Source organism: Melanerpes formicivorus, unplaced genomic scaffold, assembly GCF_026170545.1.
Source record: "Melanerpes formicivorus ecotype bairdi unplaced genomic scaffold, bMelFor1.0.p_v2 SCAF_4, whole genome shotgun sequence".
Taxonomy (NCBI): domain Eukaryota; kingdom Metazoa; phylum Chordata; class Aves; order Piciformes; family Picidae; genus Melanerpes; species Melanerpes formicivorus.
Genome location: NW_027142356.1, coordinates 6325230 through 6733518, shown reverse-complemented (window position 1 = coordinate 6733518; position 408289 = coordinate 6325230). Strand labels below are relative to the sequence as shown.

Sequence of the window (408289 nt, the reverse complement as noted above, 5' to 3'; positions counted from 1 at the left end):
CCTTCACAGTTTTCCATCAGCCACAAACCACAGATCTGCAGGAAGCTGGACTTCAGTCAAAGAATTGCTGTAAAGCGCTTGCACAAAACAGGCTGTGTCCAACTGTCCTCTGTGAAAAGCTGAACCACCGTGTGCTGTTCCTGTGGCTGTCATCACACAGGTAGATGCTTGGGGTTTATTTGGTATGGTTTTTGACAAGTCTTCTCAATATGCTTTTGCTAGTGATTGGGTGGTTTTGGTGAATTTCTGTCTTGGCATAGCCTACCACACAGAGAAAATTTCTAGGTATGTATACACAGGAAAAATCCAGACTAGATCCAACCATGTCAGTCTACATGTACATTTGGAAGAGCCTGGAATACCTTCCACTGTTCCTCATTTTTCCCTTCAGGTTTCACTCCCTGAAGTAACATATCAAGGCAATACCAGAACTGTATTTTTGGACATAAGGGACGCAGCACTGGGATGTTAGTAGTCATTAGTCATGAGCAGGATGGACAGTAAGGAGATAGCTTATAATGGAGAAAGCAATATGTCAAAGATAAAGTGTTTGGAAACATTGTATCTGACTATTTTGCCAAGGCAATAATGATTGCTGCTGCTTAAAAGATGGGTAAGATAATGTGGTTGGATGTGGTTGGGATGATTTAGCAGTCTGAACTGTGCCAGTCCTCACTGTAGAAATAAGAATTCATTTTAAACAAAGGCAACAAAAAAGTATAAGTGTCTTTAAATATGAAAATAACTAAAATGGAGCTCAGAACTCTCTCATTCCAGTAAAAAACACAAGAAAATTAGGAGTTATTTTCTGGGTGCTAGGATGAGGGATGAAATGGAATTGTAATAGGCCAGTTACTTAAATTTTGAGAGGAAAGAAAAGTAAGCCAGAATTGCAGAAATGAGTCCTAAAAGGAAGAATAAAATTTGCTCAGATTTTAAACTTAATAACAAGTAGGCTTCTACTGGTCATAAGATAAGCTTTCAACAGCATTCAAAAGCAAGTTTTGCCCCTCGTGGAAGGCTTGCTGGAGTGTTGGTCAGTGCTCATAGCATGCACAAAGGCTTTCAGTGGTATGGGCAAAATGTGAGTTCTCATGCAGGGAGAAAAAAGGAATTATGGTGCTAGGTGTGGTGTGATCTGGTTCAGGCTGGAAGGAGACCATCTAGCACATGTTGAGAAGATGAAACGTAATGCGGATCACAGTTCAAGGGAGGATAAAGCTTAGTGAGGGTTGGCATAACACTCATTGTTTGTCATAGTATATATACATTAACTCCTGCCTGATGATGGTTAAGCTGAATGTGTTAGGTCTGTGCTTTTAGTTGAATGACTGAACCTGTCCTACTGAGCTGAACTACTACTTATTTGAACATTGAGCTTTCCAGAGCTATGGTGTTGCCCTCAGAGCTTTTGAGTCAGTGATACTGGCCTGCCCAGGACAAAATGAGAACTTCAGGGGTAACTGAGCGTAATGTTAGCCTCTGACCATTTGCAACTCAAGACAGTATTATGTATAGGGAGGGCTACAGACCTGTTTCTAAGAATAAAGCAGTTGGATTTTCTAACTGCAGGGTTATTGTAATTAGTTTTTACTTACTGTACTGGCCTGGTCATGAAGGTTTTGTCTGGTGAGGTGTGATCTCTGCATGGGACTAGGAATTACTGCCCTTCCATTTCCAGCAAAGAGTCTTGCTGACAAATTGTTTGCTGTGAAGTCTCTCACACTGAGGTCTTCTCTACAAGCCCAGAAGAATTTGGTTTCCTTCATTCTTCAACATCCTAATAACTGCACTTTGTATATATCACGAAATCAAGGAGTTTATAATTCATGCTGGAGGTGTAGGAACACTCAGTGTTTCTAGGCAAGGAAAAACTAGTTAAATTATTAAGCAAGCTCAGATCTTGTTGTGAAGCGATGCTGTATCAGAGTGAAAACAAAGAAAAAGTCTGTGTTAAAACATGAAAAGTGTCTTGGGAGTGACGTCAGTGTTGTGTTCAAGTCATCTGGATGTCCTCAATATGAATTTCAAGCTTTAATTGTAATAAACTTACCTCAAGTATAAACTTGTCTCTGAACATTCTGGATTCATAATACTAATTTGGGGATAGATACATACTTCTGTAACGCTTTTTAACTTTAGTTTCTCATGGATCTTCTCAAAACTAATTTCTTGTTAATGCTTTTTTGTTGTTCATTTGTTTGGTTTTTGTTTCTTTGTTTTGTTTTCCGTTCCATGAATATACTGCTGTGCTTGAACAGTGCCTTCTCATTTGGATATAATTAATATTCAATATATTGCCATTAAAATGTTCACCATATATTACATGTTTGTCTCCTACAAGGCTGCCAGAGCTCAAACAACTTTTTGTCTGTTTTAAGAGCTTGAAGTGGTCTGGAGAAGTTGATTGACAATTCATTAATAACTCTTCATTTTACTTGCAGCTTTCTTTGTAAATTCCACTGATAATATTGCTAGGGTTTACTACAGTAGAGATAATATTGCAGTAATCTCTAATATAAGCAGCTGGGAATATTGTATTCCAGATGATACTGCTTGGCTTTGTATTTTAGCAAGGGTTTGCCTCTATGTGGGTGTTTTAGATTCATGCTGTAGTCTTGTTACTTATCTGCCCATGCACACAGGTACTTCATTTCAGTATCAGATGTTACTATAAGAATTACCTTGGATTAAGCTGAGTGCCAGTCTTCTTGTGTCCTGGGGAAAAGAATAAAAAGGAGAATCTAAGTACATGATACATTTCTAAATATTGGATGAGCCTTACAAAGAGATATCAAAGAATTAATACCGACTTTTAATATGATAGCTTTCAAAAAAAGCAAGAAAATGGGGCTGGAGATCTTCTTTTTGTTACTTAAGTATCTAGAAGGGAACATGAGTCCAAAAGAGATTGTTACTGTACACACTAATGCTGCCAGTTAAGAAAACAGAGGGGCAAATGAGATAAATCTGTCTTTAGTGCCATTCTGATTGAATTGGTTCATGACAGAGATTAAATATAAGAGAATATAAAATGGGTAGCTTGGAACCACTACTGGAAATCTTGGGTCCAAACTCTTGAAGACCAGCTTGAATGTTTTAGGGAGTAAAAAGTCGTTTATTTACAGCCAGATGCATGAGCAAATCATTCTGCAAAGTCCATGCATACCAAATGGGGGTTGGATTTGGCCTTATAAAATAAACATCAACGCACAGTCATTGCTTCTCTGAAACATCATTAACGTCAACCTGCATTAACCTTTCAGAGCTCATGCTAATGTATGCAAATGTCTCTTCCACATGTGCACTCCCAGCCTCTGGTGAATTCTGGGGAGGGGTCTTCATGAAGAATTCCCCTGACTTCCCCCCCCCGAAGTTCCAATGTTCATCAGTCTGTTCACTAGCTGACCCCAAGGCTCACACATGGTCAGAGGGGTGTGGACTCATTAGTGAAAGTCTTAATTGCCTAGAAGAGTCTCTGTGCTTTCATATCTTCAAGAAAACTGCTTACTCCACAATTTATTACTTTTCCTTCCAGCATTTGTCATCTTCTTATCTGAGGCCTCCAAAGATGGTCTCTCTTTCCAGATGTATTCTGTGTTATCTTAAAGAAACAAGTTAACAGTGATGGTTTCATTGCTGTGCTACAGTTATTTCATTGTCCTGTCCCATTTTGTATTGATTTATTCACCTATTTTATTTCATTTGCTACTTACAGAACACAAAAGCACTGCCAGTATGTAATGAAAATTGTTTGTGTCATTCTGTAACTTAAATCTATTTGGAAAAAAAAAAAGAAAGATTTTCTCCCATAGTATCCTTGGTGGTCACAACAGAGTTTCATATAGTTTGGATAAAAACTTCAGATACATTATCATAGAATCATAGAATTGTCAGGGCTGGAAGGGACCTCAAAGATCATCTAGTTCCAACCCCTCTGTTATGAGTAGGGAGACTGCACACTAGATCAGGTTGCTCAGAGCCACATCCAACCAGGCCTTAAATTATACATGTGTGGATTTAAAAAAACATCTTTTCACAGGGTTAGCAGTGAGCAGAAATTAATTTCCCTCCATCTCTCTGTTTGTGGAATAGAGTTTCATGTAGAATTACCTGTGACCGTGGTTTCAGTTTGATTGTGCAAGTACAGGCCACATTAATCCTGAAGATTTAGTTTCACAAGGATCTGTGAATTTGGTACAGTGAAAACAAACATCCCTCCCAGCCTGGACCATTCTATGATTCTTTACATAAGGAATTCCATTTCAGATATGAAGAAACCAACAACATGTCTATTAAGGAATATTTTCAAATAAGTGCTTTGAGGTAGTTTTCAAAGACACCTTGTCAGTGGCAGATTCATTAAAAAGAACTTTTGGCTGGAATAGACTTACTCACTTTTTAATTGAAGTTACTCAAAGCTAAGTTGTACAGAATGCTTCAAAATGGGCAGCTCTGTCCTGTCAGAACAGAAGAAATGGACATTATGACCTGAGTAGTTTTTTTTCTGAAATTATAGTGTAATTTGCCCATAGTTCACTTTTCAGCTAATGGGGAAATCTTAACAGCTCCTGTTGCAATTTCAGCATGCATTACATTGCCATTTACCTGCAGTTAACTACTTGCAAAGGTACATTTTTTTAATACTATTAGCATCAGCTTGAGCTTTTGCAGGGTTGTTTTAAATATCTTTTTTTTTAGAATGGCTGATAAATGTAATAAATTTTTTTTTCAGCATTTTTTTTCCTTTTGCTGATTTCATAACAGAGGAATGCAATTCTGTAGCACAGACCATCACACAAAACCTGTCTTTAGAGTCCTGTGAGGTAAAACATATGAGATTATTTTAAATACCTGGTGCTGCAAATAGAATCATAGAATAGTTAGGGCTAGAAGGGACCTCAACGATCATCCAGTTCCAACTCCCCTGCCATGGGCAGGGACACCTCACATTGCAGCAGGTTTCTCACAGCCACATCCAGCCTGGCCTTAAAAACCTCCAAGGATGAGGCTTCTACCACCTCCCTGGGCAACCTGTTCCAGTGTCTCACCACCCTCATGGCGAAGAACTTCTTCCTAACATCCAATCTGAATCTACCCATTTCTAGGTTTTTTTTTTCCATTCTCCTTAGTCCTAAAATGTACAGAACAGAAACAAAATACTAACAGCAGGGACTGAAAAAGTAGAAACAGTTCACCGCCAGAGTGGACAGTTGGTACAGTTTGAAGGGGGAACTAGTCCCTGACTGCAAGGACTGAAAGTAAAATAAATTACTATTGGAAGTAAAAGAAAAATAATGATAAGGTCTATATAATTAATTGGCTTGCTAATGGGATATAAGTAGAGGCATAAACAGTTCTTTCTCTCTTTTTCTTCTTCTGTTGTTTCTGCTTGCAGCTTTTCACTCTCCCATAGTCTTTCCAGGGGATCTCTGTTTTGACTACTGCGTGAAGTTGCAGGAAGGAGGGAGGAAGTGGGGGAGGAGGTGAATGGGTCCTCCGGATTCATCCAGGGTGGTCTGAGGAGTTTCTGTGTTGTTTATAAAGTGTATATATATATTGTACATATGTTGTATATTTTGTACATATTCACTGAATTTCTAGATTTTAGTTTGCTTGTAAATAGAGCTTTGTTTGCTTCCAAAACCTTCTGAGCTAGTCTGATAATTTTATTTGGGGGGGGGATAATCCTCTCAAATTAGTTGGGGAGTAATTTCAACCCACCACAACAGTTTATAAGATTAAGGAACAGTTTTTCAACGCTCATGTTGGGGTGGATTTGAACTGCTGTGTTTTAGAGTTCTGTGGTATCTACCTGCTAATTCATACACTGTAATACTTTAATATTTTATTATATTAAGAAGCAGATGATTATGAAGAAATTCGTTGAAGTGCAATTACTGTAATGTTCAAAGTTGCTGCCAAGAGGCAGTTGGTAATCCTAGTTATCGAGCTACAAATTGCTGGGGAAAAATATGCTGTGATTTTAGACTATGCAAGTTAAATGTTCTGTTTGATAACACCTCAATCTTCTAATAATAATGTCTCTCAAAAGCCCTTCCATCCCTAAATTTAATTTCTGAGAGTTGATAATTTGTGTGGTGCTAGATAGAGAGGGAGAGGTAGGCTTAGCCTCAAGATACTTATGACCAGTCTTCTTCCCCACGGCCTACCTGCAGGAACAGTTTCATGCTCAATTCTGCTTGTAGAGTAAAATAAAGTGTATGAATCTCAAGAAATTATGTTTCTCTTTTAGGTTGTTTGCTTGAACTGTTTCGGTTGTGTTGAACTGTTTGGTTTTATTTGTCTGAAGAAGAAGAGGCTGAGGGGAATCCTCAGCGCTCTCTACGACTACCTGAAGGGAGGTTGGAGCAAGGAGGGGGCAGTGACAGGACAGAAATGGTTTCAAGCTGTACCAGAGGATGTTCAGGTTGAATGATAGGAAATATTTCTTCACAGAGTGGGTTCTCAAACACTGGAATGGTCTGCCCAGGGCAGCGGTAGAGTCACCATCCCTGGAGATGTTTAAGCAGTGTGTGGACCTGGCACATGATTTAGTGTTGATGCTGCAGTGCTGGGTCAAAGCTTGGTCTGGGTGATCTTTGAAGTCTCTTCCAACCAGGTGTTCTCTGTGTGTTATTTTCTCCAAAATACTATGGTAATGGAGAAATAAAATTTAGATGACAACTTTAGATTAAAAAGATGATGATGTTTATACTTGCTGTCTGTGTGTAGTGATACTCCTCTCACAGGATCACAGGATGTAAGGGGTTGGAAGGGACCTCTGGAGATCTTTGAGTCCAACCACCCTGCCAGAGCAGGACCATAGAATCTAGTGCAGGTCACCCAGGAGCGCATCCAGACAGGTCTTGAAAGTCTCCAGAGAAGCAGACTCCACAACCTCCCTGGGGACCCTGTTTCAGTGCTCTGTAACCCTTACAGAAAAGTTGTTTTTCTTCATTTTGAGATGGATCTTCCTGTGCTGTAGTTTACACCCATTGCCCCATGTCCTATCACAGGGCACAAGTGAGCAGAGACTGTCCCTTCCTTCTTGACACCCAGATACTGATAGGCATTTATTAGATCCCCTCTCAGTCTTCTCCTTTCCAGACTAACCAGCCCCAGGTTTCTCAGCCTCTCCTTGTAAGGCAGTGCTCCTGTCCCTTAATCATCCTTGTAGCTTGCCGCCATGAGAGCTCAAGTCCACAAGGACACCCAGGTCCTTCTCCATAGCCCTGGTCTCTAGCAGATCACCTCCTAACCTGTACTGGGCAGTTTATTATTCCTTCACCTCTCACTTTGCTTTTGTCTTTTGAATTCTCATCTTCACTATCTCACTACATACAAATCATCATACATACAGATGCATCACAAATTGTTTATCATCTCTTTGCCCTTATGAGATTGGAAAATAGTTTGTATCTTGGATGCACCAAATCTGTGTTGAGTCTGGATTATTTCAGTACATTGGGGGGGGCGGGGGGGGGGGGGAAGGAAAGCCAAACAGTTTTTAGGAGTGTAGAACATGGAAGAGGGGCAAGTCTGAAAAAAACACAGCTCATGCTTCAGTTGGTCCCACATCCACTCTGGTGGGGCTGCAGCAAAACAAGTGTGGATGTGACTCATTTCTCTCTACCTTGGAGTGAACAAGTTCAGTCTGTCAGGTAGCTGGGACTCCCAGCCATCCCGAAATGGCCTCCCCACCACCTGAGGTGGGAGGGAGGGCTTGTTTGATCCTCCTGGCATCTTGTCTGCATTTTTTTATCGTAAGTGTGGTGTAACAGGGGTTGACTTTCTTTGCGCCCTGTACCCTAGTATCATTATTTTGGGGGTTTGCAGCTTGTTAGAGAGAGGGAGAAAATACAGCATTAAAAGCAGCTTTTAGGAGTTGCATGTTTGGCATCCACAGTATGCCTTTTTCTTTTTTTTTTTTTTTTACATTTTAAAGTACCCATAAGTGGGTGGGTGCTTGGAAAATAGGGCAGCATGCTGAGAATAACTGTTAATATTAAACACGCTCTATATGCAATGGGGTTTTTTTTCCCCCCTTCCTCTCTTTTACAGGAATCCTGTGGTATATTTACCATAATCAGTTTTAAGTGCAGTATGAAAACTTCACGTTGTTAAATTATTTCCTTCTTATAAACTTCATTTTCTGACCTTATCTGTCCCTCTATGGGTGAATTAGCATGTATCCAAGAAGTGGCCTGCACATTTTTAAAAGCCCATCAGGAGAGGGAGGGATGCTCAGTAAGTGATGTCTGTGCACATTCAGCCTCTTGCAGCAAACAGAACCTGGTGGAACCTGGCGTTTTTGAGAGCTGTGAAGCTCTGGGTAGCACTGATCCATTTTGGAGGTTACATAGTAACATCATAATATAATTTTGATTGGAAAATAAAAGCAAGTAATTTTCTGTCTGAATATATAATGTATGAATGACTGCTTTTGAGACACTGATACATAAATTATAGATAGCCTTTCAGATTCTGCACTATGTATTATTAATTAAAAACTAAAGATCTTCATCTACATCCAAGTTACACTCTGATATCTAGGCCACCGGAGAACATATGATAGTGGTAGGCACCATATAATGCTGCCTTTTTGTTGTTTATGGATAGAATTTCAGCACATGAAGTGCCCAGTGCCTTCTCCTGTTACAGTGGACAGCAAATTGTTTGCCTTCTGAAGAGGAAGTGTGAACAAGAATGAAGAATACAAATGGTGCTGTGTTTTCCTTCATACACACACAAAAGAAGAAATGAGTATATCGTGCTTTGCCTAGATGATAGTTTTCCACATGGCACGGTGTGTTCTAGGAGAGCTGTCTTTCTGTCCCTCACTCACCCTTCCCATCCCTTTTCTTTCTAAGGGATTTTAATGTTTTTTGATGGGTTTTGTTGCTGCCTGTTAGATTCTTTCTCAGGTATAGGTATAGGTATAGGTATAGGTATAGGTATAGGTATAGGTATAGGTATAGGTATAGAGGGTGTTGTAGGTTAAGGGAAATCAAGAGTTAATTGGTATAACCACAAAGAAAAGTCCTCCAGGGGCTAGAGAGTCCCAGGGGAACGGGCAGTTCATCCCAGGATATTGTAATCTGTGACTCCTTTTGCCCTGGGCAGCTCGTGGCTCAAAACTAGGACAGAGGGGAAATTTTGAAGGCAAGCAAAATTGCCTGATCTTAAGAGCTGAGTTTCTAATGTAAAATCAAAGAGATACATAACTAAACACCTAATCCCAGCAAGCCACAGTCAGCAGCAATGCCTTTTATGTTGAAATGAAGACAGCCTATCATAGATTGCTGAGATGCTGGTTAGTGATTGTAGATTCATACTGAAGAATGTATTTGGGGAGTGTCCACTGCTTGCTCTCTGTAATCTGAGGAGGGTCTGCTATCATTGATTAAATAGCCTTGAATTTGTGGTGCAAGGCAAAATTAAACAAGAGCTAATATCTGGCATGTGTCTACAGTCACAAGTTGAACAGCAATCAGAATATTTCTACCCAATTCTGCCTTTAGATATTTTTTGTATTATTAGTTTTACATGGAGACCTACAGATGGTTGCCTGTTTGCTTACATTCCATGAATCAGTTGTAACTTCTACAGCAATACATGTTTTCATAGTTTTTCAGTTTTGCTGGCAGAATTATTCATGCTGGGACTGTTCTACAGGAGAGCTATGAATCTCATGCAGACATTACAAATGAAGATAAATGCAAACTACAAAAAACCAGACTAGAATGAGAGCTTCGTACATCCCGTAGCTCCTGCACTGGAAACAGAGAAACTGTCCTTTGAGGAATGGAGCTCCTTCAAAACATGTACAGATCTGAGATTTTTATTGTCTCTCAAATCAGGTCTTGTCACAGCTTCCTTAAGCAAAGTTTCCAAAGACTCCAGGGGAATCATCACAGCAACACTCAACTCTCCGAAGCACATGCATGATACATTGAAATAAAAATGGATGTCTTCAAGAATTTCACCCAGAGAAACTCATCTCCAGCAGTGACAATAACAACCATTTATTTTCTTTCAGTGGTGAAAAGGTAAAATAGGTGCCACCTGAAGATGATCAAGCAGATCATTTCCCCCCTCCCCGTCATCTAACATTCTTGTGCGTGGAATTAGCTGCCTTACTGAGCTCTTCGTTATATGTAGTCATCTTGTGCATGAATAGGAGTCCAGCTACCAAAGAGCCTTTGTAAATATTTGGATGAGTTGTTTTCCAGTGAATAATCTCTGCATTTCATTTCTCACTAAACAAAAATGGAAGCAGGTTTTTGGCAGGGGCAGGGTTGTTCTGTTGGACTGTAATGGGGTAGCTGCTGGGATTTATAGGTTGCCTAGCTTCATTTTCTTTACAGAAGGAGCTGATGCAGCAGTTCCTGTGCTGGTTTATGCTAATGGTGGTCTGCCCATGCAATCAGCACAGTCAGAGCAATGTAATCACCCAGTAATGCTCCTTCAATTAACTCTTAACTCTGACCTGCAAAGTACCCATATGTTTGGCTGCTTTGCAGTGGTTGACAGTGGCAGAACCCCAGGATTTTCAAAGCCTCCACAGATCAAGCACAATAGTTGCCTCTGTTCCTCATGAATCACCTCCCCTCTGCATGACTTTTTTTACTGCTGCCTCCTTCCCATGCCTTTTACAGGAACTGATAGGTCATGGCCTACCAGTGTTGACATGCCTTGACTGTTGCGGTGCATTGCAGAATGTAGAATCAGAGCAAGCTTCGATGGACCAGGACATGTGCGTATGAATGGCTCAGGGAAGAGGGCATGATACAGGCTACACCATAGTGAAAAAGGATGTGGCATTGTAGGGGAAAGGAAAACACTGATCTTTTTCTATTTCCAGGCTCTGGAAAGCCCACCTTGCCAGAAAATGTTCTCATCATACCTTGTCAGTAGCCCTCAGAGGCACAGTGATTCAGAGCTACACCACTGAGTCATAGTTCATCAGAAGTGACATTCATTAAATACTTCTCATGCAGCTTCTAGCTAAACACAGTGTCATCAAGGTTAAAAATTATGTAGATCTGAAGACTGATGGAAACACATCCAAAGTTACAGTGCTTAGAAATGAAACTTTGGAAGTGAGAGTGAATCTGAGATATAGAGGCTAGGACAAGACCTTAAATATTGTTGATGGAACTTATCTGTCACCTTTATTTCAAGGGAGAACGTTCTAGGTGGATGTACAAAAAGTCAAACACAGAATGACAAAACTTTTCTTTCCTGCTTCTTTGTGCTCTGGGAAGTTAGCTTTTCTCCATTATCTGTAATGCATCACCTTCTTAAATCAGTTTATGTATCCAGGAATACATACACATATTCTTGCAAGTAAGAGTCTTGTAATGGAGCCATATTTCTCACCCACTTACTTCAGTACCCTGTAAGCAAACAGTATGCAGTTTTCAGTCTCATATGCAGAGTTTTATGGTGCATGGTGCCATAGAAAATCAAAAGATTCAGGCAGTGCTGACTTCCCTGTCATCCCGTGCTTCAGAATAAATTGTGCTGTGCTTTCTGTGAGTACTGTGCATTTCTAGGGGGGTTGCCTTTTAAATATACTGTTTCAAAACAGGTTTTTGGAAATAAATGTTGTAGCAGCAGGAATCCAAGTGGTGTGTGGGCTGTGTGAAAGTGATGTGAAACTCCAGCATTGTGGCTCATAGGGATTATTGGGCACCAAGCAAATAATGCAATAAAAGCTACAAAGTGAAGGCAGTCAGTTGCTGACTTTTATGGTGTTGAAAGCAAACACTGTGCCTTGAAGCCCTTTCACCCATTATGTTTGTGCAGATCAGAAAGGATGAGACATGATGTACAGCAACTGCATCCAATGTTGTGTATGTGAAATGATCAAAGCTAGAGCCAGGTTTTTATTACCAAAAAAATTATGGTGCACACTGAGAAGCCATTTAGTTAAGTGCATTTTGTCTCTGGTTGTGGCTAGTGCTGCTTTAAGAGAGAGAATAATACAGCCTAGGTGGAGGCTGTGGTTCAATGTTTGCTTCATTGGCTTTGACTAAAGCAACCAATAATTAAAGATTTAGCTTTAAAATCCAGGCAACAGCAAACCTAAAACTTGTACTTGTGTACTTGTGTTCCAGACAACTGTTCTTTCTAGAATTTTGGTGTGCTTTGTTGGTTATTTGTTTTCTCTCCTTTTGAAAACACTGTAGTTAACCAAGTCCACCGAAAACAGGGGAAAGATTCTGGTCGGTGTTAGTGGGTATTGGTCAGCCCTTTAGCTTTAGATTCAAAGTTAAATGTAGAAATCAGTGCTGGGCCCCGTCCTCTTTAACATCTTCATTGATGATCTGGATGAGGGGGTCGACTCAGTCATCAACAAGTTTGCAGATGACACCAAGTTAGGAGCAGATGTTAGTCAGTTAGAGGGTAGAAAGGCTCTGCAGAGAGACCTTGACAGACTGAACAGATGGGCAGAGTCCAGTGGGATGGCATTCAACAAGTCCGAGTGCTGAGTGCTGCACTTTGGCTACGGCAATCCCATGCAGAGCTACAGGCTGGGGTCGGAGTGGCTGGAGAGATGCCAAACAGGGAGGGACCTGGGTGTGCTGATCGACAGCCGCCTGAATATGAGCCAGCAGTGTGCCCAGGTGTCCAAGAGGTCTAATGGCATCCTGGCCTGCATTAGGAATAGTGTGGCCAGCAGGAGCAGGGAGGTCATTGTGCCCCTGTACTCTGCTTTGGTTAGGCCACACCTTGAGTACTGTGTCCGGTTCTGGGCCCCTCACTTTAAGAAGGACATTGAGACACTTGAACATGTCCAGAGAAGGGCAACAAGACTGGTGAGAGGCCTGAAGCACAAGCCCTATGAGGAGAGGCTGAGGGAGCTGGGATTGTTTAGCCTGGAGAAGAGAAGGCTCAGGGGAGACCTCATTGCCCTCTACAACTACCTGAAAGGTGGTTGTAGCCAGGAAGGGGTTGGTCCCTTCTCCCAGGCAACCAGCACCAGAACAAGGGGACACAGGCTCAAGCTGCGCCAGGGGAGGTTTAGACTCGAGGTGAGGAGGAAGTTCTTCACCGAGCGAGTCATTCGTCATTGGAATGTGCTGCCCAGGGTGGTGGTGGAGTCACCATCCCTGGAGGCGTTCAAGGGGAGATTGGCCGTGGCACTTGGTGCCATGGTCTAGTCATGGGGTCTGTGTTGATAGGTTGGACTCGATGATCCTTAGTTATACTGTGATACTGTGAAATATAAAAAATACCTGTATTTGCATGTTTTAAAAGTGATTGTACATCTGTATATACCTATTGCCTTGCTTTTGGCTGAGATAGAGTTGCTGTTCTTCCTAGTACCTGGTATAGTGCTGTGGTTTGGATTTAGTATGGGAATCATGCTGATTGCACACTAGTATTTTAGTTGTTGCCATGTAGTGCTCGTTCTAAGTCAAGGACATCTCAGTTTTCCATGCTCTGCCAGTGAATAGGTGCACAAGAGGCTGGGGGGAGCATGGCCAGGAGAGCTGACCCAAACTAGCCAAAGTTTGGACTAGTTTGGACTACTGGGGAGTGTCATGCCCACTTGTATAAACTGAGGGCAGCTGGCTGGGAGGGGTGGATTGCTGCTGAGGGACCAACTGGGCATTGGTCAGTGGTGGGAGAGCATCTGCATTGTGCCTCACTTGGCCTTTTCTTGGGGTTGATTTCTCTCTCCTTTTTGTCATTTCATTACTACTACTACTACTACTTTTACTATTGTTGTTGTTGTTACTATCATTATCATTTAACTATTCCTAGCCCATGAGTTTTTCTTTTTTAATCCTCCTCTCCATCCCATCTAGGGAGTGGAGTGAGCAAATGGCTTAGTTGCCAGCTGGGGTTAAGCCACACATATCCACACACTTGCATATATATAACAAATTTCTGGAGCAATGGTGTTTGCAGAGTGATGGTGTTAGTGGCAGCCATTTGCTATGCTTTAATTGCAATGCTGTTCATGAATAATTTGGTGCATTTCTTGCCAGCTAAACTGATGCCACAACACACATCCTACTTTTCTATTAATCTGTGATTCTATTTCATATCTGGGCCATACATGTTCAGGTCATATCTTGAAATTATTGTAGAGCCCTGTAATGGATTGTTTTCCTTCTATATCCTTGATTAAACACTATCAGGGCTGTTACTAATTGAAATAAGTAGAAGTATGGTTTGTTAGTTTTGTGTTGTTTTTGGTTTTTTTACTTGACACCTTCTAAGTAATTTTACATATTTATTTTATTCATAATATCATAGTATCAGTCAGGGTTGGAAGGGACCACAAGGATCATCTAGTTCCAACCCCCCTGCCATGGGCAGGGACACCCCACACTAGATCTGGCTGGCCACAGCCTCATCCAGCCTGCTCTTAAACACCTCCAGGGACAGGACCTCAAGCACCCCCCTGGACAACCCATTCCAGGTGAAGAACCTCCTCCTCACATCCAGCCTGAATGTCCCCACCTCCAGCTTCATTCCATTCCCCCTAGTCCTATCACTACCTGAGATCCTGAGAAGTCCCTCCCCAGCCTTCTTGTAGGCCCCCTTCAGATACTGGAAGGCCACAATTAGGTCACCTCGGATCCTTCTCTTCTCCAGACTGAACAGCCCCAACTTGTATTCCTTGTTAAATGCTGATGCCATGTACATGGAGTTATGTGTATCTGTTCATACCACATTGCTGTGGTGCAGGCACACAGGATTTTCAGTTGCACATACTGATTTTTATGTGATTTCTGTTTATTCACTCAAAATTGAAGAGAGAAATAATTTTGGGTTAAGCAGTTAGAATTATGTATATGGTAGACTATTTTGTTTGAGTAGAGATCTAAAAATGAGAATACAGGAATGCTATAAATACTGGCCATATTTTTAAATGAATAGACATAGCACTCCTTCCCACACCCAAAGCTGCCACATTATATTTGGAAAGAAAAGTGATACCTTCATGAGACACACACATGCATCATCTTTGCTGAGTTACCTCCTTCTTCAGAGAAGACCACATTCTCTCCTCTCTCCATTGCAAAGAAACTGTAGGGAAAAAGCCCTCTCTTTTTTTCCCTTTTTTTTTGTAAAGTAGAGCAGGCATGTTCCCATTATTAGTCTGCTGTAATGGAACCCAGCAGGTGTTCTTATCAACAGAACACTGCATGTCAGTTTGAGATTTTTTGGTATTAATATTATAAATACATGCAAATACATATCAGCACATTGAAACACATAGGTTACAAGTGGTGTGAAGGATTTAAACCTGAAGAGTTTGTCCACCCCAGCAGGCTGTCAGGTTGCAGGAGTGGTTCAGGGAAGGTTGTTGGGGCTCTCTTCTGGATTTCTGGGCTCTATTTTCCCTCTGAATAAAGATGATGAGGCTCAAATGCATGAGTGATGTCAATGGATTGGGGCTTTACAAGGTCTATAAATATCTGAAGGGCAGGTATCAAGAAGGGGCCAGGCTTTTTTCAGTGATGTCCTGTGACAGGATGAGGGGCAATGGGCACAAAGTGGAACCAAGGAAGTTTCATCTCAACTTGAGGAGAAACTTCTTTGTTGTGAGGGTTCTGGAGCCCTGGAACAGGCTGCCTAGAGAGGCTCTGGAGTCTCCTGCTCGGGAGACTTTCCAGGCCTGCCTATATGCGTTACTGTGTGGGCTGCCCTGGGTGATTCTGCTTTGGCAGGGGGGTCGGACTCAATGATCTCTGGAGGTCCCTTCCAACCTCTACTATTTTGTGATTCTCTGATTCTCTGATTCTGTGATTCTAACTTGGAGTTAGAAACTCCAACCTGAGTCCTGAGCCACCAGTACCTTTGTAATGCAAAACTATCATAGTATCATAGTATCAGTCAGGGTTGGAAGGGACCACAAGGATCATCTAGTTCCACCCCCCTGCCACGGGCAGGGACACCCCACACTAGATCAGGCTGGCCAGAGCCTCATCCAGCCTGGTGTTAAACACCTCCAGGGACAGGGCCTCAACCACCTCCCTGGATGACCCATTCCAGGGCTTCACCACTCCCACGGTGAAGAACTTCCTCCAGGCCTCAGGAGATAACCTGGTTATGCAAACATTGCAGGTAACAAAAAATACTAAGTTGAAACTCCAAGTTAATAACTTTTCAAATTAACTTTTTGCTGGTTTTTTTTTCCTATTAGAAAAATGTTGCTTTTTATTTGAGTGGGTTGCGTGCTGTAGCAAGGCAGATGGGCACAGAACATCATTTGTATTTTGTGCTGTGTGGGACACTGTATTACATTTCAGTGTCTTAGTACAAGAGAGAGAACAAAAGGACCCTGGAACATACAATGGAAAGAAGCACCTGGGTGAAGAGAAGTGAATGCCTCACCACAAAGGGCCGTGTTGTCAGATTCCAAATGCACAGGGTTGTGTTCAGGTGATTTGGGGCCCTTAAAATACCTCTCCCACTGCCTTCTGAGTTCTTTTATTACTTGGATTAGGAAAGTAGGAGCTGAAGATTTCACTGATTTCTCAGAGTCAGATATGTTGTTTGATCTGAACAGTATGAAGTCTTCCAACAATGAAAATTGAAAATCATCAGGAAATTAGGCAGGCAGAGAGGAAACCCACAGCATGTGTCTGACCCCAAACGATCGCAAGCTACAGCTATGTGATTCTTTCTAATTACTTTCTAATCCTGGATGTTCTTAGAGGCAAGTCAGAGCTGAACTGTGCAGCAGCTTCAATCTCCTTAGAAGTGAAAACAGATTCTCATGGACTCTGCTGACTGCAGGACTTGACCTGTAAGGAAAACGTATCGAATACTATGAGATTTTCCAGTAACACAGCAGATTGGCAAAGTTGCAGAAGCAATTAAACCAAGGCTGTTCTAGTCACTGCACGAGGGATGTCCTGTAGTTAGGATGAGGTAATATCATTATTTTTTTTAATAGAAGCATCTTGGCTCCTTTTGCCAATCTGTGCTGTTGTAGGTGGTGAGAAATGGAAGAAATATGCTTGAAATTGTAATTTCCCAACAGATTCAAAAATAAAACTGGCCCAAGAAAAAGTGCAGAGATGAGAGAACAAACCTTTCTTTTTTTTATGACCTATGGCGATTTTTCGATTACCCGAGACGTTTCCAGTTTGGGTTGAGATTGGGAAGAATATATAAAGGACCTGAAGACTTCAGAAAACAGTGTGAGCAAGCCCAATGTCATGGTAGTCTAACAGTAGCTGGAGCCAAAGTTATGGTTGAAGACCCTTGACGGTAGGATGCCCCACTACTTCCATTCCCACTGGTTGTCAGGCTGAAGACATACATCTTTTGCCTTGTATTGACTAGATTGGGCAGAAATCATAGGCTGGATGTAGGTCTCTAAAGGGTTTCACTGCCCTCTCTGACAAGCAGCAAGGGAGTGTGTAGCCATTCATTTATACTGCATCTGTTGCACTCAGCGAGAACAGCATATTGGCATTGAAGATGTAATTCAGGAAACCAGCAGGCCTCTCTGGTGAGGTGTCAGAAACTACTAATAGTTTCACTGGTGGGTGTAGTGTAATAGGTCAGATTCAAGATGCAGTCATCTCACATACACATTATAATTTTTGTTTCCTCTTTTACCAGTGCACATAGTTTGTGGTCAGTTTAGTTACCTAGAGTGGCGTGGTATCCCCTTCCCTTCCCTTCCCTTCCCTTCCCTTCCCTTCCCTTCCCTTCCCTTCCCTTCCCTTCCCTTCCCTTCCCTTCCCTTCCCTTCCCTTCCCTTCCCTTCCCTTCCCTTCCCTTCCCTTCCCTTCCCTTCCCTTCCCTTCCCTTCCCTTCCCTTCCCTTCCCTTCCCTTCCCTTCCCTTCCCTTCCCTTCCCTTCCCTTCCCTTCCCTTCCCTTCCCTTCCCTTCCCTTCCCTCCCCTCCCCTCCCCTCCCCTCCCCTCCCCTTCCTTCATCTCTCATCCTTCACCTCTCACCTTCTTTCCTCACTTCCTTTCTGATGTTTCTTCATTCCCATGTTCTGCAGGAAAACAGTTACCATCATAACAACATCAATATTATTAGATGTTTCTTTGATCTTTTTCCAATAAAGTCATCAGAGGAAATTTCTAATTTGTTCTGAAAGAGCTTTCCATAAATCTTACTGCTTTCATAACTGTCAGCTTCCTCAGGGTTACTTGAGAAGAAATCACTGAATGCATTTAGAATGCTATGACTATAAATACAGGGTGGCCAAAAGGACAGTGGTCTTCTTCAGAGAAGCAAATCTGACCAGTGAGCTGTGAAAGCTGCACATTTATTCTCACAGCATGTTCAGTTGTCTTGCTTCAGAAATTGTCAGAAGTCTTTTTTTTTCCTCATTCATACACATTAGTTGAAGAAATACCAATTTGGAGAAGTACCAGTGCAGACCGTCTGTTGCTTGCTTCCTCATTCATTATATCCACAGTATCCATGGTCATGCCTATACAAAATGAGAGAATTTCTTTTCCAATATTATTTCCACTATAGGCATATTAGGGCCTTACACAGGCAGAACAGAAAAAGGAATGTGATAGAATTACAGAATCACAGAAACATTCAGGTTGGAAGAGACCCTCAGGATCACCAAGGCCAACCCAGAACCCTACTGTACAAGATTCACCCCTAAACTGTATCCCCAAGCACCACATCCAAACCACCTTTAAGCACATCCCGGGTTGGTGACTCCACCACCTCCCTGGGCAGCACATTCCAATGCCTGACCATTCTTTCCTTGAAATTTTTCTCCTAATGTCCAGCCTAAACCTACCCAGTCACAGCTTGAGGCCATTCCCTCTTGTTCTAACACTGATTACCTGTGAGAAGAGAACAGCACCAGCCTCTCCACAACGTCCCTTCAGGTATTTGTGGAGAGAGATGCCATAAATTACTCTTTTCCTATTTTAGTCATTGGATATGAAGCTGAACCAGGTAGCGTTCTGTCCTTCTAGTAAAAATTGAGGCAAAGAAGGTGTTAAGTATCTCTGCCTTTTCCTCATCCTTTGATACAACATTTCCCTCCATGTCAACCAAGGAGTGGAGGTTGTCCTTGCCCTGCCTCTTGCTATTAATATATTTATAGAAGGACCTTTTGTTGTCCTTCACAGTAGAGGCCAGTTTAAGCTCCAAATGTGCTTTTGCCTCCCTAATTTTCTTCCTACATGATTTGGCAACATCCTTAAACATTCCATGGGTTGCCTCCCCTCAGTTTAGGAGGGAGGTTGACTTGCTGGAACGAGTCCAGAGAAGGGCAACGAAGTTGGTGAGGAGTTTGGAACACAAGCTCTATGAGGAGAGGCTGAGGGAGCTGGGGTTGCTTAGCCTGGAGAAGAGGAGGCTCAGGGGAGACCTTCTTGCTCTCTACAACTACCTGAAGGGAGGTTGTAGACAGGCGGATGGTGGTCTCTTCTCCCAGGCAGGCAGCACCAGAACAAGAGGACACAGTCTCAGGCTGCACCAGGGGAGGTTCAGGCTGGAGGTCAGGAGGAAGTTTTACACAGAGGGAGTGATTGCCCATTGGAATGGACTGCCTGGGGAGGTGGTGGAGTCGCTGTCATTGGAAGTGTTCAGGAGGAGACTTGACAGGGTGCTTGGTGCCATGGGTTAGTTGTTTAGGTGGGTTGGATTGGTTGATGGGTTGGACACGATGATCTTGAAGGTCTCTTCCAACCTGGTTTGGTTTATTCTAAATAATAAAGGTTTATTCTAATAAAGCTGGTCCACTTTCTCAGGTGATTACTGCAACTTTTTTCAATGTCTTCATTCACTTTGAATGAATAAAATAAAGCCACATGAAGTCCAGGTTCTGTATGACACATTCCTGTGGAATCAAAAACCCACTTGACTTGCCCTCTTCATTCCAAATACCAACTGATTTACATAAGTGCTAACCAGGGTCGGTCAATCTTCTTCCTTTCTGCAGGGGTTGAATCTTTGCAGGCTCCCTCTGGTGGCCTTGTCATTTTGGCAGTCTTCTCATGAGGCACTGGTCTTCGGGGAGGAAACAACAATCTTGCCACTCTTTCACTTCTCTGTCTTTCCAGATGCTGTTCTCACTTCTTTTACACTTGTTAATTATGCCTTGTAAAGTTGGAAAGTTTAGTGAGTGATTTAGACTTCATATCAGCAGATTTGAGCTTTTGTCTTTGCCTCTGCACAGCAGCTGTGCGGATTATATGCAGCCCTTTTTCTTCATTCCTACTTGGGGTAGGCTTTGAGTGGGAATCCTCACTTGTTCACAATCTGCAGTACAGATAAGACTGTAAAGCAGAGCATGGTGGTGTATGCCATTTGCCAGGATAAAGATATCAGAGCACCTTGAACAGCTTCATTTCTCCAAGGTGTTTTCCAGTATTTTGTGATTTGTATCCTGTGTTGTGTAAGTTTAACAGCAGAGCTCAAAGACTGGATGTTAACTATGAACCACTTCTCTTTTTAGGCTGATTCAAGGTCTGCTTACGTCAGTGGTAACCATGGTCTTCATCAGACGAAATCAATTGTGCTCTTACTTAATTTATATTCAGAACAGAAAAAATAAAAGATCACCTGGGGCTTTTTAGTCTGGAGAAGAGAAGACTGAGAGGGGGTTTAATAAATATTTGTAAGTACCAGGGCTGGGTGTCAGGAAGGAAGGGACAGCCTCTGCTCACTTGTGCCGTATGACAGGAGAAGGGGCAATGGGTGTAAACTACAGCACAGGAAGTTCCACCTCAACATGACAAAGAACTTTATTACTGAAAAGGTCATGGAGCACTAGACCAGGCTGCCCAAAGAGATTGTGGAGTCTCCTCCTCTGGAGACTTTCAAGACCTGCCTGGATGCATTCTTGTGTAACCGGCACTAGATTCTATAGTCTTGCTCTGTCAGAGGGGGTTGCACTCGATGATCTCCAGAGGTACCTTCCCACCCCTAACATCCTGTGGTCCTGTGACCTGCCTTCCTGGTTTTAGATTGTTATTTTATTCTTACCATAATTTACTTTCACTCTTTCTATGTAGTAGGATAAAAGTCAACAATGTTTCAGACCCTTTGCCACATTAGATTGCATCAATGGATGCTTCCTTTGTAATGTTCTGTTGGGAATTGTAAAGGAAAAGAAATTTAGTCTTAAGGGCAAGAAACACAGATTCCTAAAAAAAAACTAAAAAGAAAGAAAAATTAGGATTAACAAATGGCAGCAGTCTAAGATGCCAGAAAAGCAGTTTAACCAGTTAAGCTATGCAGTTTGTACTTGCATTGGGAAAAAAAGCTAAATTATAAAACTGATTAAGTTACTCCAGTATCCTATTAAGCACATCCTTCTGTTGCCTTTACTATAACCAGCACAGCCAGTGGAAGGAGGGCTATAGTAGTGCTCAGCCTGCCATGGGAAGGGAGATAAGAGGAACAAACTCAAGGGCATGACAGAAGGGCAGTGAACAGCTTCATTGTGGCACTGCACTGGCTTCAGCTCTGAAAGAGCAGCACAGCATTTACAACTTTTGCCCATATTTAGTGGGATTCTTCACAGTGGTTACCTGCCACCCAGCAGCCCTGAGCCTACAAGTTGGCACCATACTGCACAGTGCATGCCCACACTTTTGTGAGTCTGAGGACAATTCTGCCACTTTCTGCTCTGGTAGGACCTCACCTGGAGTACGGCATCCAGCTCTGGAGCCCTCAGTACAGGAAGGACATAGACCTGATGGAGTGGGTCTGGAGGAGGGCCATGAAAATGATCAAGGGGTTGGAGCACCTCTGCTAGGAGACATGCTGAGGTTGTTCAGCCTGGAAAAGATAAGGCTCTGGGGAGACCTAATAGCAGCCTTCCAGTACCTGAAGGCGGCCTACGAGAAGGATGGAGAGAGGCCGTTTACAAAGGCTTGCAGTGATAGGACAAGGAGCAGTGGCTTCAAACTAGAGAAGAGCAGATTGAGATTGGATGTTAAGAATAATTTCTTTACCATGAGGGTAGTGGAGCACTGGGACAGGTTGCCCAGGGAGGTGGGCGCCCAGGGCCCCATCCCTAGAGATATTCATGGTGAGACTCCTCAGGCAGCCTGATCTAGTTGAGGATGCCCCTTCATACTGCAGAGGGGGTTAGACTAGATGACTTTTGGAGGTCCCTTCCAAATCAGACCATTCTGTGATTCTAGGATTCTATGAATTCAGCTACCTTTACCATGATAGCTATCTTTCCCTCTTCTCTCTGCCATCTAGAAGAGTAAAAGAAAAACAAACCCCCAAAACAACTGATGTGCCATTTGCCTCTTCTCATAATGATCTAGTACAGGGCACACAACTCTCAGTTTGTATCACATGAGTGATCTGAAAGCAGGTTTTGCTTTGGTATACACTGACACAACCTCGGTGAGTTCATTGATGAAATCCTGCCCCATTTTGATTGTAGTTAATCAGACTAATGTAAGAACTGACCATGAACCAGACTGAGCAATCTTGAGGTTCTGAGAAACCTTTAACAGAAATGTTAGGCAAAAAAAAACCACGTTTCCAGAGCATGCAGGACATTTTCTTGGAGTCTGTAAACGCTGTAGTGTTTCTGTAATGTCTCTAGGTTTGTTTGAGGAGAATTCTGCTTGGCTCTTAAAATCTACTTTGAGTTAACCAGAGAGAATTACCAAGACTGTACTGTTTTTAAAACTCTTGATTCATATTTAAGCATGGGAAATAACTCTTTGTTGTACAACGATGAGATAGGAACATTGCCAAAGATGTAGAATATGTTGGCTGAGTGTTTGGTTTTTTTTTTGGTTCCAAGCATATTAAAAGTTCTCTGGATGGTTCCCTGACTATTTTGAATAAGATGACTCTATGAAGCCAGTATAGTTCCCATGTGTCTAGCTGTGTCAAAAATAAAAGTAAAACTTCTGATCCTTTCTTTGTCTTAAAATTAAAGGAGGTGACAACTGTGTGGCAAGGATCACCTTCTGTGACATTCACCAACGTGTTCCCATACCCGCATGAGGCCTGATCTGTATGTCAGAATAATTTGGGTGACTTCATGAACAGTGTGGCCAGCAGGAGCAGGGAAGTCATTCTGCCCCTGTACACTGCACTGGTTAGGCCACACCTTGAGTCCTGTGTCCAGTTCTGGGCCCCTCAGTTTAGGAAGGAGGTTGACTTGCTGGAACAAGTCCAGAGAAGGGCAACAAAGCTGGTGAGGGGCTTGGAACACAAGCCCTATGAGGAGAGGCTGAGGGAGCTGGGGCTGCTTAGCCTGGAGAAGAGGAGACTCAGGGGTGACCTTATTGCTGTCTACAACTACCTGAAGGGGGGTTGTAGACAGGCAGAGGTTGGTCTCTTCTCCCAGGCAACCAGCACCAGAACAAGAGGACACAGTCTCAGGCTGTGCCAGGGGAGGTTCAGGCTGGAGGTCAGGAGGAAGTTTTACACAGAGAGAGTGATTGCCCATTGGAATGGGCTGCCTGGGGAGGTGGTGGCGTCACCATCATTGGAGGTGTTCAGGAGGAGACTTGACAGGGTGCTTGGTTGCATGGGTTAGTTGGTTGGGTGGTGTTGGATGATAGGTTGGACGCAATGATCTTGAAGGTCTCTTCCAACCTGGTCTGGTCTATTCTATTCTATTCTATTCTATTCTATTCTATTCTATTCTATTCTATTCTATTCTATTCTATTCTATTCTATTCTATTCTATTCTACCAGTATCAAACAGTTTCTGGCTAGTTCCCAGACTTTCTCAGTGAGATAAACATTTTCACAATAACAGATCTCCTGGCATTTAAAAGTCTGTTGTGAAAAGCAAAATCTAATATTTTTAGCTCACTAATCAAAAGGTTTAAAAAACCTTGCTGTGAACTCCAGAAAACAATTCAGCCAGCGACCACCTGTAGTTCTGCTTTTAGCTTCCAGGTCCACAAAATCTCATCTCATAGAAAAATGAACTGGTTTTCCGCAGCCAAACAACAGGACTCTGAATGTGAGCTGCAGATCTTAATCAATTCAAAAGTGAACATTTCCAGTAATCTTTAAAGTCTCCTCTGCATGCTGGCAGAAAGAAGGGATCTCTGCAGAGGATTGTGTCTAATTCATACTGTTTATGAGAACAAATGCTATCAGCTTCAGCTCAGCTAGTTGCTGTAACTTACTTTACTGCTCTTGCAACACAAATCAAATCCAAATCAGGGTCTAGATAGAGCAGCCATGTCTTCTTTGATAGTGTAATATGAAAGTAATTCTCAGTGGAGATTAAAAAAACCTGTATACAATTTACACAGAAGGAAAACTCTTCCCCTTATCTTACTGTGTAGAAACCTTTCTTAAGGAAACCCTGTGTGGCCATAGCTCTGCACTCTGTGAACAGAGAGGCAGAAAGAAGAAAGCAGGGGAAGTCACTTCAAAACCGTCGAGAACAGCAGGAGAACTGAGACAGTTTTGAAGCTAGTTACATACATTCATTTCCTTTCTAATTGCTCTGATCTTTTGAAAAGTCCATGTAATGCACTGGAAAGCTGGAAGACAGAGCACTCGCTTTACTGCCTGAATTTAGCAGCTGTCCTGGAGCTGAAATAAAGACATGGTTTTTGGTAGACTTTATTAACAGAAAAAGAAGAAGTTAATGTATTTTTATTAGAACAGTAGATTTTGTAGCTTTTGTGAAAGGTATTTTTCTTGACTCTAGCTTTCTGATTAGGTTAGGAATGTGGACTGTCTGGGGATGTTAAGGGATATAAATGCTGTGCTCTGCTACTCCAACAGTATTTTCCCAGTGAGGTAACAGCATCAGTTGGTCACGGGGAGAAGCACTGTGATTGCTGCACAGCCTTTGGAGTGGTATGGCAGAATATTTGCTTAAGCAGCCTGGTTGGGAGTATTTCTGAGGAGGGACTGAGCTGCTGTGTGGCAGCTCTAGACTTAACATGATTTACCAAAAATAATTGCTGTCAGAATGGTTTACTACTTGTTTGCTCTGCCCTCTGCTATATCCAGGACTTTATCCTTCCCTGAGTTCACACTGTATGACAGGGAGGAAAAGGTGCCTCCTAGTAGGCTGAGCACTGTTTATTATAGGGAAAGGAGAGGCACACCTGGGCCCTAGTGCTTTTACACAAAATTCTGTACTGTTTAATGAATGTTTAATAGAAAACTACAGGGTTGGTCCTTTCAGCAGGGCCCGTGCCTGTAGGTGCTGCAGAATTGTATTTCATCTGTATTCTCTTGCTCTCTGTATTTTGAAGATGTGGTGCCATGCAGAAAGCAGTCAGCTGCACAAGTGCCAGGACCTGACAACAGTATAGTGCTCAGGGCACTCTTAAGCAAGGGGGGGCATCTGACAAGTTGATCAGGCATGTTCAAGAATGTAGGAGACAACCATCAAATCTCCAGTACCCTATGAGACAGTCACAGTCACAGGTGAGAGAGAAGATTCCGTACATATCATACAGTGACTATGGGATAAGGCATGTTCATAGACCAGAGGTACTGGCACTGAGAGCACTGAAAGGTCAAAAGCTCTGGTTTCAGGACTGGTTTTGGCCACATCCTCCTACATTCTGCTTATGGACCTCAGACACTGTATATCTTTCATTTGGTAGATTACTCCTTTTCTCCTTCATCTCTCTCTGTTGTCTGCCCTCTCTTTCCATCCTGAAAGAGATGTTGCAAACTGCCTGGGAGGCAGTTGGACATGGCAGCAAGGTCAGCAAGTATCCTGGTAGTTGTACAGGAGTGTAACATAAAAGCCCTTTAATTATGACAGCTGTATGCTCCCAGTAGGCAGCTTAATTTTTTGAGTGATGTGCCTTAAGAGTGTATTATTTTAAGCAATGGACTGGCAGTAATGTCAATAGAAGCCTAAAATTTGAGCAGAAGAACCAGGCAGACACTACTTTGTCAGGACTCACCATGACAGCTTTATGGTGCATGTCTTATAGAAATTAATAGTCATTATTGAAAATCTTTTCCCCCACTGCACTGATGTGAAGACATTCTGGTATCACCTGAAAAAGGCTTGTTTGCAAATGCTGAGCACTGACTGAAAGAATATAACCATTCAACCTGTTTTAGGTCATTTTAGGGACCAATAAATCACAGCTCATGAGCTATGTGGATTTCTTACTGGAATCACAACCTTTTCACTTTATATAAATCCTCTAACCACATGGTTCCCAGCCAAAGCCACAGAAAGCATGAGCCAGCCCTAACAAGCAAAAGTTATGAAAGAGCCTATTTCTTTCCTTAGAAAATAAATGAATAAGCCAAGAAAACAAGTCAGCAGGTCACAGGAGAGCAGATCCTGGAGGAGTTACCACCTGTCAGCAGATGTCTGGCACCCAATTAGAAGTTGTACTGTGTGTGCAAGGTCAGCATTTGGTAAGCTAGCCTGGAGACCAACTCATTCTCTGTCAGCAATTAGATCACTTGATTAGCAGAAATAATTTAGCATGAGGACTTAAAAGGCTTGAGAAAACACTTAGAGGAGCCTTAGATCAGAAGAGAAAAACCAAAGCAAGGTAAAATGGGGGTGTTATGTGGCTTTTAGACAAAATACTAAAGGTGTGCTAGTCTGTAAGGGGTAGTCTGCAGAATACACTCACTTTGTAGGTCAAAGACATTGCATAAAGAGTATAAATCCCCCAGGGAGCAGATACACAAGGTCATGGAGAGGTCCTGCTGGAAGAACTCCCCTTGCCTCAGGAAGATGTAGACTGGGAATCTGCACTCCTCATGGCTGGCATGAAGGTGTCCTACCATTTCCCAAGCACTTACACAAAGAACAACCTCTGAGATGGGCAGAAACATTACGATGGGTCCAGATTGCAAGGGAATAATCATGTTCATTGCAGTGATAATTCTTCAGTCATAATGAGTGGTTATAATTCTAGGTTTGTGAAAGTAATGAAAACTGCAACCTAGCTAGGCCTTCATTCCCTTGTTTTCTTGTTCTGTTAGGCAAAATAAGATTTGCAATATTAACTAGCTCTAAACATGCTAAATATACTTTTTTTTTTTTTGCAGGACATAAGGAGGTGGATAGCTGATGGTAGAGCAGTGGATGTGGTTTATCATGATTTCAGTAGAGCATTTGACACTGTCTGCCACATCATCCTTGCAGCTAAACTGAGGCAGTGTGGTCTCAATGATCAGGTAGTGAGATGGATGTGAAGTGGCTGAAGGGAAGAAATCAGAGAGTTGTGGTCAATGGGACAGAGTCTAATTGGAGGCCTGGATCTAATGGAGTCCCTCAGGGGTCAGTACTGGGACCAGTGCTGTTCAATATATTCATCAACCACATCACAGAGAGCACTGTCAGCAAGTTTGCTGATGACGCAAAACTGGAAGGAGTGGCTGACATACCAGAGGGCTGTGCTGCTGTTCAGTGAGACTCAGGCAGGCTGGAGAGTTGGGCAGGGAGAAATTTAATGAAGTTCAGCAAGGGTAAGTGTAGAGTCTTGCACCTGGGAAAGAACAACCCCATGGAGCATTATAGGTTGGGGACTGACCTTTTGGAGAGCAGTGAAGGGGAAAAGGACCTGGGGTCACAGTGGATGGAAGGTTGACCAAGAGCCAGCATGTGCTCTTGTGGCCAAGAAGGCCAGTGGTATCCTGAGGTGTATTAGAAGGGGAGTTGTTAGTAGATTGAGAGAGGTTCCCCTCATTCTGCCCTGGTGAGGCCACACCTGGAATATTGTGTCCAGTTCTAGGCCCCTCAGTTGAAGAAGAACCTCAGGGAACTGCTTGAAAGAGTCCAATGCAGAGCCACAAAAATGATGAAGGGAGTGGAACATCTTCCTTACAAGGAGAGACAGAGAGCTGGAGCTTGGAGAGGAGGAGACTGAGAGGTGACCTCAGTCATGTTTATAAAAATGGAAAGGGTGAGTGCTTTGTGATGCCCAATGACAGGACAAGGGGCAATGGGTGGAAGTTCCATGTAAATATGAGGAAAGTATTTTCCCTGTGAGGGTGACAGAACATTGGAACAGGCTGCTCAAGGGGGTTGTGAAGTCTTCCTCTCTGGAGATATTCAAGACCTGCCTGGATGTGTTCCTGTGTGACCTGGTCTAGGTGATTCTGCCCTGGCAGGGGGGTTGGACTGGATGATCTTTTGAGGTCTCTTCCAGCCCCTGACTTTCTGTGATTATGTGATGTTGTTTTTGCACAGCTGGGCAATTCCTGAAAGGCCAAAGCCCTCACCGCAGTACATGCAGAATATAAAGAGACAGCTGGGTAACAGGCAGCCCATTAAGGCTCATTGCTGTGTTCTTCCCATGCACTGCAGTAATCCTACAGACTTGTACAGCCTTAGTGAGACTAGCAGGCAAGGCAGAATTTCATCCTGGAAGGAACAGAAAAGAATAGTCCCAGTATATAACTTAAAATGCTTTGGTGAATGTTTCATAAAATATAGAGGGAAGAAATGGAGTAAATAAGACTAAATTGCACTAAGAAGAACTTTTTCATATCCTGTTATTAAAAGGGGAGAAATTACAAAGTGCCCTTTCTGCAGACTGGTAATGCTAGGTGGTAATTCACTGCTAGGTTCAAACCAACTTGTATCATAGTAAACTTCATAAAGTAGTCCTACTGGAATTCTGCCACTGTTTTAATTAACAAACTCATCATACATTTTGGTCATTTATGTCTGTTTTATGAATCAGGAGAAATGGGCTTCATTTCAGGCTGTGTAACTGATGGTTGTTCTGTATAATGATTTGTAGTTAAAACAAATAGCAGGTAGCTCCAGTCTCTTATTACTGTAAATCAAATTATTTCTGCTTGCACTCCACTTACTCTTGATATCTGTGTTTGAGATGAGGTCTTGGTGTGCTTTTTTTGTTTTGTTTTCAAAATAATGTTTAGCCTGGAAAAGAGGAAGCTCAGGGGAGACCTCATTGCTGTCTACAACTCCCTGAAGGGAGGTTGTAGCCAGGAGGGGGTTGGTCTCTTCTCCCAGGCAACCAGCACCAGAACAAGAGGACACAGTCTCAAGCTGCACCAGGGGAGGTTCAAGCTGGATGTTAGGAAGAAATTCTTCACAGAAAGAGAGATTGGCCGTTGGAATGTGCTGCCCAGGGAGGTGGAAGAGTCACCATCACTGGAGGTGTTTAAAAACAGACTGGATGAGGCACTCAGGGCCATGGTTTAGTTGATTAGATGGTGTTGGGTGATAGGTTGGACTTGATGATCTCGAAGGTCTTTTCCAACCTGGTTAATTCTGTGAGAGTCTCCAAAAGGCAGGTGGGGGTGGGAGGGTGTGAAATGATAAGCCAATTGTTTGCAATTGCAAAGAACTTTCAGTGTTAAACCTACAGAAAAATGTACATGCATTTAAGCTGAGCAATGGCTGCAGTGTGCAAAATCAGGACAAGAACTTGCAAGCATGTATGTAAGTCTCTATTCACTACTCTGAGGTTGTGATGTTGTCTGGCAGATGTTACTCAAAATCTGCAGTATTAGGAAGACTCTTTTTATGTTCTGTGGCTTTCAAGAACCTACTATCCAGTAGCCATTGTAAATAAACACAGTAGTGCTTATGCAGCATGAAAGAGTAAGAGATGTTTTCAAATACCCTCATTCTGTTACAATACAAAGTTTAGATTCATATGAAGATGCAGCTAAGCTCATAAAATAAGGAGATGCAATGCAGAGCCATGGTCACAGAATCACAGAAGGTTAGGGATTCAAAGGGATATCTGAGAATCACCTAGAGCAGGTTGCACAGGAATGTGTCCAGGTGGGAAGTCTCCAGAGAAGGAGAGTCCACAACATCCCTGGACAGTCTGTTCCAGTGCTCTGTCACCCTCAAAGTAGAGAATTTTTCCTCATGTTTTAGGTAGAACTTCACATTTTCTAGTTTGTATCCATTACTCATTCTTCTGTCACTGGGCACCACTGAAAAAAAGTCTGGCCACATTCTCTCGACATCTGCCCTTTAGATAGTGATAAACATTGATAAGATCCTCTCTCAATCTTCTCTTCTCCAGGCTAAAGAGCCATAGGTCTCAGCCTCTCCTTGTAAGAGAGATGCTTCAGTTCCCAAATCATCTTTGTAGCCCTCCACTGGGCTGTCTCCCATAGTTAACTGTCGCTCTTGAACTGCAGAGCCCAGAACTAGGCACAGTTCTAGATCACACTAAAGATGTGATCTTATAAGGGCAGAGTAGAGCAGGAGGAGAACCTGCTGGCCACACTCTACTTAAGCATCCCCAGAGATCATTTGCCTTGTTGACCGCAAGAGCACCCTGCTGGCTCATTGTTAACTTGTACTCCACCAGGATTCCCAGGTTCTTCTCCACGCAGTTGCTTTCAAGGAGGTCAACCCCTAACCTGTGTTGGTCCATGAAGTTATTCCTCCCGAGGTACACAACTCTACAGTTGCCCTTGTTGAACTTTGTTAGGTTCTCCTACACCAAACTCTCCATCCTGTCCAGGTCTCACTGGATGGCAGCACAGCCTGATGGTGTGCCAGCCACTCCTCCCAGTTTGTACCATCAGCAAACTTGCTGAGGGTATACTGTGCCCTTTCTTCCACATCACTGAGGAAGATGCTGAGCAAGAAACCAGTACTGACTGGGTTCCCTAGGGAACAACTCTAGCTAAAGGCCTCCAACTAGACTCTATCCCATGGATCACAACCCTCTGAGCTTTGTCCTTCATCCAGTTCTCCATCCACCTCATTGTCCACTCACCTAACCCACACTTCCTAAGCTTACCTATGAGGATGTTATGGGAGACAGTGTCAAAAGCCTTGCTGAAGTTGAGGTAGAAAACACCAACTGCTCTCCCCTAATCTACCCAGCCAGTCATCCCACCTTGAAAGCAGTTAAGGAACGTTTGTCACTGTTCTAGTTGGCCTAGCTTGTTCCCCAGTTGCATGGGGTGGCATGAACATTGCCATCTTGGACCCTACTTCCCAAGTCTTTCACTTTAAAGCCTGCCTCATCAAGTTGGCCAGCATGGTTCCAAGGGTTCCCTTGCCTCTTTGAGACAGATGTATTCCATCCGTCCCTAACAGGTTGTAGTCATCAAAGAATGTCTCATTGTCATCAACCCCAAAACTCTTGCAACAGCACCAGCCACACAGCCAGGAGTTGATAATCATTATTTGTCTCTTTCTGGCTGCCTCCTTTCCTCTAACTGGTAAATGGAGGAAAAGATAACTTGGGCATTAGTATTTTTTGCTTGCACCCCTGGGGCTTTACAGTCTTCCTTGATTCTGCCCAGGTCTGGCTCCTAGGGTCATTCTTGCCCACACGGATTACTAGCAGTGGAGAGAAGTTGGTGCTCTTGACAAGTTGTGGCATGGTCATGACAATGTCTTGGATCTTGCAGAGGATTCAGTCAGGCCAAACAGCCTTACACACATAAGCACATAGACCTCTAAAAAACTTCCCAAGGTGTGACAGTTTCTTGCAGGCTTGAACCTCACCTGTTTTGTTCTCTGATTCAGAATCATAGAATCAATAAGGTTGGAAAAGACCTCAAAGATCATCAAGTCCAACCTGTCACCCAAGACCTCGTGACTACTAAACCATGGCTCCATGCAGTTGAGACTGGCTTGAGGCTAAAGGAAAGATTGGTGTTTCTTAAAAGATGGTATCTCCAGAAATGCTGAGACCAACAGTGAAAACCAGGCCCCTAAGACAGGGATGATCAGGCTGCCAGAGGGTTCTTAAGGAAGCTATTTCCATTTTTATCTGTCAAATTCCTTATGTTGCCTTTACCTTCTCACTCACTTCAGCAGCTCTTACAAGGTAGATAGATTTTTTCGTTGTAATGGCTGAAACAAGCCCCACAGCTTAGCCTTTCAGAAGCAAACCACTGGATGGTGTATATTTATTTTGGATGGTATATATATATATGCTATATATTGGCATTAGATGGTATGTATTTGTTTTATGTCTGTGTTCAAAAGGAAGTATGGGGATGTAGTGACAGACAGAAAATAGGCACATCAGCCAGTACAACTGATGAAGGAAAGGCAGTTTCCTTGGAGGTGCAAGACAGAAAAAGAGCACTAATGCTATGCATGCTCCTAGGCAAATTGACCATGGTTTATTTGTTTGATTGGAGCTAAAGGGTTATTGAAGCGCTGAATACAGAGAGAAGATGGTTTCCCCAGCAACTGTGCCTCCAGGAAAAGGTTCTGGCTTGTTCTCTTGCTTATGTGTTTTACTGCATGCAAGCAATCCTGTCACTGGTGGGAAACAGATACCTAGCCTAGTGACCTCTGGTGTGTGCTAACTCCCACAGTGGCAGCTGTGGGAATTCAGAAGTCAAAATCAAAAGTCCTGCTGGAAGCAGTGATTCCAGCCAGCTCAGGTTAGTGCAAGCTGATTGCCTGAACCCAAGGCTGTGATCCAGGAGGACTGATACTCCACTTCCTTTAAATGTTAGAAGAGCACAGCCCTTGGTGGGTTGTGGGGTCCTGGTGCTGCCTACCAAAAGCCATGGTCAGAGTTTGATGGGAAGAAAATGCAAGCCCTAATGCACTGTTTTGTTTTATTTCTGCAGCAGTGTACATCACTCTTAGTAGTCTGCTGTAGTTAATGTGCCTTACAGTAGCAGAGTGATAAAATCTAAGAGATAGAAGTCCTAAAGCATTGCCATTTTGAGTTAAGTATTTGGGGCACACATGATTGTACATTGAAATATTGAGCCAAAGAAAGAGACTTCAGGATTGTTTAAATAAGAGATGTATTACCCACACTTAGTTCACAAACAGATTGCAGGTCTGTTGTGCTGCTTGACTTGTCAGGTGGGGGGCTGTGTTTCCAAATATTGTGACTTTAGATGCACAGAGCTGGTAGGGACCTATTAGTAGCAGCAAATAAAATGATCTTCAATCTGTTAAGCTAGCTTTTTTCAGACACAGTTCTGATCAATAGACTTCTAATTCCTAGACTGGGGCATCGATTCCTGGTTATATGATTAAACTACCATAGCAATTAAACTATAAAATCTCAGTAAGTCATGCTGCATTCAGAATATATCTTGCCTATCATCAAACATGTTGCTTTGGGATTCTGGTTTCCCGTGTGCCTCAAGACAATGAAATTGAAGAATTGTACTGTTGATCTTGTAAAAATCAAATTAACAAACCAAAACAAAACCTGACTCTGTGTCCAGGGTGTCTCTGACTCTGTGTCCTGACTCTAGCCATGACATGAAGGACAAAACTCACTGATGGAATGGAGCAGAAGTGTGTCTGTGTATCAAGGTGTTTTCTGCAGAAGATATGACAGCCATCTTGTAAAGTCTTCAGCAACTGTCTTGTAATCATGGCATGTGAGAGGAAAAAGAATAGTTACTTGGAAAAATGTTCTAGTTCATCTGCCTATTCATCACTGAGAACCAGAAGAGCCTGATGATCAGAGGGCTTGAGCACCTCCCCTAGGGGACAAACTGCAAGAGCTGGGGATGTTCAGCCTGGAGAAAGAAGGACATGGGGAGAGGGGCTACAAGGAAGCTGGGAAGGGACTTTTTACAAGGGCTTGTAATGATAGGACAAGAAGGAATGGATTGAAGCTTAAGGAGGGTAGATTTAGACTGGATATTAGAAAGAAATTCTCTACAGTGAGGATGGTGAGACACTGGAACAGGTTTCCCAGGGAGGTTGTGGATGCCTCCTCCTTGGAGGTGTTCAAGGCCAGGGTGGATGAGGCCTTGAGCAACCTGGTCTGGCAGAAGGTGTCCCTGCTCATGGCAGGATAGTTGGAACTAGATGATCTTTAAGGTCTTCCCACTCAAACCTTTCTATGAATCTATGAAATTCAGTTTTCCACACAGAAAACCACTTCAAATTCCTCAGAGTTCAGATACTTCATCTGTGTGGAGGTACTTACACCAAGGCATCTGAGTGCCATTTAATACACTTGGATGGATGGCTCCTGTCACAAGCGCTTCCAAAACTCTAGACTGTTCTGAAATGTTAGCCAGAGGCTAGAGGGGCAAGCATCTAGCATGGAAAAAGATATCTTTATAATAGATCCTCAGGCCTCAGTCCTAGAGGTTGGGAGATTACTAAATTAACCAAATAGATGAACACAGAACTGTTTGTCAGCAGAGAAATGCACTCTGCTCGGCCTCCTTTGAAAAATATTTTCTGCCTTGCATAATCAAGAAGACAGCAGGGTGGAAAGAAGTGGTGGGGTTCAGTTCACTAGTCCTCAGTAGTATCACAGTATCACCAAGCTTGGAAGAGACCTCAAAGATTATCAAGTCCAACCTGTCACCACAGACCTCATGACTAGACCATGGCACCAAGTGCCACGTCCAATCCCCTCTTGAACACCTCCAGCGATGGTGACTCCATCACCTCCCTGGGCAGCCCATTCCAATGGCTAACAACTCTCTCGGTGAAGAACAACAGTAACAGAACAACAGTATCAACAGTATTCCATCAGTCAGTGAAGTCAGAGTTGTCCTCTGAATTTTTAACACCTCAGTTAGCCACATCTCATAGTTTCCTTTGTGTCCAAGCAAGTCAGTCTGTACCAAGGAGTAAAATCCCTGGTAAAATTAACATCTGTTAATTTCTAGAATGTTCAGGGCTCTGATTACCTAAAATTCAAGTTGCTCATATGCTGCTTGATTTGGAGTAGACAGTTGTGTCTGAAAGCCTTTCCAGTCTAGGCTAGGGTATTGTGTACATTCTTTTTTCTTTCCACTTTCACTTATGTACACATTAAGAATCTCGCCCTTTGTGCTTACTGTTTGATGTTAGCCACAAACTGAATACGATCACTGACATTTTAGGGCTCTCAATCTCAAAGCATGACCTTTGTTAGTTGTGTAGTCCAGTTAAATTATGGATAGTAGATTTTCTGTTCTATTGATAATTCAACAGAGTTAGTCATTTGTGCATGACTGAATCCATCTCCTTCCAGGCTAGATTCAACTAATATCACATCAAGGAACAGATTAACATCTCTAGTAGGGAGAAAAATAAGGAATTCAGCTCTTTGGTAGTCTGTGTTATACTGAAATTCAAGATAATCCCTTTCAGCCAAGTTACCTTTGAACAACTGTTTTTCTCCAAATCAGTAGGTGAGTTCTGTGTAAGAAATGCATCTTCATTTATCCCATTTAAAAGAAACTAATTTTAACAATGCCTGCATTTATGCTTTGCTGGCCTGCTAAGCATGATCCTCTTGCAGTTCAGTGACTTTCAGAGGTGGCACTTAATGGGAGAGTTTTGTTCAGTGAACTCCAGCACAGTCCTTTATAAAACTTGCATCCATGTGCTAATAATTGCCTTATACCACACAGATCAGGGGAAGGTGGAACACCACTGCCTGGAGCCGATACTCTGTGTGCCCGTGGTGTACTGCAAGAACGGCCAAGAGAAATCAACATGTCCATGATCAATACTCAGTTGTCTGTGGTCCGATATATGATGGGATGGCCATTGCATGTTTGTGTTCTGTATTGTGCTTGCATGCAATCTCAGGAGAGCTGCGCGGTGCACAGTGTTGTGCGTGCCCTGGATAGGCCATATGTTTATGTGGTATTCTGTCTAAATTAGGAAGTGGCTTTGAGGCTGTGTTAACACCTCAAACATCCCTGGAAATGCTTAGAAGAGCCCAGGTTTATAAAGGACAAATCACAGAAGGATAGGGCTTGGACAGGACCTCTGGAGATCAGGTAGTCCAACCCCCCTGCCAGAGTATATTTACCTAGAACAGGTTGCACAGGATAACATCAATGCCAGGGATGTTTAGTAATCAGTTGTAGAGATGAGAGAGTGCCAAGCTTAAATTAAGCAGTGCCAGAATGTTTTCATTAGTATAGATTTAATTATGTAACTTTCTTATTGGCCTGAGAGGAAGATTATGGAGTTGTTCTACCCCAGCAGAAATCCTGGCTTCTCCACCAGCATACGAATGGACTTAAAGAGTAGGGGGAAGGCAGTCCCCCTATTTTTCTCAAGCTTTTTCACCTTCTCTTGATTACCTTATTTGATTGACTTATTAAATGAACTGCATTTAAGATATGCAGTGTCATGGCAATAGTTAGCAATATCTTTTGGTATTCAAGACAAATTAGGTCTTACATTTGGTGGCAAGCTGAAACCATGCTGATGATAGAGCTTAGTGTATTTATGATTAAGCAGATCATGGAAAAAAGCAGAATACTAAATACTTGAGGGTTTGAGTAGTGTCTAGGAATTTCAGAAAAGAGGGGAAGACTCCCACCATGTTGAGTATTACTGTCTGTGCATAAGCTGTTCTTCCTCTTACATTTTCCACTAGTATTGTGCAGAGCTGACATATCAAGCCCATAGAGTTCAGCCAAAATAAAGAAAACAGAATGAACCAAATTGGAAAAGACCTTTGAGATCAAGTCCAAACTATCACCCAACACCATCTAATCAACTAAACCACAGCACTAAGTGCCTCATCCAGTCTCTTTCTAAACACTTCCAGTGATAGTGACTCCACCACCTCCCTGGGCAGTCCGTTCCAATGGCCAATCGCTCTTTCTGTGAAGAACTTCTTCCCAACATCCAGCCTAAACCTCACCTGGCACAGCTTGAGACTGTGTCCTCTTATTCTGTCACAGGTTGCCTGGGAGAAGAGACCAACCCCCACCTGGCTACAACCTCCCTTCAGGTAGTTGTAGACAGCGATGAGGTCTCCCCTGAGCCTCCTCTTCTCCAGGGTAAACCCTTTTCACAAGAGTATGGGAATCCATACCAAAATCTTCTGGATGGCAGGCAGCTTTTATCCAGATAAGGTAACTTGTGTAAAACTCTCTATTTTCTTCACCATTTTTCCATGACTCAGAAGAAGAAGGTGTTGTAGTGGGTTTCTTCCTTTGAATGCTGAATTGATGTTAGTAATCATCTTCTAGGATAAACAGTCTAACAGGGAAACAAACAAAAGGCAGGCAAAGCTTCTTTGAGCTATATATAAACATCATTACTCCACATCTCTAACAAAGTAAAACAGGTGTTTAAATTTAGGTGAAACTTTCTAAGCAGGTTCATAACATTATGAAGTAGCTGTTTCTTCACTGTGAGGGTGACAGAGCACTGGAACAGGATGCCCAGGGTGGGTTGTGGAGTCTCCATCTCTGGAGATATTCAAGACCTGCCTGGATGTGTTTCTGTGTGATCTGGTGTAGGTAATCCTGCTCTGGCAGGGGGGCTGGACTGAATGATCTTTCAAGGTCCCTGATTCTGTAATATATTAAAGCATCAAAACCCTAAGCAACAGGTACATGCTCTTCTATTTACTTGCCAAGTGCATACCAAACAACTTCCCCTACAGTTTTAGAGGAAAGAAAAAAAAGAAAAAGAGAGAGTCTTGTTATCCTCTTTCAGTAAATTTACAACTGGAGAAAGAGTTCAGTAATAATAATTTAACTGTTTCCCTACTGTGAAACTACTAACAAATTCTGTTCAGTTTGTCCCCCAAAGGTAATATTAACACAGTTTTATCCATTTATTGCTGCTCCTTATCAGTTTCTTCCATTCTCTAAACCATACTTTTGTTTATTATTATTCATAACAAGAACTATAATGTTAGGGGTGTACTGACAAACCCAAAACTTGCCCTGAGTGACATTTTTCATTGTTGGTTGGCTTTATTGTGTCTTTAATTGAGTACAATATCATCCATGCTTTTCTCTATATCAGGATGCTTGACTTATCGTAGTATCAGTCAGGGTTGGAAGGGACCACAAGGATCATCTAGTTCCGACCCCCCTGCCATGGGCAAGGACATCCCACGCTAGATCAGGCTGGCCAGAGCCTCATCCAGCCTGGCCTTAAACACCTCCAGGGACGGAGCCTCAACCCCCTCCCTGGACAACCCATTCCAGGGTTTCACCACTCTCATGGTGAAGAACCTCCTCCTCACATCCAGCCTGAATCTCCCCACCTCCAGCTTCATTCCATTCCCCCTAGTCCTATCACTACCTGATATCCTGAGAAGTCCCTCCCCAGACTTCTTGTAGGCCTCACTTGATCAGCAGGTGCCTGGGAGTTCTTTCCCTTCTCTTTTTCCCCCCGAGTTAGAGGAAAGAGTAATGAAGCAAATCTAGAGCTTACAGCTCACATGGAAAGCTAGACAATAACAAACTTGTTCCCTTGTAACACCTAGCAGGTCTGAAGGACTGTGGAGCATTCATCATGTACAGAGAGAGGTACAGAGCTCTGCAGAGCAGCAAATGAAGTGCCTATCTCACTCCTGTCCCTTCTAGGGCAGTTATTTGCCCATTGCTCATAGATCTGGCACTGAAAGTTGAAGTATTACAGCACCACTTGTGTTTGGTTTTCACAAGGGTATGGGAGTCTGTACCAAGCCTGTTTCTGGGTGCTTGGGTTTTGTTGTGTTTTTTGGGGGAGACTATTTCATTTGTTGTTTGGTTGGTTTCTGGTGGTTTTGTTGTTGTGGGTTGGGTTTTTTGGGTGGTTTTTGTTTGTTTGGGGTTTAGTTTACTTGGTTTGGGTTTGTTTGTTTTGTTTTTTAAAATCAGTAGAGGTCTGGAGGACCTTTTGCTTCCTGAAGGGCCTGTATTTTGCTTCCTGATGTGCATGACTCCTGCACATCAGGAAGCAAAATACAATTGGAGGCCTGTGGCTGTGCTGCACAAAGCATTTAAGTGACGCCCTGCAGGTTCTGTAAGGAAAATACAAGCTGTGCTCTGCACATACACCTCATCCATCACATGGTATTTAAACAGTAACTAAGGAGAAGTTCGTGAACAAATCCAGTCTCCTGGTTCTGCCAGTTCTGTTTTATAGTCTGTCAGATAAGGTTAGGATAAGCATTCACACAGTGGGCTTCTGTGACAGCGGGAAAAAACCAAAACATTTTGCAATGCCTAACCTCAAAAAAACCCAAACAATTATTTAAGTCATACTTCCCCACTCCCCCTTTTTTTTAATCTTTAAATGCAGGAATCTGAGAATCTCAGAAATGTCAGGCCCCTAAGGGATGCCACCGTATCCTTTTAAAGAAGGGTTCCAAACATGATTTAAAATGGGCTCCTAAAGCAAAGGTTGAAATGCTGTCACCTTTACCTGCATGGTTTCAACCTAGTTAGGCATTTAATGTGAGAGTTGAGGAAGGCTGACAAAAGCTGACAAAATCTGTCCTGTTATGGTCATGATTGATCATTCCAACCAGCTTATCCAGGACAGGTTGCATACCAATCCCAGTGATTCTCAAGAATGTGTTCAGCTTGCAGAACTGCATTCAGACCTTGAAACCGGGCCCAAAGGAATCCTCATATCATGTGAATCAAGAAGGAAAGAAACCCCACAAGCCACAAAACCCAACCAAAACACAAATAACTAAAACATATTGGGGAAGAAAAAAAAAAAAAAAAAGTAGGTTTTAACCAGAGCAATATTCTTAAACTTTTACTTTTGTCACTTAGACTTCTGGTTTTAAGCACAAAAATATTCTTAAACTTTTTTTGTCACTTCAACTTTCTGCTTTGAACCAGGAATATATTCTTAAACTTTCACATTTGTCACTTAGACTTCAACTGGAATTCAGCACCCTTAGCCAAATGGTATTTTTTTAATGAGCTTTAGGTTTTCTTATCCACAAATCGAGTGAGAAAAAACACCTCCTTTTCAGAGAGCAGCCCCTACAAACTGATCTGGTCAAATCAAGTCATCATTTCTTGGGCATTTAAAGTAAGCCATTCTCTCTGCTCAGATTATTTGGCAACACTTGAACATACTCAAAAAACAATTTTTAAATAGTCAAGAGTTATTGGAACAAATAGTTCTTCACAGCTGAGGTAACTTAGGACCTCAAGATGGAAAATGAAAGCTTAAATTAGTCATATTGCCAGTAAAGTTATTCCCTGTCACAGCCTTTCCGTTTGTCTTCTCCTCTAAACCACTAATGAACGCTCTAGCTGTAGAAGAAGCACAAACATTGTGCTCCCTGGTTTGTGCTTTTGGCAGTTCATAATACATCAGTGTCTGCTCTGTCAAATTCTGCTTCAGATCAGGTGGCCAGAGATCTGGCACAAAGACAGGTATGTTTAAGTCTCACACAGTCAAAAAAAGTAGGGAAGTCTCTGCAGGTTTCAGTATGAATGCAGCCCATTCTTCAGCCAGGTGTTTTGGAATTAGAAGTTTTCACTAAATTTGGCATAATTCCTGAAGCAAATAGTCGGTTTCCTCTCTGTGCTGGTAAGGTACTACTCCCAGTGTATAAACAAATGGTGATTCATTAGCACAATGACATCGAACAACAGATGACCTTGCATATGAAAGGGTTATTCTTCTACTTCAGTTATGGTAATGAATCATTTCCCTCTTGCACTGCTTCCTTCTCTCCTGCTTGAACACAGGGCTTACCATTCAGAATTCTCTTCTCTGAAGGAGAGTCGCCCACGGAGGTCAGAGGGAAGGATCCTGACTGGTACAAAGCACAAAAGAGCACAACTCCTCTGAGTTATCAGGCAGCCTCTTGGTTATCAGTGCCTCTATTTACTGTTTTACATTGGACCTTACTTTCTTCTAAACAGTTTGTGCCCTCCTGACACGAAGTATATCGCATGTGTGCAAGTGTTAATTGCACATGAAAATGTCTTATTCCTTATGTAGAGATCTCACTGAAATGTGGGTAAGATTAATTGGAAAAAGCTGTTAGAATAAATAGCTTTTGTCAGCATTTAGAAAGCAGTTAGTGTGTTTCACTTGTCTTGTTCTGCAGCCCACCTGAATACAGGGAGGCCTGGTTCTGAACTTGCTAACCCCACAAGCTTTTTGTGTTTCTTAAAATACTTCAGCATCTATGTTTCCTAAAGGGTTACCATAAACTGGCACTTAGGTGTCTCTGGATGGTTTTTTTTTTTCCTGCAATTCTGTTGCCTAGGTAAACCTTATAACTATAATTTCACATTTAAATAGTCCTTTGGCACCTGGCCATTTGTGCCTGTTGCATATCAGTGGTAAACAGCTGAGTTGGCTGACCTTTGAGTACAAAACCCTTGTGTTCTAGCTGAAGCTGCTAATGAAAAGACTACTGAAAAAAAACACAAACCTGTTGGAGGAAGTTGGCAGTTACAACAGTCCTGTTCCTAGAAGTACAATGTTTCATATTAATAATAGCTTTGTAGGCCTGAACACTCCCTTTGGCAAAAGGATATATGCAATATTCCACCCGATGAAGTAATTTCTGTAGCATGAGTTTACACATCTAAATGGTTTACATGCTGCTCAGACTTGAAGGGAGAGGAGTGGAAACTCACTGATCTTCTTCAAGTGCTTAATAACTTCCTGTACAAGAAAGAAAATATTTCTGAGTCCATGGTGAATAAAACAAAAGGCTTCAGTTGTACTTAAGGAGATTTAAGCTATACATCAGGACAAAACCCCCAAACAAAACAGTAAATAAACTCCTGAAGATAAGGATGCATTAATCACAGACATAGCCCAAATCACTGAGTGTTTAAGAACAGTTAGACAAACCTTGGCAGAGATGCAGCTGATGCTGCCTCAAGGCAGATAGACTGACTTAACCTCATGAGCTCTTTTCTAGCCTAAGCTCTGTAATTCTATCACTGCTCAAAGTCAGATCAGAACTGTGTGGAAAAACAGGGAGCCACAACTTCTGCACGAACTACTGCTACCATTACAGCTAAATCATTCCTTGCTTTAAGAACAGCTTGAAAAGTCCAAATGTGCTTGCTTACTTTGATCAAGATACTGTGCTACTGCTTACTTTCTCAGTGCTTGCATTTCCCCTGGGCAGAAAGTGATTTAGTCAAAGGCCAGCGTAATGAGTGGCTTATATCCTGCCTAGGGCCTGTGCAGCTGGAGTTGGGAATAGTACATCTGCACAGGCAAAGACAGACAAAGATCTCTCATTACTGGTGCACCAGAATATACTAGTTACCTGCTGCAATAGCAGTAGGCAGAGAAAGTGGTCATCTCTGCTCCTGTGTATACAGTAGCACCAATATTTCATGAAAATATGGATCACAGTCAGATGTCCATACCAGAAACGAAGTAATGGCCAAGAACCCATGTAGATCAGCACCATAATTCATGCTGGCAGTATGGATTTGGTCACTGTGTCTATACAGGGATGAGATGTCATCAGGCCAACTTTAAGTCTTTAGATAGTAAGGAAAATGGTTTTCCTGACTTCCTTTTGCTAGCTGGCTCCTCTCTATACTCTCTCAAGTAATTAAAAAACCCCCCACAACTTAACAAAAAAAAAAATGGAGCACCTAATTACATGGCTATACCAAATGCAGTCTATAAGATTTGACAACACTGCAGTCACACTCAAAATTTCCCAAGACAGGATCCAGCTAAGGGGTTTCTCTGAGTTCTTCACTGATCCTCATTCATATCTTTGCATTTCTGTTGACTTCATGTTGATTTTTATGATACTGTAACTACAAGCTTGTAGACCTTGAGAAGAAATTAAATAGACTGCTGCTATATTTTAACTGCTGATGATAAAAACATGCAATGATCTGTTGTAACTGTGGGTGCGTGCCTATAAGAGATCATAATTACCAAATGTAATGCAAAAGTTAAAAGAAAAAAATTTGCATCTCATAAATCTGAGGTAAAGATTATGGATTTATGTTGTCCATGTTGAAAACCTTTGTTCCACTCTACCAGGATATCATTCTAAGGTACATAAGTTCATGCATTTCTTCCACGAGCAGATTAGATGTAACAGCTTTTTTAACTTTTTGAATCTCATGTGCAGCCTTTCCAAGCAGTAGAGTCTAAATACATCAATAGGATTTCTGCTGTTTCAGAATTGCTCTGGAGAGAAGTATGTGAAGAACCTGAAGAGACTAAGCCAATACTACTATGATAATTTGCACTAGGTCCACATTCACAAAACAAAACTGCAATGTTTTTGTTATCCACTAAAGGTTTCTGTAACCATAATCACAGTATCACCAAGGTTGGAAGAGACCTCAAAGATCATCAAGTACAACCTGTCACCACAGACCTCATGACTAGACTATGGCACAAAGTGTCACAGTATCTCAGTATCAGTATCACAGTATCACTAAGGTTGCAAGAGACCTCGAGGATCATCAAGTCCAACCTGTCACCACAGACCTCATGAATAGACCATGGCACCAAGTGCCACAGCCAATCCCCTCTTGAACACCTCTAGGGATGGTGATTCCACCACCTCCCTGGGCAGCCCATTCCAATGATGAATGACTCTCTCAGTGAAAAACTTTCTCCTCACCTGGAGCCTAAACTTCCCCTGGCGTAGCTTGAGACTGTGTCCCCTTGTTCTGGTGCTGGTTGCTAGAGAGAAGAGACCAACCCCCACCTGGCTACAACCTCCCTTCAGGTAGTTGTAGAGGACAATGAGGTCTCCCCTGAGCCTCCTCTTCTCCAGGCTAAACAATCCCAGCTCCCTCAGCCTCTCCTCACAGGGCTGTGCTCAAGGCTTCTCCCCAGCCTTGTTGCCCTTCTCTGGACACATTCAAGTGTTTCGATGTCCTTCTTAAACTGAGGGGCCCAGAACTGGACACAGGACTCAAGGTGTGGCCTAACCAATGCAGAGTACAGGGGCACAATGACTTCCCTGCTCCTGCTGGCCACACTATTCCTAATGCAGGCCAGGATGCCATTGGCCCTCTTGGCCACCTGGGCACACTCCTGGCTCATGTTTAGGCAGCTGTAAATCAGCACCCCCAGGTCCCTCTCTGTTTGGCAGCTCTCCAGCCACTCCGACCCCAGCCTGTAGCTCTGCATGGGCTTGCCGTGGCCAAATTGCAGCACCCGGCACTTGGACTTGTTAAATGCCATCCCATCTAGCTGGTTGCTAGAGAGAAGAGACCAACCCCTTCCTGGCTACAACCACCCTTCAAGTAGTTGTAGACAGCAATGAGGTCTCCCCTGAGCCTCCTCCTCTCCAGGCTAAACAATCCCAGCTCCCTCAGCCTCTCCTCATAGGGCTTGTGCTCAAGGCCTCTCAAGGAGGCCTCAGAGCATCTGCTAAACCTGAGGCATGTGATGGTTAGACCTGTGGGTGGATTCAGTCAGAAGAATCTTTTTCTGGTGATACATATAGATATTCCTAAAATATCTATATCACATAATATCACAACTTAGTCAAGAAATCCTTAATAGAAAAATCCTAATGTGTTCAAGTAAACAGAAAAAAAAAGAGCAGACAATCATCCTAATGATAGCTCACAACAATCAATAAAAAGGCAGCCTTTCCCACTTTATACTGAGTATGATGTTTACTGTATGAGATACACCTCTGAGCCAGCTCAGGTCTGTTGCCTGGATGACTCAGAAATCCAATGACCTGCAGTCTAGGCCTGCTGGCCTAGGATTCTGTGACAGCAAAATCAGGACAAGGAAGAAACATTTTCTTTAAAAAGTGATTATGAAAGAAGTCCTGAAAATAAGGTTGTACATAATGCAAAATTATGAAGACAACACAAAAATATCCCAAATTCTGCTTTGACTTGCACTCCAGAAAAGCAAAATGATTAGTGGAACTGCAGTGGCAGGTTTGTCACTAGAAGTGAAATATATTTCAGCTCTGAAAAACATATTGAAAATATTATGTAAGTGTTCAAGAAAGAATAGGAAGTTGTTCTGTTTTGTTCCTTTCTCCTTAAGCTGCCTTTTTGTGCTCTGCAGCAAAGGAGTACCTTCAATAAATAAATGCGCTCTAACAAGCACGAACTTAAGGCATACCAACAGTTTTATAGGCTCCTGATTTAAAGTAATTTGATATTTGTTGTGTTTCCAGATCAAATATTGATATAAAATGTTATGAGATGCAAAAGAAGATTAACTATAGATGTGTCACACCGATCTGCTCCATATTTGAGGTTTGACAATGCTCACCCAGCTCCCACTTACAGCTAAGCAACACTTAACACATGCATTTCTTCAAGTAACTTGTTCAATATTCAAACTCTGCCTTTGGCTTCCAAATGCTCTGTACCTCCTCCAACTTCTATGACCCACTCCATCCGTTACTAAACCCATTTTTCTGTCTCTTTTGTTCTTCCACCTTCATCACTTGTTTTTGTGGATCAAATATTCACCAAGTCACCCAGGGGAGGTTCAGGTTGGATGTTAGGAAGAAGTTCTATACAGAAAGAGTGATTGCCCATTGGAATGGGCTGCCTGGGGAGGTGGTGGAGTTGCCGTCATTGGAGGTGTTCAGGAGGAGACTTGATGGGGTGCTTGGTGCCATGGGTTAGCTGTTTAGGTGAGCTGGATTGGTTGATGGGTTGGACACGATGATCTTGAAGGTCTCTTCCAACCTGGTTTTGTTTGTTCTAAATAAAGGTTTATTCTAACTCTTGTTAGATAAAGAGTTAATTACTTGTAAGACCATGAGAGTATGCAAACTCTAAATAAATAGCACAGGCAGATGGAGAAACCACAGAATCACAGAATCATTCAGGTTGGAAAAGACCCCTTGGATCATCAAGTCCAACCATTGACCCTGCTCTACAAAGTTCATCCCTAAACCATATCCCCAAGCACCACACCTAAATGAACTATAAAGACATGCAGGGTTTGGTGACTTAATGTCCTCCCTGTGCAGCCTGTTCCAATGTCTGACCACTATTTCTGTGATTTCCCCCCCAACCCCAATGTCCAGTCTAAACCTACCTTGTTCCAGTTTGAGGCCATTCCCTCTTGTTCTATCACTAATCACCCATGAGAAGAGACAAAGACCACCACCTTAGCATCCTTCCTTTCAAACCAAACAGCCCTAGCTCCTTCAGTTGCTCTTCATAATATTAAACTTAAGGAGATGTGTGTGACTGAAGAGATGACAGCTGGTGACAGTGCTGGGTTAGTAATGGCCAGCAGATCAATCCCCTTATCTTTCTCCCGTGATGGACTGCAAGATGCTACAGCCTGGAAGAGGTTTATATAAAAGGTGCTTAGTCACATGGAGTCATTGGCTGTACAGAGAATTTGTGGCTCTACAGACCTCTAGGAAGATAATTCCTGGTGGTTATACCACAAATCTTCTGCAGATCAAGTGTTAATGCAAGAACATGAAATGCGTGGGAGGAAAATGTGCATTATTGTGACAAAAGAACTGGAAAAATCTGAAGTAGATAAATATAGAGTCAGCACTGCAGTGGAATAATAGATGTCATTCTAGGATGATGAACAGCTACTTGGGGTGCTGCTTAAGCTCAGAAAAATTAGAAGAAACTTGCACTGTGTTTGTCATATCCAAGAGGAGATCAAAGTATATACTTGGATGTAGTCCAATCAGCAGTAAAATCATTACAGCTCTTTTTCTAGCAAATCCAGTCAATATGTCCATCATCCAGATTAACACTCCTACGACAGCAGATGACAAAGATGCAGTTGATGAATTCTATCAACAGCTTGAAGAGACATTCATTAAACATAAAGCAAAGCTATCACCGTTGTAACTGGGGACCTAACTGTGAAAGTTTGCCTGTTGGATGTACAAACTCTCCAAAAGAAGAAATGGGAAACGACTGCTTCTCTTGGTTTACTGAATGAAAAAGGTATCTGGTTGAACTTTATTGCTTTCATGTTCATTCATTCCTCATTTAACACCTAAATTGAATGTTAAAGATATGGGAGTATCATCCTGACTAACAGCCAAGTGATGCTGAAAGATAAACAGGTAGCAAGCAAAGAACACCCTGAATCCGAAGATCAATTGATGGCTTTTAGAATGTCAAAAGATGGATATTCAGCCACTAATTTCTTCTTGTCTAGAATCTATGTGATGTCTGCTCAGAAGAGGTTGATATTACTGCATGGAGCAGTACTCAGTTAGCCCAAATGGGCTATGTAATAAAGCTGCCAAGTGCAAGCTACCAATAAACACGTTGTGATAAGTCTGTACTGGGCTCTGAACATCTGTGAACAGCAGCAAGCAACCATTTCATTAGACAGCATGTGAAACAGTAACATATGCTGCCTGGAATTTTTCAACTTGTATAGAGAATTTGCTTTGAGAGAAGCTCTGAAAGGATCTACAAACTAAACCAGAATGGCATGTCCCACCCTTGACTCCCTGGAGAGTAAGTCAGATGTGTCAAAGAGATAAGAAGGCAAGCTACATTCTAGATAATAGGCAGCAAATGCTGGAGTTAGTGAAAACCAGGAGTGAAAAACCACATTAAGGGCCTTAATATGGGACTGAATAAAATGCCTGTGTGCTGCCTCAATTACTACAGAGAGGATGCAAGCAAATGTTACCTAGTGGTCAACTGCAGAAGCAATAGGTAAGATTTGCTCTCTGGAAACTTTTCTATCCAGCCACAAAGATCTTCAAAAGGAAATGGAGGCAGATTTCCAATGCAGCTGTATCTTTTCACAGAGAAAAGCATGAGAAACCCTGGAAACATTTAGAAAAGTGCAAGAGTTCACCAGGTGAAAAGCTTCATTTTTCTCAGCACTGGCTTGGAGAAACAAACTGTAGGGAACTAAGCCTAATCACAGAGAGCTGAAATGTGTAGGCTTTATGCAAACTGTAGGTAGAAAAGAATAAAAATACTTGTTAGAAATATTGAAAGCTGGAAGTGGTCTCCTGCAAGAAATCAGCAGGAGCAACTTTTATATCTCGATGCTTAAGACGTAAAGAAAAGAGAATGAGGGATTTACAAGGGAGGGAATGACTGTGCTTTGTACCAGATGGGAATAACTAGAATGAGATGGAGAGGTGGAGTGTACTGTACTGTGCTCTGCATTTCAACAATGCATTCTGGTTTCTGACAGAAGGTTTCTAAAACTTCTGTCAGAAATGTTCCCAGCCAAATCCATTCTTTTTTTTTTCCCTTCTACTGTTCAGTCAGTTGACCAGTCCTGAATTCCCCTACATGTCTTGTGAGCCTGTCAGTGACTTGCTTTAAATGCCACCTTAAAAATAGCTGCTTAGAGATGCTGCTCTTCTTTGAGCCAGACACATTGTGAAAGAGAACATATAGTGGTCTGTTGGGAATTTAGTGTAAGGCAGGCTACTTTATTGCAGCTTTGGCCACTTGAAACAATGAGAGATTAGTGACTGTTCTATTTACGACTTTTTTTCAACCCATTCTAAGTCCAAGGTGATGAAGAAAAGCAGATTAAAGATTATTCTTCACCAAATTTTCTTCCCATATTACATGGATCAATACTTTGTTAGCTTAGCCTGTGTTCCAGACATAGTATCATAGTATCATAGTATCAGTCAGGGTTGGAAGGGACCACAAGGATCATCTAGTTCCAACCCCGCTGCCATGGGCAGGGACACCCCACACTAGTTCAGGCTGGCCAGAGCCTCATCCAGCCTGGTCTACCTTCTAAAACATCAGCAAAAGCGGTGCCACCAGCAGTGTCTGAACATAATTTATGTAGATCTCATTCCAATTTACTTAGGCAGGTAGTGGAAGGAAGCATTAATCTCATCAGTGTGCAGTATCCCCCTTTTGGCAACTGTCCTCCCTAAGAAGATCAGGTTCTTTATATGCTGCATGGCTCTAATGAAGTAGTACTGAAAGACAAACAGTAGTTAGCTATAATATGGATAAATATTTGGTAACTTTAGATCTTTGAAATCCAGTTGTCCTGTGCTTTTTACCTTTTTACATTACTGCTTCCACAGCCTTTCTATATTGCCCACTTGTGTTTTTCTGAGTCATGCCTACAGTAATTGAAAACGGCTTTTGCTTATTTGATGAAAAATCTAGACAGATTGAAATACAGCACATTCTGTCTTTCCTCTCTGCTGCTCTTCTGTGCAGACTGAACAAGAGCCACACAGTTTATCATGCTCAATGTATTTTACTGCATCTACTGCCATGCAGTTCATTTCTTCAAGACTTATTACTTGAGAAGACAATGTAGGTTATCTAACAGCTTCCTGCACCATTTGCAAATACTAGGTTGCAAAACACAATACATAAGTGCAAGGAACCACAAAGATACCTGAGCAACAGATTCATTAGGATAACTGGGCCTTTTAGTGCTCTTTTACCCTTTATTTCTCTCAAAAATAAAACCTCCTGCAGTATCTCCATCCCCCATCTCTAACTTCAGTGTATTTAACTGTACTGTTTCCCTCCTTTTGATGCCCCGAGCCATCTAATTGAATTGATCAGTATGTAATCAAGGTAATGTTGGACTTTGTTCTATATGTTCCAGTTAATGCTGACCCCATATCCATCACTTACGGTCTGATTCAGATAATTACTTTTATTTCTTTAAAATCAAACTGTTTTCATGCTGTGAGAAATAAATGTGGCGCTTGGCATTCTCCCTTCCAGTCCTTGTTTTGTGCTGATATTACAGAAATATCAGGGGAAGGTTTCATGGTTTCCAGAGCTTAATGCAGGAGATTAATTTTCTGGCTCTTCCTCTCCTATTTATAATATTTGCAGGCTGTGAAATGCAGCTTTGCAGTCCTGTTGATGCTGTTCAGCCTCCCCTCTTGTGTCCCTGGGGGTGTTTAAGACCAGGCTGGACATGGCTCTGGCCAGCCTGATCTAGTGTGGGGTGTCCCTGCCCATGGCAGGGGGGTTGGAACTAGATGATCCTTGTGGTCCCTTCCAACCCTCACTGATACTATGATGATACTATGATGATATTTTATAGGGGAAAAAAACCCACAGCTGCTTTTTCTGGATTTATTCTTAAACAAATAAGAACAGCATAAGACCAGAAAAGGGGAGGGGGGAAGGGTGATGTTGAATGGGCAGATCAAATGCACAAAATGATAACCTGAGATTTATCCAAAGGACCTTTTCCTTTACCCAGCTATGCTTTTTCTCCTTGTTGCTGTCATGATTGATTAGTGAAGCACTAAGCAATCCATGTAATTATTCACCAACTGCAGACCATCTGGAGTTAAGACTTTGCAGTTTCTTTCTAGAAATGTATCTGCACTGGGTTTGCTGTGCGCTTTGGAGCCTAGTACTTAATCACCACATGTGGGAGGTGTTAACTAGGGAATTGCCTTTCCAGTCTAACTACATTATCATTTATATTGTACTGTAAATGTCTTTAACATTTAAGATGCTTTACAAAGGGTTGGAAGTGCAGCACAGGTAACAGCTTGTACCCCAAAGAGCACAGAGCTGAAGTGCACAAGTGGGTACCATAAAATAAAAGGCAAATGATGAGGGGAGAGTGGCTGTTAGAGAGGTAAAGGAACAGATGTCAGGAATTTTTTGGAGGAGGAGGTGAGTGAGGAGGAGGGAAGCTGTTCCCTTGTGAGAGATGATCTAAAATGGGGAGTGGGCGAAGGAAACAATGTGGAGTTTCTTACAAGTGTGTCTGCTGTCCTATCAAGAGGTGTTTGCGCTTTTGAAAGTGCGGCTAAATTTGACAGGAAAAACGATCCTTTCAAACATGCTAGCGTAGAAAGAAATGCAAAACCCCTGCCCATTGCAAGTTCTAGACATATCATGAATTACAAAAGTGATTCTTTCATCCAAATAGTGCATGTCTTACGGCAAGATTCTCTCAAAAAACTCATAAACTCATCATAAACTGCATCTCTCCTTCTGCAGAGACCAGGCAAACCAGTCCAGACTGAAGGAAGAACTGAAGGCCAAGAACCTGGACAGGAAGGTCAAGAATATGGATTTGTGGGCATGAGGCAGTAAGGCAGGAGGCTTGTTCCTTAACTTGGGATAACACAAGGTATGTCAGAGTGTAGCACTCTTACAGTTAAAGCAGGGTGCTCCACACATGCCCTGGAAATGGCAAACCTTACTGTGGACCACACAACTCACCGTCCTTTTGGTTCAAACTCGTGAAGTGTATTGTTTCAGGAGAAAGCAAAATCAGCTCAATCATTATTGTGGGAGCTACAAATATGTGTTCATAAGGAATCATTAAATAGGAAGACATCTATGTCAGAGACAATGTCTCCTGGTTGGGGGAATAGCCATACTCATTTCTGCAGAGCTTGTTTCTACAGCTTTTACAACACAGGCAATAAAGCCATTGTCTGTGTAGTCTGAAGTGACAAAAGCCATCTTGTTATCAGTATTTCTGAGCAGTATCTGGTCCTCCTTTCAAGACACAAAAACTTTATTTTAAAAAGAGGGGAAAAAGAGAGATTTGTTGCAGATCAAGTTTTCCTCCAAAGGCCTGCCAGAATGCCAGCATATGGCCTGCATCTCTTTATGCTAATAGACATTGTAATGCCATGGCCTGTTCTCTGGCAGAGGCATATCAGAGCTTATAACTATATGACTAAGGTCTTCCCCTGCTACTTAGAGAAAATCACTCTTGTCATGCAGCTGAGCTGTGCTGTGGCGTTGTCTGTGGGAGCACTAATTGGTTTGGACCAAATTCATGCCAGGCAGCATGCTAACAATTCAACAGTATAAATAGTCATGGTCTGGTGCTGAAAATCATGCCCCATTGAGACATGCAGTACATTTGTACAGACATAACAGCAGCATCTACCTAATGCAGAACCATTTTTAGACAGCAGTTAATGACCAGGAAGTCTGCATAACACACCTAACTTTCTCTGACTTCTCACAAATGGTACCTGAGGAATAGGAGCCACCAAGTAGGCTGGAATACTCCCATTTCCTTTTGGGATGTGAGCTACTACCTATTTTGCCCCACTGATTGTGTCTGTTTCTCTCATTCATTCACTGTGATGTGCCTTAATCTTGTCCTTAAATAATTTCTTATCCCCTCAAGCTTATAGCTTCTTGATGTTTTTCTCAGCCATCTCCATACTGTACCAAATTAATTAAAAATAGTTATTAATCTCAGATCCCTGTGGAATTACTCTTGATGCTAGGCCACAGAGAGTTACTCAGTGAACTGATTTTTGTAACCAGTTGCACAAGGCAAATGGAGAAGGCAGGAAAATTAGGTGAGGAACGATTCTCTCAACTAATCTTGTAATTAAGAGAAGGTGAGAAGCAGTAAATATCACCAAAGTTGTCATATAGACTTAGCAATGTTTTACATTCTATCACACTTATTCCCATTCTGTCTGTCTGAGCAGGCAGCTGCTAGACTTAACTACAGTAAGATCATGTCAAAAAACAGAAGCAAAATATTTTGATCTGAGGACTGCAGAGCTGTGGGTGGTGTAAACTGTGGCCTCCTTGTAAATCAGAGACTAACCAGGAAGAACTTTTTAGAAGAGTGAGAAGCTAAACTATACTGTTTCCAAATTAATGTGTTCTCCTTCCTTAAGTCAAAGGGAGGCTCATTCTGGTCTCCATTAAAATCAGCATTTCCTTCTCAGTACTTAAATTCTACTAGGTAAGCAGAAGAGACTTAAAAAAATCACTTGCTGTACATCTTTGGAGACTAAGTATATATAGTTAGTGTATCCCACTTAGTGACAACCTAGCTGCATATTGGTATGACTCAAGAATTCATTAGGTTCTCCATTCCTTGGTGCCTTGATTTCTATGAAGCGGTAATCTTGGCATATGGAATGGGCAGAAATCCTAATCTGCTCTGAGTTTGGCGCTAGATGGGACACCTGAGAACATCATATTGCAAATACGCATACCACTTTAGATGCAGCCTAAGAAAATCTCTGTCTTCAGAATAAAAGAGATAGGTGCCATTATGTGGAGAAGCCCAAGTACTTCCAGCAATAATTCCATCTTTTCATCTGACTGTACTGCTGTTTCATAAATGGTCTATTAATACTCACTGTCCTACATGTTGCAGAGAAGTGCTTTAACCATTAGGGAAGTGCTTTAACCCAGCTGAAGAGCTAATAGAATGATGTGCAGTAGAAAGATAGTGAAACCCATTTAGTAATGCCGTGTGTGATTCAGACCGTCCTTCCTTTGTAATTCATACTACTTTTTTGATAGATTAACACAGATCCACCTGGTGAATCAGGCCACACATATCTGATGCATGAAGCTTGTATGTCTTTCAAAAGGGATGATCAAACTTAGAGTAGAATAGAATAGAATAAACCAGGTTGGAAGAGACCTTCAAGATCATCGTGTCCAACCTGTCAACCAGTCCAACCTGTCAACCAGTCCAACCCACCTAAACAACTAACCCATGGCACCAAGCACCCCATCAAGTCTCCTCCTGAACACCTCCAATGATGGTGACTCCACCATCCATTCACATAATCCATAACAATTCCAAACAGCAGAAGGTAGCATTAAGTGATGTATTGAATGTTTATAGTATATACAGATGTTAATAACACCTGGAATTATGTACTCTGAATTGTGAGCAAAAAGAGAAGAGAAGGTGAAACAGAAAGTGGTCTGTCAGATAAGTCTCACTTCTGTTACTTACCCTTCCAGGGTGTCTCTTCTCTAATGCATGTCAAAGTCCCGGGGAAACAGACCACTGCTGGGGCCATACCTGGGCTGTGTATCTGCCAAGTTGAAAGAAATAGGATTTTATAGCTATTTCTACCAAAATCTCGCTTTAGACAAAATCTTCATTTCAAGCAAATGAAAGGGAAATGTCCTCCCTCATGTTTTCCAGAAGCACCACAGTCCTTGAAGCAAGTCCCCTAATGTGGTCTTACTCATTTATGAAGGAGAATTTTTCTTTCTAGCACACAGGAGTTTCCTTGGGAAGAAAGAAGAGATTGTAATCTAACCTGGAGTCTCTGCTGCACCTTTTGTGAGCCCATTGAGTCACCCTGGCAACCTGCGATAAAGCTGTGTGACCACTGACATTTCATCTGTACAGTCTCCTGTAGGAGTCTGTAGTTTTCTGTGCTATGTTGACACAGACACACCAGAGAAGATTTCTTGAATAAGGAGGGAAGGAAGGTAAGGAAATGTTTTTTAACTGGGATATTTTCCTGTGACAGTCTAGACCAAGAGTACTTATCAAATCAATTCATAAATGCCCCCTGCCACTGGCAGTTCTTTGCTGCTTCCACATTAAACAAAATTCAGACCAGTGATCAAGAGGCAAAGGGTCTCTCACTCATTAACAACCCCATGACTTACCAGTTTCCCAGGAACATTAGGTTTTTGGGAATGTCAGGGAATATGCAGCAGTCATGGTGTACTGGATGCTTAAAATGTTAATGACCTTTCTAGCTTAAGCATCCTTGAGTTACTGTAATTAGACAGCAGAAGACTGGAGCATGTTAAGTACTGTTTCTGTTACATGTCATTCTTCAAAGACAGCATCTGAAATACCTATCTGAAGTATAGCACCAGAACATTGTGCAGTTTACCTCAGACTTCACTGTAGCAGCCTTCCCTGAATTTAATAAGGCTGCATTAAAATAAGCAGTGCCCAGGGTAACCTGAGTCAATGAAAAGCAATTTAATTTAGTTCATGGAAGAGGCACATTCTGTCTCTCTTCCCTCCTCTTCACCATTCACCTCCCCCCCCAAACTACCTGAAATGAAAATCGTTCTTACATATTGGATGAAGGATTTCAGAATTGTGTATCATCCTCTGGTATGTACAAAATCTTCTATAGGTTTGTATATTTGGGTCACTGTGTATTTGGTCTAAGAGGCAAAGATGAGCTGAGCATAAATATACACAAAAACATACATAAAGGCATCTATATGAAGGTGGTGAGACACTGGAACAGGTTGCCCAGGGAGGTGGTGGCAGCCTCATCCCTGGAGGTTTTTAAGGCCAGGTTGGATGTGGCTCTGAACAACCTGATCTAGTGTGAGGTGTTCCTGCCCATGGCAGGGGGCTTGGAACTAGATGATCCTTGAGGTCCCTTCCAACCCTGACAGTTCTGTGATTCTATTTAATTCACTGAAATAAAAAAAAAATAGCTGAAAATAGCTGAAGCACAACTGTGTAAACAGGATGGCTGTGACAGGCTATGTGTATATGCTTCTGTTCTTTGCAGTTCAGTGTTAGGAATTCCTGTCACTGCTGCACAGAGTTTGGCTCTTTGGTGACATGAAACTGAAATCATCAGGGTACTAGTGTCCAAAAGTACAGAATCACAGGTGCCAGATTGGTAGGGACCCCAAGGATCATCTGATCCAACCTTTCTAGGTGATAGTGTAGTTTAAATGAGATGGCCCAGCACCCTGTCAAGCTGAGTCCTAACTGTTATGTGCTGTGCCATGTGCTGATCTGAATTTTACACCACTGCCAAGGGCCAGGGTGTGTGATACATTATACGGTGGTAATGTGGAAAGTGACGACAGCCCAGAGACACTCTAACCCCCCAATTCAGGGTGACCTCAGTAAGCCACATAGGGGAACTTTGAAAAGATGCCTTCTGCATCCATGACCAGAGTTGAGATAGATACATGAGACTTGTTACTTAGCATATCAGTAATTTGAATACTGCACATTAATCAAGACAACCAAGTGTTGGGACTGTATATCATCATACAGGCACATGGCACAGCACAAATTAGTGCTCACAGCAGAGGCCACTAACAGAAACTCTCCTTTGCCATAGGTAAAGAATCTTGTGCATTTTAGTCCACTTTGAACTGTACGTAGTCAGAAACTGCACCAGGAAGTACATTGCACTTCCATTTCATGTTTGCATTTGATCTCCTCTTTCATGTCTATTTCATATATTCTGTAGTTTATGTTGGGGTTTCTGCTAGCAGTTTGGCTCTTCTTGAGGTGTAGATGTTAAAATCAAATACCTGAGTGTGGAGGCCAGCATTTGTTATTCTCTGCTTGGGACTGTATGTGTTGATATTGAGAGTGTGATTGCCCATTGGAATGGGCTGCCCAGGGAGGTGGTGGAGTCACCATCATTGGAGGTGTTCAGGAGGAGACTTGATAGGGTGCTTGGTGCCATGGGTTAGTTGATTAGGTGGTGTTGGATAATAGCTTGGACACGATGATCCTGAAGGTCTCTTCCAACCTGGTCTATTCTATTCTATTCTATTCTATTCTATTCTATTCTATTCTATTCTATTCTATTCTAACATACATGTACAGGGTGCAGCACTGTTAAGAATTTTAGTTCTTCTGGCCTATAGAGCATCTGTATTTCTTTTCTTTGCTACCAAGGCAACAGTTTACCTTCAGGCAACAACTCATAAAATAACTGTATATGTTAATAAGAGATCAAGCTTCTTCAGAAACTAAAACTATGTCACCCTGTGATTAGTTGTAAGAATGACTTAATACCAGAATTGCAAAGCTAAACATAATCTCTGTAACATCTAATTTACTTCTGTCTAAAAGAACTGACTTTGTGTTTGAGAGAGAAATTAAAGCCCAACACTCGTAACTGCTCTAGCAGCAGGAGCAAAGGCCAGAAGGAAAGTGAGATTTATTCACACAGATGGACATACTTAAAAGTAGACTTAGAGGGACAATATATCAGGACTGTATTAGATGAAATTAGCTCACAATTCAGAGTACATAATTCCAGGTGTTATTAACATCTGTACATACTATAAACATCCAATACATTGCTTAATGCTACCTTCTGCTGTTTGGAATTGTTATGGATTGAGTTTGATCATCCCTTTTGGAAGACGTACAAGCTTCATGCATCAGGTATGTGTGGCCTGATTCACCATTCTGCTGTGAAAATGGCAAAAAACTGTGCAATGTGCCAGGAAGAGGTAAATGAGTTAAGTAAGAAATAATGGGCTAGAATACTGCACTGTGTATGTGCATGAAAAAGATAGTAGTACTTATCTGGGGAAACAAATCCCAGCAGGTATTTACTGATGAAATTGGTTTATGAGTCAGGCAGAGCTTTTATTGCTAGCATGCTGTACAACCACACTGCTTGTGAGTCTCTATTTATTTACTTTTTCATTTTATTTGTGAAGATGACCTTCCAAATCAGTCCTGTGTATCCTTTGGAGGACTTGAACAATGCTGTGGGCCGCCCTTAGGGAAGCCTGAGTAATGGGCTCTGAATTCAGGAGAGACAGAGATCTGCTAGAGAGAGTCCAACGGAGAGACACAAGGATGATTAGGGAACTTGAGCATCTCCCCTATGAAGAGAGACTGAGAGACCTGGGGCTGTTTAGTCTTGAGAAGAGAAGACTGAGAGGGGATCTGATCAATGTCTATCAATATCTGAGTGGTGGGTGTCAAGTGGAGGGGGGCAAGCTCTTTCTGATGGTGTGTGATAATAAGACAAGGTACAATGGAGACAAACTTGAACACAGAAGGTTTCATCTCAACATGAGGAGAAACTTCTTTACACTGAGGGTGAGGGAGCCCTGGAGCAGGCTGCCCACAGAGGTTGTGGAGTCTCCTTCTCTGGACACTTTCAAAACTCACCTGGATGCATTCCTGTGCAGACTACCCTAGGTGATGCTGCTTTGGCAGTGGGGTTGGACTCAGTGATCTCTGGAGGTCTCTTCCAACCTATAGCATCCTGTGATTCTGTGACTGTGGGGAGCACAGTGTTTGTGTGTTCAGTAGTGGTGGTATGGAGCTGCTTACTGTGGCATGTGAAAGGATCCTGGTGCAATGGCAAATCCTCTGGCAGTGTGTTGGTGGGGACACTGATGTAAGGCATTGTGCACTTGCTGGATTCTGGAGACAGGAAACTGTAAAGCCGGGGCCCAGCATAGCTGTGGGCTCTGTGAGATCATAGTCTAACAGCACACTAGGGGACAGGGAAATATGACTGAGATGTAGCAGTATGGTTGGTCTGCATGAAGGTACTTGAAATTCCTGTTTGTTTTCCATTAAGGAAAATATTTCCCACCCTTGCTTTAAAGAGGGTATTTCCATGGCTAGACAGAAGCATTAATGAAGATCTCTCAAATGTCTGAAGCCTAGTTCTAGCTCTCTAATAGCCATCATGGGTTATATTAACAGCTATTCTGTGTGGAGAAGCGACACCCTATAAAAGAAAACCATAGTACAAACAAGCTGGCATCCACCCCAAATTACACAGAAGCAGGGTAGTAACATTATCTAAGCATTAGCAAGTACCTTGAAGTTGGAGGGCTTCTTGTGAGTGCAGATTTAGTAGAGCTTCCCATGAAAAAGCTCTTTAAACCATTGTAACAAGTTTGCTGTTTCACTCATTTCCTAAGTCAATAATTCCCTAGCTTCTTACACAATGATTGCAGTGCCACTGCCTTCTCTTACTCCGGCTGCCAATTCCTTTTGCATACTTCTGCCTACATATTCCAGGGAGGAAGGTCTTTGTGACTTCTATTTTTCATATGTACTTTCAGGTAGAACTAAGACAAAAGTAGCAGACATAAAATGAAAGAATGTTGCTGTACATATAAATGTAAATATATATATACACACACATATGTATACATGCAAATATAATGGTTTTGGTTTAGCTATTCTGTACCAATCACAGAATCACCAAGGTTGGAAGACACCTCAAAGATCAATCAAGCTACTGTTAATATTCAGCTTAATAGCTCCCATCCTCTCTTACTTTGTCCCATGAAAGAGAATATTATTCAAAGACAAGCAGTATTCCCATCAATAAAACAAGTGGGATAACTCTCCAGTGTGTCCATTTCTTACCTTGGTTTACTGTACACTTGAAGGCAACTCTAGGCCATCCCCTTTGGAGCTCTTTTCCCATCCTATTTTATCTCAGAAACCTGAGCAGAACTTTGTAGGAGTAGGTAGAGAAATATAATCAAACTTAATAGCACAGATACAACAGGGAGTGATGATGCAGAATGCAGGCTGACTGTTCATGCACCATTTCGTCTTTGTAGGAAAATATTTAATAGTCACCAACTAGCAGAAAAGTACTAAGAAAGTTCAAAGCAAAAGAGAAGCAGCCAACTTCTGAAAATTTATTTGAAACTTATAATTATGTTCATCCAGGTGCTCAGGATACATACCCATCCTGAGAGCCCTACCAGATTACTTCCTGAGTAATTATCCATCTCAGCTTGGCCTCTACAGAAGGATCCAAACCATGAATAATTCACCTTTCCTCCACATTAGAGTCTGTGCTAGAGTTTTCATCATGGTGTTTACATGAGAACATCTCTACTGAAGATCCACTGCTCTCCTCACCTGGGATTTCCCATGCAGAACATTCTGTAGTCATTTCGGCTTATAAACATAATAACTTCCTTCTCAGTATCACAATCTTATCCTAATTCAATTTCTGTTTTCTTCTGGCCAGAGAAAGTTCTAGGAGAGAACTTCATTAAAGCACAAAATACTGTCTTTATTCCATCACAGAATCACAGAATCACCGAGGTTGGAAGACACAGCTCTGTGTTGTACAACATATTTTTTGAGACTGCTTCCAATGTTTCCTTCTTTTTTGAGTGGGGTTTAAGCACCACCTTCCATAAGTACTCCACCAAGTCCCAGGCGCTGTCATTGTACTGTGGTGAACACCGTTGCAGTTTGAGCCGGGTGCCCCCCTGCAATGTTTACTTCCTGTGTCCAGAAGTCCAGCCCAGAGGGGTGGACACAGGAAATTACGTAGTATTTCATGCCACAATCCTTTGCACCACTATAAGATGCAGTGCGGAGTCTAGCACTGTCTCTTTTCTTCCTCCTCCATCAGCTGGTCACTGGGGGAGATGTCTCCTGGCTTTGGGCCTGGCTAGGCTCACGGGGAGATGGGCAGTCTCAGATCTGGCCAGCTGAGACTAGCCTAGCAGTGGGAGGGGGAAGAAGGAGCCCTGGGCGTCTTGGGTGTACCCTCAGGTGGGGATGGGATCTCTCTGGGTCTGTTTTGGGATCTTTCTTTGTCACTGTGCTTTTGGTTTTCTGTAAAAGTTCACTGCTTTCTACTTAAACTTTCCATCACTTTTGCAATCCGTTTGTCTGAGTGTTTATTGTTGCCAGGGGTGGGGAATGGGGCTGCCTCAACCCAGCACATTCTTGGTAGCAGAGGATGGTTACGATCCATCGACCCGCTTTCTCTGTAATGAATTCAAGATTCTTAGGTTTGTTTCTTCTAATAAGTCGCTGAGTCCTACAAAAAATATGACAGGAAACATGTGACTGGTCTAATTTTCAGTGCCCTTTGGTTCTTGACAAAATGTGACTACAGTAGGGAGATCATCAAAACAATTGCCTGTTTCTTCTTCTGCCTTACCCCACAGTAACTAGATTACAGGAAATTGTCTTTCATGTACCATCCATCTCTGTAGCCAAATCAGTTGTTCCAGATACCACTGCTCTGAGGATCATAAGCAATGATTCAATTAACCTCCCTTTGAAAAGTTTTAGGTAATGTTTGAAATGAACCAATAACAGTAAATAAGTCTTCCTCTTCATCCTATCCTATTTTTGAATTCTAATGAGTCCGAAGTAGCTCTCCTAAAAGAAATCTGTGGATTCTGGATGAAGAAAATACTCAAGTATTTGTTTTTCTTCTTTGGGGGAACCACATATTTCACCTACCCCTTGTCAGAAATCCTTTGCCTAACAAAAGTCATAGAGTCATAGGATGCTTTGGGTTGGAAGGGACCCCCAAAGGTCATCCAGTCCACCCCCCTGCAGTGAGCAGGTCAGAAAACAAAGGAAGAGCAGGACATGTGTTCAAAGCTCGAGATGATTTAGGATTGTGCATGGGTTTTGGAAGGAGGCTTCTCAGAATGCACTGATACATGAAGGTATGCAAGGAACCGGCAAATGATGCTTTGCAACTTGTGTTTAAATAAAGGGAAATGGATCCCAGGTGGGCTGTGTGGTAAGAAAAGTTTGATTGGGGGCTCACAAGACTGAATGTGTCATCATTTTCCTTTGGTTTTGTTGTCAGATGAGTGTAAGTGTGAGGACACATGGTCTGGATGCATCATGGGAGACACTGGGTGAGGCATGTGACTGAAGGACACTGTCTGCATAGAGTCACTGAATGGTGGGGGTTGGAAGGGACCTCTGGACATCATCTAGTCCAGCCCCTCTGCAAAGCAGGGTCATGCAGGGCAGGTCACACTGAAACACATCCAGATGGGTCTTGAAAAGAAAACCTTCAGTAGGAAAAGAGAGAGAGCATGAAGTTGAATACTAGGAGAAACCTAATAAATGGAATAAGGTCTCTGTTCAGAAGCCATTGTGGTTTATTAGGTTTTAATTGGCTTTCACAGAATCACAGAATCAATAAGGTTGGAAAAGAACTCAGAGGTCATCAAGTCCAACCTCACCCAACACCTCATGACTAACTAAACCAAGTGCCATGTCCAGCCGTTTTTTGAACACCTCTAGAGACGGTGACTCCACCACCTCCCTGGGCAGCACATTCCAATGGCCAATTCCTCTTTCTGGGAAGAACTTTTTCCTCACCTCCAGCCTAAACTTTCCCTGGCACAGCTTGAGACTGTGTCCTCTTGTTCTGGTGCTGGTTGCCTGGGAGAAGACACCAACCCCCTCCTGGCTATGACCTCCTTTCAGGTAGTTGTAGAAGGCAATGAGGTCTCCCCAGAGCCTCCTCTTCTCCAGGCTAAACAATCCCAGCTCCCTCAGCCTCTCCTCATAGGGCTTGTGCTCAAGGCCTCTCCCCAGCCTCGTTTCCCATCTCCGGGCACGTTCAAGAGTCTCAATATCCTTCTTATATTGAGGGGCCCAGAACTGGACACAGGACTCAAGCTGTGGCCTAACCAGTGCTGAATACAGGGACACAATGATTTCCCTGCTCCTGCTGGCCACACTATTTCTGATACAGGCCAGGATGCCATTGGCCTTCTTGGCCAGCTGGACACACTGCTGGCTCCTGTTCAGCTGGCTGTCAATCAGTACCCCTAGGTCCCTTTCTTCCTGGCTGCTCTCCAGCCACTCTGACCCCAGCCTGTAGCTCTGTATGGGGTTGTGACCAAAGTGCAGCACCCAGCACTTGGACTTTTTAAATGCCATCCTGTTGGACTCTGCCCATCTGTCCAGCCTGTCAAGGTCCCTCTGCAGAGCCCTTCTACCCTCTAACAGATCAACACCTGCTCCCAACTTAGTGTCATCTGCAAACTTATTAAGAGTGGACTCAATCCCCTCATCTAGATCATCAATGAAGATACTGAATAGCAGGGGGCCCAGCACTGATCCTTGGGGCACACCACTGGTGACTGTCCACCAGCTGGATGTGGCACCATTCACCACCACTCTCTGGGCTCGGCCCTCCAGCCAGTTCCTAACTCAGCACAGAGTGCTGCTGTCCAAGCCATGGGCTGACAGCTTGGCCAGGAGTTTGCTGTGGGGGACGGTATCAAAGACCTTGCTGAAGTCCAGGTAGACTACGTCCACAGCCTGCCCCACATCCACCAGATGGGTCACCTGGTTGTTTACTCTCTCTTGATTCCATGACTTTGGGCAGTATGTGTATGTCATACACATTGTGTATTCCATGTTTTTAACTCAAAGGGAATTACCTTCCTTACTTAATTCCTTGTGGCTATATTTCTTTTAATACATGGTAACTTACAAGTTGATTTGTTGAGGTTTTTTGTTTATTTGTGTGTTTTTTTCCCAAGAAAAAAAATTTCCCAAGCAAACATCTTGTTGGTTTTAACATCATTTGGTGGTTCAGAATCAGACTGGTTTTTACTGAGATGTCCTGTTTAGGGATGAGGAGAGTGTTTAATTTTGGACATGAAGGTTTTAGTAATTTCAATTGCTGCTGATTTGCATGCAGGGACAAGATCACTAGAGAAATGAAAATGTGACATTCATCTCCTCATGTAAACAGAGCAAGTTATTCTTTAAATCAAAGTAACCTACTTTGGTTACTTTTAAAGCCTTTTTGTTTTGTCTTTTTCTGTTTTTTCTTTTTCAGCATCAGCTCGAGGTATTTTTTCTTTAGCAAAGCGATTTTACATTGGGGGAGTTCATATTTACTCAGTCCTGACCTTAGAAACTGCAATTTCTGCCTAGAAAGTTATATTTCTGAAAATACAGGTTGACTGCCAGTAGAACCCATGCGTAACAGATGGCAGTACATGCTGCAGTTTTATGAAATTCCTTCCTGTGGCTGTATATACAACTTACTCTATAGAGCTCTCTGCCATTTAGTATGAATATGTATTGTGTGGAATTAGTTCTGCCTAAAAAAGAAGGGCTTGTGTGGACTGACATGGTGACACAAATGCACGTTTTCTTACTTGTGCCTGAAGTTTGGACAACATTCCATGAAGGCTGACATTCAATACAAGCAGTGGAAGTGTACAGTACTTCCTGGCGTGGCCCTACTGATAGGTGCTGACATATCTGAGATGATTCATGGCTACATGTGCATGAACTGAGCCAATTGCAAAGGCCATTTATACTGAGATAAATATACAGATGGACAGAAGCATCTGTGGGAAATGTGGTCAACAGGAGAGCAAGTAAAGACCAAGGGACAATTTGGCACTGAGTTATTTGCCTTTTTTAAGGAATGTGACTTGTTCTGTGCCACTTGGATTCTGTTAGGTCTGTGTCCCCAGCACAATGCTGGTGTAGTGTAAAACAACCTTATGTGGCCTCTCCATAGATTCTTCTGCAACAACTCTGCTGCATGATTCATTGGCAAGATACTACTCTACCAGATAATTTGGCAGCTGGAGCATGTTTCACTCTTTTTCACAGATTGCATTGAGTTGGAAGGGACCCATTAAGGTCATCTTGTCCAACTCCCCCTGAAGTGAGCAGGGACATCTCCAGCTAGATCAGGCTGCCCAAGGCCACATCGAGTCAGATCTTGAATGTCACCAGGGACAGGGCCTCAATCACATCCCTGGGCAACCTGTTCCAGTATTTTACAACTCTCACTGCAAAGAACTTCCTCCTTATGCCCAAGCTAAATCTACCCTGCTCCAGTTTCAAACCATTGCCCCTCATCCTGTTGCTGCAAACTCTTCTAAACAGTCTTCCCAGCCTTCCTGTAGGTCCCCTTCAGATACTGAAATGTAGCTACAAAGTCTCCCCAGAACCTTTCATTCTTTGGGAATGATTTCTCTCTGACCATGAGAAAAGTTGAACCTGTCTTGCTAAGCTAAAATATAATCAATCTTAAACTCCAGAGGAAGTTTGTGTGGATTTTTCCAAATATTTTCAATTTAGCAGAGCCAAGTGTGTCAAACTTTTCTTGTGTGAAATGAGGGAATAATGAATACAGGAAAACAGGTGTTAGTTGAAAATAAAATGAAAATTCTAGTCTGTACAGGGGAGGAAAGGTTTAAAGTGTTTAAGTAGCCCCTCTGCAAACTAAATTGTTACTGACTAGCATGAGTTAACTACAGCGTGCTCTCTAGTAAGGCAGGCCTTTGTACTTCCTGCAAGTGTCCAGTAGATTCTTTTTTTTATCAGGTAGCCATAAGGTGTCCTCTACCATTTCCATTTGAGTGGAAGTAGACACAGTTTGTGTGGTAACAGAGAAGATTAATATCTAGGTCTATACTGACAAGAAAATGAACACCACACTGAAGTGCCTTTCAGCTTTTTAGACGTTCAAACTGGGCTCCAGCAGGGCTCTAATCTGCCTTTTAACTTAAACTGAAACAGTCAAATCTGAGCTGCTTTGTATATTTGGATCATTGCTTTGCAGCAGAGTGTCAGCCTCATCCTGCTGGAAATCCCCATGCCCCGTTGCTTTCTGCCTGGGGGGGTCGGGCATGGGATCCTCACTGCCAGATACAGTAATCAACCTTTTCTTGGCAGCTCTCAGTGAAAACTAGCTACCAGCTGTTTCCTGTGACTGAGTGGAGCTATTGCTTGCTGCTGCTGCTTTCTTTTGGGCTTTAATACCTTTTATTAAGAGTTATCTTTTTATTACAAGGACTGCTATAGCAGTGTATGTAGAAATTGCAAAAAGCTTTACATAAGGAAAAATACTTCAAATATTTGGTGTCTTAGTGTCATAATGAGGACAATGGCCAGTGCATTCAGAGGCTACCCTGAGATAATGCATTTGCTGTTCTACTTGTGGCTTAATTAAATCATTTTAAGGGAACTGCATTCCCCTGTATCCTGCATTCTGCAATATCCTCACTTACACTTTTGGAGGAAAAAGGGTTTGGGTGAAGGAGGCTCTCCCTCCTCTCTCTCAGTTACTCTTCTTACGCTGTGATATCTCTGAATGACCTCTCCCTTGGAGACATTTCTGACCACAAAAATATCTTCTTGAATCTCCAGATGTCCAGTGTTCCTAGAAAATGGGTTAATAGCACTAAAATGCTGCCAGTACACTTGGAGTCATATATATATTCAGATACAATATTGCTAAATTGGACTATGAGCCTCAGTTTGAGAGCATTCTGTCAGCAAATGGCTTGATGTAGAAATTATAGAGCTAAAAGCTACACAAAGTGACTTTATCAGTGATTAAGCCCTTTTAGGAAGTGACCACATAATCAAAAACACTTAGGAATGCTAGGAGAGCCACCCTACATATTAGTGCAGAAATTACTAATTTCTTCCATGTGAAAAGTGAAAAATGAAAACCAAACCTGGAAGTGCTCTTTTGCTTTGGGGGCTGCTGTCTTTCTGCATTGATTTTTTGGCCTTTGTCCAGACATGGTACTGTTAATTGTCTTATCAGTAAAGCACACACTGGAATAGAGATGCTTGCAGAAGCACTTCTTAAAACACAACATTTTATTTAATGAATAAGCTAGAGTTACACAGGCTAATGCTGTGAGTGGATGTATATCTAAGGGGTGGGTGTCAAGTGGAGAGGGACAAGCTCTTTTCATTGGTGCACGATAATAAGACAAAGAACAATGAGTAACAACTTGAACAGAAAAGATTTCATCTCAACATGAGGAGAAACTTCTTTACAGTGAGGGTGAGGGAGCACTGGAACAGGCTGCCCAGAGAGGCTGTGGAGTCTCCTTCTTTGGAGACCTGCAAAACCTTCCTGGATGCCTTCCTGTATGGACTACCCTAGGTGATCCTGCTTTTGGCAGGGGGGTTGGACCTGGTGATTTCTTGAGGTCCCTTCCAACCTCTAATGTACTGTGATACTGTGTTATAGCTATTGTGAAATGCTCCAATAAAAAAGGAGATCTACAATCAATACCCCAGAAATAGTCTCTATATTGACCTAAATAGCTGCCATGAAAAAGCTCCAGACAAATCTACAGCAGTCCACCTCTTTTTGAGTGTTGTGGTAGCTACCACCTAAAGATAGGAAACCTATGAGTAACCAGAACTCTGACTTCTGACCCACAGAAGGCATCTAGCAAAGAGCCATAGAAAGATCTAGTTGATTCTCTTGATATGTTTAAAATAAATAAGAAGTGGTCACTGAGACTCCAGCATCTCCTCCTTCTGTAACAAAAGTCACAGTTTCTCCAAAATGATTGCTGTTAGAACCAAAGCATCATGTTTTATAGAAACCTCAGCTCCTTTCCCAAAAACTAATGGCCATGGAGAATTCACCATAGCCCTTGGCAAGTTGTTCTAGTGCTAACCTATCATCACTTACAGAAGCAGCATTTCATTCCCCATCTAGACCACTCCACATTTTAGCCAGTTACACTCGTATCTGGGATTAAATTGCTTCTTAACCTTTTCCATTGTAACCAAATAGAGTAAGCTTTTAATTTTTCACTGATGCAGTGAACTGGGGTTTTTTTTTGCGTCATTTTCATTATCCTCCTTGAATTGTCAATACCAGGATTGGAGGTAATCAGCCCTTAACTGCAGCAGGAATGCTAAATGAAGGGGTTATGCAAGCTTTCTGCTCCTGCTAGATTCTCCTTGTTATGTATTCATTGTTTTGCACCTGCTTATGCTTTTTGACAAAGGGGAGTTAGAAATAGGGAGTTTTGTGTTTCTATCTGGAAGATTTCCCTCTTCCATCTATACTGAAAGCTCTCAATGGGCCTCAACTGCTACTTTACTTACTGCTTTGCCTGTAAAATGAGAGAGTCCCAGGCTTTTGCAAATGGAAGCCAGCAGCACCAGAAGAGCTCGGTTCTGGCATGTTTTAGAGAACTGACAATTCATCTGTTTGCTTTTCCCATTAAAACGTCTGATGACAAATAGGTATTAGGCGCCCAGGGATCTGCTGGAGCTTTGATACAGTCTCACACCAAGCAGTGAATTGCAATAATGTGAAAGGTCAATCTTGAAAGCAGAGAGTGAAGAACAAACGCTGGAGCTGGCCTTAGTTCACCCCACTGTGCAGGAGGCAGCTGGCCAAGCGTGCCAGAGATGAACTTCCAGCATGCTGCCCCACCAGGGATCTTGGTGCTGTATGCACTGTGGGCTTGGCTGAAGGTTGCTTTTCAGCACCAACTGGGCCTAAGCCTCTCAAGTTTGAAGTCAAACATGGATTCCTAAACACTCATCTGATAAGCACAAGCTTGGAGGCCACTAATGCTAATGAAAAGTCAAGAGCTGCTAACAGATAAATCTCAGATGTTTAGAAACTAGGGTAACAAACCCGTCCTGTACACCACTGTGTGCTGGTAATCATCCTGGGACACGAGCTGCACTGGTCTTCTGGAGCAGTCCAGATACCAGCTCGTTACCAGTTGCACTGACGCTTTCTTTACTAACTCAGAGGTTTTGGAAACATTCTTGAAGCTGGAGCAGAGCCCATGGTTTGGAAGGAGGCAGTAGGATACCAAGCAAAAGATGCAATAAGGTAGATTTTTGGTTCAGTTGTCTGGTTTATTTTTGTTTGTGGCTTGATGCACTTTTTTTTATCCTTTTTTTTTTCTTCTTTTTTTTTTCTTTCCTCTGAGTCCTTTTGCTTTAGTTACTTTTTTTTACCTCCTACAAGGTGCAGTGTGGCATCTTCACAAACGTGGAAGGATCTGTTCAGGATAACACAGCAAAATTCTCTGGCAGTTTAGACATCAGGCGAGGCATAGAAATTAAAAGCACTGAAATTACTCATTTTGTAGCACAGATACACTTATGTCAACAAAGAATATAAGTAAGTGTGTGGGTACTTTTGTACAAGTTCCAGAGTCTTAACTTTCCTTCCCCATTGTTTCCTGTAGAAGCATGATTATTTTAGCAATACTGGGGAAATGTTAGCTTGTGTTGTTTGGAAAGGAGCCATGAAAATCACCTGATGCATCTAGAGCACAAATAGGAAGTCCAGTAATCCTCTGCAGTTAAACTGGGCTGAGGTGATAGTCTAAGAAAAAGAGTTTTAAAACTATCTAATCCCTGCAGTAAAAGTGACAAACACTAAGTCTGAGGAATGAGGCTGAAATGAGTCATAGAATCAAGAATTGTTAGGGATGGAAGGGACCTCAAGGACCATCCAGTTACAACCCCACTGCTGTGGGCAGGGACACCTCACACTGCATCAGGTTGTTCAGAGCCACATGCAGCCTGGTCTTAAAAACCTCCAGGGATGAAGCTTCTACCACCTGCCTGGGCAACCTGTTCCAGTGTCTCACCACCCTCACGGGGAAGAATTTCTTTGTAACATCCAATCTGAGTCTACCCGTTTCTAGTTTTGCTCCATTTCCCCCAGTCCTCTCACTACCTGACACCCTAAAAAGTTCCTCCGCAGCTTTCTTGTAGGCCCCTTCAGATACTGGAAAGTCACAATAAGGTCTCCTCAGAACCTTCTCTTCTCCACACTGAGCAGCCCCAGCTCTCTCAGTCTGTTTCCATAGGAAAGGAGCTCCAGCCCTCTGATCATCCTTGTGGCCCTTCTCTGCACACATTTCAGCATATCCAGACCTTTCTTGTACTAGGGGCTCCAGAGCTGGACGCAGTACTCCAAGTGGGGTCTCACCAGAGCGGAGCAGAGGGGGAAAATCACCTCCCTTGACCAGCTGACTATGCTTCTCTTAATGCAGCCCAGGATATGATTTGCTTTCTGGGCTGCAAGTTCACACTGATGGCTCCTGTTGAGCTTTGGATTCAGTCTCCTTAGAGGAGAGTACTTGGGAGTTGAAATTAATTCAGATACACCAATCAGGTAGGAATTAAGAAGAAAGAGACATAGATCATACTTACGAAGGGTTATGGGTGTCTAAGCAATTCAGAAGTTTCTACATCTCTTTTTAATTGGGACAGAATGGATGAAACTGCCAACAATGAAGCTGTTTGGAAAGGGAGAAAGATACAAAAATCATTCTTTAACCTTTATCTCAGAAATTGCCAAAACATCTGAGAAAGTCTTATTGTAAAAAACCTGAAAGCTCCTGAGCCGATTTTTTGTCTCACAGACTTGCAGATTTTAGATTTTCCTTTATCTTTTCAGTTCTTGATGATCCCATAAGCATTTTGGTTTCTGGTTTCCATATGATGACATTCTCACCCTCCTCAAGAAGGAGATTTTAATCATGAGTTTTCTCCCTGAATTTTGCAAAGGTGGTTTTTGAAGAAGCATTAAAAAGAAAGTCAGTGGAGGTGTTCGTAGTGAATCGAAGAAATTGGGGTATGACAGAGGCACATGCAGACAGAGGAAGCATGTGAAGCAACCACCTGCCTGCATGTCCAATTTGTTATTCTGATGCTAGATGTCTTTTAAGGAAGTTATCAATTAAGCAGAAATCTCATTCTCCCTTTCCACATCAACAGCAAATCAATGTGTTTACATTCTTTTGCTTGCATATGTGTGCTGAACGAGCATTACTGAATTAGTGCATAAACTTTGAGAGCTCTTGCTGTAAAAGAAAGACAGGTGTTTAACTTTTACATTGTAAAACAGTCTGAGTGTCATTTCAGGAGGAGTTTTAGAATAAACTTTAGAATAAACCAAACCAGGTTGGAAGAGACCTTCAAGACCATCGTGTCCAACCCATCAACCAATCCAACCCACCTAAACAACTAACCCATGGCACCAAGCACCCTACCAAGTCTCCTCCTGAACACCTCCAATGACAGCGACTCCACCACCTCCTTGGGCAGCCCATTCCAGTGGGCAATCACTCTTTCTGTATAGAACTTCTTCCTAACATCCAACCTGAACCTCCCCTGGTGCAGCATGAGACTGTGTCCTCTTGTTCTGGTACTGGCTGCCTGGGAGAAGAGACCAACACCCGCCTGTCTACAACCTCCCTTCAGGTAGTTGTAGAGAGTGATAAGGTCACCCCTGAGTCTCCTCTTCTGCAGGCTAAGCAATCCCAGCTCCCTCAGTCTTTCCTCATAGGGCTTGTGTTCCAAACCCCTTACCGACTTCGTTGCCCTTCTGTGGACTCGTTCCAGCAAGTCAACCTCCTTCCTAAACTGAGAGGCCCAGAACTGGACACAGTACTCGAGGTGTGGCCTGACAGAGCAGAAGCAGAAGCAGAAGCAGAAGCAGGAGTTGGGGCTGTTCAGTCTGCAGAAGAGAAGGCTCCGAGGTGACCTAATTGTGGCCTTCCAGTATCTGAAGGGGGCCTACAGGAAGGCTGGGGAAGGACTTCTCAGGATGTCAGGTAGTGATAGGACTAGGGGGAATGGAATGAAGCTGGAGGTGGGGAGATTCAGGCTGGATGTGAGGAGGAGGTTCTTCACCCTGAGAGTGGTGAAACCCCGGAATGTGTTGTCCAGGGAGGTGGTCGAGGCCCCGTCCCTGGGGGTGTTTAAGACCAGGCTGGATGAGGCTCTGTCCAGCCTGATCTAGTGTGGGGTGTCCCTGCCCATGGCAGGGGGGTTGGAACTAGATGGTCCCTTCCAACCCTGAATGAAACTATGAAACTATGAAAGGTCAACATAGGGAAAAGCCAAAGCAGCTACTGCTGCTGTGATGTGGAGATCTTGGGGTGCATTGGTTTAAGTCCATCATGAAAAGGCCCTTCAGTTCTCCCTGTTCTGTGGAGGAGGGCTCCTTCGACTCTCTTGCCATGTAGAAATCTTGCTGGACTTACCATTGAGGACTCTGCACTCCATGTTTTTTAGAAGTTCATATTAAACAAAAATGCAAGCAGTGGGAGTAAGGATGAGGAGACTGGAAAGAGAAGTCCTGAAATGCCTTCAATATGTTAATTTCTATCTGTTCAAACCACAGAGAAACACCCCACCCCCCCCTTTTTTTTTTTTCCTTCAAGAATTGTTTTTTGCCTTCTGAAGAAATGAATGAGCTTCCACAGAAAACTACCTTCATGCATGAAACCTAGGAGCACTGGTACTGTAGGTGCCTTATGGGCAGACTCAGTGGGAAGGTCTAACAGCAAAGCTGAAGTCTCATGCTGACCATGGCTCTTCTGCAGATGTTGTCTGTGTGGTTTGTGATGCACCCACCTGATGAACAGCATTCTCCAATGCTTCCAAACCAGCCTCTGCAAAAAAGACTATGTTTAGGTCTAACAATTGCATGAAATGGAATACAAGCAAATTCCAGACCTATGCAAAATGTAAGTTCTCACAATTATAAGCCAAACTATCCCAGATGTATATAAGGTTTGATTTCAATTTGCTTTAACTTCAAGAAAGCTGATATGGTTTCGTTTGTTATGCTATCTAAGAAAAGAAATGCAAGATGTTTATTTAACTGTAAGCAGTTCTGAAACTTGCCTACTGTAACCTATAATCCTGGGATATTTTTAAAGAGATGCTTTTAGACCAGGCACCATGAATGCAACAGATTCTACGTAGCCTTCTGTGGTTTCTTAGCATAAAAATAATCTAGGGCTAAACAAACAATAAGGGGGGAAAAAGCCCCAAACAACAAAACCACAGAACTATTTCTACCACTTCAAGAATTGTGTCATGTCATTTAAAAGAAAAAGAAAAAAAGGCAAGCATGGACTTTTAAAAGTATTTTTGTCATATGGAACTTTTCTTAGCAAGGATCATCTAACGCTACTAGACCTAATGTGCTGCCGTGCCTGTATAGCACTAAAATGTTCCCAAGTATCTAAGTACAGCTGCTCCTCACAGAGCTTCATTAAAAAAAACCCCAATTGGATCCTTTATCCAGCATACATTTTAAAAAGGCTGGACTTGCTGCTTTGAATAACAAGGAGAATATCTAGCAAATTAGGCTAAAACTTTATGAAAGGACTCTCTTTGTCTGTAATGCCAAAAATCTGGAGACGCCATCAATAACTCTGTCATCGCTGACACAACTCAACAATTCAGAATATTAAAAGATTAATCTTATGCATTTATGATCATCAGTCTTCTATGTCTTATTGTGGATTTTTCCTTTCCTGGTTTTTTTCTTGTTCTTTCCCCCACCCTGCTTCACAAGTGTTATAAATGATCTAGTCATCATAATATGCACTTTTTTCTTCTTTTCCCAAATCCTGCATTTCTACTACAAGTCTTCTCAATCCATAGAATGTCTGCATAATATAATATACATTTTAGCCATACAAATCCAAATGTATTATTCATAGGATCCATGTATCCATAGAATCATTGAATGGTCTGGGTTGGAAGGGACCTCCAAGGGTCATCCAGTCCAACCCCCTCTGCAGTCAGCAGGGGCATCCTCAACTAGATCAGGTTGCCCAGAGCCCTGTTGAGCCTCACCTTGAATATCTCCAGGGATGGGGCCTCAACCACCTCCCTGGGCAACCTGTTCCAGTGTTCCACCACCCTCATGGTAAAGAACCTGTTCCTAACATCCAACTTAAATCTGCCCTTCTCTAGTCTGAAGCCATTGCCTCTCATCCTATTACTGCAGGCCTTTGTAAACACTCTCCATCTTTCCTGTAGGCCCCCTTCAGGTATTGGAAGGCTGGTCTTAGGTCTCCCCAGAGCCTTCTCTTTTCCAGGCTGAACACCCCCAGCTCTCTCAGCCTGTCTTTGTAGCAGAGATGCTCCAACCCCCTGATCATTTTTGTGCCTGTATATAATGTCTATAGAATATAATATACATTTTATCCATATGATCCATGTTTCCATAATTAGCTGGAAACAGAATTAGCATGAAAACAAAATGGTTTTGCTCATTATGACTGTCAAAGAGATCTTAAGAATATAAAACTCAAAGGCTTTGGGTAAAAGGAGAGTACTAAAAAGAATTCAAAAGTTCAAGAATTACCATGTTTGTAAGGCAACCTTTGTGTGTTGGACACTCAAGTTTTGAATGTTCATATTTAGTGGTTCTACACTCAGAAAAACAGATTCCGATGATAAAAAAACAGATTGCAGGGAAGTATCAACCCTGGGGCCTGGAAAGGGGTTTCTTTCCCCCACTGCTGCAGATTTCTGTTTGGAAGTCTCCATCCTCCAGAAAAAACAAAGTGTAGCAACAAAAGGCACTCTCCAGAGAAAAAAGGGCTTTCTGATCCAACACAACTATGTGTCTTTGATGACTTTAAAAGCTAACAAAAATAGAATAGAATAGAATAGAATAAACCAGGTTGGAAGAGACCTTCAAGATCATCGCGTCCAACCTATCATCCAGCACCACCTAATCAACTAACCCCTGCAACCAAGCACCCTGTCAAGTCTCCTCCTGAACACCTCCAGTGACGGCAACTCCACCACCTCCCCGGGCAGTCCATTCCAATGGGCAATCACTCTCTCTGTATAAAACTTCCTCCTGACCTCCAGCCTGAACTTCCCCTGGCACAGCCTGAGACTGTGTCCTCTTGTTCTGGTCCTGGCTGCCTGGGAGAAGAGACCAACCTCTGCCTGTTTACAACCCCCCTTCAGGTAGTTGTAGAGAGCAATAAGGTCACCCCTGAGTCTCCTCCTCTCCAGGCTAAGCAGCCCCAGCTCCCTCAGCCTCTCCTCACAGGGCTTGTGTTCCAAGCCCCTCACTAACTTCGTTGCCCTTCTCTGGACTCGTTCCAGCAAGTCAACCTCCTTCCTAAACTGAGGTGCCCAGAACTGGACACAGGACTCGAGGTGTGGCCTAACTAGTGCAGTGTACAGGGGCAGAATGACCTCCCTGCTCCTGCTGGCCACACTGTTCCTGATGCAGGCCAGGATGCCATTGGCCCTTCTGGCCGCCTGGGCACACTGCAGGCTCATGTTCATCCTACCATCAACCAGCACCCCCAGGTCCCTCTCTGCCTGGCTGCTCTCCAGCCACTCTGACCCCAGCCTGTAGCACTGCATGGGGTTGTTGTGGCCAGTATGCAGAACCCGGCACTTGGATGTGTTAAATCTCATGCCCTTGGACTCTGCCCATCTGTCCAGCCTTGTCGAGGTCTCTCTGCAAAGCCTCTCTACCCTCTAGCAGATCAACTCCTGTCCCCAGCTTGGTGTCATCAGCAAATTTACTGATGACGGACTCAATGCCCTCATCCAGATCATCAATAAAGATGTTAAAGAGGATGGGGCCCAGCACTGATCCCTGGGGGACTCCACTACTGACTGGCCCCCAGCTGGATGTGACACCATTCACCACCACTCTCTGGGTTCGGCCATCCAGCCAGTTCCTAACCCGTCTCAGAGTGCTGCTGTCCAAGCCATGGGCTGACAGCTTGGCCAGGAGTTTGCTATGGGGGACAAGACCAGACCAGACCAGACCAGGTTGGAAGAGACCTTCAAGATCATCACATCCAACCTATCATCCAGCACCACCTAATTAACTAAAACCATGCAACCAAGCACCCTATCAAGTCTCCCCCTAAACATCTCCAGTGATGTATGAGTGTGTATCAGTACATACTAATACAAAATAAAATCCAGTAAATATGTGCTCCAGAGAGGATGGAAAAAGTTTTTCTTGAAAACAGGAAGTATGAACAACTCTATCGAATATGTGGAACTGAGAAATTGTTTTAGTGCTGTGTCATTAAGGTCTGTCTGCATGGGATAATGACAGTATCACAGTATAACTAAGGTTGGAAGGGACCTCGAGGATCATTGAGTCCAATCTGTCACCACAGACCTCATGACTAGACCATGGCACCAAGTGCCATGTCCAATCTCCTCTTGAACACCTCCAGGGACGGTGACTCCACCACCTCCCTGGGCAGCACATTCCAATGACAAATGACTCGCTTGGTGAAGAACTTTCTCCTCACCTCGAGTCTAAGCCTCCCCTGGCGCAGCTTGAGACTGTGTCCCCTTGTTCTGGTGCTGGTTGCCTGGGAGAAGAGACCAACCCCTTCCTAGCTACAACCACCTTTCAGGTAGTTGTAGAGGGCAATGAGGTCACCCCTGAGCCTCCTCTCCTCCAGGCTAAACAATCCCAGCTCCCTCAGCCTCTCCTCACAGGGCTGTGTTCAAGGCCTCTCCCCAGCCTTGTTGCCCTTCTCTGGACACGTTCAAGTGTCTCAATGTCCTTCTAAAACTGAGGGGCCCAGAACTGGACACAGTACTCAAGGTGTGGCCTAACCAATGCAGAGTACAGGGGCACAATGACTTCCCTGCTCCTGCTGGCCACACTATTCCTAATGCAGGCTAGAATATTGTGCACCTCTGAATAACTTCATTTATATTGCCAATGTATATTGCCTGTGTATGTTGAAATCTCCCTAGAATAGCCACACAGTTTTTCTGCATCACTCTCCAAATCATGCATTCAGTAACATTCACAGGAAACATTTTCAGGATGAAATGGGCCTAATGTACCTCTTCCATGCGTGGAAGAAAGATCTAATAACAGACTTCAGGGCCATCATGAAATACCGTGAAATATTTTCATTTCAATTAAAATATGTGAGAATGTAATTGTAAACGAGGTCTAAATATAAATTAAAGGTATGTAAGAAGACTTAGTTAGGATGGTCAAATTTTTATAAGGGCACAACACATTCATGGCATCGTTAGGAGAAGCCTGTAACGTGGCAGCTGATTAAGCTGTCAGTACTTCAGGACAGTTGTCACACACCCCAGAGAACTGTAAGGTACTTCACAGGCTACTAAGATTCAAAAACCTGAAGAAATATATTTGCCCCTGGCAAAACAGAAGGCCATGCAGCACAGACACACCACTTCGTATTCCAGTACTTAGATGTTCTTCACCGTGTCAAAAGGCTTTCATTTTCATTTCTCTTTTGCAATTATTTTTCCTCATCATTAACTCCACTGACCATTTAAAAGTTTTGCTTGATTTACTCTGGCACAGAACCAGATTCAGCGCAGACTTCACTGAACTCCCTTAGTTGCACATCTGGGTTACAGCAGTGTAGAACATGGGCAGAATATGTATCAATACTCTGTTCAAGTATAGTCTGATGCCCAAGCTGGACAACACAACATATTGCTGGAGCAGAAACCATTGACAAAATAAAGCAATCCATTGGTTTAAATCTCAAAATAGAATTTCCCATGTCTTTCCTCTCATCAGTCTCAAACAACCCATTTGTGCATCTTTTTCTCTGGAATGAACTGTGATTCTCCAAGGTATTTAGGTGCTAAAGTCTTTGTTAAAAAGTCCAGTGGAGCTCTAGCCCTTGCAGCTATTTCCTGATCTCTTCTCCATAACCAAACATCTACACATAAAATACTAGAAACCAAAGTAAAATGCCTCAGTAGACATATTTTGTTTATGCCTAACTTCAAATGTGCCTCTATACATGTGATCCACCGAGCCAAAGTTCAGCTTTTGTCAGGTCAACATTTGGTTTAATTGTCAAGAAAATGCTCACACCATAACCTTTGAATGATTTTAGCAGGTAGAACAGGAATTACAGAATTATGGAATTCACTGGGTTGGAAAAGACCTCAGAGATCATAAAGTCCAACCTATCACCCAGCACCATCTAATCAACTAAACCATGGCACCAAGCACCCCATCCAGTTTCTTCCTAAACACCTCCAGTGATGGTGACTCCACCACCTCCTTGGGCAGTCCATTCCAATGGGCAATCACTCTTTCTGGGAAGAATTTCTTCCTAACATCCAGCCTAAACCTCCCCTGATGCAACATGAGACTGTGTCCTCTTGTGCTGGTTGCCTGGGAGAAGAGACCAACCCCCACCTGGCTACAACCTCCCTTCAGGTAGTTGTAGACAGCAATAAGGTCTTCCCCTGAGCCTCCTCTTCTCCAGGCTAAACAACCCCACCTCCCTCAGCCTCTCCTCACAGGACTTGTGCTCCAAACCCCTCCTCAGCCTCATTGCCCTTCTCTGGACACGTTCCAGCAAGTCAACATCTTTCCTAAACTGAGGGGCCCAGAACCAGACACAGTACTTAAGGTGTGGCCTAACTAGTACTGAGTACAGGGCAGAATGACCTCCCTGCTCCTGCTGGCCACACTATTCCTGATGCAGGCCAGGCTGCCATTGGCCTTCTTGGCCACCTGGGCACACTGCAGGCTCATGTTCAGCCAGCTGTCAACCACTACCCCTAGGTCCCTTTCTGCCTGGAATTGCAGTGTACTCCGGAATACTGGTGAGACATGCAAATACCATTGGCATTGCTCTTACACTTATGCAATGTATTAAATTTAAAAGCATATACAAACAAATCATAAGTTTGTTTCTGAAATGACTTGTTGACAAAGCATAGTCAGCCCATTTTTTGCCCTATTTTTTTTTCCCTCAGCTTATCTTGGAATTCATATCCTTTGATTTTGAAGTGGCACACAAAGTTGTCCCACAGAATTCAACACTGTTTATAAGACAAGGGGAAAAAAAAGCCAAACAATGAGATAGTTGATATGACACTGTTATTCAGTGCTTGGTTTTAATACCAGGGCATCTTCCAAGGAACAAGAAAAACAATTGTTCGCCATTTGGACATAGTGATGGCAAAATTCACCCTCAGTATCTCTTAAGAGTTGACCACACATTTTCAGTTCTGCTGGTGTTACCTGTCTTTGGCTGTGTTGGGACAGGCTGGCTCCATGTCATACTGTGTAGTCCTGCTTGTTACCAGGCTCTTTTTGGTTACTGCTGGCACCTGGATTTTCTCTGCAAGTAGTCAGAGTGCAAAGTTCCAGGAGAAGGGTGTGAGTCTTAATGTCTTACTGAGTCAGCACACTGATTGCCCTTGCAGACCTGTGGATGGGTACATTAAGAGAAGTGTGTAAAGCAGATCCAGGGAGGTTCTCCTCCCCCTCTACTCTGCACTGGTGAGACCTCACCTGGAATATTGCTTCCAGATTTGGGATCTCCAGTTCAGGAAGGACAGGGATCTACTTGAGAGAGTCCAATGGAGGGCTGCTAGGCTGATTAAGAGACTAGAACACTGTCTGATGAGTAGAGGCTGAGAGACCTGGGGCTGTTCAGTCTGGAGAAGAGAAGAGTGAGAGGGGATCTAATAAATGTTTATAAACATCTGAGGGCGGGGTGTCAGGAGGGAGGGGACAGGCTCTGCTCAGTTGCACCCTGTGATAGGACAAGGGGCAATGGATGTAAAATATGGCACAGGAGGTTGCACCTCAACATGAGGAGGAACTTTTTCCACTGTGAGGGTCACAGAGCACTGAAACAAGCTCCTCAGAGAGGTTGTGGAGTCTCCTTCTCTGGAGACTTTCCAGACCCATCTGGATGTGTTCCTGTGTGACCTGTGCTAGATTCTCTGGTCCTGCTCTGGCAGGGGGTTTGGACTCAATGATCTCCTGAGGTTCCCTTCCAGTCCCTAACATCCTGTGATCCTGGGACCCTGCTTGCAATAGGAGAGAGGGAGATTTTAGTCCATTTATTCAAAGGCTGATGTTTTTAGAATAAAGCAGCATAAAATTAGGAAGAAGGATCCAGAGATACTAAGAGTCAAGGACTGAATGAATTACCCAAAAGCAATTAAGAAAGGATGACAATTATTAGCTTCACTATTACTGAGAGATTATAATGGCCTAAAGACAAAGATTCTAAAAAAATGTTCATGGACGTCCTTTCTTGGTGTGATGGTGATTTTACTGCTTAGATCTTACTGACCCTAATAGGAGTTCAGCAGCTCAGGCTGCATGGAGCTCTCTGAGGAAGTGTTTCAGAGTCTTTCTAGAAATATGCGTAGAAAAATCGACTGCAGAAATCTTGCTCTTGTTACATAATTATGGTGTCAAAATTTAGCAGTCACCCTTCCAAATGCAATGTGACTGACCACATACATACCTACATACCATCAGACAGAACAAGGCACTTAGATACTTTGCATGAAAAATTCCTTGGTCATAAGTATGTCTGATCAAGCAGAGGGTGTCCTTGCCCATGGCAAGGGGGTTGGAACTAGATGTTCCTTGGAGGCCCTTCCAACCCTGTGTATAATTACTGCCCTGATGTGACATGAGGTTGTGCACAGCTGCCTGAAACGTGAACCACACTCTATCTTCTTTGACTGTTCTAGGCCCTTCTGAAAAGAAAGACACATACTTCCACAGCTCCCATACCTAAAGGATTGATGAGGATTAGCAAGTGTTACACAAGTTATGATTGATCTGGAAAAGCAGCATAGAAATATCCCCTTGTTTTGGAAGGAATAGGGTAGGGCAGCAACTTGCCTTGGATTTACAAATACTCTGTTTGCTCTGTTGGAGATTTTCTTTCCATTGGAAATAAATTGATGTGATAAGGAAAAAGGGAAAACTCTGACCTCATTAATAGCTGTAGCATGGTTGTCTTCAATATGAAAAGGAGGTGACTAAGGGAGGTATGACCCAGGTCTCAAAAGAGAGATGGTTCAGAGAAAGCAGGTAGACAGTTAGTACTATTTGTTAAAGAGCAAGGCTGCTTCTACACTCACACTACCAAGTGACTTCAAAACAATTAGAAGAAGGTAGATCTGCAGGCAATGTAGAGTGAGTTGGTGCAGCTTTTTAACTCAAAGACAAAGAAGCAAAACACAAAGAAAGGACTAGATGTTCCTATGGAAGACAGGTCAGTCAATGGCTATGAAAAGGTTTTTTTTCATGTGCAGTTTTCAGCTTTTGAAGTTCTTAAATTACTGATTAGGAATGTGGTTGGGTATTTAAAAGAAGGGATCATTTTGTACCTGTTCTTCTTGCACTTCTTCCCTAGAAAAGTGCTAATGGCCACTAGCAAAGAGTGGATAGTGGAGCTAGAACAATTTGCAACCAAATATAGCTGCCTTTATGTCCCTTTTCCCTGAACTTTGTGGTTTTCAATAACATAAGCTGAGAAATTTTTCATAACACTGAAAACCTATGAACTTTCATGGCATTTTCTTAACTCTTCCATCTGATAGGTTTCTCATTCAGACCAGCACATGGGTTCTCATTTTGCCTATTGTGGTGGTTTGAGCCTTAACTGGGATTTAAGAGCTCAGATAGGGGACAAGACTGAGAATCCCTCCCCCACTCCCTCTTCCTGATCAAAAGAAAAAGGAAGGGGAGAGAATAGGGAGAGACAAGGGAAGAAAAAAAAGGAAAGAAAGGGGGTAAGGAAAAAGGGGAAGAGGTAAATCTACCGAGAAATAATTTGAAGTCTGTTAGGAAGTAGAGAGATAACGTTTTCTTTAAACAATATGTGTGTGTGTATATGTGTGTGTATATATATATATATATATAAAAAATACAATAACAGGAGGGGTTCACAAGGGTAAGGAACAAGGATGGGTAGGGAGATATACAAAACCAACAGTCCTTTGGAGAAGCGTGGATGCAGCAGGGAGAAAAGACCAGGCCTGACCACATGGCAGAGAAGCAGGAAGCCAGCAGTGACTCAGTCCTCTCATCCAGGCGAGGCAGAAGCAAAAAAGAGAGCAAATGGCTGCAGTGTCTTCCTTTTTATAGGCTTGCTGGACAGGGAGAGGGAGTGGAACAGACTACTCAGTTTCCCAGGGGGAAAACCCCCTCCAGGGAGGGCAAGACTCTCACAAGCCCTTCTCCCCCCTGCTTTCAGGATGGGTGTAACCCATCACACCTATGCACTGGGCATTTGTTACTCCTGTCAAACTCATTCTTACCTTTAGCAGCCATTAGATATTTACAGTTCTACAGTAAGTCTTCTCATTGAGAGCTATGTTTAGTAGCAGGAAACACTGCTTTAGATTAGGTAAACTCACCTGAAATAGAGCTTCAATAGCAAACTTTCTGCAGACACCATGATTTTCACCTTTGTGTTATAAACTGGAGTAATTTTACCATCACTTCTAATTCATAAAGGACTTCAGAATTCCTTCCTGTGATGGTGAACTGCTAGTGATGGATACACTTTCTAGTGCTATAATTACCTTGCTAGAGTGGATGGGATATTTTTCTTCACTTCTAAGGACAGCTCCATTTGCAGCTTAAAGAACTCTTTCAAAATGAACTGAATCATTAGGTAGTTAATAATAGCTTGGCAGTAGGCAGTAGTAGGTAGTAGTTTTTAGAATAAGCAATGGGAGACAAACATTAGGGAAACTTGTTTTCACCTAAAGGGCTTCTGCTCCTGCTCCTTAATTTAGGTAAGGAAAATTAAATGTTGGCTGACTGAAAGTACGTGGTAAAAGCTAAGCATCAAGTGCAGGCTGGACAGAAGATACGTTAAGTACTTACTTCCTGGAAGATCAATTTTTAGTAAGTATACACGCTGAAATATGAAAGATAGCTCCTCAGCATCACTCACTTTAATGTGTGGCTGGCCTTCCTCAACACTCCAAAAGCAGCTCTGGGTAGCTTTGTTAGCTGCACCTTTCTGCAGCTTCAAGGTTTACTGTCAACCCAGCAAATTATAAATCTCTGCAGTTGCATCAGTTTTGCATGGCCATTAGGCACTACATGGATACAAGGGACTATAACTCATTTGCCACCCAATTTATACACCCTGTGTACAAAATCTTTTACTGCCTTTCTGTCACCAATATATTTCTTCAAGCTTATGCTTATACTTCACTGATTTCAACAACATGCCAATAGAACAGAGCAGAGTGTAATTCTATTTGGTATTACTTTGGAGAGTCTGAAGACACATTGTATTAGAAAGCCATAGGAGAGAATCGATGCTGTGATTGGTAACTATGCACTATAGATTAATTAAGCCTAGAGGCAAGGAATTAAGCCCAGCACAATCCTTTATGCAGTTTGATTGCAGGCAGAGTTGTAAGCAAACTTCTCTAAGAGTGCTCAAAGTCAAAGGTCATGTTGTATGGCATTAACAAAGCTTTTTTTTCTCCCCTCAGATTTTCAAAGAGGACTCAGATTTGTCTCCATCTCTATCTGTAACAAGGTATTGATGACTCTGTGGCCACACTAATGAAACCTCCAATGTTTCTTGTGATGCCATGATGTGAAGTAGCATGATAGTTATTTGGTCATTTTCTCCAGACGGGCAGTTACATTTTGGATTTTACTCCCCTCAGATTTCTGTCATGATAAATCATTGTTATCAGTACGTAGATTTCTTATGAAGGAACCTTTGCCTGCTGGAGTGAGTTTTCCATTGTTGTTTGTCTTTATGACTTTTGGTGATAATTAGAATATTGCCAGTATTGGTAAGCCACTCTCCATCATCTCTGAAAAGCTATGGAGAGCAGGAGAGGTGCCTGAGGACTGGAGGAAAGACAATATCACTCCAGACTTCAGAAGGTGCAAGAAGGAGGACCAAAGAGACAAAAGACCAGCCATCCAGTAGAAAGGTGATGGAAATCATCTGTAAGCATGTGGAGGAAAAGGTTATCAGGAATGGCCAACATGAATTCACCAAGTGGAAATCATGTTTGACCAATCTGAAAACCTTTGATGGTGGAATGACTAACTGGGTAGATGAGGGGAAAGCAGTGGATGTTGTCTACCTCAGCTTCAGCAAGGATTTTGACAGTGTCTCCCATAACATCCTCACAGGCAAGGTTAGGCAGTGTGGGTTAGGAGAGCGGACAATGAGGTGGATTGAGAACTGGCTGAAGGGCAGAACTCAGAGGGTTATGATCGGGGTGCAGAGTCTAGTTGGATGCTTGTAGCTAGAGGTGGTCCCCAGGGTTCAGTACTGGTACAGTCTTGTTCAACATCCTTATCTGTGACCTGGAAGAAACTTTCAGCAAGTTTGCTGATGATATGAAACAGAGGCATGGCTGACACGGCAGAAGGCTGTGCTGCCATCCAGCAAGACCCAAACAGACTGGAGATCTGGGGGAAGGGGAATCTCATGAAGTTCTGATAAAGCAGGTAAAGACTCACCTGCAAACACATGGTGAGCACTTCATTAATCACCCAACAACCTTCATTTAATGGAATACACTGACTGCTACAAATCAAGTTAATGATTGTTATAGCTAATTAAAGTGCAAAAGTCATCTATTGTTATAATCCAAACAGATTTAGGAGTAACTCCTCTTCGGTGCTCTGTATATGTAACGTATTCAATGTCTCACTGAGAATGAGGCATCTCAAAGCAAGTGCAGTTCTTTAATGCTAGAATTGCAGCTTTCCAGAACTGGGTTCTCTGCTGGAGGTTTTCCATAATCATGGAACCAAGATAACTGATTGGAAGGACTTTATCAGCACATTCCTGTGCAACTTCAGTGTACTGTTCATTGTCCTGGTTTTGCTGGGACAGAATCACAGGCCAGCCATGGGCTGCAAACCATTAGCAGTTCTGAGTCAGGCAGGACAGCTGACTTTATGTGTCTTGGTTTGATATTTATATTAACTTCATTAAGTGTTTTCATTTCAATCTACAGGCTTTCTCTCCTTTTCCTGATCCCCCTTTTCTGCTGGGAAGGAGTCATCAGGTGGTATAGAGCAACTGCTATAGTTTAGCCCCAGATACAGGCTAAATGTAGACACTCATCCTACTTATAAAGTAAAAGCACATCTATCTTTACACAACCCACATCTACTGTAGCACCAAAATATCTCCCAATTTACAGAGCTTCTGTAGTGATTGCTCTTTATACAGTGTTTTCCAGGTCAAACACTTCTTCTAAGTAATTAGTAAGCTTTGTTTTGGTTAAATGATTATTCAGTGATTATACTGATCAGTTTCTTCTGATTTAGGTTTTTTGGTTGTTTTTATCTTCTCTCCCCCCCAATTATTTGTTACACTTACCCAGATAGTCCCACTAAAAAGTATGTCTGGGAATCACTCATGTTTGCTGTGGGGCATTTTTATTGTTATCATTATTTGTTATCACAGCTAGTCACCCAAATCTCCTGAGATTATTTTTATTGTCTGACACTTTTTACACAGGGGCTTCACAAACGAGCTCTGCTGTGAAAGGTGGGGATGTAATTATGCTGCTTGAACTACTGGGAGACCAAGAGTCACAAGCATTTAATTAGCATCCTGAAGTAGCTTAAATGCTTCAGAATAAGTCATTATCGCATGCCTTGCTCAAAACAAAACACATTCTTTTGCTAAAAGTTCATTAGTAAATTGAGGATTGTGGTCATTAGGGAGGTTAGGGTTATCAGTCATACCTGTGACAAACGCTGGTGTCGCAACATTACTGTGTTGCCCAGTGATGCCTGGGGACAATTCAGAGTACTGAACAAATGGTACATGCAGCATTGAGGGAGTCAGAAACCACTCTCAGTGTAACCAAGTGCATAAAACTAGACATTCTTGAATATATAGGAAAGGAGCAGCATAAATAAAATGTTACTTCCTAAGAGAGAAAGTGGAATACATCAAGCAAACTCTGAGTGAGAAAGAAACATTCATACTGTGGAATCTCTCAGGGGCAGAAAGGGAATTTAGCTTCCCCAGATTGTTCCAGTATGTGGTGTTAAACTTTTATTATGGTGTATTGTTTTACCCATCTCTCTTCACAAGTGAAGCAGCTCTCTAGCTTCTTAGGATCTAGTCTGACTGATCTAGAACTACCGGTCTTGCACTCTGTCTTTTTTAATTGCATGACGTGTCTGGCAGTAGTCATCTTCATTTACAATAGCTCACTGGAGAGCAAGCACCATTAACATCCTTCCATAGTTTGATTCCTAGAGCTTGTGTCTGTCAGTTTGGTTATAAAGACTTTGCTGTCACTTTTGCTGTTTTGTCAGGCTGTGGTTGTGGGAGCCTCTCTACCTCGTGCCTTTCCAGTCTCCAGCCACTAAGGAGCTCCTGGACTTAGAATTTACTTTGCTGTGCCCCATTAAGCACAGTTATTTTATTAATCAGTCTTGTATATGGTTTTACTGAGTCTGCTTGCAGTTGATGTAGAAGGTTCTCTTCAGATACTTTCTGATTATGTCCTGATAGCTTTCACAGAATGTCAGGGTCTGGGAGGGACCTCAAAAGATCATCCAGTGCAAGCCCCCTGCCAGAGCAGGATCACCTACACCAGCTCACACAGGAACACATCCAGGAAGGTTTTAAATATCTCCAAAGAGGGAGACTCTACAACCACCCTGGGCAGCCTGTTCCAGTGTTCTGTCACTCTCCAGGGCAAGTATTTTCTTCATATTTACATGGAACTTCCTGTGCCTCAGCTTCCACCCATTGCCCCTTGTCCTGTCATTAGGCATCACCAACTGACTCCATCCTCTTGGCACTCACCCTTTACATCTTTATCAGCATTAATAAGGTCAGCTTTTGTTTGTTTGTTTAAGTCTTAACTGTGAAGTTCTAACATTGGGCCGTCAGATGGTGCAGGGCAGCTCAAGACTGCATCAGGATAGCAGGCTGCAGAGCTTGTGCCCAGCTGGGGTGGTGTGGCCTTTCTGGCCAGGGAGCGCAGCTTTCTCCTGGGTCTGTCCCCAGCCACAGTAACCAGTGCATGTGTGCACCTGGGTATCTCTGTATAAGGCTTACAGAGCTTGTGTTGCTCCTAATAGGGTGAAAGGTCCTTTTTATGCTATGGAGAGCAGGTCTTGCAACTTTAAAGAATTGTCAGAAGTATGAGGGTGAAACACAATTTGCATGTTCATCCACATAAATGTGCATGCATTTTCTGCTTGCATTTACATTGATGGATACAGTAGAATTAAAGCTATTTAGTGGCCTCCTTTGGAAGGTGCCATCTGCTTCAATGCAATATTTAACATTTAGGACAGTTTATAAGCAGGAGGAGGTGTAGACTTCGAAGGTGGATTTGCTCATGCAGGCACTATGGCCACCTCACGAGCTATATATATATATACACACATATATATCAAACACGATATGGAGCTACAGACCAAGCCCTGTATGTTTAAGTGAAGGAACGGAAGTGTAAAAATGAAGGCTTATACACTCTCCTCCTCAAGCTTACACTAGAAGCAATCAGCAGGCAATGACCTGGAGTACTGCATCCAGTTCTGGAGCCCCTATTACAGGAAGAATCTGGACATGCTGGTCCAGGGAGGGGTGGACAGGTTGCCCAGGGAGGCGGCAGAAGCCTCATCCCTGGAAGTTTTGAAGGCCAGGCTGGATGAGGCTCTGGCCAGCCTGATCTAGTGTGAGGTTTCCCTGCCCATGGCAGGGGGGGGAAAGTAGATGATCCTTGAGGTCCCTTCCAACCCTAACAATTCTGTGATTCTATATTCTTCTACTTGCATTATTAATCATGAGCATGTGAAAGCACATTAGAGAAATAGAAACTGCATGACTGCTTTGCTATCCTGTGGATGTATTTATAAATAGATACTGCAGAAAAATATCTGTGTTATTGATCTAACAGTTTGGGTTTGCTCCTGCCACTAAAAATCATTCTTTACTGGTCAGAAGGGAAAATTGATTGTCTATGACATGGCTGCACATAGAGTGTTTGGATGGCATCCAGTTTCTGCCAGAACCAAGCAGGCAAACCCAGGCATATGAAAGAGTGAAGGAAGGTTTGTGAGTATCTAACCTAGCCTATGAAGCAAAGCAAGCTGGGGTTTGTCTGTTTTCTACATGAAGGCAAGAGAGGAAATCACTTAAAGCCAGTACTTATCAGTGGAGTAGTTTGAGGTTTGTATTATGTGTTTGTCTTCAAATGATAAATTGTTCTGTGAAGCAAAGGCCTTTAAAGGACACAGTCATGGTGTTTGGAGAAACAGCCTGCCAGGTTACCATGTATGTTATAGTCAAAAGCAGATTAACATACCAGGGAAATAGCAAATGCTTTTATTTTTGTAGTAGTAATGATGATTTCTCAGAACCAAGGTGGTGGGTCTTTTTGGTTGGTTGGGGTTTTTTTGGGGGGTGGGGGCAGAGTTTGTTTGGTTTTGTTGTTTGGTTGGGTTTTTTCCCTACACTAGCTTTGAACTGGGAAACATAGCTATGAATTTGTGTCTCAAATATGGTCCAGAGAAAAATGAGTTTACAAATAACAAGTTGAATCTTTCATAACCATGCTCTCATGGTTGCCAGGAGTGTCATCTGCCAGCAGTATTGCATTCAGTTGTCTTTAGTCAGACAGAACTCCTGGATGTATTTGAAGAGTTTAAGCTGTCTTTACAATAAGTTCAAATGGTTTGCAGATGTGAAAACCCCACCTTTTTGTAACACCTGCAAATAAACTTGAGATGAAATCTAAGCACAAAGAAATGCAGTACCTTTTGTGATAGAGAATACGAAAGCATAACTACCCAAAGTTGTGACCATTTGAGGCTGTGCCTTTAAGAAAAAGACAGTACTGGGGCACTATGGCAGAAGCAAAAGGGGAGAGAAGGGGGGTACGGGGGGGGGGGGAACCCTCCTCAGCAGAGGAGGGAATTTTGTTCCTGTATCATTTTTTATTTTACTTTGCTGTATATTTCTGTGTATATATTGTAAATACTGTAAATTGTGTATATATCCTGCATTCCCTAAAACATTGCTTGTAAATATAGCATTTCCCTTTTGCTTCTCCGGCTGGCTAGCTGTACTTATTTTTTCCCCCTTTGTGGGGGGAGAAGGCTGGGCCTTTCAAACCCACGACAAAAGTGTAAATGGATTTATTTTCAGAACTTGTGTTTGACATTCTGGGCTGACAATGAGAGGTTCTTTTGACACTTCACATTGAAAAGCTACCTTTGCTTCCTGGCTTGGTTGGCTTGCACTGCTGTAAGCATTCTGTGCACTGCCTTTTCCCTCAGGAGGTAAGGTGTAGTGCAGACCTTCTGCTTCAAACCTCCATTTCATTAGACCCATGAATTTGGACTTTTATATGCATTTGGAATAGGAAATCACATAGAACTTCTTTGTTCCAATATTATATTTTGATGGGTGTTTCATCCAAAACATGATATGGACTTTTAATCAAAAGTTTATGGGAGGAAGAAGGAGAAGGCTATAAACTTAATCACATGTTTGCTTGTTCTGAATGTCACTGGGCTGCAAACCAGAGAAGAACAGGTCTGTGTTTGTAGGATTTCAATTAAGACAAGGAAACCTCTCCACACTGCACACACCATGTCCTGACTGAACTAGAATATTGGACCAGGAGCACATACAACTGTAAAAATTATTTTCTTCAGCCTGTAAATAAGATGTGTATCTTAAAGAATTGTGACATGGTTAAAGAGCGTAAAATCATTGCCAAATGCAAAGAAAAATGCCACCAAGCTAAGAAGACAAATACCCACAGCCTGAAAAACTTCAGACTTGCTTGCCATACATTTGACAGCACAGGTTATTTATCTCATATTTTATATGCCAGGGCCATGCATGATTCTATGTGCATATGTTTATAGGTACCTACTTAGCTGTTTATGAAGAACAAAAGTTATTTGTTGCCATTAAGAGGTACATAAATAAAGATGAGATCCCTGTTCAGTGATTCATAGGTTTTATTCTGCAAGATTTTGAATGCACAGAAAAGATGAGGAGTATCATGGTACCATAGTATCAGTCAGGGTTGGAAGGGACCACAAGGATCATCTAGTTCCAACCCCCCTGCCATGGGCAGGGACACCCCACACTAGATCAGGCTGGACAGAGCCTCATCCAGCCTGCTCTTAAACACCTCCAGGGATGGCGCCCGAACCACCTTCCTGGACAACCTATTCCAGGGCTTCACCACTCTCATGGTGAAGAACTTCCTCCTCACATCCAGCCTGAATCTCCCCACCTCCAGCTTCATTCCATTCCCCCTAGTCCTATCACTACCTGATATCCTGAGAAATCCCTCCCCAGCCTTCCTGTAGGCCCCCTTCAGATACTGGAAGGCCACAATTTGGTCACCTGAGATCCTTCTCTTCTCCAGACTGAACAGCCCCAACTCCTTCAGTCTGTCCTCACAGGAGAGGTGCTCCAGCCCTCTGATCATCCTTGTGGCCCTCTTGAAGTCCCTCCCACTGAAACTGTGGGAAGGGTTTTTTTTCCCTTTCCTGGAACTTGCTCAGGATGCTGCAGATCCTAATAGGAAAGACATTAAGATCTATTGAGTTCTACAGGTGTATTAAATCTGTAGACACACTGACTGAGAAATAAATCCTTGCATGGTTTGTTGTTTATTTGTCTGGTGATAGACGTTAGTGAGATGAGGTAGGTGGTTGACTGGTTTATTAAAAATCATTTCTGAAGGAGACTTGAGTCTGCTGAGTGAGAACTGGGTACAGAAATTTGTTGGAGGAACACTCTGGATGCAATACAAAATTTTGGGGGAGGGGCAGAAATACTGTGTTTAAAAAAAAAAGAGTAACCAAGAAAATGTTGATTGCATTTGGACAAACTATTTGTGCTGCCTTTGCCTTGTAGTTGCTAGAACCAGTGGAGAGACAGAATGCTTATACAGGAGGGAATGCAAGTGCATGGAAGTATAGCTAAAAGTCTACAGAAGGCAGATAAGAAAACCTCAGTTTGCCTGGCCAAGGGAAGAGGAGGGTGCATTGTACCTGAACAACTGTAAATGCAGAATTGATGGAAATGCTTTTTCCTCTGTAAATATTTAGACTATTGGATTCAGTACTGGAACTACATTTGAGGTCAGCCTCTCTGCCTGGGTGCAGAAGAGACTATTTTGAAATGCCTAAGAAACAACTCTGCAGAGTTATAATATTAAATGCACAGAATCAAGTCTCAAGTTTCAGAGAATCAATGAATTTCAAATAATTCAATATTTTTTGGGGAGGGAGGGGAATTTTTCTGAAGATTGGTCTCAGAAGTTGCCCACTGCATGCTTATGCCTGGATTAATATCAAAATCCTAGACTAGATGGACAACAGTATTTCTGCCTTTCTGAAACTCAAGGAAAACCTCTGACACCAAGAGATAATGACACTTAGTTCATCAGTGCAGGATTGCTACTTTACCTGCAAACTTAAACCAGGGACTGTCAACTCAGCTCCATGGGCAGAAACCTGAGGTTCCTGAGGGCAGAGGGAAGAAACTGATACCCAGATAAAATTCTGGCTTTAAGTAACTGTATTGGTGCTCTGGTCTTCTGAGGCTGGGGTTCTTTAGCCTGGAGAAGAGGAGGATCAGGGGAGACCTCTACAACTACCTGAAAGAAGGTTGTAGCCAAGTGCGGGTTAGTCTCTTCTCCCAGGCAATCAGTGACAGAACAAGAGGACTCAGTCTCAAGCTGTGCCAGGGGAGGTTTAGACTGGATGTTAGGAAGAAATTCTTCCCAGAGAGAGTGATTTGCCATTGGAATGGGCTGCCCAGGAAAGTGGTGGAGTCACCATCACTGGAAGTGTTTAAAAAACTGACTGGATGAGGCACTCAGTGCCATGGTTTAGTTGATTAGATGGTGCTGGGTGATAGGTTGGGCTTGATCTCAAAGGTCTTTTCCTCCTGGTTAATTCTCTGATTCTGTCTTATCCAGTGCTACTGCCAGAGTGATGCCCTGCTTCCTTCCAGTGTTAGACATATACAGGTGTGCATGCACACGTGCAAAAGATGTTGTCTAATCACTGATACATGATCATGAGGCAGAGACTACAAAAGTTGCGTGGTTGTAGATAACAACTTGGTTCCACAGTTACCCTTCTGGAGTCTACGTACAGAGAACATGTATAATTTGTCTCCATAATCACTTCTCCTTGTATCCATAGCTCTCCTTTTTTCAAGTTTTGGCAGCTGGGTAGCTGGTAGTAATTTAAAATGAGGACCAAGATGGAATCTTGTGTACAAAGAGAGCTTGAATAGAGATTTACATCTGAAACACGAGCAGAACAGTGGCTAATTCTAGCCCTCTATGATTTCTTATTTTAAAATGAAATAACTTGCTAATTCAGTTTGGCACGAGAGGCCCAATCTTATCTTCCTTATTTATCCCATAGCTGTGAAATGTGAAATATGAATTGCACTTAATGGAGACAGGATAAGTTCTAGGTGAGATACTGTGCAGTGTTTCAGTCCATTGTTAGCTGAAAGAGATGGTTATGGGCTTTCTATGGAATAACAGAATCACAGAGTTGTTAGGGTTGGAAGGGACCTCAAGGATCAGCCAGATCCAACGCCCTGCCATGGGCAGGAACACCTCGCATTGCAGCAGGTTGCTCACAGCCACATCCAGCCTGGCTGCAAAAACCTCCAGGGATGAGGCTTCCACCATCTCCCTGGGCAACCTGTTCCAGTGTCTCACCACCCTCATGGGGAAGAGCTTCTTCCTAACATCCAATCTGAATCTACCCACTTCCAGTTTTTCTCCATTTCCCCTAGTCCTATCATTTGCTGACACCCTAAAAAGTCCTTCAGCACCTTTCTTGTAGGCCCCCTTCAGATACTGGAAGGCCACAATAAGGTCTCCTTGGAGACATTATAACATGGATGTATGAACAGTTTGTACTTAAATGTATTAACTTACTCATATGCATATGAGCCATATTAGTCAGAGCATATTTATCAACCATATTCATAAACATATTTCCATGGAGCAATATTTACTCCTTCATGTTCAGATCTTGCTCATGATTTGTTTGATGAATCGGCAGTCCTAGGCTGAGAGTGTACTGTGGCAGATCCACATTTAGAAGGTTTTGTACCTGCACACTCCTTCATGTACAATTGATGAGTCTCCATTAGTCACTTCTGATTGCTGAAGTGATAGCACCATCTGATCCTGATGATTATTTTTGCATGCACTAGCCCTTGAAGCCAGTCAGGCTCCTCTGTCCAATGCTTTCTAGCTGCCAACTCCCTTCTTCACAAAATATTGACAAAACACTGGTGCTACTGTCTATTTAATTTTTGACTGATTTTCCTGCTGCATGAGATAGATCACTGGCAACTGCTAGAGCACACTCTTGCTTTCCCAAACTTTGTGTTTATTTCCCTGAAGATCTTGCCATCTGCTGTGCTCAGCTGCCCAAATAAGTAAAATTTTCCATGTCTATTTTATGATTTTTTTTTTCTTTCCTTGGAAATATTATCTGTTCCTCCAAGCTTTCTAGTTTTCATCGGGTTCTTTGTGATCAGTTCATCCTTATACAGCATGTATCATAACAGGCTATGTTACCACAAACAAGACTACTGATTCTGGCAGTAGGACAGAGTTTACTGAAGCAACATTCTGTAAGTAGCATTCCAGATACTATCCAGAGGTCAGCCAACAGAACTGTGGACAGCAGATTCATATATGATGCTCTTCATGCATCATATATCTATATATATATCTATATATATACATCTATATATATATAATGTAAATTTTTTTTAGCCTTACTTAGCATTTGCACCTCATTTGTCCCAGCTTGCTTACTGTTGCCAATCCCACGTGTTCAAAATCCTGAAATTGGCATGAGGGCAATAATGCTTCAGGCAATAATGTATTTAGAAGTTCTTAGCCCAGAGAGTTTCCACTTTCAAGCATCTTCCTGTAGCTAGCAGGAAATGTGCTTGCTTGCAGGGAGAGCAGAAGTGACAGCAGATATTCACACAAAATATTGTGACCCCCTCTGAGCTGAGAAAACATCATATATCTCACTTTGGAGGACTCCTGCTGGCTGAGTGGCTGAGTTACTCTTGATTTATACTAGCATGAGGAAATGAGCAGGCTGCATAAAGAGCCTGTAAAATGACTGTGTGCCACAAAAATAATTGGAATTTTTTTACCTGTTAGAACTTCTATGATCACTGCCCCTCCCTGCCAGCTCCATATTATTTCTCTTTAAGAATCAAGTAAACAAAAGCTCTTGGAGATGGAAGCACATCATGCTGTGCAATTAAATAGAGCTGAAGCAGTGAAGATACCCATGCTACCAGACTGATTAGTTCTCATGTTAATCTCTTTATGCCTGCCATCTCTACTGCTCTATGATAGCACAAGATCAGTTTGAGTACACCTTGGCTCAGCCTGAGCCTCACTAGTAGGCATCGCCTTATCAAATGGGAATTGGGCTTGGTTGCATGAAGGAACTCTCTTCCTTTGCCTTGAAATATATTCAGAAATTGAAATGTGGCAAGGCAAAAAAACCCCAAAAGACCCTGAAAGCTTGAATAGCTCACAGTGATCTGTTTGAAAACTAGAACTGGGACACCAAGCAGAGATTCTTGTGAATTTTAACTCCAAATGTCTTTTGTCCCTAGCTCCACTAAACATTCTTATACTCACATTCCACACTCTTTTCTCTCTTAGGTGATTTCTAGTGGGATGGAAGTGGGAGGCTGAGGGAAAGGGCAGAATAAAGATGAATGAGTGTTGCTTGCATGTGGATCCTGAGGACTCCCATTAAACCTAAAAAGAAGCAGTGGAGGAGGTTGTGGCTGGCTGCTAAAGTGCTCTGTGGGCTACATCCTGCCTGTGGCTAGGCCAGAACTTGCACACTTTGTTCTTGTTTTAGGTTTGGGGTTTGGGTTTTTTTTTTCATGTGAGCACTAGGTCCTCAGACAGTGCTCGCCACAGCAGCCTTTGTGTCTGATATAAAAAGAGATTGTGCCTTGGCACCACATCCTTACTGTTGGTAGGCACACACGCTCTGTGTGTTTGGTTTGTTTATCTGCTTTATACAGATAGGAAGCTCATGATGTGAGATGCTGTAAGGATTAACCTGCACTGTGGGAACCACATTGGGGTTTTTTCTCCAACACTATCTGAATTTTTGTCCTACAGTGCAGCATTTCCCCCCACTTCTGTAAAACTTCCCTGAAATGTCTTTATATCACTTCATGTAGTTCAGCAGAGTGTAAAATAACCTCTTGGTGTTTGCTTTAGTTCTGTCATATTATGTTTACAAATTCAAAAGGACCTAACATAAATAGCTGTCAACACTTACATATTACTGTGATTCACTGGCTTCACCACAAGAGTTTTGGTACAGCGGTAGAAAGAGCATCAGTACAAAAATCTTATCTCGACAGCCCCTGCAGTTGTTCATCTCTCTTTCAGTGAGTGTGTGCGGTGAATCTTATTGTGCTACTTGAGGTAGAAGTACACAGTTGCCAGAGCAGGACATCAAAATGGTACCTCAGCATTAGTCTGTGGGCTTGAGCCACCTAGAGCAAAGTGCTTGCTTACTTTTTTGCTGTGCTGGCACAATAAGTACTGCTTTGATCATCTACATTTAAAACCTCATGTGAACAGGGGGAAAAGAAATCAGTGAAACCACAGCAGGTATCTCTCTCTCTCTCTCTTTTATTTTTTTAACTTTTGTTTATTCATAGGTCACTTCCTAAAATTCCGTTGGATTTTTATTTTGGGAGGGGGAAGATGAATTCTGACAGAATCCTCCTATGCAGTTTCCAGGCCTGAGAAGTTCCTCTTTTAGAAGAGACCACATGAGGTCTTTTGTTTATCTATTTAATATTTAGCCAGAGTGTAGCAATATTTTTCACTGGGAGGGTGACAGAACACTGGAACAGGCTGCCTGGGAGGGTTGTGGAGTCTTCCTCTCTGGAGGTGTTCAAAACCTGCCTGGATGTGTTCCTGTGTGATCTGGTATAGGTGATTCTGCTCTGGCAGGGCGGTCGGACTGAATGATCTTTTGAGGTCCCTTCTGGCCCTTCACATTCTGTGATTCTGTGAAAGTCTTGCAGCACTGCCTACCTGTGGCTCTGTGGCCTATGCCATCTCAAACCTTTCACTTGAAAAGCCTTCAGCACGCAGCAAACATTGCAGACTGGGATCTGAATCATGTCTGCTGTGCCATGGGAAAGGAGAAGCAGAGAGACTTGTTGATCCACTCTTACATAACCATGTGGTGGACAAATACATGTCTGGCATGTGTTACATTTTGAAAAAGCATCAAGCTCCAAGTTTTCCTTCTCAAATCTTGAAACAAACAGTGCAGACACACTGGAAGAGAGTTGGGTTTTTTTTAAAAAAATAAAACAAAACAGGTTGGAAGAGACCTTCAAGATCATTGTGTCCAACCTATCATCCAACACCACCTAATCAACTAAACCATGTAACCAAGCACCCTGTCAAGTCTCCTCCTGAACACCTCCAGTGATGGCGACTCCACCACCTCCCCGAGCAGCCCATTCCAATGGGCAATCACTCTCTCTATGTAGAATTTCTTCCTAACCTCCAGCCTAAACCTCCCCTGGTGCAGCTTGAGTCTGGTGCTGGCTGCCTGGGACAAGAGAGCAACCTCTGCCTGTCCACAACCTCCCCTCAGGTAGTTGTAGAGAGCAATAAGGTCTCCCCTGAGCCTCCTCTTCTCCAGGCTAAGCAACCCCAGCTCCCTCAGCCTCTCCTCACAGGGCTTGTGTTCCAAACCCCTCCCCAGCTTTGTTGCCCTTCTCTGGACTTGTTCCAGCAAGTCAATATCCTTCCTAAACTGAGGGGCCCAGAACTGGACACAGTACTCAAGGTGCAGCCTAACCAGTGCAGTGTACAGGGGCAGAATGACCTCCCTGCTCCTGCTGGCCACACTGTTCCTGATGCAGGCCAGGATGCCATTGGCCCTCTTGGCTGCCTGGGCACACTGCAGGCTCATGTTCAGCCTACCATTGACCAGTACCCCCAGGTCCCTCTCTGCCTGGCCGCTCTCCAGCCACTCTGACCCCAGCCTGTAGCACTGCATGGGGTTGTTGTGGCCAATGTGCAGAACCCAGCACTTGGATGCGTTAAATCTCATGCCGTTGGACTGTGCCCATCTGTCCAGCCTGTCGAGGTCTCTCTGCAGAGCCTCTCTACCCTCCAGCAGATCAACTCCTGCCCCCAGCTTGGTGTCATCTGCAAATTTGCTGATGATGGACTCAGTGCCCTCATCCAGATCATCAATAGTGAAGTTAAAGAGCATGGGGCCCAGCACTGATCCTTGGGGCACACCACTAGTGACTGGCTGCCAGCTGGCTGTGGCACCATTCACCACCACTCTCTGGGCTCGGCCATCCAGCCAGTTCCTAACCCATCGCAGTGTGCTCCCGTCCAAGCCATGGGCGAAGGAGATTCCACAATGTCTCTGGGGAGCCTGTTCCAGTGCTCTGTGACCCTTACAGTAAAGAAGCTCTTCCCCATGTTGAAGTGGAACTTGTTGCTCTCTTTCTTCTCCCTAGGAAAGGCACAGCATTTCCTTGGTGTAACTTTCTGTGCTATCATTTTGTAAAGTTCCTTACCACTGACCTCTCTTCTCTGTGTTTCACAGGTGCCCACACACCGGGGCAAAGGAGCCATTGCAAAATGGCAAACAACTAGCTCATGTGTGGCTTACAGGAGGTCTCTGCAGGCTGCTCATTCAGTTTAATTTTACTGCCTGGAAATGCAGTTCCATTGACCTCAGTTTGACATCTTACCTAAGAGGCCTGGTTTCTCTGAGACCACCATGCTGCCTCACTTCAGTGCTGGCTCAAGGGGCTCTGAAGTGCACAAGGACTATTCTGGACAGTTAAAATATCTTAGAAGATGTATTTAGCTCTTGTGGAAGCATGTGGAACCTCACTGAAATAAATGGACTAATTGAGGAGTAAGGTAATACCACTGGGTTTAGTGGTTTTCATACACAGGCTGAATGGACTGAGTGTTCTCCTTGTCTTTTTTTCTTTTCTTTCTGTCTTTTATCTTTTTTTTTTCCTTGATAAAATCATAAACAAAATGCATTTTAGGGTACAGTTGACTAAAGTGTTCCATCTAGCCAGTCCAATTGGTGAAATTAATATGGCAATCAGATAGATAACTGGATAAAGTTGAGCAAAGTAAGCATGGAATCACAGAATTACTGAGGCTTGAATAGACCTCTGAGATCATCAAGTCCAACCTGTGACCTAACACTACCACATCAACTGGACCATGCCACTAAGTGCCACATCCAATCTTTCCTTAAACTTCTCCAAGAATGACAACCCACCACCTCCCTGGGCAGTCCATTCCAGTGTCTAATTACCCTTTCCCTGGTGAAGTGCTTCCTAACATCCAACCTAAACCTCCCCTGGCACAGCTTCATGCCATGCCATCTTGTCTTGTCACAAGTTGCCTGGGAGAAGAAGCCAACCCCCACCTGACTACAACTTCCCTTCAGGGTATAGGGTGTGGTAAGGTCCCCCATGAGTCTCCTCCAGGCTAAAAACCCCCAGCTCCCTCAGCCTCTCCTCATAAGACTTTCCCTCCAGTCCCTTCACCAGTCTTGTCACAATGGACTCTGAGCAATAATTTGTACTAGCAGTACTAGTATCACTAGAAACACGTCCCACTGGCAGTGCCATGAAGCAGTCAGGTAAAAGGCTTTGTCACTGAGCTTCTAAGAAAAACAGTTCTGTGGTTTTGTGCCTGACAAACTTGACTTGCCAAACAGGTACTCAGTGTAAAGTACCTAAGAAGAAGACAACTTGCATAGTCAGCAGGCTGGTTTGATGAATTTGCTGGCATAAAATGCTGTAAAGAACTTTCTGAATTAATTGGAGGTGGCAGGATGACACAGGGCATCCAGTATTCAAATACACGGTTCACAGGAATGAGAAGCTACCATGGATTCTAGCCCTTTGGAGAGAGGCCAAATTTGTATGCAAACCAAGAAGGCATGAGCTATGGAAACTGCTTCACTGCTTTCTTGCTGCCTAGTCTGGGTGCCCAGTGCTCCAAGGAAAAGCTCCATCAGGGGGGCCTGAAATTTCTGTCTGGAAATTGCTGGTGAGAGGAGAGTGGAATTTTTCTTTTTGCTCCCTCTGACAAGGATTTTGCTTTGCAGGGGACTAAAACTGTCTGACAGAACTGTAATTATATTCAGGTTTACTGTGGCTTATACAAATTAAATGATGAAGACATAGGTGTATCACAAGAAATCCAGACTACAGTGCCTTGGGTGTCTAAGCAGCTTGGTCTTGGTCAATGCAACGTTATGTGGTGTGTTGTTTGGGAGGTGCTTCCCATTTCTTCACTAGCTGTAGCTGGTCACTGTCTTATTTTTACTGGAATACAGTTCTTAATTTTCAAGCTATGAAGAAGAAAGAACCAACTAAAAAAAAAAAATAAATCCAGGAACAAAAAATGTGCAAACACAGGGTTCACATTTTCTGGGAATGTTGGTTTGGTTGCACTTACAGCCACACCCTCCTTCCACTCGTACACTTTGTGTGTTGCATGACTAGTGCACCCACAGAAAGCTGATTTCGAGTTCAAGGGCTTGATATTCTCAGCAAAAGTGAATTGATAAACAGTGTACATTGGGAGTATTTGTGCAAGCTGTCCTTTACACTTGACTGTGTGTCTATTTCCTAACCACTAAAGCCCTTAGGACTGTCTAGTCTTAACTTTCTGCATAATGAGGCCAATAGTTTGTACACCAAGTTCAGTTCTTGCAACTGAAGCAGACAGCATCTTTTTTGTAGGCATCCAGGCTTGATTTAAAAGCTCCAAGTGTCACAGCATATTCCAGGGTAAGCAATTCCAATGGTTAATTACCCTCACTGTTAAAAATGTGTGTCTTGTCTCCAGTTTGAATTTTGCTGAGTTCAGCTTGTGGGCTCTGCATCTTTGAATGTGAAATGTGAAACTCTCTTGTTGTTGATTACTGATAGAGCTTATCTATACAAGGGAAGGAAATGCTTCTCTGTGGATGGTGGTCAGGGTGGACAGAAGGGTGTTAGGAAATGGTTCTCTGTGGTTGGTGGGCAGGGTGGACAGAAGGGTGTTAGGAAGTGCTTCTCTGTGGTTGGTGGGCAGGGTGGACAGAAGGGTGTTAGGAAATGGTTCTCTGTGGTTGGTGGGCAGGGTGGACAGAAGGGTGTTAGGAAGTGGTTCTCGGTGGTTGGTGGGCAGGGTGGACAGAAGGGTGTTCTGCAATAGGGAAGGGCTGGTGGGAGATGTGATCGTGGGAGGCTGCCTAGGGTGCAGTGACCACGAGATAGTGAAGTTTTCAATATGCAGGGAGATTGGGAGGAGCACCAACAGAACCTCCACCTTGGACTTCCGAAGGGCGAACTTCAGCCTATTTAAAAAACTTGTCTGCAAAGTCCCCTGGGTACCAGCCCTCATGAACCGAGGGGTTCAGGAGGGTTGGACCTACTTCAAACAGGAGCTCTTGAAGGCACAGGAATTGGCGGTTCCCACGTGCCGGAAGGCAAGCCGGCGGGGAAGGCGACCAGCCTGGATGAGCAAGCAGCTCCTGGAGGATTTAAGGGGGAAGAGGAGGCTGTATCACCTTTGGAAGGAGGGGAAGGCTTCTCGAGGTATGTTCAAGGAAGCTGTTAGATTATGTAGGAATAAAATTAGGGAGGCTAAGGCCCAGCTGGAACTGAAGCTGGCCACCTCAGTCAAAGATAATAAAAAGCATTTTTATAAATATATTAACAATAAGAAGAAGGGCAGGAAGAACCTGAACTCCCTAGTGGACCTGGAGGGGAACACAGTTACTGAGGACGAGGATAAAGCTGAGGTCCTGAACACCTTCTTTGCCTCAGTGTTTAACAGCAAGGCAGGAGTTCAGGACGAGTGGTCTCCGGAGCTGGGCATTGGGGTCGGGGAGCAGAGTAATACCCTGGAAATCCATGAGGAGTTAGTTCGGGACCTGCTGAGCCACTTGGATATCCACAAGTCCATGGGACCAGATGGGATCCATCCTAGGGTGCTGAGAGAGCTGGCGGATGTGCTGGCTAGGCCACTCTCCATCATTTTCCTCCAGTTCTGGCTCACTGGTGAGGTCCCAGGTGACTGGAAACTGGCCAACGTGGTCCCCATCCATAAGAAGGGTCGGATGGAGGAACCTGGAAACTCCAGGCCGGTCAGCCTGACCTCAGTGCCAGGGAAAGTGATGGAGCAGATTATCCTGGCAGCAATAACTGCGCACCTGAAGGATGGCCAAGGGCTCAGGTCCAGCCAACATGGATTCAGGAAGGGCAGATCCTGCCTCTCCAACCTGATCTCTTTCTATGATCAGGTGACCCGCCTGGTGGATGTGGGGAGGCCTGTGGATGTGGTCTACCTAGACTTCAGCAAGGCCTTTGACACCGTCCCCCACAGCAAACTGCTGACTAAGCTGTCAGCCTGTGGATTGGACCACTACACTCTGTGCTGGGTTAGGAACTGGCTGGAGGGCCGGGCCCAGAGAGTGGTCGTGAACGGTGCCGCATCCAGCTGGAGGCCAGTCACCAGTGGTGTCCCCCAGGGATTAGTGCTGGGCCCTGTCCTCTTCAACATATTCGTTGATGATCTGGATGAAGGGGTAGAGTCAGTCATCAGCAAGTTTGCAGATGACACAAAGTTAGGGGCAGATGTTAGTCAATTAGAGGGTAGAAAGGCTCTGCAGAGGGACCTCGACCGACTGGAAAGATGGGCAGAGTCCAATGGGAAGGCTTTCAATAAGTCCAAGTGCCGAGTGCTGCACTTTGGCTATGGCAATCCCATGCAGAGCTATAGGCTGGGGTCGGAGTGGCTGGAGAGCTCCCAGACAGAGAGGGACCTGGGTGTGCTGATCGACAGCCACCTGAATATGAGCCAGCAGTGTGCTCAGGTGGCCAGGAGGGCCAATGGCATCCTGGCCTGCATTAGGAATAGTGTGGCCAGCAGGAGCAGGGAGGTCATTGTGCCCCTGTACTCTGCTCTGGTTAGGCCGCACCTTGAGTACTGTGTCCAGTTCTGGGCTCCTCAGTTTAAGAAGGACATTGAGACACTTGAGCGTGTCCAGAGAAGGGCAACAAGGCTGGTGAGAGGCCTTGAACACAAGCCCTATGAGGAGAGGCTGAGGGAGCTGGGATTGTTTAGCCTGGAGAAGAGGAGGCTCAGGGGTGACCTTATTGCCCTCTACAACTACCTGAAGGGTGGTTGTAGCCAGGAGGGAGTTGGCCTCTTCTCCCAGGCAACCAGCACCAGAACAAGGGGACACAGTCTCAAGCTGCGCCAGGGGAGGTTCAGACTCGAGGTGAGGAGGAAGTTCTTCACCGAGCGAGTCATTCGGCATTGGAACGGGTTGCCCAGGGAGGTGGTTGAGTCATCGACCCTGGAGGCGTTCAAGGGGAGATTGGACATGGCACTTGGTGCCATGGTCTAGTCATGGGGTCTGCGGTATCAGGTTGGACTCGATGATCCTCGAGGTCCTTTCCAACCTAAGTGATACTGTGATACTGTGATACTGTGTGATACTGTGTTAGGAAGTGCTTCTCTGTGGTTGGTGGGCAGGGTGGACAGAAGGGTGTTAGGAAATGGTTCTCAGTGGTTGGTAGGCAGAGTGGACAGAGGAGTGTTAGCATTCCTGCCCTTCTGCACAAGCAATTATGAAAGATGCCAAGTGGTGGCTTTAAAAGCCCTAAAAGGAAAAAAACACTATCAGGAAGTGGCAAGAGCAATAGGAGAGGCCTTAAATTAAATAAATATATACTTTAACATCAAGTAAGTGAAAAGCTGGAAAGCATCTGTTGACTTCCAAATAGTAAGAGATAAACCTTCTCTCTTCATCCTCCCTCATTTGGGAATTCAGCATACTCTTGGGATAAAGTTGGTGCGATTTTTAAATCATTAATTCATAGTTTTCCTCTATGATCTTCATATAATGTGAACATTACGTATGAATGATATGCAAAATATGCAGCGCTGCAGACTAAAAGGCTGGTGTCTGTCCCTAGTGGGTCAGCAGCTTCTTATTCCTCAATTTTGTGCTAATATTTATTTCATTGGCCTGCCTGGTTAACTTTATCCAACATTTCTGCAGTGTCTCCACACCAGTCTTTTGATTATTGCTAAGGCTTACCTGTTTCTGGGGTGATGCTGTAAAACTTGTCTGGGAAATCTCAAAGCAGGTGGAGGCTGGCTGCTATGTGTGTTACTGCTGGCAGTGACAATAGATCTAGAACAGTATCAGCAATTTCTTTTAATGGTAAAACCATATATTTACTAAAGCTCATTCCTGTTTGTGAGTGATGTGGTCAGATTTTAGCCTAACATATTTACACAGATACTTCAAAGATAGTGGCCAAAGAAAGCTCAAAGTCATTCAAAGTGCATGCTATGATGGAGGGAAATTTGAGACCGCTTGCAATAATGGAGTTTAAGATTAAAAATCTCCAGGATGCTTTGGAAAGTCTTTCTAGACTCTTATGAGAGTATATGCTGGAAACAATGTGAAATAACTCCTTCCTGGGCAAGAAGCATTGGAAAATATCACACCAGTGACCTATCCATCCCTCTCTATCACTGCCCTCCATGAGCTACAATAGCTAAAAAGTCAAGGGGAAAGAAAGAGAGGGAGGGAGGGAAGAGCCAGTAGCTCTAACTTGGTATTACAAAGGCACTTCCAGAAGAAAGGCAATGTGTATGGTACTGGAAGGTGCAATCTACACCAGGATGAGGAAATGTGCTGTTGTAATGTGTTTCTGAAATAGTGTTCCAGGTACTTCTGAAATGAGAGGGGAGGAGGAAAAAGATCAAAGAAGAAAGGAAAATGCAGGAGGAAAATTTTGAGTTCACAAAAAATGGAAGGAGGTTATCCAATCATTCCCCACTACATATTCTCCATCTGAGCCCATGAATATGCAAGTGAATATCTGAGCAAGCGTTACCACTGACACAGATTCCCTTCCGCAGCATATTTGTGCTGCCATGCGTATGAAAAATTGCATTAGTAAGGCTGAAGCTCTGGTTCCCACATTTTACATGCATCTAGATTTTATCTGTGGCCATGCATCACACCCTCATTGTATGGTGCTGGAAACATCCATTTGTCTTGCTTCTTTCCAGTGTGAACATGACCTTTGCTCCAGCTGAGCCAACATCTAAAAGAAATTGGAGCAAGAATAAAAGCTCAAGCTAAGTCTGAGCAGGAGAGAGGCAAAAGGAAAGCATTTTAGTGAAGTGATGGAGGCCAGGTCAGAGTCCACCTTGAATTGTGTATTTGCATAGCAGCAATCACTTCTGCCATATCTTCTGCCCCTTTGATGTGAGCTTCACTACTAAAATAGATGGATACACTGATGAGATGACTACATCTCCTAATACCCTATTTCCCAGCTGCAGGGAACATGACGCAAGCACACGGTGCTAGCACTCGCTGTGTCTTGTGTTTGGCACAGTCACAGTGTCAGGGCTGCTCCTGGCCTTCAAGTCTCCAGGGACCAATGGAGTGCAACGGTATCCAGATTCTCCACTGCTATAGTTGTGATCAGCCCTCTGCCAGATGATGTATTTAGATGGAAAACTCCTAAGAATCTGGCAGAGCACACTTCTGCTGGGCTACTCAGTTTTGGAAGTCCCACCAGTCCCACTCTGAGGTCAGGAAAAGCCCTTTGTAATTTTGAACAGAGAGCAAAGCCATCTTAGCAGACATGAGATGAATTCACTATTGAGCAGAAGGCCAGCACTGTAGTGCTTAAATATCACTTAAGCCTTATCTGTAGATTTTAACTTGACTTGTTTAGTATATAATCTTGGCCTGGCCTCAGCACAAGGGCTGTTTTCACCCGAAATGAACTGCTGAGGGGCTGACAACATCCTTTGGAAGACAACCAGCAAGAAGTCATTACTCTTGGGATAGCTGTGGACTCCAGGAGAGTTAGAGAAATATTTCCTTCTTAGGCAGAAAGCAGTGTCATATAAAGCAACTAACACAAGTGCTGGGCTTATTGGCAGTGCTCAGCTAGCAAGAGCAACTGAAAAATACTTACTTATACTCACTAAACAACATCTTTGTAGGTTTGAATAATGTTAACATCTGCTCCTTGCTTATGATTTCAATTATTTTCACAAACCATTAAAGTCAAGATGATGAAATTGTCCTATCTTGTAGAGCACATCCATTTATAGAATGGATGTGCCCTGTACCAATAAAGATCTTTTAAAAAGAAAATACATCATCTGAGTGCTTTTCAACTGCATTCTCCAGTCCTGGGCACTTGATTGGCATCCTCTACAGCCATACCAGACTCTGGGTAGCACTTTTGTAGGCATTCAGAAGATTAATGTGTCTGTTGCAGTGCTGAATGCCGTTCTTTGAGTAAGCACAGAGCACTGAAACTTTCTTTTGAGGGTTGAAGAAGGAGGAGGAAAGATTAAAGCAGCTCCTGTGCTTCTTACATAAAACTTGAGAAGCTGAAAAGCAATTTGATTAAAGCAAGATTGAAAGGATGTTCTGTGGCATGCTTGAGGCTAATGTTTTTAAATGACATAGGTGCATGTAGGCTAAGAGAAGAGTTTGGCTGTTGATATTTCTGTTGTCTTTTTAAGAGTATTAACAAATAATCTTTCAAGCTGCCCTGCAGGGAAGCCTTGTGGGAGTAGCAGGGTACTGCTATAGTTAAGGAGCCCCTTTGCAGCATTTGGTTAAGATGGCACCCCTGAATTTGCTTCCTTGGTTGGGGACGTTATATGTCAATTAGAAACTGGGTTCTGTCTCATATTAGGGCTGCTCTTCATCACCCTGAGAATATAAAATGGTTTTTAAGTGAGTGTAACTGTAACTTATAACTATGTAACTTATAACTATTATGAAACATCTTTGCATCTTGCAGCAGTTTAAAGCCTTGGGGTAAGTGAAAATCTGGATTCCAAATGTATAAATTATAACCAGCTTGACTGAAAATTAATTGAAGATTTTTGTATTTTGTAGTGCTACCACTGAGCTGACTTGAGTAAGTTAGTTACATTTAATTCAATACAGCCACTGTGTTATTCATTAGAGCTCCTTAAACTATATGGTAAGCTCCAGGTTTCACTGTTTTGCTTTGTAAATATTTGGGGGATTTCACAGACATGCATTCAGAGATCAGGTTGTTCTGTCCTCTGTTTCCATCCCATGTTCCTAGGAAAAGACATAGTATCACAGTATCAGTCAGGGTTGGAAGGGACCACAAGGATCATCTAGTTCCAACCCCCCTGCCATGGGCAGGGACATCCCATGCTAGATCAGGCTGGCCACAGCCTCATCCAGCCTGGGCTTAAACACTTCCAGGGATGGGGCCTCAACCACCTCCCTGGACAACTCATTCCAGGGCTTCACCACTCTCATGGTGAAGAACTTCCTCCTCACATCCAGCCTGAATCTCCCCACCTCCAGCTTCATTCCATTCCCCCTAGTCCTATCACTACCTGAGATCCTGAGAAGTCTCTCCCCAGCTTTCTTGTAGGCCCCCTTCAGATACTGGAAGGCATAGCACAGGAGGTCAGCATGGAAAACACGTTCTAGTTCCTTTTCATATTCTGTATGTTTCTTTAAATGGTACATCACAAAACACTTTATATTTTGAGAGTTTTTAGCAATTACAGGTTTCTGTGTTTGTTCCTTGGACATTAACTTACTATGATTAATTATCTCACCTCTAACACCAGTTATGATCTGTTTGTTACCACTGAGCCCTCAACAGGCACTGCTGGCACTCAAATAAATCATTTTACTCCAGGATATGCTTCATGCATGTTACCTTTACAGTAGCAGGGATTTAATCCATAATGTTTTCTGGCCACAAAAGCAGCACAAATAAATAACACATTGTGGCATCTTATTATGAAAACAAATAAGGTTTTGCCCTTGCAAAAACAATTACACACATTCCTCTTTGTTCTGACAATGGCATTGCTCCTGAGAAAGGAGGCAGAAAAGCATCCTGGGTATTAAAGATACTGAATATTACATCTTACTTCAGGACCTCTGCAACTGATTCTGCCACTAGTAGCTTTTAATACCACACCAGAGATAGATTAGCTGTATATTAGGTACTGAAAACACAAAATGAATATGTATGTTGTCGCTTTGCTCTTCCCATTTCCTTCCTTCAAATATTGTTCCTTTCTCTTTAAGCAGGCATCAGTCTGCCGTGATGTTTGCTACTGCAAGACCATCTTACACACAGCGAGCTTTCCTTCCCTTCCTTTCATTCCTTTCCTAATGTATATTTTCTGGAAGATTTTAATATTCTCTGGGATAACATCTTAAGGCCTAACACAAAAATCTGTCTTCTGTGGTCTCCCATTAAAAGCAATGTCTAATTAAGAAGCAAAGCCTGCAGGATGAACTCTCTGGGAGCAAATTACTAATTCTTGATAGCAGGACTGTGGTTTAAAGCTGTTGCCAGCATCTTGAGAACAGTTCGATGCTGGAAGCTGCTCCCAAGGGTCCTTTCGTGCAGTTTCACAAAGCACTGGCACAGGCAAAGCAGTGCGGTGGCTGCTCCTCAGCGCTCTGCAGAGGCTTGGGGATGCGCACACCAGCAGGGGGAGATGAGGGGATGTCTTTCCACTTCTGGAAACCTTGGCACTGTTCCCTGCCTTCAAATACATCTATTTCTTCTACACTAAGGCATTTCCACTGCTCAAGCTTGCAGTGCTTAATTAAAGCTGTAATTCTAAACACACTTAGGCAAATCAGTGCAGTGCTCTACTGGATACAGAAGTTGAGTGAAATCAGCTGCTTGCACCAGTAAATCTGTAGGGACAAGATACTCCTGCAGGTCGAGTTTTAAACCAATGCACATTTATCCACACTGTTGGGCTCTGCCTGGGCTACTGGCCCTGTAGCTGGATGCAACAGGGCAACTGGAGCTGTGGCCCAGCTGTGCAGAATCTAGCACTTGGATAATTTCCCTTAATAGCAGATGTGTCAGGCAACTCTACCAGTTGGCAGTCTTGGCAGTCTGCAGTGCCATTTGGCTGTGGTTTTGCTTCTGACGCTCTTGCTTTTCATTCTTCTTTGCTTAGTCTTGCTCTCTGGTTCCTCTCTCTTTTGTGTTACGCCCCTATACCTCACCTTGTTCCAGGTCTTTGGTTTTTAAATCTCTGCCTTTATGACTTTCTGACTCTTCAGTTTTGTATGAGTTTTTGCATCTCTGGTATCTTGATTTATTCTTGTGTCACCTTCAATACTTGTCTCCAAACTTAATTCTAATGCGGTCTTCACTTCTGTGCTTACTGGAGTAACCTGATAAAAGTACCTGCTGCTTAAGCAATCTGAAACTGTGGTGAAGGAAACTTGCATTGGCTCACTTCTCAGCGATATTGGAAAGGGGACAGATGTGGAAGACCCTTGCATGGTTTTTCGTGATTCTGCATGGTGCTAGGGATTACAGGCATGAGTTGTAGATCAGTTTTGCACCAGATGCTGAATCCAAATGCAAATATTCATTCACAGCCTTACATGACTACTGCCATGATTCTTTTGTATTGAAACCTGCTGTAAGCAGGCCACTTCTGGTGGGGGGCAGTAAGTATTTCCAGAGTTCAAGGTGATTTTCTTTCATTTGTATTCTTTTTGCTGTCTGTTGACTTTTCAACTCTCAGTCAAGCTCTGTATAATTGCTCATGGCACCATTTGTTACTGTTTTCCATGTTGATTCAGCATCTTGGAATTTGGAGCTAACCTGCTTTCCCTCTCCAGGATTCTGACTGCCATTTCTTGCAATTCATTCCAGCACAATTAATTTTGGTATCATCTGTACCATGACTCTCTGTAGAACTACCTGCTTTGCTTTGCTTTCTAAACCAGGCAGAGTATCATTAACAATGTGTATAAATTCTGCTAAAAGCTTCAGGGCCAAATTCAGAACCTGTATAAAGAGCTGAGCTACAAGCTTAATAGATGTATACAAGGGAAAAAAGTGTGCAAAGCTCCAGAGAGGCTAAGGATGCAACAGGTTAAGTGCTCACGGTGGGCATATGAAGATCACACATGGGGACAAGAGATGCTGGTTTGTTTCACCATCTGAACTCTCCAACCCTTTGAAAACCTAGCCAGAAAGTGTTTGGATAATATAAAATAATTGTTACCTGCCACAGGCCCTTCATCTAACTCCCTCTTGTGTACTGAGAAAAAAGAAGTGTATAAACATAGAAAGGTCTGGGTTGGAAGAGACCTCCAAAGGCCATCAAGTCCAGCCCCCTGCAGTGAGCAGGGACATCCTGTGCTAGACCAGGTTGCTCAGAGCCTTATCAAGCCTGACCTTGAATATCTCCAGGGATGGGGCCTTAACTACCTCCCTCCACAACCTGTTCCAGTGTTCTACCACTGTCACGGTAAAGAACCTCTTCCTAACATCCAACCTAAATCTACTCTTCTCTAATTTAAAACCATTTGTCAAGAAGATCCTGACAATGCCCCCTGATGTTGATCTAAATTGGCATATGGTCCTTTGTATAGGTGCTCTACACTGGAGTGAATCTTCTTTCTTGGGTATGATGGAGCCAAATGGCATGTGGAGTACTGGTAAATTACATATAGGCTTTCCAGGGCCTATACAGCACTTGCTATCAAATTTATTTTGATCACATCTTGACAAGTGTAGTTCTTTTGGAAGTTTTAGGTGCTTAGAGTACTGTGAACATGGGTTGCAACAGAACATTGATGCTCACAATATAAGCATCCCATTGAGCTCCACCACAGAACATCTCCTGAAGATGCACTGTCAACATGGACTAGTATGTAGTGGCCAAGACCTAGAAAGTAGATTTAGATACACAGGTGTTTGTATTGAAGGGAAGTACACTTTTTGTTCTTGAAACAAAAATCCAGATGAACGTTGTTGCACGTATTTTCCGTGCAGCCATCGTAATAGTGAAGATCATTTTCTAACTCCCCTGTATTTCCAAGATGGTGTCAAACTTACATGTAATAAACGTGAAGCCAGACTTTCAGGAGGCTAAATTTAATGTGTGAAAGACAGAGTCCCTGTAGTTAGAACAGTTTTTTCTCTAATAACAATGATTAACATTTTAAAGACTATCTGTTACAATAAGTACTTTAAACCAGTATCTTATTGGTTGAGTCAGTGTGCAAGTACATGGTTACATTTCTAGAAGACAATCTTCATCTTGCTGCTGAAATAAAGTCCAGGCAACTCAACTGCTAATCTTTCATGGGGCCTATGACAAAGTTTGGAATCCCTTACTCTGTACATCTTTATGAAACTCTGGCTTAAAATGACTGCCTTCTTTATTGTATGGGCATTTATTCCTCCTTCCACTTCAGCTGGGTGCCACCACTTTCTGGAGCTGCTGTGTGTTTAAAAGAATCATCATGTCTCACCTAAAGTGGAAAAGAATCACTCATCTGAGGCAAAGAAGGGGGGGACTGACTTATTTTGGACTTGAAAAAACTTCTCTCTTTCCCAGCTCTCACAGAACTTGTCTCCAAAATCTGTGATCAGAAGTGACTGCTCTTCAGAAGATCAGAACTTCCCATGTATCATGCTGGGCTTCTGTTCTACTAGGAGATTAAATGAGTAACGATGCTACTGGGGACTGGTGATGCAAGAGGTCAAGCGTGTTCAGATTTTGCCAGAATCCATGGACTGTGTTCTTTCCTTTCAAAGATGTGATCTCCATGTTCTCCTTCTACTGTTAAATGAGAAAAAGCAATCTAACAGGATTTAGATCCCATGAAAAAGAAACCTTTGTGTGGAAAAGGTGAAGGACCACCTGTGAGATGGGGGGAAAGGACAGGTTTAAGTAATAAGGAGTAGTTATGCAACCTTTGCTACTAACATAGACCTGAAATACAGAATGTTTCTAGTCTGTTGCCATTACGAGAGAATAAATACAGTGTTTGGTGATTTCTCTTTTATTTTCCCTCCCTTCCAGCAAGTATAAGGATTTTAAGAATGATAATGAAAAAAAACCATCATGGGGTTAAGACTGCACCATACCATCTGTGATCTGAATCCTGGCCACATCATACCTTGCAGAAATGGCATGATAGATGGTATTTGGCAGTGGCACTCACCGTTGTCTTATGAAAGCTTATCTGAAAACTCACTGGAAAGGAAAACTAAATGCATTCAACAGATGCATAATTAAGAATCACAGAATCACAAAATCACAGAATGTCAGGGGTTGGAAGGGACCTCAAGAGATCATCTAGTCCAACCCCCCTGCCAAAGCAGGATCACCTATACCAGGTCACACACGAACTCATCCCTAGGGAAAGAACTTTCCCTAGCCTGGCTTGCGTATTATAAATGACAACTTAGAAGTAGAGGAAAACTGTTAAAAAAATAAAGTCCTAAATAGCTTTCAGAACATGCTGGAGTTATGACAATGAATGTCCTTATATAGCAGCAACAGTAATAGTATTTTCTTGTTAAAAAAATCAGAGCTGAAGTCTTCTTGTCTTGTGACTAATGCACGAGCAATCAAAGGCTGGACAGACCCAGAGCCTCTGTTGCTGCAGCCTATCAAAAAGAATCCACATGACTCATGCAAACAGCCTGCAGTCACAGAAGGACAAATCCAAACTGGTCCTCCGTGTCTTGTGAAGTTGTGGCCCACAAGGTGTAGGCAATACCTGCGTCTCTTGGCTGTACTACATTCTTAACACGCAGCGTCTCCTTCTGTGTCCAAGCACTGAGTGCCACTAAGCACTGCTTCCTGGCAGCAGGGGTGAATATATAGGCTGCTTTCTGACCAAATTTTTCTGCACCCTTGGCACTCTGTGAAATACACCTAGCATATGGGGAGGCTTCTGCGTATTTGTCATGGGCTTCAGGATTTGTCTGGGCATATATAGAATGCCCTTGCTTAAGCATGAGCTGTCTCTTGCATTATCATTGTGATAGGAGTTTCACACGGGAACTTTGCTGTCCAGCTAGTTTGGGTGTGGGTCGTGGGACAAAAGAGTGGTCACACCACATGGAGCTCATCACAGTTGTCAGAACAAGCTAAGAACTCATGCTGCTGTACTGAATGTCAGTTGCATGCAATGTCTTCCCATGTTCAGTAAAAATACCACTAGGCCAGCCAACAAAATGTCCCCTAAAAATGCCAGGCAACTCAAAGCAGAGAATATGTGTCATAACTGCCATCTTACTTTCCTTGTGGCTTTCTAAAGCCGTAGTATCTACTAAGCAAGCAACGTGTACATCACCCTGGAGGGAAATGGGAAGCCAGGTTAGGTGTCTGTTGATTTTTGGCTCATCTACACAAGTTATTCAACAACAACTCTGTAAACATCCCTCTTCCAGAATAGGTGTGCCCTATTTTCCTCTTTAATTAAATCTCACCGTGTTAAACTAAACCAGAACAGCTCAGCTTTATTCTGGAAATTAGTCATGAAATTAGTCAGGAATAGCCCCTCCTGAACAGCTGTGTGTACAGACAAGCCCCAAACAGTATGCACGTTGTCTGGAACGGTGGGGAACATGGTCACAGATGTAAATTAATTTCTAATTGCCAAAGAAACACGGAGTTGTTATCTTTCAACCGAGGACAACGAACCCTTCACATCCCACATTTGACCACTGCGTTGGTCATTGCTGCACAGTTCGAGGACACAGTGGGGCTGGATGGGACTCAAGGCCGAGTGCTGCGACCCACGCCAGTCCTCTTGGCAAACTGACCTGCGCCAGGTGTGCCGGGCAAGACACTCCGTTAGGGGCGGCGAGTCTATTGCCAGGGATGTATCGGCAAGTCCCCTGAGAGAAGGCTGTTACTTAAGCAGCTCCCCTTCCGTGCAGGTCGGCTCCGCCTGTGCCCGCGGCGTAAACACCCCACTTCAGGACTGACACCCCTCGGGGCAGGTGGCTGGAGCTGTCGAGGCCCGGTGGCTGCCCGCGCCCCCCGTACCACGGGCAGGGCGGCCCGGCACGCAGGCGTGGCCACGGGAGCAGCTCCCCGACGGGCAGCCGCCGTAGGTACAAGGAGCGCTAAGTGGCGGCTACAGACGGGCTGCCTAGCCCTGCCTGCGGCCTCACAGTACCTGCGCGCCTGCCGAGCCATGGCCCCGCGGCGGAGCGCCGCTCGTCCCTGCGGTGCGGGTGGGCACACCTGGGCGGCGCGGCGGCGCGGGCGAGGAGGGGCTACCTGACAGTGATTGGCAGATCAGCGGCAGCCAATGGCTGCGCAGGGGAGCGGGGAGCCGGGAGGGCGGGGCCGGGCGGCGCGGCGGGGGGGCTGCGCCGCGGAGCGTGTGCAGCGGCGGGGCCGCGGCCGGTGTCGGTGTGAGTGAGGGGAGAGAGCCCGCAGGGGCGGGGGGCAAGGCACGGGCTCGGGTCCCGTTACAGGGCGGCGGCGGCGGACACGGCCGGTGGCGGCGGGAGGAGCTGGAGCAGCCGGCGGCGCGGCGCGGAGGAAGGAAGCTCAGGGCTGGCCGCTGCGTGTGCAACCTGGCTGTTCCTGCTGCCCGCGTCCACTCGCGGCTTTTCCTGCCGGCGCTGCCTGACAGCCGCCTGCCGCGGGTGTTGTCACCGGGGTCTTTAGCGGGAGGCAGGAAGAGCGAGCCGTCCTAAGCAGCCCGGAGGCGTGATTGAAAGAGAGCAATAATTAACTGAAGGAGGAAGAGGAGGAAGACGGGGGTGGAGGAAGACGAAGGAAGAAGGCACCGCGCGGCAGAGCCCAGCCGAGCCAGCGATCGGCGGCGGGACGCGGCAACTTCGGCCGCAGCGGAGGAGCCGGAGCCCGAGCCCTGACCGCAGCGGCGGCCGCCGCCTCAGTCCGCGCCTGCCCTGCCCGAGGGGAGAGAACCCCGTCGCCTCCCCGGCCGCCGGACATGTCGGAGCATAAGGCCGTTGATCCTAAGTTATCGACGACGGACAGGGTGGTGAAAGGTAGGTGCTGCGCCCCTGCCACCTTTTCGACCGGGTCGTCCCGCCATGCCCCCGGTTGGGGTCGCGTCCGTCCTCCCCTTCCCTGCCCCAGGCAGGTACCGCGGGGTTGCCGGCGGCGCGGCCGCTGTAAGCTGTGGGCTGGGCCCGGGGGCTTGCGCCGGGCCCCGGTGGAGGGTTTGCGGCTTCCCTCGCCTGCTCGCCTGGCGCTACATTGCAGCAATCCCCCTCCTCCCCCGCGCCGCCTCCCCCTCTCTGCCTTGAAGGAGCTGCACAGGGCTGGCGTGAGAGAGAGGGGGAGCCCCAGCTTCCTCACCCGCCCCGGTGCCTGGGGGAGAGAGGGGCAGGGCTCGGCCCCCTCCCCCAGCCCGCCTGCTCCTCCGGGCATCCCTTCTTCTTCCTTCTCCTCTTCCTCCTCCTCGTTTGGACTGCGCTCCCTGCAGCCCCCTCCCGCAGGCTGCGCCGCCGCTTGTCACTGCCGTTCGGCTCCCTGCATGCAGCAGGGTGCCTGGAAACCTCCCCGCGCCCACAGCCGGAGCTCCGCGCCCCCCAAATCCAAACCCTTCTGCGAGGGAAGAGGCTGTACTGCTCGGCTTCCCCTTCCCGCTGCTCTCTGCAGGGCCACCCCCGCGGAGGGGATGCCGAGTCGGAGGGGGGCGGCCGTGGCCGTGGGCGCAGGGGGGTGGCGGGGCGCGGGCACTGTGGGAGGCGGTGAAGGCTGCTCCTTTCTCCTCCTCCTCTTTCTCCTCCTCCTCCATCGCCGTCTCTTGCTGACGGCCCGGCCTGCGTGGATGTGAAGCTATCCAGCGGTCGTACTGTGGCCGTGCACCCGCGTGTGCGTGCAGATGTGCGTGGGGGTGGCTCGGCTCCATGATTTTTGCTGGGTCTCGGAGGTACGCGTGTGCTGCGAACCTCAGCCGTGTAAACAAATTAGAGTTGGGATTAACAGCGCGTCGTGCCCTGCAGTACAGACCAAGGGCTCCTTTACTGGGCAGTGCCTGCTTTGCACTGCACAGGGGCATTTCTTGCGGCGTCTGTGTTCAGTGGTCTGGGCTTTTGGTTCGGTTAGGCACTTATTTATTTATTCATTTAAATTTTATTTGTATGTGTGTGTGTGTTTATTTCCCCTTCTCTATCGGCCGTAGATAGTGTATAAGGTTAGGCTATCAGCCCGTACCAGTGTAGTGTTATGGTGGAAAGCACGAATCCTGGCTGCAGTATGCATCCTTCCCCAGCTGGCTGGAAATTGAAGTGGCCTTGGAATATGTATATTTTTTTTTTTTTTTTGTATTTACATGAAGGTACACCAAAACTAAGCGCTCAATGTAAATGTTGTTCCAAAAGGTGTATTGTCACTGTGTTTGTATTTATCTGTACAGTTCCTATGACTTTCCTCCTCTTACTTAATTTTTTTCTTCCCCTCCAAATGAATTTTTAGTCCTTAAGATGTTGTCAGAAATGTGATTACAAGCACAATGAGAATTTTAAAAGAATGACCTGGGAGTTCGCCTTTTCCTCCTCATACCTGGGGTATTCATTGCTTGTTGAAGTAGTCACTCTGTTACATCACACGAAGACTAGGCTTTTGAAGCCTGGAACAGCTCCCGTTAACTGAAGCTTATCTTCTGTGGAAACAAGGAATGACCATCCCTTTGATCCCATTGGGAACACTTCATTGTGATTATGGGATGCCTTTGTTTACAAAAAATTTGTCTTTGTCCTAACACATGACCAAACATTATGATCATTGCTGTGGCAGAACTTCCTTTGGCTTAAATGGGTGGTCATCATGAACAGGAATGATGTCTGTTTACAAAGCCCTCAGTGGTTTCAGTGCATCTGAGTGTGTCTTGTCAGTATTCCGTGTTTTTCTTTTTTTATCTTTGCGTGTTTTGCACACGGGATGCCTCAGACACCTGAAAGCACCATTTCCAAGGCAGCTTAGCAGCGTGTGTAGCTAGGTAGTTTTGTAAAGCAACTCAGTAAGAAATCGACTTGGTCAAACTAGGCTTTGAACAAAAAGAGCAGAACATGCTTGCTCCCTGGCCATCCGTTGCACCTGGTAACCATTACCTCATACTGTCAGTGTTTCACTGGAGATAGGAAGATCTGTTTAACTAGTTCTATCCTTTATTAAATGCCAAAATCCTTCTAAGTTCTTAAAATAGCAGCCGAAGAGAGTAGTACACAATAAACTGACCCTTAATAGGGTTATTCTTTGCTTTATGGGTAGGCGGTTGTGTAAGAAACTTGAGTAGTGTAAGCAAAAAAAAATTGGCCCTAATAAAAATAGAGATGGGTAAAGATCACTTTGTTTCTTTCATGTATACATGGTTTGGACCTTCTTGAGGTGAGTAACTGAAATAGGCTTTCAATGTTAAATGAAGAAGGAAAAAATAATAACAAGTAAATAATGGCCCCTTGTAAGCACCTATGCAAGCAGCTGGAGAGCCTCGCTGTCGTAGAGGAGAAAAACAGATATTCTGATCTTGCTGAGATACAACCTGGGAAAACAACTTTGTATTTTTTAAAGTGAGAATAGCATATAAAACCTTACTTGGAAAGGAAATGGTTTTAGCATATGGACACAGGCTTTGGATGAAACTCTTCTGTTTGCCTTTGTGTTTGGTGGGGTTTTTTATGTAGTTATTTTTTAATTGTCCTTGGTTAGCATAGGATTTTAAAACCTTTTTGTTTTACTGGTGCACAACAGGAGATGTCCCCTGACAGCAGTTCTGGGCTGACTGGTGTATTTCCTGGCTCGGCACAGTTACATAACAGCAGGGTGGGTTTGGGGAGGTTATGGCTCCAGCAGCTTCATGCAGGTTGCCAGTGGTTGAGAGCTGCCTCTTTTGAGGGGTTGCTGTAGGCTTCCCTCCTCCTCACTCCTCTGTCTACTCATACTTCAACTCAAACGTACCGAGATGTGGAGTATTTCCGCAGATGAGAGCTTCAGTCAGTTATGCCTTGCTCATTGTCTGAACTGTGTTCAAACTGATAAGAACAAAAAATAAAATCTTCCTCTTCTCCTAGAACTATAAGGCTTAGGAGCCCCTAAAGTTTATAAGGCCCTGGTCTTCTCTCACCCGGTGAGAGTTTTGTGGCTTGTACACAATTCCATTTGAGAGCTGGAATGAAATGCTTGAATGTGACACTGCCTTGCAGTGAGCATTGGGAAGAGGAGATTCGAGTCTGTGTGTAATGTTTTCAAAAGCAAATTAACTCTACTTAAAGTTGACAAAACTGCCTTCTGCTGAGTTAAAGGAAAGGTGTATGAATCCAGAGGATGCAGTTCCAGTTGCAGAAGTATTTTTTGTTGTTGTTTAATCTCCTTAAGGTGTGTGTTATGATTTAAATTGGAAAATTGCCTTTACTCCCTATATTTTATGGTCCTCTTTGTTGACTGCAGATGTGATGATCTGTACACACTGGTATCCTCAGAAGTTTGCAGGATCAAGGCTTGGGACAACATACTGTTGCAGCAAATGCTAACTTGATGCACTTTGAATTCGACATTCTTAGCTTTTGGGTGTTTTTATTGGAGGCATGACACAGCCTTCATCTGGACAGAACTGTCTTTTAAGCTCTTGTCCTTCTTCAGGGCAATCCTTTCTAACTCCTGACTTGCCAGCCAGTTTGGTTGTTCTTGTGAAGGTAGGGATACCTGTCCAGGAAAAACTGGACTGGGGATATTAGCTCATTCCTCATGGGTCACTTAACAGCTGCCTGATGTCAACAGCTCTTGGTCACTACTGACATAGCAAGATTTGAACCCCATTGACCTGGAGGGAGAAGCTGTATATCGTGTTACTTGACCTCCTCAAAATATTCAGTGTTACATTACTGTCTTCTAGAAATACTGCTTCAAAGCAGACTATTAGTAAACAAAAACTTCAGAAGTGGCCTTGAGAAGTCATACAGAGAAGGCAAGTCAGTATTTCTTGGAGATCTTGCTATTAGCTAGAGACAGTCATTGTTTTGGTTCATCTGAGCAGGTCAGATGGTTATGTGCTTCTGAGTGATTTGGGTGTTTTGATTTATTTTAAGGAAAGTGGCTTATGACCCTTGATGTTGGCAGTCTCCTTTCCTGTTATGAGTGGAGGTATACACAGTTATATCAACAATTGACACCACCTTAAAAAACCCAGACACTGCTCTCTGCTGTCTCTGAGTTGCAAACCGTGTCATTGTTAATGGTCTGCTAATGCTTAGGCTCGTTGTTGTTTGCAGTGTAATCTGAATGCCGGTTTATGATCAATAAGTTATCCATCAGTGTTAATTTCAGATTCATGAAAAGCAAAATTGCTGTCAATAATGTGAGTTAGTAGTGAAGCCTAGAGTTTCCATTTGCCAAAGGCTTGTGCTTCAGTCTGGAATCCTGCACTGGTGTACTGCAGGTGTCTCTCTGAGTCTAGTGCAATTTTTCCAGCATAGATGTATTGTCTCATGCTGGGTTGCTCTGCAGAGCTTTTTGAGTGGTGGTGGTGTGATCTGAATGTCAGCAGTATAGGTGAATTTGGTGTATATGTATTTTAGTGTAAATTTGAGTATTGGGAAGTATGACAAGGACCAGTGTTACTTGGATAGTTATAGCTGTGTACTGACAGTAGAGTAAATGGCTTTGTGCTCTTCTGAGGGTTCAGTATCTGTCTGGTCTTCATGAGGGAACTGAAGGAGTTGCTTTGTAGCTGTTGCAACTAGCATAGGAAAGCTGACTCCATTGTTCTTTTAATTTATCCTTGTAGCACCTAATTAGGAATGTGCTCCCTCACTCAGAGGAAGCCTCCATCTGGGCTTAAGGACTGTTCCCGAGTAGACCATCCACCTTCAGCTATGTGAGAAAGGTGGCACTTGTACAGCTGGGGATTATCTGCTCTCCTTCATCACCTTCATGTTCCTCCACCTCAGCTTTGGTAACTAATTGCAGATCCCCTTGGTAGCTTCGTGAAGCAAACCTTGTGAGATGCAGCTGAGAGCAGAAAACAGCTGCATGTTATTGCACAGGCTTTATGGTTACCTGGGAAAGAAAATGAGGCTGGCTTGGTTTTTTTTTTCCCTTACACGTAAATGCTTTGTTCTTATTTTGTGGTCAAAACTAAGTTAATACTTTAAAGACCAGTGGATTCTGCCAGCTGGATGCTGCTTGGGTAATTGCAGTCTGTGTATGTTTTACACTGGGTAAGGCTGTACGTGTATGTGATGGGCATATAAAACTCAGACAGGGTTGTCAGTGTAGTGATGGGAAACTGAAATAAAACCAAAGTACAGTGCTTGACAGTTAAGCTTGTGTAATAAAGCTGGTGATTTATTTTGATTTCTGAACTTGCTGAACCTCTTAGTCATTAAGATCATTTTGTAAATAAGATCTTTAGCAAAACAAGTCCTTTGCTGTATAGGCACATAGGAGGAAAATTGTGTTTGTGCTGAAGGGTGACTTTCTTCTTTAGCTAATGCTGCCCTGCATAGATGGGAGGCTTTTCTTGTCTTCTGTATTCTGAGAGTGGCTTGCTGAGTGTGCTTGGTCTTGGGACTTTTATGAGGCGAGGGGTGAAATTGCTTTGTTTGTGTTAAAACCCTTTTGTATAGTTCTCAGTTCCACGCTGGCTAAAGCTGTCTTCAGTTACCTGCTCTCTTTGGCTGAACCTAGCAAGAGAGCTGGTGCTTTTCGTACCACTGGTGGTGGTGGTGAGAAACTTGAAAGATTAGTTCATGGTGGATGTTATCAACATCTAACTTAATTGGAAAATATGAGGCAGTTGAGGTCATTTTCCATAGGGGGATGTTGTAAGGAACAGTTGCTTCCTCTCAATTCCCGAATTGAATGGTATCTAATTCCATCGCATGTATCCCCCTTATAAATGATGTTGCATGGCTGTGCTTGCTTTTCTGTGCAGGTTATGGTAGGAAAATTAAATACAAAATGTGTTTACCTTTGTTTGCATTACTTGATATTTCAAATTATTATTTTATTGCCCTGTGACTTGCAGGACCTGTCGCATTCCTTCCCGTCTGGTATTTCCAAAGGGATTTCCTGTCAAAAGTAGTTCTGAATAATGTCAGTAAATTAGTACCTGTAGCTTGGATACTCCAAAGTAATTATCTGTTTTTTTTCTAATGTCTTCTATTTTGCTGAGTGGCTTCTACTTGAAATACAAAAGCAAGACCATAATTTAAATGCTCCATTTAAATATGAATATTAATTTGTCGAAGGCTTCCTAGTGATGTTGAAGCAGCACATAGTGGGAAATAGTTCCACCTTCAGAACTTTTAAGAATGTGGAGGCAAGTTATTTCCTTAAGAGCATTTTAAGATGCAGAGATACTGCTTAACACTTTTATCAAGCATGCCATAAAAGAAGCCACAAGTTTCTGAAGTGAAAGCCACTTCAAATCCTCTTCATGAACAGGTGCCTTCTGACAGTGTTTTCTATGTGGTTTCAGCCGTCAAATGCGAGTTACAATTGCATAATGGTTCTTCAGCTGAGAACTTAAGTCATTTCCTGTTCTGATAATCAGTCATTTATGTTGACTTCCCCCATAAAAGGTCATTTTATGGCTACTCAATCAATAATGGTGGAAACTATCATCCTGGTTCTGAAAATTATCACAGCGGATGTGCAGCCCAGTTCCTGGTGAAGCGCTGAGCTCATGGAGCGATCTGCCCCTCTGGTTGTGGATTCAGATTGCTGGAGGTTGTACCCCATGTACATTCTTGCTGTTTTTCTTTAATTATTGAAGGAAGGAAGGAAGAGATAGAAGATATGTGGAGCAATAGGGAGACAACAACTGTTATGGTGGTAAATTTTTCATCTAAAGATAAAAATCCGGACGACTTATTCCTACCCTACTTACTCCCCCACCAGAAAGCCGCTACTGTTGAAATAACACCTCCAGAGTAGTACCTCCTTGGCAGTCATATATGTCCTTTTTAAACCAACTATGATATCTATATTTGTAAGCAAGGTTAGGCATGTTAGTGTTGATATGGCAACACTGCTGTATGAGGAGAACATGGCTGCTTATTTAACTTGGAATCACGATGCCAACACAATCTTCATCTAATTTGCAATTAGTACCGTGTCTGTTCGGGGCTGGAGAGGGGAAGAAGCAGAGCTGAAAGGCACAGAAAGTCAAAAATGGTGTTTTATTTGGAACTTGATTCCTGGGTGCCTGGGAATCAGAATTTCAGGGGCTGGAAGGGACCTCGAAAGATCATCTAGTCCAGCACCATTGTACATGCTTATGGGGTAGGTGACATTCTTTTGTTTTAGAGTGTATTTCATTAAGTTTTTGAAAACATTCAGTTTGAGGATTGTTGCTACTCAAAATCCTTTCTAGTTAGAAATAAAATTGTGCTGTGCTGTACTGAACTTATTTGCAGGTTCTATTTGGTTTTGGTGAGTTATGGCTGGTTGGTGTTTTATTTTTAATACTTTCTTCCTCTTGTGTTTCACTATGTGCTTTCTTTTCCTGTCTATTCCTTTCATACACTTCTGCAAATTTTTCTCTTTATTGCTCTCATACTTACTGCTAAGTACGTTGAGCAACCCAGTAGCTGTGATTTGGTTGTGTGAACCTAATGCAGGAGGCTCGCTGAATGTGGTACATCTATAGACTGTTTAGAAGGACTTGCAGAAATAGGACAAGGGGCAATGGTTTTAAAATGGAGTAGGGTAGGTTTAGGTTGGACACAAGGAGGAAGTTCTTCACGATGAGACTGGTAAAATTCTAGAACAGGTTGCCCAGGAATGTGGTTGAGGCCCTGTCCCTGGAGACATTCAAGATCAGACTTGCTCTGGCCTTAGGCAGCCTGATCTAGTTGAAAGTGTCCCTGCTCACTAGAGGGGGGTTGGACAAGATGACCTTTGAGGATCTCTTTCAACTCAGTGCAGTCTGTGAATTTAGAGGCATCTGTAAGTGCCTGGGGAAGCACATGAGAATAGGGGAAGTATATTCTGCTGCTTCTCAGAGCGATGTTGTAATGCTGCAGCCAGCTGCTGACTGTGGCTTTCTTTTCAGTGAATAGCTCTACTATCAGTGTGCTGTTCCAGCTCTATCCAGCTTGTCACAGAAGGATGTCTCTATTTTGCAATTCAGCTGCTGCTTGCAGGTTGCTTAGCATTAATGGTGAGCATTCACGGTGCAACTGTTGGTTCTAACTTGTGCAGTTTGCTCCAAGCTCTGAGGGCTAGCATAGATGGTGTGTTTTGGTTAATTTGAGAAGCAGTAAGCACTCGTGCTATGATGTCTTTTCAGCCAGACACAGAAGTTGGTTGGCAGTGGAAGATAAGATTTGGTGAGGTTGGAAAAACTTAAACAAACTGAAGTTCACATATGAATAAACTTTAAAACTCTCATCTTAAACTCTAAGCCTAAAAGGTGCAGAACCTAGTCTGCAGTGAGATTGTACAGCATCTTTGTGGTAAAGAAAGGAAATCTGTGCTAAAATATGGTTGCATTAACTCCTCCAATAATAATAGTTACTTTTCCACCTTTCAGGTGAGGATATATGGCTTAAAATAATTAGAGTCTGATGTGTTACAGGGTGTTTAAAATTGAGAAGTGCTGTAATGGGTTTAAACATGGGCTGATGGAGAGAGGTATGGGTATGACAATGCCAGTATTCTACACCATATTCTTTTTCTCCATCCCATCTTCTAGAGGCATGCAGCTTAGACATCCTATTGCATCAGATTCACATGGGTCAAAACGCTTACCCTTGAGTCATCCTGGCTGTTGCACAGTGTAGAATTGGAGTGGGGCAAAAAAAGTAAATCTGACCTGCTGTGGAGCAAATTCTGCCATGATATTTGCTCTGATACTTGCTAGTTATACAAAAAAATATCAAGCCTGCACAGTGTTGCCACAGAAAAGGAAGTGCACTTTGAACTTCTGATTGGAATAGTGAAAATAACATGTGTTGGGAATGGTTTATGCAGATGTGACAACTGCAGGTAGTCTTTAGCGCTCACCCTGGGCATTGTTCAATAGACTTAATTAATAGAATGCAAACTACAGGTTTTTGGCCTACTTTAGTGTGTGATTAGATGTTAATTTTTAATTCAGCTTTTCTGTAAGTGTCTTTGAATGTAGGACTTCTTTTTTTTCTAAAGAAAAACCAACTTGCTCATAGTGATATCTTAGGAATTGTGTGGCCACATAAACCATGAACAACTCGGGAACTTTGCTTTGAGGTAACCATCATTTGAAAATAAATGCAGTCTCAGTTGATGGCTCAAAGTGAGAAAAAGAGTCTTCCACTGATGTGTTTGCTTATTAATACAAGTTCAACAATTCTTTCTCTTTCTTTGGATTGGGATGTTTTGTTGTGTGTGTGGTTTGTTTTGGTTCCTCCCCCCACCGTGGTTGTTTCTGTTGATATCAGGTCGTAGATTGGCTGCTGTGAAAACGGGTATATGCTGTGTATGATTAGGTGGTAATCTACCTGGAGTGTTTAGAATTATTCTGGAAGGGTGGGGGGTTTTGTTTGTTTGTGCTTGGTTTTTTGTTTGTTTTTCTGTCCTCAAAAGCAGAGAAAGTGGCACAATTATATATTATTGATTTGATTTTCTTGCTAACTTGAGGAAAAAGGAAAGGTGATGCAGGAGCTTGTGACTTATTTCTGGTCTATAGTTCTATATGGGTGGTTTTTCATGGGAAGGCGCAGGGTAGGAGAGGGAATGATACTCAATGTGTGATATTAAATAGCATATTCTAGGTTCTGTGGAGATTTTATCTGAGAATGCATCTGTCAAGGAGTAATGCTCTAGTAGAAAGAGTTTTATCTGAAAATTCTTTCTGCCTGTATATGTTTTCCTCCACCTCCCCCCCCCCCATTTAAACCTTTTCTTTGCATTTACTTTGAAACTTTATGAAAAAATCTGATTTGGTTCATGCATAGTCCATGCAGAATCCAACAACATGAGATTTAACACATCCAAGTGCCGGGTACTGCACATCGGCCACAACCCCATGCAGTGCTACAGGCTGGGGTCAGAGTGGCTGGAGAGCAGCCAGGCAGAGAGGGACCTGGGGGTACTGGTTGATGGCAAGCTGAACATGAGCCTGCAGTGTGCCCAGGCAGCCAAGAGGGCCAATGGCATCCTGGCCTGCATCAGGAAGAGTGTGGCCAGCAGGAGCAGGGAGGTCATTCTGCCCCTGTACACTGCACTGGTTAGGCCACACCTCGAGTACTGTGTCCAGTTCTGGGCCCCTCAGTTTAGGAAGGAGGTTGCTCTTCTCTGGACACAATCCAGCAAGTCAACAAAGTTGGTGAGGGGTTTGGAACACAAGCCCTGTGAGGAAAGACTGAGGGAGCTGGGGTTGCTTAGCCTGGAGAAGAGGAGACTCAGGGGTGACCTTATCACTCTCTACAACTACCTGAAGGGAGGTTGTAGACAGGTGGATGTTGGTCTCTTCTCCCAGGCAGCCAGTACCAGAACAAGAGGACACAGTCTCAGGCTGTGCCAGGGGAGGTTCAGGTTGGATATTAGGAAGAAATTCTATACAGAGAGAGTGATTGCCCATTGGAATGGGCTGCCTGGGGAGGTGGTGGAGTCGCCATCGCTGGAGGTGTTCATGAGGAGACTTGATGGGGTGCTTGGTGCCATGGGTTAGTTGTTTAGGTGGGTTGGATTGGTTGATGGGTTGGACGCGATGATCTTGAAGGTCTCTTCCAACCTGGTTTGGTTTACTCTAAATAAAATGCTTGGTTTATTCTAAATAGTGCTGTTAACAAAACAATTAAAAGCTTTTAGATCAGGCCCTGTTGTTGACTCCAGAGAAAAGATGTTTCATCATCCACTTCAGACTTGAGAAAGCATTTGCTCAGCACACTTCTTTTCAACAACAAATTTGGGCTTTCTTGGCTGAATTGTGGTTTTGTTACTGGAGAGGACAATTTTGGTAATTGAGTACCTTTTTTTTTATTGACAATCACTTTTTGAGCAGTGTACACAGGATTGACAATTTGAATGCAGAGCCATTCATACAGAATCCCTTCCCATCCCACCAAACTCCAAAAACAATTAATGAAGAGAAATTTAAACAATAAAAATAAGCATTTGAGCAATTTTAAAGTCTTTCTTTTTTTCCATGATGTTTGCCAGGTTTCAGTTTGATGTAGATTACAATGGTCATACTGTGTTACAGTCTTTGGAAAAGTGCAACTGGTTATTAGCTGCAGTGACACGAACAGCTGTAGTATTTTATGATAACAGCTGGGAACAATCTAGTTCTCTTCAATAACTTTCTATTATTGCTTCTTTCATGCCGTTTTTCAAATGAGAAAGTGAGATTATTGTGTTTGCTCTCTATTTTGCACCAGGGATTTCTTCGTAGGCAGTGGTGGCAATTAGGTACCAAAATACGACGTTGCTGTTTGTGACTTGGAACATTCTCCTCTGCAGGACCTGTTTCATAACCTGCTGAAATATGTGGGAGTTGGAGTCTTTTCATTAACTTGAGTAAGCTGTGAATCAAGTCATCATTCTAGGACTTAAAATGTTGGCTGTCCTTTCAGTGCATGGTTTCTCCTTGGATTAAACTACTTTGTTATATCTGATCTTAGGCAGTTTAGGACAAGACATCATAAGCTCATATTTTAACAGTGGGCAAAGTGCATTTCTACTTCTCAGTGCTCTCATTAACAAGTGAAAAGAGACTTGTTTGGAGGTGGTTGATTTCTCAAGAAAGAGTTTGCTGACTCTTCAGAAACATAGTTTAAAATATTTTCCATGTATGGTTGTTTATCTACTATTGGAAAACAAAGTGGAGCCTTTGTCATGTATGTTTTGGTGTGGGTTTTCCCCCCCTCTGTCCCCTCACAAATGAGTTTTCTTCAGTAAGGAACACATCTGGATTGCTTTGAATAAAATGTATTTAACTTCTGGTTTAATAAAGTAAGCCTTAACATTAAAATCACATTGATAGTACTAAAGCTGTACATACGAGGTCTGGGTAGGAGCATTATTTTCTTCCCTGGGAGACCTGCTGTTCTGTGTTACAAGTGGTGGATTACTAGAGGGGAGCCTAATGGCATAACAAGGTATATTGAGCATACAGCTGGGGACTTTGGGAAGAAGAACTGAAGAGCACAGTGGGCAAGAGTGTGTGTGTGCAGTGAAGTGTTACTTAGTGAATCCTACCTAGTTTAGGAATGAAAAGCAGAGAGCTGTTTCAGGAGTGCTTTGGCTAATAAATTGCATTGGCTCAGGTGAGTATCTTAGAGGAGTCTGTACAGAGGGCAGGGAACTCTGTGGTAGCTACAAGGGAGCTTGGCTCCTATCAACAAGCAGAGAACTGGCAAAGGCAGTTGGTGAAATTTTTAGTTATGCATATGCTCTGGATGTATAACCTTGAGTTTGGTTGAGGTTATCAGTGAGTGATCTTGTTTTAAGAGAAAAGTTTCCTGAGGTAACGTGCTTATAGTTTCTGGTAACTGGAACAACTTCTAAGCTGCTTTTCCTTATGTTGTCAGTAATAAGGAGATGCTATCTTTTTAGCATACTGAAGTGAGTTATGCTAAAATCTTCTGGTAGAAGGAGGAAAAGAGTGAGCCTCAGAAAGCCGTATTTGTACTACAAAAAGGGATGAACCTACATTCATTTCAGTTGAGAGATTAGTTTCAGTTTCTGGGCTGTTGAGTACCTTAGCAGGTATGGGGTGTTATTTTTCTTTGCCACTTCACCTTCTGCTTGCCACTCTGCTGGAGAAATAGTGTAGCCTTAATTTTTATGAATGATGTGTCAAAGGCCCTTCCTCAATCACTCAAAACTAAAAAGTGTAATTTCTGACAGCTTCACAGAAGCACAGAATGGTTGAATCTGGAAGGGACTTCTAGAGGCCATTTGGTCCAGCCCCAGGTTTCTCAGCTATTCATCACAGGAGAAATAACTTAGTCCCTTACATCATCTTAGTGGCCCTTTACTGGACTCTGCAGTTGCTCTGTGTCTCACAGTTTGTGTGAAATCTGAATGTAAGAAGTTTATCTGTACCGTGGCACACTCTTACCTTCTTTAACAAGGTACTGCTACATTCCTGGAGCTCTTAATCTCAGGTGACACCTACCTCACATGTAAATACTGTCTGTTTACCACTCAGAAGATGAGGAATATCAGTCTCATCATCAAAAGTCTGAAATATCTGTGGATTTATTAGCCTCACATCGTGTCACAGACAATCCTTCACTGTAGGATATTGTTTGTTTAAGCTAGGCTAGTTTTAGATATTTTGTCAATCAGAAAGTTACCCTACAGGTAACTTTTTGGTTATAATGCTGTTGCTACAGCTTGTAAGTGTTCATTAGACTGGGGTATCTTGGGGTTGGTTTTTTTGTCATTCTCCCCCAGATTCATGGGAGTTGGAGGCTAGGGTTTTTTACTTGCTATCTTGGAGAATTTGGCAACAGCTTCCTGGGCTGCATTCAAAGGAGTGTTGCCATTAGGTTGAGGGAGGTGATCCTTTCTCTCTCCTCAGCACTGAAGCACTGGGTCTAGTTCTGGGCTCCTCACTGCAAGAGGGTTGTGAGCATATGGGAATGAGTCCTGTGCAGGGTCATGCAGATGTGGGTGGAATTGGATCATCTTTCATATGAGAAGAGGCTGAGAGAGCTGGGGCTCTGTATCCAGGAAGAGGTAAGGCTCTGGGGAAACTCATATGTGTGTATGGATCTGCTGGGAGGAAATGAAGGAGCCAGGCCCTTCTCAGTAGCACCCAGTGACAGGGTGAGAGATCATGAGCACAAATTGACAGCTCTCACAGTAAGTGAATTTTCTGGTTTTCAAATATTGGCATAGGATGCCCAGGGAAGTTGTGGAGTCTCCATCCTTGCAATACATTCAGAATCACAGAATCACTAAGGTTGGAAGAGACCTCAAAGGTCATCAAGTCCAACCTGTCACCACAGACCTCATGACTAAACCATGGCACCAACTGCCACGTCCACTCCCCTCTGGAACACCTCCAGGGACAGTGACTCCACCACCTCCCTGGGCAGCACATTCCAATGGCTAACAACTCTCTTTGTGAAGAACTTTCTCTTCACCTTGAGCCTAAACTTCCCCGGCACAGCTTGAGACTGTGTCCTCTTGTTCTGGTGCTTTGTTGCCTGGGAGGAGAGGCCAACCCCTTCCTGGCTACAACCACCCTTCAGGTAGTTCTAGACAGCAACTGAGCCTCCTCTTCTCCAGGCTAAACAATCCCAGCTCCTTCAGCCTCTCCTCATAGGGCTTGTGCTCAAGGCCTCTCCCCAGCCTCGTTGCCCTTCTCCGGACATGTTCAAGAGTCTTAATGTCCTTCTTAAACTGAGTGTCCAAGAACTGGACACAGTACTCAAGGTGTGGCCTAACCAGTGCTGAGTACAGGAGCACAATGACTTCCCTGCTCCTGCTGGCCACACTGTTCCTGGTGCGTGCCAGGATGTGGCATTGGTTGGCTGTGCTTGAGCAGAGGTGTTGGACCAGATGACCTCCAGAGGTCCTCTTCCAACCTCAAGCATTCTGTGATCATCTTCTACTGAACTCTTTTAAATTTGTAATAAAGATGATGCTTATCAATTCACACAGTTTTTGACCAAACAACAAATACAGAAATCTCCCTTTAAAACTGTATGGTTATGTCTACTAATGAGGTGTTCTCCAGGATGAATGTTTTGTGTGATTATAAAGATGCACCATACAAAGACTTATTTTGAAATAGCTGGAAGATACATTAGGAAATTAACTTTTTGCTTTTCATTGGTACTTCCTTTTGTAGCTGGTAGTGTTGTATCATAGTATCAGTCAGGGTTGGAAGGGACCATAAGAATCATCTAGTTCCAACCCCCCTGCCATGGGCAGGGACACCCCACACTAGATCAGGCTGGCCACAGCCTCATTCAGCCTGGCCTTAAACACCCCCAGGGATGGGGCCCCAACCACCTCCCTGGACAACCCATTCCAGGGCTTCACCACTCTCCTGGTGAAGAACTTCCTCCTCACATCCAGCCTGAATCTCCCCACCTCCAGCTTCATTCCCTTCCCCCTAGTCCTATCACTACCTGAGAGCCTGAGAAGTCCCTCCCCAGCCTTCCTGTAGGCCCCCTTCAGATACTGGAAGGCCACAATTAGGTCACCTGGGAGCCTTCTCTTCTGCAGACTGAACAGCCCCAACTCCTTCAGTCTGTCCTCATAGGAGAGGTGCTCCAGCCCTCTGCTCATCCTCGTGGCCCTTCTCTGTTGCTTGGAAAACATTTGCACAGATTATTAGTGAAAAGTTTCAGAATAACCTGAGCTGTATATCTCCAGAATTTGGACAGACAGTATGCCTCCCCTGTGCTTTGCTTTTGGCATCTGTAAGAGGAATGGGGAAAAAAGCTTTTATATAAGTCTCTCATAGTCATCACCAGTGCTTCTGCCATGGCCATGAGGAAGGTCCATTTTCCAGTTACTGGAAGGAAATGGTTATTTTTTTAATTATTTTTTTTTAACTAGTCCTTGGTTCATCTGATTTTATTTATTTATTTCCTGTAGCGACATGCTGATTAAATCCATGGGTGATGGCATTTGTCTTTCAACTCTAATACCGTGGCACGTGTTGTCTTGGCTTCTTTGTCATGCTTTTTTATTTCCCTGTGAGGATGCACACTGACCTGTCAAGTAAGTAGGAAATTCCTGAATAGTGCACATAGGAAAGAAAAATAAAACCTGTGATAAGGGGAATCTCTTGCTGTGGGTGACAGGGGATGAAACAAAGTGTTTGGAAGAGTTTAAGTGTGAAGAAAAAAAGTATGCTTCAGAAAAGTCAGAACTACCGCACAAGAAGTTTTGAGCAAGTTCTCTAGGTGAGATCACCTTGATTAATAGCCTGGAGAAGAGGAGGCTCAGGGGAGACCTTATTGCTCTCTACAACTACCTGAAGGGAGGTGGTAGCCAGGTGGGGGCTGGTCTCATCTCCCAGGCAACCATCACCAGAACAAGAGGACAGAGTCTCAAGCTGCAACAGGGGAGGTTTAGGCTGGATGTTAGGAAGAAATTATTCACAGAGAGAATGATTGCCCATTGGAATGGGCTGCCTGGGGAGGTGGTGGAGTCACCATCACTGGAGGTGTTCAGGAGGAGACTTGATGGGGTGCTTGGTGCCATGGTTTAGTTGATTAGATGGTGTTGGATGATAAGTTGGACGCAATGATCTTGAAGATCTCTTCCAACTTGGTTTATTCTATTCTAATAATTAATTTGGATAATGAAGATAATTGTGTGGTGTTTTTATTTTTAAACTACACCTTCCAAAGTTACTGAGTTGATTACCTATATTTGAGGAAAATGATAGACAGGTACTGTAATTTAAAGTGTGAATTGCCTTGGTGCTCATGTAGATTATACTGTCCAATAAAAGCCTTAGGCAATATACATCCCTATGAAAGAAGTGTAAATGCATTTCCTGTCCTTGCAAAATACTGAATAACAGCTGGGAAGGTGACTTGGTAGTGCAGGTAATAAGTCTTTGGCCTAATTACTTGTGATTCAAAAAGTGCATATCAAAATATCCCTTGTGCTGGAGAGCTCTTGTTGAAGAGTTGCCTTAATGATACTTAAAGCAAAGAAAAAGACAGGTTGAACATAGATCTCATGTCCTGGGAGGATGTGCCTGGCAACTAAAGCCACCAAAGGAGCTGAGGAGTTGCTTTGACTCAATGGAAATGAAAAGAAAACGAGAAAACCCAGCAACCTGCAGGTGCTATTAATAGCACACATTCCCCTACCTGAGGCATGGGAATGACTTGCCCAGGAATCTCTTCAAGGCATGTCTTTTGAATCTTCTTTCTGACAATTAGGCCATCATCTCTTTCTATGGCCTGTACCTGTACTATTCACTTGTGGAGTGAAATTACCCCCCAAAATCCCGGACCAGCTCAGATGGAAGCAAATGAAGCTATATTTACAAGTACACTACAGTCTAGAAATATGAAATGCAATGAGTATGTACAAAATATACAATATTTATATACATTTACAATTTATAAACAACACAGGAACACCCCTGGACAAAACCAGGGGCTACCAACAGCTTTCCCTTCTCTGCTCCCTTCCCCCACCTTATACAAGGTAAAAGGGAGGGAGAGCAGAGCAGAAAGTAGCTTGTGAATACTTAGCCACAAGAAGAACTCAGCCAAGGTCAGCACCAGCCAAGCAAAAGCTACCAGCTAGTATCTGCTAAGAGCAAGGAAGCCAAAAAGAGTTAGATCATACCGCTATCTTGATGTTAGATATCAGACCAATAGGATTATTTGGACCCTATCATTATTTTCCCTTTATCCAATGGTAATTTATTTACATTCTACTTTCTACTCAATCTGTGGAAAAATTTCCTAGGCATAAGGCTAAAACTGCCACAGCTTGTTAGCATACTGGGCACCTGCCATAGTCACAACTGAGTCACTAAGGGAAATCGTTTCTATGGATCCTATCAGTGCAAAACTTTTCAAGAGTGACTGTGAGTTATTGTGTAGCTATTAAAATGTGCCTTTATTTCTGAGGGAAGGTGTATGATGCTGGGATTTCTTGTTGAGAATCTGCTGTATCCTGATGCTTTGGGCGAGATTAAAAGCTGCCTGGAGTTTGTGCTGTGTTTTATCTGAACTGGTGACGCAAGCTGCTATTAATAATTTTATCAGCAAATGCTAGCAAATTGCCATGGTTTTGTAAGGCTTCTCTTTTATTTTTTATTTTTGCCTGCAGTCTTAATATAACAAAACTGGAAAAAACTAAATCCTGGTTCTATCATCATTCCCAGAAAATAAAAGGACAGTGGATTTTCGGCGTGTCTTGCTGCAGGGCCAGAATTCTGACTGACTCCCTAAAGGTTTAGCAGAAGGTTTTTTTTTTTTTCCTTCCCTTCCCTTCAGAAATTCAGATTTTATCTTTGTTCTAGTATTGGTGGCAGTAATAATACATTTTTTTAATGTGCAGAGCAGCAGAGTGAATGTGAAGAGTTGGTGAGATGCAATGACCGGTCTAGCCAGAGTGTGCTACAAAATCCTTTCAGAAGCATTTTAACTGCAGAGTGAGTTACCTTTGCCTGAGTTTCTGTTCATCCAGTGCCATAGATATTTTTGGTGAAAACCATTCCTTTCCAAGTATTCTTCTTGCTTATCAAGCTTCTAGAATAGCTGTGTGTCTACAAGAGCATTTACCAACAGCAGTCTATAAACATGGGAGTAGTACATGGCAGCCACTTCATTGCTCAAGTCCTCATTGAAAGTGATATTTATTTTACTTTCACCTTTGGGACATGCAAAAGTCATATTTTTGGATTAGTATCTGCCAAGCTTTGTGAGATTCTTTCTAAGTACAATGAGGCTTCTGAAAGCTTCAGCTTGGTAGGGACCTAGAGAGGAGCAGGCTGAGTTAATTCTGAAACTTGCCGTGCTGCTGGAGAGCGAGAGCGTAACAGGCTGAATTTACTACTGGTGCAGTACACAGCAGCAGTCAGAAAGGATGCTGCTTAGAGCTAGGGGAAAAACACAGTTGGAGTCTGAATTACCCTTTTCTGCATGAGAAGCTTATCTTTATGCCTTCTGTCTGCTTTACTGCCGTTCTACTAACAATGTAAATATTTTCTACAAACTTCTGAGGCCCTCATTTTGTGTTTTTGAATCAAAGGAGGAAGTGACTTGTGTAGTAGCTTGCCCTACTTAGGAGTTGTGCTCTGTGGTGTAAACTTTAAAGTAATTCAAAGGAGAAATGTTCTCATTTGTTATTAACCTTCACTAGTGAGGAGTGCTGAATATGATAAATGGACCAAAGATGATAATTAGTTATTCATGATTGTGTACTGCTGCACTGTGTAAGTCTCCATTGAGGAGCTGGTTTCTCTTGAAATTAAGAAACACATCCACATGGCAGAACTGTAATATCCTACAAGCCTTCTGTTGAGATTAACAAGTGTTTAGAACATTTACTTCAGAACTATAAACCAAAGAGGCTTGTGTGTGTTTGAGCAGTAAATACCAGGAGTGCTACTGCTTGGTTTCTGATAGAAAAGGTTCCCCAGTCCATGTATGTGTACCTGTTTCTGGTTCTCTGGTGTTGCTGCAGCAGAGTCAGCAGTCTAACCAGAACCAGTCTATAAGAGAAAGTGAGTGTTAAAAGGCTTCTTCTTGAAATTCCATCAAATCCCTTTTCACCTTTTAACTGCCCATTTAGAAGGGGAAATGGTTGTGGGTAGCTGTGTGGTCAGGTATGCCTAGCAGAGGCAGTAGCATTAATATTTTGTGCTATGTGCTGTTTAGATTGTGTTGCTTTAGAAAACTTTGTCTTAGGTCACAGATTTCCTAAATGCTGCTGAAAGTGAATGAATTTGTTCCTGAGTTAGCCCAGATGGATGCCTTTTCATTCTTAAAGAAACAGAAAATCATAGTATCATAGTATCAGTCAGGGTTGGAAGGGACCACAAGGATCATCTAGTTCCAACCCTCCTGCCATGGGCAGGGACACCCCACACTAGATCAGGCTGGACAGAGCCTCATCCAGCCTGGTCTTAAACACCTTCAGGGACGGGGCCTCAACCACCTCCCTGGACAACCCATTCCAGGGTTTCACCATTCTCATGGTGAAGAACTTCCTCCTCACATCTAGCCTGAATCTCCCCACCTCCAGCTTCATTCCCTTCCCCCAGGTCCTATCACTACCTGAGATCCTGAGAAGTGCTTCCCCAGCCTTCCTGTAGGCCCCCTTCAGATACTGGAAGGCCGCAATTAGGTCACCTGGGAGCCTTCTCTTCTGCAGACTGAACAGCCCCAAATCCTTCAGTCTGTCCTCATAGGAGAGGTGCTCCAGCCCTCTGATCATCCTTGTGGCCCTTCTCTGGACACGTTCCAGCACCTCCACATCCCAAGACCTTAGGAAAATGTATTCATCTGCACACAGTTTTTTCATTTTTTACAATTTCTTAAGTCTTTTGCATGTAGACTTCATGAAAAAGATGTGTGCTTGCTGTGGTGACCCAGCAAGACCCTGCTTGGGAACCTGTTTTAATATGGCCTGCCTAATATCATGCTCTCCTATACCAAGAAAGTTGTGATGACTGGAATGCGTGTCCTCAACTTCTGTAATCAGGGTACTTGAAATATTTACAACACTGTGATAACTGTAAAACCTCTTACACACACACACACACATGCATTTAAACTGCCTTATGTATTGTCTTTCAAGTTCATGTCCTGGTTTCTCTCCTCTTTTATTTTTTTTGGTTTTTTTTCCAAGTTCAGGTGTTTGGCAAAAACGAATAAAATAGAATCTTCTTTATCTGCTGTCTGATTGTTTGCTGTGTGGACACTTACACAGTATCCCAGTGAACAGGCAGGAGGAAGGATTTGAAGCTTTTTACAAGACAAACTCTCAAGTGTCTCCTGAAGTTGCCAAATTCTGTACCAAGGATTTGTCTGTCAAGAGGCTGAAACCATTTCATGGATCCAGCAAATGGAATCAAGCAGCAGGGAAATAAATGCTGGAAAGGATTTGCTGGAAAGCCCTCTGTGTTTGGAAGACCATCTCAAATGCCTAGGAGCAACCTGTGTTGCTTTCAATAGGTATGAGTTGTGGAGGAGTTTCAAGGCAAGACTCAGCAGTCTGATAAGTTTCTCTGCTATTGTGTGCCGGAACTGTGGCATCCTTGGTTGAAAAACCCAGTGCTTTGTAGAAGCAACTTCTGCTTCTTGTTTCAGACCTCTGTAGTTGGCCCAGTGGGAAATAATAGGGTAACCCAAAACTATTACAGCCATAATGCTTCCTGTTTGCTAGCCATAGTTGACAGAAAACCTTTTAAACTCTGACTGCAGACTCATTTAGAATAATATAATGTGCAGGTTTGGGAGGGTCCTCTTGAGGTCATCTAGTCTAACTACCCTGCTGTCAGCAGGGACATCCCCAAGTAGATCAGATTGCTCAGAGCCCCGTCAAGCCTGAGCTTGAATGTCTCCAGGGATGGAGCCTCCACAGGCAACCTGTACCAGTGTTCACCACCCTCATGGTAAAGAGCTTCTTCATAATGTGCAATTAAATCTGTCCTTCCCCAGTTTAAAACCATTGCCCCTTGTCCTAGTGCTACAGGCCTTTGTAAAATGTCCCTACCCAGTTTTCTTATAGGCCCTCTTCAGATGCTGGAAAACCACTATAAAGTCTTCCTGGAGCCTTCTTTTTTCCAGGCTGAACAACCCCAATTGTCTTTGAAGGAGAGGTGCTCCAATTAATTGATCATCTTTGTGGCCCTCCTCTGGGCTTCTTCCATCAGGTTCATGTCCTCCTTCTGTTGAGGGCCCCAGAGCTGGACGCTACTCGAGGTGAGGTCTCACCGGAGCGGAGCAGAGGGACTGAATGGCCTCTCTTGACCTGCTGGCCACACTTCTTCTAATGCAGCCCAGGATGTGATTTGCCTTCTGGGCTGTAAGTGCACATTGTTGGCTCATGTGCAGCTGGTTCTTTTTTGTTTTTATGAGATTTTTAATTGAGTATCATGTTTCAAAGCTGGCATATTTTGGATTGAGTCCAGCTAATGAAACTGGAGAGGAAGTGGTGGCACTAATAGACAGTGCTCTGTAACTGGATTGCCAGGCATCTGTGCCTGCCCAAGAGGAGGCTGTGTGAAAGAATGTGCCCACCCAGTGATATGCAAAGAAACTTCCCTTTTGGGATTCTCTTAGAATCTTCTGTGCTGGAGCCTAGAGCTCCAAAATGAGGCTTCTGTAAGTGGTTTTGCTGCTCTGGCACAATGGGAGTGCCTACAGCAAAAGGACACAGGTTTTGCTTTATTGCTAGGCTGAAACTGGAACAAAATTGAAGGATTTTGTTCCACTGGGATGAAAGGTGGTCCTACATCATAGAATCATAGAATTGTTAGGGTTGGAAGGGACCTCAAAGATCATCCAGTTCCAACTCCCCTTCGATGGGCGGGGGCACCTCACACTACATCAGGCTGCTCAGACACACATCCAGCCTGGCCTTAAAAACCTCCAGAAATGAGGTTTCTACCACCTCCCTGGGCAACCTGTTCTGGTGTCTCACCATCCCTATGGGGGAGAACTTCCTGATATCCAATCTGAATCTACCCATTTCTATTTTTGTTCCATTGCCCCTAGTCCTATCGCTACCTGACACTGTAAAAAGTCCCTCACCAGCTTTCTTGTAGGCCCCTTTAAGGGAAGTGGAAGGCCACAATAAGGTCTCCTCAGAGCTTTCTCTTTTCCACACTGAACAGTCCCAACTCTCTGTCCTCATAGGAAAGGAGCTCCAGCCCTCTAATCATCCTCATGGCTCTTTTCTGGACATGCTCCAGCATGTCCTGATCCTTCCTGTAATATGGGCTCCAGAACTGGATGAAGTAGTTCGGGTGAGGTCTCACCAGAGAGGAGTAGAGGGGGAGAATCACCTCCCTTGACCTTCTGGATATGCTTCTCTTCATGCAGCTCAGGATGTGATTGGCTTTCTGGGCTGCAGGTGCACACTAGTGTCTCATATTGAGCTTCTCATCCACCAGTACCCACAACCATGTAAGACCTGTTTGTCACTGACCTGTTCTTATGCAGTCAGATTCAATGGTTTGATGTAACTCTACCCAAATGAAGTTCTGGGTTTTGTTTTCCCTTGCACCTCTCTCTATGAAAAGGCAAGGAGTTAATAGCTCACATTGCAGATGCTGACTGTGGTTAAATTCAGTTCAGGTTCTCCATCAAGAAGGACAGTGTAAGAACAAGAAGTGACGGGAAATCAAATATTGATAGTAACAAATCATGCCTGCATGTGTGGCCAGGCAGTTTTTGTCTTCTTTCATAGAATCAACCAGGTTGGAAAAGACCTCAGAGATCATCAAGTCCAACCTATTACCCAACACCTAAACCATGGCTCCAAGTGCTACATCCAATCCTTTTTTGAACACCTTCAGGGACAGGGACTCCACCACCTCTTTCAGGGGTGAAGGCTTCTCTGTACCCGGCTGGACTTACCTGCCCTGCGCTGTTGAGCTGTGCAGTCTGTCTTCCCTAAAAGATTTTAATAGGTTGTCTTTTTTTAGTGTGTGTTTGTTTTGGTTTTGTTTTTCTTTTTTCTTTCCTTTTTTGTGTGTGTGTCTTGGTTGTTTGGTTTTGTTTTGGTTGTTTTTTTTTTTTTTTTTTGTTTAGGAGTCCAGTCCACTCCCTCAAAGGTCATCTCTTATAGCTTGAGGTATGTAAACTACCTCAAGGTTTTCTTAAAGAATAGTGGAAGCAAGCCCACTAGTCCTCCCAGGAGGAAAGTGCACTGAGATCTGTGGTATTCCTTTTGCTGCTTCCCTTTTCGTTTTGTTAACACATCCAAATGCCGGGTTCTGCACATTGGCCACAACAACCCCATGCAGTGCTACAGGCTGGGGTCAGAGTGGCTGGAGAGCAGCCAGGCAGAGAGGGACCTGGGGGTGCTGGTTGGTGGTAGGATGAACATGAGCCTGCAGTGTGCCCAGGCGGCCAGGAGGGCCAATGGCATCCTGGCCTGCATTAAGAACTGTGGCCAGCAGGAACAGGGAGGTCATTCTGCCCCTGTACACTGCACTGGTTAGGCCACACCTCGAGTACTGTGTCCAGTTCTGGGCCCCTCAGTTTAGGAAGGAGGTTGACTTGCTGGAACAAGTCCAGAGAAGGGCAACAAAGTTGGTGAGGGGCTTGGAACACAAGCCCTATGAGGAGAGGCTGAGGGAGCTGGGGTTGCTTAGCCTGGAGAAGAGGAGACTCAGGGGAGACCTTATTGCTGTCTACAACTACCTGAAGGGGGGTTGTAAACAGGCAGAGGTTGGTCTCTTCTCCCAGGCAGCCAGCACCAGAACAAGAGGACACAGTCTCAGGCTGCGCCAGGGGAGGTTCAGGCTGGAGGTCAGGAGGAAGTTTTACCCAGAGAGAGTGATTGCCCATTGGAATGGGCTGCCCGGGGAGGTGGTGGAGTCACCATCACTGGAGGTGTTCAGGAGGAGACTTGACAGGGTGCTTGGTTTCGTGGGTTAGTTGATTAGGTGGTGTTGGATGATAGGTTGGACGCGATGATCTTGAAGGTCTCTTCCAACCTATTCTATTCTATTCTATTCTATTCCCTTGTAAAACAGCCAGCAAAAAAATTGTCATGAATCACTTCTAATTTCCTTTTGTCAGAGTATAATCCAATATGGACCTGACTTATTTTTTTTTTCTTGCCCCCCCAAATAGGTCTCCCAGAAATGGTTTGGTTTTTGAAGAACCTTAAAACACAAACCTCAGAACCACACCCAGTGTTCCAAACATCTTGGGCATAACTTTACTCAGTGCTGTGTATTGGTCTGTCATTTGTTTGATCCCTATGTAGTTAGTGAGCATTGACTCATGGGATGCATAAATAAGGTTCTCCTTGCCTGTATAGCTTTTGATTATTTTGACATGTCTCTTATAATTGAGTTGTGTGTTTTTTCCCCCTTCAGTTTAAATGATTGTTGTAAATATTTTTCTTATCTGCCTGTGGATTGCTATTCAGATTTTCAGAGGGTTTTGCTAGAGAGGGTGTTGTGACTCTATAGAAAAGGTGCTGTGGGGAGGGATAATCTGCTGAAAGATGGAAGAGTGGAAAGCACAGGCAATATGATACTCTGTTTTCTGCCAAGTTATTTTCTTTCCTGATGGTTTTCGCTTGAGCTCAGGCCAAAAAGCTTTTATTTATTTCTTTTCTGGTTACCGTTGTGAGCTAGCATCCTCCTCCTGTTCTCAATGTGAATTACAGAGAAGAGAAATGCATCAGGTGGCCCTGGTGGGAGTTAACACATGTGCTGAGGTCCACAGCAAATTCTGTCTCTGAAAACATGCTGTGAGTAGCTGAGGTTTATTGCATGGCATCGTGCAGCAAAGTAAATCACACCAAAAAGGGTGTTTTGAAGTGCAGGCAGTGGGGGCTCTTCCAGTTTTAGAGAGGCAGTGGGGAGCTTACCTTGCCACCAAGATCACAGCTGCTCAGTGGCTTTCCCATAGTATTGCAGGAAGCTAGGAGTAGAGTCAGGAATGGCATTTTAGTCTCCTGATTTGTAATCTGGTGTCCTAATCTATTATATCAATATTGCTCTGAAAATAGTGCCACACACTGCTACGTTGTATGATCCAAGTGTTGGGTCTGGCATCAACAGCTGTGTTCTCCTTGTACTGCTTTTTCTTTCTCTTAAGTTGGAGCATGTATATTGCCCCCTGCCCTCCTCTGGGGTATCTTTCTCCCTACAACAGGGATTCCAGAATAAAATCAAGGGCTAATCTTTAAATGTGGATATGAATCATTGCTGTGAAGCCTGGACTTTAAATACAGCCAGTTGTCTCTGTGTTTTCAGTAGGAAGTCTGTCTGCTGCAGAGCAGCACAGCTTCTCCTTTCTGTCTTACTTTTTAACTGTAATGTTTGCTACCTTTTAATAAACTTACTCTAAATGGTTATGGTGGAAAGTAGTCGAGCTGCTTGCAACATTATTTAGAGGTTTCCAGGTTGTGTGTAGATTCTGCTGCTTTTATAGCACCTTTTGATTCCTCTCCTGGTCCAACTTCATCAACGTGCTCTTTCTCTCCTGGTTTAACTCTAGCAATGTGCTGTTGTGGCCATGAAGGCCAGTGGGGTGTATTAGAAGGGGTGTGGTTAGTAGGTTGAGAGAAGTTCCCCTTGCGCTCTACTCTGCCCTGGTGAGGCCACATCTGGAATATTATGTCCAGTTCTGGGCCCCTCAGTTCAAGAAGGACCTCAGGGAACTGCTTGAAAAGTCCAGCACAGAATCACAAAAATTGCTAGGGGAATGGAACATCTTCCATACAAGGAGGGACTGAGGGAGCTGGGGCTCTTTAGCTTGGAGAAAAGGAAACTGAGAGGTGATCTCATAGAGCTGACCTCATTCATATTTGCAACAATGTAAAGGGTGAGTACCAAGAGGATGGAGTCAGGCTCTGCTCAGTGATGCCCAATGACAGGACAAGGGGCAATGAGTGGAAGTTGTGGCATAAGAAGTTCCATGGAAACATGAGGAATTTTTTTTTCCCTGTGAGCGTGACAGAAGACTGGAGCAGGCTGCCCGGGGGGGTTGTGGAGCCTCTCTCCCTGGAGGTACTCTAAACCTGCCTGGATGTCTTGTCGTGTGATCTGGTATAGGTGATACTGCTTTGGCAGGAGGTTGGACTGGATGATCTCTAGAGGTCCCTTCCAGCCTCTAACATTCTGTGATTCTGTGAAAATCTAGAGTCTTTGCTGGTACTGGGAAGTAAATGGGAAAGGCCATAATACCTCATTTGCACAATGACTCCGGAGTGCAGTCACTTCACTTTCCAAAGGCTTTGCTGTATCCTCAGACCTTGAGGATGTTCTTGGGCATTCAGCCAAGTACAGATTTTTCACAATCCTTGAACAGTGGTTGGATCCCTGTATAGTTTATGGTAGTTTGTTATATGGCAATGACTAATTAAGAAAAATAGCCTCTGAAAAGCTTCTTAAAATCTTGGAAAGGAAAGGGTCTTACTTTCTCTCATGCATTCTTTCCTAACACAGAGTGGCTATTCTATAAAATACAAACCTCCTGTGGTGATTTTTCTCCCCCAAGAAAATCTATGTGAGATTGGTAGAAGAGCTGTATATAGAGAATACATTGCTCTCAGCTTCATAGATGAGGAAAGAGTCGTTGCAGACTGAGAGCATCACACATTTACGGCATTAGGGAAGGCAACTACAAAATACTTGTTCATGTTTTTACCTTAAGCAAGTGGCAACAATTAAAGTGGTTTATGCAATTCAAGCAAAAAATTGTTATTTCTCTTTGCAATGGTTTGTGCCTTCTGCATTTAATGAAAAGGAGGACCATGGAGCTTGATCCTGCCTGTTTGCAGTGCAGCTCATCCTGTGCAGTAAATATGCTGGCTTTCATGTGGGGCTGGTGTTGTCTAAGGAAGAAACTCCATCCCATATTATCTTTCCTTCCACTTATTGTCCCTTGTCTCTCTCTTCCTTAACTGCACTGTGTGTATTTGTGGCGTGATCTGAAAGTCAAGGAAAACAGAGCGTGTTGACAGATTGGCATGCTTTGAGATCTGGTGCCAAAAGGCCTCTGGAAGAATACCTTGTTGTGGCATGTACAGCAAGTCACATCAAACATTACATGGGAGAGGCTGCTTTCATTTTCACTGAATCACAGAAACATTCAGGTTGGAGAAGACCCCCCTGCATCACCAAGTCCAACCCAGAAACCTAGTCTACAAGGGTCAGTCATAAACCATATCCCCAAGCACCACATCCAGGGTTGGTGACTCAATCACCTCCCTGGGTAGCACATTCCAGTGCCTGACCACTCTTCCTGTGAAAAAATGTTTCCTAATGTCCAGTCTAAACCTACCCAGTTGCAGCTTGGGGCCATTCCCTCTGTTCTATCACTAATTACCTGTGAGAAGGCACAGGTAATTTTTGTCACTATAAAAGTTGAAGACATTATACTCTAGCAGCTTAGGTGGACTGTCAGGTGTATGTTCCTTCTGGGGATAATTGTACACAAAAGTGAAAATATGTCTTGTGTAGTTTCATGTTCTTTCTATATACATTGCTTGTAAATTATGGCTGCTTCTATACAAAACCTGACTTGCTGTCTAAACTCTCACAATTAGCTGGAAGTAAGCTGAGGGGGATATATTTAGGTATTTTTGCCAAATCATGGACTGTGAGAGCTCAGCTGTTAGCTGAGTTTAAACCAGGACAGTAATATAGATGATTTTCAGAATTTCATAGTGGAGCTGTATTCCTAAACCTCCACATAGTAGTGGATTGGCTGTGGGTGGAATTGGACAATTCCTTCAGTATTGTCTGTTAACACTGAAGTATTTGCTTTAGCTGTGTGGAGACTATCTTGCCTTGGATTCAACTGATGTAATAGCCAGGACAAGGGGTAATGGATATAAACTGCAACACAGGAGGTTCCACCTCAACATGAGGAGGAACTTTTTCCACTGTGAGGGTCACAGAGCACTGAAACAGGCTCCTCAGAGAGGTTGTGGAGTCTCCTTCTCTGGAGACTTTCCAGACCCATCTGGATGTGTTCCTGTGTGACCTGTGCTAGATTCTCTGGTCCTGCTCTGGCAGGGGGTTTGGACTCAATGATCTCCTGAGGTCCCCTTCCAGTCCCTAACATCCTGTGATCCTGGGACCCTGCTTGCAATAGGAGAGAGGGAGATTTTAGTCCATTTATTCAAAGGCTGATGTTTTTAGAATAAAGCAGCATAAAATTAGGAAGAAGGATCCAGAGATATTAAGAGTCAAGGACTAAGACTAAGTCCTCTTCAAGGACTTGACTAAGAGTCAAGTCTCTGGAGGCTTTCCAAGCCTACCTGGATGCATTCCTTTGCGACCTGTTCTAGGTTCTGTGGTCCTGCTCTGGCAGGGGGGTTGCACTTCATGATCTCCAGAGGTCCCTTCCTACCCCTAATAACCTGTGATTCAGTGAAACTATTTGGTGCATGGATATCTGTGCAAGAAGCAGTGGTCTGGCTGCTGAGCCTGCAGAGCAGTTGCTAGGTAGGATGCCCCCAGCAGCTCACTTGTTCCTTCTTGCAAGCAAGCCTCTTCAGGGAAGGGTTACAAGCTTCTGCGTGGCTGAAGAGCCCAGTTCCTTATAATGCATAGCATGCAAGTTGGCTTTGGTGCTCCCTGTGTTGGCAGACAGACCTGTCTTACTGTAGCAGATAAGCATAACAGTTTATAGAGGGTTGAGGAAATTCACTTAAGGACTGGTAAATACTGCTTGCCTTATCACTGTTAACCTAAACAGTTCCTCTAAATGTCTGGTGGTAAATGATCCTGACTAAGTCTCATGAAGATGTAGTATTTCATTTTAAATTGGTGTTCAAGAGGCCAGCCAGAGTTTACTTCTCTGTGATGGTTCAGTTCTCAATCTTAAACTACAATTGAAATGCTAAGATTTTATCTTAATTAACTTTTTGTTCCTAAAAGGTGAGTTGGTTTGGTTTTGTTGCAGTTTTTTGGTGGTGGGGTTTTTTTTGATGATTTTCTCCACTCCCCCCAAATTACATAATTCAGCATTTTATGGAAGCTGCAACCAAAAACTGGAAAAGTTTTCAGCAGCCCCTCAGAGTGAGTAGAAGGGCTCCAGTTCTGGGCCCCTCAGTTTAAGAAGGACATTGAGACACTTGAACGTGTCCAGAGAAGGGCAACAAGGCTGGGGAGAGGCCTTGAGCACAGCCCTGTGAGGAGAGGCTGAAGGAGCTGGGATTGTTTAGCCTGGAGAAGAGGAGGCTCAGGAGAGACCTTATTGCTCTCTACCACTACCTGAAGGGTGGTTGTAGCCAGAAGGGAGTTGGTCTCTTCTCTCAGGCAATCAGCACCAGAACAAGAGGACAGAGTCTCAAGCTGCACCAGGGGAAGTTTAGGCTCGAGGTGAGGAGAAAGTTCTTCACTGAAAGAGTCGTTCGCCATGGGAATGTGCTGCCCAGGGAGGTGGTGGAATCACCATCCCTGGAGGTGTTCAAGAGGGGATTGGATGTGGCACTTGGAGCCATGGTCTAGTCCTGAGGTCTGTGGTGACAGGTTGGACTTGCTGATCTTTGAGGTCTCTTCCAGCCTTGGTGATACTGTGAAGACTAATATGGGCGTAGTGTTCCAGCAAACATCTGCAAGAAGCTAGAGCTTTCTGCTTTGTCACTTTGTAGAAGCAAGTATGAATCAAAAGGCTTTTTCCTGTTGACATCTCATTTGCTGCTTCATGGCCAGCTGAAAGGATAATGAAGAGGCATTGTGTCTTGGCTGTGAGGGGCATACAATGTTGGTGTTTTCTTGAAAAGCCTAGAAGACAACCTGTTTGTCCTGGGTCTTGACTACAGCCAAGTGCAGAACCTTGTTCAGTAATTTAATGATGTATTTTTGATAGTGTACCCAGGTCTTGTTTGGCTCATGGTGTGTTGCTGATGAATATGAACTTTGCCATCCTCTTGCTTTTCCTTTCTGGTATAAACCAGTAGGAACATCTGTGTGGTGTATGTTCTCTTGTTTTTCTTGACCTGTGAAATCCTTTGATTTTTATAATTTGTAAAAACAAATTCCACTGCCACCTGTTCTTCTGGAGAGGATGGAGGGTGGCTGCCTAGGGTTTCTGAATGAGTGGGTGCTGAGGATGTCTTGGTTGCTGTTGACCTCCATGTGAGAGGAGATGCTGCCTGCTTCCTTTTGTAGTCACCAACAATCAGGCAGAGGAGCTTCAGCATTTCAGGTACTGTTGCCACTATCTTCATAACAATGCAGGTCAGGAGGGCAATGCCTATCATCCTCTTTATGGTGTAGGATTCTTCAAAGTCTCTATGGCAGTTTAAAATGTTTTTCTTTCTGTAGGAGGAGGAAAGAAAAATGATGCTTATAGAGTCTTCTGATCATCTTTTTTTCCTGTCTAACATGTGAAAGCTCATTAGCTGATTGGTTAATTCTATTCTGTTAAGGTTTAGTGGGCTGGAAAAGACCTTTGAGATAATTGAGTGCAACCTATCTAACACCATCTAATAAACTAAACCATGGCACCAAGTGCCCCATCCAGTCTCTTCCTAAACACCTCCGGGGATGGTGACTCCACCACCTCCCTGGGCAGCACATTCCAATGGCAAATCACTCTATCAGGAACTTCTTCCTAACATCCAGCCTAAACCTGCCCTGGTGCAGCTTGAGACTGTGTCCTCTTGTTCTGGTGCTGGTTACCTGGGAGAAGAGACCAAACCCCACCTGGCTACAACCTCCTTTCAGGTAGCTGTAGACAGCAAGAAGGCCTCCTCTGAGCCTCCTCCAGGCTAAGCAACCCCAGCTCCCTCAGCCTCTCCTCATAGGGCTTGTGCTCCAAACCCCTCACCAGCTGTGTTGCCCTTCTCTGGACACGTTCCAGCAGGTCAACATCTTTCCTAAACTGAGGCGCCCAGAACTGGACACAGCAGTTTTATATGTCATGTAAAACAAAAGTCATAGTAACTAATTAACTAAAATCACTGTTAATAGCTATTTTAAAGTGAAGAATCATAAGACCCATTTTGTAAAGCACCTGAGATCACATCTGGAGATGTACTTGCACCTTAACTTGCACCTTAACTTGCACCTTAACTTGCACCTTAACTTGCACCTTAACTTGCACCTTAACTTGCACCTTAACTTGCACCTTAACTTGCACCTTAACTTGCACCTTAACTTGCACCTTAACTTGCACCTTAACTTGCACCTTAACTTGCACCTTAACTTGCACCTTAACTTGCACCTTAACTTGCACCTTAACTTGCACCTTAACTTGCACCTTAACTTGCACCTTAACTTGCACCTTAACTTGCACCTTAACTTGCACCTTAACTTGCACCTTAACTTGCACCTTAACTTGCACCTTAACTTGCACCTTAACTTGCACCTTAACTTGCACCTTAACTTGCACCTTAACTTGCACCTTAACTTGCACCTTAACTTGCACCTTAACTTTAAAAGGTTTCTTTGAGGTGAACATTGCAGGTTTTTAAAGGACCAAAGACATTGTATAAACTGTGGTATTCTGTAAAGATAAGGAAGACTCGTAAGCATTTCTAAAATCACTGAAAGAGGAAGTAAGTAGACTTGCTGTACTCTGGATTTGCCTTTCAAATGCAGCATTCTGTACTCTTCACTTTCATACAAAAATCTCTCCCCTGTTCTGGAAAGTTTCATTGCAGATGTTCCCTGCTGGTCATTTTAGCACAACTTTCCTCTGGCCATAGGCTCCTTGCTTTTAAACCCAATCCTTACTGTTCATGACTGCAGCAGTGAGAGTGAGGCCTCTGGAAATAGATCCAAATTGGTATTTGTGGACTGGGAGCATGTGAGGCTTCATGGTGGATTTTTTTTTTTTTCCTGTGTGATGTCTTGAGGAAAGCAGCTGTGGTACCTCTAGCAGTGCTCAAGGGGATTCAAAACTGTGTTAACCAGACACGCTTCTTTTAGTCATACTTAGGTGGGTGGCAACCCTGCCACTGTTAACGGTCAGCTGAATTTCACCCAGCTAGAAATCCCAGTGCTGTTCTCTGCTGTATCAGAGAAAGCTGAGCCACTGGGCAGGCTGTTGCCCATTGACTTTCCATGGTGATTTCCATCTTTCTTGGGGAAGGCTTTGGAGCTCATTCAGAGCTTCAGAATTTGGTCCCTTTGTTCAAAGGAAACTTCTGAAATCCTGGATATCCTGTCTTAGAAATTAAAAAGTGGAAGAATATAGACCTGGACTTCCAGGTTGAACTTTTTTTTTTCACTTGTCGTTCTTCTTTGGAACCCAAACAGTGTCAGCTGAATAGAAGTTATGTTGGGCTTGTTAGAATTGCCTTTTTTTAGATGCAGAGTCCGTATGTCATTTGTGTGTTGGAAATCCAGCAAGGGAAACTATAAAGCTCTTAAGTGGCAGAATAACAACTGAAAATATTTAGCTATTCACAGAAGAACTGGCTAGCACTGTTTTCTACTGGAATTACAATGCTAGGAAAACATCTCATAGTTTCAGTTTTTAGCCACTGACTCTTTCCTTTGAAGGCCAGAAAAAATAATGACAAGAGTTGAATAAATGCAGGTGTGGTATGAATACATGCCATGCCATATTGTAAAGTCTGTTAGGTTTCCTGTGGTAATGGATTAGGTGGGCTTTTTTGACACTGTGTAGAAATACAGTTAGAGAGTGGATTGCTCAAGCTCAGAAGATATCAGTCTGATGGATTCTGATCCTACCCTTTTACTTACTTATCAATTTGTTTAAAGATCCATTGGGGTGTGCCAACACAAAACAGCTGTGTTGATCCCTAGCTAATGTAGCATCAGCTGAATGTACAGTATGTTGTAAGCTTCCATACCAACACAAAAAGTACAAAACTCCTGAAAGCCTGGAAGGGTGCACAGCAGCTGTGGGATAGTGGCCACCCTCCTCTGTGTCCCTGTACTCCCTGCCAATCCTGCAGTAGGGCAGGAACCTCCTTTGGGGACAGCATATTGTCTGCTGAGTACTGCTGAATGGCTCCCAGGTATCTCTCACTCTTCTCTGGAGACCAGGGTATAGAATCACAGAATGGTCCAGGCCAGAAGGGACCTCCAAAGCTCATCCAGTCTGACCTCCCCACAGTCAGCAGGGCCACCCACAACTAGGTCAGGTTGCCCAGGGCCTCATCGAGCCTCACCTTGAATATCTCCAGGGAAGGGGCCTCAACCACCTCCCTGGGCAACCTGTTCCAGTGTTCCACCACCCTCATAGTGAAGAGCTTCTTTCTGATACCCAAACTAAATCTGCTCTTCTTTAGTTTGAAGCCATTGCCCCTTGTCCTCTCACCACAGTCCTTTGCAAACAGTCTCTTTCCATCCTTCCTGTACGTCCCCTTCAGATACTGGAAGGCTGCTATTAGGTCTCCCCAGAGTCTCCCTCTTCTCTAGGCTGAACACCCCCAGCTCCCTCAGCCTCATATGCTCTGGTGCCTGCTAGATACTCAGTTTATGCTCATAAGGTCAGAGGCTTTTCTCACACCTGAGTGTGGATGGTGTCTTCAGTAGATTCCCTCACCCGTGTTTTGTTTGCATGTGGAGATATTTGCCCAGGTCACAGAGCTGAAACTAGACCATGGTGCTCTTGGTACTCAGCTCCATGTTTGTGTTGCCCCCAAAAGCTGTGGCTGTGAGGCTTTAATTGTGATATGGAAGAAAAGGTGAAGGAGAGGGAGCTGCTGCTCGCATGCAGTGTAGCATGGCATACAGTGGTGCCAGTAAGGTAGGTGTGTTCTGCCTTCAGTATTTATGCCAGGAGGCATCAAGTGGAAGTATGTACCCTCCAGGCTGGGAAGCAGGATGGTGACAGTTGCTTATGACCTTGCTGGCAGGGGAACAGAAGACTTACTGCACTGAAGATAGTTACCTGATCTGCCGAACGCCTTGGCGTTTGGCCTCGCAGATGAGCACAGCTACTAACCTGCTCTTGGAGCTCTGCCAGGTATTGTGATTTTCAGATTTGTGAAACTCCTTAGCTTGATAAATCTTTGCTATGTCCATTCCACAGGGTGTAAAGATCAGGCTCTGACACTGATGGCCTAAGGGAGCCTTGTCATGAAGCGTGTAAAGAAGGAGAAGCTTTGCTTGATCTGAAAGGTGGGGTTTGCATTTCTTTCAGGATGGCTCTTTTGTTGTTCAGTCTGCATAAATATATAATCTCACCTTTACTGTGCTCAATAAAACCCGAGTAAATCATGAAACTCCCAACTAGTGGTTGACAAGAAGCAACAGCAGTGCTCTTGCAATTTTTCTGCTTACTGAAGTAGCTACTGGTTAAGAATGAAAATTAAGTTCCTAACAGTGAGAGCAGAAAAATTATTTCAACTGGAAATAAGCTGTTGTTAGTTATTACTGCCTTTTTGTAAGTGGACTTGCAAATCTTGCTAAACAGAAACATAGTGATAAGGAGTAGAAACCATTGAAAAGGAAAACAGTATTCATGGGTTTCCTGTTTTATCATTAATTTGTGTTTAACTTGGTGGCAAGATTGACGTGACCTGAGACATCCTTTTGAAGCAAATTTGCCAGCCAAACAGAAAGGGACCTGGGGGTGCTGATTGACAGCTGCCTAAACATGACCCAGCAGTGTGCCCAGGTGGCCAAGAAGGCCAATGGCATCCTGGCTTGCATCAAGAATAGTGTGGCCAGCAGGAGCAGGGAAGTTATTGTGCCCCTGTACTCTGCACTGGTTAGGCCACACCTTGAGTCCTGTGTCCAATTCTGGGCCCCTCAGTTTAAGGAGGACATCGAAATACTTGAACATGTCCAGAAAAGGGCAACGAGGCTGGGGAGAGGCCTTGAGCACAAAAGGCTGAGGGAGCTGGGATTGTTTAGCCTGGAGAAGAGGAGGCTCAGGGGAGACCTCATTGCCCTCCACAACTACCTGAAGGGTGGTTGTAGCCAGGAAGGAGTTGGTCTCTTCTCTCAAGCAACCAGTCCCAGAATAAGAGGACACAGTCTCAAGCTGCACCAGGGGAAGTTCTTCACTGAGAGCGTCATTAGCCATTGGAATGTGCTGCCCAGGGAGGTGGTGGAGTCACCATCCCTCGAGGTGTTCAAGAGGGGATTGGATGTGGCACTTGGTGCCATGGTTTAGTCCTAAGGTCTGTGGTGACAGGTTGGACTCGATGATCCTCGAGGTCTCTTCCAACCTTGGTGATTCTGTGACTGTGCTTGTTAGTTCTGCGTTTTGGCGAGACGGAGTGCTCTCCTGAAGAGGCTTGGTTTCCTTGCGATTGGGAGTTAGCAAACACTGCTTTGTTTTAATTCACTTACAGGAAATGAAGCATGAATGACCTTAAGTTAGCAATAGGTGGTCCTTGTGTTTTTTTGTATTTAATTGATAGAAAGAAAAAGCATCTATGAGCTGAGTATGGAAAATGTACATTTCTCTGTGCAAACAAAAAAGATTTAAATTGCAGCTTTACGGAGTAGAATTTAATTTATGAATGTATCCCTCCTTTTACAATTGAACAGATACATTGCTGCTTTTCTCCCTTGGTCACTCTTGCATGAAAGGCAAAAAGGATTCAAAGCTTTCCTTCGAACTCCAAAATAGCTGCATTGTCTAAAAGCTGTCCACAGTGCTGATGTGCTTTGAAGTTGATGTTATCTGGGAAGAATGTTTTCATTAAGCAGTCTCCAAAACTATGGAGAAGGTCTAGTGGTGAGGCAGAAGAAGGAGAAAATGAATTGTGCTATTTCTGAGAAGGGAATATTAAGACAGCTTCTCTGGGTTGTGTGTGTTCCAGTTTCGCCTCAACATGAGGAAATCTTCTTTACAGCGAGGGTGATGGAGCTCTGGAAGAGGCTGCCCAGATGTGTTGTGGAGTCCCCTTCTCTGCAGACTTTCCAAACCCACCCAGATGCATGCCTGTCTGGACTACTACTGGGTGATGCTGCTTTGGCAGGGAGGTTTGACTTGATCACTGGCGGTCCCTTCCAACATCTAATGTTCTATGGTCTGGTGATAGACCATGACTTCATTCCAGGATAAGAGATGATGTCTATCACCTTTTCCCCTTTCCCAGGCTCTCTTCTGTTGTATTTTCCAACACAAGGAAGCTTGTGGATGGCATTTTGTCAGGTGTGTGACCTTGCCCTGGCTGAGGGTCCTGGACCCCACATGCACTTCAGAAAGCACCTGCAGCCAGGCTTGCTCAGGAGCTCTCCTCACTGAAGGAAAGGCATCCCAAGTGTGTCCTGTGACTAAATGGTGTGAAGGAGTTGCCAGGTAATGTGTTGAGCTAAGGAAAAGGATTTTGTTTTAAACCCAGAAGCACGTCTAGGGAGTCACAGAGTTGAAACCCAGTGCCAGTAATGGGTTGGAAGGAGAGCTGAGCATTCATGTGCAGAACAGTGCAAAGGGGAAGATGCACAGCTCCTGAAGAGGCTGACACTTGTCCTGCTGGAGTGATCCGTGTAATGGTGCAGGAGACTGCTGATGCTATAGAATTTTGGTGAATTAAGCTGCAGTTTGTTTATATAGCTTTTTCTCTAAGGTTCAGTAATTCCAAATGAAAGTCTTTAATTAAATAAAGTTATTTTAATCTCTGTTTACAAAGCTTGTGTGGTGTTTAGGCTGGAGAGTAGCTGCTGTTTGGGGACTTCAACAAGATGGGTTTGTCTGGTGTCTTTTTGAATAACTTTACGAGCATGAAATAGCTCCATGGGCAAGTGGGTAGTGTTCTAATCTACATAGATGTGTTCCTGCTTTGTTTGGAGTACATGGACTATTCTGCATTGTTTTGTTGCCTGTGTCTTTTATGTGCTTAGGAAGAGTGGGTGATTTTTTTGTTGTTGGGTTTTGGTGCTTTTGTGGTTTTTTGTTTTGTGAGGGTTTTTTTTTGTGGGGGGGGGGGGAGGGTGTGGCTTTTTTTTTGGTCTGGTTTGGGCTTCTTTTTTCCCATTTAGGGGAGCAGATGGTTTTAGGAGACTTGTCTTATGTCAGAGAACTTGGAAAGGAGTCTGCAGCTCATATAGTTAGCTTCATTCCGGAATAGTTGCTTCTTTCCCAGCTATCTTTTTGGTTCCTGTTTAATACCATGCTTCTGGCAACGTGAGTGTTTTTCAGGACAGTAAATAGATATATGCATATAAAAATAGTCCCCATTCAAACTCTGCTAGCATTGAGTTTGGTGACCACTTAAGTCTGTCAACAAACTTCATGAAATAAGCTTTCAGAGTGATGAGATTAGCTTGGTTAAAGCAGATGCTGAAGAAACCATTTCTTTCCATTGCTTGGATAATGACAGGCAGCGCTGCAGTCCACTGAGAAATTAGGCTGCAATGTTGAGCTAGGCTGGGTTGTTTGCTGTTGGATTATTAAGTTAAATCCTGGAGGAGGCTGCCTGAAGTTGTTTACTAGTCAATATTCTCAGTGTTCATCATCCATTTGTTACTGTTGAAGAGGATAATTTGAGCGGTTTTGGAAGGCAGAGCGGAAAGGTATTAGAGTTTGGAGGACACATTTAGAGTTTCAGATGATGAATTGGAAAAGTGGTCTGAAATTGATGGGTGAAATGTAATAAACAGAACCATAAAGTGTTACACTTAAGAGAAATCAAAGGCACAAATATAAAGGGGCCAGGCGGCCTGCTGGTCAGGAAGGACCCAGGGATCGCAGTGGATTGCAAACTGCATTTGTCAGGGGTGGTTTGTGTAACGCTGAGATTTCATTAGGGCTGTGTAGGTGAAGAAGTGTCAGATAAATAGCAGAGGAGGGAAATAGTCTTCTGTGCTTAGCACTATGCTTTTAGCCTCTTTTTAGACTTCTTATTAAAGAAGCATGTGGTAGATGAAAGGGGGCAGAGTCTCAGTGGCACCAACAAGGCTTGAAAAACTCAGCCTTTAGGAAAAAAATCTGAAGGCTTTTAGTTTCTTTAGCCTAGAAAAGAAAGCTTGAACAGTGCCTAAATCTACAATGGTAGGAAAAGATGGTATAAGGAAGGTAAAAATCGACCATCATCTCTACTGAGGCCATGCTGAATTTTAATTATCAATGGTGGAACTTTTAGGTTATTCGGGATGGAAATTTTCCAGTACTGAATAAATTTAAAGAGCTGAAAGAAATTCTCCACAGATGTACAGGAGACAGATGAAATGCTGATACTGTTGCAAAGATGCTCAAATGAAAGCTGGCTCAGGTAGGTAACCCCTTCCCTTCAGTCCCCTATCCATAGTGTACAGTCTAGGAAAGGAGATGGTAGCTGGCCTCTGAGAGCAGCAGAGCAGCAAATTAACCCCATTGAGAGCCTGTCAGCTCAGCCTTAGGGCTGCACTGACGTAGCCAGGGATATCTGGTTCTGCTCATGTAGCTGCCTGGGATGCTTCTGAAGAGAAATTATGCTGTGCATGGTAGAGAGGGCCTGAAGATGCCAGCCTGTCTTGGGGGCAGGGACTGGTGTTACTCAGGGCTTCTCAGCTTTTCTGGTCCATAGCCAATTTTTGTGTGTTAAAAATGCTTGCATCATCATAATCTGTGTGTCTTGGACTGGGGAAAGGTCTTTATGCCTCACCTGTTTGCTGTGGTGTTCTAGCAGTGTCTTACACCTCGCAAATTGGGAAGAGCAGCCTTGCATTGCTGGGGGCTGATTTGTGAGTTCTGGCTTTCTGTCATTCACTGTTAAAATTATTTGGCTCTTTGTGTAATTCAAGGCTGTTTGCAATTGATTGAGCCTGAAGCCTTGTATCTAGCTGATTTCAGTTTCTTTTCTCTGTACATTATCTTCTTTCAGGAAAGCATATTTCATCTACCATTACCAGTAGTAATACTGCTTTTAAGATGTTGTTAACGTTTATACAAAGATTGTATACAAAAGGTATGTTCACTTTTCTCTCCAGTACCCTCTGAACAGTGTTTAAGCTACTGCAATGCACTCACTGTCGTCAATCTTGTGTGGATATTACTCAGAAGAAAATATGCTTCTTGTATTTTCTAATTCTCCAGACCTTGGGATTTCAGGTTGTTGGGATTTGGGTTGCCTCTTCAGCGTTGTTACAGCTTCACGCAGCTGTGCAGTGGATTGACGTTCTGTAGCTAGTTGTACTTTTATTGTTTCCCTCTTTATTTCTGAGAAGTACAGCATGTACTCCTGGATTCCCTCTGTGCATGTGTGAATACTTTAATTGGATAGTTTGCACGGTCTCTAAATAGTACCAAGTGATCATTTCTTGGATGTTTTTCAGTTTTATCTAAAGGTGTATTTCAAAGTGAGGAAAATGAATATATGAGGATTAGCCTGTGACTTTAAAACAAGTTTTGGTTTCATAAGCAGCCTTTAACAAGCTCAGAAGCAGGTAAAGTAGCAAAGTGGGCTGTAGTGTACACAACTGAGACAGTGAAGGATTAGCTTCTCAACTGGGTGAGTCTGCCTACAAGAGAGTCTTGCTACAGGGGCTGAATTGGTTCTTGTACTTGAGCTAAAATGTTAGAGAAGTGGCTTGGGAGTCTTCAGCACTGCCCTACCTGAGTCTGGGGCATGTTCCTGAGCCCTGTAGCTGTAGTACAGGGAAAAGCAGTTGCTCCTTTGCTTTCTGTTTGGCAGGATTTTGAGCCAGCCTGACTATGTTAACTGCTGTGTTTGGAGAATTATTAGGTGGTAGCTACAGTCAAAACGTTTTTCTTTTCCTGTCTGGATCTATCCAGCTGCACAGACTGCTGGGCTCATAAATTGTTTACTTGCCTTTTGCTGTGACTTGTAGGAGCTGCTTGCACTGGTGAGTAAGATCATGAGGTGGTTGATTTTGGTTTATTTTTTCTCCTTCTTTCCTTTTTTTTTTCCTCCTTCCTTTTTTTCCCCTTTTGTTCCCCCCTTTTTTTTTTCTCCCTATTTTTTCCCCTTTCTTTTTTTTTTTCCTCCTTTTTTTCCCCTTCCTTCTTTCCACCCTTCACTGCCCTTAAACAACAGAGCAGTAGATTAAAGAATTAGTTCTGCTGAAACACCATGGGCAGGAACAAAAAAAATTTCCTGCTTACAGATCCTGATGACTTGTTTGCTTTTAAAATATGCTTTCTGTTTCTGAAATCCATGTCCAAACTCTTCCACACACAAGTGGGGGATGAGACAATTTCAGGGAAAAGGAAATTAACATTTTTTTGCACAAGCTGTGCCGCTCCAATTTGGGGCTTTGCTAGAAATTGCCTTTTGAGCTCAGCAAAGTCACTTTCAACTTAGATGCTATTGCAAACAAGAAGAATGGTTATTTTGATATTTAAGGGGGGAAAATTGATCTCACCTCTCTGAAATTATTCTTGAGGGTGGAAGAAGGTGCATAAAAGTGAAGTAGTGATAAAGTAAAAAGTGATATTTATACTCGGTCAGACAACACATTGATTTGTAAGCTGATGTAATTGGCACAGCCTAAAACTTCAAACTCCCCTATGCATAGAGTTTATCCCTTTAAGGGCCTGATTTTCAGTGTGCTACAAATGAAAATCATGCCCTTCTATGTTATTTTGGTCCAGTGAATGTGGCTTTCAGCATTGAGGCCATGGACCATTGTAGCAGTCTCAGGGAAGCCCAGGTAAAATGCCAGGAATGGAAGGGACACATGCTCCAGTGTTTTATAGGATGTGACTATTACAACTTTGGAGAGTGTAATTTCCAGGCTGCTGCTGTCAATTCCTCCTCCTGGTACTTCTTGAAGAGAAAGGAGCACTTCATTCAGAAGAACGTGGAGTTTTTTGGGCAGCTGCACCTGGTGGTGTATAGACTTTGTGACTTCTGGCATGAAATAGTCTTAATTCCTACATTTTCTCCTTATTGGAGTCTGTATCTCAGCTGTGGAGCTGATACAACACTTGTTGCTGTTGCCTCATCACCTGGTTCAAGTATTATGTTGGAAGTCTCCCTTATTGCTTGGAGTATAGTTAATAGTGTAAAGATTTTTTCCAGGTAGTCCCTGGATCTATTTTGTGGCAGTCGTTGAGAGGCAGATTAGATGATAAAGTGGAAGACAACTTCTAATGAGCCCTTTCAGTGCACTTTATCAGCAGAGGCTAGCTTCCCTTCAGCTGACTCCCTCTTTTAGCAGCTTGCATTAGCCTAATCTGTTTTAATTTCATTTCCTTCCTTGACAGCATACCTACAGAAGTTTCTCCTGCAGTTTTGTTTCAAGTGAAAGTAGCTTTGTTAATTGGCTAACATGAGTGTTGGGGTCCCTGTTGCTTCTGGTCAATTCTGTCCTTTCCAGCATGTGAAAGTACTAACTTCACTGTTTGCCGTAGTATAGCAATGGCTTTTTTCAGAAAAACTCAAATATTTAGACAGCTGTTTCCTTTATTCAGTGCAGCCCTGAAGAGGATATTTTTGCTACCCTGACACTGTGCTCTTAAACTAACTCATTAATTCATTTGGCTTGTTGTTTTTGCCTTCTCTGAGCTCAGACAATTGGTTTATAATAGTCTGTTCTCTGCGGCACTTTCTGCTCTCGCCGTTCAAGAGGCAGCAGGTATTTTATCAAGGGATTTGGCACGTGTCATAGCAAATGGTGTTGGAGATGGGACTCCACTCCCCTCAAAACCTGAAGTAATAATTTTCAGAGTGGTAAATTCAGGCTTTGTAAATATTTTGTCTCTGATAGAGGCTTGTTGTGCTAGAATGAGACCAGTGTTCTCTTACTGGCCCAGGCAGCGCACCAGCACTTCAGAAATTCCCCCTCACTTCCAGACACCCTGGATGCTTTCCACCGTGGTTGAAAAGCATTTGTTATTTATCATCCAGTAGGACATTTTGTAGCAGCAGTACCTGCTGCTTTTGCAGGAGGTAAATGTGCTACTGAAATGTGCCACCTGCTTTAGTACACTGATTTCAGCTTAATACTTAAGACACACTTTGGGTTTTCAGTTGGCACATCTGGAGTCAAACAAACCTGAGGCACCTTCTGATAGAACTTTTTTGTTAGTGGCTTTTACTGTCAGTCCTGCTTTGAACACCATGTACTGAGTGACAATTTGTAGTCACCAAAGCAGTGGCCCAGGAGGGAGGAGGGTTTTTAAACCTGTAGCTCTCTGCAGGCTAATTACTCTGCAGCAGGTATTCTGGGCTTTCTGAACTGCCTAAACTTTCATGGTTTTGAGAGAAATTTCCCCTTGTTTACAGCTCTGTATATTTTTCAAAACAGTCTTCAGACACCCAGAGGTGTACATTTGGGATGTATGCAGTGCTGCCCAAACCCAGGCTTTCACAGTCTGCAGCTTCTGTGTTGCGAGATGGGGAAGCACAGAGTGATGTTACACGGTGTGCAGTGTCTGTGTTTGCCAGGGAACATTCTGAGTAGCAGATTCATGTGACAGAGGCACAATTCTATGAGCAGGACCTTGTTTATGTGCATGTTCTCTTCCGCTTCTTGGCTAATTTTAGCAACAGTGGCAAATTTGAATAATGGGTTTTGTAGAGTTACCGTGTGACAAAAGTGTTCTCCCAGTTGTTCTCTTCTTTGCCTTTTTGGTAAGGATCTTACCTATTGATGTCTCAGGATGAAGAAACTATCTTCTGAAATATTTATTTCTTCCCTCCCCCCCCCCCCAAGTCTTACTCATTTCTTGTTTTCCTCAGAATTCCTTAACCATCCTTGTTTCCCCAGATAACTATTTATAGCCAGTATCTCTGTTACTGGGAGGACTCAGCTGGCAGGGCTTGGTGGGGGGGATTCCTGGAGGTGACATCATCTAGTCTGCACAGCAGTCTCCTGCTGGCATGGCAAGGAGGGAAAAACCCTTTACAACAGATGAGATAAGAGAGCTTGCAAAATGCCTTTTATAGTGAGTATGTGCAAGGATGCAGTATCCTACTCTTGTTGCAGGCTTGGTCTTGAATTTTTATTCTGTCCACCCACTCTTTTTTTTTTTTCCCCCTGTCCTGAAGATTTGTTTGTATTTCTCCAAGTGGAAATTAAAAGCTTTTTGAAGCAAACAGAGGAGAGAAGAGGTTTTAATTTCCTTGTCTTACAAGTGATGGAATATGAATTGAAGGGAACTTGAAAAGCTTCCTGATAAGGAATGTGCCGTCAGCGGCAGGTAGGGTTAAGGGAGATGTGTGTTTTATTGTCTCTGCCCCCTTGCATACCTGGCATCTCCCCTTTTATGTCTCCAGTGATTAGATGGTATCACCAGGAGAAGTGAATGTACATAAGGCACATATGTAGTTTATTTACCTCAGGTTTGTTTGTGTTTTTTTATGTGAGGAAGAAAGGGCTTTCTATGGGGGGAAAAATAAAATCAATATTTCATCTTATTCTTTGACAAGAGCTACACATGGGAGTGACTCAATACCTGAGGAGGGAGGGTAAACATTCTTGTCCCATCTTGCAGATAAGGATTTGGAATAGACCTGGGCCCATTTTTTTGTTGTTGTTGTTATTAAAGAATATTTCCCAGAATGACTTTTGATTTGCAGCATGGCAGGGCTGGGGCAGCAGCTGATGAGTTGCTGAAACTTGAACTATATCCTGACTTCATTTGCCTGAGTGCCAGAACATTTGAACTCCAGCCCACCTTCCCAGAGCTGTCCCTCAGTGGTCCAGCAAACTCAAGTTTAAAGTAGTGCTTGCTCTAGAGATTTTAGCCGCAGTGAATCGGGTTAGGGATAAAGCTGTAGCCAAAATGCAGAGCAAACAACTCCTTTTAAAAATAATAATAAGCCTACAGTGACCTGTGGATTTGTGTGCACAGAAAGCCTTTTGGGAGAGGTGCCTTTTAAAAACAAGCTGTTCATTTGATATGATCGATGTGATGACATTTATTGTTGCTGGCAGGAGCAGAAGAGTATAGAAGTGTATCCGTGGATTTATTTAGGAAGTTTCTTAAAAGGCAAGCATGACTCTCTGCTTCCCTCCCCAGCTCAGTTTTGAGGCACAAAGTGATATCCCTGGCTGGGAAAACAATACCAAACAGACAAACAAACACACAAATTGGTTTTGGGATGTGTTTTGCCAAGTAAAAAATACTTGGTGTGTTAGGTTTTGTTTGCTTTAAATTGACGGGTTCTTGCATCTGGATTCTTGTGCAGGTCTCCAAAGCAGGCGGCAAAAGGTGTGTATGGGAGAGGTGTTCAGTGCAGGAGGACTCCTCCTCCTCTTCTCTTGGCATTGGCAAACCAAGGAGGAAAGAGATGCAGTTTCTCGGCCAAAAACTATACTGGAGTTCTCTAGAGGCAAAACGATTTCAGTCTCAGCTGTCGAAAACTGATCCTGAGATACTGCTGATAATGTGCTCCTCTGTGAGAAGCTTGAATGCTGTTGCAGGTGACAGCTGACCTACTTGCTCAAGCCTGGTTGAAAAGCAGTGGCCAGTCCCTGTGAGGGTTAGGGACATGCGGCTGCTGCCCCGTGGGGACCCTGCCCTGGTCATCTGCTCTACAAGCAATCTTCTGTCTCCTCTGTGTAATTACTAGTGGTGTTTAAACCAGCATACTGGCAACCATTTTGTGCTTTTAATAAAAGCCTGTACCCAGGGGAGGGAGATAAGTGGCATGGTTTGCAAAATGCCTGCGTGGCTTAGGCTAGTGTAAAAGGAAGGTGTCTGGTGGCTGAGAGGTTGTAGAACACAGGGAAGCTTACTGTGTAGCTTATACCACTTAACACAGTGACTTGCATATCCTTTAAAATACCTATTTTTTTGTTGAATTTTTTTTTTTTTAAGTATCAGAACAACAACAGAAAAATCACTTTGCCTCATCCCTTCTTAAACCTTTCACCTTAAGCAACTACATCTTATTTTGAAGTGTGTGTGTGTGTGTTCAAGCATCTTGTGCTACCAGCCAGGACTGACGGTCCTCTCTTACCTTGCCAATCGCTTCAAAGAATGTATTAATTGTCATCAAACATCAGCTGAGACCTGTCACCCTGGGATCCTAATTTAGTTCGTTTTGGAACTGCAGTGGGAGGGAGGGGGCCCAAGTAAGCATATTGGTAGGAGTCAGCTATTGCTACTTGTGGGCTTGGTGTTGCAGTCGGATGACACTGGCAGTGTAGTGGTGGTGCCTTGCACTCTCGGGCTGACATCCTGAGGAAGGAAAACAATTAGTTCCTCTTCATATCGCTGGGCTGTGAGTGTGTGCTGGGGGCAGAGAGCACACTGGAGTGCCTTTCTTCATCCAGGGCCATTAGTCACACCGTGCAGCCCAGTCATTTTCTCTGGAGAAGTCATGTTTTTGTGAACCTTCAAATGAAGGGAATGATGGCCGTGTACAGTGCGGCTTCTTAGGAATTTCCAGTTAGGCTTTTATCCTATTTCTGTGAGAAAAGGTAGAGGCCAGGACAGAAGAGACAGATGCAACTGCCCAAAGCACAGCTTTTACCAGAGCTGGAGCTTGTGGCTGTGTGGGGAGCAGATAATACTGCTTTCTAGTACAACAAAGATCACTCCCTGTGAGTCTATTTATTTTTAAAACAGTCCCCAGCGTGTCTATGCTAATAGAGCTGAGGTCTTTCCCTTTAAAAAAAAGTTCTGCTAGGGGCCCTTTTAGCTTTGATAGCCATTTTGTGGAATCAGATCTGTTTGACTAACTTGAAAATGTTTAGCCCTCTTTCTTTTCTTATTGGCAAGTAAGTTTCTCTTCTGCCTTAAGTTAATATTGTTTTCAACCCCCACCAAAGGCAACTCTTCACTGTAGGTGCTTGAGTTAATGAAGACAGTGCCATGTAAAGCAGCTGATGTTGGTGTCTGGGTGCAAGCTGCTGGTCTGATATTAATTTCTGACTGTTTGAAGGGTAGGTCTTGAGTTGGAAAATAGTACATAGGAAGTTTTAAATTTACTAGTTCGAAGAACAGAGTAAAACTAACAGTAATGGTCACCTTACCTGAGAACTAATGCTGCTTTTTCATTGCTGGGTTGGTTTTGGTGTGGAAGTTTGTTTTGCTTTAATTTTAAAATAGACATCAGTGTGTTATCTCAGGACTTTGTGGGGCCTGAGAAACACATGGTGAGAAATACATGATGGACAGTAGCTCAGATGTGATGCTTGTGTCGTAGTGCTGCTTCCTTTGTGCTGGTTGACTTTCCTGTTTAGCTGCCAGGCCCTGATAACATGGAAGAGAACTGAGAAATGTTCATGCAGTGACTACTTAATGCTGGCAGCACTCTGCTTCCCCAGGTTACCATGACTCCAGTAAGTGCACTTGGTCTCCTGAATGCAGGTGCTCGGATGTCCAACTGGGAGTACACAGAGCTGCAGCAGAATGTACTCTTAATCATCAGAAAGTGGCCAGCTCCAGAATAATTCTTGAGGATTAATTTGTTTGCAGTGGGTTCCTGGTGGGTCTGCACCTCTTGGTACCAGGAGCTAGTGCCATTGTGGTAGGTGTGTGAGGCTGTATGCTCTTGGTTTAATAGCAATTGAAGATCTCTGCTGTCCCTCTTCACAGTGGCCATTGGAATGGGCTGCCCAGGGAGGTGGTGGAGTCACCATCACTAGAGGTGTTTAGGAAGAGACTTGATGGGGTGCTTGGTGCCATGGTTTAGTTGATTAGATGGTGTTGGATGATAGGTTGGACTCAATGATCTCAAAGGTCTCTTCCAAACTGGTTAATTCTATTCTATTGTGTCACAAGGTGTACGTGGATCTGCCTTCAGCGATTGCTCCAAATTCCTTGTGCACATTGCAGCACTGGAAACTCATAAGCTGTAAAAGTGTTGTAGCTTAACAACATTTTCAGCCTCCTTCTTTCCATCATTTTTCTGACAAGTGATTTATTTTCTTGTCTGCACAGCTGCTGATTATGGTCACAAAATTATATAATGTGGATGCAAATATGGATAACATTTAAAAGCTTACTGTTACCTAAGTGTTGCTGTATCATCTATGACACTGAAATGCAGTAGCTAACTTCTGACCAACAGACATTTGTAGAGTTGGATTTTTTTTTAGTATTAAGGTTTTTGGTATGTGTGAGTCAAGCCTGCTTTTGTTACACATGCTATTTGAAGTCCTGTAGTCATTGTCAAGGCACAGGCTTTCAATTACCACATCATGTAGTATCAGATTAACCTTGCAATTTGGGTTGGAAGGTGAAGAACCTATGTGAAGTTCCTTCTAATTATTAGCTCAAACAGCTAGGGCCCGCAGGTGTAGCCTTACTACCTTTATGTAAGCACCTCACTGCAGTTTTGAGCATATTGCTGAGCATATACTAATCTGTCAAGAGTGTTGTGCTGATAAAGAATAAAAAAAAGGAATAAAGAATAATATTCTAATTGCAGCTAAGCTATTTCTTATGAAGTTAATTATTATTGTATAGTGAGTTTTTGTTTGGTTTGAGTGTCTTGTCAAATTCAATGACTAGCAGTTGACAGCATTTTGAAGAGCAGAGCAGTACACAGTAAGTATTTTCCCTCCAGTTGGGCAAAATTGGACTTTTGGATGTAGACAGGGCAGGGCTGGGAGCACCTCTTTAGCAGTACTGGTGCATGTGGCCCCTCTGAGACCATATTTTTCCTGGACAGTGGCTTTACTGACAGTAAAAGCAACTGTAGGGAACAATGTTGGAGTTTCAGTGCAACTATTTTATATTTGATGATTTGCAAATAAGAGTGTACATAGTATTAGAGACACCCCCCCCCCCCCCCCAACCAGAAACAAACAAACAAAAGCCCCAACCCCCAAACCATTTCCTGGAATTTTTGCAAAGCACCAGGTGTCATTTCCCCCAGGAGCCAGTGCTGCTTCAGGGTGCGATGCAGTGGGAGAGGGGGTGGCAGAAAGAAACGCTGCTGCTCCTTGCTGCAGCATCCTTGACAAACCTGCACAGCTGAGCTGCCAGCCGTTAGAAATTGGCAGAGGTGGGGGGGAGAGGATCTTGCTTACCTTGACAAGGACATGAACGTTGTCTTACAGTGCCACCCAGTGATGTCTGCCATAACAGCATGGGAGAGCAAGGCGCTCCATGTGCCTGTGGGAAGGGGGACGGCCTGAGGGGGTCCAAACCCCGTGCACACAAAGCACTAAGCCATAGCCACTATCAGTGTTGCTTGTGCTTAAGCTGTCTTCTCTAAGTGGCATTTTTGAAGTGAGGGAAACACAGCTACCTGTTGTCTACTCCCAGCTTGAGAGGGTGTCTTGTTGAAGCACAGACATAGGGGATTAAGCTTTCTAGCTAGGCCTCAGGAGAGATGGGTTTTGGAGTGTACAAAATGCCTTGAATTTAGGATTCCTCACTCATATGTTAGCATTAAGGTGACAATGCAGTCCTTTAGCTGTCAGTGTATCTTTGACCTGTTTCTAGTGTGTATGTAGTAAAAACACAGCAACTTGAAAACTGACTGCAGTGGCCAGATACAGGAGTAGCTGAGCATAACTGGGCTGTTGAATCAAGTCACTGGGGAGTATTTCTTACTGATCTAAACTAGGAATCGGTCTTTTGCCAAGCACACTTCTTTCACGTTTTTAAGCGGTATGAGAAGGAGAGTCTATATAACTTAATCTTTCTTTGGCATCAGTCCTTCTCTGTCTTTTGCCTTCAGATACAATGTTGGTGAACAGCGAAATCTGGAAACTTGGAGTTCAACTTCTAAGTGCTGAATCCAGGGGTGGAACTAGCAGAACTGTAATGTTTGAGTTCTGAGAGGTAGAAAGGTGATAGGACTTTGCACAGGCAGGCTTGGAATATTAAGACTGTAGTAGCAGCTGTCATATTTTTAGGAAGGCAATACAGACCAGACCATTTTCACAAGCCATTTGTGTTCTAAACTCTAAGTGGATATTACATGAAATAGGGTTAGTGTGCATATACTAGAAGGAGACATTCACCAGTGTGGTTGTGGTCTGAAAGTAAAACGGATGTGCTTTCTTCTTCTTTAATTTCAAGCCAGATATAGTCAATAAGTCACTGCAGGACTACAGAAGATGAGATGCCTTTTTGGTTTTTTTTGTGGTTTACACTTTCAAACAATATCTGGCTCAAAAACATGTTAAAAAAAATAATGGAAGAAAGTATTCTGAGTACTGATGGTACCACTGGTTAAGTTCTGTTGTTTTGCATACTTTAAAGTGGGTAATTAATGCTTTATCACTTAAACTCTAAAAGGCAAAAATGCTTTTTAATATCACAAGTAGGTGTTCAATGTTCATGCATCATACTGTCAGAAACACTTGAGGAAAAGGAGGATAAAGTAGCTAATAATGTTTCTGCTGGGGTCAGGGGTAAAGTTGCCAGTAAGAATGTAAACTGTTAGTGGTGTTTGAGAATGTGAAAGGAATGTTGCTTTATGTATTTATTTTTTTCACTTGATATATTTAAGTTCATAGAGTTTGGCAAGTGAAGTCTGAGGGCCCATGCCTTTATGTAGATCAGGCTTTTCTGCATCCCATAAAAATGTTGGCACTGACACTTGGTCTGCAAAACCTGCCTCTTTATGAAACAGGATGAAACCCTTGGTTTTATTTTGTAAGCTGTGCAGAGTGGAAGCTAAAACTGGCTTGTAGACCTTTCTAAACTCTTCCACCTTCTGAATTTCTGGATGGTGGGAAGAGCCAAAGGGCTCACTTTCCTACCTGTCTGAAAAAATCTGCAGTTGTAAGCTCAGTTTGGCTTTTTTGCTTTCTACTTGGAATTAGCAGAGTCCACTGGTAAGCGAGGTGTTCCTTGACAGTTATTCTACTTTGGGACTCATAAGGTTGGGGTGGGCATGGCCATGAACTCCTCCTGTGTTCATAGGGACAAGTGGTACCAGAGAGAGCTCCAAGGCTGAACAGTTTGAAGCACTATCTGAAGGTGAGGGCTGCTGCACATGTGACAGGAGACTGGCAATGTTTGACTTTGCAGAGAGCTGCTGTGAACTTCCCTGTACTCCAGTAAGCAGAACTTGGCAGTTTTCATTTCATGCTCTTCTCTTGCCTGCAATTTTGTTACGGTAGAAGAGAAAGGAGAACATTAAAGCTCTGCTCTACTTGGAAATCCAAATGGTTAACTTCCAAAAGCAGCACTGCATTTTTGGGATGGTAGGGTCTTCTCTGTACCACATCTGTTTCTTCTTGATGCAAAGAGTGGTTTCTAATGATAGTCTGTGTTGAATGTTTGGTATATGGATGTTCTGTGGCGTTCTGCATCAGTGAAGTCAGAAGAACGTCATACAGAACAAACTGACAGTCTTCTCTTCCACGTCAAAAACATGGACCTGTTGCTGGGTGTCTTTAAGAGCAGACAGATGCTCCTTAACCCCTCTCAAAAGAGGGTTAAAGAAAAATGCTCCACACTGGCTAGGAAAGAATTAGAAATGTAAATGGAAGTACTATTCATAACTACATATAACAGTACAAAAGCATATAAAATACACCAACAATTCCTTTTCAGCCCAGCTCTCCAGTCTGGCCTTCTCAAAAAATCTCACAAGATCATCACCTTCCCCCAACCAGACCTCATATCCGAGGCCTCCAATGCACACCCCCGCCCCCATACCTCCCTACCCACACCCAAATGACATGGTAAAAATTAGCTCAATTAGCTCAGCCAAGGCTGGAGCCAAGTTGCAAACCTCCTCTGCACAACCAGAGATAAGGCCCTGTGCATACAGGAGAGCAGAGAGGGAGGAAAAAGGGCAGAACAGATGATTATAAAGCAGAGAGGGTATAAAAAGGGCAGAACAGAACCTGATTATAAAGGGTTGTAGGGCTTATGGGAACGAAATAACATAGATTACACTTTCTGGTCCATTTCTGGTCCTCCTGGAGGTCCTCAATTCTGTGGTTTGTAAAGGCATCCAGCCTTAAATCCGCAGTACTTGGAAAGGGAGATGTACTGAGCCATCTGCATTCAGGGCTGCATTGTAACTGCTGCTCCTGTGTGACAGTCAAGATCTGGTGCTGCTATCTCCATAGCAGGACCAATTACTCTGTGCTTTCTGGAGTCCAGTGTTCATGTCTGTACATGTGCCATCAACAAACGCTTTTCTGCAGTACAGGCAGACCTTCTACTTCATTTTTCCCTTTTGTTTTCTGTTTTATTTATTTATTTAAATTTTATTTTTTAATGTATCACATAGATGATAGAAGAAAGATGATCAAAGCAGTCTCTTGATAATGTATTTTTTTGGGGTAGCTTTCTACAGGATGAAATATTTAGGCTTTCCTTGGCCTCACTGTCTGAGTTTGGTGCTTAGCTCTTTTTTTTGTACATTTGTTCTAATATGTTCTGTAATTAAATTTAACAATCCCCTCCCCCCCCCCCCCCCCCCCTTGGTTTCTTAATGTCAGATTTGCAGTCACATGCTGTGCATGTACCAGGACATGAGTACGTGTAGGTGTTTTGCTCTGTGTTAGTTCTTTACTCCAATAATTGTTAGCACTATTTAAGTATTTGCTTTCCTAGCTTAGATTTGCGTGTTCCTGTTGGGTTTGAAAAAATGAGTCTGGTGCCATCTGTTATTTTCAGGCTGCTGTATGACTTGACCTTTGTAATCCTTGTCAGATATAGCTCAGTGCTGCTTCTGCTGGAAGCTATTATCACAAAGGAGGCTTCTGCTTCTCCCTACCTGTTTTAAAATGAACCTGGACAATTTTGCTGTTTCATAGAGATTAATTATTCTTGTAGGCTTTGCCACAGAAGAGGCTTGATCAGTGTATAATCTCCAAAACTACATCTGCTTACTGTTTGCTGCTGCATGCAGGCCCTCATTTTGGTCTCTCAGTTCTTTCAATTCCTATGACTGTTTTAAATACAAGAATATATAGGAAACCTGTGCAGTTTGTTCTGCAGAAATAAAGTCTGCTTTCCTTTTAAGTTGGTAAACCACTAACCTTTCAATCTTCAACCCAAAACATGGAGAATCTTTTATGAAAGGCCTCTTTGCAGCCTTCCTACGGCCAAGGGAAGGGAATAGTGGCACTGACAGAGTTGTTAGCTATTGGAATGTGCTGCCCAGGGAGGTGGTGGAGTCACTGTCCCTGGAGGTGTTCAAGAGGGGCTTGGATGTGGCACTTAGTGCCATGGTCTAGTAGTCATGACATCTTGGGTGACAGGCTGGGCTTGATGATCTTTGAGGTCTTTTCCAACCTTGTTGATTCTATGAAGGAATATATGAAAGATAAATGCCAGGATTCTCAGTGTTGAATAACTGCTACTTTCTAGTCTTGGCACCCTAAGATAACAGAAGTTTGATCTTATTGAAAGGTCCATCAAAATTTCAGTTCAGAAAGTGAACTCTCAGATCAGGAGTCTGTGAGGCAAAGTCAGGTGCATGCCTCCATCTAAAACTGAATTACACTTAGAATAAATTGTGATGTTTCTGATGATACTGCTGTAGCTAAAGAAAAAAAAAGAATAGTAGTGAAGTCAAGGAAAAAAATTCTTAATATGCCTGAATTTTCAAGTGGGATGTGTTTGGGAGCTGTTTGGGAGTGCACTTTGGCACTCAGAGTCTTCAAATGCTTGTTACTGCTGTTTCCGAGACCAAAGTGTTCAGCATGCTTCAAACTTATTTAATGCATCTTAGTGATCTAAAAGGAAGATTGCAACAAATCAAAGCAAAACTTATCAATCCACCAACCCTAAGCCAACTGCTCTCTCAGAAACATGGCTGTGTGTTTTTGCTGTACAACTCAAAGCTTTTTATCCTTTCCAGCCAAATAGTAGAACCTTAAACTTGGTTTTTGTTTGCCAAGACTTTTAAGCTCACATCTGTTAACATCATTGTTGTTTTCATAGTGAAGTTGTTGGCTTTTTTTCGGTATGTTTTAAATTGCCCTATTTCTCTCAGTAATTGAGCTGAGAATTAGTAAGACTCAGTTAACTGTGCAGTTTTAAGCAAATATGTGAGCCTCTAACTAGTATTTAGTTCCTTTACCATTAGTTGATGTTGGGGAAATTGACTAAAATGTTCTGGCATTTTTTTTCCTTGCTGAACTGCTTTTCTGGAATGTGTTTACTTGTGCAGTGCCTAATCAAATTGTTGGGCAAATTAATTACTAGTTAACTTCAATAAGGATAACTTAGGAAGTCTTCTGCATCCTGACATTTGAGATGCCTCTCTATGCATCGTTTCATATGTAGGCCTGAAGAATATCCCACATATGGGGGTCAGCCAAGGTGCTGTGTAAATGTGACAAATATGTGTATCAGTGGATGAAGAGAGGAGTTCTGAAAGGTAGACTTAAATACAAGTTGGAGGGCAACAAGGTTGGTGAGGGGCTTGGAACACCAGCCCTGTGAGGAGAGGCTGAGGGAGCTGGGGCTGCTTAGCCTGGAGAGGAGGAGGCTCGGGGTGACCATATTGCTCTCTACAACTACCTGAAGGGAGGTTGTGCACAGGTGGAGGTTGGTCTCTTCTCCCAGGCAACCAGCACCAGAACAAGAGGACACAGACTCAAGCTGTGTCAGGGGAGGTTTCGGCTGGATGTTGGGAAGAAATTCTGCACAGAGAGAGTGATTGCTCATTGGAATGGGCTGCCCAGGGAGGTGGTGGAGTTGCCCTCACTGGAGGTGTATAGGAGGAGACTTGGTAGGGTGCTTGGTTGCATGGTTTAGTTGATTAGGTGGTGTTGGATAATAGGTTAGAGGTGATGATCTTGAAGGTCTCTTCCAACCTGGTTTATTCTATTCCAAGTAATGTAGTTTTATAGATAAATATCTGTTTAAAAGGTGTTTGGCCTTAAGATCACTGACCCTCCCTGCATCAGCATAACAAATTACAGGTAGCAATAATTGTCTTCCTCTTAAGCCAGGTGAGCTTTGTGAGGTAAAAGTGCCTGATACATAGCAGGGTTTTGTAATGGAAATGGTTTCAAGAGTATCTTGAAAGAGTAATATATTGTCAGTAGAAAAAATAAAATAAAAAGACAGTGAATAGGAAAACTCCTCTGGCTTTCTGAGCCAGGAGAGAGCTGGTGAATCAAAAAGCAGGAGCCTCACTCAGCCAAATGGATTTCCTTACAGGAAGCACTATAAGGTAGGCGATGCGGAAAGGTATGCAGGGTGTAATACTACTTAAACTGCATTGTAAATGTATCCATGCTTTATATTAATACTTTTACACCTAATATTACAAAATTAGTATGTTTCATTCAGTGCAACAGGCCAGGAGCATTCTTCAGCCTCGTATTTACTAGAGAGGTTACAGAATCACACAATGTTAGAGGTTGGAAGGGACCTCCAGAGATGAAGTCCAAGCCCCCTGCCAAAATCAGGATCATTTAGGGTAGTCTGTGCAGGAATGTATTCAGGTGGAGTTTGAAAGTCTCCACAGAAGGAAACTTCATAACCACCCTGGGCAGCATGCTCCAGTGCTCTGTCACCCTCACTGTAAAGAAGTTTCTCCTCATGTTGAGGTGAAACCTTCTACATTCAAGTTTCTATCCACTGTTCCTTGGCTTACTACTGTGCACCACCAAAAAGAGCTTGGCCTCCTCCACTTGACACCCACCCCTCAGATATTTATAGACATTGCTCAGATCCCCTTTCAGTCTTCTCAAGACTAAACAGCCCCAGGTCTCTCAGTTTTTCTTCATAGGGGAGATGCTCAAGTCCCCTAATCATCCTTGTGGCTCTCCATTGGACTCTCTCCAGCAGATCCCTGTCTCTCTTGACCTGGGGATCCCAAAACTGGACAAAAGTATTGCAGGTGTGGTCTCTGCAGGGCAAAGTAGAGGGGGAGCAGAGCCTCCCTTGGTCTGCTGGATGCAGTCCTCTTAATGCCCCCCAGGATCCCATTGGCTCTCTCAGCCACAAGGGCACATTGCTGTCCCATGCAGAACTCCAAGGTCTTTCTCTGTGGAGCTGCTTTCCAGCAGGCCATCCTCTAACCTGTACTGTTGCTTGCTTTTGTTCCTCCCCAGGTGCAGGACCCTGCATTTGTCCTTCTAGAACTTCATAAGGTTTGCCTTCACCCAGCTCTCCAGCCTGTCCAGATCTCATTTGGTGGCTGCACAGCCTGTTACTGTGCAGTAATAGCTTCCTAAATATTTAGCTGAAGTAACATTTGGATAGGAATGCTATCTGTATATATAAAATATATAAAAAAAAATCTGTGTGTATGCCCACTGTAGGATTATTAATGTATATGGAATATAGATACCAAGATACCTTTTACATAATAGCCACTGGGCAGCATTGCTGAAAGCCAAACCAAATGTTGATCTCCAAAGGAATTCTTTCTTCCAAGTCAGAAGCTGATGTCCCCTCTCTGTTGTTGCAGACCTGTGTTATCACTGTTAGGGCTCTTCCATGTGTTTCTGCATATGCAAATACTTAATTGATAATAAACCAGAGTTCCTAGTCCTCTGGCAAGCTGCTTACATGAAGTCTATGTCTTTATTGCAAAAGCAGAGCATCATATGCATGGCACCACTGACAAAATTAGTAGAGCAGTAATAGCAACTGGTGGGGAAACTGGGGAGGGATTATTTTAAAATCAGTGGAGGAGGAATTGCAGGACTAGGAAGGACTGAATCCACTTATCTGTCACCTCCAGGCCTCTTGCAGATGTCTGCTGAAATGGTTCAAACTAATGCTGTAGAGATTTGTTTCTCTATTTGTATTTGAAGACTCTGAGACCTTTTCAACACTCATGTCTGACATGCTTCTTGTTTATGATCTAATTTATACCTACTTGTTCTCTGGTCAGTACTGTCCACCAGTTTCTCTCCAGCCCATCTTTCATTCCCTTTCACTGCTCTGATGTCCCTGTAGCCAGCAAACATCTCCTTCCCTTCTGCTTTCATTTTGCTTAGCAGAGGAGGCAAGCTCTGATGACTTCTAATAAAACAGACCCAGGTTTGCTGTGATATCTTCTTAGCCCTGCTCTGCACCTGCTGGGGCATGAATTTACTCCTTGATTGCAGGTGGCCAGAGTTGTATATGGTGTTCCTGGCAAGTGCTCACTACAGGCTTCCCAATGATTGTCTCGAACTTGCCTCATGTTCCTTGGTTGTACGTGTTACATAATTTCTGCTGTTGCTGCCATTCTTTCCTCTTTCTTTAAATGTACTTAGACAACTGAATGTTTGTAGCTAATTTAAGCAAGGAGTAACCTGATGGTGAGGGTCTTGAACCAGAGCTTGTTTGGAAATCACAAAATTTAAGAAGAAAAAAATAAGTAGAGCTTGGACTAATGAAATGAAAAATTTTCAAGGAGTCTTTCACTGAGAGGACCCTCAGAGCTCGGCTGCTAAATAGATATCAGTGACAAGAGTATTTTAAAAAGTTACTTTTTGGTTCATTTCAAGTTGTATTTGCTAACAGAAACAAACCCCTGCCTTGCTAGGAGAATACTCTGGGTGATGCAATCAGTATTTACCATTCTAAACTCAGTATCTGTACCACTGATACTCACTTTCGGTAACCATGTACAGAGACTACTTGAAATAAACAGACTACAGCGGGAACACAGCCTAAAATGTCCTAGATGTGGTACACCAAGTTTCTAAGTGTAGTTTCCAGCTTGAGGGGAATCATCAGCTGGTTGTTGGTGCATCAAAGCCAGCTGTGTTGAATGCGTCACTGTTCGGGATACAGTGCTGGAGACCCCGAGTACTTGCCTTTGGTACTGTGGGATGCACCTCAATTTACATATCTGGAAAACAGATGATACTATGCAACTGGGGGAAAAAAAAATGCCTTAACACTTGCTGTTGTCATGAGAGAACAAAAAGATAATGACAGTCAAAGCAATTCTTACCTGCTTGAATGCCTTGCTGGCAAAGACTGCAGAGATGTTCCCCCTAGGCTGTAATTGCTGTCACTGTGGATGTGACTTACTTTTCCATCAAGCAAGATTTTTACATTGTTCCTCATTTATCTCCAAATCTTCATGCAGTCTCTGCAGTAATAAGATTCTGTGATAAGTGTTGCTCTGTCTAAAACAAATTTTGTAAGCATGGACTTTTAGAGGTGAGGGCAAGAAATTTAACAGCAAAGCGTCTGCAAAATGAACACCCAGAGCTAGACAGGTAGGAATTTGATTGGGATTTCTAGCATAGCAATGTACTGAACCCCTAATCCTAAGGTAGGGGCACTGGATTGCTCATGGATTGTTGTGGGTGCCTGCATAGAGATGGGACTATAAAGATTTGCTTCAAACTACTTAATTCAACAAGACCAAGTGCAAGGTCCTGCATCTGGGCTGGGGCAATCCCAGGCACCGATATAGGCTGGGCAGTGACTGGCTTGAGAGCAGCCCTGAAAAAAAGGACTTGAGAGTGCTGGTGGATGAGAAGCTCAACATGAGCCACCAGTGTGCACTTGCAGCCCAGAAAGCCTACCGTATCCTGGGCTGCATCAAGAGATGAGTGGCTAGCAGGTGAGGGATGTGATTATCCCCCTCTACTCCACTCTGGTGAGACCCCCACCTGGAGTACTGCATCCAGTTCTGGAGCCCCTATTACAAGAAGGATCTGTACATGCTGGAATGTGTCCAGAGAAGGGCCACGAGGATGAGCAGAAGTCTGGAGCACTTCTCCTATGTGGACAGACTGAGAGAGTTGGGGCTGTTCAGTCTGGAGAAGGCTCTGAAGGGACCTTACCGTGGCCTTCCAGTATCTGAAGGGGGTTTACAAGAAAGCTGGTGAGGGAGTTTTTAAGATGTTGTGTAGTGATAGAACTAGGGGAAATGGAGTGAAACCAGAAGTGAGTAGATTCAGATGGGATGTTAGGAAGAAGTTCTTCACCACGAGGGTGAAGGTTGTCCAGGGAGGTGGTGGAAGCCCCATCCCTGGAAGTTTTTGAGGCCAGGCTAGATGTGGTCTGAGCAGCCTGATGTTAGTGTGAGGTGTCCCTACCTATGGCAAGGGGCTGGAACTAGAAGATCTTTGAGGTCTCTTCCACCGTGACAATTCTGATGCTGTAATTGGAAAACGGCAATCTCCGCTCTGGTTGTGTGGAGTGTGTGAGTAGGCAGCTGCGGCTCAAAGGGCTCCATAATCCTCTGCAGTGAAAAGGTAAAATGCAATGGTATCCTTCTAGTCCATTTCTGAAGAAGCTATGTGAACAAACCAGAAAATGACCAAGTGTTTTTGTTCATGTAAGTTATCACATGTGGACCTTGAGATTTCAACAGGGAGTTTACTGTGGCAGGAGTTGTACTTCGTACACGACGACAAATCTCCTTTTGATTAATCCAGGTATTTTTCTCTGATGGTTAATAAGTAATTTCTAGTTAGTCTAGTAGATGGTTTGTTTGACAGTTCTACCCTTATGTGGGCATGATATTCTGCATAAAACAACCCTGAATAATGCATTCAAATGTCTCTGGTGTGGCAGCCAAATACAATCTACAGGATTGAGGATTACATTGCATGTGTGAATTCAGTTCAGTTCTGCAGCTGGGAGCTGCAAGTTCACAATTTGCTCATGTCATTGTACGCTTCTAGTAAGTCACCTAGGGAGTAAATTTTAAACCTACGAGATTCTTGCAGCTTCTTGCAGGTTTTCATCATGTGCAAGCCATTCTGGTGCTGAGGTTTCTCCTCACCACAGGACCAGAGAAAATCTTGGGTTTGGTCTAAACCTGCAGTGAGCTGTTTCAAGACAACTTCCTTCCTTTTCCTTCTTGCCCGACAAACTCTCAGCTCAACACTTAATATGAACTGGGCAGATTTTGTAGTTGGTGCTTGTGGCAGAAAGTGCAGTTTTAGCAACAGCAAAGTATGTCTGGATTCATTAAGATTTTATGCAGTGGTTTATCCCTTGTGGAGAAATGATATTTCAAGAGATGAAGAGAAATTAATATTGGCTTTTTAAAAGAATTTGAATCAATGGACATTTTATGTCAAAATGCAAGTTTTCTTTCTGTAAACCAATGATGATGTAACTTAAATCAAGCTACATAAGTACTGTGTGTCCTGTTTCCGATGTGACATCCTCATAGGAGTAAGCTTCAATGAAGTGAAGCAGAGCTTGTTTGCTGCCATGATACTTGCACAGCCAGTTTTGATAATTTCTACTGCTGGGAAAATGAGCAGGAGAAAGCAAGAGGACTGGTGTTTGATGGCATTTAATTAAAAAACCCCAAAACAACAAAGAAACAAAAGCTAAAACTTCTCTTCATTAGTTCTGTCTCAACCCATCACCATCTTCTGTGTGATGGGAGGACAGAGTTTGAGACTTTGTTAGCTCACAGCTCTCTCGGGTTCTGTCCCACGTATTGTCCAAGCTGGCTCCCCGTCCTTGAATAAATTCCATACCCGTGTATTCCACAGGCTTACAGTCATGATATTTTAATTGATTGCTCTCTGGCTGGCATAGAAGCCCTGAGCAGCAGACAGGGGCATCTGGCAAACAGCATCTGGGGAAACTCGGCTGCACCGGTGTTGCTCTAATTGGCAACCAACCACAGTCAGCTGCTGTGCAGCAGCCTGGTGCAGCTTTTGGGCTTGTCACAGCTGCAGTCTCAGGTAACAAAGAGAACACAGTGATGCTTTTTGACCTGTTGGGAAAGAGCAAATGTGTGTTACTGCTTCTCAGAGTTCAGCAGAAAACTTTGCTTCATACACCTGAATCAGCACCTTGAAAGTTGCACTTGGTCCAGCTTTCCATCTTTTTGTTACTCCTTCCCAGCCCTGACAGGATAGGCACAGTAAATTGGGGGGAGGAGAGACAACTTAAGTAGGGTGACAGAGGATACAGTCTGGGCATCCAGAGGAGGGGTGATGGTATTCTAGCATGGGTTGATTCTTGCAGAAGTGGTGTAGGAGATGTAGGCTGGGCAGCAGGGCAGTAGCCTGCTTTTAAGGTAGTAACGAAAGGGAACTGTCAGGATCTTGTTTTTCATTGACTGTTAATTAAATATTACTTGCTTGACTGTGTATGTAATAGAAGGTGAAAGTTGTTGCAAGCTGACTAGAGATGTGTTTTTCTCTAGCTAGGATTTTCTAGATCCCCTTCTGCAAGGTGCTTTCAGCTCTAATTTCTGGTTTTTACAGTGGAAGATACGACACGCTTTCTTCCCTCGATAGGCCTTTGGGTAGCCTGTTGTGGTAGTGGCATTCTAATAAAGCTGATTGCATTTCAGTATCTCTTTGTCAATTAAAACAGATGTACAGGTACATTATGAATCCCAATTGTGAGCCCTTAGGATGCTGCAGATATATGATTGTATTAGAATGAGTGGAACCAAGCTACCAAAGTTATTTATTTATGATCATGACAGGAAAGAAGATGGCTCTTTGCTTCAACAGTACCAGTCCCTGTCTTTAATCTTTAATTAACTCTCTGAATTTGACTATATCTGCAAATAGCAGATGGTGAAGTGTTGCCAAATTGCTGCTCATCATCTGCTTTCTCACATACAGAATTTGTAAGAATAGAAGTATAACGAAAATGTATCAAAAGTCCTTGGTACATACGGTGAGTCCTGAGAGCAAGGAGTTGTGTTCCTTTTCCTTTTGGCAAGGAAGTTTAACAGTGAGCAAGAGATCAGAGAATCAGTGAGGTTGGAAAAGACCTCAGAGATCATCAAGTCCAACCTATTATCTAATACCTAACACCTCATGACAACTAAACCATGGCTCCAAGTGCCACAGCCAATCCTTTTTTAAACACCTCCAGGGACAGTGACTCCACCACCTCCCTGGGCAGCACATTCCAATGGCCAATTACTCTTTTGGTGAAGAGCTTTCTCCTCATCCTGAGCCGAAACTTTCCCTGGTGCAGATTGAGACTGTCCTCTTTTTCTGGTGCTGGTTGCCTGGGAGAAGAGACCAATCCCCACCTGGCTAAAACCTCCTTTCAGGTAGTTGTAGAGATCAATAAAGTCTCCTTTTCTCCAGGCTAAACAACCCCAGCTCCCTCAGCCTCTCCTCATAGGGCTTGTGCTTGAGACCTGAGATTAAAGCATTTGCACAAAATAACCCTTTCAGGATCAGGGTGCTTTTTATAAAACTCAAATGTGCAGCTACTCCAGAATTTTGCATTGTATGAAACCAAATGAATAATTGGTCTTTAACTGTGTGATATTCCCATGATGTGGATATTGACCCACAGATTAAGTGTGGTGCTTTTTTCAGGTGCTAATAAATGACACCATTGCTTTGATTTTATAACTGGGTCAGGCAGGGCTAGAGGAGTTTTGGGGTTTGGTTTTATTTTGTTTTGTTTTTTTTCAACTTGGTGTTAGTATACTGAATGTGAAGAGGTCTTGCAGTAGTGTTTCTGAGCTCCAAGCTGGTTGTAGTAGGGAAGCACAGAAAGGGGAAGAAGAATTAAGTTCAACAGTCCCTTTTTTGGGTTCTGGAGGGAGCATGGTGACTATAATATTACCCTACAGAAATACACAGAACTTCTGCTGTTGGCGCTGAGGAAGACTGGAATTGTAGACTGCTGTCTTAATAGCATCTATCAAAGCTCTCCTTTGTTACTATCTGTTAAAAGCTTTAAAAAAAAATATACATAAAGACATATTTAGAAGTAAAATTGAAATATCGAAGAACTTGCTGCTTGGCTAGTCCCCCATCTTCTGATTAGAAGTATTTTATATGCAAGGCCAGCTTTGTTTTCAAGGCATTAGTGTAATCCTCAATTTCAGTATTACACTTGCTGCAATTCAAATGTAGGATTACACTAGCAGGCTGCACTTTTTTAAGGCAGTGGTTTGAAGCTCAACAGCGTGGGCTTGACCCTCTTGCTTCTAAAGGTGGCCTCACCATCTTCTTACTTAGGGGTCCTGCACTTGGGAGGGGTGTGTGTGTGAAAACCTGCAGTCTTGGGGAGGAAATTGCTTCTGTCCTTTAAGAATTTATTTGGTTCTAGTAGCTTTTTATACTAGAAGAAGAGATTAGCCCAGATTTTTATTGTGGGAGCAGAGCCTTACAGCACTCAGTTTAACAAATGGACATCTGAGCAAAATGCACAAAAGCAACAGACTTCAGGGGAAGACTTGGGGGGAGGAGGAGGCAGAAAAGGGGCAGCGTTTTTACTCATTATCTGTACTCTTTGGTGATATTTTATTAATGCTTTTTTATGCCTTCTTAACTTTGCAATTCCATTCTAATTAAGTTTGCATTTAGAGCGTACCCATTACCTCTAACTGGTATTTGTCATGCTGTCAGGGGTTTATGCTTAGTTTTGCTGTCTAGTAATAGATGTGTGGAAGGATACATCTGGAGTGTATGTGTTGAAAGTGAAGGCATTCATTGTGCCTTCCTCACAGATCAGTCTGTCTTAAAAAATAAAATCTGTTTCCAAGAGAGTTAGTTACTCTGAGCAGTGTTCTGACATGCTTGTAGTTGGGGGAAACAGGCATTCCTGAAAGGAAAAAAGTAAAATAGCTTTTGCTGAGTGTGGTTCTGGAGGTTGGTTGCCTTAAATCAGATTAAACCTCAGAGCTCAGATGGTGTCAGTTGTGCTGGTGGGAGGCTGGTGGAAGTTGACAGTTTCTCCTGCTGTAGGTATTATGCATGTGGGTAGTGTGGTTGCCATCTTCTTTAGAAGAAATTCTCAGAAAGCTGTAGAGAAGAGAAAATTCTTCTTGTTTGTGATTACTGTCATGTAAGCATTCAAACTGAATAGGTGGCTGGCCCAGCTTTTAGGCTTGGAGATCTACTCCTGTCGTGTTGTACACAACCAGAGGATGAACCCGAACTGGTGGGATTTTGGTTTGGTTTTGTTCTTTGTTCTGCTCACTCAAGTCTTTTAACTGTCTGCACTGTTGAAATTGTGTGGTGATAGCAGCTGAAGGTCTTGGCTAACAAGGAGAGGCCATTTTATGAGATGTGTAACCAGCCCCAGACATGGGGGCTGAATTAATCTCGTGCTGTGTCTCTATCTCAAGTAATTGCTTTCATCATCTTGTTTTCTAAGCAGTGAAGAGCAGCACGCTTGTAGGGTGCAAATCCGACCTATTTAAGATTCACACCATAGTATGAGATCTGTCATGCTGTCAAAGCGGTGGTAAAGGGAGTTAAAGGTACTAGCTTAGCTGTGCACATCCATGGGGAATCTTATGTTAGGGGTGAGCTTTGCCTGGAGGGTCTTGTAGATAAAGACTGCTCAAGGAGCATGCTCCACTATAGAATAGAATTAACCAGGTTGGAAGAGACCTTTGAGATCATCGAGCCCAACCTATCACCCCACTCCATCTAATCAACTAAACCATGGCACCAAGCACCCCATCCAGTCTCTTCCTAAACATCTCCAGTGATGGTGACTCCACCGCCTCACAGTGTCTCAGCGTTCATGGCAATATAAAATTCAAGGGGACTTGAAAAAGTGCTTGATGTGGCTCTGTCTGCAATGGTCACTGAGGTGGTTTAATGATCTAGGTTCTGGTTTGCCTGAAAAAATGCAGAGCAGGCAAACAAAGAGTATGGGGAAAGTGGTGAAATTTACTTGCAGTTGTGGATCAGCTCTAAATGTTTCGAGCCTATGAGAAGCAGTCCTCTGGACTGAAGTAAATTCTAGGTTCATTTAACAAAGCATGAAGAAATAGGTTGGTCTAGCTTTAATGTTCAGTATATTGGATCTCTGGAAGTCTAAATGTGACCTGACTTTGATTTTTATAACTGGGTCAGGCAGAGCTAGAAGAGGTTTGCTTTTGGGTTTGTTTTTTCATCTTGGTTTTGGTATACTGAATATGAAGAGGTCTTCAGTAAAATAAAGGAGGCCTAACATTTTGAGAAGAACCCTGACTGCATACTCTTAGTCCTTTTTCTTATGTAAAAGAACTTGGACCAAAACATGACTTGCTCAGTTTTGTGTTTTGCTTGGAAATGAACATGTCACATACATTCATCTGCATTTCAGCTGCTTTCTTTGGAGCACTGTGCAAAGATGGTTGTGCTGCTTATGCTAATCTAGAGATTAGATGCATAATGTCCTATATTTTGTCTCCCAACAGAAAACTCTTGCAACTGTTAGACATAATCCAAACCTGGAAACCTGCTTTTGCAAGGAAATCATGGGGAAGGCAGCAAGCTAAATGGCTTTGCAGTGACAAAACCAATGTGCGACTGCAATTTTTAAACCTGACACTTACTGTCTGCTTTGTAAATCCCTGTCTTTTTGGGGGGATAGCAAGAGATTTAAGAGTTGGGAAGACTTCTTGGGTGCAGACACAGGTGTAGTTGGGGCTTGGTCTAAAAATCTCATTTTCTCTTAGCCTGCTTTTCATCCCAGTCCCCAAAAAATCTGTTAAAAAAAGAGGAAAAGCAACAAAAGTCTGGAATTAACACTAGATTATGATGGAATTAACACTCTAGGTGAATCTTTTTGATTTTGTGATTTGCTACATGATCTAAAGCTCATCTGGAATGATGTTTAGCAAGAGCTGCTTATAGAAGTGGGTTGTCGTAATCTTTTGTATGTGGGAGCATTACAGAAGTACACAGGAGAGGAAGAGAGCCCCTGGCAAACTCCAGCTCTGCTGCAGGAGGCAGCAGATAGGTCTAAGTAGCAAAATCATGTGAAGAACTGGAGATTACTTGCTTTTTTCCCCCTTTCTACTTCATTTTCAGAGTGGTATGAGTGTCTGTACTCCAGTGTATTCTTACAGTGGTAGAAGAAAGGTAGGTAGTAGCTTATTGCTATTTCTGTACCTTTCAAGTTTGACATTGTGCATTTGTAACCCTGCTGGGTTGTGCACAGTGGCTTTATCTTGGCAACTGCTTTGTTTGCTGTAAAGCAGATTAAAAAAGCTGTATAATCCTTGTGGCTGGCATTTGCAGGAGATTTTATAAGTAGATGTCAAGTTACTGCCCAAGTGAGCACTGCTGAAGGAGGAGACTCCACAACCTCCCTGGGCCAGCCTGTTACAGTGCTCTGTTGCCCTCATGTTGAGGTGAAATCCATTGTTCTTTGTCTTATTACTGAGCACCACTGAAAAGAGATTGTCCCCCTCTACTTGACACCCACCCCTCAGATATTTATAGACATTGATCAGATCCCCTCTCAGTTCTTCTCAAGACTAAACAGCCCTAAATGACAGGCATGTGCAGGATTTCATTTTATTGCTTGTGAATGAGCTGTGTACTTGGAGCTTGTTCTTCCTTTGTGTTTCTCTTTTCAGTGACAGTAATGTCAGTGCTTGAAGGAATGAAGTTTCTTATGACTTCTCACAGCTGTTTATTCTGTTTAAAGAGATGTTCATGACATGTGGATAGGAATATTAAATATGAATAGGAAGGCCAGTGATGTCAGCCATTGAAGATAAGGATATTGGAGGGATCAAGTAGGTAAAGGTTAAGTATTCAGGTGGTAAAAGCCCTTCTGTCGTGTCTGTGTGCCTCCCTGCCTTCCAGTTTTGTGAATGTGCTGAAGAGGGAGGTTTTGGCTGTTCTTTTTAACTCCTTGAATCAGAATGTTAGGAAATGAGGGCAGTAGGGAATACAGCTCAGTGAAATGATTTCGCACATCTCTTTATTCTTGCTGTAACTGATTGCATAAATATGTTAAAAGCGAGTTAGGAAGGCTGACTGGCCGCCTTGTTCTGGAGGTAGCAACACGACACGTGAAACCTGTCATTAGCCAACTTTGGTTTCCAAGAGCATGCTTTGGGCTTCTTATTTTAGCAGTATAGATGTTTCAAGAATGATACTGCCCTCACTCCATTCTTCTGTAGTCATATTTAAGACAGAACCGGTTTCTTTCCACAGGAGTAAAGGCAGTTTATCATGTTTCTAGGGAAACCTGCAAATTGATTTCTCCCTCTGGTCATATGTTAAAGAAAAAAGATACTGTTGGTATTGATAACCAGCTGATCAATGTGCTGAGTGTGCCCTGTCTTGTTTGCTGTTGATACTGATCTAGGGATTTTGGTGCCTTTGGAATAAGAGCATTGCAAGCTTTAATCAGAAGTTGCTGATGTTTCCTATTTGTTGAGAGGAGTTGGCAGAACAATGGCACAGCCACAACTTGAGAGTTGCATAAACCAAGCCCTGCTTTTTGGTAAGGTTTATGTAGGCGGTAGGCAGCCTTGGATTGGTTAAATCCCAGTCAAACGTAGCTTTTTCTCCAGTTGTTCCACAAAAGGACTTCCTGGTTAGAATTACATATTACATAGAATTACATAGAATAAACCAGGTTGGAAGAGACCTTCAAGATCATCGTGTCCAACCCATGAACCAATCCAACCAACCTAAGCAACTAACCCATGGTACCAAGCACCCCATCAAGTCTCCTCCTGAAAACCTCCAATGACGGCGACTCCACCACCTCCCCAGGCAGCCCATTCCAATGGGCAATCACTCTCTCTGTATAGAACTTCTTCCTAACATCCAACCTAAACCTCCCCTGGCACAGCCTGAGGCTGCGTCCTCTTGTTCTGGTGCTGCTTGCCTGGGAGAAGAGACCAACCTCCACCTGGCTACAACCTCCCTTCAGGTAGTTGTAAAGAGCAATAAGGTCTCCCCGACCCTCCTCCAGGCTAAGCAACCCCAGCTCCCTCACTCTCTCCTCATAGATTCTGTTAGGATCAGACCTTTGCTGTAGGTTTTGTGTAGTTACACTATATGCTAGGGGTAGATGGTCTCTTTTCACTATCCTTTTGTTCCAGGCAGTATGACAGTATGTTTGGTGTTGGGAGAGACCTCCAGAGATCATCCAGTCCAACCCCCCTGCTGAAGCAGGATCGCCTAGGGTAGTCCACACAGCCATGCAGCCAGATGGGTTTTGAATGTGTCCAGAGAAGGAGACTCCACAATCTCTCTCACATTAGTACTTTTTCTTTTAGATGTTGGTATTCCCTTTCCTGCTTCTTATAAGCTTGTTTTCTGTAGTCTAATATACTGTGAGTTCAAAGGCGTTCTGTGTTTATTATTAAGTTTGGGGTTGGTTTGGGTTGTTTCTTTTTTTCCCCTGTTGTTATTTACTTACTTGAGCATCTCCCCTAAGAAGAAAAACTGAGAGCCCTGGGGCTGTTTAGTCTTGAGAAGAAAAGACTGAGAGGGAATCTGATCAATGTCTATCAATACCTGAGGGGTGGGTGTCAAGTGGAGGGGGCCATTCTCTTTTTGGTAGTGCACAATAATAAGACAAGGAACAATGGATACAAACTTGAACATAGAAGGTTTCACCTCAATATGAGGAAAAACTTCTTTACAGTGAGGGTGACAGAGCACTGGAACAGGCTGCCCAGAGAGGTGGTGGAGTCTCCTCTGCAGACTTTCAAAACCCACCCGGATGCATTCCTGTGCAGATTACCCTAGCTGATCCTGCTTTTGGCAGGGGTGTGGACTCAGTGATCTCTGGAGGTCACTTCCAACCTCTAATGTACTGTGATACTGTGATTAGTGTTTAAAGTATGTGGTGAGTGAAAATGTCACCTGTGAGACTGATTACATATCTTTTGTCTAATCCTTAGTAATGTTAAGCAGCTGCACCAGAAGGCAATTTTTGGTGCATGGAGGTGAGTTAATTTCCCCCCCTTTCCCCTTAACTATTATCAGAGAACTTCATTTGCAAAAATGAATCCACAGATGCTTTTTAAAGCTGTTATTCTTGAGCTATGCATTCTTTTAGAGACTCTCCAGAACAAACTTGCTCAGCAGGCAGGTAAAAATAAGGTTATTTAATTTTTGTTTGTTTTTAATCTTGTAATTATGAACTTTTCAGTCCTAGTCTAGAGCATGAAAATAATAGTAATAAAGAAATATATAGTGTGTATTTTTGGCCACATCCATTATTTCTGTTATGTAGAGGTTCTGCAATTAAATTTAAAGAGTTCTTTAAGTGATGAGCAAGCCTGAAGAGAATCCATCGCCTCCTGCTTTGGGTTTCAGCTGCTGGTTCTGCATTGTTCCTAAGGGCCATGGGACACAGGCTCATCACAAAGCAGGTGATATGAAGCCAGTACAATCCAGTAGAGCTTACAGACCAAGCATTCCCTAAGTGTGGATACCTGTTCAGCTGCTGTTTACATATGCACCATGGTGTCACTGTCAGTCATGTTCACAGCTGACCTCTCCCTCGAGCTGCTTTTTAATCTGCCCTGGCCTCCTCTTTTCTCCTGCCCTTTGTGTTACGCTTTTCCTTTGCCTCTGAAATTTAGCTTCTTTTTCTCTGCTGTTGAGTGTCATGTACTGAGTAAGCAAGTAACTGCTTTGCAGGGCTGAATTTATTCCTGTGGCTGCTCTTCTTTTTATTAAGAAAATATTGTTCCTCATTCCCTGATTTCCTTTGGTGAGCATTTCTCAGTGTCAGAATACAAGTAAGTTTTTCTGTGTGCCAAAGTAGAGGTAGCCAGTGGAATCTAAGTGCAAATGGATGCTCTGGTTAGTCAGAGTATAGCTAACTCAAATTTTTAAGTCCAGGTTTGTAACTCAGTTTTGTCATGGGTTTTGTTGCTTTTTGATTACTTCTACCAACTTCCAAGTTCAAAGCTTAGTTCATTTGTCATCTACATTTGTGATGGTATTCCAAATGCAGTGACAGTAAATCACTGCAGCATAGTGGTGCATCAGATCACTCTTCTGCTGTAGGGCAATCTGTAGGAATCTGTAACTGTGCTCATTATTGGATATCAATGGATGGTTTTTATATGGGGTATGAAACATTGATGATTCTCCACCAGTACCTCAGCACATCTTGGGATAACTTAGCACAAGCAGGAACTAAAAATCATTTAAAGAATCAGGCCACACCTGGAGTGCTGTGTCTAGTTCTGGGCTCCCCAGTAAAAGAGAGGCATATTGGAGTTAATCCAGCAAAGGACCATGAAAGTGACTAAGAGACTAAGGGCATCTCTCACATGAGGAAAAGCTAAAAGAGCTGTGGCTGTTTAGCCATAGAAGAGAAGGCTCAGGGGGGATTTTGCCAGTCTGTGTAAATGTCTCATAGGAGAGAATAAAGACAACAGAGTCAAGCTTTTCTCAGTGGTGCCCACTGACAGGACAAGAGGTGCAGTGAGCACAAACTGAAACCCATAAGACTGTGTTTAAACATGAGAATGAATGATTTTGCTGTGAGGGTTGCCCATACAAAGTTTATGGAGTTTTCATCCTTGGAAATATTCAAAACCTAACTGGACACAGTCCTCAGCTTCAGCATTTTTGTCGTTCTATGAGAATCTAATGATAGAAATGTGGAAATAATGCAGGCTTCATGGAAATGGTATAGAGACTAAGGTTAACAATTAATGTAGTGCAGGTTTTTGCTTTGAATGAAGTTGTTCGGTCACATCAGTTCATGTTGTGCTGGCTTTTCTAGAGCTGCTTAATTTGGAGTGACAGAAGACTTTGGGGCACAGGCTACTGCCTCTTCTGGTTTTGTCTTTTATCCTCTTTGACCTCCTTGCGTCCTCCACTGCAGCCTCCCTAAGCTTGTCTTCTCCTCACTGTCAGGCTGAAGTGACAGGTTTGTGTTGTTGGGGCTGTCACAGTCATTGTGCAAGCAAACTGGCATCACTGGGCAACTGTCAGAAGCTGTGTACTTCCAGAGCAGAGAGAGACCTCTGCAGGCACAGCACCTCTAACGAGCTAGGCCTGGATACCTGCTGCTGCTTGTGACTGTGAGCAAGCAATGTGCCCTCATGGCCAAGAAGGCCAAGGGCACCATAGGGTGTATTAGAAGGGGAGCAGTTAGTAGGTAGAGAGGTTGTCCTCCCCCTCTACTCTACCCTGGTGAGGCCACATCTGGAATATTGGGTCCAGTTCTGGGCCCCTCAGGTCAAGAAGGACCTCAGGGAATAGCTTGGGAGAGTCTGGTGCAGAGCCACAAAGATGATTAAGGGAGTGGAACATTTTCCATATGAGGCAAGGCTGAGGGAGCTGAGGCTCTTCAGCTTGGAGGAGACAGAGGTGACCTCATTAATGCTGATAAAGATGTAAAGGGCAAGTGTGGGGAAAATGGAGCCTGGTTCTGCTCTGTGATGTCCAATGATAGCACTAAGAGCAGTGGGTGCAAGCTGAAGTGTAGGTGGTTCCACATGAACATAAGGGAGAACTTTTTCATTCTGAGGGTGACAGAATACTGGAACAGGCTGCCCACAGAGGTTGGACATTCAAAACCTGCCTGGATGCCTTCCTGTGTGACCTTTTTGAGGTGATCCTGCTCTGCTGGGGGAGTTGGACTGGAGCTCCCTTCCAAGCCTGAACATTCTGTGATTATCTTGCAGTTCTCAGTTAATTTCTTCTCATTTCCTTCCAGTACTCCAGTGCTGAAAATGTGCTAGCTAGGAGGGTGTGCTACCAGTGAAAGACTGCAAAAGTGTGATGTGTGTAGAGATCATTAATGATACCACGATGAACATGTTTTAATAGGTTGAAAAGTCATTAAAAATAAACATTTTGGCAGCCAAATGTTTTATGCAGGCCTCTGGAATGCTCATGAGTAGGAGTCTGAACAGAAGGAGCGATTAGGCAAATGAAAAAGGGCACACAGAGGTATGGCACCACTCCTCTATTTTTGTAATTAGGGGAAGAACAAAAAGAAAAATAGTTACCTGGCTGAAGACAGACCAAAACCAACGTACAATTCACAATTTGGATTTAGAAGAGGAGAAAAAAGTCTTCATCAAATCCAGTATTTGAATTTCTTATTAAAATCTGTCACGGTCTCTTGCATTCTGCTACAAGCAATGATTTCTGTTACTACCAGAAAAGACAGATGAAGCTCAAAACCCACTAAGAAAATTCCAGAAAGGAGATGTTTGGGTTTTAAAAGGAAATATTAAATATATTAGTTAACTTGTAACTTACACTGCTTGCCTCTACTTTTTATCCTGCATTATTATCTTCCCATTAAAGTATTTCAGGAAATCTGTGCTGATGAGTGATGCTACATGACTGCAATACAGAGATGCCATTATGAGCAGAAATTTGTTTCTCTTCAAGCCAGGCTGTAGTTACTAGATGGGATTAGGTAGAAATTCTACTCAGAGAGAGTGATTGCCCATTGGAATGGACTGCCCGGGGAGGTGGTGGAGTCGCCATCACTGGAGGTGTTCGGGAGGATAGGGTGCTTGGTGCCATGGGTTAGTTGATTAGGTGGTGTTGGATGATAGGTTGGACGTGATGATCTTGGAGGTCTCTTCCAACCTGGTTTATTCTGTTCTATTCTATAAGGAACCATGAGGTGGACCTCATCCCTTCAGTGTTGGCTTCCTTCATTTTGTTCTGAAATGTCTGATGAAGTGTACTGATGAAGATTCTTCAGTACAGGGGAATAATCACTCCCTTGGTTTTTATGTATATTTTATTTCTTTCTAAAAGCTTTATAGTCCTAGCATCCAGACTTGCATGCAGGCAGTTAGCAAGGTATTCACTTATGTGCCCCAGAGTTGCCTTGCTCAGTTTGTCTGATACTGCCTTTTTTTCTGACTTGGTTGTTACAGTATGTAATGTGCATCATTTGTGCTTCAGAAAGGCATCTTGATGTAATTTGACAGAATATTTTGATGATTAGACTCAGTTTTTTTGGTTGGACCTGTTCTGCTGAAACTGGTGGGCACACAGATAAATCTGTTTTTACCTTTTGCTGTACCTGTGTATTACACAAATCCAAAATAGGCTGACTGGGTGCTTTATTTTTGACTTCCATGGCTGTTGCTGCCATCTTCCACCTCTTAGGTCTTTGACATGAAGTTTCAGCCATGTACTTCAAGTTCATGAGAAATTCTTCCTTTATTATTTTTCAGTAACTTAATTGCATTCCCTGCCCTGTCTCTTTGTTAGGCATAGGCTGCTAAGTTAGATTTCAGGTATAAGCACCTAGAACCATAGAATCATTTAGGTTGGAAAAGTCCTTGAAGATCATCAGGTCCAACCATTAATGCTGCTTTGTCCACTGCTAAACCATGTCCCTCAGCACCACATCTACCTCTTTTAAACACCTCCAGGGACTCTACCACTTCCCTGGGATGCTTGTTCCAGGGCTTGATGACCCTTTCAGAGTAGAATTTTTTTTTCTTCATGTCCAATCTAAACCTCCCTTGGGGCAACTTGGGGCTGTTTCCTCTCACTCTGTCACCTCACTGCAACCTCCTTTCAAGCAGTTGTAGAGAGCAAGAATGCTTCCCCTTTTGCCCCATTTGACACATGCAATTTTCCTAAAACCTGCTCTCCCAGTACACCTTTGACTTTCATGTTTCTGAGGCAGCATTTTCATCACTAGATAGTCATGTCATAGAATAGTAGAATGGTCTGGGCTGGAAGGGCCCTCCAAAGCTGGTTTAGTACAACCCCTCACCTATCCATTTCAGTCCTTTTTCTCTCTCCTCTCGCCTACAACCTTGCTCAAACACGTGAAGTCTTACCAGGTCTGCCTGTTTCAGAATAATTCTGCATGCTCTGGAGTTCGTCAGGGCAGAAGGCCCAATGGAATATTGGCTCATCTGGCAGTGAGACTGCAGTAGCTGGGAGACTTGACATTTCATGAAATGGGATGGAAGATCTTCTGGCAAAAGCATTTTGTAAGCATGGAAAAAGCTTTTTCTGTGTTGAAATGACATTGGAATAGTCTTACTCTTGTTTTTCAAGAGTACTGCAGCTCAGTACTTATCCTAAAGTTGGAGTTCCTAATTTTGCATTCCCTTTGAGCCAAGTCCCTGACAGTAGATCAAACTGTCATCCTTAATGGAGTCAAGAGCAATAAAGTAAGGACAAAGTGTGTTGCAACAGTGAGAAACTGGGATCAGGTCTGTTACTGTGAGAGACATAATGGCACATAGCTCATTCCTGCACGCAGGCTGCATCATCTCAGGATAATGATCTCTGTGATGAGACAAAGTGTTTCTGAGAGAGACTGCCAAAACTGAAGAGGATGAGTAAGACAGTGGTGGTTGGGTGGTGTGGGGTGGTTTTTTTATGGGTGGTGGGGGGTCTTTTCCCCCCCTGTAGAAAAGCACTCTGTTCTGTAGCCCTAAGTGTCAAGTTTAAATGGTAGCTTCCAAGTATAAGTACATTTTTGAGTAGGCAATATCAGCTGTGGAAAGCTGGAAACCTTGTAATACATATTGGAAAAATGAGATTTCTGCTCCCTGTTGTGTTGGCTGTGTAAATGATCTGGAAGAGATGATGAACATGAGGTAACGGAGTACTGATTTATTCAGGGTATTGAGGGTCAGCTCTAAAGAACTGTGCAGCTACCTTACAATGCTGCTGAACTAAGGCACAAAATTGTAAATGAAGTTTGAAGTAGAGAAATGTGAGTGTGCACATGGGAATGGGAAACATGAGAAAATTACAGTTCTATCATGCCAGGTTCTGACCTGGCTCTTGTCACTTATTTGTTGCTGCAGGATTTTCTTCCTGTGGGTAACTCTGGGAGGGCAGGAGCTTGATGCTAAGTAGGGCACAGCAAATTGAATGGCAGTCAGCACTAGGAGAAAGATGAAGAGCAAGCTACAAGACATCATTGTACAGTGGTGTTCTTACATCTTAAATGTTCAGAGCAGTTCTGGACTGTCATGCAGCACAGTTGAGCTGTAGGACTGTCTAACGTCAGCTGTTCTGAAAGCTGTGCTAAGCTATGGTGAAAGTTCACAAGAATTCCTAAAGTGAATTAAAAGTTTGAGAAGAAGAAATCCATGGAGAGCAAATACAAAAACCATATCTGGCTCAGAAAGTTCCCCAACTTTCCATTCCTCTGTTTTCCAAAGCAGGAGTTAATCTAACAAAAAGATGGTTTGTGTTAACGCTGCTGCTGTTTGTTTACATGAACCCAGTGTGGTGTTAGATACCTGTTTTGATATGTTAGCACAATAAACCCTCCCCCGATCTGAAACAAACAAAACCAGCTGTGAAGCCCTGCAGACTGGCGTATAATGTTAGAAATACCTGTTCCTAAGAGGATGAGAAGTACTCTAATTAGATATATTTAAACTGGGAGGGGAGATGGGGTGGGGAATTGTTGGGAATTTTCGTGGCAGAGTCTGAGTGTTGCCTGACTTCTGTGGCAGACCTTGGAGAGGTAAGGTGATGTAAGCTAACAGATGTTCATGGGTTATTTTCAATCTGGAAAAGACTAAGCCTTTCCTTGGACCAAAGGCTTCCTGAGAAGGAAACACAGTAAGGAATACCCATCAGTGGTGTAGAGGCAAAGGCAGGCAGGCAGTCCAGCCTTCTGTTCGAAAGAAAGGCTTGTCTGTGCAGTATGTATAAACCTATCTTGGAAGAGCTGCTCAGTGTTTAAACCAAAACAGCTGACTGGAAATAGTGTGTTGCCTGTTCATGCTGCAGGAGAGGTTATTTGTTGCTTTTGGATGTTGTTTCATTTTGGTGGGTGTTTTTTGTCTTTTGAATTAACTCTCCCAGCCCATTATTCAGAGAAACATGCCTGCCCCTTTCCTGTCCTCGCCTCATTGATGCATTTGTGCTGTGCAGTGGTTTGCCATTAGAATTTTTGATAAGTGCTTCTGAACACTGGAAGATGAGAGAGAGAATGTATTTCAAGTATTGTCTTTGAAATGCCATTTTTCAAGTAACCACTCAGAGGTGAAGGATGTGCATGGCAGACTTCATTCCCTAGTGCTGGAAAGAGAAAATAAGATGCAGTGTGATAGCATGGCCTGGTTTTGGATTCCAGAGGAGAAGATTTTAAGCTCTTTCCATTAACATATCACACAACCACAGAAGGATAGGGCTTGAAAGAGACCTCTGAGGATCATTTAATCCAACCTCTCTAGAGCAGGATCACCTAGAGGAAATCTAATAGGAACATGTCCAGGCAGGTTTTGAATGTATCTACAGGTGGAGGCTCCACAACCTCACTGGGCAGAGCCTGCTCCAGCGCTCTGCCACCTCAAAGCAAAGAAGTTTTTTTTTCCTTATGTTTCTGTGGAACCTCCTGTGTTCTAATTTATGTCCATTGTAAGTATATGTATTGCTTTTTGATAATTTGTTTTGTTTTGTTTGGTGGTGGTGTGTTTTGTTGTGGGTTTTTTGTTTGATTGGGTGTTTTTTTTCCCCCCTCTGTGGCAAGATTTTTGCTATGAACACATCCTGAGCATGCTTCTGGATTGTGTCTTGCTAGGAAACACATGAAGTTTTCTTGGGTATATTGTTGGTGTTTCACATGATGAAGCTTTCTCCTGTGAGAAGGATCATAGGATGTTAGGGGTTGGAAAGGACCTCCAGAGATCATCAAATCCAACCTCCCTGCCAGAGCAGGACCATAGAATCTAGAGCAGGTCACACAGGAATGCATCCAGGTGGGTCTGGAAAGTCTCCAGAGAAGGAGACTCCACAACCTCTCTGGGGAGCTTGTTCCAGTACTCTGTGACCCTCACAGTGAAGAACCAACTCCTCATGTTGACGTGGAACTTTCTGTCATGTAGTTTCCATCCATTGCCTCTTTTCCTATCACAGGGTGCAACTGAGCAGAGCCTGTCCCCTCCCTCTTGAAACCCAGCCCTCAGATATTTATAAACATTTATTAAATCTCCTCTCAATCTTCTCCAGACTGAGCAGCCCCAGGGTTCTCAGCCTTTCCTCATGGGGCAGTGCTCCAGTCCATCATCCTTGTAGCCCTCTGTTGAACTCTCTCAAGTAGATCCCTGTCCCTCTTGAACTGGGAGCCCAAAACTGGATGCAGTATTCCGGGTGAGGTCTCACTAGGGCAGAGTAGAGGAGGAGGACAAACTCCCTTGACCTGCTGGACTCATTCCTAATGCATCCCAGGATATCACTGGCCTTCTTGGCCTCATGGGCACATTACTGTGCCATGGATGACTTTTCCACCAGGACTCGGAGGTCCAATGAAGTAATGCCAGGTCCAAAGAAGTGGTGCCTTAGAACCAGTTTCTAGCCTTGGTGTAGTAGGAAGCAGATGTTTTGTGCTGAAATATGTGTAACACAAAGCAAATAAGGTCTTAACTCTTGGATTTGCTGTGTGTGGATGTTGGAGTAGTGTATTTCAGTTATGTTCACCTTGCTACTGAGGAATCCCACAGAGAAGAGTGAGTGTGGATGCAATCCACAGTGCATACCCAAAATTTCAGGGTGAAGTTTAGGGAAAGAAGGACTGTTCTGGAGGCTAGATCAGTTCTGTTCTGCAAGATCTCTGCCACAGCCCCTCATTTGTAGAGGAAGGTATAATATCTTTCATCGACATCGTGGCGTTATAAAGTAAAGCACAGTCAGTCATTTGGACAAGATGGATATGCAGTGGGGTTTTTTTTTCTGTTCTTTGGGACTCTGTGACCCTCAGAAAACCTATTCATCATCCCTTGCCTTGTATTTGCTGTGAGGAACAACATTTTGTTCTTGCCTGCTGGATTAGCTCAAAAAATTATTTTCTTTTCCTCCTTGAAAATACAGCTTCATGTGTGTTTTCTAGCCGGGATTGCAGTTGGAAGCATTTAAGCCCAAGGGGGGTGAAAAATAGACAAACAACTTAACTTGCTTGACATCTGCTGCTAAAGTTGATGTGCATAAATGTGTCAGATCATTTTGGCTGTCTGCATAAGAGGGAAATACCAAATCTATAAATTCAGTACTGTTCTTGTTTGTCCTGTCAGCTGAGGTTGCTGATTCTAAGTGCTGATTACTGTCTGTGTTTGTGATTTGATTCAGCAGATCTCTCTGCATATCTGTTCCTGGCTTATAGGTAGGGCAATGACTCTGGCCAATGGCACCACCACCAAGTGAAGTGTAAAGGCTGGAATTTGGCAATATAGAAAGGGCCTTTTTTTGTAAGACTAAGAATTCAGTTGTTAGGGTGTGTGGTTTGGTGTTGTGTTGTTTTGTTTGTTTTCTCAAAGGACTTAAATCAGAAGCTGTTGAGTTCAACTATAAAGCTTTAAATGTAGAATTTATCTTTTTGAATTTGCCACTGAGTAGTCAATTTAAGTATCTTTAAATGATTAGGGCAGATAATGGGGTGGCAGGGGGAAGATATCCATGTACTGTGATTATTTAATGCATCCCACAGGGTGCAACCCTGAAACGCTTTAGAGTTTGAACTCAAAGGCCTGAAGTGTGTGGTAGCTCCCTTCATGCAGCTGAGTCTCTCAGTTTTCAAGTTGATAAACTTGCTATAAGGTTAAATCTGTAAAAGGTAACCTCAAAGCAAGTGGCTCGAGGTGGGGAGAAAGTTCTTCACAGAGAGAGTTGTTAGCCATTGGAATGTGCTGCCCAGGGAGGTGGAGGAGTTACTGTCCCTGGAGGTATTCAAGAGGGGATTGGACGTGGCACTTGGTGCCATAGTTTAGTAGTCATGTGGTCTTGGGTGACAGATTGGACTTGATGATCTTTAAGGTCTTCTCCAACCTTATTGATTCTATGATTCTAAATCTTTGAGACCCACGGTCCTGCTTGTTGGATGATGGTGCAATTAGTCCAGCAGTCCTCGAGGTTATTGTTAGTCTAACAGTTAAGCAAAGAAAAATGTGTAAGTTATTGTGTGACAGGAATGTGATTAATGGTGATAAAACTTGAGCAATTGGAGTTTGAGCTTGCCGACTTGCCTGCATCTGGATAAGGGATGGATTCTTTGCTGCTTTGGGAAATTCCCAGAGGCGGTCTTGGACTTTGTTAATACACGTTCAACAAATTAAACAGAGAGGATTTTATTTCTTGTGTGCTAAATCCTACTTAGTAAACATTAGTATCTTTATGTTCTTAATGCTAAGATAATATTAATCTTATAAAAGCCTTTGTGTCATACAAATGTAATATATAGTACATTTGTGCTTGCCTTTCACTTCTTTGACAGAAGGGCAAGATTTTTCTGCTCTTTAGCAAGTTGCTGAGCAATTTGAGACTGCTTGATTCTGCAGAAAATGAGTCAGTTGAAGTGCACTTAATTTAATCTCCTCTGTTTCACTGAGTATTTGATAAAAGATAATTGAAAATGCCTCAACTTGTGCTTCAGAAAGTTGTACTTGTAGTTAAACCAGGCTTTGGTTTGCTCTTTTTCCCCCCCTGCTCCCTCTTACAGGTTAATGGGTCTTATTTATAATGTTGTGCTGGAAGGTAAGCCATTTATGGAGCCAGTCCAGAGCTGAAGCAGCAGCCAGTTATGTCTAAACTGTAGTTGTTGCATTATTCTGTCACACAGAATGCGGAATTGGTAATCCAAGGATGTTACTGTTGCCTCAAAGTGGCCAATAGTTGATTCAATATCCAATGAGAGAGGTCTTGCTAACAACTCTCTCTTTTCATTTGTGAAAATAACTCAGGGAGAGGGGAACATAGGAAAGGTTGGAGTTAGTTTGCTGCTTATTTCAGGCATAATAGTTTGCTGCAATGCTGATCAAGGTGAATTCTTTACCAAGTGTTGCCTCAGTTACAATTGCCTTGATAGTGACAAGAATTTTAAAAGGCAACTCTGTCTCACTTGCATGTCCTCATTTTTTATTTTTAAATAAAGGGGAAACAATGTTACTTTTATTAATTTTATTTTTTGTTGGTTCTCTCAGTGCTCTTTTTGCTAGCACTAATTCGGCACGTGGTGTTCTGCTTTTATCCCCGGAAGGCCACCCTATCTTCACCAGAGCAAATTTCCTCCCTGTCTTTTACCATCCTTTTTGTTAGGAAATAAAGTGATCTCCTTGTTGTCTAATGAAAATGGTGACAGTTTTCTTTAAAGAATGTTCTTTACAGCTATTCAGGAAAGCAAAATGTCTCTTGAGAAAGATCAGATACGGTTTATGAGCAGCGTGGTCAAAGTGCTTAGCGAAGTTGAAGGAGGATAGGGGAAGGAAAAAAAACTTTCAAGCAAATCATGACTTCTAATTTATAGTTGTGGGTTTAAGACTGGATGTCTTAAACAGAGAGAAGTCTTCCAGGAGTACCAGAGAAGTACAAGGAGGTGGACACAGGAAAAGTGTAATATTTGTTACTTCATCCCATCGTTCTGGCATCTCCCCTATACAAACAGACATTACTGTCTGTTCTGCCCTTTTCTCCCACTCTCTGTTCCCGGCTCATCGAGACATTATCTCTTGTTTGGTATTTCAGGGGAGGTTTGCAGCCTTCTGTGGCCTTGGCAAAGCTAATTTTTAGCTACGCAATTCAGGACTGGGTTGCGAGGGGAAGCAGGAAGGCATGGGGGGAGTGCATTGAGGCCTGGTGGTTTTCCTGGCTGAGGGGAAAGTTTTGGAAGGTGTTGGCCAAGTGAGGTTTTGGTAAGGCCAGGTTGGAGAACTGGGCTGAGGCTGAATATAAATTTGTGTATTTTGTATTTCTGTATATATTTGTGAGTAGTATTTCCATTTATATGTCCCAGTTCTGTGGAGTGTTCTCATTTTACTTCTTTGAAGGGGTAAAATAGCTTTCTGTCCACTCAAACCAAGCCAACAGTTGAAATGAAATCTAAAATAACTTAGCAGTTGTGAGGTGGAAGGTATTTTTTCCACCATCTGTGTGATAATTGATGCTGCTTTGAGTTACTTCTTGGGTGCATTAACAAGCGTCTAGTATATAACTGTGGGGCTTCAATTCATACCTTAAAAAGAAGCAGTCATGTCTGTGGCTGCATGGCATAAACTCTTGTTGCTTTAAGCCTTCAATGAAATTATTTGGAAAATTATTAGAGGAGCTGAGGCCAACCTATTCTGGTCAGGAACTTGAGATGGAGCATAGTGGTGAGCTGCTGTGCTCACCAGCACTTGGCAGGTCTCTGGCAAAGCCAAGGATTGTGTGGCTCAGGTAGGGCTGAAGTTACTAACAACAGCTTCTCTTCTGATGTGACCAGGTCAGGAGATGACCTGACATAATCACTGTCATGAGAGTAGCAGGGCAAGCACAGTGGAAAATGAACCTATTTAGTTTTCATAGTTTCATAGTTTCATTCAGGGTTGGAAGGGACCACAAGGATCATCTAGTTCCAACCCCCCTGCCATGGGCAGGGACACCCCACACTAGATCAGGCTGGACAGAGCCTCATCCAGCCTGCTCTTAAACACCCCCAGGGACAGGGCCTCAACCATCTCCCTGGACAACCCATTCCAGGGTCTCACCACTCTCATGGTGAAGAACTTCCTCCTCACATCCAGCCTGAATCTCCCCACCTCCAGCTTCATTCCATTCCCCCTAGTCCTATCACTACCTGAGATCCTGAGAAGTCCTTCCCCAGCCTTCCTGTAGGCCCCCTTCAGATACTGGAAGGCCACAATTAGGTCACCTCAGAGCCTTCTCTTCTGCAGACTGAACAGCCCCAACTCCTTCAGTCTGTCCTCAAAGGAGAGGTGCTCCAGCCCTCTGATCATCCTTGTGGCCCTTCTCTGGACACGCTCCAGCACCTCCACCTCCCTCTTGTAATAGGGGCTCCAGAACTGGACACAGTACTCCAGGTGGAGTCTCATCAGGGCTGAGTAGAGGGGGAGGATCACCTCCCTCGACCTGCTGGCCACACTTCTCCTGATGCAGCCCAGGATCTGATTGGCTTTGCGGGCTGCAAGTGCACACTGAGAGCTCATGTTGAGCTTTTTGTCCACCAGCACCCCCAAGTCTCTCTCCTCAGGGCTACTTTCCAGCCAGTCACTGCCCAGCCTGGATTTGTGCCTGGGATTGCCTCGACCCAGATGCAGGACCCTGCGCTTGCTCTTACTGAACTTCATGAGGTTGGCTGGAGGTTCACGAGGTTTTGCTGGAGGAAGACTGTTGGGCAAGCTTTTGCCATGGTTTGTAGTACCAAAGTACCTTCTTTGCAGTGTAGTAGCCTTTCCTAGCAGGGGCGTGATACTGTGCATGTGATGAGAGGCATGCGCTGTTAAATGAGCTGCTCTGAGCTGAGGTACACTGTGCTGTGCCTTGTTTGCTTTGATGGAAACCTCCATTCTGGTTCTGCAGCAAGCAGTGAAACAAGGAGATCAGCCATGCTGAAATGAAGAGCAGAACCCCCAAACTCTCTGGAGCTTAAATATACATTGCTATGGGACGGAGAGTGGAGTCAATACAGCTGACCAATATGATCGAGTATTGTTCCTTTATTGTTCCAGTATTGCAGGCCTATGGTGTGAGTATAGCACAGTAAAGTAAAACATAGAAGAAGGAGGGAAAGGAAAGGCAGAAGTGCGTAGCAAGGGAACTCCTACAACTTATATAAACTCAAGAGTGCCTTGTTGGCATGGCTTCATTGGTTCCCTAGGAGTGACCACACATTGCACTATTATAGATTATTGGTCCAACTACTGATGACATGCGAGGTTTGTTGGTGCAGGTGCATGTCCTGTTGTCCCAAGATAACTTTCCATGTTTATAGCTATCAGTGTCCTGCTTTAGTTACATGCTGGAGGCACAGCACTGTTTTTCTACACTGCTGGCTGGCTCTGCACTGATGCTGAACATGGCCTACCACCATGTCAGGCTCTGGGCCTGCACTGCCAGATTGCTCACACTGCTCGTCGCTGGCATTGCCACACATTGCACTGAATTATAATAATTATGTATTAAAAAATGAATTAATTATTGGATATGCTTCTCCAAATAGGGGAAAAAAAGCAAGCAACCAACCCACCAATTTCATTCTATAGATTCCAGCAGATGAAGTGGCCATCAATGCAAAATGCACAGATCTAGTTACACTTGGACCACTAGCTAGGTTTTGGACTCTGTCCCCCTTCAAGCAACAGTAGCTCATCCCACTGCAATAAAAAGACATAAACTTGACTTTAGTATTCAGAAGACACACAGTGACACATTTTCAAAACCAAATTAAATGCAAATCACTAAGGCTGTTGCAGCTCTGCTTGAGGTTCTGCACATGTTGAATGCCAGGAATTAATTTCTGTTAAGTCTCATGCAATACAGTGTAAGCATCATGAAAAGTGAAGCCTTCCTTTATGGTGGTTAATTGTATTTTTTTGGTATGTTTTAGTGTATGGGAGAGAGGAGGAAAGAGTAGAATGAGAGGCAGGTTTTGCAGGCTTTTTAGACACACTCATCTGTGAAAGCATGACGTGAGTGGTGAATAATGGTCAGAACTAGAACCAGACTAATGGACTGGGAGCATCCTGGTCTGAAATAAAGCTGCTTTCTCCCCACCACCACCTTTTTCCCTCTGCCTTCTTTCCCCTTAATATTATGATTTAGTGTTTTTTGGGGTGTTTGTTTTGGTGTTTTTTCCTGATATCTACAAGGAATTGGTTTTAACAAGTATAATCCCCCCATATTTTTTGTTTCCAGTCATAGCATGCTCTAGAGGAAAAAACCCCAGAGTTATTCCTAATGAAAAGGTGCATATTGATCTCTATTGACTCTCTAAATTTATTTATTTGTAAGCTACTTTCTTTTTTTACTGGAATGTTTTCCCTTTGTAACGGTGGGCATACAGTGTATCAACAATGCAACCCTCAGCTGCATATGCAAGGAGATACTGTAGGACGTTCTGGAAAGCCCTGGTTAGGTCAGGAAAAGCAGCCATTCCACTCTGCTTGCTCTCTGTTGCATTACAACTATGAAAAGCCTATAAAAAAAAGTGTGGAAGCAAGTTTAATTATTGTTTCAGCTCTCTGATTGTATTCCAGAGGAGCAGCAGAATGGGAGGGCTGGGAACTGGTCTCATCTTTCTAATTTGTTCTGTGCTGGAAAACATATTAAAAAAATAATAGATTATTTAATTGGAAACAAAGATGTTCTGTCCCTTTCTGATGGTGTTTTGGAGACCTTCATAACAGGGTAAGCATTTTGTACCTAATCAAGTATTACTCCTTTGGGTAAGGAGAAGGCAAGCATCTGTCCCTCAGTTGATCACTTACCTGCAGTGTCTGGCTGGGTTTAATGTGTTTGTACAGACACTTTCTGTGAAAGAGGGAAGGATTTTGAAAGTCTCATCTTCTCCCTCTGGTTTTGTGGTGATAAAAGAGGGTACTGCAGTGCTCAAACCATAGCACACAGGAGATTCTTTTGTTTTCTCCTCTCAGAGCAATATTGCTTCTGGAGAGAATGGCTTTGCTGAAGATACACTTTGAACAGGGGCAAGGTTGCTGTAAGTGATTTGGGTCACAATAAGTGTAGCTTGTACTGAGTTTTTTTTCAGTATTCTCTTTGGCTATAATGCAGATTATTTTAGAAGGACCTGAAGGATCCACATTGCCTGGGCTACTCACAGTCATTTCTTTTTACCTGTTCACTCAAACTTCAAATGGAGTAGGTATTTCTGGTGGCAGTGTGCTTTTGGAGGGGTTAGTGTTTGAGTTTTTACTGATGGAGAGTTAGTGTAGTTTAGAAGCCTTGCAGCTATTGGATATGTTTGCTAGATGCAATCCTTGAGGCTTTTGGGAGCAATGTGAATTAACATTGATTGCCCTTTAAATTCAGCTGGAATATCTCATTTGTGGTGGTGAGACTCTGACATCTATTTCCTGAGTTTGCTGATGACACCAAGCTGTGTGGTGCAGTTGATATGCTGTGGGGAAGGGATGCCAGCCAGTGGGGCCTTAGCAGGCTTGAGTGGTAGGCCCATGCCAACATCATGAAATTCAACATGGAAAAGTGCCAGGTCCTGCACCTGGGTGGAGGCAATCCTAAGCACAGAGACTGGGTGACAAATGGATTGAGAGCAGCCATGCAGAGAAGGACTTGGAGGTGCGGGTTGATGAGGCACTTGATGTGAGCCAGCAATGTGTGCTGGCAGCCCAAAAAGCCAACTGCATGTTGGGCTGCATCAAAAGATTCCTGACTAGCAGGTCAAGGGGAGGTGATTCTGCCCTTCTTTTCTGCTCTTGTGAGACCCCATCTGGAGTAGTGAGACCAACTCTGGAGCCCCCAAAGCAGGAAGGACATAGATCTATTGGAGAGGGTCTGGAGGAGGGCCATGAAGATGATCAGAGAGCTGGAACACCTCTTCTGTGAGGACAGGCTAAGGGACTTGGGTCTGTTCAGCCCAGAGGAGGCTCCTGTGTGATCTGTACAGCAGCCTGGAACGGGGCCTACAAGAAAGCTGAGGAGATACTATTTGTAAAACTTGTAGTGATAGGACAAGAGGAAATGGCTTTAAACTAGAGCAGAGTAAATACAGATTGGTTGTTAGGAGGAAGCTCTTTACTGTGAGGATGGTGAGATACTGCAACGGGTTGCTCAGAGATGGTGGAGGCCCTGTCCCTGGAGACCCTGTCCCTGGAGAGACTCAAGGTCAAACTTGATGGGGACAGCGATCAGAGATAATAACAATGGTTGATATAATAATCATTGTAATTTTTGTTATTATTTTTAATTGCACAAAGCTGGAGCATTACAAAGGGGGGAAAAAAACCACACACACAAAACCCAAAACCACCAAAAACCAACCCAAAACAAAACCCAACCAACCAAAAAACCCAAACCCACAAAATCTCTTGATTTTGAAAATGTGTAGGGCAAATTGCTTGGTTTGGGGTAGCTCTGGACATTTTAAAGGTGCTTTCTTTTGTTAACACCGTTCTCTGGAGTAACTGTTGCCTTGGTCACAGCAGATGCAGAGAAGTGGTAGTGAGGTTTTGGCTGTGTAAATTCTCACGTACTTTCAGGCCAGTTAAGTTGTATATTTTATCTCCATCGTGAAGGTAATGATTTTATGCATCTGTTTTTGAAGTTTTTCTTGCATGTGGTCAACACTAGGCAAGCTTTGCCCTTTCTCTGAACAACTAACCACTCTGCAAACAAATTAATCCTCTTACCAAGGAGGGAACCCTAGCAAGCCTCGACAGAGACAGTTTGAAGTGCTCATCTTGTGAGTAAACACCAAGCATCTGCAGGATCTTCATTAGAGGCTCAGTTGAGAGATACATCAAATATTTTGCTCCTTTTGTGATGTTTTCACCCAGCCTATTTGAGGTTGCCTCACGGTGTTTACATGCAGCATCACCTTTTGCCGCACATGTATTACTGAATCACAGGTCCAGCTTACAAAACAGTGAGGCTGTGCTAGGGGTTTTGGATATGTGCTGCATCACAAGTTTGCTTTTTCAAACCGAGGAAGGGAAGGGACAATTCAAAAATCTAAAGATGTTTAAGTTTTGCATGCCTTGGGAACTACCAGGTTTTGTGTTGGTGGTTTTACTCTGGTTTTAGAGGCCAGCGGTACACCAGAGGTCTCAGATTTTGTGTAGAAGACAAAAAGTGTATGAGGGATAATTTTACTGGTTATTGTTTACTAAGGCTTTATTAAAACTGTATGGGTACCTACAAAGGCCAAAGAGTGGAGGCAAACAGTGCATTGTTACAGATCTCTTTCAGGAGGTATTGATCACCCAGACTTTTTCTTACTTTTTGGCTGCTTTTCCCAATTGTATCTTGGTGGTAGTTTTGGGGGTTTTGGTGGTGTGGGTTCTTTTTTTCCCCTCTTTTTTGGTGTTTTTGGTTTTGTTTTCACTTTATGTTCAGGCTGTGAAGTTTTCTCTTTGACCTTCCCGCTGCCTCTCTTGCACTGATGGAAAGATCTTCATGAAGCAAGAATCGGTGAGCTCTATGGCCTCATGCTGCCTTGTGCCCCCTCATTTGAGTTATGAATTGTGCCTTTTGTCTGCAGGCCTTAGTTATCCACTTGATGCAGACTCATTGTTCATTGTGAGAAGTAACTGCACTCTAGGAATGATGGTTCTTTCACTTGCAAGTAGCAGGATCTAGCCCCTTGATACTGAGTAGAAGAACTAACAACCACTTAAGGTATTGTGGTGGTCCCCCCAACCGTATCCCCCTCTCCCCCTACCACCCTTTTTCCCCAAAAAGGGCTTTTAGAGAGAAAAGGTAATTATTAAGGAGGAAATTCTGTTAGCTCAAAGTGTATGCAAGAATTAGTTTCTTATCTGGTTAATTGAAAGTCAGCACCCGACAGACAGAACACAGCTGTTGCTCGAGAGACTGAAACAGACAGACTGAACTGAGTGACATTCAAACTGAACTAAAGCTAAAAATTTAAAGTTGCATTCATCCAATCTACCAATAAAATTAATTTAGAATATCTTTGTTTTCATTTTACCCCAAAACATTCAGCCAGAGTGTTCCAGTAACTGTCCCTTTCTTAAAGGCACAGCCTAAAACGGTCACAGGTATTTTCCTAGTCAAGATGCAGAAATTAACTGATGCATCTGACAAAACACAGCAGGCTGGTAGGTTGAGGGAGACTCTCCTGCCGCTCTAATCTGCCCTGATGAAACCACCTCTGCAGTACTGTGTCCAGTTCAGGTCTCTACAGAGAGCCACCATGCCCAACACAAGCTGGTGGGTGGTATCACAGTGCTGAAGTCTCTCTCAATGTAGTCTTTGGCAAGTGATTACACACTAAATTGCTTACACACAAGAGACCTGGGAATAAAGCGCAGGACTCTGATGCTCTCATAGCCTCGTAAAGCGGCTTTTTAAAACTCCAGTGCCCTGCTTAAGAACAGGATGTTTTAGAGGGTATCTGCAAAATCATAAATTTAGACAGATTTGTTTTTACCCAGCACATTTATTACACAGCAATTGAGATTTGAGGGAAGATATGGCTCACAAAAAAATAGAAAAGCATCTCTAATAAATGAAAGTAGGATTTGGATTAAATTTCCTTTTACATACAGGAATAGAGGCTTACACTGAGGGCTTTGAAACTCTTATTGCTGCCACAGAAACACAGAACAACAGTTAATAAACCAACCAAACAACAAAGCCAGCCTATTAAAGAACACAATAGTCCAATCAACAAAAAGTTACCTTGCACTTTTTTTGGTGTGTTTTTAGTCTTCAATCTGTCCAATGTGTTATTTTTAAAATCAAAAATAGCATTCTGCAGCTGTCCAGTTAGTTAGGTGGAAATAAATAGGCTTTGGAGATGAGAGCAAGGCAGAGTTTCCATGCAGGAGCTGTGTGGTGTAAATGCCGGTAGAGAGGGGCCGTGAAAACCAAACAAAAATACCAGGGCTGATTCACAGCCACGCTGCTTTAGATTAATGCCAGTGTCACTGGGTTTGACTTAAGTTTTATTTAGACATCAAGAGCAGGCTGAACCCCATTTCAAAGCTCAGTGTGATCCGCTAATGCTGGATTAGAAAGGGCATTTGTTTAATGGCATTACAGTAGCGCAACGTGGTGATGGCTGTGGTCATAATCGTTAGTATTGATCCATGTGAACTGTAGTAACATCACAAGAAAATTAGTTCTTTAAGCATGTTGGAAGAAGAACAAGCTATTATTGGGAATCAGCTCATGCAATATACTGGAGGAGTTTCAATTCTTTTTGTTGGGAGCAAAAGGCACCATCACTTACAGGGCCCATGGAGGGCTTCCATACCCTTTGCCTTTCTGAAAATGAAGGGCTGAAATTCTCTCTTTGAATGCGTTAGTTTGAACTGGGGTGTTTGTTTGAACTGGCAAGCCATATCTCCAGTGTCAGGCAACATACAAAACAAATGGTGCTGAGCTTGATTAAAGTTCAGATCTGGCAGAAGACAGTCATTTAAGCTCTCTTTGGGTAGTTAGTAAAGAACGTGGAGGTTTGGGGCTGTATGTGTGTTTTTTGTGTGGTGGTGGTTTGCTGTTGAGGCTGTGTTGTGTAGTTTTGTTGGCTTAGGTGTTTTACTTGTTAATATGACTTCCTGTAGCATGATGTATGGATCCCTAAATCCTCATCTATACAAAGCCAAATCAAACTCTGCAGATTGTTGCTCTCCAGCTGTTAAGCTGCAGAAGAATACAAAATGGTGTAGTTGATTGGATGGTGTTGGGTGATAGGTTGGACCCGATCTCAAAGGTCTGCTCTGTTCTGCTCGACCAAATCAAACCTTTCCATGGTCCTGTTTTTCCAGGTATATGGCCTGATCCCTAAACAAGAAAGGGCTGTTACTGGATCAGTCATAGGTATAACTTGCCACAAATTAATTTTTTGTATATAATCAGTTACTTTTTTGTTTCAAGCTTTTTCCTGTATTTCCAGTGTATCAATTACAGCTGAACAAGCAGAATTCAGTTTTAGTGTAATTCAGACATGTTTTGTACACTCATGTGTGGAGCTTGGTCAGTTCCTCATACAGCATCAACCAAATACGAGTCAGTGTAGATTCGCTTGTGCAGAGGTATGTTGATTGAAAACTTCTATCAAAGGCAAAAATGGTACTAAAAGAAGCAAGGCTGTTCAGGAGCAAAATGAAAATAAGAAAAAACCCACCTTCAACTGCTGGTTCCAACTACTTTTTAAGGTTAATTTGGCTCCTGCTGCACTTAGTTCATACATGTATTTATAGTTGTAAGGCTTTGGTCTTTAATTTATACAGCTGTGGCCTTTTCTGACTGATTTATGAAGTGCTGGTATGGATCTACTACCCACTTCATGTCTCATGAGCAGGAAAATAATAAACCAGATTAACATTGACAGATCAGCATGATTTTTTTATTTAGTTCACATGGAATAGTTCAGACATTAATGCTTGAAGTGTTCTTCACATCCTGATATTTATTGGCTTAGGTAAGGTGTTTGGGTTTTTTGTTTGTTCATTTCCCCCAAGGTTTGGTTTAAAAAGAGAAGTAGAAATTAATTGGAAAACTTGCAAGCAGCATCTTTGAATCATGTAAGTCCTTTGCTCAGCACGAGTAGCTTAGAGCCAGGAAGAGACAGGAGGTTAAGTACTGGGCTCTGTCAGTGTCCCTGTCCCTTTGTCTTTACCCTGTGGGCTCTTTGGGCAGCCATACAGATTGCTGGATGCCAAAAGGTCCTAAATGTAAAATGTAAGACTTTTTTTGTTGAAGGATTACTTTGTGACAGTACCCAGAATTTTGATTTCCTCTGCCTAGTGAATACCTTCTTGACTCTTGTAACACCAAGAGGTGAGCTGATGTTTCTTGTTCCAGGAAGCAACTGCCATTTAAGCAGAGCACCCTCTGTAATGTAATCTATAGGCAGTGTTAGAGCATCTGCAAGCACGATACTTTACCTGCACTTCCTCAGCTTTTCATTCTAGAGCTGATTTTAACTAATTGGTGTGGCTAATGCCAGACTGTGCACAGTGGTCAATTTTTGGAAGCTAAATCTTTGTTGTGTTTAAACCTTGTCCTGGTGGAGCAGCTTTGAAAGGATGTTTGCAGATTCTTGCATGTCACTAGAGAGTTTGGAATAGCTTATTTCTGACCAGACTTGGTAACGCTGCTCTGTTGTGCCCAAAAGGTGTGACAGGGTGTTAACTGACTTCAATTTCTAGGTGAGGAATTGTCTGCAGTGCACCTTTTAGCTGGGCTGCCAGGTAAGAAACTGAAATTTCATAGTGTCAACAGACTGAACTAGGTGGAGCCAGAAAGTCAGAAGAAAACAGTGCTATAAATCTGGATTGACACCTGGAGGACACTCAGGATTATTTTTTTATTATTTTTTTTTTTTCCAACAGCTGAAATAGTTTCACAGAATCCCAGAAATAATCAGGTTGGAAAAGACACTTGGGATCACCAAGTCCAACCCAGAATCCTACTCTACAAGGTTCACCCCTAAACCATATCCCCAAGCAGCACATCCAAACAACCTTTAAACACATCGAGGGTTAGTGACTCAACCACCTCCCTGGGCAGCACATTCCAGTGCCTGACCTCTCTTTCATTTGAGAAGTTTTTCCTAATGTCCAGCCTAAACCTACCCAGTCACACCTTGAGGCCATTCCCTCTTGTTCTATCACTAATCACCTGTGAGAAGAGACCCGCACCAGCCTCTCTACAACATCCTTTCAGGTAGTTGTGGAGAGCAATGTGATCTCCCCTCAGCCTCCTCTTCTTCAAACTAAAGAGCCCCAGCTCCTTCAGTCACTCTTCATCAGATCTATTCTCTTCTGTTTTCACAGTGATCACTTCCTACTTACTTCCAATTAGGAACAAAAGTGAAGTCCTACTGGAGACAAGAAACTGTCCATCACTCCAGTATTTTGGGGGATGATGATTCCTTATCTAAGTCTGGGAAGACCTTTGGTATTTTCCATTGTTCCCTCCCGACTTTGTTTTCTCCAAATGAATTGCTCCTATAAAGGAATTTAAACTCTGCATAATTATTGTTCTCTGTTCCAAAAGCTAATAAAAACAAAGCTCAACACTATGCAGTTGGAGGCCTATGGAAAAACCTGGGTGTAACACACCAAGTAGAAAAACAAACTTTGCTGACGAGGCCAGGAAGCTATGATCACATTTTCCAGTTTTAACTGTATGTGTTGGTCTTAACTGGGAATGTTTCCTGTTAAATAGAGAGGAAAAATTCAGTTTTACTTCACAGTTGGTTTTTTCATACGTAGGCTGTGGACAGGAGTGGATAACAAATGTCAAAGATTCGTACTTATGAGCTCAAACACAGGGAAGGGATATTTTTGTAGTGTTTAATAGGGCTGTGTGTTGCTTTGTGCTCTACAAGACTGATCAAATTTGTTTATTCCAGTAGTTAGCCAAAGGATGCTCTGGGAAAGTTTGTTAGTAAATAGCCACATACCCTACAATTTAATGTTTCAAACAGACCCATTACTTTGAATGAGGAGGCTCTTCTTTCATCTAAGTCTTTTAAAGTAGATTGGATGTTAGGAAGAAACTCTTCACTGTGAGGGTGGTGAGGCACTGGAACAAGTTGCCCAGGGAGGTGGTGGAATCCCCATCCCTGAAAGTTTTGAAGGCCAGGCTGGATGTGGCTCTGAGCAACCTGCTGTAGTGTGAGGTGTCCCTGCCCATGGCAGAGGGGTTGGAACCAGATGATCCTTGAGGTCCCTTCCAACCAGATGATCCTTGAGGGTCCCTTCCAACCCTGATGAGTCTATGATTCTGTAAGTGCACCTGTCCTCTTCCACTTTCCAAACTGTATCTCTTCCTAGGTCCTCTTACATGTCTGTTGCTTGTAAATTTGTTTTGGAAAAGTTTTAACATTGTTGTTGCTGATTGATAATGGTTGAAGATTAGAGTTAGATTTAGCTGGTTACAGTGATCCAGTGTTTTGTGTGTTGTTTGAATTTCTTATAGAAGTGTTCAGAGTGGTTGAGATAAGGTACAGGACAGTCAGTTCACCAGAGGAAAGCATCAAACTGGCAAGGGAAACTTGTGTCTGTATCTAGGCTTTTGTGTGGTTTATTACTCTTACTACTCTTTGCAGGGGCTTGTAGTGATAGGATGAGGGCAATGGCATTAAACTGGAAGAGGGGAGGTTTAGACTGGATATTAGGAAGAAATTCTTTACAGTGAAGATGGTGAGACACTGGAGTGGGTTGCCCAGGGAGTTTGTGGATGCTCCCTCCCTTGAAGTGTTCAAGGCCAGTTTGCATGAGGCAACCTAATCTAGTGGGAGGTGTCCCTGCCCATGGCAGAGGGGTTGGAACTAAATTACTTTTAAGCTCCCTTCCACCCCAAACCATTCTGTGATTCATTTGAACCCAGAGGAAGAATACTCCCCTATAGAAATTCATGCATATTCTTTTATGTAAATTCTTCTTCAGGGTTCTTAAGGTTTCCTGTGGCAAATATAGAGAACATCAAATCCTACATTGATGATGTTTGGGTTTTGGTTTGTTTTGTGTTGCTGTGAGGTTTTTTTTTCTTTTTATTTCCTTTCTTGGTGTGTATTTGTGTTTGGTTGCTTGGTTTGCTTGGGATTTGTTTTGTTTATGGGTTTTGTGTATGTGTGGTGTCACTGAAAGTGGCCATAGATGCTTATGGTTGTTCTTGCCAAGTGTAAATTGACCTAAGTTTATAAGGAGATCATCTATGCTTTTTTGAGGAGTTGAAGCAAAGTGTTGCAACAAATACATACTTTTCCTACTGTTAGGCACTGTGTGTTAAAATACCATAGCAATTCCTGATGTGTTACAAGGTCTGTGGTGACAGGTTGGACTTGATGATCTTTGAGGTCTCTTCCAACCTTGGTGATTCTGTGTTGTGAATGGGTAATTCTGTGACCTTTAATCCTCTGAGAACAAATAACTTTGTTGGAAAGACACTGTTAGCAATTAAGATTTGAGGACACTGAAATAGGATTATCTCATGTATTTGGTTTGTGGTTGCATCAGAGCAGAGCCTGTGGTGGAGACTGTAGTGAGGCAGGCTGTGCCTCTGCAGCCATGGAGTTAATTGAACTGATTTCCCCAAGTTGAGTCTGTCTTACCTGTGGCAGGAATAGGTGGGTGATCCCTCCCTGCCCTGATCTTAACCCATGAGCCTTTGTTATTTTTGGTACCCTGTCAAGTTGAGGAGAGGGGGTGATAGGGCAGCTTGGTGGGCACATGGCATCCAACCAGGGTCAGTCCACCCTACAGCAACTGGGTAACATGACAAAAATGACAACATTTCAGCTCCAGTTCTGTGGCTCCAAGTTAATGATGGCTTTCAGTGCCCTTCCTCTTTGCTGCGCCACTCATCAGTTTGCAAAAAGATCTCTGTATGCTTGCTGAAGTGGAGGTAGCTGGGACAAGATTATCCTGTCAAAAATGTATCTGCATCATTGAGAGGTAAGGAAATAGCTCCTGGCACAATGTGCAGTCCTGGCTTTGCAGCTGCTCAGCTGCCACCTTCTCTGCTGAAGTAACAAGGTGCTACAGAGGGAGACTTCCTCTTTCCTTTGCAAGCTTGAGCTCAAATCCTGCAAAAGTGCTTTCTGTAAAGAGTTTGCTTCCCTTAGGTATTGCAGAGCTATGCTACATAGGGATTATTTGCAGTGTGCTGGAGTAGGTTGCCTTACAAGTGAAGGGTTGGAACATGCTGATTCCAAGGCCATCTCAAGTATCTTATCAAGAAACAACTTGCATCAAGAGAAGCATAGCCAGCAGTTTGAGGGAGGTGATTTCCCCCCCTCTACTCTTTGGTGGGATCCCACCTGGAGTACTGTGTCCATTTCTGGAGCCTCTAGTACAAGAAGGATCTGGAGGTGCTGGAATGTGTCCAGAGAAGGGCCACGAGGATGATTGGAGTGCTGGAGCTCCAATGCTATGGAGACAGACTCGAGAGTTGGGGCTGTTCAGTCTGGAGTAGAGAAAGCTCTGAGGAGACCTTATTGTGGCCTTCCAGTATATGAAGGGGGCTACAAGAAAGCTGGGGAGGGACTCTTCAGGGTGTCAGGTAGTGATAGGACTAGGGGGAATGGAGCAAAACTAGAATTGGGTAGATTCAGATTGGATGTTAGGAAGAAGCTCTTCCCCATGAGGGTGGTGAGACACTGGAACAGGTTGCCCAGGGAAGTGGTAGAAGCCTCATCCCTGGAGGTTTTAAAGGCCAGGCTGGATGTGGCTCTGCCCATGGCATGGGGGTGGAACTAGATGGTTCTTGAGGTCACTTCCATCCCTGCCAATTCTGTGATTCTATATTTTGGGGGCACTGTGTGATCGACACAGCCCTTCCTTCTGCAAACCCCTTTCTAGTGTAACTTCTGTCTATACTTGGGTGAGCTTCTCTGGGACAATTCCATCTTTGTTGTTGTGTTTTCCACTTAGGATTGAAATGTCAGAAGGCACTAAAAGGAGTCATGAGAGCTGTGATATTTGATGAAGTGTCTTTGGTTATTCTCTTTTCATTTAATTTTATTTCAGGCCTTCACATTTCAAAGCATTGCACTAGCAAGGCTTCTCTCAGTCTTTTGTGAATCTCAGTCCTTTGTGAAGCAGTTTCCTTGCCAACCTGTAGCTCCGTCTGGTGATGACACCAGGGACTAGAATCGGTTAGTGCCTTCAAGAGCAGTTAAGCAGCTCTGGTGTGGTGGGATTTACTTCCCCTAGCTCTTTGAGAAAGATGTTCACCCATCTTATGTGAAAAAAAATCAGTGATCTTGGGTAAATACTGACTGGTTTTATCACAGCTGAATGCCAAATCTATGGATAATGTGGTGGGTTGTTTTTTTCTGGATTGTAGGTGTTACTGCCTGCTCATGAGTAGCATTTTCTCTGCTGTCCAAGGAATTAATTTTGCTTTTCTCTCTAAATTTGATATGTTTAGGCTTTGTTGAGGAAGGACCCTCTTGTCTGCTCCTGATTTGGTTTACAGGTGCTGTTGCTCTAAGGTAGCCTATTGCTGTCTACAACTACCTGAAGGGAGGTTGTAGCCAAGTGGGAGTTGGTCTCTTGTCCCAGGCAACCAGCACCAGAACAAGAGGACACAGTCTCAAGCTGCACCAGGGGAGGTTTAGGCTGGATGTCAGGAAGAAGCTCTTCATAGAAGAGTGATTGCCCATTGGAATGGGCTGCCCAGGGAGGTGGTAGAGTCACCATCACTGGAGATGTTTAGGAAGAGACTGGATGGGGTGCTTGGTGCCATGGTTTGGTTGATTAGATAGTGTTGGATGATAGGTTGGACTCGATTTCAAAGGTCTCTTCCAACCTGGTTAATTCTAACCCATCTCCTCTCTGATGGATGTTTCATGCAGTATTGACCAGCAGTGGAACCCTCAGCTCTCTGTGATGCAACATACCTTGTTTTTGAGTGACACTGATTTAATTATGCCTTTAAGCAAACGCAGCTATGAGCACTTCTGATTACACTGCAAGAACTTCTTGGCCATGGGGAAAAAAGTAATGCTAAATTCCTGTAGGAGTCTTCATCGTTTCTTAGTGGTTTAGGTTTATTTTCCAAATTTTAATGTCCAACACTTTCAACATCCAATGAGCAGATCTAGTTTAAAAAAGAATAAAACCAAAAAAATCCTCAAATACACCATGTTTTAAAATGGCAGGTGGGATCTTGATCTTTTCAAAAGGACTTGATGATCTTTGAGGTCTCTTCCAACCTTGGTGATACTGTGAAAGTGGTTGCTAATTCCAGTGATGCTTCAGAGTCAGGAGTAGCTTCCAGGCAGGCTTTACATCATGTACACCTACCCTAAAGACAGTAGCTGATGTAGAATGAAACCTGATAGCTTTTCTTAGAAACCATCAGAACACAAATTCCACTTTCAGTTTCACTGAGGAAATTTTGGGTTGAGTCTTATGCTGTTACATAGCAGGGTGTGTATATATATGTGTGTGTGTGTATATATTTATAAACCAGGTAGAAGTATACTAACCAGGTAGAGATATACTAAAATTCAACTGGACAAAGAACTGGTAAGAACTTGCACCTGTTAGGAATGCTATAGTACAGATTTTTTTATATGGAAAGGTGATTTTGTTTTCTAAGTAACTCTTTCTTCTGTATACTATTAAAAAACAGCAAACAGCAAAACCAAACAGACAAAACCTGCTAAGACAAAAAAAAAGTCGCTAGGTTAAAAAAGCTCCAGTGTGTTCAACTGGTGAATAACTTCTGCATGGAGGTGAAGGCATTGTCCTTGTGCCACCTGAGGAAATCTGTGGAGGGGGATGTGAGAACTTCATGTCTTGCATGGCTGAGAATTTTTGGCAGCACCCTTTGCCGTTCCTGCCATTCTGGTGAGCCCTGTGCTGCCTGGGAGGTTTTGCTCTGTTCCCTTTAGCTGCTGTGCATGTCAGCAATTCAGCTTCTTGTTCGTGTGTGTCATCTGAATTGGGTAGTGTTCTTAAAGAATATATCTATGTTGTGATGAACAAAGAAAGGCCAAGCAATACTCCTTCAGCTAATTAAGGGTATAGTAGACAGTGTTCTGGAGATATGTATATCTATCTCCATTATTCTTTCCCTTTTGGTTCATGGTAACCCTGTATGCCAGAAATTTGTCCACAGCTGTACAGGAACATGCTCACAATTACCTTGTGTTAAACTATTGCCATTAGGTCAAAAAGTTCACCTTCAGTTGCTTATACTGAACCGTAGCTGTGGTCATACACATCATGATGCAGGAATGCAGAGCTCTCAATGAAATAGTAGCTTAATCCAGTCTGGATGATGTTATTGTTCAGCAGGAGTGCCCAAGAATATGCTGTGTCTTGAACCACATTGTAAAATGAGGGTCTGACCTTCAAGTCTGAATGTTGTAATTAAGTGGATGTAAGAAAGTAAAGCTGCAGTGACCTGGCTCCTGTTTGCACATGTGGAGTGTCAGCCTGTTTAATAAGCTATGCTGTAGCCACTGCTGTAGTGCAGATGTTGCTTAACATAGAGAATAGCAAATTGCCCTCAGACAAATGCAGTGCATTGGGTTGTTGAGATACTGACAGTGTTGCCGGTGTGTTCAGTCTTGAGAAGACTGAGAGGGAATCTCATCCATGTCTCCAAATATCTGAAGGGTGGGTGTCAAGCGGCGGGGCCCTAGATCTTTTTGGTGGTGCACATTAATAAGACAAGGGACAGTGGATACAAACTTGAACACAGAAGGTTTCACCCCAACATGATGAGAAACTTCTTTACAGTGAGGGTGAGAGCCCTGGAACAGGCTGCCCAGAGAGGTTGTGGAGTCTCCCTCTCTGGAGATTTCAAAACCCATCTGGATGCCTTCCTGTGTGGACTACCTTAGGTGATCCTGCTTTTGGTGAGGGGGGTTGGACTCAATGATCTCTGGAGTTCCCTTCCAACCTCTAATGTTCTGTGATTCTGTTTTTCCCTACAAAAGAGTAAAGCCTTTCATTTTCTGTAACAGTATGGGGTGCTATAGATATAGAATTTAGAATAATTTAGAATAAACCAAACCAGGTTGGAAGAGACCTTCAAGATCATCGTGTCCAACCCATCAACCAATCCAACCCAACCAAACAGCTAACCCATGGCACCAGGCACCCCATCAAGTCTCCTCCTGAACACCTCCAATGACGGCGACTCCACCACCTCCCTGGGCAGCCCATTCCAATGGGCAATCACTCTCTCTGTAAAACTTCCTCCTGACCTCCAGCCTGAACCTCCCCTGGCGCAGCCTGAGACTGTGTCCTCTTGTTCTGGTGCTGGTTGCATGGGAGAAGAGACCAACATCCACCTGTCTACAACCTCCCTTCAGGTAGTTGTAGAGAGTGATAAGGTCACCCCTGAGTCTCCTCTTCTCCAGGCTGAGCAACCCCAGCTCCCTCAGTCTTTCCTCATAGGGCTTGTGTTCCAAACCCCTCACCAACTTTGTTGCCCTTCTCTGGACTCGTTCCAGCAAGTCAACCTCCTTCCTAAACTGAGGGGCCCAGAGCTGGACACAGTACTCGAGGTGTGGCCTAACCAGTGCAGTGTACAGGGGCAGAATGACCTCCCTGCTCCTGCTGGCCACACTGTTCCTGATGCAGGCCAGGATGCCATTGGCCCTCTTGGCTGCCTGGGCACACTGCAGGCTCATGTTCAGCCTACCATCAACCAGTACCCCCAGGTCCCTCTCTGCCTGGCTGCTCTCCAGCCACTCTGACCCCAGCCTGTAGCTCTGCATGGGGTTGTTGTGGCCAATGTGCAGAACCCGGCACTTGGATGTGTTCAATCTCCTGCCCTTGGCCTCTGTCCAGCCTGTCAAGGTCCCTCTGCAGAGCCTCTCTACCCTCCAGCAGATCAACTCCTGCCCCCAGCTTGGTGTCATCAGCAAATTTACTGCTGATGGACTCAATGCCCTCATCCAGATCATCAATAAAGATGTTAAAGAGCACAGGGCCCAGCACTGATCCTTGGGGCACACCACTTTTATATATCTATATCTATATCTATATCTATCTATCTATCTATCTATCTATCTATCTATCTATATATATATATATATGACGTCATCATAGAATCAGCAAGGTTGGAAGAGACCTCAAAGATCATCCAGTCCAACCTGTCACCTAAGACCTCATCACTACTAAACCATGGCACCAAGTGCCACGTCCGGTCCCCTCTTGAGCACCTCCAGGGAAGACGACTTCACCACCTCCCTGGGCAGCACATTCCAATGACCAATGACTCTCTCCATGAAGAACTTTCTCCTCACCTCGAGCCTAAACTTCCCCTGGTGCAGCTTGAGACTGTGTCCTCTTGTTCTGGTGCTGGTTGCCTGAGAGAAGAGACCAGCCCCCCACCTGGCTACAACCTCCCGTCAGGTAGTTGTAGACAGCAATGAGGTCTCCCCTGAGCCTCCTCTTCTGCAGGCTAAACTGGCAAGCATTACAGCAGGAGATAATTTGCAAGGAAAATGAATACTGGTGAAAGAGGTTTGTTGGTTGTTTTTTTTTTCTTGTGGGCAGCCTCCTCTGCGAGTATTCATTTAGTGCACAGCATCACTTAGAAATAAATAATTTGTAAACAAAATAATTCTTGCTTTGCCACATGCTTGTGTTTTATTTATGTGTGCACACATGGTCCACTCTAATCAAGCAGAGCCCTTTATGGCTTATTTATTTGCTCTAGAGAGGCTGCTTAATATTTGAAAGAAGCAGGAATGATGTCTCTGACCTTTGCAGAGGCTGTGTTAACAGTAAGATGGGGTTTGCAGAAGCCTGCAAGAGCAGTAGAATAGCAGGTTGATCTTTTTCTCCATTTGCTGGAACATGCTCAAGAGACCTGAAAGCATAACAAAAAGAAAAGAAGGAAAAACCCAAACAGCCAGACGCACAGAATCACCAAGGTTGGAAGAGACCTCAAAGGTCATCAAGTCCAACCTGCCACCCAGTACCTCATGACTAAACCACGGCACCAAGTGCCACGTCCAATCCCCTCTTGAACACCTCCAGGGACGGTGACTCCACCACCTCCCACAAACCCCAGCAGTAAGTGGTTAAAGAGTATTTTCTTGTGTTTTCAGACCTCAAGAGGGTGCTGCTGACAGGGTGAGGGAAAGGGTTAAAAACTTTTTCTTTGCTATTTTGTTGTGGTCCCTGTTTTACTACCAAACCAGCAGGGTAGCATTTCAAGTAGTGAATACTCTGTTTGTTGTTAGGGTGGGTTTTTGTTGCTTGGGTTGTTGGGGGTTTTAATTTTGTTCTTGTTTGGAGTATTTTTTTGGTTGGGTGGTGGTTGTTGTTTGGTTTGGTTGCTTTGGAGGTTTTTTTCCCTTTCACTTTTTTGTTTCATCTTTTATTTTTTTCTGGTTGGTTGGGTTTTGTGTTGGTTTTGATTTTTTTTTCTTTTAAATGCCACTAAAAGGAATTAAGTGTCAAGGGTGGTGGAGTCCTGTCCAGATGTGAAGCTTGACAGAGCATGGGTAAACATGCATGACTTCTTTGTGTGGTTATATTGTAGGGAAAATTAAACTTTCTAAAAATATGTATAGTATGCACAGGCAAATTTTATTGGCTCTCTCTCTTTTAAAGCCTTTGCTTAATATAGATTCCCATCTCTTCATACATCTCCTCAGCCTGTGCTGTGGTGAGGAGCTCAGTGCTTGCAGTCAGCTCACCACTCTTTCCTCCTGTGCCTCTCCCTGATGGGTTCTCATGGCTCCGTGCTCTTTGCAGGTTTGCATGTTTTATGCACAGCTCCTGTCTGGTGAGGACCTTGATTTTGTTTCTGATAAGCACAAAATCCATGGGAGAGAAAAAGCTGTTTGTTGCAAGTGTTAATGGCATAGGTTTAGAAAAAACAGAGAATCAAAAAACAAGTATGAAGAAGCTGATAGATACCTGTGCATTTGGATGGTACCACTGCTATGTATGAAGCTATGGAAATTAAGTGTGTGTTGTATTTAGAAAAGCTTTTTGGTTGAGATAGGCATTTGTGAGTGATACCAGTGATTTTTAGCTGACTTCCACATGAACACAATCACTTCTTACATTGTTCTGCTGGGGAACCTTTGCATATGTGTACATACAAAATGGGGCTTCAGTGTATTGCCAAAACTCGCATCCATTAGCTCTCTTGAGACTGTTTCAGTAAATGGAACTGCTGGAGCTGGGGCAGCAGAAATGGGAAGAAAAAGAAAGCATTTTCTGAAGTTGTTTGTGCTTAAAATATTGGTGGAAAACAAGTGCCCAAAGTGAAATTGTTCATTATGTTTGCTGTTACTTCTGGTAGTGTGTGTGAAGAGTTCTCATCCTGGACTTCAGATGTATGTGGTTTGTGGGCTGTTTTTGATGTACACTGATTGTGAAGTGAGAAGAAAATTGAAGCTAGCAGTGATAGGGGATAACAGGATAGAGAGCCACTGTTAGGATTTCCTGTCTCATGAGGTGGCAGAGGTGCTGGTAAGACACTCTGCAGGAGACAAGGCCCTTTGGCAGCGACAGGATGCACTTCAAATATGGCCACCTGAGGCCAGCCCTGCAGCCACCTCCCCTCTCTGCTCAGAGCTCCCAGATAACCTGACCCTCCCACAGCTGTGGCAGGGATCATTGGTACAATTGCCCTGTGGCTGGCATTGGCAGGCCTAATGCCACAACTGAACTGTGAGGCAAAGGGGGTTAAGCTGGGATAATGCTCCAGCCTCATCCTGTCAGCTGATGACATCATCTCCAAGCCTTCTCACTCCAGCTGGCTGCAGGGGAATGAGAGCAGGAGCATGTGAAATTTGCAGCGCTCCTCAGACCTTAGGTGATGGCAGCACAGAGCTCAGGACTCGATGCCCTGTTACTAGGGCAACCTGCCTGTTTGTTAATCTGTTTCCAACTTCACTTTGATACCTCCTCTGCCATGCCTTGGCTGGAGTGGTCTGTTTGGCACTTGGGCATGCTTTGATGGGTTTCAAATGTATCTTGTGTAGCTACCTATTACTTAAACAAGGAAGACATCTTCCATCACCCTACTCCAAGCTGTTAGAGAGGGGCCTGTCTTGGATTTTAGCATTTTAATTGGCATGCATCTATGCATGTCCATGCATGTAAATTGAATATTGATCTTGTCTGTGCACTTTGTGTGCTTACTGGAAGGGAGCATTACATCATCCCTGGAAATGTGTAAGACCAGGCTGCATGAGGCTTTGAGCCAACCTGGTCTAGTGGAGGGTATCCCTGTCCATGGCAGGGCTGTTGGAAATAGATGTTCTTCCAGGTCCCTTCCAACTCAAGCCATTCTATTACTCTGTGATTGATGGAGCATCTCTGCTACAAGGACAGGCTGAGGGAGCTGGGGGTGTTCAGCCTGGAGAAGAGGAGGCTCCAGGGAGACCTAATAGCAGCCTGCCAGTACCTGAAGGGGACGTACAGGAAGGATGGAGAGAGACTGTTTACAAAGGCCTGCAGTGACAGGACGAGGGACAATGGCTTTGATCTGGAGAAGAGTAGATTTAGATTGGATGTTAGGAACAAGTTCTTCACTGTGATGGTGATGGAACACTGGAGCAGGTTGCCCAGGGGGGTGGTTGGGGCCCCATCCCTGGAGATATTCAAAGTGAGGCTCAACAAGACCCTGGGCACCCTGATCTAGTTGAAGGTGTCCCTGCTGACTGTGGGGAGGTTGGACTAGATGACCTTTGGGAGATCCCTTCTGGCCTGGACCATTCTGTGATTCTCTAGTGCTACTAGAGCAGTTTAAACTCTATACCCTCCTTTCCCTGATACTCCTGTGCATTCTGGGGGGCTTGTTTGTAAATGTGGCCTACTTTTTCCTCTCCACTTCTCATAAGTGTGAAGCGGTTGTTCTTGTATGTGTGAATAAAGTAGCCTAAGGAATCCATGGGCTTTAATGGTGTCTTTGATGAGCTATGTACAATTTAAACCCCAAATTAGGAAAGGCAGTAGAAAATCCATCTTGATGCTGTTTTGCAGCAGAGATGTCTCTTAAAACGTGTCATTATCAGTAATAGAGGCTTTGCTGTGAAAAAAGGTGGTGAGCAGATATTTATGTTGTGTTTTGGTTTTGTGTTTTTTCCCTGCTCAGCTGTCCCATTTCCTCCAAGTCACCGGCTCACAGCTAAGGAAGTGTTCGATAACGATGGAAAACCTCGTGTGGATATCCTAAAGGCACACCTTATGAAGGAAGGGAGGCTGGAAGAGAGCGTTGCTTTGAGAATAATAACAGAGGGGGCTTCAATTCTCCGCCAGGAAAAGAATTTGCTGGACATAGATGCACCAGTCACAGGTGAGTGTGGAGTTGTGGTGCTGGAGGGGGTACTTACTGGGTTGGGCTGCGTTAAGGAATGCATTGGCGTCTGCAGCTTCCGAAGGAGCTGAAAGGCAACTTGTGAATCATTCCTTCTCTCCAGTACCCAGTTCTCTCTTTGTCTGCTGCCACCAGGGTAATGGAGGCCATCAAGCAGCTGGTAAATTAGTGGAAAGGAGCACATTTGCTGAGCCCCTTTCTATTTCTGAGGCAGGGAACATTGTAAGTCCTTAGGGGAATAACTTTCCTAAACTTCAAAAGTTATCTGGCCTGTTGTACCAGGTATAAATTCCATAATTAAAGTGGAATCAAATTTATCATAGATCTATTTTATCATAGTAGCACTAATCAGACAGCATTGGGCTCTGAAAGAGTAGTGTCAGAGTAGAGGGAAATGCTAGTTAAAGAAGGAAAATAATGAGTGCAGGGGAAAAAAAAAATAAATCAGCAGAATCCCAGTTTGTGTTGCCCAGGGGATTAATGAATTGTGCTGGTTGCAGAACCCATCCTGCCCTTGACTATCAAATGCTACTACCCACTCATTAATCCTCAGGAAATGCTTTTTACGTAGAATTTCCTTCTCTAATTGTCTCCTGCCTCTGACTGCATTCTGAGTATACAAATGCATTTGCTTGCTTTAATGTGCCTGCTCCCTTGTTCTGTTGTCGTTACTGGATATGAAACCATTTTTGACAAGAAATCAATCTCTGACATAGAAAATCAGCTGTTGGGCAAAAGAGAATTCTAACTAGCTTAAACTATCTATGAACCCAAACACTAAAACTTGGTTTAAGAAATTGGGTCCTTTATATTCACATATGTTTCTGGAGAGCCCTGACAAAGGTAAGGTAAATACATTCATCTGCTGCAGAAGGCTTTACCAGTCCTTATTATTAATACCGGCTGCATTCACAGAACCTACATAAAAGTAGCAAAAACTTCATTTTCAGGAAATCTTCTGTGAAACTGAAGAGTACAATGCCTGGACTGTGATGCACAAATAATTGAAGCTTGTCATTGTAAAAATGACATCCAAATGGGGACCGTAGCTTGCCCTGTATCACCTTTTGTGTAATGATGAGCTTGTCGTGCTGACAGACAATTCTGACAGAAGAGATGTCAATCGTGTTGCAGCTCCTGAGTGAGAAATGGAAATGGGATGAATAAAAAGATCCCCGAAGTAGACTGGCAATAAAGTTCTACAGACCAAATCTTTGACACTTCAGGATAAATGGAAGAAGTCATAAAGGTGCAATACTGTTGTCCATAAATGAGTAGCAGACATGCTGAAGTTCTACTGTTCTGTGGGTTTTTGTCTTTCTCTTTTTTTCCTTTGTGTTGTGTTTTTAAACTCATTGAGAGATATAGACTGTAGGAGGAAGAGAGTGGTGTGTTGTGTACCAATTGATTTTCTTAAGTCCATGTTTAATGTTGACTCTCTTTTTAATTTCTCTCTTCAATATTTCTCTTGTTCTTCAATGGTTTTGAAGGTATGAGAATTCTTCTGAATTATGTTTTGGAAATGAATCTCCTGAAGGTTACCCCATTGTATAAGGCCGGTATAATTGAAGTCTTTGATTCCTTTTTTGTCACTTGAGCTTACATCTTGCTTTGTTCCTGCTTTTGAAATCCTTCTCCTGTAGTGATTGTGATACTGCAACATTCTTCAGGGCAGCTGGTAGCTAGCATAGGAAAGTTGGGATCCTCATGCTTGTTAGCGAGGTAGCTGAGAAGTGCTAATGTTCTGTATGAACAAACATGAAAGCTGGAGCTGTGACAGTGGTTATCAAAAGAAAAGAGATAAATAAGTTGTGAGGGGGAGGTTGGGAGAGCTTGTGAGGCATGTTTTTTGTGGGCCCTGACAATTTTCTTTTGTATGAGTAGTATGACAGCAGGTGACTGGATAAAGAGAATATCTATTGACCGATGATCTGGTGGAAGTGCAAGGTACACAGGCAAGCAGGAAATACTTATGGAGTAGAGGAAGGCTTTTTTTTCTTTTTTCAAATGCATGGAAGAACAAACAGTGGAGGAAAAAACACCCTAAGTTTTAGATTTTTGGGGTGTTTTTACATGGTGAGCAGTCTCGTTGAAGAGTGACAGTCATTAATCATTAATACGAGGTCCTTTGTGGGAGATGCATTCATCTTTTAGAAACATATTCCTGTAGCTGCTTAATGAGATGGTGATGATAAAAAAGGAGAGAGATAGAAGAGCATGACTGCTGAAGGAAGCACTATAGTAATAACACTATTAGTTATTACACTTGAAAAATGTTAGAGAACATGAACAGCTTTTTCTTACAGCCTTGTGCAGTCATCCCGCACTTTGAAATGTCCTTTTTAAGGGGTGATGTAATTGTCCACCGAAAAAATACTCAGTGTTGTGTTTATAAGCTCAGTCAAACTAAATTTGGTACACAGAAGACCTTAACTTGAGGGGGAGAAGATAATTTGTATAATGGGGGGAAGGAATGCAAAGAGCCTTACTGTAGAATGAGCAATCCCATTATTTTGCCTTTACAACTTCCTCTGTGGTTAGCTGGAAGCAGCAGCAATGTGGTTGTCTTTTGGAGCTAATAGGTTTCATTTTCAAGTTTGGCAAGTTTATATGCCTTCTGAAATATGAATGAGGAATTCATTTGCGACCTTAGCTCAGATCCTTTCCTTTTGCTACACACAGAATGTACATGCGTGTAGAGTCGGCTACAGTTCTGGCTTCCGACCAAGGTGAATTGTCCTGCAGTAGTTACACAGGGCTGCTTTTCACTGAATATGAATCTGAACAAAGCCTGAACTAAGAGGAAACTCCCAAGTCCTCTGCTGTCAGGAGTCTTCTTTCATCCGGCACATGTTGAGGCAACTTTGTCTTGACTTGTGAAAGTGAGTTGGGAAAAATGGAAATAACCAAGCCAAAAAAACAAGTGAGTGTGTTGAGGGGAAGGCTGAAAGTGGGGATGAAAAGGGGTGACAGGGGCTGCTTAGCAGAGACTGGCCACTTGAGTTGAAGACAAGAATATGTAATAAAGGTGGGGAGAACAGGAAATGGCCACGAAGTTGAGTCACAGGCTGACAGAGGATGGCTGAACAGGCACAGTAGGAAGATGAGCAAGAAGCTGACAGAGTATTGGGACTAGCTGGGCAAGGCATGTGGTCTGGGAGGTTAAAGGATGCATGGTGGAGTGGGCTTGACTGCAGGGTGCAGAAGCAGTTACCAGCACAGGCCTGTTTCATGACTCTCTGCGGTGTGAGGCTGGCACAAGGTTTTTTTGATTCATCTGGGTTTCCAGTGTGGGAAAGAAACAAGCCAGGCACCCTGGGCAACCAGGATGCTTTCTGGTTGCCTGCAGCACCATGGGGAACGTCTATGTTAAGATTCACCCACCAGCCAATGGACAGACAGCAAGGGGAATGGGAACCACTTTCCAGAGAGAGATTGTTCCTGACTTCATCTAGATGCTCCTTTCATGGAGGCGTGTGGTCTTCAGGGTCAGAGTGGCTGGAGAGCAGCCAGTCAACAAAGGACCTGGAGGTACTGGTTGACAGTAGGATGAACATGATCCAGCAGTGTGCCCAGGTGTCCAAGAAGGCAAATGGCATCCTGGCCTGCATCAGGAATAATGTGGCCAGCAGGAGCAGGGAAGTCATTGTGCCCCTGTACTCAGCACTGGTTAGGCCACACCTTGAGTCCTGTGTCCAGTTCTGGGCCCCTCAGTTTAGGAAAGATGTTGGGTTGCTGGAATGTGTCCTGAGAAGGGCAACAAAGCTGGGGAGGGGTTTGGAACACAAGCCCTATGAGGAGAGGCTGAGGGAGCTGGAGTTGCTTAGCCTGAAGAAGAGGAGGCTCAGGGGAGACCTTGCTCTCTCCAGCTCCCTGAATGGAGGTTGTAGCCAGGAGGGAGTTGGTCTCTTCTCCCAGGCAACCAGCAACAGAACAAGAGGACACAGTCTCAAGCTGCACCAGGGGTGGTTTAGGTTGGATGTTAGGAAGATAGATTGCCCATTGGAATGTGCTGCCCAAGGAGGTGGTGGATTCACCATCCTTGGGAGTGTTGAAAAAGAGACTGGGTGAGGCACCTGGTGCCGTGGTTTAGTTGATTAGATGGTGTTGGGTGATAGGTTGGACTTGATGATCTCAAAGACCTTTTCCAATCTGGTTAATTCTGTATTCTGTTTAATGAGGTTGATCTGGGAGCTGTTCAGAAGGAAGATGTCTCTATGACAGGCTTAGAATTTCCAGTCTGGTTTTATATTCGTAACAGTACAATGGCACATTGAGAAATTGGCTCTTTTTTGTCTTGTGTTTGTGTGAAGTTTGGTGTTTGTTTAGGTTTTTTGTATATTTGGGTTGGTTGTTGTTTGGTTTTGGTTTGATTTTTTTTTTCCCCTGATGGCTAAAGAGGTGTGTCTGTGAGCCTCCCTGTTGGCAATATGTGCACTCCAAAGAACAGTTGGGGAATGCCAGATTTCAAATTGCCTGGGTAGCTTTATGGGACCTTATTGTATAGGTTCGTTCTGGGCAAGTGACGTACCCTTTGCATGATGACAGGTTAATTACCTGCTTGTTTTTATGGGCTCTCATCTCCAGACTAAAATCTGCTGTTCCTAAGTACTGAACACTCTTAACTGCATGCCAAGCATGTGTCCCTTGGACTTAGAATCATAGAATCAGTCAGGGTTGGAAGGGACCACAAGGATCACCTAGTTCCAACCCCCCTGCTATGGGCAGGGACACCTCACACTAGATCAGGCTGGCCAGACTTTTGTGCTTCTGCCCAGTCTGTAAAATGCCATTTGAAGTGATGAGATACTGCTATACTAAGTGGTGTTGAAAGTCTGTGAGCAAGCTGATTGTGCTGTCTTCAGAGTAAGGTCTGTGGAAGTTTTGTAACTAAAGCATATTTCACACATGTGAAGAGAATGCGGTGTAAGGGTTGATGGGTATGGCTCATTCTGTCATTTGCATGGAAAAGAGCAGAAAGTGACTAAATAATTGAGGACTTCCTCTCTTGCATACACATTTTCTGTTGTACTGGAAACCTTAGTTCTGTCACTTTCTAAATATGGGGCTCTTGGTTTTGCCAACATTTGTGATGTTAGCTTTAATTACTAGGTGTATGATTTATTGACATTAATGGGCCTCAGTTCACTGGTCCTCTTCAAAGCAACCAAACCTGCTCTTTTGGAATGTGGTAATCTGATGATGATCTTACAGGTTTTTTCAACCAAAACAAGTCCAGTATTCTATATACCTTAAATACCTGAATTGTTGGTAATGGTTGTGTTGTAGTGAGCATGCTGAGAGTTTTTGCAGCTTGAACTCTAAACTGATGGAAAGGGAGAGGTTGTAGACATCCAGAGTCAGCCTGCATGGGAACAACTGCAGCAATTCTGGTGACCTTTGGAAACCTTTTGGTGCATTCTATGTTCATAAAAGCTATAGATGGAAAGTCCTTTCCTGCCATCATGATCTTTGAGGCTTCCAGATATTCCCTGGATATATTATTCCATAGAATGGTAGGACTTCCTGGGTCTGATCATTTCCTCATGTTCTGAATCCATTTTTCTTTTGTCCAGTTTCTGTCATTTGATAGCATAAAGTAATGCTAGTAAGTTGCTAGTGCTGTGCAAGTCTAAACTTTGAAAAAACCCTGAGTCTGTAGCTGATCTGATCGATGCTGAGGCAAGCTAATAAAAGTGTTTATGCCCATGCTAGAGTAAAAAAGGCAATAATGTTTGAAATAGCATTGTCCTGTAGCACACATGTAAATGATCTGATACAGCCTGTGCCAGTATCTCACCACACTCATAGTAAAGACCTCCTTCCTAATGTCCAATCTAAATTTGCTCTTCTCTAGTACAAAATCACTGACTCTTCTCCTGTTGCTACATGCCCTGGTAAACAGCTTTCTTGTATGCCCCTTTCAAGTACTGAAAGTCCACTATAAGTTCTCACCAGAGCTTTCTCTAGGCTGTACAGCCCTAACTCTTGAGCCTGTCCTCATAGGAAAGGTGCTCTAGCCTCCTGATCATTTCCTTGGCCCTCCTCTGGACCTGCTCTATCAGGTACGTGTCCTTCTTGTGCCCCACTGTACTGTACAGTGCACAGTACTGTAAGATCTGTCAGTGCTAACATAACATCAAAGTTTGTCTGAAACTAACATTGTAGTACAAGCAATTTTAGTTAACGTTTCTCTTATTTCCCACTTAAGTAATTGAGTTTATCTCTCAACCTAATGTACTGTGATGACTGTGGAGGAAATTACTGAATTTCCAAGACACTGGCATAACTAAAATGTTCACTTGTGTTTTGAAAAAAGCATTTGCATGATCAAATGGATCACCCTGAGTGGTTGGTGTCCTCAGAGTCCCAAGATTAAAAGCTTTAATGCTGGTTTGAAGTTTGGATGCCTGCAACTTCATAGGGTTAAATGTTAAATAGAATTATTCCTTTCCCTTCATTGCAATAATTAAATCCTTAAAGTTACCTTTAAAAAAGCTTTTATGACATTGTGATGCTAAGGGTGAGTGAGTGCTGCTTGTCTTCCCTCCCAACAGTGCACTGCTTACACTTTGTATCTCAGTGAAGTAGTGATATCTGTCAGTTGTGAATAACTTCTTTAATCATTGTGAAAGCATGCTGGTATTTATGTTTTTTTTCATTTTACCTTGAAAATGCCTGAGGCATCCAAATACCAGCAAGGTTCTGTGTTACACTGGTATGTGTTTCCTGTGTGAACCAGTACCCCTTCAGAAGAGGACACCTTTCAGCCAGTTATTCTCATTCTCAGAAGAAATTGCCTGCAGTTCATTCTCCTTCATCAGAGAAAAATAAACTTTGTTAGTTAGCGTTGGTTTGACATAAACTTTGACTTGTTTCTTTCTTAGCAGCAATTCACAATCCCCTTTGCACAAATAATGTAACCTTTCAACAGAACAGCTTAAAATGATGGAAAAGCAGGAAAGGGAAAGTACCATTGACTCTTGCCTACAATCATAGAACAGCCAGGATTGGAAGGGACCTCAAGGATCATCCACTTCCAACCCCCATGCCATGGGCACATTCTGTGAGGCTGCTCAGAGCCACATCCAGCCTGGCCTTAAAAACCTCCAGGGATGAGGCTTCCACCACCTCCCTGGGCAGCCTGTTCCAGTGTCTCACCACCCTCATGGTGAAGAATTTCTTCCTAACATCCATTCTGAATCTACTCATTTCTAGTTTTGTTACATTCCCTGTAGTCTTATCACTACATGACACCCTAAAAAGTCCCTCCCCAGCTTTCTTGTAGGCCTCCTTAAGGTACTGGCAGGCCACAATAAGGTCTCCTCAGAGCCTTCTCTTCTCCAGACTGAATAGCCCCAACTCTCTGTCTGTCTCCATAGGCTCCAGCCCTCTGATCATCCTCATGGTACTCCAGGGTTTTTTTTGCCTGATTGTGTCAGGCAGATGTATTCTCTGCCTTAACTGATTAATTTTTATGGATAAATATTTGCCATAGGTTTTTTTTACCATGACAGTCTTTTCTCTATGCATGCATGAGCACAGCTTGCTGTTGCAACAGTTATTTCTCTTTACATGTCCCAGCTGAATGTTATTAAAACAGAGAACCTGCATGTTAAACACCTGTTAAAAATAATTTATGATGTAAGCATCCTGTTGAACAACTTAAAGTGTTCTTGATTGGATCCTTTAATTGGATTGCTGATTAAAACTGACACTGCTCCAGCACTTTTGCATGCTTTATTGAGAATTCATAATACATTAAATCACTTGTGGCTTAAAAACTGAGACTTCCAAAAGAAGATGAAGATGTAAGGCTGTGTGTATTCAAATTTTTTTTGATCTGTTCCTTCCCTAAATGCATCTGGTGGTTTCAGATATAGATTGAAAAATGCCTGCCTGCATCCCTGGTAGAACAAAGTGATTACGTCTTGCAGCTTAATTGAGCTGCGTCAGACATTAGCATCTGACATCTTGGCAGAGCTGATGTTTTCTAGTAGCAGCTGCTTAAATCTATCATTATTGCCAAGGCAATGGCTACTACAGACTGTATTCTTTACAACTGTCTCACTTGTTCTTGTAAATAATCCATGTAGGGTGTATTTTTGGAGCAAAAAAAAATCATAGTCAAACAAGGCAGAGTGAAATCGTGGAATCTGAGATACTCTTCACATATGCAGCCTAATTCCATGCTGGGAAATGAAGGATCACACAATCACAGAACATTAGGGGCTAAAAGGGACCTCAAAGGATCATCAAGTCCAACCCCCCTGCCTGAGCAGGATCACCTGTATCAGATCACACAGGAACATATCCAGACAGGTTTTGAATACCTCCAGAGAGAGAAACTCCACAACTCCCCTGGACAGCCTGTTCCAGTGTTTTGTCACCTTCATAGTGAAAAAAATTCTTCCTCATGTTTCATGTTTCCATGGAATTTCCTATACCTCAACTTCCACCCATTGTCCCTTGTCCTGTCATTGGGCATCACTGAGCAGAGCCTGAATCCAGCCTCTTGGCACTCACCCTTTATGAATGAGGTAATCTCTCAGTCTTGTCCTCTCAAAGCTAAAGAACCCCATCTCCCTCTGTCTCTTCTTGTATGGAAGACATTCCATTCCCTTAATCACTTTTGTGGGTCTGTGATGGACTCTTTCAAGCAGTTCCCTGAGGTCCTTTTTGAACTGAGGATCCCGGAACTCAGTGTTCCAGATGTGCCCTCACCAGGGCAGAGGAGAGGGGGAGGAGAACCTCCCTTGACCTACTAACCACTGCCCTTCTAATCCACCGCAGAATAATGTTGGCCTTTTTGGCCGTAAGAGCGCATTGCTGGATCGAATACGTGTTGAGCTTCAAGTCAGCACCTAAGTTGTATTGATTAAAAAACAACCAGGAGCAAAAACACAAAATCAGTTGCTTACAAATACCTAAGTCTTTAGGACTTTGCACTTAACCATTTTTTATTTAGCACGTGACTGGTGCTTCACCATGTAGATACTGACAGTACAGTGTGGAATGTTAGGATTTCTTCGAGGGCTATCCCAAGAAGAGGTAGTACATCACAGCAGTGGTGTTTATTGAAGCTTCTCAAAGATTCTTCTGAAACTTGTAAATCAAGGGTGGTTTATTTTTCTCTGCAATTGTGTGGTCAGTGGCAAACTTGAGTTAGAACTGGATAGTTCTGAGTCTTTGACACTTGGCTTCTCTTTTGAAAGTAACCATGATGTTTGCATTTTGTAATCCTCATTTGAAGTAGATCCTTTGTTCTTGCCTTTTATGTTCTTTTAGCTTTGCCTAGTTATTCCTCCTTTTGATTCTGGCCTCAGGTTAATTTAACACAATTTTAGGTCGTAGTTTATATTGGCAAGGGGTGTGGGAATGCAGTTGGATCACTGCTGAAATGGCAGCCTCCCACATTCCTTCCTCCCCCATTTTGGGTGGAGAAGCTACTGAAATAAGTAAGAGTCAGAAGGGGGAAGAGGGAAATTCCAGCACTTGTTTGCCTTCTCCCCCAGCCAAACAAAAATCTACCAGTCACGCACCATACAGTGTTCCCCACTTTATGGGTATGTGTGAAATAATAGAGTCATGATTTAGAAGTGTGAGAGGCTGGAAGAGGGATTAATTCTGTTTTAATCACACTGTACCTGCCACATAGTGTAGGAATCAAGCTATGAGAGGAAAGAATAAGAAATGTAGGAGTGTGAGGGGGCAGAATAGCAGCAGGACAGAGATAAATGGTGTTTTGTGTCATCTAATCAGTGCCACTCGGAGGTACCACTGCGTTCATCTGATTTGGGAATCAGTGTACAGAAGTAAGCCTCTGTTGTTTAGAATCAGAATCACAGAATGGTCCAAAGGTCATCTAGTCCAACATCCCCTGCAGTCATCAGGGGCACCCTCAACTAGATCAGTCTGTGCAAAGTCCTGTCAAGCCTCACTTTGTCTCCAGAGAAGGGGCCCCAACCACCTCTCTGGGCAACCTGTTCCAGTGTTCTGCCACCCTAATAGTAAAGAACCTGTTCCTAACATCCAATCTAAATCTTCTCTAGTTTGAATCCATTGCCCCTCATCCTGTCACTGTAGGCCTTTGTAAACAGTCTCTCTCCAACCTTCTTGTAGGCCCCTTTCAGATACTGAAGGTCTGCTGTGATGTCTCCCCAGAGCCTTCTCTTCTCTAGGCTGAACGACCCCAGCTCCAGCTGTGCTTCTGGGGCAAACACAGCCATCTTTGGCTGCCTTCTTGCTTTATGCTGTTGTATCTAACGTTTCACCAAACCTGTCTATGAAGCACTGGCAAGTGCAAAGGAGATTACAGTTGAGTTTGCTATGAAGAGACGTTGGAAACATTACCTGCCATCGCTTAGTAAGAGTATAACTGAGCATTAGAAGTTGGAAATGATGCTTATAGAAGGATGTTGTTCATGGATGAGTGACTCTTCTACTTCTTCCTGCCTTTAGATGCTTTTTTAATTAGCATTTTAATTATTCTCAAAAATACTGCTGTGGCTGAGAGAGCTGCTTTCTCTATTTGGTTTTCTGTGGTTTACCTAGAGAAAACATTTATGGAATCATTTCCAAGCATATATAATATCCTCTGCGAAGATACTGCCTTATGAAATGGGGGGGGGAAAAATCTGCTATAGCTCAAAACATTTTGGTACACTTAAAAAAACCTTGCCTTTTAAAATTATCTTTAAACTCAGTAAAATCCATGCTCTCTAAATACACCAGTTGCAAAGATTAATTGTGCTGAAGAAGAGCATGTTTTCAGTCAGCAAGTGATTTGGGGAAGTCTTGGGAAGTGTCACAGGGGGTTGTGGCAACAATGTATTTGATTTATACAGTAATTTGTCAAGCCATAACATTTTCTTCTGACCCAGGGGTCACTGTGCCCCCTCCCCGCTTTTTTTTAAGGACATCAAATGATTAAATGGTGAGTTTCAAATTGTTCCTTGGTGCTGTCTCCAGAATGACTGCTTCTCTGTATTCTTAGTTTTGAGCATCTAAATCTAGATGAAATTCATGGGGTGCTAATTGCTTCCTGAGAAAATATTTGTTTTCATTTTAAGGAGCAAGACAGCTGCTCTTCACCCCTTCCCAAAGGGGTGAAGAAAATGCTCCACACTGGATTGGAAAGAATTACAAGTTTAAATGGAAGTATTATTTGTAACTACATATAACAGTACAAAAGCATATAAAATACACAAAATCTGTAGTAACTGCTACATACCAAGAAAAACCTTCCCTCCCCACCCCCTTGCCATACCTTAATACTCAGGCTTCAGTGCTTTTTTTCTCCCCTCCCATCCCTAACCAGCAGCAGACTAATTCGTCTGATTTGGGAATTGCTGTACAGATGTGTGCCTCTGTTGTTTAGAGTCTAGAATCATAGAACAGTCTGAGTTAGGCTAAGGAATTAGGCATTAGGCCTAACCAGCTCAGAATTTCATAGGAGTGATGAGCCAGGCCACCCAAAGCTGCAGATAGGCCCAAAATCCTCCCCCATACAGAGCTTGTGCATTCCCAGGAGGAGAGAGAGAAGGGAGGAAAGAAGCAGAAGAGATAGCAATACCTGTTTATAAAGGGTTACAGGGCTTATGGGAGTGAAATAGCATAGATTATACTTTCTGGTCCATCCCTGGACTTTTCTGGTCATCCTGGAGGTCCTCAACTCTGTGGTTCTTACAGGCATCTAGCCTTAAACCCACACCAATATTATTGATAAATATGGAGAATCTTGCCCACATCCTTGAACAAAGTTTCAGCAAGAATTAACTTTTGAAGAGGAATCTTAAGTCCTGTGCTGTTCTGTCATTCCCTTTGGTGAAATAACCACCTGAGCTCAATAGTTGTGTTGAACCTTGTGGATCACTTGGTTAAAGTCAGTGTTGTTGCTTCTTGTCAGTCTTTGGAGGTCTAGCTACACTGTTGTCTTTAAAGCAGGCAACTCGGGGACATAATGGGAATGGATTAAGCTCCAATTAACAAGCTGAAGACTAAGAATCAAAATCAGCTTTTTGGAGCTCAGCACAAGAGAAGGTGCTGTGGAAAATCCTTTCAGCTCATCAGGTATGCCAGCATCATTGCTTTCAGACATTACTTCTGAAAGTTGCCATGTTGTCTCTTTGACACATCACTCTTACCTCTCCCTTTTTGCCCCAAACATGCCACTGCATGAAATTCTACCTTTGCAAGTGGAAAACCCCACAAAATTATTGCTTTGATTAAGATAGGTTGAATTCAGAAATCAAAATGAACTGCTTGTGAGAGTTCACTGCAGAAGTTTATCCAGCCAGGCTAAATAAATGTATTTTGTGTGTGAATTGTCAAGGAGATAAAATTGAGTGGACCATGTCAGATTTATTCTCTGTTGACCTTTATTAATAAAGGACAGTCTGTAATTTCTAATCTATAACAAGGAAAAAACAATCAGCAAACCAACCAACCCCAAAGCACAAATCAACAACCCAACCCCAAACAATCACATTTCAGCTCATCTTTCATTCAAGTTCTCTTCTCTGTTTGGTGCCCTCTGTACATGCAGCCTGAGAGCTGCAGGGTGGTAGCATGGGCTGGGGATATTGCTGATGGCTGTAGAAATCAGTCTTGTGACTTCAACCTTTCATGAAGTGGCAGTGCAAGAACACATCTGTTTTCCTTCTGCTTGGCTTGCTTTCTGTCATGGGCAACAGGCAGAGTTGTCTGGAACAATAAATTAGAAAAAGCTAATGTCTCTGTTACACCTCATTTTAGAATCATAGAATTGTGAAGGGTTGGAAGGGACTTGAGGATCATCTAGTTGCAACACCACCCCCCTCCCACACCCACACCCCCCCCCCCCCCAAACAGGGAGGGACACCTCACTCTAGATCAGGTTGCTCAGCGCCACATCCAGCCTAGCCTTAAAAACCTTCAGGGATGAGGCTTCCGTAGGTCTTATCAGACTTTGAGGGGGAGAAAAAGCTACCCTCAGTGCAGATACACAATTGAAAGTGAAGGAGCTGTTTGTGAGATCAGTTTATGTACTTAAAGATAGATTATATTTTCCCCCAAACAATCTTAAGTGCCAGTTGAAGGGGTACACCTCTTTTGGGGAGAAAATAATCTCTAGGTTGTAAACAAATAAGAAAATACATGTCTGTAAACTGCAGTTAATTATCATAGCTTATGACAGCTGATAGCTGTTTCACCCAAGTTTTACTTGAAATGAGCTTTAGCCCATTAAGCCAGTGCTGAAGTCAGACTAGGTTGCTCTCAAAGTACAATGAAGGAATCATTGTTAAGGATTGAAGGGTAGCTTATAAACTACTCTTGTTATTCTAATGACTACAGCACATTAGAAATAGATTTGTAGTCTGCTGATTCTCTGGGAATTGTTTGTAGTTTGGGGTTGTTTGTTTGTTGTAGGGGGGTTGTGGTTTGGTGTTTGGTTTGGGTATTTTGTGGTTTTTTGGCTGCTGTTTGCTGGTAGTTTCTTGTTTCTGTGGTTTGAGTTGTTTGTATTAAGTACCTAGTACTGGAAATAGGCATGCTCATTATAGTGGAAAAACTTAATTTCTAGAAACACACAGAGGTTACCTATGGCCAAAACCACCTCTTAATATGGAGGGCCAGCATCAAGTGTAATTAAGTCCTGTGTACCTTGGTAGTCCCTTTGTGGAAATCCAGTGGCATTGCACCTAGATTTTATTGTCGCATTAGAGAAGCAGCGTTAAGGAGATGTGTGGGGAGAGGACACAAGGCATGATGCAGAATACTTTTGTGGCTCCCTGAATTGCTGTTGAGGGATCAAAACTGTCTTTAATCAACTGATGATTTTAGCAATGCAAAGTGACTCTCAGGTCATTGGTTCCAGTGTATGCTTCTGACTTTTGTAGTGAAGAGGCTTGAGAATACAAAGACTGTACCAAATGCAAGTTTCTCCCTCTGAAGGCATGAGCTGGTTAAAATGAAACTGGTTGAAGATGCCATCTGGTGGCATGTGTTTGGTATGTCTGGCTACTTCTGTGTATCTGACATCAAAGCCATACATTCTTAATGTGCAAGAGAGAGAGAAAAACCACAACCGCTATGGGAAGGCCAGCACACAAAAGTCACTAGCTGTTGCTATAGACACAGGCTGGAAAACTATCACAAGTGTGAGAGAGAAGAGAAGCATAAGCAGTTAATGCAAGTCAGCCTTTTATTTTGAAGTCTTAATTTTCTTTTTTTTTTTTTTCTAAATAAGCCTTTGGGGAAAATTTCAGGTCTCTTACTTGGGGAGGCAGTGAAAAAATATGGAAAACTGAATTTGTGTTGGATTGGTTTGGCAATGAAACGATGATCTGCCACCTTTGCTTTGTGCAGATTTTTATGGCAGAAAGAAATGTGTTTCAATTGCATAAGAAAAAATTCTAAGGTGGGTTTTGTTTTCTGGGGGTTTTACATTTCTAAAACCTCAGGGGCTGTATTTCCCCCCCCCCCCCCCCCAAATCTCTGAAAATACCAGGAACGTGAATACCATCTTTTTCTAGGTTTTCTGCAAAGCTTTTTTTATTTTGAGAAGAGCTTTTAAGGTCTAACATTAATTGAATGGGTAAAGGTTAAAACTTTGGAGCAATAGCAGTTGTTCACTGTGCTATTGAAGCTAAATTACTCACTTTAGCTAGTTTAAACAAAAGCAAAGCATTAGGCTGCCAAAAGCCATCTATCTTCTCTTTCGCAGGTTCTTTTGCTCTTATTTCATCACATGCTTTCTCTAGGCACCAGGGACTTATTCTCTGAGCTGAAGCTGCCCTTTTTTTTTCCCCCCAGCATAAGATTCCCTTCAGTAATGAAGATAATGGCCGTTTTATAATGTTCTTCCTACATTTAAGACCTTTCCTTAAAACCACAGAATAATTTAGGTTGGAAGTCTGTGATGGTTTAAGCCTTAACTGGGAGTTAAGAGCTCAGATGGGGACAAGGCTGAGAATCTCTTCCCCCATTCCTCCCTCCTCCCTCCCAACAGAGAGGGTAAAAACAGGAAGGAGCAAATCCACCAAACAATAATTTGGAGTCAGCTTTGAAGTAGAGAGGTAAAGAGTTTTCTTTAAACAATATATATGTAACAATAACAGGTAAGGTTCACAAGGGCAAGGAACAAGGATGGATGGGAGGGGGACAAAAAAAGAATAATACAAAACCAATGTCTCTCTGAAGAGGTGTGGAGGGAGGAGGATCAGGCCTGACCATGTGGCAGAGGAGCAGGAGGGCAGCCACAGTAGCTTTCATCCAGGAGAGGCAGGAGCCAAAAGGAGAGCTAATGGCTGCAATGCCCTGCCTTTTATACCCTAGCTGGGCAGAGAGGGGTGAGTAGAACAGACTCAGTTTCCCAGGGGAAAAATGCCCTGCAGGGAGGGCAAAGCACTGGCAAGCCCTCCACCCTGTTTTCCAGAATGGGCGTTAACCCACCACCAAGTCGCATGGTCCTGCCACGTGTTCAAAGCAGGGCCAGTTTCAAAGATAGATCAGGGCTAAATTCTGCTGTTTCTTTTCTCAACTAATCCATCTTCTTCCTTCCAACTCGCACACGTTCCTCCTTCCCTCTTGAAGCTGTGGTTTCTAAGCAGACCTCCTACCATTGCAACTGTGTAGGGAGGGAGGGAAGTTAACTCTTTACAAAAGCCATCATATTCATCAAGCATCAAGACTGTCCCTCTTAATGTCTGCCCTGCTTTTATAAATTATCCACAATGTCTAACTGCAGTGACTCATCTGAGCTCGGATCATTTCGTGCTAAACCTCTGAAACGTTTCTTTGCCTCTTCACAGAGGGAGGAACATGTGCAGCTTCATTTACTATTGATTTTTTAATTAGTATTTTTTCTCCCCCTTTGTGATTTTTATTCTTGAAAAATCTGGTCTAGGAGAAGCTATTCTCTGAGCACCAAGTTGTCTGTCTTTTCTCAAGACAGGCAACTCCTTTCACATGTGCTTCTTGGGACAGGCACTATTAACATTTAAGATGTCATAGCACCTCTTCTATGAGGGCAGACTGAGACAGTTAGGGCTATTCAGTATGGAGAAAAGAAGGCTCTGAGGGCACCTTATTGTGGCCTTCCAATATCAGAAGGGGGCCTACAAGAAAGCTGGGGAGGGACTTTTTAGGGTGTTAGGTAAGGATAGGACTAGGAGGAACGGAACAAAACTAGAAATTATTCAGAATGAATGTTAGGAAGAAATTCTTCACCATGAGGATGGTGAGACACTGGAACAGGTTGCCCAGGGAGGTGGTAGAAGCCTCACCCCTGGAGGTTTTTAAGGCCAGGCTGGATGTGGCTGTGAGAAACCTGATGTACTGTGAGGTGTCCCTACCCATGGCAGGGGGGTTTGGAACTGGATGATCCTTGAGGTCCTTTCCAACTCTAACAATTCTATTATTATATGATTAAGAGCTGTTACTCTGCAGTGCCCAATTGATGATTGTTTCCCATTAAACTTGACAAAGTCTGTGGTAGAGAGCATGATATTCAGAGGCTGCTTTGGATGCCTACCTTTGCCTCGCCTGTATCCTTCTTGACCACCTATCTCCTCTCTACAGCTGTATAAGACACATACTTAGAATATGGGTTTTGTGTCCTCAGGAGTAGCCAGGCAAGGAATCTGTCTTGCAAAAACCTGATGCTGGGCAATGTAATTCAGTATTCAGTATTCCTAAGGTTGGAAGGGACCTCAAAGATCATCAAGTCCAACCTGTCACCACAAACCTCATGACCTCCTCAGGGACTACTGCCCACTGCAGGCTTGAACTCACAACCTTCCAATTGAATGAATGTGACTTGCAAAAAATGGGACTGATGCCTTTTATTCCATTCTCATGTGGCTCAAATCTCTTCAAACTTCTGGAAGTGTAGTGTTTGGTTCAACTCCTGTTGGTGTTTTGGGGTATAAAAGAAGGATCTCTCCAAAGTAGTTGTCTACATTGAAAGCATGAGGAAAGGTATTTCAGTAAGAACTTGTTTCAAGTGAGAAATCAATTCATATTGACAGGAATTTTGTGGGAAATCCAGATACTGCTAATGTTTAGTATGGTTTCAGTTGTGCTGCATTTCCCACTTTTTTTCCTTGTGAACTAGAAACCTTTTGCAGTAAGTATTTCTGTTAGAGGGTACCATATGTGATCTCGGAACATGATTGTTAGAGCTGATAAACGTGCTGTGTGGGTGCTGTATCAGTTGTGAGGTTCTGATGTATTTGCATTCATACAGGGAATTGTGCAATTAACCACATTAAACTGAGTAACACACAGCCTCCCTATTGTTTCTCTTTATGGGTGTAATTAGATGTTGAGAGAACTATAACAGGAAATAGGAACAGTTTCCTCCTGCCACCCCTCAAACAAGTTTTCAGCTCCAATTAAAATAAATTACATTTTCAACCAGAAGAGATTACTCACATGATATCTATGTCATTTAGAAACAGGCACAGAAAGCTTGATGTAAAGGTAAATATTAGACAAGAGAAAGCAGAGGAGAATGCAGAAATCCTAACCAATATGAATTCAAAGCTGATTCTTTGAACTGCTCAGTTATGCTCCAATGAGAACTTCTCCTAGAGGCTGAGTAGTGGAGAGGGAAGCTACCTCACAAGATTTTGGGTACTGAAGATTTCTTGTAGGTAAACAATATGGTGAGCTTTGGCACTTTGAAGTGTAAAGTTTTATAGCTCTTGTTGTTGGTTGGGGTTTGTTTTTGCTAAAAACTTCCCCTTTATCTCACAAGGCTACTTAAAGAACGTGCAGCGCTTTCTGCCCAACGCCTTCCTGTTTTTCTCCATCACGTGTTCCATGACTGAATCCTTTTCTACACTGCTGTTGCAGTAGAACTTGTGAAGCAAACAAAAGAAAACCCTTCATGAAGATGCAGTTAGATGGGACCATAGGTTTTTCAAATGATTGGTATTTTTGTGCTGCCACGCTGTGTTTGGTGCCACCAAACAGTTTGGTTTTGAAAGTGTCAATAAGAAATGAGAAGTAAAAGCACGCAGCAAAAAAAGTCTTTGGGCACATGAAGGAGTTGAAAATTTAAGTTTGTATTTGCATTTTCAATTAATAAACTTCTTCCCCCTTTACTCTGCCCTGTTGAGACCACACCTAGAATACTGTGTCCAGTTTACTGCCCAGTTCAAGAGGGACAAGGATCTGCTGGAAAGAGTCCAACAGAGAGCCAAAAGGGTGATCTGGGGACTCGAGCATCTCCCCTAGGAAGAGGGATTTAGTGACCTGGGGCTGTTTAGTCTTGAGAAGACTGAGAGGGGATCTGATCAATGTCTATCAATATCTGAGGGGTGGGTGTCAGGTGGAGGAGGCCAAGCTCTTTTTGGTGGTGCACAGTAATAAGCCAGGGAACAGTGGGTAGAAACTTGAATGTAGAAGGTTTTATCTCAACATGAGGAGAAACCTCTTTACAGTAAGGATGACAGAGCACTGGAACAGGCTGCCCAGGGAGATTGTGAAGTCTCCTTCTCTGGAGACTTTCAAACCCCACCTGAATGCATTCCTGCCCTAGGTGATCCTGATTTTGGCAGGGGGCTTGGACTTCATCTCTGGAGGTCTCTCCCAACCTCTAACATTCTGTGGTTCTGTAAGAGAAACGAATAATTAGTAAATGTTGCCCAAGATAGGAGCTTTTTAACCTCTTCCTGAGGATAAAACAATGGGTAAAATGGTGTGAGAAAGGTTGTTGGAGTGATTCCTAATTCTCTATTGTCATCATACCCTTCCTATGACTTTAAAATATTTGGCTAGACATTATGACAAATGATGGCTCTCATTTTAGGTTAATCATGCAGAAAAATGTATGCTACCTTGCAGGGAAACTTGCTGTGTCTTGTCCTTTCCTTAAGTATTGTGGGTGTTTAAATTTGTTTAAACATAACTATGAAGAAACATATAATTAGTATATTAATATTGCTGCTTTTCATCTGTGGAAAGTCTTTAATTTCAGTGGTTCCTTAATCTGGGTCTCCTTGGTGCTTGCTGTGTAGATTACTTCAATATGCTAATGAGACCATGAAGGGGGATGCGGTCTGGGGAAGATTCTGCACAGAAGAGTGCAGGCTTGATTTTAAAATACTGTGTATTCTTCAGTAGTTTCCTAGTCTTCAGATGCAGTCAAGCTTGTGTGCATGTGTCTGGTGGAGGAAGCTTTTAACAATTTGAATGTCTGGTGGTCTTTCATGGTATCCTTCTTCTTTGCCTTCTTCTGCATCACATAAATAGGCTTTTGAAGTGATCTGTGCAATGCATCTTTGAGTCCAAATTCAGTAGTTTCATACTGCAGAGGAAACTCCCTCCTCTAAAAGTTGGCAAGTACACTATTTCAAAAGTTAAGGCTGATTAACTGATGGCCTTAGTTGCAGACACAGAAAAGCACAAAAGTTTGATGGAACTCACGTTTTTTGATAGAAAAAGTAGAGAAATGCTCAAGCTAATGGATCGATCCATGCTTGTTACATTGGGGTTTGGAGCAACTTCACCTTTCTGAGTTTTCAGAATGTCTTATTTTGTGCAAGTTCAGTGTAAAGATAATGATAATGTAGCTCAGGGTTGAAAATCTGAGCTGCTTTTGGAAGGTTTGATAGCAGTTCATGTCTCTGCAATTGTGTGGTAAACTTTGAAGCAGAAAGCATTGCGATGACAATTCAATTGGAGAATTATCTACACAATATGGAAGATAGCTCATTCTCCTCCCACTTCTTCCCCATCCTTTCATCTACAGAAAGAGTGTAATGCCTGGCAATCTTCTTATTTTCTCTGCAATTTTCCAGTGTCCTTGATGATACTGGAAAAAGTACAAGTCTTAATTGCTTCCCCTTTTTTTTTGTTGAGATCTATGGAGAGATTGCTTTTCATATGATGTGGTAGTTTCTTTTTTAATATATGCTGTTACTTTTTTGGGTCTAAAGTTAAAAGTGCTGAGACAGTTTTGTAAAACTGACTGTAATAGTAAATTCAGCTCATTACATAAAGCATTTAGAGCATGTTCTTATACTGGCACTGCTCTTAGTTCACCAGCCACGTAACTGCAGATATCCTTCCTGGCCTGATGCAATCACTGAGTGATTATAATAATACCATTATACATCTTGTCAGTTTAAGAGAGCAAAACAGGTCCTGCATCCATTGTGCTCCATTTTCCTTTCACCTGCTGAAATGCTGAGTCAGTGAGAGTGACCCTTTCCTCCAGAATGCTTGTTGTTCTCTCAAGCTCATTTGGGCTGTTCTGTGGCAGCAGCCTGACCTGCTCACTGGTTGTCTTGTCCTCCCAGGATCAGCATTCAGATATGCCAGGACGTGAAGGCCACAGAAATCTACCCTGGCATAATTTACATAATTAAATACAGTGCTTGGTATTTTGCTGGTTTAGTGTGCTGAAGCAGTGAATTTTGCTCAAGGAGGTCTGGGACCAGGATCCAGAACGAGGGAGTGAGAACTGCAATGGCCAGGAACATGGTTAGCTGAGACTGCCATGGACCCTCAGGCTGAAATTGATTTGCATATTAAGAGAGCTGAAAGCACTCCAGTATTTCTGTGAAATAGAGCATTTCCTGAAGGCTCAGGAAAGAACAAATTTGGCCCCAACACCCTCCATGCAGTGCTACAGGCTGGGGTTGGAGTGGCTGCAGAGCAGCCAAACAGAAAGGGACCTTCGGATGGTGATTGACAGCTGGCTGAACATGAGCCAGCAGTGTGCCCAGGTGGCCAAGAAGACAAATGGCATCCTGGCCTGCATCAGGAACAGTGTGGCCAGCAGGAGGAGGGAAGTCATTGTGCCCCTGTACTCAGCACTGGTTAGGCCACACCTTGAGTCCTGTGTCTAGTTCTGGGCCCCTCAATTTAAGGACATCGAGACTCTTGAACATGTCCAGAGAAGGGCAACAAGGCTGGGGAGAGGCCTTGAGCACAAGCCCTATGAGGAGAAGCTGAGGGAGCTGGGATTGTTTAGCCTGGAGAAGAGGAGGCTCAGGGGAGACCTTCTTGCTGTCTACAACTACCTGAAGGGAGGTTGTAGCCAGGAGGGAGTTGGTCTCTTCTCCCAGGCAACCAGCCCCAGAACAAGAGGACACAGTCTCAAGCTGCACCAGGGGAGGTTTAGGCTGGAGGTGAGGAGAAAGTTCTTCACAGAGAGAGTTGCTAGCCGTTGGAATGTGCTGCCCAGGAAAGTGGTGGAGTCACCATCCCTGGAGGTGTTCAAGAGGGGATTGGTCGTGGCACTTGGTGCCATGGTTTAGTAGTCATGAGGTGTTGGGTGACAGGTTGGACTTGATCTTTGAGGTCTTTTTCCAACCTTATTGATTCTACAATTCTATAAGTATCAGTACCTGGTAAATTTAAGTCCAGTGGATAGTCTGGGCATGTTTAATATGTATAGCCAAAGCACAGAATCACAGAATTGTCAGGGTTGGAAGGGACCTCAAGGATCATCTAGTTTCATCCCCCCTGCTATGGGCAGGGACACCTCACACTACATCAGGTTGCTCGGAGTTCCTTCCAGCCTGGCCTTAAAAACCTCCAGGGATGAGGCTTTTACCACTTCCCTGGGCAACTTGGACAAGATCTTTAAGATCAAGTCCATCCATCAACCCAACACCATCATGCACATTAAATCATGTCCCAAAGCACCATTTCTGCAAGGTTTTTTAACATCTCCAGGGATGGTGACTCCACCACCTCTGTGCAATACCTTACCCACCCCCACCCCCCCTTGTCTTATGGTATGATCTTTAAATTGCAGGAGAGGGACAATTTGCTCAAGTCCTTCTGTTGCTATGATGTGGAAATTCTGCTGGCATTTTTCTGAGTAAGAATAGTCCCAGATTCAGTAGTTGAGTCATTCTGTGTCAAATGAGCTGTGATGCTTTTGTCAAGAAATTCAGTACAGCACAACCCTTCTTTGCTGTGATTTCTTGTCTGGTAAATATGGCTAAATTGTACTTGGGAAATTTGCTGAAAAGACAAAAAGGTTGTATGTATTTTCATTGAACTAATTCTCTGTTGACCCAGAGTAAGGGAGGTCAACCCTTTGCTTCTAGGCTTAGGGAAAATCTGAATTCAGGATGTGTGTGTGAACACAGAAGGGACAAAGCTTATGCTTGCTTTGAGGGCCACAAAAATGATCAGGGAGTTGGAGTACCTTTGCTACAAAGATAGGCTGAGGAAGCTGGGGGTGTTCAGCCAGGAGAAGAGAAGGCTCTGGGGAGACCTAATAGCAGCCCTCTGGTAGCTGAAGGGGGCCTACAAGAAGGGTGAAGAGAGACTGTTTACAAAGTGACATGATGAGAGGCAGTGACTTAAAACTAGAGAAGAGTAGATTTAGATTGGATGTTAGGAGCAGGTTCTTCACTATGGAGGGTAGTGGAACACTGGAACAGGTTGCCCAGGGAGGTGGTTCAGGCCTCATCCCTTAAGACATTTAGCGTGAGGCTCTGCTTACTGTAGACAGGGTTGGACTAGATGACCTTTGGAGGTCCCTTCCAACCCAGACCATTCTGTGATTTTGTGAACAGGGTTTCAGTCTTGGTTGTACATGTGTGCACCTAGTGCACTCTATCCTGGTGAAGCATCAGACAGTTTGACACGGCTTTTAAAGGTATTTGAGGAGTTTACAGTAAGTAAAGATTCGTCTTCAAGAACAGCAACATTTCTTGTGCTGATGCTCAGAATCAGGGCTTGGTTTGTGATTGTGTTTGTTACTTATATGCTAAATGCTAGCTGCTTATATACTTGATGTATCTCTTGATGGGGGATGCCTATACTCTGTTTTGCCCCAGTCTTCCCAGGAGTTTTACTACTTCCTCATTTTGTTGTAATCCAAGGAACACCACTTAGAAAGTGATTTGTGACGCCTTTAGCATCCATTTGCTATATTTGGTCATTTTCAACCATGAAGCTTTTACAAAGGTGGGTTTTTTTGTCTCTGCTGATAAATGATCTCCTGCTTGCTCTTGGTTGTATCCTCTTCATGCTATCCTCAAAGAAGCCAACGAACCCCGTATAAGAAGTGCCGGTGTGTGTTTAACTCTGTATTTAGTTGTGGTAGGAAGGGTCCTCATCTAGGCCTCTGTATTCCTCATGTAGACTGTGGAGACATGAAGTGGAGATTTTTTAATGTAATCTCTTCCTCCACCTTTCCAGATTCTGAAGTGGTTAATGTGGTGATCTCAGCCTTCCTGGGACAGGAGCCCAACATTATGTCTGTGTTTCTTTCTTCTTTGGGTGAAGGCTCCTTGAATATTATTAGGGCCTTCTGCCTCCCCCCCCCCCCCCCCCCCAATCCCATTTTGTTTCACCAGAACCTCTTGTTGAAAGGATGGTGCAGGGAGGAAAGTTCATCTTCTCATTCTGGGAGGAATTTGCCCCTTTCTCTGAGGTGTTTTCTCCTTAGATTAGAAACCAGTCACTCCCAAACAAAAAAAAAATCTAAATCACTCAGAAATTTCTACTTCTTAGTAATGCAGTATGTTTTTAGCATCATTTGTGTTGTCCTAAGTCATCTTGTACTGAAAGGCCAGCAGCACCTTTCTGTGTAAGTTCTCAGCTGGTCATCTTTCTTTACATCTTTCTCCGGGATCAGCTTTCAAAGCTAACCTTCTGTTCACTCCTCTCTGCTTTCTCAACACATCTGGCCTTGGCTTTTCTCATTTTTTCTGTTTGCCCTATCTAGAGCTTCCTCCCTCTTTCACTCACTTCCTTTCCTCAGAAACAAATGAAATCAGTGTGAGGTTTTGCTTTATCTTGGCTGTCCTTTGCATGCCGTGTCTAAGGGCTGATAGATGGAAAATGCAGAACTTCCTCTCAAGGTTTTTTTTTTTAACTGGTGAAACTGAGCTGCAGATTTTTGATAGCATTGTGCTAGTTCTTTCTTGGCTATTGTGATTCACCAGGATTCACATGTAGTTTATCTGTTTAAATTCCATAGCTACACAACTCATAGGAAGAGTGACCTTTTATTTGCATATCAAAGGGCCTTCTTTTGCTCTGGAACCAGGCATGTGTGTTCTCTGCTTCCAGCTTCAGAAGAATCACCTTCTAGCTCATTTTGTGGGGATGGCTTTTGGAATAAGCATGGCAGAGAGTGTCATTTGCAGTGCTTCTCCAAGGAAACATTAAACCTGGTCCTCTGCTGTTAATGCTGAGTGATGATGCATCCTGTATATATCCTGTTTCATAGCTAGGCAGAGTGTAGGCTGAGGGGAGTTTTAATATAGTAGGCTCTGGTCTCGGGAACAGCCTAAGGGCTCTGTACCCATGTGCATTCTGAGAGAGTGGAGCACAAATCTTCTCTGTGTTACTGCTAAAGTTTGCAAAGCTTTCAGCTGTGCTTTTATGTGCTTGTTAACATTTTGCTTCAGATATTTTCTCTGACAAGCACCTTATAGGTGTCTCCTAGTTTTCTGCTAGCAAATGTCCAAGTAAGGTTGAAGTAGGTTATTCTTTAGATCACTTGTCCCAAGGTGCTATACAGCCTTCCTGCTTTGGTGTTTCTAATAGTCAAGAGAAAGTTGTATGGAGTTCTGTTGCATCTTTTATTCCATGAGGTAGCTCCAGTATGTAGCAATAAATATCCCAGAGAACTAGATGTTAACAGCTGTGTTGGTTCCTACATTAGAAGCAACTTTTCCTGGAATCTAATGTGCCTTTTCCATTCTGATTTTATTTGTTAGTCTGTCCAAACAGTATATAATAAGCTTGCTGCCTATGGCAGCTGTTTGCAGTTCTTTGCATAAGTCTTTTGTTTTTTGGCTTTGCAACAATATTGACTATGGAAGTGGCCACTTACACAGGTCCTTAACACGATTTAGAGAGGCTGTAGTTCTGTAGTACTGAACATCTTGCTTGTAGTGATGATTTTGTCACTGGATTGTCTGCAGAGAGAGAAGAAACTACTTTTTTTTCTGTAGGGCAGAGTTAGGGTAGCTGCATTGAGCTGTAAGCCCACAAGCTCCAGAGATTATGGGGGTTCTGTTGGCTGATCACCGTTCTGCTTGTGCCAGTGACACTGCATCTGCACACGACAGTTTCTAGGGAAGGGTGAAAGGGTGGGTGTGTGGTAATCACTGGGAACCATAATTTACTAGTTAATAAACTAATTGGAAGTTCTTTAAGGAAAGCTACTTCTAAAAAGCAAAATATTACTTTCTTTGTGTAGCAGACCTAGGTCAGTGTGTTTGTTCCGTAGGCTGAACATACTGGGTACTATTGCTCCTTGACATGTTGCTATTACCCTTTCTGAACATTTGGGTCAAGCACAGTTAGAGACTGCCAATGCTGCTTCACCATGTTCAGAGCAGTTGCTTGCAGAAGAGACGATCCCTGTGTGGTATTTTACCACTGTGTTAGATGGTGCTTGTACGTAAGCATCACCCTTGCTTGCTCTGTGTGGTATTAGTTCTGTTCATTGGGGCTGCTGATTCTTGCCAGCAGAGATGAGGGAGAGCTAAAGAATGACCTTGTTCAGATGCTGCTGTGGAAATTAATTTGAAAGCAGCACATACTTCTGGGAACAGCAGGACGTGTTTGCTCTATAGAGTGGCTAGGTAAGTTGTTACAATCTTTGTGTTGAAGACTTAAAAAAGATTAAAATGATTTAAAAAAAAATAAGAATTTTATTTAACCCCTTGAAAATTGTGTGGTATGGCCCTTGGTGTTCTCCTGCAGCATGTGGAGGTTTGATGCTTTATTCTTTGGCAAGGCAAATCAATTCAATATTTGTCAGATTTTGTCAGTAGCTGGTTCATGTGGAGTACTCTGTAGAGACATAGTTGGAGCAGGACATGGATGAAACACATTGAGACTCTTGAACGTGTCCAGAGAAGGGCAATGAGGCTGGGGAGAGGTCTCGAGCACAAGCCCTACGAAGAGAGGCTGAGGGAGCTGGGATTGTTTAGCCTGGAGAAGAGGAGGCTCAGGGGAGATCATATTGCTGTCTACAACTACCTGAAGGGTGGTTGTAGCCAGGAAGGGGTTGGTCTCTTCTCTAAGGCAACCAGCACCAGAACAAGAGGACACAGTCTCAGGCTGTGCTGGGGAAGTTTAGGCTTGAGATGAGTTCTTCGCTGAGTTGTTAGCCATTGGAATGTGCTGCCCAGGGAGGTGGTGGAGTCACCATCCCTGGAGGTGTTCAGAAGGGGATTGGACGTGGCACTTGGTGCCATGGTCTAGTCATGAGGTCTGTGGTGACAGGTTGGGCTTACTCATCTTTGAGGTCTCTTCCAACCTTGATGATTCTGTGTGATTCTGTGATTGACTTACTTGCTATTCAGAGGAGCACGGTGTCAAACGAGATGCAAATACACATTCCAGGAAACAGAAGATGTCAAGAGTTAAAAAAAGTGAATTAGAGTGGATTGTGAACTCCCAGGAAACAACACCCAAAGAAATGGTAGGATTTGAAGACTGGGTTAGTCTTCTGTATACTCTTTTTCCATTGCCCCACCCTGAGGACTTGTGTACGATATAAGCAGTGGGCTGTCTGTAGGCAAAGGCTTTTAGACAATACGCTGTCAAGGTCTTTGTTTCATGTAACTGAAATGGAAAAGGACCTCCAAGGGACAGTATCAGGCAGATGTTAAAAGGTTTTGAAAAGCTCCCCATTCATACATGCTGACTGTATTAACAAAACATTTCCCAGCTCAGTGTGTGGTTCTTACATGCTGTTTATGGTTTTCACCTGGGGGGGGGAAGTTAGGTCCTTTTCTAATCTCTCCTCTTTGATATAACTGTTCTGTTTACCTGTTCAAACTTTGCTATTGACTATCCTTCGTTAATTTTAAATTAATTTAGGGCCTCTGTACATGATAGCAGTGTGCATAGGTGGCCAAGAAGGCCAAGGGCATCCTGGCCTGTATCAGGAATAGTGTGGCCGACAGGAGCAGGGAAGTCATTGTGCCCCTGTACTCAGCACTGGTTAGGCCACACTTTGAGCCCTGTGTCCAGTTCTGGGCCTCTCAGTTTAGGAAAGATGTTGAGTTGCTGGAACGTGTCCCAAGAAGGGCAACAAAGCTGGGGAGGGGTTTGGAGCACAAGCCCTGTGAGGAGAGGCTGAGGGAGCTGGGGTTGCTTAGCCTGGAGAAGAGGAGGCTCAGGGGAGACCTTATTGCTGTCTACAACTACCTGAAGAGTGGTTGTAGCCAGGAGGGGGTTGGCCTCTTCTCCCAGGCAACCAGCACCAGAACAAGAGGACACAGTCTCAAGCTGCACCAGGGGAGGTTTAAGCTGGATGTTAGGAAGAAGTTCTTCACAGAGAGAGTGACTGACCACTGGAATGGGCTGCCCAGGGAAGTGGTGGAGTCAGCATCACTGGAAGTGTTTAGGAAGAGACTGGCTGGGGTGCTTGTTGCCATAGTTTAGTTGAGTAGATGGTGTTGGATGATAGGTTGGACTTGATGGTCTCAAGGTCTTTTCCAACCTGGTTTATTCTTATTCTGTACTTATTTTATTCTTATTCTATGTGCTCAACAGAGTTGCCAATGTGAAAAGGTCCATCGAATTTCTGCAGAAGCTTAAGGCACTGTGTGAAAAAGACACTGAATTGAAACAAAATATCAAACCCCAGACCACTGTGATTATTAGATACTGCATTAAATGGAGACTTTATAGACATAGTATTTTTAAAAGCACATAGAATATTGTTGCTATGTGTGTACATTGTAAGTAAGTAGAAGTACTGTGCAAAAGTGTCCTTTTAGTTATTTATTTATTTATTGAATTTTACATTTTAATGAAGTTGCTTCCACCCAGGTGGTCAGCATCTAAAACCTGTAGAACAGATGGTTCACTCCAGGAGAGTGAAATGCAGTATTGCACAGTGCAATCTAATGGTGCCAGGCCATGCAGGACAATCTGCTGCCTGAGCTTGCCTTAAAAGCAGAACAGGAACAACCCAGAATTCACAAATGAAAAACAGTCACAGGTCAAAGTGGGGCAGAACATAATTTGCTAGATGATTTCTTGAAGAACACAAAACCACTTGAATAGCAGCAGGCAAGAGTGGATTTTTAATATATAATGGTACTTAAGGTTAATTCCCTGCTTTTACTACTGAGTTGCTAAACAGGACACTGAGGAAGAACGGCCGCTTGTAAAAGCCATGGCCCCTTTTCTGTGAAAAACCCATAAATAGATGGTTTGCTGAGCATCTGGCATGCTAATAGATGCAGAAGGAGTACCTCTGTTCTTGGCCTTACAGCAAGCCCTGTTTTCCCCTTTCTCTCTTCCTCTGAAGGCAGCATCCAGTGGATTTTGCAGTCACACCTTTGAGAGATTTCTTTCCTTTCTTTTGTGCTCTTTACGCTGCAGAATTTCCTGCAGGTTATGTTACCTGTAGCTTCTGTCAAAATGGTGGTGGTTCCTTTCCCAACATGGAAGCATCTTTTTCTTTGGCCTGTGAGGAAATTTCCTGTCTCTTTAACAGGCATACAAAGACAACTTGAAAGGCCTCTGCATAAGAAATGTGGGCTTGCTGGCGTGAGCTGCTTCTTTCATCTCCTTCAGTGCATCTGCATCTTACTTGGTCTTGGGAGGTTTACAGTGTCCTGTCTGAGAGGAGGGGAGAGTTTGCATCTCACAGAATAGGTTGCAAAGCAGCTCAACTATTGATTTAGTAGCTCTGTAGCAAGTAGCTGGATTTAACGGAAGTGTGGCAGCAGGTGGAAACTTAACTAGGACTGAAAATAAGAAGGAATGTGTCTCCCAGCATCCCTGGCTGGAGAGGATTCTTGAAGGGGTGCATTATATCAGTTCATTACATGATTAATGGCTGTTGTTCCATCCTAAAATTTAAGCTGAGTGAGCTGATTTTCCTTTTCAATTAATTTCTGCAAACAGAATTAACCTTCTAGTGTGCAACAGATCTACGCTTGGATCTGTGCAGTTCTTTTCAGGCAGCTGATGGTTGAAAGAACATAATGAATTTATAAGCACATGTTGCCTTCCACTTGAAGCATTTTTTCATATTTTGCTTTTATGCTTCCTTCTGCTCATGTACATGTCAGTAAAAAAAAGAAATCCATGTTTTTGTCTTGTTTAGAGTAAGCCTTATCCCTTGCTCTTTTGCTAAAACATCCAAGAGCTAGTCAGTTACCAATAAATTTTCTTTCAGGTAGCCAAGAAGGCCAATGGCATCCTGGCCTGCTTCAGAAATAGTGTGGCCAGCAAGAGGAGGGAGGTCATTGTGCCCCTGTGCTCAGCACTGGTTATGCCACACCTTGAATACTGTGTCCAGTTATGGGCTCCTCAATTTAAGAAGGACATTGCAATACTTGAGTGTGTCCAGGGAAGGGCAGTGAGACTGGTGAGAGGTTGAGCACAGCCCTGTGAGGAGAGGCTGAGGGAGCTGGGCTTGTTTAGCCTGGAGAAGAGGAGGCTCAGGGGAGACCTTCTTGCTGTCTACAACTACCTGAAGGGAGGTTGTAGCCAGGTGGGCGTTGGTCTCTTCTCCCAGGCAACCTGTGACAGAACAAGAGGGCAAGAGGCTCGAGGGGAGGACAAAGTTATTCATAGAAAGGGTGATTGGCATTGGAATGTGCTACTCAGGGAGGTGGTGGAGTCCCTGTCCCTGGAGGTGTTCAAAAAAGACTTGGATGTGGCACTTGGAGCGATGGTTTAGCTGTCATGAGATGTTAGGTATTAGGTAATAGGTTGGACTTGATGCTCTCTGAGGCTTTTTCACCCTGGTTGATTCTATGAATTTGGGCCCCCCTCCACTGTCCATGAGGACTCTCCTCCACATTAACTGTCAGCTGTTTGCACACTTCCCGTCAGAGACACTAACCCATCTGCCTGATCAGGTTACCATCAGGTAACACACATGCTAGAATCTCTTCTAAGAATCCCATTTGGTTATGTATTTAGTACCACTTGAATTTACTGTGGTACTGAACTTTTGAGCATTGTCATCAGAGGGTTTGTTATGGTGAATTATTATTTAATAGAAGAAGTAGTGAGTCATGCTAATTAGCTTGCAGTACTGTGATGCCAGCCCCTCTGTAGTTGTCTGGTAACACAAAGTTTCTGCTTCAAAACTCAGACAGTCCTACTAGTTGTTTTCCTCTCTGTAGGTTTTTGGTGGTGGAGTTTTTCTTACATGTAATAACTGATGCTAAGTCATTGACAGCAGAATTTGATCTCCCAGCATTTGGGGCATTATCCATCAAATGTGGGTGTGGGTGCATTGGGTAATAGGAAATGGCAGTGTTTATATACTGCAGTTTTATAAAGTCGTCTTTACTTTGTGTTACTCCTAGATCTTGAAGTGACTTTGGCCTTTGATTTGAACTTATGATTGTGGGGCCATTGGGGAAGTGGTGTTGTATGGTTTGGAAGGAGATTAAGAGTGTTTGTCATTTCATATGACTTGACATCTTTCCTTGGGGTATAAAGAGAGGTAGAGAGGAAAATGGAAGATAGAAAGAGTTAGCACATGTACCTAATATATGGTCTGTCAAGATTTCTTGAGAGGCAATAGAAATTGTGGTTTGAAAGTCACAGAGGACAAGAAGAAGGAGTTCAAGTGTTCATGTATTCTGTCTATTTGTTTTAAATGGCAGTTGTTGGTGATGTTGGAATTGCATAATGAAATAAAGTACATCAAGTGACAGACCCAGCTCACCCTGAAAAGACCCTGTCTCCCACCCCACTGAATGAGTGGCCCTTGTGTTTATCAGATGAGTCCTGTGAACTTTGGAGTTTCTACCTGAGTCGGGATGTTGATTCCTAGATGTTCAGATAGAACAGTGAGAGTCTGTTTGGTTCAGCAGGGTGTGTTGGGTTTGTGTCACACTAAATACATTTCTAAAGCAGCTACAAACATTTCTAAAGCAGCAATAGTTAAGCAATCTTTTTCAGATTCTGCTGTGAGACTGCAGTAATGTGTAGTGCTGACCGATCACGTCACGGGAGAGGAATCTCTGCTTTTGGATCCTTACATGAAAGAGGAGGATAAACACGCAATGGCATGGAGCCAGCAGAAAGACAAATATTTAGTGTGTCTGTCACAAACAGTTTAATTTCATGTGGTCTGTAAAATCTTTAAGTGCTTTTGTCATGTTTTTTGCAGCTTTCCTGATTTACAGCTGTGTCCACAGTCACAACCAGATTTTAGATCTAGCGATGTAATATGGGCAGTGTCTTGAAGAGGGTATGCTGACTATAGTATGGACCTTGTGACCATCTTGGTTCTAAGGATATGTGAGGCAACTTTTGCAAGGTAGGTTGGTACAGCCAAGGAAGTGAAAGAGAAACGTGAAGGGAGACCAAGTCAAAGAACGTCTTCTAAGAGCATGTAGTGATAGAACATGGAGTGCAGTGGCTTTAAATGGGAAGAGGGTAGATTTAGATTAGATACATGGGAAAAAATCTTTACTCTGAGGTTGGTGAGGCACTGGAATATGTTAGCCAAAAGTTGTGAATGCCTCCATCCCTGAACTGTTGAAGGCCAGGTTGGATGGGCTTTTGAGACATCTGATCTTAGTGGAATGTGTCCTTACCCATAGCAGGGAGGTTGGAACTAGATGGTCTTTAACCTAAACCATTCTATGATTCAGTGATAGGGAGATTATTATAGCCTTAGAAATGAAACTAGAGGAGAAACTACTTTCAGCTCTTTGTCCCCAGACAGATAGTGTAGTAGGAAGCTACTGGAATGGCTTGCAGTGCATAGTCAAGCATCCCAGTTTTTATGTACATCTTCACACAAACATTTTTATAAACTTAAACCTAAGAGGCCATTACTGAGGATGATGACTGTCACTTGCAGCCAAATAGTTTAGATTTCTGTAGGGAAACTGAGCATCTATGAAACAGTTTGAGAGAGAGAAAGAAAAGAATATTGCAAATTTAGTTTTATTTCTCTCTAAAATGTAATATAAAATGAAGCATATATGGAAAAAAAAAAGGGGATGAGGATTATGTTGGGGTTTTTTCAGTTCATGTTTTCATTATCTAAAATGAGATTCTTGATATAGACTAAGTGGTCTTTTATTTTATTTTAGAGAAGGGGGGTAGTGGGTAAGCCTGATAATGACCACTCAACAAAAACCATGTATCTAAAATTGACTTTTGGAGTTTCTGAATATGGTGGGAAAACAGGCTTGCTCTTCTTAGAGTACTGGCTGTCATTGTTCTCTCCTCCTAATCACAGAATGTTAAGGGCTGGAAGGGACCTCGAGAGATCATCCATTCCAACCCCCTCTGCCAGAGCAGGATCACCTAGACCAGATCACACAGGAACACATCCAGGCGGGTTTTGAATATCTCTGGAGAGGGAGACTCCACAACCCCCCTGGGCAGCCTGTTCCAGTGTTCTGTCACCCTCACAGGGTAAAAATGTTTTCCTCCTGTTCCCATGGAACTTCCTATGCCTCAGCTTCCAACCATTGCCCCTTGTCCTGTCACTGAGCATCACTGAACAGAGCCTGACTCCAACCTCTTGGCACTCACCCTTTATATCTTTATAAACATGAAGGAGGTCACCTCTCAGGCGTCCCCTCTCCAAGCTACAGAGCCCCAGCTCCCTCTGTTTCCTCATAACGAGATGTAATTGTTAGTGCACACTCTGTTAGTGACTTAGAATATGTGCACCGGGTATTTATGACTAGCCTCTTGAAACTGAAGCAATAAAACATGCTGTTCTTGGAAAACTGTCCGAGGGGCATAGAAATGGTTGATTGGTCAGTGCTGACACATGCTTTGCAATCAGACTCGTGCCCCTGAGCAAGGTCCTGGATGTCTAGTTGAGATTGCAGGGATGCCTCAGAAAATCAGTAGCTTTCTTGCTGAGTGTTGCGGTTTTAGAGGGCAGACAGAAGTTCTTTACCCCTCCCCAAAGGAGTAAAAGAAAATGTTCCACACAGGATTGGAAAGACTTGGAAGTTTAAATTTAAATTGGAAGTTTAAATTGAAAACTATATACAACAGTACAAAACCATACAAAAATACCCAACAATTCATATCCAGCTCTCCAGCCTAGGTTTCTCCAAAACCTCACTAGGCCATCACCTTCCAAAACCTCCCCTCCAACCAGGCCTCAATACCCCAGGCCTCAAAGTCCCCCCCATACCTCCCTTCCCAGGCCCAGATGATGCAGTAAAAAATTAGCCAAGGCTGCTCAAGGCCAAAAGCCTCAACTGCCCTTTAAACACCAAGGAGATACCCTCTTGGTGTGCTGGGAGAAGAAAAAAAGGCAAAATGGCCTATGCTGTTCCTGTATAAAGGAGAGATGGAGGCACGATGGGAATGAAATAACCAAAGATAACATTTCCAGTGTCCGCTTCCTGGGCAATCTAGTCCCTTCTGGGGGCCTTTAAGGAGCTCTGTGGTTATTAAAGCATCTAGTCTTAAACACACAGCACTATGGCAGGATGTTCCTTTACCTGGAGCAGCTGTAGGTGGGGGTCTTTTCAGGCAGGCATGGTGTTTACTGAAAACAGCAACTGGAATGCCAGCAGAAGAATCCTTTGTCTGTGGCTTGCCTGTGGTCGAGGGTCAGTATGCCTAATTGTGTGTTCCACAACAAATCTAACCAAGTAATTAATGCAGCCTTGTATTAGCCTTGGAAAGTGTTCAGATTTTTTGAGGAGAGTGTTGTGGCTTTGTACTAAATGGTATGGGGCAGGTGCCTCTTGTAAATTCTGTGTTTGTGTGACGTGGTTTCTAGAAGGGTTAGGCTTCCCTTCAGGTGTCAGCTCAGCCATGCAGGTGGATAGCTTGTAGTACATCCTGCTGGTGAGAGACTTACTGTGCTGTGGGGTGGACTGTTGCTGCAGTGTGGAGGTGAAGAGAGAGTCTCTGCAGTTCCTTGCCTGGGTGTTGATGTCAAGAAAAACAAACCAACCTGTAATTCCTCTCTTCAGTTGCCTACGGTGGTATCTGACTCATGTGTGGCTGGTGCTTTTGTCAAATGGGTAACAGATCATTGCTGGCAAATGGTGCTCTCCCTTGCCAGGCTCACCATGAGCAGTACTTGGCTGCTGTGCTGCAGATGTTTGCCCTGTGTCTGTGTGGTGGCCATGTCATGCCAGACAGCTGACGTGCTGCTAGGGAACTTGACCCGAAGCTTTGGCAGTAATGTCTGCAGCAGTGTCTCGTCTCTGAAGTTACACAAGAAAGTAAGGTTAAAAGGGACAACCAACTGTTAAGTTATAGCAATCAACATAGGCAAAGCCTTTCTCCTGTGAGAAGTGCTAATTGGCAGGATCTGAGTATACATCAAACCTGGGATCGCAGAGTCACAGAATGTTAGGGATTGGAAGTGACCTCGAAAGATCATCCAGTCCAACCCACCTGCCACCAGATCACACAGGACACAACCAGGTGGGCTTTGAATATCTCCAGGAGTGTCAGGAGCACATGCAGCACAAACATTTGGAGAGACCAAGGACTTTTCTCTGCAAATATTAAAAGCAGCTGCCTCAAGACAATGTACCAGTAAGCAAACACAGGAGCAACTTGAAGGGTGTTTGGAAGAATTTATATGGCTTTTGCTGTCCATCTGAATTTTTCACAGCTGAACTTTGGCCATCAGAGAATACAATGTTGTGTTAGTAGTCAACAGCATATTGAGTCTTTGAGTAGCAGCTTTGCCCTGCTACTAAGAGGGTGCTGTTAGTGTACCTTTGAGGCCTGGTCAGTCTCCAAGGTACAATCAATGATTTTGTGTGTGGTTTCTATCTGTAAAACAGGAAGAGAAAGCTGTTAGTATTTTCTGGGAACATGGAAGGCACAGAAGAAAAGAGAATAACTTCTTTATTGTGCCTCAGTGGAGCTGCTGTGGTTCCCCAGACTTAATACTTGCTCCTAAAGTGTTCCTGAGGCTCACTTTGGGTTTTATTTTTCTTTTTTCCTGAATGTGTTGTACTTAGTCTTTAGCACCATAGCTAGTAAAGCTTTTTATTGATCCGCAGCTATGACGACAGTAGCGTGCTGTTCTTGGAGACAAAAGGAACTGATGGTCAGTATTTAGAAGGCTTGTGGCTGCCAGTTGTTTTGCACCTGAGATACTATAGCTGTACAGTATTTCTAGAGAAACTATGAGGAGAGCTTTTATGTGGACTTGAGAAGCAAACTTCTAGGGATTTCTGAGATGTTTAGAGCATCCTGTGAAAAATGCCTTCTCTTAAATGACACTGACCAAGGATTGTTTTCAGAGGATGGTTGAGATTGGGAGGGACCTCAGAGGTTAGCTGTCCAATGCCCCTGCTCAGCCAAGTCCACCTAGAGCTGGTTGCCCAGGAACATGTCCAGACTGCTTTTGAGTATTGCTGAGGTTGGAGACTCCACAATCTCCTTAGGTAACCTGTGCCAATGCTCAGTCAGCCTTGCAGGGCAAATGTTTTCTCTGATGTTCAGATACATCAGCTTGTGTGTCTGTCCATTGCCTCTTGTTCTGTCACTGGGAAACCACTGGAAAGAGTCTCCTCTTCTCCAGGCTGAAGTGTTCCAGGTCTCTAAGCCCTTTCTTGTAGGGTCTCAGCCTCTGAATGACCTTTGGTGCCCATTGTTGGGCTGCCTCTAGTATGTCCACACCTCTCTTGAACTGGGGAGCCCAAAATGGACACTAAGCATTGTTCTCACCAGTGCGAAGTAGAGAGGAAGAATCACCTCCCTCAGCCTTTGAAGAAAGGGCACATTGCTGGCTTAGAACAGCCTCTGTGAGGGTGGCTGAATCCTCTACTGTTTTAGAAGTTGTTTATTTGTAGCTTTAACTTGTGGCATGACCTGTAGTTGTTCTTTCTAGTTCTATTTACATTTGTGGATCTAAAGCTGTAACTTAGGGCAAGGTGTTTGATTAGTAAATGTATCTGCAGTTCTGCAGGCAGAGCAATATTGACTCCTGCAGTCCTGACCTGCAGAACCAAACTGTGTATGGAAGAAAGCTAAACAGAGCTGTTAGGAACAGCCACATGAGTTCATTTGGCTATGTTGTGCCATGTTGTGTGACTGGGACAACCTTGACAGCTAAAAGGAGTGAGAGAGAAGGGAAACTTGTCTTGTAATGCCCTATAAAAGCAATTTATGCATCTGCAATTCCATCTTCTGTTCCCTGTGTTAGTATTAAAGCTTGCTGTGCATAGATGTTTTGTCATGGTGACATTAGCTACCCAGAGTGTACCACCTTTGTGGCTTGTAAATAGTGTGAATTACAGGCTTCTTACCTGGAGTTTCAGAACTGCTGCAATGCCACCTCTTTCAGGCTTTACCCTGATCAGTATGTACTAAGGCATGTATTGATGGAAGGATAGCCCACCAATTTTGCACCAACCACTTGAGTGTTTTGTCTGCTTTCAATGAAAAGCAATCCGGTGATCCAATTATTACTCTGTTGTTTGGGCACAGTGGGTATAAGAACTGAGGACAGGATGCTGAGGACAATGTTGGTCACAGATTGCAGTTAGGGAGGAAAAGTGTGCAAGTAGGAATTTGGCTGTCAAATTAGTCCATGATAAAGCTGGTTACATGTGGTGGGTTTGTGCCTGGGAGGTTTGGGTACTGGGGAAGGGGACTAGTGGTGTGGCTTCTGTAAGCTTTTAGAATATCCCACAGCTCCCAAGTCAGACCCACCTCTGGGCAAGACCAGGACAATCAGTGCCCCTGCAATAATATATTTAAGAAGGGAAAAACTGTTGGGGAAGTTATTCTAGTGGGGGAACTCTTTTGTTTTGGAGAGGAGTGGGACCAGAGAGATACAACCATGTGGACACTCATGTCAGTGAGGAAGGAGTGGAGGAAGCATCCAGGGTAGCCGTTCCCCTTCTGCCCATGATGAGATGTCAGGCTGAGCCCATGCATGCCTTGGAGATCAACAGTGGAGAATAATCCCATCTGCAGCCTATGCAACAGCTGTAGGAAAGTCTGCTAGGTCACATCCTTCCAGGTTGTGATTTAACACTAGGCATAGCAATGCCAGGAGAATATCACAGGATACCATAATTTAGAGTCAGGATATTCCTTTGTAGTATTGCAGTCAGTTTGGTCTAGGATTGACAGACTTCATGAGGGCTTGGGTATAGGCTGGGTATCTGGTCATCACTAAGGCTGCCTAGGCTGGGCATCTGGTAATCTGGTCGTCACTAAAGTCACCAGTCTTACAATTCTCACCAAAAATGCTAAGATGAGGTGGTCTGAGCTCTGCTGGAATAAGTGCCTCTTTCCAGAAGGCTTGGAGGTTGATCAGGAGACAAATTGTATATAATATTTTCATTAATTATCTTGCCATATGAGAGTGGGCAATGTGCTAATAAATTTTGCTGAGGACACTCTGTGGGAGGCACTGTCAAATAGAGACAGACTGGAAACGAGGGAAGAACTGTATTAAAGGTCACACCAGTAGAAATGGCATTAAATCCTTTGTTTTACCATGTGAAGCTGAGGGTTTCTGTTGTGAGCATGTTGCTCACCAGGTTGTCTGTGGAAGAAAAAGTCCTGGCTTTGATAGTTGATTGCATAATGGCTGTAAGTGTGAAAAAGGCAATTTTTGTCCCATCCAAAAAAAGGCATTTCTAATGAACACAGAAAAGAGTTGAGCTGATCTTCCATCAGTCCGTCATGCAAAACCTGGGTGAAACTTCTCTGGAATACTGCATGCATTGTATTTGTGTTCAAGATGAAATTAAGCAAGTATAGAGAAAATGCTCCGAAGATGAAGGGTGCAGAAGTGGTGGAGTGAGGCAGACTGAAAACAAAAGGTTGAGAGGAAAAAGCTGGAGGGAAAATGATGTCTTTTCTCTAAAAATCAGCATTGGTACAAGAATGGATGGATGGCCACCTATTAATAAATAAGATAGGAAGTCAGCTGGGGGTTAGAAGAAAACTCCCTCATATTCAGAACAAAAATGTTGTGGAAAGATTCCCTTAGAATTAGTAAGGACAGGGAATGAATTTGCTCAAAACAGAAATGTTTTGGGATTTTTAAGGACCGATGAGCAGATTTATCACAATGTGAGGACTGTGGGCTTTGATTCCCATTGGTCCATGGTCATGGATATCATGCAGTGCCTCTGAAAACTGTAACTGAGTGTTTATGTGTGTGCTTGATGTCTTGACTGACTAAAGATGGGGGGGGGTATTTCTTTTTGTTTTAAAATACTCAATCTGTATGCCTTCTGTATCAAATCAGTGCTGCTCTAAGGAAAAGCATTTGAATTTTAGGTCATCAGTTGAACTCTTGGTAGTGCACAATTGAATTCTTCCCATAGTATATTATCACTGCAAGCTATTTAGATTTGTTTGGGTTTGTTGTTTTTTGTAGTATCATAGTATCAGTGAGGGTTGGAAGAGACCACAAGGATCATCTTGCCTTGGAGGTCACTGGAGGTGTTTAAGACCAGGCTGGATGAGGCTCTGGCCAGCCTGATCTAGTGTGGGGTGTCCCTGCCCATGGCAGAGGGGTTGGAACTAGATGATCCTTGTGGTCCCTTACAACCCTGACTGATACTATGATACTATCTAGTTCCAACCCCCCCTGCCATGGGCAGGGACACCCCACACTAGATCAGGCTGGACAGAGCCTCATCCAGCCTGCTCTTAAACACCTCCAGGGACAGGGCCCCAACCACCTCCCTGGACAACCCATTCCAGGGCTTCACCACTCTCATGGTGAAGAACTTCCTCCTCACATCCAGCCTGAATCTCCCCACCTCCAGCTTCATTCCATTTGCCCCTAGTCCTATCACTACCTGATACCCTGATGCCCCTCTGAAGCCTTCAGAAAGCAGTTTTAGGGCAGAAGTAGCCACGTGGAGGTTTTTTATTAACACATGAGCCATCATTTTTGTTGTTTGCTTCTTCTAAGATTTCCTATTGCACTATAAAAACGGGAGTTTATGCAGATCATGGAAAATCAATTTAAAGGTCCATCTTTAAAGCTATTTTAGAGCTGCTTTAGAGTAGGATAAGGAAAGGCCCTATTGAAGAATAACAGAAAATCTTGAAAACAAAGTGAATTTGCTTCACTATTTTGAAAATTTAGAAGCTCAAGGCTGTTCTTGTAAATCCTTCCAGTTCTAGGTGCTGGTGGAAGTTTGCATCTCTGCCCAGCTTAAAGGGGTTCACTGGACTGGAATTAAGAAGAAAAATAGAGTCAAAGAACAGTTTGTTTCATTAAACAATATTTCATTTTCAAAAGAGACCTGGCATACTCAGAGGTTTGAAATTCTGTTGTGTTGTAAATTGTTGGTTTAAGCCATTGGAGTATTATGGCAGAAATCCAAAGGGAATTTTGTCAGATTTTGCAGTGTGGAGGCTGTACAGATCAGAACAGACATCTCTCACTACGCTTAATCTCTGCAGTACAGCATTGCTACAAGTGACAGGGACATTAACTTAGGGCATCTGGGATAACTTTAGCTGTGAAGTCATCTTTGTGCTTCATTATCTCATTCCAGTTTCACCTGTGTGGAATGAACTAGGGAGCCCCCACTAGTGCTGTTACAGTGTGTAGAATATGTACCCAGCTGTGCCGAGGCTTGTTAAGAGCAGTGATTTACAATCAGACCCAAAAAGGGAGACTCAGGGACAAACTAGGTATGAATTTATAGCTCCTCTGCTATTCCTGAAATCCTGCTGCCTGGCCAGGCTGCTCCCCTTGGCAGAGCAGTGTAGGCTGCTTGTCACCACAACCCAGACATTGTACAGCTGGATCTTCTTTGGGTTTGTCTCAGGATAGGAGCTCCTGAGTTGAAATCCTGGCTTGTGATTTTGCTGAACCGCTCATCATGCAGTTCAGCATGTGCAGTTGCTGGGGACTCTGCTTCAATTCATCATGTGCTGAGGTTTTTCTTAGTGGTGTGTTGTGGTGGTTTTTTTTTTCCCTTTGAGAGCTTGTGCTAGCCTCGAGTATCTCAAATTGCTAAGAGACTTGGTAGGTATTCAACAGGAGTCCAGCTCCTGTGAAAAGGTTGTTATCATAGAATCATAGAATCAGTAAGGTTGGAAAAGACCTCAAAGATCATCACGTCCCACTTGAAGGCCTCCTGTTCCTGGTGCTGCATGCCTTGGGAGAAACCCTGGGAAGAATAAGCAGCTCAGTGTTTGAATCCTGGTGTGAGAGGAAGTGCAAGGCTTCAGCACAGAGCCATGTGTTGGAGCAGGAGAAAACCAGAACGCTGCTCTTCGAAAAATCTCTGCAGTCCAGCCTTTGCACTGCCTGTGGCAAAATTCCTGAGGAAAAAGGAGGTGATACTGTAGTCTCTGAAGATATGGAAAGAAAGCTGAAATCTGGTTCTGGCAACCTTAGTGTTCTTTTAGCTCTTTTACTGCACCTACAATTTAGTAGTTGTAATTAAACAAGCATAGAAGGTTGGTTGGTTGGTTGTTCTTATTGAGATAAAAAAAACCCCCATGAAGTTCCATGCTTCCACTTCAAACAGAAGGGGGAAAGCTAATGGTAGTCCCTGGAGGTGTTCCAAAAAGGATTGGACGTGGCACTTGGAGCCATGGTTTAGTTGTCATGAGGTGTTAGGTAATAGGTTGGACTTGATGATCTCTGAAATCTTTTCCAACCTGGTTGATTCTGTGATTAAAAGACAGGTCAGTTGCATTATTTTTATTTACTCTTGTGTATCTTTTGGCAATACATAGTCAGTGAGGAAATAGTAATGCATTGTCAGCAGAAAAGGAGAGCAACCTGAACATCTCAAGTCACCAGTGTTTGGCACCTGTGACACGTGTGAGTGGGCCAGATAACTGGAGCGGACGCTTTGCAAATTGAGCATGTGGGTAGAAGTGCTGGCAGCCAAACCTCTATCCCATCACTTAAGAATATCAAGTATGGTGGGAAGAGGAGGCCGGACTAGGGGCACAGGAGACTATTGGGAATGTCCATCTGTTGTCCCTGCTGATGAGGTTACATGCCTGTGATTTCTTGGCTTGGGGAGACTTGAGTAAATAATGAAAAGCTTCTGTGACTAATAACAACAGCTTGTGCCAGAAGAGGATGGAGGAAAAAAAAACAAGAAAAGGGGAAAAAAAAGTGTCTTTCTTGTGGATCATTCCACAGCCATGCAAAATGAGTTTTGCTTTCTAACATTAAGACCTCTTACCACTTGGGTGTCTTATTCAAACCAATAATTTCATGGGTTTGGATCTGCTTATGCACTTGCTCTTACAGCTACTCTTCCCATGTGGGAAATGCAGTGCAATCAACACAACCCCATGCTAAGGATATAAACATTGCTGTTACGTGTTGGAAGACTGAATTGCAGGGAGCTGGTTTGAAGGAGATACAGATTCATTTCTGCAAGGGTGCTGTGCGCTTTTATTTCAGCCCCATGTGTCTGCCGTTAGCCAGAATGATGCAGGGGTGTAATAGCTGGAGAGGGAGTCAGCATTCTGCAGCCCACAAAGTAGTATCCATGGAGAAAATGACAGTTCTGGTAGCTGATTTAGTGAGTTAGGTAAGATTGACAATAGAGGACAAATTCCACTATAAGATTGCTTACTTTTAATTAATAGTAATTACATTTAATGAAGTGTAGCGAGAAGATGGACTCTGAAGCATTTTCATTAGTTCTGAAAGGTTTCTGGAGTCACTGCTTGATTCTGAAAGTTAATGAAAACAAATTTATTTTCACCTCTTATGACTCTCAGCATGGTAAGGTCACAGACCTTTTTTTTTACACTTATTAGGTACTTTAATTTCCCTGTCACTTCTCTGGTGGCCTGCCTAGTCATCTGTTCAGAGTCATGAGGCAACATGCTGTCTTTTGTGACCAACTTGTAGTTGAATCTCGTAGCCTGTTTTGGAAAGCCAGCGCAGCCTATGGAGCCCTCTTTACAAGCCCATCCCCAAGTGTCTTGCATGAAGACATGGGTTAAGCCTTAGAAGTGAACAAGGAATTGCTGAAATTTCTTTATGCTTCTGGGGATTTATAGTCCTTATTTACAGCCTTTTTTTCTTTAGTGTGGGAGAGTCTAGTGTATAACAACTTGTGTTGTGTGAAAGTCTTTATGTTTTGGCATGATGCTGATTATGAGGAAATTACAGAATCACAGCATGGTCTGGGTTGGAAAGGACCTCTGAAGGTCATCCAGTCCAACTCCCTCTGCAGTGAGCAGTGGCATCCTCAACTAGATCAGGCTGCCCAGGGCCCTGTTGAGCCCTACTTTGAATATCTCCAGGGATGGGGCCCCAACCACCTCCCTGGGCAACCTGTTCCAGTGTTCCACCACCCTCATGGTAAAGAACGTGTTCCTAACATTCAACCTAAATCTGTTCTTTTCTACTTTGGAGCCATTGCCTCTAAATGTCTATCTCTTGCATCTGGGGACTTTTTTTTCTTTTCTCCTGAACAAGTACATAAGGAATACTCTTGAAGAACAAACTCTGCTGCAGCATACCATGTAGTTATATTACTTGTATGTGAGTGCAAAGGAATGAATGCCTGCAGAACCATGTGGAGGCATTTAATTATCAGAACCATTTAGTCTTATTATTTTTCATTTGATGTTAAAGAAAATAGCAAGGGGGTGAAAAAAAAAAGGTAACAAAACAAATCCCAAACCCTCCTGGGAAACCAAACACTTTTCAGATGTGTTTGGTGGTTGATGTTTCAGGCTTGTTAACTCCAGGACTTGGTTGCAGAACCCTTTTAATGGAGATGCTAATGGTATTCTTCTCCATCTTACAGAATTTGCTGTAAGAGGTTTTTGTGTGAGAGCAATGTGAGCTGCAAGGGGCAACGTACTGTTCAGTGACACTGTCCAGGTTTCCATGAAGCTGGTGTTACTGGGATACTATTTCATAAAGTAGGGTGGGGAACAATTCTTCTCTGGGCATTGCTTGTATGGTGCTTGTCAGTTTGCTGGCAGTCTGCTCTGGACCATGTGCTTAAACTTAAGTTTGTTCTCTAAGAGCCAAAGTATGGGTAGGAATGAAACTGAAACATCCTTCCCTCACCAAACACTCCAGGTAGATGCCTCCCTCAGCATGGTCCTCCTTGCCAGCTGAGTGAAAGCTTGCACTTGGAAACCACCTTCTTCTTACCTGCAGTTGTAGTGGTCATGGATATCATGCAGGTTATCATGGACACCTGCATTAGCTTGATTGCAGAGCCTGGAGCTCCAGGTGGACTAATGGGTTTTCAAGGAGTTTCACTGTCCTGCAGATCATCTGCTGTTAATCTCTAATACATTTTGGATGTCTTTCCATGGGCTAGAGCATCTGAGGCACAATGGTCAGACAAAGGAGGTGTGAGGAGTAGGTTATTTCGTATAAACTCTCAGTTCAGTTGTGCATTCTCCAAGTCCATCTTTGGTTTGTAACAACTTAATCCATGTACTTAATCCTATAGGGTTTATGCCACTGATAATGTTAAGGCTTTACTTTATGAAAATGAATCCTTATCTAAAAGGTCTTTCATTTCCTTTATTTCAGATCTGTAGATACTGTTTCTCACAACATCTCAGGTCATTCTGGGGGAGTCATCCCCAGTGTAAAGTTTACAACTCCCAACTAAAATAATATTGCTGTTCTAAAGTCAGTTTATGAAGCCATGCAGCAGATCTTGTTCTGACCTATGAACCTGTGCTCAAAAGTTGACTTAAGTGGCTTGGAAATTGGTGGGTTTGTTTTTTTTCCTCTTCATATCATCTTTTGCTGCCAAAGGTGAGCCCTTAAGATGAGCAGGGGAGGTGAAGGATAAAGATCTAATGATACTTTTTGGCAATAATTTATGCAAAATAAGCTGTACTGTGGCTTGTTGTTCTAAACCCAGGTTGTTCATGCCCAGGCTACTTGAAAACAGGCTTTGTTTAGGTTTTGTGATTTCTGGTTTACATTGTTTCATTTCAGCTGGGAATACTAGAAATCCTTTTCAAATAATGTGTCTATCAGATGTGTTCCTATGGCCCCAGCATTACCATCAGGTGTGCCCTCTCAACACCTAATACAGCAGGAACTGTTGCCCCTGAAGGTGCAGAGAAAGAGAATTCAGTTTGAATGGAAAAATCAAATATAGCTGAATTGAGGAGAGAGAAAGAGCTGGAATGAGTTTCGGAGGTGAAGGTTGAGTGTATTGTATTGTAGGTTGTAGAACTGCCTAATTTAGTGACTAATGTAGCTGTGGCTATTCAGCATAGCATGGTGCCTACCCCTGAACTCTGTTGACAATGTCCTTTATAGTCCTTAAAAATGAATTTGAGGTGCTGCCAGGGGATGTTACCTTTATTGTAGAATATCCACCTAACATTGGACAGCTGTTCTGCGTTGTGCATACTCTGCATTGACAAACCAACAGTGCAAGATCTTTCTAAGGACCTCATGGGGCTGCTTTTTTAAGCAAGGATTTTTTTTATTATTTTTTTTAAGCAAGGAGTTGCAGATAGCTCTAGGGCAGGATTACTATCTACTGTAAGCTGTCAGCCATTCTTCAGCAGGACCTGAACCTGCTGGCCATCCCTTCTGGTCCGTGCTTAGCCCAGCAGCATGAGGCGGGATGGCCTGTCTCCAGAGCAGTCGGTGCTGCATTGCCATAGCTAATGTATCACCTCTGGTGCAAACTTTGCAGAAGAGCTTGTAGTGTAAATGCAGTGAAAGTGGGGATGATGCCTTCATGATGATGATGAGGCCTTCATCCTAACCCTTACCCAGGGTGCGGGATTTGTACCAAATCAGAGTTCATGCTAATGCTGCTGCTCTTGAAAGGTAAAGTATGAAAACTGGAGGACCCAAGCAGAGTTCAAAGGACTGGAGAGGCGGTTGAACTTTAATGATGTTTTGCAGCCTCTCATACATTTTTTGTTGTTTTTTTTCCCCTCTCTGTTGTGAAGCTTTTCAACTTTGTTTTCTGGATGGTTTTCAGTGGAAACAATGATGTGCTTCTCTTGTTTTGTTGTCAACTGAAATAAATTCTCTCTATTAATACAAAGAAAGGATGAGGTAGAACTTTATTTTTTTAATCTGGCATGAAAAAAAAGAAATCTCTATTTGGCTCATTCTTACAGGTAGCATTAGGCTGATGATTATAGAGGACATGTTTTCTGAAATAAAAAGAAAAAGCAAAAGAAGGAAATATTGAACTAAGCATGAAACTCGATTGCAACTTTGAATAGCCTCTGGGTTTGTTTACTCATTCTTTTCAGAATGGCAGATTTTCTTCTGACTTTCATCATTTAGAAAATAAAGCAAGGTAGTGGATTACTAGGTAAAGCCTCTTGTCTCAGACTTCTCCTCAAGAATTAATCTCCTTCACATCTGCACTTCATTTATTCCTGGCCTGTCACTTCAGTAAAGACCTGTTCCTGCCTTGAGACTGAGAATCGTTTCTGGGTATCCCATGGTTTGATGCAGTATGAAATAGCTTTCTGGTTTTTACCAGTGCTAACAAAGTGACTTCACACTGGTTAGCAACTAATAAAAACCTGTCAGCCAATAAGGATTATTAGAATACTGTACATAAGAATGATGAAGAACCTAAGTGAGGCTACAGGGAGTAGAAATAGCCAATTAAGTTGCCCAATAAACTTTCACTGTTGCAATTGACAATGGAAGAATATTTCCTATTTTCCCAGAAAACTGAAGTAGCAAAAGAGGCTGGTGCTGATTCTTTTACTAAGTTTTTGATTCAACAGAAAAGCCAAGTTTTGCATCCTGCCACTTGCTTGCATTGTCAGTAATTGAGTTTTGAATGTTGCAGACTGTTTCCTGCTGTAATAATGATTTATATCTTTCTAGTTAATGAGCCTAGATCATTAGAGTGTCCAAATTAAAGGGCTGCCTTGAAAAGCACAGCAGTCCTGCAGGTCCACTGAGAAGTTACCTTAAATGATGATTCATTACCCTTTTACTTGAAAAAGGAGCTTCCCAGAAACTCTGTACTTAGACGTGGCAAATAAAAACCTGGTGGAGAAGGAACCTCTGTCTGGAAAAGTATTTTGGTTATGAAGTAATCCCAAAAATCATTTGTATGAATGATTCACACATAGAAGGCAGAGTTGGCCCAATTTTTAATGACCGTATCTTGTAATGCCTCTTCAGGCATGTGAGACTCCCTTGATGTTGCACATCATCTTCTATGCCTGAAAGGACACCATTAATTCAGAGAAAGGCAAGGAGGATAGCATTAAGTAAAACCGAGCAGCAGACCCACCCAGCAAACGAGCAGTAAGTGTTTATTAGGGTATTATTTCTCTTTTGCCAATATTTCTGCAGGTGTTTTGGTTGGGACTTACTATTATTTTGTTTGTGGGTTTTTGGGTTGGTTGGTTTTGTTATGTTTTTTTAAGAGAAACAGTTGTCTGTAAATGAGATCTGTGAGAGTCACTTCATAAGTGGATAAAGATTTTATTGTCAGGGGACTGATGAATGCTGGTAAGTTTCTTAAGTATAAACTGCCCACTAATTTCATTAAATGGGAGGAGAAAAATATTCTTTGGTTGAGTTATTTTTCTGTAAGATAGCAATTTGTATTCAGTCAAGGGACAGTGTTGAGAGAAAGAGTATGGTGAATATTAAGAACCATTGATCCAGTACAAATCACACTCAATCCTTATTTTCCTGTGCTACGAATGCCTTACTAAGAATGTGCAGTTTAAGCAGCTTGGCTATGGCAGTAGTACAAATACCTGTCGTAGAACTTCATTGTAACAATATTTTCAAGAAGAAAAAGTGGAGAAACTGCTTTCTTGACTTTTGCAAGACTTAGAATAGAATAAACCAGGTTGGAGGAGACCTTCAAGACCATTGCATCCAACCCATCATCCAACACCACCTAGTCAACTAAATCATGCAACCGAGCACCCTATCAAGTCTCCTCCTAAACACCTCCAATGATGGTGACTCCACTGTCTCCCTGGGCAGCCCATTCCAATGGGCAATCACTCTCTCTGTGTAGAATTTCTTCCCAACATCCAGTCTGAACCTCCCCTGGTGCAGCTTGAGACTGTGTCCTCTTGTTCTAGTGCTGGTTGCCTGGGAGAAGAGACCAGCCCAATCTATCTACAACCTCCCTTCAGGTAGTTGTAGACAGCAATAAGGTCTCCCCTGAGCCTCCTCTTCTCCAGGCTAAGCAACTCCAGCTCCCTCAGTCTCTCCTCATAGGGCTTGTGCTCCAAACCCCTCCTTCCTCAACTTTGTTGCCCTTCTCTGGACTTGTTCCAGCAAGTCAACATCCTTCCTAAACTGAGGGGCCCAGAACTGGACACAGTACTCAAGATGTGGTCTAACCAGTGCAGTTTACAGGGGCAGAATGACCTCCCTGCTCCTGCTGGCCACACTATTCCTGACGCAGGCCAGGATGCCATTGGCCCTCTTGGCTGCCTGGGCACACTGCAGGCTCATGTTCAGCCTGCCATCAACCAGCACCCCCAGATCCCTCTGCCTGGCTGCTCTCCAGCCACTCTGACCCCAGCCTGTAGCACTTGTGCCTGGTGCAGGTGCCTTGCTAGACACCTGCCTGTTTTGGGTTGTTGATGCTGTTTGTTTGAGAGGGGCTCAAAGAAAGTCCTGAGTTTTGTTACTGAAGGACTCAGGACTGGAAGAAGTTTCTTGCTTGGAAGTGATAGCTCAGAATCTCCCTGCGTTGGAGGTTGATCATGTAGACCCTAGCCAGATCTTCAGATTCCCTGTAGCTGTGTACTTGATTTGTCAGTCCTTGATGGAACAGGTGGCGGTAGTGCTGTCCATGGCAAGTTTCTAATCCTTGCTCCTCTAAGAGAAATTGTCAGAATGGCTCCAGCATTTATTTATTTCTTTATTGATTTATTTTAGTGTGGCTGAGTTTCTGTGAGTCTATTAAATGAGACAGATGAAGAAGTGTTTGAAATGAACCAAAATGACTTTTTATTTTCCACGTATTTAGTTCTTCAAACAGGCTTTCAGACTTTAATAATTCTTAAACAAAGTACTTCATGTTTATGAAGGGTGACACTGTCTGTTCTTCTTAGCCATAGTTGTAGAGGCTACTTTAATCTTTTGTAGTCTTGATAAGATGCTCTTCCAGAGACTTGATACCTACTCTTCATGTCAGTATTTTCACACCTAACTGGCTTTTTGTTATATATAGCTTTGTATTTTCTTTGGTGGAGAAACTCAAGTATTTCCTACCTCTGGAAAGTGAATTAGTATTTTTTGGATTCTATTTTAGAATTGTTTGTTAGCTGTGACTGCATGAAGAAGGGGAAAAAATGGGTTGAAAACTCATTCTTTTTCATTTGTGGGGTTTTGGTTGTGCCTTTTTTTTTTCCATATCAGATTGATCAGCTCTGTCTCCTGTGATGCACAGGTACCCCTGCTTCTCTTGGACACCAGAAACGCAGACACTCAATTATTTTTTTGGTGGGTGATGATCTTCTGAAACCTGATTACCTTACTCATATGTTTTCTGAAGATAAGATGCTATCTGCACTGACTCATAGCCTTGGTCATGATGTAGCTTCAGTTTTTATAAGAAGCTTGTGTTGGTTCATGTGTTGTGTTTTGGGGGTTGGGTTTTTTCCCCTCTTTTTGTCACATGCTTTTGAGCAAGCTATTTGCAGTAGGTAGGACATTTTCAGTTGAAAGTCTTCTGTGAATTTTCTCGATGGAGTTCAATAAAATGAATCTTTCCATTTGAATACATAGATGCAAAAGAAAAGAATGTGACATTTTCAGTGAGAGTACATGAAAACTTTGGGGTGTAATAAATCTGTGTTTATGATCCGAGAGGATTTCTTTTCATTACTTGGCCAGCTACAAAGAAGGTAAAAAAAAAGAGACTTGCCAAGCACTTTTTACAGTTTCATTTAAGCCCAGGCAATCTTTAACAAACATATGAATACATTAGAATTTTTTTGAGGTTTTTTTGGTGCCTGAAAGGTTTCTGCCTTGCATTTGCTTCAAATAGCCATGCTATTGCAATCCAGAGGGAGTAGCAAGCAGCCTGAAAAGTCACTGAAGTGCAAATAGTGCATTTTTTTTCTTAGCACACATTTTTCACTCAGCAGTAATAAATCCATGAGAGAGCTCTTTCCTGTGAATTGACGCACTGCTGAGAGCCAAATTTGACCAATTTGACCAATACAAGACTGAAGCAGCAGCAGCAGCAACCTCTGCTTCATAAAGGAATTTATAAGGAGGGAAAAAGATTTTGTTTCAGCATGGTCTTGGGAACAGGAACTCTTGCTCGCAAGCAAGCAAGGAAAAGACTTAACTAGAAATATGCATAAAAGAAATTGTATAAATTCCATCATTAAAAAGTGTCTTCAGTGCAGAGAGAGCAGGTCAGCTATTCTCCTCCGAAGGAGCCACTTAGTTAAGCTACTTAGACATTATAGAAAATCAAGGGGATTTGACCTTAATGAAAGGTGAATGAAATAAGAAATAACAAAAAGGCTTGTGTAGTAAAAGTCTGTTGAACTCAAGTTGAAGTTATGATTTCTTGCTAGGTTCTAGAGTCCAAACTTTCTGACTGACACCTTGTGAATGGTGGTAGTATCAGCTCTCTCAGATTTTAGCTTCTAGTTTTGACTCTCTTGAAAACAGAATCACAGAATCACAAAGGTTGGAAGAGACCTCAAAGATCATCAAGTCCAACCTGTCACCACAGACCTCATGACTAAACCATGACAGAATCACTGAGGTTGGAAGAGACCTCAAAGAACTCCTAATATTTGCTTTTATTAGTAAGAATGTCAAATTTTAAGCATCTGGAAACATCAACTGACCTTTAAAGGCTTATAAAACCCAGATAGATGCTTACAAAAACATAGTTGCTCACAAAAGACAATGGAGTCTGCTGTGTGTTGGCTGTTTTGTTAACCAACAACAGCAATTTTATTGCAAGAAAACTTGTGAAACTGTGGGGATTAGTGCATTTGCCCTGGATGTGTGAGAAACTTTCACCACAGACTGCACAGCTTGGGCAGGAGCATGTGCTGTGGAGGTCAGCTTGTCAGCCTGCACGGGGTGGAACTTTCCAACCTATAAGAGGTGGTAAAAGTGGCCTTTCTTTTTAAAATTCAGTGTTAACAAGGAGTCACAAACACCCCACAGACTGATAACACTCTGGGTGAAGAGCTACAAGACATAATCTGTAGCTCAGAGCATTTCTAAGTATCTTCTTTTGCCAAATGGTTTTTCAAGGTAAACATTTTCATGGTCCTTGTTTTCTACAGCTGTGAGCTGAATTCAAAGCTGTAGGAATGGAGAGGTGAGAAAAAGAAATGCAATTGTTTTAAAAGAATCTGCCTTTTTTTTCTGTCTTTTATTCCTCTTCTGTGCAGGACAAAAGTAAAGTAAACTATGACTGGCTTTGAGGTTAGTATTGTGGTAGTTGTGGTTGGAAAGAACATTTTCTGGAATGAATTTAACTGATAATGTATTTGATCTTAGCCAAAAGTAGACAATGTTCTCTTTGAAAAAATGAGTCATTCTGGAGAGCAAGAGCGTGAAAGAAGAAGGGCTTAACTTCTTCAGTCACTGCATGAACATAGTGCTGTGGGAAAAAATCACCACTACCCAGCTTGCATGGAAAAGAAAGAGAAAAGCAGGCATCTTTTAGTGCCCCATTAAAGCAGTATTTTGCTGTATGCTCTGACAAGAGCAAGGTCTCTGAGGCAAGACCTTGTTGCTCCCTATGACTACCTGAAGGGAGGTTGGAGTGAGGAGGGGGCCAGCCTCTTCTTGATGACAAGTGACAGGACTAGAGGAAATGGTTTCAAGCTGTGCCAGGTGAGGTTGAGGCTGGATGTTAGGAAATATGTCTTCACAGAGAGGGTTTTCAAACGTTGGAATGGTCTGCCCAGGGCAGTGGTGAAGTCACTCTTCCTGGAGGTGTTCAAGCAGTGTGTGGATCTGGCACCGAGGGACATGGTTTAGTGCTGACCCTGGGTTGAGGGTTGGACTGGATTATCTTTGAGGTCACTTCCAACCAGATGTATTCTGTGAATCAGTGATTCTGTGACAGGATAGTGTTCCATAAAATAGTCAAAGGAGGGTGTGCATTATGGTCTAGAATAAGTGTTTCCTGCCAACATACAAAAGAGTTTTGCCTTTTTGCACTGGAAGTAATAGTCATTTAGCAGTACTCTGCTCCTTAAATGCATTGTGGCTTGCAGAAGAGGTCTAAGCTTGTATCTAGTAGTAGGTCAACCTCCCAGGAAGAGCAAGCACAAGGGACATTGTTTCAGAAGTGACTTCAGTTATTAAAAAAGAGATCTATTTTTTTTTCTTGTCCATCATGTTTTTTACTTTCCTGTCACCTCATTATTATAACTAACAAATGTAAAATACTGGACTTTCTCCCAGAACTAGGAGGACTTAAAGTGTTTATATTGTCCCAGTGCTGGGAGTATGAGCTGTAGTGTTCACACAGACAGGAAAATCTGGAGAAAGAGTTGAAAATGCATATCCCAGTCCTTTGAGAACAGCCAGAAAGTTTTACTTGTCAGCCAGATGGAATAATAGTTTACTTAGCTTTTTCTTGGTCAAAATGACTTCACAGAATGCAAATTTAAGAAGTACCTTATCTACTTCAGGGCTATTTGGAAATCTCTGTAACAGGAGATCTGTAACAATAGAAGACGAGGTTGTGTTAACTGTGTGGAGCAGAGGCAAACTTGGCCTGAGCAAGTGATTGGAGTCAATGGTAACAGTAACCTGGTGAAGCTGTCTATCTTCAGAGCTTGGAAGTCAAGGACTAAGTCAGCAGGAAGAAAATGGATGTTGTGTGGCAGTCTTGGTACAGCTCTACAGGTTTAGCTGCTCCACTGACAGTAATGCACATCTACAGCTGCAGTATTGTGTTTTGGAAAATCCTGTATTTAAGGGGGCTTGTGCAACTTTGAGGTTGTGGAGTCTCTTCTTATGGAGACATTCAAAATCCACCTGCATGTGTTCCTGTGTGAGCCACTCAAGATGATCCTGCTCTGGCAGGGGGGTTGGACTCGATCTTTGAGGTCCCTTCCAGCCCCTAACATTCTGTGATTCTGTGAATTGTCCCTTCTGGTGCGTGGCACTGCTACGTCCTGCTGATGGGATTTGCTGCTTTTGTGTTTAGTGTTGGAACTGCTCAGAAGTCTGGTGTTTGAAGGAATGACTTGACAAGAAAGCTGGTGAGGGACTTTTTGGGGTGTCAGGTAGTGGTAGAACTAGGGGGAATGGATCCAAACTGGAGGAAGGGACATGTAGAATAGGTATTAGGAAGAAGTTCTTCACCACAAGAGTGGTGAAGAGGTGGTGGAAACCCCATCCATGGAGGTTTTAAGGCCAGGCTGGATGTGGCTCTGGGCAACCTGATCTAGTGGAAGTTGTCCCTGCCCGTGGCGGGGGGATTGTAACGAGATGATCCTCGAGGTCCCTTAAAACCCTGACAATTCTGTGACTTCCTTATTAGTGTTACTGCTCTAAGAGGAAATGCACTGTATGTTCAGCTACTTCCTTTGTTACACACATTCCATTTGTATGGATCTAGGTTGGAATTTAAAACAGAGTTTCATAAGGTCATACTAAACTATGTTTCATATTTAGATTGTGGGTATGTTCAAGGTTATGTTCCGTTTTCTTTGAAACCAGGTAATCTGAGAAGTGCTGTGGAAGAAGTGATTGCATAGCTCCCACCAGAAATAATGAACTCTGTAACTAGATATTCTGAACTTCCTGAAAATCTTGTCCTTGCAATATAAAAACCTGGCTCAGGAGTTTATTTTCTAGCTGTACCAATAACTTGTCAATAAAACCCCCAATCTATGTGATAATTATTCTCATCTGGAACTGCAGCTGGGGTGGGGGCAGTCCAGGCTGTATATACTCTGATTCCATGATTTGATTTCCATTTGTATGATCTGGTTGGCTGAGGCTGATTGAAGCCTTTATGCTGCAAGTGCAAAAAGTAAGGTGGTGGAAATCCTTGCACGGAGATGATGTGTTCAGATACACTTAATTCACATATCAAAATTAACTGCATCCAGTGCCAATGAAATCCTGTTTGGCTGATTGCTAGGATAGTAAACATTTATTTATATCCTCTTGCATTGTTTGGTCTGTAATTATTACAAATCTGTTAGCTCTATGCTAGAAACATTGAAGGTTTAATATTGGAGGTTACTGATAGGCTTCACAGCAGAAGGGTTCCATAAATGCCAATTCTGTATAATAAACCTCATTTTGTTTCCCCATTTATTGTTTCAACTAACTGCTGTTCTCCTTGATGTTTTCTTCTTACCTCTGTTACGTCCCAGAACAACTTACTGTATCACAGTATCACTTAGGTTGGAAAGGACCTCCAGGATCATCGAGTCCAACCTATCAACACAGACCCCATGACTAGACCATGGCACCAAGTGCCACGTCCAGTTCCCTCTTGAACGCCTCCAGGGTCGATGACTCAACCACCTCCCTGGGCAACCCGTTCCAATGACGAATGACTCGCTCGGTGAAGAATTTCCTCCTCACCTCGAGTCTAAACCTCCCCTGCTGCAGCTTGAGACTGTGTCCCCTTGTTCTGGTGCTGGTTGCCTGGGAGAAGAGGCCAACCCCTTCCTGGCTACAACCACCTTTCAGGTAGTTGTAGAGGGCAATGAGGTCACCCCTGAGCCTCCTCTTCTCCAGGCTTCTGATGTAGTTTGTGACTGTTCCAAAAGAGTATTTTTTCCTTCCCTCTGATTTTGGTTTGGTTGTTTGGGTTTTTTTTTAATTTCTATCTGCAGTCAGCCATTGGGAAAACAATTCTCAGTATAGTGGGAGAGACTTGCTTGGGGGGCATGGTGCAGGAGGAAGCTCAGATCTCTTTGGGTGCCACCCCTAATAGAATCATAGAATCAATAAGGTTGGAAAAGACCTCAGAGATCATCAAGTCCAACCTGTCACCCAACACCTCATGACTACTAAACCATGGCACCAAGTGCCATGTCCAGTACCTTCTTGAACAACCTCTGGGGATGGTGACTCCATCACCTCCCTGGGCAGCACACTCCAATGGCCAGCAACTCGCTCTGTGAAGAACTTTCTCCTCACCTCCAGCCTAAACTTCCCCTGGCACAGCTTGAGACTGTGTCCTCTTGTTCTGGTGCTGGTTGCCTGGGAGAAGAGACCAACCCTCTGCTGGCTACACCCTCCCTTCAGGTAGTTGTAGACAGCAAGAAGGTCTCCCCTGAGCCTCCTCTTCTCCAGGCTAAACAATCCCAACTGTCTCAGCCTCTCCTCGTAGGGCTTGTGCTTGGGGCCTCTCCCCAGCCTCTTTGGCCTTCTCTGGACACATTCAAGAGTCTCAATGTCCTTCTTAAATTGAGTTACCCAAAATACTGTCCAAATTGTGTGAATGTCCTCCTTATAGCACAGCTGTACAAAGAAACAGAACTGAGGCTGTTCTGTTCAACAGTATAATTTCTTTGTGTTCATTTTCATAACTGTCATTAAAGGATAGCACTTCTTCTGTAACTAGATGATCTCTAGGGTCTCTTCCAACCCCAGTCATTGTTCTATGATTCATTTTGTTTTAAGATCAGCAAGTGAATTTAGCCACCTACTCAAGATCACATTTAGGTTTGTTTTCAGCAAGAGGAAATTTATGTGGTGGCATGGATCAGGGTAGGGCTGGCCACTAAACAAGTGACAGATGCCATATATTAACTCCTCTCCTTTCCCAAAGGGAAGAGAAAGGGAATGAGGGAGAGAGACTTATGGATTGGGAATGAAAACCAGACCAGCTTTAATGAAAATAATAACAACAAAATGAAATCTATACAAATATGTAAAAAAATAATATCAAAGCATATCCCCCTGATGAGAATTACTTCACCATCACCACTGATGCTGTGGGCAGATACTGTGAAAGTCCCAAGCTGGACTTGGTGGACAGGAACCACATTTGGGAGCTGGATTCTGAAACTGGATCCAGGAACACAAGGTCTGGGAATCAAGGCAGAATGGACAGAGTCCTCCACAGAGACCAGGCATCATGGAATCATAGAATTGTTAGGGTTGGAAGGGACCTCAAGGATCATCTAGTTCCAACCCTCCTGCCATGGGCAGGGACATCTCACACTAGATCAGGTTGCTCAGAGCCACATGCAGCCTGGCCTTAGAAGCCTCCAGGGATGGAGCTTCTACCACCTCCCTGAAGGTGAAGAAGAAGAGAAAAAGCTTGACCCTTGTGATCCTCAGTTTTACACTGAATGTGGTATATATGAAATGGAATACCTTGTTGGTCAGATCAGGCTCACCTGTCCTGTCTGCTCTTCCCTACATGTGTGACCTTTTACTTCTTGCACTCCCAACACAGTACACTATGACCTTGACCTGCATACCAGCCCTTGGTACTAACTATAAGCATTGAGTGTTATCATCTCTAGAAGCAAACTCTGTGAGGACATGACTATAATTTCAGTAAAGTGCAGTTAGTCAGAAGAGACTGAGCTGAAAAATAAAATCCCTGAACAGGACTGGTTCTGTTCTGTCTCATACCAGGACATAGAATCAGTCAGGGTTGGAAGGGACCACAAGGATCATCTAGTTCCAACCCCCTTGCCATGGGCAGGGACACCCCACACTAGATCAGGCTGGCCAGAGCCTCATCCAGCCTGGGCTTAAACACCTCCAGGGATGGGGCCTCAACCATCTCCCTGGACAACCCATTCCAGGGTTTCACCACTCTCGTGGGGAAGAACTTCCTCCTCACCTCCAGCCTGAATCTCCCCACCTCCAACTTCATTCCATTCCCCCTAGTCCTATCACTACCTGAGATCCTGAGAAGTCCCTCCCCAGCCTTCTTGTAGGCCCCCTTCAGATACTGGAAGGCCACAATGAGGTCACCTGGGAGCCTTCTCTTCTGCAGACTGAACAGCCCCAACTCCTTCAGTCTGTCCTCATAGGAGAGGTGCTCCAGCCCTCTGATCATCCTTGTGGCCCTTCTCTGGACACCTTCCAGCACGTCCATATCCCTCTTGTAATAGGGGCTCCAGAACTGGACACAGTACTCCAGGTGGGGTCTCACCAGGGCTGAGTAGAGGGGGAGGATCACCTCCCTGGACCTGCTGGCCACACTTCTCCTGATGCAGCCCAGGATCTGATTGGCTTTCTGGGCTGCAAGTGCACATTGAGAGCTCATGTTGAGCTTCTCCTCCACCAGCACCCCCACTGGCTCCACTGTTACAGGAGCTTTTACCAGGACACAAATCACTACAGAGAGCTTACTTCTCTCAAAAGTTAGTAATTTTTTTCACTGAGAATTAGGTTTGTCTAAGACTTTGGTTATGTAATTTAAATTCTGTAATTTTTAAAGGTAATTCCATGTGGCTTGGGTGGGACTGGGAGCCCTGCAGCCAGATGCTAGCATAGCTGTAGTACATAAAAGTTACATTAAAAACTCGAGCTGAAAAAGTGCAAAAGCGGAGGTTAAAGCTCAGCAGGTCTTCACTGCCAGTTCTTTTTGCTGATGGTTCTGAGTATAGACCATTAGGGCCAAATGCCGAACTTCACTATATATTTTTGAAGCTAATTGTGCTGTCTCCTTCCACTCAGGGTGCGTGCAAGCATCTGTGCTGGTGCTGCTGGTAGCTTATTAAGAGCCCAGGAATTTGAGTATTTTTATTTTCCCCTGACATCTGTTTCTGGGAAATACGGCAGAGTGCTATAGATCCAGAGGTAATGAATACATGCAGTTGTTTGTGTCAAGCAAGGGCTTGTTTTCCACTAAGGCAAATTGTTGTGCTGAAGGAAGGAGGATGCTTTTTTGTCATAGATTAATGCTTTTGAGTCTTAGTAAAATACTGAGTGGTGGGGGGATGGAGCATAAAACAGGTCTCTGATGGCACAGAATGAGGCAACTGTGACAACAAATGTTATCCTCAGGTGAAAATGGGGGAGGGGAATAATATACGTGTGTACATATATGTATACACGTATATATAGAGAAATAGATATAAACCAAGCCAGTGAAAACATCCAGGTTTTGCAGTTAGGTTTTTAGATGTATTCATATACTGAAGCTTGACATGAATCATAGAATAGTCTGGGCTGGAAGGGACCTCCAAAGGTCATGTAGTCCCTCTGCAGTCAGCTGGGGCATCCTCAACTAGATCGGGTAGCCCAGAGCCCTGTTCAGCCTTACCTTGACTATCTTCAGGGATTGGGCTCCAACCACCTCCCCAGGCAACCTGCTCCAGTGTTCCACTACTCTCACGGTAAAGAACTTGTTCCTAACATCCCATGTAAATCTGCTGCTATTTAGTTTGAAGCCATTGCCTCTCATCCTGTCACTGCTGGCCTTTGTAAATGATCTCTCTTCATCCTTCTTGTAGGCCCCCTTTAGGTACTGGAAAGCTGCTATTAGGTTTCCCCAGAGCCTTCTTTTCTCCAGCCCCAGCTTCCTCAGCCTGTCTTTGAAGCAGAGGTGCTCCAACCCCTTGATCATTTTCATGGCTCTTCTCTGGACCCTCTCCATCAGGTCCATTGCCTCTCATCCTATCACTGAAAAGAGACTGGCTTCATCCTCCTGACAGCCATCCTTCAGATGTTTGTAGACATTGATAAGTTGCCCTTTCTCAGGCTTCTCTTCTCCAGAATATACAGTCCCAGGTCTGTCAGTCTTTCAATAAAAGCTGTTCACAGAGTAAAACAGCACTCCCTTTGAAGCTGGTTTTTTTTCTGTGGAGCTGAGCATGTTTGAGCTTCTCATCTTCAAAAGCCTCTTTCCTACTTAGCTTTGTTCCACCTTCCTAAATTTCATTTGGAGCATCGTGTGCAAAGCCAGGCTGTGCCTTCTTGTGCAGGACCTTTCTTCACTGAAAGGGCTCTCTCCTTCTGGTGCATGGAATTGGATGGAGAATATGGACATACACTAATGAATGGATTTATATACAAGTATTCCCTCTGATGAAGTTGTGGAAAAAGCATTGCTCCCTGGTACTGAGGGTGTACTGAAGGAGACAGGGACAACATGTTTGCTTTTCTGTTTGCTGGACGATGCTCGGGGACAGTGCTGACCTTAAAGGTTGGCAGAGGAAGAGCTGTTTGGTTTGTGGTGTGTTGTTTGGTTTTGTGTATGGGAGTGAAAACTGTTTTTCTCCCATTCCATTTTGATTTTCTCCCCATGACCTGATCCAGCATCTTCAGGAATATGTGGTAAGAGTAGCTTTCCCTATTGATCTTGGAAAATTTCTGCGACATCTTCACTGCATCCCCATCCCCTTTCTACTAGAACTCTGCTGTGTTGCTTTAACCTGGAATGGAAAGTTTTCATTTGACACCTCACTGCTGTGATGCCCACTTGCTCTCCTGAAAAATTCAGCTAGGGTAGGAGCCTGGAGGGAAGGGATTTTCTCTGCCAGTGTAGATTTTTTACAGTACCTGGTAGAGGCTGTTTCCTGGGACTCATTTCTTCCAGTATCTTCTTAATATAAGGGGCTGCTCTGCTAGCCAGGCTTATGTACATGGTTTGTTTTATTTTGTTTTGAGACACTGCAAACAATTTTGTGATGCAAAAAGTAATTTTGTGGAGCTAATTTTGAAAACGTTGTGCTGAAGATATTTTGGTAGCCTTAACTTCTTGAAGAACTTCCTGCCACATTGTTTAGGTGGACTTTTTTTGCTCCCTCCTTCACCAGAGAATATTACTGTCTGTTGTCCTGAAGGTCTTTTCTGATGTGATGTTTTCCTTTCCCTGGTGTTTTTCGCTCTACCTCTTCAAATCAAGAGTCATTATTTGTTCTAGCCTTCAGGGGATGGTGGGAGAAAACCAGCCCCTATTACAAGGAGTGAGCGTGGGTTGAGCTTTACAGACACTAGCATTTCAAGTGTTGGCAGAGCAGAACACAGGATAGTGTCCTCGTGTGTTGCACTGAAAATAGCTTTTCTCAAGATACTACTTTCTCCCCCCACCTCCTTTTCCTCAGTACAAAGAAGGAAAGTCATCGACCAAGCAGCGTTGCCAAATGTGGTATTGGTGGTCCATTTGCTGTTTCCTTTGCTGTACCTGCATGGCTGATGGTTTCTGGCTTTATCCTTGGTTGAAACGCTCTATGAAAATACCTAATTGCAGGTGTAGGGTTTTTTGTTAATGCCAGTTCACTCTGGGAGTATCAACTCATCAATTTGCATGCAGTGATTTGAAAGGAAAAGATAGATGAAAGCCTATTATGATGTTGTTAGATAACCAGATATGAATATGAATGAGATCATGCTTCTCTTGGAAATACAGAGCTGTGTTGTTCAATACACTTACTATAACAAATATTCATTTGAAAGCCCATTGAGTCTGGTGGATGTTTTCTTAGGATAACTTACCTAGTGAGCTCTCTAAATGGTTCTGCTTTTTACCTGAGTAAGTAATGAAGTCTGCAAGCTCTTTAAACATCTCACATAGAACTGCAGGACTCTAAAAACAATCTGTGTAACTTAACCACTGAGTTTGTATCTTGAGTAGTGCTTCAGTGAGCAGCTACAGATAAAACCTTTTGGAGTTTCTTCTTTTATTTTGTACTTCTCCTTGCAGCTTGTTCTCAAAAAGAAGAAGAAAATGGCTCAGTCTTTAGTGATTAAGTTTTATTTTTTAAAGTATGGAGCAAAACTGTTGTGTGTTAAACATTTCATACTGCTGTGGCAGTATATAATGTTCCTCATAAACACATGCATTTGGAAACAAAGCTCATTCAAGGCCAAAGATTGTGTGATCTAAAGACAGGTGAGTGTATTGTGTGACTTTGTTCTTAAATCCTGGAGAAAACAAGAGCCTTCTGGTTAATAGTTCAGCCCCTCAGGAGCAATGCAGTAGTATTTGTTGAAGCACCTGAGAATTTCATGCATTTAGCTCTTGCAGGTGTTTTCCCTCTTACTTATCAGTTGGCTAAGGAAGCCCAGAGTTTAGCTACAGAGGTTCATCTAGTTGTTTTTTGCTTTGTCTTTTTGTGTTCAGCGTTACGTGTAAGTACTCTTTCCTCATTTGGCTTTTGGTAACTTTTCATTCCTCCACACTACTTCCCTAGAGAAATATCTGGGACATACACCTCGTTGGGGCATGCAACCTCTTTACCATCTTGTCCTGTAGACTTGAACAAATGAGTCAGCTCAGGCAAGTACTGCTTTACATGTCCCTTTGTCAGCAGGGCTTTGTTAGTACTCTAGTTCCTCTGAAAATTGTAAGGTCTTGGTAGCATGTGCTGACTAGTAGAATGGTAAGCAGCTAAGCACTTCCTAAGTGTTGTACTAAGCCAAGCCCTTTGGGATTTGTAGTCTGCATTCTGTAGTGTAGCCCAATAGGATGTTTTTCTCCCTTAGGTTTTGCTCTGCTGAAGCACAGGCTCCTGGAGTGCAGTACAAAAACATCCCTACCTCAGTGAACGTAAAGCTCAAGTTGTCAAGCAATGGATAATATTCCTTACAAAGTGTTAGTTTCTTCTTTAAAAGGTGTCTTTGCTTCATTACTGTTAATTATCATGCATCTGTGAGTTTACAGAGGTTGCTTCTGAGGCTGATGATGCAGTATTGCACATCTGCTCCTAATCTCTAATGGCATTTGAAAATAGGAATATAATCTTGTGATGTGGAATGTAAATTGACTTGAAACATTAATGGTGTTTTGCTGTCAGACTATAATGTTACCTCCATTAAGTCTCTACATGGTAAATGAGAAAGTATGTGCAGCATATCCAAAGTGTTGCAGATAGATGTTTTTTGAATTGGCAATGTTCAATGTACTCTGAATATAAATTTTCACTCCTAATACCCATCTGGAGTGGGGGACAACACAAAACAATCTCTGAACTGAGTTTGTGAGTAGTGAAAAGTGTTTAGTTACATGGTGTAAACTATCTGAAGAGCCTCTTCAGACTTTCTTGTGTGCGCCACACAAAATTTCTGGGTGAAATTAAAAGGAACAACAGATCAAATGGTAGTGCTTGTACAAGGGTAAACATGAATACATAATAGTTAGTGTGCTTTCAACACTTTAGGGTTTTTTTTCTGTAACATTAAAGGAGAAGGGGTGGGTTGTGGTAGCTTTAGGCTATGCCTTTAAAACTTTTCACATATCTTGAGCAGAAAAGTAGTAAAATGTAACTAAATCACCGTTGGGTGTAAAAAGGAAAATAAAGATAATTCTAAATCCCATTGGAAGAGATAAGGGACTAAAACTAGTTGTACCAAAACAATTTCTCTTCTCACTTCTTCGCTCTGGGAGAGATACTAAACTCACTTCCGCTTGACCTTGGCTGTGTTGTTTTGGTTTATTCTAGCATTTTTCTGCTCCTTTTTCTTCTCCCTTTTCTACAGGGGGGTCAGGGGGAGGCAAGGAGGGAGAAGCTAGTAGCTTCCCCTGGTCTTTGACTAGGGCAGTTCTTGTGCTGTTTATTTATTGTAAATACTGCCTATTTTGTACATATTCATTGCATTCCACTGTACATTGTAGTTTTGCTTGTAACTACAGCTCTTATTTGCTTCCACTGAGCTGGTCTGGCAAACTTAATGTTGGGGGGCTAATTTCAACCCACCACAGAAGTGAACACAAAAATCCCACTTTGCAGAGGCGGGATGGAATGGGTGTGGAACCTCTCCTGTGGGTGCCTGATGGGACAGTGTTGTTAGGCTCTTTGTTAGTGATGGGAAGCTGCCAGACAAGATGCAACAGGCACAGACTCGAACATAATGAATTCCTTCTAAATGTGAGGAGGAACTTCTTTATTTTGAGGGTGGTGGAGCACTGGAATAGGCTGCACAGAGAGGTGGAGTCTCTGTCTCTGGAGTCATTCAAAACTCACCTGGACACTGTCCTGTGCAACTTGCTCCGGTAGTGGAGGTGGACTTCGATGCTCTATGGAGGTCCCTTCCAACCCCTGTCATTGTGTGATTCTGTCAAGGGTGTGTCAGAATTATTGGGTGATCAATGTTTCTGCCTTTATTAAAGGAAATAGGATGCTGGATCGCTTCTCCCAACACCTAATAAGTTAAAGCACCGATCTGACTGCCTGGGAAATCTTCCAGTTTGGAGGTTCAGAAAAGGTGGCAGAACTATAGCTTTAGAGGCAGTTGGGTTCAAACTACAGATGGACTAGAGCACTGCATACATAGAAGATTGTACTTAATTTGTTTGGAAACAAGGGCCATCCATCAGTGTGAATACACAGGCTTTATACTGTAAGGTTATTTCAGGTCTATACAAGCAAACCTGGGAAGTGTAAGATCCTTAAGGTATCCTGGCAGGCAAAATACTAATTGGATTAACCATCAGTACCATTGTGTTCATTCAGCAGCAGTTCTGGGATCTGACCATCTCTTTGTTAACTCTTAATTTTGAGTGTTTTCATCCTACACTTCTACCTGCTGATTTTAAGCTTCTCTTTTGGAACTACTTTTAATTGCTTGGCAAGATTGTATCATAGTATCATTCAGGGTTGGAAGGGACCACAAGGATCATCTAGTTCCAACCCCCCTGCCATGGGCAGGGACACCCCACACTAGATCAGGCTGGACAGAGCCTCATCCAGCCTGGGCTCAAACATCTCCAGGGACGGGGCCTCGACCACCTCCCTGGACAACCCATTCCAGGGCTTCACCACTCTCATGGTGAAGAACCTCCTCCTCACATCCAGCCTGAATCTCCCCACCTCCAGCTTCATTCCATTCCCCCTAGTCCTATCACTACCTGAGATCCTGAGAAGTCCTTCCCCAGCCTTCCTGTAGGCCCCCTTCAGATACTGGAAGGCCACAATGAGGTCACCTGGGAGCCTTCTCTTCTCCAGCCTGAACAGCCCCAACTCCTTCAGTCTGTCCTCACAGGAGAGGTGCTCCAGCCCTCTGATCATCCTTGTGGCCCTTCTCTGGACACGTTCCAGCACCTCCACATCCCTCTTGTAATAGGGGCTCCAGAACTGGAGGCAGTACTCCAGATGGGGTCTCCCCAGAGCTGAGTAGAGGGGGAGGATCACCTCCCTCGACCTGCTGGCCACACTTCTCTTGATGCAGCCCAGGATCTGATTGGCTTTGCGGGCTGCAAGTGCACACTGAGAACTCATGTTGAGCTTCTTGTCCACCAGCACCCCCAAGTCTCTCTCCTCAGGTGTCTGAGGGCTTAAAAAGCTAAAAGAGCTAAAAGCTTTCCATCTTTTTTTTTTTTTTTAATAAAAAAAAATAAAAATTATTCCTGGATACGTTTCTGCATTTGTTGTCAAGCATAAAAAGGGCAGACTGCAGTGTGCCTGGAATACCCATCAAGTATCCATTCTCAAGTCCAGTTTTGCAAGTCATGGGATTCCAGAGCTCTGCACTTGTTATTTTCATCTTCTTCACTGCTTTGCTCTCTGCATTTTTTGAGTTGTGATAAATTCCTGGGCGCAGAGAAATTAGGTGAAAGCTCCCTAACCTCCTTGGCTTCTCTGTAATGGCCTTAATATATTTACTTGTTCATGCACGTCTGCATAGCAAAAACCAAACAAAAATCCTGTTCCTCTTTGCACTACTGAAAGTGCAAAAGTTAAATCCAGTTTGAAAAACCTTTCAGTCTTGTTCAACTTCAGGTTTTTGCAGTTGGAGCAAATGGGGGCGGGCGATAATTGGTAGAGCTGTACAGTTACATAACTAAGAGCTTTCCTGCTAGGAGTTAGGAGAGCAGATTGCTTGGCCATCTACATGTGACACGTGTTCTTAATCTTCCCACAGTGTCCATGCAGAGGAGTGCAGTCAAGCAGTGTGCACTGGTTTGGTACATTAACACCCTCAAATGAAAGTGCTACCCAAAACTTTACTTTGGGGTGGTACCTTTATTTATTCTTCTTTTTTTTTTTTAATATATATATATAAAAGAAAGGAGAGTGATGTTATGCCCAATGACAGGACAAGGGGCAATGAGTGGAAGCTGAGGTACAGGAAGTTCCATGGAAACAGAGGGAAGAATTATTTCCCTGTGAGGGTGACAGAACCCTGGAACAGGCTGCCCAGGGGGGTTGTGGAGTCTTCCTCTCTGGAGATATTCAAGACCCACCTGGATGTGTTCCTGTGTGATCTGGTCTAGGTGATTCTGCTCTGGCAGGGGGGTTGGACTGGATGATCTTTCAAGGTCCCTTCTGGCGTGTTTCACCATTTGAGGATTTAAATGGTGCTTTGTCTAACTAATAGCAGATATTATTCTCAGATAGAAATTATAACTGTTGACGGCTTTCAGTGTGGAGGTTGTCATCTGAAACTCTTCTGGGCAGGGGGGAGTCAGCTAGGAAAAAGAGGTTATATAGTGTAGCATAGTGGTGATAACAGTACTGTATGCTGATCTATGTGGAAAATAGCCTGTTACTATCACAGGAGAATATTTGGCCAGCCAGCACCTTAAGAGTTACTATGTCACTAATTTGACTTAAATATTCATGAGGACAGTGTTTGGGACATCAGTGGGTTTTTTTTCCTGTACCCAAAGGGGAGTTGTTTGGTTTGAGAGGCTGTGTGTGTTTGGTTTTAGTTTTTGGATGGAATGGCAGTGTTAATATTGATCCTCTTGTTAGTGTATACATTCAGAGAAAATTGATGCAAGTGAAAAATACCATGTGGCACTGGCCTGAGATGAAAGCCAGTACCGTATGAATACTGTTTGCACTGTGAATGTGATGGATTTGGTGTTACATCTGTACTATACAGTCCTTTTGTATCTATGTGGAGACATGACTTCAGCTTCTCTGTGGCATGTGAAGTTTGTTTATTTGTGATAGAACAAGACCTCTGTATCAACTTCCAGATAAAAGCTCCAATGAGAATGCTGTTGAATACAAAAGCTTGAACCATCACATCAGAGACAGCATCTGAATTCTTCTGAGTTTGTTAGCAGTAGGAAGCTGGACTGCTGTTGCAAGATAAGGTCTATCTTGAGCCCTCAGTTTATTCAGTTTCTTCATAATCACTCTCCCAGTTTGCAAATCAGATTATTTTTTTTTCTCAGTCATTGAAGGGAGAAGCAGTCTAAACTGACCTCAGTAACAGTCCATGCCATTAACATTTTCTTTGTCAAAGATGATTACCAGAAAAAATCTGAACTTGGCCCTAAACTGGCGGGGTCCTCCCCCTCCTGAAGGTAGAGGAAACAAAGCAAGGCAAAAGGCAGCAGGCTTTAGCACAACACTGTTAAAGCTTCTGCAGGGGCCTCCAAAAGCATTGCCTGCCTCCCTGCAGATGCTTAAAATGAGCCACCGTGGAGTTTGCAGTTTCTCAAGATAGCTGATCCGGTCTCTTAAGAACAAGGCACAAAAAGAGGTGTCCCTGCTTAGCCTCAGCTGCACATCACTTGTGCTCTGTCATGTTTGTTGGGAGCTGCTTTTTCTAGAGAAGCTGCTGGTTTGGTTGACTTCATCGCAGGGAGGTGAAACAAATCATAATTATGTGAGGTTAAATAAAGTGGAAGAGGTTGAAGCATGAAAAATCAGTGTCCTTTCATGGGAGATATGCTTTGGGCAAGCAAGCAGGCCATTTTTCTATATAGAACCCAGAACTGCTGTTTACAACTACCTGAAGGGTGCTTGTAGCCAGGTGGGGGTCAGTCTCTTCTCACAGGCAACCTGTGACAGAACAAGAGGGCACAGTCTCAAGCTGGGCCAGGGGAGGTTTGGGCTGGATGTTAGGAAGACATTCTTCACAGAAAGAGTGATTGGCCATTGGAATGTGCTGCCCAGGGAGGTGGTGGAGTCATCATCACTGGAGGTGTTTCAAAACTGGATGAGGCACTTAGTGCCACGGATCAGTAGATTAGATGGTGTTGGGTGATAGGTTGGACTTGATGAGCTCAAAGCTGTTTTCCAACCTGGTTAATTCTGTAAATTTGTCAGTTTAACCTGTGGCATACACAGGACCAGGCATGCTTTGCATTTGATGGAAAGCCTGTTGGTGTTCGTCTGAATTTATGACTAGGAAAAGAAGAGGAGTGATGGCAAAAGAAAGAGTAACATTGCTTGAGCGTGTTCTGGTTTTCAGGGTGGCTTTGGTATGTCTTACTACCATTACTAGCATTGTGCCCTCCGCTGGGCAGGAGGAGGAATGGGCAGATACCTATGAGCCCAGTGATAGGTCAGATTTTGCCTGATGGCTCTCCTGTAACTAGATGATGCACAAAATTGTCATAACGCTTTCTTACAAGACTGACTTCAGAATGCATGTGCCTGAGATGAATCTGAACGTTGCTCTTTTTCTCTTCTAGTTTGTGGAGACATCCATGGTCAGTTCTTTGACTTGATGAAACTGTTTGAAGTGGGAGGTTCTCCTGCTAACACACGGTATCTCTTCCTGGGGGACTACGTGGACAGAGGGTACTTCAGCATTGAAGTAAGTTTCTTATTTCTGGTTTTGCAAGTCATTTTGCAGCCTATTCTGTGTATTTACCATTGTAATTTCACCAGTTCAGGAATATTGAAGCTCTTCACAAGTACCACTTGTGAGCAGAAGTAGTCCATGTTGATGTTGCTGTTGGTGTTTTCACACAGGTTGCTTGACAACCAGCAGAATCCCACTATATCTGTTCTGGAAAGCTGATGGAAGATGGGCCTTGGTGCTATAACTGGTGGCCATCCAAATACAGAACAGAAGGCAGTCAGCTCTGCAGCTTGTGCAAGCTAAATAGCATGAATAGACATGAGCTGTTAGAAAAGACATAGCAGAAAAACTGAATGAACAACTCAGTTTAGCTTGACTGAAGTTTATTTGATCTGAGTCTTCTGCATGCAGAATGTTAGGAAAATTGAAGAGCTGGATAAGGGCATACATGGGACAAAAAGCCAGAAGGCAGTGTGCTGTGCTGGCAAGAATGAATGAGTCCTGTTTACATATGGCTTGCAGGAGTGTGTGAGATCTGCCTTGATGCAGCACTTGAATCCAGAGGGAAGTGATGCACATGTACCCTGTTGAAAATGGCAAGGCTTAGTTCAGACTCCACTATCAGGCTGCAGAGTGTGAAGGTCAAGTAACCACCTGTTTAGCTGGCTTGTAGGGAAACATTGTTCTGTCCAACTTGCCCACTTAAATACCTAGCACAAATCCTTTGTTACAGTGCTCCTAAAACATACTGGATTTTTTTTCTCCTATTCTGTGTTACTGCTGGGTTAGGCAAATTGGCAGATGAGGTGCACAATTATAAAGTAAAACATAATCTGAATAGAATAAACCAGGTTGGAAGAGACCTTTGAGATCATTGTGTCCAACCTATCATCCAACACCACCTAATCAACTAAACCATGCAACCAAGCGCCCTGTCAAGTCTCCTCCTGAACACCTCCAGTGATGGTGACTCCAGCACCTCCCCAGGCAACCTATTCCAATGGGCAATCACTCTTTCTATGTAGAACTTCTTCCTAATCTCCAGCCTAAACCTCCCCTGGAGCAGCTTGAGACTGTGTCCTCTTGTTCTGGTGCTGGCTGCCTGGGAGAAGAGACCAACCTCCGCCTGTCCACAACCTCCCTTTTAGGTAGTTGTAGAGAGCACTAAGGTCTCCCCTGAGCCTCCTCTTCTCCAGGCTAAGCAACCCCAGCTCCCTCAGCCTCTCCTCATAGGGCTTGTGTTCCAAACCCCTCCCCAGCTTTGTTGCCCTTCTCTGGACTTGTTCCAGCAAGTCAACCTCCTTCCTAAACTGAGGGGCCCAGTACTGGACACAGTACACAAGGTGTGGCCTAACCAGTGCAGTGTACAGGGGCAGAATGACCTCCCTGCTCCTGCTGGCCACACTGTTCCTGATGCAGGCCAGGATGCCATTGGCCCTCTTGGCTGCCTGGGCACACTGCAGGCTCATGTTCAGCCTGCCATCAACCAGTACCCCCAGGTCCCTCTCTGCCTGGCTGCTCTCCAGCCACTCTGCAGGTGGTAGCTGATCGGTCAGTCAGAAACCCTTGTAGTAGCTTTTGTGCTCCAGCTTGACTCATGTTTGTGCAAAGTCCAGGCTTTAACCCCCTAGTGACAAGTTTGCGACTAGACAAGATGGCAGAACACACATACTGCTGTTTCATTCCGCGTTCCACATCGTGGTGCGCTGTTGCCATATTGATGTGAAAAACACATAATCCCAAACAGCTGAGTTATTTATAAGGTGTTTGTAAGATAGATCATCTTGCCAGGTTGGTATTTATAGCGTGAAGGAAAGTTTCTTCAAAATATATTGGTGGAAAACTACTTTTGCTTAATTATTTCACTTTTAAACTTAATTTAAAATGTGAACAAAAAAAAAACTTCTTTGGGAGGCGGCGCAGCTTACAAATAGAAATATGCTGTTCCAAGTGCAAATGTTCTGAAAACTTCAGAATTACAAGGTTCTGTCGCCCACCTGCCAAAAATCAATACACAGTTAGCATTTAGTCTCATACTGAAGTCAGCATTTTGATCATGATTTTTTTGAGTCGAGTGTATCTGCTTCCTCCTTTCTCTGTGAGCTGATTCTTCACCTCATGGATACCATGCTGGATCATTTGGGAAACATTGGGAGTGTTAGAATCATAGAATTGTCAGGGTTGAAAGGGACCTCAAGGATCATTGAGTTCCATCCCCCCTCCCATTGGCAGGGGCGCTTCACACTAGATCAGGTTGCTTGGAGTCCCATCCAGCCTGGCCTTAAATACTTCCAGGGATGAGGCTTCCACCACCTGCTTGGGCAACCCAATCCAGTGTCTCACCACCCACATGGTAAAGAACTTCTTCCTGACATCCAATCTGAATCTACACTCTTAGTATCATAGTACCATAGTATCATTCAGGGTTGGAAGGGACCACAAGGATCATCTAGTTCCAATCCCCCTGCCATGGGCAGGGACACCCCACACTAGATCAGGCTGGCCAGAGCCTCTTCCAGCCTGGGCTTAAACATCCCTAGGGACAGGGCCTCGACCACCTCCCTGGACAACCCATTCCGGGGCTTCACCACTCTCATGGTGAAGAACTTCCTCCTCACATCCAGCCTGAATCTCCCCACCTCCAGCTTCATTCCATTCCCCCTAGTCCTATCACTACCTGAGATCCTGAGAAGTCCCTCCCCAGCCTTCCTGTAGGCCCCCTTCAGATACTGGAAGGCCACAATGAGGTCACCTTGGAGCCTTCTCTTCTCCAGCCTGAACAGCCCCAACTCCTTCAGTCTGTCCTCATAGGAGAGGTGCTCCAGCCCTCTGATCATCCTCATGGCCCTTCTCTGGACACCTTCCAGCATCTCCATATCCCTCTTGTAATATGGGCTCCAGATCTGGACACAGTACTTCAAGTGGGGTCTCACCGGAGTGGAGTAGAGGGAGAGAATCATCTCCCTCACCTGCTGGCTATGCTTCTCTTGATGCAGCCAGGATCTGGTTGGCTTTCTGGGCTGCAAGTGCATGCTGGTGGCTCCTGTTGAGCTTCTCATCCTCCAGTACCCCCAAGTCCTTTTCTTCAGGACTGCTCTCAAGCCAGTCACTGTCTAGCCTGTATCAGTGCTTGGCATTATCCTGACCCAAATGCAGGACCTTGTTGTACCCTCTCATTGAAAGAGAGGGCTTTACAGGGTTAAGCTCCTGTGCAGCTCAGTCTTGAACTACCATTGTTCAGTTGCTATAACCTAGTTCATATCTCCTGTAGGCTTTAACTGAGCCAAGCTGTGTCTGTAAGAAGAGAGTTTTGTCTTCATTTCTAGATATGGTTTTAATGTAATAAATAGTACAGGTGGATGGGCTTCAGCTTCCAAGTGTTCACCTGACTATTCTCTCAGGATTGCTTCAGGGCTGTTACCAATTACAATACCAAGCCATATAACAGAAAGCAAAATAACTTATGGGTGGTGATGAAATCTCTTAAAATTACTCACAGAGGTATTTAATGAATTTTCTTCTGAATTTAGTCTTTCTATTCTAGAACTCTACTTTGTCACTGGAGGCAGTAATGGCTTCTGCCAGTGCTAAGGAACTATCTGAGCTGTTGCTTATATTATTTCTTTTTGTATGGAAGGTTGTCAAATTGCTGCTTTTTTTGGTCACATAACTGATTCTCCCCACCTGTCACCTTGATTAAAGAGGTCTTTGAAAGGAAAGGCAGGTTTCTGTTTCATAAGTGTATTTGGATGTAGAGCTGTGCATTCAGGCATGAACTCAGCACAATGAGTAGTGACAAGGGAAGGAAAATAGTGAAGAATGCAACTTGGCATGTTGGGGGGGGTGTGGGTGGGTGTGCTTCTGGTGGAAAAGGGATGCTGAGCACATCTAGCAGGTGCCAGCTCTTGCCAGTACTTTGCTGACAAGTTGTGGTGAACAGTTCTCCCCTGATCTCAGTGCATATTTCTGCTTACACCATGACTGATGTATATTCCACTGATCTATTGGCTCCCCTTTCTCCTATGAGGCTATTGCAGTTCTGGTCTTTCCAGAAAAAAAACTAGTGTCTGGTCCAAGATGGTAATCACAGGTAATATAAGCTTTAGAAGAAATCCCTTTGATTGCTTTGTGAGATCTAGCGTAAAAGTGACACCATTGAGCCTAGACCTAGCTGAGCTCTGGTAGTGGGCGAGATAATCCTTGTCTGTGGGCTGCAAAGCATTTGGGATTCTTCTGGATGAAAGGTACTATATAATGTTAGCTATTATCATTAAGAACAGAGGAAAAAATTGCACAAGGTAGGTGGAAAGCGTTTGATAATGCCGAGGGGGAAAAGAGAGAAGTATTTGTGCAAGGCACAAAGCAGAAAAGGCAGTCCTTGCCCCACAGAACTTTTGATCTAGGGGCTCAATCCTTCACCTGTCTGTTCTGTTTTTACCAGTCTTTACTGTTTGAAGGCAGAGTGGTTTGTGTCTTTAAAATTATTTCTAAGCAAGGTATTGCAGGATGAGAGTCTGATGGTGGAGTTACAATAGGTAAAATAAAAGATGTCAAAATTGTAGATGGACTAAGACTTCTTGGCACAGACCAAATCTTCATCCCATTGCTGTATTCTTGGTTTTCTCTTTGTGTTTTGGGGGGCTTGGGTTGAAGTTTTTTTTTGGTGGTGGTGGTTGTTGGGTTTTGTTGTCTTGTTTTGCCAGAGCATTTCTTCAGTTGGAATAATCAATTTCTGTATTAGAAATAGTGTGGCAAGCAGGAGCAGGGAAGTCATTGTGCCCCTGTACTCTGCATTGGTTAGGCCACACCTGGAGTACTGTGTCCAATTCTAGGCCCTCAGTTTAGGAAGGACATTGAGACACTTGAACGTATCCAGAGAAGGGCAACAAGGCTGGGGAGAGGCCTTGAACACAAGCCCTATGAGGAGAGGCTGAGGGCGCTGGGATTGTTTAGCCTGGAAAAGTGGAGGCTCAGGGGTGACCTCATTGCTCTCTACATCTACCTGAATGGTGGTTGTAGCCAGGAAGGGGTTGGTCTTTTCTCTCTAGCAACCAGCACCAGAACAAGAGGACACAGTCTCAAGCCGTGCCAGGGGAAGTTTAGGCTCAAGGTGAGGCGAAAGTTCTTCACAGAGAGAGTCATTGGTCATTGGAATGTGCTGCCCAGGGAGGTGGTGGAGTCACCATCTCTAGAGGTGTTCAAGAGGGGATTGGACATGGCACTTGGTGCCATGGTCTAGTCATGAGGTCTGTGGTGACAGGTTGGACTCTATGATCTTTGAGGTCTTTTCCAACCTTGGTGATATTGTGATGCTGTGATACTGTGATGTGGTGCACTTGTATCAGCTCCATAACTGATACAATTTCTCTGTTGTGCTTGTGCACCAGGGGTTTGATTCTGGAGTAGAAACCCGTCAGTTCTCACTTTCAAAGAAGTTTTATGGCCCTGCAGCAAAGAAACCCCAATGATCAAAACAGAAGGTTATGTTTAAATCCAGAGAATCGTTAGAGCATAAGTGGTTCTGCAGGAATGGGCTGCAAGGAGGAATGACTAATCTCTACCTCAGCCTGAAACCTCTCTTTTGAAAGGCAGACATGCATGCCATGCAGTGTAGGAAGCGGTGTACATGTAGAGTATACATGTAGCCTGCTTTTCATCACAGGCCTGGAAAAATTACAATCAAAGTGAATGCCAACTCTAATGAATTAATAATATTATGTAAATGAACTGTTGGAATTACTTCCTTGCTCAGTCCCCAGGAAAACATACAAGCTTAAATGTCAGTTAAATATCGTAAGGTCATTTTGGACAGAGCTGATAATTAAGATAGGAAGAATGAAACCAACATTCAAAACAAACAAAAGCAGAGCTGCGTTTTAAGGCCTAGCACCTTCGTACATCTTAATTTCCTGAATGCAAAGACAGAGATTCCAGAAGAAGAAACTCTTTTTGTGATATTTTTAGCAGGAACAAAGTGAGGTGTTTGGAGCAAGTCTGGAATTTGACCACTGAACACTGCGTCAATTAAAAAAGCATCTGGCACTCGAGATGCTTCTGAACTCAGTGAACTGTTAGAAAATATTAACTGTGTCTCCCAAGAAAAGAATGAAATACAAATGAATGTGTGTTAGTAAGCTGTGGGTGAAGTTAATGGTAGTGAAGCTGTGTTTGTCATCTTTCAATTCTCCATCAGCTTATTAGGACTTCACTGGAAGAATGAACACCTCTTGGTTTCCTCTGATGCTCTAATATGTTAATGTTTCCCAATAAACAGCTTGATGTAAAACGGTTTGGGCTGGACAGGAACAGTTTACCAATTGTTTTTCTTACTTCTGAGTGCAAAGAAAATCTCAATACCTTAATTATCCTAAATTTCCCTGGCCTTTTCTTCTCTGAAACGTTGGCAAATGTATTTCTCTGTAGCAAGAATCTGCATCTTGCAAGGTCGTCTTTTTGCTGGGCAGTGTTCCTCCCAGCTATGAGTATTCAAGAATTCCATAAATTTGGGGGGTTTGATATATATTAGATTCCCAGACTGGAACATCTGTTTGTGTCAGGGTCATCTTTGCAGCTTGCCTGGTCCTGTGCCAGTTCTTCCTAGAGTGAGTCCTCAACACATCAAGAATCCCTTTTGGCTGCAGGGAGAAAATGTGGGATCACAGAATATGAGGGGCTGGAAGGGGAACCCCCCTGCCAGAGCAGGATCGCCTAGAGAAAATCACACAGGAACACATCCAGGCAGGTCTTGAGTATTTCCAGGGAGGGAGACTCCACAGCCCCCCATGGCAGCCTGTTCCAGTGTTCTGTCACTCTCACAGAGAAAAAAATTTTCCTCTGGTTTCCATGGAACTTCCTATGTTTCAGCTTCCACCCAGTGCCTCTTGTCCTGTCATGGAATCATAGAATCAATGAGGTTGGAAAAGACCTCCCATGTCCAACCTACATCTAGTCCTACCTAACATCTCATGACAGCTAAACTATGGCTTCAGGTGTCACATCCAATCGTTTTTTGAACACCTCCAGGGATGGTGACTCCACCACCCCCTTGGGCAGCACATTCCAATGGCCAATTACTCTTTCTGTGAAGAACTCTCCTCACGTCGCGCCTAAGCTTCCCCTGGTGCAGCTTGAGACTGTGTCCTCTTGTTCTGGTGCTGGTTGCCTGGGAGAAGAGACCAGCCCCCACCTGTCTACAGCTTCCTTTCAGGTATTTGTAGAGAGCAATAAGGTCTCCCCTGAGCCTCCTCTTCTCCAGGCTAAACATCCCCAGCTCCCTCAGCCTCTCCTCATAGGGCTCGTGCTAGAGACCTCTCCCCAGCCTTGTTGCCCTTCTCTGGACACATTCAAGTGTCTTGATGTCCCTCTTAAATTGAGGAGCCCAAGCAGAGCCTGGCTCCATCCTCTTGGCACTCACTCTTTACATCTTTATAAACATGAATGAGGTCACTTATCAGTCTCCTCTTCAAACTATATATCCCCAGTTCCCTCAGTCACTCCTTGTAAGGAAGATGTTCCACTCCCCTAATTATCGTTGCGGCTGTGCACTAGACTCTGAGGCAGTTCCCTGAGGCCCTTCTTGAGCTGAGGGGCCCAGAACTGGACACAGTACTCCAGATGTGGCCTCACCAGGGCAGAGCAGAAGGGAAGAACCTCTCTCGACCTATTAACCACGGCCCTTCTAATACAGCCCAGAATGGCATTGGCCGCCTTGGCCACAAGAGCACATTGCTGGCTCATGGTCAACCTTCCATCCAGGGGGACTCCCAGGTTCTTTTTCCCATCAGTGCTCTCCAACAGGTCAGTCCTCAACCTATACTGATACATGGGGATGATGCCCTGCAGTTTCCTTCATGCTGCTTACATCTTTCTGTGGATCTCATTTCCACAGCATGTGGCTGAGGCCAAGACGTAATGTCTAACAAGGAGAGCTAGGATCCAGCACTTCGATACCTGCTTAGAAAATACTGGCTATGAGAATTAGAGGAACATGAAAGAAATTTAAAAATAATCCTTTTTTTGGTTGGAAGAAAAAAAAGTCTTCCTTTTTGGGCACTTTGAGGTCTTTCCAAGGGCTCAAATGGAAGTATTGTGGTCTAAACACTAGAAAAAAGTGTAAGGCTGGTAGCAATGTTTTGCAGGTGGTCATGTGTAATTAATCTAGCTAGGAGAGAGTCTTGCAATAATTGTAGTCTAGAGGTGCTGAAGTACCATGCAGGTGTCAAAACAACATCCCAAAGAAGCTTGGTAATATTCAAGAGATGTTGTTTGGGCTTTTTTAGAAGAATAAACAGAAGTTGAATGATCAGAATGAGATTCTTGAACAACATTTTAGAAATAAACGCGGCCCTGGCCCATGAGGAATGGATTCACTGCTACTCTACAAAATGCCTTATTTCCACAGCAGCAGCCTTTTTGATTTTTTTAGGTATGCCACCTTGTATTTACATGAGTACTGTTTTAGAAGCACAGAAATAAGTAAAATCAGAGCATGTTGGCAAAAAAAAAAATCTGTGGCAAAGACTGTTAAGTTGTCACTGAAGAGCTGATTGATGCAATTAGCACTAGCTTGTTGTCCCTGTTCTGCAGCAGAGCCTTAAGAGAAGCTCTGTTATGCTCTGAAAGTTGGGAAAATAAAGAAATCCTGGTTGGAGTGAAGAAAATACATACCTCTTTTTTTCTTTATTTTTAGTAGTGTTCAGAGTTTTCATTCCCTATGCTCATGGGATGGTAGTTCAGAAATGGCAACAACTTGCATCTCTTGTGGGTGTTTGGGTTACAGATGCAATTTGTCTTTACTTGTCTATGAAATGAAGCCCTAATGAATAGTTCCACCAGTAGTGTGGATGCAGTTATGTGTAGAATAGATTATGCTACCTGGCAGCGGTGCCTGCTTCCCACTCTACTAAGAGGTCATGAAATATAAAGCAGTCAGCTGAATGATTGCTTGGTTTCAAGGGTAGGAATAGATAAAGCAAAACAAATTGCATAGGATTAGCCCAAAGAGGGGCATAAGGGAAGAGCTCCAGATGTCATCTGAGTAGAATAGAATAGAATTAACCAGGTTGGAAGAGACCTTTGAGGTCATCGAGTCCAACCTATCATCCAACACCATCTAATCAACTAAACCATGGCACCAAGCACCTCAGCCAGTCTCTTCCTAAACACCTCTGGTGATGATGACTCCACCACCTCCCTGGGCAGCCCATTCCAATGGCCAATAACTCCTTCTGTGAAGAATTTCTACCTAACATCCACCCTAAACCTTCCCTGGTACAGCTTGAGTCTGCATCCTCTTGTTCTGGTGCTGTATGAGAAGGTACATGGTTTCCATTGGGATAGTTACTCTGTATTAGCAAGCTGTGCTTATACTCAGTGCTGTGATGATGTATTTATTTCAATGCAGTTAAAATAGGGCAATTTTTATATTAAGGTGAGACATGTATTAGTTCCAGAGTTGAAGAAGCTGTGCCAAGATACTGTTCTGCAGTTCTCAATGCATCAGTTGAGACCTTAGCAAAAAGTGGCTCGAATTACCCTTTTAAGTGTGAGCTACTTTGCATTTATCCACACTTAATTTCTTCTGCTGGATGAGTACCCAGTGCCATCAGTCATTTGGAGGGAGAGTTCATCCTTTATTACCCATACAAACCCACAAAGCTAACAGAGCAAGCTGCTGTGAGGACAGAGTGAGTGAGTTGGGGCTATTCAGTCTGGAGAAGAGAAGGCTCCGAGGAGACCTTATTGTGGCCTTCCAGTATCTGAAGGGGGCCTACAGGAAGGCTGGGGAGGGACCTTTTAGGGTGTCAGGTAGTGATAGGACTAGGGAGAATGCAAAAGAACTAGAAATGGGTAGATTCAGGCTAGATGTTAAGAAGTTCTTTACCACAAGGGTGGTGAGACACTGGACCAGGTTGCCCAGGGAGGTGATAGAAGCCTCATCCCTGGAGGTTTCTAAGGCTGGGCTGGATGTGGCTCCAAGCAACCTGCTGTAGTGTGAGGTGTCCCTGGCCGTGGCAGGGGGTTTGAAACTAGATGATCCTTGAGGTGCCTTCCAACACTAACAGTTCCATGATTCTATTCCCTCTTCTGGCATGGTCAGTGCAGGAGCACCCAGAGGAGTGTGCTGTATGACAGGTGTTGCTGTGGTTGCAATCTAGTGGCCATGGTAATGATTTTTCAAGGTTCCTTGCTGTGAGCACAGAAGTTGAAGTGTGTGCAAGATGTCTGGGGCTTTTGGTTTTCCTTTTCAGGAGGTGCTGAGATGTCAAATTGTGCAAAGGCACAAATTCAGCATGCAACAGTAGAGTTTAATCCCAGATCTGTTTTGAAAATACATGGCTTTGGCTTACACTCTGCTTAACAGCACAGACCTTTTTTCACTTCCCTGATGCTCCGGCTGCCAGAGCCTCAGCAGGAAAACAGCTTGACTCTAGGAGCTGAGCAGTTATAAACTTGGCATACCTGCTATTTCAACAGCTGAAAGACACAAAGCAAGTAAGCAAGGGTGCGGTTTGATGGCTGGCATTTGAAAGATTGTCAAGATTTAGGGCTGGGCTGGCCACTAAACAAGTGACAGATGCTCTCTGTTAACGATTCTCCCTTCCCAAAGGGAATAAGAGAGAGGCTTATGGATTGGGAAAGAAAACTAAAACAGCTTTAACAAAAATTATAATGAAATCTATACAAATATGTACAAAACCAGTGTCAAACCAAATCCCCCTGAGGACAGTCACTTCACCTCCAGCACTGATGCTGTTGGCCAGTACTAGAGAAGTCCTGGGACTGGACTCAGTGGTAGACAGGAACCACATTTGGGAGCTGGATTCCAGAATTGGATTGAGGTCTGGGATTGAAAGCAGAATGGGCTCCTTGGACACCAGCCACTGAAGAAGAGAAAGAGCGTGACCCTTGTGATCCCTCAGTTTGACACTTACTATGGTATATATGGAATAAAATTCCTTGTTGGTCAGTTTAGAGTCACCTCTCCTGTCTGCTCCTCCCTGCACATGTGGCCTTTTACTTTCTGCACCCCCAACACAGAACACATGATTTTGCAGTGGCCCAGTGCTTGGTACTAGCTCTAAACATTGAGCATTGTCACTGCTAGAAGCAGACACTGTCTGGACAAATGTGGCATTAACTTTGGAAAGTGCAGTTACTGAGAAGTAAAATCACTGAACAGAATTAGTTCTGTTCTGACTCAAACCAGAACAGAGATGTGACATTTGGGGGGTGTGGGGGGTGGTGGTGATAGTATGAAATGAGACAGGCCAAAAATACCTTAGAAATGTTGAGATTACAAGGTTACTGCTATACATTCTTGATGAATAGAATAGAATTAACCAGGTTGGAAAAGACCTTTGAGATCAAGTCCAATCTATCATCCAACACCATCTACTCAACTAAACCGTGGCACCAAGCACCCCATCCAGTCTCTTCCTAAACACCTCCAGTGATGGTGACTCCATCACCTCCTTGGGCAGCACATTCCAATGGCTAATCTCTCTTTCTATGAAGAACAACTTCCTGACATCCAGCCTAAACCTCCCCTGGCACAGATTGAGACTGTGTCCTCTTGTTCTGGTGCTGTTTGCCTGGGAGAAGAGACCAACCCCCACCTGGCTACAACCTCCCTTCAGGTAGCTGTAGACAGCAAGAAGGTCTCCTCTGAGCCTCCTCCTCTCCAGGCTAAGCAACCCCAGCTCCCTCAGCCTCTCCTCACAGGGCTGTGCTCCAAACCCCTCCCCAGCTTTGTTGCCCTTCTCTGGACAGGTTCCAGCAAGTCAACATCTTTCCTAAATTGAGGGGCCCAGAACTGGTCACAGGACTCAAGGTGTGGCCTAATCACTGCTGAATACAGGGGCAGAATGACCTCCCTGCTCCTGCTGGCCACACTGTTCCTGATACAGGCTGGGATGGGGAAAAAAAGATATTTTAGCATTTTGCTATTAGGAAACAGTGTTACCAAATAATTGAAGATTGAAAACTCAGGTTTTCAACAGGTTAAGTTATAAAAAATTTGAGTTCAGTAAGAATCATTGTATGCAAACAACAAACAAACCAATAACAAAAAACCCCAACACAACAGTGTTTGCTCATGATATGTTGTTTGGACACGAATTTTTGTGGATGTAAATAGCTGTGGGAGTTGAAAAGCCCTGAAAAATTTCTACCCTCCTATTTGCTGTTCAGTTTGCATGGGGGGGGGGGGGGAGAAGGAAGAAAAAACCAAAACCCTAAACCCAACACAATAATTAGTTCTTGTTAATTGTTAGTTAGTCAGTTAGAGGGTAGAAAGGCTCTGCAGAGGGTCCTCGACTGACTGGACAGATGGGCAGAGTCCAATGGGATGGCATTCAACAAGTCCAAGTGCCGAGTGCTGCACTTTGGCTACGGCAATCCCATGCAGAGCTACAGGCTGAGGTTGGAGTGGCTGGAGAGCTCCCAAACAGAGAGGGACCTGGGGGTGCTGATCGACAGCCACCTGAATATGAGCCAGCAGTGTGCCCAGGTGGCCAAGAAGGCCAATGGCATCCTGGCCTGCATTAGGAATAGTGTGGCCAGCAGGAGCAGGGAAGTCATTGTGCCCCTGTACTCTGCATTGGTTAGGCCGCACCTTGAGTACTGTGTCCAGTTCTGGGCCCCTCAATTTAGGAAGAACATCGAAACACTTGAACATGTCCAGAGAAGGGCAACAAGGCTGGTGAGAGGCCTTGAGCACAAGCCCTATGAGGAGAGGCTGAGGGAGCTGGGATTGTTTAGCCTGGAGAAGAGGAGGCTCAGGGGTGACCTCATTGCCCTCTACAACTACCTGAATGGTGGTTGTGGCTGGGAAGGGGTTGGTCTCTTCTTCCAGGCAACCAGCACCAGAACAAGGGGACACAGTCTCAAGCTGTGCCAGGGGAAGTTTAGATTTGAGGTGAGGAGGAAGTTCTTCACAGAGAGAGTTGTTAGCCATTGGAATGTGCTGCCCAGGGAGGTGGTGGAGTCACCGTCCCTGGAGGTGTTCAAGAGGAGATTGGACGTGGCACTTGGTGCCATGGTCTAGTCATGAGGTCTGTGTTGATAGGTTGGACTCGATGATCCTCGAGGTCCTTTCCAACCTAAGTTATACTGTGATACTGCTATGATATTGCAGCACTGGACTACTGAACAGACAAGGGCAGAAAAATTAAAGCAATTATCTAACTGAAAGAAGCCTTCCAAATGGTACCACCGAAAACAGCCCAGAATCTGTGCAGAATTTGTGGCAGGAGAACACAGAACTCCATGGCCTTCTTTGATTCTGTGTTACCTTCTCAATCTGGTTCTCATGAGTGCTTCAAAGGAAGAAAAGGAAAAAAGAAACCAATGATAAGCAAATGTGAAGAGACCTACCCATAAGCAAGTACCAAATGCCCAGGAGAGAAAACTTTCAGCTTCTCTTATTTTCCCTGCTCCCCACATCCGGATGGTATTTTAAATACCTAGTTGTAATTTCAAATTGCCAAGGGCTATATGAAAAGGAAAATTCAGTTATAAAGGAAGTGTAAGCCACTTCCTTTTATGAAGCATTTCATCTAAGCACTAATCATTATGCTTTCTAAATTATAAGGTGCTTTGGCAGAATTAGCAGCTCAAAGGTAAATTAGATACAACTTTAAAAGCTGGAACTTTCCTTGCATGGATGGACCTGTCACTTTAAACTTCTTACCTTAGAGCATTTGCATCAAATTTCTGCATCAGCCAATAAGTTCAAAGAGGTGGAAAGTTCTGGGAATTCTTGCATTAGTGAAGAAGACATCATCAAAGAGACAGAGAATTGCATTGATGATGTGGGGAAGTGCAGGCTTCCTTCCCCATTGAAATGAAATCTTCAAACCCAAGTCTTCATTCTCTGTGCATACTGCAGAAAACTTTCCTCAGGCACATCCTTCCTGGTTGTTTTGGGCCCCAGCAGATAATTCCTGTGACCCAACACCATAATTTCATGCTGAAGTATGTCAGTGTTGTGCTCTCTCTTCTCATTTCCTGCAGTGCCAATAGTGCCTGGGAGGCAGAAGCGTTGGTGTGAGCTGGGAGAGTTGTGCCTTTCCAAGGGGGAGAATTAATGTTGCAAGTCCTAGAGAGCATTGCTCATACTTTGTGCTCTCTTTACTCTAGATCCTCTGAGAAGAACAGGAATTACAGAGTGCAGGCAGAGCATCCAGATGTTTACTTGAAAAATAAATTTACATTTAATAAATTTATTACCAACAGTAGCAGTGTAATCCTGCTGCTGCTATGTAATTATCTATGGATAGTGTGAGGGTTAGCACAAACAAAGCCAGTGCATTCACTAGAAGAAAGGGGAGCTCTAGGAGGTACTGCACTGGTTAGGCCGCACCTTGAGTACCGTGTCCAGTTCTGGGTCCCTCAGTTTAGGAAGAATGTTGACTTGCTGGAACATGTCCAGAGAAGGGCAACGAAGTTGGTGAGGGGTTAGGAACACAGCCCTGTGAGGAGAGGCTGAGGGAGCTGGGATTGTTTAGCTGGGAGAAGAGGAGGCTCAGAGGTGACCTCATTGCCCTCTACAACTACCTGAGGGGTGGTTGTGGCCGGGAAGGGGTTGGTCTCTTCTCCCAGGCAGCCAGCACCAGAACAAGAGGACACAGTCTCAGGCTGCGCCAGAGGAGGTTTAGGCTGGAGGTTAGGAAGAAGTTCTATACAGAGAGAGTGATTGCCCATTGGAATGGGCTGCCTGGGAAGGTGGTGGAGTCACCATCATTGGAGGTGTTCAGGAGGAGACTTGACAGGGTGCTTGGTTGCATGGTTTAGTTGTTTAGGTGGGTTGGATTGGTTGATGGGTTGGACACGATGATCTTGAAGGTCTCTTCCAACCTGGTTTATTATTATTATTATTAATGAAAGCTGAGGTGGGGAACAAGGTTGGAACCTTTTATTTCTATTGCAGTAGTTCTGCAGTTCATGGATGTGGTGGGTTGAAATTACCCACCCACCCCCCCCCAACTAATTTGGAGAAACTACCCCCAAAATAAATCACTCGGAGCAGCTCAGTTTGGGATGGAAGCAAATGAAGCTCTATTTACAAGCAAACTAAAATCTGGATTTATGAAATGCAATGAATAGGTACAAAATATGCAATAGATGTACTCTATTTATATATTTACAATTTATAAACAACACAGAAACTCCTCAGACTCCCCTGCATGGATCCAAGGGGCACTGTTCACCTCCTCCCTGACTCACTCACTCATTTCTATTACCTCACACAGTAGTCAAACCAGAGATCCCTTAGCAAGGCCACAGGAGAGAGAGAGGAAAGTTGCAAGCAGAAGTGATAGGAGAAGAAAAGAGAAAGAACTGTTTATCCCTCTTGTCTATATTCCCATTAGCAAGCCAATGAATTATATAGATCTTATTATTCTTCTTTTGCATCCAATGGTCATTTATTTTACTTTCTGTCTTTGCAGTCAGGATCTAGGCTAAAGTTCCCCCTTCAAACTGTAACAGTGGATACTTACAAAAGGAAGATTTGGAGGCGAAGTTGTTCAGATAGGGGTTTTTTTTGTTTGGTAGGTTGGTTGGGGGTTTTTTGGCTCAAGTCTTTTTTTGAAAGGCTATTGTGGTGTATACAGCATTCTCACAGATGATGGGCTCATCTCATTGCTTAAATGAGCCTTAGTTCCATCAACTTCCTTGGAGCTGTGAGTTTTGTCATGCAGGTACCTAAGAAGGGTTCCCCTGCACGAAGGATAGATATTCCATGCAGTTTGCAGGTTTACTCATTTGCCAAGAGTCTTCTAATGCTTTGGCATCATCACTATGTTAGTTTTGGTTGCAAAATGACAATTTTCATGGAATGGTTTTGGGAGGTTTGAGCAGAAATGAACCTTTCCAAGTCTTGTCTTTTTTTTTTAAACCTTTAAAAACGTGTCTAGAAGAAATGTCTTCTTGAATAAAAGTCTTCTGGAAAGTTAAAAGGCTTAATAAGGCTTTGTAGTAACTTAATTTAAAGCCAGAGCTTTGTGTATTTTTCTTGTTGTTGGTTGGTTGTACAGAAAAATAGGAAGTGAAAAATAAGTGTTCATGTGAAAACTTTAATACTGGAAGCTGAGGTATTTCCTGAAGTGTAGGTTAAATTGTTCTAGGGCAGCTTTTCCTAAAGGCAGGAAATGCAGATCTTCCAAGCACATTGTTTCCATGGCAGGTTTCTGCCTAACCTTTGAGCACAGGCTGAGGGAACTGGGGTTGTTCAGCCTGGAGAAGAGGCAGCTCTGGAGAGACCTAATAGGAGCCTTCCAGTACCTGAAGGGGACCTACTGGAAGGATGAAAAGAGACTGTTTACAAAGGCCTGTAGTGACAGAAATGCAATGGCTTCAAACTAGAGAAGAGCAGATTTAGATTGAATATCTGGAAGAAACCCTTTGCTATGAGGGTAGTGGAACCCTGGAACAGGTTGCCCAGGGAGGTGGTTGAGGCCTCATCCCTGGACATATTCAAGGTGAGGCTGTACAGGGCAAATGAATCTAGTTGAGGATGTCCCTGCTGACTGCAGGGAGGTCAGACTGGATGACCTTTGGAGGTCTTTTCCAGCCTGGACCATTCTGTGATTGTTTCAGGCAGAGAGTACACCTTTTCTTTAGAGATGCAGAGCAATTACTTCTTAATGGCTGGAGTCACTGAAGACAGTGCAGGGCAATACCACTTAGCCCAAGTGTGAAACTTGATCAGGATAGACTGATACTGTTTTCAGGCCAATCCAGATTGAAGTGTGGAGAAATGTTTGCATGTAATCTATGAGAGTGATGTTAACACATAGAAAATAAACGTGTTCCACAGAATGCTTTTCCTTGTTCTGTTTGCCTTTTTTTTGGTTTTGATTTTGATGAAAGAAAAACAGAAGTGGTTGAATTCCGTCATTAATTATGAATTACATTGTTCTTTCTTGTTTTCTCATTTGCAGTGTGTGCTGTACTTGTGGGCCTTGAAAATCCTTTACCCCAAAACACTGTTTTTACTTCGTGGGAATCATGAATGTAGACATTTAACAGAGTATTTCACATTTAAGCAAGAATGTAAGTCTGCTGCACTAACCTTTTTCCTCTTAACTCCCCTTTCAACAAGTTGATTTGTTATTTTCTGTTAGATAGTGGCTTGCCATCAGTGATTTTAAATGTACTTTTCATGCTGTCCATCAGTAATTTGAAATGGCAGTCAGTGATCCCTGAGAGGGCACTCATCTTGCAGGGCTGCAGGGGGTGTCTCAGTGGTGGAGAAAGGAAGGGGTTAGACCCTCGCAGCAAGCAGTAACCAACCACTGTACAAATCCAGGAGTGTTGCCCCTTGATGCTGCAGGTACCAAGACACTTGAGCTTGCCATCCTGGCCTGTGTCTGTGCAGTGTGGGGTCATCCGAGCCTGGATGCTCTTATAAACCTCTGCTGCTGGTTTTGCAGCTCCTCACAGCAGCCTGGCAGTCAAAACCTGCCAGGTATGGCACCTCTACATTGGGTCCCTGATCCCTGGTGGAGGAGGTGACATCTCACCAGGTCTCATCTGCAGCAGGAGAAAAATACAAGGAATTTTTATGTTTGGTGTGGGCTTTTTCCTTTATGTATAGTATTTTCACACTTGCCTTGTAAGTAGATTGAAAGTTGGGGTTCTTTTTAGTGTGCTTTTTAATAGGATCTCCTTTTTGTGCTGCAAGAAAGGATACAGTGACATATAAAGGCTCATTAGATGGAGACCTTCACCTGCACAAAGAGGCTTTTTTTCCACCCCCCACCTTGTAACACTGTAAACTGAAGCTATTGCCATAAGTCTTACTCTTTTTTAGCATCAGGGACAAAGGAAATGTTAACTGGCTGAAAGGCTTCATGCTTTACTGACTTTAATATGCCTATTGGTAAATTAACATTTCAGCTTCATCATAACACCTTGCTCATTTCATAATGGCATTTCTCTAGATAATTAATTATAGGGGACTGGACTGAAGTTATGATTACTTCAGAGGGAGCATAATGAGTGATAATGTAGTAGGTGATAACCATTCAGCAGACTTCTTAAGGCTTGCTGTATAGATTACCTGGTGGGCTGTAATGATGTATTAAATTGCTTATTTACAGCTTTTTAGAAAGATATCATGCATTTGTGGCCTGGTTTGAGCCTTTGCAGCTCAGGACAGAATGTATTTCACCCCTTTTATTCATCACCCAATCTAAGAGTTCTTCCGGTGGTGAATAACAATAATCCTAAAGATTCTTCTTGTATGAGACAAGCTTTGGTACAGTGCAAGTGAAAGCAAGACTGAGTTATTAAGCAGCATCCTAACTTATTTTTCTTCCTATTAAGTATTGGTGGCACTTTCTGATACCCTCTTAATCTTTAAAAGGTAAAATCAAATACTCAGAACGTGTATATGATGCCTGCATGGATGCCTTCGACTGCCTTCCCTTGGCTGCTCTGATGAACCAACAATTCCTGTGTGTACATGGTGGCTTGTCTCCAGAGATCAACACCTTAGATGACATCAGAAAAGTAAGTCTAAATAGTACTTAGGTCTAATATGTGAATGGTTAACTGCTAGCAACTAGAACTTGAATCCTTTCTCAACTTGGTTCGTTTGTGTAAGATGCTTCAATGTAATTCTGACATTAATGTTGACATTATCACCTTTCAAAGGTCTCTCTCAATGAAACACTAAAGGAATTACTGCAATTAGTTGCATTTTATTGAGGGGAGGAAGTCACCAGCATCCAATAAAAGAGAACTTACCATCTTGCTCTATAGATGTCACGGTGGGCTGTAATCATGTGTTAAATTGCTTCTTTACAGCTTTTTTAGAAAAATATCGTGCATTTGTGTCTTGGTTTGAGCACAGGACAGAATGTATCATGTTCTAACAAGAAAAGGGGGGAAAAAATGTGTTGGGTATGGAAGTATTTGGGAGCAAGTGAATACGAAGCACTGATGTCTTTCCAGTATTATCACTAGCACAATGTAAGCATCGCAGCTGATGATTCCTTGCATCTTGTTAGGCATTCTGTGCTTTATGTAGAAGTTACAAAAATAGCTTTGAAAAAATACCTCACAATACTTAAGATATAAAATAAAAAATTATGGTATGCCTGCAATGGAGCTTCATTCTCAGGAGATCTTGCCACACTTTCAATTGCGCTGCACTTGAGTGCCTAGCAGAGTGCCTGAGTGAGGCTTACTAAGCTGATGCTTGCTGTGTCATACTCATGTTCTGAGAAGTTTCTTATAAATCTGATGAAGGCTCAAAGAACAACGTTGAACAGTTTCTTCGTGTGTTGTGGGTTGGATTTGCACCCCCACAAACTGGAAATTTAACCCCAGGATAAAATTACCACACTAACTCAGAAGTTTGGAAGCAAAAGTGGACTAAACATGAAATTATAAAAGGTAGCAAAGATATGCAGGGTATATTTACATAGACTTACAGTTCAACAACATCAGAAATATCCCCTTGTACAGACTCACACCCTGCTGGGCAGCCCAGAGGGCTGCTGTTCCAGCTAACAAGTTATCTCCTTCCTGTCTTAGTTCTTACCAAGCCTAAGCAAGGAACAATCAGGCCAACCAACCAAGGTCAGAGAACAGGGGCAGAGGGAAACAATCAAGTGAGCAGCAAAACAAGATAAAGACATTCTGTGTGTTTCTAAACTGTATAGAAATTTCCAGAGCCAATGAAATGAAATAAACTTATTCCTGGCCTGCATCAGGAACAGTATGGCCAGCAGGAACAGGGAGGTCATTCTGCCCCTGTACACTGCACTGGTTAGGCTGCACCTCGAGTACTGTGTCCAGTTCTGGGCCCCTCAGTTTAGGAAGGATGTTGACTTGCTGGAGCGTGTCCAGAGAAGGGCAACAAAGTTGGTGAGGGGTTTGGAACACAAGCCCTATGAGGAGAGGCTGAGGGAGCTGGGGCTCCATAGCCTGGAGAAGAGGAGACTCAGGGGTGACCTTCTTGCTGTCTACAACTACCTGAAGGGAGGTTGTAGACAGGCAGAGGTTGGTCTCTCCTCCCAGGCAACCAGTACCAGAACAAGAGGACACAGTCTCAGGCTGCACCAGGGGAGGTTCAGGCTGGAGGTCAGGAGGAAGTTTTACACAGAGAGAGTGATTGCCCATTGGAATGGGCTGCCCGGGGAGGTGGTGGAGTCACCATTGCTGGAGGTGTTCAGGAGGAGACTTGACAGGGTGCTTGGTTGCATGGGTTAGTTGGTTGGGTGGTGTTGGATGATAGGTTGGACACGATGATCTTGAAGGTCTCTTCCAACCTGGTCTGGTCTATTCTATTCTATTCTATTCTATTCTATTCTATTCTATTCTATTCTATTCTATTCTATTCTATTCTATTCTATTCTATTCTATTCTATTCTATTCTCTCAGCCTCTTAGGAAAAAAAATTGAAATCATCTAGCCCCTTGACTGAGTTCTCTGGAAGAATCTAATTATTTACAGTTAAGCATAGCCTTCTTAAACTGTAACATCATGTAGAATAGAATAGCTGAATGATTGCTTGGTTTCAAGGGTTAAAAAATAGATAAGGGAAATCAAATTGCATAGGATTGGCCCAAAAAGGGATATAAGGGGAAGAGCTCTAGATGTCATCTGAATAGAATAGAATTAACCAGGTTGGAAGAGACCTTTAAGGTCATCCTGTCCAACCTATCATCCAACACTATCTAATCAACTAAACCATGGCACCAAGTGCCCCATCCAGTCTCTTCCTAAACACTTCCAGTGATGGTGACTCCACCACCCCCTTGGGCAGCCCATTCCAATGGCACATCACTCTCTCTATGAAGATCTTCTCCTAACATCTTGCCTAAACCTTCCCTGGTGCGGCTTGAGACTGTCCCCCCTTGTTCTGGTGCTGGTTGCCTGGGAGAAGAGGCCAACCCCCTCCTGGCTACAACCACCTTTCAGGTAGCTGTAGAGAGCAATAAGGTCTCCCCTGAGCCTCCTCCTCTCCAGGCTAAGCAACCCCAGCTCCCTCAGCCTCTCCTCATAGGGCTTGTGCAGGGCAGGTGTTTTGTATAAAAGGTCTCAATTGGTATTTCTAGAAGGAGATATTTAAACTGTTCATTCATAGTGTTTCCAGCAGAAAAGACTTATTTCTTCCTTGCAGTTTGAGACTTGAAAGCATGGGAGTATACTTCTGAGCCTTAAAATTGCTAAAAGAGTTATATTATTCTAAGGTGAATTTGTAGTCTGCTGAGAAATTAATATGGTTTAAAAAACCAAATAATTATGAGCCAGTCATTACATGTTTTGGTTGAAAAGCAATTAGGTTAAGATATTGACTGCAGTTTTAAAACTTACCGAATGTGAAGTTTTCTTTCTGAGGTGAATGTTCACTCTCTCGTTAAGCAAAAGTATTCTCTGCCTAACAATTAGTTGTTTTTTCAACAGTGTTATGGCAGAGTGAGCTGTTCAGCACTCAAATTCTAGATTAGGGTCATTGACATCTTCAATTTCTTCTTTTTTTTTTTCCTTTTTGGCTCTGCTACAGGTAAGTTTATTCATCTGTAGCAATTAATGGAAACTGGTTTGGCATATTTATGGATTATTTCATTTAAATGAGTTATAGTTACGAAAGGTAATGGGTAGAGCAGTAAGTTAGTGGTGTGAGTATGCTCTGAGTACTTCGTGACATGAAAGCAAGGGTGAAGCTGTAGAGGTCTCATTGCAACTTTTTAACTGAATGTTGACAACAAACCCAATTGTTTGTGGTTTGTTCTCTTTTGTTGTTTGTTGGGGAGGGGTTGTTTGTTTTGTTGCCTTTTAAAAAAGCTACATTAGGTATGCTACTAAATCATTAATCTTTCTGGTCAGAGTAGGTAATATTTTAGCCTGTGTGCCCATTTCCTACACACACCTTAACAAGGGGGTGGGGTGGGGTGGGGGGTTGTTAGATGCAGTAGTTCTTGCAAAGAAATACTGAATTTTAATATTTACCTATCTTGTTATCCTTTGTTTTATTTGCAGTATTTGAATTTTTTTAATACCAGAAGGTCAGGCAGAGAAAAGTGGTTTTCCCTGCTGTGGTGGTGAGAGAAGTTCAGTTCTCCCACACACACACAAACCATGGCTAACTCAGAGAAGCAAAATGGAAAAGAGCTGTATTTTACAAGCAGGATGAAATGCAATGAATATATACCCAATATACAGTATTTACAGTATATACAAAAATATACAGCAAAGAATGTAACACCTGCCCCTCCCCTCAATAGAGGAGGGTCTCCCCCCAAAGTCCCCTTTTCCCCCTTCCTCCCTTTTTTCCCAAAAAGGGTTAGAGAGAGAAAAGTAATTACTAAGGGGGAAATTCTGTTAGTTCAAAGCATATGCTAAGGGAAGAAAAAGAATTCATTTCTTATCTCACAGTATCACTAAGGTTGGAAGAGACCTCGAGGATCATTGAGTCCAACCTGTCACCACAGACCTCATGACTAGACCATGGCACCAAGTGCCACGTCCAATCCCCTCTTGAACACCTCCAGGGATGGTGACTCCACCACCTCCCTGGGCAGCCCATTCCAATGGCCAATTACTCTTTCTGTGAAGAACTTTCTCCTCACCTCGAGCCTAAACTTCCCCTGGCACAGCTTGAGACTGTGTCCTCTCGTTCTGGTGCTGGTTAGTTGAAGGTCAGCGCCAAGCACAGAAAGACAGCAGCTGCCCAGGCAGACTGAAACAGACAGACTGAGACACAAAACTAAAACTCAAAGTTACATTCCCATTGATCTACCAGTGAAATTTGTTTAGAACTATGTTTTGTTTTCCTTTTACACCAAAACATTCAGCCAGAGTGTTTCAGTAGCTGTCCTTCTCACAGGCATAGCCTAAAACTGTCGCAACTGCTTAGTTAGAGTTAAGGTTATGAGAGCCACAAGAACACCATGGCAAGCTTCTGTAATGCAGGGAATGTTATCTTGGTACCTGAATAATTTTAATTTTTTAAACTATTTTTTCTTTCCTTTGGTGAAAAATGTGTTTAAAGCAAAATGGGAACTCAGTTGGAAATGTTGGTTAGTTATTTAATTGGCTTTTTATGTATTCTTTTCTTGAGGTACCTCCCCAATCAGGTGCCACAATGCTTGCAAAAAATCAGGAAACAGAGAAATAATGTCTTCTCTATGGTCTACTGCAATGCTTGCAAAAAGCAGTAGAAGAAAGAGACTGCACACAAAAATGCATGTAGGATGGGAACCCCCTGTATCTCTTAATTTTCAGGTACAGCTGTTCCCTTTCCACTTGTGTCACTGTTAGGAAGGAGAGATTAATTGTTATTAAAAACCCGCTGCTTTAAAGCCGAGAGCAACCCAAAGCCAAAAAATAGATTGCTTTGGGTCTTTTGTTTGCCAACCCATGGGCTGGAAAAGCACAGCTTTGCTTCAGTGTTTCTGTGATACATAGTTGAAAGAAGTTAGTATTTCTCTGTCTCCTATTTCTCTTAGTTAGATCGATTCAAGGAACCTCCTGCATACGGACCTATGTGTGACATCCTGTGGTCAGACCCGTTGGAGGACTTTGGAAATGAGAAGACTCAGGAACACTTTACTCACAACACAGTCAGGGGGTGCTCGTACTTCTACAGGTGAATTTTACTATGTTGAATGGGTTTCTGCATGTCAGCTTGTTCTGGTTTTGCAGTATGAATGTTTGCTTGAAGCTTGTGGCGCTGCTTAGATAATTGTGCCCTTTTTTCTGCAGGCTTGCTTTGTTTTATGGTAAGTCCATGTTGCTTGGTTTATTGCTTGCTTTCAGCCACAACTGGGAAATCCTGAAATAACTAGTTTGAAAATCAGAACTTAATTGTGAGTGAAAGATACCAGCATAGGAAAACTCATAACCTATTGCTCTGCAGAGTAAGTGAAAGATGTCATTTCCCACACACAGGTACTCTTTTGTTCCCTTGCTCTCCTCCTTGCTCTCCTCCTTGCTCTCCTCCTTGCTCTCCTCCTTGCTCTCCTCCTTGCTCTCCTCCTTGCTCTCCTCCTTGCTCTCCTCCTTGCTCTCCTCCTTGCTCTCCTCCTTGCTCTCCTCCTTGCTCTCCTCCTTGCTCTCCTCCTTGCTCTCCTCCTTGCTCTCCTCCTTGCTCTCCTCCTTGCTCTCCTCCTTGCTCTCCTCCTTGCTCTCCTCCTTGCTCTCCTCCTTGCTCTCCTCCTTGCTCTCCTCCTTGCTCTCCTCCTTGCTCTCCTCCTTGCTCTCCTCCTTGCTCTCCTCCTTGCTCTCCTCCTTGCTCTCCTCCTTGCTCTCCTCCTTGCTCTCCTCCTTGCTCTCCTCCTTGCTCTCCTCCTTGCTCTCCTCCTTGCTCTCCTCCTTGCTCTCCTCCTTGCTCTCCTCCTTGCTCTCCTCCTTGCTCTCCTCCTTGCTCTCCTCCTTGCTCTCCTCCTTGCTCTCCTCCTTGCTCTCCTCCTTGCTCTCCTCCTTGCTCTCCTCCTTGCTCTCCTCCTTGCTCTCCTCCTTGCTCTCCTCCTTGCTCTCCAGTTTTGTCAATCTTGTTAATGTTGTTTTATCCAGAAATTCAGAACTGGTTAAATGTGAGTTACTAAGAAGTGGGAATGCAGGCAAGTGCCTGTAATGTTTTTGCAGAAACCTGTGGACTTACATGCTAAGACATCAAGTTGTGATTTATCTTTGACATTTTTTTTTTCTTCTTTCTATTGATGTTGGTTAATAAATTGTAACTCTGAGAATATTCCTGGGGGGGGAAAAATGTAGTAGTAGTGGGGACAGAAGGACACCTAAGGCAAATCTGTGGGTTAGCTTGTGATGATTGAAAGGAAGCTTTCTTCTCTGTTTTTCTGTTTAGTGGTAATTGTTCTGTAAGCACAGGCAAGTTTCATGTCTCTATGTGATCTTGCACATTCAAGGAGTGGATTTCCTTGGGTGCTGGGGAATGTCCATCTCTCCCTTCTTTGGCAGTGCACAGGGAAACCAAAGCAAGCAATGAATAGTTCCCTTTCCTCAGCTCTGCGTGGGTGCTGCCTGCTGCCTTTCTCCATTTCTAGCTGTGCACAACTTGCTTTGTAGTTCTGTGGACACCAGGCAGAAGGCAACCTGTTAGGTATGCTTGAGCTGGTAGTAAAGAAGCTCAGGCACTATTTCCATTCTGCCTTCATCATAGGAAGGGCCTGTGTTACTTCATGAATAGCAGTGGTGATTGCATTTTACCCTTCTCTCACAGTGGAGGGATTTTGAAGGATTTAGGGTTCATTGGGGGTTTTTAGTTGCTGTTACTTACAAGGACATCAGTGTAACAAAAGTGGCAGGAGAAAAGGTTAGATGGCAAAATGAACAAGATATGTGGTGAAACTTAAAGAATTTTTGTTCAGGATAAATGTGAAGATAATGGTAAGAGCTTGTTGAAACTTTTGAAGGAGTAATTCTGCTTCAGCCTGTGCTAGTGACGCACAAGTTGAAGTTTTCCCAACAAGCTCAGCAGAGCCAAGTCTTTCAGTTATTTTAGAAAATCTCACCTTGAATGTACTGTACTGCATGAACTGGTTAGTAACGTGTGGAAAATGAATCAGTGGCTTCTGCCAGTAACCAGGAAATGGAGCTGCTAGAATCAACCTTCTTGTTGGTAACTTTTGCAGGAAGGTAGCAGATGGTTTGACGTGGAGAAATTAGTTTTCCTAGTCCTTTCTTTGAGCTGTAATTGCTACAGCATTGGGGATAGGCTGAGGCAGAGTGGTTTGCACTGCAGCCTGGGCTGCTGGCACGCACCTTTCATGGTCAAGTTGTACTGTGCCTTCAGATCGTTAGCATCTGGAAGGTGCTCGATAAGTGTATTTGCTCTCATTATGAAAGGAGGTGTTAGGCTGTTGCAAACTATTGATCTGTGCAGGAATGGGCTCATGACTCTGGAGGCTAAAACAATTCCTCTTCATCTCAACAGCACCAAATCCTGGGACTCCCAGGCAGTACAAGCAGTCAGTAATAGCTGTTTTCCCTCGTAAGCCAAGTGAAAAGCTTTGCAAATATGCCTTGTGCCTAGGTAGGGAGATTCTTATGTACTGGAACAGCTTTTAGAATTTTAGGGTGGGTTTGGGTTTTTTCCCAGAGTTCTGGTTCGTACAATTGCCGTAAAATTTATCTAAAATATATATCAGTTTTCTTCTGAAAATATATCAGATCTAGTCTATGTCCTGATTCATGTTCAGAAAAGAACATATTTCAAGAAAAGAGGAGATACTTGAAAGATACATAATTATCAGGTCATGTATAAGGGACTGCTTAATGGCATGAACAGAATAGTATCACACAGTATCACAGTATCACCAAGGCTGGAAGAGACCTCAAAGATATTAACCAGGTTGGAAGAGACTTTTAAGGTCATCGAGTCCAACCTATCATCCAACACTATCTAATCAACTAAACCATGGCACAAAGCACCCCATCCAGTCTCTTCATAAACACCTCCAGTGATGGTGACTCCACCACCTCCCTGGGCAGCCCATTCCAATGGCAAATCACTCTTTCTGTGAAGAATTTCTTCCTAATGTCAAGCCTAAACCTCCCTGGGCACAGCTTGAGAGTGTGTTCTCTTGTTCTGGTGCTGGTTGCCTGGGCAGAGGGCTAAGCCTGGAGTCTCATAATCTAGGGTAATATGAAGACAAGTGTTACTCTTGAAAGACATGCCTAGTTGCTCTCAAGGTCCCCAGCTTGCTTACCTAATGATAATCCCTGGGGGTGGAAAAATAAACCAAAATCCAACAAAGGTATCAATTGGTGTAGGACATCTGTTTGCCTTTTCTAGTTACTTTGTGAGAAAAGGAGTAAATTTCCCTAACAGCCAGCTCAGCTCAGCTTGTAAAGGAAGGACTGAGTTACACAACCCTCCTTGAAGAATGTCTGTTGATAGGATGGACTTTGTTTATTCTTCAGTGAATAAAACATCTTAGTTTCCTCAGTCATTTCCAGAAAGGAAAGTTAGAAGATAGCAGAGAGCATTTTAAAGGAAGGTCAGAAAGATTTCAGGCATGACACGTGAGCCAGGGAAATGATTTCTCGTTGATTAAAATCTCTTCATTAATGTCAGGAAATAACTGTAATAAATAACTTCCATTTTATCAGGCATTCTCACTGTTGTGGGAAGTTGCAAGCAACTTTTCTCCAATTTAAAGTTACTTCCTGTAACAAAATGCTATGAGGAAAATAACAGTAATGTGGCTTTGTGACTCTGTACACACAACACGGTAACAGCACTTTCCAGCTCAGTAGTCCATGGAATCTTTTCCATTCAGACAAAACTCATTTGTGAAATCTTCAGCCTTTTGTGTGAGGTAAATACACATGAGAAAGTACAAAGCCTGTAGCTTGATAGTTTTGTCTGATAAGCGGCTCCTGGCAGCTTCTTAGGTGGATGCTCACATATAGCCTATTGAATTTCACACCAAGTTTTCATTCAGGAAATTTCCTTCCATTGTAAAAGCTCTTGAAATTGTTATGGCTGGCACTGTAATATGTCAGATCTTGAAACTACAGGCCTGACCTGTCATTTAGAGATGTAAAGTACAGTCAGCTTAATTTTTAAGGATGCCAAGAGTCAGCACTTAATGCATGCCTTTTGCATCCAGCAGCATGTTGCAGTGTGAATTGTCAAAATGCACGAGTCCTTGGAACCAGCAATAGCAGAGTGCCACAGCGAAAAAAGTAGCTGTGAAATTCAAGTAGCTGTTGGAAATTTATTCAAGTTCTCTGTACCTTAAAGTGAACTAAAAGCAACAGTGCTGAGATTTCATTTCCTCTTTCTGAAATGCGAGGTTGTATGTCCTTTGCAGTCGTGGTCATGTTTGATGCAATGTTATGAGAAAACAGAAATATTTAATGGAGTGTTAGTTCTGTTAATGCTTTTCAATGATTAACCAAAGCTTCTATGTTGTTGTTTTTTTGGTGGTGTTCTTTTCTCCTCCCACCCACCCCCAATCTTACCCCAAATAATGTCATATTCAGGGAGTGTTGTGAACAAGAGGGAATGAATTTGTCCCTGTGTGATATTCACCGCTCCTTCCCCCACCACCTTCAACTGATTCAGATGGTAAAAAGGTTTTCCTCCTTGTTTATCAGGTTATCTGGGTTTACCTTGAGTTTATTTAGTGAATATTTATTTGCACTTAGCTGGTTGTATTGACCTTGCCAATGACCCATTGCACTTTTGCCATGGGCTAATGGTAAAGTACCTCTCAGGCATGTCTGTAAGGCATGTGTCTAACCTGTAACCATGCTGCTACTTAGTGTCTTGAAAATGGCTTCTTTCAGTGATCAGACAGCTTGAAGGAGTCAACTCAACAATTTCTTTTTCCTTTTTGAATATGGAACTAACTTATGGAGACTGCCAGTATGGGGAAACTCTCTCCTTCCTGAGCCACACTAGGATGGAGAATGTCATCATTCCCATAAGATTTTCTGGATAGATGAAGAATTAAAATGTTCTTTCATGGCATCCAGTTACATCATGGTCCTAACCATGAAAAGCTGAGACTGGATCCACACCAAGGTTTTTTCATAGAATCATAAAATCAATAACCAGGTTGGAAGAGACCTGAAAGATCATCAAGTCCAAGACTTGTCACCCAAGACCTCATGACCAAATGCCACGTCCAATCTCCTCTTGAGCATCTCCAGGGAAGGTGGCTCCACCACCTCCCTGGGCAGTACATTCCAGTGGCTAACAACTCTCTCTGGGAAGAACTTTCTCCTCACCTCCAGCCTAAACCTCCCCTGGTGCAGCTTGAGACTGTGTCCTCTTGTTCTGGTGTTGGTTGCTTGGGAGAAGAGACCAACCCCTTCCTGGCTACAACCTCCCTTCAGGTAGTTCTAGGCTGCAATAAGGTCTCCCCTGAGCCTCCTCTTCTCCAGGTTAAACAATCCCAGCTCCCTCAGCCTCTCCTCATAGGGCTTGTGCTCGAGGCCTCTCCCCAGCCTCATTACCCTTCTCTGGACACATTCAAGAGTCTCAATGTCCTTCTTAAACTGAGGGGCCCAGAACTGGACACAGTACTCAAGGTGTGTCCTAACCAGTACTGCGTACAGGGGGCACAATGACTTCCCTGCTCCTGCTGGCCACACTATTCTTGATGCAGGCCAAGATGCCATTGGCCTCCTTGGCCACCTGGGCACACTGCTGGCTCATTTTCACCCAGCTGTCAACCAGTACCCCCAGGTCCCTTTCTGTTTGGCAGCTCTCCATCCACTCCAACCCCAGCCTGTAGCGCTGCATGGGGTCGTTTTGGCCACAGCCCAGCACCCGGCACTTGGACTTGTTAAATGCCATCATGATGGACTCTGCCCGTCACTTTCTTTGTGTCAAAGCTCTGGTAAAGAACACCAGGAGTTTTGTTGCACCATTGAGTTTTAATTAGCAGTGTCTTATCCTATGCAAAGTACATCAAGGGCTTCCGACTGCGGGGCAGGCAAATGTGCAAGCTTAACACTCACTTTCTGGCATCTTTTATGTGTATAAGTCTAGATTAATTGCTGACTGTTAGCGAGAGTGTGTGTGTGTGATGAGCCTCATCAAAGACTATAGATGGCCTCAGAAGCATCACAATACATTAGAGGTTGGAAGGGACCTCCAGAGAACATTGAGTCCAACCCCCCTGTCAAAAGCAGGATCACTTAATGTAGTCTGCACAGGAATGCATCCAGGTGGGTTTTGAATGTGTTCAGAGAAGGAGACTCCACAACCAAGAGCCTGTTCCAGGGCTCTGTCACTCTTACCTCCTCATGTTGAGGTGAAATCTTCTATGTTCAAGCTTGTACTTGTTGTTCCCTGTCTTATTATTGTGTACCACTGAAAAGAGCTTGCCACCCTCCACTTGACACCCACCCCTCAGATATTGATAGACATTGATTAGATCCCCTCTCAGTCTTCTCAAGACTAAACAGCCCCAGGGCTCTCAGTCTCTCTTCATAGGGGAGATGCTCAAGTCCCCTAATCATTGTCCTGGCTCTCTGTTGGATTCTCTCCAGCAGGTCTCTGTCTCTCTTGAACTGGGGAGCCCAAAATTGGACTCAGTATTGCAGGTGTGGCCTCAGTAAGGCAAAGTAGAGGGGGAGAAGAACCTCCCAAGACCTGCTGGGCGCACTTTTCATGATGCATCCCAAGCTAGCATTGGCTCTCTTGGCCACAGGGGCACATTGCTGTCCCATGCAGAACTTGCTGTCCACCAACACTCCAAGGTCTTTCTCTCTGGAGCTGCTTTCCAGCTGGGCAGCCCCTAACCTGTTCTGGTGCCTCAGAAATTTTCTCAGGTGTGGTGCTCCAGCATCTTGGGTTATCTTCGTGAGATAAATATGGGTTCTTAAGGAGCGTTGAGCTTTACCAAGCAGTTTGGCTGTTGACTACCTTGTTACATTCTTTTCATAAGCAACAGACAAAAACCCACCAAAATCAAAGGCAGAAATGGTTACCAGCATCAAGAGTGCATTGCAGCCTTCTCAGAGAACTTAATTTGCCAGCCTAAGGTAGCAGTGAAATGGGTTCAGCTTTAGGATTGCTCTGGAGCAGGATAATAGTTTTGGCTTTACCAGCACATCATTTCAGTGGCTTATTTTACCTGCATGCTAAGTTTGTAAACACCTAAGGACTAGAGAAATGTCTGCTGAAAGCTTTTGAGGACTGTAGCACATTGCACCGCAGGGTGTGAGACACATTTGTATGAATGGCTGGGTTTGGTTGGCCGTTGTTTGGTTGGTTTTTTTTCAGTGGCAGCATTTTAAACAGATTCTTTTGCCTACTTTTCGGTCTCCCAGCCCAGAAGCTTTTTGCTGCCCTCATTATTATCTGCCCAGCTGTCCTGGTAGAATTGCTCGTGAGCTCCATCAGACCTGGGAGCATATCCAATTTTATAAGAATGACTCTGCAAAAAAAAGGTTTAACAAGATCTGTGCTTATTTGTTCTAATCCCATGCAATTCCCTGCTCTGCTTCTCAGTGCAGCTCTGCAGGCAGCACAGCTAAGGGCAAGAAAATTCAGGTGGAAAGAGAGGTGCTGGGAGCTGCGTAGGACAGCACTGCAGCAAAAATGGTTTTGCCTTTGGAGGCAAGTGGGGAAAAAAAACTCCCAAGCAGTGGGCTTTGCTGAAAACCTGGGTTTATGTGTGCTGTAGTCTTACACAAGTTGTTTGGCTTACACTTGAATGTCCTCTTTCAACAGAAATGTTTCCACCTCTGCTTTAATGGTGTATGAAATAAAAGTAGTAAAAGTCCATCCTGTTTTTCCAGTTGTTGATGGAAGAGCACTTGGACACCATCTGCCATTTTGGTTCATGTTAGCAAAGTGCTGCCTCTCTTCCAAAACTGCGTGGATGGAATCAGTGATCATGCGAAAAAAAAGACCTCAGAAGTAGCAAGCCATGCATGAGGCATTGTAATGACAAAAGGATCCCGAAGCAGGGAATATCAGAGTCACATGCTCCATGGGGAATAACATCTCTTCTAGTTTAGCAGTGGGGTATTTTGTTTTCTCCATGAGTCACTGCTCCTCTGTGATTCAGCATGACACACGAAGGCGCAGGCAGAAGGCTGGGTGGTTCTGGAAAAGCCTGTTGCATGTGTGTGTGTGGGGGGGTTCTGTTTGTTTGTTTTCCCTCTTGGCCAACTGCTTTATACCTAGCTCATCTGAATCACAGTCTGGGCTCTGCATAGCAGGGCAAGGAGGAGAGGGTTTCTGAAATGGCAGTGAACAGAAAGACTTTGATTGCAAGATAATAATTTTCATTAGAAAGATGAGTGGAAAAAAATTATTTCAAAGTAGAACTCTTTTTGGTAAAAGCTTATTTCTGATAACTTTTGCCATTAGGGTTTCACTGACATCTTGCAGGACTTCCTACTGCTTACCTGGAGGGCATGGCTTTTTGTGTTGAGGAATACTGTGTAATATGAAACTGCATTTGGAGAGGAGCAAAGTGATGTTAGGAAAGTGCTGGAAATTAAAGCCCTACATTTACTGTTGCAGCTGGTTTAGTGCGTGGAATAGCTGCATATGATAAAGAACTTTGCTTCTTCGCAGCCCCAGCTTCAGCAAGTAGCTGAAGAAAAATGGCTGAGAGTTGATTTGGCTTTTGCAGAATAAAATATGCAGATAAATTGCTCAGGGGTTGTAGTGGTCTGGGTGATACCATCATTGTTGTCATCACAGAATGGCTTGAGTTGGAAGGGACCTTTAAGATCTAGTTCCATCTCCCCTGCCATGGACACTTCTCACTCAGATCCTCATCCAGCCTGGTCTTGAACACTTCTGGGAATGAGAACCCACAACTTCTCTGGGTGACCCATTCTACCACCCTCATAGTAAAGAACTTCTTCCTTATGTCTCATCTAAATCTACCCTGCTCTAGTTTAAAACCCTTGTCCCTTTTCCTTTCACAAGAAGCCATTATAGAAAGTTCCTCCAGTGTTCCTGTAGGCCCCTTTCAGGTACTGGAAGGCCACTCTAAGGTTTCCCTGAAGCCTTCTCTCCAGGCTGAACTCCCTCAGCCTGTCTTCACAGAAGTGCTCCAGCCATCTGATCATCTTTGTGGCCCTTCTCTGGGAGGAGTAATGAGTGCTTGTGCATTACAGATACTGTGTTACTCTCTTGTAAGAAAAGATGGCAGCCGCATTTTGGGAGGTTTTTGTGTGTTACGATAGAGCACTGTGTGGCACCTCTGCCTTTCTAGACATGAGCCCTATAGAACCAGCCAGATTCTGCTAGTAGAAGGCTGTTTTCCATGGATTTGTGAAGAGTAAGATAATTAAGGAATAAAAAAAAAAGTTCTTTTGCACTTTGAAATAAAAAGAAGAACCTATCATATCTATTTAGGAGCCTTTTTTACCGCTTCATTATATCATCTTTAAAAGCAGTACTTAACACCAGATGAAAAGAATACTGGAGGGGGGAAGTAATAGGCTAGACATTTTGAGCAGCTGCAGTGATCATGAACATAATCAACTGTCTATCAGAGTTTTCATTATAGACCCCAGTTTTCAGAAGTTCATGTAAAAATTTCTAAACAAAATGTACCATAAGTCTACATTTAGTCACAATTAATTATGAAAAGAAATGCATGCAAATTAGTTCTCATTTGGTGGTGGTTTGAATGGCAGCCTGTCAGCATCTGAGATCATTGCAGTTGCCAAAATGATACCCCCACGTAATTTGGGAATTGAAATTATTTTATAATGGCAATCTCTTTAGACAGTTCCAAATTCCAGACCTGCAACTGAGAATACATGCTAGATGGGACAAGTCCAAAAAAAAACACCCAACCCCAGCAATATGCCATTCTGCTGGGTTTGTAGCCTCTAGCTGCAAATGACATTTCAGCTCTAAAATAGCCAGGAAGGTTGGAAGCAAGCGGTTGTGTTTCTCTTGGATAAACTGAAGGAAGATGCAGCATTAGATTTTGCTGGGTTGCTGTGGGTCTTGTTTTGTTTGCTTGGTTTGTTGTTGTCATTTTTTGGTTGGTTGGGGTTTTATTCCATATAATTTTATCTCCTGAAGTCAGAATGTTAGCATGAAGTTAGAAACTATAATGGGGCTGTTAAGTGATTGCAAAGAGGCTCTGAAGGTGGTCCATGAAATCATGGATGGGACATGTGGTATTTTGTATGGTGGTTAGCTGAGTTGTTTGGATATTATAACTTTGTCAGTATGTTCAGCAACAACTTTTGCTTGGGTGTTTTGCAGAACAGTGTTACTGTATGACTGCATCTTGCCCTTAAGGTATGCTTGGAGATTCAGAGACTGCAGACTTGTGTTGTTTGTAGGCACGCTGCGAACCCATTGTGCTACAGAAAGGGCACAGAAGCGATCATGGAGATGTCTTTGTTTTCCCCCCCAAACCTTGTATTTCCTTCTTTAAACCTTCCTGACTGTCCTGTTATTTGAACTATGAGAGAGTTGAATCAATAGTGGAATATAAACATAGTGAATGGATGTTAATAATTGGTCTCTTTTATAGAACCACAGAATTGTCAGGGTTGGAAGGGACCTCAAGGATCATACAATTCCAACGATCCTGCCATGGGCAGGATCACTTCACACTACATCAGGCTGCCCAGAGCCACATCCAGCCTGGCCTTTAAAACTGCCAGGGATGAGGCTTCTACCACCTCCCTGGTCAACCTGTTCCAGTGTCTCACCACCCTCATGGGGAAGAACTTCCTAACATCCAATCTAAATCTCTCCTCCTCTAGCTTGGATCCATTCCCCCTAGTCTTATCACTGCCTGACACCCTAAAAAGTCCCTCCCCAGCTTTCTTGTAGCCCCATTCAGATACTGGGAGGTCTCACAATAAGGTTTTCTTGGAGCCTTCTCTTCTCCAAACGTAACAACCCCAACTCTCTGTCTGTCCTCACAGGAGAGGTGCTCCAGCCCTCTGGTCATTCTCGTGGCCCTTCTGCAGCCACTAGGCCACATTTCAGAGCTGCTCCCTGAGGTTTAAACCTTTTGGTACTAGTTTTGATTATTTAGTTATTTTTTAAGCAACGATTTTGATTGCTACTCTCTCACTTGCCCAGCAATGAGGAGAGGGAATTGTAACATCTACATGTCATATCCTAGGCCTCAAATCCAGGAAAATCTGTGTCGGTGTCCCAGTCAGGTCAGACATTGCTCTGGGGCAGGCTGCAGTTGGAAAGCAGCCCAGCTCTCCACCTGTGCCAGCCTTGTCTCTCCACCTAGTCAGCTCTAAAGCTATAAGACACTTGGTGTCACTTGCTGGTCAAGCTCCAGTCAGACAGAGGGGCACAGGAGACTAAAAGCTCAAACGCCTGGCCAGCTGGTCTTGCTGGTGATGTGCAGGCAACCTCCAGCACTGGCAGTAAATTCATATAATGACAGGAGGTTGCAGCACCCAGGTTCAATGTTTTAAATGCAACTTATTTACACTGCTGGTGAGAACAGAGCCAGTACCATACTGCATCCTTGCTACTGAGCAATGTTAAACTCAGAAGTTCTTTTCAGACATAGAGTCACCAGGCTGCCCATATGCTACCTGGCAGGGGTACCTGCTTCCCACTCTACTAAAAGGTCATGAAATATAAAGCAGTCAGCTGAATGATTGCTTGGTTTCAAGGGTAGGAAATAAATCAGATAAGGCAAAACAAATTGCATAGGACTGACCCAACGAGGGGCATGAAAGAAGAGCTCCAGATGTCATCTGAATAGAATAGAATTAACCAGGTTGGAAGAGACCTTTGAGATCATTGAGTCCAATCTATCATCCAACACCATCTAATCAACTAAACCATGACACCAAGCACCCCATCCAGTCTCTTCCTAAACACCTCCAGTGACAGTGACTCCACCACCTCCCTGGGCAGCCCATTCCAGTGGCAAATAACTCTCTCTACAAAGAACTTCTTCCTAACATCCAGCCTAAACCTCCCCTGGCACAGCTTGAGACTGTATCTCTTGTTCTTGTGCTGGTTGCCTGGGAGAAGAGACCACCACTCACCTCTTAGATGTTTTTAAAGGGCCTGGTAAGGTTTTGTCAAATCTGTGAAGTTTGTTTTATTATGATACCACTCTTCATTTACCCTCTTCAATGCCCGTTTTTTGTTCTTCTTTCCTCTTGTTTTCCTCTTGGTTTTTCCCAGGGGAAGTTTTAGGTTTTCTTGGGTTCTGTATTAAATTACTTATGACAGGAAAAGAGAGGTTTTGCTTTCTGTCTTGACGTGATAGATGGTCATCGTGCTTGTTATCCTTCAGCGCAGGCACGGAGAGTCATCAGTGGTTTAAAAGCAAGAAGAAAACAGTCATTACAGAAAAAAAAAACATAGAACTTGGTTTTGAAAGCAGCAAAACAGAGTAATTTTGACTTCTGTGGTATTTATTTAGATACAGTTTAAAATAGCTTTTCTCTGAAAACTTTGTATTTCACACTTTTGCTGTCAAAATTGCATTCAAGTTATTCTATGTTTTGTTCTTCCTCTTGTGTGATTTCCATGTATGTTCAGTGGCTTAAACAGTGAGAATGATTTTAAGGTTCTGAGAAAGGGCTCCTCCATTCCTCTTGAAAGCAACACTGGCTGTGTGCAGTGAAAACTATGACAGAGATCCCTGTATCACCATTTTCACCTAATGACTTTGTTGTCATTCTTAGAGTAGAAAATGTCTTGGAAAGATATATTCAGTGGCCGCATTTGTGGGGTTTCAGAAGTCCCAGAATTTACATTTTAAGTGGCCAATGGGAAAAATGATTCTTATTTATTAAGGAGATAAAGTTCTGCAGATCAAGCATCTCCAGTTTGGAGAGTGACCTGCTTTTCTTCTTTCTTTTGCCTTCCTTTTCTGCACACCATCTTATTGCCTGGTGTCCATAAGCAGCCTGTGCATACAGTAGCTAGTGGCCAAGGGGGTTTTCTGTTGAAAGCAATCATTGTATCACTTTTTCCCCTTTAGATGTGCTGTGAATCTGAAAGTATAAGAAAATAAATTACTTGCCTTCTGACAAGAATGGGATGGTGGTTGTTACATAATGAACCACAACTTCCCAGCCTTCCTCTCTATGAAGTTTTGGGGTGGGGATTTTGAAAAGTGCTGCTGCTAGTGTTGTGTCTACTGAAACCTGGCTGCAGAGCAGGGGATGATTTCATCTGTGATCATATTGGATTCAACACTTTTTGAAAGCTAGAGCTAAATGTGGTGCTTTTGATAATGCCATAACCGGTGCTATTCTTTTCTTCCAACAGTTACCCTGCTGTATGTGAATTCCTACAGCACAATAACTTGTTATCTATACTCCGAGCTCATGAAGCCCAGGATGCTGGGTAAGTATAGAATCACAGAGTTGTTTTAATTGGAAGAGACCTTCCAGGTCATCAAGACCAACCATTAACCTCACATTGCTAGATCACCACTAAACCATGTCCCTAAGCACAGCTACACAGCTTTGAAATGTCTCTGGGATTAGTGACTCTGTCACTTCCCTGGGCAGCCTGTTGCAGTGCCTGAGAACCCTTTCTGTGAAGAATTTTCCCTCATATCCAACCTAAACTTCCCCTGGCACAGCTTAAGGCCATTTCCTCTTGTCCTCTTGCTTGTTATTAGAAAAAGCAGACTGACCCTCAACTCCCTACAACCTCCTTTCAGGGAGTTGTAGAGTGATAAGGTTTCCCCTCAGCCTCCTTTTCTCTATGCTAAACACCACCAGTTCCCTCAGAACCTCCTTATAAAGCCTGTACTGGAGCTGTTGCCCTGGATGTGCTCAATATCCTTCTTGTAGTGAGGGCCCCAAAACTAAACAGTATCTGGGCAGCAGCCTCACCAGTGCTGAGTACAGGGCTACCATCACTTTCTTGCTCGTGTTGGCCACGCTGTTCCTCATGCAGGCCAGGATGCTGTTGGCCTTTTTTCCCCACCTGAACACACTGCTGGCTTATGTTCAGCCAACTCCTTTTCTGCTGGGCAATTTTCCAGGCACTCTTTCCCAAGCCTGTAGCATTCATGGGGTTGTTGCAACCCACGGGCAGGATCCAGAACTTGGCCTTGTTGAACCTCATGGCATTTGTCTTGGCCCATTGATCCAGCCTGTCCAGGTCCCTCTACAGAGCCTTCCTACCCTTGAGCAGAGCAACATATGTGTCCAACTTGGTGTCATCTGCAAACTCACTGAGTATATGTGGAGAGGGGACACTAATAATGAAGAATGGCTTACTGCTGTGAAACCAAGCAAGTAAACATAGATCAGCTGAGTGAGAATGAACTGGAAAACATGAAAATTAAGTTGCAACAGCTCTTGATTTTTACTAATGCTATAAAAATACACACTGGCATTAGAATGTCTTTTACATGGTTGTTTCTGAGTTACAAGACTTAATGAATCCTCATGTTATCCCACTTTCTTAGCCTGGGAGATTTTAAGTGGCATAGGAGGACCAAAAGTACTTTGGATGCTAAGAACAGAGCTGTTACAAGTGGCCTAAGTGTTCTGACTTTCTGATTGCTGTGATGCCTGGGAAATGATTTGGCTCATGAAGGCCAGAACTGTGATCTCTTAGGCCCTTCACACCTACCTGAAATTTCTGGGCCTCCTGGCTTTATGTGTTATCATGCAAATAAGCTTGTGGAACCCAATAGCCAAAAAGGATTTTATGCAGGGTTGTTATTAATGAATTTAATGAGTTTGTTAAGACACTGTATGCAAGACCAGTGCAGGTCAAGGACTGGGTGGTGCTGATGGTTCTGTTACGAAACTCTAGTGCCAGTGTCAAGACAGCATTTTTAATGCTGCTTAAAAAAAACCCAATTACCTGTTCATTGAAATGTAGCACACTTCTGGGATTCTTAATGAAGGACTGGTATCTGAATAAATAGCTTTTCATATCTTGCATAAATTATTAATGTGTTTATTTGGAGGTAAAAACTTTACCCAACCTGCATAATAATAAAAGATTAAGTAGCAAGATTGTAGGAGCGAGGTCAATATTCACTATGCATACAAAAAGGTGTTCTGAGTGTTTGAGTTATCACAGACTTTGAACCATCAATGCAATTAAAAGCAAGCTATTGTTCTGCCAAAAACAACTGACATAAAATATCCCAGGGTGAGAAAAAGAAAATTTTTCAAGAAGGGATCACACTGAAACTCTGCAATGCTTTCAGTGCAGCTGTTGTTGAGGTTTGCCAGTAGCTGAAGACTAAGAAGCCATATTTGTTCTTACTTGTGCCTTAGTAAGACAAAAGTGCTGATTGGCTTCTTCCAATCATTTGCAGGTTTAATGCTTGACTGATTATATGTTGGTCCAGTAAGCCTTTTTGTTTTCCATAAGGCAGGAAGGTTAGGTAAGGAGAACATGCAAGCATTAGTAAACTGGCTAATAGACTGCATGAGATCTGGCACAGCACTTAAAATATTAGACCCTCTCTTTCTCCTCTCCTTTTCATAACTCCCATCTCCTCTGACCTTGCCATCATTTTCATGCCCAGAGAGGGCAGGCAGCTGGAGGCTCATGGAGGACATGCCCTTCTCTTCTGAAGGCAGTAGTGCACATCTCCAAGGAGGGTGCTGGTTCTCTTCTTCATCTTCAGCCCCATGGAGAGAGCCTCTGCAAGCATCCTGGGGTGTTTGCAGATAGAGGCCACCTTTCTCCAGGGGTGGGCAGCAAGCAGTCATAATAAAAACCACCTCCAGCTCACTAAATTTCAGGCAGATACACAGCTTTTGATCGTGCTCTGGATCCTGGGCTATCCCAAATGGATATAATAAACAAACCTGCAGGAAATACTTTCTCCATGGCTTTAAAAAGCAAGGACAAATACACCTATGACGCTGGGTAATAATTAAGATCTTCTCTTTCCCTTCTAGGTATCGCATGTACAGGAAAAGCCAGACAACAGGCTTTCCTTCACTAATCACAATTTTTTCAGCACCAAACTATCTAGATGTATACAATAACAAAGGTAAGAGTTTAATTCCTGTTAATATACAGTAGACTGTGCTTCTCCTTACTTAAACATATGACACTGGCTTTCTGTTTACACTCCTTTATCAATTTGTGCCCATTTTCTTCCACTGTTTAGTAGTTCATGCCCATTCCAGTCATTACATAATATAAATCTAATTAAATTTGTTGCAGGCAGATGTGTGCCTCTGAAGATAGCTGTAGATCCTAATATGCCTTAGGATATTTCTTTGTTTTGACTGCAAGTTACCTGAGCAAATGTTACACGGGAAGGAAAACTGGAAACAGCTCTGTTAACTAAGAGAAGTACATTAAGAAGTGCTGTGGGTGCAATCTTCAGAGCCCAGTGTTCCTTGTAATTAATCATTTGTCCCTTTGCTCCTGTCCAATGAAATTAATGGAGTTTGTATATGCAAACCCACTAGCCCGCCATCAAACTTTGACAGATCATCAGTGGATAAAGCGTGGGGTAGATATTGTCTGAGTTCCTTTATGGCTTGCTGGGGTGTTTTAATCATTTGAAAACTATTCTGTTGGAAATGAAATATCACTAGCCAAAAGAAAAAGACAAAAAAAGGGCTTACTGCACAGATAAGCAGTCGTCAGTCACTGTGTAAACTCCACTGAACACAAGTGTTTGTAGCTTCTCTGATTTTCAGCTTATTGCAGTCCCTGTAACTTCCTCTAATGAACTGGGTGGGTGGGGAAATCCATACAGTCATGGAATCATAGAATCAATAAGGTTGGAAAAGACCTCAAAGATCATCAAGTCCATTCTGTCACCCAACACCGCATGACTACTAGACCATGGCACCAAGTGCCACATCCAGTCCCCTCTTGAACACCTCCAGGGACAGTGACTCCACCACCTCCCTGGGCAGCACATTCAATGGCTAACAGCTCTGTGAAGAACTTTCTTCTCATCTTGAGTCTAAACCTCCCCTGGTGCAGCTTGAGACTGTGTCCTCTTGTTCTGGTGATGGTTGCCTGGGAGAAGAGACCAATTCCCTCCTGGCTACAGCCACCATTCAGGTAGCTGTAGACAGCAAGAAGGTCTCCCCTGAGCTTCCTCTTCTCCAGGTTAAACAATCCCAGCTCCCTCAGCCTCTCCTCGTAGGGCTTGTGCTCAAGGCCTCTCCCCAGCCTCGTTGCCCTTCTCTGGACATGTTCAAGTGTCTCAATGTCCTTCTTAAACTGAGGGGCCCAGAACTGGACACAGTACTCAAGGTGTGTCCTAACCAGTGCTGAGTACAGGGGCACAATGACTTGCCTGCTCCTGCTGGCCACACTATTCTTGATGCAAGCCAGGATGCCATTGGCCTCCTTGGCCACCTGGGCACACTGCTGGCTCATGTTTAGGCAGCTGTCAATCAGCACCCCCAGGTCCCTTTCTGTTTGGCAGCTCTCCATCCACTCCAACCCCAGCCTGTAGCTCTGCATGGGGTTATTGTGGCCGAAGTGCAGCACCTGTCACTTGGACTTGTTGAATGCCATCATATTGGACTCTGCCCATCTGTCCAGCAGGTCCACGTTTCTGAAAAATAAAGCATTCTATTAAACTTGTCCTCCTATATCTTGAAATGAGCAGTAATGCTTGCTTTGTCCTGTTCCCAGCAATGCTAAAGCATATTGGTGTTCCTCTGTGAGCAAAAGAATATAATATTTTTCTCAGTGTTATTCTTGAAATTATCTCCATTGTGGAGAGCTCAACCTTTCTTGAGAGGAGACATTTTTGATTTGGGTGCTTGCCTGCAAAGGAAGGAAGAAATTTAGTGTTGGTTGGGTTGGTTTTTTTTTTTAACTTGAAAAACAAAGCTTCTGCAGGCATAGCTTTGTATTATAAAACTTGTAGTCTGAAAGCTGTTATGCCAGGAATTGTATGCAAAGGAAGGAAACACTCCACTGGTTGAAAGAGGTGATTCTTCATTTCTACTCCACTCTGGTGCGACCCTTCTGGAGTAGTGTGTCCAGTTCTGGAGCCCCGGTTACAAGAAAGATCTGGAGGTGCTGGAATGTGTCCAGAGAAGGGCCAGAGGATGATCCAAGGGCTGCAGCACCTCTTCTATGGAGACAGACTGAGACAGTTGGAGCTATTCAGTCTGGAGAAGAGAAGGCTCTGAGGAGACCTTATTGTGGCCTTTCAGTATCTGAAGGGGGCCTACAAGAAAGCTGGGGAGGGACTTTAGGATGTCAGGTAGTGATAGGACTAGGGGGAGTAATGCAAAAGTAGCAGTATGTAGACTCAGATTGGATGTTAGGAAGAAGTTCATCCCCATGAGGGTGGTGAGACACTGGCACAGGTTGCCCAGGGAGGTGGTGGAAGCCTCATCCCTGGAGGTTTTTAAGGCCAGGCTGAATGTGGCTCTGAGCAACCTGATGTAGTGTCAGGTATTCCTGCCTATGGCAGTGGCTTTGGAATTCAATGATCCTTGAGGTCCCTTCCAACCCTAACAATTCTATGATTCTGAAATGGGTTTTCTCCACTTTGGTGTTCTCAGTATGGATGTTAATTTGTGGAAAAAACTAATAAAAACTTTGTTCAGAAAAACATGCAAACAGAGCTCTCAGCAGCAACTTTTGTGAGAGTAACTATTATGCAGGCTCTACTGACACCCCAAAAAGTGCAGGAGGAAACAAGGGAGGTGTTCACTTTCTTGGCAGCATTGTTGCTGTTGGTGTGTGTTTATTCTCTGTGCTGGCTGCTTTGGGCAGAAGGCAGTCTGATGAAGGTCTGTACAAGTAGTGTGACAGAAAGCGTTCACCATTTGTTCCCTACTGCCTGCAGGCAGTTCTGCACACACCAGGGCAGTGGTTGAACAATGTGAGATTTTTATCATGAAGGCAAATGTAAAAAGGAAAGCAAAGACACATGTGCTGTGTCCAGTTCTGGGCTCCCCAGTTCAAGAGAGCCATACTAGGAAATACTAGAGACAGTCCAATGGAGGCTGTAAGGATGATTAAGGGACTGGAACATCTGTCTTAGGAAAGGCTAAGAGACCTAGGGCTGTTTAGCCTGAAGAAGAGAAGTCTCAGAGGGAATTTTATTAATGGTTATAAATATCTGAAGAGTGGGTGTCAAGAAGAAGGGGCTGTGCTCTTTTCAGTGGTGCTCTGTGATAGGACAAGGGGCAATAGATAGAAACTGGAACACCTTGACCATTAGGAAAAAATTCTTTATTGTAAGGGTGACCAGGCTGCCCAGGGAGGTTGTGGAGTCTCCTTCTCTGCAGACTTTCAAAACCTGCCTGGACACGTTCCCATGTGGCCCGCTCTAGGTGATCCTACTTTAGCAAGGGGGTTGGATTTAATGATCTCTGGAGGCCCTTCCTACCTCTACCATTCTATGATAAGATTCAAAATCTTGAATCTGAAGTCACAGACTCTGGGTGCTGGAGGGAAGTGCCTCTGTTTCAGAAGAGAACATGATTTCCATTGTTCCAGGCTGTTCTGCTTCTGCTGTGACCTGCAGGTCATAAAACTGGTGGAAAGCCTTTCCTGGTGAAATGCTGTAGGTCAGCTGCTGAGAGTTGCTGGTTATCTGAAGTTTAGATGTCCTGTTGGTGATAGCTGTCCTGAGTGAGCTCAGGCAAATCAGCAGTGATGCAAGATCAGCACTGGTGTGCAACTTTAATGTATGATTTCTTGCAAATTCAGAGGCTGACCTTTAGCACTTTGAAATTAATTTCTGTTGGATTTAACTGCCTCCTTTTCTCTCATTAGAAGTTTTGACACATTATTTCATGTGACTGATTGCACTGCCTCTCGGCATTAAAAGTACATCATGCATACTTTTTTGTGTGCTGCATTGCTCATGCATCTTCATCTGGATAGCATTTGGGTGCTTGCTTCCCTCTTCAAGAAAGAAGAACACCATTTATCCTCAGTCAGTCCAAACCGTGCTACTTGTTGGCTTCCTTGATTTGCAGCAGACGATCAGAGAGGTTCTGAATGACTGCTTTCAGGAGGCCAAGGAAAGCTTTTCCATCCAGAGGTGTTACAGGACAGCTACTCATGCCATGACTCGCCATGCACTGGTGCAGAACCCAATTCATTCGTATGGATTGTTTGGGGGTTTTGTTACTGTTGGTTCTTTGGAAAAGGAGTTACTTTCCTGCTAATAAGTGCCTGCCTTCCTCACACGTGTTCTTAGTACACTTCTGGTTGTCACTTAGCTAATAAAGTCACCCTAAATAAATTGTTGGGTGGCTTCATCTCCCACTGATACCAATAGGCCATTTTTAAGAGCACTGTTGTTTTAAGATAAATACTTTTTTAAAGAAAAAGGCTGCAAGGGGCTAGGAATGTTCATTTTCTGCCCCAGGACGATAGTTCTCATTTCCTTTAAGTCCATTTACTTTCTTGTACTTCGTCAAAGCACTTTAGAATGAGTGAATTTTGTTGCCAACTTTATCCAAGGGCATATTCAGTCCCCACTGGAGAGCAACTAGTGAGATCAGGTACATCCTCAAAGAGCAAGAGGGAGGCAACATTTCGAGAGCAAAAGGGATACTCAGCTGGGGTAGATGAAGATAGGATACCCAAACAAGGCTATGTTCAGCATACCTGCTGTTAATAATGCTGCTATGGAACCTCTTCGTGGGCTGTCTCACAGTGCCAACCCACCATAGGAATCTCTTGGCTTTGCTTCACTGGATTCTGGCACTAAAGGGAGTTTTCTGTGTCCTTTTGGTTACTGGCCATGCCTTGTGAAGGCTGCATCTGTGTAATTCATCCATCATGTGGCTGCTGATCCTGTCACAGCCCCAGCCCACACACATGCACAACTTTGAGTGCCAAAGTTAGGTTTTTCAATTAGGAGGCTCCCATCAGGGGTTCCCTGTGTAACTGATGGAGACAGAGAGAGATTTTTGAGGGGGTGATTCAGAGACTCAGTATCTGCCTAGATACCGGAAGCCCGTGTCCCTCCTCTTCCTACAATTATCCTTCTCCATTATTGTTATTAATACCTTCCATACTCATTTTAGTGGAGAGCATTGGCAACTGTGGAACTTCTGTTTGCTGTTTTCATAGCTTTCTCAAACATTTCTGCTCTCATTTATACTATGAAAAGGCACAAAGAACTTTTAACACTATTATTAACTTGTTACAAGAATTGCTGGTGTGCTGGCTGCTGAGGCAACTCCTTCTGAAGAGGATCAAAACTCCTCCTGCGAGAGGATAAATGTTAACTGGTTTGTGATAGTTACCTGTGACTTCAGGGCCTTGGAGGAAAGCTGTACTGATCAAGAAACTGAGAAAGCTGTCCAGGTTTACCCCTGCATTCAAGGGTGCCCATCACCAGGAGAAATTATAGCAACAGAAGAAAAGGGTGCCACAAATTGTTGGATCTGCTGCCATTGTATTGTGTCTAAACTTTCATTCCTACATTTTATCTTTCTTAATGCCTTAATTAGGGCTTACTGTAGTACTGTTTGTGCCCCAACAGCTACAGGAAAACCCTACATGAAAGGTTTTACAGAAGTTCTACAGAGGCAAGTGATTTATTTGCAAGTCATTGGCAATGGTTCATATTTTAGTGTCTGGCTGTCACTTCAGTAAGTGAATGCTTTTTGGGTGAGTGAACAATTTTAACTAGCTGTCTAAAGACAGGCTGTTATCTTTTGAAGACTTTTAAAAGATTAGGGGTTTTGTAGTGGTGAGATAACCACTAGAGAATCTGAAGCTATTAAAAGAGCCAGCAACATGATGTCTCTTCCAACATACTGCAATGTGTACTTGTGGTATAGCTGAAAGTAAAAGCAGATGATGAAGGGAAGAAACAAAGAAAGTATATAGGGGAGTTTGGGCTACTAGAAAAATCAAAACCACCTGTGCATTGCTATGTGTGTTAACATATGATAAGTAATATATCAATGAAGCAGCTATAAAGTAGAAGCATGTGGTATACCATAGATACAAATTAAGCAATGTACCTGATCCAAATAGAAAAGTTATTTTCAGCTTGAAAAAAGGGCAGAGTAATATAGCTGGAAGACAAAGAGGAACTATGAGAAGTAATAGCACTTTGGGAGGAAGAAAAGCAGTGTGACCTTCTGTTTGCCCTATCAGTTTTCTGTTATGCTTTATCTTTGTGAAGACAGCCTGAGGGAGCTGGGGGTGTTCAGCCTGGAGGAGAGAAGGCTTCAGGGTGACCTAGTGGTGACCTTTCAGTACCTGAAGTGAAGGGGACCTCCAAGAAGGCTGCAGAGGGACTGTTTACAAAGGCCTGTAGTGATAGGACAAGGGGCAATGATTTGAAATTAGAGAAGAGTAGATCTAGATTGGATGTTAGGAACAAGCCCTGCACCATGAGGGTGGTGGAACACTCAAACAGGTTGCCCAGGGAGGTGGTTGAGGCCCTATCACCACAGATATTCAAGGTGAGGCTTGAGAAAGCTCTGAGCAACCTGATCTGCTGTTGGAATGTGCTGGCCCAGACGGTGGTGGAGTCACCATCCCTGGAGGTGTTCGAGAGAGGATTGGACGTGGCACTTGGTGCCATGGTTTAGTAGTCATGAGGTGTTGGGTGACAGGTTAGACTTGATGATCTTTGAGGTTTCTTCCAACCTTATTGATTCTATGATCTCTGCTGTTGTGATAAGGTCTTGTCATGGAAACAAAAGCTTTTAAAGAGGAACTGTCAGGGTATCTACAGCATCTCATTGCCAATTCAGAGAAGTTTGCCAGAAGTGACTTTTGCAGTCTTACTGATAAGGTCTTGAATGCTTTTGCACTGTTTCTTTGGAAGATGCAATTGCATGTGTAAAATGAAAACCTTCAGAGTTCTGTAAGGGAAGACTTGCCCAACTGCAATGAGCCCTGCTTCTGTACTGGATTATTCACACCATTACCTTGTATAGTAATCTGTTGATTTATTTCTCCCTTTGATAATGTTTCAACTCCTTAAGTGTTTTATTAACCCTTATCCCTGACCTGTCTTGGGCAAGGGTACACTGTGGTTACCTAGCAGCTCTGCTGGAGGAGAAGGCACTGTTCCCAGCTGCAGGTTTAACACCGAATCAGAAGCTGAAATTCTTTCCTACATATGTGTGGTAGCTGGGGGGGGTGGTGTGGTGTGTGGAATTTCAACCCACCACATTACAAAGAATTTGAGAGACCTTTCACTGCATTTATTTTCTAAGTGCAAGATGAGCTTTCTAAAAGAAAGTTAATTGTCTTGTTGCTAGAATTGTTTTGAGGTTGTTAATCTAAGAATGTATCATTCATTCTGGGCTACTCTTTCTACCATGTTCATTATTTTTTTTCCCCCTCTGATGGAGGTGTTACCAATTAATTTATACTGAGAAGGTGATTCAGCAGATCTTGAAGCAGGATAAGTAGTGTCTTTTTCTGAACTATTGGCCACACACTCCAATGCTGTTCATGTTGCTTAAGGTCAACCTGTAGGCTTTTAAAGCAGCAACTGAGATGGCAGAGGGGCCTGAGACAAGCACAGGAATGGCACAGGAGACAGAGATGACCTGGGTTCACATTTAATCAAGGGAGGTACGCCAGGGAGTTTCAGATGGCATGAGGTGCTTATATTTGAGCCAGTTGGAGGAGCTGCCCCCATTTCTAGCTGAAGGAAAGAGATTTCTTAGCTATGCTTTTTTCACCACCTGTATTTCCAGCCTTAGGCACCTGTGTTAAGTGCTTCAAGCTAAGTGGTACAAATGCCCTTAGCTTGCTGTGTTAGCTTTTCATTGCACTCTAATGTGATTTCAGCATCTGATATCCCTGTTCACTAGCATTGGAAAGAAGTATAATGTCATTTGGGATATCTGCACATCTTCACTTTACAAAGCATTAGCTTCTAAAACTCATTTACAGCAGTGAGCATCAAAATTAGGTTAAAATGTGTGTGGCTGTTAATAATAATAGCATAAGATTCTTGCTCTGGTTGGTGATTATCCTCTACAAAACTGTGACGGGTGCCTTGGTCTGCTAGCATCTGTCTGAATCACAGAATGTTAGGGGCTGGAAGGGACCTCAAAAGATCATCCACTCCAACCCCCCTGCAGTGCAGGATCACCTAGATCAGATCACACAGGAATGTATCCAGGCCAGGGAGTGTGTGTGTGTCTTGAATATATCCAAAGAGGGAGACACCACAAGCCCCCTGGGCAGCCTGAGTATATATTTGGAAAGAAAAGTGTACAGGTTGCAGCCTGGAATAATAAGGAAATGTTGGAGAGAATCAAGTTTTCCTCTATCATGAGTTTCATAAACAGGGAAACCCATCCCACATTCTTCTGTCTCCTCCATCAGAGACTGCATGGCCTGTAGGCATGTAACCCTAACCTTCAAAAGGCTCCTGCTCATTCTGGAGTCTCCTGTAGCTGCTTTAGATGTCAAGTCAGTGTGGGCTAAGAAGTGAAATGGGTGAAAGCCTCAAATGTTTTCTGAGCCAACAGAGAAGGGAAATAAGAGTTAAGACGTAAAGAAAGTGAGGGGCCAGAACAGCTCGTGGCAGCTCCTGCTAATAGCTGAGAAGCCTTTTTCTTCCTGATGTAGGTGAGGTGTTTTTGCTTCCAACTACTAAGCAACAGGCAGAACTGCACAATTATAGCAAGAGCCAGTTCGTTTTAATGTTAAATGTCAACTTCATTAGTTGCCTAATAACACTATTTTGTATACATTGTGCTTATAAATGAAATGCTTTCAATTAAAAACGCAGGACAGTATCTGGGATACTGGCAACTACCCTACTTCATTTTATTCTTTTATGATTAGGGTGATTTTAGAAGACTTCTGTCTCAGTTCTGACCCTGCTTTATTGTGTGGCGTTATTTTTCTTCAAGAGGTTTTTGAGGTCCATTTGTGCAGAAGCTGTACAGGTCACTTACAGAGGAGAACAGGTTTTTAAAACACTGTTACCAGAACCTGCTTTTGTAAGATATTCAAGTGTAGTAAAGGGGTGCAAAATAAATAATCTTCCTTTAAAAATCCCAAGAAAACAAAACTAATTAATTATTTAATTTGATGTTTCCATAGAATCAATAAGGTTGGAAAAAACCTCAGAGATTATCAAGTCCAACCTGTCACCAAATACCTCATGACTACTAAACCATGGCACCAAGTGCCACATCCAGTCCTCTCTTGAACACCTCCAGGGATGGTGACTCCACCACCTCCCTGGGCAGCACATTCCAATGGCGAATGACTCTCTCTGTGAAGAACTTTCTCCTCACTCCCACCCTAGACTTCCCCTGGCACAGCTTGAGACTGTGTCCTCTTGTTCTGGTGCTGGTTGCCTGGAAGAAGAGACCAACTCCCTCCTGGCTACAACCTCCCTTCAGGTAGTTGTAGACAGCAAGAAGGTCTCCCCTGAGCCTCCTCTTCTTCAGGCTAAACAATCCCAGCTCCTTCAGCCTCTCCTCATAGGGCTTGAGCTCGAGGCCTCTCCCCAGCCTTGTTGCCCTTCTCTGGACACGTTCAGGAGTGTCCTTCTTAAATTGAGGGGCCCAGTGGCCTAACCAATGCAGAGTACAGGGGCACAATGACTTTCCTGCTCCTGCTGGCCACACTGTTCCTGATGCAGGCCAGGATGCCATTTGCCTTCTTGGCCAACTGGGCACACTGCTGGCTCATGTGCAGCCTGCTGTCAACCAGTATCCCCTGGTCCCTTTCTGCCTGGCTGCTCTCCATCCACTCCAACCCCAGCCTGTAGCACTGCATGGGGTTGTTGTGGCCAATGTGCAGCACCTGGGACTTGGACTTGTTAAGTGCCATCATGTTGGACTCTGCCCATCTGTCCAGCCTGTCAAGGTCCCTCTTCAGAGATCTCCTACCCTCTAACAGCTCCACATCTGCTCCCAACTTGGTGTCATCTGCAAATTTACTGATTACTGACTCACCCCCCTCATCCAGATGATCAGTGAAGATATTAAACAGGATGGGGCCCAGCACTGATCCCTGAGGGACACCACTAGTGACTGGCCTCCAGCTGGATGTGGCACCATTCACCACTACTCTCTGGGCTCAACCTCCAGCCAGTTCCTAACCCAGCTCACAGCGCTACTGTCCAAGCCAGGGGCTGACAGCTTGGCCAGGAGTTTGCTGTGGGGGATGGTGTCAAAGGCCTTTCTGAAGTCCAGGTATAGATTACATCCACAGCCCTTCCCACATCCACCAGGCAGTCACCTGATCATAGAAGGAGATCAGGACCTGCCCTTCCTAAATCCATGTTGGCTGGACCTGATCCCTTTGCTATCCTTCAGGTATGCAGTGATTGCCCCCAAGATGATGTGCTCCGTAATTTTCCCTGGCACTGAGGTCAGGCTGACAGGCCTGGAGTTTCCAGGTTCCTGTTCTGCCTGTGGTTCAGGCCTTTTAAAGTTTTAAAAGTTCCTAGCAAAAATTACTTACTCAGGTTTCACAGAGTTTAAGAATAGACTTAATGGATAAATTGAAGAATTAATGGGAAGGGGAACTACCTCAGCTGACTATAATGATGAATTTGAAGTCTTAGTCCTTCTAAATGAAACTTCACAACCAAGAAGTGATCCTTTTACACAAACTATTTCTTGTTATTACGCAATTGTGTCACTGTAATGGAAGGAGAAGATATTACTGTGGGGGTCTCCTACAGGCCACCTGACCAGCAGATCCAAGCAGATGAGGCCCTCCATAGGCAAATAGAAGCAGCTTCCAGGTCACAAGCCCTGATCCTCATGGGTGATTTCAACCACCCGGACATCTGCTGGAGGGACAACACAGCAAGGCACCAGCAATCCAGGATGTTCCTGGACTGCATAGAAGACAACTTCCTCCTCCAAATGGTGGAGGAACCAACAAGAAATGGTGCTATGCTGGACCTTGTTCTCACCAACAGGGAAGGGCTGGTAAGCAATGTGAGGCTCATAGACGGCCTTGGCTGCAGTGACCATGAAGCAGTTGAATTTAACATCCTCAGGGCAATCAGGAGGAAGTATTCCAAGCTCATGACCCTAGACTTTAGGCATGCAGATTTTGATCGCTTCAGGGATCTGCTAGCCAAAGTGTCATGGGACAAAGCCCTGGAGGGAAGAGGGACCCAGGACAGCTGGTCAGTATTCAAGGACCACCTCCTCTGTGTCCAGGAGCTCTGTGTACCAACAAAGAGAAAAGCAGGTAAGAATGCTAGGAGGCCTGCCTGGATGGGCAAGGAGCTACTGGACACACTGTTACTTAAAAGGAAACTCTACAGGAAGTGGAGGGAAGGACAGGTAGAACAGGGGGAATACAAGGAAGCTGCCCGAGCAGCAAGAGTCCTGGTCAGGAAAGCCAAAGCAGAGTTTGAGTTGAATCTAGCCAGGGAGATTAAAGGGAATACTAAGAACTTTTACAGGTATATTAATGGGAAGAAGAAGACTAGGGAAGGTGTGGGCCCCCTCAGAAAAGAAAATGGTGACATGGTCACCTGTGATGAGGAAAAGGCTGAGGTACTTAATAACTTCTTTACCTCAGTCTTCACTGCAAGGGCCTCTAGCCACACTCCTGATGTTATGGAAGTCAAAGCCAGGGACGGGGAGGAAGAACTGCCCATTGTAAGTGCAGATCAGGTTCGTGATCATCTGAAGAACCTGAAAGTGTTCAAGTCCATGGGACCCGACGGGTTACACCCACGGGTACTGAGAGAACTGGCAGAGGAGGTTGCTAAACCCCTCTCTATTATATTTCAAAAGTCCTGGCAGTCTGGTGAAGTCCCCACAGACTGGAAAAGGGGAAACATTGCCCCCATCTTCAAAAAGGGTAAGAAGGAGGAACCAGGGAACTACAGGCCAGTCAGTCTCACCTCTGTGCCTGGAAAGATCATGGAACAGATCCTCCTGGAGTCACTACTCGCTCAAAAGAATAGTGAAGAGGTGATTTGGAACAGTCAGCATGGCTTTGCCAAGGGCAAATCCTGCCTGACCAACCTGGTGGCCTTCTATGAGCAGGTGACAAAATTAATAGATGAGGGGCGAGCAACTGATGTCGTTTACCTGGACCTGAGCAAAGCCTTCAACACTGTCCCACACCACATCCTGGTCTCCAAACTGGTGACACATGGGTTTGATTGGTGGACCACTAGATGGATAAGGAACTGGCTTGAGGGCCGCACCCAAAGAGTGGCTGTCAATGGCTCCATGTCCCAGTGGAGGCCAGTGACAAGTGGAGTCCCTCAGGGATCAGTCCTGGGACCTATCTTATTCAACATCTTTGTGGGGGACATGGACAGTGGCATTGAGTGCACCCTCAGCAAGTTTGCTGATGACACCAAGCTGTGTGGTGCAGCAGACACGCTGGAGGGAAGGGAGGCCATCCAGAGGGACCTTGACAGGCTGGAGAGGTGGGCACAGGCCAACCTCATGAAGTTCAATAAGAGCAAGTGCAGGGTCCTGCATCTGGGTCGAGGCAATCCCAGGCACAAATACAGGCTGGGCAGTGACTGGCTGGAGGATAGCCCTGAGGAGAGAGACTTGGGGGTGCTGGTGGACAAAAAGCTCAACATGAGCTCTCAGTGTGCACTTGCAGCCCACAAAGCCAATCAGATCCTGGGCTGCATCAGGAGAAGTGTGGCTAGCAGGTCGAGGGAGGTGATCCTCCCCCTCTACTCAGCCCTGGTGAGACCCCACCTGGAGTACTGCCTCCAGTTCTGGAGCCCCTATTACAAGAGGGATGTGGAGGTGCTGGAAGGTGTCCAGAGAAGGGCCACGAGGATGATCAGAGGGCTGGAGCACCTCTCCTATGAGGACAGACTGAAAGAGTTGGGGCTGTACAGTCTGCAGAAGAGAAGGCTCCGAGGTGACCTAATTGTCGCCTTCCAGTATCTGAAGGGGGCCTACAGGAAGGCTGGGGAAGGACTTCTCAGGATATCAGGTAGTGATAGGACTAGGGGGAATGGAATGAAGCTGGAGGTGGGGAGATTCAGGCTGGATGTGAGGAGGAGGTTCTTCACCATGAGAGTGGTGAAACCCTGGAATGGGTTGTCCAGGGAGGTGGTCGAGGCCCCGTCCCTGGGGGTGTTTAAGAGCAGGCTGGATGAGGCTCTGGCCAGCCTGATCTAGTGTGGGGTGTCCCTGCCCATGGCAGGGGGGTTGGAACTAGATGATCCTTGTGGTCCCTTCCAACCCTGAATGAAACTATGAAACTATGAGAACAAATTCCAGTCTGCCATATGTAATTTAAGCCAAAAAACCCACAAAAAGATGGAACTATTAAGAGCATTAACACTAGTTTTCTCATTTTTTGCTGATAGCAGCATAAGCCATTTTTTATTTTACTGAGCAGCAGAACGTCTGCCAACTGTCAGGCGAGGATGGGCAGGAGTCAGATGTGGCTTACATAATTAGAGGGTGTCTGCCTAGCAGAACTCCTCATAAATATTAGCGAGCCATTTTCTGTGTCCATCAATGAGTAGGCTTCAGTAACTCTCAGGTCACTCTGGAAGACATCTAGCAACCTGTTAAGTTTCTTGTGGAAAGCTACAGTCTAATGCATTTTTGAAAACCAATTGAAAAGTAAACAAAACCCCCAAACAAACAAACCCCAACAAAACAACAAAGCTTTTTGGCTGATTGGCAGAGAATTAGTCAATGAAAGTAGATGAATAATTGGGAAAAAGTGTTCAGAGCATTCAGCCAACGTTCAAAGATGCTGCATTTCCTGTGGTGCTCTGCTAGCTTGCAGTTGTGGTTCCTTGCTGCCTGTTAAGTGATAGCCAGCCCCTACAACTATGTTCTTCCCTGGAACCACAGGTGGGAAAATTGGAGGAAAGGGGAAAACAAAGTATGGTTATGCCTCCTTCACTCCGTGTTTTTGGTGTGGTAGGTTCCTGACATACTTCTGGTTTGTGCTGTTTCATTATTTATGAATACATTATCATGTGTGTTGCTTCCATGACTCATTTTCCTTTGACTAAAGTTGAAAACAACCATTCTGAAAGCCACAGGTTACTAGATCTCATCAGGATGGTTTAATTCCTGGCTGAAAAAGCAAACTGAAGATGATTTATTTAAAGTTACCTAGGTGCCTTCCAGTGTGTGTGGTGTATAGTCACAGCATAAAAAGTATTTGATGACAGCTCACCTACAGCTAGAGAAGTAGGACCTGATCAAGATCAGATGATGACCAGCAGGTCCTGGTGAAGTCAGTGCTGTAAGAGGAAGCACTTGAGTGGCAGTTGTGTTCAGAGCGATATGTAAATGCCAGTGGTGAGATAACCAACAAACTTCATGTGATGTTTCCTGAGCTGTTGTGGTAGTTTTAGGCTGTGCCTAGGAAAATTTTGCACAGATTGAGTAGAAAAGTAGTAGAATGTAAACAATTAACCATTGGATGTAAAAGGAAAAATAATGATAAGGCCTAAATAATCCCATTGGTCTGATTACTAACATAAAGTTAGTTGTGTAAACTAACTCTCTTTTCAGTTTCTTCGCTCTAGCTGGTTGCTTGCTGACCTTGGCTGTGTTTCTTTGTTGTGGCTAAGTACTAGTAAGCTACTTTCTGCTTTTCTCCTTTTTTCTCTTGTCCTGTGTACAGGGGAGAAGAGGAGGAAGCTGTTGGTAACCACCTGGTGTTGTCCAGGGAGGTTCTTGTGTTGTTTATATATTGTAAATGCATGTAAATGTTGTCTGTACACTGTAGTGGTTAGGCCACACCTTGAGTGCTGTGTCCAGTTCTGGGCCCCTCAGTTTAGGAAGTATATTGACTTGCTAGAGCATGTCCAGAGAAGGGCAACAAAGTTGGTGAGGGGCTTGGAACACAAGCCCTATGAGGAGAAACTGAGGGAGCTGGGGTTGCTTAGCCTGGAGAAGAGGAGGCTCAGGGGAGACCTTATTGCCGTCTACAACTACCTGAAGGGAGGTTGTAGACAGGTGGGGCTTGGTCTCTTCTCCCAGGCAACCAGTGACAGAACAAGAGGACACAGTCTCAAGCTGCACCAGGGGAGGTTTAGGCTGGAGGTTAGGAGGCATTGTTTAGTTGATTAGGTGGGTTGGATAATAGGTTGGACATGATGATCTTGAAGGTCTCTTCCAGCCTGGTTTATTCTTTTCTATTTTGTACATACTCATTGCATTCCATGTTTCTAGATTTGTAGTGTGCTTGTACATACAGCTTCATTTGCTTTCAACTGAGCTGGTCTGGCAATTGTAATCTGGGGGGTAATTTCAACCCACCACAGCTGTCTTCCTCAAAAGTGAAACCCCACCCTCATTTTTCCAAATATGAAAATGTCAAGTGCCTGCACCTTTTACAGTGGGTGGAAGATTCAGCTTCTCTTAACTGTTTTAGTCCCAGGTTGATTAAAGAGCCTGCCTGCAGTCTCCTGTGAGTGTATTGTTTAAAAACTTTCCTGTCTTTGTGTTTGAGATAGTTTGGGTTTAGGTAGTCATCTCAAAATTACCTTTTTTCTCCCTGAGCAAAGAAATCTTTGCTCTTTTATTTCATAAATGACTGTCAACCGGGAGCACATCTGCTCTGTGCCTGTGCAATTTAGAAATGACTGGATTTCAGGAAGCAGATTCTGTAAATTAAAATATACCCTCATTAGGTTAGAGAGACTGCTACCAGGCTGAATGACTGCAGCATTAAGGTTTTATATTTTATGTATAGATATTTTTTGTGTATGTATTTATATTGGATATGTCTGTGCAAAAAGACAGAAAAGCAAAAAAGAAGGAAGGGGTGTGAGGTTTATTTCCATGGTTTTCCAAGCTGAGGCAGCAGACCTGTAAAATGAACAGCAGAAATCCAGCACTGGATGATCTTTATTGAAAGACCATATCAATGAAAGTCTCCCTCAGTGTATTATTTTAAAGCCAACAAATCCATTTGTGCTACAAAGATCTGTTGAACCCACCCCTCTTTTTTGTCCTTCCAGGCAGTCTCAATGAGTGGTGTGAGATATGAGTAATCTACAGCACCCCAATAACCCCTTACTGCTGTACCAGTTTTTGGAAGTGCACGGGAGTCTGGACGTGGTGTGGAATGTGGTGTTAGCTAAATTAGGGTGTTGGTGCAAAATTGCTGTTGGGCAAAATCAATTCTTTGGAAAATGAGTGTTGATAAGGGCAGTTATCTAGGCTTATGACAAAGTTCATTTTATTTCATCTGCTGCATTTTCCAAATTGATACTGTCCCTTTCTCTCCCACCTGCACTCTCTGCCGCCTTAGTTATACTCAAGGCACATTCAGCCTTTCTCTCTTTCATCTGACTTCTGACTCCACAGGACCTGGGTACAGCTGTAGCCTCTTCTAGAAATAAATAGCTGTTTCTTTCTCACATGCTTTGTCGTACTTTGATTTACTTTGTTCTATTAATGTTGCAAAAACAAGTTAAAGCTGATCAGATCATGTTCCAGATACCAACCTGAAGTCCATTAGCAGAAGTTAACACTTTGCGCAGTGCTTTATAGTACCATGGCATACATAGCTGTTTTTCTGCCCATTGCAAGTGGAGCCTTTGTGTGTGTGTGTGCACTGACAAGAATGATGGGAGTTTTAAATGGTGAAAAAAAAATACTAGTATGCAAACTGTGAGGCCACACCTTGAGTTCTGTGTCCAGTTCTGGGCTCATCAGTTTAAGAAGGACATTGAGATACTTGGACATGTCCAGAGAAGGGCAGTGAGGCTGGTGAGAGGTCTGGAGCATAGCCCTGTGAGGAGAGGCTGAGGGAGCTGGGGTTGCTTAGCCTGGAGAAGAGGAGGCTCAGGGGAGACCTTGCTGTCTACAACTACCTAAAGGGAGGTTGTAGACAGGTGGGGGTTGGTCTCTCCTCCCAGGCAACCAGAACAAGAGAACACAGTCTCAAGCTGTGCCAGGGGAGGTTTAAGCTGGAGGTGAGGAGAAAGTTCTTCCCAGAAAGAGTAATTGGCCAATGGAATGTGCTGCCCAGGGAGGTGGTGTTAAAAAAACGATTGGATGTGGCATTTGGACCCATGGTTTAGCCCTCATGAGGTTTTAGGTATTAGGTTGGACTTGATGATCTCTGAGGTGTTGTCCAACCTGGTTGATTCTGTGATTCTGTGAAAATGTCATCTGTTGTACAGTACTAAAAATGAAATACATTGAAAAGGTTCATTGGATGAGCAGCATCCAAGCTCTGATTGATCAGTGCTTTTCTCTGTTATCTCCCAAGTATGGTTGTGAGGAGCTCAAATAGCTGTGGTTATGGATACTCTGCCGGGTGCTCCGCTGGTGGCAAATCCCGGAGCCTATGTTCATGACAGCTCAGAATTACTCACTTACCAACACACCTTAGTGCCAGGGAAAGCTGACAGCACTGCTTTCAGACTGGAAGTGGCTTGCAGCTTCTTGGAGGGTGCATCCTATCTTGGAGGGTAGCAGTGAAGTGGTGCCACTGGGTCAAGAGACTGAAAGCTAGTGAGCAGCCCTGCAGGCTGTGCAAGCCGTGAGCCAGTCCCCACCCGTGTAGCTGATGCCTCTCTTGCTTTTTTCCTCCTTCTAGCTGCAGTATTGAAGTATGAGAACAATGTTATGAATATCAGACAGTTCAACTGCTCCCCTCATCCATACTGGCTTCCAAACTTCATGGATGTGTTTACCTGGTCCTTGCCATTTGTGGGAGAGAAAGGTATGTAAATTGGCTCTGTTTGTTGAATCTGCAAAATGGTTTCTTACTCACTGTGCATGTGGCCTTGTTTATTTGAAATGGTAAGAACAATCTGAAGACAGATGACTTGTTTGCAAGAATAAATTTGGAGAAACAGGCCTCAGAGAGGCAGGCAATCACCAATGGTTAATCATACCTCTCACATGTTGTTATAATTTCCAGCCTTTCCAGGGTGTAATGCCACTTTGTTTCTGCTGTAGAAATAGATTTTATGGCATTGCAGGCCAGAGGTACATTCACTGACTTAAAATTCTTTCTTGGTATTCCTTTATAAGCTCTTGGCCAATCCCTTGGATATTGCTTACAACAGACTTCATCATAGTGATAGCCTTATCCCTCTGACCTGTTTGATAAGATGACAATGGGTTGCTTTTTCACCAGCAAACATAGAGCTAGTGATGCTAAGATTCAGTCTGGTTAGCTGTTCCAAGAGAGGAACATCTCCCTATTCCAGAGTAGGGAGATGACTGGAAGAAGGAAAACCTACTCCTCAGCCCCTTCTCTGCCCAGGGGCATACAGTGCCTCATGGTTGGTGAGAAGACTCTAAAGAACATAAATGAAGCTTTATTGAAACATGATGCTCTTGATGTTGCCTCAAGACAGCTTCATGCAATGAATGGCAAGCACACAAAAGGCATGAAAACACTTTGGTCTAACATAGTAAATGAATACATAATGCAGAACACTTAACCCCCAAGCCCTTTTATTCAGGGCCTGAGATGAAGCTTGCTTTGATCCATCCATTACAGTATATTCCTGCAACAGCAATTACTGCCAAAAAACCCCAAAACTGTAATAAACTCTTAAAAGCTGCTTGAAGTAACAGTTCTCTCTTAATAGGCAACTGGAAATACAGCCAGCTGTGGCTCTTACCTGCAGTCATGACAGGCTTTGTTTTCAGCTACTCTTTGGTATGAGGAAAGCCACTGGTGAGAGGCCCGAGGTCTCTGTGAACAAAGCAGATAGACAATGAAGCAGGGATTAACAAAGAGCAGACATCTGTTTTCACTGATGGAGACATTGCATAATCCACACTGACTCCTGCTACAGGCTGTTGTGAAGCAGATAAACTGCTTTCATTTTCTGTGGCCCTAAACTCAGCCAGCCTGGTTTTGGCATGTGCTTGTTCTCCATACCTGTTGCAGTCCTGTACGAAGTTCTGTAACATTTTTTTTCAGAGGCTTCACCATGCCTGGCCTCCTCAGGTGGGGCTACAGGATACAGGATCAAATTTGTTGAGGTTCTTGAGGCTTTTTTTCCCCTCCTTTGTATCTTCCCAATGGTCACTCTTACCAATTACTTGGAAATTTTTAGAGCCTTGAGTAGTGGAATCTGAGTTTTCCCTTTCTCTGTGAAACAGAATTCATGGGTGGAAGTTGGAGTTGATGTTCTACACAGCTTTTTTTCTTTCTTTCTTTCTTTGTTAATAGATTTTTTTTCTCCCCTTCAAAGGCCAACCAAGGTAGGAAGCTGTTAGTTTCACTGGTCATTCTTAATGTGGAAAGTCATTCCACTAATCCTTGTCAAAGGAAAATATGAAATCCTTCACTAATGTAGGAAAATGTAGCTTTGTCCTTCCCTTCTAATGTTCCGAGCCATTGTAGTTGTCACACAAGAGGATTTTAATAACCACTTGATTAAAAATGTTAAAGTTTCAACCTGTGTATCTAGTGCAAGACTAGACATGCCTGGTAACCCTTTTAATGATGCTTATTACATGTAGATGTAGGAGAGTCTTCGGGCTGCTAATAATTTCACATTTTACTTAGTAACTTTGGCTTTTTTTGATCTCTAAATCACATCTCCTTGATTGTGATTTTTTTGCTGTTTTTTTTGCTTGGTTGGTTTTGGGGTTTTTTTGGCTCTTATTACTCCTTGTGCAACTGACTGTTACCTTTCCAGAAAGAGCTGGGCACATGGTTAGGGGTAGCCTGAGGCTGACTCTTCCATGCTCAAATTGCAAAGTAAGCAAGCTGAATAGATTGTGAAATTACCGGTAATGATGTTGCTGTGGTGACAGGTTGGACTTGATGATCTTTGAGGTCTCTTCCAACCTTGGTGATTCTGTGATTCTGTGCTATTGAATATAGAATATTTAGTTTTCTATATTGATTATAGAATAGAATAAACCAGGTTGGAAGAGACCTTCAAGATCATCAAGTCCAACCTATCATCCAACACTATTTAACCAATTAAACCATGGCACCAAGCACCCCAGCCAGTCTCTTCCTAAACACCTCTAGGGATGGTGACTCCTCCACCTCCCTGGGCTGCCCATTCCAATGGCCAATCACACTTTCTATGAAGAACTTCTTCCTAACATCCAGCCTAAACCTCCTCTGGCGCAGCTTGAGACTGTGTCCTCAGCTGGAAGGGATCTACATTGATGATCTCATCTATTTGTCCTTGGACACTGCCCTTCTGTGGCCATCTTGCCAGGGTTGGTGTTTTGTGGAAATGAAAGTGCAGCGTATAAAACCTGGATACATAAATACTCTCTGATCCCTCTTGCTGTAACTTTTTCAGTTGGAATGTCATGGGGAAATCAAACCATGATGCAGTGGAGTAGCAAGAAGAAAGTAAGACACAGTTGTGGTGCCCAAGTGGACTGCAATGCAAAAATACAGTAGGGGAGGGAAAAAAAGTTACCTATGTCATTGGCAACTGAAAAAAAAAAAGAGTGTGTAAACACCTTTTAAGGTGTGTTTGTTGTATGTGGAACTTATTTTTGTACAAACCTGTACATATACTCTGTGCTGCGTTAGGAAGTGACTGGAGGGCTGAGCCCAGAGAGTAACAGTGAATGGTGCCACATCCAGCTGGTGGCCAGTCACCAGTGGTGTCCCCCAGGGATCAGTGCTGGGCCCCATGCTCTTTAATATATTTATTGATGATCTGGATGAGGGGATTGAGTCCATCATCAGTAAGTTTGCAGAGAACACGAAGCTGGGGGCAGGAGTTGATCTGTTAGAGGGTAGGAGATGTCTGCAGAGGGATGTTGACAGACTGGACAGATGGCCAGAGTCCATCTGGCATGAGATTTAACACATCCAAGTGCCAGGTTCTGCACATTGGCCACAACAACCCCATGCAGTGCTACAGACTGGGATCAGAGTGGCTGGAGAGCTGCCAAACAGAAAGGGACCTGGGGGTACTGGTTGATACTAGGCTGAACATGAGCCATCAGTGTGCCCAGGTGACCAAGAAGGCAAATGGCATCCTGGCCTGTATCCGGAACAATGTGGCCAGCAGGAGCAGGGAGGTCATTCTGCCCCTGTACTCAGCACTGGTTAGGCCACACCTGGGCCCCTCTGATTAGGAAGGATGTAGACTTGCTGGAACATGTCCAGAGAAGGGCAGCGAGGCTGGGGAGAGGCCTTGAGCTCAAGCTCTATGAGGAGAGGCTGAAGGAGCTGGGATTGTTTAGCCTGGAGAAGAGGAGGCTCAGGGGAGACCTTATTGTGGTCTACAACTACCTGAAGGGTGGTTGTAGCCAGGAGGGAGTTGGTCTCTTCTTCCAGGCAACCAGCACCAGAATAAGAGGACACAGTCTCAAGCTGCGCCAGGGCAGGTTTAGGCTCAAGGTAAGGAGAAAGAGTGGTTGGCCATTGGAATGGGCTGCCTGGGGAGGTAGTGGAGTCGCCATCACTGGAGGTGTTTAGGAAGAGACTGGATGGGGTGCTTGGTGCCATGGTTTAGTTGATTAGGTGGTGTTGATGATAGGTTGGAGGCGATGATCTCGAAGGTCTCTTCCAACCTGGTTTATTCTATTCTATGCTATTCTATTTTACTAACTTTACAAGACACTTGAAGCTTATGTTGCTACATGCATGGAACAAGCTCCTGCAGCTCAAAAAGTGAGTGACATTTTGTAGTGAGTTTTCATTTGCACTGCTGTAGCTGGGGTTTGCTCTCTGACAGACCAGGAAAGCTTACCATCAACATTTTGCATTTGTTTTTCCATTTCAGTGACAGAGATGCTGGTAAATGTGCTGAACATCTGCTCAGATGATGAGCTGGGGACAGAGGAAGATGGGTTTGACGGTAAGATCTTCCTGCCCTTGGTTGAGATTGTTTTGAAACTAATTTAAATGCTTATTTACTAACCCTGGGATAATTTTCTGAGTCCCATTTAAATTCTGTGGCACTGAAAGCAACTGTTGTGCTAGACTCTAGTGGATTTGCTTACGGCATGCTTTCGAAAGAATTAATGAATCTTCTGCCCTGTTCTAACCCTTTCCCTGGTTCTCACTCTTTTGGCTAAAAAACCCCAATAATTGTTATTATTGCTGTCGTAGGGTTGGAAGGGTAAGGCCCAAAAGCCTCCTCCCTCCCCCCTGTAAAGTAAAGGGAAAGAAAATTGAAGGGAAAGGGGAAAAAAAAACTCACAGCTGAATTAGCAAAGCAGTGGAGCTGTATATTTACAAAGCAATGTAGGATATGCAGGGAAATATATACAGATTTACAATATATACAAAGATATACAATAAAGTAGCACAGAAATGAGAGTTCCCCCCTCTGCTGAGGGGGTTCCCCACCTCTGCTCTCCCCTCTCTCCCCCCTTTCCCCAGAGTAGATTAGAAGAGAGAGAGAAAGAGAAAAAAAAAGTTAGAAGCAGTTTTGTGTTAATTGGAAAGCAGTTAATACAGGCCTGGTAGCTTATCAGGTTTGTCAGTTTGAAGGCCAAAGCCTTGGCTGAAAGCCCAGCACAGAGAGCTGCTGCCCTGTGGAGGAGCGGAAGCAAGACTGAGGATAAAGTGCTGGAATGCCCAGTATACCCTCCTGCACTCCCAGTTCAGAAGGTGCTTCCTCCCACTTTACCAATGAAATTAGTTTAGATAGTTCTTTTCATATACCAACTTCCATCCACCATATTCCCTTTCTTAAGGGGACAGTGTCAACCGGTCACAGTTGCCCTCCATGAAACCTGGGATTTGTAGTCACAAAGGAGTCAGATGTTGATTTCCTGCATATGGTCTGAGGGATTCCCGTAGAAAGGTTAATTATATCAATGAAAGTATCTTTGTACAATGAAATAAGCTTTCTGCACAGCAGCTTCCAAACCAGCAGTACCACAACTTTGGAAGACTCCTACTTGAATTATTTCCCTAGTTACCTTTTGTGAGGCTCTCATGTTTCTAAAAGACTTTGAAAGGCAATAGAATGAATAAAACTAAATGTGCAAATCCAGCTAACCGTTCCAAATTGACGTTTCTGCTAAGAAGAGAGGAATGGTCACCTCTGTTGCCATTTGGACAGGAGTTTCTATGATGATAAGTTGCCTTGTACCTGTTGGTCTGAATGTAAGTGGTATTTTATATCTTGCAACTTGTGGATTCTTAAAAGCCAGCTTATTTTTTTGAGGCATGATTTTCTGTCAGGCTGTGCAAGTCTCAAGTGCAGTTCTCCAGAATGTTCATTCTCAGTTTCAGCAGAACTGAAAAGGAAAAAAAAGGAAAAGAAAATCCCATCCATCCTTAATGTTCTTTCAATGTTAAAAAAAAAAAAAAGGCACCAAAGCACAAAATCCAGGAACAAACAACAGCAATACTAAAACTTTTCAAAAGAACCTGGAAAAATCCCTCCCTGTGAAATGCTCTCCAGGTGTTAGTAGGCAGAACGGATGAACTGGGAGAACAAAGAACTTTTCAAGTAAGACAAATATTTAATGAAGCTGTAATTAATAATTAAACTTCCCTCTCCAAGTCTTTATTTTTAATCTTTGGAAGCAGCAGCTAGGCCATGGGGTTTGACAAACGTTTCCTTTGTGATGGAGAAGAAGGGGATGGATCGATGGATGGATGCTAGCGCTGCGGTTTTACTCCGCAAAGCCAGTTCTGCATCTGCCATGGAGTGTGGACGGGAACAATTATCTTGCAGGGCATGGGACAAAGACTGAATTTATTGAAACCAGTAATCAGTGGAGAGAAGAAAACACCTGTTTGAATATTGTGGCCAATTTATTTTTTTTCCATGCAATTCAAATAAGTAGCTACTGTGTAATTAAAGCAGCGTGTGAAACAGCACAGAGGCACACAGTGAGTAAAAACTGTGTCAAATTAAATACAGTAGCAACAAAACCATGTGCTTAAAATCCTTGGCTCAAGAAAGCACTTAAGTGCAGGCTGAAATTCCACTGAATGCAAAGCCAAAGCAAAGGCTTTATGGGGAAGGATTTTTAAATTAATTCAGCGTTGACCTAACACTTTCTTTTAAAGCTGTACCATAAGCTTCTAGGTAGCAGAGACAGGCCAATGCCTGTAGTGCTTCTCTAAAATTTTCGTGTCAGCATTCCTGTGCCTAAGCTGCAGTTCAGGAGCAGCACATTTTCAAAGGCAGTCAGAAATGATGAGGCATTAGGGGTCTTTGGGGACAGCTGTCCTCTCCAGCTGCAGGAGTTCTCTGCATCTGCTGCAGTTTTTCTGGGAAGAGGTTGACTTCCCCCTCCTTCACCTTAGCAGTTTTACCACAGCACTCCTTGAGATGTGGAGTTTGCAGCATTGCAGATGTCTAGGCAGGGAGACAGGCTGAAATTCTCTGGGCTTGCACGTGTGTGTACTGCATAATGATAGCTAACAACCTTGAAGTTTTCAGATGAGGAGTAATGAAACCCTTCCTGGTACTGTAATGCTGATACTGTGGTCCCAATCTGCTTTCAGGTTTTTCGGTATGAATGATCCCTCTGTGTAAAACATTACATTAAGGGAGATTCTAGAAACGTTGTCGCCTTTAGCATGCGTAGCTGAAACCAGAACTGGCATATATTCATGTCTGCTTTCCCAGATCACAGGATGTTAGGGTTGGAAGGGACCTCCAGAGATTGAGTCCAACCCCCCTGCCAGAGCAGGACCATAGAATCTAGTGCAGGCCACACAGGAACATGTCCAGATGGGTCTTCAAAGTCTCCAGAGGAGACTCCACAACCTCTCTGGGCAGCCTGTTCCAGTGCTCTGTGACCCTCACAGTGAAGAAGTTCCTCCACATGTTGAGGTGGAGCCTTCTGTGCTGTAAAATAGGATCTCCTTAGAGCTGTAAAATGGAATCTGTGGCACTGGTGCTGCAGCTTGCTGTGGGTGCACGCTTGTGCCTCTAGCCCACTGGAGCTGTTGTGCTCACGGGGATGGTATGCACGGAAAAGACTGCAGAATTCAGGCATAAAAGTAAATTTGAGGGTTGATTTAAATTTAAATACAAGCTGATATTGCTAATGATTTATCATCTGTACAACAAAGGAAAACCTTCTCTCTCTAAAATAGTTCAGTTCCCTCTATTTTCTTATTTGTCTGTGGTTTTTTTTCCTTAGAGCCTTTCCTTTTAGGGGAGAAGCTACAAGATGTATTTAATTTGTGTTCTTGAAAGCAGACTGGAATGATTATCAGCTTTAAACTGTTTCTGTAACAGCAGTGTGTTGGCAGTGTTAGAGTGGCTCAACATTTCTATTATTCAATAATTTCAGTTTGTCTTCCTTAGAGGACTGCAGCAGGACAGTCCTGTTCACTCAGAGACATTTTTCTTCAGCAGTGTTTCCCACAGAAGGAAATGCCTGATACCTGCCACAGCAGAAGAAATCAGGGGTTATTTCTATATCATCAGTAGTTCTCAGGGCTTGCTGCTGATTTCCTTTCTCTCCTTGCAGTTTGAACATGCCCTGACCTGGGTTCCCACATGTAATGAGAATGATCCATCACTCTGGTTTGCACTGATCATTCATTTCATTCATTTGTTACCTTCCTTTACACTTTCTCACCCTCTGTCTTACCCTCTCACTTCCCCCTTCAGAACAAAACCCCATCAGGTTTGCCTGACCTCACTGCATGGTGTTCTTGTGAGCCCCTTTTTAAAACTGTAATTATTTATGGTTCTGTCATGTGTGTTACATCTCGCCATGTGCAGGATGCTCAACACCATGTGTTCTTATTTTCTTCCTTTCTTTGCCACTCTTTTGGTTTTGTTGTGTGATTATTTTTGGGGGGTTGGGTTGGTTTGTTTTTTTGGGGGTGGAGCAAGGGTTGTGCTTGTTTTAGTTTGGGGTTTTTTTGCTAAAGGAAACACATCATGGGGAAGCGATCAGTTTGTTGTAGCCAGTTTCTGTGTTGCTTAGTGGGAGAAAGCCTAAACAGCAATCCTAATGCGCTTAATCTCTTATGTCTCTGCTGGCCTGTCATGGTCTTTTTGTTTCACTTGCTTTGAAAATGGGAGGATACAATAGGTCAAGTTTCCTTATCTCTGATAGCTTCCTCTTACTGCACTTCCCTGTTTGCAGTGGTGGTTGCAATATAATCTGATCCAGCAAAAAATTACTTGGCTGACCATTAAACATTAGCTCATGTGTTGTATGGTTTGTACATCAGACATATTGTTTAGCAGTATGGGCTGCAAATGCTTCTACCTAGCCAGCATATAGCCAGAGTCCTGTTTTATTTTAATTAGCAACTTTCCTGGCCTTATGCATTTAATTGAAGAAGGTAAACTGCTAATAAAAGAGTCCAATGATGTAATAGTCAACTTGACACGAATGCACTACTTGCTTTGTAAACATTGCTACCATGATTTGGCATAAAGACATTGCTGAAGTACCTGCATTCATTTTTCTGTTGCCTTCAACACTGCAGCTCATGGCAAAGCTGCTCTCACAGCGCTAGCTGCAGCATTTGTTCTTGGTTAGAATACAGATTCCCCAGTACAGTGTTGTAGTCCAAGTCTAAGGAGGATTACTAAGTCAAATATCTGCTGGTCAAAGCCTGTCTGTCCTGCAGAAGTGGCCACAGCTCTTCAGTGCAATAAACTGAGGGCAAGCTCTGCACCAGCTAACACAGGACTGAATGAAGAAAAGCAAAGGCCCCATCGTTAGTTCTCAGTTACTTACCAATGCCTTGATAAGTATGTGCATGGTACTACCTGGGTAGAATCATAGAATGATAAGGGTTGGAAGAGGCCTCCAGAGATCACTGAATCCAGCCCCGCTGCCGAAGCAGGATCACCTAGGGCATGTCACACAGGAATGCATCCATCTGAGTCTTGAAAATCGCTGGAGAGGGAGACTCCACAACCTCTCTGGGCAGCCTGTTCTAGTGCTCTGTCACCCTCACTGTAAAGAAGTTTCTCCTGATGTCAAGGTGGAACTTGCTGTGTTTCAGTTCATCCCTGTTGCCCCTCATCTTATCACAGGACACGTTTGCAAAGAGGGTAACTGAGTTCATTTTTAATTAGGAGAGAAATGGAGGGAGTGTCCCCACTGGTTTATGTTTGTTCCTTCTTTAAGCCAGCAAAGTTGATGGCAGAGGGGCATTTTAATGTCATCAATTCATTCATCCACTTATTTGGCCAAGTATTACTGGTTTTAAACCCTAAGCTTTTTTCATGTGAGCCATATTGTGGCACATTAGTGTGCTCAGCCCCTGAACCAGCCTAACAGCATGCACAGGATAACCAGTGTCCCCCAACACACACATCATGGTACTGTTATGGCTGGGCACAGAGTGCTGCCTTTGTCTTGCTGTCCAGCAGAGCTGAATTTAAAATGCAATTGCTTGTGCTGTTAGTGGTGTTTGATTTAATAACTAATCTGTGTGCATTCGAACACACACACACACTGGTACATAGCAGAAATGTTGGTGGAAGCAGCAGACATGTCTATGTCAGTGAGCTATTCTGTCAGATATCAGATGTGAATAAACTGGAAGAATTGGCTGGATTCCTGTAAGAAAAGAGGTGTTGGCAGACAGATACACCTCACGTAAACTAGGGGGGGTGTTTCTGACAAGGAATTAAACCTTATCAAGCAGCTGCAATAATGCAGGAGAAAATGATGTGTTTAAGGGTTGGTAACACCAAGGCTGAGCTTCACTGCTGATCTGCCTGCATGGTGATTTCCTGCAAAACCTACTAACCAGGCTTTACGCTCAAAAAGTTTTTTATCTTCCCCACCCCCACCCCCCATCATTCTCAGTCTGTTTCTTTCCTTTTGAATGTTCCCTGCCTAATTTTTTCCTTTTCTGTTTTTCAGACTTTTCTTAAACATTGATGTTGTCAAATGTTCTTTATTATATTTTTATTTTCATTCTACAAACATCTCTGACCTTTTTCTTTCCCCCCCTTTTGGAATTCATAAGAAGATCCCATTTGTGCACAGAAGAAAGGTATTCAATAACCTGGAAGGTTTAAGTTCCATTAGTTTCCTAATGCTTAATTAGCTAATATATATATTTATATATTAGGACACCATTGAGAGGTTGGGGTTGGCTTTTTTACTCAATATTGTTTTCTGTCTCCTCAGTCCTACATCTCAGAATATTTTCAGAGTTTATAGTTGTTGTTTTTTACATTGATCTGCTTCTTAATCTGAAGATCTAAATTACACTTCACTTAAGTCCTACCTACCCAGCTTGCAAGATCTGTGTTTGGATGCTACAACTCTGAAATCCAATAGAACTTGTTATATTACCAAAGTAAGATTCAAAGCTTTTATTCTACCTCCCAACTAATTTTTCCACTCCAATTTTAAACTCAGCTGTGTTCATGATTTTAGGGTTTTTGAAGTTTCTTCCTACAAATAGGGTTTGTTTAGATATTTAAAGAAAAGTAATGTTGGCAAAAGATAAAACTAACCCTTTTACCCACAGCCATTTCTCAGGTTATGACCTATTTGCTTCTAAATAAAAGCATAGAATCATAGAATTGTTAGGGTTGGAAGGGACATCAAGGATCATCTAGTTCCAACCCCCTGCCATGGACAGGGACACCTCGCACTAGATCAAGTTGCTCAGAGCCACATCCAGCCTGGCCTTAGAAACTTCCAGGGATGAAGCTTCTACCAGCGCCCTGGGCAACCTGTTCCAGTGTCTCACCACCCTCATGGGGAAGAACTTCTTCCTAACATCCAATCTGAATCTACCTATTTCTAGTTCTTTTCCATTCCCCCTAGTCCTATCACTCCCTGACACCCTAAAAAGTCCCTCCCCAGCTTTCTTGTAAGCCCCCTTCAAATACTGGAAGGCTACAATAAGGTCTTCTCGAAGTCTTCTCTTCTCTAGACTGAACAGCCCTAACTCCTTCAGTCTGTCTCCATAGGAGAGGAGCTCCATCCCTCTGATCATCCTCATGCATGCTTAAGTCTAGCTAAAGTAATTCATAAGGATTTGGAGTAATAGTGAATTTCTGTAACTGGAGTTTTCATATTTGAAATGTAAGTCTAAGATTTATGTATAAACAGTTGGGCAATCCAAATACTACATCAGCTTAGTGCTATTCAGTCAAAACTTAACAGGCCAGTACAGCACTGTGAATGTCTTAAGCATTATTTTTAGCAAATGATGTTTAAAAAAACCCCAACAAACAATAGGATAAATAAAATCTTTACTGATATTTAATAAATATAGAATATATATATGTAAAATATAGAATATGTTATTTTCACAAATCTGTTACAAAATAGGAAAATCAGTGAAAACCAAGATCTTTAGTGACCTTTTATGTATATGGATGAGAAAGAAAATACTATGTTAGATCCTGTTATGTTTTATGATTAAGTTAGGGGTTTTCCATTCTTGTTTTATATTTAAGTGTAAGGCATTGTGTTTGACTTTGATCACGAAGTGTATTTCCAGTTTTCAGTTCTCAGGTCCTTTGGAAGTTAAACAGTGACTGCAGAAGCAAAATGTGAATATAAGATATACTAAATCAGAGTGAGTTCGTAATCAACATGTAAGGGACACTTGGTAGGGGGCAAAAAAAAGACAAATAGTATTCAAGTGTTTTCAGGGTAAAAACCACTGAAAATTATGTCCTGTGTACCTCAAGAGTACAGCTCAATCAGATTATATTAACTGAGGCAGGAAGGTACCCCCTCTATTTCCTGAAGAATCCAGATGAATGAATCATTGCTGTTCAATTTAACTTCTTCATTAAGCTGTTACGAATACTTTGTATTTAATCAAGTTACAGCTGAATTACAGCTGTTTCTCCCACAGTTTATGGGGCAATTAGACATTTATGCCGCAGACTTTGTATCTTTATTTTTTGGGTCTTTATTTTTTTTATCTTTTTATGTGAGAGATTTGAAAGCCATTGTACTAAGCATAATTTCAGTTTGAACTTCAAGATAGACTCTTAATCTCACAGGATGTTAGGGGTTGGAAGGGACCTCTGGAGATCATGGAGTCCAACCACCCTGCAAGAGCAGGACCATAGAATCTAGCACAGGTTATATAGGAATGCATCCAGATGGGTCTGGAAAGTCTCCAGAGAAGGAGACTCCACAACCTCTCTGGGCAGCCTGTTCCAGTGCTCTGTGACCCTTACAGTGAAGAACCACCTCGTCATGTTGAGGTGGAACCTCCTGTGCTGTTGTTTACATCCATTCATAGAAGCATAGAATAGTTAGTGTTGCAAGGGACCTCAAGGATCATCTAGTTCCAACCCCCTCTGCCACGGACAGGGATACCTCACACTAGATCAAGTTGCTCAGAGCCACATCCAGCCTGGCCTTAAAAACCTCCAGGGATGAGGCTTCTACCACCTCCCTGGGCAACCTGTTCCAGTGTCTCACCACCCTCATGGTGAATAACTTCTTCCTAACATCCAATCTGAACTACCCATTTCTAGTATTTTTTAGCGTTCCCCCTAGTCCTATCACTACCTGACACCCTAAAAAGCCCCTCCCCAGCTTTTTTGTAGGCCCCCTTCAGATACTGGAAAGCCACAATAAGGTCTCCTCAGAGCCTTCTCCTCTCCAGACTGAACAGTCCCAACTCCCTCAGTCTGTCTTCATTACCCCTTGTCCTGTCACAGGGTGCAACTGAGCAGAGCCTGTCCCCTCCCTCTTGACACCCAGCCCTCAGATATTTATAAACATTTATTAGATCCCCTCTCAGTTTTCTGTTCTCCAGGGTAAACAACCCCAGGTCTCAGCCTCTCCATACAGGGCAGGGCTCCACTCCCTTAATCATCCTGGTGGCCCTGTGTTGGACTCTCTCCAGCAGATCCTTGTCCCTCTTGAACTGGGGAGCCCAAAACTGGGTGCAATATACCAAGTGAGGTCTCACCAGGGCAGAGTAAAGGGGCAGGAGTCTGCTGGACAGACTCCTCTTAATGCTCCTCAGAAGACAGTCAAGGAGGACAGTTGGAAACACCTGAATTTTGTCACTGTTCACATTGAATATAGTTCTGGCATTTTGCCTGTCTTCTAAGAAAATTACTTTTGAAAGAGGATAGTGTCTGAAAATGTGTTTTGAAATGGAAAGCTAGCTGACATTGATGAAAAAGCATGCAGCTTCAATGTGCAGCAGGAAAAGGGTCATCTCTAAAAGTGCTAGGAACTAGATTATTCAGAAGTGATCAATCTTGAGCTGCAAATAATTAAACATTAAAACAGTGCTTTTGGGTTTCACCACAAATGTGGCTTGGTTTTGCAAACCGTGGTATTAATGTTGTGTTTCTTGATACTTAGAGTTCAGAGTACTTATGTATTTTTTTTACCAATCCCTGTAACTGTTTTTAATATGCCTTTTGGTGGTGGTTTTGTTTTTTCACAGGAGCAACAGCTGCTGCTCGAAAGGAGGTTATAAGGAACAAGATAAGAGCAATAGGAAAAATGGCTAGAGTTTTCTCTGTGTTAAGGTAAGAATTTGTGCTTTCAGGTTTTTCATGCTAAGGGACATCTTTGGAGGATCACCTAGAGCACTTTACTGTTAATCAAACAGCAATTTTGATGTTTTAATAATACCACCCAGCTGAGTTTTCCTGGAACCTGTCAAAGATTGTGTTATTTATACAACACCACCGTAACAAATTTTGTTACGGCTCTGAGTAACCTTCTTTCTCATGGCTTTTACTGAACATGAAACAAACAAAAGACATCAGCAAAGAAATCCTTCTTTTTCTAAAAGACTTTTGCTTCCCAGGTTACTAGTTAGCTCTTAGCCACTGCAAGGCAAGAGTTAAATGTGGAGAAAGAGTGTGTTCCACATCATAGAATCATGCCATTGTTAGGGTTGGAAGGGACCTCAAGAATCATCCAGTTCCAGCCCCTCTGCCATTGCCAGGGACATCTCACACTACAGCAGGTTGCTCAGAGCCACATCCAGCCTGGCCTTAAAAACCTCCATGACTGGGGCTTCCACCACTTCTCTGGGCAACCTGTTCCAGTGTCTCACCACCCTCATGGGGAAGAGCTTCTTTCTAACAGCCAATCTGAATCTACCCACTTCTAGTTTTGTGCTATTCTCCCTAGTTCTATCACTTTCTGACATCCTAAAAAGTCCCTCTCCAGCTTTCTTGTAGCCCCCATCAGACACTGGAAGGCCACATTAAGGTCTTCTCAGAGCCTTCTTTACTCCAGACTGAACAGCCCCGATTCTCTCTGTCAGTCCTCATAGGAGAGGAGCTCCATCCCTCTGATCATCCTCGTGGCCCTTCTCTGGACATGTTTCAGCACGCCCAGATCTTTCTTGTAATTGGGGCTCCAGACCTGGACACAGTATTCCAGCTGGGGTCTCACCAGAGTGCCTCATTAAAAAAGAAGCCAACAATCCTACTTTGTCACTCACAGTTGTTGCTATAGCCATGAGTGAAGATGAGTAAATACAAAAGCATGAGGGTCGTTTAACTAAAAAATGCAGGAAATCATTGTGCAGATGACAGCAACTTGTTACCTCGGGCTGCACTCCTCCAAACACAGGAACATGAGTAACTAATTGCTACCAATGTTTAGAACTCTCCATTTGATGTCTCTGAGCAGAAGAGAAAACATGCTGTACTCTGCTGTGCTGAAGTCTAAATATAGACAAGACAGCTCTCCTTCCCTTTCAGCAGAAGGATTTTTTCCTTTGGAAATTGTCTGTTGCTTTGCTGTAGTCAGCTTATGGTTATTATGGTTAGTGCAAAATGAAGGGATTGTTAAAATGAGTATTGCCATGACTGTATGATTGATATAAAAAGAGGAAACAAAAAATAGTTACTTGAAGAACACACTTTTAAATTCAGGTTAAAATCTCAAACTTGCTTGACAGATTCATCTGCAGCATTCAAGCAGTGGGTAGGTTCTCACTGGGTCTTCACATGGACACACCGGTTTGCCCACACGCTGCAGATTGCAGCAGCATAGCTTTAAATAGCATCATGAGGTGGAGGATTTGGTACCTGGGGTTCCCAAAGTGTTATATGTGAATTAGTAGTGATGCACAAAACTACTTCATCGTGGTACCCAGAGGGACCAAAAAAAAAAAAAGAAAAAGAAAAAAGTTGGCATAATGCCTTTTCTCTAAACAAAACTGGGGAGCAATCAAATGTTTCCACCTGCTCCTCTGTACCAAGTCTGGCAGAAAGCCTGGAGCTGACATTGCCACCACCTTCATAAAACAGCATGATTATTTTTCTCTGATGATAGTTGGGCAAACAAAGTTTGGGAAACCTGGCTTTCTCCCATAACCTTCAACTGCAGCTTCTGGATCCACTCTTATTTTGTTCTGGAGCATCTTCTGAAATATAGGATTGATTCAACAGAAACATGAACTTTAATATCACAGAATTGTCAGGGCTGGAAGAGACCTCAAGGATCATCCAGTTCCAACCCTCCTGTCATGGGCAGGGATGCCTCACACTACATCAGGTTGCTCAGAGCCACATCCAGCCTGGCCTTCAAAACCTCCAGGGATGAGGCTTCTACCACCTCCCTGGGCAACCTGTGCCAGTGTCTCACCACCCTCAGGGTGAAGAACTTCTTCCTGACACCCAATCCAAATCTACCCATTTCTAGTGTTTTTTCCATTCCCCCCCATTCCTATCACTGTGACAGCCTAAAACCCCCCTCCCCAGCTTTCTTATAGCCCTCCTTTATATATTGGGAGGCCACAATATGGTCTCCTCAGAGCCTTCTCTTCTTCGGGCTGATTCCCTGTCATTGTCTCTCAGCCGCTTTATTTCTCAAGCCTGGCTTTTCTTTAGACAGGAAGGAGATAAATAAGTTTAGTATATTTCTCCTAAAAAAAAAAAAAAAAAGGCATTAAATGACAGAAAATAGAAAATAAAGAACAATAAGGGTAAAAAAATCTCAAAAAAAAAAGAAAAAGTGATACTGAGGTTTTTTTGGGGAATATGTAGTTTAAAGATAATAAAAATACAATGAATCTTCCTGTGTGAAGATGAAGCTAAAAGTGCCATTGTGGTTTAATTAAAAGAAGAAAAAAAAGGGATGAAATGGCCTGAATGGAAAATGCAGATTATACATTTGCTTGCAGAAGCAAATGATCAAGAGAAAACAAAAACTTTGCTAACTGTTGATAAGGAAAATGCTGTGTTAATTCTGGCAATAGTTGCCTGCTGCATTCGTTCTCATCGCTTAGGAAACTTGCAAGGAAAACGGTCACAGTTGGATTTTTGACTTTTACAGAAAGAAATGTGAAGAAGGAGAATCACTTTCACACTAAAAATAGAACTTGAAGAGTATATGCAGTAGGTAAACAAGAGATGTTTGAGATACGTGAGTGATTCAGGGCACGTAGGGCTAGAGAAATTTGTCTCTCAGCAATTCTGCCACTGACGGTTTTGATAGGCAAAACCACATTATCCTCAAGTGAAGGTGGAACTGAATTCTTTGTTTGCTTCCTCCAGCTTAATGTCATTCTGGATTTCAAAGTAAAGCACTTCAAAACAGGCTTCTATTACAAAATTGGCATCAGTTTTACTGCTGAGAAAGTTTGTAATGACACACAGCATTGCAGCTCTATTTAACTGCGAGCTGTTGTGTTCCTCTTGCCCTAGTTTGAAACCCATGTTACATATTTACGTTTCCCAGAACATTTTTAGCCTACTAATCTACTAAGAACAGTGCTAGTAAGGGCGGAAGTACTAATTAATTTTAATGAGCTTTTAGCTTACTTTTAAGTGGCTGATGATCATTAATAAGTGATAATAAGTGATGTACCTGACAGCTCAAGTAGACAGAAGCGAAACAACAATTTAAGTTGATTTTGGACCACACAGTTTAAGGCATTTGAATGCACTGTTGCAAATAAGTGCTCCTTTGGTCTGCTTGCTATCAAGTTTGTGGTTTTATCTTTCTATCTATCTATCTATTTATAATATATATATAATTATTTTTTATATATCTATATTTAAGTGTATGTCATATCTTGTTTCATAGATACAGGGTATAGTGTCAGCTATAGTGCCACAAGATTGTTCTGAAATGAATTAGAGAAAGAAAGCCATGAGAGGTGTCCCTGCCTGTGGTGGGGAGGTTGAACTGGATGATCTTTGAGGGAATGGCCTCAAGCTGTGGCTGTGTAGGTTTAGACTGGACATTAGGAAGAATTTTTTCAGGGAAGGAGTGGTCAGGCATTGGAATGAGCTGCCCAGAGAGGTGGTTGAGTCGCCAACCCTGGATGTGTTTAAAGGTGGTTTGGATGTGGTGCTTGGGGATATGGGTTAGGGGTGAACTTTGTAGAGTAGGGTCTGTAGAGTGTCTTTTCCAACCTGAATGTTTCTGTAATTTTTCTGTTAAAGATGGCAGTTATTTACTCTTTTGGGTTTTGTTTGGTTTGGTTTTTTTCCCCCTTTCTGCAGAGAGGAGAGTGAAAGTGTGCTGACACTGAAAGGTTTGACTCCAACAGGAATGCTGCCCAGTGGTGTGCTCTCTGGAGGAAAACAAACACTGCAAAGCGGTGAGCATGTTTACCTGTGTGTGTCTTATTGTGTACAAAAAGCAAAAAAGGCCCAACAATTGGTTTTCCAGCTACTGAACCCAGGAAAAGTAACCACAGTCATCTCAGGATAAAATAAAGGGCAGAATCAAACAGGCGGTTTGTTGTGCTGGAGCGTTTGTGAGCAGTTCATGTAAGGCCACCTCTCAAGACTTTATTACATTCCACTGATATTTTTTCAAAGAAAGAGAGGGGGGAAAACAGTCCCAGAAAATCAGCTGTAGCTCTCACTGCATGTGAAATGCACTCTCTCCACAGTTTGCAGCATCTTTTAGAGTTTTTCTAAGAGCAGCCTTTGATATGCAGAGTACTTGAAGGCTCAGCTTAGATAATGATACTCAAACTCTTATTTTATCTGATTTGTTCCTTCTCATAGAGAATCACCAATGGAAAATAGCTCTAGAATTAGATTTTCTCTCCTAGCAGTTCTCGGTGACAGCATGAGAACAATTTCTCTCTGATTTAAGCCCATATGAAGGGAGGCTCTTACAAACACGGTGTTTGCCTCGTATGCAAACACAATACAGACTGTCACTTCAGTTTTATACCAAGTGCTGCTTCTTACAGGAAATCTGCAAGTCTGGAGTACTGTGGGGTTTTGGATGAAATATTCCTTTTGGAACAAAGAGCTGCAAAGTATTTAATTTACTACTGCAAGCTCTCCTTTTTTCACTGTGTATTGCAGTAGAGTATATTGCAGGCACACAAGAATGTCTCTCACTTATTGCAGTTTCTGTTGGCAGTAGATGTGAGAAATAGAAATGTTTTACAACCTTAGCATAGTCTCGGCCTCTTGTTTTCCTGTTTCCTTCCTGGAGCATTCTTTCTCTGCATTTTTCCCTTTACTGTCTCTTTTACCTAGAAGATTCAGGTATATGGTGGTAAACCTCTTTTCCCTCTTTTTTCCCCTTTTTTCTTGTTGATGACTTACGTGTTATGGGCATAGTAACGTTCTGCTTCGAAAATGCTGCAATATGATGCCCCGGCCTGCCTTTCTTGGTGAAGCTGTGCTCTGCACCTGAGCTTTTCTCCATAGAGTTGCTTTAGATTTGTCAGAAAAAAATTGGTCCAAAGAGGCTGCTTCTTGTTGCCCTGGCAAAATTGTAGAAATTGAAATGAATTTGAGAAAATTTGCCTGAAGTTCTCTTTCCAGTGGCTAAAAGGAACATCTCCTCATACTGCAGTATTCTGGCTTAGTAAAACATTACTATACACAAGCCTTTTGCATTAGTTGCCACGTAGCACCCCATCCACCAAACGATCTAGAGCTGGCATAGTTTCTGTTAAGCACACATTCGTGTTACCATATGCATTAACAGAAAATATGAGTAGTGTGTTCTGTCATGGAAGTATCCATTTTACTCACCATTTATTTTCTAATGTGTCAGTGCTGGTTTGGATTTGGTTAGTCATTTTAATTTCTCATCCTAGTTAGTGTGTTTCATTCTCTCTTAAGTTTGCATTGGTTTTCTTCCTCGACTTTTGCCACCTCTCTTGCTCTCTAGCTTGAGAGGCACCAGACCTTGGCGCATGGGGGTCAGCTCCTCAATTCCCCATGCAGCAAGAGAACAGTAGACATATTTTAGTCTTGCTCTCAATCCATAGTTAACATCCTAATTGAAAGAAAAAAAATAATAAAAATTATAAAATGTTTGAGTTTTGTGGAAGACAACAAAAACAAAACCAAGAAACAAAGCAAGCAAACAAAAAAAAAGCTTTTACCTAGGGGAAAATGAGGAATTCCTGAAAACTTGCTTCTTGAGCTATTCTCTACACCAGAGGGTCTTGAAAATAAAAGTTTCTCTTAAATATTTGAGCTGTACCCTTGCTGTATTTGATTACATCTGTTCATTTGTGTCATCTTCTAAACCTCTGACTGGAGGGTCAAATTCATGCCCAAGCTGATGGGTAAAACTGAAATAAAATTAAGAACAATGAGTGGTTGCAAACCAGCAGTAAGCTGGTATTCATAATGCTGCAGCAACCTCCTGATGACAAACCTTTCTGTCTCTAACCAGGCTTTGCAAGTCTGAAGGCCCAGCAGCTTTCAATCTTGTGTCTGTGTCCATTGGTTTTAATAAAACATTAGAAAAATGCTGGTTTCAGACTGGGTTGGCATAAAGGGCACTCACAGACGGAAGGCTGGGTGAGACAGCAAGCAAAGGCAAAGCTGTCTGAGCAAACTCTGCCCATCCTGTGGGGAGGTTTCTTTTAGTCAGGAGAGAGATAAATAAATCATTCTGAGGAGTTATATATGTGGTTCTTTTGCCTTGTAGTGGCAGCTAATACTTTTCAAGCTGACATCGTAAGTGGTATGGATTTTGTGCAGTGGCTTTATGCCATTTTTTTTGTTCTCCTTTTGTCAGGGCAAATCAAAACCACTCTTACTCAAAGCTGAGAGCATTACACAATGACCTTTTCAGGTCAGATGTGCAATATGGAAGACGTTTTCCTTTTGTAGTCCTCTTCTGAGTCCAAAGGAAACTACTCAGATGTGTCTCAAAAAACTTCTAGTTGGTTAAACTTCTGCTTCAGAGCAAACTATAGCTTAATCCAATCTGCAAATGATTGTGTTTTTTTGTGTAACCATTTCTCTGTGTGTCTGTTCTGCCAAAATCCAGCACTTACAGTAACATTAGTGTTGTAGCTCCTTTTGCTGTTCACTGACTTGTTCTTAGAGTTAAAATCCTCTGCTCATTTTTCTCATTCGTTTTGCTACCCCTTTCTTCTCTTCAGCTACTGTTGAGGCTATTGAGGCTGATGAAGGTAAATTGGCCAGTCCCCTTTCTGTTGGTGCCACAACAGACAAGGGCTCTGCTGGGTGTATTCATTTTGCTGTAGCTTGTACAGATTGTGTGGGTGTTGGGCTAACAATTGTGGCTCAGTATTAACCAAAATGTGATTGCTTTAAAGGGGAAAAGTGTTGGGTTTTTTGTTGTTTTGGGTTTGGTTTATTTGATTTTATTTTTTTCATTGCTGCTGTTGTGGGTTTTTGCTTTCTTTCTTAAAGTTACAATCACATTGGAGTTGCTGTATGTTGAACTAACCACTGAGTAATGCCAAGGGAGGAGATCAGGGAACTTGGATTTCACAGGACATAACTTGGCAGCAGCTCATAAATGCTCTGTGACACATAGCTCAAAAGCTGTGCGCTGGAGGCTGGGTCTTGTCTGCACCTCAAACCATCCTCAGCAATCTCTGGTCAAAAAAAAACCCCACACATGCTTTTGTAAATACTCTCTCTTTTTGTTAGTTGTTTGAGGGGGGAGGGAATTCCCTTTTCTTGTTTTCTTTCTTTCTTTTATTTCTTCCCCCCTTTTCTTTTTCCTCCCCCCCCCCCCTTTTTTTTTTCTTTTTTTTTCTTTTTATTCTTCTTTTTTTTTTTTCCTTTTAATTTGTGTCCTTTCTTTTAGGTCCCTAGTTAAAAAAAATATATATATATATTTATTGGTCTTTTGTTCTAGTTCAGCATGTTTCTGTTTCTCTTTAAAAGCAAAGCAACATGAGACATTTGTCTGCAAGATGTCGGCTTCCTCTGGTAGTTGCAGTTTACACACTGGATGTTTACATTAGAGCAACCAGTCACACCAGCACCATTTTAGCTACAAATCCCAAGTGACTGGCTGCCTTGGAAGATGTCTGAATGCTTAGCACTGAAAACCACGGTGCTTTGTTGGCACACACCTCTTAATTTTAACCCTGAAGCAACTTTTCGCACTACACTGAAAACCTAAGTTAATCCTATGTGGGGATGCAGATGCACGATATTTGTTTGGTATTATCAAGTTTTATCAAGAAGAGTTTTTCAGAATTCCCCTTTAAAACAAAACTTTCAGTTGTATTTTGTTCTTGCCCCTCTCAAATTCTCTGTGGGTTTTTTTAGTTACTTTTTAAAAAAAAAAATAGATAAAATTTTAAACCCAAAAATCTGATGACTGCTGTCTGTTGGTAAGATGTGCCCTTTTGGCCAGTTTGATCTGGTTTTTGTTTTTGTCAAGCAGTGAATAAAATTAGAGAACAAACAAGTAAGAGAAAATACAACTGCTTTCTAAATAGCAGTGAGCAAGCTGCTATTTATGTTGGAATTATCTATTCCTACCGGCAACCTCTAATCTGCAGTGTGCATTCTCATTGACAGTTTGGCTGTTTCCTGTGACTCTCTGTGACTCTGTGTTGTGTTCTAGTATACTCTCCATGTAAACTGCTAATACTTGTTGTCTGACCAGCAACTACAGCAGAGCACCTTCCCCAGTGCTGCAGACGCTAACATCTCTTGTCTGCTCCACAACCCAATTGATTGACAGCGCCCCCGTGCCAGTAATGTGCACCCTTCAAGTTAATCCTTCATTTGCCGTCCTTGCTAGTTAGACACCGTAACTGTGGCCATAATGACTTGTCGATGCAGACAAAGCTAACAATGGAGGAAATGTTTTGTCCTTTACCAACTGTCCCTTTGCAGTTTGGTTCAGAGTCCAGTGACACCAACTGGGCCTGTCTACTCCAGGACACAGCAAGTGTTGCAGCTTCAACGTGGCCATCCATCAAACTACTGCTTTAAGGACCTGGCCTGGGTGTTTGCTAGACATCTTCATTTCTGTGGTAGAGGATAAATTGGAAAAAAACCCCACCAAGGCAAAAACCCCAACCAAACAAAAACCAAACCAACCAACCCACCCCCAAACGAATGAAAAAACCACCCAAAACTCTACCAAACCAACCGAAAAACCAAACCCTTGAAAAGACTCACTGTAGGGCCTGTTCTGTTTTCACTGCTCCATCTCTGCTCTCTTGACTAATCACCATTATGTTGTTGTTGTTTTTCTGAGTTGAAGTATGGTACATGTTAAAACCCATGCACTTCACAAAGGTCCACTACAGTAACAGTGTTTGTGAAACCGGTTAAGGAAACTAAATACTGAGGCAAACAGGATCTGTCCTTTTTCTCAAGAATGGCTGGCAAAACTCTCAGCATGAAATTGCTTTTTTACCTCCCTCCAATATGCAAGGAGTGGTAGATTGGTACCAGGGATGTTCTGGGCTTTTGGAGTTGTGTTTGGTTGTCATTTTGGTTTTTTTATAATAGAAGTTACCAGCTTGTCCAAAAAATTGGGACTGCATATTGGAAGGAGAGCAGAGGTAGTTCAGGCTAAAATGAACATAAAGGGAGGGAAAGGATATTGAATTTGATGCGTGAAACTCCCTTACCATTTTCTCCCCAGGGAGTTTGCAGTTTCCTGGTACTAACACACCATTTCTGCTCTATGGCATGCTAAGATAGAGGCATAGCAAAAGCGCCAGTTCTGGCAGTGCAGTGCATTGATTTGGTGCAGATAAGAGACAAAACACACAGAAGGCTGTGACCAATTATCTATGAAGCTGTCACCTGCTGTTTGCCTACAGTGCTTTTTGCTCTTTTACTTTAAAGTTATTCTTCAACTCTTCAATTAAAGGGGGGGGGGGGGGGCAATAAAATAAAATAAAAATGAGACTCTGCAGCTGCGCTCCCCAGCCTACGGCTGCCTTCTGATGTTGCTGCTGAAGGGCAGATCAAAAGCCCTCACTCAGGTTCGCTTGGAACTTTGCTCCTTTTGTCAGCGCATTTCCAAAGTGAGATTGTACGAATGTTCCCAAATGAGACGATCCCTGGCCCCTGTTGCTCAGTGTTACAGTTCTAAGATCCAGCCCACCAAACTCAGCATTACTGCTGGTGTACTCAAGCTACTTTGTAGAAGTCCGGGGATGTACTGGGGAGGGTAACTGCCTCAACTGATCAACAAATCCCCCACCTGGGTTGGAAGCATAAGGCAACATTTTAAGGTCACCCTAGATCTCCCATAGCGTTCATGTATGTCCCACAGACTGGACTAACCAATATCAGGGCTGTCAGTAGCTGGCCAGTGCTTTCTGCCCTGGTCTCTGAAAGCCAAGGGGAGGTTTTGCCCGCTGAAGGAGATTGCAGTGAGGCACGATGTCTTTAAGGGTGTAAGTGATGACGACAAATGCTAACTCATCAGCACACAACTGTGCCCTAAGTGTGGTTCCCATGCGCCAGCTGGAGTCTCATGTCAGCTTTAGTGTTTGAAGCTGAACTCCAGTGGACAGGAAAACATTGGAAGCTGATAAACACAGTTGTGTACCACAAGGTGCTGGTGGTGGTGAACTCCCTTGAGTACGGTAAGGAGTCGGTCGCGTGGTCAGATCTCCTCACAAGGAAAAGGACTTTCGCGCTCGTTGCTTAAGGCTGGGGAAAAAGCCACCAAGAGTTTTACCTTGCTAATTTTGCTTTTTAATAATCCTTTATTCAGCTATCAAAGGATTTTCACCCCAGCATAAGATCACTAGCTTCGAAGAGGCCAAAGGCTTAGATCGAATTAACGAGCGAATGCCTCCGCGCAGAGACGTGCCATCCGATGCCAACCTTAACTCCATCAACAAGGCAATCTCCACAGAGACTAATGGCACGGACAGCAACGGCAGTAATAGCAGCAATATCCAGTGACCACTGTCCGGGAGGGGGGATTGAGCTGCAGGGCACCAGTGGGGTTGCTGCACATCAGCAGTGGGATGTTCTTGCCTCTGATAATAGCTTACTTGCTCTGGGGGCCAGGTGTTGGATTCAGTTTACAATAACAACAACAACAACAAAAAATCATCAACAAAAGAGATCGTCAACTTTAATTTGGTGGGGGGGGAGGGGGCTTGGGGGAGGGAGAGACACCTCCTTTGGATATGCCTTTAAAATGCTTGTAGACAATTGAAAGCTCACGCTGGTATATATTGCAAAGCTAGGGGAATGAACGTGTTTTCCTACTGCATCGGGGACGTCTAGGTAGATGTGTTACTGAAAGGCCTTTTGTTACGTTACTGGACATGAAAACTTTGTTTGATTTCCTACTCTTAAAACTATTGTACGTTTACAGTCGCGGCACTAAACACGTGGACAACATCCAAACATTTTTAACCAAGTGTACAAACTAAATAAGGACTATTTATTGATAATGTTTTGCTACTCTTGCCAGACAATGGCTATGAAATAAATTAGGCAGCCTTTAAAAAAAAAAAGCAGAGAGGGGTGGAAAAAGCAAAAAAAAAAAGTAAATAAAATAAAATGGGGGGGGGGGGGGAGAGGGAGGGAAGGGGGGAAAAAAATATAAGAGGAGGGGAGGGGAAATAAACAATAAAAAGAACTTTGGAAATTTGTTTCAAATGCCAAAAAAGTATAAAAATAAAACAACAAAAAAAAAAAGGGGGGAGAGAGAGAGTGAGAGAGAGAGAGAGAGAGAGTTTAATTTTGTACAGATTATGCTTACCTCAGGTTTCTTTAGTGTGCTTCAATGCCCTTCTTTAAATATTAACACTTCTCTTACTGATTTGGCAGCAGTTATCCTTTTCTTTGTTTAAAAAAAAATGGAAAAAAAAGAAAAAGAAAATGTAAAAAAAAAAAAAAATACAAAACAAAACACACAAAAAAATACAAAACCCAACCAAACCACAACTGGAATAATGATGACATTTCTCTTTGTTTTGAGGGGGGGTTTTTTCTGTTTATATTTAGGGGGGAATGTTTGGTTTTGGGGGTGGGGGTGATTTTCAGGGTTGTTTTTTTTTGGTTTGGTTTTGGGTTGGGTTGTTTATTTGGGGGGGTGGGTGGGAATTAACTCAAAGTCTTGGTTGTGGCTTGCTGAATTTAACTATTTATGAGTGGTGCATTTTTAAGTATAGTGAACGAGACACCATATTAAAGTGCAGTGAAAAGCATCTATATTCTGTAAAAAAAAAAAAGGCAAAAAAAAAAAAGAAGAAAAAAAAAAGACAATTTAAGGAAAAAAAAAAATAAAAATCTGCCTATGCATGTTTTTTAAGATGATTAAAAAAAAAAAACACAAACAGACAAAAAAATAAAGAGGCTGTCTAGGCCTGTACGGGACTGTAATGCGCTTAAGTGGTCTGACTTATACTGGACATGTATGTTACTGGCGTTACTTTATATTCTCTAAACAAAGACAAAGGAAACAAAATGCTTAATGCCTTTGAAATTTTGTAATCAAACAAACAAACAGGAAAAAAAAACAAAAACAAAAACAAAAGAGCTTTGGAAAAAGAAAAAAAAAACACACACACACACACAAAAAAAAATCTTAAGGGGCAGGGGGGGGGAGAGCATTCTTAACAGTTTTTAACCTAAGCTTGTCAGTTGCACATATAGGTGGGGTAGCATGTTTAGCAAAAAAAAATAGGGGGGTGGGGGGGAAGAAGTTAAAAAAAAAAAAGGAAAAAAAAAAACACAAAAAAAAAGAGACATAAAAATAAACCCAGAAAACCTTGTGAAATTTAAACTAAGTTTGTAGTTACACGTGAGAAATTCTAACTGCATGAGAACTTGTTAATGTCATAATGGTTTGGTCATTTCGTTCCGTTCTTGTCACGTGCCACGAACTGTGTAATTTTTTCACTTTCCTCCCTTTGTATCTCAGTTTACGGGTTTCAACTGCTTCATTCTGAGGAAAAAAAAAAGGAAAAAAAAAAAAAAACAGAACAAAAAAGTTTAAAAAAAAAAAAAAGCTTAAAAAAAATAAATGAATAAATAAGAAGATGAAGAAGAAGAGGAGAAAAAGGAACAAACCGAAACAGTCCATTGATATTTTTTAAACAATTGTATAAGTGCCCAAGTAATTCACTACAGCCTACAGCCTTGCCTTTGTAATTTGACTTCGAAATGTTGGCAATCAAAGCATGCACTTGTAACAATGAAAGAAGCATTTTATATTACTACTCAATAAAAATGTGCATGAACTTAAGCTCTCTTCCCTTTCTTGCTGGCTCGGCGGCAGAAGCTCAGGCGGGCGTCACCTGCCTGCACGCTTGTTGCTCTCTTTGCTTTGGACAGGCGCAGACCGTCAGTGTAAGAGAAGAATGATTCCTTTCACCATTCAAGGTCAGTTCAGACTAAAATTCATTTATTACCCAGCTGGTTTAGCTTGCTGAACAGCTGCAGACTTTCTTCAAGCTCTGGTTAGAAAGCTGAGTTGTCACCAAAATGAGTAGGGTGTATCCCACAACTTGAGCAGAGACAAAAACTTCTGGGTTGTTTGAAAAGGTGTGCTGGGCTGAGCTTTCACTGGAGTTTAAAAGCTCAAATGATAATAGATTGAGATTCCTCCCCCACTTCCCTTTCCCTAGTAAGGGGTGGGGGTGGGGGGTGGAAAACAAAATAGGTAGTGGGAAGGGGAGGTAAAGCCACAAAACAAATAGTCTGGAATCGGTTTTGAAGCAAGAAAGGTAATTTTTTTAACAAAATATATATCTAGCAATAACAGGAAAGGTTCACAAAGGTAAGGGATAAGAATAAATAGGAAGATACACAAAACCAAGCCTGGATAGCCTTGTATTTCCCTGGATGTAAGTGGATTCAGTCCGTTAGAAAGCATGGATGCAGCACGGAAAATAGGCCCCGACCCCGTGGGCAGTGCAGGAAGCAATGACAGCAGATGATCTCTCTTGAGCAGACGAGGCAAGAGAGAGAAGTAAAAGATGTCCACCTTTTTTATCAACTTGCTGGACAGGAAGGGGGAGTGGAAGAGACCACCTTTGACCCAGGAGACCCCTTCTCCTGGGAGGGGGAAAACCAGGTCTCTCTCTGCCTAACTGGGGACTGGGTTCCTTCAGCCCCATCCAGGATGGGTGTGATCCAGCACAAAGGTTAATCAGCATCATGTACAATGTTCCTTTAAAGGACAAAAGAAAGCAAAGAAGCAATCATTTCAGGTTTCAAACTACAGTAGTTTTAGGCTGTGCCTAGAAAATTTTCCCCAGATCTTGAACAGAAAGTAGTAGAACGTAAATAAATTACTATTGGATGTAAGCAAACTCTCATAGCTCTGCCCTGTTCTCATTTTCTCCCTATCTGCTCAGCATCCTTCCACAGTCCATCATCCTGCAAAGAAGTGATGGAGGATGCCAGATGGTGCAACAATGTGGATATTGCTTTAGTCCTCCTTTCAGGCAGCATTATTAAATGTTGTGTCAGTGCTTTCTTGGGTGGTTTTTCCCACTTTATCTGTTGTGAATTTTGTCCAAATGTGGCAGGTGGGAAAAATAAAGAGAATTCAGGATATGTGGGAATAGGAAGCTGGATCAATTTCAGATCAAACTTTTATTTCAGATTCTATGGGAACACAGGACAGGGGAGAGAGAGAGAGAGAGAGAGAGAGATGGAGTCCAACATCAGTGAAGCTGTTTGGTTGATGAGCAAGGTCTCTGCTAAAGCAGTGGTGAAAGTTTGAGCAACCACTTCACTTGCCAGCTTGGTCCTGTGTACGTGCTTGCTGAACAACTGTAGGTTACCTCAGGTGTGTTTTTCTGTAGACACAAAAAAAGTCTCTACATTTCCTGCTCAGAAGGAACTTTGTGCAGTATAGAACAATACTGCTGGGCAGTGCAACATGTGCTGTCTGGTTTCATTTAACTTGAGCCCTGGCAGTTGCCCAAACCAATTTAGCTGTAAGAAGTGGGTTTTTCCTTTCAGCAGTGACAGTGTGGCACAGACTTCTCAACTGGCAGCCTTAACCCAAAAGATCCCTGCTACAGATCACTGGTAGGTTTGCAAATGCCTGCTGCAGTTGCTGAAGAGCTTCTGGGTAAGTCAGATAACCCAGGCTGAGTAGTGTGTTAGGAAATGCACAGAGTCTGCCTGGAAAGTCAGGAGATTTTGTTGAACTTGTGTATCCCAGGAGAAAAAAATCTCCTGACAATGCAGAACAGCAGTGTCCTGTGTGCCTCGGTAAGGTGGCCTGGTGGTTTTCTGGAGGGAGCCCTGCTATCACTAACGGGCAGGTTCTGGGCTGACTCTGAGGGATGGTCTAGGCTATACTGAGATATTCTGAAAAGGGTAAAGAGTGTTTTTGAACAGTTAACCTCTTTCCAAGGCTTCCCTTCTCTTCCAGCTGTCAGTCCTTCCTCCTGCTGCAGAGGGAGGTGCAGATGATTTTGAAGAAAAAGGCTGGTGCCACTGAAGGCTGAGTTTCAGATTCTGTGGCCCAGTTTGTTGGCCTGTCACACACTGGGGTTTGTCTCCCAGTGCAGGTTTCTTCCTTCTAATCAAATACGCTGCTTTAATGCCAAAAATATCATTGGTGCCTACAGCAGAGTTTACTGGATTAATTTTTTTAACCATTTTATTCACAGGATGTCAGGGGTTGGAAAGGACCTCCAGAGATCATTGAGTCCAAACCCCCTGCCAGAGCAGGACCAGAGAATCCTAGCACAGGTCACACAGGAACACATCCAGATGGGTCTGGAAAGTCTCCAGAGAAGGAGACTCCACAACCTCTCTGAGAAGCCTATTCCAGTGCTCTGTGACCCTTATGCTGAGGTAGAACCTCCTGTGCTGTAGTTTATATCTATTGCTCCTTGTCCTGTCACAGGGCACAACTGAGCAAAGCCTGTCCCCTCCCTCTTGACACCCAGCCCTCAGATATTTATAAACACTTGTTAGATCCCCTCTCAATCTTCTCTTCTCCAGACTAAACAGCCCCAGGTCTCTCAGCCTCAGCTCATAGGGCAGCGCTCCCGTCCCTCAATCATCCTCATAGCCTTCCACTGGCCTCTAGATCTCCAGCTGTGTAGGATAGCATACTGGGTGCACGCATTGTGTTTGCTGTACTATTATCATTTTCCTGTTCAACAGCTACTAAGCATGCAGTGTGTTAGTTCTTGGCACACATTTTCTGAAGAAGGCAGCATTCAGATTTTTTTTCCAAGTTTCCCCCAAAACTGCAGTAGGTTTAACCTTTCTTAAGCTTGTGCCAGGATTGTCAGCTGACTGGCACAGATACAAATTCCTCCAGCGTTTTCCTTGACACCCTTTTTTTTCCCTTGCCAGAGGAGGATCGTCTGGAGCCTCTAGAGGAGTTTGGGGATAATTTGGCTTCCTCCCTGGCAAGCAGAATTGAGGTGAAAAAGCAGGGCTAAAAACAGACACCAAGAGAGGCTGCTTGTTAGCACAGACCTGGTCTCTGTCCTCTCTCACTTTAGCTTTGGGTTTTAGTGCAGCTGTGTGGTTCAGAGTGGGGGGCGGGGGGTGGAAAGGAAGAAGAAAAAGAAAATTTCTGGCCACTTTCTAGGTTCAAACTAAATTTACAATTTTAGTCCTTAGAAATCAATTTCCTTTTTTTTTTTCCCCAAGTTACTGTTGCTCAGATTAGTCAGATCCATGAATCTTCCCACTTCTTTCCCAAAGAGAGGGATGTGAGAATCAGTTCTGTTTCAAACATTCAAAAAACCACATGCACCAAAGCAACTACTTGGAAAGTAGCTTGCAGGTCACTTTCTTAGTTGCTTTCTGGAGGATGTTTGACTCTGCTGAAAGTGGGCAATACTTTTTTGCATGCAGAAGGATGAAGTTTCTGGTTCTTCAAGGATTTAGGAAAAGAATACACCTAAGGTCTTATGTTCATCCTCATTCATGTTGGTAAAGATGTAAAGGGTGAGTTCCAAGAGGATGGAGCCAGGCTCTACTCAGTGATGCCCAATGACAGGACAAGGGGCAATGGGTGGAAGTTGAGCCAGAGGAAGTTCCATGGAAACATGAGGAAAGACATTTTTTTTTTTCCCTGTAAGTGTGTCAGAACTCTGGAACAGGCTGCCCAGGGGGGTTATGGAGTCTTCCCCTCCAAAGATATTCAAGACCTGCCTGGATGTGTTCCTGTGTGATCTGGTCTAGGTGATCCTGCTCTGGCAGGGGGGTTGGAGTGGATGATCTTTTGAGGTCCCTTCCAACCCCTAACATTCTGTGATTCTGTGATATTGGTGCCAATCTCTTTTTGGTGGTGTGCAGTAATAAGACAAGGAATGATGGATGCAAACTTGAATATAGAAGGTTTCACCTCAACACAAAGAGAAACTTCTTTATAGTGAGGGTGATGAAGCACTGGAACAGGCTGCCCAGGGGGGTTGTGGAGTTTCCTTATCTGGAGACTTTCCAAACCCACCTGGATGGATTCCTGTGCAGACTACCCTGGGTGATCCTGCTTTGGGAGGTGGGTTGGACTCGATGATCTCTGGAGGTCCTTTCCAACCTCTAACATTCTGTGATACCTGTGTGCAAACAACAAAGGACTTGCAGCCACCTCCATGGGGTTCACAAAAAGGGGGAGCTGATGGAGCTAGAGGTAAAGGGTTTGTATTTTTTTTTCATCTTGCTGAGCTGAGTTTGTGGCATCCAGCCTGGTAAGTACTATAAAATGTGTGTTTGATCCTTTTATTATTATTTCTTAAGTAATTTGAGGGCAGTTTTCATTTTCTGTGTGGCACTGTGTGCTTCATCAGGCTGTCAGACAGCTGTGTGCTCTGGGCAGTATTCCGCTGTGGCACATGATTGCTTGGCTTTGTCATCCCCATCAAAAGCTTGGTTTGGGTGAAGTCACTTGGCATAGAACTCACTGATTTTGCCACCAGTGGGAAATCTGCAGGCATGGTGGCAGACATGGCAGAGTCCACTTCTTTTTGGGGTCCACTGGAGTTTCTTTGGGGCTCAGCAAAACTCCTCCCCCTCCCCCCCCTTCCCTTTTGGACAGACCCTTGTGAGGCCATTTGTTCAATGTTTGGGTCTGGACACCCAGGTAGGTGATTCTTGCAGTGGCAAGAGTGATTGTTTCACACTTTCCATCCTTGAGGCAGTGGATGTGGGCAACCATGGTGGGACAGAGCAAGCCCATTTCTCTTGAGAGCTGGGTGTTGAATAACCTGTTTTGCTTTAAGTGAGCAGTTGAACACTGTCACTTGGACTCATTTCACAGTAGTTTAGGCTAAAGGAGCCTGCTAGGTTACAGGCAGGCACTGCTGAGACTGGCTGCTTCAATCCAACTGCTCATACAGGGTCAGCTGGAGCAGGTTGCCTGGGACTGTGAGGTTTTCAGTATCTGCAAGGATAGAAACTCTTCAACCTCTCTGGGTAACCTGTGCCAGTAAAAGAGATAGAAAGTTTTCCTGCGTTTCAGTTTGTACCCGCTGCCTCTGGTCATGTCACCAAGCCTCTCTGAGAAGAGCCTGGCTTCATCTTCACTCCTCTATCAAATATTTGCACACTTGTTCTCCAGTCTGAGAAGTGCCAGTGTTCTCCATCTCTCCTCAGAGTTCAGATGTCACAGTCCCCTAATCACCTTCATGATCCATTGCTGAACTCACTCCAGTAAGTCCATGTCTGTCTTCTGCTGAGGAGCCCAGACCTGCACACCTGGGCTCCAGGTGAGTGTCACCAGTGGTGAGTAGAGGAGGGGTAGAAGTTAAATTGCCTCCTTCTGTTTCCTGTATGTACCATTAAACTTATACAGCATTTATCAATGGCAATTATTTATGTCAAGTGAAGACATTTCTGGCCTTGTAAGCCGAAGAGATGGGAGCCATACTTCAGAAAACTGAAGGAGCAGAGCACAGCTGAGGTGTACTAAGATGCAGGTGAGAGAAAATTAATGCCTCATGAGTCTGAGGGGACAGTGGAAGACAGGAATAATATTTATTGCCAAATTTGGTAATGTGTTTGATCGGCAAGTTATCCAGGTAAGTATCAGTTGCAAGAGGGAGGACCCTCTGCACTGTTCTGTGTCCCACCTGTCCTTGGTGCTTCAAAAGGCAGCAAAGAAGTCAGAAAACAGATCTGGCCAATCTTGCACTGAGGGAAACAGTCCCTTCCTGGATCCAGCAGGCAAGAGGCTGGAGCCCTGGAGCCTGTGATTTGTAGTTACTCATTGTTGTAATGAAGACCTGTACATGTTATCAGGCCATCTTGTGTCTCCCTGGGGAGGGAGAAATAACCTTCTGGGGAGGTTGCCTGAGCAGAAGGTAATCTGTTTATCTGTCATTTGGTGGTCTATTGGTTTCAGTATGTATTTAATAAGCTTTGCAGTTGGGCTGCATTTTTCTAAAAGGAGAGGCAAGCGCACTGTGGAGGGAGTGTGAGGCTGACACTGCGGCTGAGCTTAAGCGAGGCCACAGAGCTGATGCTTAGGCAGAAGGCTGAGGGAGCCCTGCAGCCATGGACCAGGATGCCAGAGAAAGGAGTGGAGTGAGGAGTAGGGCTGGCAGGAGAGCTTGGAGTATTTCATTCCTGCCTCAAGGGAGATAGAAGAGGCAGTGGTGGCAGAGCTGGAGGAGAAGTGAGTGCTTAAGCTGCAAGCCTGAGACTCTGAGATACAGAAGCTGTACAGTGCACCTTGGCATTGGGTAAGCAATGACTGGAACTATTCAGGCTGGTAAAATTCACCTTAGACTAGATCTAGCACACTTGAAGATGATGACAGAGTTCAGGGTGTGATCTGTAGGGCAGTCACGCATAAGAGGAGAGCAGGGAACAGCATGGGAAATAAAGTTTTGGAGGGCAGCCCCATGATCAGGAGCAGGCAGAGGCTCACAGCCCTGGCAGAAGAAGCAGCACAGATGGCAGGACTGAATGCTGTGTTGCATGCTGAAGAGTTGGATCAGTTCAGCTTCACTGCAAGGATGCCTGTAACTAAGGGGTTTAGACCTGATACAAGGCAGTTGCCATGAAGTCAGCTAGGATGACTGGGCAAAGCCTGTGCTTTCTACAGGAATTACAAGGACTTTAATAAGTCTTGGCTAAACTTGTAAGGCAGAACTTGCAAGCTAGCCAGGTAACAGACACCTCAAACAGAGAAGAATAAAAAGCTAACAAGGAATGGAAAAATGACCTGTCAATCCAGTGGGCAGGGCATGGCCAGCAGAGTCTGGGAATGCAGTGAGAATCAGCTTGAGTCCAGCTGAGCTGTCTCTGCCGATCATGGTCAAAAAGCAGCGGCAAACTTTTCCAGACTCTTGAATAGGAAGAGCATGGTATAAATAACTGGCAAATGATGCAATGAGGGTGAGGGAGAGATGTAAAGGAGACATTTTGGCTAAAGAACCATGGAAAGAAAACCAAGACTGAGATTCAGGATATGGAAACAAGAACTACCGGAATCGAGACAAGCAGATGCAGAGTTCAGTGCACTCATTCCAGGAAAATGCAATAGTTTCTTTCCTACAGCTGCAAGAGAAAATACCAGGTTTGCTTACCCACCACAGAGCAATGCTCTTTAGCAGCTATCTGAACAAGTGGCATAGTTTCAAAATATACTTGGGTCCAGAGAAGAGCGATGAGACTGGTGAGGGGGTTGGGGGGAAGGTCGTATGAGGAAAGGCTGAGGGAGCTGGGGGTGTTCAGCCTGGAGAAGAGGAGACTTAGAGGGGACTTATCACTCTCTACAACTACCTAAAAGGAAGGTGTAGTTAGGTGGGGGTCAGGCTCTTCTCCCAGGCAACTTGTGACAGGACAAGAGGGCATGGTATGAAGCTGCACCAGGGGAGGTTTAGGCTGGATATTAGGAAGCACTTCCTCACAGAAAGGCTGATTAGGCCCAGGGATGGTGGAGTCACCATCACTGGAGGCCTTTAAGAAAGTCTTGGATGTGGCACTTAGTGGCATGGTTTAGCTGGTGTGGTGGTGTTAGGTCATAGGCTGGACTTGATGATCTTGAAGGTCTTTTCCAGCCTCAGTAATTCTGTGATTCTATACTACAGAAGTACAGGATTATATGTATAAAAAAGGAGCAACCACAGGGTCATTAGTCTGAGCATAATCATATGCAAAGATTTGAAGGAACCAGTGGCCAAAATATGTGTGAGAGGGGCTGTTTGCCACAGTGCTGTGTGGCAAGTAGAAATAAGTTACAGATGTCAAGAACTTGTGTGTGGAAGTTAAGGTGGCAAGGAGCCAGCTGAAGAGAGGATCATAACGATCGGTGTGGGGAAGGAAGTTCTGAGTGGTGAAAAAATTCCTCAGAGGTAGCAGACAGAAGTTTTGCTAAGCAAGAAATGCTTGTAGCATTGTTTGTTATTCCCCTCCCTCCCCTTCCACCTCCATCTCTCTGCACCCTCACCAGCTTTCAGAGGGAGACTGGGGAATTACTGGGGATTACTGGAGGGGGATCTCTACTGAGGGGAACTCCCTTTTGCATGTTTCTCTTCCTTTTCTCTCCCACTCTCTTTTCACCTTGTCCTTTTTCCTTCTCTCTCCCTCTTCTTTCCCATTTTGCCTCTGGTTCCTTTTCCCAGATTCCCTGAGGAGCTGCCAGCTGCCTGACTGCTGGGCAGGCAAATGCCACTGCGAGCCCTGGTGTGCAGCAGACAGCTCCACTTGTGGGGAAAGCACAGACTGGCAGGGGCCCCACTGCAGCCTGGCTGCACCACAGGACATCAGGAGTGTCCCTGCCTCAGTTCCCCATGCTGTTGCCATTGCATCCACCACGCCTGAACCTTGACGCCAGTGTGTCCAGACAGCTACTGCTCACACAAAAACTCCAACAGAATAAAATTTGATAGATTCCATGGACACTGGCCTTGAGTGCAGGAACACCACCAGCAGGTCACTGGCTGAAGCTTTGATGCCTGTTAACAGTTAGGGAGCATTCCTTGGGAATAGGTGGTGTAGGAAAACACTGATATTTGTGGGGAGAAATGTGACTTGGCAGGAGAAGAGAACAATGATGTTTTTCTTTTAGAAGATGAGGAAATAACGTTGGTAACAAAAGCTTTTTTCATGCCTAGTGAGAAGTGCTGACCTTGCCCCAGGGGCCAGTAGGCATCAATAAGTGGTAGGAGTGATCCTGTGATTGAACAAGGGGCGATGGATGTAAACTACAGCACAGGAGGTTCCACCTCAACATGAGAAGGACCTTCAGTGTGAGGGTCACAGAGCACTGGAAGAGGCTGCCCAGAGAGGTTGTGGAGTCTCCTTCTCTGGAGACTTTTCAGACCCATCTGGATGCATTCCTGTGTAACCTGTGCTAGATTCTCTGGTACTGCTCTGGCAGGGGGGTTGGGCTCAATGATCTTCAGAGGTTTCTTCCAACCCTTAACATCCTGTGATCTCTTCTGAGAAGCTGATGGGGAAAAAGCAGCAGAAGGATTGGCTGTGGATGGGGGGGTAGAAGGATGGCTTCTCCTGGTCTTTCCTGTCTCTGTGGCTATTTCATTTACAGTGGAGGGGAAAAAAAAAAGACAGAAAGACAGAAAGAAAGAAAGACAGAAAGACAGAAAGAAAGAAAGAAAGAAAGACAGAAAGAAAGAAAGACAGAAAGAAAGAGAAAGACAGAAAGAAAAGAAAGAAAAGGAAGGAAGGAAGGAAGGAAGGAAGGAAGGAAGGAAGGAAGGAAGGAAGGAAGGAAGGAAGGAAGGAAGGAAGGAAGGAAGGAAGGAAGGAAGGAAGGAAGGAAGGAAGGAAGGAAGGAAGGAAGGAAGGAAGGAAGGAAGGAAGGAAGGAAGGAAGGAAGGAAGGAAGGAAGGAAGGAAGGAAGGAAGGAAGGAAGGAAGGAAGGAAGGAAGGAAGGAAGGAAGGAAGGAAGGAAGGAAGGAAGGAAGGAAGGAAGGAAGGAAGGAAGGAAGGAAGGAAGGAAGGAAGGAAGGAAGGAAGGAAGGAAGGAAGGAAGGAAGGAAGGAAGGAAGGAAGGAAGGAAGGAAGGAAGGAAGGAAGGAAGGAAGGAAGGAAGGAAGGAAGGAAGGAAGGAAGGAAGGAAGGAAGGAAGGAAGGAAGGAGGAAGGAAGGAAGGAAGGAAGGAAGGAAGGAAGGAAGGAAGGAAGGAAGGAAGGAAGGAAGGAAGGAAGGAAGGAAGGAAGGAAGGAAGGAAGGAAGGAAGGAAGGAAGGAAGGAAGGAAGGAAGGAAGGAAGGAAGGAAGGAAGAAGGAAGGAAGGAAGGAAGGAAGGAAGGAAGGAAGGAAGGAAGGAAGGAAGGAAGGAAGGAAGGAAGGAAGGAAGGAAGGAAGGAAGGAAGGAAGGAAGGAAGGAAGGAAGGAAGGAAGGAAGGAAGGAAGGAAGGAAGGAAGGAAGGAAGGAAGGAAGGAAGGAAGGAAGGAAGGAAGGAAGGAAGGAAGGAAGGAAGGAAGGAAGGAAGGAAGGAAGGAAGGAAGGAAGGAAGGAAGGAAGGAAGGAAGGAAGGAAGGAAGGAAGGAAGGAAGGAAGGAAGGAAGGAAGGAAAAGAAAGCAAGCCCTGCCTGCCTTTGGTCTCTCCCAGCCAAGTGTTTCTCTTGGCCCTTTCACCTCCGCAGGTTTTTTTTCTTATAAGGAGTGATTCATGCCTGCACTTTGGTATGGAAATGGCCGTGCGAGGCGTGCCAAAGAGCACACCTCTCCTGAGCACAGCTGGGGTGCTGACAGTGCTTCCCCCCGGCCAGAAAGTTACAGCCAGAAATAACCTCCCGTCTCCAGCAAGCTCCATGACTCACCCAGGCTGTGGGGAAAGTGGAGGGATTCCCATCCCCAGAATGCCACGCTGCTGCCAGGGGGGAGGGGGGCTCGGGGAGGGCTCAGCTGCTGGGGAAGCTGTGCTGAGCTGTCAGAGCTGTGCTGCTGTCGGAGCTGCTGTCCAGCCTCTGAGCCAGAGCAAATAGTTTCCGCCCGAGCTGAGGGCTGAAGGAGATGCACAAGGAAGGAGCAGGGTAGGGACCTGAAGACAGGGTCTGAAGCAGGCCTGGTGGGGCTGCCCACCCCAAGTGGTGTCAGGCAATGATAGGACTAAGCGGAACGAAAATAGAAATGGGTAGATTCAGATTGGATGTTAGGAAGAAGTTCTTCCCCCTGAGGGTGGTGAGACACTGGCACAGATTGCCCAGGGAGGTGGTGGAAGCCTCATCCCTGGAGGTTTTTAAGGCCAGGCTGAATGTGGCTCTGAGAAACCTGCTGTAGTGTGAGGGGTCCCTGTCCGTAGCAGACGGGGTTGAAACTAGATGAACCTTGAGGTCCCTTCCAACCCTAACAATGCTATGATTCTGAGTGCTAAACACTCTGTTTCTCCCCCAAAGCTGAAGGAAAATGTCCTGGCTCTGCCCATGGATGAGGCTCATTTCATATGCCCAGCAAGAGCTGGGACAGAAGCCTGGGAAATTCCCTGCCAGAAACACTGGGTAAGAGCTGCACAGCCCTTCCCAGAGGGGTGTAAAAGTATGGTGCACCTGGCTGAGGGTCCCTGGGAATGTGTCTTCAGCTTCCCAATGGGGAACACGGGGAATGATGGCTGTCACTGCAGTCCTGATTCACGCAGCTTCCTGGCCACTGGTTCCTACACTCCTGAATGACATGGGATTGGTTATACAGAGAAGATACAGAGTCATAAAATGGGTTGAGTTGGAAAGGATTTTGAAAATCTTCAAGTTCCACCTCCCTGCCATGGACAGGGACACCTCCCTCTAGACCAGGCTGCTCAAAGCCTCATCCAACCTCCTCTTAAGTGCTTCTAGGGATGAGGTATCCACAACTTTTCTGGACCACCTGTCCCAGTGTCTCAGCACCCTCATAGTAAAGAACTCCTTCCTAAATTCATCATGTGGCTTGTACAAGCCTTAAGAGGGCTCATCCTTGTGACCACCCTCTGCAGGGGTCTTCCATAATGAGTGCAAATCTGTGCTATCAGATGTGTGGTAAATTGTTCAGACTATTAAGCTGAAGCTATCCCTGCAGTAGTTACAGAGCACACAATTACTTTGCGCCACTCAGGATTTCTTGCTGGGCTGATCTGTGGCACCTTTGCTCCCGTGCCAGGCCCAGAGTGTGAAGATTTAGGTAAAACTGTCTATGGAAATACTGTTACCTTTTTTTCTTATCCTCTGGATTGTGCTTTTATTACTGTTTTTAAACGTAGTTAACCCAACTTAACCTTTGTCTCTAGCGTGCTGAAATTACTCCCAGCTCCTCGCAGCTTCGTCAGGAGTGTGATGTATCGTCAGCACAAGTTTTGCCCGCGAGAAGATATATTTGTATATATATATATATGTGTATATATATATATCTTAACTAAAATGGGTGCTTTGGGAAGTGAATATGATCCTTTTTTCCTAGCATTTTAGATTCGACCTGCCTCATTACCCCATAGGCATCAAGAGACAAGATACAAAAGTGGGATGCTGCCACATCTGCCTTTTTCCGCCCCCCTCCCTGTGTCGGCATGTCTAATCTGGCCCTTGCTCTGGGTTTCTTCACTGCCCTTGCCTAGAAAGACAGAGGGGAAATTGTGCTGCCTCTCTGAGAAAGCTGAAGCATGGAGGGGACTCAGCAATGGCTTAAAACCATCAGGGAAAACCTCTCAGTGTGGGTGTGTGAGCACCTACAGCACCTGCAGCCCATCCCCACTGCTGGCATGGGTGGGTACAAACCCCATGTCCATGGGGACTGGGGCTGGGAGGGATAGCTGAGGCTCACTAAGCCAAAATTTCTCAGGGGAAGAGCACTCTTGAGCTGATAAAGCACGTGTCTGCGTAACATTATTGTTATTTTTCTTGCTGCTCCTGGCCTGGCAGCCTTGCCTGTGCCTACCCCATTTCCTGCAGCTGAAGCAGTTGGCCAGAGATGACCCTGTCTAGGTGGGGATCTGCTGCAGAGGAGCCAAAGCCAGCAGCAGGCAGGGGCTTGCCTACTCAGAGCACAGTGCACACATTTGCAGAATCCCAGCAGAGCTGCCTGGGCAGTCACTGGGATTTACATCAGGATGACAGGAACACATTTATTACGGTGAAAATACGCTGTGCAGTTTGGCATGCTTTGCCAATGCCTTCTTAGGAGAAGAGAGTTACACAGCCCAGAGCAGCAGGACAAAAGGATAGCTGGGTCATTTAGAACTGGTAAGGAGGTTTAGGCTGTATTATTAACTGTGTAATGCTTTTTCAGTGGAGCTTGTGGAGGAAAACCTTTGTATCTAATGGAATAAATGTCTTTATTTCCTGGCTCAGAAATACTTCCAGTCTCCTGCAGTATCACATGTACTGGAGAGGTCTCTGGTATTGCCTGTTTGCAAGGGCAGGGAAAGGCCAAGGCTGGGGGAGTGGACAGAATGGAGAGAGATGAAATGTGAGAAAGTATGAGTTTAATAGGAGACAATCCATCTTTTCCAAAGTTCCCATTTCATTTTTTTCCCCTCTCTTTTCATTGCTAAGATTAATTAAGGCTAAAAATCCCTGAAAGATGGATCATTTGAAAGAAATCAGCTGGGAATAAAGCTTTGGCAATATTGTCAAAAGACTAAACACATCTTTTGTCTCTGCAACAGGGCTGAGGTGCAATGAAAAATTCCATTCTGCTGAGCACTGAATGTGAAGCTACAGAATCACCAAGGTTGGAAGAGACCTCAAAGATCATCAAGTCCAACCTGTCACCACAGACCTCATGACGATACTCCTGTGAGCATTTGTGTGTTTTTAGATTAAAACCCTGGAGTTTGGTAATTGGCTTGAGTACCAAACCCTTTGGGACAGCTGTTGCAGGGTGCACTCACCCGGTTATAGGCAGTGGACAGCAGTGGATACACCTCTGACGGGTGCTGGGGACCAGGGGATGTGATGGCTTGAAAATTGCAGATTAGAAGCTCTGTGTGAAGCTGTGTGTTGCTGTTGGACATGGCCCTTTCCTACAGCCAGCAGCTTCCCCAGGGAGCTCTGCTGCTTTCCCTCCTTTCCTGGGCAGGCTTCCTGGTGGGACAAATCCTCCTGAATGCAAGGAAACCAAGGGAGAAGACCCCAGTGTGAAACACATGTGGCCTCTGTTTCCATCCTGTGAAGCTACTTGATGTTACTTGGCCTGGCACCAGCAATCAGGAGTGATGCTGGGAATAATTGATTTAAGCAACATAAGTCATACTTTAAATTCAGCTTTGCTCTTTTCCACCCCATCTGAAGTCTTCCGCTGGTGCCCCAGCCTCCCAGGCTTCTTGTGCATCCTGCATTTTTATCTAACCTAATCACCCTCAATACAGGAAGGACATGGACCTGATGGAGCTGGTGCAGAGGAGGACCATGAAAACTGTCAAGGGGCTGGATCACCTCTGCTGTGAGGACAGGCTGAGGGTGCTGGGGTTGTTCAGCCTGGAGAAGAGAAGGCTCCAGGTAGACTTATCAACAGCCTACCAGTACCTGAAGGGGACTACAAGGCTGGAGAGAGACTGTTTACAAAGGCCTGCAGTGACAGGAAAAGGGGCAATGCTTCAAACTAGAGAAGAGCAGATTTAGATTGCCTGTTAGGAACAAGTTCTGCACCATGAGGGTAGTGGAACACTGGAACAGGTTGCCCAAGGAAGTGGTCGAGGCCCCATGCCTGGAGATACTCCAAGTGAGGCTTGGCAGGGCTTTGGGCAACCTGATCTAGTTGAGGATGTTGCTGTTGAGAGGGGGTTGGACTGGATGATCTTTGGAGGTCCCTTCCAGCCCCTTTTCCTTGTGCAGCTTTGCAGCTCAGAGCAGCGGTGGCCTGTGGGGTACATCCTTCCAGGTTGTGACTTTGGGCATCTTCCCTGAACCAAACTGCACCTCTTGGGAAAACAGAGAGACATGGGAACGCCTTTCTTCTTCTGCCTTTCCACGCTGGGTGACCCATTTGAGCGCCCAGCACCAGTCCCCGGGAGGGCTGAGCTGCTGACACTCGCAGCTGCTACCTCTGCTACAGGGCAAGCGGCGGTGCCGCCCCCGACCAGGAGCTCGCAGAGTCATCGCCTGCCTCCGTGCGCAGCTTTGGGGCACATGTGCCTGTGCATCGCTATGTGTAAGTGAAACTCGTTGCCATGGTGACCGTGGGGCTTTCTAAATATGGCCTGTGATGCCCAGAATCACATGGGTCTTAACCACCGGCTGCGCACAGGGTCCCTGCCGTTGGGGCTCAGAGCAAGAGAAAAGCGCTGGTGCTGAACCCCTTGAGCTCCTGGTGCTGTTAATTACAGGCTGCTGGTTTGTATCTTCCCCAGCGTGCTGGGTGCTCCCCAGGAATGCACCAGCAGGCTCTGGGGCCCTGCGCTGCAGCTGATAAGAGGCTGGACTGTATCTGCATTTATCTTCTGAGCACAGGGCGGGATTTGCGGCGTTTTCGCTGTTCGGTGCGGCTGGGCTCCCTCTCGCTTAAAGCGACGTAGCTGTTCCCAAGCTTATCTACGTGGGGCTGAACAGAGAGCAGGGCGAGATTACACCTGATACAATTATCTGTCTTGTAATTACAGGCAAGAGCCTCCTGGGTTTAGCTTATGAATCTAGGAACGGTCAGGCACAGGAGTATTCCTGAGCTAAGGAAGCCTGCTCTCGCCCGTGAGAGCAGCGGTGTGAGTGCAGCGATGTGTGTGAAGCTGCACTGCTGCCCTGCATGTGTCCATCAGTTTGTGTGAGGCAGTGTCCCCCTGAGGACAGATGGGAGGTTCACACACCGGGCACACTGCAGTCCCCAAGATGCTCTTCCCTCCCAAGCAGGGGGGAAGGCGTTGGCTTGCAGGAGGCGAGAGCTTTTCTATACCACCCACAGCTGGCGCTGGAGCAGTAGGATGTGATACCCCCAGCTCCCAGCAGCAGCCTGAGCTTTTTCAGCTCTGGTCCTGGCTGTGCTTTGCCAAAGTGAGGACCACACAGCCACTCTGCCCCGTTGATCTGCTCCAGCTCTCCCAAAGAGACCTTGGTTTCAATGAGAACTAGGAAAACAACCAGGACCTTCTGCTCCTAATGCTTTAGATCATAAAGATAGAAAAGCATTACTGTGGACTGGGTGGTGAGACACCTCCTGTCTCCCTCAGCTGATTTCAGTCCAAGGCTCCCTGCAGCATGGGGCAGGATGTCAAGGTCCAGCCCTCTGCAACAAAAAGCTCCCCTCATGTTTTGGGGCCAGCAAGGCAGCTCAGTGGGAGCCAAAAGCACATCTTCATAAGCTGTGAGAGTCTGATATAGGATGAGACAGAGCTGGAGCACAGAGGAGAAAGGTAAGAGGGGAGAGCTGCCCTGAGCCTCACAGCAGGAGGAGGAGGGGATGGGAATACAGCAGAGATCACAGCTCCTGCTCAACCTGCCTGCCAGACCTTTTCAGGCTCTTGAAGCAGCAAAATGTTCCCAATACCAGATTTCCTGAGAAAGAAAAATAGCTCATATTTGAGGTGCAGGTATGGGGAGAAAAAAGGGACAAGTGGTGAGAAACAGTGCCTCAAAACTTCCAGGAGCCGCTGCAGCTAATGCATAACAAACCTAGAAGCAAATGCGGAGAGGGAGGAAGGAAGACAGTGGCACAGCCTTGCAATGGGCAACTGCTCACTGGAAAAGTGGGGAGAGGAAAGAGGAGCCAGGCACAGCAATTTTGTAGATGAAAACAAGCACTTAGAAAAAGGCCAGCAATGGGAATTACTCAGATAGAGTAAGGCCATCAGGGACATCTTCCCTTGGCAGGTGCCCCTGTGCAGGACCACCAGCTTCTGCACTGAGTCTGGTCTCCAGGTTGATCTGAGGTGTGCTGCCAGGTGTGGGACCAGGGCTGAGCTGTAGCTGGTGGCATCCAAGGGGGCAGTGAGGAGTTCTGGAAGAGGGAGGGAGGCTGGAGGCTGGGAATCACACATCACCCTGGTTTCCATTTCACAATGGAAGAGAGGAGGTGTCTTTTGGAGCTTGGAGGTGGTTGTGCTTTTTTAAATACTGAGTGAAATGTGAAAAATAAAATTGTTCCCAGTCCTACACCCTCAGAATGATTTATGTTGGTATTTAATCCTGCTTGTGTTGCCCTGCCCACCACGTTCTGGTTTTCTCTGTGCTTTTGTAAATGGTGGGAAAGTAGCATGCTGCTAATTACAACCCAGGGCTGTTTGGACACAGAAGTGAGGAGGGAGATGGAGAGAAATAAATAAATGAACAGTCCCATCATCACCGTAAATCTGGGTCCTGCTCTTTGCAAAGTCCACCAGCATGTTTCCAGGGAGACTGTAAGTTATTGGTAGCGATCTGTCGAAGCCTGGCTGGCTCAGGGTTTGGCTGGCAGTAGTGCTTGCTCTTCTGCTTGCTCTCCACCATTTGTACCACTAATAGGAGCCAAAATCTGCCACCGTTGGGGGTCTTGCTGCCTTGCTTTGGCAGGGATGTCTGCACGACCAAGGTGACACATCCACTGCAGACCCGTGGGGGCATGGCTGTCTACAACTGCCTGAAAGGACATTGTAGAGAGGCTGGTGCTGGTCTCCTCTCACAGGTAATTAGTGATAGAACAAGAGGGAATGGCCTCAAGCTGTGACTGGGTAGGATTAGACTGGACATTAGGAAAACAAATTTTCCCATCAAGAATGGTCAGCCATTGGAGTGTGCTGCCCAGGGAGGTGGTTGAGTCACCAACCCTGGATGTGTTTAAAGGTGGTTTGGATGTGGCGCTTGGATATGGTTTAGGGATGAACCTTGTAGAGTAGGTTTCTGGGTTGGACTTGGTGATCCTGAGGGTCTTCTCCAACCTGAATGTTTCTGTGATTCTGTGAAAAGGTTTTCAGGGCTGGCACTGCTGCAGGGCAGGACAGGTGTCTGCTGCCATGATGTCCAGGCAAGCATGGTGTGGTGTGTAGTGCATGCACCAGCAGAGAGATTTGCTTTTATGACAGACATATCTTAAAGGTTCATTTTTAATTTTCCAGGCACTCTTTGGGTTCCTGTGCTGACTGGATCCTTCATTAAAAACAAATACAAAGGAGCCTCAGTTGGCCCTGGGCAGGGGATGCAGGCCTTGATAACAGGAGGATGAGGAGTGGGGAAGCACTGGCAGACATGTGCATTGCTGGGATGCTCCTTTTCTGTCCTCCTCAGGGGCCTTGGCCTGTGGGGCTGGCAGGAGGGTGACAGTGGTGAATGCAAGTGGGGATGGTGCTGCCTGCATGGTTCCTGCTGCAACCAATGAATTAATAAAGCTTTCTGGCCTCTTAGCGGAGCCACCATTTCAGTCAGTTCAGGCTCCTTGCAGCAAGTCTGTATTCACTCTTCATTTTGGCTGAAACTCCCTCAGTAGGCTGCAAGAAAATTCATGCACAACAGGCACAGAACAGGGACACAAGTGGTTCCCCTGCTCAGTGCGCTGGCTTGCATATTTGGCTGGCTGAGTTCTGTGCATCATCTTCTCCAGTTCATTGTCCTGCTATAGTTCAGAGCAGTTGCATGGTGGCTGGTGGCAGATTTTCTTCTGGGGTGGGACTTTTTTTTTCTTTGCCTTGCCTCATATTTTGGGTGGGAAGTGGGGGGGCTGGTTCTTTGCTTGGTTTTTTTTTTGCAGCCTGAGGGACAGGAAATGGTTGCGTGTGAAATCAAGGCTTTGTGGTGTGGCTCTTTGGGCAGAGGCAAGGCAGTCTCCTGGGGGACAAGCTAGAAACAGACCCTCAGAGGCAGGAAAGGTGTGAGCCCTTAACATGCTTTTCCTGCAAGGTCCTCTGTCTTTCCTCAGGAGCACTCACTATGTAGACCAGTTCTATATCTCCCCATCCCACTGGGGCTATGCACCTGGCCCTTGATCATCATTGATTAGAAATCATTGATTAGGAACAGTGTGGCCAGCAGGAGCAGGGAAGTCATTGTGCCCCTGTACTCTGCTTTGATTAGGCCACACCTTGAATACTGTGTCCAGTTCTGGGCCCCTCAGTTTAAGAAGGACATTGAGACACTTGAACATGTCCAGAGAAGGGCAACGAGGCTGGGGAGAGGCCTTGAGCACAAGCCCTATGAGGAGAGGCTGAGGGAGCTGGGATTGTTTAACCTGGAGAAGAGGAAGCTCAGGGGTGACCTCATTGCCCTCTACAACTACCTGAAAGGTGGTTGTAGCCAGGAGGGGGTTGGTCTCTTCTCCCAGGCAACCAGCACCAGAACAAGGGGACACAGTCTCAAGCTGCACCAGGGGAGATTTAGACTTGAGGTGAGGAGGAAGTTCTTCACCGAGCGAGTCATTCATCATTGGAACGGGTTGCCCAGGGAGGTGGTGGAGTCACCGTCCCTAGAGGCGTTCAAGAGGAGATTGGACGTGGCACTTGGTGCCATGGTCTAGTCATGGGGTCTGTGTTGATAGGTTGGACTCGATGATCCTCGAGGTCCTTTCCAACCTAAGTTATACTGTGATACTGTGATACTGTGATCACCCTGATCCCCCCCTGCCCTCTGCATCTGGGACACCCAGAATGGAGCTGCTCTCATTTAGCTGTTGAGCAGCTTGAGTTCATGCTGGTGAACTCCCTGAATGATTAACAGGAAAGCAGTGCTTTGTTGAGGTGCCCACAGTTGCACTACTGAGGTGTTTCCCAGAGTTAATTGCTACAAAAATTGATGTGTGGTTGTTGGTTTTTTTGGCTCCCCAGCTTCCATTGTGCCAGGCTTGCCTCTCCTGGCTCCTTCCTTTGGCTGGTGATGACCTAACATAGTAACCAAAGTAATACCTATGGCTTAATTAATTTAATCACAATATGATAGGGGTTGGAAGGGACCATCAAGTCCAACCTTCTTGCCAAAGCAGGATTACCCAGGGCAAGCTGGACAGGAATGCAACCAGGAGGGTTTTGAAAGTCCCCAGAGAAGGAGACTCCACAACCTCGCTGAGCAGCCTGTTATCATAGTATCATTCAGGGTTGGAAGGGACCACAAGGATCATCTAGTTCCAACCCCCCTGCCATGGTCAGGGACATCCCACACTAGATCAAGCTGGCCAGAGCCTTGTCCAGCCTGGTCTTAAACACCTCCAGGTACGGGGCCTCAACCACCTCCCTGGACAACACATTCCAGGGCTTCACCACGCTCCTGGGGAAGAACTTCCTCCTCACATCCAGCCTGAATCTCCCCACCTCCAGCTTCATTCCATTCCCCCTAGTCCTATCACTACCTGAGATCCTGAGAAGTCCTTCCCCAGCCTTCCTGTAGGCCCCCTTCAGATACTGGAAGGCCACAATTAGGTCACCTGGGAGCCTTCTCTTCTCCAGACTGAACAGCCCCAACTCCTTCAGTCTGTCCTCATAGCCCTCTGCTCATCCTCCTGGCCCTTCTCTGGACATCTTCCAGCACCTCCAGATCCCTCTTGTAATAGGGGCTCCAGAACTGGATACAGTACTCCAGGTGGGGTCTCAGCAGGGCTGAGTAGAGGGGGAGGATCACCTCCCTCGACCTGCTAGCCACACTTCTCCTGATGCAGCCCAGGATCTGATTGGCTTTGCGGGCTGCAAGTGCACACTGAGAGCTCATGTTGAGCTTTTTGTCCACCAGCACCCCCAAGTCTCTCTCCTCAGGGCTACTTTCCAGCCAGTCACTGCCCAGCCTGTATTTGTGCCTGGGATTGCCTCGACCCAGATGCAGGACCCTGCACTTGCTCTTATTGAACTTCACGAGGTTGGCTTGTGCCCACCTCTCCAGCCTGTCAAGGTCCCTCTGGATGGCCTCCCTTCCCTCCAGCGTGTCTGCTGCACCACACAGCTTGGTGTCATCAGCAAACTTGCTGAGGGTGCACTCAATGCCACTGTCCATGGCACCCACAAAGATGTTGAATAAGACAGGTCCCAGGACTGATCCCTGAGGGACTCCGCTTGTCACTGGCCTCCACTGGGACATGGAGCCATGGACAGCCACTCTTTGGGTGCGGCCATCAAGCCAGTTCCTTATCCATCTAGTGGTCCACCCATCAAACCCATGTGTCACCAGTTTGGAGACCAGGATGTGGTGTGGGACAGTGTTGAAGGCTTTGCTCAGGTCCAGGTAAACGACATCAGTTGCTCGCCCCTCATCTATTAATTTGTCACCTGCTCATAGAAGGCCACCAGGTTGGTCAGGCAGGATTTGCCCTTGGTGAAGCCTTGCTGACTGTTCCAAATCACCTCTTCACTATTCTTTTGAGCGAGTAGTGACTCCAGGAGGATCTGCTCCATGATCTTTCCAGGCACAGAGGTGAGACTGACTGGCCTGTAGTTCCCTGGTTCCTCCTTCTTGCCCTTTTTGAAGATGGGGGCAATGTTTCCCCTTTTCCAGTCTGTGGGGACTTCACCAGACTGCCATGACTTTTGAAATATAATAGAGAGGGGTTTAGCACCCTCATCTGCCAGTTCTCTCAGTACCCGTGGGTGTATCCCGTCGGGTCCCATGGACTTGAACACTTTCAGGTTCTTCAGGTGATCACCAATCTGATCTGCACTTACAATGGGCAGTTTTTCCTCCCCGTCCCTGGCATTGTCTTCCATAACATCAGGAGTGTGGCTAGAGGCCCTTGCAGTGAAGACTGAGGTAAAGAAATTATTAAGTACCTCAGCCTTTTCCTCATCACTTGTGACCATGTCACCAGTTTCCTTCCAACCAAGAACCCTACTCTACAAGGTTCACCCCTAAACCATATGCTTCTATCACAAGAAGGATCTGGACATGCTGGAAGGTGTCCACAGAAGGGTCACAAGGATGATCAGAGGGCTGGAGCTCCTCTGCTGTGGAGACAAACTGAGAGAGTTGGGGCTGTTCAGGCTGGAGCAGAGATGGCTCTGAGGAGACCTTATTGTGGCCTTCCAGTATCTGAAGGAGTCTACAAGAAAGCTGGGGAGGGGCTCTTCAGGGTGTCAGGTAGTGATAGGACTAGGGGGAATGGAGCAAAACTATAAATGGGTATATTCAGATTGGAGGTTAGGAAGAAGTTCTTCCCCATGAAGGTGGTGAAACACTGGAATAGGTTGCCCAGGGAGGTGGTAGAAGCCTCATCCCTGGAGGATTTTAAGACCAGGTTGGATGTGGCTCTGAGCAACCTGATGTAGTGTGAGGTGTCCCTGCCCATGGCAGGGGGGTGGGAAGTGGCTGATCCTTGAGGTCCCTCCCACCCCTGCCGATTCTATGATTCTATGATCCCCAAGCACCACATCCAAACGACCTTTGAACACACCCAGGGTTGGTGACTCAACCACCTCCCTGTGCAGCACATTCCAATGCCTGAGAGAGAAGGTTAGAGAGGGAATTAGTATGATTTAAAAGAAAACAAAATTGCCACGAAACCTGCAGACTTATATTCTAGGGCACAGGGGAAAACTCAGGGATTTAGCAAACTTGCATGGAAAAAAAAAAAAAGATTAAAAAAAAGAAAGAAAAAAGAAAAAAATCCCTGCTGCAAGCAGTCTGAGCTGCCAAAGCCATAATTGTGTAACAGTGGAAATCCCTTGCTCAGCTGAACCTAGCACGTTGGTACAGCATCTTAAGTGAATTAGCTGGCATTGGAAAGCTAACATTTCTTATAAATAATAAACCAAATGTTTTTGGATGTGTGTTTTTTTTCCCCCTCAATGTTTTTTTTTCCCCTGACAGTTTTCTTTGAAGTCTTTAAATATGATATTTATGTTCACCAGCTGCGTCACATGGATCAGCAGTTTGGGTTTTCTGATGGGGAATTAGAAAAGGTAACAGCTGTAGGAGGAGGCTCTGGGGAGACCTGATTGCTCTCTACAACTACCTGAAGGGAGGTTGTAGCCAGGAGGGGGTTGGTCTCTTCTCTCAAGCAATCAGCACCAGAATAAGAGGACACAGTCTCAAGCTGCACCAGGGGAGGTTTAGGCTGGAGGTGAGGAGAAAGTTCTTCACTGAGATAGTTGATAGCCATTGGAATGTGCTGCCCAGGGAGGTGGTGGTGTCATCATCCCTGGAGGTGTTCAAGAGGGGATTGTACATGGCACTTGGTGCCATGGTTTAGTCATGAGGTCTGTGGTGACAGGTTGGACTTGATGATCTTTGAGGTCTCTTCCAACCTTGGTGATTCTATGAATCTGTGAAATTCATATAGATAATGTCTCTAATGCAGGAAGAGATGAGCGGTGAAGTGGTAAGTTAAACCCCATTGTCCCAGTAATTTCTGGATGTGTTGTATGTGTTAATTGCACAGTAATTCCTTCTACTGGTTTGCTGCTTTTCTTGTTGGTGTTTAGCTTCTGTTTTAACATGTTACTCATCTAGGCATAGTGAAGTTGTTCAGCTGCATGCCCAGACAGCAGGATGGGTGCACACCATGCACCCCAGGACTGCCTGGTTTATGCTTTGGGGTGATCCTATTTGCCCTTGTAGGCTTGGGTGCATTCACAAATGTTAAGACTAGAGCAGAAAAGGAGGCACAGCAATGTGGTCATTGTGTTTGCTGAAGGAAAGATGTTTGATGTTCTCATTCTTCCAAATATTTTTAGGCTGCAATGGATAAAAATTGTGGAATCATAGAATTGTCAGGATTGGAAGAGACCTCAAGGATCATCCAGTTCCATCCCCCCTGCCATGGGCAGGGACACCTCACACTACATCAGGTTGCTCACAGTCACATCCAGCCTGAACTTAAAAATGTCCTGGGATGGAGCTTCTACCAAATCCCTTAGCAACCTGTTCCAGTGTCTCGCCACCTCATGGGGAAGAACTTCTTCCTAACATCCAAACTGAATCTACCCATTTCTAGTTTTGCTCCATTCCCCCTAGTCCTATCACTACAAAGTTCCTCTCCAGCTTTCTTTTAGCCCCCTTCAGATACTGGACGGCCACAATAAGGTCTCCTCAGAGCCTTCTCTTCTCCAGACTGAACAGCCCCAACTCTCTCAGTCTGTCTCCATAAAGAGTGAAAGTTTTTTTGTTAGCATGACTTTTCTTGAGATCCTTCTATTTCTACCACCCAGGTAGTCTCAGGCACCTTCTGCAGTCACTGTGGGTTTAAAATTTTGGCATGTTAGGTAGCAAGCAACTTACCTGAACTGTCTCCTCTTGTCTGAGACTCACTGAGAAGATTCTTTAGATGGACTCTGCTGTTTGTTTGCTTTCCCTTCTCTGTCTTGTAGAAGTGTCCTCCAGGACACATCCCATCCTGAGTAACTCCACAAACTCTTCTTTCATGCCTGTGTATCTGGAACTGCTCCACTGAAGGAGGCATAGAAGAAAAGCATAAAAAATGATGCTACATGGCTCAGTCAGGCTCACCATGTGGGTTTCTGATCTCTAATCTTCTAATCCTCTGGCCAGAGAGAGAGGTCCCAGGGCAATGTAACTAACTGTGGTTTCCAGAGCCTAGCTAGAAGAACTGGTGAGATTCAGGCACTGAGATAGATCCCTTTTAAATCTTGAGGTAGGCACAGCTAGCTGTGAAAAGGGAGGCCCCAGCACAAAAGCATCAGGGCTGTCCTGTAGAGGGTGCTGAATGGGGAAAAGTTAGGAGGACAGACAGCCTCTGAGGGAAGAGGCAATGCCTGCGAAACAGCAAGCCTCTACTGATCAGCCTGGGGTTTGATCCCAAATGTATCTAAAATAAGGAATATGTAAAAGCAAACTTCCAAGAAACACTGAAAACATGGATGTCTTCCTTCTGTGTGGTTTTTCAAGGGATAGCAGGAAACACAGTGAGTTGGGAACTGCAGGATCCACAAGGATGTCTGAAAAGGTGTGGAAGCTCCTGCAGACGTCTAATGAACAACACTGAGCCTGGCAAAGCTACAAGATGACAAGATCTTGAGGCATCTACCCTCTCAGCTAACACTGAAAAAAAGTAAGTACAGTTGCTGGCCACTTAACACCCATCTGATCACAGAATTCACATCTGAAAAAATCCTTTGGTGTCTTAAAGTTCTTTCCAAGCTGGGATGTTTGCCCAACATACCAGCCATGAACCTGACATGAAAGCAGAAATTTTGTGACCCTTTCCACACAGGTAAACTCCAGTGTTGTTTTGTGGACTTGATGATCTTTGAGGTCTCTTCCAGCCTTGGTGATTCTGTGATTCTGTGTTACTGGAGGAATTCAGAGTATGGCTGTCAGTTTTTAGCAGGAAATGTGAAACTGTATATACTGAGGAAGCCAACCATCAGAGGATCCTTAAGACACCTGTTCAGCTGTCACTGCTGGCAAACAAAGCATCCTACTGAATTTCAAAGGCTTGTGGAGGGAATAACAAAAGAAAATGAGTTTGCTGACAAGCAGTATTTGGCTTTGACACAGTCATAGCTGTGTCAGGAGGAAAGTCAGTTTAGTGTTGGGATCTGCCTCAGCTCCTCTAGGAGAATGAAGATTCCCCCATGGAATAGACAACAGGTTATAATAAGCTGGTGAGGGAGGGACTTTTTAGGGTGTCAGGTAGTAATAGGACTAGAGGGAATGGAGCAAAACATGAAATGAGTAGATTCAGAATGGGTGTTAGGAAGAAATTCTTCCCCACGAGGGTGGTGAAACACTGGGACAGGTTGTCCAGGGAGGTAGTGGAAGCCTCATCCCTGGGGGATTTTAAGACCAGGCTGGATGTGGCTCTGAGCAACCTGATCTAGTTTGAGGTGTCCCTGCCCATGGCAGGGGGGTTGGAACTGGATGATCCTTGAGGTCCCTTCCAACCGTAACAACTCTATGATTCTATGAAAATAAGGGGTAGAAGAAGTGGAGGAGCAGGTCTGCTGCTGGAGGTCATAATTTTGCTCCAAGAGCCTTAACAGCAGCTGTTAGTAACCACGAAATATTTCCCTTTCATTCCATACCCAGGTATGTTGTCAGCACTTGGATCAGAACAGTTATCCTACAACATCATGGGATTTTAAAAATACATGGTAATTAAAACTATTAGCAAAATGAAACATATTTTTGTTTAGCTTCAGTTTCCCAGTTCTCCAGTGGGATTGTGGTATTGGTAGTTTAAGATTGGGGGTGGGGGATGGGGACAAGGCTTGAAGATGCACGTATCTCTTAAGTTTAATTTTGGGCTGAAATGAAGGAATCCATCCTGTGTTATGAAAATTGTCAGCAGCTGCAGCTGAAGGAAGCAGGAATGGCTCTACCCCACTTGTCATACTACTGTCCATATGGAAGCACTTACTTGGGAAGAAGTAATTGAGAGCCTTAATACGAAAATCATTTCAGATTTGCCTCTGAAGCAAAAGGTCTTTCTCCTTCTAGATTAAAATTTCACATTAAATATTAACAAAGGAACTAAAAGCAATTTCTGCTGAGGGTTTATAGTGTGCCTGTGAATTTATCAGGAAAGTGTTTGCAAGGGTTTGGACTTGCAGGAGAGAGTGTACAGGGCAAGGGGCTCCTTGGTGTCATGGGAGATCTCAGGCACAAAGTCAGCCTGGCTCAAAATAATTTGAAAATTAAAATTCAGATTCCAGAGCAAAGAAAGAAAGAAAACTGTTTTGTCTCTTTAGTGGCCTGCAATTAAAACAACCCATTTTTTAGCCAAGCTCTTTGCACTGCTGAAAACCTCTTTCTGTGTGTGTGCCATTTTGCATGGGGTCAGTGCAGCATTGTGTCTGCCAGGGCTCAGTCTCCTTTCCTATCCTTACCACCACTCTGACAGAAAGGCCAAGTGTAAATCGTTTAAGACTGTAAATTGTCCAAGTCAGTGAGTGCCTCTTAAGATAAAGAGTCTTTAAGTGCAGTGGTGTAATCTGTACAGTAGTTTGAATTTCTAGATCACACATACCAGGTAAGATTTTTATTTCAGGGTGTTTCTGGCCAGAGTAGCTTGGCTGCTGGAAAATGTTTAAAAAATGAAGTTCCACCTCTGCCTGGCTTTAGGGGTGGCTGGATCTTGATTAAAAACATGTAGACATAGCACTTTGGGATGTGGTTTAATGGCCTTGGTGGTGTTAGGTCAATGGTTGTTCTCAATGAGGTCTTTTCAAAGGTAATCAATTCTGTGATTCTATGATCTTTCTCTCTAGGTGCTCCTTGCCATTATAGGTTTAAGACTAATGTCCTAATTGTAAACAAAAGTTTTCCAGAGAATTTGAGAAAGTCCAGGGGGCCAAACAGAACATGAGAGCGAGCTTTATCCTATTCCATCGGTCAGCAGAATTTCTATATGATATGAAGCACAGCTTGTTCATGTGCTGCTGCTTCTTTTCCCCCTTTCTCTCCTTCTGATTATGCTTGTTTTGCCCTTCCTTCTGCTTGGGTTATGGTAAGAACAGTGGCAGAGATGAGAGAGAGATAATATTTGTTAGCTGACAACAGCCTTCTGGGCTTTGTCCAGGGGGATCTGGGCTTTGTCCAGGGAGGTCTGAGCTGTTGTTTGGTTATATAGAATCATAGTATCATTCAGGGTTGGAAGGGACCACAAGGATCATCTAGTTTCAACCCCCCTGCCATGGGCAGGGACACATCACACTACATCAGGCTGGCCAGAGCCTCATCCAGCCTGGTCTTAAACACCTCCAGGGATGGGGCCCCAACCACCTCCCTGGACAACCCATTCCAGGGCTTCACCGCTCTCACAGTGAAGAACTTCCTATTTAGTTTTACTTATATATTATTTCTTTCTATGTTATTTTCATTTGACTTCCAAAATCTGCACAGGTGTGGTTATTTACCCTTTGGGGCTAAATCCCATGTTCTGTCTGGTGTAAAACCAGCACACTTGCCTATGTAATGCTCCCTGTGCAGGCATGTTCCCCTGGCTCACAGGTGCTGCAACACTGCCCTGGATGGTCCCACTGCTTCCTTGCCTGCCCCCTCTCCCCTTGAACCTGTGTGTAGACAAGAAACACAATGAGCTTAAAAAAACAAAGTTAAGGGCAAAAAACCCCAGAATAAAATCTGAGCATGCCTGGAGCAGAGCCAGGCTTTTGGGTATTCAGGGCAAGGGGGAGAAGCAAGTATTTATTTATTGATTGAGAAAGAGCACAGTGTTTCTCTGACTTGCTATCGGTTTCCCAATCTGATTTAAATAAACTCTTCCAGTGCATAAATCCAGACAAAATGTCACTCACCATATGTTTATTACTAAAACTTGGCGCTTGCTTGCATCAAAGTAGCTTTCACATGCAGGCTGTTTGTTACAAAACCTCAGCGGAGCAGGTATAATTAGCATTAGCGCTTCAGGGGGAAAGCTGGGGCTGAGGACAGAAAATAGTTTCTCACTGCTGCAGAGGGAGTTGGCACAGGGATTTGGGTTGGAAACAGCCCTTCCGAGCTTCCCGTTTTCTCCATGCAGATGACTGTATTTGCAACTCCCATTAATTTGTGTAACAACGGGACAAATGCACCTTGCTCATTTCTCAACGAAAGTGCTTTCAATGGCTTGGAAGATTAGCTTAGAAATGTCCAAATAAATGGTCTTCCTACCTGAGTGGCGAGAATGTGATGGTTTTGAGGATAGGTGCCTTTAAGAACCATGATAGGTGCCTTTAAGAACCATGAAGTTACAGACCTCTAGGAGGTCCAGAGTGTCCAGGAGGTGGAGCAGAAAGGGGGGTTCATTCACACGAGTCCTGTGTCCCTATGAAACTGGCTGCAGAGTCAGTTTTCTTCCCTTTTTCCCTCCCTCTCTCCTCCCAGGAGGACACACAGGCTGTTAGCTCTGGGAGGGGTGTGGGGGGGGTGGCTGGTGTTGGCCTTGGCAATGCTGCTAATTAGGCCTGGAGCAGCCTAATTGGGGCCTGGAGCTGCCAAGATGAATTTTAGCTGCGTCACAATGGTTGTGGTACAAGCCATAGAGAGGCATGGAGAGGGGGAGGGGGGGCATGAAGGCCTGAGTTTGTTGGCCTGGTTTAAAGGGAGGTTTGTGTGAAGCTCTGACTTAATGGTGTTCTGTGTTAAGCCCAGACTATGGATTTTGTGTATTTTATGTGCTTTGTACAGGTTTATGTAGCTATGAATAGCATTTCCATTTAAACTTTCCAATCCTATCCAACCCCCTTTGTGTGAATGGTTTTCTTTTGCCCCTTCTGGAAGAGGTAAAAGAGCATCTGTCTCGCTCTAAAGATAACTACCTTGCAAGGAAGAGGTATGCTGAGTTGATGTGTGCCATTTTGCATACAATTAACATTTGTCAACCAGAACACAAAGCACTTCCTGAATGCACCATTTATATGAGCTTTATAAATGGTCCTCTCTTGTACTGCTGGCATTAAGTCACTATGATGAAGCCACACAAAAAGCCTCAAAGGGATAAGCAACTAGAAGGAAACTTCTCCAACCCTTTATAGATCACCACCAGGATTATTATCACATGCTCAGAGATTCTGGGCTTTCAAACAGTGTTTGAGAGCTCTAAGGATGCAAGGATAACAAATCTTGTTTCCTTCTTTTCACCTTAGTGTTTATACATGAGCAAATAAAATTATACACTGAATGAAATTCATGTGCATGTGTCCCTTTTTAGTTCAATTCCTCATAAATATGAACTCAAAACGCTGTCTGAAAGCAGCAAAAGTAAAAAAAACCCACAAGTTCTTTCTCCTAACACATGGAATTTGACTTTTCTTTCCCTTTAGAAAACCACTTTATGTATGCTAATGGATCTTTCTATCAAATCTAAAATGGATTTTCTCTGGGCAGCCTGATTTAGTTGAGGATGCTCCTGCTTACTGCAGAGGGGGTTGGACTAGAGGACCTTTGGAGGTCCCTTCCAACCCAGACCATCCTATGATTCTATGTATGAAAAGCCTTTGTATTTATATTTCATTAAATATTAGTTATTGATTTACTTTCTCCTGTTGTAGAGTTCTTTGACTACTAAGGGACATGGTTAGCACCAGACCTGGTAGTTAGATAGTGGTTAGGTTTGATGATCTTAAAGGTCTTTTGCAGCCAAAATGATTCTATGATTTTGTAAGTCCTTCTGTAATAGAAATGTGGGGGATCCATGCTGGCTAAGAGATCGGTGGAAAAATACTTCCTTTGAACTGCGTTGCCCCTGCTCTGGGAAGCTTTGTTTTCTCTAGGTGGTTCACTTGCCATCACCATTTTCACAGCTCAGAAGTTTGTATTGCCCTGGTCTCCCAGCTCAGCTGGTCTCATTGACCTTTCTCTCCAAATCTCCAAGTCCCAAGTGCTGTATCTCTTAGTCTGAAAGTCTTTTCCCTCCTCAAAAGCCCAAAACCTTCTCTGACATGAGACTTGCCATCTTGCATGCTGCTTTTCCAAAGCATCTCCTAAACTAATGATCTGTATTTCTGCTGGGAGATGCCAAGTGGCCCAATTTCAAGGTGAATTTTGTGGGCCATGGCTGCTACTCTACATAGCTGACTCCAGACCTCTTTGCACTGAGACCCTCCATCCCTCCCCATCCATCTGTCTGCTCACCCAGCTTGTGTGAGTGACTACAGAAGATGGGGGCTTCTTCTATGATCTCTCACAATCTCAAATCTCCTTCTTCCACCCACAGCTGAGCCCCTCTAGCTAGTCTGTGGTGGCCCCATCAAAGTGAGTCTCAGTGAGAAGCTCCTAAATACCTTTTAAGGTTACCTTCCACATCCCCCACTCTAAAAACTGGAATAGTTGACTACCAGGGTGTCTCGGTCTGGAGACACAGTTCTTTTAAATATTCCCGTGTTGTGAAATTAGAGGCACAAACAAGGCCAAAGTATCAACAGCTAGACTATTTATTACATAAATAAAGTGGACATAAGAAGGGGAGAGGGAGAAAATAGAGGGGGAGAGAGAGAAGAGAGAGAGAAGAGGAAAGGAATTATATTACCACACCCCTCATCCCCCCCAAGACAGTTAAAGTCTGTGGAGGAAAGGTGCTGCAGGAGATGTTGGGTTGGTACAGGAACGGTGCTGAGGCTCTGGCTGGAGAAGAGCTGTGGTCCTCTGGGCAGCCTGGGTAGAGAAAGGGTGCTGAGGCTTCTTTTCTCCGGAGCAGCATTGTCCCGGGCTCCTCCTCAGCGGCATGGTCCGTCTCCTGTGTTTTCCTTCATCTCCGTTTTTCTTCTAAAGTAGCCAGTAGTGGCTTCAGTCTTTTATACAGTTTTTAGTCCTTAGGTATGTGTCCGAGCATTGTCCCTCAGGAATTCAGAGGCAAGGAAATCAGCCTTAGGTAAATGTCTAGGTATCGTTCCCCCAGAAATATTTCTGTGTATTTCTGTGTGTTTGGACAAGGGTCTGGATGGAGGGGGGTCGTCTGCCTCCTCCGTCTCCATCCAGACAAGCCCCCACACTCCTTACACATCAGGAAACAGGTGGTGAGTCCATTGTGTCACCCTTCCCAGGGTACTTGATGGGTGGAGATTATCTTGCCCTAAAGGTGTGATGGCTGGGTCCTTGGGTCCATTGTTGTAGTCCAGTGTTATCACGATGCAATCGCAAAGTGATTTGCATCCAGGATTGGTCTTTGCACCTTCCTTCCAGTGGCTCTGCCCAACACATATCAGCAATTGTCTGGGCAAGAAACAAGTGATTTTATCTTTGTTGAGTCACACCAAGAGAGACAAACTTTTAGTCTCTCACACAGGGATCTCTGTGCCCTGCGACAATGAGAGAGCAAAGTTTCTGGGTATGCTGAGTAAAGCGTATAGGAATATATTTAATTTCTAGGCACTTCAGTGGCATGGAAGGGAAATCAAAGGTGACTCTGTGAAAACAGAAGGAGGAGTGGGAGCAACAGAAGGGTAAAAGGAAATGTTGGCTTCCCAGTAAATACTTCTAATTGTACGAAGAAATTACATGGTTTATGTAATCTACAAAAGTTCTTCCCTTTGAGGAAGCACAGTGGGGCAAGATGAAATGTTCATAATCCTCCACTCATCATACATCCTGTTTAGAGTCACTCCAACAAGCATCATCTGCTGCAAGTGCTGTAACTGTCCACCAGCATGTGCTGAGGGAATTGGAGCTCCCAGTCTTTGGGTTTAAAACATACACCTGTGCCAAGCAATGCAACGCCTGCCTTGTGATATACTTCCCGTCTGTCAGTGTTACCATAGTGTTCCAGCTGCTCCTGTTGAATCTAGTGGGATAGAATTATAGAATTGTCAGGGTTGGAAGGGACCTCAAGGATCAGCCAGTTCCAACCCCCCTGCCATGGGCAGGGACACCTCACACTACAGCAGGTTGCTCAGAGCCACATCCAGCCTGGCCTTAGGAACCTCCAGGGATGGAGCTTCTACCACCTCCCTGGGCAACATGTTCCACCCTCATGGGGAAGAACTTCTTCCTAACATCCAATCTGAATCTACCCCCTTCTAGTTTTGCTCCATCCACCCGTTCATGGAGCACACTCTGTCTTAAGTTGAGAGGACAGAAGCTATTTTACCCCTCCCCAAAGGAGTAAAATAAAAACACTCCACAGAATTGGAAATTTAAATGGAAATACTACTCACAAATATATATATATATATATATATATATATATATATAATTTTTTTAATGCAAAATGCACAAATTCATAGGCAGCCTCAGTCCAGCTCTCCAACCTGGGCTTACCAAAACCTCACTTCACTAGGCTAACACCTTCCAAAACCTTCCCCCCCACAAGCCCAAAACCCAAGCCTGGATGCTTCCCCACCCCCAGGCCTCCCTGCTTTCCTCCCACACTAGGCCAAAATTGCATAGCAAAAATTAGCCAGGCCATGTGAGGCGGAAAGCCTCCCCCAGAATACCCAGAGATAATGGCCTGACATGCTGGGAACAAGGAGAGGGAGAGAAAACAGAACAAACAGAAATGTCCCTTTATGAAAAGGATGCAGGCTGATGGGAATGAAATAACATAGATGACACTTTCTGGTGTCCTAGCCCTGGATTATCTTGTGCCTGGAGGACTGATGGACCTGATGGAGACGGACAAGAGGAGGGCCATGAAAATGATCAGGGGGTTGGAGGCACCTCTGTTACAAGGACAGGCTGAGGGAGCGGGGGTTGTTCAGCCTGGAGAAGAGGAGGCTCTGGGCAGACCTAGTAGCAGCCTTCCAGTGCCTGAAGGGAGCCTACAGGAAGGATGGAGGGAGACTGTTTACAGAGGCCTGCAGTGGCAGGACAAGGGCCAATGCCTTCAAACTGGAGAAGAGCAGATTTAGATTGGATCTGTGGCCAGCAAGAGCAGGGAGGTCACTCTATCCCTGTACTCAGCACTGGTTAGGCCACACCTTGAGTCCTGTGTCCAGTTCTGGGCCCCTCAGTTTAGGAAAGATGTTGACTTGCTGGAACGTGTCCAAAGAAGGGCAACAAAGCTGGTCCCCAGGTTGTACTGGAAGCTGGAAGGTTAAGGGTAAATTTCAGGAGTGTTACACATGCTGCTGGGGTAATCTGGTGATGGAGTGCACTATTTTAAAAATCCCTTGTGGTACTAACTCTCTCACAAAAGCACTTTTAGTCACCCAAAGAGCTATTTGTACCTTCAAAGAAAGGGTGTTACCAGTTTTATTTTCACCATTGTGCATAAAAGAAGGAGTAAAAGTTGGATAAATTATATTTTCAAAAGGTTTGTTCTCCTGTCACTTTGCATATGCCCTCTGGGGAATTTTCTGCAGCCTAGAAATACACACCTGAAGGGCTAAAACTTAGTAGTGTGAATGGCTTCCGTTGCAAATGCCTTGGATGCTTTTAGGCTCAGCCCATTGCTGGTGGCTGGTTTCAACACAATGCTTTCTGGGATCACTTATCTCTGTTTTGGGCTGACCCTATAACTGAATGGGGAAGGACCTGGAGCTCTTCCATAACATGCACAATGTTTGCCCCACATATTTCACCGAACAGGGAAAATGGGTGCTGCCAGAAGTGTCCTGCAGAGAGTAGGTTATGTCTGGGCTGTGCAGCTGGGCTCTCCTCCTGGGTGGGCACAGTGGTGGCCAGGCCACTGGTGCTTCTCTGTTCCTCCTCCAGGATACACATATGTAGAGGCAGCTGAGGTCATTCATCATCCCCATGCCCTTTTTCTATGCTCATGACTGCTGTTTTGTTGAGGGTTTTTTTCACTGTGAGTATTGAATGTGGCAAAGCTTTCACTGGCACATTAGTGCTGCTTCAGCTGAGTGGGTAGTGGGTAAAACAACCCTAAGTGCATGGGGAGGCACCTGGGGTGTGGGTTGTGCTGTCAGCGTGGAGGCAGGTAATGGAAAACCAGAGGGAAAAGACTATTAATCATCTTACTCTGCATCAGGCCCTGGGGGGGCTGGAAAGCACTGCTTCTCTTGTGGATATGAAGCTGCCTCCTGCCATGCTGCTTCAGGGTCTTCATCTGCTGCAGACTACAGCTCAGGGTGGGCTTTGCAGGGTGAATTATACCCTCTTACCCACAGCCCCATTGTAGTGATAGACCAAGCCCTCAGCAGTCATCACTGTCCCCATGTGCAGCAGGGGTGAGAAGGAAGGAATTTAGAGAACACACAAACCCTTCAATTTTAACAGAGTTATCCATTTCAATATTGCATCTTTTTGAATTGCTTTAAGAAATCACAGCTCAGGAATGAGCCAGAGAATGAAACTCTGATCCAGAAAACAATTAGTTCCCCACATAAGCCCACTGGGACTATTACAGGAGATAGGCTGATTTCAGGATGGCACTCTATGGAAATTAGAGTTTTATTCAATCTCAAAAGGGAGAAATCAAAAGATGTGGAAAATGTTTTGGGGTTTTTTTTCAGTGTCTTGTGATGAGAATTAGGAGTTTTGGGAGCAAGATAAGTGATTTTCTTGAGAAACTGGCCCCTATTTTGGTAGGTGTAGGTGTAAGCTGATATCAGTGAGAGGATGCTGGATTTGGCCAGCACAGATGGGGCTGCAGCATCTGCCCACAGTGTGCCCTCCCGAGGGTGGCTTTCTTTTCCTGCCTACTGCCGGTGTGGCTGAGCTAATGCATCATCATCATCATCATCATCATCATCATCATCATCGCTCAGGCTTTGTTCAGGTGTTTTCATCTCTCGGGAGTGCGGTTATTCATCAAGATGTATGCAGGGGAAGAGGTTAAGTAAATCCTTCCACCTTTGGACAATGTTTCTCCAAGCAATAAGGTGGTTTAAAAAGGAAAATGAAATCAGACCAGGTTACAGATGATGCATTGAAATGCAAATCTCTGTTGACGCAAACATGCAGGGGTGAAACAACAATTTTACATCAGCAGAGTCAAAGAAAAGAAAGTTGAAAACAAAATAAAAACTAGGTCGGGCAGGGGCTGGGTAAAGGGCATGAAAAGAAGACCGAACAACAGCTCTGTAAGCAAGCACGAATGAATGGAGATGATTGAATGGGATTAATTAGAAATGTAACTTTTGCATACAATTAGGCTATTTGTTTGAAATAGTGGCTACACGCATTTAAGCTTCTTTCAGTTGCCATGACAACTCAATACAAGCATCATATAATCTTTTATCACATTATTTTGGATACGATTGCATTATTTTACAACTTTGGTTGCTAGGAGAGCGCAGCACCTTTCTGTGAGCCTCAGACAATTCTCACTTTGCAGAGACATCAGCTTGTGGCTGGCCTCTGAGATATCTTACAGAATTATTAGCAAGGCAAGTGACTGAATTATCCATGTAGGAGTGAGTCACACTGGGAAAACTCTCCACAAGGGAATGGCTGGGATTTTCTCCTGCCATGGGGTGGCTTTTGCTGGAGAAGAGCAAGGAAGCGGCAATGTGGGGGGCAGCCATGGGAGGGGGAGGCTTTGTTTGAGAGGTAGCTTAAGCTGAGGAGCTGCTTGTACTCCTGTTTGGATGAGTTTGTGTTAGATTAGTACAAGTTGCATTTCGTGTTCTCAGTTTCCTTTGCTGAAAAGGCTAATAAATGTGGAGTTACAACTCTAAGATCATTTCTAACGTGACAGCATGAGCCAATTCCCTAAGCTAATTTGCAGTCACCGAACTGCACTTTTTTCCCCACAAAATAATCTGATACACCCTGAGCAAAGACAACAGATAAATAAACTGTGGGGCAGCTGGCTGCTCTGTGCTCTACAGCACCAAGGCACTGCAGAAAAGGAGAGGTTGCTATATAAGATATGGCAGGCATTTCTTGAGGTGTATCACCCATAGGAAAGCAGTGGCAGGAAAGGCTAAATGAGATGGTTCATGTGTTGGGGGTGGGTGTGCATCACACTTAGAGAGATGTTATTGTGGCATGAAACCTTACCTGAGGGGCAGTGCCAATGGCTTGTGGTGACTACTCAGGACAGTGAATACAGGAGAGAACATGAATTCCTACAAATACCAACTGCTGAAGAAGGCAGCATCAGGAGAGAGAGGCCAAGGCTGTCAGAAGGTGCCTGGAAAAAGGACCAGCAATATTTCCTTACCTCTGATGTCTCTGGAGGCTTTAAAGCTTTATAGCTTGTGAAGGAAAAGGCATTGCCAGTGTGTGTGTGGATTGTGGTTACAACAGGTAACATGGAGGTCTGAAATGATTAGAAAGACAAAAGAACACCAAAATCTCTTTAATTACAGCCAAGAGCTGTTCATAGAAGCAGGCCTTTTCCTTTTTCCATTTACATTTATTTATGATTATAGCATCTCTCTGTACTTAAACCACACAGAACAGTGAGAAAGTAAAGAAAATTCATTTGTGGTGGTTTTGTTTTTTTTTTTTTTATTTCTCCTCAATCTCCTTCCCTCCTGTGCCTTAAATTGAGGTTTTAATTCAAACAACAACTCAGTTGCCCAAGAAACAAAACAGAAATTAGCAGAGTGGCATAAAGATCAGCCTCAACTTGTTTTCCTTTGGTCTTGTCCTTTTAGAGTTAAGGCAACCAGCCAATCTGGGCTGTAGTGCCAAGCTGGGGACTTGATTAGCAGTGTGCAATCTTACAAGGGCAGCATGGAAGCAACCTGCTGTGTTGGCTGCATGGCTCCTCAGAGGCACAGAGGGACAGCGATTATGGGCACGGACCAGCAGGAAGATGGATTTGATCTCCCCGAATGTAGTCCACTTGACAAAGCTGCTGCACTCACATCTCTCAGTGGTGCAGTACCCTCTTCCCTCTGCTATGAAATGTCAGGCTCTGGCACCTGTGGAGTACCTCGCTGCTTTGGAATGACAGCCTGGCTCTCCAAAGTGTCACCAGCGATCCAGTCCCCAATTAACGGCACGGGTTTGTGGGTTTCTGACACTATTCTAAAAGCTCCTGTGGGCTGCTTCAGCCTACAAGCCAGGGATTGTTTCTGCTTTGAAGACTCAAAGTCAAGGGGGCGGGGGGGCACGAAGCTGGGAAGGAAAAGCTACAGTGTCATTATTCCATGCTAGCGGGATAACAGAATACGTTTCCTTTAATACTCAAATGTGTCATTTGAGAAAAGATCCTGCTGTCTGATCAAGCTCTCCATTAGATATTTTTGCATGTGCATGCACAAATCCAGCAGCTAAGCCTACAGCACTGCTGTATATTGGAAACCAGAAAATGCTGCAGGGTGGTTCTAAAGAATAGCAATTAGGAGGTTGTGGGTGGTTTGTGGGTGTAATAGAAAAGGCTGCATACCGAGGCATCTGAATTAGGCTTCTCTTTAGGCTCCTTACAGTCTTCATCTAGACTGTTAAGAACCAGATTCTGCCATCCTTATCCTCACCTACTAACATTTGCTCCTGTGAGCAATTTTACTTCAAGTGCCACCCGTTGTACCCAGGGCCCCAATATGGAAGCTGAACAGCAGCGTGGCTGAACACCAGAGGAAAAAGATTGAGTTTTACCATACATGCCGAAGCTGCACGTAGTTTGAGCAGCTGCTGAAAGTTGAGGTCAGTTGGTCACCAAACCACAACGTGTGGGTGACATGCTGCCCGTGACATTCATCCATGTTGCTCACAGTCCCAGGGGCTGCTAAGGCCACTGTGATCAGCATCAACAGCGGATGCAACCCACACAAGTCACCACTGACTCTGCACACTGCCGACTCCCTGCCGTCAGCCTCACTGCCATGCCAGAACACTGCCTTGGTGTCTTGCCCCCACCACAGGCCTGCTCCTGATCCCACATATGATGGGCAGCCACAGCCTCCACCACAGAAATGCTATGTACAGCAGGAGTAGGGAGGTGATTGTCCCCTTGTACTCAGCTCTGGTGAGGCCACACCTCGAGTATTGTGTCCAGTTTGGGGCACCTCAGTACAGGAGAGCTGTGGAGGTGCTGGAGCCAGTGCAGAGGAGGGCAACGGAGCTGGGGAAGGGCCTGGAGAACAAATCTCATGAGAAGCAATTGAAGGAGCTGGGGCTGTTTAGTTTGAAAAAGAGCACACTGAGGGGAGACCTCATGGCTCTCTACAACTACCTGAAGGGATGTTGGTGCTGGTCTCTTCTCCCAGGTAATTAGTGACAGAACAAGAGGGAATGGCCTCAAGCTATAACTAGGTAGGTTTAGACAGGACATTAGGAAAATTTTTTTCAGGGAAAGAGAGGTCAGGTATTGGAATGTGCTGCCCAGGGAGGTGGTTGAGTCACCAACCCTGGATATCTTTAAATGTTGTTTGGATGCTGTGCTTGGGGATATGGGTTAGGGGTGAACCTTGTAGAGTAGGGTTCTGGGTTGGACTGGGTGATCCTGAGGGTCTCCTCCAACCTGAATGTTTCTGTAATTTTTCTGTAAAAAAGAGCAGTTACTTGCTCTTTTTTTTTTCCCTTTTTGTTTTTTTCCCCTTTCTGCAGAGAGGAGAGTGAAAGTGTGCTGACACTGAAAGGTTTGACTCCAACAGGAATGCTGCCCAGTGGTGTGCTCTCTGGAGGAAAACAAACACTGCAAACCTTGTAGAGTAGGGTTTGGGGGGGGGGGGGAGGGGGATTGGGGGTGGTGGGGGGTGTGTGTGTGTTTCTTAGTTTGTTTGCTTCTTTTCTTGCTTTATTTTGAGTGCTTTCTTTGTTAGGTTGAAGATGTTGTTTTGCAAAACTGCCTTCGCTTCCACCTGAGGCTTCTTGCTCAGTTTGAGAGACGCTGAGAGACATAATCTGAGCTCCTTGCACTTCAGGGAGGCTGACCACTGTCAGGCTGGCTCATGCTCTGGCAGCTGACTCCAGCCTTGCCTAATCTGGTTGATCTGGTACTGTGGAGGAAAAATCTCACTCTTAATGCTCTCTTGAGCTGAAGTTTCTCCTGGCTTTTAACTGCACTTTATAGCTGCTGCTCTCCCACTGGGCATCAGTGCCAGGGCGGCACAGAAGCCAGCCCAGCCCAAACCGTTATTTCAAGAGCATGCCTAGCAAGTTCCACTGGTTGTTTATAGTCCCTGTTTTGCTAATGGAAAGTTAATCATTGGCTTGAAACTGTGCAAAAATGTTAAGGGAAAGAATCACAAGATCACAGGAAGAACTCTAATGTGTTTTCTAGTACCTCCCTTTCATTTGCTCTGCAGATCGGGGTTGTAAATAGCTCGAGGTGAAATGTGTCTGAGCATTTCAACCCTAACAAATATTAACTACTTCAGAGCAGGCTCAAACAATCAGGCTTGGGGGGAAGGGGGGGGTGCTGCTTTTGTGCTGCAGCCTGCAAATTCAGGAACCCACGGTGTGTGGAAGTAATAACTTTTTAATCTGGCTCTTTATTTCTGCAGTTTTATGAAAGAGGAGCGCTGGGCGGAATAATGCCACAAAAGCACTCACAACACCCAAGGACCTTCCAGTGCTTGACAAACATTATTTCATTAAGCTTTCTGATGCCCTTCCAAGGCAATTATGACATTGTTATCCCTTCTTGCTTTTAGAAATGAGGAAATTAGGTCTTCTCAGAGAGTAGTGCAGAGCCAACTGATTTGTGATGCCCACCAGTTCTCTGCAGATCCTCTCATCACTACCCATTACTTCTGTGGTACAGATGAGCCCGTCTGTGTCCTTTTAGCTATAAAATCTAAACACTCTTCTAGCTGAACTCTTTGTTAAAAGAGAGAAAACAAAACAGACAAAAAAGAGTCTGTTTCATAAGGCTGAACATTTTTCTTTCCAGAATCTACTTTATATTTTTTTGCTCAGAAGGAATATTGTATCAAGTGCCCATTGGAAGCAGAGTCATGTGAGTCTTGGCAATCCCCACAAAGGATGCTGAACAGGTAGGATTACTTAGAGGTATGTTCTTTCTTATTTCCCTTAGGTCCTTCCCTAGCATTCATTATTGTCCTTCCCAGAGGAATAGTGGACAGTGGGCTAGAAGGACTTTGTCAATAGGTACTGATTCTATTGACTTGTTCTGACAAAGGAAATAGGAAAACAAATCTGAAAGACTTGAAATGTGCTGCTTGGTAGGCCAAGGAGGGAGGCCTGTGGATCACACTTGATAATGTATTTGTCTTGCACTAAAAAGTAAAGTAGTCTCTCTGCATTTCTAAGGGATGTTTTCTAAAAGAGCAATGATATGCAGCTGGTTGAAAACGCTTATGGCAGAGAGAAAAATATTCTGGTGTTTATGCAGACATGCAAGTGGGGAGTGTGGAAGTACTACATGCCTGTTAGTGATTGATCTGGGAGGGTAAGGGTGATTTTGGGGTGTTTTTTGGTGAATGTAATCTGGCCACCCATAGAGAACAAACTCCAACCCTCGTGGGCGGGCTTGTTTGCCTCACAGCAATGCAGCTGTGCTCTTTAAGGAGCAGCATCCCATAGGAATATGGCCTGCAAAACAAAATAGCCTGGGCTTTTTCTTTTCTCAGATTTGAACCACTTGAACAAGGGTGGAGGGGAGGAAGTACAGAAAGAACAAAGTGTAGCAGAGACAGGTTATTGAACACCACTATTTGATGTCTGGAGCCACAGGTTGGCATGCACCTCAGACTGTACATGGTGGTGCTCCTGCCCACAGCATCCCTATGTCATTGCTGCAGCTCCTCTGTTTTAGTCCTTTATGTATCCCTGCCCAGAAGTCCCCTTGGTATGTGTCCAATGAGATGTTTGTCAGTGAAACAGCACAGCCTCGTCAGCCTCAGCTCTTCCTCCTTCAAGCAACCAGTTTTCTGTCTGTGGCAATGTGCAATGTAGAAGAGTGGCTTTGGATGTATGTATTTCAGCTGGCTTGCTTTGCTGGTTTATTATAAATTACACTGATTTCTAGCAAACCCAAATGCTTACAAAATTAATGAGGCAAGAGAAGAGCACTCTTATATAAATGCCAGGGAGCAACCTGCGCTTCTACCATTTATGGTTGTGTTTCATTGTATTATGAAATCTCCCATTGATGTACACAGTTCTCCATGCTGCACCAGTTTTAAGACTCTTATAAAAATAAGATTGAATACAATGGGCAAGAACTAGACACTTAAACAAACTGAAACCAGGCACATACTCACAAAAGAGTAATTATCTTCTCCATACTGCTGTGCTCCTGTCTCTCTGGTGAGTCATGCAAGGTGGCATGAGAGCAATTGTCTTACTCTCTTGCTGGATTTCATGGCAGCCTCCCCAGATAGGACTACAAAGAAACAATTAATGGGAAGTTTATCCCTGAGCAGGCTTTATTTGCTGCTGAGCACAGGGCACTGTCACTGCTCAAAGTCAACAGTGCCACTCCCAGGGCATGAGGACATAGTTAGGTGCAGGCACACAGGCCACTGCCTCTCTGCCCATGTCCTGAGCCAGACAGCGGAGCCAGCTGCATACCAGAAGCTGCATTAACTTGGGTCCCAGCCCTATGAAGTACCTGATTTGTTGGTCAGCTGATTTTCAGGACCATGAGTAGTTTCTGTGATCTGAGGGTTTGGAGGTAGCCCTTGTGCTTCAGTGCTGTGCATACTTCTGAAATAACTGCTCCTGGAGAACTTTAGTGTTGCTCTGCAATGCATCTTCTGTTGTTCAAGCATTGATGAAGGCAGATATCTACAATCCCACCTGCCTGTAGAAAACACTGATAAACATATTAAGTATCTGCTGCTTCATTCCTGTCACTAGCAGCACCATCCTGCTAGGAACCAGTCTGACCAAGACTGCATAATATATTCTTGCCATAGGTCATGAATAATTATGTCAAGGGGGCTTTTGTCTTAAACAGTAAATCAGTAAATGCTTTCCCTGACTTGTGAGATCAGTACAAAGTCACAATCATGGCTCCAGAAGCCTTTTCTCTGACTGAGACATGCCAAAATGTGGCACAAACACATGTCACCCTATCATAAGAAGTCCTTGAGAAACAGGCAGCCCAGACATGTTGGTCCTGAGCATGACCAGCTAAGAAGATACACCAGCATGGGAAAATACTTCCTTGTTCATAACTTCATGTATTGTGTTTAGACCCAGGGCTCTCAACACGAGAAAGACATGGACCTGATGGAGAAGGTCCAGAGGAGGGCCACAAAAATGATTGGAGTGCTGGAGCACCTCGCCTACGAACACAAGCTGATAGATTTAGGGCTCTTCAGCCTGGAGAAGAGAAGACCTCAGGGAGACCTTATAGCAGCTTTCCAGTACCTGAAGGGGTCCTGCAGGAAAGTCGGGGGGGGGAAGTTGGGGAGGTCTTTTTATAAAGGCATGTAGCAGCAGGAAAAGGGGTAATGGTTTTAAACTACAGAAGGGTAGATTTTGATTGGACATTAGGAAAAGAAGTTCTTTACCATGAGGATGATGGAGGCCACATCCATGGAGACACTCAAAGTCAGGCTTGATTTGGACTCTGAGCAATGTGATGTAGTTCAAGATGTCCCTGCTTACTGCAGTGGGATTGGACTAAATAATTTCTGGAGGCCCCTTCCAACCCAGTGCATTCTGTGATTCTGTGCTTCATCTCATGTTTTTATGCAGCTGCTGTGGTACTGGCTGAAGAGGCTGCTGTAGCTCACACATTGTGACTGCCACCTCTGACCTGCTAGCACAGGGGATCAGGTAAGTCCTTTTGAAGCTCTTTCCTCCCAAAGGAGAAGTAGCAACAGTTGCTGTGCAGAGTAGTCAGCTGGTTGTAAATGAGGCATGGTAAGAGGCTCTGAGAAGGCTCTAGTCTCTGGCAGGAGTCAGTGGGGAACAGCTTCTATGGGAAATGCCAAGCTATGTGCATGTACAAGATAAAACTGATGTCTGTGGGACTGTGGTTTGCAGCTGAGAAAGGCGCTAGGGCTGAAGTAAGTTGTGGGAGACTGCTTCAGTGTCAGAAAAAATCCCTCCTTGAACAAGTAGGGCTTGTGTCTAAAGAAACTTGATTTTGGCAAACCATAGCAACTTTCAAGCTACCTTCTCATTGTCACAACTTTCTAAAGACGTTTGTCTTTTATTTTGTGGTAGTGTCAACATTGCTGCGTGGGCGGTGCACCTATCTCTGGACTTATTGTTCTTACCTCACAATTGCATCCTGGAGGAAACACAGAGCTTACTACAGATGAAAACAAGAGTACAGTTGCTCTTCCAGGGTGCTCAGTCACCCTCAGAACCCAAATTATCCCTTCTGCTGCTTCTTGAAGACATCTGACTATATTTCTGGCAGATTCAACAAGCCCAAGGGAAGACAGGTGCTTTAGATTGAGACTAGGTAGCTACACTACATAGATATATGAGCTGCTTGAATGCTGCCAGAAGGTTCCTGCAGACTTTTTGCTCATGTCTGACCTGCTGCCTGGATTTAGCCAAGAGGAGATGGTTGCAAATGAGTGTGGTGGTTGTTGATACAGGCCAAATTGGAGTCAGATGAAGTTCTTCTAGCAGATCTGTGCCCAGGTGTCCTTCTGAAGTAGAGAATCATTAATTACTCAACTAGGGAGGCATTAATTGCTATGTTGTCAGCTGCATCTGACTATTTCAGGCAGTAGGCAAACTGTCCCATGGTGTTTTCTGTTCCTGAGATGGTTCCCAGGGTTTTTGCAGATTGCTACAGCAGAGAAACCTTTTCTGTGGCAAAACAAAACAAAAAAACCCCAAACAAACAAACATTGGAGGTACCAAGGGGGCTGAAGGTGAGTGAGTGCCCCTTCAGATTTCCTGGACTTGCTTTGGCAAGAGGTAGTTAGTAGACAGAAGGTGGGTGAGGTGTGGGGGAGTGAGCTGTACTGGCAGATGATGGGTCTGTGTACCACAGCCTGAAAGACACCTCTCTCATTTTTCTCAGTTATTTTTTAGCTTTGTAGTTTAAAGACACGATGCTTCCAATAATGAGCTTTGAGGGCTCTCTTGTGAAGGCTTTGTTTTGCTTTGGGGTTGACATGACTACAGTAGTATACGTGGATAGGGCTTGCTGCTTGGCACTGCTACCACAGCCCCAGCCGTCCTCTGGCTGCAGAGTAACCTGCAAGTGCTGGGTTTGGTGCATTTGCCTTTCCCTGCAAAGCTGCAAGGAGCAGTGTGTATCTGGAGTGGTTGTTGTGGCCTAATGGTTTCTTAATCCTTAGCAGGAGGGGAGTGGGAGGGTGGGAGTGATGCAGTGACATTATGAGCAGCAGCAGACGGCTCTGTCCTCAATACCTCAAGGTACTCTAAATTAATGCTGATAAAGCTGCCAGCCTATGCTAATCCTCAAGTAAATGCATGAAAACTGATTAATAAAACAAAGCTTCAAGCTCCAGCAGCTCCTGCATTCAGGTCACTGACCTTATTTTCAGAAACAGGCGTTTGTGCTCTTATGTGGTTTCTTTTCCCTGAGTGGAGATGCAGAAGTGACAAGCAGGGCTCTGAACTGGTCTCTGGCATAGCGTAGCTTCTCCCAGGTTCTTTTCCCTCAGAAAAAAATTGCCATTAAGTATTCTTTCTACTAAATCGCTTGCTTATGTCCTATTAAATATTTCCTGATGTTTTGTACTAATGTTCTCATTATTTAGTAGTGACAAAAGAATATAGTTTGTCTCCAGGAGAGCAAAAAGTCTTATTTTCTAACTGTGTTTATCTCACTTGGGAGTTTATTCTAAATGCAGTGCTATTAAGAGTGCATAAATTTAAGCCAGGAGTGTTTTATGACATGCTTAAAGTGTATCTCTAATTTGTTTATACTGGTGAATTGGGCAGGAGGTAAAATGCATATTCCTTCTCCTGGACACAATCCGAGGACTTAGCTATATCTAATTCAGCTGAAACTAATGAAATATTTCAGTCCAAGAAGCAGAGACCTCTGTCTCAAGGAACTGCCCTCAGTGGGAGAGCAATGGGACTCCTTCCACTAATGCTTTCAGGGTGTCAGATTTGAGAAGCAGGGGTGAGAGTCTTCTTGCCAGGAAATAATACAGAGCCGTAGGTTTGCTGGGTTGCAAGGCTGTCATGTTCATCACATACCCCTTAGGGGAGTACCCTCCTGCTTGACTGATTTGCTGTCATTAAGCCGCAAAGAATTTGGAGGTCTCACCAACCCCAGTGCTGGGATCTGCCTTTATCCTTTTAAGGGGGCTGTTATTATCATCATGTTCTTTGCCAAGACAATTTTGGTCAAAAGATTGCAGTTTGCTGTCTCATCCCAAACAGTTCAAGTCTGTAATGCATCAGTGTGGGT

At 43.7% G+C, this 408289-nt stretch overlaps 1 protein-coding gene across 2 annotated transcripts; it reads left to right on the top strand.

Annotated features, from left to right (window-relative positions):
• Window positions 1-111400: 111400 nt before the first annotated feature.
• PPP3CA (protein phosphatase 3 catalytic subunit alpha) lies at window positions 111401-361539 on the top strand. Of its 2 annotated transcripts, XM_068136820.1 has the most exons (14): window positions 111401-112025; window positions 213341-213541; window positions 279652-279776; window positions 296711-296822; window positions 298138-298283; window positions 303233-303372; window positions 316465-316542; window positions 319080-319174; window positions 336613-336738; window positions 340748-340822; window positions 350311-350395; window positions 354341-354438; window positions 357214-357243; window positions 360783-361539. In XM_068136820.1, exons 1-14 carry the CDS (start codon window positions 111968-111970, stop codon window positions 360974-360976), a joined length of 1563 nt encoding a protein of 520 aa, XP_067992921.1. In that variant the 5' UTR covers window positions 111401-111967; the 3' UTR covers window positions 360977-361539. The 2 variants fall into 2 exon arrangements, with proteins under 2 accessions (XP_067992921.1, XP_067992922.1); XM_068136821.1 differs by lacking the exon at window positions 357214-357243 and having other exon boundaries at window positions 111404-112025.
• The last annotated feature ends 46750 nt before the right edge of the window (window positions 361540-408289 follow it).

Coding starts and splice junctions, on each gene's coding strand:
- PPP3CA (XM_068136820.1), top strand. CDS start 111,968: ATGTCGGAGCATAAGGCCGTTGATCCTAAGTTATCGACGACGGACAGG. Junction 213,542..279,651: donor CATAGATGCACCAGTCACAG/GTGAGTGTGGAG, acceptor TTTCTCTTCTAG/TTTGTGGAGACATCCATGGT. Junction 303,373..316,464: donor GGGTGCTCGTACTTCTACAG/GTGAATTTTACT, acceptor TTCTTCCAACAG/TTACCCTGCTGTATGTGAAT.